Source organism: Callospermophilus lateralis, chromosome 9, assembly GCF_048772815.1.
Source record: "Callospermophilus lateralis isolate mCalLat2 chromosome 9, mCalLat2.hap1, whole genome shotgun sequence".
NCBI lineage: Eukaryota > Metazoa > Chordata > Mammalia > Rodentia > Sciuridae > Callospermophilus > Callospermophilus lateralis.
Genome location: NC_135313.1, coordinates 52,728,159 through 53,304,874, shown reverse-complemented (window position 1 = coordinate 53,304,874; position 576,716 = coordinate 52,728,159). Strand labels below are relative to the sequence as shown.

The 576,716-nt window shown below is 37.3% G+C and overlaps 6 protein-coding genes across 34 annotated transcripts; 2 read left to right on the top strand and 4 right to left on the bottom strand.

Annotated features, from left to right (window-relative positions):
• Positions 1–15,713: 15,713 nt before the first annotated feature.
• Prkra (protein activator of interferon induced protein kinase EIF2AK2) lies at positions 15,714–31,416 on the bottom strand. The gene is made up of 8 exons (XM_076866073.2): positions 31,192–31,416; positions 30,451–30,620; positions 26,973–27,054; positions 23,979–24,057; positions 22,759–22,876; positions 20,921–21,015; positions 19,678–19,852; positions 15,714–16,398 (listed from the first exon to the last, which is right to left on the bottom strand). The coding sequence occupies exons 1-8, from the start codon at positions 31,254–31,256 to the stop codon at positions 16,241–16,243; spliced, it is 942 nt and encodes a 313-aa protein (XP_076722188.1). The 5' UTR covers positions 31,257–31,416; the 3' UTR covers positions 15,714–16,240.
• Positions 31,417–33,496: 2,080 nt separating this feature from the next.
• Pjvk (pejvakin) lies at positions 33,497–39,971 on the top strand. The gene is made up of 6 exons (XM_076866473.1): positions 33,497–33,924; positions 34,662–34,857; positions 36,057–36,198; positions 37,812–37,929; positions 39,378–39,476; positions 39,679–39,971. The coding sequence occupies exons 1-6, from the start codon at positions 33,714–33,716 to the stop codon at positions 39,969–39,971; spliced, it is 1,059 nt and encodes a 352-aa protein (XP_076722588.1). The 5' UTR covers positions 33,497–33,713.
• Positions 39,972–42,600: 2,629 nt separating this feature from the next.
• Fkbp7 (FKBP prolyl isomerase 7) lies at positions 42,601–53,595 on the bottom strand. 2 transcript variants are annotated; one of them, XM_076866265.2, is made up of 4 exons: positions 53,285–53,595; positions 51,752–51,903; positions 46,184–46,317; positions 42,601–42,926 (listed from the first exon to the last, which is right to left on the bottom strand). In XM_076866265.2, exons 1-4 carry the CDS (start codon positions 53,491–53,493, stop codon positions 42,765–42,767), a joined length of 657 nt encoding a protein of 218 aa, XP_076722380.1. In that variant the 5' UTR covers positions 53,494–53,595; the 3' UTR covers positions 42,601–42,764. The 2 variants fall into 2 exon arrangements, with proteins under 2 accessions (XP_076722380.1, XP_076722381.1); XM_076866266.2 differs by having other exon boundaries at positions 46,184–46,314.
• Positions 53,596–55,624: 2,029 nt separating this feature from the next.
• Plekha3 (pleckstrin homology domain containing A3) lies at positions 55,625–80,735 on the top strand. The gene is made up of 8 exons (XM_076865884.2): positions 55,625–56,027; positions 61,075–61,191; positions 67,006–67,161; positions 69,868–70,004; positions 71,456–71,620; positions 74,837–74,880; positions 76,344–76,459; positions 78,699–80,735. The coding sequence occupies exons 1-8, from the start codon at positions 55,988–55,990 to the stop codon at positions 78,824–78,826; spliced, it is 903 nt and encodes a 300-aa protein (XP_076721999.2). The 5' UTR covers positions 55,625–55,987; the 3' UTR covers positions 78,827–80,735.
• A 15,746-nt stretch (positions 80,736–96,481) lies between these two features.
• Ttn (titin) lies at positions 96,482–361,885 on the bottom strand. Of its 28 annotated transcripts, none has more exons than XM_076866699.2 (338): positions 361,690–361,885; positions 359,339–359,442; positions 356,970–357,173; positions 355,264–355,551; positions 354,654–354,739; positions 354,310–354,560; positions 349,561–349,891; positions 349,043–349,195; positions 348,235–348,372; positions 346,785–346,919; positions 345,424–345,561; positions 344,809–344,946; positions 341,310–341,603; positions 341,079–341,201; positions 339,530–339,811; positions 339,238–339,303; positions 338,233–338,491; positions 337,950–338,013; positions 337,614–337,829; positions 336,518–336,660; positions 335,438–335,643; positions 334,474–334,707; positions 334,119–334,363; positions 332,949–333,235; positions 332,647–332,811; positions 332,381–332,549; positions 330,581–332,274; positions 330,162–330,443; positions 329,474–329,740; positions 329,107–329,379; positions 328,639–328,902; positions 328,291–328,551; positions 326,429–326,689; positions 325,661–325,924; positions 325,312–325,572; positions 324,939–325,199; positions 324,208–324,468; positions 323,591–323,732; positions 323,339–323,504; positions 321,945–322,176; positions 319,967–320,251; positions 319,627–319,752; positions 314,718–314,906; positions 309,257–309,301; positions 294,078–294,356; positions 291,909–292,472; positions 291,124–291,405; positions 290,736–291,014; positions 290,018–290,296; positions 289,642–289,920; positions 289,243–289,530; positions 288,851–289,129; positions 288,475–288,756; positions 288,104–288,382; positions 287,712–287,990; positions 287,332–287,610; positions 286,915–287,202; positions 286,511–286,789; positions 286,088–286,369; positions 285,710–285,988; positions 285,312–285,590; positions 284,922–285,200; positions 284,532–284,819; positions 284,014–284,292; positions 283,546–283,827; positions 282,253–282,531; positions 281,851–282,132; positions 280,884–281,162; positions 280,480–280,767; positions 280,058–280,336; positions 279,653–279,931; positions 279,266–279,544; positions 278,860–279,147; positions 278,451–278,738; positions 277,608–277,889; positions 277,031–277,309; positions 276,631–276,912; positions 276,225–276,503; positions 275,836–276,123; positions 275,376–275,654; positions 275,010–275,283; positions 274,617–274,900; positions 274,189–274,476; positions 273,758–274,045; positions 272,103–272,384; positions 271,602–271,880; positions 270,920–271,201; positions 270,531–270,809; positions 269,743–270,030; positions 269,354–269,632; positions 268,898–269,176; positions 268,530–268,808; positions 267,693–267,980; positions 267,260–267,547; positions 266,531–266,821; positions 264,573–264,860; positions 263,713–263,805; positions 263,305–263,590; positions 262,320–262,503; positions 262,021–262,110; positions 261,667–261,934; positions 260,873–261,133; positions 259,100–259,309; positions 258,819–258,896; positions 258,695–258,721; positions 258,299–258,358; positions 257,904–257,987; positions 256,114–256,188; positions 255,183–255,236; positions 253,345–253,746; positions 252,866–252,928; positions 252,406–252,483; positions 252,166–252,243; positions 251,500–251,586; positions 251,173–251,253; positions 250,128–250,211; positions 249,666–249,752; positions 247,404–247,487; positions 247,111–247,191; positions 246,881–246,961; positions 246,628–246,711; positions 246,284–246,385; positions 245,788–245,889; positions 243,799–243,879; positions 243,536–243,613; positions 243,216–243,293; positions 242,973–243,056; positions 242,596–242,679; positions 242,298–242,381; positions 241,531–241,611; positions 241,014–241,232; positions 240,218–240,295; positions 239,944–240,018; positions 239,658–239,750; positions 238,815–238,892; positions 238,382–238,618; positions 238,079–238,162; positions 237,817–237,894; positions 237,244–237,327; positions 236,901–236,984; positions 236,612–236,695; positions 236,161–236,403; positions 235,754–235,840; positions 234,570–234,644; positions 234,331–234,414; positions 233,729–233,803; positions 232,997–233,131; positions 232,324–232,401; positions 231,677–231,745; positions 231,412–231,531; positions 230,978–231,271; positions 230,108–230,188; positions 229,255–229,332; positions 228,630–228,713; positions 228,399–228,470; positions 227,114–227,197; positions 226,920–227,003; positions 226,722–226,805; positions 222,547–222,630; positions 222,360–222,443; positions 222,165–222,248; positions 221,973–222,056; positions 221,806–221,889; positions 221,512–221,598; positions 221,281–221,358; positions 221,090–221,173; positions 220,886–220,969; positions 220,695–220,775; positions 220,500–220,580; positions 220,304–220,387; positions 220,116–220,196; positions 219,926–220,009; positions 219,736–219,819; positions 219,541–219,624; positions 219,350–219,433; positions 219,154–219,237; positions 218,958–219,041; positions 218,766–218,849; positions 218,599–218,682; positions 218,386–218,469; positions 218,190–218,273; positions 217,973–218,053; positions 217,761–217,838; positions 217,294–217,377; positions 216,739–216,831; positions 216,369–216,446; positions 216,097–216,174; positions 215,796–215,879; positions 214,091–214,174; positions 213,776–213,856; positions 213,213–213,293; positions 212,676–212,789; positions 211,338–211,406; positions 209,057–209,137; positions 208,106–208,180; positions 207,387–207,473; positions 206,891–206,953; positions 206,223–206,312; positions 204,742–204,792; positions 203,665–204,066; positions 203,219–203,497; positions 202,578–202,853; positions 202,298–202,437; positions 201,874–202,000; positions 201,518–201,781; positions 200,873–201,139; positions 200,475–200,738; positions 200,247–200,386; positions 199,994–200,120; positions 199,610–199,876; positions 199,232–199,498; positions 198,025–198,291; positions 197,796–197,935; positions 197,224–197,350; positions 196,271–196,413; positions 193,124–193,247; positions 192,107–192,373; positions 190,419–190,516; positions 189,617–189,785; positions 189,264–189,530; positions 188,891–189,157; positions 188,530–188,808; positions 188,031–188,439; positions 187,776–187,900; positions 187,404–187,670; positions 186,271–186,540; positions 185,877–186,179; positions 185,476–185,778; positions 185,040–185,227; positions 184,742–184,856; positions 184,356–184,640; positions 184,109–184,260; positions 183,245–183,392; positions 182,942–183,119; positions 182,514–182,635; positions 182,139–182,426; positions 181,744–182,040; positions 181,448–181,634; positions 180,889–181,004; positions 180,500–180,799; positions 180,015–180,314; positions 179,816–179,921; positions 179,348–179,544; positions 178,959–179,264; positions 178,582–178,860; positions 177,695–177,994; positions 177,187–177,489; positions 176,714–177,076; positions 176,119–176,421; positions 175,652–175,951; positions 175,259–175,555; positions 174,867–175,151; positions 174,490–174,783; positions 172,928–173,227; positions 172,501–172,809; positions 172,220–172,410; positions 171,394–171,823; positions 169,913–170,221; positions 169,640–169,788; positions 169,524–169,556; positions 169,300–169,429; positions 168,907–169,206; positions 168,497–168,814; positions 167,223–167,519; positions 166,816–167,115; positions 166,414–166,728; positions 166,171–166,319; positions 165,485–165,635; positions 165,114–165,395; positions 163,800–164,102; positions 162,960–163,262; positions 162,576–162,857; positions 162,185–162,484; positions 161,794–162,096; positions 161,384–161,692; positions 160,987–161,268; positions 160,585–160,884; positions 160,205–160,498; positions 157,149–160,115; positions 156,313–156,633; positions 155,932–156,216; positions 155,538–155,837; positions 154,929–155,231; positions 154,257–154,532; positions 153,858–154,157; positions 153,459–153,761; positions 152,860–153,159; positions 152,393–152,680; positions 151,757–152,053; positions 151,365–151,667; positions 150,959–151,264; positions 149,829–150,116; positions 149,440–149,730; positions 149,071–149,358; positions 148,318–148,905; positions 148,125–148,229; positions 147,518–147,715; positions 147,131–147,427; positions 146,450–147,037; positions 146,056–146,358; positions 128,839–145,944; positions 127,737–128,033; positions 127,045–127,632; positions 126,648–126,950; positions 126,235–126,531; positions 124,614–124,901; positions 124,203–124,502; positions 123,651–123,953; positions 123,255–123,560; positions 121,376–123,142; positions 120,788–121,081; positions 119,875–120,162; positions 119,459–119,758; positions 117,296–119,362; positions 116,892–117,194; positions 116,485–116,790; positions 116,102–116,392; positions 115,711–116,007; positions 115,264–115,569; positions 114,054–114,359; positions 113,687–113,968; positions 112,920–113,513; positions 112,513–112,800; positions 112,112–112,411; positions 111,333–111,635; positions 110,741–111,043; positions 110,045–110,629; positions 109,615–109,920; positions 109,199–109,498; positions 107,962–108,537; positions 107,559–107,864; positions 106,466–107,059; positions 100,655–106,344; positions 100,375–100,531; positions 98,971–99,662; positions 98,724–98,877; positions 97,926–98,228; positions 96,482–97,794 (listed from the first exon to the last, which is right to left on the bottom strand). In XM_076866699.2, the coding sequence occupies exons 2-338, from the start codon at positions 359,427–359,429 to the stop codon at positions 97,496–97,498; spliced, it is 102,549 nt and encodes a 34,182-aa protein (XP_076722814.2). In that variant the 5' UTR covers positions 359,430–359,442; positions 361,690–361,885; the 3' UTR covers positions 96,482–97,495. The 28 variants fall into 28 exon arrangements, with proteins under 28 accessions (XP_076722814.2, XP_076722815.2, XP_076722826.2 ...); XM_076866700.2 differs by having other exon boundaries at positions 346,785–346,916; XM_076866711.2 differs by lacking the exon at positions 97,926–98,228.
• Positions 361,886–383,193: 21,308 nt separating this feature from the next.
• On the bottom strand, positions 383,194–566,566 carry Ccdc141 (coiled-coil domain containing 141). Its single transcript, XM_076866268.1, has 25 exons — positions 566,454–566,566; positions 565,554–565,790; positions 563,411–563,533; positions 520,740–520,931; positions 518,298–518,406; positions 511,872–512,125; positions 495,183–495,299; positions 461,145–461,339; positions 449,623–449,795; positions 435,777–435,918; positions 433,990–434,109; positions 431,512–431,703; positions 426,692–426,871; positions 421,425–421,604; positions 420,847–420,972; positions 418,848–419,036; positions 417,819–417,998; positions 415,861–416,010; positions 406,035–406,175; positions 404,586–404,780; positions 402,997–403,180; positions 399,751–399,863; positions 395,849–395,965; positions 387,669–388,525; positions 383,194–385,532 (listed from the first exon to the last, which is right to left on the bottom strand). The coding sequence occupies exons 2-25, from the start codon at positions 565,653–565,655 to the stop codon at positions 385,265–385,267; spliced, it is 4,599 nt and encodes a 1,532-aa protein (XP_076722383.1). The 5' UTR covers positions 565,656–565,790; positions 566,454–566,566; the 3' UTR covers positions 383,194–385,264.
• Between the last annotated feature and the right edge of the window lie 10,150 nt (positions 566,567–576,716).

Below are 576,716 nucleotides of genomic sequence, written 5' to 3'. Positions count from 1 at the left end.
TAGTATATGCATGAAATGGAATATGATTCAGACTGTAAAAGGAAGTAAATTCGGGCACGTTACAACATGGATAAACATAGAAGACATTATGCTAAGCAAAATAAGCAAGTCAGAGAAAGATAAATACTACATGGCTCCACTTACATGAGGTATCTACAGTATTTAAATTCATAATAGAAAGAACAAGGGTGGTTTCCAGAGGCTGGGGAGAAAAGAATGGAGAGAAATGAGGTGTTTAATGGGGACAGAATTGCAGTTTTGCCAGAGGAACAGAATTCTGGAGATTGGTTGTACAACATCACAAACATGCTTAGCAATACTGAACTATACATTTAACCATGGTTAAGATGGTAAATTCTATGTTATGGGTATTAAAAGTAAAATTTTTAATTTAAAAATGAATAATTTACAGTTATGAATCAACTGAAAGAGAAATCAGGAAAACTACCCCATTCACAATAACCTCAAAAAAGAATTGGGGAATCAATCTAACAAAAGAGGTGAAACACGTCTACAATGAAAACTTCAGAATACTAAAGAAATAAATTGAAAAAGACCTTAGAAGATGGAAAGATCTCCCATGTTCTTGGAAGGCAGATTAATATTGTCAAAATGGCCATACTACCAAAGTGCTATACAGATTTAATGCATTTCCTATGAAAATCCCCATGATGTTCTTCATAGAAATAGAAAAGGAAGTTATTAAATTCATTTGGAAAAATGAGAGGCCCAGAATAGCCAAAGCAATCCTTAGCAAGAAAAGTGAAGATGGAGGCATCACAATAACAGACCTTAAACAATAATGCAGATATATAGTAACAAAAACAGAGTGGTATTGGCATCAAATCAGACATTACGATCAATGGTAGAGAATAGAAGACACAGAGAAAAACTCAACATAAATACAGTTACCTCATACTAGGCAAAGGCACCGTAAAATACATTGGAGAAAAGACAGCCTCTTCAATAAATGGTGCTGGGAAAACTGGAAATCCATAAGTAGCAGAAAGAAACTAAACCCCTATTTCTCACCCTACACAAAACTCAACTCTAAATGGATTAAGGACCTAGGCATTAGACCAGACACCCTGCACTACTGAGAGAAAAAGTAGGCCCAAATCTCCATCATGTTGGTTTAGGAGCCAGATTCTTCAGCAAGATTCCTGAAGTACAAGAAGTAAACCATAAGTGAAATGGTTTTAAACTAAAAAGCTTCTTCATAGCAAAAGGAAACAATCAAGAACATAAACAGAACCAGTGAATGAAAAAAAAAAAAAAAAGAACATAAACAGCCTACAGAATGGGAGAAAATCTTTGTCACTTATACTTCAGATAGAGCATTAATCTCCAGGATATATAAAGAACTCAAAAATTTAACACCAGAAAACCCCCAAATAATCCAGTCAATAACTGGGCAAAGGATCTGAACAGACACTTCACAGATATACAATTGGTCAACAAATATATGAAAAAATGTTCAACATCTCTAGAAATTATAAAAATGCAAATTAAAACTACACTGAGATTCCATCTCACTCCAGTCAGAATGACAATTATTAAGAATACAAGTAACAATAAATGTTGGCAAGGATGTGGGGAAAACGGCACACTCATACATTGCTGGTGGGATGGCAAATTGGTGCAATCACTCTGGAAAGCAGTAGCAAGATATCTCAGAAAACTTGGAATGGAATCACCATTTGACCCAGTTATCCCACTCTTTGGTATATACCCAAAGGTCATAAAATCAGCATACTACAGTGACACAGCCACATCAATGTTTGTAGCAGCTCAATTCACAATTCCTAAGCTATGAAACCAACCTAGGTACCCTTCATCAGAGGAATGAATAAAGAAAATTTGGTACATATAGATAATAGAATATTACTTAGCCAGAAAATGTGGTACATATAGACAATAGAATATTACTCAGTCATAAAAAAGAATGAAATTATGGCATTTGCTGATAAATGGATGGAACTGGAGACTATCATGCTAAGTGAAATAAGCCAATCTCAAAAAACCAAAGGCCAAATGTTCTCACTGATATGTGGATGCTAACACACAATGGGGTGGGAAGCAGAGACTAGTTCATTGGATTTGACAAAGGGAATAAAGGGTTGGGGGGATAGGAAAGACAGAATGAATCGGACATAACTTTCCTATGTTCATATATGAATACACAACCAGGGTACCTTCACATCATGTACAATCAAAAGAATGGGAAATTATTCTCTCTGTATGTATGATATGTCAAAATACATTCTGCTGTCATGTAAACTAAAAAGGACAAGTTAAAAAAATAAGAAAAATGAAAGATCTATTGTTTCCATATTGTAGGATGGTTGATTTCCTTGTTTTGATATTGTATTACATTTATGTGCGATTAAACTATTGTTGGACACTGGATGAATGGTGCAGGGGGGCCTTTCCATCCTATCTATGTAACTCCCTGTGAATCTGTAATTACTTCAAAACAAAAAGTTTTTTTTTTAATTTTATGCTTATGTAAAATAAAAATAAGGAAGTTACAGACTGGTGATTCAATCTCTTGGACCAGGATAACAGAACTTCAAGAACATAGAGATTAAAGCTTTTAACCACAGCCTGCCCAAGAGAGTAACTTTGATCAGAAAGAATCTCACAAGCTGGGACCCAGCAGGACCAAGTAATCCACATAACGATCATTACAAGTCACGAGCCTTCAAGGGAAGCTGAATTAACAAGCTTTCTGTTTGACCTGGAGCCTTGGCGATGGTTTCATAATGAGCATAAGCCCTAATAATAATTCTCCTTTACATCAAATACTTCATCTGCCAAGACAGTAAACCATAAAACATGGCCCAGTTTCTCTCCATGTACAAGACCCAATATTACACTGTGAAGGCATAATTGATAGTATTGCCTCTGACCAATACCAAGTGCAGTGGCAGGTTTTCCCTCCCAATTCAAACAGAAGATCTACTTCTGCCCTTGGAAAAACGTTAGCCTCCTGTTAGGGTCTACAGAAGTCTGAACATTATGGATTCCAGTCTGTCTCAACTAACAACTCTCTCAACTTGGGTAGCTCCAAATTTTAAGTGAAGGGTTTGCAGATGATGTTGGGATGTTATCTAATTCTATAATCCATGATTCAAACCCCCAGTTCCCCACTGCAAGGATTGCTTCTAGAAGAAATATTCTTATTTGCCTGTCCCTGGAAAGGGTTTAACAATTATTAGTCTATTCATATTTCTGGTGCTTGCAGTGGGGGGGGCTTGTATGTTTTGAATATTTGTCAATATCATGTAGGTGTTGAAAGTTAGTGCTGATGATTGTTCATAACACTGGTTTACTAATTCTTAAAATCAGCTGTATATATTATTCTTTTCTTCTTTTTATGTAGCTCTTAGGACTTATCTAAGACTCCTATCACATAAATGGAATTTTCTTTTGTTGTTTTTAATGAAACACGTTTCTAATCTTCTGATTGTTCCTCCTGATTATTAAGACCCGTTCTTTTCCACCATCAATTTCTGAAACTTCATGGCCGCTTCCCTAACCCCCTTTTCCCTAATTCCCTACCCCATACAACTCCCTGTCCAGCCCCATGTCCCCTCAAGGCACTTCCTGTACTCTGGGACTGCCTCCAGATGTCTAAGTCTAGCTGGCCCCGGGGATCCACTATTCTGTGGGCTCCTTCCCCTGCTTGTCTGAGTCAACTCCTCTCTTCCTGAAGGAGCTCTTGGGGATCCCCACACTCCTCTGCAAGGGAGCTACTGTCCACTAGGTGGCGCACCATGCAGGGCTGAGGGGAGACCACCAGAGCCCTTGTCACTGTGAGCACTGGGTCCCTACTCCTTGAAGTCAGCCCTGTTGTGGTTCATTTTTATATGTTAGTTAAGTCGAGCAGTGACAGTGTAAGTCAGAGCAGGAGTGACTTGCAGTTTTTGTTTTTTTATAATGAGGAATTTTCCAGAAATGGTATCTCAGTATAGTAAGTATTGATACTGTCCTATTGTTGTAGGGACAGACGCGGCAAGGCACCGAAGAGAGCAGGAAACAGTTTTATTTGGCTGCAGTCAGGTTCAGAGGGCACAGCTTTTGCTGTAATCAATCAATCCCCTGAACTCCGAGTTCAGGTAGTTTCAGAATTTTATACCCAGCATATAAGCGGATGGTCTCAGAAGTTCACAGTCTGCAGAAGTTCACATGAAAGCAGCTTTTTCTTTCACTGTTCTGGGCAAGTTAACCCTTCAAGGACAACACCTGGGAAGGGGAGAGCTTCTTCTCCCCTTTCTTACCTCCCCCTGCCAGCTGTTACCATGGAGCCCAATTGGTAACTTTTCTTATCTTAGAAATGTAGACATCTCTGTGAAGCCCAGCTCAAGGCCAGAGACCTTATTTACACATTTCTACAAACAACTTTACTAGATAAATGTTTGTGAAAAACTAGTAAGGGGGTGTCTGGCACCTGGAGTGCTGATTTCTTCCAGGCTAGTGGGCAAGTAAAATAGGGCAACATGAAAATAGGAAATTTATCTATGTTGAACTCTTTTGTAGAGACTCTTTTGCTGACAGTCCTAAAATCAGCCATGGTGAAGATTTTTGAAGAAACTCAGTTATGATTTTCTGTGGAGAAAGGGGGTGCCACTACACTATAGCAATTGATATAAACTAACAATAGGACTTTTCCTTCAAATTTTCCAATACTGTACAGAAGGGCCAATACCAATCCTTTAATGAGGAGGATTCTTTGTGTATAAAGATATTAATTGCCACAAATTGGGCTGTCAAACTAATGAATATGAATGTAAGAGACAGTTTCTCACTTATATGAAATGGAAATTTCCCTTCTATCTCATGTTCCCTTCAAAAGAAAAGTCAAGATTATTTAACTTGCAAAATAAACACTGACCTCATTTCATTTCAAGTGAAATAAAATTGAGTCCTTGATCAAAAACCCCTTGGAGCAGTGTATATTAACCTAATTATCTTTTATTACCTCAGTAAATTGATTTAGAGTTATGTGATGTAAAAAGCAGTTATAATTACAGGTCCTAAAATTAAATGGGAAGGGGAAAACCCATTTAAACCCAGGTCTCATGGATAAGTCTATGGGAGTTTTATTCTTATCAAATTGTACTCTAAGTTCAACAGTGTTCCATCAGCTACATTCCAACTTGGTCAGTCTTAAATCAACTGCTCTGCAAAAGATTTTACTCTGAACTCCTGGCCACACTGGCATGAAATGGATGGTAGTCAGTGTCTTCTACCTAAGACTGAGTGTGGTCTAAGTAAGTAGGTTTTTTAGAAACTGTGGGTGGGGAAACTCCGGCCCCTGGGATGAGACCTGCTCTTATGTGTCTCCCCCTAGTGACCAATTGGCTGAAGTTCCTATGGTTAAAGCAACTGCTAGTTGTTATTAGCTCTTAAGGTAAAGCTCAATGAAAAATGTGTACCTCCTGTGTGTATGGCACCATTCTAGAAGTTTAATATGTGGAAAGATATGACACAATAAATATTCAGAAGGAGTTGGATCAATATACTGGGGAAAAATGGAAATATAAGGGTACACACATCAAGTGTCAAATCCTTACAGGGTTAGCTTAGCAAAACTCTTTGGAAAATACTGCTTTAACTGCCTCATTCTCTGAATCCCCTTATAGTCGTGCATTGCTTAACAATGGAGATATATTCTGAAAATAACGTCCGCATGTAAACACCACAGAGTGTACTTACACAATAAACCTAGGTGGTACAGGTCACTCCGCATGGCCTCTATGGTCATGGAAAACTGCCGCAGTCTGGCTGGGCACAAGTCAGGAGCCACTTGTCAAAAGAAACGAACTTTATTTTTAGAACCACACAAGCCAAACAAAACAACTCCTCAGGAAAACCTTCAGAGCCCAACTGTCACCACCGGCTTCCCACAAGCCTCTCAACTTCCCCCACTCCTCCTGCTCTTGAGGCCGATTGGCTGGGTCGCATGGGCGGAGCCAAAAACAGTCCCCCAATGAGCAGCTCCATGGTCTGAAAGGGCAGGGAAACAGCCCAATGAGCGTCACCGCAGAGGAGCCAATCAGTTGGCAGCTAGAAGTTGCTGGGGCCGCTGTGAGCCAATCACCAGCTGGCAGCTGGAAGTTTGCTGGCAGCTGGAAGTTTGCTGGCAGCTGGAAGTTTGCTAGCAGCTGGAAGTTTGCTGCGGCCCCTTCCACTTTGGCTCTCAACAGAAAACTACAAGATGAATGCGATTGCTGCTTCTGAGACACTGCACACTGTTTAATAGTAAACTTTTAAAAATAAATAAGAGTATAATGATAGAAAGTATAGTATGCTAAATATATGAGCCATTAACATTGTTTATCAAGCATTATGGACTACATACTTGTGTATGTACACACACTTTTACAATTGTCAGCACAGTGTTTATTTACACCAGCATCACTCCAAACACATAAGTAATGTGCAGTTACAATGTGTGTAGGTGATAGGAATTTTTCAGCTCCATTATAATCTTATGGGACCACCATTGTTGACCAAAATATTTCAGCACATGACTAATCTTATTATTATGCAGCACAGTTTTGCTACCTGTGTATATTACGGTTGAATTCTTTCCTATTGTGACATTTTGTGGTGGAAAGAGTAATTCAAGAGTCTGTCAGTTGTGCCTGGTGGTGCACACCTGTAATCCCAACAGCTTCAAAAGCTGAGGCAGAGGGATCTCAAGTTCAAGGCCAGTCTTGGCAATCCCGTCTCAAAATAAAAAATAAAGCTAAGCAAGGAGACTTCCAGAGGAACAATGACCTAACCCTGAGATTTCTGGCTTCCAAAACAACACCATACTTATTCACATGTGGTGTCCTTGGGAGGTCTGGCTCCTGCCTTGTTGTCCCCTGTGGTTTGGAATGGAGTCCTCACCTCCCTTGCCAAATGCTATGTTCTGGACCATTCCCTTCAGGCTCCAGGTTGAAATGGTAGATGATCAGTTAGAACACCTTAACCACAAACACAGCTTTAAAATAAAATGAAATAAAAAGTATAAAGAATTAGGGCTGTAGCTCAGTGTTAGAGTGACCCTTGATTCTACCCGCAGTACCTCCTCCTCTACCAACACACAAAAGTGTCTGTTGTCTCTGTGATAATGGAGGAAATCTTCTGCAATGAAGTGTAAGCTGAGCTCCTAAAGAACAAAGAGGAAGGCTGAAGAAGTTGTTGCAAACTCCTTAGTAAGTTCATGAAAGCTTAAGGTAAGAGTAGTGAGCAAGGGGTCCTGCATTTAGAAGCCTGGTGAGTGGGTCTGAGAGGGGACCCTGAGCTGTCCCACAGTGTAGACATTTGCCACTGGTAGCTATTGAGCACTTGAAATGTGCTTAGTTAGAATAGACATGTGTTATAAGTGTACAATGCAGGCTGGGGGTTAAACACTTAGCATGTAAAAGAAATGTAAAATATCTTATTAATGATTTTTTTAAACATTGATTACATATTGAAATAGTTTGGACATACTGGTTAAATAAAATAAGTTAATCTCACCTGTTTCTTTTCTCTGGTCACTTTTACTAGAAAATTAACAATTACATGTGTAATTTGGGCATATGTTCTACACATGAGATGTAGGACTTCCTAGACAGATTGCTTTAAACAGGTATTTTTATCTGTTTACCCAAGGCTCATTTACACAGCTGTAAAATGAAAAATATAAAAAAAAATTCATCAGAGTATCAGAGGATTGAGGTGAGTATTACTTGAGGTAATCCATGTAAAACACTGACACAATAACTAAATCCTGGGAAACACTGATGGCTGTTATGAGTAGTATGTAATTTTATTTTAGGACTGGGGCTGTAGCTCAGTTTTAGAGCATCTTCTCTAGCATTCACAAGGCCTTTAGTTCAATCCCCCAAACTGCAAATAAATAAATAAATAAATACATTTTAAAAAGAGTGTGACATTTTACTTTAGTATCATTCAAGTTAAAGTAAACATGTAGGTATAGCAGAGTTACTATTTTTTTTGTAATCTATTCTTTAGTAATCTAGCTGAGGAGTTAATCCTTCTGAATGCTTCCTAAAGCACCATTGCATAAATCCCCTTAATAGATAAATAGAGGTTTCTTTTAGAATTATATTGCAAGCATGATGAAAGGATTCAGAGAATCATAAATGAATATGCATTATTTTCTAAGTAAGGAAATGGAAAGTGTTAGGGTAAATTCCAGGATACATGGAAATAAGATAAAAAGGTGGTGGCATGTCCTTCCAAAAATATATGGAGGTAAAGGCTCTCTCAAGATTATCCAGTCTCCAGGTAAATTATGTCAACTTTCTGTTTATTATTTTTTTCCTCCTGCAGTGCTGTGGAATCAAACCCAAGGCCTTGGACATTAGGCAAGTGCTCTTCCACTGAGTTATACCCCTAGTCCTAGCTATTTATTCTTTCGGGGTGGTGGGGCACAGGGGATTGAACTCAGGGGCACTCAACCACTGAGCCACATCCCCAGTCCTATTTTGTATTTCATTTAGAGACAGGGTCTCACTGAGTTGCTTAGCACCTCGCTTTTGCTGAGGCTGACTTTGAACTCGTGATCCTCCTGCCTCAGCCTCCCAAGCTGCTGGGTGCCCATCCTAGCTATTTATTCTTGATGATGCATATTATTTGGAGACTGTTTTTCTTTTCTAATAAAGTGCAAATAATTTTTATCTAGTAAAGCTCAGAACACTAAACATAGTTTAGTTCTGTATCTCACCTAGCAATCTTATTCTCTTATAAATACCCCAGTTTCATAAATGCTCTTTGAACTCAGCACTGCATGGCATCTAACTGGTTATTATTTATTATTTAATAAATGGAATAAAATCTTTGACACATATGCATTTTATGTTTGCCTGAATTAAGACTTTACCTTTTGCACATTAGTCAACAGAGAAGTTAAGTGGCTAAAGTAGGATGGTGAAAAGAACATGGGCCTTGAGTTAGCTTCACCTTTGAGCCCAGGTATTTAGGTACTCAGTAGGCTTAATTCTGGATAAATCACTTAATTTCTCTAAATTTCATATTTCTCACTCATAAGAGAGAAATGATTTTACCTCCTTGTGAAGACCCTATAAATACTAAACACATTAGCTCATGGCTCTTAGTATTTGATAAATGGTTTCATTGTTATAATTATTGTCCTCCTTCTCCTATCATTATTATTATTAATAATTATCAATGGCAGAAACTTAGAAATCAGGTTTCTTGACTCCCAAACCAGTACTCTTTCAAGCTTCCCAAAGGTTCATACCATGATTACATAGTTTAAAAGTCTCATTGTTTAATAAGCTTCCCAAGGAGTACCTTGTGTGTTTCTCAGTTTTTACAGTTATACTGTAGATGAGACAACCTTATAAGAGAGATAGGGACAGGTTTTTACTTTAACTCAAATAACATTATATAACATATAGATTTCTAAAAATGCCTCCATGACAAAGGGTCATACCATGATTACACAGTTTAAAAGTCTCATTGTTTAATAAGTAACTATTGTTCCTACCCACAAGATGGAGTGTTAGCTATTAGTTCAGTGTAGAGTATGGTTGCATCTTATGCAAATCAGTATTATGTATATTTTAAATAGTAGAATGTAATTGATATGCAGTATTTAAAATAATGCAGATGCTCAGAAAAAAATTAAAAGTGCATGTCAATAATTCCATAATTGCAATGCAAGCAGGCTTGGTGAATTACAACCCTTGCAGCACTTCTTGGCTGATAGAGTAACAATCACCACCTTTTATCAGAGTCTTCAGGGATACAATCTGTTTTATAAAATGCAGCTCCCTCTTCAGAGAATGATTCTACCTATCCAGTTCTCAGCCTTGTATCCCATTTACAATTATAAATTCACCCCTTGGCCTATATGATTAAAAACATGGTTTCCCTATTTTGCACATTCAGAAGGCAATTTCAGTGAGCTTCAGGGTTTCTCACTTTATGGGAGCTCTAGCAGGGTGTTCAAACTTTTGTAAATTTGCAAAATAAAATTAGTGAGGAGGAGCCTGGTGTGTGTTGTGTCACACCTGAAATCCCAGTGGCTTTGGAGGCTGAGACAGGAGGATTTTAAGTTCAAGGCCAGCCTCAGCAACTTAGTGAGGCCTTAAGCAACTTAGTGAGACCCTCTCTCAAACAAAAAATAAAAAGGGCTGGGGATGTATGTAGTTCAGTGATAAGCATTACTGGGTTTACCAGTTATCCCCAGACCACCCTGCCCCTACAAAATACACACACACACACACACAAAACGAAACCAAATTAGCAACCAGTTTTTAACCTCCAGGTTAAAAACCTGTAACTTTTGAGGCCCCACCAGAGGCAATCAAAAAGACTTTACCTATCAGGTGTCATGGGGGAGAGCTGCCCTTCCCCACCAGACTCATGCAGGCCAGTGCACTGCAGTCCCTAAGACCTTGCACTACTGTCAAGGTCTCAGGCCCTCTGGCCTGCCATGCTTACAAACATCTGCTTTCCTAGTGCAGGTGCCTCCCTTGGGAGTTTTTAATGCAGAAAACTTATCTTTAAAATTTACCTTTCTTAATTAGAAATATAAGACAAAATGAATAAAATAATCTAAGCAATTAGGCATGCATGCTATCCACTTCTGAATTTCAAATCAACAAATTCTGTGTAGTTACACACCCATCTGGCCATAGAGGAGACTGCACTAGAATTAAGGCACATTGTCATATACAGGAATGCAAATATTTGTAATAGAACCCAGCATTTATTCTCATAACTATTGCTACCTCTAGAAATTTTTTAACGAAGGGCAAAAGATATATAATCTAAAAAGAAACCACTGTGTCTCAGAGTTGTCATTTTATATGACTTATAAATTGTGTGTTTATATGATTGTTCTATTGTCTTTTCTCACTAAATTATAACTCTACACCTCAGATTGTGTTCTCAGGGAACAGGCTCTGAGAAAAAGAGAGTGGGCAGCAGGCTTATTAGAGAATGTTCTGGAGATCCCCATTTGTGGAAAGAATGGGAAGAAACAGATTTGATAGAGGGGGAGTTGTGTTGTGATAGTGTCAACGAAATTCTCAACTGACCCCAAGGAATAAATACATACACACACACACACACACACACACACACACACACACAGGCACAAAATACTACAGACATGTGGCCACTATCCACTCAACTCAGGTTAGTACAGGAAGAAAAACCAGCTTCTTCAGGTCTTCTTTCCAGTACACTCTGCTCCTGCCCCAATCAGAAAAGACAACTGAAAAACATAATTCCATTTCTTCTACTTTGCCTTCTCTAATGTTCAGACTGTGGAATAGCTGTCAGATCTTCATTATATATATATATATATATATTTTTTTTTTTTTTTTAATTTAAATTTTATTTTTTGCCATACTGGGGCTTGAACCCTGGTCTCCCAAATGCTAAAAGAGCTCAACTACTGAGCTACATACCAGCCCTTTATTTTATTGTGAGATAGGGTCTTGTTAAGTTGCTGAGGCTGGTCATGAACTTGTCATCTTCCTACCTCAGCCTCCTGAGGAGTTAGAATTACAGGCATGAGCCACCACACATGGCTTAGATGGCCCTTTTGATCAGTCTTAACCTGAAGAATTACAAAGGGAAATGAAGAAATCAGAGAAAAATTAAATACAAATAATGCAATACTTGGCTTATTGGTATCATCCAAGAAGCCCAACTTCCCTTTTTTATATTAGTCTATTTGTAGAAAAAAGCCAGTACAACCTGCTGTCTATAAATCTGAATATGTTGTCAAGCTAATAAAATCTTTAGCATTGACCACATCCTCAATGATTTCCACAAATTTATAATTTTTTAGATACAGCTTTATTTTAATACATCAAAATGATTTTCAGTCCATTAAGACTGCTGCTTAGTTCTAACACTCCTGAACTTCCAGGTGTGCAGTCCATTCTTTTTTTGGAATTCATATTATAATGTGCACTCATTCATAATTTTAAACTACTTCTTTGGACCTTGAGGTACATTATTCTCGATTCATCTCTAGTTAGAGTGAACTTTGCCTTTAAATAATTTCTGCTTCATTTCCTACATATCCTTTGAATAATGTTATGAGGAATCTTTTAAAATGCAAATATGCACATAGAAATATATAAAAAGCAGCACATATACCACCTACAGATATCTGCCAAAGGAAAAGCTGGCTACAAACTCATAACTTGCCCTAGAGATTTTTTAGCAAAGGGGAAAAGATATATGTCATAATTTCATTCTTCCTTATGGTGAGTAATATTACATTATGTATATATACCACATTTTCTTATCAATTCATCTGTTGAAGGGCATGTAGGTTGGTTCCATAGCTTAGCTATTGTGAATTGAGCTGCTATAAACATTGAAGTGGCTGTGTCACTGTAATATACTGATTTTAAGTCCTTTGGGTATATATCAACAAGTGAGATAACTGAGTCAAATGGTGGTTCCATTCCAAGTTTTCTGAAGAATCTCTGTACTGCTTTCCAGAGTGATTGTACAAATTTGCAGCCTCACGGGCAATGTGAGTGTACCTGTTCCCCATCATCTTCACGAACATTTATTGTTACTTGTATTCTTGATAATGTCATTCTGACTGAAGTGAGATGGAATCTCAGTGTGGTTTTAATTTGCATTTTTCTAACTCCTAGAGATGGTGAACACTTTTCATATATTTATTGACTGATTGTATATGTTCTTCTGTGAAGTGCCTGTTCAGTTCCTTTGCCCACTTATTGATTGGGTTATTTGGGGGCTTTTTTTTTTTTTTTTTGGTGTTAAGTTTTTTGAGTTCTTTGTATATCCTGGAGATTAATGCTCTGAAGTGCAGGTGGCAAAGATTTTCTCCCATTCTATAGGCTGTTTATGTTCTTGATAGTTTCCTTTGTTGTGAAGATGCTTTTTAGTTTGATACCATCCCATTTGTTGATTCTTGATTTTGCTTCTTGCGCTCTCAGTCTTGTTGAGGAATTCTGTTCCTAAGCCAATATGATGGAGAGTTGGGCCTCCATTTTCTTCTAATAGGCATATGATCTCTGGTCTAATGCCTAGGTCCTTGATCCAGATTTTTTTTCTTAATTTTTTATTAGCATGCCTTTGTTTATTTTTATGCAGTGCTAACGATTGAACCAGTGCCTCATGTGTGCTAGGCAAGCACTCTGACACTGAGCCAAAACCCCCCGGCCCCACAGAGTTTTGTGCAGGGTGAGATATAGGGGTTAAATTTCATTCTACTACATATGGATTTCCAGTTTTTCCAGCACCATTTGTTGAAGAGGCTATCTTTTCTCCAATGTATATTTGTGGCACCTTTGTCTAATATGTGATAACTGTATATATGTGGATTTGTCTCTGTGTCTTCATTGGCCTTCATGTCTGTTTCGGGCCAAGACCATGCTGTTTTTGTTACTATAGTTCTGTAGTATAATTTAAAGTCTGGTATTTTGTTACAATAGCTCTGCAGTATAATTTCAGGCCTCTTACTTCACATAAAAATCTGCTTTCTTGAAGAACTTCTGGTTGCAAGTTTTGTTGCCTGAGAAGCCAACTTTGAGATGGATGTTAGTGCACAGATTAGTGATTGCCACCTGTGCAGAGAAAGGAAGCTCCATTGGGCAGAGGGAGAACATAGGCAAGGTTGCAATCTTAAAGGCAGTCTCAGCTGACCTTATTGGAAACTCTGAAGCCAGGATGGGCTTTTGGATTGTCCAAATATGGGGCCATGGGATTAGTCTTCAAAGGCAGGCTGCCCCAGAAATGAGAGTGCCCTCATGAGGTGGCTCTCTCCAGTTAAGGAAATTATAAAGAGATTTGGCAATTGAGGTCTGTTAGCAGCACTCCCACAAGCAAGGGAACTAAATTTTCTAGCATGGAGAATCTGAATGGCATATCGCAGTACGCCCTGTGAGCAGGGGAGTGGATGCGAGGTAGGTAAACGCTGTATCTCTAAATACTGTGATAGTGTCGGGCACATTGGTGCTTAATAAGTAATATTAGTATTAAAAACATATAGGGGGCTGGGGATGTGGCTCACCTGGCATGCGCAGGGTGCTGGGTTTGATCCTCAGCACCACATAAAATAAAAAAATAAAGATGTTGTGTCCACCGAAAACTGAAAAATAAATATTAATTCTCTCTCTTAAAAAAAAAACACAAACATATTGGGTTATTGCCGTTTATTTATTACTAATTCACTGGTTTCTCACTGACTGGAGGCCTAGCATAGGTGAGAACTAATGCTATAAGGATGACAGTAGCAGAATTACCTGCTTAGCCTCTTTAGGAAAGTCATTTAAGATTTACAACCAGCCAGGCACAGTAACACATGCCTGTAATCCTAGCAGCTTGGGAAGCTTAGGCAGGAGTAGCATGAGTTCAAACCCAGCCTCAGCAACTTTGCGAGATCCTGTCTCTAAAATAGAAACTTAAGGGTGGGGATGTGGTTTGGTTATTAAGAGCCCCTGGGTTCAATGGTTCAATCCCTGGTAGCAAAAAAAAAAAAAAAAAAAGAGGCACGACCATTTAAAAGAGACCTAAAAGAGGAGTTAACAAAATGGTATTTTAAAGAATACCTAATGGTCCTAGAAAGTCTAGTTGCCCTGACAGAGGGGACATTTGAGTAGTATCTAAAAACATGTTTTCTCTGCAGACAAAAGCAAAGAAATAAAGGCAGCAGTAAGAGCTTGGCTTCTGGGCACTCACTTTATCAATTTGAACTGTGGACAATAAAATTAAATTATTCTTTCCCACACTTGGGCCTCATCCAAGAATCTTCTTCCATTGCCTTATGAAATCTTCACCTAATTTATCCTCTTCAAAGTTAATATTTCACTACACAGAACATACTGTTATCTCTAGACAGAGATTCCAGAGCATTCACAAAAACCCAAGATTAGTCCAATCTTAAAAACCCACAAGATCCTGTTTATGCCTAAACTTTGCCACCAGTCTTTAACTCATTCCTTAATCTCACCAAAAAAGTACCTAAATTTCCATGATGTAATTGATATAGATGTACCTTGTAATGTGAAACTATGTTGAGTGCTCTTTAGAACTTCAAATAAGTTACATGTACTGGTTTTCTTTTGTAATGTAGTTTCATTATTCTTAAAGGGTTCCAATCAGGTATGATTCTTTTCCAAAATCCTGCTCTATCTTATCTATTGTTGGATTAACACTTGAGATAGTCAAAACTTCCTGTCATCATTCATAGCTTGATTTCTCTATCTACATGGCTCTCCTGAGCTCTGGACACAGGGCCAACAGACTTCCATCTCATTTACAAAACTTGCATTAGCTGGTACTGACAGATGAGACTTAATATGTCACAGGTGATATATGAAAATATGGAGGATAAAATCAAAATTTGTGAGACTTACATTCTATTCGTTTAATCATTCATTATTTTGTTTCAAATATTCTTATAATGGAATTGAATGAACTGGAAAGGTTCTGGGGTTGTCTGGTAATGCCATTAATGATTTTTTAACTACTACTTCATCTAAGAATGGTTATGTCAAAGCAAAATACAATGTTGCATATGCTTATAGAAAATAAGGAAGTGATTTATCACATATATTTGCTTAGGCTACAGGTCCTTTGACTTTTTGAGTTAAATAAATAACAAACTATCCATATTAAAATATTATTTATAAGATTGGGCCAAAGTCAAGTCAGTAGCTCTTTAATAAAATGAGCAGAACTTCATTATAACAACAGCTCTTTATTACATGGTTTCAAATACACAGGAGACCAATCATGTTCCCTGAAATTTAACAATCACATTCAGTAAAAGTCTGTAAATACCATCTCTCAACATCTAAACCTAAAGGGCTTCCTTTAAATTCCCATTATGAAGCCTTGCGCAAAAAAAAAAAAAAAAAAAGAGGTTGTTTAAGCACCAGTAAGACTGTTGCTAGCAGTAGTTTTATTTCTTTCTCTTCTTCTTCATTATCATCATCAAACATGCAGCTTCTTCTTCCCATTTGCCTGGCCCTGCTCTGCTTCGTGGTACAAAGTTTATAAAGACAATATACCAATACAAAGTTGAAGCCATTAAAAAGAGCTTAGTAATAACTACCAGGAGATAATTAAATCTGGAGTGTTGATGGAATCCGAAGAGATGTGGAAACAACACACAAACTCAAACAATACAGTAGAAGTTTTACTGGGGAAGGAGTGACGGAAACTTTTTATGTGCTACTGAAGGACTTTCTAAGCTGCCCTAAGTTTACTTTCTTTCTGCTATTATCTTTAAATACTGCAAAGCATTGTGGGCGGCATCACTCTGTGCATTGCCACAGGAGATGCCCGAGCCATGACAGACTGTGATAGGACTGGTTGACAGTTCGGCGAGACACTGATACTGCCCATTTGCACTCAGTTCTTCTGTAATGACACAAGCAAACATGATGATTAGTGCCAACTGTAGAAAGCAGATCCTTTATAAAAATAATCTTTTTTTTTTTTTTTTGGTCTTTCTCATCCGTGGTACACTATTTCATTCATTCATCATTTCTGTCATGCTTATACAATCAAAAAACATAGAATGAGTCAGATGCAATGGTACACGCCTGTAATCCCTGCAACTCAGGAGGCTGAGGCAGGAGGATCACAAGTTCAAGGCCAGGTTGGGGAACTCAAGTGAGACTGTCTCAAAATTAAATAAAAAAGGCTGGGGATGTAGCTTAGTGGGAGAGCACTTGGGTTTAATCCCCAGCTTCACAACAGAAATGGTTGTTCAGTCATAGCAGTTCTCAAACATACTGCTTCAAACCATCTGACAGAACTTCAAAGAAACACAGGTGTTTAGGACTCAATGCTAGCCCATTCTATCAGAAGCATGGGGTTGGGGCTGGAGGTGGCTGGCTCCTGCATTTCAAGGAAGCTCCCAAGGCAACTCTAATGAGACTAGTTGAACGAGGCTTGGAAAGCACTGTACTAATAAGCAACTTTCTTAAGAGGGAAAGAACCATTTGCTAGAGGACTGGAGAGGCTGTTTCCCATTGGAAGTCATTTTCAGTAGGCATTTCAACAAGAAAAGACCTGGTTCAGGGAAAGACCTCTCTTGTGCCTTCCTATTCTTAGGATTTAAGTCTGTGCAATCTCAGTTATGGTGTTTTAAAAACAACACTTAAACCCAGGAAATGCACATTCTTCTGAAGATGGTAAAATAAGGCAAGAGTTCTTAAGAGGTAAATTTATGACTTATTCAAAGTGGTCATGATTAAATGTTTCTATTTTAGCTAGTCAATTTAGTGAAAAATACCAGATAAAGTGAGATTATTTAGTGAGTGAAGAGACTTTTTTTTTTTTTTAGTTCTACCATCTTTTTAAATTTAAGTAAAATTCACATAAAACCAATCATTTTAAAATAAATTTAGGGGCATTCAGCACATTTATAGTGATGTCCAAGTAGCTCCTCTAGCCAGTTTCAAAACATCTTCATCACCCCAAGAGGACATCCTGAACTCCTTAAACTGCTACTGTCCATCCCCACTTCCCCAATCCTGGCAACCAACCATCTGTGTTTAATCTCTATGGATTACCCTTCTGTGGGCAGTTAATAAAAAAGGAATCATAGAATATGTGCAGCCTTTTGTTTCTGGCTTCTTTCACTCAGCATGTTTTTCACTATCTTCTATGTTGTAGCACATATTAGAACTTCATTCCCTTTCACAGCTGAATAATATTCTATTGAATGGATATTCCACATTTGTTCATCCATTCATTTGTTGGTGGACATTTGGACCATTGCCACTTTTGGCTCTTGCAAACAGTGCTTCTGGGAATATGTGTGTACTGGTTATTTGTTTGAATACCAGTTTTCAATTCTTGTGGGTTATATACCTAGGTGTGAAACTGCTGGCAATTAATTTAAGGAACTAAGAAAGTTTCCCATGGTGGCTAAATTATTTTACATCCCATCAACAATGTATGAGATTCCAATCTCTTCATCATCAGACACTTACTATTTCCCATTGTTTTGACTATATAGTGTGCAGTGGTACCACACTGTAGTTTTGACTTGCAATTCCCAGTTGAGTAATGATGTTGAACATTTTTTCATAGGTTTGTTGGTCATTTATCTATTTTCTTTGAAGATAGCTGCCTAAAAGTTAGCCAAAAGCTTGTGTGTGTATATATATATACTTTTTTTTTTTAATATGGTGCTGAGGATCAAACCCAGCGCCTCACATGTGCTAGGCAAGTGCTCTACAGCTGAGCCACAACCCCAACCCCTTGTTCTATATTTATAAGAATGATTTAGTTCTTAAAATTCATAAGAGTTTCAAAGAAATTAATTCATGATCCAAAATATCCATCTCAAATTTCCTTCTTTTCAGAGATTCTGTATCTTCCATAGTTAACTCTATTGGTGACATAGCTCATTTATTTCTGTATCCCAAACTCTCAACAAACTACAAACATCAATAAATATTTGCTAAATGAATGGATTCTCATCAGCCATCTCTCCTGACCATCTTTCTTCATTAATTTTCCGGGTTCTGCATCATTCCTGGCTTATCAAGACACTGCATGACTCATCATTTAATTCCAAAGTAGCAGAGAATATCAAAAGTTCTGTCATCCCCTGACCACTCTAATTTTCCAGTGCTAGTATCTCTGACAGTTGAGTTCCCACATGTCACTGAGAGTGGAGTAGGGATATCAAATTCTTCACTTGTTATGCTGATATTAAATCAAGATACCAAATGTGTGACACACACATACACACAACTAGTTTTACAAATTGAATTAAAATAAAGTCTACACGGACTTGCTTTCTCATCTGTCCATATTTGTCTATATAAAAGACCACAAATTAAAGAAAATATAATAGATGATAGCTGGGATGGAATAAAGTTACAAATTGACTTTTTTCCATTTACTGCCAAGAAATGGCACTCATTGATTAAGTGGACACATGGTTTGGCCCACACAGACTTGATACTTGTACTACAAATGGGAGTGCTTTTTAATTGCCAAATGCCCAACAGACCTAGTGTAACAGCCAGTGAATATGCTGGAACTCTTTCCCTAATTTTCTTTTCTTTTCTTATTTTTTTTTTTTAATCTTTTATTTTTTGGTATGAGGGACTGAACCCAGGAGCACTTAACCTCTGAGCCACATCCCCAAACCTTTTTATTTTTCATTATGAGACAAGAATCTCACTAAGTTGCTTATGGCTTACTTAGTTGCTGAGGCTGGCTCTGAATTTGTGATCCTTCTGCCTCAGCCTCCTGAGCCAATGGGATTATAGGTATGCACCATCATGTCCGAACCTCTTTCCCTAATCTTGTTCTGGTCTTGGGTCAGTTTCTCAACCTTTCTCTGCCTTACTTTCTTCACTCATAAGTAAGAATAATAGAATTCACTTCAGAATTAGTTTGAGGATTCATTAATTGATATGTCCTTAGTACAGGGCTGGCACACAGTTAAACTATAACTTTCAGCTATTGACGTTTATTATTGAAACTGTATGTTAGCTATTATTACTATCCACAAGAATCAGACATCTCAATTATATATAATACCGGTCTGGCAAATATATATAGTTAGATTCCTTGATCAATGAAAAAGCAAATTACAACAGAAATTTTTGTTTTCCAAACACATTTTAAAAAGAAATGCATCTTGGGATAAGCCAAAGAAAAAAATCATACCTATATCCAAATACGTTATGTTAAAACCTTGTTCCTTGGCAATTTCACTAAGCAGCTGGATGTAATCTGTATTAGGAATACTAAGGAGGCTTCTTTTCAGTAAGTTGATCTTTTCACCAGGAGAATTTCTCAAGGAATGCCAAGTGCATCCTAAAGAATTTCCTACTACATTAGTCTGAAAAATAGAGATGAAGATTTATAGTCTTAAAGACTGTCTTTTAACACCAGTATCAGTATACTTACAAGCACTCACATTTAATACTTCAGAAAGCATATTTAAATTGGTACTATGTGGTTATCTTTCTAATTTAAATTAGACAATGCTAACATGCACATCTGTTTAACAAATATCATGAAATGAAAAATAAAAAAACAACACTAAATAAATAAAATACACTGTTAAGTATTTAAAAATACTTTTGTTTGTCAATATTGGAGTTGGAAGTTGTTGAGACCTTTAATGAATTATTTTTCTGATTCTCTTTTGACTAAGATGGTGCTGCCTTTTATCTAAGAGGTGACTTTGGAGACATAGAGGGGGCCCCCAGCACATAAGGGAAACAAAAACCACACAATTTTTTTTTTTTTTTTTTTGTATGTAGAGCAAAGGTTTCTCTTCTGAAACCAGTCTAGATCAGATACCTTCTTCCATGTTCCCTGACTGCCCTCTCTAAGGACCCATCTGTAATATTCTTTCCTGTTTAGTAGGCTATAAACTCCTTAGTGGCAGAGATTGCTCATTCACTGTAGCCCAGTACTGGGCACAGACCTTGGCATACAGTAGGAGTATGCTAAATGATTGTTGAGTGGATAAGTGAATGGACCAACAAAAAATGGAAAAGTGCTGCTGCTTTGAAGGCAAAAATAGCACCACTGGACTATCACTTTATTCATTCATTCTTCAGTAATTTTTGGTATTGAGAATCAAATCCAGAGCTTCACAAATGCTATGCACGCACTCTACCACAGAGGTACAACCCCAGCTGGGGCTGTCATGTTTAGATCCCATCCTATTATTCTGAATTGACTGTGTCTCTCAAGTTCTCTTACCTGGTTACCTCATGTGACTCTGGCTCACATATAGAAAGCAGCTAAAATTGGCATGGTGTGCAAATGAAAGATGAAAAGATTTTTTTTTAAATTGCAACAATGAAGTATCAATCCAACAAGAAATTAAGGAAATCTTCCTAAAGCAAGAAAAGCTTAATCAAATTAACATCATAACTGTCTGCTTAATACTCACTAGAGAAATGTGGTTCTCTGGAGAAATATTACTAAATTTGGCAAGAAATTTTTCAGCAGCATTTCTCTTGGCTTGTTTCTTTGATGCCCCCTTTCCTATATAAAGAAAAAAAGATGGTAGATTTAGAAAGGAAATCAGTGTCCACAGAGGATGATTGAATGTGTAAGGGATTATGTTTTTCATCTTCTAGGCTATTTTCTTATTCACTTGACATTTTGTTTATTGTTTTTGTTCATTGTAAAACACACAAACACACACACACACACACACACACAAACACACATATGTAAATATATATACTTATTCCCCCTCTTTTTTTCAGTGCTGGGGATTATACTCAGGACCTCATGCATGCTAGGCAAGTGCTCTAATACTGAGCTACACCTCCAGCCCTCAAATGACTATTAATTCTTTACATTTTTGAAGGTAGTTTTTTTCTTTAATGGTCTTTCTTAAATAATTTATACTTTCTGCTTTTCTTTAATAATTATTCTTCCCTTTGCCTAACTTTAATGAACAGTATGTGGTTTAATTGTGATCAATTTATTTACCAAAATATATTTGAATATGATCCCTCTCTCAATGTCCATTATCTATTCACAATCTTCTATACTAACAAATGTAGAATTTCCTTAATATGAATAAGAAGGGAATAAAAAATGATGGAATTGAAAGAAAGATACCTTAAATAGCTACTTTCATACTCTGCTTTGTAAATTAAAAGTCTGAAGCCCAGGGAGATGAAGTAATTTGCTTCACTTCTGAAAATAAAGGACTATGTCAGGAACCCAAAGGAGAGGCTCTGCTTCTGGCCCAGGGGCTTCTGCAGTGGCCACATCACCTCTCAAGGCAGACAGTGCCTGTTACTTGAAACTAATATCTAGCTAAGGCAAAAGTCTACTTTCAGTCATTTTGAAAATGACAAAAACATGCCAGAGTAATAAAGAAGAATTCTCACTAGTACTTAATTAAGTGGCTGCTATTCCTCTAAGTTTATGTCTTTTACAACTTAGAAGTTACTATAATTCCAAAAGACAATTTCTATTTATTTTTATCTTATTGCATTTTGGGGGCCATCTATTCTCTTATTAATCACCTCTTTTTCAAATGTAATCTTCTCTAGTCCTACTTTCTAGAATATCTATTGAAACTTTAAGAGATTTACTATTGCTTTTCCTCCCAGATGAATTATTTAAATCACTAATACATAGATGAAGATTATTTAAGGAATGGAGCCAATAATACATCTTTCCATTAACAACTTATGATTTTTAAAAACATCAAATTAAGAAACATGAGTATTCTTCCTTTTTTATTGGAAGAACTGGGGATTGAACCCAGGGCTACTTTACCCAAGTTACCCCTTCAGCCCTCTGTATTTTTTGGAACAGAGCCTCACTAAGTTGCTGAGGATGGCCTTGAACCCTCATTTCTCCTGCCTTCTGAGTTGCTGGGTTTACAGATGTGCATGGCCAAATATTTATATTTAAGTTCTACCTTAGAAAGTTAGAGATAGTAGTATAGGAGTTTATCAATTTTTCTCCCCACAGACATTTTTGAGAAGATATAACAACAGAGATTTCTTTTCTTTTTTTTTTTTGTTTAAAGAGAGAGTGAGAGAGGGGGAGAGAGAGAGAATTTTAATATTTATTTTTCAGTTATCGGCGGACACAACATCTTTGTTTTGTATGTGGTGCTGAGGTTCGAACCCGGGCCGCACGCATGCCAGGCAAGCGCGCTACCGCTTGAGCCACATCCCCAGCCCCAACAACAGAGATTTCTGTGGTCATTCATCATCTGAAAATATTCCAAAGTCTTAAATGGTAAGAAACAAGTACCAGTTTCCATAAATGACTCTAGTCTGCAAATTGTGGTATATTCTCTCTTATGAGCAGGTCCTCCTTCCTGGGAAAGAGTATATTCAGGAAGTCTCCAGCCATGATGAATAGCCAATTCCTATAAAATTGAAATAACGCTTTAATAGTAATTTCAACTGTGCAATGGCTTAATCACACAAATTTTATTTCTTCTTGATTTCAATCTCATTTCTAGTCATATATTTGAAAAGAAGGAAAGACCCTATATGTCCCATAAACATTCCCATCTTTTACATCTTTATATTACAATACCAAAATGGAAGCAGTTTTGTCCTATGAATGGCATTCTTCTTTTAAGCAATAGTGAGCTGATATCAGAGAAAGACAGGCCACCAGTGACTTCTTTGGGAACATCAGAGGAGACACCTACAGGTCTCCCTGCCCTGGGTTCCTAAAGCCTCTCCCCTCCTAGCTATGGACTTCTGGACCTGCAGCTGCTAACTGCTGCATTTGATCAGGGTCTCATGAGGAGCAGAGTCAGCAAACAAACTGGGATGAGGTTACATGTGAAGAAAACATTAGAAAAACTTATAGAGCAGAAAAAAGAGACCAAAGGATTGGTTAGGTAATGGAGAGGAAAATAGTCCTAACAGAGCACATGGATAATCTGCAAAAAGAATATTCTGTTTGCAGAAATTTAAAGATAAACATATGCGTGTGCATGTGTGTGTGTGTAAATATAATTTTGTTAGAATAATCAAATAAATTAATTACATCTCTTTTCTTATACAGCCTTAGAAATACAAGTAATTTGTCTGACCCCCACCTAACCTCTCCCAATTCAGACTCCTTGATGGTAGGGTGCATCTTGAGTTAGGTTACCCAATTTTGGCTCTTTATAAAGTCTTTTGTCTCAAGAGAAGTAAAAAGAGGTTTGTCACAAAGATGGGAAGAAATGTTCTTAAAGTATAATATTCTCTACCCATGTGCAATGAGGTCCTGTTATTTCAAATGAGAATTTCATAAACCAAAGGCAGATACTGCATATGGAAGAAAATCCACAACTTAAAAAGGAAAATAATTCTAAGTTAGCTATATAAAATAAGTTGGAAAACAAAATATTTCACCATCTTATCATGAAAATATAAAATGGCTTATCTTAAGCACTGTAATACCACCAATTAATTTTATCTTTTATCAGTAGACAAAAAAGGTAAATATGGAAAAAATATACAACTTACCTGTAATGAACCAATAGGATTAAGCTGGTTTTTTGGTTGCTTGGAAGGGTCAGGCATTAAGGGGTCAGGAACTGCAAAGCTAAACATATTTTTGAATGTTATTCAATAAAATAATTTCCCCAAATTACTTATTAAAAAAGAAAAATTTTTCTACTTAACTCTCTACCCTGAAGCTCTTGCATTATATCTACATGTGATGCCCTTCTTTTCAACAATTTCTATAGAAATCTGAACTCTGTTATATCTATCTGTACATATCAAATGTCACTTCCTCTAAGAAGCCTAGCCTTTTACCCAATGGATCATACTCTCTCACTCCTTTGAACCATTATAACATTTGGTTTGACATTTTATTCTTTATTTTTTTTTAAGTACTGAGGATCAAACCTAGGGACATTCTATCAATGGGATACATCCCTTTCTCTCTTTTTTAGATGGGTCTTACTAAGTTGTTTGGGCAGGCCTTAAACTTAAGATTCTCTTGCCTCAGTGTCTCAAGTCACTGGAATTACTTACAGGTGTTACCACTATGCCAAGCTTGATTTGACTCTTAAGAAAACTGACTTAATTATACAGCCTTAGAAATACAAGTAATTTGTCTGACCCTCACCTCACCTCTCCCAATTCAGATTGTAAACTCCTTGATGGTAGGGTGCATTATTTACCTACATAAGCTTCAAAGTGCTTTATACATAATAGGTGCTTGATAAAAATATATTCAAAGTACACTATTATGACTACACAAGATATAATAAGAGTATTAGCCAGGAAATTTAGCCTGGCACTATGGATAACACAGATCATCAATATAACTATGGAAGAGAGACCTATTATTCCATCATGTGCTCAGTGCTAAGATAATCCTGTTAAGAGTTCTATGTATCCTGCATAAAATAGATGGTCTACATAAATCTGGTTTAACAATGTAGAGATTATGATTAAGGAAAAAGAACAATCTTTTCTAGGCAGTTTGAAATTACTAGTTACTCAGAAGATCAATGCCTAATGCAGAAGAAGCTGCATTCCAAGGTTACTTCCACCTAAGCAATAGAAGAATCATTTCTTCCATGACAAGTGAGGTTTAACTATTGCACTTCCTCAAGTTTCTTTACCAAATGCCAGAATTTCAAGCTTTACATAGGCTGATTAGATTTAAGTATTCACTTACAATGCTGCATGCCGAAGCTACCCAAATAATTGTGATGGAGAAGTGAAAAAGTCTCTGTATTAAATCAGGCCACTTTAGGCCTGATTACAGCTTAGTAATTCCCATTTTATCTGTCAAGAAGCACAAATATATAGTAAAGTTTGTTAGCCTTTTTTGCTGACAAAGTGAAGTTCCTATATGCAGAAAGGACACTCCGTACACTCATTTCTACCAATGTGCTCAACATGTTGGGTTGACCTTTGGGCTGCACAGAAATAGCACAGCCATCATCAGTGGAGGCAGAACTCAAAATCTGCTATGCCATTTGGCATGTCTTGAAAGCTAGTATAAATCAATTGTAAGGCATGACCCCAGAGAAGCAAGTATCATCTTGTGAGATCCAAGGCTTGTCTGGGTTAAGTGCTTGTCTAGAGGGTTGCTATGTCACTGGTTAGTTCTAAATTACCCAAAAAGTTTAGAATGACCTAGGAAAACGGAAGAGTATATCATGAGAACCTAAATACAGACTTAATCCTAAAGACTTGCTATGGCTTTAGGAAAAAAAATCCGATTTCAAGTTCCACAGATCTTTGCACTTAGTTATACACAGATTATACCAGACTAAACTCTAAGCATCTTCTTTATTTTTGGGTACTGGGGGCTGAACCCAGGGACAAATTGAAACTATACTTTCAGAATTCTTTAAATAATTATTGAATATTATCCATTTATCAAAAATTCATAAAAATCTATTTAGATTGTTGACATACAGAACTATTATCACTGGGTAGCAAATTGAGTGGACAAAGTTATCACCCAGAAGAACTATTTACTGTTGTCTAAATCATTTTTATGTACTAAACATTTGTGTATATTTTGCAATTTGGGACAATTTATGTCAAAGACCAGATGTTTCTGTTTTAAGCTGAGTTTTATAATTCAGAGGAAGAAAACACATGTAGAATCAGGGGCTACAAATCAGAGAGAAATGTAAATCAATGAAAGATTACTAGTAATTAGCATATCACAGTAACTTTATTTTTTTATATTTTGGTACCAGGGTTTAAACCTAGGGGTGCTTAACCATTGAGCCATATCCCCAGCCCTTTTTATTCTGAAACAGGATCTTACTAAGTTTCTTAGAGCCTCGCTAAGTTGCTGAGGCTAGCCTTGAACTTGCAATCCTCTTGGCTCAACCACCAAATTGCTGGGATTATAGGCATGAGCCACCACATCCAGCTCGCACTTCTAGCATATCTGAGTTCGTGTGTAAGAAGAATTTAAGGTATACTATGTTCCATGGTGTGCCTAACAGAAACCAAACGATAATATTTTATTATACATGAGATACTTTAAGATTCACCTAAAACAGAAAAAAAAAAAAAATTCAATTTGGAAAAACATGGCAAGGATATCCCAGTTCACATTCTCTTGTATTTGGTATACAGTCTATAATAAAAGGAAATCTCTACCTCCTCCTTTCCAATGAGAATTCCCTAAGGAATATTTTTATTTCCATCTCACACCTTGTTTTCTTCAGTGTAGAAATAATCAAAGTCTTAATACAGAATATTAACAGTTGCCAGAGATATTATGGTTTCCGACTGCTGCACGCCATCTAAAAAACAACAAAGTAAAGCCTAATTCATGAGAGGCTGCAGTTAATTGGTAACTGCTGGGCTTAATTGGATAGAACTATCTTCATGGGTGATAGGTTTTCACAAAGAAATAGAATTTTAGAGCTCAGACACTGTTCACTCCGATGCTTTGGGGAGCATGTTTACATTTTTAATCTTACCTCAGCCATGATCATTTTGAGCTGCAGAATACAAAGAAATTTAGCTCACCAAATACTTGCATTGGCTTTCAGAATGTGGATGGCCGCCTCTGCAGCTCGGTGTTTCGCCAGCTTCTTACTTGTACCTTCACCTGAATTAAAATGTAAAAAGATAGTCTTTGTGAAAATGTGTGCCTTACAGAGATGTTGTCATACTACAAAACAAAGTCACTACAGGTTTTTCATATATGCAGTTAGTAATGAAAACATACAATACATGCAATTATACACTGAAACAAACTATTCACTGTATGAAACTGACACATGAACAAAATCACAATCTAAAAAGTTCTATGTATTTAAATCTATGCATCCCTATGTAAAAAACTTTACTCTTTCTATATTATATATTTATTACACAAATGGTAATGATGTAGACCATGTCACACCTCAGAAGAAATGCAACTTAGCATTTCACTCTTCCCTTATTCCTGGGCAGGAAGTTCTGAAGCAAGAAATTTCCTTTACAGAAGAAACTTACAGAACTTTTGGACAGTGAAATGTGCAGTTTTATTCTGACAGCCTGGTCCTATTCTGGATCAAACCCCTATGCTAGGCTAAGCAGTAATAGGTGACAGTTTATGCCTTATGTCTTCCATACAATCTGTATCTTTTGCCTTATAGATAAGGGAGGTTAGGGATAAGACTGACGTTTGAATTCAGCAAGCAGTTGCATCTGGTAAAGAGTGAATTCAATCATTTTTTTCCTTCTGAGTTCAAACCCTCAATGTTAGGAAATAAGATTGAAGTGTGACCCTCTAATGTCAGAGGACACAAAAACCATACTCTTTTATCTAATAACACAGACATTAGGGACATAGCACAGAACTGAAGAGATTCCCTGACCTCTATGGCTGACAGCCTAGTGTGGGATTTTGTCTGCTAATAGGTATCTGAAACATGGAGAGGTATGTGTTACACCAAGCCTAAGTGTGAGCTCTAGGAAAGTACACAAAAGTAGCAGGACCGCTGTTCTTGTTAGGGATTCAGAACAGTTTTATGGAGAAAGAGAACTAAACGCACACTTGAAAGATGAGGAAAGTCTAGTAAAGAAGAGAGAACTAGGAGATTAGGAAGAGCATTCTTGGTAGAGGAAAGGCACCTGCAAAGGCTCAAAGGCAAAAGAAAGCAGTGTTCTCAAGGCCATAAGTGTTGCATATGGCTAATGTGTAAGAGCTCAAGGGGAGCAATTTTGAGATAAAAGGCTGGAGAACTTGGGCGCTGGGGAATGAGTTTTATATGTATATCCATACACATACACACACACACACACACACAGATATTATATATACTTGTGCTATTCAAACCTTAACATGTATAATAATTGACAAGGAATTTTGTTAAAACATACTCTGACCCCATACATCTGGGATGTGCCTTATATTCTGCATTTCTATCAAGTACCCAAACGATATCAATCCTGCTGTTGACATCTCTCAAGAAGGTAAGAAGTCACGTTAAAATTTTTGTATTTATCCAGAGGGTGATGGAGAAACCACTCAATGGATGTTAAGAGAAGGAGGACAAATTTTGAGTACTAGGAAAAGAAAATTCATAGAGAATGGGCATTACACAGGAAGATAAAAGAGAAGCTAGGTTTGTGGCTCAGTGATGGAATGCCTGTCTAGCACATGTGATCACTGGGTTCACTCCTCAGTAATACATAAAAGTAAATAAAAGAAAGCTAAAAAAAAGTCTATCAAAAAATTTAAAAAGAAAAAAAGAGCAGTTATAACACAGAAGCTATAATCCAAAAAAGAGATGACAGTGGTCTGGATGGTAGCAATAGGAAGAAGAGAGAAAGAGACTCAATAGCTATTTAGTAGAGAGATTTTAATAACATACTAGACAAGAGAGGAGAGGAGCAAAAGGTATCAAGAATACAAACCCTGGGGCTGGGGCTGTAGCTCAGTGGTAGAACACTTGCCTTGCAGATGTGAGGCCCTGGGTTCGATCCTCAGCACCACATATAAATAAATAAACAAATAAAGATATTGTGTCCACCTACAACTAAAAAAATACAAACCCTGAATTTCTGCCGAGTGACTGTGTAACTATGGTGCCTTTACAGAGAAAAGGAATGCAAAAAAATGGGTTTAAGGGGAAAGATGGATTCAGTTTGAAACAATGAGTCTGAGAGGCCTTTCTATCATCCAAACAAAGTTGCCCAGCAAGCACACAAGTTGATACACTGTTCTGCAAATGGGACTGGAGGAAAGATATTTCTGAATTATTAGCCTTTATCTGGTATTTGAAGCCATGGAGGCAGATTAGCTAGCACAGGAAGACAGGCTAGTGGGAGAAGAGGTCCAAAGGATAATAATAGAAACAGGTGTTTTGTTTTGTTTTAATATTTTTCAGTTGTCGATGGACACAATATCTTTATTTAATTTTTTTATGTGATGCTGAGGATTGAACCTAGTGCCTCACACAGGTCAGGCAAGCAAGTGCTCTTCCACTGAGCCACAAATCCAGCCCTAGAAACAAATAATCATTCCCTGGCCTAAAGCACATTGGGGTGGGAGGGACTACTTCTTTTTAAACTTCCACTGGATATTTAAAAATAGAACAATTTAAATAATAATGCAATGTTGACACTATGGCTCATATGAGGAACATTGCAGCCACACTTCTTATCCACCTGTCTCACACAGAAAAAAAGCTTCATATTTTTGTTAAAGTAGCTTCAATGAAAATAGAGGAGTCCAAATTTCCAGGGACACATACAAATGATGCCTTCAGATTATCAGATGATATAATTTCAGTCTTCCTACTAATACTTTTCTTGGCATTTTTCCAAATTAAATTTAGTTTTATTTTTTTGTTTGCAATTAAATAGGTATATGAGAAAAATAATGTCCACATTTACAAATGGGCATGCATCTGAATTCTGAAACTTCACTGCTGTGTGACTCAGAGCATGTTATTTATAAACTCTCTCAACCTGTTTCTTCGTGTATAAAAAGGGGATACTATCTTATACAAAATACTTGTACAGTTTCAGGAACTAGAAGCTACTAAGTAATACAGTGAATGGGAGTCTTTCTACATTCCTCATTGTTTTGCTTTTTTTTGTGTGGACATAATTAAGAGTGATACAAGAGATCCAAAGTTCCAAATAATGCCTCCCTGTATCTGCTATAATTTATAAAACTATGAAACTTGATAGTACCTACTGACCCAGCTATGAGGGCTCCAAGAACCCTTCCGGTTTCTTTTTAATTCTTGGAGGAACCTTGGGAGGATCCTATAGTATGTGAAGAGCCTTGTAGGATGCCTGGATAACTTTTTATTATCTGAGCATCCCTGTATCTGGAGAAGAGAAAATTAGAATCAGATGAAGTTGAAAAGCTCTTAACAACCTAATATATGAGGTCTCCGTTTTAAAACAGCCCCTCATAGCTGTCTCTGGCAAAAGGGGCACTTTTCCCAATTGAAAAGCAACATCAAGTCTGGCCAGGGTCAAGGGGTTAACTGTGCATACAGACCTGTGCAGGTTATGTCCCCAACGGTTACTCTGAAGGTGAAAGTTGGCACGTGTATCTGCACATCGGATCTTTCACATTCATAAACCGGGATGTTCTTGGTCTTCATGCCATATTCGTGTAATACCTGAATCGGTGTTTTCCCTGGCTTAGCTGTTATCATCTTCCCCAAACTGCAAAAACCAGAAAAAGGTGTGCTTTGCATGTCAAAGCAAACAGGGAAGCAGAAGCATACACAGGGCCAATTTTGACTGCTATCAATGGTGACCGGGGAATTACTGTAGCTTCCTGGCTGCCAGGACCAGAGCTGGCAAGGCCTGTGCGCACCTGTCTCCCAGCTCTGCTGCGGCAGTCACCCAGCAGGGGCTAGCAGGGTGAAGGAGGGACGTCTTTATAGACAGAATTCGAATGCGGACAGAAAGGAGTTCTCAGGGGGCACACGGCTGCATACTCTCAAGATCAAGTCCACCAACCCGGTCCGCGCGTGGCACCTTTTGCCACCCCGTCCCCCTGCGAGCCTCCACGAGCCACAAAAGGGGCGGGGCGCGGCCACAGACCCCGGCGGCCGGGCCACAGACCCCTGCCAGTCGCCGCCAAGAGGGCGGGGCAGAGCACCACAGTGTGTGTGTGTGGGGGGGCGACAGGAAGGGGCTTTACCCAGAATGCCGCCGGGGCCCGCTCCCCGCCCCCTCCTCTGCTGCCCACCACTCTCGGCCCTGCGGCCCCTACTGCCCGGGCTCGAACCTGAAGGTCCCGCTGTCCTCGCGCTCCAGTGGCGGGGCCTCCGCGCGACGTCTGCTTTGAGACATGGCGAGAAGGGACGGCTAGGCAGCGCGAGAAAGAGCGGTGCGGAACGGCGTCCTCGCTTCCCGCGTCGGCCGGTCCCCGAGCGGAGCTCTCCAGCACTACAGCCTCCGGGTCTCCTTGCTGCAGGCGTCCCTCTTGCGAAAGGAACTGGCGGGGCGGGGTGGGGGGAGGAAGGGCGGAGACTCTGCGTTACGGCACCGGCCACACCCCCTCGCTGCCGGACCTCAGGCCCTGCTACTAGCCAGGCCCCGCCCCTCTCCCGGCTCCATCTTTTCCCAGCGCCCGCTCTTCCCAGCTTGGCCTGCACCCCCTTCGGCTCCCGAGACTTCACGGTGCTGGCCCCTCCCCTCTCCAGGCCCCGCCCCTCTCCTCTCCAGGCCCCGCCCCTCCCTCTCCAGGACCCACCCCCTCTGTCATACCCCAGCTTTTCCCAGTTGCCGCCTGCGCTCCACTTAAGCTCCCGCGGCATCCTGGTCGGTCATTTGTTTGCCGCTGTCGCTGCGCCTGGATCCTGAGTTTTGGGGCCTTAGGAGGTGGTTTGCCACCCGGAAAGAATGCTTATTCCTGTGGGCTCAGGGTTAGCGAGGCCAGAAGTCCGGTGTATTTGAGGGGTGGGGAGGACAATCTGGGGACCGGTTCACTTTAAGAAAGATTTGAAAATGCTAATGCAGAATTGCTAGGGAAACTCTCAGAACCTGGTGATGAAACTTGAGACCCTTGATTTATCGGCTCCTGAGAGCTGAGCAGGCTTTTCCAGCCTCTGCGTCCGCTGGGGCTTCTGGAGACCCTTCTCTCCTGCTGGGCGGGCTCCTTTGTCTTGGGGGCATTCTAGGCAAGTTGGACACCGGGTCAGTAGAGCCCAGCATGGCTTGTTAGGTGTAAAGGACGGCCTTTCTGTAGGCCAGGTTCCAGTTTTGTTGGTTGTAATGGCGTTGGTGGATGCTCTACCTTTTGTGGGGATCAAACTGCGACATTAGTTGTGTCGTCTCTCTAAATGTTTGCTTTCCACGTGCAGAAATGGCTCCCTGTGCTTACAAGGTGTTCTGGAAGATGGTTTTGCACAATAATGTTTTCACAATGGAAAAAAAATTTATAGTTGTAGATGGACAACGTGTCTTTTATTTCTTTATGTGGTGCTAAGGGTTGAATCTAGTGCCTCTGGAAGATGATTTTGCACAATACTCTTTTCACAAAGGACATTATTATTTTAAATTTTTTCCCCCTAGTTTTAGATGAACAACATGCCTTTATTTCTTTATGTAATTCTAAGGAACTAACCCAGTGCCTCACACATGCTAGGCAAGAGCTTTGCCACTGAGCTACATACAGCCTAAGCCCCCAGAAAGGACTTTACTAAAAGTACATTTTGGGTTGCATGTGACCCCTGAACACTTGAAAGCAAGTGAAAAAAAAAAAAAATACCAAGAATCTAATCAAATTAATTGCCATTATTTGAGGCTTGAATTAAGCCTAGTCCCTCTTCCTCTACACCACATATGTGTGTATGTATATCAACTAATACCCAGCTGTATTAAGTTTACATGAACATCTTTAAGGACCACAGAAACATTGTTTGAATGTTCATTAAAAAGATAGTACAGATTTGCTTTGGAAATGTATTTTTAGCTAAAAAGTTTCTTAAAAACAAGTGAAAACCTTTTATAGATCTCTTTAAGATTAAGTAAGGTAATAAATAATGACGAGATAAAAACAAAATAAGTGCAGCAGGACTCCATTTCAGGTTATATAGACTGAGTGCCTAGCTTCTGAGTAAGAAAACATTGCATAATATTTTATAGTTTTCTAAATGTGTAAAATGGCTTTAATTTAGTATTTTGTAAAGATCTGCAGGCATTTGTTTTCTTTTCCTGTATTCTGTGTATTTGCATTTAATATTAGGCACTTGGTTTTGTGAACATACAGATGGGAAAATGTTCCTGCATTAACTCTATACCATAAAGTTTCAAAAACACCACTGTTCTGTGGCCAAAATTTGCCTGGTGAACTTGTGAAGGAATTCCCTTTGGACTAGGTCCATTACAGATAGTATCCAGGACTAATGTTAGTGCCTAAATTGCAGCTTTTCCCATGGGGCTATCTGCTTCCCTCAGAATTGCTTCTAGAAAATCACTATCAACTATGATTCTCATCAAGGATGTCAGTGGTATGTTGGAATTAGTTTTCTGTTTATATTTTAGTGCTATAAATTGCCATTCCAAATTAGACTTGCTTTTAGTATATCATTTTACACCATCGATCTATTATTTATTACTTGAGCACATGAAGACAGGCAATGTTGTGAGGTGTACACGGGTAAACTACTTGGTGAAAGCATGCTTTGTATTTTTAACGTGTATAATTGTATTAAGATCAAACAAGCTTAGTTTTGTGCCTGGTTTTCTTGTTTGAAAATGGATTTGTTACCTGGAGGTTGCAGTTGATGACATTTTGATATTAATATGTTTGCTGCTGCTACAAAGAGCTTTGTCAAGCAAGTTGGAGATGGAGGGAGATTAGTTCCAGTTCCAAGCCTCAGTGAAGCTGACAAATACCAACCTCTCAGTCTGGTGGTAAAAAAGAAGCGATGCTTTCTGTTTCCTAGATATAAATTTACCTCAACACCTTTTACACTGAAAGATATTCTCCTAGGAGACAGAGAAATTTCAGCTGGTAAGTTTAAATGTTTGGGAGTGACTACTCATGGAACTGTTATTAATAACCTAAACAGAGGTCCTATGTACTATTTATACTAGTAATACATATTTTCAATGAAAAAAAGCAACTTTTATTATGAAAATAATGATATTATTGAGATGAACAATGCCTAAAGTTTATATAATATCAAAACTCTTATTGAATACTTTTAAAGTCTATTAATTATTTTAAAAGTTGTTTTAATCAAAATCAACTTAGAAAACGACATAGTATTTTTTCCTCTATAAATTAGTATATTATTTGATCTTATCTCTTAGATAATCAAATGAGATAAAAATAATTTGAATTGTTTACAATTCAGTTATTACACCTGGTAAACTGAAATGTGTTTTTAAAGCTTGATTAAATGTGTTTTTAAATGTGTTTTTAAAGCTTGATTAAAAAGTCAATTGACATTTTGATAAGTTACTGCTTCTAAACACCTGTTTTTATTTCAATAACCTAATACATCTTGATATTTAAGGAATTTTGTTGACTGAACAGATAATTTGATTTCATTTGAAATATTTTGGCTATTTGTTTTTTGTTATTGTAAAATTGAACTGCTATTTTAATTTTGGCCTGAAATGTTCCTTTTTTTTAATTACCATTTTGGGAGATTGGATCTTGAATTGCAAATTAACATGTTACTTTATATAATCTATATAAGCTGAACTGGAGACATTTAAAAATACTAGTCCCTTTTCATAAAGGTATTTCATCTTACCAATTACTGAATTATGAAGATGAATCAGATGTTTCACTTTATGGAAGGCGAGGCAACCATATTGTAAATGACGTTGGGATTAATGTTACTGGATCAGATTCCATTGCAGTAAAAGCTTCATTTGGTGTAGTAACCAAACATGAAGTGGAGGTATCAACATTACTCAAAGAAATTACTACACGGTCAGTATAATAATCCAAATGCATGTCAGTGTTTTAATTAAAAGTTTTAATATATACAAACTTCATTGTAAAGAATGTTTAATTTTACTAATGTAATTTATTTGTGTGATTTTTTTTTTGAAATATTACAAATTAGTAGTATTGTTGCGGGAAACAGATGGGTTGAGGAGCAGCAAGCAGCACTCAGAGAGGAGAACTCCAAACATTATTTTATGCTGGTGGGCCCAGAGGGGAACAAACTCTAATTCTGAGCACTCATCCACAGTTTCTCACAATTTTTATAGGTTATTTAGCATCATTTTAGACTCATCCTATCATTAGGGGCTTTTTTCCTCTTTAAGAAAAAAAATTCCTAATCTATAGGGCTGAAGGCCTTGTGTAAGCATGCTTATAGAAACAGTCTGCAATCTGTATACGGGGTAAAAATGGGAGTTCATAACCCACTTGAACCAAATGAATGAAATATGATATGCTAAGAGCTATGTGATGTTTTGAACAACTAATTAAAAAAAAGGATAAAGGGCTCTTTTCACAGGCTTGTGTTAAATCTCTAGCCTTAAAAGCATAGCACAGGGATGTTTATATTTCAAGAGGGAGAAGTTAAACTCCTAGGGCAGTTATTTACAGTAATCAAAAGGTAGGGACCCATTGGTTAATTAGGCTTCCTAAAGAATGGCTGAGGGGAACTTTCCCCAAGCGCATTGGTTTCTTACCCAAACCTTTTTTTTTTTTTTTTTTTTTTTTTTTTTTAGTAATTTCATTTTTACAACCAGGTCTGGTTTTGCCATCACAGTATACCAAACTTTGGGTCAGGGTAGATACCCAAGAATCATTTGGTTTGAAGAAGATTTTCTAGTGTTCCACAAAATCACTAAGCCCCTACACTTATTTGCTAAATTATCAAACTAAAAGAAAAAAAAAAAAAAAGACTGGTGTCTGCAACAAATGTAGAGAGCCCCCTCCAACAGACTCAATAGAGAGAATAAAACACTCCACATGAGCCTGTTTTAAGAAATCAGAAGGAAGAGCCAGGGTATTCACATTCTTTTGGGTGTATTTTCTGGTTTATATTAGGTCTGCCTTTTTTACATTTCGTTAGATGGACTATGAATGAGTAACACGTGATAGGAAAAAAAATGTGCCGGATTATATATAATTTGATGTTGAAGAATCTTATGACTGTCTTCTTTTTATTTTAGGAAAATTAACTTCGATCACAGCTTGATACGTCAGTCACGGAGCAGTAGAAAGGCTGTGCTTTGCGTGGTCATGGAAAGCATTCGAACCACACGACAGTGCTCCCTGTCTGTTCATGCTGGCATTCGAGGAGAAGCCATGCGGGTAAGACAGAAGCATTAGGCTTTGCTTACTAGGTACAGAGTTGCTGTGGGAAGTTTTAAAAAAGCACTCAGTTAGAATGAAACTTAGATATTACATCAAATGTTGAGATGAAAGAGCTGCAGTGGTTTAGGATTTTGCACAGTAATGACTGTGTTTAAGAACATGAAAAAAAATCCAAGAAAACATAGATTCTAAACATGTGTAATATGATGCAGATAAAGCACTAATTCTTGTTGAATAATTTGCATGCTAGCATTTCTGTCGTTGCTATTTAAGTTCTACTTTAAGAAAACAAACTAAGTGCTGAAGTTGCATTATTTTATTTTTGAGGTACTGAGATTTAACCCAGGGCCTCACATATCCTAGGAAAGTGCTTTATTGCTTAGCTATACCACCTGCTCATTTTATTTTTTATTTTGAGATGGAGTCTTGCTATATTTCCAAGGCGGGCCCAGACTTGGGCTCCTCCTGCCTCAGCCTCCTGAGTAGCTGGGATTTATAGATGTCTGCTGTCATGCCTGGCCTGATTTTACTTTTAAGTTATATAGTTCATACTTGGAATTTTTAAACATTGAATTTATATTTTATATTAAAATAGTTTTTCTAAATGAATATTATCAATGGTCAAAGCATGCTTCATTCAATTTTAAATCCTTTAAAAAATTAGAAAATTATGTGGGTTTAAATTTTTTAAAAATGTTTTTAGTTGTCAATGTACCTTTATTTTATTTATATGTGGTGCTGAGAATTGAACCTAGTGTCTCACACTGGCTAAGCAAGCACTCTACCACTGAGCCACAACCCTGGCCCACGTGGGTTTAAATTTAATCTCAGTTATGATATTCTTTATCTTTGTCATGTAGTGACACCTAATAATGCTTTGATAGGATTAAAGCCAATTGTTGGAAAGGTAAGAGTTAAATAATCTTTTTCAAGTCTTTACAAATAAAGGTGTGTTCAGTATGACATTCAGCTGCCCACTGAATTCTGATTAACATTGGATGATTTGAGGGGCACAGACTGAAGCATTATTTGAATATAGGTAACGCTTTTGGAAAGTTGCAAAAAACTCTGGAGGATTTGAAACAGTAGACAGATTAGGCCAAAAATACCTCAACACAGTTATTTTGTAAGATTTGAAGTTTTAAGAAAAAAAAAAACTTCTATTGCAGAGAGCATTACTGTTGGGTTGGCCCTAATAATTGGCTTCAGTACCAAAGTAAGCAAAATAGTCTAGAAGTCTTCCCCGATTCAGATTACTAGTTCCTGCTGGATCACTTGGATCTCTGCTATGACAGTCTAATTCAAGCAGGTTAATTCTTTACTTGAAGAGGCTTTGTTTTTTGTTTTAGTAGTATTGTAAAAGACGATTTGCTTCTCAAAGAAATCTATCCTGATGTATTAGCATCCTTAATAATGTTATTTTATGGGGCTGGGGATGTGGCTCAAGCGGTAGCGCACTGGCTTGGCATGCGTGCGGCCCGGGTTCGATCCTCAGCACCACATACAAACAAAGATGTTGTGTCCACCGAAAACTAAAAAATAAAAATATTAAGATTCTCTCTCTCTTTAAAAAAAATAATGTTAGTTTATTTTTTATTTATTTAATATAGTTTCATTTTATGGATGAACAGAATCCCAAGGGAAGGGACAAAGCTATTGTTTTTCCAGCACATACAACCATAGCTTTCAGTGTTTTTGAACTCTTCATTTACCTGGATGGTGCCTTTGGTGAGTGGAGAATCTGCTTTAAACAGTGATTTTTTTTTTTTTTTTTTTAAAGGAGAATTTAGTAGGACAGCCTCTCTCTCACCCTTTCCCTCCCCCACCTCTTTTCTCTGATAATCATAGAAAAGTGATACTTGCTTTCAGCACTGTCAGTCATAGGGAGATAATCAGGGACCTTCTGATAAGTAGTTTTTGATAGTGGTAAATAGGAGTAGTAAAAAGAGGCCTGTAGTGTCAGGGCACCATACTTCAGTTTTACCTATATTAGATACAACTGCCCCTGTACTCCCCTAAAAGCATAACTAGAAGTATAGATACTTCTTCCAGAATTGTCCTCTTGTGTGATAGCTCTGCATAACTCACTGTCACTTCTGCATTTCACAGGTCTTTAAGCTTGGTTGGCCGCCAGCCAGCGCAAGTCCAGGTATATATAGCCCAAAGGACCAGGAAGAGAGCCCCCTAGCCATGATAATTTATAAACATTTTTAGATCTGTTTTGTTCTTTTTCTACAATTATGTGGGAGGAGAGAATAGGAAGCCTAGAAACAAAACTACGTTCTGAGTAAATTCTATTTGGAACCTGCTAAGTGTAGATTTTTACAGTTATATTGATGTATGGGAAGAAGATACAGTGGTATCCATCTAATTGGTAAATGAAAGTATGTTTGTTCATGCACTTACAGGAATTTATCCTACAGGTGTACTTACACACATGTGAAATGGTTTGGGTATAAGGATAGTCTGTTCCTAATAACAAAAGGTTGAAAACAACCTTAAGGGAACATCCATAAATCAGGATACTAGGAAGGCATTAAGGGCGAGGTCTCTATAGACCCTGACATGGAATAATCTCTAAGACATATTTTATTGAATTTTTAATTTCTTTTGGTACTGGAAATTTAACCCAGGGTGCTTTACCACTGAGCTACATCCCTAGCCCTGTTTGTATTTTATTTTGAGATGGCTTAGGGCCTTTCTAAGTTGCTGAGGCTGGCCTCAAACTTGTGATCCTCCTGTCTCAGCCTCCTGAACTGCTGGGATCGCCGGCATGTACCACTGAGCCCAATATCTAAGACATATTTTAAAGAAATGTATCTAATGTGTAACTATTTGGTCCTGTACACACACACACACACACACACACACACACATACATACATACATAGATATTCTTTTATGTAAACTATAAGGAGTATTTCTGGAAGCATACACAGACACTTAACATTGCCTCTAAGATGGAAGACTGGCTGGGTGCTGTTGGGCTAAAGACTTAATCCTGCATACTCTTTTTATGTGATTTGAATTTTTGTACCATATAAATGAATTTTTTCCAAAAATGTATGAATTTAGCTTTAAAAAATGGAATGAATTACTAGATTCATTGCCCTATAAAACACCCCATAGCATATGAGTTGTTCAAGTTATAACATCTTCTCAAAATTGTTTTGTAGACCTTTGTGTCACTTCAGTGTCAAAAGGAGGATTTGAAAGGGAAGAAACAGCAACGTTTGCACTGCTCTACAGACTGAGAAATATACTATTTGAAAGAAGTATGTCTCTTGAAGAGTATTTCAAATGAATTTTTTCCTTTCTGGATTAATATCCAATAATGCCATGTATTAAGGGAAGATTTCAATGTAAAAGCCGAATCGTTTCATGACTGATAGTTTAGAGTCATATATTTATAAATGCAGTTTGGGCTGTTTGTTTTCTGTTTTAACTTCTAATACATTTCTGTTTTTGTCCTTTTAGATAGAAGAGTGATGGATGCCATTTCTCGTTCACAGCTTTACTTGGATGATCTTTTTTCTGACTACTATGACAAACCTCTCAGCATGACTGATGTTTCACTCAAAGAAGGGACTCATATCCGAGTTAACTTACTTAATCACAACATTCCTAAAGGGCCTTGCATACTCTGTGGAATGGGGAACTTCAAAAGGGAGACAGTCTATGGTTGCTTTCAGTGTTCTGTAGACGGACAGAAGTATGTGAGACTTCACGCAGTCCCTTGTTTTGATATTTGGCACAAGAGAATGAAATAAAAAGAAAAAAACAGAATATGCCTCATTGGTGTCTTAAGTGCAATTGTGCCATAAGCCTTCTCTAGTTTGCTTTGATGATAAGTTAAACCGAGAGAAGAGCTGGAAAACTTATGTGGATGTCATTTTCCTAACCCATAAAGTGGAGATGTGGCACAACTTTTTTCTTCATAACTTGTCATGATTAATAACATTGTGTATGTAAAAAAGTTCAAACCTAAAATTCAGAAGATAGTCATTCCTTCATAACTTTGCCAGTTAATTTAGAATCATTTTTGGGATTTAGTCTATGATAATATTTTATATAATTAAGAGATTTTTCTAAATATCAATTTTATTTTCAGTCAAATTTTAATTCAGCATTTAAGGATGACAAGAATGCACCAGTGGCTTTATGGTCCTTTTGTGCTCTAGGTCTGGTAAAAGGAGAAAAATGTGTTAATAATTTAATATAATTCTAAATGTTTAATTGCAGTATCAAATTAAAAACACTGAGCTCGGCTTGGGGTTTTGTGTACTTGGTTAACAGTGTGACTGAAAGTAGTAATAGGTTGCCATTCTGTGACGTACATATGCTAATTTTGTCTTCATAAAACTTGCTTAATTTTTTTTGGCTTCATAAACTCCTTTTAATCTTTTAAAATCTTTTGTGGTTCTTGGGATTAAACCACTGAACTATACCTATTTTTTTATTTTGAGAAAGGTTTTCCCTAAATTGTCCAGGCTGGCCTTCAATTTGTGATCCTTCTCCCTTAGCCTCCTAAGTAGCTAGCATTACAGGTCTGTGGCACAATACCTGGTTTCTATTGTCATTTTAAAAGTTAAGGCAAATAGAACATGTCTGTTTCTTCTTTGAAAACGTTTCAGACATTTAATATGTTTAGTTCTGAAAGGTCTTTTTGTTGTTGTTGTTGTTGATTGCTTAGTCTGGCCTCATGGGCTCAAGATGATCCTCTTGCCTTAGCCTCCCGAGAGCTGGGATTACAGGCACATGCCACCATTCCTGGTTTACTTCCCTTTTCTGAGGGAAATAAAATGATGAAAGAGTTATAATTAAGCAAGCCAAAAAGTGTTAGAAAATTGAGTATAGAAGCAAAAACATACCAGAAAGAAAGAAGATGGTAAAGTATCTATGCATACATGATATTAATGTGGTGGTTTCTGTTATTAACCCTGGACTTTTAAATAGAATCTCTGGCATTGTATCTAATTAAGTTAAAAGGTAAGCAATGGTTTAGAAAGAGCAAATTTCAGAAAACAGAAAAAGCTTCAAACTCACTTATTTTGAGCAGAGCTATGCACTGCCTGACCATACTTCTCCATAAATGTATGTTATGTAGTATGCAAAATTTTACATGCTTTAATAAATATGTGCCCTTTCTTTGGCACAGTGATCTTTTACAGCATCTCTTACATATTACTCTTAACAAGGTAGATGTTCTAAGTCAACTTTTTCATCACAGTGACCAAAAGAACTGATGGGAAAAATTTTAGAGGAAGAAAAAGTTATTTGGTGCTTGTGATTTCAGAGGTCTTAGTCCATACACAGCCAGCTCCATTGATCTGGGCTTGAGGTGTAAGGCAGAACCTTCATGGCAGAAGAGGAAAACAGCTCAGGACGTGGCTACCAGGAAACAGAGCTCTGCTCACTAGTGACAAAAACCCAAAAGGCATACCCTCAGTGACCCACCTCTTTCATCCACATTCAATCTATTTAAAGTTACCACCCACTTAATCCTTATCAGCAGGTTACCCCACTGATTAAGTTATCGCTCTTATAATTTCGTCATTTCACATCTGCAAATTCTCAAATTGTTTCAAGCATGAGATTTTGGGAGACACCTCATATTTAAAACATATAGTAGACCACCATTCATGATTTGACCATGACACAAAATTGACCCAGCTTTGTATATCCTCATTTGGAGTAAAAATAGAAGTTTTACAGTTATCAAAATTTGACAGCATGCCAGTTCATAATCATCATTCACGTTAATGATGAGAATGTTGTAAAATGAAATGACATGAGAAAAGTTCTAGAGAAAGGATACTGGTAACTAAGAAACTCCATGGCATCCATTGAAAACTATGAAGACAAAAAGTTAGGGGTGGTAGATATAAAAGTCCACAAGAGGGAAGACAGTAGCACATTTACTAAGAAGTATTGACTTTAGGCCTTTTATAAGAGGCAAAAAGTCTTTATTATGGTCAAATATCTACCTCTTAGCATTCCCAACTGGAACAAACATGCAAGGCTAGAAGCTTGCACCAAAAAAGTTCTTTGTGGGACAGATATATACAATTAAAATCTTCCTTCATGCATGCCAAGGGCCACAATTCTTTCAATAATGTTATGAAATACATAAAAAATGATATACTAGTTCCTGAGTCCCTACTTCATATTTTAAATATATGAAACATTTTAATATCTAAAATATTGAACCTTTACATATTTATACATATTGTTCAGGTTAGGTTAGAGTTGGGAAGAGCTTGCAGATTTTGACATGTGTTCTCTTATACCTTGGATGGGAAAATATTGCCCACTCAGTTACAGGTCCATTTCATGGCATTGCAATTTGTGTTCACAGAATAAAGCAATAGGAAACACAAGCATACCTTTCCTAGGAGATAAATTTGCAAAACAGCATCACATTTATTAAACAAAATTACCACCTGCATTGAGGGGAACAAAATATCTCACAGGAGAAAAATAGAAACACAACCTGGAGAAAAATGACTGTATAATGTATTAAAGTACAGTAAGTAGCTAAAAAATGTAGAAATAAAAATATGCTATAGTTCATCATGCTGGTATACATTGTATTCTTTGGGAGAAATGAAGCCATCACCATCATGGTCATTCTTCTTAAAAATATCTTCTAAAACTGCATTCTGATATGACTTGTCACGTGGCTTCTCATCTTTTTCAAATTCTTTTTTCAAGTAATGATTTATCTAGAGACCCAAAATAAGATTTCTTTAATAAAAAGATATAACCAGTTTCTTTCTCAAACCAGTAACTTTGAGGAGTATATAACAATAATGAAACTCATATCCAAGACTACTTATATTAAAAAGTTGCATTTTTAAAAGCTATCTGAGATTTTTAATTTTGTAACATTGGAAACAATTTTTGAAGAGTATCCATTTCCCTTGAGATTACAGATGGTTAGTGGCAGATACCATGAATTTTGTTGAAACTAAATGCTTTCTAGTAATCTACATGTTCCCACTAATTATTCCTAAGGATTTTCATTAGTGAATAAATCCACATTAGCAGTTCTATAAGCTCTAAAACTAATATTGTATAAACAATAAAACTCAACCACAGATTTTAAAATAAAATTTAATTCTTAATTTTTCCATACTTCTATAGTTCACTCTTCAAGTCTATATAACTATGACAATCTAATAACAATGTCAAATAAATAACTGGCATTCTGAAGTATTATTCCCTGTTTCTCCAGGTAATATGAAATTTCTCTATGTAAACACACAATAAAACACTGTCCAAAACAGTAGCCACTAGCCACATGTGACTACTGAGCATTGGAAATGTGGCTACAACAACCAGATAAGTTACTATAAATATATAACACATTACAGATTTTGAAGATAGTACCAAACAGTATATCTTGTAAGTTTTTATATAGATTTCATGTTGAAATGGTACTATTTTAGATATGTGGAGTTAAGATAAATCACTAAAATTTCACCTATGTTTTCTTTTCATTTTATTTCATTTCTTGAGACAGAGTCTCACTGCATTGCCCAGACTGGTCTCAAACTCATGGGCTCAATTGAGCCTCCCAAGTAGCTGAGATTACAGGTGTGCACCACTGCACCTGTCTTTGTTTTTACTTTTTAAAATGTGGTTACTAAAAAATTTACAATTGAATGTGTGACTCAATAATATTTTCGTTGGAAAGTGCTAACCTATATAATCATGAAAAAAAAAACAAAGCACAAAAATCTGGAGATAATGTTCTCTAAAGCTGGAGCATTTTGAGGTAAGAGAACCTTTGAAAGCTGAAGTTGAACCCTGAAAGGATTTTAGCAATACATATCCCTAGGTCAACCCATCACAAATAGACTTTAGAATGATCAATGGACCTTTCTGTAGGATATATCAACTGTTTTCAAATGTGACTTTCGTTCTATATGAAGGGGGGTTACATTTATCCCCCAATGAATATAGCAATCCTATATAGGTACAGAGAATTTGAAATAACCTCAAATAATCTGCAGTTTCTGAATAGGTAGATTTATTTCTTTTTATATCCAGTATAGCTGATTCTCAAAATCTACTCTAATACTACAGAGTTCAAAAGGCAGTAGGGGGACTGGGGTTGTAGCTTAGTATTACAGCACCTGCCTAGCACATGTAAGGCACTGGGTTCAATCCTCAGCACCACATAAAAGTACATCAATAAAATAAAGGTAAAAAACTGAAAGAAAAAAAAAAAAAGCAGTGGGTAAGAACATGACCTTAACTTTGCTACTACTGGGTTCCATACTACTTCTACTTTGTAATTTAATAAAGTACTATTATCCTGTCCCCTATCATTTATACCAGAGAAGTTATTTACTAATCTTTCTGATGATTAAGAAAGAAGTTTCTTGCAGTTCATCTTTCAAATCCAGGTTTTGCTATATACTGGCTCATGGTCTTGGACAAATAATTTAACTTTCCTGAACCTCAGGTATGTCTTTTGTAGAAGAAAAAAAAAAATAACAATGTCTATGTTATAGGATCCATGTGAGGATTAGAGTAATGTTTACAGGAGTCAATAAAAGACAGCTATTGTCATTTAAGAGTGTGAAAATCACTCATCCATCTGGTGATAATGCACTTGATAACCAAGATAAACTTGTGAAAATTTTTTTTTTTAGCTAAGTAGGCCACTCGTTTGGATTTTCTCTGTTATTTTCCAGAATAGAACTGAAGAATCCTTAATGTCTAGGAGTACTCCTACTGCAGAACACATCTCTGTGTGTGCCTGTGGTAACAACCAGACTCCACCTGGGCTGAGCTCTTGGGTGCTGTGTGGATCCATCTGCAGCTGCTATTCACTCTAAAGAGGGTGAAGGAGTCAACAGAGAGATACATGCTGAGAACAGTTCCCCTCTAGCTGCCCTTCTTCAGCACTGGGGATATTCTCTTCTCCCTCTCCCATTTCCATTGTTGGCTACCCCAGGGTAAAGTCCTTACTAAGTTCCTAGAGGAGGAAGTGGAACGTGGCAACAGGATTGGTGGGAGAGAGGAAAAAGAAACAGAAAAAGGATTTAGTCCTGTCATCTGAAACCAGTGACCAGCAGCCCTTTCCTACTTAACAGGGTGGTAGAATTAAGCATTTTGAATAGCCTTCATACAAGTAAAGAGGGAAGACATCTGAGTTATTAATTTTAAGAGTACAGACTGTGAGCCTAGGTAAGGCACTAGACCTCAATAAAACAAGCATTAACTCTAAAATAGTCATGATGGAAATTCCCTGAAAGAGGCAGGCAGTGCCTGCCAAGCTTGCAATCCTGATTTTGCCACTTATAGTTGTGTGATTTTTTTACTGGTTACTTAACCTGTCTGGGCATCAATTTTCCCATCTTTAAGGGAGAAATGATGATAACACTGTCTACCTCATAAACCACCATGACAGTTTGATAAGACCATATACTTATGTGTTTATAATAACATCTGGTACCAAGAAAGTTTAAAATTGTTATCTATTACTATTACAAGATCTTTATTAATCTTTCAATTCATATATAATATCAAGCCAAACTCTTGACTCCTGTTTGGCAACTTCCTGGTCCACCTAATTCAAATTCTTGCTAGTTCTTTTCATAAACTTGTGAAATTCTCATGAATGATCCTCTGAGGAGGGAGTTATTTACCCTGTTACAAATTCTTATGATGCTGTCTGAGAGATCCACTCCTAGAGCCTAGGAAATGGAAGAATCTTGTACAAAAGAATAGTTTGGGATTTTAGTGACTGTCGTACGGGGAGAAAGTTAATTGAATAGAATGACTCTTCAATTTTATATTGGAAAAGCACATTTTCTTCACAGAGTATAGTTTTTTTTTCAATAACTAGCTCTACTAAAGGCTAAAAGCCCATGCTAGATAGGACTAAAAAGATAATAGTTGTAACAGATGTATTTAATTTATAATGAAAAAAAGATTAGACTATCTACTTGAAATTTGTTGTAATCACCTCGGTTTTAGAGAGTTGCCGGTCATTGTCTGTGTCTATTTGTTTAAATGTTTCAATGCTCCGTGGTCCTTTGGTCACAGCATAAAGTTCAATCTCAAAAATCAGCGTTGCATCAGGTGGAATCTTGCCATCTGCTAAGAGTACAAATTTTAACAGTGTGATTTATATGTTTCAAGTATTTATTCTTGTCATAATAGTATTATGATTACATTATTTCACATTTAGGAGAACTGATTTCTAAATACCATTGAATTTTTTTCTTAAAATGTTTTAGCCTTTTAATTTTTTCTTCTTTTTTGTGGTTCTTTCTTTCTTTTTTTCTTCTCACAGTGATGGGGATTCAACCCAAGGCTTCATACACACTAGGCAAGCACTCTGCCACTGGGTTACGTCTCTAGCCCTTTTGCTTTTTTTTTTTAATCAATTTTTTCCTTCTGTTTTTAAACCAAATCAGTTTAAAGGAATTATAGAACCACTATTTCCTAATTAAAATAAACATAAATTTTATGATTATTAGAGAAGAAATGTATGAGCTGAAAAATTTCCAAGTATAGATGAGTAATCTCTTAGAAAAAGTTTCAAGCAGCTACTTGGAAGCATAAATAAATCATAAGTAATAATATATCTGTTTTTCAAATTATAGACATTAAATTGTAATTTTTTTTTTTTTTTTTTTTTTTACTGGTTACTTAACCTTTCTGGGCATCAATTTTCCCATCTTTAAGGGAGAAATGATGATAACACTGTCTACCTCATAAACCACCATGACAGTTTGATAAGATCATATACTTATATGTGTTTATAATAGCATCCGGTACCAAGAAAATGTGAAAAATGTTATTTATTACTATTACAAGATCTTTATTAATCTTTTAATCTTTCTGATAACAGAAAAAATCCAGGAATAATTTTACAAAGAAATTTCTAATCATAATAAAATTTTTAAGTATACAGTTGAGTAATTCTTTACTAATAGTTAACCGGTTAGCTAAAGTCAGATAATTTTAGTAAGCTATGCTCTGTTTCAGATAAGCGTTTCACAAAAATGACTTGCCAAAATGATTTCCTTGGAGGCAGTGGGTAGCTTATATATTCGCAGGGTCTCAAACAGTGCCTGATCAACTATAGGTGTTCAAATTTCTGCTGAATACATGACCCATGTTTATTTTGAAAGTGACCAAATTTGTTCTTTAAAAGGAACAGCAATTCTTTTTAATGAAAAAGCAGAGAATTCTTGTTAAAATATTTAAACAATCCAAGTAGAAAAGGGTTTGCAACTTATAGGCAAAAGAGGCAGTATACCAGTAGTTTCCAAAACCAGGACAAAGAAAAATCTAGCCATGCATTACATTGACTAACATGTAAGTCCTAATTAGTGAATTAGTGCACCACATATTACCTGACTTTAAAGAGCTGGAGCATGATTCAATATCCTTTTTATAAAACCAATTCTCATTCTGTCCAGTTATAATCACCTTAAGACAGAAAAATGATTTCTTTTTTTTAAATTATTTTTTTCGAGTTGTAGATGGACAACTACAATAAAGATATTTATCTTTATTTTTATGTGGTGCTGAGGATCGAACCCAGGGCTTCACGTGTGAGAAGCAAGCGCTCTACCACTGAGCTACAACCCCAGCCCCAGAAAAAATAATTTCTGATGGTAATTAACGACAAACCCCAAACAGATTCCTTTCTTGGGTGCCTGGGATGGAACACAGGGTCTCACACATGCTATCTAGTCAAGTGCTCTACCACTGGGCTACACCTCTGGAACAAATTCAAATTTCTGAAAGAAAAAAATATCACTGATACAAATGAAGTTTGTATCATAATTCTACTGTAAACATATAAAAAGTTGCCAAATAGTTCCTTTTTTTCTCAAAAAAAAACCTTAAAATATGATAAAGAGAAAAATACGCACTTACTAAAGCATTGCTACTTAGAGAAGCAGAACAAAGAGGTGGGAGTTAATGTAAAGAATCTATACATACCACATATATCGTTAGTTAAAGCACTAAAAAGTCACATGCATTTCAAGACATGCAGGGGTGCTCTGTGACATGAGGCAAGGACATTTCGCAGAAAGACTTCTTCAAGTATCACCTAAAATAAAGTTATAGCTACTGTTAGGTCTTAATAACAACTTACTTTTAAAAAGTTTACTTAATCAAGAAGGTTGTTTTTATAAATCCATGCTAACTCTATTCAGTTGCAATCATTATAAGACAGAAAAACAAAAACTTCTCCTGATAATTAAGGACAAATTAAAAACACAAATTTCCTTTTACTTAAGATCTACACTGCAACTTTTAAAATAATATAATCCAAGCTATTGTAATTCAGGTAAGGCTAGCAGTTAACTATGTTCCAGTGAACACATTTTTTCAGGACCTCAGTTTCCTTAGAGGTACAATGAAGGTGCTGGTGGTATTATTAGTGAGCGTCACCATTTTTCTAGTAGAGACACCTCAAACTGAATATGAACTAATTTCTTGAAATTAAACTTCTACATACTATAGCAAGTGTCTTAATAGCTTAGGCAACTTGGGTAGTCATTCATATCTAAGCATAAATTAGTTTATGAAAAATAAGTGATCATTTGCCTGAGAACAATGGATTCAGGAATGGCACACCTGTTGATAAGGGATGTAGGTGTTCTAGGCAGATAGAAGAGTGGGTGCTATGGAAGGAGGCAGAATATGCAGGCATCTGATGAGACAACATAAGAAAGAAAGGGAAACTCTGAAAATGAAACAAAAGATACTAAAAAGTAAACTGCCTACCATGGTTTAATCTAGAAAATGGCCTCAACTTTATGACAACAGTTTTGGGACAGTATTAAATTTAACCTATCTTGCATTTTCTTTCTCTCCTAGATTATACAAATAAAAATTGAGATATACAAGTTTTGGCACACAATGGGAGATTTTTTTTTTTTTAATCCCTCCCTCCCCAACCCCCCTGGCTTTCTTGCAGAGCTGGGGATAGAACCCAGGACCTCGAGCATGCTAGCAATTGCTCTACAACTGAGCTACTGAATCCCCAGCCCTGGGAGGTTTTGTTGTTTTTTTTCCCTTGTACCAGGAATTGAACCTGGAGGCACTTAACCACTGAACCCCATCCCCAGTCCTTTTTATCTTTTATTTTGAGACAGGGTCTCACCAAGTTGCTAAGGCTGGCTTTGAACTTGTGATCCTCCTGCCTCAGCCTCTGGAAGCACTGGGATTACAGGCATGTGCTACACCAAGCCCAACCCCAGGAGCTATTTAGATGGGACTAAAAGACTGGTCAAAAAGCATTGAATATGAAGCTGTTGTTTCCTAGAACCACTTCCCTAGGTCTGACTGGGCTTGTGGCACTGATTTCCCTCAATCTAATTTGGGACCCCTACTCTGGCTTAAAAAGAAAAGGTTTGGGAATCACTACTTTTTTTTCTGAGAAGAATCTTCTCACCCTTGACTCTTAGTCCTCTTTCCCCAACACTTAAGGTCATCAGATAACTGTCTGTCTTTCCAGATATAGTCTGTGAAGATATATGCATAGGTGAAATTCCCATGCTATAATGTAAGCTCTTTAAGGCTAGCAAGTAGTGTCTACTTTTTGCCCGGTGCCCAGTGCCTAAGAGAGCCTGAGATAGATGATTAATAAATATTTGTTGTGGGGCTGGGGTTGTAGCTCAGTAGTAGAGTGCTTGCCTTGCAAACGTGAGACACTGAGTTTGATCCTCATCACCACATAAAATAAATTAGTAAAACAAAGGTATTGGGTCCATGTTCAACTAAAAAAAAAAAAAATTAAAATAAATAAATATTTGTTGTAAGCTGGGCCTGGTGGCCCATGCCTATAATCCCAGCAGCTTGGGAGGCTGAGGCAGGAGGATCATGAGTTCAAAGCCAGCCTCAGCAAAAGCTAGGTGCTAAGCAACTCAGTGAGACCCTGTCTCTAAATAAAATACAAAATAGGACTGGAGATGTGGCTCAGTGGTTGAGTGCCTCCGAGTTCAATCTCCAGTACTCCCCACCAAAAAAAAAAAAAAAAATTGTTGCAGGAATGTAATCTATCCCACTTCATTTTTAACATATTAACATACACATATAGCTCTACACCATTCTTTTTACTGGCTATAGATTAATTCACTGTATAGATATACCATAATTTATTTAACTAATCACTGAGCGATAGATACTCAGGCAGTTTTCCATCTTTTGCTAGAATCTGCAATGAATGTTTCTTTACATGTATCTTTGTGCACATTCCCAGTAACAGAATTAAAGGGTCAGAAGATATGCATATTTTTCCTTTTGATGAAATTGTTAGGCTGAACGGTTGGCATTCCCAGCAATAATGCAAGAGATGGCTCATTCTTCCATGCTCTTGCCAACTTTATCTTTGCTATTCTGATGGGTAAAAAAATGGTGTCTCATTTTTATTTTAATTTCCCTTTCTTTATAAATAAAATTAAGTATTCTAATAGATTAAAAGGCTATTTGTATTTTTAAAAAAGTGAACCATTTGTTTATAAATTTGGCTCATTTAGAGGTAGGTCATTCATATGTGCTGCATTTTTCCCATTTATCTGCTTTACCTAGGGTTTGTGGAACTTCTTGCTATAGAATTCATTCCCTGTAGGTTTCAAGGCCTATTTTGTATTGGGTTAACAGTGACTGAGCTTATTATATCTCAAGTATTCCTTTTGCAATGCTGTTCTTTAAAATCATGTTCTGGCTTCCTGTTTTATTAATTTAACTTTTGCTTACCAAAGATCTATGTTTTTATAAATATTCATATGTAACAATACTATAATGATACCAAAAGCAGAAATGTCCAAACTAGAGTTTATAGACTATGCAAAATCATTATGAGTGCTGCTGCTATATAAAGGAAAGAACTCTGGCCAGAGACCTATATTCCAATAATGTTTTGTTTTCTTTGTAAGTATAAAGAACTGAACTTATTTAGAGATAGCTAGAGTTTGTTGAACCCTATGATTCTGTGATTATTTTCTCCATTTTTTTTGGTTTGTTTTTAATTGTGGTAAAATATATATTAATTATTTTAAAACATACTGTTTAGTAAGGCACAATCATATTGCTATGCAAACAATTTCCAAAACTTCTTGGCAAAACTGAAATTCTGTACCTATTTAATACCTCTCCCTTTCACTCTCCCTCCAGTCCCTGGAAAACACTTTTCTACTTTGTCTCTATGAATTTGACTACTCTAGATACCTCACATAAATGGAATCACACAGTGTTTTCTTTTTGTATCTGGCTTATTTCACTTAGCATAATGCCCTCATCTACTTTGTAGCATTGGTCAGAACTCCCTTCCGTTTTAAGACTGAATAACATTCTACTGTATGAATATACCATATTTTGTTTATACACTCTTTGGTGAATACTAAGGTTGCTTCTGCCTTTAGTTATTGTGAATAATGCTACTGTGAATCATACATGGACATGCAAAATTTCTAGACTCTGTTTTCAATTATTTTAGATATACACACAAAAATCTATGATTTATTTTCAAATATAACAGAAAAGAAAAATAAATATTACAACTTACCATAGCCTTCCTTTCCATATGCAAATGAAGGAGGTATAACCACTTTTCGCTTCTCTCCAGGGCACATATCCATCATAGCAATGTCTAGGCCTTTTATGACTTGTCCAACACCAAGAACAAACCATTTGGGGTGACCTTCATTTTGTGTCCGGCTATAATAAAAAATTATCTTAGGTAAGCTTATTTCAAGAAGCCAAACTTCAAATTACAGGTGGGTGTTTAGTTATAATTTAAAATTAGAATCTCTTTTCCCATATTAGCACCCTTTTTGAACCCCCAATGGGATTGGCTCAAACTTGCCTAAAATTGGTAGAAAGAAGTATGATTTGCTCAAAGCTAATCATTAGGAGTCATCTCATTTTCTTTTTTATTGTGATCACTACAGAAACAGTTCACTTTTTAGTGGGTCTCCAGCCTCTAACTTTCTGTCTAGGTTATACATATAACTCATTTAACTTATCTGGGTTTGTTCTAAAAAAAAGATGGAGTGGGTTTAGTCTCAAAAAGTCATTTTAATGGTAATTTAAAATAGTATGTTTTTTATATATATATATATATATATATATTTTTTTTTTTTTTTTTTTTGGTACTGGAGACTGAACTCAGGGGTGCTTAACCTCTGAACCACATCCTTAGCCCTTTTTTGTATTTTATTTAGAGACAGGGGCTCCTGAGTTGCTGAGGCTGGCTTTGAATTTGAGATCTTCCTGTCTCAGCCTCCCTCACTGCTAGCCTTATAGGGTGTACCACAGCCTTAGCCTACATGTCTCTCTTTTCTTCTAAATAAGAATTTACTTTCCCCCAGTCTTATCTTTATAGGATAATAGCATTCGGACTCAGAATAATATACTGTTTATTAAATCAGACTAAGCAGTAGGTGGGATGAGAGTAGGACAGGGGGCCCAGCAGAAAACACCAGGCAAGTCATTGTTGTGGTTGTAATGAGAAACCACACTCCACACTCCAGCTTGAGGGATGGAATAAAATCTTTTTAGCTATCATCCAATGTGATTCTTAGTAAAGATGCTTCAATTCAGGGAAATTATGAATGCTATCATAGGTGATCTCTTGATTTAGTCCTAAGGATAGTGGTGGTAGTTGGAGATGTGTGGGGGTGTAGTGTACTTTTATCAGAAACTAAGCCATCATTTTCAACAACTAAAAATATTCAGTTTACTAGGGAACTACTGACATCTAATTTGATTTTTTAAAATGACGAAATGACCAAGTGTGGTGGTGCACGCCTGTAATCCCAGCGGCTGGTGAAGCTGAGGCAGGAGGATCACAAGTTCAAAGCCAGCCTCAGCTACTTAGTGAGCCCCTGTCTCAAAATAAAAGGGCTAGGGTTGTGCTCAGTGGTTAAGTGCCTCTGGGTTCACTCCCTAGTACCAAAAAAAACAAAATAACAACAACAAAAACAAATAAATGGTTCAACTTACTTTAAACAGAAACAAAACAAGCCTTTTGGTTGGTGGAGGGAGGTAAGATTTGGTGTATCAATTGGACATGGGGACAGTTTGCGGCATTTCTTACCTGCAGTAGAATTTCGAGCCATCTTTAGCCAAGTAGCCATCGTAATGGGCATTAAGCAGGTCTCCCTTCTTGCTTGTCTTAGAGCAGTTTTCGGGACGATGCAAAATTTCTATTTTCACTTCCTCTGGGCTCTCTTCTTTCTTTAGTCCCTGAGCAGTAACAAAGCCCCACAGGTAAAAGAAAATAACTAATCTGGATAAGAAATGCATGATTCCTGGAACAGGCCCCACAATACCACCGCGTTCCCCACCGCGTGTCTTTCGCTTTGGGTGGCTCTTCCCAGGTCAGAATTCCGACGCGTGGCAGGCATTGTCGTACGTCATAAAGAGCCTGGGCGGGGCTTCTCGGCGCCCCGCCCCCAGCCGCGCGCGCGCTTGAACTGTAGTTTTCGCGGGGTGTGGGATCTGGAGCGTGTCTGTGATAATGGGCTCTTGGGCTGGCTGTCCTCTGTTGCTAAGGTGGCGCAACCTCGCATGCTTCTCCTCCTCGAGAAGTCCGCGTGTTTTAGAGCCGGTTTCCTCCAGATTCAGTAGTAACACTCCCGTTTCCTAAAATAAAACTGGTAAAAGACGAGATGAACAGTCTGCAGTGGGATGTTTTAGAACCAGAGAATATAATCGTTATTTCTGGTGCAAAAGGCTTATAAGACCCATAGGGAACTAGCGGGAATGGAGGAGGGAACAGGTATTCTGGAAAAAAGACTGTAAGGCTTGCGGTTGCCGAGTGCTTCTGGAGCGTCCTTAAAGTTCTTTCTTGGTGTCGGAGTCATGCATTAAGGAGTTCCAGACCGCGTCAGTCATACAGAGCCTGACAGTTACCTGAACTGGTCAAATAGCCACGTCGCTGTACTCAGCGATTTGAAACCCGCCACTGCCTTTCGTTTCCACCTGCCACCACTCTGGGCCACTCTTGACTTGAGGGACTCTAGTATTGCAGGAAAAGCTCTTGACCTTTTTTCCCCTGCTAACTCAGATTTATCCACATCAGATGAGGAGACTTGAATACGGGGCATTTTGGTCCAATCTCGCAGCTAATATGCAGCAAAGATTAGGCCAACTCTGTTTGATGCAACCCCCTTCCCTCATTTCAATATGAAAACCTTCCAAACATAGAAAAGTAGGAATTTGCAGTGAACACCCTATACCCACCAACTAGATTCTATCATTAATGTTGAACTCTTTTCGATTTACTACATATCCATCTATCCATCCACCAATTCACCTTATTTCCAAGTGAATGTCCAGACTACCCAAACCAGAAAGCTTTCAGGAAAGGCCTGGATTAACTTTTGGGAAGAGACATATTATTCTACCTCAATGATGATATGCGCTGAGGTTACTTTATGTGATTGCTTAGAGGGTGGTGACCCTCATAGCGAATTAGAGTTTGCAAAATTCTATAATTCTGAAAATTACTGTCAATTATGCGAAGTAACAATCATTATCAACCAAGATTTAAAAAAAAAAAAACATAAAAGCTAGAAGAGGTGGGCATTGTGACACAGGCCTATTAGCTGAGGCAGGAGGATTGCAAATTCAAGGTCAGTCTTGGGAATTTATAAAGACTCAAGACAGAATAAAAAGGGATGAGGATGTTGTTCTGTGGTAGAGCAATTACCCAGCGTGCTTGAAGGCCTTAAGTTTAATTCTTAGTACCACACACAAACACACAAGTTAGGAGAAAGCCTCTATTAATACAATTTCAAAATTTGCAGAAAACCCCTATTGTTCAAATACAATTTCAAAGTTTAGAGAAAGCCCCCCCCGCATTGCAATTTCAAAGTTTAGTTCCAAGTTTTATATTCTAGATAAAATCCTGGTTCTCCAAGGTTATTTATTGGGATGATGACAATTTCCTGTCTGAGGACCCCATCATAGCTGTAATTGTACCTTCCTAGAAGAGAATTTCTCGGACACCCTGAGTGTGAGAAGAATATGAAGCCCACACAAGCCTTTTATTTTCTTAAAATTAAACAAATAAAAATCACCAAAGGACCTTAGGCTACCCTACAGGAACACTCTTAATTGGAGAGGCCTATGGCACTGTCCCCGAGACTAATGCACCGGAGCTCATGCTCAGACAGAGCAGGGTTGAGCATGGCAGGGCCCAAGTGAAGGAAGACTGCGGAGCCTTAGGGCCGGGCGGAGAAGGAGGAGGCCAGACTTGCGCCGCACCCGCGCGCGCTGCTTGCGCCGCCTCCGGCACAGCGGCGGGGCGGCAGGCCGCGCCCGCTCCTGCAGCCCCGCCGCCGGGGAGGGGTTTCCCGGGACGGGCCGGCCCCTTTCATCCAGGAAGTGAAAGCGACGTCGGGGTCAATGAAAACAAACGGGGAACCCGGGGGAAGGAAGGCGGGCGAGGAGGAGGGAGCGCCGGGGCGCGGAAGAGAGCCACCGGGCCGCGGAAGTGCGAGCGGGAGGGCGGCTGCGGTCGTCTTTTTACCGTTGCCACGGTCGCCGCCGCCGAGGCTCGCCCGGGATGTCTGAGCGCGCGACTCGCGGCCCCCGAGCACCACGCGGCACCCGCCGTCCCGGCCTCTAAGTCGCCACGTCCCGGCGGCGCACGCGGGCTGAGGGCGGCTTAGGACCGGCGGGGGCCGGGGAGGGGGCCGGGGCGCCCGGGAGGGGCTGCCCCAGGCCCGGTGCCTACCCCCATCTGCGCGGCCGGCGCCTGGCCAGGAGGATGCGTGGCGCCGGGCTCTGAAGCATGGAGGGGGTTTTGTACAAGTGGACCAACTATCTCACAGGTATCGGGGCTCCCGTGGTCCAGAGTCAGCGGGGAGAGGCGGAAGGGTTGGGCAGGCTTAGGCTGTGGAGATGGTGGGTCAGGGGCCCCCTCTCTGCCTGGAGGGTGGTGACCCTCATAGCGAATTCAAAGCTTAATTCCCCTCTGGGTCCCTCTTGGAGTCTATCTGGCCTCCGCCGAGGAGAGTTCGAGACTGCGCACCTTCCTGAGGATGGGACGTGCACCAGACCACTTCTTTGCTGTGTGTAGTAATAGTTCTGATTGCCCCCTGGTGTAGTAATAGTTCTGATTGCCCCCTGTGGCCTCCGGAACTATTCCCAGTCACCCCCATGTGTGTTGCATTCTCAGCCCTTGTTCACACTTAATAGTCAGTGGTTTGTCAGTAACTGAGTTGTCCGGGGTATTGGACAGGATTGGACTCTTAGGATCAAGATTTAATTTTAAGAGATGTTTTCAATATTCCTTTTTACTTCCTGAACAACACTATTGATTTTAGAAGTTCACTTGTTGAACTTAGCAAGCATGGTTTTGGAATCTGTCCCCAGGTATTTTTCTTTTAAGGGGTTGGTTTTCAACGAAGTATCCGAACGTTTGGGAATTCAGGTAACTGAGAAATAGTGCAAGAAAGTGCAATACACAGAAATGGAGCAGGCTTGTCAGATTCATCCATGAGATGGGTTGGAAGGAAGAACTACATACTGTTAATAGCTTCAGTGGAAAGGGCCACTTTCCATGATAATGAAGGCTATTAAAAGCTCTTAAGTCTGAATTGTAGTGCCCTCTCTACTATCAGTCAGCGCTAAATTAGGCAAATGGCTTGTTCTCTCAGGATCTCAGTCTTTTTGTTAGGCCTGGGTGATCAACAACTGGAAGTGTCTTCCTACTCCTGAGTTCTGTTATCTCACCAAATAAGAGGAAGGGGAATGTATTTAAAACATTGGAATAGTAAACAGATTTCTTGGTTAAACATAATGGCAAATATTGACTTGCTGCCCACTTACTCTGCCAAAGATATTGAACCCTTTAGTGATTATATGCTGTACTCAACTTGTGTTTACTGGACTTTGTACAAAATCTGCATATACACACTATAAGGCATAGGTACTGAGCCATAGTTGTTCTTGGTTTTTGATTAATTAGAACCTTAAAGCCAGATATACAGTAGCAGATACTTTAATAATTATGAATCACTGATGTTTTATTTTGTTCAAAATAAAAATTTATTTCCTTAACTATCATATTTTAACAGAAAACATTTTAAAAAATAAGGCACATTTAAAAACATTAAATTAAAAACTTTTTGGTGATGCTGAGAAGTGAACTCAGGGCCTTCCACATGCTAAGCAAGTGTTTTACCACTGACCCCAGGACAAATATTTTTTATTAAGTATTTTCATTTGGGTGGTTGTGAGAAGCACAGTTAGTGTTTGGTTGAGGTATCACATTAATGGTGAGTCAGTAGCTTCTATGCTTTGAGCTGCAAGTGATTGCCTCATTGCAAATATTTGTAAGCACTGTGTCCTGGGAGTTCATGCCAGATGAACCATTTCTGAGTAGCCCAGAGCAATGGCAATTACCAAGATGAGTCATAATTTAAGGTGAGGTTTCACTTGGAGTGAAACGTGGTCTTGGCAATTTCCTCATATCCTTTGGTACTGAGTACCAGCTGTGTCTTGGGTTTTTTTTTTTAGAGAGAGAGAGAGAGAGAGAATTTTTTAAAAAATATTTATTGTTTAGTTTTCGGCGGACACAACATCTTTGTTTGTATGTGGTGCTGAGGATCGAACCTGGGCTGCATGCATGCCAGGCAAGCTCGCTACCGCTTGAGCCACATCCCGAGCCCCTGTGTCTTAGGTTTTAGTCTTTGCAGAACATTTTAGGTAACTTCTAGTAAGCTATGTAGAGTTTGCTGAAATGAAATCTTTGGTTTGGAAGGATTCCATTTTTAAAATTTAAATCTGGCTCCCCCACATGCCGATTATTAATTAGTTCATCTTGGGTCTGTAGGACAAGCAGCTGTCCATGTTAAGTGGTTTTTAAGGACCTCCTGTGTAATTATAGTGTAATTTGGGAATCCTTTGTAGAATAAGAGTTTTGGTAACTTTTGGTAGTTTGATATAAAAATATGTTTTGTTTTGTTTTTTTAAAGAGGAATTTTTAAAAGGGAGTAATGTGTGGATCTTTTCCACAGTAAATGTTTATACAACAGGTTGTGATGTTAAATATTTCTTCAAAAAAGGTATATAGTGATTATTAACAGACTTGGTTAGAATAATATATTCAACCATGGTCACTATTTGTGTTCCTACAAAAAATGAATCATTTTACTAAAAAAAAAAAAAAAAAAAAAAAAAAGAATTTTTTTTTTTTTTTGGTGTGTGTATGTGTGTTACTAGGGCTCAAACCCAGGGCTTTTGGTAAACATACTGGACAAACACTGTACCACTGAGCTATATCTCCAGCCCATTTTGCTTTATTTAGAGACAAGGTCTTAATAAGTTGCCTAGGCTGGCCTTGAATTTACAGGCCTCCTTCTTTAGCCTCCTGAGTTGCTGGCATTACAGAAGTGTACCACAGTGCCTGGCTTCAATATTTGTTTTAATAAATAGATATTGAATCGCAATAATCCACATTTGCAGAATCATACTTTGTTCTATAGGTACACTGGATCTATGGTGGAGGAATGTACTTTCATACTCTGCTTATAATTTGCTCACCAAGTTGAATTACTATTTGGAAATATGTTTTTATCATTTCTATACATGTTCAATACTTATGGGTAATAATATTTAATGTCTGTTTTTTTATGGATCATAGCAAGATCTCACATTTGTTTTTTTCTGTCACTTGAGGAATATATTTTTTAAACACCTGTTATGCCAGGTACCAACCACCATTCTAATTGCTGGGAATGCAGCGATGAACATGATAAAGTCCATGTATTCAAAAGAACTTTCTAATTTGACAGGCCGCATTAGGGTATATAGCATTCTTAAAGATGGATTTTCCAAGCCAGGTGTGGTGGTGCACTCCTATAATTCTGGTAGCTCAGGAGGCTGAGACAGGAGGATTACAAGTTCAAGGCCAGCCTCAGCAATTTACTGAGGCCCTAAGCAACTTAGGGAGACTCTGTCTCAACATAAAAAAAATCAAAAGGGCTGTGGATATAGCTCAGTGGTAAACCATCCTTGGGTTAAAATCCCCAGTGCCAAAAAAAGCAACAGCAAAAAATATTTTCCAGGCATCTAAGGCTACTTGATTTATTTATTTTGGACATCTATCTTTCTGAACTGTATTATAGCATTCTCTACTTTCTTATAAAAATTATTTTGACTTCACTTTTTTTTTTTTGGTGCTGGGGATTGAACTCAGGGCTACTCAACCACTGAGCCACATCTCCAGCCCAATTTTTTTTTTTTTTTTTTTTTTTTTAAGAGTGAGAGAAAGGAGAGAGAGGAAGAGAGAATTTTAATATTTATCCTCTAGTATTCGGCGGACACAACATCTTTGTCTGTATGTGGTGCTGAGGATTGAACCCGGGCCGCACGCATGCCAGGCGAGCGCGCTACCGCTTGAGCCACATCCCCAGCCCCTCCAGCCCAATTTTGTATTGTATTTAGAGACAGGATCTTACTGAGTTGCTTAGTGCCTCGCTTTTGCTGAGGCTGGCTTTGAACTCATGATCCTCCTGTCTTAGCCTCCCAAGCCACTGGGATGACAGGCATGTGCTACCAAAAATTTAACTTTTTTAATGATGACTTGGTGCTGTCATTTCAAAAGTGTTATAGGTAAAGCCTTTTGGGGAAGAAAGTCCTGGGTTTGTAAAACAAGGTTTAAGAATATTTCACCTGTCTGCCCTTTTTTGGTACTATCTGGCCTTGGAAAAGCTGAATTGATTAAGCATATAACTGGTTATAGCTAAATCTAGCAGGATTTGAACACCAGTGGTTTAAAAGGTGGTACATTTTAGCCTAGAATACCTGTGCCAAATTGTGACTTAATAGTTACAGAAAGAACAAGGACAGTCACACTGCCTCCAGCATGGTCACCATGTTGTTAGTTAGTGAACTATTGTAAATTAATAGCATGCTTGATAAGATTCCAGGGAACATGGAGTTTGGTTTGCAAGAGGAGTGGGAGTTGGGCACCAAGGAAAACCATCTTCCTGCTTACCAGGTTTGCCTTAGAGCCAAGTCTGTAGAAGATCAGAGGAGGGAAGGGAGGTCATGGGGAATATATGTTCTTACATAGGTTATAGAGTCTGTATAAAAATTGGAATTCACTTAGCTCTTATATAGTGTTTAAGGGAGTTTGTTTAGGCAATGTATTTTCTAAGAGAAGGGAAGGCCACTGTAGAATTAGAGGGTTAGGTCGCAGCTGAGGGGTCATCTTGTGCAACCTACTTGTTTTGGAGACTGGGTACTTTAGAGATTTATTGAAATGAAAAGATTTGCCCCTGGTTATTCAAAAAGAATGATTGTAGAACTGAGTCTAAAATCTCTGTTTTCTGTTACTGTTCCAGTTTGAGCATTGATAACCTGAAATTCAAAATGCTGCAAAATCTAAAATTTTTTGAGTTCTGACATATTATAAATAGGAAATTCCACATCTCACTTCATATGATGAATCACAAAACCAGAAATATTGTAAAAAATTACCTTCAGGCTGTGTGTATAAGGTGTACATGAAACAATGAGTTTTATATTTAGATTTGGGGCCCATTCCCAAAGTATCTCATTATGTATATGCAAATATTCCAAAGTCTGAATCCCAAACACTTCTGGTCCATTTTGGATAAGGGATACTCAGTCTGTACTCATGAAAAGGAGCAATTATGTTGTACCTTGTGTAGGGATATTATTGAAGATGATTCCAGGGAACCATTTCTCTAGCAAGGACATTTTGGGCAAGTGTTGGCCATTAAAAATTTTATTGTCAGATGTTTCTTGAGAGCCAAGAAATCATGTATATGGAAGGGCTTGAAATCACAGTTTTCTACGGGATAAAAGTAAATTCTTATTAACCTTTGTTATTTATGACCTTTTTAGGTTGGCAACCTCGCTGGTTTGTTTTAGATAATGGCATTCTATCCTACTATGATTCACAGGATGATGTTTGCAAAGGGAGCAAAGGAAGTATAAAGATGGCAGTTTGTGAAATTAAAGGTGAGTAAAAATAGGGAATTAGGAATTTGAGGTTAGGTAATAAAGGTTCTATAGCATGCTCCAAATGAGGACAAAAGCATTTCCAATTCTGTAGCAATTTTCTAGTGCTATTAATTTCCTTAGCAGTCAGGAGTGGCATATAGCATTGGTTTTGATAATTCTCCCTTTATAAATGTACTGTGAATTGAAATTCAGAGTAACTGTGCTACTTTTCCAGTTTGACCATTGCAGTTTTTTGCTGGATGCCACTTTTTTGTCTATGATGCCTCCATATGCATTCTATTTAATTCTTATAGAAAGGTATTGTAAAGATTAAAAGTTGAGCTCTGAAGATGACCATGCCAGCTCTGATGGGTATTGATAAAGTCAGAGGCATAAGCTTTGATTATCTGCTGAACTGGAGATAAGTTCTAGATGATAGAGATGATTTCCTTCCCTTCCGGCGGGGGGGGGGGGGGGGGGGAGAATAAAGCACTAGATCATGCTGTAATTTTCCAGAATGTTTCATGGATCATTGATTCATTTATATTTGTGGTTGGGGTGGTTGGTGTGGGGATAGGCAGTATGAAATCAGACAAAATTATAATGAAAAGTCTTGAATTCCAGAGTGAATTGAGGAAAAACTAGAGCATTAGAAGAGTGTGTGTTAAATTCTCTCTAGGCTTTTCTCATCCCCCTTCTGTAGCCTAAATACTTGTACTTGGTGAAGAATAATTCTTTGGAAATGGTGAGCTCTTTCTCATAGCTGCCAGGTACTCCAGAGTTGTTTTACCTCTCTATATTTTCTTAGATTCAACCAGAGCAGCAGCTATTGCATTGTGTTACTTTTTCCAGGGCTAGATTGCTACTTCTGTGTGATTTTTCTAGTAATTCTTAGTTAGATTTACTCAAGGAGACTAAGGGTATTTTTCTTCTTTGGATGCACATTCTTTATCTACAACATCTGTTTCCTCACCTTCATCTCAGAGTTACTAGTAGATTCTTTCATTATCCATATTCTCAAAGAGGAGAAGGTGATGTCTTCTGGGGAGCTTTCACCAAACTGCATGTGCCCGGTGATTGTATCATGTCTGCTTTAGTTGATTGTTACTACAGTTTTAATGGAAGAGAGTCTTGGCTACATGAATAGAGATAGAAGCACTTCAGCCTGGTTTTTTTTTTTTTTTTTATTACATGCATGTTTTTAACAAATATACTGAAACATATACCCAAAAAAGTGTTGGCTTTCCATATATTCATTTTGGTGTCTGTAATTATTTTCAACTATATTATCACCACCTATAACATTTTAAAAGTGTTTTCTTGAAATTGCCTTATGAGCCAGTTTATAAATGCACAAGAAGAACACATCCAGAACATTCGTTTTTATTTAAAAAAATGTTTGTTTATCTTATTCCTGATAATCCCAGATGAGGTCTGGTCATAAATCAAAACTACAAAGTTAGAAGCTTTGCCATCTTTGAAAATATTTAAATGATAGCTGTGGAATTCTATTCCAAAACAGTTTCAAACCATGGCAACATCTTTTTTGTTGTCATTGTTGTTTTAATCGTTTTTATTAAAGAATAACAAACTCATAGAAAAGATCATAAATGTTAAAAAATGTTCAGATGTTAAAAGTGAAAGAATCTGTGTAGCCACCACAGATCAAGAATTAGGTTATCACCAGACACTCAGAAATCTGCTGTGGGGGTCCGCTTAGCCACTTATCCCCTAAAATGTCATCAGTCATCTAGCCTTTATCCCTGTTATAACTAGAGCAGTTCAGTATTTTCTTTTGTGTCTGGTTTCTTTTTTCTCAGCATTATTTTTGTGAAATCCAACCATATTCTACTGGTTCAGTCATTGTTATGTAGTATTCCTGTGTGTGAATAGTCCATAACTTTTGGGTTATTTCCACTTTGAGACTATAATAAGTAAAGCTATCATGAACATTTTTTTAATTAAAAAATTTTTTCCTGTGGTATAATAAATATAAAATAAAGTTTATCATCTTAACCATTTTTAAATGTATAGTTCAGTAATGTTAACATTTTACACATTTCTTTTATTAAACATAAGTAGGCCTTTATAATTAGTATATGTCTAGTAGAATGCAATTGCTGAGGCATTGAATATTTTATATATTTAGCTTTAAGAGGTGTTAAAGAAAAACATTCTTGACATTTGTTAAAATAGTATGGCATGCTTTATTTAGGATTGCGGTGATAGATATAGGGAGTGGGTTTTGTAGCAGAGGAAAGAAAGTGAGCTCAACTCTGAATACAACAAGGAAAAGTGGGATCTGACAACCCAAATGCAGGACAGGGGAACTGGCAGTTGAAAAGTTACTAAGAAACTTTAGGGACACTGGGGATTCTAACTAAACCCACTTAACAGGATTCTTGCTGAAGTAGGTCAGGGTGATCAGTTACTTCCAGCAGGGTGGTAAGGAATAGAGAATTTGTTCATATACAAGGGTAAAGCGATATCCAGGATGGGAGATTCTGACTTGGCAGAGTTCTTGCTGAAACTGGTCTCTATCAGCATGGAGATGGAAGCCCAGTGGAGCTGAGGACTCAAAAGATCCTGACTGAAATTTGGTTAAGGGGAGAATCTTTTTCAGAGATGATTCCTGACTGTTTTCCAAAGTCCTTCTATGAACTTATTGATATCAACTTATTGATAGAAGGACTTTGAGCATTTCACTTGATCTATGTCTCATCAAAACTTGACATTACCAATTTTTTTAAATTTTGAATATTTCTATAGGTATACTGGTATCTCTTGGTGACTTTAACTTGTATTTTTTCAGTAACTAATGATGTTGAGTGTTTTTTTTTTCTTCTTGAATATTAAACAGTCATTTGAATATCCTCTTCTTTTAAAGTCCCTTTTCAACTCTTTGTCCCATTTTCTGAACTTGACTATCTCTCACATTGATTTACAGGACTTCTTTGTATAATGTGAATGAGTTTTTGTATTACAAGTATCTTCTCTCACTCTGTTTGTATTTTCATTTTGTTATTAGTATCTTTTGATGAACAGAAGTTTTTAATTTCAGCAAAGTCCATTTTGCAAATAATTTTTACTAGAACATTTGATTCCCCTTTTAGGACATCTTCTATGTCACTTTTTTGAAGTTTTCTTGTTCTACCATTTATATTTAGTTCCAAATTAGATATGTAAGGTAAGAATCAAGATTCATTTTATTTCCATATGGATATATCTAACTGAGCACATTTTTGAAAATAGCACCCCCCCCTGCATTATAGGGGTGTCTTTGTCTCTGTGGGTCTTTCTAGGCTGATTAATTCTATGGGTTTTTTTGTTTGTTTGTTGGTTTTTCTTTTCTTTCTATCCTTGTGCCAATAGCACACTGTCTTAATTTCTTTAGCTTTATATTCGTTGTATCCTGTAGTCTTAAGTTTTTTAACTTTTTTCCTTGTCAGTATTATCTTGGCTATTGGCCCTTTGCATTCCCTTATACATTTTAGAATCTGCTTGTAAATTTCCACAAATATCTGCTGAATTTTGGCTGGAGTGACATTGAATTTATAGGTTAATTTTAGAAGAATTATATTCTTAACAATATTGATTTAGCATGATGTGGCCTTGTATTTAATTAGGTATTTAATTTTCCTCAGTAATGCTTTGTAGTTCTGTCTACAGAGGTCTGATCCATCATTTGTTTTCTTAGGGACATGATGTATTAGAAGTTTTGTTCTCAGGTTTGTTAACTTCTCAGGTGACAGCTTTGGAGAGGACCATCCTTGATTGGATGCGTAGGTTCTGGCATAATTAAAAGTGAGTCATCTTGTAGCAACATCATTAGGAATTAGACCATTGAGCTAGGCACATTGATGCACCATTGTAATCTCACTGACTGGGGAGGCTGAGGCAGGAGGATCACAAGTTTGAGACTACCCTGGGGAACTTAACAAGATTCTATCTCAAAATAAAAATTAAAAGGGGTTGGGGGCATGTAGCTTAGTGGTAGAGCATCCCTCAGTTCAGTCCCTGGTAACACACACATACACACACACAAAAAAAAAAAAAAAAGAAGAAGAAGAAGAAGAAAGAAATCAGAGAATTGTTTTAAGGTAGGCATTGGTGCTTTCACCAGCACTAGTGATTAGCAAAAAAGAGTTAATTTTAGAGTTTTGGGTTTTTTGTAGTTTTATCCTGATATAAAAATCTTTCCCACTTGTCACTGATTGTTACACGGTTGTAACTTTCAGTATCTACACCTAATTTTGGCCATATAAGTGCCTTTATGGCACTTATTTGCCATAATGCACTGAGCATCCAGTCAGTTTTTAGTAATTACTTCTCTAAGTTAGGGCTTCTGCCAGACTTTCTGGGCCCCTCATAATATAGCTCCATCAGATTGTCTATTCGTGAATATGAATATTGCATTGCAACACAATACACGGCTCTCTTGAAAGGCTTGCTTTCTCATATCCTTAGTACATTCTGTGTTTATTTTTTCATTTAGGCCTTTTCTCATGTTGTTTTTCTCCTCAGTAAATCCTGCTGGCATTAGATCTTGATATGGAAGCCTTTTCTTTTTGATGTCTCTTATAACGTTTCTCATAATTACATGTGAAATCTTGCACCACAGAATTCAACATGTAAGTGTTCTGATGGTTTTTGGTGTGTTAGTTTGTTTCCTTGGTTAAACTGTCATTCCATATGAGCAATGACTCCATTTTTCTTCCTATCTTCCCCTCGACCAGCACTGTCCAGAGCTGAGTAAGTACTCGTCATTTAATGACAGTAAAGCACAGATTTCATTTTACAACAAAGACTTGGGATGGGCTCAGATTTGTTCTTGATTAGCTCTCTTCTGTCAGAATATCAGAAGGGGTGTGTACATAGGAGGGGAAGTGGAGGGAGTAGAAGATGTGAAAGTCTTCAAAATTCATGTGTTTTCTAGATGACTGTCATGGGCCTATCACAGAACTTCTGTTCTAATGGAAGGAGTGCTAGTCAGCTTTTTGTTGCTTTGACAAAAGGAAGAAGGATTTATTTTGGCTCACTGTTTCATGGGTTTTAGTCCATAATCAGCTGACTCCTATGGTGAGACAGAGTATCATGGTAGAGACACTGTGATCATGCAGAGCTGCTTACCTCATGGTGGCCAGAAAGGAGAGAGAGAGAGAGAGAGAAAGGAAGGATCTGGGGACAAAATATAGGCCCCAGTGGCACACCCCCAAGGACTTAATCCCTTCAACTAATCTCACCTCCTGTAGTTCCCACTACATTTTAGCAGTCCATTTGGATTATGAATCTATCAATGGATTAATCCACTGATGAGGTTAGAGTCCTCATGATCTAATCTTTTCTTAAAGCCCCACCTCTGAACATTGCTGCTTTGGGGGTTTTCTAACATCCTTTGAGGGGTGTTCCAGATTCCAACTCTAATAGAAGTTGGCCATAATTATTATTTGTTGCATTCCTTCTATATGTTAGACACTATCCTAGGCTTGGGGGATACCAAACATACATTCTGCTTTCAAGGAAGTTAGTTAACATGTATTTAAGGTGGTATAGGTGGTATCAAGGGAGTGCCTCAATTCTCAGTAGTTAATCTGTCCATTTTCTCTATTATATACTGCCATCGCTTTGGCAGATTGCTCTTGGGTCCATGCAAGAAGGGTGGTTTGGAAGGTGCCCCTGGGAAGCCCCTGAGACAGTGGTTCTGTCTTCACGGTGAGTCATGGTTTGTTGGTTTAGGTGTGTGAAGCATCTAATATTATGCAAGAGTGGTGATTTGATTCTCCCCAAATTACTGACATTCTTAACTGTACTCTCCTTTGTTTATCATCATAGTTCATTCAGCAGACAACACAAGAATGGAATTAATTATTCCAGGAGAGCAGCATTTCTACATGAAGGCGGTAAATGCAGCTGAAAGACAGAGGTGGCTGGTTGCTCTGGGGAGCTCCAAAGCATGTTTGACTGATACTAGGACTAAAAAGGAAAAAGGTAACTATAGTTTTTCCCCTGTGGCAAGAGCATTTTTAAAGACATAAAATAAGTTGCCCTGTCTACTTATTAGTAATCTGCTGCAAAGAAATAACCAGTAATGTAGAAGACTTACATATATATTTAGGTGATCATAGTTAAAAATTTGTAAGCAGTGTAAAGGTATAAATTGAGGGGAATGGTTCAGTAAGTAAACTGGTGCTTCCATTAGTTGATATTTTATGTGGCCAGTAAAATGTTTACAAGAAGTTTTAATGATGTGAGAAAATGCCCAGGGTTAAACAATCATTAATGAAGGGAGGGGCTGGGCTGTAGCTCAGAGGCAGAGTGCTTGCCTAGCATGCGTAAAGCACTGAGTTCGATCCTTAGCACCACATAAAAATAAACAAATAAAATAAAGACATTCTGTGCCTCTATGACTATAGAAAATTAAAAAATAAATAAATAAAAGCAGGACTCAAAATTTAACATAGTGTCAGTATTCATTGGCTGGTTTAAGAAAGATATATAAGAGTTGGTTGTTACAAAGTTGTTACTTTGAAAAAAGGAATTTCTGGGGAGACTTACTTTTCACTGTATACCATTTAGTACCTTTTGACTTACTCATGAAGGTGGGTTGTTAATTCAAAAAGATTAAATAAATGTCAAAAGCAAAGGAAATGGTATATGGTATTAATTGAACCATATGTGGATATAATTTGAAAATAATGACAGTATTTGTGTTTTCATAGATTGATTTTTCTGTGTTTTCTAAAATTTTTCACTGAAAATATATAATTTTTATATTTAAAAAACAATATTAAATTAATAAAGACAACTAAATTATGGATATTGAAAATTGGAGGCTTAGGATGAAATTTACATTACTACTCAAATATAGGAAGGAACATGACGGATAAAGTACATCTAAGGAGCTGATAAGAAGGAATGGAGGGGCTGGGGATGTGGCTCAAGCGGTAGCGCGCTCGCCTGGCATGCGTGCGGCCCGGGTTCGATCCTCAGCACCACATACAAAACAAAGATGTTGTGTCCGCCGATAACTAAAAAATAAATATTAAAAAATTCTCTCCCTCTCTCTCCCTCTCTCACTTTCTCTTTAAAAAAAAAAAAAAGAAGCAATGGATATTTACAATAGCTAACAGATAGAAACAACACAAATGTTGATAGTTGAATGGATAAACAAAATGTGTGATACATATACAAGGGAATATTATTTGACCTTAGAAGATTCTGACATTTGCTACAATGTGGGTGAACCTTAAAGACATTATGCAAAGTGAAATAAATTCATCACAAAATATAAATATTGGATGATTCCACATATGAGATACCAAGGATAGTCAGTCTGATTTATGCAGACAGAAAGTAGAATGATAGTTCCCAGGCCTACAGGAAAGAGGGAACAGGGTTAGTGTTTAATGAGTATAAAGTTCTCATTGAGAAAAATGAAAAAACTTCTGGAGACAGATAATGATAGTGTTTGTATGACATCTGAATGTACGTAATACAAGTGAATTGTACATTTAAAAATGGCTATAGTGGCAAATTTTATGTTATGTATATTTTACCATAATTAAAAAGAAACAAAGGAATGGACTATAATTTTGGGAAAAATTGATTTAGGTTAGATCAAATGTGCAGATAGATCTGCTTTGGTACATTCTGCAGAAGTAGCTTTGTGGCTAGTACCAGAAAGCAATGGCATTGGCTTGGCTCAGAGAGTGTGGAGAAGCCCCAGAATGTTTATATATTTTTCTTCCTTTGCAACTTCTGATTTAAAATGTATTGGCCTGCCAGGTGTGGTGACGCATACCTGTAATCCCAGTGACTTGGGAGGCTGAGGCAGGAGGATTGCAAGTTGGAGATCAGCCTCAACAATTTAGTGAGGCTCTAAGTGACTTAGCAATGCCATGTCTCAAAATAAAAAAGGAGTGGGGATGTGGCTCAGTGCTTAAGCACCCCTTGAACCAGGTTTCAATCCCTGATACCAAAATTAAAAAAAGGAATGAGCCTATGAGTGGCTGAGATGGTGGCTGAATAGTTAAGTTTGTCTGGAGTTAAGGAGAAGTAAGTAAGCTGTTACTGAAAATTCTGAAAACTGTATAATGTGAAATAAAGTCAAAGAAACAGAAAAAAATAAATATATACAGTATTCTTAATTATAGGAAGGTTAAAAACTCCTGTATGCCACACTATATTACAACAAAGAACACGAAAAGAAAGCTAACATCTATAAAAGTATTTGGTCTATGGGATAATAAAAGATTATTATCTTTAATGTGTAAGAATTTTTAAAAAATTATCAATGTATATATTTTTAAGAGAAAAACATCAGAGCTGAAAAAAATGTGCCAAGGACCCCAAAAGCCAATTTACAAAAGGAGACATACAGGCATTTTTCAATTGGCAGGGGACAAGTAATGGAGTAGAAGTATCCTGTGTGAAACATCCAGGATCCTCACTTTATATCTATAATTAATCTATGTGACTTTTACAGCAGACATATGACCTTTATTTTTTTTTCCCCCTAGTTATCTAAAGAAGTATTTTTTCAGGGTTCTGTTATCCTACTTCCAAGGTCTTACATCTCTTAAACTATAGGTCAAAAAGGTATTTTTGGCCTTCCATTCAAATTGATTAAATTTTGTTGGATTGCCCAAGGAATATGAAAATGATCTAATTGATGTTTATGTATGTTTCTTTCAGAAATAAGTGAAACCAGTGAATCTCTGAAAACCAAAATGTCTGAACTTCGCCTCTACTGTGACCTCCTAATGCAGCAGGTTCATACAATCCAGGAATTTGTTCATCATGATGAGAATCATTCATCTCCCAGCATAGAGGTATAAGAGAAAGGATCCTCTCATGTCCACTTTGAACTATGCCTGGGTGTCCTCATCATCCTATAGGATGATAGGGGAGTATTTTCACAGTGAGTTAGTTCCATCTATTTTGGGATCTCTCTGCTATAGACTCTTTGGAAATATATAGTACCTTCTAGGTTATGTGTCTAGCCAGAGTCAAGCTTGACTCCTTTTCTCTGGGGAATCTGTCTTTGCAACCATTTTGATGATTGGAGGTTGGGACGAGAAGCATTCCGGACAGTGATCTCTTGGCCAAGTGCATGAATTCACTGGACAGCTGTTATTCAATCTTTCTTTTGTTAGTAAGGTCTCAGCTTCAACTACTGAGAGTTAATATCTTTATGAAATAACTTAAAAAATTCTTTTCTGAACAGTGATGAAGGACTCAAAATCCCGATTAGTAGTAGGGTTTGGCTATGAAATAGGGTCATCCATTCTGGTGAAGGGAGCTGGTAAGCCCTCTAGTCTCTGGGTGAAGGTCAACATGCCCCAGTCCCCTTTGCCTAATGTGGTAGAAGTAGAACTAGAAATCTTCCTCCTTCCTGCGGGGGAAGGGGTCTTAGTGAGGAAGGTGAGAGTGGTTTCGCGCTGGCGAATGCTGTGGTCACTGAGCTGTTTACCACAAGCTCCCTGAGGCAGGTGTTCTAACACTGCTCCAAAGCTCATTGTCCACGTCAGGGGCCTGGGCTTGTTCTGCCATTCTTGTATTGAATTTTCTCCTCATGCCTTAGGTTTCAGGTGACTACTAGGGTCACAGAGAGGCCAGGAGTAGAGAGACCTTCTCAACTTACTGTTCTTGTTTTTGATCATGGAGCAAAAATCCTAGAAATCCCCTAGCTGACTTCTCATCTTTTTTGTCTGGCTCGAAAGAAACTTGGGGGGAGTTTGAGGAATGAATATTTGGCAAAGAATAGCCAAGACGGGCTTAAATGAGTGTGCAGTCATCCCCCAAGGCTAGGCCCCCTTATCGCCCTGAACAAAATTAGGATTTTTATTCTACCAAGGAAGAAGTAGACTGGGTGAAGGAAGGATAGACTAGAATTGTGCTGCTCTAAGTAACTCCCAAGAATGTTCCACTGCTGTGACACCTTCAAAGTTCTAATAGAGAACTGAGAAATCACATTTCAGTTAAGGTTTCTCCAAGATAAATTTTTTATACACAGGTTTTCAGGATGCTATTTGGTTTAAATGCAAAATTTATTTTCTTGGAATCTGATTTCATACATTGTTTACCTAAGAAGCAGAAATTTCATATTTATGCATTGCTTTAATGTTATCAGGTAGTGTATTTTAAGTAATTCCTAAGTTATTAAGTCATACCCTAATCATGGGTCCACTGGAATGATGTTTCATCACTTGATTATAAGGATGTGTATGATCCCATGTAGCTGTGTGTGAGTCTGCTCAAGTTCTTACATGTAATCTTTCAGAACATGAACGAAGCCTCTTCTCTGCTTAGTGCCACGTGTAATACATTCATCACAACTCTTGAGGAGTGTGTGAAGATAGCGAATGCCAAGTTTAAACCCGAGATGTTTCAACTGCCCCATCCGGATCCCTTGGTTTCTCCTGTGTCGCCTTCTCCTGTTCAAATGGTTTGAATTTCTTGCTTTTCTTCTAGTGATATTGATTCTGGGTTTTCTTTTGTTTTTAATTTTAAGGGTGGGGTGCAACAGGCAATGGAGAAGAAACAGTTGAAAGACTGAATTTTTTTGTTTATCCTGTATTTTGCATTGGACCTCTCTGCTAATGAGCTAAGCATGAGTATAGATCTACTCTCTCCCTGGAAGGGGCTGCACAGGCCTGCCCCTGAGCTGCTGCCCCCAGGAAAACATTGTAATGCACTGTATGTGCTGGGACTCAGAAAGAGTTGTGAGCACACTTGCTTTATAGTGGGGCAATGTTTTCCTCCTAATGAGATGCAGTGAAGCATGTCTTTAGAAGATTGGAAGGGACTTGAAACATGTTCCAGTGGGAACAGCATTCTGTAATCAGCATTTGTTTTGACCCCCCAAGTAGGCAAGTCACTTAATCTCTCTGGTCCTCAGTTTCTTCATTTGTGCAGTAGAGTGTCTTCTCTATCAGAGGGTTGTTGTGAAGGATCTGACCTGTTAATGCTGCCTGTCCAAAGTTGGTTTCTTTCCTCTTGATTACTTGAACAACCAGAGCTCTTTTCTCTGGGGGCGGAGGATTCCTTGTCCTTTTCAGGCTATTGAACTTGCTCTGGCATGCTGTGGGGAACTTGTAGGTGAGATAAGGTTTGATAAGACTAAATTTTTTCATTAAAGTGTTTTTAGGAGGAAGAATGCTACATGGTTATTGTTTTAGCAATTACCTGAAGAGTTATTGGTTAGAAGAATAGGATCCAATTTATTCCTAGGTTCTCTTACCCACCCCAGCAAATTGAATTACATGAGATTTAGTAAAGATTATTCCTAAATTTATTTAGAGCTTTGTTTTCTAATGTCCTCTGAGATAGGTGTACCATGAAGATAAATTTTATGGTCAGTTTATTTGGGAAGTTTTGGTTGACTTAGTGAATTAGGTTTTTTTGGTCCCAATCTGATAGGGATAGTCTAGCCAGGACTTCTCAGAGCCTCTTTTTATGATGAAATTTAGTGTGAATTGTTGAGAAGAGGTAGTGTGCAGTATTTCTGAAATTTGTCAGCTAATATCCTTTTTGCTTATTTTTAGTACTCTCATAGTAAACCCTTTTAGAACAATTATAAATGAGCTTTTTAGAACAATTGTAAATATGCTATAAATTGTTAAATAACATGTATTTAGAACAGGTAAAAGAAACCAATCTTTTGAGTTGGATGTACAGTGCTCTCTCTGTTCCTGAGGTTGATGCATGAGGGGTACTTGGGTTATTATGTTTTTAAAGGTATACTACATAGAATCAAATGCAATAAAAATACTTCATTGCTACAATTTTTGCATTGAACTCTTTAGGAATTGTCTTTGGAGAAGTCAAATATGTATTTTCTGTATAATAACTGACTCTTTTAAATCAAAATCTTTAATCAGCAGAAAAGTTACAAAAAATCCAATGAGTTAGGGGCTGGGCATTTAGCTCAACTGGTAGAGTGCTTGCCTAACATTCACAAGGCTCTAGGTTCAATCTCTAGCACCAGCACCACAAAAAATAAATAGATAGATAGATAGATAGATAGATAAGATAGATGATTAGATAGATAGATAGATATAGATAGAAAGAAATCCAGTGAGTTAATCTAAGAAATATTAGTTTAGAGGCCACTTAGTTTTCCTGATTATGCCCTTTTGTTTGACACAAAAAAAGCAAGAATTGTGGGTTATGGCAGTTTTTCCAGAGACACAGCATGGAAATTAAGCTCAGATAGTCTTCATAGGCAAAAAACCAATTTTTTAATGAGTTATTTATTTATATGAAAAACTTTTGTTATTTGTTGTTGTTGTTGTACTGGGGATGATCCCTGGGACATTTTATCACTAAGCTATATCCTCAGCCTTTTTTATTTTTAATTTTGAGACACAGTCTTGCCAGGTTGGCCTCCAACTTGCACTCCTCCTGCCTCAGCCTCCTGAATATCTGGGATTATAGGTGTGCACTACTGTACTTGGTGAATAAACAATTTATTTTTTATATGAAATTTTGCTTATATTAAAAATGAAGCTGAAATTTTTGAGAGCTCCTAAACTATTTAATCTGATCTTTAAAACTGGTTCATCAAGTTTATTGAACCCATCTTAGAATAAACTTGCATTTAACTTTATTGCAAATCATCATGTTAGGTGCAGACAGTTGTCATTTTGGCAACTGATTGAGTTCTTCTTGTGGTGAGGATATCACCGGATGAAGTAATTCTTAAGGAAGTAATTTCTGTTAAAAGACATGTTAGTATCTATCTGCGTCTTAATGACTGTCATATTAGATGTATCTGGACTACAAATTGGGTTGGTCATATCTGATATTTCTACTGGTATTTCTCATCAACTAATGGCTTTGTTTCAAGTATAGAAGGCATTTGCATAACATAAATTCTAGATCTGTACTTGTGAGATTCTTAACTCCATGTATATAAAGGCAACCACCTTAAACCTTTAGTATAAACTTTGCCTTTCTGCTACCTTGTTAAATGTTGAAATCATCTGTTTTATTTGATTGCCGACCTTTATTTTTTGATGGGAATTTAAGCTTCTAAATTACGTTTAGTATTTGTTACATTAAATGCTCAGCTTAATCAGATAATTATGTTTAAAATATGTGGTAGAAACCTTTTTGAGACTTAGGGTTCATCTGAGTTCTCTAAAGACTTGAATTATTCATGCTATTCTCTATGAAAGCCACACTTTGGAACATCTGTGTGTTAGCTACCTGAATGGTAAAGAGAAGCTTTGTTACTATCTATGCCTGCCCTTTAGAGAAAAAGAAAGTGATGTTTATTAGAATACTTTTCTGGCTTGCTGCTTAGTCCTTATTACAAAAAGTGTGACTTTTGGATTAGTTTTATATACTGTTTTTTTAATATTTTTATGCATGTATACCTATCATATTCATATATGTATATATACATATTCAAACATATAGTAGTTTTTAGTATTGAGAAAAGAATACAGCATGTTTTTGGTATGTGTTGAGAAATTTTCCAATCAATGATTATTATTAAGGAGAAAGGTTGACATTGAGCTAATCATGTTTCTTGAGTCTTAAGATGGCCAATCTTTTTCTTAAATTTATGATAATTGTCATAACAATAGTAAATCAGAGCTGCATTATTCTAATTCACATGTGGATCTTGCTAACTTTTTTTTTCTTTAATTTCCAGATGAAGCGTTCTGTCAGCCACCCTGGTTCTTGCAGTTCTGAGAGGTAAAATAACCTTTTCTTTTGGCCACATTCTTTCAAACTTATGCCTAGTTAGGAAATTCTTTGGGCCTCTAACAGTGGCGTGGAATGAAAACTCTGCATGGGTAAAGTGTGGTTCTGGTTCACTCCTCACAGTATCAGTGTATATACATCTCTTAGAACTTGATGTCAGGTCCTGGTCCCAGTGGAGAATCAGGAAAGAAAAATGGAGTGAATAAGTTTATCCAAGGTAAGCACCTTGCCAGCCATTGGAGCTTTTTTAGGTATTGTAAATGTATCAAATGATTGTTAAGCATACTTGATGTAGTGAGGCTGCACAACTGAGGCTCATTTTATTTTACATCAGCTTTTTGTAGCATCCTATATACATGCTAAGGTATAGTTTTATTAAATGAGAAAGATCTTTCTGAAAAGAGAAATCCACGTGATCTTTTAGTATATATTCCTTTTAACACACTTAAAAATTATACCTTCTAGTTAGATCTTGCCAGTATACCAGGTTATTAAAGTTTTCTTTCCTTTTTTTTTTTTTGTTTTGCTTAGGTAATAGTCTTAGATTATAGCGGTTGTCGTATTTGATTCTTTTGGAAGGGGTGAAGTTATAGTTTCATTAGCATCTCTTTCTCTATGCTAAATGTTAAGTGCTGAGCACTTACTGTTTTGTCATTTTTTTTTTTCTCTTGACACTTATATTATCGTTGATTGAACCATCATATGCTCAGAGGAAGCCAGAAATGATGTGTATATCCAACCATGTCAGGGAATGAAGAGTTTTACCAACTGAATTTTCTAGAAATATGGAAGCTTAAACAATCATTAACAATTTTTTTTAAGTTTATGAAAGAAATGTTTCTAAACTGTACTTTTCCCTTTCTGCCTTATGAAGATATGAATTATATATGATATCTCTGATGCATTAAGGTTGTCAATAATTACAGTAATATTTGGCTCACATAAAATATCCTCTGAGGTACTGTTGGTGGTGGTGATTGGCTTCCATGTTTAATTTTTTTAGACTAAATATTAAAAACTTTTTTTGGCCCTCTTCATCTTCTCTTGCTGCTGTCAGTGAGTTTGCCACCAGCATTTTCCGTATACTTCTTTGTCATGTCCTTTATGATCAGATTTGTGCACTTGTAAAACCCATAATTATTTTCCAAATATTAGTGAACCATCTGATACGGGTACTGCCTTGGTGGACCTTCTTCTCTAGAAGCCATTTCTTCATTGTACTCCTTTTCTGTTTAATTCAACCCGAGGCCATTTCTCCAGGTTACCTGAGGCTGGTTTTAAGTAGGTTGACTGCTTGCAGTTTGACCCTTGAATGAGTAGAATGTTGCTGACTTTGTTAGGCATAAAAATAGTCCTCGTTCGATTTAAGAGAATTAATTTAAAATTCCAATTAAGTTATAGTGGTTTCCTTTGTCTGAGGTCTTATAATTCAATTTTTTTAATTTAATTTATAGGAGTAGCTACTCTATAAAAGAACCAGTATCTACACTTCACCGACTCTCCCAGCGACGCAGGAGAACTTACTCAGATACAGACTCTTGTAATGATATTCCCCTTGAAGACCCAGATAGTAAGTTAGATGGAGTTTGTCTCTTTCTTTGGCCTTTTTAGCATACTTGTTGTGGACTCTGTAATTTCTGGAAATAAGAATACTGACATTGGAGCATACAGTAACAGCTGCTCATATATCTAGTTACTAACAGCTTTGTTATCAACTAAGAAGTGCTGAGGGTTGCTTTTTAAATATCTATATTCATATATATGTATATGTATATATAAAATATAATCTTTTTATTCCTGCTACATTTGCATTGAAAAAAAACATTTTAGAAGAAAGCATGAATTATAGGTAGGATTTTTTTTTTTTTTTGAAAATAAAGGCAAGTTCTAAATCCAAGGAAAACAAATCAGTTGTTTTTACTTATGTGCCTTGATATGGTTAAGGACAATAATTCTGTCTGGTAGTAGTGGTGAATGATAGTAGCATTTATTCGTTGTTTTTCTCTTGTATTAAAGAAGGGTTATATTGTGATTTTTAGGAAAATTTTTGTGATTTGTATGAGAACTTTTATTTTTTGTTTCTGAAGAGAAAAAAGCTTTGAAAGTGTATTAGGTTACCTAGTTCGACAGTGGTGACCATGATTTCTAGTGAACACGAATACGTCTTCTTATTATATTGCCACCAATAGACTATTACTGTTTAGTCTTTACTATCTCCCAGGAAGCATGGGGTTTAGAAATTACATATAGTTCCCAATTAAGGAGCAGATTGTGCTCCAAAAGTTCATTTGTAAGTCATTTGTTTGGAACACCGATTTTATTTCTCTTAGGAAGTGACACAGTAAATGGTGGTCAGATTTTTTAGATAACCTAGGACAACCCAGCTAAATCATAGCAAGGCTAGGTAGGACAAAAAACATGTCATTGCATTTCTAGTCTTTGATTATGTAGGACACACTGATTAAGATAGAGCTGTTTTACTTAAAAGGAAGTCAAACAGGTTTTGTTGGAGGAGGAGGTAAAGTTCATGCAGATAATGGGATTCTGAATGGGACTGGTGGCATTTTCAGATATTTAGAAGGTAGTGGCATCTTTCTTTAAAATAGAACTAATAACCTGTTTATTGACATAGAACATATACTTACCATCGTTTTGAATTTAAGTTGGAACATTGGAGATGTGAAAAAAGAATATTCCTGAGAATATTCAGTGTGCTGCCTTCTGCTTTTTTTTCCCTAAATGATACTTCTTTTTTCTTTTTAAGGAGAATCTTTTGTGATAAGTTTTTATAAAACTAGCCATTTTTCCTTAGTTCCTTTCTCTCTTAAGACTCTGGGTCCTGATTTTTTAAAAAGATTTAGGTTTATATGCCTTAGTACATTTAGCATTCCATAATTCAGCTGTTAGGACTATAACAAAACTAATCTCTCACACATAAACACACAAATATGTATGATTATCTCATTTTTTCAGAACTTCTCTAAATAGACAAAGTCAAAAGTTTCATCTTTAGATTTTTCTGTTTATGCTAAAGCTAGTGTTTCAGTTAGTTGACAAAGCAGAGAATTACCACTCTTTCTTTTAAAGCATATACATTGCATTTGGCAGTCTTCATTGAAAGTCTTTATTCACAAATGTTCTTCTTGTGAGGTACAACTCCTTCTGTTTTTAAATATTTTTTTAAATTAGAAAAGTAATAAATGGTCTTGTACATTCAAACAATATGTATAAAATAATCCACTCTGGAGCAGGACTGTGCTAGTGTATTCAGTTGTGTCCTTTTGGAGTTTCAGTGGTATTTCTTTGAGGTTCATTCCATGTGGAAAGATGGGGACTTTGCCTAGAAAGTCTCATGAAGAGGAAGACTTTAATTTATCTTAGTTCTCTTACCAGTTGTAGATCTTAGGTAAGACATATAATCTGCTTTGGATCTTTGATTCTTTGCATAGAAGCAAGGAGGACATAACAGCATTAAAATAGACTGAAAGAGCAATAATTAATTAAGGAAGGTTAAATTCAATTCAGCAAGTATTTATTGACTGCCCATTATGTGCCAACCACAATTTTAGCAATGAACAAATCAAAAATCTCTACTTCAGATAGTTTCATAATTATCTCATGAACTCTGAGGATTCTCCTTATAATTGTCAATAGTAGAAAAGTTAGATTTTTCTTTATTAAACAGACAAAATATTAATAGGAAGCTAAAGGAATTTCATGTCTCAGAACACGGAATTGAGAATGTTCTTTCATAGAGGTCTGGAGTTAATACTGATAAGAGTTTAACCTTTGAATCAATTTCTTACTAGGACCTGTTCACTGTTCAAGAAATACACTTAATGGAGATTTGGCATCAGCAACCATTCCTGAAGAAAGCAGACTTATGGCCAAAAAAAAATCTGAATTGGAAGATCCTCTTCCATCCTTCTCTTCCTGAGGAAACTGAAGTGTCCAACTTCCTCTAAGTATTGCTATGCAAAAGCTGCTGTTATCAACTTGTTATAGGGAGTAGTTTTTCCCTTTACTTAGTATTTCTCTGCACTTTATAGAATATTGTAAAACAAACAAACAAACAAAAAACAACCCACATACTTTTGAAGTGTATTTTATCTTTATATAGTTTATTTGCAAGAGTATTTTCCTAATAACTTCACAGTATGAATGTGCATCTTTCTTCTTTTTAAAAAAAAAAAAAATGATGCTGTAACATTTTGACATCCATAAGGACAAATGTAGATATTTTTCTAAAAAACTGTGAGGGACTGACATCTTGGTCAGTGTGTATTGTAGCTTATAAACACGAAATCTTGTAAGGTTTCAGTTTGACAGAAGTGTGATATATGTAAATTGTGCCATGGACCAAAAGGTCACTTTACCCCAGCTTAAAATGAGTTATGATAGCAGCTTGATGGTGATTGTATCAAATTCCTTTAAGAAAAAAGGAAACGCTTAATATTCTAAATATCTTTAGCCCAAATAACATGACATTTTGAATATTCTTTAAAAACCAGACTGTGCTGTCCTTCATATGTGAAGTTGACACTACTGATTTGTCAATACCAAATGTTGGGTTAAAGTATTTAATTTTATTTATTTATTTTCTTGTTTCCTCAAAGATGATTGTTTTCTAACTTTTGTGACCTACCAAATTTACATGTTGTCATTTACTTTGTTCTACAAAAGAGGATGATGTTGTAGTGACTTGGCTCACTTACACCAGAGAAATAAATGACTTTCAATGGAAGAGGATTTTAGTGCTTTTTTCCTGAAGTAGACATTAAGCTGCTGTTATAAGGTATTGTTTGCAGCTCTTTAGAATATCTAGAGACATTTTTAATTTATGACTATTTATACAAAAAAGGAATCCTGTCAAGATGACTGTTCTGTATCAGTTGAGAATGGCATTATTTAAAGAGCAGTTAGCATTTGTTTGATAGTGCCTGTCCATGTCTATTGTCAGTGTTTGCCTTGTAATCTCTCTCTTTTTTTTTTTTATTCACTTTGGGATGATAGTTCTGTCCAAGATTTTGGATGAGCAGCACTTTAAAAAACAAATTGGCTTGGTGTTTTTAAGTTAATCATGTGTTTAATAAATATGTGGTTTTTGCATTGAAACTCATCATATAATATATTGTATTTTTTACATTCACTGATATTCTGTGTAGTCTTTATTAAGTGTTAATAGTATTCTTTATTGATATGATTTCATTTGTATATTCAGGCCTGCTGGTAAATACACAATGAGGCATACTTTTAGCTTTTTGTTGCCTGTGAGCTTAGAATGGTGTAGCTTATTTTCCTTTAAATTTGTCTTATAAGTTTATGTGGCAGTTTTTTGGAATGAATTAATAGTTGATATTTACGCAGATAAGATATGTAATTATAGGTATTTTAAGTTTAAGATATGACATCATTGATCTCTATACATTAACATGTATATAGATAAAATGCTACTAAACATGTTTGTGATTTTAAATAGCACGGAGGTCACAGACTACTCTGTGTCAGTGGAATCTTCCTGCTCATAAGTTATATTCATGTCTAATTGAAAAAAAAATTGATAATGTGGTAAGTTTCCATGTTGAATGGACAGTCAGGTTTTGTTTTTGTTTGTTTTGTGGTAAGAACTTGCACAGTGATGAAACCTTGAAGGTCAAGGTGCTTCTGGTAAAGTTTTTCTGGTAGTTTTGTTTTTTTTTTTTTTAGGTATTACATTTATAATGAAAACATTAATAAGATTTTGAATTCATAGGAAATAGTCAAGCCCATTTTCTATTGCTTTACAGATGGATAAGTATGTGAAGTTTTCTGTAAATATTTTAAAAATAAAAAATAGTCATTTCTAATTTGTATTATTTTTCACCCTTGAAACAGGTGCTTGAATAGGTGTGCTTTAACCCTAAAAATGACTTTTATTATGACTTGGATCCACTTTTTTTCTTTAGGAACCAAATAAATTTGTGAAATCATCTTTTTTTTTTTTTGAGTGGGTATACATATATGTGTGTGTGTGTGTGTGTGTGTGTGTGTGTGTGTGTGTGTGTATCTTAATTTTTAAGTAGGTTTTGGATTTTTTTTTTTTTTTTTTGAGACAAGGTCCTGCTGTGCTGCCCATGTGGGTCTCAAACTTGTGGGCTCAAGCAGTTCTTCTGCTTCAATCTCCAGAGTACATGAGACTACAGGTGTGGTGACACCTTGTATATATCTAGGTTTTTTATTAGTGGATTAATAGCATGAAGCAACTTCTAAAGAGTAAGGGAATCTTGCATTTTGAGAAACCCCATGTATTTTCTTTTTTTTTTTTTAATTAATTTTTATTGTAGGTTGTTCAAAACATTACATAGTTCTTGATATATCATATTTCACACTTTGAACCCCATGTATTTTCAAGTGTGCCTGACTTCTGAGTTTTAAGGTAAAAGTGAACCAAATGAAAACAATTCTGTAAGAATTTTAGCTTTTCAGGTTTTTCTGTGATATATAGTTATTTATTGACTCTTTCTTGCTTTGTCTAAGGCATGGGGTTATTGAGAACTCTGGAGACTCTTTTGACATGTCAGTGGTCTTCTAAGAAAAACCAGTGTTTGCTTTTCATCTGAAGTGCCTGGTATACTCCTCCATGATTAGAGGGTTCTTGATAAGAATTATTTTGTAAATGAACTTAATTTGAATTTTGTTACATTATATTGAATAATTGTTTTATCTTCAATCAAGATAAGTACAGAAATGGATGCTATTGCTAAATTTAAATTCCAAGGCAGGAGATAAAATATCTTAATTTTCACAGATGCCTTGGAACCTATGACCCCGAATTAGTTTTTTACTATGCATTATCACATTTAGAAATTTAAAAATCATTATAAAAATCTCAGGAAGCTTGTATTTGAGGTATATTAATATTAGAGTGCTATTAACATTATTGCATCCTTAATTTAGACTCTGCTGGTTTTTCCTTTATTTAATGAGGTAACTCTGTGTCTGTCATTTGAGTTTTGCTGTTGCAGTTTTGTCATTTGTGGCCTGGAGGGAAGCCCTATTTGGTTATAGGAGTTCCTGTAGAGAGGTCTCTCTTTTAAGAGCTCTGCTGAGTAAGTAAATGGTAGGTAGCTGATAGATAGGGCTACTGTTTCATGTCTTTTTGGTTCCTCAGTCCTCTCTTTGAATATGCTGAATTTGTAAGTTTAAATTCTTTTCTTTCCTTTTTTTTTAAAGTTAGGTTTCTTATTGAAGTAATTCATGTACATAGTTGAAAGAAATAGAATACTTGAAATGAAAAGAGCAATTTAGCATCCCTAAGAGGTATTACTTTAATGGTTTATTTTAGTATTTACTTCCTATTTAAAAATGATATAGTACTTTTTTCTTGATTTAATCAGTTTCAAAAAGGAGTTATTGAATTCTTTTTATGGTAGGCAGGATTTGCTTTTTTATATCCATATGTCTCCTGATTTTCTTTCCCTATCCCTTCCCTTACCTAGATTTTGTTAAATGAGTAGTTACAAATATTGTTCACTGACAGTCTACACGACTATCATTATTTACTTTCTATTATTTTTCCTAGAGTTATGTTGCCCAATTGTAAAATTTGCTTAGTATTGTTTATATACCTATCATGGTGATAATCCAAAGCCACAATTCCTCAAAAACATCACATAATCTATAGATTTCTTTTTATGGTTGCCCTTTATGGGCAGAATTTCTTCCACAGTCTCTCTTTTGCCATTTGGACTGTGCACTCTCCAGGCATGTTTCTGTCTATGCATTGTGATGTAGTCTCACTTTGTATCTCCTGTTTATTTGATACGATGATTTCTTCTTTCTTGATTTACTGTCTCTTTTTAAAGAATTGTTTTTGCCAGAGCTTATGCACAATAGCTTCCTGAAAAGATGCATTGGAGGTATAGATTTTGAGGCTTTCCAGGTTTGAAAATGTCTCTACTCTGGATTGATTGTGGTTAGGAGTCTGTCAAAAAGAATTTCCTCTCAGAATTTTAAAGGCACTGTCTTTCGTCACTTGATATTACTGTGAGAATTCTGACATCCTTCTTACTTTTACTCTCTGGAGGCATTTAGGAGCATCTCTTTACAAAAACCCTAATGTTTCAAAATGTCTGTCTTTATTCATTTATTTTAATGAGTACTTGACTTGATGGAGTCTCCCAGTAGATTTGCCTGCTTTGATTCTAGGAATTTTTTGTGTGTTGTTTCTTTGATTATTCTTTCTGCCCCATTTTGAGTGTTGAACTTCCCAGATTCCAGGTGATACTCTAATTTTAAAAGTATTTTCTCCAGTTGCTGCTTCAATTGTATTATTTTTTGTTGTTTTTGTTCCCTTTAGCTCTTCAGTTGAATTTTCTACATTTAAATTGCCAAGAGATCTTTTTACTTTGTTACTTTTCATAAAACCCTATTTTTATTTTATAGATTCAGTGCCTCTTTATCTCCCTGAGTACAAAATAATGGGCTTTTCCTTATATCTTTCCTCTTTCTTTCATCATTTCTATTCCCCATATTCCTGCTTTTTATTTGTGTTGTACTCTTTCTTTCTGAAGGCTTTCTTAGGAATTTGGAGAGATCATCCATTCAGGTTAGTCATGTACCACAAAGCTAATTTCATAGGCCTTTATGTTTGGGCTGTTTTATCAGTTGTCTTAAGGGCCATGGGGCAGAGGGCTAGCCTTTTCGGTTAGGATCTATTGAATTTCAGTGGAGATTTTTTCTCTGGTGTCATTCAATTTCTCTAGAAAGTTGCGTTCTGAAAATAGCTTAGGAGAAGATGGCTGAAAACCCTACAGTTTGTATGATGGCCTTTACTTAATCTCTGTATTTTCAGCTTTCTTCATATCCCGTCCCATCCCACCTAAGTCTTCTATGATTTGTAGCCCGCTGTTGCAGTTTTCCTGTGGATAGCAGAAGAAGGTGATTGGCGGCTGTGGAGAGTAGGGGAGAGAACCAGGGATCCAATTGCTTTTGTATAGAGTTCTAATCCTCATTTCAGCCCTGTGCCTCCCTCCTTTTTTCTACAATAACAATATTTCCAAATCTTGCACTTAACAGAGGTTTGGTGTATTTTTGCTTCTCCCTCTTAGGCTTCTGCTTAGGCTTTAACCTCCTCCATACTCCTTCTGGCTTCTATTCTTTGAAACTTTTGAGATTTGTTGACTTTGTATTCTGTTCTCTTTGTCTTTGTGAATTAATTCCTTTTATATTCCTTAAGCGTCTTTTTGGTGGGTTTTGGAAGTTGAGAAAATAAATTCATGTGGCCAGTCCACCATGTTTAACTGAAAGTCTATATTTAAATTCTAATAGTGTGTAAGAAAATAAAAATTCTTTAATATTTTGCAACTCATCCTTTCCACTTAGTAATTTTTAATTCCCATGCTTTTACTGTACTACCTACCTCATACAGCTGGCAGTACATAAAACACCTAGAATAGTGCCTGGTACACAGTATGTGTTAAAATAAGGATTCTTTATTATGAATATTGTTATTATCATTATTAATTTCACTACTATCATTCTGAATTCAGTAGCTCCTTTAGACTTGAATGAAGATGTTTTGCCATAGGAATAATTATTAATATCTGGGAAAATATAATGTTGATAATATTGACATTACATTACTTCACATGAGGTGTTCAGTGTTATTTTTTTTTTTTTGAGAAATGTTAAAGCCTTAAGAAATCCAATTAGTAGTCATTACTTTAAATGTTTTAAGAAGAGGTATAATAATTTTGAAGTGCTTTTAACTTTATTGGAACTGTTTAGGTCTTATCATCTAAATATGAGGTATGGAGAATAAAGTTATGAAGATGGTATTTGTTATACCTTACTTGTAGCTAGTAGATATAATAACTTTTTGACCACATAGATTACAGGAATAGAGAAATAGTAGATTGCAATCATTGCATCTGTAACCTTCTTGTGAAGGGTTGTACACCTTTCAGAAAATGTTGTGAATGTATACAAAGAAAATGCATGCATTTATTCAGTAGGTAAAAGTTTAATTTATTGTATAATTAGAATGTTTTGGAGAATGTTTAAATACTTAATATTTAAAAATATTTTACTTTAGATTGGTTTTTTATGTTAATATCTAAAAGTAAAATAATTTGTTTTAGGTACAAGGTACTCTGAGCCTATTTCAAAATTCCTTTTTTAAAGATATTTAAAGTATCCTTTTATGTTTGGATTAAGGGAGTTGCATAATAAGATTCAGTTCTTAGAAATGAAATGGAAGTAGGTGATGCATTACTTTTTTTTTTTTTTTAACGGACACTGAGCTGTATATTTTGAGGAAGGAGATTTTTATCTCTAAGGACAGTTGCATTTTTTCTCACAAAGTAGAATCCCATGTTGTGACAGATGGCTGTAAATATCAATACCTCCAGAGATTAGAATTTTTTTTATCCAAAAGCAATAGCCAGTTGCTTAGTGTAACTAAACCTCTTTGCAAATAGAGCAGATGAAAATAGATAGTAGTTGTACCCAAGGCAAAACAAACCCTGCTGTTGTCATAATACTGGCATTTTCCCCTTTCCTTGGATGTCTCTGTTATAGGCTTTATTGGGTCCTCTTACGTCTGCTTTGATCTCTGAGTTTTGATGTCTGCATCTTTAGAGTCCTTATACTGTATCTTCTCCAAATGTGGTAATTAATCTAGTATATTTTCATAAGATAAAATTTGTCCTTTTTGCCCTTTAATATATTCTCCCTCCCCATGGTCTTCCTTCTTTCTTACCTTCTTTCTTCCCTCTTTCCCTCTCTTCCTTCTTTCCTCCCTCCCTTTCTTTTTGTTAATAAACCATTACTATAAGCCAAGTGTTTGACTTCATTTTAGCCTCATAATGGAGATATTAAAGTACAAGAATACAAGACCAACCAACATGCACAGATATAGGATTAACACATGATTGATTAGAATTAATATTATTATCTGAAATTCTAAGTGTTTGTATTATCTATTGATTGAGTATTTTAGTTCCTAGACCTCTTCATTTTTTTGGACTTAATGAATGACTAATCCAGAATTTACCAACCAAGCCCAGAATTTGATGGCAGGGTAGATTAAATTTTGATCAGTTGTTATAGATAAACCAAATGAATTAATGTAAGGGGTGTTTACACATTAAGTAGTACCTTGACATCAATGAGAAGTAATCTTCATATAGTCCCAATATCAGAAATGAACAAAATATATGACTGAAATAAATTTTCTCCTCAGTTTTATTCTGTCAGGCTTGATGGAGAATGCTGTTGATATTCCCTTTTTAGAAAGTTTGGCACAAAGAATTTTTTTACCCACTTTCATTTCAATATAACATATATAACCCGATTTGATAAGATGGGATAGTTAGGAACATAGGAGAGAATGGTGCCAGGAAGGGATCCAGAGCCACCAGGAGCTATGTACCTACACTCTCCTTTCCTGGTATTAGACACAGAAGTCATCATGTGGATGAGATGAAGCAGTTTAGGAATGAAGAATGGTGAGTCTTGGGGCATGAAAGGAAGTGTTCTAGGCAAATGTTTCAGTCTTATCTGCACCATGCCCTTCTCTTCCTGTACTTGGACTTCATATTCTGGGGGAACTGGGTATTTTTGACCTCTCTTCTTAATTTTTCAAAGCAATACTTGACTATATAGCTTTTATTAGATAATAATTTAGATAATATGGATAAATCTAAATTCACCTTCATGTGCACTCCCCCAGGAGGAGGTTAACTACTCTTTTCGGGTATGGACTCTTTCAGGCCTATTTCTTGAGTGTTGACTTAGATTTTGTGGAGGTCCCTGTTTTATTTTTAGAGAGAGAGAGAATTTTTTTTTTAATATTTATTTTTTAGTTATCAGCGGACACAACATCTTTGTTTGTATGTGGTGCTGAGGATTGAACCCGGGCCGCACACACGCCAGGCGAGCACGCTACCACTTGAGCCACATCCCCAGCCCGAGGTCCCCGTTTTTACTAGTTTGGATTAGCTCATTAAAAGCAAGTTAGTTTAATAAACGGTGGCATACTTATATTATGTAGCCTGTAATAGGAGATGACTCTGTATTGCTTTACTTGAGTATATTTTTGTGTATGACAGTTGAACAATTCTGACCCCCTACATTGTTCGTCAGAGAGGTGTTCTAGCTCTTTCATTTTCTATGAATTGATTACGTTTTTCTATATAGAGCATTTTTCTTTAAAAGAGAATGCTAAAGTTTCTAGTGCTTTCTTTAATTGTGAGGGAGCATTAGTGTATGTATGCATGTGTATGGTTTCTTGGTTGTGGACAATGCAACTTGGAGTCCTTTGTTTTGAGACTCACAACTTTATGTTTAGTTTTACAGTTAATTTTAAAGTGTTAGCTATAAAGGATCAAAACAGTTTTGCTGTAGAAGTTACCAACTTTTGCTGTAGAAGTTACCACAACTTGGTCAAAATAGAGAGTTGTGTTTTTGTTTGTCAAAAGTGTGGCCTCGAAATAGTAAGGGTTAAGCATCCAGATTTTTGTCAGTGAAAGTATATATGTCCATGCAATTAAAAACGTCATTTAACAAATTTATGTAGTAAATAAGTATTCAGTGAATACCTCTTCAATCTTATCATTGAAATTAACCTCCATACTTGAATAAATAGGAAATTTCTATAGGTGGCCTTTTCTTGTGGAATTTGGGGTTGCTAGGTTATCAGGAGTTTCATCTTGCCATCAGAATTGGCATACTCAGGTGATATTTCATAGCCCTTTGTCATCATTCCCATCTTGGGTGAGGCCTTAGAATACAACTGTCATTTAGCTCTATTATTTCTTCTTTATTTTCTTGTTTGGCAATAATTGACTGGAGAAGTTTGTGATAATATATATCTGTGGTTTAGTAGTATGACAGTATATGGCAACCTTTCTTTTTTTTTCCTTTCTATGACAACTCTGATCAATTAGTTTTGACTTCCAGAAATACTGAAGTAGAAGCTAGAATCAGCGGAGAGTGATGTACCTATTTGATTAACGATGTCTTCATGGGCTTGGTAAAAGGTGCGGGGAATGGTGGCAAGGATAGCTGTCATCGAGAACATAGGGCAATGATTATGGTGTAGACTTAGCATAATTTTGCTAGATTTTATTTTTTTTAAGCAGTCACAATAAACACAATCAACAACTCATAATTGATTCCCTGTTTTCAGTTTCTGCTGTCCAAATAGGATGAACTTAAATATATGAATATTTTAAAAATAGAAAATGGAGCTGGGTGCAGTGGTGCATGCCTGAAATCCTGGCAGCTGGGGAGGCTGTCAGGAGGATCATGAGTTCAAAGACAGCCTCAGCAAAAAGCAAGGCACTGAGCAACTCAGTGAGACCCAGTCTTTGAATAAAACATAAATAAGGGCTGGGGATGTGGCTCAGAGGTCAAGTGCCCCTGGAGTTCAATCCCCAGAACCAAAAAACAAAGTAGAAAATAGAAACAAACAGCTCATCATCTCTTCATTCAGACCAAGTGTGTATACATATATATACATACACATACATACATAAGTAATGTATATCATTCACTTACTAGCAGTGCCTTTATGAATTTAAAAACCTTTGCAACCTTGACATGATGCTCAGGAAAAAATAAAGTGCTAATACTGTTTTCTAAAAGTAAGTGAAACTTAACAGCATATCAGTACTTTGCGTAAGTCACCTTTCATGTTTAGATCATCCTTGGTCATCACTGGAGAGAAGAGTTTCAGTTCATTTGTGGTTTTGCCTAAGTAGCAAACCTCCTTAGAGATAAGTTGCAACTTTCATTTCTTTTTTTTTGTGAATCAGGCCATGTTGGCCACATGATGTTCTTGAAAGTGACTTGAGTCTGGACCTATCATTTCTGGTCTTATAACATTCTTTTTTGGGGGACATTTGGCATCCTGTATGTGGTGTTTGAATGTGTCACCTTTGGGGATGTGACTCCTATGGGTATTTTTGGTGGGGGGTATGATGGGAGTAGATATAGTTTTAGATGATTTTTTTTTAATACTTCAAGTACAATACTTAAAGCTACTTCAAGTAGCTTGCTCCAGGAAAATGAAGAAATGAAGGGTTTTGTGTCTTCTAGTTTTAATTTTTTGTTTTTGCCCTTTGCTTTCCATACTATGTTTTTGCCTTCCGGTTTTCAAAATTCTGTGTATTATCTCAACCTTCTCTTCCTACCTGTTCTGAAGAATGTCTGAGAAATCATGGTTGGATGTTTAAAGTAAATTTCTAAGCTCTTTACAATATTATCCATAATTTGCTGAAAAGCAAGTCATGAATGTTTCTCATTTTTTTTACCTTTCCCTTTTTCTTTCTTCACTTTATCTTTTTTCTTCAATTTTGATTTATGATTATAGAATCCTCAAAAATGGCTCCTCAGTATGTCTTTATTTGGTGTATTACTTTGGAAAAGAATCACTTGGGTATGATGGCGAGTCCACCTAAGGGGCTGTTAACCATTTAATTTAAGATAGCTTATTCACTTATTTACCTCTTTTTAAAAAATTTCTTTAGTCCATATTCATTTGATTACTCACCGAGTACTATGTTGCTAATATTTATTTTTGCGTTCTAAATGTTTTTTACATTATTTTACTTTTTAATTCTTAAGTGCACTTAAAACTCACTGCATTATTATTTAATAACTTAAATTGACTATCCTAACTTTAATTGGCTTTCTTAAAAACTTCACTTTTTTAGCTATTTGAATACCATTTTTTATTCACATCTGCACACCAATTATTATCTTAACCTAAATATAAATCAACATTAGAAAAATGTCCTTGTTGGTTCAAAATTTTTTTGTTGTATATAAATATTATTAAAAGCATAAGCACATGAATTTCTTTTTGCCTTTTAAATGTCTTTGTTTTTGATTAGCTATAAGTAATACATATAATAAATTTGCAACAAAAGTTTGTGGGTATTTAAATGAAAAATTTGTAACTTTAAAAGAAAAAATAAATTGGAAATATTGGAATTGATAGAAGAGCTAGTCATCACGTAAACTTATTAATCTAATAGCAAATATGGATCTCACTAAAAGCACTGATTTTAAAGCACCTTCAGAATAGGATTTTTATTCCCAAGGTGGGGGGTGAATAAACTTCATTTAAAAATATATGTATACTTATTTGTGAGTATTTTCTTTTTCTCTTCCAAATTCTAAAGGTGTATATTCATATTTTTGTTATGACAATTCTGCTTGTTTAATTATTGTAGTAATTTTATAAATTCAATAAAACTGAGCCATGTGAACAATGTGGGGGAAAATGTTTAATAAATTTGCCATGTCACTAAGAAAAAAAAAAAACAAAAACATTAAAGCCAGCATGTTCTGAAAACCTAAGAAAGGGTAATCCTCCACTTTCCAAAAATAACACTGCTTTTTGAACACTTAAATGTAAAACCTGATTGGTTAGCTTCAAGTTAGTTCTGTGATTTTGAGAAAAGATGTTAGGAGACTAGTTAAACGTTAAATGAAAGTATGAAATAGTTCCCCTTATTTGTCAGAAGTTCTTCTGGTCCTTGACTAGATAAATAAGGTGATTCTTAAATCATTTAAATGGGGGTACATTTAAGCTTCCTAATGTCTAGGTTATTCCAAACCAATTACAGCAGAATCTCTGGGGGTGGAACCCCTCATCAGTATTTTTTTTAAAAAATTCTCATTAATCCCAGTGGGTAGCCAAAGTTGAGAACCACTGAGCTGGGTGGAAACATACACTCTTGACGTTGTATTGAAGAACAGGTGGATATACGAGTGTATACAGATCTCTATATATGTATTAATACATATATTTATCTCATTAATTGGGGCCATCATTAAAGATTGTGAATAACCAAACATTTTCCAGCTCTGAGAATCAGCAGCTTGTTTCACTTGGCAGCTTTTTAGAAATGTACTGTCAGGTCCCTCCCCAGATCTGCCGAGTGAGATCCTGCATTTTTATAAGACCCTCTGGGATAATTGGGTAATTATAGGTCTTATCTCCCTGTCTTTTTCTTTTCGTGTCTTTTTTTTTTAATATTTGTTTTAGTTATAAGTGGACACAATATCTTTATTTTATTTTTATATGTTGCTGAGGATCGAACCCAGGGCCTCATGCATGCTAGGTGAGTGCTCTACCTCTTGAGCCACAACCCCAGCCCCTTCTCTTTGTGTCTTAAGCAAGTCATGACACTGTTGTTCAGCACTGGAAAATGAAACTAGTGTGCTCAGTTCATCATGTTAACAACTAGAGAGAATTTTATGATCTGGAGCCACTGAAGGAAACAACCCCATCACCATCACCTGAGATAGGGAAGGAGAAAAAAATAGTCAACAGATTGACTACCAGGCTGAAGGCAGTGCTCTTAATTACTCAGCTGCCTGTGTATTAAGGAAAAATAAGTACAGCTTTGTAAGGACCTACATACCTGTATTTTGAGAATTCTTTGAAGGGGAAAAAATATCCCTTTAAGAAATTTGCTTATCCTAATCCCAAATTGAAATGAATAAAATGGAATTCTCCAAGTTCTCTGGGATAACATCTACCCAGTGCCCAGAACTCGGGAAACCTCCCTTATCGTGGCAGTAGTAGTACATGATAACATTTCAGGAATCTCAGCTGGGTTCCCTCTGTCTTAGTCCCCCAGGAATCAGGGGGATTAGTTTGTCTTCTTTCCTGAAGGAATGAAAGATTCTTTTCTTTCTTTTGGACCCATTACTGTAGTTTCTGGAAAACTGGGTGTTATAGCTTTTTTGCCACTATTATTAAAGGAACCGATCAGAACAACTGGTAAAGGAGGAAAAGTTTATTTAGGGGCTCATGGTTTCAAAGGTCTTAATCCATAGAAGACCATCTCCATTCCTCAGGGATCAAAGTGAGACAGAACTTCATGGTGGAAGAGTGTGGTAAAGGGAAGCAGCAGCTCACATGATCAGAAAGTAGAGAGTGGGGTGTCTCCACTTACCAGATATAAATATATACCCCAAAGCCACGCTCCAATTCCCACTTTCTCCAGTCACACCCTACCACTTCAATTACCACTCAGTTAATCCCTACCAGGGGATTAATTCACTATTGGGTTAAGACTCATAACCCAAACATTCCTTCTCTGAACCTTCTTGCATTGTCTCACGTGAGCTTTTGGGGGACACCTCACATCTAAACCATAACACTGGCTTCCCTTGTGCTTCCCCTTTCCATGACAATACTGGATCAGGTAATCACCTTATTCCCTTGTGTTATTGCAGATGCCAATAAAGGGTTTAGTATTTCTCGACATAGCTTTCTGGGAAGAAGGCTAATTGCCTACATTGGAAATAAGGGGCCTTTTAACAGGAATGACCAAAAGGGATTTTGTTGCTCCTGCCCAGGAACAATGACCCTCAAAATAGAGCAGAGCACTCTGCTTTATAAGTGAACATTGTCTCTAGCCCTCTCACCCTTTAGCAGGTTTGATTTTGGTATTAGGGAGTGGTGCTAAGACAACATTTATAAACAAAGCCCTGGGTTCTAGGTCTGAGGCTGACCATGTGGCTGGGTATGTTTTTCAAAGGCCCTGGATCTCAGGGCTTTCCACTTTGGCTATTAAAGGCCTCATTATTTTCTCCTTAGTAGTTTGATTTATTAGGACAGGGCATCCTAGCCTCTGGTCCAGTCTTGGCCAAAGGGGTCTGCTGGTGTCCTCCCTAGCTTCTTTGAATTGTTCTAAGCCAACAAGTGAGAGTGGAGAAGGGACAGCTGCCCTCATTATAGATGTGGGACGAATTTCTCAGCAGTTTGGAGAATGAGGAGTACCTGAATCCCTCACTTTGATAAAAGCAGATTTTGGAGCTCTCATCTGGCAGTTGCCAACAAAAAGCTGATTTCATTCATGTGTGGCAACTTCAGGGAAGAATTCTGTCCCTGTGTTCCTCCTTAAGGATGTCTGATGCAAGTCTCAGCTTCTCTGCAGAATTACCCTCTACCTCAGGGAATGTGCACCTAGCAAGAAGCTTCTATCTCTGAGGCTCTGTTGGTGTAGGAGGACCTGGTTTGGAAGAGGCCTTATACAAGGTGCATTAACACAGCCTCTCTAAAGAAAAGGAAAGGAAGGAAAGGAATTCGTAGCATCAGAGCCTTCTCGGGGGTTTCATGAGTGGCAATCACTGCTGCTCTATTCAGGAGGAACTATGTGTAGGGATTTCTCAGGTGACTTAGACATCCTGAGGAAAGAGTTTGGCAAAAATTCATCCAAGGCAAACATTCACATTTTTTAACATTTGGATAAAAATCCATGGGCCAATCTCTTTAAAGTTGTCTTATTTATCTGGCAGACACTATTTTCTCCTAAGACAAGAAAACTAAACTTTCTCTGCTCAAATCTCTCAAAATTACACTTGGGGTAGAGTAAACAAAATTAACACATTATCTTCCTGGAGTTCAACTATACGGTATTCTTATTGAATTTGTCTTTGTTGTTGATTTAATCTATTATTTTACTGATTTTCTGATTTACCTTTCTGTCTCTACATGGTTCATCTATATAATTGGCTACAGACATAATAAATCCATCTTTTGAGAAATTCCATCAAAACATTTCCTATAAGCCTGTGTTGTCCTATGCCCATCACATCTAGTTCCATACGTTGAATTGTGTCCCTTCCCACAGGATTTGTTGGACTTTCAACATCCAGTATCTCAAGAGATAGGGTCTTTGCAGATGTAATGAAGTTTTTTAGTGAGGAGTTAGGATGGGCCCTCTCCAATATGGTTGGTGTCTTTTTAAAAAGGAGAAATTTGGACACAAATATACATAGAGGGAAAATGCCATGTGAGCATGAAGACAGCCAAGGAGAGAAGGCTGGGACAGGTCTCTTGCTCACAGCCCTCAGAAGAAACTAACCCTGTGGACATCTTGACTTTAGACTTCTAGTCTTCAGAACTGCAAGTTGATTTCTGTTGTATAAAATATCCAGTTAGTGGTGCTTGACTTCAGACACCCTATCAAACTAATTCAGAAGAAACCTCAGAAGAAACCAACCCTGTGGACATCTTGACTTTAGACTTCTAGTCTTCAGAACTGCAAGTTGATTTCTGTTGTATAAAATATCCAGTTAGTGGTGCTTGATTTCAGACACCCTATCAAACTAATTCATATAGGAAACATTAGTGAGATCTGTTTGGTCCCCTCTGAAAAACTGCTTCTTTTGAAGATTCTGCATGGCAGTCCTTAATATAATGATTGCTAGTACTTAGCTGGGTGCCATGCTGTGTAACCATCTAGTCCTCACAATAATCCTGTGAGATTGCTGTTATTTCCACTTTATAGATGAGCACATCAAGTAATGAGTTCAATAATGTGTGCCACCTGCCACCCCACCCTCACCCAAGATAGTAAAAAGCAGGTCCTAGATTAGAGCTGGGTGCTCAGAGTTGTTGAATGCAGATGTATGATTCCAACATTATTCTGCTTATCGTTGGGTCTATATAACAGGAAAGAGAGGGGAAGGAAGGTTAGGACACTGATAGTTTTATTGACAGTAAGTTTTATGGTTTGAATAGGTTGGCACCTGGGAGAATATGTCTGCCAGCTTACTGCTCTCAGTCACCTCCGGGTCGACGAGGGGAAAAGAGAGGAAACCATGGGAACTTTGAAATGATGGGATAGTACTGAGGAACCACTCCTGCCTTGCTGACGTTGGGGCGATATGGAGCAGGAATACTACATTAAGGATGTATTAAGGATGTCTGGTGCAAGTCTCAGCATCTCTGGAGAATTACCCTTTAACTCAGGGAACGTGCACCTAGCAAGAAGCTTCTATCTCTGAGGCTCTGTTGGTGTAGGAGGACCTGGTTTGGAAGAGGTCCTACCTCCGCGGGGAGCAATGATTTTGGAGGAGCCGGGGAAAGTGACCGGCTAGAAATCTCAGGAAGGCCTTCTTGCTATTCTAGCTGGAGCGCCCTTGGCCTCTCAGGATCCTCCCCCTTCGTAATCCTGGCAAATCCACCTAGCCGGCCACGCCCTGGGGCAGAGGCTAGGGGCTTTCTTCCTTCTATAAAAGGAAGTCAAGCCTGGCTTTTGACACACATCCCTTTCGCGCCACAGGCTGCTGCCCTCCTCTACTCCAAGGCCCGCTTGGATCTGAGGGAATGGGGAGCTGCTTCTGCAGGATCAGGTTTGGCATTCTCATCAACACCGACGGGGTCAGCCTTGGGGAGGACACGTGAGTATATAACCCGTCCAGGCTGGGAAGATTCATCCTAGGAAGTCACCCGCTCCGATCCGCCTCTCCCTTGGAAGTGTGAGAAGGCATTTAACGTTGCAAGGTGGCGTAGCGGGTGCTGTTGGCTCTGTTGGGATTCACCAGGGCATGTTTACCCACATTGTCCCTTCCCGGTTTCTTGAGTGTTTGCTGTTTAGCTGCCTCGGTGGACAGAGAATGGCTGTGCCCAACAGGTGTGCTTCTCGCCCCATCACCTGGCCTCACCTGGGAGGTTATTTCCCGCTCCTCTCCCCTCCCCCATCGCATCCTGTAGCCATTGACTGATTGCAAGGAGGTTCAAAAGGGCTTCCCTCTTGCTCTGGCTGGAATCAGCTCTGTGGTTCCTGGGACTGAAGCTTCCTGAGAGGTTGGGTTGAGGCTGCTGCTGATTCTACAGTCTTTCTTAACTTTCCTCTTCTGCCCTATGTGCCTGCTTCCCCTTTTTCTTGAGAAGATTTTACCAAGACAAGAATCCTTGTCAGTATTACTGAATATTTGCCTCTCAGGTGGGAGATAAAGAGGAGCACCTGCTGCCCAGGGCAGTTCTTTGCTGACCAAAACAGCTAAACAGCCAAAACTCCAGATTCTGGGTTAAGACAAGAATCTGGGTTTTTGCTTTTGGGAATCTGATTTAAGACAGGAAACTTGATGAATAAATTAATGAAGATCCAAGATCTTCCTTTGGAAAATAAAAATCAATGGTACATATGCTTCATCTTTGACCACTTGCAGTTACATTAAGGAGGTCAATTTAGGCAAATAACCAACATCATGGGTTTACAATTACTATTAAGCTAACTGAAGTGGACAAATACAGGTGTTTATGGTGCTAGATTTTTTACTTTTTTAAATGGAGTATCAGTTATTTCAAAAATCATGGTAGAAATATACTATTTAAATAAGTTCTTCAGTCCTGTCTTTCATTTGTTCTGTCTCATTTTGGAGCTACAGTAGTCAATATGGACTCAGTCCCTGTGTTTGTCATTTTCTGTTCACTGTACTTCTCAAATGGACAAGATCCATGTCATCTTACTTATCTTTGCATTGTTCTCTCTGGTATCTAGCACAAAATACTGTGAAATGCAGATGTTCATCTTTGAATTTAGTTGACTCGCCTCCCATAAAACAGTTTATCTTGATAAGTTTAGAACACAAGCTTTTGAGGATAAATTTGTCCTCAAGTACTATATCTAGACTTTTAAAGCAAAATATACAAAACAGCAACTTAAATATTTGCTTAAAAGAACTTATTAACCCGGGCTATTTTCAAGTTGTGTTGCTTTATCTGTGATCACATCTGTGATGTGTGAAGCACATACTTCTCTACCCTAAAATCTTACAGAAAACAACCACCACACAGTTTGAGGTGCAGATAGCTTGCTTTATTTTGTTGTTACTATCTCAAGGAGGTCCAGTAATAGTATCACTAACAATTTAATTTATACTTGCATGAAAAGAACTACATCAAATTGACATTTGGGCAGTTTGTAATGTTATTTTTAACTTAACAACAGCTTTATTATGTTGTTGTACTTTACTTTTTGCTGTGGCTCATTGCTTAGTTGCCCGGTTTTTCAGTTGTAATTTAAATTTAGAGCTACCACACAAAGGCATTGACTGCACCTGAGACCTCCAGGAGTTGACACTGCTCTGGCATAGGAATACTTGGATAACTTGGTTAAATGAGGGGATGGCCAGGTGATGGTACTTTTCCAAGCTATCCAGGAACTCTTTATGGCAGAGACAGTGTATAATGAGCGAACAAAGTGTTGGCCGTTACACTTTGCTCTGGTAATATTTAAGTCATGATAATTTTAAGTGTGACATCATCAAGAAAATGTAAAACGTTAAAGTGGTGCTTACAGGAGGGTAAATGCAAACATCACCAATGCCTTACATTTCTGATTCAATAGGTATTGGTGCACATATCAGATGACATGTGCAGCAGCATCATCTTTGAGGTGGGCAGGACATCTTCAGTGGGGAATTTCTCAACCCACTGAGGCATACTTAGACATCAACAGTATGTTGAGGCACAAAGATTAAGTGTTGAGCAGGGTATTCGTTCCATAAGAAACTTTCTCCTGCCAACAGTTAGTTTCAAAAGTTACATTGTAAAATGTCATAAAATAAAGGTACAAAACTTTATAACCGTTAATCCGGCTATATACAGTATGTACATGTCATTAGGAAATGTCTAATATTCTTAGGTCAACAATTATGAGAGATCAAAATGTGTATTTTTGAACTTGACTCATTTAGGTGGATAAAAAACTACTGTTTAAAAAATATTTACAGATCAGAAAGATTAGTCCATGTGAATTATTTGTGAAAAGTTAAGAATGAATGTAGAGTATAAGGGCACAAGACCCTCTTAAATGGAGCGAATGTTTATGTTCACAGTGGCAGAGTCGGAGCCAAACTCATTCCCTAAACTCAGGGTGTAAAGTCCACCATCTTGTTTCTGTACGTCCATGATGATCAGGGTTGTCAGGTCATCTGTGTTTTCAATGTGGAATCTCCCTTGTTGTTCTTGGTTTTGGATTTTTCTTCCACCACAGGACCATGTTATTTCTGGGGTCGGTTCCCCCGTAAAAGCACAGGCTACTGTTAGAACTTTGCCTTCATCAATGCTGATATCAGAGGGAAGAGCTTCAATTTTGGGTGGAATTCCTTTAGGGAACAACAAAAAGGTTTTAGGATCACTGAAAAAATAACAATATGCTTGCTACTAAATTATGTGTACTAAAGACTACACCACGCTACTTGGCTAGTCTACCTCTACCAGTAATTTTATTGCTCACCTCTTCCGCCTGCTTTAAGCATTCTACTAGTTGAGCTTTCCAGTTGTGTCATACTAGATTTTCCCATAAAACTGCTGGAACTCATTTCTATAAAGGACTCTTGCATGGAGGACATGCTTTGGGCAGACATGCTTGCAAATTTCATTTCAGTCATGCTGCTAGCACTGCTGCTGCTGAAACTGCTGAAGGAGGCCTCCTGCTTAGAGGCAGACATTTGGACTGACTGAGACGAGAAGCTTCCTTGCAAGCTTGTGTCACCACTTGTCCTCAATACTACCTCTCTGGAAGGTTCTTCAACTAGAGCTGTGGAGCATAGCAGATACACAGTGAACATCAATGACATCTGGTTAATTGGTGACATCTGACAATGACTTACAGAAATGAAAACTTAACACACAGAGAAACATAACCCAAACAATTTGCTGTTGAAGCGTAAGCGAATACATACATTTGTCAAGAGCTAGCTCAATGTCTCCAAGAAACGAATCCTTATATTTCCTATCATTATATTACATGCAGATGCTAGGAGTCACTAGGAGAAAAATGATTAGTCATATAGAAAATAATTGACATTGTACATTCTGAAAGTAGTTGGTAGCTTTGCTTGGAAATTCAACTTATCCAAGTTTCTGTTTAGCTGTAAAGAAACCGACAATAAAGGTGAATTCACATAGGATGCCTATCCCTCTTCCACACGGAATTGATAGCAGCTTCTGAGAGTTGTCTGCACTCTGGCAACAACCACCTCCTTAGCCCCACGAAAACCTTAAGTAAGGGGAATGGCCAAGATATACTTACGAAGGACTGTTAAGGAAGCAGTGGCTGAACATTGGCCACGGAAATTTTTGGCTTTAATTGTGTACTTTCCACTGTCGCTTACTGATGCATTCCGGATTTCAAGAGTATATACATTTCTGGAGCGATTTACACTGATATTTGAAGAGATTGAAATCTAAAATGAAGGAGAAAAAAGGTATTTATGTTCTTCATCGATAGACATGGTATCTAAATTTTTCTTCAGTAACGCATTCATGATTTCACTTACTGGCAAGTTGTTTTTAAACCATTCTATTTCAGGAGATGGCTCCCCACTGATCTCACACGTAAAGAGGACATTTTGTCCTTCATTAACATTTTGAGATCTGGGCTGTGAGATGAAGGCTGGAGCATCTGAGAGTTCTTTGCTTAAGATCAAGTCATACTGACACTTGACGATGCCTTGACTGGTTTTGCCTATGCAGGTGAGGATTCCTTCATCTCTGTGACTGGCTTGCTTGATTGTCAGGGTCTGGTCACTGCCTGAGACCCCATATCTGTACTCCTCAGAGTTGGTGAGCTCCATGCCATTCAGGACCCATTTCACATCAGTGGCACCAGCAATGTTGGCTTTTAAAGTCACTTTTTGACCATCGGTTATACTCATCTGAGTAGAAAAGGCTTTTATCTCAGCATGAGTTCTAATTTCTTCTGATGCCTGTGATGATTTTGTGATTTCCTCATGGACAATGGATTTTTCCAGGGAGGCTGCTGCTGATTTCTTGACTTCTTCAGAAATCAGAACCTTTGATTCTTCCTCCTTGAATGCTAACTTTTCTTTAGATTTCACCTCTGACACCTTGATTTCTTCTGAAGTCAGAGATTTTTGGGAAATTTCTTCTTGGACAACTGCCTTCTTCTGAGATGTGATTTCAGAGGTCTTTTGTGTAGATACTTTCTGTGCCTCAGTGTCTTTTACAGCTAAAACAAGAAATCTCTGTAAGGCAAACTTAATTGGAAAAATACCTCCCTCCACCCTTTCTTTAGATTTTGCATGTTCATAATATAGAGTCAGAAGGAAAAAAAATTCTAACCTATATATGTAGAGGTAACCAATTCTGTCTCAGATCCAATCTAGGAAAATTGTCATGTATGACTTCTAAGTGTAATGATTCCTTAAACTAAATTGAAGATGATTTTTATGACTTAAGGGAAAAAAAAGTCTTGAAAAGAATAGTCAAAAGATTTAGGAGATGTGTGGACTGAAAATATTTCAAGTAACTGAAAAATTAAATCACCTTTTAAAAGACTGAGATGAAAGCAAACAAATTTTAATTGGGAAAACAGATATAGCCTCTCGTTAACTTTGTATCACTTTAGAAAAAAGCAAGAGTGAAAGTTTAAGGAAGCAGTACCATTTTGTATATTCACCTGACTTTATTCTTAGGTATTCCTGGGGGCTGGGTTTGCTTGTGGAATCTTATATAATTCCACATATAAATACACATGATCTATATACTGACATAAAAGTTCACATTAACTGTTTGTGCTTCTACATTTATGTACAAATGGCATTCTAGAATTAGAAAAAATATGTTTTTAAATTTTTCTTATGTATATAATAGGGGATGTTAAAAAAAAGTTTTCTTTATATTTTCTGGAAAATGTTGGTTAAGAACAAACGTTGGCCTACCTTTTATTGTCAATTTGCAGCTGGAGGACACTGATCCAACTGAATTTGTTATCATACAAGTATAAAGTCCGCTGTCAGAAGTTTCAGCCTTATGAATTTCTAAGAGGAATACTCCTTTGTCTTCAGAGAGTTTATATTTACCTCCTTGTGTAATAGCCTGTGGAATGCAAATGATTTAAATTTTTAAAAAGTCACTTAATTTTAATTTCTATTTTTGAGTGGGGATGAGGGGAGAGGTTAGTTTTTGAAAAAGAAAAAGGGACAGTTAAGAACTGATTACCTTTCCATCCTTTGTCCAGGTGACAGTTGGCTGCGGTTCTCCAGTGGCTTTAACTGTAAGTTTAGCAACACTGTCTGAAGAAACGGTTGTATCCTGTAGCCCAGTAACAATTACTGGTTTTGAGGAAATTGGTTCAGGAGCTTTTGGTTCAGTTTTCTTGGTTTCTGTTGACTCGGTAGTTTTCTGAGCTGATATCTTCGCTTCTGTTGACTCAGCAGTTTTCTGAGCTGTTTTCTTTGTTTCTGTTGACTCAGCAGTTTTCTGAGCTGATTTCTTATCTGATATGCTGGATACCTGCTCATGGATACTTTTAAAGGCCTGTCCCGTAAACTGGAAGTTAGTTTTGGAAGTTCCACCTTCCCCAGAAATCTCACAGACATATTCCCCACAGTCAGATTCAGTGAGGTTATGAATTTTGAGTTCGTAGGTACCATCGGCTGAATAATGAAACTGGAAATGCCCATTTTCCTTCAGTTTCTTGCCATCTTTGTACCAGGTGACCTCTTTTGCACTTAATACACTACTTTCAACTGCGCAGGTTAGTTTTGCAACATCTTTAGAAGCTTCTGCTTTCAGGAATCGAGTTATCTTTGGTGGAGCAGAGACTGGCAGCTGCTGAACTTTCTCTGTTGGTGTAGGCTTTGTCTCTGTAGGTGACACAGCTTTTGGATGAGAAGTCACTGGTTCTGGAGATTTCACTCGTTTGGGAGACTTCACTGCTTCTGGAGATTTTACCCGAGGTTCTGGGGATTTGACCCTGGGTGGGGATGTCACAGCCTTTTCTGTAACCCTGGCCTTCTGAACCGTCAAGGTAAACTGTGCTTCCTGCTTCCCCTCGCTGTTCTCTACCAGCACACTGTAGCTGCCTTCATCAGAAGCCTGCACTGAAGAGATCTCAAAGGTCGATTTGTACTTTGCGGTGGTCACTTGGTGGCGGGCAGAAGTGCTTATCACTTGCCCTCCCCGCAGCCAGGTCACAGTTGGTACCGGCTCACCATCTGTATCGCAAGAAAACCTGGCAGACTCGCCTTCGTACACAGTTATGGACCGTGGCTTTGTTAGAATTCTCGCTGCCAGTGTTGTCTTGATCTTTCTGGTTGTGGATTTTTCTTCCAGTGACTTTTCTTCTAATGCAGTGCTTTTCATTTCTGCAGAAGCATAGTGTTCATAGGATGAGAGACTTTCCCTTGTCTCTGTCATCTGTGATTTCACTTCTCTGACAGAAGAAGCAGCTTCCATCTCAGATGTTTTCTTAAACGATGAAACTGCATATGCCTCTGTTCTTGTCAGCTCGGGGAAAACTGATCTGGGGACCTCTTCATCTCTGCGCCGGGATGCATAGGTGGTATAATCCCCTCCTGTTACATCCAAGGTTGCATAGTCAGAAGCTTCTCCTTTGTAGTTGGTGCATACAGCGCGGTAGGTTCCGCTGTCATCACTGTGGCAGTCCAGAATCTCCAGCGTCAGGACTCCACTTGTGTTGGTGTAATGAATCTTACTGCTCTCTTGGAGCTCCACACCGTTGTGGTACCATTTAACCTCAGCAGTTGGCTTAGACTGAACGTTTAAGATGAAGCGAGTATTTTGGCCGCAGGGCACCCTATGGGAGCGCATTCTCAGTGTGATTCGAGGGGCGTGGTCCAGTGTGAAAGGCTGCTGACTCAGGACTTCATACTTCCTCTCCGATGTCTTCTGAGTCTTTAAAGCCGCTTTCATGGACTCATACCTGGAAAAGATATCGAATCTCGCAGACCTCTCAAATCTTGAGAGTGATCTCTCACTAGACACAGGACTGGGGGAACGTGGGCGGGTTCTCTCTGGAGTAGGAGATCTTCTTTCTAAGTCCTCTTCGTCTTCCTCAGCTGGTGGTGGACGTGATCGGATCAATTCCGACACCGGCCTCATCAGCTCAATATAAGTTGGTGACAGGGAGCGTCTCCGTCTCAGGAGCCTGGAGGCGGAGGAGGAGGATTCTCTCTGTGCACGTCTTGAGATTTCGTATTCTTCCTCAATTTCTGTTATTTCGGTCACCTCTCTCTGTCGTCTTGATTTCTTTTTAGACTTTTCTTCCTTGGACATGTGGTCAAGCTCGCTCTTGTATTCTGAGAGACGCTGGGTGGTAGTGACCGGACGGAGCAGCTCTTCGTCCTCCCTCTCGGCCATGATCCTCTGCAGCTGCTTGGGCTGCCTGTAGGAGGCCCGGGCGTGCCGTTCCCGCAGCTCTGCGTAACTCGTACTTGTTTCAGCCCTGGTAGGGATGTGGTAGGTCGAATATCTGAAGTCTTTTCTTGATTCCTCCACCTTGACGTGAGCTTGTGGAGAAGAGTAACGGAGGCTAGAAAGCTCAAAACGCGGGGGGCTTCGGCTGGGGGGTGAAGCGGAGAAACCCAGCTCCAGCTCCTCCTCCAGGCGCAGCCGCTCCTCCTCTGTCCTTTTCATTGCCAGGTAGTCATCAATGGGGAGGAGCAGCTCTTCATCCGAGATGTCACCCAGAGAGCGTCTCCTGCGCCTGTAATAAAAGTCATATTCTGGAGAGGGTGTACGTCGGCGGGCTGGCCGCACCATCTCCAGGTCATCCTGGGACAGCTTGGGAATGCGCCACTTAGGTCTGTATTGATCTGTAATGCGCGGGAGGGGCATCACGTAGAACTGTTCCCATCTGGAAAGGCGAATGCGCTTGGGTCTTTTCTGAACCACTCTGTCCAGTTTCCCAGGCATCTCATATTGATCACGGATCTTTTTATACCATTTCATGTCAGACATGGGCACGAACTGCTTGATGCGTTGGTCTTCCTCAATGGTGGTCTGTTTGTACTTGCGTGGCTCTGGTACTTCATAAGGCATGCGCAGTTTTCTCTCCTCCTTCTTTTCTTCGGTCTCAAGTCGGAATTCCCCTTTTACAGTCTTGGTGCTCACGGCTGGTTTATAAAGGATAGCCGCTTCTCTCAGAGCCTCTTGGGCTACCTGTGTCAGGGTCACAGTTTCAGTTCCAGAAAGAATCTCGGCCATTCTGAGTGTCTTGTCAATCTGTTTTTGGACGTGGCGTTCCCGCTCCTCCTTACTCTGGAACTCCTGTTTGACGTATCTCAAACGTTCCACTTGTAAGTGAGCCTGGCAGCTGGTGGACCCAGCTGTGTTTGTGGCTGTGACTCGATAGTAACCCGTGTCTTCAGGCAAAGTATCTCTGATGTGCAAAGCATAATAATCCAAGCCTTCATGGACAATTTCAATGTGAGGCCCAAGGGACAGTGGCTGTCCGTCTTTCTCCCATTTTAATGTTGGTGGGGGGATGCCTGACACTCGGATCTCAAAGCAGACACTTTGGCCTTCCTGGCATTCTGCATTGGCCAGTAGCCGTTTGAACATGGGTCTTAAGGTTGTGTCTGTTGGAGGTGGGTGTAGGGTTACCGTCAGCTTTGCTTTACAGCTGTCTTCACCATATTTGTTCCTTGCCACAACCGTATACTCGGCATCATCGTCTGTAGTGACACTGTTGATTGTTAGTTGGTAAAGACCTTTGTCAGACTCAAACGTGTACTTCTTGTCATCATCACCTGGTTTGATCTTCTGACCCGATTTATACCATGTTACACGAGGCTCTGGGTGGACAGTTATAGTTACTCCAAACCGGACATTTTCACCCACATAAGCCGTCTTGTTATAGAGAGGCAGGGTAAATTCTGGTGGTCTTTCCAGGAGTCTCATGGTATCTGTTCTGCGCTTAATTTTCTTCATGGTTCTACGGCAGTAATAGTCATAAACTTCTCTCACACCTTTAACAAACAGCTCTGCGTAAGAACTGTCTTCACCATAGTCGTTGACGACTTTGCATCTGTAGGTACCATCATCGAATTTGGTAATGTCTTTGATATACATGGTGGCCACTCCATCTTCATAGGTGATTTCATATTTCTCACTGTTCTCCAGCTGTCTGACACCAAAATACCAGCTTACTTGGGTAGACTGATCATAATTTTCAATTTTGCATACATATTTGACATATCCTCCTTCTTCACCAACTGCATGCATTATCTGCCCAGAAACTGGGCCTATTTCGATGGATGCAACTTTAACTTTAGCAACGCTCACTCCCTTCTGAGATCGAATTGCACCACCACAGGAGATCCTGGCTGCTGACACAACCATGTTGAGGTCTTTCTTGATCAGAGTGTGGTAGTAGCGCCGGTGTTTTAAAGTTCTAATGACTTTAGTACTGACTCTGTCGATCTTCTGCTTCAGCCATGGGTGTTGGAGTGCCTCAGTTGCTGTCATGCGAGATTTTCTCTCTTTCACTAATAGCCGGTCAACAAAATCCATGGCTTCAAGGCTAATTTCTTTGAATGCTTCTTCATCGAAAGTATATTCAGCATTCATGATATTCTCAATTATCTGTTGGTTAGTTTCAGCCAGGAATGGGTTGATACCACTCAGCAGCACATATACCAGTGTCCCAAGTGACCACATGTCTGTGGCTGTGCTGACAACATCATGGTGGTGAACTTCTGGTGCATAATATTCAGGGGCAGTGAACAGAAGCCTGAAGTTGTCCCCTGGCTTCAGCTGACGAGCTTGACCAAATTCTATGATTTTAATGGTGGAGCTCCTTCTTGTTTGGTAAATGATGTTTTCTGGTCTAATGTCAAAGTGTCCAATATTATGACTGTGTAAGAACTCCAGTGCTTCACAGACTTGGTGAACGTAACTTACAATTTCTCTTTCGTTGAGTTCAAAAGCACTTGTATTAATGCGCTCAAATATGTCAAGTCCTGATATAAACTCAAAGATCATAACTAATTCTTCCATGCTTTCAAATGATTCATGGAGGTATAAGATATTTCTGTGCCTAGCAATATTTAGAATGGAAATCTCTTTCTTTACCAAAACTTGATCAGTCCCCTTGACTTTGACAAATTTGGCCATGAATGTTTTCTTTGAGGAAGTTTCAACACAGCGGTGGACAATTCCAAACTCGCCACGTCCAAGATCTTCAGCAATCATATATCTCTCATAGAGTTCCTTGGTTTTGGAGTGAGATGCTTTAGTCATGGAAACTTCCCTGGTTTCATCTACCTCTTCATCATAATTCATAGCTCTGGTCTTATCTTCTTTGGTTACGGTTGGTTCTGAAGGCTCAGAAGGCTTGCTCAGGCCAAACTTATTTTCGGCTATTACCCGGAATTGGTAACTTGTCTTTCCAAATAAGTTGATCACCGTGTAACGTGTTTCTCGGGCCTGTCCTACCCGAAGCCACCTTTCTGCAGTAGTTGCACATTTTTCAATAATATAGTTGGTGATTTTGCTGCCACCATCAGAAGCCGGCTCTGTCCACGTTAAGTTGACAGAATCTCGTGAGACATCACTGACTTTTACTCCTCTGGGTGGGTCAGGAACATCAGCCACATCCAGTTCAACTGTCTTTTGATCAATTCCAAATCTGTTTTTAGCACAGACCACATAGAAACCAGCATCTTTTCTCTCTACTCCATTGGGGAAAACAAGTGATGTGAAGGATCTTGTGACAATAACTTGGTAGTGGCCATTATTGTCAATGAGATCCTGTCCTTTCTGCCAGGTAATCACAGGGTCTGGTTTGCCACTGAAGGGGATCTTGATGCTGACCACCTCACCTCTGAGGGCATGAACTGCTCCCATGCCTTCAAGAGTTTTAGGCAAGTGTATCTTAGCTGGAACTGTATCAGAATAAAAAAAAAAAGAATATGATGTAGTAATCTCATTAAGTGTAACGCTCCCCCCAACATTTTAATGGTAGGTTATCAGACACCAAATTGACAGTTATTGATTCGTGTTTACCTTCCACTTCCAAGGAGGCTGTGCCAGACACGGATCCACCTTGGTTGGTAGCTCTGACTTGGTAAACTGTGGCATCGTCATCAGTGACACTTGCAATTATGAGCTGGTGGTAACCACCCTTAAATTCTTGAATCCTGTACTTTAATCCATCAGCAATGATTTCTTTGCCTTGTCGGTACCATTTTACAATAGGTTTTGGATGACCAGTCACTTTGCAGACCAAAGTAGCATTGCTCTGATATCTCACATTTAGATTTCTCAGTTCCTCTTTAAAGTGTGGTGCCTGAATGGGGACATCAGATTTGGGAGTGACAGGTTCTGATATTTCACTCCATTCACTTTCACCACCTAGGTTTTCACATTTCACACGGAACTCATATTCAAGACCTTCAATAAGGTTTTGCACTGAAAAGACCGTTTCTCGAATTTCTTCTGTTGTCACAGCAATCCATTTATTCTGTTTCTTCTCACGCTTTTCAAGGTAGTAATTTCTAATCTTTGCGCCTCCATCACTGGCAGGTGGCTTCCAAGCCACAACGCAAGAATCTTTTGTGATAGCAGTAATGGTTGGTTTGCCAGGAGCACTTGGTTTTTCTATTAGAAAATAAAAGAGTTAAGTCATGAGGTGAAACAGGCATCTTTATTAAAAGCTTATTATTTTTTAAATTTTATTTTATTTACTTATTTTTTATGTGGTACTGAGGATTAAAACTAGTGCCTCACACTTGCTAGGCAAGCAATCTACCACTAAGCCTCAACCCCAGCCCTAAAAGCGTATTTTTAAAAACAGAATGATTCCAAAGTTCTATTTAATATAGCTATTTCAGACAAATGAAACTAGTTACCTATGCTAAGAAATGTGTCAAAAAATAAAACTCCCCTATAAAGATGGAGCTAGATTATATGGGTCCCCTTTTAGATATGCAAACATTCAATTAAAGTGAGAAAAGGTATCCTTCTTTACCTGAATCTTTGCTATTTCCTTTCAAAATTTATTTCTGTTTAAAAGAGGTTTTTTTGTTTTTGTTTTTGTTTTGTAAAGACAGGTGTTAGTGTATGAGATAAGAGAAAAGAGGGTCCAGGTTGTACTCACCAAATGGAGTCTTAATGATCACAACTGAGGTCACCTCCAGGGGATCACTGATGCCAAAGGTGTTCTGAGCTGAAACCCGGAAGTAATAACCAGCATTTTCTGTGAGGTTCACGATTCTACAGGTTGTCACTGAGATGGCTGAAGACACCAATTGCCATTCAGCCCCTTCCTTGGCCTCACACTTCTCTACCACATAATTGGTGATCCAAGAGCCACCATCATCAGCTGGGGGTTTCCAGCTGATGACCACAGAGTTCTTTAGTAGAGCTTCAATCACAATCGGTCCTGTAGGTTTGTCTGGTTTATCTGTTGGGAGAAAAATATAATTGTAGTGATTTTTATAGTGCATTTCCCAAGATTTTTTTTAAAAAACAGAAAATCACCATAAGCAAAACCAAAATACCTTGTATTTCTACATCAAGAATGGCATCAACTGTTCCAAAGACATTGCTGAGCTGAACTTTATATTTCCCAGCATGAGTCTTACGCTGGACATTCTTCATGACTAGATGAGTATAGTGTTCAGTGTTTTCAATAGTAATGTTTTCTGAGTTTTGCAAAAGTTTCTGTCCATGGAACCAAGTCATGGCAGGTACTGGACGACCAATGTACATGACGTGAAGTCGAAGCGTAGAACCCACAGCACCATAATACTTCTCTTTCAGTGGGTAACCAGGATGGAACTGCGGCGCTGCTTGCAGGAGAAGCTTACTACTGCTTTCTGTTTCTCCAACTTCATTGGTAGCTATACAGGTATAAACTCCTTCATCTTCTTGTTCCTCTGTCATGACTGTCAGAGTATGTGTGCGTCCATCTGAAGACATTTTATATTTCCGGCTTTGTATGAGCTCCTTACCAAATCGGTACCATTTGATGTCAGGAAGAGGCCTTCCAACAATCTGGCATGAGAGTTGAGCAGCTTCACCCAATTTGGTGGTAACATCTTTCATTTCTTGGCGTACTCCAGGGGCCTCTCCAGCTGGAGGAGATGAATCATAATATTAATGCATTATTACTACTGAATCTATAATCCTCTGTCCTTGTACATCAGCAATGAATTTATCCTACTGGTAGCACTATTATGCTAACAGTTACATATGACTTCAATTCTTACAGATTCTTTGAAGTCATTTTGCTAAAGTCATGTGGAAAATGAATGAATTGAGCCCATCATCATATTGTTATGTAGAGTGACTGTCTTAAGATTGGGAGAACATTAACATGTAATAAAAGATTTTGAGGAAATATGCATTCTCTCTATAAAGCTTAAGTATTCTTGCCCCTTCTTAGGTTCCTTGAGTTGGGTACATTTGTTAACCCTTTGAATTTTGCTAAGAGGTATTAAAAAAAAAAACCCGAAACAAAAACAAACAACCATTGCATTAGAGAGAGAACTTGCTCCAGGAATGTGCTTTAGTTCATGCATCTAACATCTCCTGCTGGCATTATGTGCCATGAATGGCTTCTTAGAGAACTTATCAGCTATTCCCTATGTATCCATATGCCAAAGCAAATGATTTGTTTCCAAACACTTGTTCTCCAGTAAATCTTGATGGAGTTCTACTTAGTATAGAAGAATAGTTAGTCTTAATATGTTGTTTAGTTTATAAATTATAGGCAGAGAACTTAAGGCTACTTACATGTTAGTTTAGTCTTTATAGACATAGCTGTTCTTCGAGGTCTGCTAAGCCCAGTCTCATTTTCAGCAAAAACCCTGAATTCATATTCAGTAGCTTCCAGCAAACCCCCTATTGTGAATTGCCTGTCCTTGATACGATCCTTATTGCTCTTCTTCCAAGCACTGTCTCCAGATTGTCTATATTCAACCCAGTATCCAAGGATTTCTTTGCCACCATCACATTCAGGTTTCTCCCACTGTAGAGTGACACTGTCTTTGGATATTGAAAGAATCTCAAGTTCTCCTGGTTGGCTTGGTTTATCTGAAATATTTTAAGAAAATTGAAAAGAGAATAAGATTTACAAGTGAAATAAGAGAAAAAGAGTCAAGATAGTTTGCTTCTTTGATTTTTAGTCCTTCTGGAGGCTTTCTCCTTACCAAATGGATCTTTACAGACAACTGGTTCAGAAGCAGGACTGGTCTCGCTTAGGCCAACATCATTCTGTGCAATGATGCGGAACTGATACTCAGCGTCAGGAACAAGCCCAGTGACAGTGTACATTGTGGTGGTTATCTGAGTCTTGTTGTGTCTGACCCACTTGTCAGTTGATGTTTCCTTGCGTTCAATGTAGTAGCCTGTGACTCGAGAGCCACCATCATCTTTAGGTCGGGACCAGGACAAGCTCACAGAACTCTTGGTCACGTCGAGTACTTCTGGAGGATTGCTTGGAGGTTCTGGAGGATCTATAAATAAAGTGGAAAACCCACACCTGTCACAGACTGTCCCAAATCGTGGAAACTGATGGCTTTCATTTTAAAAACAAGAATACTGAATTTTTTACAATTTTGTGGTTGAACAAGTACTTACTCAGTGGTGTTTTTGGTATGACTGGTTCCTCAGATTTCAAGGGTTTGCTTATGCCAAATTGGTTTTCTGCTGAAACGCGGAAATGGTATTCCACATTTTCTTTGAGGCCTTTCACTACCAGAGATGTACCCCGGACTCTGGAATCAATGGTATACCAGGCAGCTTTAGGCACTTCTCTTCTTTCAAGGATGTAGCCTAAGATGTCAGCACCACCGTCATCAGCAGGAGGTCTCCAACTGACCCTTACAGAGCGGGCTTGAATGTCGTCATATTCTAGTGGCCCTTCTGGAGTGTTGGGACTTCCTATCACCTTGACCTTGATGTAAACAGTCTTCTTGCCGCATTTGTTTTCCAGAACCAAGTCATAAGTTCCAGAATCTTCCCTGACTGCTTCCTTGATCACAAGTTCAGTGTGTGTTTCAGATGTTGCAATCATGGCGCGCCTACTAACATCCTGGCCTTCCTTGGTCCATTTACATATTGGGAATGGTTTTCCTTTGATTGGTATGGTAAGTCTGATGACTCCACCTTGTCTTACAAAGACACCTTCCTGGTATCTTTCATCAAGTTCATAGTCGGGATATTCTGGGGAAAAAGGTAAGGTTATAATTTAGATTTTTTTTTTTTAAATGTGAGAGGGTTAGGCAATAAGTCTTAAGGTAGGTGTAGCAGAAAGTAGATGATCACATGTCTTACCAAGCATCTCGGTAACTTTGACAGTTCCTGGTACCTCAGCAGGCTCCCCAGGTCCACCAGCATTACAAGCTAGGACACGGAATCTGTATTCAGCGCCCTGAGGTAGGTGTGTTAGAGTATACTCCCGAATCTTGGTTGGGGTGGTATTGCATTTGGTCCATTCATGTTGATCTACCTTTTGCATTTCAATCAAGTACCCTGTGACCTTAGATCCTCCTTCATCTTCTGGAACACTCCAGGCTAGGGAGACTGATGTCCTTGTTGTATCAGTTACTCTTGGATTTTGTGGCTTTCCTGGTGGAGCTGGGAAGAGGAATAAAACAAAAACATACTTATTAAAATTGCTGCAAAACTGAAAATTAACCATGCCATCTAACACATTCAGTTGAGTTGTTGATGTATGGACTATTAGCATTAGACTATTTGTTGTTTTCTAAATCTTTGTATTCTATTTCCTGTAGTTTAATTACAGTGGTGATTCCAAAACAGCACATTTTTCAGAAGTCATAGGAATTACATGCTTCAGAAGGATGAATTTTACTACATATAAATTCTATCTCGATAAGCTTGACTTATACCAAATGTTATTTACCGATCGGATCCATAGCAACGATGGGTTTGGAAGGACGACTTGGTTTTCCAGTCCCTCTAGCATTAATGGCGGTGACACGATGTTCATATTCTAAGCCTTCAATAAGGCCAGTGGAGCGGTACCGTGTCATTGTCACTGGTACTTTATTTACACGGACCCACCGATCTGCTCTCACTTCTTTGCGTTCCACGATATATCCAGTCACTTGGGAGCCGCCATCATCTTCAGGTGGATACCAAGTAAGTGTCATGCCATCACGGGAGACATCAAATACCTGTAATGTTTCTGGGGCTCCAGGAATGCCTACAGAAAGACAGAGGTAAACACAACATGGCATTGAGAATAAATTAAAGACTCGTTTTATTCATGTTTTGGCATTTTAAATGGTTTATTAGTAATTGTGAATATTTTCCCAATGCTTTCACTTTTGTACTTTTTTTCTGTTTTCTCATTTTCTTCAATTTATAAACTTTATGCATGCACTCTGTTTTTTCTTATTATAACAGCTTGATGGTTCTGTCTTACTCCTCTTCCTCCATTTCTTCCTTATTTCCATGCTCCTTTTCTAATTCCCCTCTTCTCTTTCATAAGAATGAAGACATTTAAAAAAAAAATCATGTTGAAAAATCTCCAAGGAAAGGAGGCTTAGAAACCTTAGATCCTGGAGTTAATTTTATGAGCCAGTTTTCATCTCATCAGGGCACACTGAAAACCAATTCTTGTTTGTTAACATTCATAATCAGAGGCAGGGAGAGTGGTAGAAGGCTGCGAGGACTTACTGATGCTGCTGCGGCACTCTATGACCTCAGACTGCAAGTAAGAGCCAATCCCGAAGCGGTTTGTTGCAGCCACACGGAACACATACTCATTTCCTTCAGTGAGTCTGGTAAATTTAAATGTTGGTCTAGTCACTGACTCGGAAACTGGCAGCCATCCTGGACGGTGAGCATCGCGTTGTTCCACCACGTAGCCGCTCAATGGAGCACCACCATCCAATTCAGGAGGTTCCCAGGAAATGGTAACTGATGTAGCATCAATTTCATCAATTTTGATGGGCCCAGTTGGTGGGCCGGGCTTGTCTAAAAAGAAAAAGAAATCCAGGAAATTAATTTTCACTTCAAATCAAAATTGGGTGACTGAACATCAACAACTTTCTTGTATCTTTGTCACACATTCTTACCCAGAATGATAACTTTAATGGTCTCTGAAGTAGTTCCAGTAACATTCTTTAATTCAAGTGTATACTCTCCAGTATCTCTTATAGTGGTTTCACGGATTGTTAATTTAGTTACTTTGGTGTGCGTTTCAACTGTGACACGCTCTGATTCTCTCAGTTTAGAACCAGCAAAGAACCAGGAAGCAGTAGGAGGTGGACGTCCAGCAATAGGAATCACCAGCTCTATGGGTCTGCCAGCAGGGACATGGATGGTCTTTTGAGGCATTGTAGAAAGATCAATTGTTGGCAACACTATGACAGAGAAATTAGGCATTTAGTTTTAGGCATTATTTCTAACAATAAAATGTTATTAACTCTGAGTGTTTTCATTTTATTTTACTATTGTTACTTTTTGGCTACTTAGTACATACCTCTGAGATCTTGTACAGTTACAGCTGTGACGATCTCTCTTGGTTCTGACACACCTTTCTCATTTTGTGCCCTCACTCTGAATAGATACTGTTCACCTTCATTTAAGGAAATAACAGTATGCTCTAGCACTGTGGGCTTTAGTGTGACGACCTTCATCCATCTCTCTGTGCCAGCTCTGCAGGCCTCAAGAACGTATCCAGTGAGTCGGCTACCACCATCATAGAGTGGTTTTTCCCAGGCGAGAGTGACAGTGGATTTGGTGACATCAACCACCTCTAGCTTTGTAGGCACCAATGGCACTTCTGAGACTAGGACTGCATCAGATGTTTCGCAAGGTTCTCCAATACCATAAATGTTTTCTGGCAGGACTCTGAAATAGTACATGGTTCCTTCTACAAGTCCAGAAATGCGGTAAAGTGTCTTGCTGCACTTGGTAGTGACTGTTTTGAATGCTCTCATGGCAGCTTCACGTTTCTCAATGATGTAGTTGTTGACCGGAGCACCACCATCAATTGTGGGAATTTCCCAAGTAATAGTCACAGAATCTCTTGAAACTTCCTTAACTTTCACTGATGGACAAGGACCAGGAGTATCTAAAAAATAGAATGAAAGATCCATATTTCCTCTTTGCCTGATTGGTTGATAAATTTGGGGTTGGGGAAAGGAAAATATAATCAACACAGGTCTTCTCTAAAGAAGTGATGAATCATAGTCAAAGAGCCTTTTTAGAGAATCTACTCACAGTGTGTTCAATTTTAAGACTTACCATATACTTTAACAAGGACTGTTGCTGATTTCTTGCCAGATTGATTTTCTGCTTCAATTGTATATTTTCCAGCATCATATCGATTAACTTTGTCCACAATAAGTAAAGAATAGCTCTCAGTGTTGTCAATAATTGCCCGGTTTGCAAGGTCAATCCCCTTTTTGCTCCATGTGATGACGGGAGGTGGTCTACCAGATACAGACACCATCAGGCGCAACGTGGCCCCAGCTCTGAGGGTCACAGTCTTCTTTAGATCATCTGCAAGCTCAAGATCTGGTATTTCTAGAAAGTAAATATCAAAATTTAATTAATTCATGAACAGGTAGAATGAGAAATTAATTCATTTAAAAGCTTTTATTATAAATACCTAGTCTTTCCACCGGCTCAATTTCAGCAATTGTTTCGCTGTATTCACTCATACCCTTCACGTTGACAGCTGCAACTCGGAAGGAATATTTCTGGCCCATTTTAAGGTCTGGCACGGTGAATTCAGTATTTCTTATCGTGGCATTGGTATGCACTCGGTACCACTGATCGGTGTCCTTCTCTTGCATTTCAAGAACATATCCAATGATGTCAGCACCACCGTCATACATGGGCTTGGTCCATGCCAAACTAATGCTGCGCTTGGTGGTATCCACAATTCTTGGAGCAGAAGGTGGTCCAGGGGTATCTGTGGAATTTAAAAAGTGGGATGTAGATATTATACAAACAAGGAAACTTTGAGAATTGTAATTTTGGTTTTCTAGATTCACAAAGGTATTATTGCCCTTTGTTCATATTCAGCGAGACCAGCTTTGTAACTGGGCTTTTCTGATATTACAGGACAGCTATATATGCCACATAATCACTAATATTATTTTAATAATCAGATTGCTTCAGGAAGTTAGATGTTTCTTCCCTACTACTTTGGCTAGCTGAATGTATTCTCTCTTAGGTTAAACAGTGGGCTTAGCTGTTTGTGGGGACTTTCTTTAATTGCTCTCTTTCACTGGGTTTATATCATTTGTCACCTCTATGTTTCTATTGAATACAGGAATCTGTTTCCTCATCCCTCCATTCAGTCCCAATGAATTATTCCTTTGAGCTCTTGGGCTCAACCTCTGTAAAAGGATTTGTCTCTTAGTTTTGAAGCTCTCATAACAATTATTTTATTAGTAACTTATTAAATATTAGAAATTTTATACTCCTATTGGGCCTCTTTTCAAAAGGGACTTGACTTTTTTCTTTTCAGTAGTTTCCACTATAATGCACTCTTACGAAGATTTACAAAACATATTTTTCATATTGATAGCAGACTAATTTCTTTTTCACAAATTGGAAAAAATGCTGCAATAATTTATCAACACTGATAATTTAGCTAATAATTTATTAGCAACACTAATGCTAACTTACTAACTTACTAACTTACAGGGTTCTCTGTCTAGCCTGTATCTAAGATATACTTAGACTAACATACACTTTTCTAGGCATGTACATTTCATAAATTTTACAAGCTCTTTGGAATGGCATGTTGGACAATTATTTGTCAATGGTTTTGATGGGCATTAGGTTAACGTATGATTCTTAGAACTCACATGATGGTTCTTTGCATGTAATGAAGTTGGAAGCTTCGCTGGGTTCACTGTTCCCAGCAGCATTCACTGCCGTGACTCGGAACTGGTAGTCACAACCTTCCATCAGGCTGGTCACCTTCAGCCTGGTGTCATATACCACATAGTCCTTGTTGACACGTGTCCAGCGCAGGCTCTTCTTCTCACGTTTGTCTACTAGGTAGTTGCTGATGTCATTGCCACCATCAGATTCAGGTTTTGTCCACTGGATAATGATGTGCTCTTTGCCAGCCCCGACTTCTTCAGGGATGCCAGGTTGTGATGGAATAGCTGTTTGTATTGTATGGGAATAAGGATAATGATCAGAATTGAACACAATCACTATTATCATGAATGCCCTTTCCCCCTCTCCCCCCTTCCTGATCCCATTATGTTTTGGTCACCAAAGTGTTTAAAAGTGTTAATACTCACTGAATGAGTTTCTGGCTACAATTGGCTCTGATTCAGCAGGCACACCAGGGCCATATTTGTTTACTGCCCTCACTCGGAACGTGTACTCATTGTTCTTGATGAGTCTGGTAACTACATAGGATAGAGTGGGGCATTCGCCTTCCACGATCACCCAGTTGAGCCTGCTAGTCTCACGGCGCTCTACAATGTAGTGAGTTATTTCTGCTCCTCCATCTTCCTGAGGAAGGCTCCAGGCTAAAGTGCATTTCTCCTCGGTTATTCTGCTGACAGTGAGGTTTCCACAGGGGCCAGGGGAATCTGAAACAGATGTGTGATAAGCCTTGATGAAGACCATTCTTTCCGCTCACCCGCGAAAATGCTGTAACAGTTCAAGAACTGGTACCATGCTTACCAAGTACTTTGACCATGACAGACACGGCCTTGGTCCCACTGGCATTCTTCACCGTTAAGGTATATTTTCCACTGTCACTCCTGTCACAGAACTTGATCACAGCAGTGGCTCGTTTGCCAGTGTACTGCATAGAGATTTTTTCACAGACATCTAATTCTTTATCTCCTTTGGTCCAGATAATTTTGGGTTCAGGTTTACCACCAACTGCGGCGTCAAGAACAAGATCTGAACCTGCTCTGATGGTAACCAGGTCACCCTGTAATCGGGCATCCAGTTCGGCTTTGGGTGGAGCTGTCAATATGCAAAAGAGATGTGAATGAATATCTGAGTTTACTCCCACATAAATTGTGATAATTTAAAGGAGAACGTTGACTATTTCTTACCATATTCATCTCGGCAAGTGATGGGGCCTGTGGATTCTGACCCTTTGCTAATTACACCTGCTGCATTCTTGGCCAACACACGGAATTCATAAGTGTCTCCTTCACTGAGAGCAGTCACGGTGAAGAAATTATCAGACACAATGGTATAGTTACACTTCAGCCAGCGGCCATCTCCAACCTCGCTGACTGGCTTACGCTCTATGATGTAGCCCACGACTTTGCTGCCTCCATCGTACACTGGGGCGGACCAAATCAGTGATACTGTGGATCGTGTGACATCTGTCACTTCTGGTCTGCCTGGTGCATCTAGAAGAGATGAAAAATAAGGTTAAAATTATAACCGAGTTCTCTGAGTTTACCAATAATAGCAAAAGACAAATGCAAACCCCTGATTTTTATCTACATACCGACTGGGTTTTGAGCCATGATAGGTCTCGAAGCTTCACTGGCCTTGCTAACACCAGCAGCATTGAGTGCGTAGGTTCTGAACTGGTATTCCAGCCCTTCGACTAAACCAGTCACTTTATAGTTGCACTCCAAACACGGCACTTTGTTTTCCTTCACCCAAAGGATGGTGTTACGTTCTTTCTTTTCAACCCAGTAGCCAATGATTTTACTGCCACCGTCATGGTAGGGTTCTTCCCAGCGAATTGACATGGCATTGGCAGACACATAGTACACTTCAGGTCTGGTAGGAGCACTTGGTGGGACTGAATATAAACAAAGGCATCAAATGTGAATATGGTTTTACAAAATTCAGTGGAAATATTTAATAAATGAGACTTTGAAATATGATTTTAATTTTTCTTACCAAATGGATGCTCAGCAACTATTGGTGCTGATTCTAGAGGCTTGCTGACACCAAATCTGTTCTCTGAACTGACACGGAAAGAATATTCCATGTATTTTGTGAGATGAGTGACTTTAATCTGAGTGCGCTTGACACTGGAATTGATGAGCTGCCAAGCTGTTGTACCTGACTCACGCTTTTCAACTATGTAATTAGTAATTTCGGTGCCTCCATCATCTTTAGGTTCAGCCCATGACAGGACACACGATTCAGCCGACACAGATGAGACTTTGATGGGGCCAGTCACTGGACCTGGTCTTCCAATGACCACAACTGTGACAGTAAATGTTTTAACACCAGCTGTATTTTCCAGGGTCAAGAAGTATCTGCCAGAGTCACCTCTCATGCTGTCCTTTACAGACAGGGTGGTCCTGTCTTTTGTTGTTGTGATACTCATTCGATCAGTCTCCTTAAGTCTCATTTCTTCCAGTTTCCATGTTACTTTGGGTGCAGGACGACCACTGATTGGCACATCGATGGTAAATGTGCTTCCTGCTTTGCAAGTTATGAGCTGATTGGTAATTCCAGTGAGATCTGCAGTAGGCTCAATTTGAGGCTCCTTGATGATGACAGATGAGAAGGCTTCCCTGGGTTCACTATAGCCAGCATCATTCTTGGCCTTCACCCGGAATTCATATTCAGTGTTCTCCAACAGGTGCTCAACTGTGAAAGTCAACTGTTTGGTGTGACCAGCTGCAACCCAGAAGTCAGAACCTTTTTGTCTCATTTCAAGAAGGTAGCCAGTGATCCGACTGCCTCCATCATGATCGGGTTTAAGCCAAGCTAAGACTGCAGAGGATTTGCTGGTGTCGACAACATCAAGTCTCCTAGGTGGAGCAGGCTGTTCTGTGGCCACAATGGGTTCTGGCATTTCATAGGGTTCACCAATACCATACTCATTTTCTGCAGAAACACGGAAATAGTATGGAACGCCTTCTGCCAGGTCACTGACCTTGAGGATCTGGCGAGTACATTTTTCACTGATAACCTGCCAGCTACGGCGACTTGCTTCTCGTTTCTCTACCACGTAGTGATGGATTCGGGCACCGCCGTCAAGGAGAGGAGCGTCCCACATGAGTGTGACAGATCCCCGGGTCACGTCCTTGAAGGTAATTGGACCAGGTGGTCCTGGAGAGTCTAGCACCTTGACAGTGAATGTGATGGACTTACTACCACTGTTGTTTTCCACAGTAAGGGTGTATTTCCCTGCATCATTTCTGTTGCAGTTTTCTATAGTGAGGGTGCTGAAGGAGTCTGTCGTGTGGATATCAGCCCGAATGCTAAGGTTAGAGTCCGGCTTGCTCCACACAGCTGTAGGAGTAGGTCTACCCTGGAAGGCAATGAAGAGGCGAATACTGGCCCCAGCTCTAACAATGTGAGTCTGCTTGAAGTTTGCATCAATGTCTAACTCCGGAGCTGTTAATCGGTCAACGGCTTTAATTGTGCCAGTCACTTCACAGCTGTCTCCTTTTCCAGCACCATTGATAGCACTAACCCGGAACTTGTATTCTTCACCTGCTTGTAGATCAGTAACTGTGTATCTTGTTTTCACACAGGCCTCGGTGTTCACCTTGTGCCAGTCTCCTAAGTCAGCTTTGCACATTTCTATGATGTACCCAATTATTTCCAGGCCACCATCAAAGACTGGTCTGGACCATTCTAAGCTCACAGTTGTCTTTGATGTGTCTGTCACTTTGACCACGGTGGGAGCACTTGGTGGGTTCACAGGCTCTCTACATTTAATGAGTCTTGAGATACCACTTGCAGGTCCTACTCCTGCAGCATTTTCAGCCATGACGTGGAATTCGTATTCGTTGCCTTCTGTCAGACCAGTGACTTTGTATCTCGTCTCAGAGATGGGTCGTTTGCTGATCACTTTCACCCATCTTGTGCTTTTCTTTTCTCTCCTTTCAAGGATGTAGTGTTGAATCTCATTGCCACCATCTGATTCTGGTCTTGCCCATGTCAATGTAATGCTGTTGCCTGTTACGTTGCTAGGTTCTGGAGTGCCAGGGGCATCGGGAACAGCTGCAAAAGAGGGGGAAAAACTCAAGACAGTTAGACATGTTTGCTTGGGAAGTTGGTATTATGACAGAGTACCATTTAGTAAAAATGGAAACTTACTGTATTGTATTTGGGCAACCACCGGGTCAGAGTCAAGTGGCCTGCCAACACCAAACTTGTTAACTGCAGAAACACGGAATTGGTATTCGTTGCCATTTATTAATTTAATGGCAGTGTAACTGTGGGCTTCACATTTATCTTCAATCAATGCCCAAGCAAGTCTGCTTGTTTCCCTTTTTTCAATGATGTAGTGGGTGACAGGAGCACAGCCGTCATTGAGTGGTGCGTCCCACCACAGGGTCATCTTCTCACCAGTAATATTGGTGAATCTTATGGGCCCAACTACTTTTCCTGGTGTATCTGTAAGAAAAAGTGTTAAGAGTTAGTTTCTTTTTCCTCTTCATTAAAATACAATTAGGTATGTCCTTAATCTTAGTCCCATAAATTGTAACATTAATAAATTATTTTAAAACTACCTTGCACTTTCACTGTAATTTCTGCTTTTGTGGAGCCAGATACATTTTTGGCTTCCACTGTATATACACCACGATGGTCCCGATTAGCGTCTCTAACAAAGAGGCTGGTGGATCCAAGGACGTCAGTTATTTCCATATTCATCCTCTTTTCTATTTCGACTCCATCTTTGAACCAAGTTACTCGAGGTACTGGACGTCCTTGAACCAAAGCTTTAATTCTAAGGCTCTCTCCAGACTTAATAATGAGACCATCGAAGTACTCGGGGCCAAACTCTACTGTTGGTGGAACTATAAAAGAAATAGAGATACTGCATGTTAGTGTTGTTTTATAAAGACATACATCAACATATTTCTCATCAACATATTTTTCATCATAAAGCCTGGCAAGGCAATGAATTCTTTGCTACCAGACTATTTTGAAAGTAGGACTGATAATGACATTTAGACTATGGGGTCAAATATCTTCCCATCATTACAGGTCATTTACTTCCAGATAGGGGTGCATGTTCAAACAGGTTCGTGCAAGAGGCCTTTGGCTGTACCTAAAGCAAGGTGATGACTGTGTGGTTGGTTATATGTTGTATTTTAATAACTCCAGTACAGATGGTCACCTCTTCTTGGGGCTCTTTTTCAATTATAAGTGGCTAAAATTACAAAGCTAGATCACTTGCATGATCTTTATATGGGAATGGAATGAAATAATAGACATTGTAAAAAGCACTTATTGCAGTTATGGTTTTTCTTCTCTTCATTTAAAAGGGAGGAAAGATCTAATTCATCTATATAACATTCTTGGGTAATCTGTATGAAATGTTGTTTCTGTTCTCCTTTTATAGACCAGGGGCCAAAACTATTTTTTTTTTTTAAAGTGTAAAATGCTCTTAGTGACACTGAAAGTGTTGTAAATGCTTACCATTTTCATCTCTTGTCATAATAATGCCAGAAGACTGTGAGGGTGGGCTAATGGTTCCAACAGCATTTCTTGCAATTATTCTGAACTCATACCGATCTCCAGGACTAAGCCCCGTAACTGTGTACTGACATTCACTGACATCGGTGAAGTTGCATCTAACCCAGCGATCTTCCCCTTGCCGTTTCTCAATGCTGTAGGCCACAATCTTACTGCCTCCGTCACGCAGTGGTGGGTTCCATTTAAGAGTGATGGTTTCCCGGGTGACATCAATGTAGTCAGGAGTGCCAGGTGGGTCTGAAAAATCATAAGGAAGTTAAAACCAGTTCCTACTCAAGAGAAGAAAAATTACATGAATAATTTCCCCAACACATTTTATTCATTAATTTCAACTTCCTGCTTCTTAGTCTAAAAAGAACTTTAAATTACTTTGACTGATTTAAAATTATTCCTCTTGCTTTACCTCACCAATTGTCTAGTCACAAGAAGATAGGAAGGAAAGCAGTGTTTGATTTACTTGTGCTAACACACACAAGTTAATTAAATATATTTGATTGCTTAATTAAATATATTTGAATAATAGTTACTTACCCACTGGGGAAACAGCTAAGGTAAATTTGCTTGGGTCACTTGGTGAGCTTAGGCCAGCAGAATTTTCAGCGTACACACGGAATTGGTAATCCAGGCCTTCTATTAGTCCAGTAGCTCTGTATTCTCTTCCAGATATTGGTGATGTGTTCACTCTTTGCCAGAGGATGCTATTTCTTTCTTTCTTTTCCACATGGAATCCAGTAACTTCGGAACCGCCATCATAAACTGGTGCATCCCAAGTTAGTGACATGCCGTCAGAAGTTACATTGTATATAACTGGCTTTCCTGGGGGCCCAGGAATCCTAAACTGGTGTTTTGCCACAATAATGTTTGAGACAAGTGGTTCGCTGATTCCGTATCTGTTTTCTGCTCTAACTCTAAACTGGTATTCAGCATCTTTGACCAGATTAGGAACTTTGAAAGTGGTCCTGGCAACACTTGAACATACCATCTTCCAGTTAGTTTGTGAAGCTTCCCGCTTCTCGATGCTGTAACAGGTGATTTCTCCTCCTCCATCATCGTCAGGTACATCCCATGACATGATGGCACTGTCAGCTTTAATTTCATCAAATCGAATGGGTCCTTTGGGTTTGGATGGTGGGCCGAGGGTGATGACTGTAATGGGGAAAGAATTTCTACACACTGCATTATCAAGAATAACAGTGTATTTCCCTCCATGTTCCTTCTTGACATTCTTAATATTCAAGGTAATTTTGTTTTCAGTTTTACTGAAGCGAACATATTCACTTTCTTTCAGTGGCAAACCATCTTTTAGCCAACTGATAGATGGTTTGGGTTTTCCTTTATAAGGTAGTTCAAGGTGTACATTATGCCCAATTCTCACTGAGATTTGTGCCCCAGGGATTTCTGACAGGTCGACCTCAGGTGTGATTACAAGTTCTTTCACTGTAATTGGCCCAATAGTGACAGCATCACTCAGCCCTTTCTCATTTTTAGCAAACACCCTGAATTCCAGGACTGACTGTTCTCTAAGTTGGCTTATCTCGATTTCGCATGTCTTGCTTATGCCGGCGTGGGACCATGCCTGTTCGCCTTTCCCTTTCCTTTCCACAACATAGTCTGTGATGACACTCCCACCATCAAAGTCAGGTTTGGTCCAGTTCAGGATAACAGATGTCTTTGTTGAGTCTTTCATTGAGAGATCGCGAATAGGTGCGGGTACTTCAGCAGCCTTCACTGGCTCTGTGGTTTCACAGGGTTCCCCGATTCCAATTTCATTTTCTGCAAGAACTCTGAAGAAGAATGGTGTTTTCTCTGACAAATCTGTTACCTTAAAGGTTGTACTGGAACATTTGTGTGACACAGCAGTCCATGTTCTCTTGGTGGCATCTCTCTTTTCAATAACGTAATTAATTATGGGAGATCCTCCATCAATGAGCGGAGGATCCCAGAGCAAAGTGACTGTGCCTAGAGAAACATGTTTAACCTGTAGTTTCTGGCAGGCGGCTGGTGTATCGAGCACTTTAACACTCACAGTTGAAGACTTAGGTTGACCCACCCCATTTTCTATTGTCAGAACATATTTTCCTGTATCATTGCGAGTAACTTGAGGAATAGTGAGCAATGAAGACGAATCAGTATTTTGAATGTTGTATCTGGCATCACTGCCAAGATTCTTCTCATCTTTTCTCCAGGTGACAGTAGGTGGAGGTCTGCCTTTAAAGGGAATCAACACTTGGACATCCTCACCAGCTTTAGCTATAACAGAGGTTCTGAGAGCCACATCTAGGTCGATCTCTGGTTCCTCTGTAGACAGAAAATGGACAGGAACAGTGAATTTTAAAAGCAAGAAAGTGAGTCTTTTCCTGGAAATACTCTAATAAAACAATAAAAACACAATGACACCAGTTGTACATACCAAGTATATCTTTAGCTTGTACAGGCTCGGTCATTTGTATAGGTTCTCCTTGTCCAGCGCAGTTTACTGCAGATACCTGGAAGTAGTAATTGACTCCAGGTTGCAGGTTAGACACTACATATTCTGTGGTTCTGACCTCTCCTCTGGTAGAAACAATGGTCCATTCCTCTTCCTCTCCTTGTCTCATCTCAACAACATATCCAGTAATAGCACTGCCCCCATCATAGACAGGTTTACTCCAGCCAAGAGTGATGGATGACTTTGTTGAATCTGCGATTCTTATCTTGGCAGGTGGGCCTGGAGGATCTGGAATGACCATTCATAAAATGGTAATTACACAATCATATACAATTTATTCACACAAAAGATGCTACTGCTGCATATAAGAACACTTACCAATAGGATCAGCAGCTTTGTAGAAGTCAGATGGTTCAGAAAATGGACCCAGTCCAGCAGCATTTACAGCACAAACTCGGTATTGATAGTCACTGTTTTCTGTGAGTCCTGTCACTTTCTGTCTGGTGTCACGGATCGTCTCCTTTTGCACTTTAAACCAAGCGAGACTCTTCTTGTCTCGTTTTTCAAGGAAATAGCCACTTATTTCACTACCACCATCTACAATTGGCCTGTTCCAGACAACAGTCATTGAATTCTTGGTAGTCTTTGTCACCTCTGGTATGCTTGGTGGCCCAGGTGTAACTATTTAGAAAGGAAAAGCAAATGAGTTTGCAGGATCAACATTACTCATAAATTCTATCTTCTGATCTTTGAATCCTGTCTAAGAATATTAATTTATTATATTTTTTTACCCTGTTAAAAGAATGACATTAAGATATGATGTGACACAAAAGGAAATCATTTTAAGAAAGCATTCGTAGTCTAGCAGAATAGTTTATCCTTAAACTTCTCATGATTTTTGGTTTTCTAATGAAATAAATCCTATCTTACCAAATGCATTCTTAGCTACCACCGGATCAGATTCCAGTGGCTCGCCAATTCCATATTTGTTTACAGCTCGAACCCGGAAGATGTATTCATTTCCTTTGATAATTTTGGTGGTTGTGATAATGCACTCTTCCAAATTTTCAGCCACCATAGACCACACGACACGGCTTGTCTCACGCTTTTCTACAATGTAGTGAGTGATTTTTGCACCACCATCGTCAGTTGGGGGCCTCCAGAGAAGTGTTATCTTTTCAGCAGTGACAGTTTTAAATTCAATTGGTCCACCTGGAGGTCCTGGTTTGTCTGCCAATGAAAGAATGAGATGATATGTTAGTGCTTCTAAAAGTCTATTAATTTTAAATTACTACATTTTAGGCAAACAAAATATGACATTGGCCTGTATTGAGTACCTACCAAGGATCTGTACTCTGATAGTGGCCGAGGCTGAGCCCATGGCATTCCTTAGTTTTAATTCGTAGCTTCCACTATTAAGGCGGTTGGCATCTTTGATGAGTATAGATGCGAGGTCAGTGGAATTTTCAACACACACCAGTGCATTGGTTTGCAATTCTTTATCATCTTTATACCATTCAATTGTAGGCTCAGGTTTGCCAGAAATGCCTGCTCTGAGCTTCACAGATGTACCTGCTCTGTATTTGACAACTTCTGTATATTCTAAAGGTAGGTCGATTACAGGTCCACCTGTAAGAATGACAAATAAGAAATATTTAATATATCCTAAGGATGAAAGAAATAGCCATAACAACCTCAAAATAGGGTCACTGGCCCTTACTAAACTATATATATATATATGGATACACACACATGCACATGCACACACACACACTTCTAATCCTACTCACCTATTTTAAACTTTTAAATTTTATAAGCTATTCTCCTAGATGGGCAAGAAAGACTATGAAAAAGCTCTGACCTCAATAACATTGTACTAATTGCACAGGGACTTCACTACCTTCCAAAATGGTTTTAAAGTCTGTTAGGTATTTCATCCCAGTGATGAGATGGGATAACATAGGGAGAACATTACTGAAGAAGCAGCCTTCAGCATTTTCTTTCACTCTAGTTTTCTTTCCATGTCTTCTGACCACTTCCTATTCTTCTTTTCCTATCTCACTTCATTGGTATCTATCCACATGTGAGTGGTTCATGTCAGACCTTTGAATGCTCTACTCATAATATTATATATTACTGGGAATATTTTATACCAGGGCGCTTAGAACCATTGAGAAACAGAAGTAAGTTTGACTTGCTTCACAATAACAGCAGTATTGATTTAGTGTCTGCAAAGCCTGGATGATACAAAGCAGCCCTGGGATTCTCAACAGGAGGATGGGAGTGGATACTTTGTCCAGGCAATATAGTGGCTCATTTTCCCTTTTGAAAATGGAGAAATTTTAGGAAAAGTGTCACAGGGTTCTTAACTCTCATGATATTTCAATTTTCAAACCATTGTTAGTTGAATGTACCAGTTACTTTCCATAATGGTCAAGTATATGAATATTTGATGAACAGTGATGTTAGGGCTCTGAAGAATCCCACTTCATCACTAATAAGCTGCTTGACCTTGGGGAATTTGCATAAGCACTTTAAATCTCAGTTTCTTTTTTGTAAAATGGCTAATTTTAAGGTTGTTAAACTAAGAGAATTTGTGTAATTAGCCAATAAATGCTAGCTACTGCTAACACTGTCATCATGAAAGTCCCTGTTTACAATCTTCCACTTATTTAAGAGCAATATTTTATGAGGATGTACACATGGAGTTAACTATTGGCTCTGATAATTTTAAAGGGAATGAAAGCACCAACTTATACAATCAATCACGAAAGTTAGAAAGGACCTTAGATACTTTATACAGCCCAACTCTCTCAATTTATAGGTAAGGACATTTCCTAAGTATCCCAGCTAGTTCATAATTTCTTCCAAAAACTTAATTACAACATGCAGCAAAAAGTTATTAAAATAAGGAAATGGTATTAGGTTAGATAGCTGGGTTCAAAGTTCCAATAATGCTTACCATAGGAATCAATGCACGTAATGGGCCCTACAACTTCAGATGGATTGCTGATGGAACCAACGGCATTCCTAGCAAAGACACGGAATTCATACTGGGAATTCTGAGTCAAGCCAGAGACAGTGAATTGAGTCTCAATAACATTGGTGAAACTGGCTTTGGTCCATCTGCCATCTGGAAGGTCACGTCTCTCAACTATGTAGCCTGTAATCTTGCTTCCTCCATCAAAAGCTGGTTGTTGCCATGACAGGTTGACAGAGTTCTTTGAAATATCAGTGATACGAACATTTCTTGGAGGTTCTGTGGCAACGAGAGAAAGAAGATTAATGGCACTTATGCCAATTTATTTTGCTTTCCAGAAACAAGATTTGCATTTTCAAGGTGTCAGAACTGTCCTTCTCGTGACAAATACATACCACAGGCATCAATGGCCAGGACAGGTTCAGAAGGATGGCTGGGTTTTCCAACACCTGCAGCATTTTCTGCATACACCCTGAATTCATAAATAAGTCCAGCACTGATTGTTGTGACTTTGAAGTGAGTTGTACGGATGATCATTTTGTTGGCTTTTTGCCATAAGATACTGTTTCTGTCTTTCATTTCCAAGTGATAGCCTATGACTGCGCTGCCTCCATTAGACACGGGTTCATGCCAGCCCACAGTGATGCTTTCTCGAGTCACATTAGTGACCCATGGTGTAGATGGTGGTCCAGGTGTTGCTACAAGAGAGAGAAAACCCATAGGTTAATACAGCTATTTCGCACATTTATGGTAAATGGAAACCTAGGATCTTTGAAAAGTTTGAAAACTCACTGTATGGCAGTTTGACGACCACACAAGCAGAATCTACGTGATCGCTGATGCCAAAGCGGTTTTCTGCCTTGATGCGGAATTGGTATTCCTCTCCTGTGGTCAGTTTCATGACTTTGATCATGGTTCTTGCAACTGTTGTAGACACTTCTGTCCATGCTGCAGTACTTGTTTCTCTCTTGAGTACAATGTAATTGGTAACTTGACTTCCACCATCATACTTAGGTGGCTCCCATTTGAGAGTCACGCTTTCTTCAGTTATGTCACTAATAACAACAGGACCAGTTGGAGGACCAGGCCTGTCCAGCACAATGATGTTAATGAACGCTTTGGTTGTTCCACTGGAGTTGGCAGCCGTGATCTCATATTTTCCAGCATCCGCTGTAACACTGTCCTTAAGATTGATGGTCAGATTCTCAGCTGTAATTTCAGTATTAAATCTCATAGTTGCCTTCAGGGGGACACCATCTCTTGATAAGGTCACCTTGGGTAGTGGTTTTCCAGAAATTGGAATGTCCACTTTCAGGTTTGAACCAGCTCTAACATACACAGTGTGACTTGGAAAATTCTTCATATCAATTTCAGGGGGTTCTGAAAAATAAGAACATGGAAAAAATGGAGGTGAAAAGGAGTTTCTAAAAATCAGAACCATGTATGTGATTTCAAAATTTGCTTCTACATAGAATTAGACATACCTAGTTGCTCCTTTACAAGAACAGGAAGCAGGAGTTCTCGTGGGTCACTCAGACCAGCTTGATTTTCAGCAAAGACTCGGAAAAAGTATTCATGATTCTCCCTCAGACCAGAAACAACGTGGTGGGTTGTCTTTACCACTGCACATTTAACCCAGTTTTTCTGTCCTTTTTCTAACGCTTCAACTATATAGTGTACAACTCTGCTTCCACCATCGTGTTCGGGCTTCAGCCAGGTGAGGGAAACACTATCTTTGGATACACTTGTTACTCCAAGTTTTTCAGGTGGGCTTGGTTTTTCTAAGAAAACAAAGTATTGAAAGAAAGGGAAGAATTATTAACAACATTCTTTCCCATGTGCTCTTCATGCATTGTCAAAATAGAACTTTTAAATCAAGGCCATACGCTTACTTTTGAATCTTTCTTACTTTTTATATGACCAGTTTGGCTATTGAGTCAACCAAAGCTCCCCCAAATCATGTTATTATATGTCAAAGTATTTGCTTTTAAATTGACCTAGATTAGATGATAAAATGTACCCCAAATTCATCATGGGTAGAAAAGGAGAAACAAAGTGACCAATCTTGCCATGTACAGTGACACATGCCTGTAATTGCAGCGGCTCCAGAGGCCCAGGCAGAAAGATCACGAGTTCAAAGCCAGCCTCAGCAAAAGTGAGGCATTAAGGAACTCAATGACACCCGGTCTCTAAATAAAATACAAAATAGGGTTGGGGATGTGGCTCAAATGGTGGAGTGTCTTGGTATCAAAAAAAAACAAAAAAACAAAAAAACTAATTTCCTAAGAAAGTTAGGAATGTCATCATCCAGTTTCTGAATACATACACACAGTCTATGTTTGTGTGTGTGTGTGTATGCAGTTAAATTTAATTTTACTTAAATTCAACACTTTGAATTTCTAGATATGTAATTTGTTAACATTTAAGTAAACAAAAGTTTTATCTATTAGAGATTTTTATTTTGTGCTTTAGAATGAATAATTTATGGTATGAACTAAAACCATTTAAGCAATGACTAAGTAGAATGAGCCACACTATTCTAGCAAAATGAATGAAGGTATATAGATTTTCCTTCTTAAGACATACCTGTTATTTTGACTCCTTCCTTTGTTTCAGCTGGTGCACCCACACCAAACTCATTTTCTCCAGCGACTCTGAAGTAGTAAACAGCTCCTTCTTGTAAGTTGGTGACCTTGTAGGAGAGGCGGTTACAGTTGTTGGTGACAGAGACCCATGCTTTCTTGCTGGCCTCACGTTTTTCTATGTGGTAGTTTTTCACTGGTGCTCCACCATCGTTTTCAGGAACATCCCAGGATAACACTGCAGTCTCTTTGGTTACATCATGTACATTAACGTTGGCTGGAGGACCTGGAGAATCTAAGACTTTGACAACAAAGGTCAGTGAAGCAGCACTTAACACATTCTGAATCGTTAATGTGTATTTTCCAGAATCATTTCTGTTGGCTTTTTCAATGGTAAGCGATGTACGAGTGTCCGTAGAATCAATATATGCTCTAGTGCGGAGGTCAGTGTCTGGCTTACTCCAGGAGACGTTGGGTACTGGTCTTCCTCTGAAAGGCACAGTCATGGTAAATGAGGAACCAGCCTTGACAATCAAGGTCTTCCTCATTTCAGTGTCCAGATCAAATACAGGTTCTTCTTCTCTTTCCTTTACGATCTGGGGGTCGGAACTTTCGCTGGGATCACTGGCACCAATCTTATTGATAGATCTTACTCTGAAAACATATTCAGCTCCGGTTGTTAGTCCACTTAGTGTGTATTCAGTGCCTCTTAAACTCTGAATGGCAGTTTTCCAGTCCGTTTCATCAGATTTTTTGTATTCTACAGTGTATCCAGTTATTGGGGCCCCACCGTCAAACAAGGGCTTAACCCAGCCAATAGTTATAGATGTCTTGCCTGAGTCCACAATTTTGGGTTTGGATGGAGGAGACGGTAAGAATGCTGGATCTTCTGCCCGAACTAAGGGAGAAGTATCACTTGGAAGGCTTAGGCCAGCAGCATTTTCTGCATAAACCCTATATTCATATTCACACCCTTCCCGAAGTCCTGTTGATTTCACTCTCAGATCATAAACTGGCTTTTTGTTCACCCGCACCCATCGTAGGCTGTTTTTCTCTCGCCTTTCGATTATGTATCCAGAGATTTCACTGCCTCCATCACTCTCGGGTCTTGACCAGCAAAGTGTCATGGAATCTTTTGTCACAGAGGTAATTTCCAAAGATGTGGGTGGACTTGGAACTGTAAATGGGTCTAGTGCCTTTACAGCTATACTCTCTAGGGACTCACCAACCCCGTATTTATTAACACCTGTTACTCTAAATATATATTCATTGCCTTTCAGTAATTTGGTCACTTTACAAGATGTTGTTCTTAACTCTCCTTCACATATTGTCCACGCAAGGTGGCTTGTTTCACGCTTTTCTACAATGTAGTAGTCGATGTCTGCACCACCATCTTCTTGTGGACGTCCCCAGGAAAGAGAGCACTTTTCAGATGTAAGGCCATTTATTTCAAGTGGCCCTGCTGGTGGACCAGGCTTATCAAGTACTTTGCAATTAATTGTCATAGACCGAGTTCCTGCAACATTCTTCAGTGTTAGTACATACTGACCAGTGTCTCGCCTTACACAGTCTTTAACTGTTAATGAGGTAGTAAAGTCTGTTGAGACAATTTCTGTTCTTGCTCTTTCTTCAATTTCTATGCCATCCTTGGCCCAAGAGACTACTGGCAGAGGTCGCCCTGCAATGTCTGCATTTATCTTAAGGACTTCTCCAGCTTTGACAACAATGACATCTCGGAACTTGACGTCCATCATAATTCTTGGAGCCTCCACATCATCTTTAACTGTGATAGGTCCAGTGGATTCAGAGGGTTCACTAATGGAGTCAGCAGCATTCCTTGCAAAAACCCGGAACTCGTAACGCTGATCTTCAGTAAGTTCAGTTACTTCAAAGTATGTTTCTTGTACGTTGGTAAAGTTGCACTTCAGCCACCGGCCATCTGGTAGTTCTCTACGTTCAACAATATATCCTGTGATCTTAGCTCCACCATCATAGTGTGGTTTAGCCCATTTAAGTGACACTGATTTTCTTGTGATATTTGTGACTTCAGGTTGTCCAGGAGGGTCACAAGGATCTCTGGCAGGGACTGGTTCACAAGATTTACTGCATTTACCAATTCCAGCAATATTCTCAGCGTATACCCGATACTCATACATCAGTCCTTCATCAAGACCCGAGACTTTCATTTGAGTGTCGGCAATGAGGGTTTTATTGGCTTTGGACCAAAGAATGCTGCTTCTTTCTTTATACTCAAGGTGATAGCCGATTACTTGACTTCCCCCATCGTTAACTGGCACTTGCCAGCTAACAATCATGGTAGATTTTGTGGCATGCACAACTTTCGGAGTACCAGGAGGACCTGGGGGGCTAAATGGATACTCTGCAACAACAGCTGAAGATTCGCTGTAGGAACTCTTTCCGTATCGGTTTTCTGCACAGACACGGAACTGATACTCACTTCCTGTTGTTAGACGAACTATTTTAATGGATGTTCTTGCAACTGCCTGTGAAACCACATGCCATGTTGTAGAAGTGGTTTCTCTCTTCTCAACAATGTAATTGCTAATCTGGCAGCCACCGTCATATTCTGGAGGATTCCAAGAAATGGTGACATTGTCACAACTAACCTCATCAATATGTATAGGTCCCGGAGGCCCTGGTCTGTCAAGGACAATTACAGTAATAGGAACTGTTATGGACCCAGCACTGTTTGAAACACAGAGTTCGTAAGTTCCAACATCTTCCCTTGAAGCCTCCTTAATAGTTAGTGTTGTTACAGTCTTTGAAGAAGAAACGTTGACTCTAGTTGTCTCTCTGAGAGTCTGACCATCTTTTTTCCAGGTTATAGTAGCTTGAGGTCTTCCTTTGAATGGCACATCAATCTTGAGTTGGTCTTTAGCCTTTACATTGAAAGTATGGAAGGGAAGCTCTACTGAAGGTTTTATTTCGATATCCCTTGCAATTACAGGCACTCCAAGTTGCCTTGGATCACTTCGTCCTTTTTCATTTACTGCAGCTACTCTGAAGACATATTCTTCTCCAGCCGTCAGGCCAGATATAGTTGCTTCTAGGGTCTTAACTTGTGTGCAAGTGCTCCACTTTTCACTGCCTTTAGTCTGCATCTCGACTACATAACCAGTAATTTTGCTGCCACCATCACTTTCTGGTTTCTCCCACTTAATTGTAGCTGTGTTCCGGGTCACATCGACAAGAGTCACTCTTCCAGGTGGGAGGGGTGGTTCAGACACTTTCACGGGCTCAGTTGTTTCAGCTGGCAAACCAATCCCGTATTCATTGCAAGCCAAGACGCGGAAGTAGTAAGAACATCCTTCTTGTAGATTTTCAATTTTAAAGGTGTTCTTAGTGCAATTGTTGGTGATAGTAGCATAGGCTTTTCGTGTAGTTTCTCGCTTTTCAACGATGTAGTTTGTGATCTTAGCTCCTCCATCAATAAGTGGTGGTTCCCAGGATAAAGTCACCGATTCTTTCTTTACCTCTCTTACAGTCAAATTCACAGGGGCACTTGGTGAGTCAAGAACTCTGACATTCACAAAAGCTGTTTTGGAGCCACTATTGTTTTCTAATGTCAGATTATACCGACCACTGTCAAATCTGGTCACATTATCAATCACCAACATTGTGTAGGAGCTGGTCACCTCGATCTGGGCCCTCTCAGTGAGAATGCCTTCTGCCTTTTCCCACTTGACTTCAGGTTCTGGTCGACCTTTGATAGTGACGAATAAGCGTAAAGTAGCACTTGCACGTAGAATGACCACCTTTCTCAGGTCAGCATCAAGTTCTATTTCTGGTGGCTCTGCCCTTTCCTTAGCAACCACCGAACCAGGGATAGTTGCAGGTTCACCAACCCCTTCAGAATTGAAGGCGCAGATCCGGAAGTTATATTCGGTATTTTCTTTAAGCTTGGTCACTGTGAACTGCTTCCCTTGTAATCCTGTTGGAGGTGTGCACGTTGTCCATTCATCAGCAGTGGCTTCTTTGACCTCAACAACATAGCCTTTTACAGGTGCCCCGCCATCATAAATTGGCTTATTCCATGCTAGGGACACAGAAGATCTGGAAGTGTCTGTCACTTTTGGATTGCTTGGTGGACCTGGTGGATACAAGGTGTCACATGCACGGTAGAACACAGATGGCTCACTAGGCTCACCCACACCAGCTGCATTTTCAGCAGCCACTCTGAATTCATAGGAGTGGCCTTCGGTAAGGCCAGTTACCCTGAACCGGAGATCAGTCAGTGTTTTCTTGTTGCACTTGGTCCATCTAATGCCTTCCTTATCTCGTTTTTCAAGAATGTAGCCCTCTATTTCAGCACCCCCATCGTCCACTGGGCGGGCCCAGGTTACTACCATAGAGTCTTTGGTGATTGCTGAGGCTTCAGGTGTTGAAGGAGGACCAGGCCGCTTGTAAGGATTACAGGCTATAACAGGTTCAGATTCCAGGGGCTCTCCAATTCCATATTTATTCACAGCCATGACACGGAAAATGTACTCATTACCAGGAAGAAGTTTAGTGACTTTGTAGTTGAGAGCCTGTACCTCTGTTGAAACCTGGGTCCAGGAGAGTCTGCTTGTCTCTCTCTTTTCAATGATGTAATGAGAAATACTAGCACCACCATCTTGTAAAGGTGGGTTCCATGCCAGGTAACATTTTTCTGCAGTAACTCCAGAAACTTTCAGAGGCCCTTCCGGAGGTCCTGGCCTGTCAAGTACCTTTACTGTGATTGGTATAGACTTAGTACCACCAACATTGCTAAGTTTCAGAACATATTGACCTCCATCCGCCCGTATACAATCTTTGACAACAAGAGTGGTTTTCTGAATAGTAGATTTAATTTCCATCCTAGCAGCTGTTTCTTCAAGTTCTTTTCCATCTTTCAACCAAACAATATCAGGTATTGGTTTGCCACGGATATCAGCTTCAAGAACAAACGTCTCTCCTGCATGAACAACAATGACATCTTTATATTTGGGATCCAGAGAGGCATTTGGTGCATCAATTTCATCTCTTGCAGTAATGGCACCACTACTTTCAGATGGTTCACTAAAGTTGCCAGCTGCATTTCTTGCAATAACTCTAAATTCGTATCTTTGGTCTTCTACAAGTCCACTCACTGTAAATTCAGTTTCTAGGACATTGGTAAAGCTGGCTTTCATCCAACGGCCATCAGGTAGATCTTTCTTTTCTACAATATAACCTGTTATTTTGCTACCACCATCATAGGCAGGTTTCTTCCATTTCAGTGTGACATTGTTTCTTGTGATAACAATGGCTTCAGGACGACCAGGCGGGTCACATGGATCACGAGCAACAAAGCATTCTGACACTTTGCTAGGCTTGCCAATGCCAACAATATTTTCAGCAGAAACTTTGAACTCATATTCAAGGCCTTCATCAAGCCCAGTTGTCTTGAATTTGGTGTCTTGAATGGGAGTTTTATTTAACTTGACCCATAAAATGCTGTTCTTTTCCTTCTGTTCAAGATGGTAGCCGATAACTTTGCTGCCTCCATCATTAACTGGCTCGTGCCATTGCACAGTCATTTGATCTTTTGAGATTGATGTCACAAAAGGAGTTCCTGGTGGTCCAGGTTCTTTAAATGGATATTGTACAATAATTGGTTTGGAATCCAGAGGGACACTTTTTCCATACCTGTTTTCAGCAAAAATTCTAAACTGGTACTCAGTGCCTGTTTTCAGTTTGGTTACTTTAATTGTTGTTCTTGCAACGGTTGCCGATACCATGTGCCAAGTGGTGGTGGTTGTATCTCTCTTCTCTACGATATAGTTGCTTATTTGGCAGCCACCAGTGTAGGCTGGAGGTTCCCAAGATATGACCACGAAGTCCGCACTAACTTCATCAAACCTCACTGGTCCAACTGGAGGTCCTGGCTTTTCCAAAACAATAATGCTGAGATTTTCTGTTGCTGTACCTGCGCTATTTGTTGCCGTTATGGTATATTTTCCAAAGTCATCTTTGCTACTTTCTTTAATGTGCAAAATAGTGGAAGTAGCCGTTTCTTCAACATTTACTCTTGTTGTCTGCTTCAGAGGCTCACCATCTTTGACCCAAGATATTTTAGGTCTTGGTCGGCCTATAACTGGAATTTCTATTTTAAGATCTTCTCCAGCTTGGACACTATATGTGTTAAACGGTAACTTAAAACTAGGTTGTATAGTCAAGTCCTTGGCTATGACAGGAACACCAAGCACTCTCGGATCACTTTTTCCTTTCTCATTGTAAGCCTTGACACGGAACTGATATTCTTGTCCGGAACTCAAACCAGTAACAACTGCATTACAGACTTTGGATTCAGCCACAGTGCTCCATTTTTCGGTTCCTTTGGGCTGCATTTCAACAACATACCCCAGGATTCTGCTACCACCATCATGATCCGGTTTCTCCCACATAAGTGATGCACTGGTCTGGGACACATCAGTGAGTGTGACCTTTCCTGGTGGGGAAGGAGGTTCAGAAGCTTTCACGGCATCCACAGTTTCCACTGGAACGCCAACTCCAAATTCATTTTCAGCCATGACTCTAAAGTAATAAATGGCTCCTTCTGTAAGATTCTCAACTTTGAAACTTGTTTTGCTGCATTTACTACTCACGTTAGCATACGCTTTTCTGGTTGACTCACGTTTGTCGATCACATAGTTCTTGACCTTTGCTCCCCCATCAATGATGGGTGGTTCCCATACCAGTAGGACAGAATCTTTTCTTACTTCTTTGACTGTCAAATTCTGTGGTGGTCCTGGGGTGTCGAGAACTTTCACAGTTACAAAAGCAGACTTAGATCCGCTGCTGTTTTCCAACTTGAGAATGTATTTGCCAGCATCATTTCTATCACAATTATCGATTGATAGTTGGGTATAGTTTACTCCCTTTTCAATTTGGACCTTATCTGTGAATTCACCTTCCTCTCGAGACCAGGTGATCTCAGGTGTTGGACGACCTTTGAATGGAATGTGAATTCTGGCAGATCCACCAGCTCTTACCACGATTCCTTTCCTTAACTCAGAGTCAATGTCAAGTTCAGGGGCTTCAAGTTTATCTTCTGGTTTCACAGTCCCAGGAACTGATGCAGCCTCACCTAGACCAACTTTGTTGAGGGCACAGACTCGTATTTTGTATTCTTGATGTTCAATGAGTTTTGAAATTTCAAATCGTGTGACTCTCAGGCCAGTCTGTGGAGTGACTATTTGCCATTCTTCTTCATCTGCTTTACAAATTTCTATGACATATCCCAGGATCTCACTGCCACCATCATAGATGGGTTTGCCCCAAGCAAGTGTGATTGAGTTTTTAGTGGTGTCTACAACGTGTGGATTGGTGGGTGGGCCTGGTTTGAACACAGGATCGCAGGCCTTATAATACACTGTAGCTGGACTAGGTTCTCCAACTCCAGCAGCATTTTCTGCAGAGACTCTGAATTCATACTCATGGTCTTCTGTTAAGCCTGTTACTCTCAGACGCAGATCTGTGATGCGGCGTTTATTACATTTTATCCACCTAATACCACTTCTGTCTCGTTTCTCTACAATGTAACCAATGATCTCACTTCCACCATCGCTATCTGGACGGTTCCAACAGACTGTCATGGAGTCCTTGGCAATGTTTGTAACTTCAAGGTTTTTGGGTGGACCAGGAAGCACAAATGGGTTTTTCATTAGTACCGGTGCAGATTCCAAAGGCTCTCCAACACCATATTTGTTGACAGCCATTATACGGAAAATATACTCATTCCCTTCTAATAGTTTGGTAACTTTCAGAGAATTAGTCACAACTTCCGAAGCAACAACGGTCCATGCTAGTCGGCTGGTTTCTCGCTTTTCAACAACATAGTGAGAAATGTCACTGCCACCATCTTGAAGTGGTGGAGACCATGTTAAAGTGCATTTTTCTGAAGTGACTCCGGTAACCTGAACTGGCCCTTCTGGAGGTCCTGGTCTGTCTAACACTTTTACATTTACTGGGAATGACTTAGAACCTGCAACATTGGAGGCTCTTAGAATATACTGTCCACCATCAATTCTAATGGCGTCCTTTATAATAAGTAAAGCCTTAAAATCTGTGTTCTTTATTTCACATCTAGCAGATTCTTCAATTTCCTTATCTCCTCTTAACCACTCAATAGTAGGTAGGGGCTTTCCATGGACATCAGCCTCGAGCCTGAATGTTTCTCCAGCATTCACCACTATTGTATCTCTGAATTTTGGATCCATTGAAATTCTTGGGAGTTCAACCTCATCCTTGGCAGTGATTGGTCCAGTACTGTCAGAGGGTTTACTTATGGCACCGGCTGCATTCTTTGCAATGACTCTGAATTCATATCTTTGATCTTCAGTAAGACCTGACACAGTAAATTGAGTTTCAATGACATTGGTGAAGCTGGCTTTCATCCAGCGGCCCTCAGGTAAATCACGCTTCTCTACAATGTAGCCTGTAATCATACTTCCGCCATCATATACAGGTTTGGTCCACTGTAAAGTGATTTCATTTCTTTTAACAATTATTGCTTCTGGTGTTCCTGGTGGGTCACAGGGATCTCGGGCTACGTAGCATTCAGAATTCTTGCTTGCTTTGCCTACGCCAACGATATTTTCAGCATAAACTCTGAATTCATATTCAATGCCTTCTTCAAGATTCAGTGCTTTAAATTGGGTGTCATGGATAATACTTTTGTTGACTTTTGTCCACAAAATACTATTCCTTTCTTTTCTCTCAAGGTGGTAACCTATGACTGGGCTTCCACCATTATTGATTGGTTCATGCCACTGTACAACCATAGAGTCTTTGGAAATGGCTGTGACGAATGGTGTGCCTGGAGGACCGGGTTCTTTGTAGGGATATTGAGCTACAATTGGATCAGACTCCAAGGCAAAGCTCTGTCCATATCTGTTTTCAGCAAATATTCTGAATTGGTATTCTGTACCAGTTTTCAGTTTGGTTACTTTGAGAGTAGTTCTAGCAACAGTAGCAGAAACAACATCCCATACTGTGGTGGTTGTATCTCTCTTATGAACAATGTAGTTAGTAATTTGGCAGCCTCCTGTGTATACTGGAGGGTTCCAGGATAAGGTAATACTCTCAGCACTGACTTCATCAAATTTAACAGGTCCTTTTGGAGGATCAGGTTTATCTAGAGTGATAATTTCGATGGATGCTGTTTTCTGCCCAACAACATTGGCAACTGTGATTCCATATTGTCCACTGTCATCCTTATGAGTCTCTTTAATACTGAGTGTGGTGAGGTCAAGTGAATCGGTAACATTGACTCTTGTGGTCTGCTTCAGGGGAAGACCATCTTTAGTCCAGGTGACGGTTGGCTTAGGACGTCCAGAAATTGGTACTTCTATTTTCAAATCTTGGCCAACCTGTATGCTGTAACTGTTGAATGCAGGTCTTACATCTGGCTCGATGACCAGATCTTTGGCAACTATTGGAACTGCAAGGGACCTAGGATCACTTCTCCCCTTTTCATTTACAGCAATGACTCTAAAAAGATATTCTTCTCCCTGAGTTAGGTTGGTAATTACTGCTTCAAGGGACTTTACTCGAGCACACTCTGACCACTTCTCACTGTGTTTAGCTTGCATTTCCACAATATACTGAATGATTTTACTGCCACCATCATGTTCAGGCTTTGTCCAACTCAGAGAGACACTATTTCTGGTGACATCATCCACAGTTATTTTTCCTGGAGGTTGTGGAACTTCTGCAACCTTAATTGGGTCAGCAGTGCGGGCAGGTAGGCCGATACCATACTCATTCTCAGCTGTGACTCTAAAGTAATAACTGCAACCTTCTTGGAGTTGATCAATTTTCCAAGAAGTCTTGTGGCAATTCGTGACAACAGCAGCATATGATTTTCTCGTGGCTTCGCGTTTCTCAACGATGTAATTTTTAATTTTGGATCCCCCATCCAACAAAGGAGGTTCCCATGTAATTGATACCGAGTCTTTGGTGATTTCCGTGACTTTCAGGTTAACAGGCGGACTTGGTGTATCCAGGACTCTCACAGTAACAAAGGCAGACTTTGTTCCACTGCTGTTTTCTAATGTGAGAGTATATTTTCCACTATCGTATCGATTGACATTGTCAAGAACAAGCGAGGTGAAACTGCTAGTGACATCAATTATAGCTGCATCTCGGATTTCACCATCCATCTTTCCCCATTTCACTTCTGGAGTGGGTCGGCCTCTTATGGGAACAAATAACCTTAAAGAGCCACCTGCCCTTATATTTATAATTTTCCTTAGTTCCATGTCAAGATCGATGTCTGGTGCTTCCAGTTTTTCTTCAACAATTACAGGTCCAGGGACATCAGCATGTTCACCAACTCCTGCTTTATTAATGGCACAAATGCGGAAGTTGTATTCATGCTTTTCCTGTAACTTCTCTACCTCTAAGTTTGTTTTATTAATTCCAGTTGGCGGGGTGCACATTGTCCATTCACCAACACTCACGTCACATTTCTCAACAATGTATCCTTGGATTTCACAGCCACCATCATATATTGGCTTGCTCCAAGAAAGGAAAACTGAAGATCTGGTAACATCCATGACTTTGGGGTTGTTGGGAGGGCCTGGTTTGTAAATAGGATCACAAGCTTTTTGGTAAGCAGAAGGAGGACTTGGTTCACTAAGTCCAGCAGCATTCTCAGCTGAGACTCTGAATTCATAGTTGTGATTTTCTATGAGTCCAGTTACTCTCAAGCGCAATTCCCCAATCAGACGCTTGTGGCATCTTGTCCACCTAATGCCCTCCTTGTCTCGTTTTTCAAGAACGTATCCGAGAATTTCACTGCCACCATCATTTGCTGGCCTTTCCCATACAACAATCATTGAGTCTTTGGTCACTGTTGTGACTTCTGGAGCTTTTGGTGCATCTGGTACTACAAATGGATTCTTGGCAATTAATGGCTCAGATTCAAGAGGGTCACCAACACCATATTTGTTTACTGCCATTATACGGAAAATGTATTCATTGCCTTCAAGAAGCTTAGTAACCTTGCAACTGAGAGTTTGCACGTTGGCATCAACCACAGTCCAAACCAGGCGGCTGGTTTCTCTCCTTTCTACGATATAATTTATGATATCACTCCCACCATCCTGAAGTGGAGGTTTCCAAGCGAGTGTGCATTTTTCTGCTGTAACCCCTGATATAACAACAGGTCCTTCAGGTGGTCCTGGTCTATCAAGAACTTTGACATTCACAGTGACTGATCTCTCTCCGGCAACATTTTTGGCCTTCAAAATGTAATTCCCACTGTCAACACGTACTGCATCCTTGACGCTGAGACTGGTGGCAAAGTCAGTACTCTTTATTTCTAGTCGGGCTGTGTTTGAAAGCTCCTGATCACCTTTTATCCATTGAGTGGTTGGTATTGGTTTGCCATGTATATCTGCATCAACCTTAAATGACTCACCGGCATGAACCACAATTGTATCCTTGTATTTGGGGTCCATACTTATCCTGGGTGGCTCCACCTCGTCTCGTGCTGTGATTGCCCCTGTGCTCTCTGAAGGCTCACTAAACACACCTGCTGCATTGCGAGCTATCACTCGGAATTCATATCTGTGATCTTCAACTAGGCCAGTTACTTCAAACTGGGTGTCAATGATGTTTGTAAAACTGGCTTTCATCCAGCGGCCGTCAGGCAATTCTTTCTTCTCCACCACGTAACCTGTGATCTTGCTGCCACCATCATAGGTGGGTTTCTTCCACTGAAGAGTTACAGAATTCCTTGTGACAATGATTGCCTCTGGCCGCCCTGGTGGATCACATGGGTCACGAGCTACGTAGCATTCTGATGGTTTACTTGGCTTGCCGATGCCCACAATGTTCTCTGCAGAGACTCTGAATTCATATTCAATGCCTTCTTCGAGGCCAGTTGTCTTAAACTTGGTTTGAGGAATAGGCGTTTTATTCAACTTGACCCAGAGGATGCTGTTTCTTTCCTTGCGTTCTAGATGGTAGCCAATGACTCTGCTTCCTCCGTCACTGACTGGCTCATTCCATTGTACCTCCATACTGTCCTTGGAGGAGAGTGTGACAAATGGCGTGCCAGGAGGACCAGGAACTTTGAATGGATACTGAGCTATGATGGGCTCTGAATTGAGGTAGGTGCTCTTTCCGTATCTGTTTTCAGCAGCAATTCTAAACTGATATTCACATCCGGTCTTTAATCTGCAAGCTTTTATTGTTGTCCTTGCAACTGTGGCTGACACAATTTGCCAGGAGGTAGTGGAAGTGTCCCGTTTCTCTACAATGTAATTATTGATGGAACTTCCACCATCATACTTTGGTGGTTCCCAGGAAAGAGTAATACTGTCAGCTGTCACTTCATCCATTTTAACTGGTCCAGTGGGAGGCCCTGGTTTATCAAGAACAATAACATTAAGGGTCTCAGTAGCTTCGCCAGCTGAGTTAGTCAGTTTAACTGTGTAATGTCCAACGTCTTCTCTGCAGGCTTCCTTTATTGTCAGTAGTGTATTATTTTCTGTGCTCTCTGCATTTACTCTAGTTGTCTGCTTCAGTGGTACATCATCTTTATGCCAGGTTACAGTTGGTGTGGGGCGTCCAATGAACGGAACATCAACTTTAAGGTCTTCACCTGCCAGTACAGTGAAAGTGTTGAATAGGAGTTTGAAGGCTGGTGGGATGACAAGGTCTTTGGCAATCACTGGCACACTCAGTTGTCTCGGATCACTGATGCCCTTCTCATTCTGAGCTGAAACACGGAAATTGTATTCTTCACCCTGAATCAGTCCAGTTATAGTGGCTTCAGTGACTTTGACGGTGGCACATGTGGCCCATTTGTCACTGCCTTTGCTCTGCATCTCTACAATGTAGCCTAGGATCCGGCTGCCTCCATCATGCTCTGGTTTCTCCCAGGAGAGTGACACGCTGTTTCTTGTGACATCCACCAAAGTTATTTTTCCTGGAGGAAGAGGTCGTTCTGATGCTTTCACAGAGTCTGCGGTTTCAGCAGGCAGCCCAATGCCATATTCATTTTCGGCGAGAACCCTGAAATAGTAACTGCAGCCTTCTTGAAGCTGGTCTACCTTCCAGGAAGTCTTATGGCAGTTGGTTGCAACAGTTGAATATGCTTTTCTTGTCGATTCTCTCTTTTCAACGATGTAGTTCTTTATTTTTGAGCCTCCATCAAGGAGAGGAGGGTCCCATGTCAATGTGACGGATGTCTTTGTGACCTCCTTTACCTTCAGATCCTGTGGAGGGCCTGGGGTATCTAGCACTCTAACATTCACAAATGCAGACTTACTGCCCGAGCTGTTTTCTACAGTTAGTATGTACTTGCCACTGTCAAATCTGTTCACATTTCCAACAATAAGCAGGGTGTATGAGCTTGTGGATTCAATGCTAGCTTTGTCCAAAGACTCTCCATGTTCCCGGGTCCACTTCACCTCAGGTGCAGGTCTTCCTTTGATTGGAACAAAAAGCCTCAGAGTGCAGCAGGCTCTTATAGTGACAACTTTGCGCAGGTCGGCGTCCAGTTCAATCTCTGGGGGCAGCATTCTGTCTTCAGCCTTTGGAGTTCCAGGAACCGAGGCTGGTTCCCCAAGTCCTTCAGAATTCATGGCATAGATTCGGATTTTATACTCCTGGTTCTCTATGAGGTTGGTGATGGTATAAGATGTTGCCTTGAGCCCAGCTGGTGGTGTGACAATCTGCCATTCATCTTCTTCTGGCAGGGCAATCTCAACCATATACCCAGTGATTTCTGATCCACCATCATAAATGGGTTTATTCCATGCAATTGAAATGGAGGATCTGCTTGTATCCAGAACACGTGGGTTACCTGGTGGGCCAGGTTTAAACACAGTGTCACAAGCTTTATAGAACGGACTGGTAGAACTTGGCGCACTAATTCCAGCAGCGTTCTCTGCCATAATCCTGAATTCATATTCATGTCCTTCTGTCAGTCCAGTCACTTTGTATCTTAAGTCAGTAAGGGTCTTTTTGTTGCATTTCACCCAGCGTTGGCCAGCTTTATCACGCCGTTCCACAATATAATTTATGATTTCACTTCCACCATCAGAGTCAGGATGTCCCCAGCAGACAACCATAGAATCTTTAGTGATAGTTGTAACTTCGGGGTTTTTGGGTGGATCAGGAGGTCCGTAAGGATCCACTGCAAGCACAGGTTCTGATTCAAGTGGCTCTCCAACTCCATATTTATTTACAGCCATGACACGGAATATGTATTCATTGCCTTTCAAAAGCTTAGTAACCTTTAGTTTTGTTACTTGGACTTCTGAGGCTACGTTTGTCCATGCCAATCTGCTGGTTTCACGTTTCTGCACGATGTAATGATCAATTTTGGCACCTCCATCATCCTGTGGAGGCAACCACGACAATACACACTTTTCAGATGTTACATCAGATACAGCTAAAGGTCCTTCAGGTGGGCCTGGTCTATCAAGAACCTTGACGTTGAAAATGTGTTTGGCAAAGCCACCAGGATTTGTTGCTGTAAGGATATAGGCACCACTATCCCTCCTTGATGAATCCTTGTTCACCAGATAAGTGGAGAAATCTGCGATTTTTATTTCTAATTTCCCTGTGCCTTCAAGCTCCTTTCCATCTTTGGTCCATTCCATTGTTGGTGGTGGGCGACCTGAAACATCAGCTTCCAGCTTGAATGCTTCACCTGCTTTTAATATAACAGTGTCCTTGAATTTAACATCCACCATTATCCTTGGTGCTTCAAGGTCATCTCTGCATGTGATGGCATCGGATGGCTCAGATGGTGGGCTAATAGCACCAGCGGCATTTTTGGCAATCACACGGAATTCATATGCAGCATCTTCTGTTAGGCCACTCACTGTAAATTCATTTTCCAAAATGTTGCTGAAGTTGGCTTTCAGCCACCTTCCATTAGGAAGGTCTCTTTTCTCAACTATATAGCTAGTAATTTTAAAGCCTCCTGTATATTCAGGCTTAGCCCATTTAAGTGTCACTGCATGTCTGGTAATATTCAGAGGTATTGGTTTCCCAGGTGGGTCAATGGGATCCAGAGCAAGCATTGGTTCAGATGGCTTGCTTGGCTTGCTTTTACCTGCCATGTTTTCTGCAATTACTCGGAACTCATAAGCAATACCATCTGTGAGTCCAGTTGATTTGAAAATGTTGCCTGGTACTAATGCTTTGCTCACAGTCTGCCAGAGAATACCATTCCGTTCTTTTCTTTCAACATGATATCCTAAAATGGGGCTTCCACCATCAGAAAGTGGCTCATGCCAGCTAATTGTCATTGAATCCTTGGTAACTGCAGTAACCTGAGGGGTACCAGGAGGCCCTGGGACTTTAAATGGATAGTTGGCAACTATAGATGCTGATGTGATGCCCGGTCCAACTCCATATCTGTTTTGAGCTTTTACACGGAATTGATACTCCACTCCAGTAGTAAGGCGAGTGGCTTTATAGGTAGTCCGTATTACCGTGGTTGCTAACTCCACCCATGTAGTACTATCTGTCTGTCGCATTTCCACTACATAGTTGCTTATTGGTACTCCTCCATCATTCTCAGGTGGGTCCCAAGAGAAGGTTACAAAATCAGATGAAACTTCGTCAAATTTGATCGGTCCTGTTGGTGGCCCCGGGATATCGTGGACTTGAATGGTGATGACATCACCAACCTCTCCTACAATGTTCTTTGCTGTGAGTGGATAGGGCCCACTGTCACTTCTGACACACTCATTGATATTTAAGATGGTTGAAGTTGCTGTATTTTCAAAATTAACTCTCTGTGTCTGTTTAAGAATCTGGTCTCCTTTTTTCCATGTAACTGTGGGTTTTGGTCGACCGAGCACTGGAATTTCCACTTTGATATTTTCACCAGCTCTGGCAATGACCAGTTTCTGATAGATGCCTCGGAGATCCAACTCTGGAAGCATCGTCTGCTCCTTCACAATGACAGGCCTGCTCTCTCGAGGGGCGCTTCTCCCAGCACTGTTCACCGCCATCACCTGGAAGGTGTATTCCTCCCCTTCAGTGAGATTTCTCACAACACATTCTAATCCTTTCACCGTTGAGATGTGGGTCCACTGGTCAGAGCCTTTCCTTTGGGCTTCAATCACGTAGCCAGTGATCTTACTGCCGCCATCATGTCTGGGTTTGGGCCATGCCAGGCTGACTGTGCTCTTGGTTATGTCCATAATGTTAAGGCTGTCTGGGGGTGATGGTGCTTCGGAGGCTCTTACGGGTTCTGTAGTTTCTCTTGGCTCTCCAATTCCATATTCATTTTCTGCCATCACTCTGAAGAAGTATTCACATCCCTCAGACAAGCCAGTAACTTTATATGTGCATTTATGACACTTAGTGGTAACTGTGGAATAAGATTTCCTTGTTGCTTCCCGTTTCTCCACAATATAATTTGTTATGCGTGAGCCCCCATCTATCAGAGGCAGGTCCCAGTGCAGCGTGACACTGTCCTTCGTGATGTCTGTAGGCCTCAGGTTAAGGACAGGACCTGGTGTATCCAAGACTCTGACGTTAACAAAGCCACTTTTCTTCCCAGCGGGGTTTTCAATGGTCATCACAAATTTACCAGTGTCATATCTGTTACATTCTGGGATGATCAGAAGAGTGAATGATTCTGTGTTTTCAATGTTGGCCCGGTTCTTTAGGTTGATGTCATCTTTGGTCCATGTCACTTCAGGAGCAGGACGACCTTTAATTGGCACAAAAATTCTAATACTGAGTCCTGCTCTGACCACAAGTGTTCTTCGAAGCTCAGCATCTAGTTCGAAATCAGGAGCCATTTCCCGTTCTACAATTTCAACATCTGGAATCACTGCTGGCTCCCCAACACCTGCATCGTTGACGGCACTGATTCTAAAATTGTATTTTTCTTTAGTCTGAAGGTCAGGGACAACAAACTGAGTGATTCTGAGGGCAGTTCCAGTTGTGTCTTTTATCCAGGCCTCGTCTCCTACTTTTTGATGCTCTACCACATAACCAGTGATTTCTAGTCCACCGTCATAATGAGGCTTGCCCCATGCTAAAGAAGCAGATTTCTTGGTAGTATCAGTGACGTGCGCATTTGAAGGAGGTCCTGGAGGATCTGAAAAAGAAACAAAGATAAAAAGTGTATGTTAACACTTTGGCTTTTGGATAATTTATATAAAATACTGGAACTCCCAAATGAGCAGGGTTGAAAAAGGTAAATACTAACATGCTACATCCTTCATTAGAACAGGATTTGAAGCATCACTAGGTGGACCAATTCCTGCTCTGTTTTCTGCACTGACACGGAACTCATAAGTGTTTCCTTCTTGCAGTCCTGTCACTTTGCATCTGAGATCGGAAACTGGCGTCTTTGTGGCTCTCACCCACCGCAAGCCTTTCTTTTCTCTCCTTTCTACATGATATCCTGTGATCTCACTGCCGCCATCATCAGTTGGTCTTTTCCAGCTGACAGTGGCAGTGTTCTTAGTGACATTTGATATCTCTGGCTTTCCAGGAGGGCCAGGAGGACCTAAAAAAGGAAGCAAATTTGTGAGAAATCCATGATTTCCTAAAATCTGCTGTAAATGTTCTTGTCAATTCTTTTTCTGTGCTCTACGTACCAAATCTGTCTACCATTTTGACAGGTTCGGACTGTACAGGTTCTCCTTTGCCATAATGGTTTACAGCTGAGACACGGAAAAGGTACTCATTTCCTTGGATAAGCTTGGTTACCACATGCCTGCAAGTCTGAATATCTTCAGAAACCACTGTCCACAAAAGCCGGCTGGTTTCTCTCTTTTCAAGAACATAGGACTTAATTGGTGATCCGCCATCTTCCAAAGGAGGTGTCCATGTAAGTGTTGCTTTTTCAGCAGAAACGTTACTGATTTCAATAGGACCTGGGGGACCAGGCACATCAAGGACTGTTACCTTCACATGTTCCTCCTTTGTGCCAAAAGGATTGGTAGCAGTGATCGTATATTCACCAGCATCTTTTCTAGTGGCATATTTGACAGAAAGTGTGGAAGATGTTGGGGTTGAAGTTATCTGAGCAATATCTGATGGTCTAATGTCTTTTCCTGCCCTGGACCAACTTGACTTTGGAAGGGGTTTGCCAAGAATGCTAATGGCACTCAAAACAATGGTATCTCCTGCTTTAATTGTAAGCCCATCTTTTATTGTGGGATCAAGGACAATGGTTGGTGCCTCTGCAAAGGAAAAAAAAAAACATTTGCAATCAGAAAAGGAAGGAGGTTTAAGTGCTATTTTTTAAATAGAGTAAAAAAGTAAAATTGACCTACCATATTCATCCTTGCAAATAATAGTTCCTGTGCTTTCCGATGGAGCACTAATGGCACCTGCTGTATTCTTTGCTCTAATTCTGAATTCATATTTTCCACCCTCAACAAGGTCAGTTACAGTAAAGACACAGTCTGGAACATTAATGTGGTTGGCTTTCATCCAAGTCTTAGAAGGTAGATCCCGCTTCTCCACTATATATCCAGTTAACTTATGACCACCATCATATTTGGGTTCAGTCCATATGAGAGTCACTGAATTCCTTGTTACATTAATAACCTCAGGTTTGCCAGGAGGATCTAAAACAAAAAATAAAGCCAGTCAAATGAATATCAACATTTGCTTCAGGTAGCAAATGCCCTTAGGTTTTTCTTTGTATAATGACTTACCAATTGGATCAAGTGCCACAACTGGCTCTGATGGCAGGCTTGGCTTGCCCACTCCTGCTAAATTGATTGCCATAACTCTGAATTCATATTCAAGACCTTCAGTTAATCCTGTCACTTTAAAGTCCTTCATCCTTATAGGAGTCTTGTTAGCTCTCTTCCACAAAAGGCTGTTTCTTTCCTTGAACTCAATATGATACCCTGCAAATAACCCATGGATGTATCAATTCAGATAGAAAGTATAAATATAAAAAATTTACATGGATTTTTATCAAAATTGTTTATATAGGATATATTAAATAGATGATCATTTTTGCCATCTATATTCTTATTACCCAGGCATAGTGCCATTTTTTTTTCTTGGAATAGCATTGTTATTGTCCTGTTCAACAGTTTTAACCCATATTACATATCACAAAGAAAGACCTTATTAACTGTTATATTAGGAGGTTTTCAATGAAATTAAACATTAGCCACATATGATGAAAGAAAAATACATTATTGTATATGTACTTTGTGCTGTGAATGAGCACACAGTCATCTAGTTTTTAGGGAAATATTTGGAAGGAACATTGGTATAAAACCTGTGGGATAAGAGCAAATGAAATACCTGTAATCGGAGATCCACCCGTTTTTCTGGGGTCAGTCCAAGTCAGAGAGACTGAATCATGTCTAACATCCACAATATTGGGAGGTGGGGGAGCATCAGGCACATCTAGAAGAAAGTACATAGTACAAGATTTATGAACAGGGAACCTCCACAAGACCATGTGTTGCTTTGTTTTTAGCCTTGAGGCACTTACCAAATGGATGTTTAGCCACTATTGGCTCTGACTTCAGGCCTTCTCCTACACCATATTTATTTTCAGCACTGACCCTGAAGGTATATTCCATACCCTCATGAAGTCTGGTTACTCTGAAGGTGGTTTTCTGGACAGCTGAGGCACACGTCACCCACTTGTTGTTTACAGAATCTCTCTTCTCCAGGATATAGTTGGTGATTTCAGAACCTCCATCATCCTTTGGAGGACCCCACTTTAAGGTCATGGCTTCTGCTGTGACTTCATCAAATTTGATTGGTCCAGTAGGGATGCCAGGCTTGCCAACAACTTTTATGGAGAGGGTTCCTTCCTTTGTGCCAGCAACATTCTTGAGTGTGATTGTGTATTTTCCAGCATCAGATTTTTGGCAGTCATACACTACAAGAGTTGTGTTAACTGCAGATGACTCAACACTGACTCTTGTGTCAGTTGCCAGAGGATCTTCCCCTTTCTTCCAGGATACTGATGGTGCTGGCTTGCCCTTTATGGGAATCTTAAGACGGAAGTTGCTGTTTTCTTTAGCCAAGTAGCACAGATCAGGTAGGTCCTTTAAGTCAAGATCAGGAGCCACTGTAAAACAGCAGAGATGAATTGTTATTTTTGAGACCAGGCAATTAACTCTTTCGGATCATTATAGATTTTAAAGGATTTGCTTGATAGGCTAGTGGTTAGGGCTCAAGGACACACTTTTGATGATAGTAAAGAGAAAATGAAGATGTAGAGGGAGAAGCTTACCGACATCGTCCTTTGCCACGACAGTGATTTCACTGGGGGTTCCTTCTCCATTTTCATTTTCAGCACTCACTCTGAAGGTATATTCCTTCCCTTCAGTCAGATCTTTTGTGGAGTACTGCAGGCTTAATGATTTCATAACACGTTGCCACTTATTTTCTTCTGTCAGGAAATCAACTACATATCCAGTAATTCGACTTCCACCATCAGTACGAGGCTTTTTCCAGCCAATGGTACAAGATGACTTGGTGACAGACAATGCTTTCAGGTCCACAACTGGTCCAGGGGTTTCTAAAGCAAAAGAGAAATGATGAGGCTAAGCCCCAAATAACCAAGGTTGGATGTCGGTGGAGCTGTGGTTCATTTGCTCACCAGAAGCTTTCACGGCGTCTCGTGTTTCACCGGGATCACCGATGCCATACTCATTTTCAGCAAACACCCTGAAGAAGTAGGACTTTCCTTCCTCCAAGTTGGGTACTCTGAAGCTTGTTTTTGAGCACTCAGTTGTCACTGTGGACCAGGACTTCCTTTCTGCATCACGTTTTTCTACCACGTAGTTTATGATGGGACTTCCACCATCGATAATGGGAGGATCCCAGGTAACATAAGCAGAGTCTTTGGATACTTCCTTAACAGTCACATTGACAGGTGGCCCAGGGGTATCTGGATAAGTAATGGGTAAGTAAGAAATGAATATATAAAAGATACAGAAGCTGTAGTTTTAAACATATGATTCTTTTTTTTTTTCCAAATAGACTTACCAAGCACTTTCACTACAATGGTATATTCCTTTTTACCACAGATGTTCTCTAGAGTTAAGATGTATTTTCCAGCATCATATTTGTTTACGTTTTCACAGCGTAAGAAAGTGTCAAAGTCAGTTGACTTTATGTCCAGTCCAATCCTTTCCCTTAGGTTGACATTGGGCTTCGACCAAGTAATCTTGGGAGGTGGACGTCCTCTTACTGGTACATAGAGTCTCATTGTAACTCCAGCACGTAATATGAGTGTCTTCCTTAATTCAGCATCAAGTTCTCCCTCAGGTGGAACTATTTAATTTGGGGGTGGAGAAAGATTTGGTGAAAAAAAATATTAATGCTCAAAAGATTTCCATGGACTGACCTTATCACTTATAAATTTCTAAAATTATTTATTACTCTTTTGAACATCTTTAATGTCATCTTCATAACTATTTCAATATTTTGTACCCATTGTTGGCCCTTCCATTTTCCAATATGTTTTAGCCTCAACAAAAAATTCCTTGGGGGATCTATATTTCCTCTTTTCGTGAACCCTCAAACTCTATGTATACTAAAGAAAGTAGGTGGGTGGTCATTGGCTCTATTCCATTTTTGGTTTTTCTTGTATTCAGTGAGGGTACTCTGCCATATACCCTGATTCCTTTTATTATTTCAGTGTATGAAGAAAAGTAAAAAGTGGATGAAATATGATACCAGGTAACTAAAAGGGAATTGTTACAGAGAATAACTAGGAAGAACAAGGGGCAGGGAATTTAAGATGGATAGTCTGCCAGTAATATTCTTAGAGAGAGGTTGGATTAGAAGTGTAAATGAAAACCATGAGAATGATAATAGTTCATTAAGTTAAAAAACATCCTCTTTATTTTCAGAATAAAATTCCTACATTCCATATTCCTTTGAAGACATGAAATTTTCATGTGTATACAAAAAAACCTTTTAGAACCACAAATCACCTTGCATTTCCTTTGGCCTGTTCTATGATACCATGAAGTACCCACCTAGCTCTCCTAAAATGTACTTCTGGAATTACCAAAGCTAAAGCTCATAAATAAATATATAACAGTTCTAGTCTCCCACCTAGAATACGGTTAATGAGAAAAGCCCTATGTATTTCTCCTGGTCATACTTACTTAAGATGTCCTTGGGGCAGTGTTTATCTGGCACATCGCTGGGGTCACTGAATCCAATCTTGTTAACAGCATACACACGGAACTGATATTCCGTGTTTTCCATCAGGCCAGTAACCTCAAAGCGTGTTTTCTGTAGTTTCTCTGGTAAATTGCACCTCACCCAGTTATCAGAGTCAGCTCGTTTGACTTCAACGAGATAACCGATGATAGGGCTACCACCGTCATAGGCTGGCTTGCCCCAGGAGAGACTCACGGAGCTCCGGGTTGTATCATATACTTTAGGGAAAGCTGGTGGGCCAGGTGGATCTGAGGAAAAAAACAAAAATGGAAAACTTTAGTAAAAATTTCCTTCCCAGTTGTTTAATGCTGATTAGAACACACATATGGAACTCTCACGTAGACTTACACAGAGGATCCTGAGCATAAACAGCTTTGGATGCATCACTGGGTTTGCCTGGTCCAGCTTTATTTATAGCTGTAACTCGGAACTCGTACTCGGTACCTTCTTGAAGACCCGTTGCTTTTATTGTTCTTTCAATGACAGGTTTTCTGTTGACCTTTGTCCAGTTAACTGCCTGAGTTTCTCGCTTTTCAACCAAGTAGCCAGTGATGGGTGAACCGCCATCATCTGCTGGTGGTTTCCAGCTGACTGTCATATGGTCTTTGGTTATGTTGCTGATGACAGGAGGATCACAGCGTCCAGGTGGGTCTGCAGGGATTGATTGAAAAGTTAATTTCTCAGGCTTAACAGGTAATTTTTAAAAAGGAAAAGGAAAAACTACAGGAAAATGTTCTTACCATATGGGTTTTTAGCAATTGCTGGCTCAGTGAAGATTGGATCACCCACTCCGTATTTATTTTCCGCGCAGATGCGGAACTGATACTCATGGCCCTCTATAAGTTTCTCCACGCTGCAGCTGGTGATGGGCACAGTGGCAGAGACTTGAGCCCAGTTGGGCCTGCTGGTTTCACGTTTGTCAACAATATAGTTGGTGATTTCTGAGCCTCCGTCTTCAAGAGGAGGTTCCCAAGAAAGCATTGCACGATCTGAATACATTTTGTTGATTTTAACGGATGCTGGAGGACCAGGCTTATCTAAAAAAAAATTAGGAATAAAAGTGAAGTTTTTCTACTTCCATACAGATTAGAAGTCTGAAGACCTGAGCTGCGGTCTTTATGTCATTAACTTCCTCTGTGACCTTAAAGTTGCTTAATTTTCTAGAATCTGTTTCCACATATGTAAAATTAGGTACCTGGAACATATGGTTTCTAATATTCTTCTCAGCTCTAAAACACTATTCTGAGATAAGATTAATTCTGTGCTTAGGAAATACATAGTAGGATATATAATTTTCTCACATATTACTTTGTAAATCTTATTGCATCTTGTTAACCAAAGCTAAGTGCAGGATTCTAATTAAATGCTTTAGTTACCTAATACTTTAAGCTTAATGGTAGCTGATTTGGAACCGCTTGAATTTTCAGCAGTGATGGTGTAGTCTCCTGAGTCCTTCCGGTTCACACTGAATAGCTCCAAGGTGCACAGGTTCCGCTTCATGGCCATCTTTATGCCTTCTGCTGGTTTTAGTGGTGTCCCATCTTTCTTCCAAGAAACTGTTGGCATTGGTTTACCAAAAACAGTAGCATCCAAGCAAACATTGGTTCCTGCTTTCACAGTAAGCAAAGATTTCATCTCCACACTCAGGTCTATCCTGGGAGGAACTGGAAAGAAATGAGATGAAAAGGAGTTCATGTATGTGAAAATATATAGTGTTGTATAAAAATATCTATTATTTTATTTTTCTTTTTTTTCCTGCATGTGTAGACTTAGCATTTTATCAGAAGAAATTAATGTCATGAATGTTGTACATCTTTGCCTATAATATGCAATGGAATCTTACCATTCTCTGCAAGGATAGTCACTGGGTCCGAGGGTTCAGAAGGCTGGCTAATGTTTACTGCAGTCCTGGCAATTGCTCTAAATTGGTACTGAGCATTCTCTTCTAAGCCAGTAGCTGTGTATTCTTCCTGGGGAATCTGGTGAGGTGTAGTATTGCACCGGACCCACTTATCACCAGGAAGTTTGCAAGCTTCTACGAAATAGCCGATGATTTTGCTGCCTCCATCATGCTTGGGGCGGGCCCAAATGAGGGATGCACTATTTTTGGTAACATCAATAACTTCAGGTTTCCCAGGAGGATCTAAAACCAAAAGAGATCATCTCAGCATATATCTTCTTTGCAGAAGTTTAAACCCATAGTTCACATTATCACCTTTGTAGCTAAGAAACAAACTCAACAGGATGACAGTCATCCCATTTTAATAATCCTCCCCACAGGAAGCTCTTGAGTCTTTGCTATATGCTTCAAAGAGAGTTATATACAGTAGACTTTCATGACAAAAGATGGGGCAGTGGGAGGGGGGCTATTCTAGAAAATTAGTAATCTTCAGAGGCCCCAAGATTTAAATGTGCCTCTACAATATTGAAAAAAATACTCACCCACTGGCATTCTCGCAGTTACGTATTCTGTTGGTTTGCTGGGTGGGCTGGAACCAGCTTTGTTTAGGGCATAGATTCTGAATGAATACTCAAGACCTTCCACAAGGCCAGCACAAGGATATTCAGTTGACCTGACAAGAGTATCATTAGCTTTCACCCACAGCAAGCTATTTCTTTCTTTGCGTTCAATCAGGTAACCAGTGATGGGGCTCCCTCCATCGCTGTCTGGCCTGTCCCATGCAACAAATATGCAGTCTTTGTTGACTTTAGTGACTCGTGCATTCTTTGGTTCACTAGGAACACCTGGAGATGAAGACAAGGAAAATGCCCGTTTCTGTTTTAAGTTACAGACTAGAAAGAAAACAATTATTTTTTTTTCTCTCTGAAAAAAATACATACCAAATGGGAACTGAGCAAGCATCTTTGGAGATGTGAGAGGCTCTGAAATACCAAATCGATTCTCAGCACGGACCCGGAAGATATACTCCTGGCCTGGGATCAGTTTTCCAACCCTGCAGGAGGTTTTTGTGACTGAAGCTAGAGCTGTGACCCAGTCCCCGCGGCTAACATCACATTTCTCCACTATGTAATTGGTGATGTTACTGCCTCCATCTTCTAGAGGGATGTGCCAGGACAGGGAGCAGGCATCCGCATCTATGTCCGAAATGTCAAATGGAGGCTGAGGGGGTCCAGGTGCATCTGTGTGAACCAAGAAGAAAGTGTAAGAATAGGATTTGGTAGGAAAGAATGTTTCTGGTCTTCACATTTCAGTGGCCATTTGGCTTATACTTAACCTACCCATGACTATAACTTTGACTTTCTGAGTGTCTGTCCCAGAGCTGTTCTCTGCTGTCAGGCTATAGTAACCACTGTCTTTCCTAGTAACATCTTTTATGATCAGAATTGAAGAGCTGTCTGCTTTGTGCACTGCTAGGTGGCTGGATGTGACAACTTCATCTTCTCCTTTCTTCCATGTACAGGTGGGATGAGGCTTTCCATACACGTGGGCTTCTATTCGGAGTTTCTTCCCAGCTTTAATAGTAATTTGCTCTGGCATAAGGACCTTTGGTGGTACTAAAAGAAAAAAATGAAAATACATTAATTTTGGAGGGATCAAGTTTTCTTTGGTGGGGAGCTCTGCCGATGTTTTTCAAATTGTGTGTTGCAACCCCTAGTGGGTTCAAATCAATGTTTGAATTAGAGCCAAAATTTTCCAAAGGAATGAAATAGAATATAATGGAAAATAACAGATGTGGCATATTTAAGGAAAGGTATTGTTTCAAGAAACTTCTTTTATATATATGGGTGCATGTATGTTCTGTGTCATGATTTAAAATTCATTTACTACATGTTACCACAGTTTTCCAAATATTTCTGGAAATAGATTCCTCAAAGAGAAAAGTCTACGTAGCCAAAGAAAATACTAGTGAACTTCTACCGGATGATATTAATGAAGCAATGACTACTTACACAATTGTTCTTTGGCTTCGTATACTCCTTCGGCTTCTCTTGGCAAGCTGACTCCAACAGCGTTTCTGGCCACTACTCTAAATTTATATTTCTTTCCTTCCTTTAAGCCATTGACAACGAGGCTGAGATCTTTTACAACAGAATACTCGGTCCAGCGATCTGCAGGCTGTTCTTCTTCTCTGTAACTAATGATGTAGCCATCAATTTTAGCGCCTCCATCACGCAGAGGAGGTAACCAGGCTAACGTAGCACTGTTCTTCGTCATTTCAGTCACTTCTAGTTTTCTTGGGGGATCTGGCTCACCTAGAAGAAAAACATGATTTAGAAAATTATCTAGGCAACCAAATCAAATCTCCTTTGTTCATGTACATAGTAGTTTTAATATGTCATTGGCCTCAAAGTATATGAAACCTGTAGTTCAGCATGTTGAAAGTAAAAAAGTACAAGATGAGGCAGGTTACAGAAGTCTTTCCTGGGTGGGTTAGATATTTACTATGCTATTAGAATTTCCATAAGTTAAATCCCTTTCAGTAGTAGGTTAAAATTATATTGGTATCTTGCTAAAATAGGGGTCTGGGGTAAGGAGGAGGAAGGAAGGAGATTACTTACTTAGAGGATCTGATGCCAGCACTGGTTTGGGGACGTCTGTTGGGACGCCAGGGCCATACTCATTGACAGCAGTTACTCTGAAGAAATACTCATTCCCAGGGACAAGATTGGTTACGTTGAAGCTTGTTTTCTTAACTTCTGGGGTAACAGTTGACCACGTCTTTCTCTCTGCCTCACGTTTCTCCACAATATAATGAGTCACTTGGCTCCCACCATCATTTTCAGGAGGGGCCCAGGACACATGGCATGATGTTTTAGTGACATCTGAAACTTTTAAATCAGATACGGGTCCAGGAGTATCTGTAAAGAACCAGAGAATCAGACATCCATGTCTCATCAGAGTCCTTACTAATTTGTTTTTGGAGAGGGAAGAAGAAGTTTCTTAGAAACCTACCCAGTACTCTGACATTCACAAACACAGCTTTTTCTCCTGCGGGGTTCACAAGTGTCAAGGAATATTTTCCAGAGTCATCACGGGTAGAATTGGGGATGACAAGGAAGGCCATGGTGTCAACCAGATCAACTTGTCCTTTTCTGACCACATTATCGATACCCACTTTTCGCCAAGTGACTTTGGGAGCTGGTCGCCCTCTTACTATTGCAAATAGCCGAATAGGGCATCCTGCTCTCACTATGACCAGTTTTCTCATGCTGGCATCCAAATCAATCTCCGGAGGTTCTGCAAATGACATTAAGATTATTAGTTGGCTTTTCTGAATGTGGGGAAATCATGAGAAATGAAGTGAGAATGAGCAGTGCCACTGGAGAGCCTTACCTAGGATTTCTTTAGGTTTGATAGCCTCCTTTAGTTCTGCAGGGCGCCCAATGCCAACCTGGTTTTGGGCACACACCCTGAACTCATACTCCTGGTTTTCATCCAAGCTGGTAACAGTAAATTCCATGCGAACAAGCTGTGCTGCAGCATTGCACCTTTTCCAGCCTTCATCAGGTGACATATCTGGTTTTTTGGGCCTCATTTCCACAACATATCCAATAATTGGTGCACCACCATCATAGACCGGTTTCCCCCATCCAAGTGTTATGGAACTTTTGGTAGTATCAACTACTTTGAGATTGGTTGGTGGACCAGGTGGTTCTGAAAATAAATTATATAAAAATGTAGACATGGTTAACTGCAAGTAGTGATCTTCTAATGTGGAGTTTTATATAGTCAATCCTCAATTAATCGAAAATAGTTCATTCACTTTCTCAATTACTGAGTCCTCCTTATTTTCCTTTTCAAAAATTAAAGCCAGGTGCTATGGCACATGCCTGTAATCCCAGGGGCTCAGGAGGCTGAGGCAGGAGGAACCCGAGTTCCAAGCCAACCTCAGCAAAAGCAAGGTGCTAAGCAACCCTGTCTCTAAATAAAATACAAAGTAGGGCTGGGGATGTGGCTCAGTGGTTGAGTGCCCCTGAGTTCAATCTTCAGTACCCGCCCCTCCAAATTAGAATCTACCATTGTTTTTTTGGTGATTTGCTAAAATGCCTATTTGGGAAAATATTGGCTAAAACAAAGTTTTGATATTATGGATTAACTCCTTTATCTAATACCTCTGTGCTTGAGATTAAGAATTGATATAATATCAGAAAAAAACAAGAACATCTTACCTATGGGGTCTTTTGCCACCACTGGTCTTGATGGTAAGCTTGGTTCTCCAATTCCAACTTCATTTTCTGCCTTGACACGGAACTGATATTCATGTCCTGGGAGGAGATTCTGTACTTTCAGACGTCTCTCAGGGATTGCACTTTTGTTAACAGGGACCCATCGCACTCCGTGTTTTTCCTTTTTCTCCAAATAGTATCCTGTGATAGACTTTCCACCATCATATTCAGGTGGGTTCCAAACCACAGTCATTTCTTCTTTGCTTACTTTAGTGACCTCTGGGGGATCAGGGCGACCAGGTCTATCAAACTTGGTTTTTGCTATGACTGGTTTACTTTCTGTTGGAGGCCCTGTGCCTATTTTATTTTCTGCACGGACTCTGAAAATATATTCATTTCCTTCTATGAGACGTGTTACTGTAGCACTGGGAATCAAGACATTAGAAGAATAGGTGGACCAAACCATTCGCTTGCTCTCACATTTTTCTAGAATATAATTTTGGATTTCACAGCCACCATCATCTTCTGGTGGATCCCATCGAACAGTACACCTATCACTGGACACATCAGTAATCTTCAGATTCCTTACAGGACCAGGCTTATCTAAAACATTGACAGTGGCATAGGCCACAAAACTGCCAGCTGTGTTAGTTGCTGTAACTACATATTTACCACCATCACTTCGCTTGGCTTTAGTAAGGGAGAATTTAGATGACTCAGCACTGGTATCAATCTTGACCCTTGGTGATCTTGTTAAATCTGTAGCATCTTTGTCCTTGGTCCATGCAACTTCTGGAAATGGTTTGCCTCTAACTGCAGCCTCAAGTCTAATGGTGTCCCCTGCTTTGACAGTTAGCACCCCACTTAATTTCAGATCAAGTACTGGTTTCTGTAAGTCTTCCTTCACAACGACTTCCTCTGTCTTTACCCAATCACTTTCCCCACCCTCATTCTTTGTCTGTACTCTAAACTCATAAATTTGGTTTTCAACACATTTGTCAACCATGTAGTGGGTTTCTTTAATGCTTCCTTTATGTACTCTTTCCCAGTCAGTAGAACCCTTCAGCCTTCTCTCAACATGATACGATAGATTTGGGCTGCCACCGTCATAATCAGGCCGCCGCCACTTTAGATAGACAAATGTCTTTCCTTTATCTGCAATATGAAGGTTTTCAGGCTCACCTGGCCTGTCAATAGGGTTAATGGCCAGAATTGGAGTTTTTGTTTCAATGGTTGGCCCAACCCCTACTTTATTCTCTGCACAAACTCGGAAGTAGTATTCATTATTGGCTAAAAGGTTAGCCTTGATTGATCTCTTGGTGACATCCGAAGCAACAATCGACCAGCCTTTCTGATTTGGTTTCCGATATTCTACTATGAAATTGGTTATTTCGGAGCCACCATTATCTAATGGATTTTCCCAAGAAATTGTGCAGTTCTCTTTCGTTACATTGCTAACCCTCAAGTTCTGGCAAGGCCCAGGTCTGTCAAGGACGTTAACAATGGCTGAGCCTTGGGCATGTCCACTGCTGTTCTTGGCTGAGATGATATACTTGCCATGATCAGCCCTGACAGCTTCTTTAATTTGTAACTCAACACGAGGTAGATCACGAATTATGTCAACCCGCTTTTCTCGGACCAACACTTTGCCTTCCTTAGACCAAGTTATGTCAGGTTCAGGTCTGCCTTTGACTCGAGCAAGAATGTGGATAGTCTGGCCCACTCTGACGGTAATAACGTCACGACAAGTAACATCAAGCTCCACTTCTGGAGGATGGAGGATGTCTTTTGCAAGCACAGATTCTGCTAGTTCTCTTGGTTCTCCCTCACCCACAATGTTAGCTGCCTTTATACGGAATCTGTATTCATTTCCTTCAATTAGTCCAGGTACCCTGAAAGCACATTGCCTAATGAGTTCATCCTTATTAATCCTGCTCCACTGTGCTGTGCCAGGTTTCTGACATTCCACCACGTATCCTAGAATGGGGCTTCCACCATCACTGAGGGGCTTTGTCCACACCAAGTCAGCCCATTCTTTGCTCTTGTCTTTCAATTTAGGATTAATAGGTGGCCCAGGGGGTTTAATGGGCCGGCAAGCTTTTATCGGGTCAGAACTTGGGGATGGATTGCTCAGTCCTGCAAGATTTTCAGCAAACACTCTAAACTCATATGTGTTTCCCTCATAGAGTCCAGTCACCCTGAACTTCAGGTCAGCTATTGGTGTTTTGTTGACCCTCACCCACTTTCCAGTTATTTCTCGACGTTCCACGTAGTAACCAGTTATCGGACTGCCACCATCAGATTTTGGCAGGGTCCAAGACACAGTTGCAGCATTTTCTGTGATGTCGGTAACCACTGGTTTACCAGGAGGAGACGGAGGATTGAACTTGTGTTTAGCAACAGTAGGTGTGGAGTCAAGGGGAGGACCAACACCCATCTTGTTCTCTGCTTTAACTCGGAAGATGTATTCACAGCCCTTCTGCAGATGTGGGACTTTCAGCTTCAGCTTACTGCTTCCTGAAGACACAACACCCCATGTGTCTTTCCTTGTATCTTGTTTCTCAACGATATAATTTATCACAGGGCTTCCTCCATCATCTTTAGGTGGCTGCCAGGAGATAGTCATGTATTCGGGGGTAACATCTAGAATATGGATAGGGCCTGTTGGTGGTCCAGGAACATCAAGAACAGTAAGATGTACAGCTACCGTTTTGGTGCCAGCTGCATTGGAAACTGTGATTTGATATTCCCCAGTGTCTTTCCTTAAGCAGTTCTTGATGGTAAGCACTGATGAGAAGTTGTCAGTTTCAACTGTGTAGTGGTCATCTGTTTTAATCTCACTCCCATCGGTTGTCCACTTTACAGAAGGAACAGGTACACCTCTTATGATAGCAGGGAATCTGACTGTAGTTCCAGCTTTTACCACAAGCCCTTCAATTAGTTTCACATCTAGCTCTATAGACGGAGGCACTGGAAAATAAACATGAGGAAATTAGATTTCAATTCTTGTACTATAAAAGATTTAAAGAATAAAATAATAATGCCAATCCAAAAATCACCTAGTTTTTCTTGGCATTCTATCGGGATAGTTGTATCAGGGAGCCCGAGACCCACAATATTTTCAGCTTTTACACGGAATCTGTAGGTCTTTCCTTGTTGTAGTCCAGTAACAACGCACTCCAAGTTTTTCACAGTCTTGAACTTAATCCAGTCCTCAGCACCTTCTTCTTGATATTCCACCAAGTATCCAGTGATTGGAGAGCCCCCATCACGATCTGGTTTATTCCACACAAGGGAGACTTCAGTCTTGTCAACATCCACATGATGTAGGTCCTTGGGTGGCCCTGGGGGATCTTTAAAAAAAAAAAAAGTCATGATGAATAAGTAGTTTTCCCAGAGACAGTTAAATGATACTTTGTATCTAGAGAAAGCAACTCACGGAGAGGATCCACAGCCTTGATGGGTTTAGGCGTCTCAACAAAAGGACCACGTCCATATTGGTTCTCAGCAGCTACTCGGAAGAGATACTGATTGCCTTCAGTAAGATGTTTAGCCAAATGACTCTTTTTCTTTGATGTAGTTGAAAGAGGTGACCACTGGGCACTGGCAACATCTTTCCTCTCAACCACATAGTTTGTCACAACAGAACCACCATCATCCAGGGGTTCCTTCCAAGTAAGGTAACAAGAATCTTTCCTAATTTCACTGACTTCCAGATCTCTAGGTGGCCCAGGTTTGTCTGAAAAGTGTTAAAATATAGTTATAAAAAGGATTTAATCCAGACAAGAGAAAAAGGTGTATCAAAATATACTTTTAATGGCATAAGGATTAAAATTCTTACCCAATACAAGTACTTTCACTGAGACAGTTTTGGAACCAGCTGGGTTCTCTACTGTTAAGGAATAAATTCCACCATCTTCATGGGCAGCATTACGAATTTCAAGCTTGCTGCCGACTGGAGTAACATCAATTTGTGCTTTAGTCGGAGCCTCTCTGTCTTCCTTTTTCCAGGTGACTTTTGGGAATGGCACTCCTTTGATGATGGCACTCAGTCTTAGTGTATCACCAACTTTAATGTGTTGTTCTCTTGCCATGTTGGCATCAAGAATCAACTCAGGGGGTTCTAGAATGAAAAGAACAGCACATTCAAATTTGATTAGTTAATGCATGTTAGAATTATGCATATTCAGTCAGGCACCTATTCTCCTTGCACATGCTGATGAAAACATTTTACTCACCAAGTCTGTCTTTTACCAGCACTGGCTCTGGAACATAAGCTGGATCTGATTCACCAGCTTCATTGACTGCCAACACTCTGAACTTATAGGTCTGACCATCCCGAAGACCAGTGACTTTATATTTAGTTTCAGGACACGACTCAGGAGTATGATTGGCTCTTCGCCACTCTTCATCACCAACTTTTTGGTACTCAACAATGTAACCCAGTATCTTGCTCCCGCCATCATGACGTGGTGGCTGCCAGGTTAGATCAACTGAGTTACATGTTGTATCTACTGCTTCAGGATTCACTGGTGGACTTGGTTTAGCTACATAAAAATTAAAGAAAGAAAAACCAGAAAGGTATTAGAACATAGATGAGAAAAATGTTGGATCATAAACAAACTGAAATGAAGCATCAGTACTATACCAATTGGATCTCTAGCAAAGACTGGTTTGGATGGTGGGCTTGGATCTCCAATACCAATTTCATTTTCTGCAGAAACCCGGAATTCATACTGACATCCTTCTAGAAGATCAGGAACCCTAAATTTAGTGTATGGGTGGATAGGCTCTTTGGTAACCCTTGCCCATCGTTTAGACATTGTTTCCCTCTTTTCTAGGATGTAGTTGGTGATGGGCTTTCCTCCATCATGTGGCTTGTTCCAGGTTACTAATGCAGAGTCTTTGGTGACTTCTGTAACAATGGGTTGATCAGGTGCATCAGGAACTCCTATAACAAATGTTAGCAAAATGTGTTAGAAGTTAATTTTTTTAAAACTACATCAAGAATTGACTCCACAGAAAGAAACAATACATACTGAAACGATCTTTGGCTTTCATTGAATCAGACACCAGAGGATCACTTATTCCATACAGGTTTTCAGCATGTATACGGAAAATGTAATCTTTTCCTTCAAGCAGTTTAGGAACTTTGCATGTTGTTTTAGCACTTGCAGAGGTCACAGGCATCCAAACATCTTTACCCAACTCCTTCTTTTCAATAATGTAGTTGGTGATTTCACTTCCTCCATCATCTAAAGGTGGCTTCCAGGAGATGACCATGTAATCTTTGGTTACCTCATCAAAAATGACAGGTCCTACTGGTGGTCCAGGACGATCTGCAGAAAAGAAATCAGAGCACAAAGTGTCGTTTCCACTTCTGCTTTTGAAGGAACAGAAGGTCTATTGTCCTTGTCAAACAGTACTTACCAACAACATTAACTTGACAGAAACCTTTCCTGGAGCCTGTACTGTTCTCCACAACGACACAGTATTTGCCAGAATCCGAACGTTTGGACTTGATCTTCTCTAGAGCAAGTGTTGTTGGAGTGGTCTTTATATGAGTACGTTCATCTTCTAGCACATCAGCTTCATCTTTGAACCAACTAACCTTAGGCTTTGGTTTGCCTGAGTATCGGCCAGTGAGGGCAAAAGCTTCACCAACCCTAACCGTGAGTTTATCTCTGAAGTCCAGGTCAAGTGTTGGGGGAGCTAAAAGTTAATACAAATGAACAAAAAAGTCACTTTTACTGATATCTTTGGCAACTCTATGAATGTACAATTTTCAAAGTATAAATTGTGGGCGACACATACCCAGTTCATCCTTGCAAGTGATTGGCTTGGTGCAAAACGATGGCTTGCCTTGTCCAACAATATTGACAGCACTGACACGGTATTCATAGGTATCACCCTCTTTTAAGCCTTTAACTGTGTATTTTCTGCTAAGCAAGTTGTCATTTGTAACTTTGTGGAACTTCTCTGTTCCGATGAGCCGGCTTTCTAGGACATAGTTAATGATTTCTGATCCACCATCATATTTAGGAGGATTCCAAGTCAAAGTTACAGTATTTTTAGTAACTTCTTTGACTTCTAGGTCTTCAGGTCGCTCTGGTACAGCTGTAAGTATGAACACAGAGAAAAATGTGTCATATTAAGAATGTATCAGAATGTAGTAAAAACTCCTTTGTAAGGACTGCATTTAAACATTAAGTGATCTGCTTCAATAAATTACAGAAGTGACTCATCATATGACTACGCAAGCTAAAAAGGGTCCAATACAATCTAATTGTCTTAATTTTTCTTATTCTAATTTTCATTAAGTGAGAAAATAAAGGTTCATTAAAACTAATTTAGGAAAGATCTCCAGAGTTGGTGGTTTTAGGGTTAGAAAAATAATTTAGTTTCTATTTAAGCTACTGAGTGGAATGTTTAAAAAAAATCAGAGTGTTATACACAGAAAGGATTTGATGAATCATAAATATTCCTATAATTTTTTTTCATATAACTAGTAAAATACTATCAAATCATATTCTGAGAAGTTGTCTAATAAGTGCTTATTAAGTAAATGAAATGTATGGCATTTATATATAAATTTTGTCACCATGGTCTTATTAAATGAGTAAGGTGATGAAACTTGTTTTAAGTTGTACTTACTTATTGGATCTCTGATGACAAGTGCAGTTGGTGTCTCAACAAATGGGCCCATGCCAATAATATTTTCAGCTGCAATTCGGAAAAAGTAGGCTTTTCCTTGAATGAGACCCTGGACAGTAGCATTTTGTCTCGTGACTGTGTATGTCACGGGGGTCCAAGCTCTGCGGTCAGCTTCCCGCTTCTCAATGACATAGTTGGTGATTGGAGAACCTCCATCATCTTCTGGAGAAAACCATGTCAATTTGCAGGAGTCATTGGTTAGATTGTCAGAGAGGAATGGTATTCCAACAGGACCTGGTACATCTGAAAATAAGAGGAAAAAATTCAAACAGTTTGTCTTTAGTGAACTCAACATGTGTTACTCTCTGCTTTTAAAAAGGAGACAAATATGGTTATGAAGAAATTAAGGTTTTGTGTCTAAGGGAGAATAAAATGCAAAAATCATGAGATGGAGGGAGCAACAGGAGAGGGGTGAAGAGTGGTATGGCCACTTTGGGTTGTTTCCTCTCCAAGAGGTAAAAAGATAATTTTTTTCTGGGTGATGAGTCAATCAATGAGCAGTACAGGAGGGGTTGGAATTTTAATGTGGAAGTACATGAATTCTCCAATTAAAGTAACGGCTGTTTAGAAGTAAAAAGGTTTAGGAGCTTGAAACTGAAAAGCTCCCAGGACTACAGCTGAATGAAATGGTTTTATGTAATTTAAATATTAATTATGTTAACACAGGACTGGCTATTTGCAGCATGGCTGTACTTAGAGTCATGTGCTCTAAGTGGGAGGGCTTCACTTTCAAAGCAAATCACTGGACTAAACCAGACAACAAGAGGCATAAAGAGTTCAACTCTATGTTCAGTGACATTTGGTCATATTCATAACCAAATTCGATGCTCCTCAATTAGAATACTGAAACCTTCAGAGGGTTTTCAATAATTAAGATAATTAGCAAATAACCATGTGAAAATAACTATTTTCAAATGTGAAAATGATCGTCACTGACAGATTTTAAACATTCATGTGTACAAAAGTTGCTTTTAGGGAAATGATATAATAATAGTAGGCATTTATGGTGGCACGTTCTGTAAAAAAAAAAAAGCAGCATAAAAAACTTATGTGTAGTAGAAATACAACTGTATAGAATATACGTAGGCTAAAAAAGCAAAAAGGAAAAATTTTAAATTCTAATCTGTGGATTATGGGTGATTTTTTTTCTTTTCCAAAATGTTTATAACATAGTTTTATTACAACATAGTTTTGCTGTAGATGTAATGAAAATGCTTGTTGAAAGCATTGCATAGACAAAGTGAACTTATTTACCTAATACATCAACAATAATTGTCTTCTTTCTTTCTCCCCCTGCATTTTTGGCAAGAAGAGAATAGACGCCTTGATGGCTCCTCTGGCAGTTCTTGATGACCATGGATGAGCTGATGGCCGTTTCCTCAATGGTGGCTTCTTGAGGTAACGCTCTTTCGTTCATGCTCCAGGTGACAGTTGGAGGCGGCTTCCCAGAGACGTAAGCAATGATTCGGATCACCCCTCCAGCATGGACGACAATTCTGTCTCTGACACTGGCATCTAGCTGGAGGTCAGGTGAAACTGGGAAAGAATTGAAAATTTTCAATGTGATTTCCACTTTCAGTCTGAAACGTAAGCATGGAAGAAATAATAGAAGTGCTGATAATTACCAATTCTGTCTTTCATTTCAATGATATCTGTGACTTCTCCAGGTTCTCCAATGCCAGCAATGTTAACTGCTCTCACTCTAAATTTGTAGAATGCCCCTTCTTTTAATCCTGTCACAACAAGTTTTGTTCCTCTCACTTCTTTATCTTTAGCCTGAGGGAAATTGATAAACATTTTACAGTTAGTTCTTTGCAGCTTGTCGCTTTAATAACTTTCTACCATATAACCAGTAGCCCACTTACTCTCTTTAGGAAAATTGTCATTTAGGTTTTAGGGCTCAGCTTTTATAGGCAACACTAAATGGAATAACTTGCCAGGAATTATGTTTTAAAATTATTATCAAATGGACCTGGGGATGTAGCTCAGCAGTAGTCTCCTTAACCCTAATCTGATTAATTTTTTGACAATAACATATTTGCATCATTAGTTATGAAGTTATTTTTCTGATTTCTTTTTTTCCTTTTTTTTTAACCTTTATTTTACTTTTTTTTTGTAAATGTGGTGCCAGGGATCAAACCCAGTGCCTCATGAATGCTAGGCAAGCACTCTACCACTGGGCCACAACCCCAGCCCTATTTTTCTGATTTCTTAAACTAAAAATATAGATAGAAGCTAATGGGATTGAGAGTAACTACTACATTTTTAGTTCATACATAGTACATTTTTTTTAAAGCCAAGTTTTAGTTACCTTTTCCCATTCTTCTTTTCCTTCTTCCTTATACTCAACAATATATCCAGTTATTTTGGAGCCACCATCTTTTAATGGGGGAGACCATTCGAGGTCCACAGATGATTTAGTCCAGTCTGTCACTTTGGGAAATGGAGGGCCAGGAGGAGCTGGAACAAACCAGTATAAATTAGTATTCTTGACTTTTCCATTGCACTTTTGGAAGATAAAATTTTAAAAAAAAAGAATGATGGCAAGCCTTACCAATTGGATCTCTAGCAGTCACTGGATCTGATGGCAAACTTGCAGGACCCACACCAGCAGCATTGATTGCATACACGCGGAACTGGTAGTCAGAACCTTCAATAAGACCAGTTACTTTGTAAGAAACCCCCAAAGTCATGGCTTTGATAGGGTCTCGGTTCACCCTCTTCCATCTCTTTGAAGTGGTGTCTTTCATTTCTAGCCAGTATCCAGTCACAGGAGAACCTCCATCGTACTCTGGCTCTTCCCAGTTGACAGTCATGGAGTTACGAGTCACACTGCTAACTGTTGGTTTATCTGGTGCCCCAGGGACAGCTGTGGGGAAAACAATACATTAGTCTACAAGAAATTACAAACAGCATAGATAAGAATGGCTTTGGTGTAAAATGTGAGCCAACTTACAGAAGAGGTTTCGTGCTGTTTCAGGTTCACTGTCAAGTGGTTCTCCAATGCCGTATTTATTCTGGGCCATGATTCGGAATACATATTCATGGCCTTCCAGCAATTTGGGAATTGTGTACATGCACTCTTTAGGTTCACTGGAAACACGTACCCATGTCTTCCTGTTAGCTTCTCTTTTCTCAATTACATAGTTTGTAATCTTGGACCCACCATCATCTTTAGGTGGAAGCCAAGATAATGTCATTTGATCTGCTGAAATTGATTCGAACTTTATGGGTCCTATTGGAGGGCCAGGACGACCTAAAATGGTTTAAAGAAGGAACATTTTATTAGAGTGATTTTTTAAAGCCTGAACCTATTTATGGCTGTAAAAACATGCAGTTTTAACCAAGTCATGCAATCTTTACCAAGGACATTGAGTCTCATCTCCTTTGATGCTGTTCCCAGGTTATTTACAGCTGTGATGGTGTATAAGCCAGTGTCACTCCTGCGAGACTGTGGAATAACTAAAGTGCAGGTGTCGTCCACCACCAGTTTGTTGACGTGGGTGTCATAGAGAACAGGTTCTTTGTTATCAGGCTTCTTTGGAGGAGCTTTAAACCAGGTGAGTGTTGGGAATGGCACTCCTTTGATTTTGGCCACTATGTTAACATCAGTTCCTTCTTCAACCTCCATGAATTCTTTGAGCTCAATTGATGGTGGGCCTAGATTATTAAAAATTAAATAAGTTATCATTAGGAGTAAAAAGCGCTGAAGGACAGAAAGTACAATTTACAAGGATGATAAAGGTGTTTGTATCTACTATAGGCAGACTTTATATCCCAGGCCCGTATAAGAGTGGGTCTGTTTTTAAAACTGTTGTACTTGTTTGAGGAACAGGTACATGTAGTTTATTGGATCTACATGTGGCTAGATTTCTCAGCTATTGCCTCTCTCTTTTCTGGCATAATTATGCATGAGCATGTACTGATAAAAGGGCAGAAGGGAGTGAAGCGGAATAGCTTAGACTTGGGAGCCCTGTCGCCATGATTTCTTTAATATTCATGCGGAGTTACAAAGGGATTCACAACGTTTACTCTGAGGTGACTTCCCCTCATAAGAAATGCAACTGCTGGTAGAGGCAAAGGAATTTTCTATTTTCCACAGATTTAGTATAAGAGTATGAAAGAGGGTAGTAACTATAGCCTTCAGCTTTGAAAAGAGAACTGAACAAACTTGCACAGCAGTAGTGATGGTAACAATAATCAGAGAGTGCAGCATTACCATATTTGTATGTATATTTTATCTTTTTAAACAGATACTTCTTTTTCTCAAGTGGAGGAAAAGAAATTTGATTGTGAAGAGAAACGCATTGTGGCAGTTGCCAAGCAAATGACTGGTTGCTCTCTGACCCTTCTGAGGAGCAGGCAGAGGAACTGCCTTAACTTCTGGCAAAGAAAACAGCTTTCCATGGAGAGAATTACAGTAAGAAAATTACAAACATCATCTCCTTTCATGTAAGGAGATTGTAACTTGGTTGAGGTCGAGGGATGGGTAATTGAGGAATTTGCCCATATCAGCACTCAGGCCACAGGAACTTCCTAATGTTCTCATATCCCATTCTTACTTATTTGGGGTAGTATTAAATACCTAGGAAGGCAGCTATAAAGAGGGAATTCTCTGTCAGTATGTGGGCACTTACATGTCTGGTCTTTGACAGTCACGGGGCCAACAGTGGCGGAAGGTTTGCTGACTCCTGCAGCATTGACAGCTTTGACCCTGAATTCATATTCCCCACCCTCTATGAGGTCTTCAACGGTAAATTCCAATTCTTCCACATCACGCTTATTGCACTGTCTCCATGCTTCCTTCTTTTTCCCAGTAGGGTCCCATGCAAGGCACTCAACGATATAGTGGGTGACAGGGGAGCCCCCATCATTCTTTGGAGGTTTCCATGAGAGATGGACTGTGTTCTTTGTTATAAGGCCAATTTTGAGTTTAATAGGAGGATCGGGAGGAACTGTGAAAATAGTTAAGGAGACATTAAGCAGTGTTTATACCAATACAGTTCAATTTTGAGAAGATATTTTAGACTTGGATTTTAAAACTCACAGATTGGATCTCTGGCAGTGGTCCTCTGAATGGTTTCCACAGGTGGGCCAATACCAAAACGGTTTTCTGCTCGCACGCGGAAGAAATATTGCTGTTCAGAAATGAGGTCAGGCACTACAAATGAGGTGCTTCCACAGTTTGGATTGACTTTAGTCCAAGCCTTTCCATCAATAGTCTTTTTCTCAATGACATAGCCTTTGATCCTGTCTCCCCCATCATCGTCTGGCATCTTCCATGAAAGTCTGCAACTGCTCCTTGTGATGTCACTGACTTTCAAATCTTTGGGTGGACCTGGTACATCTGTTGGAGGCAAATCATAATGTAGACAGCGTTCCTTGGATGTTTAAAACTAATTTGTTCCTATTCCATAGCAACTTTTAAAGTCTTTCTTACCCATGACTTTGACTCTGCAATTTGCAGTCTTCTGTCCTGCTTTGTTCTTGGCTGTGATGCTGTATTTGCCTGAATGCGAACGTTTACAATCTGGGATGATGATTACTGATGAGTTTTCAGCAGTCTCCAACTGTACAAAGGAAACAGTGTTCACATATCAAATGAAGTAACAGTAGTACAGAAGTCAACCATATTGTGAGTTATTATTATTTATTATTTTTTACCTGTGCATCTTCAGGTATATCATGAACTCCATCCTATTAGAAAAGAAGACAGTTGTAGTATAAATATTCCTTTCAGGGATTCAGTGGGACACTCAGGAAAATTTTAATTTTTTTACCTTCATGGCCTTCTTTGCCTTTCCATCAAACTCCCAAGATGATTTTGGTGTTGGGCGCCCTTTGATGACAGCAGGGATTCTAATCTGTGAGCCAGCCTGACAAACCAGGCAGTCTTGTGCTCCAATGTCAATGAAAACCTCTGGTACCTCTGTAAAGCCATAATGTAATAGGATTTAGCTGACATTATTAAAAAGTGGCTGACCTATCCTCAGGAGATTAATCAATTTCATGATGAGACTTAAGAGATGCATACACTGAATAAGGACCAGTACCTTGAATATCAGTGGCAGGTATCTCTCCAGTTGTGTCACTTGGTTCAGATTCACCAGCTTCATTGACAGCTTTCACTCTGAACCTGTACTTCCTGAGTTCTTTCAGGTTGGGTACCACACATTCACAGGTAGTAAGAAGTTTGTCTGGTTCATTGACTCTCTTCCAGTCAGTAGTACCTTCTTCTTGCATTTCTACAATATATCCTTTGATTGGACTGCCACCATCTTTGGCTGGCGGTTTCCATGCCAGTGAGATGCTTGACTTTGTTTTATCTTTAACCTCTGGGCAAGAAGGTGGCCCAGGTGGGTCTAATGAGAAATCAAAACAAACCAAAAAGCACATCAAAATTTGAAGGTAATGTAATGCTAGATTTTTATACTGTAAGAATCCTTTTTTGCTACATAAGATTAAATATTATTTTTAATCTATTAAAATAGGAATGTTAAAAGGGAATAAGAATCTACTTGAAACAATCTACTTGTCTTTAGCATTAATGCAAAGACACAGAAATCAAACAACTGGAAAAGAAAGACTACTTATGATATCTAGATACTCTACAGTCTGTTTACACATGGTTAGTGAAAAGCTAGTGTACTTTTGTGATTCCTTTGATGAGGTTCTACCTTATTCTTCAATGAAAACACATTTTGTTTACCACAGTATGAAAAATTTAAAATAATTTCATCACTAGCTGGTATATCTTTGAACATAAGCTAATCTTAATGCTCTTTAGAAGGATCAATCTCTGCAATAATCACATAACCACCCTTTACATTTCTGAAGTGTTTTACAATTACAGAAATTATTTTACTCTATTTGTCTTTTTAATTATAACTCTTCCCCCTCTAGTGAAGAGACCCTATGTGCAGTAAACACTAGTTTGCTGAATGAATAAATGACTACCTATTGTACCATATTATATATATTCTCCATATAGCAGTTAAGAGTATTTTAAAATAACAGTTGATTTTTTTCCTACCAAATATCCAATCAGATACACAGCAAACTGAATTAACTGTCAAGGACACAGAATTTTGATTTTTGAATGAATCTTATCATAGATCTTTCAGAATTTTCCTCTTTTATTTGCTCTCACAGAATGTGCCTGAAAATTTGATATCTTTGCTTGATAAATATTATTGAAAAGCTAACGACATTTTTCTTTTTGTTGAATTCCTGCAGAAGAGTGTCTTTAGTGGGAAAAATGAGAAAGAAGTTTATTTAAAGTATGAGAGCAGAAAGGAGCTTAGTCAGTCCATCCAGGTTTTTATAATTCTGATTCCTTATAAAATATGAGGTTTAATCCAAAAGTTAAAAACTGTATGATTTTATGTGTATATAGTGATCTATCTATCTATATACTTATGACTGTCTATGTAAACATGAATAATAGTTTGACATAGAAAATTAAAAAGAGAAGAATGATGTACTTAGTAACTTTTCCCTTTAGAAATGATTTCCAGCAAGGAAGCATACTTACATATGGGATCTCCAGCAAGAGCTGGATCTGATGGTTCACTGGGAGGACCAATTCCTGCAGCATTTATTGCCATGGCTCTGAACTGGTATTTAACGCCTTCAATCAAACGGGGAACATTAAATTCTATACCCTTCAATCCCACTTTTGTTATTGGTGCTCTGCTAACACGTGACCAGTAGGCGCCTCCTTCCTCTCTCTTTTCCAGCCAGTAGCCAGTAATTGGAGAGCCACCATTGTCCAAAGGAGGTGTCCAGCTCACTAACATTGACCCTTTGGTGCGCTCCAAGACCTTTGGTTTTCCTGGAGGCCCAGGAAGGCGATAAGGATCTTGAATGACCACTTTGTCGGATTTGCACTCATCACTGGTTCCATATTTATTCACTGCTCTAACTCGGAACTCATATTGTCCATTGGGGATAAGTTTCCAGACCTAGAAATGAGACAAATAGAAATGTCTTAAAAAGAATAGGCTTCCACTGATTTTCACTCTTCTCAAAATTGAACTTACTTTGGGAGGTATTACTATAATGGGAAATAAATATATAGACTTCAATCATGGAAGAAGACAGAGAAAAGGAAAACCCATGTAAAATAAGAATATATAAATTTATTTTACCTCAGCAGATCTTTCAAGTAAAAGAGTACCTGAATAGCAAATGGTATTTACTAAGTAGCCTTATGTGCAAGGTGCTAAACACTATAATAATGAAATAGCTTCTTGTGTGAGTTTTGAGTTTAACCATTAGATTTCAAGGTTATATGAAAATGGTATTAAGTCAAAGTCATGTGCTTTTAAGTATGTGAGAAAATACCCAGAAACATTTACCCCATATCTTTTCTCCACAGCAGTATTGGTGACTTCTTCCCATTCACTCTTTTTCCTACTTGCATCACGTTTGTCAATAACATAATGGGTGATTTCACTGCCACCATTATCTAGAGGGGCATCCCATGTCAAGTAGCAAGATTCAGCTTTAATATCAGTAACAGCAAGATTTCTTGGTGGGGATGGGCGATCTGGAAGGAAAAGGACAGAGGAGCTTGAGAAGGCAATTCTTCAACTGACAATGGATTTTTTTTTTATACAAAAGAAAGCAAGTCACTTACCATAAACTTCAACGTGAACATTTCGGAACACTGAGCCGAGGCGATTAGAAGCAGTAATGGTATAAGTGCCTTTGTCCTCCCGGACAGCTTTGGGAATGATAAGCTCTGTCTTTGCCTCACTGCGGGACACTTCTTCCTTGGTTATTTGAAGTGCATCGGTGGGTTTTTCAATTACTGTTTCGTTCTTGGACCACTCGATCTTAGGCATTGGAAGACCCGTCACATCTGCAGGGATGTTAACAGGCTCCCCTGCCTTAACTTTGATAGTGTCTCCTCGAACGGCCAGACGTAACTTAATATTTGGAGGCACTACAAAGAGAAGGGAGAGAAAGGGAAAAGCAGACAGCTCATAAGAATGTTTTCTCAACTTACAGGAGAAGGGCAGAATTGTAAAGTGCATTAAAATTATTAGGTTCAGAATCCACACCTTCATCATCTTGAATGACTACATTAAGAGGCAGGGATGGTTCACTTTCACCAATTGCATTGACGGCTTTGACACGGAACTCATACATTTGGTGTTCATCGAGATTTTCAACCAGGAAAGAGGTGGTTGGGCAGAGGCGTTTGTTAACTCTTTCAAAGTCAGGTTTGTCATGACGCCGTTTTTCAATGATGTATCCTTGGATGGGACTGCCACCATCGCTGCGGGGTTCTTTCCAGTCAAGGGTGATAGTGGACTTGGTCCTTTCTGTGTATGTCAGCCTTTCAGGAGATGTCGGAGGACCTTTAACCAGAAGCAAATTAAATGATGAGCATGAGAGAAATATTCATATAGGAATTAATATTTCACGTTATTCATGTGAAAAATAGGTTTCTGTTTGGCATTATCTTATATCCATTTTTAAAATCCTCCTCAAAATGTGTCAGCTACCAAAATATAGCCATTCTTGCAGAATTTGTGTTTAGCAAATTTTCCATTGAGTATTAATTAAAAATAAATCAAGGTGAACATATACTTTTTTTATATTTAGTGTTTTAGATTGTTTACCTCCTGTCACTGGGAAAGTTTCTAATCTTAATGACCTAGTAAAATAGGTCTGTGGTTTTGCTTTGGATGGCCAGCTGAGAGCAAAGTGTTTCTGAGCAGATTCTGAGATAAAGCTACTAAACATTCTGCAAATCATATTGCCTCAAGTGTAGGTTTAAATACAGTCGAGACTGTGTATAATCCTTCTATGGTTTTGTGTCCTGAAGGACAGAACCAAGAGTAAGTTCTGAAAGGTGAAACTAGACCCAATCTGTGCTTACTGAAGTTATTGTAACTAGAAGCAGTGGAATCCCAGTACTGTTCTAATGCCTCTGGCACAATTTAATGTACTTTTTGAGATGAGCTTTAACAGTGGTGTAGGATATAACTTATATTTTTCCAGGGGATGGTGGCAGAGGAATAGGTCTTTGTCAAAGGCATTGCTTTCTTAAAATGAGGGTCAGTGTGCATTATCAATATGTACAATTGTAAGATTTCATGTTGTCTCTGGAAGATTTCCTCTGATTATTTTCCTATCCTTTGGTGGTTCTTTCTGGTTTGTGGCCTCCCTAGCTATCCAATTTGGGGACTTTTTGATGAATAGGGCAAGGTTAAGGCATTTATCATAAGGCATTTTATCTTCTGGAAAAAAAAACTCTATTAAACTACTAGATTATTAGAAAAAAAACCAAACTCCAGTGTATTCCATTGGAAAGATTTAATACTTCTAAATTATTACTAGGTTATTACTAAGCCTCAGAAGATCAAAAGTTTTCAGCACACAAATCTATGGATGATAAATATACTTGGAACCAAAGTTACTTTGGAATTATACCAAATATGGTGTCTTTAAGTTGCTTGTAGTTATTTGATTTACTCTCTAGCTATTCGTTTTGATTACTCTCTATTTATAGATCTTGAGACTGTTGGGAGTTTGAAACCATAAAGCTCAATGAATAAATGATATAACTAGAAGCAAAGCAGTATGTATTTTATACACAGTGAAAAACTTGTTTTACCTAGTGGATCAACTGCAAGAATTGGTCCTATTTCAACAGGAGGGCCACAGCCAAACTTGTTCTTAGCAATAACACGGAACATATATTCTTGTCCCTCGAGGAGACCTGTGATGTCACATTTAGATCTCTCAGTCTCTATTGGTTGTCTCCAAGTATGCATTTTAGCATCCTTTCTTTCAATAATAAAGCCTGTGATTTCACTTCCTCCATCATCTGCTGGGTCAGACCAGTTAAGCAGACACATCTTTCTGTTTGTTACAACAGGTTTTAAGTCAAGAACTGGACCAGGGACATCTGAAAAATAAAGCAGCAAAATTAATGTAATAAGTCACTACCACTTGGGAGTATCCTATGAAAATCCATGCAGAATTCCTTACCAAAAACTTCCACCCGAGCTGCTGCAAATTTGGAGCCACTGTTATTAGTAGCTGTAATTATGTATCTGCCATGATCTTTTCTCAATGCGTTCTTGATAATTAGCTCAGATTTGGTTCCAACATTCTCTATTACAACACGGTCTTTGTCCAGCTCTCCTTCTTCTATGGTCCATACTTTTGTAGGCACTGGGCGGCCAGTCACCACAGCTGGAATTCTAAGAGTCTTCCCTGCCATGATTTGTATTCCACCCTTGACAGAAACATCCAATTCCACATTTGGAGGTTCTGTTGAAAGAGAACAGTCATACATTAGTCCAAGAAAGATGAAAAAAAAAAATAGCCCCATCTTTAGAAAATATCCGTCATTTTATTCAAATAAAACTTTTAAGTACCTTTTGGTTCAGCCACTGTAACAGGTCCTGTTTCTCCAGGTGGTCCTTCACCTGCAGCATTGACAGCACTCACTCGAAGTTTGTAATCAGCACCCTCTCGGATTTCTTTGACAGTGTATTGACGGACTTTGATCATCTTCTCTGTGCAGCGTGACCATTCATTTGTGCCAACCAACTGCTTATCGACGAAGTAGCCAATAATTTCCCCACCACCATTGAAAGCTGGGGGTTCCCATTCCAGTTCAATAGTTGTAGAACTTGTGTCAGCAACTCTTGGAACAGGCGGTCCAGGTGGAGCTAGAATGAATGCAGGTACACACATCAAACCCACTGATGGTTTTTAAATGTACAGTGACTTACTATCCCTAACTTTCTTCCTGGGGAATTACTTACAGATTGGATCACGTGCTGTTTTGGGATCTGAAGGTGGACTGAACTTGCCAGGTCCAGCTGCATTTTCTGCACATACTCTGAAGACATAGGTGAGTCCTTCTAATAAGCCATCTACCTTAGTTTTCAAAGAATTCAGAAGGTTTTTGTTGACACGAGACCAATGTGTACTGTTAACTTCACGTTTTTCAAGCCAGTAACCCAAGATGGGGCTTCCATTATCTTTTGGCTCATTCCATTTCACTAACATACTGTTGCTGGTAACATCTTCCACAATGGGCTTGTCAGGTGCATCAGGTGGTTCTGAGAAAACAAAAAGTAAAATTCCCAAATGTGACACAAAATTTGAACTTTATAAACTGTGATATATATATATATATATATATATATATATATATATATATATATATAGTATGTATGTATGTAACAAAGTATATGACAAAAAACTTTCAATGCTAAAGGAACCTTACCAAATGGGTCTTTTGCTGTAAGAGGCTTTGAAACACATGGTGGTCCAGGTCCAAACCTATTTTCAGCTCTTACACGGAAGAGGTACTCTTTTCCTTCAATCAGTTTTGTTACTGCATATTTGCAGTGTCTAAGTGTTGAGGTGATGACAATCCATTCTGAGTCAGGTTTTGTCTTGTCTTTCTTTTCCAAAGTGTAGTTTATGATTTCACTGCCACCGTCATCAAGGGGTGGTTCCCATTTACAGAGGACCGAGTTCTTTCTAATATCTTCAAATACAAAGTTGATTGGTGGTCCTGGTGTATCTAATATTTCAAAAGAGAACAGTAATTAAAAATTTGCATAGAAGTGGTTTGCTATAGAACATGTAAATGTTAGTATGCTTCTTTGACATAAATCTGATTTTCCCACATCTCTCTCTTTGTATCACATTAGATAATAATGAGATCAGTTGATTTTTTTTAACATGGTATGTAAAAATATGACTGAGGATTATTTGCTGAACCTATTTCCCACTTCTTCTAATTTCCCACCCCAACTAATTTTTATGTTATGTGTAACCTTTTCCCAGCTGAAAGTTTAGGTTTAACCATTTACCTAACACACTGACAGTGCACGGAGCTTTCGCAATACCATGGTCATTTTCAACTTTGATCATATACAGGCCATGATCAGGTCGGAGAGAATCTCTGACGCGGAGCTGAGATTCTCCTTGTTTGCTATTGTTGATGCTCAAACGCTCTGTCAGAGGCAGGACAAATGGTTCTTCTTCTTGAACTTCACCCTTCTTCTTCCTAACCAGAGGGGTGGGTCGCTTCTTAATTTCCTCTGGTATAATGACATTTTCATCCTTTATCCATGTAATAGTTGGGTATGGTGAGCCAGAAATGGTTGCATCAAGAGCTATTTCATCACCTCGTTTCACTTCTAGACTTGTTCTCATAATCACTTTTGGAGCATCTGTAATGATTAAAAATAATTATTTTCAATTCTGATTAAAATAACTGACAAAACATTATTCTCATTTATTTCATAACAGGAAAGTAGCAACTCCATTAGACAAAACTTACCGATAGGATCTACGGCTTTGGTGGGAGGAGTAGCCCGAGAAGGTTCGCCAATACCGGCAGCATTCTCTGCTCGTACACGGAATTGGTACTCCTTTCCCTCTTCAAGTCCTTTTGCAGTGTAAGTCAAGACTGGTACCAGGTGTTCATTGCATCTCTTCCACCTGTCTTCCCCCTTAGCAATCTTCTCTATGATGTAACCCATTATCTTGCTTCCTCCATCATACAAAGGTGGCTTCCACGTAATAGTCATTGCCTTAGCTGTAGGATTATGAACCTCAACATCTACAGGTGGATCTGGAGGTTCTGTAGAACAAGAAAAAAAAGTGTTAACTTGGGGAAAACCACCTTCTTTTTTTTTTTTGGTGCTGGGGATGGAACCCAGGGCCTTATGCATGCAAGGCAAGCACTCGACCAACTGAGCTCTGTCCCCATCCAACCCACCTTCTTAAAACAAAAAGAAAACTTGCATATGAGTTACTAGTCATTGTACATTCATGTTTAAACTTACGCTTTGGATCTTGAGCAATGACTGGATTTTTCAGTTCAATATATTCGCCTCCACCAATCTTGTTGACTGCTTTAACACGGAAGAAGTATTCACCATTTGGTATGAGATCCTTTACAGTCCAAGACAGTTTGTTCTCACCAGACATGACTGGTATATATGTCCTCCTCCCAGCTTCTCTGCGTTCCAGGACATAATGAAGAATTGGGCTTCCACCATCATATTCTGGAGGCTCCCAGGTTAACTTGCAAGAACTCTTGGTCACATCACTTGCTTTAATATCTTTGCATGGACCAGGTAGGCCTGTTACAATTGTAATTGATAATTATTATTGTAATCCTGAAAAATCAGAATTTTCATAGTGTACTTTCTCTAGGTGGAGCTATTGTGTTGGATAATCTTTCATATGCTAGAGTGTCCTTCATATTGGAGGACATTGGCATCCTTGGCCCTGTACTACTAAATGTCAGTAGCAGCTCCGAGTCTTTGTGCAGAGAAAAAATGGCCCTATAAATTTCCAAACATTATCAGGGATGGGATAAAGGACAGAAAATGTTACTACCCCTTAAAGAGAATACTATGGAAAAATGTGAATTTATACAACAAGAAATAACTATTGATTATTTAAACATTCTTTGGGTATGCTATATCTCTAAATCATTATTTCACATGCAAATAATTAAAACAGGAATAAATTAGCCTAATAAGAGCTTAGCAATTTTATCTGTTAAGAATTGCTTTACTTCTTACATGGAAATAAATAATCTGAGGGGATGTTTAGTCTACAAATTGGCCAGTTCATGAAGCCATTTATACTAATACTGCAAACTTCACTATATTTTCTTCACATGTTGGGGAAATTAGTTTTTATTTCATTAAAGAACGATTACCTATGACTTTGACATTGATTGAGGCGGTTGCTGAGCCAAGCTTATTCTCCAGTGTAATGGTGTAAACTCCAGCGTCTGCATGGACACTCTTGGGAACTTCAAGGTGTGCAGAGATGTGATCATTCTTCATTGTTAATCTATCACTAGCTTTAACTTCTTTGCCATCTTTATGCCAGCTAACAGTTGGAATTGGGACAGCTCTGAAGGGAACAGGAATGCTTAACTTTTCACCTTCAATGACCACAATGTCATGAGTCTCCAGATCAATTGTTGGTTTGCCTATAAGATATAATTCAAAAGAAGGGGTAAAATGTGTGTCAAAATGCAATGCAATGAATAAAGACTAACTTATTAACAGTAAAAGATAGTGTTCTTACAGTCTGGGTCTTTGGCAACCACATTTTCGGAGATTTCAGAAGGTTCACTGACACCAACAGCATTGACGGCTCTCACTCTGAGAACATACTCTTTGTCAGGAACAATACCCTCTTCAACCTTGAATTTCAGGTCTTTTATTGGGCGAGAGTTAACTCGCATCCATTTCTCAGTGCCTACTGGACACATTTCAACATGGTATCCTATAATAGGACTTCCGCCATTTTTCTCTGGAGGCTTCCAAGCAATGGCAATGTGCTTTCTCCCAGCATCAGTCACATGTAGGTCAAGGGGAGGTGAGGGAGGACCTGAGAAAAGAGTGAAACAATTACGTAAACAGTCTCATCATCAAGTTTTAGACAATATCCTTTGTATGATCAACACTACTTACTTGTTGGATCTTCAATTGACAGGATTTCTGTGGGTTCACTTGGGTGACCAACTCCAGCTTCATTTTCTGCCCGAACCTGAAACTGGACCTCTGTTCCTTCAATGACATCAGTTACTCTGAAGTTACAGTCAGGTCCTGAGGTCTTTCCAGCTTTCACCCAACGAGTGCCTAACTTTTCTTTCTTCTCAATGATATATCTATTGAAATAAGAAAGCATTTCATTAGCATTAATAATAAAAAAGAAAATGTTAAGAATTTGTAGTCAAGCTGGGTATGGTAGAGGCTGAGGCAGAAGACTGCAAACTTGAGAGCAGCCTGGGCAATTTAGTGAGACTATCTCAAAAAAAGGGATAGGGATGTAGCTCAGCTATAGATAGATACACTTGGGTTTAATTCCCAAGTTTCACACACACAAAAAAACTTTAAACCAAAAGTAAGTTATCTTTTATAAATTAATTCAAGTTCTACCTCTGTATTGGTCTTCCACCATCATTTTTAGGTGGCTCCCACTTTAGGTCAACATGTCGTTTTGTCACGTCAACCACTGTCAGGGCATATGGTGGTCCAGGAGTAGCTGAAAACAAAATAATAATTACTGATTAGAAAAGCCAAAGGGAAAAGTAATAATCTGCTACAAATGTTGCAAAGATTCAGTTGGAAAGCATACTAAAGGTGTCTTTGGCCAGGACAGAGTCCTCAATTTCAGTGTAGTCACTTTGTCCTATGGCATTTTCTGCAGCAACTCGGAACACGTATAAAGAACCCTCAGTCAGTGGGGTTACTGTGCACTTGGTGTCCTTGACAGTGGTGTCCACTGTTTGCCAGCCTTTTCGCCTGACATCCCTCTTTTCCACGATGTAGTTGGTGATGGGCGACCCTCCATCTTTCTCAGGAACTGTCCATTTTAGGTCTGCTGTATTTTTTGTGATGTTAATCACTTCAAGCCAACGAGGTGGTGATGGAGGATCTGGACCAGAGAGAGAAAAATTCAGTTTTTTTGTATTGTCCAGTATCTAGTCTTCACTGAATATTTTGGTAGTCGCCCAGAAATAATATGGCAAAAAGAAAATGAGTTTTTAAATATTTTCTCATATTGTAGTTTTCAGACACATGGTGGAAGAGTATACACCCCAGACATCAAGAGGGACTTACAGAGTTTCTCTCGGCAAAGCACAGGGTCACTGGGTTCACTGGGTTCACTTTCCCCAGCCTTGTTCACAGCTCTAACTCGGAACGAGTATTCCTGCCCTTCCATGAGCCCCTTGAGGAAGTGCTCAGTGGTCGGAACTCCTTCGGCCACTCTGACCCAGTCTTCCGTTCCAGTTTTCAGCATTTCAATGACGTAAGACTCAATCTTTGCCCCTCCATCGTGTTCTGGCTTTGTCCAGTTCAAGAATAATGATGTTTTGCCTACATCTTTCACAGTTGGTTTTCCAGGGGGCCATGGAGGATCTGCAAACAATGAAGACAAATATTTAGGTTTGTAAAAAAGAAGTGACTGGAAGCTTCAAAATAATCATGGAAAATTATAAAAATACTACCTATGGGATCTTTTATTAAGATTGGTTCAGTTGATCTGCTTGGCTTTCCAGGTCCAGCCAGATTTTCAGCCAATACACGGAATCTGTATTTTTTCTTATTGGTGAGACCTTTCACTCTGAATTAGGAAAAAGCATATGCAACAATATGGTAAGAAGCAGCCAACTGTGTTTTACATAGAAGGGGCAAATTTGTTTAAATTGTGAGAAACTAATTTGGAAACTTAACTAAAAATATTTTAAAATAAATTTAAATTGTTCTTTAACAGTCAAGAAATTTAGATTTGGATAAATGTATCAATCTGATTGTTATCTATACTAATGATCATTATAATATAGTGGAGGACACTTTGAAACTTCCAGAAAGCTACTATTTTATAGTTAATTGAGAAGTGTGTTCTTGAATGGAACTTATATAATTTCTGAAATTATATGAAAATAGAAAATATTTTTAATTAAAATTTAATAGTAATCTTATATCATGTATGATCACAGGAAATACTAAAAAGCAAAAATTTGGATATATTGCTATTTTAACACTTGATAGAAGTTCTGGGCATACCTGTATGTTGTATCCTTTATTGGCATCTTATTGCATCTAACCCATTTATCAGTATCAGGATCTAATCTTTCAACCCAGTATCCAGTGATAGGGCTGCCACCATCATCATCTGGCTCACACCATGTGAGGGTCACTGCATCTTTAGTGATGTCTGAGGGTTCTAGGCGAGTTGGTGGTCCAGGTGGATCTATAGACAGGATAATGATATAAAAAGTTATATGTCCTATATATCAATATGACACCCAAATACAAGTTTGACACAAGCATCCTTTTCCTTAACTGACTGAGAAACTTACCAAATGGATATTTGGCTATTATTGGGGTGGCCTGAACTGGCTCACCAACACCATACATGTTTTCTGCAGCAACTCTGAAGATATACTCTTTATTGGGTATTAATTTAGTTGCCTGAAATTTTGTGTCCTTAACAGTTGATGAGAGCTTATGCCACACTTCACTATCTGTTGCTCTTCTTTCCACAACATAGTTTGTGACCTTAGATCCACCATCATCTCGTGGTGGGTTCCATGTTAGAAGACATGACTCACTAGTTACATCTGTGATATCAAATGCAGCCGGTGGCCCAGGCTTATCTGTGGATGGAATTATACAGAAAAAAAATGTAATTACATTTTATTCGAGAAGGTAGCTGAAAGAGTTGGTCCCCTTTTAAAACAAGAACCTCCCTTACCTAAGACATTCACTTCCACCACAGCAGTGGCCCGGCCGCAGACGTTCACAGCCTCTATGATGTATGTGCCAGTGTCGCTTCTCTTACTGTCCATGATAGTCACTGTGGACTTCTTAGGAACATTTTCAATGGTGATTCTTTTGTCCTGCTTTAGGAGCATATCAGCCTTAGTCCAAGTTATTTGAGGTTCAGGTTTTCCAGTTACGGTGGCAGGAAGTTCAATTTTTGTTCCAGCTTTTACAGTAATGCCAGCAAGGAGCTTCACATCGAGGAAAATTTCTGGGGCCTCTGAATGGAAAAGATTGTTTATGCTATTAGCAAGTTCAAGTTCAAGTTAGAGCCCTGACTGATAAGATAAAAATAAAAAATAAATACCCTGTGTGTCCACAGCCTGGATTTCATCTGTGGGTTTGCTCGGCTTGCTAGCGCCTTGCCTGTTCAAAGCCTTTACACGATAGGAGTACCATTTGCCTTCCTCAAGACCTGTCACTTCCATTCTGTCAGAAAGCAAAATAGGATATTTTACTGTCCTATGGATAACCTATTCCACTGTACATTTGTCATAGACTTTCTAAAATTCATACCATTGGCACAAGTAGCTTTTAAATTAAGTCTGTATTATTTCAATATTATAACTACTAAAAATCTTAAACTGCAAGCATTTTCAGCAACACTTTTAAAAGCAGACAGGCACACCAGAATTCTCAATGAAAAACACAATATTTAAAATTCCCCAGGGAAAATGTATTTTAGTGAGTTAGGAGTAAGCATTTATTCTTGTGCCCAGTAATTAAGAAACCTACTTTGTTTCTGCAACAGGTTCTCCACAGGCAACCCATTTATCGGAACCACGTGGACACTTTTCTACTATGTATCCTTTGATGCGTGAACCACCATCATATTTAGGTGGATCCCATGTTAGGAAGATGCTCTTGGCCGTCCGATCTCTCCATTTAACATTCTCCGGTGGGTCAGGCACCGCTATAACATTTTGAAGAGTGAGTCAGTCAATTCCCTTTCCTTTCCCCCTAACTTAACTCCAGTTCTAATATAAAAATCAGGTAAAAAATGAGACTAGGTAAGAAATTATGGAAGTAGGTACTAACTTGCAGGAGCAGACATATTTACAGGTTCATCAACATATGCAGGTTCTCCAGGGCCACACTTGTTACGAGCACAGACTTTGAATAAATATTCTTTTCCTTGTACTAGATCAGGAACTGTGAATTCTAGATCAGTCACAAAGTCCATAACCTGGGACAAAGAAACACAGATAATTAGTTATTTCCCCAAAACCATTTTCCCAATTCAAAGATTTTTACCATGAGCAGGGATACAAATGGAAGTTGTTTTGAATGCTAAGGATTATTCTTATATTAATTCATATTAGGAAAAAAATTGCAAAGTTGGATACATAATAGTATTCAACCCTCAATATAAGGAGACACTGTTTCATGATTTGTATACATTCACAAGATGGCAAATAAGATGTTGAATCTACCAGTTTGGTTATTATAAAAGTGATTTGAAATAAGGATAAAGAGTAGTTACTAGTATAAATGAAGGAGGAAAAGAATGGTAGAGAGACCAACTGAGATAATCCAGTGGCGTGAGAAAAAATGTGGTCACCATGGTAATACTTACTTTCCTTCAAATGGCTTATAGCTTAATGGGGACATATTGGGTTCTTATCAGATACCAAGTGAATGTATAAGTTTTATTTTATTTTATTTTATTTTTACCAAACCTAGCTAAAGATTTGATAAGGCTCACAAAATGGGACTGTTACACCAAACCTTGATTAAACTATCTCAGAAGCAATTAACATCAATACATTTTTAAAAAAGTTTTTGGTAGTTTTTCAGTGAGATAAAAAGATGTGGCACGTATTAATTTGTTGGCATCCCACACAAATCTGGAATACTTCTATAGTCTTTTCTGGAGTTGATGCATCACTACTCGAAACTCACTTTAGTCCATGTTTTCCTACTGACTTCTCGCTTTTCAACAAGATATCCAGTTAATGGACTTCCTCCATCATCCTCTGGTGGTTCCCAAGTCAAATGTACTGAGTCCCTGGTTATGTCTCCAAATTTCAGTTCTTTGGGTGCACTTGGGCGAGCTTAAAAAAAAAAAAAAAGTCAGTATCATTGATGGTTTAAACTAATATTTGTTAATACTGCCATATTACCTTAGATAATAAGCTTAGCTACTTACTGATTACATTGACATCAATTTCCCCAGAAATTGATTTCACAGGATTTTCTAATTTCAGTGTATAAATGCCCTTGTCTGGACGTTCACTTGGAGAAATGACAAGTTCAGCATAGGCAGATAAGGTCTTCATTTTCACACGATCTCCTGCTTCTAGTACTTTATCTCCAAAACACCAGGTTGCAGTTGGCCTTGGATAGCCTGTACTTGGAACCAGGATCTTGATAGGATTCGGGACTATAATTTCCAGACCATCTTTAAATGCACTTAAATCCATTGTTGGTTCAACTACCAAAAAGAAAAATTAATGAGTTTCCAGTACCATAGATAAGTCCTTGGTACCCCCAAGTAGCTATGTGCTATTCCCAAATCTAAAATTATCTATTTACCAAATGCATCATCAGCCGTTAGAGGACCAAGAATTTCAGATGGATCTGAAACACCAGCTTCATTTTCTGCAGATACTCTATATAAATATTTGTTTCCTTTTTGCAATCCAGTAACCTAAAATTATGGATTCATATTGGTTAAAAATATGTACATTTAAACCCATGATCTAATACTACATTTTTTATATGTGGTACTAGGGATCAAACCTAGGGCCTCGTCCATGCTAGGCAAGGGCTGTACCACTGAGCTACATCCCCAGGCCTCTAAATATTTTTTTTTTAGATGCGAATTCCTTACCTTATAAGTCAGTTCAGGCACAAGTTTCATATTGCAACGAATCCAATTATCTTTTCCTTCTTCACATCTCTCAATTATATAGCCTAATATTGGACTTCCTCCATCTTTCAGAGGAGGTTCCCATGTGAGCTGCACTGATGACTGAGTCTGATCTGAGGAAGTTAGATTCACAGGAGGACTTGGTCTCTCTAGAATGGAAGAAAGAGTTGGAGCATAATTTAGTCACAATTGATGAAGATGATGCACTCATCATCTGCCTTGTTAAAATAATAGGTTTACTAAATTCACTCAATAAAGGGTAGGCACAGTCTACATTTCTATAATTTTGTTCAAATTTCTGATTTCTTTTTATTAACTTTAATTTGAAGTATTTAAATTGGTAGGCCTGATGTCTTGATTTGATGCAATATACACTTCATCTTTTTAATGGGCTTACCAATTGGATCAGCAACTTTGACAAAGGGTGTGGCTGCGCTTGGTTTTCCAACTCCAATTCGGTTTTGGGCTCTGACGCGGAAACTGTACTCCTGTCCTTCCACCACATCAGTGACAGTTGCAGACAGGTCTTCGGCTCTTACAGTCATGGCAGTGTCCCACCTTATAGAAGTCTTATCCCTTAATTCAATGACATAGTTTGTGATCTCAGCACCTCCATCATACTCTGGTGGTTCCCACGTCAGTGAGACACCGAATCTGTTCACATCAGTGATGGTTACATTCAAAGGAGGGCCTGGAACATCTGGATTTCACCAAAGAAGAAGCAAATGTTGGTTTGGATTGTGTAGGGGATAAAAGCAAAGATGAACTGGTTTGCAGTTTACTTTAAACACTTCTTACCATATTTGCTCCTCGCCTCGACAGGATTGTCCGTTTCCACTGGCTCACCAGTGCCAACTCTGTTTCTTGCACTCACACGGAAAAGATACTCAACTCCTCCTTTCTGTAGGCCTGTGACAGTAAATTCACAACTGTCTGCACGGTCTGTGGCCAGAACCCAGGTCTTTCTCTTGATGTCACGCCTTTCCACAACATAACCTATGATTTTGCTTCCACCATCAGTTAATGGTTCTTCCCAGGCGAGGCTCACTTCACCATCAAATGTTTCTGTCACTTCTAAGTTACGTACTGGCCCAGGAACATCTGAAATTCATATATAAAAGAATTTTTATGGTGTTATCATGGCTTTAGGTTGTGTTTGTGTCAATCAAATCTGAATGACTCAAGGTCTTACCAATAACTTGTAAATTGATGAATCCTTCTGCTTTTCCATGTTTGTTCTGAAGCACAATTTTATACCTTCCCATGTCTCCCTTCTTGGCTTCTAAAATTCTGAAAGAAGTTTGTTCAGCTGTAGTATCAACAGTTTTTGAAGACAAAGGTTCATTTTCCTTAAACCATTCAGCTTCTGCTTTGGGGTAGGCATCATATGGTACCACCATTGTGAGAGGCTGGCCAGCATCAACCACAAGGTCTTGATCAGCTGTCTTGATTTTAGGTGCAGCTAGTGAGAAAGATAACAAGTGAATGTTTTTGAGTTAAATGTTTTTTTTGCAGTTAAATCACAGCATAGCCTTTTTTGTGCATTTATTAACAAATATTGGCAGCATACTCTTGGAGGTACTTCATGGTAACTTTATATTAGAGAACACTGTCTTAGAGTTCTAATAGCTTTTTATTTTCCTCCAAATTATTGGGCTCTGGAGAATAGAGGGTTAAGAATGGTCTAAAAATCATAAAATACCCACTCTTCACCAAAATAATAGAGGATTAAGAATGATATGAAATATGTTTAATTTTTTTGATAAACACTATATGCTTAGTTCAAGATAAACCAGACAAGCTTTTTTTCATATGTATAAAAGATATCCTAATGGCTTTTACATAATGACAACCTATAAGGATACTTTCAGTACAGATCCAGAAGGTTTACAGGGGTTGGAAATTAAAAGAGTATAGGGCTATCTTTAGGTCTGGGAAGATTCTCAGGGTGAAAAGACAATTCTAGGAATTAATGAGTAGCCACTACATTGCCAGCAACTATCCAAGGTTCTGGAATATAAAGATGAATGCCATCCATGTCCTCTTATTCAGCGCACTTGGTAGTAAGAGACATTAAAATAGTTAACATGGGGGGATTGGGGTATAGGTCAGTGGTAGAGTGCTTGCCCTAAGCCTAGGTTTGACCCCCAGTGCAGCACAAAAAAAGAAAAGAAGTTAACATGTGGAGAAGGCTTCCTAGAAATTCAAGGTTCTCTCAAGGATTATTTTATTTAATAATTGTAATGTCTGAAATCTCTGTGTTATCTGTGAAAATATTTTAATATTATCTGTCAGAATATTTTAGAATAAAAGAAAGAGACTTACCTGCCAGTTCAAGTTTAGCTCTGGCTTCTTTGTCTTTGGCAATAAATCGGTATTCACCCTGGTCACGGGGCTTAATATCACAAATCTGTAGCCTATGTATCTTTCCTTCACTCATCATCTGGTGTTTATCACCCTGGACGACAACCATGTTGTTTCGTAGCCACTGGACTTCCACCTTATCTTTGTTGAGTTCAGCGAAAAAGACAACATCAGCACCAGGGGCTTCAAGAATATCTTGAGGAGGCCTGATGATCTCAACTGGGATTTCTGGAAAGTAAATGTAAAATAATTACAAATATGTTTGGATTTTGATTAATAGTTAAAAAAAAAATTGGTCACTAATGTTAGAATTATGTTTTACTTAATACATACCTTCCACAAAAAGTCTGGCTCGAGACTTCCTGTCTTCTACTCCACAAGCATATTCACACTCATCATCCAGCCTGCAGTCTTTTATGATGAGTCTGTGGATACTACCATCTTTTTCAAATTTGTATCTAAAGAAGAGATTCAATGATTGGTTAGCCTGCATAATAATTGCTAACTTGTCGAAAGAGTATTGACAGCTCTAGAAATAGAGAATAAGACCAAGAAATAAGAATAAAGACTAAGAAGACTTTTACGTACTTTTTGCCTTCCTTGATTTCTCTACCATTTCTGTACCATTTTACATTTGCTTTCTCTCTGGAGAGCTGGCAGGAGAAGATGGCATCATCGAACTCGGTGACTGTCTGGTCTTCCAAGTGTTCCACAAATTCTGTCGGGGCTTCTATTATAAGCAGCTCAGCAACAGATTTATCTTGTCCAGCAGTGACAATGTATTCACCCTCATCTGGGAAGCCACAGTCTTTAATGATTAGTGAGTGCTTGTACTTATCAATTCTGTATGATATACGGTTGTCAAAAGCCACTTCTTCTCCATTTTTGGTCCACTTTAGTGTTACATTGAGACGATTAACCTTGCACCAGAATGTCACAGATTTCTTCTCCATTGTTTCAATATCTTTAAGAGGCTCAATAATCCTAAGATCTTCCTCTGTTGTAAGGGATAAGAATAATGTTGATATTGTTTCTATAACAGAAATTGATAGAAAAAAAAATCTCTAAGACCATATGAATAACTTACCTTCTACTATTAGATTGGCTGCACTTTTAACATTTTCACCTCTGTGATTGGTCAGAGACACATTGTAGTTGGCTTGGTCATCTAACCGTGCATCTCTAATTCTGAGGGTGTAGACCAGGTCTTTTTGGAGAATAATGTATTTTGAACTATCAAATATGGCTTCTTCATTTCTGAACCATTTGGCTTTGGCACCTTCGGTATTGACTTCACAGTTGAAGACAACTTCTTGTTGTTCCTTCACACGGGTGTCTTTTAGAGGAACTATTATCCTGAGTTTTTCTGGAAGCAACCAATAAAGACCTTATAATATGAGAAGGACCATTCAAATGTAAACAGATACAAAATTCAACAACAAACTTACCAATTACTGTCAAGTGAGCTGCTGCTCGGGCAGCCCCAACCATGACCACGTAGGTGCCCATATCTTGTAGTGTGGCATCTTTGACAACGAGAATCCTCTTTTTGCCATCTGCAATAATGTCATATTTATCTCCAGGCTCAAGTGTCTTATCATCCCTCTTCCATTGGACTTCAAAGCTTTCCTTTGATATAGTGCAGACAAATTCAGCCTTTTCTCCTTCAAGTATTTCAAGGTTTTGAGGCTTTGAGATAAATTCAGCAGCAAGTTCTAGAAAGACAAAGGCCCAAGATATTAAAAACCCATATACATGTACCTTAAATGTAACAAGTATGAATTGTTGAAAATATGGCGTTATGCATTGTAATTTTCTTACCGTGTACTTTGACTTTGCCGTCAGTTCGAGAACTTGGGAGTCGACAGTTGTAGTTGCCAGCATCATCAAGTTGAGCATTCTGAATAATCAGGATTCTCTTTCTTCCATCAGCGAGTATTTCATATCTTCCTGTTTCAATGATCTCTTCATCCCCTTTGTACCAAATAACTTCTGCCCCGGGTTTGGAGACTTCACAAACCAGCTTTATGGTGTCTGTTTCACTAACTTCAATGTTGGCAAGATTTTTTGTAAAGACAGCTTCTTCCTCTGCAAGACAGAACAAAAAAAGATTGAGCTCCACTGGAAAGTAGTTTTTGCTAACCATAGATCAACAAAGACAGCCTCCCTCTCACCTAGGACTGTCAGCATGCCAGAAGTTCTTGCTGTCCTTACTTCACAAGAATATTCCGCCTCGTCATTCAAGAGACATTTATTGATGACAAGAATGCGCACTGCTCCCTTAGATATGATGTCATATTTTTTGCCCTTTTTAATTTCAGCACCATCTTTAAACCACTGAACCTGTATTTAAGATAGATTTTTAAAAAAAAAAAAAATCAGTTTTCATGCTGGGTGTTGTTAAGAGGAATTATAATCTTAAGTTTTTCTGAAAGCAACCAACACAACTTTATCATATAACAAAGGATTATGGTGATAGAGATAAATATAATTTAAAAAACAAGAAAAAATTTACTAATTACTATGAAGTGAGTTGCTTTGATACTGTTATCAGTTATTGAAAATAATGAGATCATACAATTTAAAGCCTTAGAGGGCCTTGGCATCACACAGACCAACTCCTTTGATGTGTAAACTGAGACTCGGAGGATCTTGCCTGTGGTAGTTAATGGCAAGAAGAAGTACTTAGTTGTGACATTAAACTGCTGATATTGGATTGTTTTTTTATCTAAGAAAACAGCAATTCTCTAAGATCCAAAATAATAATCTTTAAATCTCTTGATTGTGAGTCCAGTGTTTTTCAAGCAATAGTGAATGAATAATACTAAAAAGAACAATTAAGTATATGTTTCATGCTAAATAATCTTTAAAAGTAAAGTGATGGTCAGGGAAAATTTGACTAATTTCTTTTTCCATTTTGACGAGACCAAAAGCAAACATAATATTACACAGGATAACAGGTGTATAATCACATACCTTGGCATTTTCTCGGGAAATTTCACACTCAAACCGAGCCATTTCCTTTTCTTTAACTTGAAGATCAGTGAGTGGTCTTAAGAATTCCACATGAGGAGCTGTAAAAGAATGTCATCACGATTAATAACAAGGTTTCTGGAAATTTGTTCTGACCTTACTATGGAAGAGACTTAAAAAAAAAAAAGTCTTGGGCAAGGCCTTTGCATCTTAATAGGCTACTACAACTAACTTTGAAATCAGTTGGAGTTGCTTTTCAGACAAGATGCTTTGCTTTTGTATCTTTTTTTTTTTTTTTTTTGCTTTTGTATTTTTTTTTTTTGTATCTCTGTAGTTTACATAAGACATGTGTCATACTATATGTCCATTTTTTAAAGGACAACTGAAAAAAAAATCTTCATTGATACTATGCCAGATTTGAAAGACATACCGGTAGAAAAGAAATGTTTTCTTATTTAAGGCAACCAGCATACTTTTTGAGAAATTAGTAGAAATCAGTGGTAATACAGCTTGAAGCACTATGATCAGCTAAGAGGCATTAGTAACTGAAAATCCCATATATCCAGCATTTTTTTTTTTTAACTTGGCTTAAAAGATGTCACATGTAAGTCAGGCAAAAAATCTAGTAGTACGATGAATAGTGTGTTGTGTATGGGAGAGTTATTTGGCATTTTATATCTGTTGTTTCATTTTTCTCCAGAATTCATTTAAGTGCTATATAAGGCGGACAGCTGCCTTCTTGCCCTTCCTTCTTTCAGATCTCCTTGTGAGTCCTTTCCAAGATGACCTTTCTTGCTCAGAGAGATCCTGGGACAAATGTTGGCTGATGGGCTTGAAGATATGCCATTGCAGCTGGGTCTTCTTGGAGTGGAGACAGATGACAAGGGGAAGAAGGAAACCCAAGAAGCTACTCTGACTTAAGCTAAAGCAGAGCAACCATGAAATGGAAAGAATAGCACAGTAGAAGATGCACGAAGCACAACCAAAGGCACTAGGTTGTAGCTGTTGACCGACAAGAAGCAATTAAACTAAACAAATATTGTGTAAAAGTATGCACTAAAAAAATGTAATGCCTGGGCTAATGAATAAATGAAGCAAATGAGTGAGCTTGTGGCATTCTGAAAAAAGATGCTATTTTTCACCAAGGCAAGAAATAATGCTAGAGCTCTTCATTCAAAGAATCAAAGACATGTTCCATCTTCTCATCCATTCTTATTCTCAGAGGTTCAATCATATGAATGGGCTTTGTCACATTATAATTCCAAACATGCTTCTATTCAAAATGAAATTTCATGCTCATTCTTTTTATTTATTCCCCATGCCTGAAAATGCATTTTCCTTCCACATGGAAATTACTTTCATTTTCTTAAAATCAGGGGTCTCTAACTTTTCTTTTGCATTCAGTTTGGCCTCAGCCATATCAGAATATTCATATAACAGGCTTAAAGAGTGCATCTGCTCACTACCCTGAGAGAAAAGCAGCTTAGCAAAAAGTGATGGATGTTTCATAAGAGCAGATACAGCATACAGACTTAAAAAAAATAAATAAAGGATCAAATTAGTTCAGTATCAATATTATAAATTGCCAAGAAATGGGATCAAGCCAAGAAGGGCATGCAACAAGTGTTTTTGCTGTTGCTGTTGCTGTTACAAAGAGTTGCAAATGACAAATCCTGTGTAAGAATACTTACGCACGACATTCAGGTTACAGGAAGTCTTAAAATCCTTAGCATCACAAGTGTATGTTTTGATATCCTCTGGGGTACAGCCATGTATAATAAGTTTTCTGACCCTGCCATCAGCAACAATTTCATACTTCTTGTTTTTGAGGATTTCTGTTCCATTTTTGAACCATTTCACCTTAGCATTTTCTCTGGATACTTCACACTCCAGTACTGCTGTGGCTTCCTCTTCGACAGTCTGGTCCTCAAGAGGCTTAGTGAATTCAACTGGGGGTTCTGAAAGAATCATATTTATTAGCCAGAGAATTTTCCCTTCCTTCTTCAAGAGTTTTAGAACCTCCACAACTTTCCTCTGGCATCTCCAGGGCTTTTTCTCTTTTAAGTTTGTTCGTTTGTAAGTTTTGACCGCACTCAGATATTTTCCTCCAATAATGATGTTTTATCATTAATTGTAACAGAGGAAAATCATTTTTTTAAAAAAAGTAACATCAAGGAAATAATAGCCAACTCTTGATTAATAAAGCAATGGATACCTAGTTTGATTATAATTTTTCCTCCATCTGTTTGTTGAACTCAAATGTGAAATTAAAAAATAGGGACAGAAACAGGTAGCAAAACCTATGTAATCCATTTTTTTTCTTTTTCTTTTTCTAATGGTACTGGGGATTAAAGTCAGGGCCTCACACATGAACATTTTACCTTTGAGGCACATCCCCAGACCTTTTAATTTTTTTCAGAAAGAGGCTAGCTAAGTTGCTGAGGCTGGCCTTGAATTTGCAATTTTTCTGCTTCAGCCTCCCAAACAGCTGGGATTCCAGGTGTACACTACCACTCCAAGCCATACTAGTCAATTTTGAAATTTTTTAAAAAAGGAGTCTGTGATGTGTTTTGTTAGGCTAAAAGGTAACAAGACTTTTGCATATTTTAATGATCTATGGTACTCATTATAAGAAGACAATTGAGAGTTGGCATTATTTACAAGACTCCTGCAGTATAGATTCATTTCAAAATAAGCCTTATAATTACCTTTCACAAAGAGATTGGCTTGAGTTTTAAAATCCTTTGCAGTTAGTTGGACTTCACCAGCATCTTCTAACTTGACATCCCTCAGGGTAAGTGTATGAACTCTTCCTTCTGAACGTGGGACCACCTAGGTGGTTTTTCAGAAAAGTGCAGTATAAGAAGACACGAAATGTCAATACTTTATACAGAATCATTTTACTCATTTAGATAAATGGTTTAAAATAGTGACCCAAGTTGTTTTATAATCATCTCTGTAGCACATATGTATTTAAAAATGATTTTACCTAATAGTTTTGAAGCCTTTAAGACTTTCATAGTTATCTTTATATGATTACTATAATTACCTTAGTAATTGAGAACAGCCAAGAAACAAAATAAACAACAACAGAATCATAGGGAATGGTAACTAAGATATGGTCTAGGAATACAGCTATTTATTTAAGGATATGGTGTTGGAAAAATTATTAATGACATTTCAATATAAATTTTGAACATAAATTTTCAATGGCAACTTATGTCTACTTAAAAAAGTGTCTCGGTCTCTAACCCATGCAGATACATATTTTATTGATTTACACATTGCTGTATTATCTGAATTCTTCTGAGGCTACTCTAGAATATTCTCTGCTTCCAAGTATATAGCTCATAATGGTTTTCAATAAATAGTTCATATACAATGTAGTTTTTATCTTTACTATGTTAAAAGAAGGAAAACATATCTTTAAAAAAAACAATAAAATTAATGCCAAAGATCTTGTGGTAAATTATGTCAGGGCAATATTAGATGTTATGCTTTTAAAATATTAACTTATTAACTATACTGCTTTAATGCAGTAGGCATAATAACTGACCAAACTATTAAAGTTTAAATACAAAATTATCAAATGTCTATTAAGACTTAGTTTTTTCCAAGTAGCCAAAAGCAAATAGTCAAAACAAAACAAAATAGTCAAAAACAAAACAAAACCCCCCAAAAGACAAACAAACAAACAAAAATAGTTTATTAATATCTTATTTCTAAAATTTCCTCTTCCTATGGCCTATTTCTATAACCTGTTTTTGTTTGTTTTGTTGTTGAAGTTTTCTATACTAAAGACTTTGCAGAAAGCTAAAATTAAAGGCCTGAATTGACTAGAACAAGTTTATTCTAATAGATATAATTTAAATACACCTGAAAAATGTCACAAATCATTTATTACTTCACGGTTGATATTTCTTAACATTTAAGTAATGTTAAGAGTAAGTTCATAAAAAAGATGATATATTTTGAGAAGCTAGAGTAAGGATTAAAATTCCTATGCAAAGGAAAAATAGGAGTGAACCCTCTAGAATTATAGTAAACTGATCCTAACTTCAGAAAAAGCTTTACCGGATGTGATATCATTATTATTATTATTATCATTATTTTTTTGGTGGGGGCGGATTACTGGGGATTGAACTCAGGGGCATTCAACCTCTGAGCCACACCCCCAGCCCTATTTTCTATTTTATTTAAAGACAGGGTCTCACTGAATTGCTTAGTACAGTGCTTTTTATTGAAACTGGCTTTGAACTTGCCATCCTCCTGGCTCAGCCTCCCAAGCCACTGGAGGAGATATTATTTTTGAGTACAAGAAATATGAATAAGATTTTTAAAAATTTAAATAGTGCAGTTTTTATCAGAACTGAAACTGATTTTTTCCAAAAGATCTTTTAGTGAAAAACTATTCATTTGATCAAAAGATATTTAGTAACAGAAGAATAATTCCAATTATCTATCCTTAAGCAATTTCAAAAATTTACAGATCTCAAAAAAAATCATGAAAAATCCATCACTTCTTGACTGATAAACATGAAATTATTTAAATACACTTAACAGGAAAAATTTTACATTTTAAAATTGTACATTTTAAAAGCAAACTTGAAGGTGGAGATGCTCTATCACCCAAATCAGTATTTAAGATTTTGCTGTAAATAAAGTGTTCTGCAAATTAATTCTCATGCTACAGTTGGAATGTACTGCTGATTTTCCTAGATAGTTAAAAGAGACCAACTGGTCATCACTTCATGACAGGCAGAATTTATCCACCGGATCAGTATTATTGAACTACCCTTTAGTCACTTCTGTAGATTACTAGTTTTTTTCTGTTTGTTTGAGGCATTTGTTCAAAGGTACTATCTTCCACTATTTCAATCTGATTCTTGTTAAATTGAATCCTCTTTTAATTTTTAAGTCTGTATTGAATCCCTGGTACACACTTATTATTTCTGAAATACTGGGGGGGGGGGCGGTGTCATATAACAATGTACTATCCTGTGCTCTTTCTAAACCATGCTGGACATTTTCTGTATATTTAATTTCAAGAATTCAAAATTAATGGTGAATTATCAAAATAATTTAAACACGTGCATTGTTTTTGGAGGAGGAGTATAAAATACACAGGTCAATTTAGGCAAATTGTACTTGTGGACCTATCTAAATAATTGCCTCAGTTTTTAATTATTAAAACCTAACCATGGGAGCTGGTTATTTACCGAAACTTCTTAAAGTATACTTGTTAATATGTGTGGATAATCACAACACCCTTCTTTCTTGTCAATGCCACCAGTTGTACTTTAAATAGTTGCATTCCAGAATTTCCACAGTCAAAGCACTTGAGGGTTAAAAATAGCTTTGGAGACAGGCTCAAAGAGCAAATCTGCTCAGAAGTTATCTCAACTGCTTGATCAACTGCCTCAAATGGAATTCCAGTCTTCTCCTCTAATCCCCTTATATGCAGAATACTAGATAGCATAAAGAGAATTAGTCTTAAAACCTAATGTGTGCTACTGTTACAAAAGCCTTTTTGATGTTTCTTGTCTTCTATTTAATCAAATAAAGTAGCACTGCTAGCTAATAAGCGTTTGCCTCTTCTTCACAAAAATTAAAATATGATTCTCCCTTAAATATTTATTTCTATTTCAATAAATATCTTATCAAGTTAAATTCAATCAAAATCTGAAAAATCTGCCTTACAGCTTCAGTCGAAACCAGGCTAGAGGAGGGACAGAAGAAAAGGCAGGGAAGGAGACATTAGAAAGAGCAAAGAATAAGAAACATGTGAGTAAAGGCAGAAAAATCAGAGTGAGAAAGCAAGGATAAGGCAAGGCGACCATGTGCCTGCTTCTTACCTTATCGCTGGGCTCTAGTTTCTTCCCTTTGAGGTACCATTCCACCGGGATATCTTCATAAGAGAGCTCGCAGTCAAAGGTGGCTGTTTCTCCTGCAGTCACTGTGACATCCTTTAGAGGCCTCAGAAGACCAATTACTCGTGCTTTGCGGGAGGAAAGAAAAAGTTTTGCATTACTCATTTTGTAATTCCAAGAGGATAAATTGGAATTAGTTATTAACCTCCATGGTTGTTTTGTTCAAGAAGGAAAAAGCCACAAGACTGGCCACACTTTTGACTCCCATGTGAAATGTGGCCTTGTGGTGTGGAGAAGGGGAGAGCTGGAGACTGGAGAGCGGGTATTTGTAGGGCCCTTTCTCTGGGATGTACAAGGTCAGCAAGAAATCTGCTCTGCATCTGTTTCTCTGCCAGGCGTCAAGTTCCTCTCGCTACATAAGGTATGTGACTTCCAAAATAACTAAGACTCTGATTGGGAGAGGACAGGGGGCCCTCAGTCACATTGCCTGTTTGTTTCCATCAACCACTCTGCACCTTCCCAAAATGTAAGCCTAATGCTCCTTGCCTTCTTTCTTGAGCCTGAAATGCCCACACAGCAAAGATTTTCTTTATGGCGCTATATTTGTACAGCCATTGGAGGGATGTGTTCTGAGTTAAAGCCAATGGTTCAGAGTTAGATTCTTACTGTATGTTTATGTACTTGAATGAAAAGGATTACGAGAGTTGGAAATCTGAGTTGCTAACTTTTCTTTTGCTCCAATGACAAGATCAATGAAATTTTTGAAATTTTAGAATTGGAACCACTTTTATGTTAGTATGTTGAAGAAGTAAATACAAGAAAGGCAGTTTTTGTACTTTAGTGATATTTTTGAGATAATAATTACAATCAATTTCATATGCGTTCATTTTCCAAAAAAGTGTATATTTAATTTTCAGCCAAAAAAATTTAACACTTACGTTTAACTCGGAGGTGGGCACTAGATTTAACATTGGCAGCTTGGAAATCCACCCCACCAGTCTGGTCCAGGCGACAGTTGTGCAAAATAAGAGAGTGTATTTTGCCTTCTTCCTTAATTTCACAATCCTGTACGAAAACAGAGAAAACCATTTCATTGTAAATAATTTTGAGATTTTTCTCTAAGGGTAGAATACCATAATTAAAAGAATGCTACAAATAGATGGAGAGATTTTATATATTTATACAAATACATATTTATGTATATTTATTATATTTATTGAATATGCACTTATGTATCTACTGTTAGAGAAATAAGGGTTACAGGTCTTACCAGGAAAGCAACATTTTTTTTTTAACTGTATAATTTTGAACCAACTAGCAACATCACAGAATTCAAACAACTTATATTGTGTAAAGGTGATGGAGCCCAAAGACTCTCTGTTTGGCTTAGAGTCTGATACAGAATCCCATGCCATGTTTTAAATGTCCTCCATGCACTCTGACGTTTCCCCTGTCCTTTTTGATTTCACACAGCAACTCTGGGTGTTGACAAGTTCAGAAATAGCCTTACAGGTGTCTGGAGCAGTGCCTCTCCCTTGAGTTTCCAGTTGGCATGAATGTCATCTTCAGAGATTTCAGTCTCAAAGCGGGCCGTCTCAGTCTCCATCACCTCCACACTGTGCAGGGGTCGCACCAGTTTAATTTCCCGATCTGGAAAAGTGAAGGGTCAGCATGTGCCATTATCCTCTGCAGAAATAACCCAACGGCGTCAAGAGTGAAACTCATGGAAATTTCCTTACCCTCAATGTCAAGCTTCCCAGAGGTCTGATCTGTCCCACAGTCACAGGTATACTGCCCAATATCTGATTTCAAGGCTTTCTTTAGGATTAACATGCGCTTTTTGCCATCTGCCTTAATAACAACATTTTTAGATGGCTTTATTTCCTTTCCATCTTTAAACCATTTAACTGGTGCATCTGCTTTGCTAATTTCACACTGAAGAATTACTTCATCCTTCTCCACACCAGTGTAATCTTGAAGCTTTCCTGTAAAGTATGGATCTCCCTCTGCAAGGAAAGCATAAGAGAAAAATAAAATCTTTGTTAACCAACTAGAGAAATGATTTTCTTTTGGAGAGCTAAGAGGTAGGTCATAAAGTTCTAAGTATATTTTAAAATTGTATCAGATATTCAATCATGTTTAGGTTCAAAGTTCTCTAAATATTAGAATGAAAATTAGTGCATGGGATTTGTCAAAATCTAAACCATCTGTATTATATTTTCTAATAGGTTCTAGTAGTTCAAGAGACACTATGCAGCTTAGCTTCAATATAATTTTGTATTCCTTATTTGGCTAAATTTCTCATTTCTTAGAAACTCTATTATGTCTCATTTGCTTTTAAGCTTTCAGATTCATCTTATTTGTTTTCTTAATCTATTAATAGCTTGCCTTCATAATATCAATATTTATTAGACTTTATATTTAATCTTCTTGGTATTAAGGAACCAAGAAAAAAATAAAGCTTATCAAGGTAAATTCTGTTTCTGTGTCTTATTAGAAATTTGAAAAACATTTCTGTGAAGTAATTTGATTAAATAAGGAGATATAAAAATATTTGCTATCTTAATTTTAAACACGACATCTTAATAAGAGTTTTGTTTAATTTTTTTTTTAGTTGTAGATGGACACAATACCTTTATTTTATTTGTTTATTTATATGTGGTGCTGAGGATCAAACCCAGGGTCTCACACGTGTAAGGCAAGCACTCTACCACTGAGCTACAACCCCAGTCCCTAATCACAAATTTTAATTCTAACTCTAAATGGCTATTCTGTGGGCCTGCAATAAAATCTTCATTAAAGTCCTCTGATACCTTTTAGGTAACAGTATTTTAGACACAACCTCATAACGTGGGTGACAGTTTCTTAAGGGCCAGGACTGCTTTCATTTATCATACACACAGAAGACTATCTATTGAGTGGAATTAATTTTACAATAGTACCCACCAAGCACAGTGAGTTTAGCTTCTGAACTTATTCCCATAGCTTCTACTTTAATTTGGGAGGTGTCATCCATACACAGGTCTTTGAACGTGATGGAGTGCATCTTCCCCTCATCGTGCATTGAAACCAACTTGCTGGTATGTAAGCGCTGGTCGTTCTTGAACCAGCTAACTGGGATGTTGTCATGGGATAGCTCCACTGTGAACACAGCACTTTCCCTCTCTTTGGCTGTCACATCCTTGAGAGGGGTAAGGAATTTGAGCCGGATTCCTATCAAAGAAAAAAAAAACACCTCATTAATTCTAACACTTTAACAAGGAACTATAAATACAAAGACAAAAAAAATCACGTTGGGGTGGCCTAGCTGATAAAAACATTTACCTTCAATGATCAGTTTGCCACTTGTGCGTTTATCTTCAGCCTCAAACATGTATTTTGCTTCATCTTCAAAAGCAGCCGACTTGATCACCATCGAATGCCTTGTGCCATCTTTTATAAGCTCAAATTTGTCATCACCTGTGATTTCCTGGGTTCCTTTCAACCACCGGTAAGTTTTCGGCTCCCTGGATACTTCACACTCGAACTTAGCCTCGTCCTTCTCAAAGACTTTAACGTCACTGAGAGGTGTTATGAAGATGAGGGGCAGCTCTGGAGGAAGAAGATGGTGTGTATCAAGTCAGAATGCTCCCATTCGTGACCTTGATGAACTAGGGTCTTAAAAGGAAGTCTTGAAAAGACAGAAAGGTGCCTTCGGGGTGGGCTTACCTTTCACTTTCAGATTGGCTGCAGATTTAGCATTGGCCGCCTGGAAGGAAACCTCTCCGGTCATATCCAGCTGGCAGTTATAAAGGACGAGAACATGCTTCTTCCCATCTTCAATGATTTCACAGTCCTGTTTAGAGTGAGAGTTTGGAGAAAGAATGTTATTCACATGAGTGAATAAGTCTCTGCAAATCACCAAGTCTTCCCCTTCTAAACAACAGAGCCACCCCCTCCTGCCTCATCAGCTGGGACTTACAGGGGAAGCCGTCAAAGGCTCTCCCTTCAACTTCCACTGGCCATGGACATCTGGCTCGGAAAGCTCAATTTCAAAGCGGGCTGTTTCACCAACAAACACTTCTACTCCGTACAGCGGCTTTTCCACTTTGATCAGTCGAGCTGAAAGTACGCAAAGTTCTATTAGTGAGGCTGAACGAATCAATAGCAGCTTTGGAAATGGTGAATTTGCGGTCTCAGGGCAACTCACCCTCCACAGTAACGTTGGCCTTGGTTGTGTCTGTGCCACAGTCACACACATATTCGCCCTTATCTTTAAGTTCTGCCTTTTTGATCTTCAAGATGCGACGCAGCCCATCGGACTTGATGGAATGCTTGGGAGAGGGTGTGATCTCTTCACCGTCCTTGAACCATTTCACCGGCACATCTTTGCTCACCTCGCACTTCAGGATGATCTCATCTTTCTCAACTCCAGTTTTGTCGTGTAATTTCACAGTGAAGTAGGGATCAGCCTCTGTCAAAGTCAGTTAGCATATGGTCAGAAGCAACGTGAAAACCAAAATTCATCCAAGAACAACAGGTCTAAAGTGCTTAATTACCATCCCTCCCACCATTCAGGAACTGTCCAGGTGCAACGGGTGCACTTACCTAGGACCTTCAGATGGGCTGTGGAGCTCAGGTTCTTGACTTGAGCTTTTATCTGTGATATATCGTCCAGCGTCACCTCCCTCATTTCCAGTTTATGAGTCTTGCCTTCAGAAGACATGAGCACCGTTCTGGTGGTGTGCAGCTTGACGTCATTTTTGAACCAAACTACATGCATTTTCTCATGAGAAAGCTCACAGACAAAAGTTGCTGTTTCACCCTCTTTCACTGTCTGATCTTCGAGAGGTGATATGAATTTCAGTCTTATACCTGCAGTGCAAGCATGGATAATATGTTCAGAGACACAATTTACTACAGAAAGATTCCACTCTAACCTGCCTGGGTAAAAGGGACCCATTTCATTTCATTTCATTTCATATGACACTAATTCTTTTTAAGTGGAGCTGTTTTCCATTGAAAAATTTAAGGTTTTTTTTTGGGGGGGGTTGTGGTTTTCTTAATGTGTGTGTGTAGGGGGGTGTCACTGTGAAAGTAAAGTAGTGGTTCTGATTATTGGTTTTAGAACTTGGGTTCTATCTTTAAAGTAATATATGTGTGTAAAGTAATATATGTGTTTCTGACGTGGACACAAATAATGAGACAAATTCCGTCCATGGGATGTTATGGTCAGATCTCATCAGCTCTTACCTGTAACAAACAACTGTGCTGAGGACTTCTTGCCCTCCACCTCTGCGGTATAGACCCCTTCGTCATCAAACTGAGAATCATTGATAACAAGGATGTGCTTCTTTCCATCAGCGATGATATCAAATTTGTCAGATGCCTTGATTATATCAGGTCCTTTAGACCATATAACATTTGCTTCTCGGGTAAGTACACACTCGAATCGAGCCTGTCGCCTTTCTGGAACGGTGACATCCTTCAGGGGCACAGCAAAGTCGAGTTCAATTTCTGAAAGTCAAACATTGAGAATGAGGATTTCCATAATGCAGAGGACCAGGAAATGAAGCCGAGCCGCTCCCTGAGTTCCTAAGGCCTCATACCTTTCACTGTTAGGATGGCGGTTGTATATGCATTCAGTGCCTGGTAGAGGACTTCACCAGCCTGGTCCAGTTTGACTTTGTGCAAAGTTAAGAAGCGCTTCCCACCTTCTGCTTTGATCTCACATGTCTGGAAAACAATAATTTCAGATAGCATTTACATGAGATAAAGTCCCTAGAGGAGAAATGTTTCAGACAGATTTCTATAAAGTTTAAAAAATTACTATTAATGAATGTAAGCCAAACATCTTCTGTCATAAAAATACACAATTTTTTTTCTGACTTGGGCACAAATAATGAGTCAAATTCCATCCCTTGAGACTTTAGAAGCCCAAAGTCATCCCATTATTAAACTAAATCTGAATATTGAACCCAAATACAGAATGTAGTCATTTTATATAACAACTTAAAATGGTAAAGTACTCACAGGCGAGGGCCTCAGAAGTTCTCCCTTCAGCTTCCATTGCCCAGGAACATCTGCCTCTGAGATTTCTGCATCAAAGCTTGCACTTTCTTTCTCATAAATGGTGACATCCTCTATTGGTTTAAGCAGTTCGACCTCACGCTCTGTATTGGTCAGAGACAAAGTAACACATCACTTTAAACCATCTAACAGTGGTTTGCTTTTTTTTTTGGTTTTGGTGTGTTATTTTGCCTTATGCAAACCCAAAATTTATCTTTCAGAATGACAGGTAAAGTTTTTATACCTCCAAGTGTCAGCTTTGCAGGGTATCTTTTCCCTTCAATTTCTACTGCATATTCATCAATGTCTTCTGGCATAGCATTCTTAATTTTGAGGAATAGTTTATTTCCTTCTTTCAGAATCTCAGTCTTTTCAGTTGGTTCCATGGGGATCTCATCATACCCTTTGAACCATTTAATATTTGGAGTGTCCTTTGCTATGTCACAGGTGAAAACAGCTGTCCCCTTGGGTTTCACATGCTGATCTCGTATAGGTTTCACCAGCCAGTCTCTAATGACCTCTGTATGAGAAGGAAATCAGAAAGAAAAATGATTAAGATTTGAGCAATGTAAATGACTTCCTTAGTAAATTTCAGAGATAGAAAAAAATTTCATAAAAGTAGATATCAGTAATCTGCTACAATATGCTGATAGTCTCCCTATTACCAAAGGCATAAGACTTCTGATATTTAGATACTGGGAAACACATTCTTTCTTACATTTTCTTATCATAATAATAAGCTGAACAAAATTTCCTAGGAGTGTACTAACCTACTACTGTTTTTTGTTTTGTTTTTGGAGACCAGGGTCTTACTATGTTTGCCCAGGCTGATCTCGAACTTATATGCTTAAGTGATCCTCCCACCTCAGCCTCCCACGTACTAACCTACTACTTTTACGCAAGATGAACATTCCAGGTTGTTGGCATTTTCCACAGTGACTGTGTAAGTTCCAGCATCGGTATCGTCTGCATCATTGATGGTCAGGGCCCGCATCAAGCCGATGACACCCGGCACAATTCGGCCTGGTTTCTCCACCACAATCTTCCCATCCTTTCTCCAAACCACATCCCGCTCTTTGTTTAACTCGCAGCTCAAATACAATGGCTGTCCTTTGACCACTGTGACTTCCTCCTCCAGTGTTTTCACAAAACGCACAGGAAGTTCTGTGGAAAATTGCAGTATAAATTTGAACATATTCATCATAGTCAGTGAAATAAAACTTTTATTTGGTGAAATGAGATTTTTTTCTAAAGCAACAAGAAAAGTTGCTTATACTAAGGTTTATTGTGCAAAGTTTAATACTGATGATGTTTGGGAGATTGGAACTTACCTTCTACAACAAGCTTAGCTGTGGAGGTCTTTTCTTTATTTCCCAAACGTAGAACACAGGTGTATTCACCAGCATCAGAAAGCTGAACGTCAATGATATGCAGCTTTCTGTCTTTGCCATCTGCAATGAACCTGTGCTTTGGGCTCTCTCGGATATTGCTGCCGTCTTTCATCCAGGTTGTGATTGCAGTGGAGGGGGAGACTAAACACTCAAAGATTGCAGAAGAGCCCACGGACTCAGCTTCTTTCAAGACGATGTCTTTGATTTCTTTCACAAATTTCAATGGCACAGCCTTTAGCTGGTAGGTGAACGGGGCTTCATCAGGAGGTTTCTCCCCACCACTTCCAGGCCTTAACTTTTTCCTTTCAGCTTCTATGGGTGAAGGAGTCTTTTTGGCTACACCTAATTCAGAGTAAAACAAAAAGTTGAATTGGCATGCTGGGATGCCTGCTGGATAAACTAGCCATAAAGCAACTCGGAGTCAAGAACAGAAAACTAAAGACCAGGCAGTTGAAAGATGGATCCAATATATATTGCCTCGTTTCAGATGGGAAAATGAGATGGCGTAAGGAATTCATAAATAATAAACTCATTTCATTTTATCAAGTTTTAATCCTAAGTATAAAATATCCAGACTATTGTCTGATTACTTTAACTGTCATACATAATATCACATGTATGAAAATGTTCTTGTATAGAATGAATCAGATGTAACTTTTCTGTGTTCACATATGAACACAACTGGTGTGACTCCACATCATGTTGGGAAGTTATACTCTACATATGTGTAATATTTCAAAATACATTCCACTTTATGTATAATTAAAAAGAACAAATTAAATGAAAAAAACTTGTACGGTTTATTGTGCTAAAATATAATTGGTTATATACATGACATCCATTTGAGTAATATTAGAGGTAGCTTATTTGAAAAAGAAGACATACTGGCTTTCACAGAATCAATTAGAAATAATAAAGATTGTTGTAAATTTTGAAAATTGTTTTCTCTATTAATGTAAAGTACAGGAATTCAAAGAGTGAAATATTATAGTACAGGTCCTGGGGAATGGAGCTCACCTTTGATGGGACCTTTCGGCTTGGCGGCTTCCTCCTTAGGTGCTTTGGCTTCTGAAATAAAAAGAAGACTCAGCATTTAAACAATTTTCAGACTAATTTCATGCTCAGCAATCAACCACCTGGGATGAGTCATGTTCTATATTATAAATATTGATACATAAAATGAAGTTGTTTCATTTATATGATTTCTATGGAGAATACTTCAATATTTCCAAGAAGGTGTATTCAGAGACTGATGGAACTAAGCTAAATTGCTAACATATTTAGTATTAAAAAATTGTCTCAGGAGTGCCTTTAGTTTCTTTTCATTTATGAAAGGCTTACTGTCAACCTGTGAGGAAGAGTTTTGCTCTTGCCTAGCTATGCAAAGTATTTTACACGTATTTGTATGTATTGATTATGAGAACCAAGGAAATAAGTTTTGTCTGCAATGAATTCATTTAGGGAAAAGGGAAATGGGCCAGAAGTTACCAAAAGCCTCTCTTTTTGTGTTTAAGTTGAGCAGACAAATAAATCCATGGAAGACTAAGGAAATTAGCTCTTTGGCAGTTATTCACTTTTTTCTGAACTATTTTGCAAGTTTAAAAGTAAGAATAATGCCCAAGTGGTAAATACCACTGACAAAATCTAGCATAAATATTAAAAATTAAACTATAGTCAAAAGAACATAGAAATTTTTGTGTCATTAAATATAAAAAAACCCAAAATATTTTGAGATAATTTTAAATAAAAATTTTATAAGATCAAATAACCTGCCAAGGGCCAAATAGGATGTGTATTTATGATTAATAATTACATGTCAAATCAGTTTTGGTTTTGAAATTATTGCCTAAGTGATAAACTATTAAATAGTTCATATATAACTGATAAGTACCTTGAATTTGCATTTGAGACAGCTATACCATTAAGTTAGTACAATTAAAAATTGTACCATTATTGGTCTATATCCTTATATAGACCTAAAGACTGAGCTATGTAGTTTTTTTTTTAACTTTTTTTGTGATAAAATATTCCTAACATAAAAATTATTATGTTAGCCATTTCAAAATGTACAATTCGATTACATTTAGTATAATCACAAGGTTTTCAACCATTATTTTCCTTTATATCATTCCAATAGGCTGTCTTTTAAAAAAATGAGCAATAATTTCTGTAGGATACAAGGGAAATTTGGAGTTCCAAGGGATTCTTGTATGTGTGTTCTTAGAGAAACTGTGTCCTTAGTTCTGATCAGCCTTAAACATCTTCATTACTTAATACCAAAAGCATATGAAACAAATAACGAATTGCAGGAGTGCACAATCCAATGAACGCACCCTATGCTTTTCCATTGGGAGATAGACTGGATGGTAAAGTATATCAGATGAAGAAAACATAATATGTCATAATCCCCACAGTTGAAGTGATGTCTATGTTCTAAATAAAAGATAGCTTTCATTTTAATCCAGAAACTTTAATCAAGCAAACTACAGGATAAATACCTGCTTTCTTTCCAACCACTGGCACTGTAACTGGGGCAGCGATGGGGGCTGGTGCTGGCTCCACAGGTGGAGGTTTCATTATTTTCACTTCTGTAGAGAGAAATGCATTGTATGAAGGTATCCATTGTCACTTCCTGAAACCCTGTGTGGTAGCCTGTTTGCCTTTTTGAAAGTAACTGTGAAATCTTCAAATTACTAGTTTTCCAGAGAAGCATACAGAGATATTAGAAATCATTTGATGCATGATGACTTTCATGTATGTTTTCTTTTATATATATATATATATATATTAGTTTTTTTAAAATTAATTTGTATTGTTGGTTGTTCAAAACATTACATAGTTCTTGATATATCATATTTCACACTTTGATTCAAGTGGGATATGAACTCCCATTTTTACCCCGTATACAGATTGCAGAATCACATCAGTTGCACATTCATTGATTTACATATTGCCATACTATATATTAGTTTTCAGGTAGACACAATATCTTTATTTTATTTTTATGTGGTGCTGAGGATCAAACCCAGTTCCTCATGCATGCTAGGCAAGGCCTCTATCCCTGAACCACAACCCCAGCCCTCATGTATGTTTTCTTACTGACTATGCATGAGTTGTGTGGAACTTGAAGGAATGTGCCCATGACACTGAGGATAAACTCACTCACCCGGTTCAGGCTTTGGTTTTGGTTCAGGACCAGGCAGAGGTATTGCTGGCTTAATTTCAGGCACTAAAATAATTCATAGAAATGAGAAAGTTATTACAGTATTTTTTTAAGAGTCCCACAAAGTCAAAACTAAAATCAAGCAGACAACATAACTTAGAAGACAGAATTTATGCACACATGTTTATCAAATCAAGTATTGATGTAAGCTTATTTTTAATTTTAAATGAAATATTCAAAAATCATAGGAAGGCATTTTTATTGGTTTTAATGTTGTTCTTCAGCTTATTGCCCATTACATTTTTTTTCTAGCAATTCATTTAACAAATGGGTGATCATTAGCAAATGGTACAGGACAGTGAAATGGTAAAGAAAATTAAGATATGGGTGATACTAGATTAAGGCACATATTTAAATGTAGATGCCAGTACAATCATATTTTAAATGCTAAATATCCACATCTTTAGAGACAACTGAGAAAGCACACATAGGTTTATACCTTTTTCTGGTTCAGGAATTTTCCTTTCTCTCTTTGTAACAGTAGCTGGAGGCACTTCAACCTCTTCAACAGGTTTTAGCACTGGTACTTTAAGAAAATAAGATTATTTTCTAGTGTTAAGATTTGAACACTTAGAAATCAACTCCTCTGAAATAGTAGCTCAAAGTATTTATGTTTCTATATTTCAAAAAACTCTATTGATGACTTTTATAAGCATCTTACATTTTCTCATTTGATTTCTATTTTCTCCTCTAGAATCTATCTCAATTCATTTTTCTTTCTTTTATTCCATCCACTTGCTTCTCAACTCCAGTAATTTTCCCTTTCTAAATCATTTTTATAATAGTTCTCAATCATTAGACCCTTTGAGAACAGGCTAATAAACTCAGCCCACTTAAAAGCCCCCATAGATTATGAAACATTTGCCAACCCCCTCCCATGAAGTTCTTCTACAGCCAACTTATTATTTCAGTCATTTCCACTGGAAGAATTTAAGTGGAAAGGGAATGGTAATAATAAAGTTATGGGAAATACATGAATGGATTTGGGAATTACTACAAAAGTAAGCAAAAAGCAGACAATGGAAAACACACATTACATACAGATGAAATATGAAGCTATGTTTATGTTTCACTTCAGTTATGTTTACAAGATAAACCTTTTAATAAACGTCCACTTTGCTAAAAGATAATTTCACAAATTTTCACTGAGATTCCTACCTTCTGGTTTTTTAATTTTTTCTACTTTTTTAGGTTCTACTTTAGGCTCTTCTTCTTCAGGTCTCTTTCTTAAAACTTAAAAGACAAAAAGGTTTATATGTAAACCAAGACAAACTGATGAAGATGTTGAACAAGCTTGACAAATGCAAATAATGTACAAAGCAAGGAAAATGAAAAACATGCGCACACATGCCCTAGAAATTTTAGCATTTTCACTAAAAATGCTTTTTCTCTCTCCCCCACAAATCAACATTTGCTGTTTATTTACATAGTACTTAGTCATGTTATTTCTCTTTAGAGATTCTATTCAAAGATAATTGCATGGCAGAAATGGCTCCAACAAAAAATGAGTAATTTGAATAGCAGCAAATTCCAATAATAATTCAATGCTGTAATTTATGAGGAAGTATTTAAATAAGAAGTAGAAAGTTTACTTAAGCAGAGATACCTAAAGAAATGTAGCCTAGAAATCAGTTATTCCATATGAAGACAATGTTAGAACTTGATTCTTCTATTGAATACCTTGTTTCTAGTGTTTAAATATTTAGTAGGAAAGAGATTCAGTTTTTAAAAAATATTACTTATTAGTGGTGGTCCTGTGCCATAATTTAAAACTGAAATTATATTTAAGTAGTTTTGTGTATTTAATTGGTTTAGTGTATTTGACTATGTAATTTGGTTATGAAAAATGACATTCACGGTCATTGTTGTTAGTTTAGAATAGTATCAATTTAGTTATTTCTATTAACATGATAAATTTTGAAATGCTATGAATGCTCACAAAATTTCTGTCTCCTTTTTAAAAAGATTTGGTAATCACAGCCTTAATTTTCAATGAAACCACTAACACATTTTGATAAATAAAATACCTAATGCAAAGAAAACCACGGGACAGAAATATTTTGTAAGCTTTCAAGTCAGTTTTTTAGATACTTAAAGCTGATACTATACCGCTTTTCAGAACAACTTCCTCCTTTGGCTGAGGTTTAGGTTCAGGAAGTAATTTGCGGACTTTCTTTTCAGCTCCAGGCACTTAAAAAGGATATGAATTCAAATTTTGAAGTGAATTCATATAAAAATGGAATCTCAACATGAAAAATGTCTCTACCCAAATTGGTTAACTATAATGTATCAAGTAACAACTTCATTGCATAAAAATTCACAGAATTTAAAAGCAAATAAACATGTCAAATTATTTCCTCTGCAAATATCTATACAACTCTGTGATGAAATTCAGTTACGTTAACTAAAGGCAAATATATTCATCTTGATGAACACAGATTTTGTGCTACATTGACTTTATGAGCATTTCACCAAATTGCAAGGGTTTTCGACAGCATCTTTGCTCCAATGTGCAACTATATATAGCTCAAATCTACACTGGTATTTATCTGACCATTAAATACATTAAATTGGCAAGAGTTAGGCTATCACTCAGTCTTCTACATGAGGGAAGAGAAAGCCATAGATCTGGTTTGTGGCCTTGATGTTGGGGAAAGTCCATATTTTACCTTCTAAAGAGAAGTATCCTTTCTTAAGGTCTCCTTTTTGGAATATTACTAACTTAAAATGATAGAACCATAAAATTTTAAGGCTAATGTTAGAGGCTCATTTTTTATGAATAAGAAAATATTCTTGAATTTAAACAATTGACCCAAGGAATTCCAAATTAATTTCCTCTTGCATCTACAATGAATACCAAACATTGTAGATGATGTTATTTTTTTCTTATTGCTATAATAGCCCTGATGATGGCTTTAAATAGGAAAGCAAAACAAAATACTCTTAGTAATTACTGAGCCACTTTAACTCTCTATTGATAACGATTAAAATATAATTTAAAACATTGTTTATCTCATGTAACATATGTGCTCAGTGAGATGAAATCTGAATTTCTTAGATATTTCTGTAAAATTTCCTATTTGGTGCTTAAAGAAGACACTTGTATATAATAGATTTTTATGTGATAAAAAACTGTATACATCTTACTTCAAAAATAAAAACACATAAAAGGCAATTATGTACTTCATTTTAAATAATCATGTTCTATAATGTCAAATATTTTAAGTAAAAATTTAACAGTTAAACATTAAATTTTATTCATGATAAATTGTGCTGCCCTTCAATACTATTTGTGAGTTACCAATATTCTTAAATACATAGCTATTTTCATTGATTAAAACTATGCATCTAGTTAATTCAAGTTGAGAAAGCAAGATACACATTTTCTTTACTTATGTAATGGACATAGTGAAAATACTTTTGTGCATTTGTTTTTTCCATATTATTAATTTTAAGATCTTTTGAGACCCAGTGCAGAACACACCCACTAGTGGTTACTCTTTTTAAAGTCACTAGATGTCACTAAATGCTATCCTAATGTTTGACATTTATTAGTTAATATATATGATAAAATTATTTTGTAATGTCCATTTTATGAATCAGGAAAGGTATACAGGTGATTATTTAAGTAATCAATTCATTCAGATTCACTTCCTGGGTCTGGATGAATTAATTACTTAGACAGAACAGAATGCAGCTATTCATTAAACTTACTAGAAAAACTAAGTTTATTTTTAGTGGATGTTCTCCAGACTTTTATGAGTTATTTATTTTTCTTTAAGTTCTAATTGTAGATGGGGGAAAAGACTGTTTAAAGAAAAATCACTTTTGAAAAGTGATCTTCATTGATAATGAAATTTACCTGAAACATGAGATCTGTACACCTGAGAAAATGTCTTTGGAGTGGGAAGAAAGTGACAGGGCAGTTGTGAGGAAAACCATACAAATCATTCAGTAGGGTATGATTTGTAGTGCTTGTCACACTGGTTAAAATGTGAACTTCCAGGTAAATCCCTGAAGCTTACTATTACTCAGCATTTTAACCTAAGATGTCTCCTGATACCAATTTCAGCCAACGAGTCAAATCTGATGTTTTCAAACAATGCAGATAGACATATGGAAATAAGACAAGGATAAACAACATCTAGCATGATGTATGAAATTGATGGGAGACAGAGGAAGCAACACTTATGAGCCAGGACCATAAAAGCCACAAAATTTCAAGAAATGAACAAGATTACTACTATGATAATTAAAAAGAGAGAGACAAAAAAAAAAAAAAAAAAAAAAAAAAAAAAAAGGAGAACATTCTATGAAAACCAAAAGAGCAAAGAATCAGATGAAGGGATACTGTAGATACATGTGAACAGACTATCAGTCTGTGAAATACCTTTCAGAGGTGTAAGCTCCACTTTTTCTGGAACCTCAGGTTTTTCAGGAATTTTCTTCTTTGAAACAGCTTTAAAGAATATGATCTTACTGTTATTATTGTACATTTAATCTAAAGCAAATACTTTTTTATGCCATGAATCAAAACCAAACCTTGCTTATGTCCAGGAAGCATTGAGAGCAGCCCAAATAGCCACAAGAACATCCAAGCTCTGAAATCATGAATACAACTGCAGTTTGACTCCAAAGCTGAGTTATAAATTAAGACTGAGAGATTTTTTATTCATTAAAGAAAGAATAAATTTTCCTTTGAGCATAAATTTGTTTCAAGGAGAAAAAATTTCATTGTCCTCAAAGAAGGTGACATTTTCAGAACTGTCTGCTTTTCTGTTCCTGCATCTGACCTAAAACCCACAAGGAATTGAAAGGGGGCAAGAATCACAAGAAATGTCGTCTTATTCTAGAAAGATTTTGGCTTTGTAGATGTGGAAGCATGAGAAAAATGCTTATCTAAGATTATATCTAGAATTTTTTTAGATGAACAAATCTTATTGCAAATGAGACAGATTTTATGAAAATTAAAAGAATAATGTACTCTTTCCAGTTTATTTCAGATCTTTTATAGATGTTATATTTTAAAAATCAAGAAATACTGCATCAATTCAAAGGAAAATCAAAACACAGAACAAATGAAAGTTTAATAATGGGCAGATATACTAGATATCAAATATATTAACAACCATTCTTTCCAGATACCCTGGGAAACATCATAGAATACAATGGTTTCTATAATTAAATTTTTAAAAAGTGGGGGAGCAGAAATGACCGGTTGTACTTAGGCCTTCATTTCATGGTCCATGAGCACATATCAGCTATTGGACCCCTTAAATGTATTACCTCTATTTAAAAGAACCTAGACTTCTTTAAGAAAAAGTTTTGGCTTTAATATAAAGTTTTTACTACAATGTTAAAAATATCTAATGGAAAGATTTGTTGTATATTCCACATGCATAAGACTTCAAGACACACAGAGCACCCAGGCTTTGAAATAAAAAAGATTCTCTTCCCCACTCCACACAAGAAAGTTAGTCGGGTAGCCCCAGAATCCAAATGTCAAGGATGATGTCACAATGCAATGGCTGACTTGTGGGCAGTAGGCATGGCTTAACAAGGCAGCCCAGGGCCCCAGGGGAGCAGAAACACACGCCAATTCTCATAGCATGATCATGTCTGAAAGCACACACTTCCAAAAGTAAGACATTTCCTGCAAGCACCATTTCAAATGGCTGCACAGAAGTTTGAAGCAGGTTAATAAGACTTTGGAAGTAATATCTGATACCTTTAAGTTGGAATATTTTCTCCTTCACGTCTTCCTTAGGTGGAACAGGAGCAGGAGGCGGAGGTCTTGGCTTGAGTTTTGGTTTCTCGATAACCTTCTTTTCAGGTTCAGGTTCTTAAAAGAGTATTTCAGGAGTGTTAGTATCTATATATGTTAGCATGTATGTAAAAGGTATATTTGGTAGAAATTTAAATATATATGAATTTAAAAGTTTGCTTTCTTTGATATGTAATATCAGTTTCCAACATAAAACAGTATCCAACAAAAAACAAAGATATCAACACTGTACACCGGTGATGAGTAATATATCAAAGGCACTAATAAAAACAAAGGAAGCATCCAGATAAGCTACGATTGACACAGATAAATGGTACAAATACATGGAAACATAAGAATAAAATGTACACTTAAAACGAAGAATATCTTATACACAAATAGATGTAAAGAGACCCACTGAACACATAGAACAACACAAACCATGTATGGTTCAAGAGGAAGAAGATGATGATGAAGATTTAAGTCCTATTAATTGAATACCTTGTACTGGGACTTCTTCTGGCTGTGGTTCAGGTTCAGGTTTAGGTTCTCCAGGCTCAACATACTTTTCAATTTCACGTTCTTTAAAGAATGTTGACAAGGGATACAAGATCGTAATGTAAAGTGCCATATGGACTCATTACAGATTTCACACACATGTAAAGATTACAGTCACAAAACAAAAAATAAACACTTCACACAAAGCAATTCCTACAGAAAAAGAGTTAAGAGATTTCCATTTTCTTACACTTAAATTTTCTGCCAACAACTAGTTTATTCTATGCATGTTGATGGCAAATGAGATGATGTAAAATTTGATACTGGGTAATCATGTGAGAATCCAATGCAATGTTTCCAATTTTACTTTAGTCAATGGTGCCTTTTAGAATTATGAATCACCATCAAGAATAACCAAATGAAAGATTCTAATCCAAAGCAGTGGAGCATGTGCCGGAATGCTTTTGTATATGATGGTAAGTAGGAGGGTCAGTCTAAATTACTTTTGCATTTCTAACAGGAATTTTCAAGAGATTAAAAAAAAACATATACTTGTAAATGTATACCTTCGACAGGGGGAGTCTCTTTTCTACCAATGGTTATGGATGCTTTTTCTTCATATATTATTTCCTCAGGAGTCTCTTCAACTTAAAAAACATAGTATTTTTTATTTTAGACTGTATTCAGAGCACAATAGTATAACTGCAGAGTTGCAACCTATCTACTTACACTCCATAACATATAATTCAGGTGTCCCCAAGAAACCAATAATGCCAATACATGAGACAGACAACAGATGAATACATAAGACCCATGTACAATCAAAGCAAGATGATGAAGATGACAGTCATCTTTCCAAGATTTATAGAGCAGCCATGTACCTGAGGCAGGTGGAGCTTCTGGCTCTTCAGGCTTGGGAACAGACACTTTCTTTTCTGGGACAATTTCTTTGGGCACTTCAGGCACTTTAAAGATATTAATTATTTTTTTTTACTATTAAGAATTTAGAAGATGTGCAAGATTCTGCAAAGAGCAGGCAAGAATATGGGAAAGAACTTCATCTTACAAGACTTCACAGGGAGGATGGTTTCTGAGGCATGGTGTCTTTGTGGACATTCTAATTTTATAAATAAGCATTTTCAGCTTTCTTCATTTGCTCCTCATCTGTGTATCTTTCCATGTAGGTGTTCTCCAGTGGACTATCTTTGGCACTTTAAAAACATCACTCTACATTTTCTGAGTCATCATTTCTGCATGCTCAACTCATATTTCCACAGATGACTTCAAGGTCTTCAAGGTCTCTCTCTCTCTTTCTCTTTTTCTAGGCCTGATCTGTTTCCTAAGCTCCTAATGCAACATTCTCAAATAACATACTTGAAAAATGAAAAATAGCTAACTATCTTCTTTCTATAATCAGCTCAGAAAAGTAGTGAACTGAGCTGGCCACTTAGCTACAATTATCTTGGGCTCCTTGATTTCCTTAATTGTTTCAATAACAGTCAGCCAACTCTGTCTCTCTCAAAACCACTGCCCTTTTCCATTTCTACCACCACTGGTTTTCTCCAGCTCTTAATGACTTTAATTACAATGGATCTTTTATCACTGTCTTTCAATAGCTTGTGCTGCTGCCAGTTAAATTTCTAAAACTCAAATCTTATTACTTTGTACACTTGTTTCAAAACCTTTGAGGATTCCTTTTCCCTGTGTTCGCAGAACAAAATATAATCTTGTACTGGCATTCAAAAAGTGGCACACACCTGTAACACCAGCTATTTGAGAATCTGAGGCATAGCAAGTTTGATGCCAGCCTAGGTAATTTACTGAGACTCTCTCAAAATAAACAGGACTGGGATTTAGCTCAGTGGCAGAGTGCTTGCCTAGCATGTGCAAGGCCCTCGGTGGCATCTTGGGAAACCACACCAAAACAAAAACAGACCTCTAAACCCAAAGAACTTAAAAATATGACCCCTATCTTTATTTCTATTATTATCTTTTAAGATGTTACATAAACAATTCATACTCAAATTTACATCAACAGTCCTTGGACTTGCTAGACCCTTCCACCTGTGTGCCTTTCAATATGCTCCTTCCTTTTGCCTAGAATTCCATTTCCCTGATCACCACATGCAAAAATTTGTCAAAATTTTCAACACTACTTTTTCTACGCAACTCTCTATCATGTCTCTGCCTGAAATCCATCTTTGTGTGCTCTGTTTCTGCAGCTGTTTGTACTTAGTTTGAAAGTGCTATCAACTCCTATCTGAATTGGCATTGTGTTATCTTTCTAATAGAGTTAGATTTTACATCTTCTAAAAAGTACTTTGTTCAAGATAATGTTCAGCAAAACACACTGAGTGGGAGATGCTCTGCTCTACCCCTTGTAACCACACGATAGCTCACAGTACAGTGGGCTCAGATTTTTTTCTCTCCTGTTTGTTTCTTTTTCTCTCTGTGCCCTCATTATTTTTCCTTTCTTTCTATGAAATGTGGTTTGTTATAATCTCATACTCACTATTTTCTCCTATAAGAACTGTTCTTACATATACTTAAATAGTGGTCAGAGAAACATTGCCTCTTGGTAGATACCTTTTTCTGGTCGGACTTCTCGTTTTTTGGTAACAGACACAGGCTCTTTCTTTACTGGAACAAGTTTCTTGGGCACCTCAGGCACTTTGAAGATATTAGTTTTGTTTTAGAAAGAGTGTTTAAGAACATTTAAAAATGTTAAGAAAAAAAAATCTGCAAGTCACGGAGCAGCATTAAAATTAGCAGAAGCAAAATAAGGACATCTTTATTCCCTCACTTGCCACAGCAATAAAGACAGCTTATTCGAGTCCACGTTAAGATATCAGAGTGCTTTTTAAAAAATTATGATGACAATGAATACCTTTGGCTTCTGGTGGTTCTGGCTTCTTAACAATTGGAACCTTCTTCACTGGGACAACTTTCTTTGACAGCTCAGGTACTTTAAAGATATTAGTAGCATTTAATATAAAATGCAAGATGTAATATACCCACATAAACTGTACAAGTCTTTTGAACACCAAAACAAACAGATAACAACAAACACATATTACAGCACAACACAAGAAGGAAAGAATACAAATTTTAGACAGCACACAAAATGACAAAAACATTTCTTTCTTTTCACATAAGTACCTTTAGGAGGTGCAGGTTCTGCTTTTTTGATGACAGGAAATTTCTTCTCTGGGACAATCTTTTTGGGCTCCTCAGGCACTTGAAGAGGAAGAATTTCTTTTAGCGTTAGATGATCATAGGACAAATTAGACGATAACAAATGAACAATAATAATAATAATAGCAAAGACCACACATTTTTCTTTGGCATGTACACTGTAAAATTCTTAGTACCAAGGTTTGATGTGTGAAAATATCTTTTGTTCTTGTTAATGAAGTCAAATTTCAAGCAAGGAGACAGAACACTGATATTTCACCCTACATATAAGATTTATAATAAAAACACCAACCAGATGACCATATTTTTCCCCACAGTGGATCCTGCCTAGTACCTGGTGGAGGTGGAGGGGCTTCTGGTTCCTCCTCTTCCACAACAGGAGCTGGTTCTTCCTCTGCAGGAGCAATTTCTTCAGGCTCTTCATATACTTTAAAGATATCAGTTAATTTTATTTCAGTGTGTGGAACAAATTCTAAAATGCATAAAGCAGCAAAGCACTAAATAATTATCTTGATTCTTCTCTGGTTTCCATTAATAGATTCTCTTACTTTTGTTAAGCTGAAATCTATTTTATTTGCAGCAACTTCTGTATCTATTGATTTAATGCTTTGAAAGTTCTTGTGGTGTTTAAAGTCATTTAATCTCATCAACCCTCCCATTTTCCTCTGTGTACATTTGACAAACTTTGTTTAATACAAACATGACCTATGTAGATACTGCTGACTGATAACCCTGTGTAGCTTTGAAATGGGAGCTAATTGACAATTAGGATGTAAGACAATAAAGGACAGGAAATGACTAGGAATAATGAGTTAGCCAAGAAGAGAAAGAAAGCTTAAATGAGAAATAGTCCCAAGTGTGGCAAGCTCATTAGTGGTCTTATGTGTACCTTCTGGGGGAGGAGATTCCACTTTCTTGGGAACTGGAACAGCTGGTTTCTCTTCTATGACAGGTTTCTTGGGCACCTCTGGCACTTTAAAGATATTAGTTAGTTTTACTTTTGAGTAGTTGAGAAGTACATGAAATTTACAACAAATCTACTTCATATTTTGTTCAATTAAATCAAGAATAAATTTCACAACAAGGTCAGGGATCTGCCCTTGGATCCCGACCTCGGGGGAGGAAAATAGGCCTATCAATAATCACAAAACCATGCTAACTCTTCCAACCCTTATAATAAGTGCATCAATGTTTTTTAAAATAGTGATTTTTGAAAAGACATAAACCTTAAACATTCAGAGTAGCTGTTTTGTGGTTGTAACTATAAGATGATTGGCAAACAAAGAGTTCCATAAATAGGCGACTTTGGGGACCAAGAAGGTTACTTTTTTGTAGAACCTCATTAGTGACATGTACCTTTAGCTGGTGGGATTTCTGGCTTTGGAGGAACAGCCACTTTCTTTTCTGGAACAACTTCTTTGGGAACTTCAGGCACTTTAAAGATATTAGTATTTTAACGTTATGAATAATCACCAGTAAACATTTGTCACATTTACACAGAACAAAGCACTTTTTTAAGAGCTGGAGGCCATATCTATTTCCATCAAAGAATAGAAAGCCACTTGTACCTTTAGCAGGTGGAACTTCTGGTTTTTTAACCACAGGAGGCACTTTCTTTTCAGGAACAACTTCCTTGGGGACCTCGGGCACTTTAAAAGATATTAGTAGTTTTTAAGCTCATAGTTTCAATGGCAATATGAAAGTCAATTAGACATAGCAGTGAGTGGAATGTGACATTTACAGACTGCCATTTTTCTATAGGCAGTTAGTGGCAGTGGGAAGTACCTTTCACTGGTGGTGGTTCAGGTTTCTTGGCCACAACAGCAGGTGCTTTCTTTTCAGGAACAGGCTTCTTAGGTGGCACGGTCACTAAAGTTATTAGAATTTGTTTTAGAAGATGAATGCAAAAAGAAACAAGTTCACAGTGCCCAGAACTGTGAGGGCAAGAAGGGGTGAGGCATCCCAGCAGCTTGGCAAGTACCTTTTGGAGGTGGGGCAGGAGCTGGCTCTTCTACAACTTCAGCAGGAGGCTCTTCGGGGACAATTTCCTCAGGCTCCTCATACACTTTAAAGACATCAGCTTGTTTTAATACCAGAATAAACATATATACCATACTTTACAAAAGAATTTGCATATCACTAAGAAGAGATTTTTCTCTTTTAAAAGATAATAGTTGAATAGTTTTGTGGTTACCTTCAGGGGGAGGACTTTCCGGTTTGGGGGGAATAACTTCTGTCACCTTCTTTTCTGGGACAGCTGCCTTTGGCACCTCAGGTACTTTAAAGATATTAGTATTTTCAAGATTAGACAGAGTAGAGACAAAAGGACTATATCAAGCACAGTGACATCGGGGTGACTACCTTTAACAGGTGGGACTTCTGGCTTTTTAGGAGGCACCACAAGCACTTTCTCTTCCAGGACAAACTCTTCGGCAGTCTCAGGAACTTCAAAGAGATTAGTGAGATTAAATTGAGGATTTACGAAGACCACATGGACTATTTTTTCAAGAGTAGAAGTTATGTCTTGGGAAGCCTCAGGTGAGTGAGCAGTACCTGTGACAGGCAGGACTTCTGGCCTTTTAAGAGGCACCACAGTCACTTTCTTTTCAGGGACCACTTCCTTGGGAGCTTCAGGCACTTAAAAAGAGATTAGTGAGATTACACTTAGGATTTATGAAGACCATGAGGATGAAATATTTCCAAGAGCAGAAGATTTAAGTCTTGTGATTCCTAAGGTAGTGACAAATACCTTTAACTGGTGGGACTTCTGGCTTTTTAGGAGGCACCACGGTCACTTTCTTTTCAGGGACAACTTCCTTGGGAGCCTCGGGCACTTTAAAGAGATTAGTGAGATTATATTTAGGATTTATGTAGACCATGAGGATGAAAAATTTCCAAGAGGAGAAGATTTAAATCTTGTGATGTGTGGGGTGAGTGACAAATACCTTTAACTGGTGGGGCTCCTGGCTTTTTAGGAGGCACCACAGTCACTTTCTTTTCAGGGACAACTTCCTTAGGAGCCTCAGGCACTTAAAAGAGATTAGTGAGATTACACTTAGGATTTATGAAGACGACGCAGACTATTTTCAACGAGTAGATATTATGTCTTGTAAAGCCTCAGGTGAGTGAGCAGTACCTGTGACAGGTGGGACTTCAGGCTTTTTAGGAGGCACCACAGGCACTTTCTTTTCAGGGACAACTTCCTTGGGAGCCTCAGGCACTTAAAAGAGATTAGTGAGATTACACTTAGGATTTATGAAGCCATGACGATGAAATATTTTTAAGAGCAGAAGATGTAGATCTTGTGATGCCCAAGGTGAGTGACAAATACCTTCAACAGGTGGGACTTCTGATTTTTTAGGAGGCACCACAAGCACTTTCTCTTCCAGGACAAACTCTTCGGCAGTCTCAGGAACTTCAAAGAGATTAGTGAGATTAAATTGAGGATTTACGAAGACCACATGGACTATTTTCAAGAGTAGAAGTTATGTATTGGGAAGCCTCAGGTGAGTGAGCAGTACCTGTGACAGGCAGGACTTCTGGCCTTTTAAGAGGCACCACAGTCACTTTCTTTTCAGGGACCACTTCCTTGGGAGCCTCAGGCACTTAAAAGAGATTAGTGAGATTACACTTAGGATTTATGAAGACGACAAAGACTATTTTCAAGAGTAGATATTATGTCTTGGGAAGCCTCAGGTGAGTAAGAAGTACCTGTGACAGGTGGGACTTCAGCCTTTTTAGGAGGCACCACAGGCACTTTCTTTTCAGGGACAACTTTGGGAGCCTCAGGCACTTAAAAAGAGATTAGTGAGATTACACTTAGGATTTATGAAGACCACACAGACTATTTTCAAGAGTAGAAGTTATGTCTTGTAAAGCCTCAGGTGAGTGAGAAGTACCTGTGACAGGTGGGACTTCGGGCTTTTTATGTGGAGCCACAGACACTTTCTTTTCAGGGACAACCTCTTTGGGAGCCTCAGGCACTTAAAAGAGATTAGTAAAATTATCCCTAGGACTTCTACAGACCATGAGAATGAAACATTTTTAAAAGCAGAAGAATTATGTCTTATAAACCCTCAGGTCAGTTACAAGTACCTGTGACAGGAGGGGCTTCTGGCTTTTTAGGAGGCACCACTGTTTCCTTTCCAGGGACAACTTCTTGAGGAATTTCAGGCACTTAAAAGATATTAGTAGTTTTTCACTTTGGTTAGTGAGGTAACAGGATTAAAAAATGTTTCCAAAAGCAGAAGAGAGATTTCTTTGGAAGAATAAGGAGAGGGGCAAAAGTACCTGCGACAGGGGGGGCTTCTGGTTTGGGGGGCAGGGCCATGGGGACTTTCTTTTCTGGAACTTCTTGAGCAGCTTCAGGCACTTGAAAGATATTAGCAGTTTTTTCACTTAATGAAGAGCCATGGACCAAACTAATTTTCAAGAATGAAAGAGAGATTTCTTCTGCAGAACAAAGACCTGGTGACAAGTACCTGTGACAGGTGGGGCTTCTGGCTTTTTAGGAGGTACCACTGGCTTTTTCTTTTCAGGAATAATTTCTTGAGGAACTTCAGGCACTTGAAAAGATATTAGTAGTTTTACACTTTGGTTAATAATGAAGAGAAATGGACTAAAACTGTTTTTTCGAGAATGAACGAGATATTTCTTCTGTAGAATACGGTTTAGCTGACATATACCTGGGACCGGTGGAGCTTCTGGCTTTTTGGGCAGTGCCTTGAGAATTTTCTTTTCTGGCACAACTTCTTGAGCAGCTTCAGGCACTTGAAAGATATTAGTATTTTTAGAATTTACAAATCGTGACGGCATGTATTAGCATGATTGTGAGGAGAATAGGATGTTTTTTTTTTTTCAAAGTGGGAAAAAATACCTTTCACAGGTGGGGCTTCTGGCTTTTTGGGCACCGATATTTTCTTTTCAGGTGCAACTTCTTTAGGAGCTTCAGGAACTTTGAAGATATTAGTATCTTTTAGTTAGTCACTATAAAGGGACAATCTTGACAGCGCATTTCCCACCAAATACAATTTGTGAGACAGGTGGACATTACACACTTTCCCCCGCCCCCCTGAACAGGTGACTGATAACATGTAAGTATACTTACCTTTGACAGGTGGAACTTCTGGCTTTTTAGGAGGAGCCACTGGTACTTTCTTTTCAGGGATGGCTTCCTTTGGTGGCACTTCAGGCACTTCAAAGATAATTTAAAATATGTGTTTAGAATAGGTGAGAACAATTAATATCAGAGCATATAATCATACACCAAGATATTGTGGATAGCTACTGGCATGTTTTAAAAATTAGAATTCTAATACTTTAAGGTTTAAGATTTTTATACATAACTTTCTAGTTAAAAGAGCAGTTATTTGTCTCCCTAATTTGTACAGTTTGACATTACCTTCAGGGGGAGGACTTTCCGGTTTGGGGGGAATAACTTCTGTCACCTTCTTTTCTGGGACAGCTGCCTTTGGCACCTCAGGTACTTTAAAGATATTAGTATTTTCAAGATTAGACAGAGTAGAGACAAAAGGACTATATCAAGCACAGTGACATCGGGGTGACTACCTTTAACAGGTGGGACTTCTGGCTTTTTAGGAGGCACCACAAGCACTTTCTCTTCCAGGACAAACTCTTCGGCAGTCTCAGGAACTTCAAAGAGATTAGTGAGATTAAATTGAGGATTTACGAAGACCACATGGACTATTTTTTCAAGAGTAGAAGTTATGTCTTGGGAAGCCTCAGGTGAGTGAGCAGTACCTGTGACAGGCAGGACTTCTGGCCTTTTAAGAGGCACCACAGTCACTTTCTTTTCAGGGACCACTTCCTTGGGAGCCTCAGGCACTTAAAAGAGATTAGTGAGATTACACTTAGGATTTATGAAGACCATGAGGATGAAATATTTCCAAGAGCAGAAGATTTAAGTATTGTGATACCTAAGGTAGTGACAAATACCTTTAACTGGTGGGACTTCTGGCTTTTTAGGAGGCACCACGGTCACTTTCTTTTCAGGGACAACTTCCTTGGGAGCCTCAGGCACTTAAAAAAGATAAGTGAAATTACACTTAGGATTTATGAAGACCACATGGACTACTCAAGATCAGAAGTATGTCTTGTGAAGCCTTGGATGCGTGACAGCTACCTGTGACAGGTGGGACTTCGGGCTTTTTAGGCGGAGCCAAAGACACTTTCTTTTCAGGGACAACCTCCTTGCACACCTCAGGCACTTAAAAGAGATTAGTATTTTTTACACTTAGAAAAAACAAAGACCACAAGACACAATGAAACATTTTTAAGAACAAAAGAACCGTTTTACTCTCTTGAACTTGAGATGGCAGTAGCAAGTACCTGTAATAGATGGTGCTTTTGACTTTGGGGTAGGCACTTCTGATACTTTCTTTTTGGGGGTCACTTCTTTGGGAGCTTCAGGCACTTTGAAGATATTAGTAAATTTACATTTGAGTCAAAGTGGTGAACACAGACATGAGTTAAATTAACACATCACAGGAATTTTCAGGACTAGAAAGGTGGCCCTTTCTGTTTTCCATCCTCCCTAGTCCTTGTAAGGGAACAGTTGAGACTGTACCTTTGACAGGTAAGATTTCAGGCATTTGTGATAAATACACTTTTTTGGGGAGGCACATCTTCTCTGAGAGCCTCAAGCACTTTAAAGATATTAATATTTTTACATTGAGGAGTTAAAAGAATCAGGACAAACAGGAAACACGTTAGACAGAAGACTTTTTCCCACCCTTTTAAGCTTCCAGCAAGATATACCTTCTTGGGCAGGAACTTCTGGCTTTGGGGGTAGAACCCCAGATGTTTTCTTTTCAGGGACAGCTTCTTGAGGAACTTCGGGCACTTTAAGAAATTAGTATTTTTACATTGAGTTTTATGAAAATCACAAGGAAGAACAAATTATTTTCAAAACTTGTTGGAGTCAGTTCTTGAGCCTGAGGGTTTAGTGACTGGTACCTTTAGCTGAGGGAGCTTCTCTCTTTTTGGAAGGAGCTCTTTTTGCAGGAACAACTTCTTGAGGAGTTTCGGGCACTTGAAAGATATTAGCATGGTACATTGAAGAGTTAAAATATTCGTGAAAACAGTAGCTACAGTAAGACTGCGAATGCAACTTTCTAGAACTTTCTTTCCCTTCTTCATCAATACACTAACCTAGAGGGATTCATGGATCCTTGAAAAGAGGGACTTGCCCTGCTCTACTACCCAGCAGCGTTCTTGTAACGCCCACACCCTCACTGCACAGTATAGTCGGCCCTCCGTATCCATGGATTCTGCATCTTGCATTTAACCAGCCACAGATGAAAAAGTTGTGTCTGCACTGTGTATGGATATATTGTTTTTCTTATCATTATTCTCTAAACAACATAGCAAACAAAGATTTATATAGTATTTACATTTTATTAGTTATTATGAGTGATCTAAATGATTTCATGTATATGAGGTATTTTATTAATTACATGGAACTGGTACCTCATTGTATGTAAGGAACTTGAGCATCCATGGATTTTAGTATCTGTGGGGTCCTGGAACCAATCTTCCATGGAGACAGAGGGAGGACTGTATTTTTTGAACGAATCCTTTTGGTAGAAAGGTTTTAGTTTGTGGTAGGAACAGCCACAGATTCTTTCTTTCTAGAGGGCATTATGAAGCTTCAGTTGCCTTAAAGATATTAGTATGTTTATGTTTAGAGTCACAAAGAGTGTTAGAAAAAGACAGTTCCAGGAGCAGAAGATGGATAATTTCTCCTTCCATATCTGTTCAGAGGTGGCATGTACCTTCCATAGGTGGCATTTCTGGCTCTTCAGGAACATCCTCAATGACTTTCATCTCAGGAGCAGCTTCTTTTATGGCTTCTGGTGCATTGAAGATATTAGTATTACTCTCAGAGGTTAAAAGGATCAGTGGAGATATTAATTCCATGAACTGCACCTAAGTGATTTTTATGGCTACTAGGGTGCTTCCTTCAAGAATCTGATGAGAGGCAAAATCTTAAGAGTCATCAAATCTCACTTGTTTTTGTTAATTATTCTTTAGCTCCCTAGGGCCTTGTCCATAGTAGACACTTATTAAATAAATGAAGGAATGAGACTAACCATGATGACTTTTGGGGAGGTGTTTCGATTTCAGAGGGAACTGCCATGGGTTTTGCTTTTACAAGAGACAATGTCTTGAGGTGATTCTAGCACTCTCTAGATATTAATGTAGTGTACTTTTGAGTTATGAGGAGCAGTGAAGATTTCCAGTCATATACAGAAATGCTACAGATTGGGAATCCCCAGAATCTGATTCTTAGTACCAGTATAAACACCTGATTATCAGGGGCTGTTTTTGTTTTTTTAATTTTTGGTCAATTCAGGTGCTATAAATATTAATAATTTTTTTCTTAAAATTGTACGCGTATAGAAAATTAGATTATTGACAGAAAATTAAAAAAAGACGGCCACTAATGGTATCTTTAGCAATTTAGTTTGTGAAGATAAAACAGGTGTTCTTGTCTGTGTTGGCTTATTTTTTGTACCCTCACCTTAGTCACATTAAAGTAGTGTTTTCTGGGGATGGGTCTGTGGCTCAACGGTAGAGCACTTGCCTTGCAATGGGGGGCGCTGGGTTCGAACATCAGCACCACATAAAAATAAAGAAATAAAATAAAGATATTTGTCCATCTACAACTTAAAAAAAATTTAAAAATAGTGTTTTCTGAGTTCAGGAGAGAACAACCAAAAGATGCCAGACTGAGAAAGAAAGATCAGAGTACTTGGATGTTCTTTCGATTCCAGAATATCATGGGCATTATTAAAACATTGTTATTCTGGAAGCTTTGAAATGTCCCCAGCTTCTAATGTATCTGAAAAATGTTCAAAATGGGAAAATGTATGATGCTTGAAAAATAAAACCTAGATCAGGAGTGGAGCAAACATTCAGAACAGAGTGCTCAGGACTGAAACCACAGTGAATGGGCTTAACACATGACCATTTAAAGGAGGAGTTGGTGCCACTAAATGAAAGAGGTGCTTGATTATGCACCAGAAGGTAATTATTCATCTCTCATGAGACTGGAATTCCAGAATTTACCAGCCTGTCAAAATCACTTTCCTATTAAAATATTTACTTACTGCTAAAAGCACACATATGAATGTGAAATAGCCGATTCCAAGATTTAACATCTTAGAAATATATTTAGAAAGCGAGTTCCAGAATTAACTGGAATTCTGCCTTAGTTTGAGAAGGCTCTCAGATGTGTCTCATGGGTAAGAAGTGATATTACAAGAACAGCAACTTCACATCGAATATTTCATTTTCTTTACGTCATGATTTTCTAAACATATTTCTATGATATTTCTTATTGGAAATCAGTAATTTCATATTCATATGCTTACTTTAGCACTAAGTTTCTCTTAATAGGAAAAACAATTCTGAAAGGCTGTATTTCCTGAATTTCCAGTCCCATGGAGGATTGAATTATTGCCATCTCATGCACAATCTAACACCTCTGTTATTTGACGGCACTGAATGAACCAATTCAATCTAGTCTTGTGTCCATTATTTCTAGCTAGTCTGATTTTTATTATTTTTAAAGGAAAGATAGGTGTTTCCTATTGAAGAATACATCTGGGTCATATTTGGACATAATATGTATACATTTTTTTCTCTGTAATCCTCATAAACTGTATAACTCAACTATCTTTCATCTGTATAAGTTAAACATCTTCTCCTCTCTATTGCCTCTTGAGTGGCTCACTGGGCCATGTGTATACTTGGTCAAGCTTCTTCTCTGGGGACCCATTTCTCTGAAATGATTTCCTTGGTAACCACTAGTGCTTTGAGGATATTAGTATTTTTACATGTGTTAACCATTACTACAAACACGAGATAAGAAAGCCTACTTTATTGGGACTTGTACCTGTTGGTGGTAATGTTTTTCTTCTTTTGGTAACAAGAGTTCGTCTCTCTGGAACCACTTCCTTGAAGATTTCAAATTCTTTAAAGATATTAGTAGTGTTTAGTTAAAACAGGCAAAAACAAAGACATGACATACAAAGAATTAGGTATACTGACAGATATTGTAATTTTAAGTTGGAAATTTAAATTTTTTAAATAGTGTATCTTTGTATATTATTTGAGTGGGTCCTGACTTTAGTTGGTAATTCTTTTTTCTTGGGCATCTTTGTCAGATGCTTTAAAGATATTAGTATTTTAGCATTACAGGTCGTGAGAATGTACATAAAATTCTAAACAGATTTCTTTCAACTTTAGAAGAAAGGTTTTCTTCTTTAGATTTTCATAACTAGAGAACTATACCTTCAGTTGGAGGATGTTCTGGAATTTTAAGAACAGCCTCAGGTAACTCCACCTCTGGAAGAACTTCTCTGGTTGTATCAGGTGCTTTAAAGATATTAGTAGGTTTATACTTAGAAGTTGTAAAACAAGTCAATTATATAACATGCAGCTTTTGAATCTTAAAGATATTCATCTGAGTTGGACACAGTTGAAAAATACCTTTGGTTGCTGGTGCTTCTCTTGTTTTAGGAATAGTCACATATATTTTTTCTTCTGGAGCAACTTGCTTAGGTGGCTCAGGTGCTTTAAAGACATGAGTACAGTTATATTTATAAATGATGAAGAAAAATATTGAGCTTCTAAACTGAACCCCCAAATCAATTTTTTAAGACTGGATCATTGATGTTATATACCTTTTGCTATTCTGTATTTTGCCTTTTCAGGATGAGTCACAAGCACTTTTTCTTCTACAACCAATTCTTCAGATGCTTCATAAACTTTAAAGATATTAGTATTTAGATAATTAGGGGTATTTCAAGGTGGATGAAGAATAGTATCAACAACACAACATATAATATACACTTATCACCCAAATTAATGATAGTACACAGACATGAATGCAATGACTGAACATGAGTTTCACTCCCAGTTTTATGATATAGAACTCTTTATGGCATTTATTTATGAGAATGATAATGAAATTGAGGAATTCATCAGGCAAGGACCATAAAATTCTTCAATTTTTTTTTCTGCAGGAAGTTATTAATAAAATCATCCAATTGCTCTACTTCTTAATGGATTTGTACATAAAAATCAGGGAAGATGCTGAGCTACACTTGGGGAATTTGCTTTCTACATTTGACCTATTGCAAATTCATGTAAATATTTTCCACTTCTGGGAGGAAAAGTATATTTTAAAATCACACCTCATTTATGGATTCACAGCTTAAAATGAGTGTGAAATCCATTTAGGGATTAGAAGCAGTAGAGAAAAGGAAAAATGATTAAATATCTGGAAAATAAGGCCAATAAAAATAATAAAGGATTTCTTCAGAATTTAAAAAGGAAGACTGTTTGACAGTAAGAACTAAATTCAAATATAGAAAAGGGATTCAAAGGATGGGGTGATTGTATACTTTTATCACAATATAGTATAAATCTTTTTAGATTAAAAATGGAATATAGCATTTTTACTATTCAGAGTCTTAAATAGAATTCTTTTTTCATAATATTTTACTGTTAAAATTGTTTAATTGTAGTTTTGTATGAAGGCAAAAAAAAGTCTTGATAATACTTTTTGGGTTTTTAATGGTCTTATAAATTTATAACCACTCACTTGTTGTGAGGAATAAAAAAATAATAATGGTGGAGATCCTGGTTCTTTGAAATTAAACTAAAATATTGTGGTTCACTTAATGGTCTAAGAAAACAAATTGCTTCAAAGCAAAAGATGTTTATAAACAGAGGTTAGAAAAATTCAATAAGACAAATGCTTTTTCTAAAATTGGGTAATATTATATTTATTTTTTAAAAGTGTAAGGAGATATATCTTGTCTAAGGCTTGGGGTAATTCAAATTATTTGAGACAAATATTTACAAGATATTAGTATGTTTACTTTTAAAAGTTATAGAGATGAACACAGTGAATTTGAGAACACAGATGAAACCAAAGAGAACTTTAAATTTTTCTACACTCACTGTATATTTCTGTGTCTTCCGGAAGAACAATAGGTTTTTCTTCTTCCACAATTTTCTTAGGCATCTCAGGAACTTTAAAGATATTAGTATATTTATTGTTATTAATAAGAAATATAAGATATTAAGAATATAAAGAAACAACATACTAAGATTTAATATCACATTCATTTGCTCTGGGCAATGAAAACTATCTTGGAGACACTTCATATTGTGATCACTATAAGTGTATACCTTTAGCTGGTGGAACTTCAGGCTTCTTAGGGACTGACACACGAACTTTTTCTTCTGGAACAATTTTCCTGGGTGCTTCAGGTGCTTTAAAGATATTTATTTGTCTTATTTTAAAGAAGATCATAATTGGATATAGAAAAATCAAGACCAAAAGCAAGAGGGGCCTCTACCAAAGGAGAATGTCAAAATTCCAGAATTTTGCATGGACATGCAGCGTATTCCTCTTAGATTTTGCCTTATTGATAAGTTCTTTGTTATATCACAGACACTCTGCTCTTTGGAGATAACGATCATTTGATAATGTCATTTAGAACATTTTTTACTTATTCCCAGAGCAACTTGAAAAGAGCTTCTAAGATGGATTATATTTGGAAGAGAAAGTTAAGGGGTCAATATTATTTCATTATTACTTAAGAAAAGGACCAATAAAAACAGTAACTTTCAGGCTTATGTCTTTGTTCCCAAAGGGTCACCACATAAAAGGAAAGATCATGCTATAGAACAGAAGTTGAAATTTAGGCCATTCACAGTCATTTTGTGGCCCTGAGGGGAGAATGGTCTCTCTCCTCTGTAGAAAGTGAATAAAAAGAGATTTATATTAGTGGTAATCAGCAAAGGCAGGTACCTTTAGTTGGTGGAACTTTTGGTTCTTCAGGAACACGAACTTTTTCTTCTACCACAGCTTTCTTGGCCACCTCAGGTACTTTAAAGATAGCAGTAAAAAATTTCTTTTACTTTTAAAAAGTCGTAAAGATTTTAACACGGAGAGCATAAGAGATATAAAAAACAAAGCAGGATATATAGCCACAATATAAAACACAGACATACTTAACAATACTAAAAATGAGTTAAAATTTGATGAAATATCCAAGAGATTTCTCATATTAAAATGGTAAGAATTTAATAAGAAAAATTATAATGCCCCTTCACTTGGTATTATTTCTGCTTGACTTGGTGGAATAATCTGTACTTTCTCTTTTCAGTGATAACTTTCTTATATAAGTTATATGCTTCAGGGACTTTTAAGATATGAGTTTATATTATTTATTAGAAGCTTTACAAAATTTCTATTGTGAAATTCAAGAGGTTAGCAAACATAAAGCAGGGACATTAAACACACAGAAACTATATTTTTATATTTAATACATTAATGCCATTTATAATGAATAGGAAAGCAGGGGCTTAGGAGTAAAGATATTAGTGAACATAAAATCAAACAGCATCAAAGAAGGATACTTGAATTCACTCTTTGGTTAACAAGTACATCTATTTAGATGGTAATGACAGCAGTGATTGTCTTTTTTTTTTTTTTTAAAGAATTTTCTTTGGAACCTCAGTTACTTTAAAGATGTTAGTTTGTTTTAGAAATTCCCAAAACAAAACACCAAAGAAAAACATCAAACAGATGGCAAAGTTATAAAGCAACAAAAGTGCTACTATACATAACTTAGCTAAGTAATTTTTCACCAATAAAATACCTTTAGCTGGTGGCTCTTTTCGAGGAACAACTTTAAAGGGTGGTTTTTTTGGAGGGATGATTTTCTCAGATATCTCAGGCCCTTAAAAGATATTAGTGCTTTGTTTTAGAAAAAAAAAACTCAAAAGTCTTATGAAGCATTACTTCTAAAGTTAGAATGAAGGCTCACAAAATGCTTTTGTTATATTTTTTGAATTTATGTTATGCTTACTTCCAAAAAATATTTGATTTTGCTAGATAGTGTCTATATTGTACATTTACTGTGTAAAACACATATTTCTTCATCTTACATAATTATTAATTTATGCAAGATTCAGAGTAGTAGAGAACTTAGTTGAACTACAGTTATCCTCAGAATTTACCAGAATGCAGGTATCATTATCAATACTTGCTCTATTTCCTTATTTTTTAAACTAAGACATGATAAAACTGCAAAAGGTTTTGAAAGGCAATTATCAATTTGTGCACTGTTGACCAAAATATTAATAAAGCAATGGTTGTCCGGCCAGAGCAGGTAAATTCTCAGTGAACTGATGAGTTTCTTTTTCACTTCATGACACTGGTCAGTTATTTTGGTATCTCGAACAATCAAGTAACAATATTGGTCAGATTTTTAAAAGAATTCACAAATTTATATATTGATCTCTATAGCTATATACATATCAAATATTACTTTCTTGTCTGTGGAAATTATACTGTGTGATTAATCTGTACTTGATATCAATGTTTGATTCAGAGTTTAAATTCATGCTTGAAGTATTTCATAGGTTTTTTTTTTTAATGTTTCAAACTAAACATACAAGGTACTTTCAAAAGAAAGCCAGTTAGAGCAAAATATAACAAAGAGTAATATCTGCACAATTCCCTCTACCTTTAGGTGGAGCTTTGGGCTTTTCATATACTTCCACTTCTTCGGCCTCTAAAAACTCTATGACCCTATGGACTTCTTCAGCTTTGTGTTCTTGAAACCTGCGTTCTTCTACTTTGAGGAATTCCTCTACCTCGTGGAATTCTTCTTCTTCAAAGTATTCTTTAACTTCATGGAATTCTTCTTCTTCGAGAGCTTCTTCCACTTTTGCTTCTACTAGTTCTAATTCTAGTCTTTCTTTTACTACTTCCTCGCGTTGGTAGGCAACTGATATTTTTTCTTCAAGAACAGTTCTCCCTGAAAGAGCATCTACTTTCAGAGATTTATTATTTTAAACACAGAAGAAACAAAGAAGTAAATTGAAAATGTAAGAAAACTACTAATAAAAGGCTTGCATGCAACATAAAAAACAAAAACAAAGATCTTTCCAAAAATACCTTTAGTGGGGGGAACAGCTTCTTTTTTAGGCACAAGGACTTTCTTTTCTGGGATTTTCTTTTCTGGGACTTTCTTTTCTGGGACTTTCTTTTCTGGGACTTTCTTTGGTACTTCAGGCACTTTAAAGATACATTTTTAATGTTTAAGACAGTCAAGAATAAACTTTCACAGACAATAGACATCATCGCCAATCAAGACACAAGGACATAAAACATGAAAGTCTTAAAGGTAAAGGCAGAGATTTAGGTTTTAGAGAAGATGTACCTTTGGCTGCGGGTGCCTCTTTCTTCTGAGCAGGAACAGGTACTTTTTCCTCAGGAATTTTCTTTGGCACTTTAAAGATATTAGGTGTTTTAGTTAGCTGACAATGCTCAAGAGTGCACATGAATAAGAGCATCAGAAACATTGACATTACAATAAAACATCGACACCACTCCAAACTGTTGGATGCCTATTTTACAGGCAATAGGACACTTTTCCAGACTATTCTTTTGTGCTAGCCTTACCCTTAGAAGGTTAGTCCACAAATAACCTGAGCTTTTTTTTTTTTTTAAATAGTAGAGATTACCAACATTGGACCCATTTCTACTATTTTTCATTTGACAAACTGTCTTTAAGTAATTAGCATCCCAGAGTACTTAAACTCTAATATGAGCCATACATTCTGTTGGAAACTATGATATTTTCTGAGAAATGTATTATGATAGGAATTGTATATTCTAATCGGGAAAGATGCTATTGAAAGGATTAATTGAATAGGAAGCAATGAGAATTAAAAATTTTGTAATAACATCAACATTCCATCAACATTCAAACATTAAATTACTATAGAGAAACAGTGAAAGAAGACATTTGCTCTTTAGAAAGAAAATTAATAGGAATTTAAAGATATTAATGAGGATTTGCTATACCTTTAGCTGGTGGTGGCTCCACTTTTTTAGGAACAGGAGTAGGTGCTTCAGGTACTGCTTTCTTAACCACTTCAGGCACTTAAAAGATATTTTATGGACATTTTGAAAAATGAACAGAACAAGCATGTAATGAACAGAACAACATTCATATTCCAAAAGAATAAACACAAAACACTAATGTATTTTAAAAAGATGTTAGCAACCTAAAGGGTAATGATATGTATGGCATAGTGGCTCTAGAGGTGTGAAGGATATTACTAGAAAACCCCATAAGCAAATGTAACATCAATTATGCAAAAGATTGTGGTGGTCTTCAGGAACAAACGGTTAAGAATTATTCTAAAAAATGAACACTTTCGCCACACAAATTGCTCCTCCACATTTACATTGAAGACAAAAATAAGAATTGCAGTATAGGAGAAAGTATTAATGTGCCAATAACAGAAAAATCATCTCTCCCTGGTTGTTAGTTGTATTGAAGATGAAGTAGGAAAAGTTAGAGGAAAAAAATAAAGGGACAGATAGCTTCAGATACCAGGAATAATTATTCTTCAATATTCATTGATATGGCGATGTAAGGAGAGTAGAGTGGTAAACATTAGGTTTAGATAAATTCTGAGAAAGATTTAGAATGCCACATATTTTAGTGTCCAACCCATAAGAGCAGGTGTACCTCTAGGTGGCGTCACCTCCTGGACTACCTCCACCTCTTCCACCTCTTCCACCTCCTCCACCTCCTCCACCTCCTCTATGCTAGGTGGTTCTTCTGGGATCTCTTCTGAAATAATCTCCTCAGGCTCCTCAAACACTTTTAAAAGATTATTATTTTAAGTTATTTTTACAATCCTTTTGAATATTAGACTAAAATGATACATCTTAAGCCTGCTCAGCCTTGTAAATGCTAGAGAAAAGTCACTAGTCCTTAAATAAATAATCTACTGGAGTTTTCAAAATCTTAGTTCCTTTTCATCATTTGTAACTGGAAAAAAAGAACCTCTGAAAATTTAGGCTAAAATTATTATTTTAATGGAAATGGACCTGTTTGGTGTCAAACAACCACTAACAAGTAGATATCAGATCTGTACCAGTTACCTAGAATGTCACTTGGACAAGCTTTATTCCATCATTGATAATCAAGCCATTGGATAAAATATTTCCCACAGAAAATAGTTCCCCTTCCAGAATTTTTATTGAAATAAAACCTAGCAAATAGATAAGTAAGCTAAACATGCCAGAGGAGATTCAAATGGTATTAGTTTGCCTGCCCAATTTCTATTAGATAAAGGTAATTTAGAGTCTGCATGTTTATTTTCTGGGGTGAAAAGTGCACTGGCCTCCTTTGAATATTAGATAATAATAAGACAATGATGACTCTGAAATGCTATTTTCTTGGAAAGTCATCTACCTTCAACTGGAGGAACTTCCTCTTCTTTAGGTGGAATGATTCGTCTTTCTTCTACTTTCTTAGGCACCTCAGGAACTTAAAAGATATTGATTTTTTTAGGCACTTAAAATGCAAGAGTTGAAGAAGAATACTTAAAGATTAAGCTTCCCATTTTCAACATAAGAGAGTAGATATCACAACCACACATGCACAGATGAAACACTGACATTTCACAGAATTAGTTAATGAAGAAAGGATAAAGAGGTTTGTGGTTTAAGACCAAGGATCTATTAAAGGGATATTTTCTCTTTTATTGCTGGACCCTCTTCTTTCTTAGGAAGAACAATGGGTACCTCAGGGACTGATTTCTTAGTCACTTCTGGCTCTTTAAAAGACTTTATTTTTTATTTTTGAAAAAACCAAACAAACATAGAGAAACAACACAAAACACACCAATGCAAAGAGCAAAACTGACATAATATCCACAAGGGCACAACAGAGTCACAATTAAAGAATGTCAGAACAGACCACAGAGTACAAACATGTATGTTGAATGTCCTGGGTGGACAGCACCACAGTTCAACATGAATGCAGCAAACCCATCCCTGGAGGGGATGGTATACCTTTGGCTGGAGGAGCTACTGCTTTCTTAAGGCTGGGAGGAGGCGCCTTCTTTTCTGGTTCAGGTTTCTTAGGTACCACAGGCACTTTAAAGATATTATTTTATGATTTCAGTTTCACAAAGACAAAGATAAGAGACATAGCAATAATACACATTACGTTAATAAACTCCAAACAGGAGTTTTGACTTTTATGGTTGAAGGAGAGAAAAGACTGTGGAATGTTCTCGGAGATGCAGTACCTGGGGCAGGAGGAGCCTCCTCTTTCTTGGGAATGACCACTTTCTTCTCTGGTACTTTCTTCTTGACCTCAGGCACTTTAAAGACATCATTTCATGATAAGAATTTGTTTTGAGGGACAAGAAAGAGAGAAATCAAGAAGTCCACACACAGAAAGACCAACATGCAACTGTTACTTAGGACACAGAAGGGATGCAAGTTGGGAGTGAGCGTTTGCAGAGCAAGGGATCAGAAACCTATTTGGTTCTCTGAGGACAATGCTATCATTTCATCTATTAAATTTCACTAATGATTTATTAAATCACTATTTATAAAACATTTCTGAATCCTTAAAATCCAAGAAAGGCCAGCCTTTCCATTTCATTATACTAATATATATTGCCCGATAGAAGGGTTGTGTTTAAGTAGTGATGCCAGGACCTTTTATAGCAAATAACATTGGGTATTAAGGCATAAATATGACCATTATGTATTATACTATGACCTGATTTAATATTTCAAGTCTGGATTCTATTCATTCAGTGATGAGGTACTTTTACACTACATTGTGTCTTCACAAAAATATTTGAGACCATTAGGACTCATTTTAGAATCACTATTTTTTTAAAAATTTATTTTTTTAAATTAGTTATACATGACAGTAGAATCACTATTTTGGGGGAGAGGAAGTTGAGGCTCAGATTGGTTAAAGAACTTGCTCAGAGGAACAGAGCAGGGTGCAAAGCCCAAGCTAGCCTCAAAACCTGCTGGGCTACTATTTACACATATGTATGAGAAGACAAGCCATTCCTCTGTTGTGATAAATGCATTAAACTTTCTCTTCCCTTTCATCCTCGTGTTATAAAGGCACATCATATAATGAATGAAGAATGATTTAAGAATATTTATTCATTATATTTTTCAGGTAAATTTTTTTTTTCTATAGAGAATTAAGATTTGCAAAATATCTACATGAGAGATCAGAACTCCTGTGGCAGTTCTGGGACAACACTTCCTTTCATCATTGTTCTTAATAAACATGGTGTACCAAGCACACATGAAAAAGTAACGAATATCAGTGCCTTGAACAGTTTTCGAAGTGTAAGTGTGGCTGCTCACTTTACAAGTTTTCCTGAAATGCAGTTCCACCATAACCTATCCGGTAAAGTGATGGTGAAGAACATGTATGTGATTTGGGGCGGTGTACCTTTGGGAGGTGGTGGAGGTTCCACTTTTTTAGGAGCAGGAACAGGGACTTTCTTCTCTGGTACAGTTTTCTTTGGCACTTCATGCACTTAAAAACATTTCATTTGAAGGCATTAAAAACCACATGTACAATGTTGTATATAAAACAAAAAGACACACAACAATAAGACCACAAACAATTAATAACCTTTCATAACACAAACATTTAAAAGACATTCAGATAATTGACAATAGACACACCATGCAGACACACAATTAGAAGAGGACTTGTCTGGGATGTGTCCTAAGACTGAAGTGGTAGAAAACATACACAGTAAAGTATTATAGATAAAAGTACAGAAGAACAAAATGATGGAAAGACAAAATTCAACACAAAAGAGTTCTTGATTCCAAGAAGAGCAGCTATACCTGGTGCAGGTACTGGCACCTTAGGTTTAATTTCTGGAAGAACTTCCTCTTCTTCAGGTACAACTTCTTCTTCCTCAGGTACAAGTTCTTCCTCCTCAGGTACGAATTCTTCTTCTTCCTCAGGTAGAACTTCCTCTTCCTCAGGTAGAACTTCCTCTTCAGGAACAATTTCTTCTTCAAATGGAACTTCCTCTTCCTGAGGCAGAGCTACAGGAACTGGGACTGCTTCACGTTTCTTTGGCACTTTAAAGATATTTATTCAATTGCACGAGCATCAATTTTATGGACAATATTCATGATAATGTGACAACATGAGAAGCAAATATTCTGAGATCATAAAGCAACAGCTATCACCAGCATACATATCATCAAGCATTAATTATAATTAACGAGGGTGCATAACACCAGTTAATTTTCCTTTTGGCCCTGGTTTTGTTAGAGATTAATTTACCTTTGGGTGGTGGAGCTTCCATCTTTTTCAGAACTGGTGTTGGTTTCTTTTCTTCTGGGATGACCTTCTTTGGCACCTCTGGCACTTTAAAGATATTATTGTCTTTAAGAATGTGTTCTATTAAAAGTCTTGCAAATAGATGTAAAAAAGAATCATAAAATATTTGACTTATATATTTAACTAGACAGGTGCCTTTTAAGAACACGTTAATATTATGGGAAAATTCACATAGGAATATACATAACTGTGAGGTTTCTCCCCGAGTACTTTAAGTGATGAAATAATGTACCTTTTGCAGGTGGAGCCTCTACTTTCTTAGGAGCAGGAACTGGCACCTTCTTCTCAGGCACAGGCTTCTTGGGCACCTCTGGCACTTTAAAGAAATGATTTAGACAAAACAATTATGTAAAATAAAAATATTGAGTCAAATATAGTTTCAAAAAGATTAAGACAAGGCAATGAAAGTATGAGAAAGAAATTCCAAGAAGTATTTTATTTTAAAAATCTTTTGTTTTCCTTAAGGAAATGATAAAGAGCTGCATCACTAAAAAGCAGAGAATTAAACCAATTACTTTTTAATTTCTATGCAAATAAGAAATTAAAGATAATTATGGCTTTTCAAGGTCATGTACCTTTGGCCGGTGGAGGTTCCACCTTTTTAGGCACTGGTACTGGTACTTTCTCCTCTGGCACAGGTTTCTTGGGCACTTCAGGAACTTTAAAGACATCAGATATGGTTAATGTCATGTTTTTCACCCATAGCTAAGAATCCAGAAATTTTAAGACTTTAATTGAAACATCACAGATACCGTAACAATCTCACTGATATTAGTAATTGTCACAAAACAAAGGACTGGAAAGACACAAGAGTTAAAATAGAAAACACAAAATAAAACATGGATTAGTGATAAGGACAGTACACAATGCCTGGTAAAGAATAGCTTTGTCCATTTTGATACTGCTAAAAGAATTTATTTTACACTAAGAACTTTCCACTAAAGAAAAAGAGCTAAATGTTAAGCATAAGCATGCTTCAATGGCAAAATTCAGAGAATACATGGTATCCTGCTGACTTCTGAGTAATCTTTATCCTGGCATTAATGTTATTAATAATGTCATGGGGGAAAGGATTGCTGTGGCTCACCACGTTATACTACATAAGTAAATTATTAATCATTCCACTGATGGATTATAAATAAATGTACCTTTAGCTGGTGGAGGCTTCTCTTTTTTAGGAATAGGTATAGGAACTTTCTCCTCTGGCTTCTTAGGAATCTCAGGCACTTTAAAGACATTATTTATTGTTAAATTCTAACTATGAGTAAAAACTCATCTATAGAAAGCACATTTAATGCTTTTCACAATAGAGAATAAGGTACAAAACACTTTGTAGTCAGAAGAGAGTTAACTATTTAAAAGCAAATTAAGTCTCCCATATATATGTCATGTGAGTGGTTGGTGGTATACCTTTGGCTGGTGGGGCTTCCTTCTTTTTGGGAACAGGAACAGGTTTCTTCTCTTCTGGTACAGGTTTCTTGGGTACTTCAGGCACTTTAAAGATATTATTAAGAATTTTGGAAATGTTGCAGAAAAGATAAAAATGTGAAAAGCACCTGCAGTTATCATACTTAAGTATCTTAAAAAAAAAAGTCTGCTTCTAAAATAAGCAGAATTGATCATCAATACTAATAACCCCCAGAATTCGACCAAGCCAGACACCTAATCTCTAAAGACACTGCTGCATACTCCTTTTCAGGACATATCATCTACCTTTGACTGGTATCACGGGCACTACTTCCTCCTCAGTTATGAGCTCTTCTTCTTCATGAACGTACTCCTCTTCATGAATGTACTCCTCTTCATGAACGTACTCCTCTTCATGAACGTACTTCTCTTCATGAATGTACTCCTCCTCCTCCTCTTCTACAATATATTCCTCTTCATGGGTTTCAACCTCTTCTTCAAAGGCAACCTCTTCTGGTTCTCGTTTTTTAGGCACTTCTGGCACTTTAAAGATATTATTTTTAAGTTGGACGTTTTCCCATTACTCAACAAAACTAAGACATTTTAGGAACACAAGCCCATTTATAACAAAAGAAAGAGAAGGCTTTCTCTTTCTCACAAAAGAATTTCACACAGAACTGAACATGAATTCCACAGCAAAGAAGACAAACAGTACATTAAAATAAGTGGTATTAAGTACCTCTAACAGGAGGTGCTACTTCTTTTTTAGGGGCTGGTACTTTTGCTTCTGTGACAACCCTCTTGGGCTTCATGGGCACTTGAAAAATTAAGTATAAGGAAATTTATGGTCAAAAACAGGTTACCCAGCCAATAGTAGCTTTGTTGTACTCTTAGTAGATAATTTTGTATCAATCTCTGATGTAATAGTTGTATAATTGTTCATCTATAAAAAAAGTTTATGTTTGCCATGGAAACAATTCTGAGCTTTACAGAAATGAAAATCTACAGAAGTAGTCAAGAGTGAGGTAGCAGAGTTCAAGTGTAAAATGATGTTTAGTGTTCAAGTGTCTCTGTTCATAAGAAACATCCTTTATTAAAAAGGTACATATATTCCTGGATAAATGTACTTCTTGATTTTGCACAGCAGTTACTTCACACTTAGCATAAAACAGGAAAATAAGTGACTGGACATTGAATGATATTTTTAATCTTCAAAATAAATTTGGAATGAATAAACAGTTATCAAACTTTGGTGAATAACATTATATCATTACATTAGTTTAAGTATTGCAAGAATATGCCAAATGGAACCTAATTTCAAATCCAAACATTCTATTTTCTACATATCATAACTATGTGGCAGGACATAGCCATTGCATAAGAGGCTGTGGATCTATTTTGAAATAATTTTTCTTTTTAAACTTAACATTATGTTCTTATCCTGAATTTACAGGTTTTAACATCCAACATCCTCCTAACAATATAGGAGACACAAAAATGACAAAGATAAGCAAAACATAGTTACATTAATGTCCAAAGAGACATGATAAAAGCCCACACTCTAGGAAGGAAATCATTATACCTTTAGCAGCTGGTTCAGTCACCTGCTGTTTTTCACGTTTGGTAATTGAAATGTGTATTTTTTCTTCAACAACTTTCTTTGGCTCTTCAGGCACTTTAAAGATATTAATTATTAAAGAGCATTAAAGCCAGACCCATGAATATTATGAAATAAAGATACATGAAAAACTGAAATGTAAGAATCAGAACCAGAACAGTACACTCAGTGAAACAGAACAAGAGACAAGATTCTAAAACACAGTCACAGTCACACAGTTGTTTTGGCTAGATATTACTCTGCAATATACCTTTGGGCGGTGGAGGTTTGAGTTTCTTTGGAATGGGCACAGGTACTTTTTCTTCGGGGACAGCTTTCTTCGGCACTTGAAAATATCAATATTAAGAAATTTAAAAACCAGAACCAGATTTTTCAAGAGTTAGTAAGAACAAAAAGTTAAATACCATATACAACAGAATATTCCCAAACACATGATTTGCACACTATCACTTGAACACATATTTATAGGGGACAGACAGACAGGAAACCAAATCATACATTACTGAGATTTTTTCTCACTCTACCTTTAGCTGGTGGGGCCTTTGGTTTTGTGGGAACTGGTTCTTCTTGGACACGTTTTACTGGAACAGGCTTCTCAGGTTCTTTAAAAGCACATACAAGGTACTTAATGTTAGACTTTAGAGCATAAATCAAAAATACTTCTTAAAAGGAATCAATTAAAATAGTTGATCTTTTACCTACAGTGCATGCATAGCCTCAGAGGTCAGTTACGACGAACCCCGAGAGACCTACAACTTCTATTACTCTTTTCTCCTGGCTCTGCACTTCAGGTAATTATAACTCATTGGTATGTATTAAATGCTCATTTACTTTAAATAGAAAAAATTGTGACTGAAACTCCTCCATCTATAATATTGGTTTTTAATGCCAATGTGTAGAACTATGAAGAATGTTCTCAGAGTTTGGCCACAAAACATCAGAAAGTAAATGAGTGAAATAACACTTATTTGTTTCAAAATTCTAGTAGGAATGTGTTCTATGAGTAAAACAAATTCTTCAGAACTAAAACTATTTGCTTGCAAATTTGGTCTTCATTGGGTAAAACAGCGCTTTGTCTGTCTTTACTTTGGAAGTAGTTGTTAAGTTTGGATGGTGGGAACCCCGAGGGTGAAGCCCCAAAAGAAGCTTAAGATTCACAGAAATTTTTTTCCCCCAGACATTATCCAAAAAAGAAATATTCTGAATTTGCCAAATGAAACAAAGTTCTTTACAAATTTCTTTGGACATCCAAAGTTTTATCCTGTTCTAATGGAATTTGCATACTTTAATGTAGTTTGGGATTTGCAGTTTTGTTCATACCTGTGATATATTCTTCATGCTCTTTATACTCTTCATAATGTTCAAACTCACGTTCTTCATATTCTTCATATTGGTCGTATTCTTCTGTTGGTTCATACTCCTCATATTCTTTATAATCCTCATATTCTAAATATTCCTGGTAGTCCTCATCCCGTTGTTCTGAAACAATTTCTTCTTCTCGGGTGTAAGACCATTTTTTCTCTTCTGTTACTGTTACTTCTAGAATAATATTGACAACAGGCAGCATTTTATTTGAAGCCCACTTAGGGATGATAGAGACCATGCGTTTGGTTTCATTCCTGTGGCTATTTCCATGCACTGGTTATGGGAGCCCCTGATTATCCTCTACTGGTCAAGACATCATAAAATGTACATTTACTAATGGTGATTTCAAATGTCTGAATCCCTGACTTTAGTCAACAATGAGTCAATAAAGTAGAGGACTAAAATTGGGACTTAGTGGGCAAAGAGTCAAACAGCTTCATGCTTTATGTTATTTAATCAAAGCATAATATACCTTTCGTGGGTCGAGGTTCTCTCTTTGGAACTTCAATGGACACTTTTTCTTCTTTAACAGCTCTTTTTCTGAGTTCAGTCACTTTAAAAGAGTAATTATTATAAGTAAATGGGAAGATTCCAGAAATATATATGTTAAGAGGAATTTTATACAAGTAATCCAAGGACGAAGACAGCCATAATGGTGCTCATTTAAACTTTTCATTTAAATGGCAAGAAAAATCAATAAGCTTGGAAATAAATATAGTCAAATATACTTATGAATTGGTTTCTGTCTAAGCCACTTAGTACTTCAAAGATAATGAAAAACTTTAGGAAGCTCAAGCAGAATTTACAAGAGAGTTAACAAAAAAGACAACAGAAATAATGACTAAGCACAAGCATTAAAGAGAAACATGTTACAATTCTAGGGTATTTTTAAAAGCTCTATTGATACAGTGTAGAAAATACAAGATTTAAAATTTTATCAAAGATTGACACATAAACAAGCATTTAGGCAAATGAGTTTAGCAAATGGACAAATAGACAAATTAAAGGACAAACACACTTTAAAGAAAACTATATATTTTGGGGTGAGATTCACATCATTTTAGGAAAAAAGTACTTTCTGGTCTCAGAATGTTTCGTTATGAAGTGATATGAAATAGCATGCTTATATTTCTTACTTTCTGATATGTATTAAAATAATTTTTTCTAGTGATACTAATTCTATTAGGATGGTTTCAATAACTAGATTCTTAGTTTGATTTCTTGAAGGAGTCAGTATACCTTTGGCTGGTGGCTCCACCTCTCTTCTGGGTTTGAGTTTGGGAACTTTTTCTTCTGGGACAGTTCTCTTTGGTTCTTCTGGCACTTTAAAGATAGATTTTGCTTTAAAGAATTGTTTCCCTCATTCACACCACAAAAAAAGACAACCATACAGTAGTAATGAAAACATGAAAGACTCAACATGTTCATTATTTCAAATGTCAAATGACAATAACACCCACAAGAACCCACACCCATGACCAAAGCACTTAGGAAGGTGGGTGAAGACAACACTATTGGTATTAGAAGGCTGATGTACCTCTCGCTCTTGGAGGCTCCTCTGTTTTAGTTACAGCAACAAGAACTTTTTCTTCCTGGGTAATTTGCATGTGTCTCTCAGTCACTTAAAAGATAATTTTAGGATTAGGGAGTTATATTGTTTAAAGTGGAATTTTTAAAATATAGATTGCCAGAAAGTACTGTCATTTTAGAAGAATTTACAATGCACACAGAACACATCACAAGTCAGTAGGATTCTACTCAAAGACGAGGCAATAACACACCACGGCCACCAAAAGACAATAAACTCTACACACAAGGTGTGACCCAAAGGACAGCAACTAGAGAAAGAAAGATAAGACTTTAAAACTTCTCTCATTTTGTGTGTGTGTATGTGTGCTGGGGGATTGTGTTTACCTTTGGCTGGGAGAGGTTCTTCTATCTCAACCACTTTTTGAGGAACCCTTTTTTCTGGGACTGGTTTCTTTGGTTCTTCTGGCACTTAAAAAACATCAGGTAACATGGTTAAATGACATGAAAAGCACTTCACATTGGCACATTCATTTTCTTATTCTTGCTATACAAATTTGAAGAATGTATCAATTAAGATAAAGAAAGAGAGACAGGCGTTATTCAAGAATAAAGCAAAACACAATATACCTTTGGCTGGTGGCACCTTTTTAGGAACTGGAGCAGGAACTTTCTTTTCTGGCACAATTTTCTTAGGTGCTTCAGGAACTTTAGAAATATTAGGTTTAAGAATATTAGTTTGCATTACATTAAGAGGTGATATGGTTTGGGGTCTTAGAACTTACTTTTTGAAAAGATCACACACACACACACACACACACACACACACACACGAATGACTATGCTCAAGAAAAATGTTCAGATCTGTGCTGATGAAATATGGGTGTGCCAAATAGAGGCCTTACTGTGTGAACACAAACAGTCCTGCGCTTCTCTCGGAGACATTGTACCTTTAGCTGGTGGAGGCTCCTCAATTTTAGCAGGAACTTTGGGTTTCACTATAATTTTCTTCTCCTGCTTCTCAGGCACTTGAAAAGATTATAAAATATACTTGTAGAAAATATGCAGATTTTTTTTACAATAAAAATGTAAGAAATCTTTTTCTTAGTCATGCTATTTATCAATATTTGCAATACAGAGCATAAATTGGCTATAAGAGAACAGAAAGAACAGAACAAACCGACAGAGAAATAAAATTAAGATTTCCATATACCTTTAGCTGGTTCAGCTTCCACTTTCTTAGAGATAAAGTGTAGCTTTTCTTCTACAACATATTCCTCAGGCTCTTCCATCACTTTAAAGACATTAATTTTAAAGAAGAAAAGCTGTAGTGTTTTTGTGTTTAAGTTTAGCTGTGATTTATCATTTAAAAGAATAACTAAAATAACAAAAGTTTAACACTTGCAAAGTTCCTGATTGTTTCCATTTTAAATACCTAAAGGATATTTAATCAGAACAAACACCTTAGTAAAGAGTATGGGAACTATGTCTCATTAATTTAATGTTCAAGTATATCATAAAGATAATAACACTTATATTCATAGGAATAATAGGACACATATAAGACAATAAAAAACGCTAGTGGAAAAATAAACAAGAACACAAGATTTGAAGGGAACTTGCAAAAATAACCCAACACTCTAGGTTTGAAGGCTGCAGGACAAACATATACATAAGGATTTAAAAGTAACTTGCAAGATATTTTATGCACCCCTTCCCTGCTTTGCAGGATAAGAATGGTGACTTTTCAATTTATGTATTTAAATTAATTACAGAATAGAAAAGTCTAGTTAAAAACACATCAGCTCTTTACAGTGAAGGTAAATCTAATGGGCCACCCATCTTTTAAGCTTAATGAAGACTAAGAATATCCTAGAGTACCTCTCCTTTACCTAAAGTCTGGAGTAGTAAAGAACATTTATAATCTATACCATCAAAAACTGAAATCAGACCCAGGCAACAAGAACATTTCTTATGTGTATGTTATGTTTGGTTTTCTAGATACTTCTGGAATGTATGGGGTCCTCTTCAAATTCACTGGATTCCTGACCATGCCCACCATCATGACCTTTTCTGGGAAGTATAATAGAACTAGCAAGCTTCCTCTTGAGAAGTCATACCCCATCCTGTTCCGTCCCAAACCATTCAATTTAGACTGTGCATATTGAATTTCAGAGGAACTTTTCTTCCAAACAGAGAAAGCAGATGTGGTGTACCACCTTTAAATTAACTATAATTTAACTCTTCGTTTCACCAAGAAGAGAGTTAACTTGTTAAGAAACTTTATTGGTTCCGTTTTAAAGCAGAGCTATTCTAGAACTTTCTTAGGACATTTTTATTTTTATTTTTTGGATATATAGCTTCAGTCAGAATGTTGGATTGTACTACTCCTATCTTAATTCACTGAAAGGGTATTCCAATAAAATAAATTCACAGATTAAATGATAGAGAACTAGTATTATAGGTGCAGGAACATCTGAATAACAAGTCAATCTGATCACAGATATTACATAATTATTTTCTCCATATGTGCAATAAAGGAAAGCCCTTTGAGTCAGTTTCAGATTCACGAATATGGCCTTCATGTCTGGAAAGTAATGAGGTAATTAGTATTTTATTGTTCACTTTACAACTGTGATTCAGGACATATTAGTAACTTGTGTAATCAATTTAATGGGTGGTCATTTGCCTTTGTTAATGCATAGAATAGAATGGCATAGAAAATATAGAAGAATATCACAAGTATATCACATATTATAAGGCTAATATTGCTACAGTGTTTCAGATACATATGTGTTTGAGAGAATACATACATGTATGTATTATTATAACATAAAATACATTTCAACTGTGGACCATAGTAAAAAAATTTTGACTACCAAGGTGAAGTTTATGCTAGTCTTCCATGCGGAAGCTGAGTCCTATCTCATGAAAGGGTAAACATAGATAGGGATACCTTCTCCCTTAATTAATTTTGGGCCCTTTTCTCCTATATAGCTAAGTAAGAAGAGATGAACAAGAAATATGCTAATTTTGTGTAATGCTCCTGAATCTTGTGTTTTGAGCAAAAGATACAGTGAATGAGGCCCATGATGTTCACTGAATCTGTGTCACTTTTTGGTGTGACTTTTCATTAGTCTGATAAACTGTGTAAGACAACATCCAGACTCCAGATCATCACTAGCGTGTCTGTGTTGTTTACCTTCATATTCGGTTATCTCCACTTCCTCCTCCTCCTCTCTTTCCTCTTCTCTATAGACTGAAACAGACACTCGTTCCTCTTCTTCATAACTCCATTCCTCCTCTGCAGATATGTTAAAAGATAAGATTAAATTTAAATTCAGCATGCTGAATACCAGTAAGGGCCAGTGTTCACTAAAGATGGATGAAAGTTCTTCTACTTGCTGAGGGTCATAGGACTTCTTCATTACAAGAGGGAGAGAGCTGATTCAAGATGAGGGACAGAACAGCTCAAGACTGAGAGGGGTAGGGCCACTTTTAGCACCCATTCACTTCCTTAGAATGATTCAAGATCACTGTAGACATAAAAGAGGCAATTCCAGAAAGCTATGACAGGTAGACACATTCCAATATCAATACAAGGGAAGTAACTGACCAGGACAAGTCAATAAGCACATCTGGAAACAAGACACCAAGGAAACACAAAAAGACCTTCCTCCTTCACTTAGATTATATACCTTCATGCCGCATGACGTCCACTCTCTGAGGAACTGCAACGGATATTTTTTCTTCACCAACAAATCTTTTTTCTTCTACAACAGTTTTCTTAGAAACTTCAGCTTTAAGAAAGCATTAAAGTTGAAGTTTAAAATGCAAGAATTTTAACAATTCTCTCTCTTTAGGGTTTGGGAAGATTTGTACAGTACACTACTTTCATTAGCAAAATGGGAAAACAAATATGGTGAGAATACAAAGTCTCAGAAGCAAGACAGAGGGTCAGTACAGGAAGAGACCCAACAACAACAACAACAAGAATTCACATGCTACACAATTTCTGTCAGAGGATGGAGACAAATCCTACCTCGGGGAGGGGGAGCTTTCTTAGCGACAGGAACTGGCACTGGAACTTTCTCCTCTGGGACAGGTTTCTTAGGTGGAGCTGGCACTTAAGAAACATGACATACATTTAGAGCTTCGGTGTTATCTCACTGAAGCCCCACACAAAACACAGATAGGCAACCACCATACACCCGGATCACAAAACCGACAAAGCACAGTTAGCTATGACATACGCTGTATAAAGATGGTTCTTGGAAAGATGGAGGGACAAATACCTTTTGGTGGTGGAGCTTCTTCCTCTTTCTGAGGAACAGGTCTTCTCTCTTCAGGAACTCTCTTCTTTGGTATTTCTGGCACTTAAAGAATAGAACTTAATTTTAAAATGTTCAACAAGGCACAACAAATAGGCAACATAGAACGGGCGGGCAGGCCCATTTAAGAAGGCATGCAATTAAAGAAGCTTCAAGGAAAGACAAGGTTATTTCATGGAGATGGGATGAAGTACCTGCTGGTGGTGGAGACTCCTCTCTTTGAGTAATGATAGTTATTTTTTCTTCAGTGACAACTGTCTTCTGTACTTCAGGAACTTGAAAAGACATTTTTTGGAATTGACTTTACAAAGTAGCTAATGCACTTGTTTTATAAGAAAATAGACAGGTTGGACAGACACCCTTGTTGAAGTCTCACTCACATAAAACATTCAATTTGAATTAAACTAATTCAATTAACCGCCAAACACGAGATGTTTTGCACACAAGACACAGGAATGGGACTGCTGTGCTAAGCAAGTTACCCTACCTTTAGCTGGGGGCGCTTCCTTTTTCTTTGCCACAGGAACAGGAACCTTTTCTTCAGGGACAGGTTTCTTTGGCACCTCTGGAACTTAAAAGTTTTAAAATGGAAAATTAGTTGAAACATGAATACTTCCACCAGGGGGCACAAGCACACCCACAAATTTTTATGAAGCTTGTTAGTGTTATAGATTATGCATCAGTGAAATACTGCAGAAAATTAAGCTAACTACAACCTTATAAAAGTTATAAATAATGTCACAAATATGGCCACTGTCACAAATAATGTCTTAGGGACACTTAGATTCAGACAATTAGAAATGGATTATATAACAGAATGGTGTGTGTATATAATTCAACCTTTACTTATATATTAGATTGCTTTTGCAAAAGACAAATCAGTGATTATAGTGTGTAGATACCGTATCTAGAAAACTATTCTTTGTACCAAGAAATCAGGTCCACAATGGCCGTGGGTTTAATTTTAGACTAAGACTAAGATGTAACAGAATAATTGTATCTATATAACTTATTAACCCCCATTTCTGGTGATATTTTCAGGTATGCCTGTTGTGTATGCAAAGTTTGGTAAAAACTTATTATAGATTAGGTCTCTTGATCTTATATCAACTGTGTCAATGATCTGTGTATAAAATGTTGTGGATATGTGCATATCTGTCTTCCTCTAAGGACTCTATAGTTCTGAATGAGATCTCTTACAACAACAAAAAAATATTTAGGGGGGTTTAATTGATCTATTCTAAGCATTGATGATGGTGACTTTTTAATCAGAAGATGAATTTCAACAGCATGCACTATTGGCAATAATAGTACCCATCTTACATAACATACTGGCAGCTTTTGTGAACCCCTACATTGCTACTCTTGCATTTGTAATTATCTTGGTATAATTACATAGGGATGCATCTTTATATGTATGTCATGTTTTATATATAAGCAGCATTTATACATATGCACATGTTACTATGTGTGCTTGTTTGGATAAATGAGAGATACCTCTGTGTCCCCTTCAGGTGTGATCAAGTGATTTTGGTATTAGTAATGGTTTTGTATTTAAGGATAAGAGAGTCAAAATTATCTTTTTAGTGGTTTAACCTGTTTTTTTAAAAAAGCTTCAGAATTCTGAATATTTTAGAAAGAGACAAGCAGATTTCATTCAAGAAGAAAATGTAGAAACATTGGGAGGTCAGGCAAAAAAGGGATACTATTCAAAATGCAAGACTTCAATAGGCATGGTTCTCTGAAATTGGATGATGTTGACTTCCAAATCTCTCAATAACTGACCAGGTGTGTATAGTTGTACCTTCAATACCCCAACGGTGCCTTTATTCTTATCCTATTCCTACCTTAGGAATGACAGTAGATGAATCTGACATAATTTTCCTATGTACATATATGAAAATACTCAAGTGAATTCCACCATCATGTACATCCATAAGATCCATAAGATTGGGGTCCTAATTAGGGTAAGATATAATCTATGTATGTGTAATTTTATCAAAAAGGATTCTACTGTCATGTATAACTAAAAAGAACCAATTATCACTCTTCCCAAGCCCCCAAACACCCAAACCAACAAGAAAATTAGTAATTGGTAATATACCATAGCAGCACATTTTTAAATAAAAACATCCCTGTATAAAAATACACAAACTAGCTACTTAGATAACTGCCACATTTCTGAAAATAATGAAATTCAGTTAATATCTCAAGAAACATGGTGAAAATAAATGTCAAAAAATTTCCATGTTTGCCACTACTGAAGATTTGTTATTATTGACACTTAAGAAGGGTGGCCATCACAAGCAGCATTGTGTTAGTCTTTATCTACTTGACATTTACTTGTGCCAAACACCCTCCATCTCCTCCTATTCATTCAAATGGTTTTCTTAAGGAAAAGTCTGTACACAGGAGACAAAAGGGCTTTTTTCCCCCCTAGAAACAGGTCTATAAAAGACAAGTTTCACAAATATTTCTTCTTTCTCCAAGAGATGGAAGATATTAAAAATTTAAGATAGCTGTTTGATATAGTTACTTCTTCTAACAACATTTTTTGGTGGTGCCTTAGAAATACTCAAAATTATAAATAATGTACATCAAGGAGGTACAGCCCCAAAGCTGTCAAACATTAAAAACAAGCATCACGCAAGAGACAAAATTGGAAGACAGCACAGTGCAGTTGAAGGCGGTACAAAGCAAGGAGCTGGTGTCTGGGGCACAGGGTCTCCCCATTATCAGTTCTGTGTACCTTTTGGGGGAGCAGCAGGTTCCTTTTTCTTGGGTACAGGAACTGGCTTTTTCTCCTCAGGCACAGGTTTCTTGGGAACCTCAGGAACTTTAAAGATACCATTGTTGAAACAATGTTGAAAAGTCTAGTCTCCTTCTGAGACATTTAAGATTACATTAAAGCATAAATCCTCAGTAAGAGTGTAAGAATTTAATGGTAATTTAACCTGCTCTACTTGTGATAGAAAGAAATGCTGACCACATTAATACTATGTAAACATTACATACAGTACACGAAGAAAAGACCCGGTTAGTAAGGCCTGGTGTCTAAAATGGTTTTTGATACGCATATAACACAACAAATTAATGAAACTGACACAGAATTAAAACATTACAGATGCTACTTCATTAATACACAGATTTCATAGAAAAAGACACAAGAAGACAGAAGTTATGAATTAAATTTTCAAAAATATTATTCTACCTTTGGGTGCTGGGGGCTCCACCTTTTTAGGAATGGGAACAGGGACCACTTCTTCTGTAATAGCTTTCTTAGGTGGCTCAGGAACTTTAAAAGAAATGTGCCATATTTGAGAAATTAAGCATTTTGACAAGGCATACATTCTTGCAAAGCTTAAAGAGTAAACACGCCCTTTTACGTCAGCTGAACGCAAAAAAGTGATACATCAGAAACCAGGATTAATGGAGATGGCTGAACAACCAGATAACATGATGGTTGTCACCTGTAACTGTAGGAGCCTACAGGTTGGAGCACCCCTGACTCTGAGGTCCCAGGATCTGTTCCTCAGAGACAGCTTTTGAGCGACATCAATAACTTTGAGGATAGTTTTTTGTTGTTGTTGTTGTTTTTGGGTAGCAACTTTATAAGGCAGTTGCATGAGAACAGTTGCATTAGATTATCTAAGCATTTTTTATTTTTTATATCATAAATACTTAAAAGTTTGGCTGGAGAGAGTGGGTGGAGCATTGGCCTACAACAGTTACTCTATCTTCTAATTTTTGGTGGTATAAATTCTGACATGCTGGCTAATGTGACTTCGTTGTCTAGGTGCTCCAGGACACCATTATATAGTATTTCTACCACAAAGAAAATAAGCGCAAACGACCTCAGAAACACTGATAATCATAAAATGTAGTGAAATAGGAAGTAGTAAGTTTAAGTATCTATTAATATGCTTTGAATTTATTTAATTGTACACTTATAGAATTTAATTTTTAATAATGGTGATAGAAATCCACTGACTGAAAGCTTCCTAAAAATTTAACCACAGGCTGAGTGTGAGCTGGCTCTGCCACATCTGAAGTGCCTGGTCATTAGATTGCGAGCTTCCTAAAGCAGGGAGCAGCCTTGTGTTTTTTGTTCCTCTCCTGTGGGGTTCCCATCCCCCATTATGTCCTGTGTACAGTTATTGAATGTTATAATATTCATTATTATTATGGTTGTGTGTACACTATGGGGTTTATACCAACTTTGAAAAGATCTCAAACTTAACATGAAGTACTAATACCTTTAGGTGGTGGCTCAATCTTTTTGGAAACAGCAACATGAATTTTCTCTTCAGTGACAGTTTTCTTTTGCACCTCCGGAACTTTAAAAAAACCGTATGTTTTAATTACTGACATGCCATGTTGAGAGTGGCAATCACAGTTTACAAAGAACATGGAAATAAATTACAAAGAACATGGAAATAAATTAAAACAGACAAATGAAAACAAAAAGGGTGACAGAGTTACAAGAGGACAGAAAGGCCTACAAGATCACAAATTAAATAAGAAGAATAAACATCCATTTAAGATTCTTCCATTTGAACCCCAAGTTCAAATTTGACTTATACCTGTGACTGACACCTCCTCCTCTGTGTGAGAAGCAAAGAACATCTTTTCTTCTGAAATGACCATCTTCTTTGTATGCACGGCTGGTACTTTAAAGAGAGTATTTCACATTAGTATTTTCTTTTTCTAGGACAAGACATCAGATGAAACATATAGATATTACATTATATTTAGGTCTTTGGACATGGATTGAATGGGTTAATATGAGCAGTTGAGAACAAATTTAGCTTCATCAGGAAACAAATCATGTTTTGATCTAGAGCAACATACAAACCATGCAGCCTTTCAAATATTGTTAAGAATCAAATAGACACAACTTCTTCACATACAACACAGTATTTTTCTAAATCCATTAGGGTCTATTCATATAAATGAGAGGATGGGGAATGTTATATGCAATGGAATATATTGCATATTAAAGTTAGAAAACTACTCATTAAACACAAACCTTCCTTAAATTAAAATGTAATTTTTAAGCGAAACTAAAAGCAGAAATAGAGGATGATATTATTTAAATTATGCACATGTACAATTATATAAAAATGTGTTATATAAAAAATGTGCTATTTTGGAAATGACTTGTGAGTTATCTAGCAATATATGTATACATATCCATATGCAAAACTAAAAATGCTTAAAACTGGTAGCTGAAAGACAAAGATGTGTACCTTTCACTTCAATAATTTCTTCCTGTACTGGAGTCCGGGAAGGTTTTTGTGGAACAATCTTCTTTGAAACTTCGGGTACTTTAAAAATATGTACAAATATATTTGTATCGTGAAGGATATTGCTTTGGCAAAAATTTAAAAGTACCTTAGTTTAGATGATTATATAAAGAACTAACATGAGTACATCAGTAAACAGATTCCTGGTGTACATGATGCTAGGAATGTTTTAAATGATAATACCTTTGGTGACTTGAACTTTTGCTTCCTCCACTCTTCGAGAAGTCTTTTCAACTTTTTCAACTACTGGCTTCTTTACAACTGCAAGCATTTTAAAGAAATTGCAGTACTTTTAGAATTTCTACTAAAACTCTCTCTACACACACACACACACATATGTATATATGCATATATATGCATTATTTTTTAAAGAGAGGCAGGTTTGGTGCTCTGAACCTTAAGCACAAGTTTCTGTGCTTAAATTATGTTGGTTGTATTTATTTTAAATTTATCAAAACATTCTTTTTATCATCTGTTTCGTTGAATGAATTAGATATAAATTATTAAAAAATCACTAACCCAATAAAGCTTAGAGAAGAAGTTGTGCCTATCGGATTGAACTGGTGTTTCATACATCTTTGCCAAACAAGCCATGATAATGATGTTGATGCTCTGATCTATTTAAATAATTCCAGCTACCTACCTTTAGGAGGCGGTGCTTCTTTCTTTTCAGGCACTTTTGCTGGAATTTTTCTCTCATGTGATTCTTTAATAAAAACACAGGATAAGTAGGGAGGCTTAAGTCATTAAGTTATAATAGTATTAATTACAAATGAGATAAAAGGCATACATCATTGTGAAGATAATCAGGTTAGTAGCATATTGCTGACATGACTCAATGCTGGTTTCAAAGCAAAATCAAGAAGACATACAGCAACACAGTGCAAGTTGGAAGTCCTACACTGGAAAACAGCACTTGGAGCTTGGAAACAGGACTAATTGATTCAGCCTATAATGTCATGATGGTAATTCAAAGGATATGCCTGTTTTAAAGAGGAAGTTTTCAAAGATTTCTGATATTAAGAAATCTAAGTGATCATTTCATCATTGTACATTTACGTAGCACTGAAAATACAATGAGCTGAGCAAAAAAGAGGAAAAGGGTGCCCAATTTACACATACCTTCATAAACCTCCTTTTGAACTTGAATGACTTCTCGCTCTTGGTAAGTCTCTTCCCAATCTTCCTCCCCTTCATCATAACCTTCTTCCCTTTCATAGTACTCTTGCCCTTCTTCAAAGTCTTCTTCCCATTCCTCGTGAACTTGCCTCTTAGCTTCTACCTGGATCTCTTCGTAGTCTTCATCTGGTTCTTCATAATAGGGTTCTTCAAAGGGCTCTGTGTATGGCTCCACTTCCAATTCATCATAGGGCTCTTCCACAGACTCTATGAAAAGTCTCTTCTCCTCGTAGACTGCCTTTTTCTCATACACAGCTTGTTTTTCTTGCTGAACCTCTTTCTTCCTGGAGATGGTCATTATTTTTACTTCTTCAGCCTTAGAGGATACATCAATAATTTCTGGAGCTAAAATAAAAATAAATAAATAAAGATAATAGTAGCATATTAATTATATCCATTCAACTGCTTTATTAAATGAAAATCTACATAGTCAAACATTATCAAGTACCCCACATGTCAGCATTTATATTGATAACATATTTTTCTCTGCATTGGTAATCTATTTTTATGAACTGTGATACACAACAGAACGTATCAAGATATACTCTACTCTTGAGGGGGTTTTCCAGTATCAAAAATATGGACTCAATAAATAATATCATCTTCCATTGTTTTATGGGAACTCCAGTTTTCGGAACCCCCTAGCTACTTCCCATGGAACATTTTAATATTTGATAATTTAATGGAATTTATATTTAATGTTTCTGCAATTAATCTTTATTTAAAGTTTCAATTATTCTTGCAAATATGTTTCTTTTTGAACCTACATTATTTTACCATCAATTATGACCCATTAGTTTAATAAAGACAATATTTAGAATTATGCAAACAAGCCAAATAGTTGTTTTTGTATAACAGATTTTAAAAGAACTTTAAGACTAGAATTATTTATGTAATACTTAACATTTGTATTAACTGCAACTAAAAGCCCTTCCTTCTGTCCCTCACTGCTTTTCTCCCTTTGGCCACTGCACAAAGGAGCTGAATGTGTAACTGGGTTTCTTTTCCTGGGATAGGGAGCAGTGTGGAATAGCCATTATTTCATTTTAAGATTATTTCTATTTGTATTGGTGCATTATAAAAATACATAATAGTGGGATTCATTATGCCATATTCATATATGCACATAATTTGATCAATCCACAATCTTCCCTTTTCCTTTCTACCTCCCTTCCCCCATCCCCTTGTTCTACTGGTCTCCCTTCTATTGTTATTATTTTAAAATCACTACTTTATAATTACATATATATAAAGTGGGATTCACTTTGGTATATCCATACATAGACATAGCATGATTTGGTAGATTTCATTCCCAGAACTTTCCTATGCACTTCCCTCCTCTCTCCCTCTTGACCCTCCTCCTATTCTACTGGTATTCCTTCTATTTTTATGAGATATCTTTTTTAACTTCCCTCCCCCTCCCCCCTGCTAGCTTCCAGCATTTGGCCCTTGATTGTCTGAATCTGACTTATTTCACTTGGCATGATGTCCTCCAGTTCTATCTATTTATAAGCAAATGACATAATTTCATTCTTCTTTATGACTGAGTAAAAGTTCACCACATACACACATATACACCACATTATCTGTTTTTCTGTTACCAGACAGCTGGGTTGGTCCATAAATTGGCTGAATTTGTCATTATTTCTAATGTTAATTTTAATGGCAGATGAAATTCTACAAGTTTACAATATGCTAGAAGCATAGTATTTAAAAATAAGAATAAATAAGAGAAATGCAAATCTTAGGAATAAATGGAATAACAATTTCTCTTTATTTACCTTTTGCTGGAATTAATGTAGTAGGAGGCGGAGGCTTCTTGGGAACCTCTGGGACTTCAAAAACATAAAATTCATGATTATTTTTAGATTATGTATTATTTAACATTCCCTAATTTTGTTCATTATTATTAATCATTTGTATGGTGTATGACTACTAATACCCACACCTACCGGGAATCATTACAGACCTTTATAGTTTCCAGGTCTAGCTCATTAGGTATGCTATACCATGCTAGATTGACAAAAAAAACAAAAACAAAAACAAAAAAAACACCACAGAGACTGAAGTCTGGCTCTAATTTAGACTTAAATCTAAAATAATTTAAATTTATACCAAATACAAAAGGGGTGTTTGATATGTCCAGTGCTTCATTTGTTCATGAAACATATGAAGGCTTTTTGAACTTCTTGTGCTCCTGCATTCTCCTTCTTTGAGGAGGTGCTGTACTTTAATCTTAGTCAAATGGGTTAAAACTGTTAAAATTAAGTTATGTAAATGTCTTCTTCAGTACCTTTAGGATGTATTAAAGGGATTTACTTTTCCTTCAAAAAAGTATTTCAGTTTAAAAAATCCGGTCTTATGACTAATACAGTCTCTGTTTTATTGACATTTGTAAACCAGGGAGGTTCTTGAGTTGGGTGGGACCAGCCTTTGAGCTTCTATTGGGAGGACTTGGTCAAGTCCAGCTGAGGGATTTCAGTGCAAGGTCTCCTTTAAACCACGAGCCAGAAAGAACAAGCACTGTTTGGTGTTGCTGTTGAGTGCTGTGGGTGGGCAGGCACAGGAAGACTGGAGAGGAGGATTAAGAGAGAAGTCTCATTTTGTGACTTCAGAGTCTTATTCTTTCTCCACCTCCCCTTATTTAGGATTCAAACTTTTGAGGCAAGAGAAAAACATTATGACTGCTTTTTGATTAATTAATTATAATACCTTTAGGTGGCGGTGCTTCTTCCTTGGGCTTTGCAATAACTTTTTTGGTATCTTTCTTCACAGCCTTTTTGGTCACTAAAAAAAAAAAAAAAAAAAAAAAAATTCAAATAGATGTCAGATATAAAGTAGAATGGTCTCAGGGAATTAAGAAGTTTATCAAAATGTCTCAGTTTTTCATATGTTGACAATACCCAGAGAGTCTGAACATTAGTATAACATGTTGTTTCAGAAAAATCTTGGATTTGTAAGCAAAAAAAAAAAAAAAAATGTTTTGGAGGGAGACAGAATATGTACTGTGATCTTATATCTTCACTGGTTTTGTTCCTGATTGAAGTTTTCAAAACATGGGTAATGGATCTAAGTGATATTATAAATGGAAAAGGTACATATGTTCATCTTTGTTTCATGTAGGTATAAACACCCAATCTTTCATAAGGAAGAAAGTAAGTGGATTATTGAAAGTGAAGTCCTCTGCATGATACATGTCTGTGACTTTTTCTTTGTGTTGCACAGTTATACCTTGATCATGGTTCCTAACAGCACTGGATCATGGCCTCCAGTGTTCATGAATCGATAACTCTCCTTTAATTTTTAAAATATAAATTAACCTCTCAGGTTTCATGGTGGGTACTCAAACTTAGCCATGTTGACACTATCATTCAAGGAACAAATCATTCATTAAAATAATGATTATTTTTGACAACAGAAATATAATTGAAATATGATTTATGATTTTTTGATTCTTGTTTCTCCTTAGTACTGCTAGTAAATGAAATATATTTAACTATGCTTATATAAATTGTAAAAAAAAGTTTCTCTTAAGATATTGTATTAGCATAAGACAGTATTTTTTAAACTGAATTTCCTTTGAGTGGCTAAAAGTAGCTCAAGCATTAGATATCATTTATCATGAGTTTTATGAGACTAACATGTCAAACCCTTGAAAGTAGTATAGTATTAATGGCACGGTCATGGAAAAATAGAACTTTGACATGTAAAATTTTGTTTCTAATCATTCTGAGAAAAATCTGGCAGCAATTTTGAACTGTAACTCTAGAAAATCCCAGGGAATGTGTTGTCTTAGTTTAATAGCCTTGGCATACAAAGAGTACAATTTCTTAAGTATTTAATATATAAAATGGATGAAATGGGTGATTTCATGGTATACCTAAGAGCTCATGTCTTAGGTACCAAAAAACAAAACAAAACAAAAAGTCAAATATGTAAAGATATTCTAAATCATTGTGTATGTGTGTGTGTGTGTGTGTGTGTGTGTGTTGCTGGGGATTGAACCTAGGACCTTGCACACATCAGGTGAATGTTCTACCACTAAGCTGTTCCCCAGTCCTTAAATCAGATGTTTATAAAACAGTGGACTTTAAAGAGAAGTTAGCATTAAAACTGAGAAAAAAACAAACCATAATTTGCAATTTGACTATAAAGTAGCACTTTTTTCCCTATAAGCTGCATAAGAAAATGGTTTCCTTTTTGTTGTTTGTTACACATAATTGGAAAATATGAAACAAATTAATTTTCCATTAATGTTTAAGTAATTCCATTAAGACAAAATATTTTAATGCTAAGCATAATGTTTGGTTTGTCTAATGATTTTCAGAGTTTTAAACAAATGTCTTGTACATTTAGTCAGTTACTACTTGAAATAATTAAATTTCGAAGGCAATTTCATATCTTGACCACGAGAGGGAGAACGTGTTATAGTAAGCAACATTTTCAGTGCCAGTTATGGTGAAATTCTGTATTTTGACATTAAAGTGGTTGACATATAATACCTTCAATACGTTTTGCTGGTGGTTTCTTTTCTTCAGGTGTTGGTAGTAAAAGAGGAATAGGAGGAGTAACCACAGGAGGGATTTCTGAAGAATATAAATGTCATCATCAGTAATTTATTTTCATTTCCTGTTTCATGTGATATATAATAAAAAGTCTCATGCATTTCTTTCAGTACCTCAAAGTTATTATAGTTTCAATTTATCAATCAGCACAAATAGAACTAGCATATATTTATAACTACACTTGCTTTGATGTTTTTGTAATTGCACTGTGAATACTAGGACAGGAAGTGTGCATTGTGATTCTGCTGCAGTTTGGGCATTGGTCATTTCCTAGTGGTAGAATGTTGCTGCTCCAAACAAGCCTAGACATGGAGGTGCTTTCTGGGTCTTACCTTCTGGTGGTACTGCTCTGATAGGCATGGTTGGGATTGGAACTCTGGAGTCGGGAATATCTGTAAAGGGACATGTAATGATAAGCACAGAGGAACTGAAAATATTGGTATTTATTAGTTAACTAAGATGTATTTGATTATTAGGCATTTCCAACAGTGCAATCGAACATTAGTGTTCTTTTTGCAAATGATCCTGGATATTAGCTGAATTGTTATCTCTAATTTCCCAAATTCACAAAGTTTAACATTTTATTACTTTATTGACAATTATTTTCTGAATAATATTTTACTGAAAAGAGAGATGATATTTTATGCATTTTTGTTTGGCTTCTGTTTTTTGCAAAATTACCCTGGACTTATTGTAAGCAAGGATTGATTTTAAAAATAAAAACTTACCAGGAGGCTTCAGCTCAAGTTTGATTTCTGCAAAAGAAAAAAAAAATGGAATTTTGTATTTAGAATTTTTAGGTGGGGTATTTGTTTCGAGATTGCAACAGGGTTATTAATTTGATGCTTTCACCTTTAGTTGTTAAGTAGAGCTCTGCTGTGCTTCTTGCTTCACCTCTTGGCTCTAGTCGAGCAATTACTGAATAGACACCTATAGAGAAAAATCATGAAACTTGAGTTTTCTGGTACCTTCCAAACGACTCCTCTTTAGTTAAATATCTAGCTATCTTTACTTATAGTTGTCTTCTTAAAAAAAGTATTCTACATAAAATTATAGAGTGCAAGTGTATACAGGAGTGGAAATATATAAAACAGATGAGTTTTGAATTACATATTCACTTTCAACGAAATTACCTTCATCATCGGGGGTCACATTGTGGATGGTCATGTAATGGCAGCGACCATCATTCCTAAAGTTGTATTTCTGGCTCTCAGTCAGTTCTGTTGGTCCTTTGTACCATGTTACGATGGCATCATCAAAGGACACCTCACACTCGAAGGTGGCAGACTGATGCTCACTCACCACAATGTTTTGTATGCGCTTTGTAAACTGAATTGGCTCAGCTGTTTAAATACAAAGGGAATTCAAAGTTAGATTATGTAGAGTGGAGTCCCTTTTATACTATGCTTTTTATTCAATATTTAAAATCTCCATCTTTTTATCCAATTGCGAAATAGTAGAAGAAAGCCAAAAATGTAAAACAAGAACAAAATGCTCTTCTGTATCAATAAAAATCATCCCAATTCCTCAGTGCATTCCTATAGGATCAATGTAGGAGACTATAAGGAAATCCCTGAGCGTCCTTAAAATATTTATATGGAGGAAATGCTATAGGGAGATTATAAACCAAAAGTTCATTTCAAAAATATTAGGGAGATGGGAGACTTATAAATAGAAGATAAATTTGATTTTATTCTATAATTTATTCCTCTGTGGAATTCTTTCTTACCTTACTGAAATAATTTTTGCTATTCACAATTTCACATGTATAACTTTCCCTGTGAGATAATTTCAAGTCAATAAGAAATCTGTACTTCTAAATTTAAAAGAATTCTTTTTAGAGTTTGGAAATGTGCTTTCTAAATATATATGGGCAGATACAAAGGAATCAACCCACTGAGGTCAGAAATAGTGTTTTTTAGAAGAACATCCTGGAGTGGAGGGTCCTTCTCAAAAATTTTATCTGGAAATCTGGAATCACATGTGTAATATTATCATGAGCATCTTATTATACATAGTACTCTGGTGAGCTATTTTCATTGAAAAGTTATATTTAAATATTCAATCATTTAAAAATGACATTAGCATGTTCAATTGGACCCTTTAATTTGAAAAACATTTAAAAACTTTTAAATTTTAAAATACAACCAGGCATTGATATTCATTGTCAAGTAAGTCAGAAGAATAGAAATGTTTATGTAAATAAGATGTCATATAATTATTTTCAACAAAGAAGATCACCAACAGATGGACATAGATACTATTATTATAACATTTTTTTCTCAGTGGAGTTTGAGAGTGTTTATGTAAAATGCTTACAATTTAATAACTAGGAAATAAATATTATTGCTCTTAAATTTTGAGATTTCATTTAACTTCAGAGATTTAGAAAATTGGAATATGATCCTCAAATGAAGCAAGCATTGTTGAAAAATAACTACTTAATGGCATCATATATGTTTCTGATTTGATCTATAAAAATTTATATGGGTAAAATAATATTATGTCCTATCAACAAAATATCAATTCCTAGACAGGATTCTTTAGATTCCTAGCCATGACACTTGTCTTCTCCAATATTTCTTTCTAGGAATCAGAATCACTGATATGAGAATTATGAAATTTAAACTTTAAACAGAAATAACCTTTGAATGTCATGTTTCAGTCTAGATTAAAATTTGCTTCTCATCTAAAAGAAACATGAAAAAGAACTGGCACTTGTTGACATCTTTCCCTTTTAATTTGTATGAATTTTGAAATGGAAGTCAACACTCTGAGTATATATGGTAGGAATGAGAATATACAAGCCCTTTGAGGTATGTCCGATGGCAGGGTAGCAGGAATCCTGCACATTGGCTACTGCCCTAGACCATATACAGTAACTCCTTCCACAGTCTTTCACTCACCTTCAATTCTGAGCTCTGCTGAAGTTTCAAGGTCTCCGTGTTTGCAGGCGTATTGACCCTGGTCTTCTGCTCGGACATCTGCAATGGTCAGTTTATGGACTTTGTGTTCCACTTCTGTTTTAACTCTACCTTGAGGTTTAAGGATTCTGCCATTTTTGAACCATTCGGATTTTACATTTGGCACAGAAAATTGGCATGTCATGGTGCAAGTCTGGCCTTCTTTCAAAGTAACATCCTGAAGGTGCCGTTCCCAAGCAGGCTCTGTTTTCGATACAATATGCACTATGTTCAATATCGCATGCAGATGTGCTCAACACTAATTTAATCCCAGAATTCTTTACAGCTCTTTCTTTTAACAATGCATATTGACATTTTATTTTATTTTTTTAAGGAAATTAGAAAGTTTTACTATTTTTTTAAATAAAAGGTAAAAAGTTGCAATGAAAATTTCCCCATTCCAAAAGTGAGAAGAAGCCAGATAAACTATAAATTATAATTAGCTAGAGATATGGAATTTAAGAAGCCTTTGTTTTCTATCCTTCACTGGCCTACACTGTTCTTTCTTTTTTATTTATTCTTTTCAGATATACATGACAGTATAATGTATTTTGATATATTATACATACAAGAAGTGCAGCTTATTGTGGTTGAACATGATGTGAGTTTCACTGGTCATTTGTTCATATATGAACATAGGAAAGTTATGTCAGATTCATTCTACTGTCTTTCCTATTCACATCACCCCTCCCTTCCCTTCATTCCCCTTTGTATTTAGAGCTCTTTTTCTAACTCACCAATTACAGTTAGTTTGGCACTTGCAATATGTGGACCACAAACCAGTCTGTAATTGCCCTGATCTTTAAGTTGACAGTTCTTGACTCTTAGGATGTGTCGGTCACCATCAATGGTTATTTCAAATTTATCACTGGGTTCCAGTTTTTCAGTTCCTTTGTACCAGGACAGCTTGATTTCTGGATAATTAATCTTAATGTCAATTTCAAAGACAGCATCATTATCTTTCAAAACGGTCTGATTTTCAATATCCTTGATCAGAGTGACAGGCTAGGAGAATAAAGAATTAAATGGGTTAGTCACTTATCATTCACAACACTCTTTTGTAACTATATTATCAGCATAGTTCATTTTACCTCTGTCTGGGTCAGCCTTTGTTGAATAAATGACACAAGTTCCTCAAACTCTTTTTCTTCCTTCTCTGACTTTTCTATTTCCTCAATTTCCTGAAGAGGCAAAAAAAAAAATGAAAGTATTACTTATGAAACAAAATTTAAATTACAGGATGCATGTTCAACTTCCATTCTTGATGCTCTTTGGGCTATATTAAATAATTTGCTATAACTGTAGGGTTCTGATAATTTAAAGAGGATATGTTTGTTAGCTGTTTCTAATGTATATTTTTCAGAAGGATGCTACATACAAAGGGTCATACCAATCTATGTGTCTCTTCTTCCTGACTTTGTTTTAGCAGTTCAAATGCTTGAAGGAGACCTCGGAAGTCAGTGATTCCATACATGCGGGCATATTTTTCATATTCTTTAGGATCAACATTTTTGAGAAGTTCCATGATATCAATTTCTTCTTCCTCCCCAGATACTTTCTTTAAGGTGGGAGTCCTAAATAAGAAATAGGAAACAAATACAAATCACTTGTCTTCTATTAAGTTTAAATCGTCCACCATAATTCAAAGATTATGAATGTCTTCACTTTTCCCCTCAAAAAAGGAAAACTTGTATATTCTCGCTTCAAGAATAATTACTTTTTAGCATGTGACTGAAATAATAATAATAATAAAGAGGGTTTAGAAATGGAGTGGCTTAAGATGGGACTGTTGTTACAAAGCATAAAAATTTGAACAAAGATTTTTTTAAGAAACAAAAGAATAACAGTATTTCTATAAACTTTTTAACCAGAGCCTATTTAAAGAATTAAAATATACAGAAAAATAATAAGAGCAATGGAAAAAACTAATAAAGGGTTAATATAACACATTATGGAAAAGATGTGGGGAAATTGGGTGCTGATTAATAATTATGTTCAAACATAAATTGTATTGAAATTCTTGGTAAATCTGAAAAATGTTTTAAATTATTGATCTAGAAAAATAATTTGTAACATAAGAAATCATGAACAGAAACAAAAATTTCATACTTAGACACATAATACACTTGGACTTCTCTATAGAACATTTCCTTTTGTTTAAAAGCTTTAAAGTGTACCTCATTCTTAAGAACTTTCTCATAATTCAGGAATAGATTCTAATAAACCACTAGCTTTCATTCAAATGCTGTGTATTTGCTTCTCTGTTTCTATTCAACTGCCTTAAGAATCTCAACCTTGAAGTGGATGGTCCATGCTTCTTGAGATATTCCTGTGTGTATAAATAATTTCTGTTCACTATCCTTTATTGGACTTACTTTTTCAGGATTGCTCTAAGATCACCTTCAATCTTCTCCTGTTTCTTCCTTTCATCCACCTGTAGGTTAACATTACTTTCAATTTCACCATGTTTGTTAAATGCAACGCATCGATAGAGTCCAGAATCCGTTTTTGTGGTGTCTCTAATCTCCAGTTTTGCCTCATCGCCTTTTTGGTGGATGAAAATGCGACCTCCTTGGTTCAGTTGTCTCCACTTCCCTTTTGTCCATTTAACATTTGGGATTGGATCACCTCCAACTTTTGCAATGAATGTTGCAGTGGTTTCTAAGGAATAATGAAAACAAATTTAGAAAAGCATTTGATTATCCCAAATTGGTTCTTCTGAAATGAAATGGGTAGCAAAAAGTACAAAATTGGGGAAGATGTACTTTCCATGAAGCACTTACTTTCAACGACTCTGATACTCTGAGGTTCTGATACGAAAAAGAGTTTTCCATCTACTGCTGCCTTCTTAGCTGCTGGGGCTGCAGCTGGTTTTTCTGGAAAAAAATACATGTTTACATATTTTGCTATTACATCTCCCTTAAAACTATAATAATTATTCTCCTACATAAAATAAGCATTAGAGGTTTGGCCATGTCACAAATATCACATACTGCAAGACTTCCTTACTGTAAGATATATAAGATATATATGAGAATGGGTTATAGAAGATGAAGCTATTTTTTAATATTTATTTTTTAGTTGTAATTGGATATAATACCTTTATTTAATTTATTTATTTTAGGCGGTGCTGAGGTTTGAACCCAGGACCTTACACATACAAGGCAGAGTGCTCTACCCCTGAGTCAGAATCCCAGCCCAAGACAAAGTTATTTTACAGACATTTATTCCAGTGATAGCTACTGAAGGTTGGATTACAATCATATTAGTAGATCAAATCTTGTATTTCTAGGCATGGATTTATATTATAGATTTCCTATATGGCTATGACATCAATCTACTTTGTATCTCATCAACATAGCATCATTTTTGGAACCTCACTAATTATACTCTTTTGAATATGCTGAAAAGAGGTTCAAGAAGTAGGGTGTGTGTACTTAGGGTAATTTCAAAGAATTTGTGCTGACATTGCTTCCATTACATTACCTAATGCTTCTGGTATAATTAGAAGGCTACCAATTGCAGATGATCAATAACTGCTATTTCTAAAAGTCTAATTCCATTCTGATTTACATTAAAATCATCAAATAAATGAGAGCAGTGGTTGACTTGATTTGCATATTGTTTTCAAGGTTGTCTGTACCTTTAATGGTTACTTTTGATTTGGAAGTGTCACTTCCAGCCATGTTGGAAGCTTTGCACACATAATCTCCCGAATCTGCTTTAACTACATTCTTGAGTTCCAGCACAGCTGTCCCACTAGCAAAACTGAAGCTGCATCTGTCTGAAGGCTTCATTTCCCTGCCAGCCTTCAACCACTGGATCCGAATTGGCTCAGATCCCCGGACATGACAGCTGAGTTGCACAAATTCTCCTTCGCTTGCTGTTACTGGAGTAAGGTGCTGATCAAACACAGGTGGCTTCTTAGGTTCTGGAATTGAAAATGTATTTTCATGATGAACATGAAGAACAGAAAGGCAAAAGAGTGCTAATGTCCATTAAAAAAAAACAAAAAAAAACAATCAAAGAACCTAACAGTTTTTCCTCCAACAGCTAACAGTGGTTACTGGAATGGAATGAAAATATGTGCCTGGGTTACTCCTCTCTGAATGTAGTAGTTAAGTGAACTGTTTAAAAAAAAAAAGATAAAATTTTAAAAACAAGCAAAGAACTGATGCCATGCTGCCAGAAATCACCCAAGCATCTGTATTCTGATTAAGCACAGCGAACATGGAAAGGCAGTTACTGTCAACCTCTGAACCACATAGCACTGTTTTGATTCTCTCAAACCTTCCTACAGCTGCATTTTTGCTGAACCCTCAAAACTCAGAGTTTACTTGGGAATTCTGCTCATCTAGAGTAGCAATGATTGCTATTCTCTGGAAAAGAAAGCCAAAATTTGAGTCATCCATGAGCCCAAATCTTAAAATGTGATTTTCCTCTGTTAATTTTTAGCTATTAAATGTGGGCATTTAAAATCCAAATCTAGTCTGAAGGATTTAGAAGTTGAAGTTCAGTGTTCAATTGAAAACTAAGGATGAAATCACGAGCAACCTGAGAAGAAGTGCAACTTGGTGTTAATATTTTGAGACCTATATCCATATAAGAATAAGGCCAATGTTCACAATTATGAATATTACAACCTTTAGTCCTCTTTAAGAAAAATTCTAAGCCTCAGAATTCTATAGAAATGCATTTATATACTTGGTAGCAAAACTATCATGAACATAAACTACTGCTAATAATATGGTTTTCATTTTACTTCATGTATTGCATTTCCATTCTATCAAATGAATGATCAAATTTGAATTTTAATACAATGTAGTAATATTAGTCTATTAGTAATATTAGCCTATTTATAATATTTAACCTACTATCTGTGTGTTCTGAGATGGCCAACCAGATCATTGGAACTGGTTAATTACTTTGAAGCTATTCTAGGAAATTACTTTGTAAAGTGATCCTGATGAATCTGTGCCATAATTATCTGGATAAAGTCATTATGGTCTGAGAATCAGACAAAATTCTCATTAAATAATACAGTGTATTTCTTTGTCTCAAATGATGACTATGTATTTAAATACACTTTTTGTAATGATATATAATATGAGCAACTTTTACTCTTTTGTTTGGAATTAATATCCCTTAATAGGCCAAAAGCTTTGGGCAACAGATGTTAAACAATAATCCTTTAGAAATACACTCAGGGAATGTTTCAGAATACAACTCATAGTAAGCAAAGCTAGCACATTCAAAAAATTCAAAAATTTTTTGAAATGAATGTGCTTCCTAAAAATATGTCTCACTTGTGCTCACATTTTAAAGTAGGCTTTGACTTCTAACTTCTTGAGAGAATCTTGGAATATGATTTAGAAAGATAAGATTTTAATCTATTCATTAAATGACACCTATTTGTGGGAACCCATGTAATTAAGTTAGTTTTTTTTTTTTTAGTAAACCTTTATGGAAGGATTATAACCCAGTTAAATAATGTATATTTTTGTCTATTATAGTTAGTTAAGATGTCAGAAGAAATGCACATGGGTATCTCATGGGTACTGAAGAAAAATACAACTGGCTGGGGCTGTGATGGTCACTAACCTTTGATGACAATTGAAGACGTGCACAGAGCGGAGCCTGCATCATTCGACACTTTGCATGTATACAAACCAGCGTCGGCCATGCCTGCCTTCTTGATTTGCAGTAGTAGTGTGTTGTTCTTGAATGTTATCTCACAGTTAGAAGTTGGGTGGATCTCTACATTATTTTTGTACCAAGCCACACTGATAGGCTGGGAACCAGCCACACGCCCTTCAAGTTTGAATGAATTCCCTTCTGTTTCTTCTATTGTCTCTGAGAGTTTTTTAGTGAAACTTGGTGGGATTAGCCGCTCTATAAGAAATCAAAAAGACAAATGAAATAGAATATGGAAGCAGGTTATTACATTTAAACTTATCAAGAAAAGAGAAGTCCTGTGTTTACTTTAAAATCCAGGCTAACCATTGAAATATACAGCTCACCAGGGTATGTTTCTAAGAATTTCTGCTTCTAGATAATGAAAATAATTTATAGTCATTTATAAAATCACAAATTTATAAAAAGAGGGTGATCTTAGGGTTCAGTAGGACACACACAGTTTCAGAAAAAAAATACAGCCTTAAAAGATCATCTTTTCTCTGGATAAACTTATTTCTTCTTAAATATTTTCATGTCATTTGTTCAGAAATGTTGCCCTACCTTGCTTCTGTCATAATAAAACCTGTGATGTTCAGCTCTACGCTAAGTTAAAATGATCATCCTTTGTAGGACCACATGCAAAATTAATGATACCTTTTATATTTAGCTGAGCCATGCAGGAATCTTTTCCCACTTCATTCACAGCATAGCAGGTATATTGTCCAGAGTCTCCTTTGTCCACTTTGAGGATCGTCAGGTGAGCACTGTTTTCCAGGTAACTGATCTGGTAGTTCCCGCCACTTCGTATCTCTCTGTTGTCTTTGGCCCAGCTGACCTTTATGGGTTGTGTTCCAGTGACATGGCACTCAAAGTCAGCACTTTCGCCCACCACCGCATCCACAGGGGCCAAGGGGATGTCAAAGAAGGGTGGGTTCTTTCCCTCTGTGAGAAGAACACAAAGACAAGGTGTCAGACCCCATAACTTGGTGCATCCCAGTTGACAGAAATCATAATGTTTTCTCCCCAGTTTTGTACCAGATTGCAAAAAATCTCAACTATGGAAACAGAAATTTAAGAATCCACAAACCTGTAAGGATGAGTTTGGCACTAGAAGAAGCAGATCCTATAGGATTTGTAGCTGTGCAAGAATACTGGCCTGCAAGGCTCCTATCTGTTTTAAAAATATTGAGAGTAGCTACTTTATCTAAAAATGATGTTTGCACATTTGAACTGTCTTTCAGTGGTTTGCCATCTTTGTACCAAGACACCGAGATAGGTTCTGATCCATTTATGGCACACTCAAAAACAACTGGCAGTCCAACCGTTTCTTGCACATCTCTCAATTGTCGAGAAAACGATGGCGGTAGTTTTTGCTCTGTAGGAACAGAAATTAAAGCATTGACTACTCGTGGATGTTTCAAATTTACCAAATATTCTTCTCAAAAATATATATGGATTTCTACTAAAATATCAGAAAGTATTAACAGCTCTTGAATAAACTCAGAGAAAGAGGAAGGCATGTAGACTTTTGAAGCAAGTTTGTACAGTACAAGATGCAAAATATCTGTAAGCCAATAGAATAATTTATTGACTTAAAGTGTATCTCTGGACATGCAGCAGATCCTCCTAATTTTTAAGACTATCTTCTAGCAATTTCAGTGAGATTCATGGGGTGGAATTTTAAAATATATGGTCACTTATTTTTCTTAAATATTTAGTTATAGAGGAGAATGAATGCATGATCTTTCAAACTATCTCATTTTTATCTGTAAAGGATATAGAAAAGAATGAACTGCTAACTGTAGATCAAATTACGTAAGCAGAAAATTTAGCATTTGGATTTTGTTAAAGAGGTGGCCATCACCAGACTTTAAATCTTGTTTAAAAGAAGCACAAGTTTGTTCACTTTAATTATTGTAATCACCTTGAACAGTAAGGAAAGTTGAGCATGAAACTTCTCCCACACTGTTTTCAGCTCTGCAGATATATTCTCCACTGTCATTAATGTCGACCTGGTTGAAAACCAGTGTGGCAACATTGTTCCTAAAATGCATTTTGTAAGTAGCAGTGGGTCTCAGTTTTGTATCTCCTTTATACCAGGATACTCCAATTTCAGGGGTTCCAGCAAGTTGGCATTGTAAAGAGGCAGAATCTCCAACAGTCACCTTAACAGGTTCCAACTGCCTCACAAAATACGGTGGTTCTGCAACCAAGAGGGAGAATCCATCATCAGGGGGACATATCAGAATCATCGCTTGTAGACAAAGATATGAATGTGCAATCATGACAAACCTAGTATCAAAATTTGTGCTGAGCAGGAATCTTTTCCAGAAGCATTCTCGATGTAGCAGTTGTATTGTCCTGCGTCCTCTACCATGCTGCTTGGAATTTCCAGGATTGCTGATTTCTCAGTTGTGGTTATATTACACCTCTGAGAAGGAGTTACATTTATGCCATTTTTCTTCCATGTCACCGAAATGGGAGGAGTTCCACTGAATGTCCCTTCTAGGATTAGGGGTTTTCCTTTTTCTATGCTGTAATCATTAAGCCTCTTCACAAATTTGGCTGGGGCTAGAGTAAACATTAAAAATATGAAATCAAATACAGATACAGATTATATATATATATATATATATATTATATAATATATATATATATATATATATATATATATATATATATATATATATATATATATAAAATCACTATATGCATGTTAATTGTCTAAACGTGGGCTAGCAAACATACCTTTTACAAAGAGATGTGTTGTACAAGATGTCCTGCCAGCTTCATTACTAACTATGCAAGTATATTCTCCACTTTGGGATGTATCTACATCAAACAACTCCAGTTCAGCCACTGAATCTGCCAAAGACACATTGCATCTGGGCCCTGGTACTAGTTCGCTGCTGCCCTTGAACCAGCTTACATTGAAAGGTGGAGTTCCTTTTATGATGCTTGTGAAAGTTACATTGGTCCCAGTTAAGACATCCATGGGATCAGGTTTCTGGACAAAAGATGGTGGTTCTAAACACAAGAGCACAAATCAGAAAAAGTTTAATATCCGTGAATTGTGGTGATAAAAATCCTCAACCATTTATGAAATGTGATTCTATTTTACTGTATTTTAAACAGACCTCTCACAGTCAAAGGAGCACTACATTCATCAGAGCCAGCCACGTTTGTAGCTATACACGTGTAGTCACCAGCATCGGATTCTTCCAGCATGTTCACAGTTAAAGCACAAGTATTATCTGTCAGGGTGGTCTGGTATTTTCTTCCAATGCTGATCTCATTTCCTTCATGGAACCAGGAGACAGAGATGGGGGGCGATCCATAGACTTTGCATTCCATTACAACTGAGGAGCCTGATAGACCGTTTGTCTCTTTCAATTTTCTTGTGAACGAAGGAGGAATAGTTCGGTCTAAATGTAATTAAATGAGAAAGTCAATAAACAAGAGATATTAGATATGAAACGACTTGAAAAGAGAATTATTGATGGAATATCCCTAGATCCATTTGGCTCTTTTGCAAGAAAAACAAAGAATTCACTGTAGGGAATCACACTATCAAAATCCTGGGGAATCAATGAACAGGATGTCAGTTGACTTGCTAGGGATTTTGGTCTTTTTGTTATTGTTCTGAGTCATCTTGGGGCAAATTATCTGCGTGTAACTGATAGGAAAAAAAAGTACATTCACCTTATCTAGGGGTTAGATTTTACTCCTACACCCTTTTTGGAATTTCTCCAGAAGAAAGGGATTTAACTTTTGAACCTGGTTGTCTTCTAACTCTAGAGGTCTATTACTCTGATCAGAAGATGTCAGATCCATGTTATGCCATATAAGGTGAAGCTTCCCATGTACTTATATAAAAAAATCAGAAACTACATTATTATAATGATGAATGAAAAGCCCAACCAACCTGAAACTTGGATGGAGGCTGTGCAGCTATCTTTGCCAACAGGATTTTGCACTTCAAAGCTGTATACCCCACTGTCACTGGGTGCCACATTGATGATCTTAAGGCCAGATACTTTGTTGAAGAAACTAATTTTGTACTTGTTGTCACTTGTCAGCTCTTTTCCATCTTTAAACCATTTAGTACTCAGTTCAGGTGTGCCAGTGACTGTACACTCCAAGGTACAGGTATCTCCAGTGGTAACTTTTATGGATTCTGGCTTTTCCACAATTGCTGCAGGTTCTGGAATGAGATGGAAATTACACCATATTTTACAATAAAGTTGGTGAAATGAAAGAAAACACAGGTCCTCGTAAGTGTATGCCTTTTGATAACATCCTATTTGTACTAACCGAGGACAGAGAGCGTGGCAAAGCACTCCTGCATCCCAGCGTCATTTTTGATCTGACAGGTGTATTTCCCAGAATTGGCTGGTTCTGCTCTTGAAAACTGTAGTGTTGCAATGTTTTCTGAGTAAGAAATCCAAATGTTGTCACTCTCTCTAACAATTTCCCCCTTATCTTTGAACCACACCACTGAAATTGGCTCGGCGCCTTCAATGGTCGTCTGCAGCTGGACTTCCTCACCAATGATGGTAGAAATGTCACTGAGCTTCTTCACAAATCTTGGTGGTGCTAGTGAAAAAAGAAGCAATCCAGGGTTTTAAAACGTGTGGAACTGATAACCTTTCCCTCAAATTACGACTACTAGCAATCAAACGATTGATAAAACGTTATTTCTATTCCTTAAATAAGAGGAGTTCTTAGTGGATGGGACCAAGGACATCTTAGAGCTCGTAATAAGTAGAAAAAGAAATGGGCTTTCTTATCTAGATTTCTAAATCCAATGGAAACTAACTGGGAAAATTTGTCCAAAAAGACATTTGGTATGATTTAGAAAAAGGAAGCAGACTGCACAGAAGGATTTAGAAAGGGAAATGAAGAATAGTCTTTTAGTCATAAAATGATAAGGCAATAAATAGCTAAGGCAGGCAGGACAGTTTTAAAATTAAAAAGAGAATGATGCTAATCTAACCTTTCAGAGTGATAGACCCAACACAAGTGTCACTTCCCACGTCGTTTGTAGCTTTGCACTGATACTCTCCAATGTCTGCAGTGTCCACATTCAGGATGTGGATACTCGTGAGGAAGTTTTCAGACATGATCTTGTATTTCTTGCCACTCCTAAGTTCTCTCTTGTCTTTATGCCAAGAAACTTGGAAGGGCGGAGTGCCCTGAAGCTCACATTCAAGGTGAACATCAGCTCCTTTAAGTGTCTCAATGGGATGAGGCTTTTTGCGGAAAACAGGTGGTTCTAAAATGGGAAGAAAGGGAAAATTAGGAGGTATTCTGTAAGAATATGGTTAAAGGTAAGAATCAGTTTTCACTGTCAGAGAAAGAAAAGGCATCACTTCCCATTTTTTTTTAATTGTGCCTTTGAACGATTTTAAAATGCAGATGGAGAGTCAGAGAATAAAGAAGTCTACAGGAGAGGTAAGGCTAAGGTGAAGACTGCCAAGGGGGAGGAGAGTCTGACCTTTAACTTTTAAGGAAGTGCTGCTGCTCGCACTGCCTGCGGCATTGTGGGCCTCGCACGTGTAGTCCCCACTGTCCTCCACACTCAGGCCATGCATTTCCAACACCGCCACTGAGTCGATGAATGACATTCTGAATTTACTACTCTCTTGAATTTCAGTCTCATCTTTGTACCATAAAACTTTGATTTCCGGAGATCCGCCTATCTTGCATTCATATCTTGTGTATTCATCCTGTTTGACAATTCGTGAAGGTTCTAGCTTCTTAATAAACCTAGGTGGTTCTATGGAACCAAGGGGAAAAACACAAGGTAAGGGGTGGAAAAGACACATATAATTCAAGATGAGGTGAAAAAAGGCATCTCTGTCAGAGAATCCCTTAGTTCCAGAAAAACAAATTCATTTAGTGCCGTTCAAGGAAGAATAGTTAAATGAACCTAAGTAGAAAAATCCCTAAAATAGAACATGTATTTTTTTTTGTATATATACCAATGTCAAGTATTATGACTAAAGGAAGGATGTTGCAATCCTCTTTCAAGCAAAGAAGCACTTCTCTAGTGCCAAGACCAGAGGCAACAGCAATGGAAGCCCTCTCGGAGGCTGAGGGAGTTTGATGGTTTTCATCTGTGTGACCAGTAGAGGACCATGTACTTCCTCGGGCTGTGAAGAGATGTCAGTGATGCACTATGAAGAGCCAGAGCAAAACGGGTCAGATATGGTCATATTTTTAAAGTACCATTATCTCTTATGGGCCTTAAATAGCTATTTCTTCGACCCTCTTAATTTCCTTTTGAAGTGGGTGAGATCAATGATTTCTTTATTAACTGAAGCCAAATATTCAGGCTTAGGGAGGTAAAAATGACTTGGTATATGTCATAGAGCAAATGGGCTGCTAAATCTAATTCTATTTTAATTTCAAGGTATTTATAAACCATTACCAAAAAAGAAAATAAAAAATCCTTTAAAATGCTCTAATGGGTTAGACCAGCAGTCTACTGAGTTAAGTGTTTAATTTCTGACAATAGCTGCCATGAAAGGCATGATTGTCTTCCATAATATCAGATACTGATGTGCTACCCCTCTGCCCCTTGACTTCCACTATTAATTAAGCAGAGCTAGTAGAGGAAAAGAAGTTGACTTTATAATTAATCTGGATTCTTTTGGAAGGGCTTAAGAGTTTGGAGCTGAATTATGCCTTGGAGGGGGGAGAATCCATTCACATCCGGTAAGTACTGTGGAAAATTAATCATTTGAGATAAATTTCTTCTTTTTGTCCTCTGGTAACTTCATTCGAACTTGAGTTTTCTTGCAATTCTGTGAAAATTTTTTGTTTGCTATCTCCCTAGTCTCTATTTATAGACTTTGAAAAGAAATTTTCAGTTCATGTTTTCCCCAGTTTTATATTTAAAAATCAGTCCTTATTTGGAAGGCCCTTGAGCAATTTGATTCTTTTTTCTTAATTAAGTGGCTAGGGATTGAAACCAGTCTTATACATACTGGGCAAGTGCTCTATCACTGAGCTATACCTCTATGCCCCATTTGATCATTTCTAATCACTAGACCATGGTCCTATACATAGTTCTCAAGTATACCCACCCTTCTGTATCTTAAGACATTGAAAATATAAGAGTTCTTGGTACTCCACTCTGACAAGTACCTTGTACACCCAGCTGAGCAGAACAAGAGTCTTTTCCAGCAACATTGCTTGCATAGCAGGTATACTGTCCAGCATCGCCTTTGGCTACTTTGAGAACAGTCAGAGTGGCAGTATTTTCAACCAAAGTCATCTTATAGTTGCCTCCGGGGCGAATCTCTCTGTTATCTTTGGCCCAGGTGATTTTGATTGGTGCAGTTCCAGTGACATGACATTTAAAAGAACCACTTTCTCCAAGAGCAAGATCTACCGATACAGGTTTTAGATCAAAGAAAGGAGGCACTTCATGCTCTGAAAAGAATGAAGACCAACGTGGCGATTTTAGTTGCCATGTTCCAAGACATGGAAAAGAAATTAAATGACAACAGTCCTTTGATGGCCAGAAGCAATGAAGCTGCTTTGTAATAAAGAGGGTAATATGATGTATTACTCACCTGAGAGAATGAGCTTGGCACTGGATGACGCAGTCCCAAGAGGATTGGAAGCTGAGCAATTGTACTGACCAACATGACTCTGGTCAGTTTGCAAAATCTGAAGAGTTGCTACATTATGAATAAAAGATGTTTGCAAATTAGAATCATCTTTCAAAAGTACCCCATCCTTGTACCAAGACACCTGAAGAGGTTCCGAGCCATTGATGCGACATTCAAATGCAACAGGAAAACCAAGAGTCTCATGAACATCCTTCAGTTTTCTTGCAAAGGAAGGTGGAAGTTTGCGCTCTGTAAAGAAGTTACAGATAATCCTTATTGACAAGAGAGCATACATCTCTAACATATCTCAACCCATTAAAATGCTGATGTTTCCAAGAAAATGAATCTGTCAACACATTGCAAGACTTGTTAAAGAAAACCATCATCACCTTTGATAACAAGCACAGCTGAAGAAGCGACCGCACCCACGCTGTTCTCTGCCTTGCATGTATACTCTCCCACATCGCTGTGATCCACTTTGTTGATGACTAAGGAGGCAACATTATTTTTGAATTGCATTTTGTATGCAGGAGCCGATCGTAGTTTTGTGTGCTCTTTGTACCAAGAGATTCTAATTTCTGGGGTTCCATCCACTTTACATTGTAAAGTTGTAGGCTCTCCAAGAGCTGCTTCCACATGTTCCAGAGGCTCAATAAAATAAGGTGGTTCTAAGGTACAAAGGATGGTAATCAATCAATCATGCTAACTCAAAGAGGACATTTCAGAAGGAAGAGAATAATAAAAAAAATAATAATAAAGAGGTAACTGTCAACACACCTAAGACTGATACCAGAGCATCACAAATGTCTTGCCCAGCCTCATTTTCTATCAGGCAACTGTACTGTGCATAATCCTCTATTGTGCTTTCAAGAATTTCCAGTATGGAAGATTTTTCTGTCATGGTGATACTGCAGTTCTGAGACTGTGAAAGAGGAAACTCATTCTTCATCCAACTCACGGAGATGGGAGGTGTGCCAGTGTAGGTGGTCTCCAGAACTATGGGGTTTCCTGTTTCAACACTGAAATCAGCCAGTCTTTTCACGAAAGTGGCTGGTTCTATAAGAAGAAAACGTGAGGGCAAGTTACACTTTCAAATGAAGACTTAGGAAAATTTTTAAAAGATACAGGAATTGGAGAAAGGAGCAAACCTTTCACAAAAAGATGTGCGGTACAGGAAGCGCTGCCAGCATCATTGGTAACAAGGCAAGAATAGTCTCCACTCTGCAGTGGCTCTACCTCAAATAATTCCAGTTCTGTGACAAAGCCTTCCAGAGAGATGGTGCAAGACTCCCCTGATACCAGTTCCCTGCTGCCTTTAAACCACTTGACCTTGAAGGGAGGGGTGCCTCTAATGACACTGGTGAATGTCAGGCTCATTCCTGGTAGAACTTCCACAGAATCAGGAGTTTGTTCAAAAGATGGTGGCTCTAGATACCCCAGGGGGTGGGGGAAGTGAAAGAGAGAGGAAAAAAAAATTAAGCGAGAAGTGTGCTTACTCCTTAAAGAAAAGGGAAGACTAACAGTGAAGACAAAACAAAGGAATTCCTGGCCAGGCAGGTGTTAGGCATGGGGAAGGAGACTTGCATTGCGCCTGTCCTTCACACTGACCTTGGACAGTCAGAACTGCGGAGCATTCATCAGAACCTGCCACGTTGGCAGCCACGCAGGTGTACGTGCCGGTGTCGGAGGGCTCCAGCGAGCTCAGTTTCAAAGTACAGACATTTTCTGAAAAGCTGGATTGACATTTGGGCCCACTGACAATCTCATTTCCATCCTGAAACCAGCCTACCGAAATCGGGGCTGAGCCAGCGACTCTGCACTCCAGAACAGCTGAGGCGCCCAGGGAGGCGTGAGTGTCTTTCAATTTGCGGATGAAAGAAGGAGGCACGACCCGATCTACATGGAGAAGGGTAGTTTTCCATTTAAAAAAAAAAAAAGTTTTATTTTTCCCCTTCAAGAAACAAATGGTGCATTTATAAACATCTCACTTTACTCACCAGAAACATGGACAGATACGGTACAGTTGCTTTTGCCAACACTGTTTTTCACTTCAAAGCTATATAACCCCTTGTCACTCATTTCCGTGCAAGGGATTTTAAGAGAAGCCACGTTTTTGATAAATGTAATGTGATGTTTGCTGTCTGCAGATAATTCTCTTCCATCTTTGAACCATTTGGTTGAAAGTTCTGGTGTTCCAGCCACCACACACTCTAATGCAAAAGGATTTCCAGTAGTGACAGTCATAGGTTCTGGCTTCTCTATGATTCTGGCTGGTTCTAAAAGAAGAAGCATATTTTTTGCATTGAAAACAAAGTCACCATATTATAGCATTAAGAGTACTATTTATAGAAAATGATCGCCTGGGTCAATTAATTTTTTCATGGACTGTACTTTGCTACTAACCTAGTACAGTCAAGATTGCTGAGCACTCTCGCATGCCAGCATCATTTTTGATTTGGCACACATATTTTCCAGAATTGGATGCTTCTGGGCTTCCCAGTTGGAGGGTTGCGATGTTATCAATGAATGAAATCCGAATGTTTTCACTCTCTCTGATGACTTCACCTTTATCTTTCAACCAGACCACAGATATTGGCTGGAAGCCTTCCACCACAGCCTGTAACTCAACGGCATCCCCAATAAGAGTGGATGTATCACTTAACTTTTTCACAAAACGGGGAGGTTCTAATGGAAGAAATTTGTGTAGAGAAAAAAAAATGAGAATCATAGTCACATCAATTATTAGTCAAGCAAGAAGAGATTAAAGGGAAAGGCATGTATTTTTGTGCCCATGTATACAAACCTTTGAACTTGACTGTGCAAACACACGTGTCACTTCCCACTTCATTAGTGGCTTTGCAATGATACTCCCCTACATCGGAAGCTTCAAGATTAAGAATATGAAGACTGGTATCAAAGTTTTTGGAAGTGATTTTAAATTTCTTGCTGCTTCGAACTTGTTTTCGGTCTTTAACCCACACCACTTCAAATGGTGGGGTTCCCGAAAGTTCACACTGGAGGATCACATCAGAACCTTTAAGGGCTCCTACCGGAGGAGGCTTCTGAATGAAAACAGGAGGTGCTACCAGAGGAAAAAAGAGGATACACAATGAGAATATCTGCTTCCAAAAAAGATTTTTAAAAAATTCCTAGACTTTAGGTTTCTAGTTTCCAGTATCTAGAAATATTTCCTATAAATGTGGGATCATTAAGAGTGTCTGGTATGACCAAATGACACTACAGGTTGACCCAAGAAATTACAATTCATGAAAACTAGCTCAAGAGTTGCAAGCAACCTTTTTGTTCTGAATCTCATAACACTACTAAGAAGGAATCCAAATTAGAGGGAAGATAGGAAAAGGGAGCCAAGTGTATCTAACCTTTAACCGTCAGTGAGGTGCTGCAGCTGGCGTCACCCACGCCATTATGAGCTTCACAGATGTAGTCCCCACTGTCCTCAGCACTGGCTTCATTGATGGTGAGCAGGGCCACAGAATTAACAAATGACATGTTGTATTTCCAACTTTCATGGAGTTCACTGTCATTTCGGAACCATGAAACTTTGATCTCTGGGGAACCACTGATTTTACATTCCAGTTGGATGGATTCTCCCTGCTTTGCAACTTTGGAAGCGTCTAATTTCTTCACAAATTTTGGAGGTTCTATCAAACCAAAGGAAACAGTTGGTAAGGAATATTTACATGTTAATATAGCCTATTTTTGTAGTTGAACAGCCAATGAGTTGATATTTAAACTGTTTTTTTTTAGATCATACTCTAATAAATTTATGGCAAAATAAGTTATCTTTTTATTAAATCATATTTTAATATTTTAATGGAGGATTCAGTTGATATACTGTAGTCTGGATATGTAAGCTAAAACATACAAGCTAATATGTTACATATGGATTTGATCAAAATTTAGCAAGATGAATTAAAGGGTCATAACAGAAAAAGAATGAAAAGGGAGACTGTATAGTTGAAGGAACATTTGACAAAGACCAATGAAACAATACTCTTTGGCAAGGTTACATTTAGAATATACTAACTTAAGGAACAACACAAAGAGAAAACAGAACTTTGGTTAATATTGCCTCCAACACTAATATTCAAATTCTAACATGATCCAATTAGTTCATCTCAAACATTTAAAAACTAAGAAAATTTTTTCAAAGACAATAACTTAAACACAGGAAAGAATAAACATTGGTCTATGACAGATACCTTTCACACTGAGTTGAGCTGAACACATGTCTTTGCCAACATCATTGGTGGCTTGGCAAGTGTATTGACCAGAGTCTCCTTTGCCTACTTTGAGAATTCTCAGGTGAGGAGTGTTGCCTACACAGGTGATTGTATAGTTTCCTCCAGGACGGATCTCCTTGTTGTCTTTTGACCAAGTGATTCGCATTGGTTGGGCACCGGTAACATGACACTCAAAATCAGCACTTTCTCCAGCAATGACATCTATTGATACGGGCTTGATGTCAAAGAAGGGAGATTTCTTAGGTTCTGGAAGATGAGAATAAAGGGCAATGTATATTTCTGTGCTTTTTCCTGTGGGTCATTTCTACTTTGACAATGAAATAGGAAATCATGGTTTGCAAAGAGAAAGGTTGACATGGGAACAAACCTCTGGCTGTCAGTCTAGCACTAGAAGATGCTGTTCCAAGTGGATTGGAGGCTGAGCAAGAATACTGGCCAGAGTGACTCAAGTCAGTCTGCAAAATTTTCAGAGTTGCCACATTATCTACGAATGATGTCTGTAGATTTTCATCATCTCTTAAAAGTACCCCATCTCTGTACCAGCACACTTGGATGGGGGCAGAGCCATTTAGTCGACAAGTGAGTGTAACAGGTAACCCAACAGTTTGTTCAATGTCCTTTAATTGTCTTGCAAAGGAAGGTGGGAGTTGGCGCTCTGTAGGAAGACAAGTAAGACTTGAGGCATTAGTAGTGGAATTGAGAAGTTTCTCACCAAGAAATTGTGAGAAAATAAGGGGAGAAAAAGAAATTACATATGTGTAAAATAATATCACCTTGAATTCTGAAGACAGTTGTGGAAGAAGCAGATCCTATGCTATTTTCTGCTTTACATGTGTACTCTCCACTATCATTGATATTCACTTTATTAAAAACAAGTGTGGCCACATTGTTTGTAAAGTAGGTCCTGTATTCAGGAGTTGACCGTAACTTGGTATCTCCCTTGTACCAAGACACTGTAATCTCTGGTGTCCCCGCAACTTGGCACTGCAAAGAAACTGAATCTCCAACTGATGCCTCCAGAGGTTCCAGTTCCGATACAAAATAAGGTGGTTCTAAAGAAGAAAGTCTCACAATCAGAAAACTGAATTAAAGAAAACCAAACCAACCATGCTGTATTCTAGAGAATTGCAAACTATATGGGAGAGAATAAGGTAACACACCTAATGTAGAAACCAGAGCTTCACACATATCCCTTCCTGCTTCATTTTCAACCTCACAGGAATAGTGTCCTGCGTCTCTTTTCGTGCTATTCAGAATTTCCAGGATGCAAGTTTTCTCTGTTGTGACTACATTGCACCTTTCAGATGGAGATATGCTAACGCCATCCTTTTTCCAGGTGACTGAGATGGGAAGTGTCCCAGTGTAGGTGCTCTCCAGAATTATAGACTTCCCTGGTTCTACAGAGTGATCGCTTAATTTCTTCACAAATGTAGCTGGTTCTGGTAAGTGACAAAGCACAGCAGTTAAACACACACACAACAACAACAACAACAACAACAAAACAACCCCACAATGGTGTCAGCATATAGGAAACAGGATGAGTAAGTGAATGCACTTGAACAAACCTTTTACAAAAAGACGCGTAGTGCAGGATGCCTGGCCAGCATTGTTGGACACCACACAGGTATATTCCCCACTCTGAGATATGTCAATATTAAATAACTCCAGTTCTGCCACAGTGTCTTCAAAGTAGATGTTGCACCTATCTCCTTTCACCAGTTCTCTGGCGCCTCTGAACCAGCCGACCTTGAATGGGGGGGTTCCTCGAATAACACTTGTGAAGGTTACATTTTTGCCTGGTAGTACTTCCAAAGGTTCAGGTTCTTTCACAAAAGAGGGTGGTTCTGTACATAAATGTGAGAGACAAAAGATCCTGTGACGCTTGAATTTGGTTGTAATTTTGAATAAAATCTAAGAGCACTTTTGGATGTATGTCAATTTGGTAGGAATTTGTAAGAAATTCCTTAAGAAGTTGACAGACACTGACCTTGTACAGTCAACACTGCACGGCATTCATCTGACCCAGCGACATTAGCAGCTACACATGTGTAATTGCCCATATCTGAAGAGTCCAGAGAATTCAACTGCAATGTGCAGACATTATCTGAAAATGTGGTTTGGTACTTTGCTCCACTGACAATCTTAGTCTTCTCATGAAACCAGGCAACAGAGATAGGTGATGATCCTGCTACTTTGCATTCCAAGATGCAAGAAGCACCCAGAACCCCACCAGTGTCTTTCAGTCTTCGTGTGAAGGAAGGAGGAACCATCCGGTCTGTATGAGGAAAGGCAAGAGACTCATCGTGATTTGAAAGAATAGAAGAAATTGAAAGAAGAAAAACTTGTAAAAGGAATTTGTATAAACAACAAAAGGAAAATACCAGAACTAACCTGAAACATCAACCACAGCTGTGCAGCTACTTTTCCCAACATTGTTTTGAACCTGGAAGGTGTATGTGCCTGCATCTTGCCTCTCCACTGAGAGAATCTTTAAGGAAGAGATTTTGTTGTAGAAGCTAAACTTGTGTTTTTGGCTGCTGGTCAACAACTTCCCGTCCTTGTACCATTCGACAGAGAGTTCAGGAGTGCCAGCCACCTTACACTCCAAAGTGCACGTTTCTCCTACTGTCACTGTCATCGGTCCTGCCTTCTCGACAATGACTGCGGGCTCTGAAATACAATGTGATACCTATCTGTCAAAGTTGAGATCTTTGAGATCAATTAGATGATTATGTTAGGCTGCTCTGTTGACTTTAATATATGAATCTATAATTACATGTGGTCATAAATTTATGGCAGTTATTATTTGTGTACTACTTGACTCGAAACGGTTTTGACAGTGGACATTAGACAACATGTTCAATTTGTCCTTGACCTCTTTGGAGCAATGTCTACCTGCTATTTTGAATCACTTGATATTTCTGTTCTACTTTAAGGTATTATTCAGATAGCTCCCAAATTAATATTAAAATGAAAGTTTAAGTCTTTCCTATCAAATGTTGCTCATTGGAGTTCTTATCAACTTTAACAAAACTATTACTTTGGAAACAAATTTCCTCGCAACATATGCTGGAATCCTAATGAATTCATGCTTAAACAAGAGAGTCAAGATTATATTTGCTAATCCATCAAGAAAAGTAGTATATACACAATAAAACAAATGGCTAGCTTTTGTTTTGAACCTGGAAGGTTCATAGAAAGAGAAAAGAGTGTTTGAAAGATCAATTAGTTCTTTCCCCTAAATTTTCCAAATAGAGAGGGTCAATACAGGTCTAGAAGAAAGTCAGAAAACGAAATTCTGCCTGTAAGTCACTTCGGCACTTGGCACCAGTTTCTATCAGGGGACTTTTGTACCAACCTAAGACAGTCAGTGTGGCCATGTTCTCTCTCATTCCACCATCGTTCTTAACTTGGCAGATATATTTTCCAGCATTAGCTGGCTCTGCTTTTGCAAACTGCAGAGTTGCAACATTTTCCACAAATGTAATTCTGATGTTTTCACTTTCTCTAACCACTTCTTCTTTCTCTTTCAGCCACTGGACAGAAATTGGCTGGGCGCCTTCTATGAATGCTTGTAATTCAGCGGGCTCGCCAGCTACAACAGTGAGGCTGCTCACTTTGGAAATGAATCTTGGAGGTTCTGAACAGGAAAAGATGGATGGAGATTGTTGAAAAAATTGCTCAGATAATAGAAGAGAGAAAAGAAATGAGTATTTTGCAGATTCCTGACCTTTCTGCCATGTGCAAGAAATATGCTTACCTTTTAATTTTATGGTACAAATGCAAGTATCACTTCCCACTTCATTCTGTGCTTTGCAGTGGTATTCACCAATGTCAGAAGATTCGACATTAAGAATGTGAATACTTGCATGGAAGTTTTTAGATGCAATCTTATATTTCTTGCTGCTTCGGAGTTGCCTCTTGTCTTTGTACCATACCACCTCAAATGGTGGTGTTCCAGAAAGTTCACATTCAAGACTAACTTCAGTATTTTTAAGGGTTTCAACTACAGGAGGGAAACTGCTAAACACAGGTGGTTCTGTAAAAAACAAGAATGTCTCATGAATTGGGCTATTTAATTTCATTAAATAATTTTTTCTATTTCTTTGTTTTTAAATTGGAAGAAAGATTTAAAATACTATAATGGGTTAGTAGTGTCTAGCATTAGCACTATTGAGGAAGAAGAACTTCTGAGAGGCCATTAACGTTTACAAGGCAATCAACTCATGGGTAGAAAACCCATGTAGATCCTAGATCATGATCAAGCAGGTCAACATTCTGTCTATTCCACCTTACCAATTTATCTTGGACTACAAAGACAGACAAGAAACTTACAAGCAAACAAACATATTAATAAATATTAATACTTCATGATTTCCATGAAGTATGGAATTCTGACTTCAGGATTGGGATTTTTTTTGTTTGTATGCATTACAACTGAGATATCTGGAAATCACCACAACTAAGTCTTCCACTTCAGCAAATGGTTCTTGCAATCATTGCCTTACAAGATGATAAACTTGAGCTTTGTGACAAAAAATACTGGAAAATTGCAGCCAAAACACCAGCACTATTTGCACCAATGTGCCGTCAGTTGTATTTTTAAAGGAACCAATTCTTGAGAAGAGGGAAAAATACTATTGTCCCTTTTAAATTTAATGTTAAAACTTGTACTACTAACACATTGCATATATATCCTTGTTATGCTACAGATTATAGTAAGGATGATAATGGATTTGGAAGGTGACTGAAGGCAAAAGATTAACTTTAAAATGCCTATTTTGTGTGTACACATTTTTGAATCATCATCAAATTTGATGTTTGGCCAGTGTGTTGTGATGCTCAGAATTATGGCATTGGAACAACAAGAAAAATATCTCAAAATGCCTTGCTATACATAAGCAAAGGTTAAGAATCTATAACATCTATAAAAGGGAATAATGCCAGCTTAGGAAAATAGTCTATGATCTGAAATGGAAACTAAAATTGCAATAAAGAACAAAGAACTCTGATGTGCAGGGGAGGAGGAGAAATGTAAGGATGAGATTTCTACCTTTTACTATGACCTTGGTACTGCAGCTTGTGCTGCCTGCAGGATTCTGAGCCTCACAAATGAAATCTCCACTATCCTCGGTACTGAGATTGTTCATCTGTATGACAGCCACTGAGTCGATGAAGGTCATTCGGTATTTATCACTGGCTGGGAGTTCATGCTCATTTCTATACCACACAACTTTGATTTCTGGAGATCCAGTTATCTTGCATTCAAGTCGTGAGGAGTCACCTGCTTTCACTATTTTGGATGCTTCTAATTTCTTCACAAACTTTGGTGGTTCTAGAGAGTCAGGAAAAGGGAGATTATGAGGGAACAGAAATGAATAACAAGTTAGAAAGAAACATGGCAAACACAGTCAAATTCTGGCAAATACAGTCTACTGTGTTAGAAAGATGCATTAACAGAATACAGCAAGAACCAGAGACATGGGTCAGACAGAAACATAAAACAATCAAACTTGCACACCTGTCACAAGCAACATCGTGGTACAAGAGTCGCTACCAACATCATTGGTAACTTGGCAAGTATATTGTCCAGTCTTGGAAGCATCCACTGAGTAGAGATTTAAGAAGCTAGTTGACCCTTCCAAGCCAATGAAACATTTAGGTCCAGAGGCAAGTTCCACATCATCCTTAAACCATTTTATTTTAAATGGTGGTGTTCCTTTTAGTACTGCTTTAAATTCCACTGTAGAATCAGGTATGGCTTGTTGTCGCTCAGGTTTTACTAGGAAGCTTGGTGGTTCTATAGATTTTAAGAGAGATATATTTAATTATATTCCTTGTAGCTGAATTATTTTGATAGTTTAGGAAATATAAGAAAATATTCCTGAAAAGAGGTAATAGCTGAATATTTCTTGAACACAATGAATATGTGTCTAAAGAAACAGAATTATGATTTAAGCTCTAAAGGACATAAGGATAAGTGATATATTTTTAAAGCATTCACAAAGAAGAATCAAGAGGAGGTAAAGAAATGCTAACCTTTCACAGTTAAGATGCCACTGCATGCATCATCTCCTGCTACATTTGACACTTTGCATGTGTAATTTGCAGTGTCTTCTAATTCCAGATTATTAACTTCCAGTGACATGGTGTTTTCATGACATACAAGTCTGTATTTTGCACTTGTAGATATTTCTTTTCCATCTTTAAACCACTGAGCACTAATAGGAAGTGAACCCGAAACTTTGCATTCCATATGAATAGAAGAACCCAGAACTTTATCCATTTTGGTCAATTTTTTGGTGAAGGATGGAGGAATGTTTTCATCTATTCAATGCAAACAACACAATATATCTATTACTCTGTTGCTCTTTGCTTACAAAGAACATAATATAAATAAGGGAAGCTGACTGGGGCAAATATACACACCTAGCACTCTGAGGTAGGCATCACAGCTACTGCTTCCAAAGTCATTTTCTACTTTGAAAGTATATTGACCACTGTCTTGCTTCATTACTGATTGAATCCTAAAACTGGCCACATTATTTTCAAAACTCATTGAGAAATATCTACTGGGTACAACTGGTTTCCCATCTTTAAGCCATTTCACTTTGAGTTCTGGTGTTCCAGCTACAACACACTCCAAGGTCACGGGGTCTTTCTCAGTAACATCGACTGATTTGGCTTTCTCTATGATTTGAGCAGGTTCTGAAGTAAGAATAGAAATAGGGATGAGTTACACTGGTAATTCCACTGGAACTAAGGTGTGCCTATGAATTGTCTCCATTGACTAATGATGAGAGAGGACAGCTTACAAACCTTGCACTAAAAGGAAAGCATAACATCTCTCAGCTCCGGACTCATTCTTGGCTTGACACGTGTATCTCCCACTGTGTCCGTTATCCACGCTTCTGATTTGAAGTGAGGCCACATTGTTCACAAATGAAATATGAGTGTTGTCATCTTCATCAAGAATCTGATCATCCTTTAGCCAGATTACAGAGATGGGGGGAGAACCAGCCACGGTACCCTGAAAAGTGGCAGAACTCTTCAAGACTGTGGTGACATTTTCTATTTTCTTGGTGAACGAAGGTGGTTCTGTGGTCAAATAAAAGAGGGTGAAAAAAAGAGGTCTGTTTTAACTCCTACCCACCATTAAGAAATGAAAGAGCACTGAGGGTATTTATTTGGTAGCCTGTTTCTTGAAAAGAACTGACCTTTCAGCGCAACTCTGGTACTGCAGGAACAGCTGCCACCCTCATTAGCTACAATGCACTGATATTCACCCGTGTCTGAAGGGTCACACTTGGTTATATGGAGGTTAAACACGGACACTCTGTCCGTCAGTGTGTATTTTTTGCCACTTCGAATTTCCTTGTTATTCTTCAGCCAAGTGACTTCAAATGGAGACGTTCCTGTGACTTCGCACTCTAGCTCCACATCACTATCTTTCACTACTTCCACGGGCTTCAGCTCCCTGATAAAGGTGGGGGGCTCTAAAGATTCGAAAGAAGACAGACAGCAGCTTATTCAAGGGAAGCCCAGGGCCCATCAGGCAGCTCAGCCAAATGGAAAAGCAGATTCCCATAACCAACCTTTCACTTTTAATTCAATGCTGCAGCTTGCTGTGCCTGCATCATTTCGAGCTTCACAGACATAAGTCCCACTATTTTCTACCCTGGCGCCAGAAATCTGGAAGGTGGCTAAACCATCCATGAAGGAAATGCCATGCTTCCTAACGTCTGTTATTTCATTCCCATCCAGATACCAAGAAACTCTGATTTCTGGGGTGCCCGTTATTTGGCATTCGAACGTTGTTGATTGTCCATTCCTCAGCACTAACACTGGACTGGGCTTCTTAATGAATTGTGGAGGTTCTAAAGATGAAAGAAAGGGATGATGTTGAACATTTTTTAAAAAACAAAGTCCAACCAGCAAAATGGCTTTCTCAATAAATTTCTTCCCTCCCCCAAGAAAATCTGGATAAGTAAGAAAATAAGGTGATGGAGAGACCAGACCTTTTACAAAAAGGGTGGCTTTACTAGTTGCTGTGCCAACATCATTGCTTAGTTGGCAAATGTAGGTCCCCGAGTCAGCAGCTTTGGCTGAAAAGAGTTCTAAAATGGTGGAGGTGTCGTCCTTCCAAACAGAGCGAGCTGCTCCCGAGTGCAACTCTTTGTTGTCCTTAAACCACTTTATGGTCATGGGCGCAGTGCCACCCACAAGAGCCTTTAATTGAACCCTCGTGCTGGGATTGACATCTTGTGACTGTGGCTCTTCCACGAAGTAAGGAGGTTCTGGAGTGAAAGAAAAACAAGCAAAAGGAGAGGGGAAGATTTATTTTGGAATTGAGCAATGAAGGTAAGAATTAAGGCGTGAAAGAGCAATAAATTCCTAATAGGTGACGAGAAAGGCTGCCGACCTTTGACTGTCAGATGGCCACTGCACTGGTTGTGTCCTGCCTTATTGGTGGCAGAACAAGTGTATGTCCCACTGTCGGAACCTTCCAGTTGACTGATTTCCAAGAAGGCTGTATTGTCATGGAAAGAGAATTTGTACTTTTCGCTAGCTGATATTTCTTGGTCATCTTTGAACCATTGGATGCTTATAGGATGTGACCCAGCCACTATACATTCTAAGTCGATAAAAGACCCTTTAATACTGTCCATTTTCTTCAGCTTTTTGGTGAATGAAGGAGGTATGATAAGATCTATCCAATACAAAAAGAAAAAAAAAAGTCAGGTTAATCTGTCAAAAAAAAAAATTTTTTTTTCTGTTAAATTAAAAGAGAGGAGGGAGTACAGAAAGGCCCAGGTCTCTGGAGAAAAGGAATACCAACCTAATACATTAATGTTAGCCTTGCAACTGCTTCTCCCAACATCATTTTGGACCTCAAAAGTGTATTCTCCACTATCTTTCTTTTCTGTAGAAATAATCTTCAGTATTGACACTGTGTCAGTGACACTGATTTTATATTTGGGGCCCAGGGTCAGTTCTTGGCCATCTTTAAACCATTTGGCTATGATCTCCTTAGTCCCTGAAAATTTAACTTGCAAAGTGGCTGGGTCTCCTTGGGTGACGTCTATGGACACAGCCTCCTCAGTGATTGTTGCAGGTTCTGCAGAAAACAAAGGGATAGATGTGGGCTGTGAACTGCTCTGCTGAACGGCTCACATCTACATTTCTTCCTCAAACCTGAGGCAAGCCTTGTGAACCAACCTTTTACTGACAGTAACGCAGAGCATCTTTGTATTCCTGCATCATTTTTGGCCTGACAGACGTATTTCCCATCATGCTTCACTTCAATGCCACTGAGGTACAGACTGGCCACATTGTTCTCAAAGGTCATTCTTATGTTATCATCTTCAGTGACTTCATCGTTGTCTTTTAACCAAGTCACTGTGATTGGCAAGGAGCCCTTCAGAGTGGCCTGGAAGGCAGCCGTGCCTCCTCGGAGGGAGCTGGTGCTTTCGATCTTCTTTACAAAGGATGGAGGTTCTAACAGAAGAATGAATTCTCGATCAATACCAGCTTTATGGCAAAAACCCAGCTTTTTCTCTTAAGAACTGACTCTACAGAAGAGACAGTCCATCCTTTGAACTGACACTAACCTCTTAATGTCACCCTGGCACTGCAGGTACTGCTGCCCACCTCGTTGGTCACCCGACACTGATATTCACCAGCATCTGCAGCTACGAACTGGAGGATCTGCAGGCTCACCAACTGATCCTGAATGAAGGTTTTATATTTTCTACCACTTCTCAAGACCGTGTTGTCTTTGAACCAGGTGATCTCAAAGGGAGGTGTGCCTGCCACCTCGGCCAGCAACATGACATCATACTCTTTCAACACTTCAACTGGCTTAAATTCCTTGGTAAAGTAAGGTGACTCTACAGTGAAAAAGGAATGGTTTGGGTTAACCGGGAGGGATCTGTGCTATGGGCCACAAATTTGGAAACCCAGGGACAGAGTGAACACAAACCTTTGACTATTACAATGCTGCTACAGTGGTCACTGCCAGCCTCATTTTGAGCTTCACACATATATTCACCACTGTCTTCAGTGCCAACATCTGTAAGTCTTAGAACTGCAGTGGACTCCACAAAAGACATTTTGTGTTTGTTGCTCTCCTTGATTTCTCTATCATTCACAAACCACGTTATTTTAATTGGAGGGGTACCAGTTACTTTGCAGACTAGCTGGGTGGCATCTCCCTTCTTTAACAGCTGTGAGGGTTCTAATTTTTCAATAAATGTGGCAGGTCCTGTGGAAGGCAGGAAGTGATTAAGAAACACGAGAAAGAGGAAAGAATTGACATAACAAAAGTAGCACAAAGATGTCAAGAAAACAATGCAAACCTTTTACAAACAAGTTTGCACTGCATTCCACGCTTCCAGCGACATTGCTGACTTTGCATGTATATGTTCCTGAATCGGAGGTTTTTACTGCGTAGAGTTCCAGGGAACTCTCTAATGCTTCTCTGGTAATATAGCAGCTTCCACCAGAGACCAGCTCTTTGTCACCCTTGAACCATCTGATGGTGAGAGGAGTAGACCCTTGAAAAGTGCTCTTCAGGCACACTGCCGAACCAGGCAGAACATCCCTGGATCCTGGTTTAGTTACAAAACTGGGTGGTTCTGAAGAAGAGGTATAAGAGAATTTTAAAGAGTTAAGAAGTGGGATATAAGGGAAGAAGACTCAATTTGAACATTGTCTAGACTATGAATGGAATGCAAAGTCTCCAGCCAACCTTGCACAATCAGGGCTCCGCTGCTTTCTTTGCTTCCCACAGAATTTGTAGCTCGACAAGTGAAATTTCCTGCATCATTCATGTCTACTCTGCTGATCTCCAAAGAGGCTGTGCCTTCCACAAATGCTATTCTGTATTTGTCAGAAGAGGCTATTTCTTTACCATCCTTAAACCAGGACACCCTCATGGGGAGGGAGCCAGCGATTTTGCAGTCCAGCCTGCAGGAACCGCTAACAATGCTATCCACATTGCGCAAGGGTTTGGTAAAAAACGGAGCAATGTCTCGATCTGTTGGTAACAGAAGAAGGACATAAGGATTAATATGGAAAAATGCTCCATGGTTAACTTTGGCCATTTGTTGGGTTTTAAAGAAATGTGTAGTTTTCTAAAAATACTAACCTAATACTGTGAAGGTTGTCTCGCAAGAGCTACTGCCCACTTCATTGGAAATTTCAAATGTGTATTGGCCACTGTCATGCAGTTCAGCGGAATAAAATTTGAGTTGGGCAACATTGTTTTTAAAACTTATGCGGTACTTTTTACTGGCAGCCAAAGGTCTCCCATCTTTGTACCATTTGGGCTTGAGTTCAGGGGTGCCTGCGACAGTGTACTCCAGTGTGGCTGGGTCTCCTGCTGTCACCTGGATCAGTTCTGCTCGCTCAGTGATTTTGGCAGGTTCTAAAATGGTATTGAATATTTAGGATTCCTAAGTGTGAATGACAGTTTCACTTTAAATGGAAAGAATAATGCAAAGTTAAAATGTTCCTACACAAACCTTTAACTATTAGCTCCCCAACAGACGTTTGGCTTCCGGCTTCATTTTCAGCCAGACATGTGTATTTGCCACCAAAGCTAATTTGAACATCAGGGATGATTAAGACTGCAACACCGTTGGTAAAGCTCATTTTGATTTTTCCATCTTCTTTAATGATCTCTTGTCCTTTCATCCAGGTGACAGAAATGGGTTCTGACCCTCTTACCGCAGCTTGTAAAGTAACAGTTTGTCCTGCAAGTGCCGTAAAGTCATCTACTTTCTTGACAAAGGTTGGTGGTTCTAGTTAAAGAGAGCATACAGTGATCAATTCCCAGATCCTCTCAACACCATCCGTATTTAAGAGTTTTATCTAGATTACATTTATTTTTTTCCCCCAATACTGCTATTTCATAGTGTTGGTTAATTAGAAGAAAGAACATTCAAGAAGAATTAACAATCTCATCCAAGAGACAGAAGCATAGAAGATAAATCTTATCAATGGAACAAAATGCCTGTTATGTCATTCTCCTTTGCTATCAAATACATAAATATTGACACTGGTATCAGGATACAGATGGGGTGACAGCCTCTGACTTTGTTCCCTGGGTCCCAAGTGAAACCAACCCCCCAAAACGTTTAAAGCCTAGGCCAGTAGAAGAAGTACAAGTTTCCCTTCCATGGCTAAGAAAGCCATTTGTACAATGTCTTAGAGAGAGAGAGCGGTTTTCCACACACTGACCTTTTAACAAGTGTGTTGCGACGCAGCCGCACTTCCCGACTTCATTAGCAACCACACACTCATATTCACCAACGTCCGCGCTATTGAAAGAAAAGATTTCCAGAGACACCAGGGACTTCTGGGAAAACAGCCTGTATTTTTTACTACTTCGAATTTGCTTCTTATCTTTAAACCAGCTAATTTCAAATGGTCCCGTGCCTGAGATTTCACACTGAAGCAGGGCATTTGTTCCTCGCACTATGTCTGCAGGCTCAAGAGTTTTGATGAAAGAAGGAGGTTCTACAAAAGCACGAGAGCAGTGTATCAGTAAGATGTCACAAGCAATTGAAAAGGAAATCTTTTTACAGAAAAAAAAAAAATATGAGGGACTATAACCGGGAACACAAACCTTTGATCACTATCTCAGTGCTGCAGCTATCACTGCCAACCTCATTCACCGCTTCGCAGGAGTAACTCCCGCTGTCTTCCACTTTGACATCCGTGATGTCAAGGATAGCCTCGGAATTGACAAAGGACATTCGGACCGTGTTACTTTCACTAAGTTCTTTGTTGTTTTTAAACCAAGTCACCTGGATCACAGGTGAGCCTTTCAGCTTGCAATGTAGGCGTGCTGATTCACCTGGGAGCATTAAATAAGAGGGATCCACCTTCTTCACAAAGGATGGTGGCTCTACATGAAGTTTACAAAAGAGAAAAAAGGGAAAAGAGAACTGAAACATACGCTCCACAAAAGAAAAGCGGACGTAGACAACAAAAAGACAGAACACACAGAAAATATCTTCATGGAATTTCTGAAAAAAGAAACAGTGGGACAAACCATAGCTTTTCATCATTCGAAAACATGTCCCCAGTCTTCTGGATTAAAAAAGAAAGCCAACAAACTATATCTATACAACATATAGATTTTATAAAAGACAATAAAGAATTTCTAGACACAAAGTTCTTAGAAGAAATTTTAAGCAAGCTTCTTTGTCTGTAATGACAGACAGTTTTAACAGAAGTAAGCAGATTCTGAAGAAGATTGAAAAACATAAAAATCAAACAGTGTTAGGACTACCCCCAGACCCAAGCATTTGCCGAATGCAATTATTTTAATACAAAATATGCAGACTGCATTTTGTTTGTTAACGGTTTGTCTATGGAGACTTCGGAAGGAAGGAAGAAGATTCTTACCTCTGACGGTAACTGTTGCTGAACAGGAGCTGCTCCCAGCCTCATTGGAAGCTGTACACACATAGGTTCCAGAATCTTTTAGTTTGGCCAGCGGAATCTCAAGTGATGCTATTTTATCTTCAAAATAGATTTTATGATCTTTCCCAGGGGGAAGTTTTTGCCCATCTTTGCTCCAGGTAATTGTGACTTTCCTATCTTCATCTACCTGGCACTCAAGATGGACCTTCTTATTGATAGCGGACTGCACGGGCTCTAACTCTTTAATGAAATGTGGTTTGTCGATTATAATTAACTCTGCTTGGCAGATGTCTGCTCCAAACTTGTTAGAAGCCTTACAAGAGTAGACTCCTCGGTCTTGAATGGTAAGATTCAAGAGTTCTAGACTGTGTTTGTTTTCTGCATCTGAAATCTTGCACTTAGGTGAAGGAGAGAGAGCAGCACCATCTTTCTGCCAAATGGTTTCGATCACAGGAGTTCCTGCCACTGTGCAGAGGAACTTGGCTGCCTTACCCACAAAAGTTGTAAGGGACTTGGGTCTGGAGAGAAAGGTTGGTGGATATGCCTCTGCAAAAGAAAGTTTTCCAGCATTACACATAGTCCCCACCAAAGCTCTTGCCATAATTATGTTCCAAGACAGAGAAAAGATAAATTATATTTTTAGAAAGATACGAGACATTACTTTAAAAAAGGGTAAACATGTTACTAAGACCAAAAGATTTGTCAAAGGAAAATGATGAGAAACACATCTTTGTGGAGGAGGGAGACATCACTTAAATTATCTATCAAAGCAAAGAACAAATGCTCCTGTGTGAAGCCACACTGCTAAAACTTTGTTCATGATAGTAGCTGATTCATAGTTTGAATTATTTGAAAGGCAATTCAGCTGATACCTTTATTTTACAAATTAGAAGACTATGTAATAAAGAAAATGTTCTCAACTCTTCAAAAGAGTAGAGATATCAACTTATAAGAAGATTGAGGCAGTTTTGTGAAGTCTTTCTAACCCTCATGTTCGATGCCAGGAAACCCTTAAATGGCTTCACCTGAGTACATATTCTAGGCCATTTTAAACTTGTTAATATATCCAATAGCAGTATTTTCCTATTTCCATTCTGCATTTTGAAGCCAGCCTTTAGAAAACTTCTTTCTAATTAAAAACAAAATCCTCCTCCTTGTCCTTTCCTCTTACTTTGTGAGGCTTTGATTCTGTTCCATTACTGAATTGGTCTAATTCAGATAAAGAAATATCCAAAAGTGTCAATAAGAATAATGCCACCTACTTGGTTGCATGGAGATACTTTGACCATAGAGTGAAAACCATTGGCTATGTCATGTGAGCTGGATACCTTAGAATCTCAGAAATTTTCTCATATGTAAAAAGTTTGGGGAGAAGAGGAAGTTCAGAGAACTCTGCCTTTTTCATGGCAAAGAGATGTGCTACATTTGTCTTTCCCCTGGATGCTGCTATTGACCCAGGGACTGTCTCCCCCTCCAATAGCCAGTGCATGGCTTGATGGCACTGCTACCCCATCCTCATACTTAAATTTTCTCTTGAAAGGAAGAAAGTAAAAGAGAAAGAGAGAGGAAGAAAAAACAAGTCACTGGTTTGTTTTTTCTTTGGCTACTGAGGGAATTCAGGCATTGGATGAGTGTAAATTAACACTTTGAAAGTCATCTGGTGGGTCAGGAGATTGAGAGCACAATTTTTGTGTAAGTTGCCCTTATTTTAAAATTAGAAATAAAACCTGAGGTGAGAACCCTTGTTTTTAGTCTTGCACTAGGTGTGTATCTGAAATTAGGGTTTTAAAAATTTTAGTCTTCTGGCTCTTTTCAGCTTGTGATTCTATTCTTAATTGGTTATTTGACTTCAGACTATTAAATTCATTGAGACCATTTACTTTTGAGTAGCACTGAATTGTCCTCGAATATTTTATATTAAGGACTAAGCCATGCTCATTTGATGACTTAACATTGTTCTCAAGTAATAAGCTATTTTTCCTTTGGCTGCTGATTAGAAATATAACCATAAATAATGACTTTTGTTCCACATGGGCTCTGCCCTACCAGGTTACCATCTTTTTACTGGCGGTTCCCATTGGCAGCACTATCTGCACCTGTATAGAAAGCAACCACAGGTGACAACATCCAAGTTACTTGCTGGGTATTTACCTGTCACAGTCAGTGTGGCTGTGCAGCTGACACTGCCATACTCGTTGGAAGCCTTACAGGTGTACTCGCCGCAGTCCACGACCTGTGTCCTCAGGATTTCCAGGCTGGAGACGTAATTTGAAGATCGAATAGAACACTTGTCACTTTCATAAATTTCTCTGCCAGCTTTGAACCACTGGAACCGGACATTGGGGGCACTTTGGATCTCGCAGGTGAATTTGGCTAAGTGGCCTAAAGCTACTTCCAAGGGTTCGATTCTCCTCTTGATCACTGGGGCAGCTACAAAGGGAAGCAGAATCCATTAGCAGGCCTCCTTATCAGGCACACCACATTTTTCTTTTTCTTCTAACTTTTGTTGCTGTTAATGAAGTAAAACAGTGGAAATTGGTGAGACGGATTGCAGCAGTTTAAGACAAGTGACTGGAAAATGAGAAAGATCATTGAAGGCAAAGGAGGCAATACGCAGCTCTAACATATTCATTACTTTGCGGTGATTTGTGAAAAAAATATTAAAATGTGATTGCTATTGGCTTACATGCATAACAGCATGAGATACTCCTTAAATAAACCATGCTTACTAGGAACATTGAAAATCATGTGAAAAAACATGATCTATTAAGCAAAGTGATGAAGCAAAAACAATAGCAGAAAAGAAATAGAAACATTAAACACAAATGGACAACTAATCATGGTTATTTGAAATCGCATTTGGGAATGCGATTGGTGATTTCAGAAATGGCTAGATGTTCATGTATAGCTTTTTGTACATATTATTAAAGTATTTCCATATGAAAATCAACTAAAAAGCATATTTACTTGGCATTACGAAACATGAATGTTTTATTTTAAAATGTTTTGTTTTAAAAATAAGTAGTATCGTAGCTATGAGAGCAGGCTACCCAACGAGGCAGCAAGTAACCATAGCTAATAACCATGATTACGTAGGCCATTTCATTCTTATTCTAAATAACTTGCATCCTGGAAGTGGTTGATAAGTGAAAACTCAGTGACAAAACCTCAATCATTTCAATTCAGTGGGTATTAGAGCTTGATCCATTTAATCCTTAAAAATCCAACCTCTCTTCACTACAGTGAGTTTTGCTGATGTCGATGTTTTTCCATTGTCATTCGAGGCCTCACAGACGTATTCTCCTTGGTGGTCCTCTGTGTTTACTGTGTCAATTACCAGGGTATATGTACCCCCATCTTGTAAACACTTGAACTCTTTATCTGAAGGCACCAGTTTACCCTCCCAAAACCAATTCACCTCTTTAGCATTTGTTATGGATACCATGAAGGAAACGACCTCACCCTCCTCAGAAGTGATGTCCTTCAAGGGCGTCTGTACAACAGGGCAGTCCTCTTTAAGTAAGCCGCCCTCAGTTTCTTGTATCTTCACCATACCAGCCTCCTCGGCATGGCTTTTAGCGGCTTTCTCTTTTTCCTCTGAAGGTTTCAGAATCTCATCCTGAGTTTCATCAGAGATGGCAGCTGAAGCCACATCCTCAGTGGCAGCTGTGCCATCCACATCTTTGACCTGACTCTCCACCTTAAAACAACTGACCTCTTCCGTGGACACGAGGTATTCAGATTTGACCTCAGTGATTGCTTCAACGTTCTGCAAATCTGCAAAATAATCCACATCTTCCTCCATACCTGTTGTGGCTCCTTTCTGAATTCTAGGATCCTCAGCCGTTAAGACGTTTATCTCTTCACAAATAATGGAGCACAAAGCGTCCTTCAGTTCGATTTTCAGGTTAGCCGTTTGAGGATCAATACCTTCAATAGCGATGGTTAATTCTTCTGTGAGGGACTTAGCTGAAGTAATAAGGTAGGTACACATGATGCGTTTGGGTTCTTGGGTGAAGTGCAGAGCCTTGACCTCTACCTTTTCAATGTTTCTTAACCACTCAGAGAAAAGACTGGGTTGCTCAATGGCTACTGCAGCTTGCAAAGCCCTGCGGATTTGAGTCTTCAGGTTTAATCGCTGCTCTTCTGGAATAGCAGAAAGCAAGCTTTCCTTAGAAAGAATGTCACATCCCTGCACCTCCTGCACCACCTTGATTGCCACAGGCTCTGTTTTACACTCAGTGGTTTGGTTCAGGGGCACTGCCGTGTCATCAGAATGCACTTCTTTGAGCAGGACCTGCTTCTCCTCAAGTGTTAATGGGAACCTAACAGACTTGCCTTCCTCGGTGCTCACTGCAATATCTTGCCCTGCACTTTCTAGTTGATCTGTAATTTCCATCAAGATTTTGCTTTCTTCTGTGCATGTGTGTTCTGAAGGAACCAGGGGCTCATAGTTCACCTTAGAAATCACAACATCAGGACCCTCAAAACTTTCCATGTGTCCCTCAGCTACACTCTGACTCAGAATGAGAGCGTTTTGTGCCTCTGGCTTTGGCAGAATCAAACTTTGCTCTTCATCCACTTCAGGTACTGCCTTTTCTTTTAAGAAAAGTACTTCTTCGACCACAGAGGATGGATGTGAATGTGCTGGAGATTCTGTTGAAGACTGTGCATAACTCCCTTCAGGTTCACCTAATAAGGTTGCCAGAGGCTCAACTGTTAAAGAACTAATTTGTTCTATGGACAAGGCACTTGGGATAATTTTTTCTGGCTCTTGAAACACTAGAGTATCTTCTTTGTGGAGGGTTTTCTGGGACTGGACAATCTGTAGTTGTAAATCAGGAGGTGGTTCCCTGATAGGCTGCATACAAGTAGTCCCATCAATGGAAGGAAGTTCCCTGGTGCTTTCAGGAGTGGGCATGTCTTGCTCCAACATGACTGTGGATTGTAATTGCTGCGCTCCAAAAGTAACTTGACTGCTTAGTTCACTGGTTTTAACAATATGCCCATAAGAAAGCTGCTCCTTTTCTTCTGCAATTAAAGCAGCTTTCAAAATGGTGCCCTTTACAAAGGTTGCAATTTCCTGCTCTGTATTGAATACCTTGACTTCAGGGTCTTTTAATGACATCTCTGGAAAGTCATCAGACACCTCTGGTGTAGACTTTGCTTTGCAGGGTGCATCAGTCATGTCTGTGTCCTGTAGGAGTACAAGCAGCTCTGCAGCACAGGTGGTCTCACCCCATACATTCTCTGCTTTACACATGTAGAGGCCACTGTCTTCTCTCTGAGGGTCATTGACAATGAACTTCCCGGAGCCATCAGGATTGTGAATGATGGTATAATAAACATTGGTGCAAAGCTGCTTGTTTTCTTTGAACCACAAAACAGTCGGGGCAGGCTCTCCAAGTACCATGTAATCAAAGATGGCAGGGAGCCCCGGAGCACAGTGAATTGGCTTTAACTCCTTGAGGAAGAAAGGAGGACAAGGACCTTCAAGCTTTTCCAGAGATTTCTCCACTCCTGATTCTGTTTCTGTCTCCTTGTGTCCTTCTCCTTTGGAATTTATTTTTAGATATGCACTACATATTGCCTTTCCATTCTCATTACTGGCCACACATGTATATTCTCCCTCATCCTCAAATTTGGTGAACAGAATGATCAGGCTATGGTCATTACCATCAAAAACAAATTTGTAGTCAGCAGAAGGGGTTAACATCACCCCATTAAAGAACCACTGAATTTTAGGTTTGGGAATGCCAATAGCAGTAACGGACAATTTAGCCACATCCCCGATGCTTATTTCAACATTTGACACTTCTTTAATGAAACTTGGGACAGTGCCTTCCTTTTTGATATCAAATTTAGTTGAATGAACTGGAGGTTCAGACAAAAGTTCAAGTGTTTCTTTTAAATGAGATAACTGAAGTTCAGAACTATAGGATTGAAGTCCTTCTTCGGCAGCCAGAAAACTAGAAATCTCTGTATGGAGAAAAGTGATTATTATTTTACTATAAAATTTTGTTTAACAAAAAAAATAGTAAAGAATTAGGTGCCAGTTTATGGCCTTCTGTTTTTTTTTTCTTTCCTGTAGCCATTAGAGTATTCTAAGATTAATTTATATAAAAGCACATTTTCTAAATTTTCTTAGATTATATAAGATTATATAATTGTTACCATATAAATGCAAGTTTTGATCCACTTCTTTGCTTGAGTTTATAAATTTGAAGGATGTTTTTATGAGTCTTCCTTGTTACGTAATTCTAGTACTAAAGTTTGAACAAGTGCTTGCTAGAGTTTTGTAACAAAAGAATCTAGGATTATTTAAATCAATTTCTAAAAAGATCCAGAATTGCTCATTATATGTAGGACCTTCTTCAGTTTAAAAATGATCTTTGGGCTAGGCATGGTGGTGCTTGGGAGTCTGAGTCAGAAGGATTGTAAATTCAAAGCCAGTCTCAGCAACTTAGCTAGGTGCTAAGCAACTTATCAAGACCCTGTTGCAAAATAAAAAGAACTAGGGATGTGGCTCAGGGGTGAAGCACCCCTGAGTTCAATCCCCAGCACGACAACAACAACAACAACAACAACAACAACAACAACAAAACAACTTTGGGGCTGAGGATGTAGTTCAATGACCTCAGTGAGGTCATGAGTGCTTCCCTAGCATGCATAAAGTTATGAGCTCAACCCCCAGTATCACAATAAATCAAATCAAATAAAAAGAAAAGAAAAATGATCTTCATTGTTAAAGACTGATTATTTCCAAAGAAACCATCTACATTTTAGTTACTCTCTCTAAAATGAAGCCACTATTAAAAATAAGGGGTCATGGGAAATGTTTAATTTGGATTTGTAAAAGAAAGGCTGTTGGCAGTCACAGGTCTTCTTTCGTTTGTGTAAATTGTCATATCCCTTCAATGAAGCTTTTGTAAACAAGATATTAATTAAGAAAATAGAAGAATCATAAATAAGAGAAAATGAGTCCAATTTTAGAAATCTGATTATAGTTTATTGTGTGAAGAAAACCTACACAGCATTATTGAACAGGAAACAGTGAATAACAGACACTCTCTAAATAGTACTACGGATGACAGGATGAAGGACCAGTAATTTGAAAACAAGAAATTCAATTTTTCATTAAATCTGTGAGGTATGTAGAACAATCCTGTTACTAGAAGTTTTATTGCCTTACTTAAAAGCAGTTTTATTATTTCATTAGTTCACTTCACTTGCCTCACATGGAACACTCGTATGCCATAATTACTTTCTGTTCTAGCGTATAGCATTAGAAGACAGGACTCATGTCTGTTGGCTTTAAATACACTGGTAAAACTTGCCTATAGCATGAAGAATCATACTCAGCTATTATTGCACCCAGTAAGCCATACAGCATTGACTAATTTCATATACTAAGAGTGGCCTCTTAGGTGTACATTTGATCTATATAAGTTATGTTAGCTTTCCTATCATTTGAACTTCCAAAATGAATTATGAATGTAAGTATAATTAAAATACCCTAACATGTTGAAATATTTTCAAAGATTTTTTCTTACTTCAAAATACAATGCATTAACCATAAAAAAGATAGTCAATGGAATGCAAATGTTCTGAAACATGGAAGGTATAGTTAAAAAAACATGAAACAATAGCAGCTAATAATTGTATCTAATTCAACTACGTGTGATACAAAGAATTCTTTCTCCAGCCTCAGGGAAATTAATATTTCAGGCTTTTAAGTTATGTGTCATTGAATCAGAAAATAAAAAATCCCATTTAATTATCTACAACAATTAATAAGTAAGCCAAGTGTGTGGGCAAGGCTTATTTTTCTTTAGTCTTCGTTATTCTGCATATTCTCAAGTTCAGTGCATTTGAGACTGAAAGAATTCTAATGAACAAAATCAAATAAAGCCCTCTTTTTTATGTGAACAAAAGTATATTTTTCAGCTCTTCCTGAAAAGTCAATATGGCATTAAAATATTTCTTTCTTTTCCTTCCTTTCTTCCCTCCTCCGTATTCTTTGTCAAGAAACAGGTTCTAAACTGTTGCTAAGCTACAGATGTTTGGGTAAAATGTTGTCGTGTTTGTTACGTTCTGAATTTCAATTAATCTGAACACACATTATGTGGTTAAAAGTAGAATAGAACCCTAAATTCCTAAACTATAGAATTAGTTTTATTTCAGGAATGACAGTATACACTCAGAAGTAACTGTTCTGTATCTATCTCCTGATGAGCTATGAACACTCAGAACAAATGATTTTAGGAATCTGGACAATAGGAGTATAGGGAAAATCTGACTTCTCTGCATATTTTCTGCATATTCTTCCAATTGTTTTTAATTTGGATGACTATAAGAAAGTTCCATTGTGGGAATAAAAAAATTAATAGTTTAAAGAAACACAATAAACACAGTTGGATACATGAATTCTTTTGTAAGTTAAATTTAAATTTAGGGACTTATGTTTAAATTCAAATCAGTATGTTTAAGACAATTATGTTACTTAAATATCGTATAATGTAGGTGATAAATAAAGTCTCTAGAAAACAGTAAGCTATTTAAGAATTGGGGGGAAGTTAGATTCATAATTTTATTGCCATAATAATTTCTCTTGTCTGTTATGAAACTAAAATTTATTCTAAATTATATTAACAGCTATTATCACTAGAATGATTCTAAATCTTATTGTTGAATATCACCTCTGGCATCTTTTGGTCTAACCCATTTTTAGATAAGAAAACTAGATTTCTTTGTATTTATTAAATTTTATATGAGAAAATTTAGGCTCATAGATATTAGGAGATTGTGAATTTATTATAATTTTAATTTTGCAAAATGAAATTAAAGACTTGCTTTAGAAATATATATGTAAACATCTTAATAAAATTTGAATGCTTATTAATTTCTAGTTTTAAAGATAAAGTTCAGTAAAATGACAAGATTTTAATGTTAATTGAAGATACACTGAAGTACAAATTACCATATTGTTTCAATTATTAAAATGCCCCACCTTCTTTTTTTCTAATGTTAAAGATTCCAAAATTGAAATATAGTTTAAAACCTACATGTAAATACAAGATAGTAATTTTCTTAGTTGCACCCAGACCAATATTAAGTTAATGCTGCACTTTCCACTTGACACTGTCTTAAAAGTTGAGAAAATGTTTCCAAACATGGAAACATCATTATTTGCATATTCTGCAAATATCTAGATGAACCCTGTCCTTAGAAAGACAGGTGGTCCCTTCAAACCCAATGAGAAGTAAAACATTTAAGAGGATATTAATAATAAAAATAATTTTAAAAAAACAAAATTAATATACTAAGATTATAATGTACAACAGATAATAGAGTTAGTTACTGACTGGGTGAAGCTGGGTTTTGTTGCTCTTTTTACCCAACTCCTGGTAAATAGCCATAGTTTGGATGCAAATATTTATGATTCCAAAAATGACTTATAATGTGAGCAAAGGAATTTCTCTTACCAATTGTCTGGAGGATCATCTGGCATGGCCTGCTAAAAAAGAATGCACCTTACTAAAACATTTGTGGAGGAGGAATTAGGGTAAAGCAGAGGTCCAGACGATTAGGTAGCCAAGGAGATGTTTAATTGTGCTTGATGATACACAGCATAATTGACACAAGTGATGATTCCACAGTTTGGATAAGAGAATATTTACATGTATTACAAGGATGAGGTTTCTACAGAGACGATACTTCCCCAGGTGTCTTCGGTGTAATGCATTCAAACAGAGTGGACTAATTTGGACGTTTATTAGGTCCATATACTTTGGAAAATGTGGAAGCACTCAAATTCTAATCATTACTGAGGTGCTAAACCATCTCTCTTTAGGTTAGGGTGAGGACTGCATAAGTCTCAGCCATGCCTGAACTGTTTGTTGCTACACACCTGTACTCACCTGCATCACTTTTTACTAGACTTGTTATAAATAGGTTGTGGAACCCTATGCCACTTTCCTCAGCACTAAATCTTGTTCCTTGGACCAGTTTCCCATCTTTGTACCAATAAACCGTGGGTCTTGGAGAGCCACGGACTAGACACTGGAAATACGCTGCTGTGCCTAACAGTGCATGACAGTCAGAAATGCCTTTGATAAACCTGGGAGGCCCCTCCATCACCTGAAATTCAAAAAAGCTGTCTGCGTATTTGCTCTTTAAGACCAATTCTTCCTTTAAACTGCTTAAAGTCACTTTACTTTTTGGTGTTATCATAGCAAATATTTCAGAATCTCCCATGGTGAGGAAGCCCCGACAGATAGCCTCTCCCACACAATTCACAGCTCTGCATCTGTATGTCGCACTATCAGAGGGACAGATATTTAGAATTTTAAGGGTGTGACTTCCCTTCTCCTCACTGATCACATATTTCACATTATCTGGCTCAATACACATATATTCTTTATACCATTTAACTTCGGGTGTAGGGACGCCTATAACTGAACATTTGAATACAGCATCTGAATTTTCTGGAACTTTAAAATCACAAATAGGTGTTATGAAACGTGGAGGCATGTCAAATACTTCTAAATCAATTTTTAAATCCCTGTCTTCTTCCCCTCTTGTATCCATATTTGGAGGTACTAAATTCAACGGAAGAACATCAAGATTCACAATCATGCTTTTATGATCTTCAGTAAATTCGGGCACTGTGACTATTTTCACTTGCTTCTCAAATTCTCTGACATCTTTTTCACTTAATTCAACTTCCAGGACAATTTCTTGAGGAGAAGGTGTTCTCGATGAGGTTGTGTTTTCCAAATCAAACTCCATGACATGCTGATGTGTTACTGGAGGTGGGAGTGCCACTGCCCTTTCTTCTTGGGGTATTATGTCCACTTTTGCAAAGCTCTTTGCTTCCCCAATGATGTTCACAGCATGGCACATGTACTCTCCCTCGTCCCCCTTTTGAACGTTAGAAATTTCCAAAGAGCATACATTACCCACCCTTTCCATTTTGATTCTTTCGTCTGGCTCTAGCAACGATTTATTTCGATACCATTTCACACCAGGAACTGGAATGCCCTCCACTTCAACAATGAAGCCTAATGTTGTATTTTCATATATCTTCCTTTTGGTCAGAGGCTCAATAAAAGATGGAGGCATTTCATTGTCTTTTGGTTCAATGGCTTCATTGGGTGTGCCAAAGGAATCGGAACGCCATAGTTCATAAGCTGAGCTTCTTTCTTCTGTAGGCGTATGGAAATGTTCGTTTGGTGTACTGTCCTCCCTTTCTATTTTTGATGGGGACATTTTAAAATTTCTAGTGGGGTTTGGTCCTTTGGTAGGAATAAAATCTCTTTCTAGTGTCTCTCCTGGGGGTGTAGAATACCTCTCTAGAGCCTCTCCTGGGGGTGTAGAATATCTCTCTAGTGTCTCTCCTGGGGGTGTAGAATACCTCTCTAGAGCCTCCCCTGGGGGTGTAGAATACCTCTCTAGAGCCTCCCCTGGGGGTGTAGAATACCTCTCTAGAGCCTCTCCTGGGGGTGTTGAGTATCTTTCAGAAACTTCCTCTAAAGGTGTGGAGTATCTTTCAACAGAGTCACTTTCTGAATTTTTAGTTGGTTCTTTAATTGTACCCGAAGGATTAAAACATAAGTCAGAAGACTGTAGAGATTCAAAATGTTCCACAGACGATGGTGGGGTATAAAATTGATCTAACTCAGAGATTTCCTCACTGCTTATGCTTCCCACATCAATGGAAATATCAGATTCGGGAGAATACGGACGACCGAGTGATTCCTGTTTTTGGTTGTAGTATTCATACACAGTGTTGAAAGTCACTTCTTCGACCTCCATTGAAGTGATGGACTCCCTCTGTACAAGTTGGGCTCTGTGTTTGATGTCTTTCGTTTCAGGAACCTCAGATTTTCCAGCGGCAAGTAAATATTGTGTCAGAGAGGTCTCGGACTCCATGGCTTTTGTTGCATGTGCCTCATCCAGTTTAGGAAGATTTTCTGAAAAACAAGTTTCTACCTTTTCTCCTTCTACAGTGGAGGAAGAAGCTTCATCTTGAACTTGAACTTCTTCATCACCTTTTTCTTCTCCTGAGGCATCCGTTTTTTGACTTGTTGGTTCATTTGCATTTGGTTGTTCTCCAGTCATCAAGAATGGCAAGCACTGACTGAGAGACAGCTGTCTGTGGAGTGCAGCTGCGTCCTGAGCATCACCTTTGTAAGTTCCCTCTGTATCCCCCTGTGTCCCACCATCCTGCCTTTGGAATGAGGCCGCGTCTGGGTTGATGCCTTCTTCCATCTCATCAACCTCTAAAAGTTTTTCCTCACTTGCTGCTTTTTTCAGCTGTGAGATGAAACTTCGACTTCCATTTTCTAGAGATCCGTTGTCCTCAGAAACATCAGTTTCTTCTCTCCCAGCAGATGGGGTTGGAAATGGGGCACATGATTCACCACAGATTGCTTCAGTAAAGGACTTAAAAGAATGCTCAGTCTTTAAAATTGCTGTACTTTGACCCTGTACATGTTGGATTTCTTTTTCTAAATAAGAGGCATTTGCATCACTATGACTTTTCTCCAGAGTTCTATTTGAAAACTCCTGACCAGGATAAGTCTGTTGATTGGTAAATATGTTATTTTGTACACTTTGAGAGGTACTCTGGGTACCAGCTTGTAATGTCTCAGGGCTAGGAGTCTGTTCTTTATAGAATGTTTCCTGCTGTTGCCTAGTTTCTTGCCCTTGGAACTCCTTAGCTGGATCTCCTATATGAGAATACATCTGTTTTAGGTCAAATACAATGTGCTCAGTATCAGCTGCTGTTGAAGCAGGATGTTGGGTTTTAAAGTAAGCTTCTTCTGATTGACCACTATCTAATTCTTGGAATATTACACCTGTATTTTCTATTTGTGAATGAAACTGCTTTAGGTCAAATGTAATAGGTGCTTCATGTCCAACCCTGTCAGAAACTGCAGATTGATCTACAGAGCCTATTTCTTTCTGGTATTCCCTTTCTTGTACTTCAAATTCTTTATGAGTTTGAGAGGAAAGCAGCTTCAAATTTATTACAACGTTAGCTGAATCTGTCTCAGTGTTTGAAGACATTTTCTCTGCCTGATGCATATTTGCATTTAGATTACTTAATCTTGATTCTCTTTGCTTTAATGAAATGTCTATGTCTTCCAGCTTCCTTTGGGGAGGACTAACAAATGATTTCTTGGTAGGCCTTTTTTCTAGAACTCCTTTCTCTACATGTTGTAACTTTTCAAATGCGATTATTTTATGCTTCACCTTTTTCCCTGGGTAGTATCTCTCTCCATCAAAGGGTTCTTCATACATAATGGTAGATGAGTCTTTCATATTTTGTACTTTGTCAGAAATTCTCTCAGAGTGGATATTCGATAAATAGTCTCTTTGGGCATGTTCTTGCACATTTTCCCATTCAGATCCAAGTTTTTCAAAATCATTTCTTAATTCTTTCCTAATATTAGCATCACTGAAATCATCAACACTTGGATAAGCAATACCCTCTGCTTGATGAAGCTTTGGTTTTCCACTTACATGTTCCTCTTCCTCTTCATCTTGACATTGTATGAGCTCAGCCCTGAGAGGCTTGTTGATGTTCATGGATCTAGAAGCACCCTGCATAAATCTAGGTGGTTTTTCTCTAGGAGTTGTACAATATACCTGATCTTTCTGGTCTACCTGCTCAATTGTCTCTAGGCTTCCAAAATATCCTCTCACAGAATACTCTTTTATATTTGATGGGGGAGTAAAAGTACCAGCTGGATAATCATAAAAATGTGCCCTCACAGATTCTCCCTGAATTTGTACTTGTTGATCTTTGGAATATGGTGCATAAACTCCACCAATGTTTTTGAATTGACTGTATTCCCTGTACGTGACAGGTTCCACGGTTAGATCTAAAACACTCTCTACGGTTCCTGAATTGTTCTCAGCAACACATTTATACTCCCCAGCATCTTGAGAATTAACATCATGAATATATAATCTGTAGCTACAATCAACTTCTTCAAATTGGAACTTCTGGTTCTGCATTAAAAGGGCTCCATTTTGGAACCACATTACAATTGGCTGAGGCTCACCAGATACTAAGCATTCAAGAATCACAGAATCCCCTTCTCTACACCTGGCATGCTTTGGCATTTCTTGTAACATTTTTGGTGGCTCATTAGTAATATCGGATGAGAATATAAATTTGTGTTTTGGTGACTGACTTGCTTGATCTAGAGGTGGGGCTTCAGGCTCCAGCTGGAATATTTCTCTTGACTCTTTATCCTGTTCTGGGGTTGGAGTGGCTGCTGTTATTTGAATTTCTACAGGGAAGGAGAGCAATTCTGTGTCTGCAGAGGGAGGACCTGGTGCATGACTTTTTAACACACGGAGATCTGCTTGGCTCTCTCGACTCAAAGATGAATGGACACCTTCTGCTTGGTCAAACACCAAAGCCAGCTCTTCCTCCTCCTCTGTGTATTCCTGGAATACTGGGACTTTCTGTGGTTGGACATCATACCTTTCTCTTGCTCTCACTCTAAGCATACTGGTTGCTTTTACTGTTCCATATTGGTTAAACAGCACACAGGTAACAGTCCCTTCATTTTGAGGATGAACAGAAGAAAAAGTTAATGTTGAATGGTTTTCTGACGTCTGAGTGATAAATTCTCGATTACGTCGGACTGGTATATCATTGTTATACCATGTCACTATGGGTTGAGGATATCCTTGAAAATGACACACAAACTTACAACAGTCACCTTCATAAACTTCCTGAGATTCAATTTCTTGTAGAAATAAAGGTGGACAACGTTGTGGATGTTTTTGGAAAGGATTTTCAAAAAATCTGGTTGTTTTTTCCTCCTGTTCCCTTTTGAATTCATCAATTTTTGTGGAAGCAGAGTGTTGTAATTCTCTCAAATCACACTGTCTTATTCTTTCACTATCTATTTCTTCGCTTTCTTTAAGATGTACAAGTGTATCAAAAGATTCGCTGGCATATGGTATAGAGACTTGAGAGACATTCTCGGGAGTCTCATATATTTCCTCACTCTCATATACGTTAGTGACATATTTGGATGACTCTTCATTTGCAGTATTACTCACAATTTCTTCATACTGTCTCTGTGCTTGGATGTTTTCATTTACTAGAGACCTATCATATAAATACTCTTTCTGCAGACTTTCTTCTAGAAATGCCTCTTGCCTCAGGCTAATTTCAGTCTGGAGAATTTCTTCATCAACAGCAGTTTGTAAGCTTGTAGGAGGTTCTCTGGATTCCCTGTGTTGATCCATTTTACTGGGGAGGGTGCATGGGAGATGGATGGCACCTTCTGGTAAATTAGCCATCTCATCCCTGTTCTCAGCGAGTTCCAACACAACCCCGCTCTTTGTTTCCTCTCTAGAGAACAGAATATCTGTATCACTAACTTCACCTCTCAAAGTATTTGGGCTTATTTCTGGCGACACCTCTAGACACCTCTTTTTCTCCAAAAACATTCTCCTAGCCTCCCGTAAACGTTGTAACTTCATTTTAGTCTCCTCATCCAGGAAACTTTCACCTATATTGAGCCATCTTCTTATGTCAGATTTATTTTCCAAATATTCTTCATCATACATATAATCTGTTTTTTTGTCAGGACTTACTGTGTTAAAGTGTATAGTCCTCCTCATTCCCTTTTGTTCCACATCTTGTCTTTTGTTAAAGGGAGAGCCAGTAAACCTTAGGTCAACTTTTATCCTATCTTCCTTCTTTCCAGCTAAAGCCTCCATGTTTCCATGTGACTGTTCTGTTCTTTTCAGAAACTCTAAATATTTCTCATCTTGCCCTTTCTGGATAACCAGCAATGAGGCAGTTGATTCAGCAGACCCTTCACTATTTATGGCTAATAATCTATAGCTTCCAGAATCTCTATCTTGGACCCTTTTAACCTCTAAGCTGGAGGAGTGATGATGTAAATCACTCTCAGTTTTTATAACCCGACGGAGACCTGTTGGGATAGGTCGATTATTATGAAACCAAGTCATTTCTGGAGTTGGACAGGCAATTAATCTACATGCAAAGACAACAGGTTCACCCTCTAAAACATATTTAAATGCAAGTTTTTGGGTAAAAGAAGGCTTGAAATATTCAGGCCAGGAGCTTGTCGATGATATTCTACTTGCATATCTTTTAGCAGTCATGGAGCTATGGTCTATGTCTTCAGAATCTGAAAAAGCATCACGTGTATCTCCTTCTGAAGGTTCAGCTTCCCCCTCGGTGAATAACTCTGAAAAAAAATTAAATTATAAAGCATTTTACTCTTTTCCGTCATATTTGAAAAAGTTGAAAATAATTTGCAAAATCGAAAATGAAATAAAGTGCATGCTACAGATTCTCACAAATCCATAAAAAAATTCACTCACCATATTTGTTCGAATAAACGCAACACCATGCTCTGTTTAAAAGATTCTGACACGAAAATCGTTCGTTGTCTGGTCTTTTCTTCAAACTGTTGAAATTTCTTCTTGAACAAGCAAAAATGCATTTCAAAATAACATAGTCCTGTGCATATTTGTTTTGAGAGCAGGAAAACCTTGTTGTTTTGATGGCTTAGAGGGAAAATCTTACCTGACTTGCAGAGAGTGGAATAAACGCCCTTTCTGATCCTTTTGATTGTAGATTAAGTTATTATATTTTTGAGAATTAACTATTTAAAAATATATACAAGAACTATAACCATAAATAATTAGCTAAAAGGAGAAGGCGTTTATTCGAACTAATACAGCCATAGAGTCACAGTGTTATGCAAAGAAAAGCAGGCAATAAGGGTCACATGAGACAGCTATCTGCAAGCCAGTGTAAGACATATCAATGTTAAAATGATGTATGTGCATGAAGTGTAAACCAAGAATGGGAATGTAATGTTTTCACACATCCTAAATAAAGTAGCATTTCAATCATAATTCATTCATGACGTTGCATTCTGAGAATGATAGGTTATTGCCTATTGTTCAACTGAATTCACTGTGATTTTGAAAACAAACTTCTATTTCATGATTTCATGCATTAAGATGATAACTTTTTATAATTCACACATTTGAAAATGGCTGCAAACATGAGGTTGAATACCGCTGATACAGTTTAAATACAAGATTTAAAATTTCCATACAACAAAATTACTGTAAAATGCATGTAACCACCAGCATACTAAACCAGGCATGCGACATAGTAATATATACTCTAAGAGATATATTTTTACATCTATGTCATTTTTCTCAATGATACTAAGAGTAAGAAGACGGCTCAAGGATTCTATTAATCCTTCGGAATTTCTACTTTAATATCACATTCATTATAACAATACCTTTCATCTCCACTTCAATCCTCTCATGTAACATTGATTCAGGGACTAAAAGGGAAAAACAAAGATATTTTAGTGATTAAATGCATATCCTCTCTGCATCAATTCATTATTTATATGATTTGTATAATTTATTATAAAACCCAGAAAACTGCATCCCCCAAATTCACCAAAAAGTCCATGCCAAACAAATCAATAAGATGATAAAATACGTGACAAGGTTGACAGAGAGATTAAAAACATTTTTATTTTAGCTTCTCCATTAAATTTCCTTTAGTCCCATAATTCCCATGCCTTTGCATGCATTCAGAAAAGCAATCCACAAAAATAAAGAATATCTATTCTTAAACTGACCATCCTATTGACTGAACACTTGCTAAGAGATGAAATCACGTTTATTAGAAACATGCATTTTCTAGCTTGTCATTTTTAGTTGAGGGCTATTCTCAGTTTTTCCTGAAGAATTAAACATTTTTGCTAGCATATCCTCTCTTTGATTTGAACCACCTTTCAAACCTTAAACTTCAAACTTTAAAGTCCCACGACACACCAAGGAGTGAAACAAAGACCCCTGGACTCAAAATTCCTTTTATTATACAAGGAACCAGCAGAGCTTTTAGGCATAGTGGTCTGTGGGGCAGCTTCCTGGGAACAACTTTTGCTCCATGGTCCATGTGACATTGCGTCAGCCAGCTGGGTTCCCCTTCTTCTCAGTTCCTTGTGGTCTTCAGCATGAAGTTAAGGACAAAGCTGATGTTTTCTTCGAAGATTCTCTTTTTACTTCGTGGGTTGTTTTAATGTGTGACTCTCTGAGTGTTTTAATACTTTTAGTGTCTGAACCAAGGGTAACCTTTGTAACTGTTCTGGTTTGCGATTCTTTGGCTAGGTAAGAATAAAGTTAGGAAAAGGCATAAATTAGCTATGTTTATATGTATAAAACATCTGCTGAATGTAGAGAAGATGAAATGTTATTAGGATGAGAACGAAATGCAGCATGTTAGTCCCCAAACTAAGATATGATACATCTATGTTTATTACACACATAAAAACTCTAATCAAACAGGCTTATGGGGGATTTACATTCTTGCTTGATCTTGGTGGACAACTACATGGCGTGGATGAACTTTTTTCAGCCCAAATAGAAAAGGAACATATAAACACTGGGCTTATGTCAAACAATTACATGACTGTGCCTGATTCATCACTCTTCAAACACCTTAAAGTGTTTAAGTGTATTATCTTTTAAGTTTTGTATGTACAAGAAAGGCAGTCTAGACTTGGAAAGGAAGGAAGGAAGGAAGGAAGGAAGGAAGGAAGGAAGGAAGGAAGGAAGGAAGGAAAGCTCTTGCTTAAAGAACACTTTAATAATAGAATCATTTGGAAAAGCATGAACTAGAGATCCTGGGGCAAAAATGCCTAGCTCAGATCCACAACATGAGTGTGACAGTCCAGTACTATACTACAGCACTGGATTCCCCAGGAAGTAAGTTGAAAGACCTATATTTCTTACGCTTCAACAACACATCCAACTCCAAGTTTCACATTTCTGCAGAAACCATGACAGCTGTCACCTACATGAATTGTAGACAACACCTCCAGCTAAGCAGTCTTTCATTTTGTGATTACTGTGCCAGAAGTTGCAGTGAAATTGAGGGTCAATGCTCTGGAATTTCCAATCTATTTTATATAACTAGACCTCAGTTTTTGTAGGCTATGGAAACAGGAACAGAAGTGACTATAGAATACAATCTCTGATTTTAAAAGTTTCTTTTTTTGGTGAGTGGGTATTACAGATATTTTAAATGAATATTCTCGTTGGACAGGAAAAGATAACCATAGTTTCAAAATTCAGTGCAGAGATGGCTGTGCATAGAGATAGCACTGTGCTGCTCCCTGTTCACCTCTAACATTTCCACATTATTGCCAGGATTGTGGAGGAACTTAGGTTACGGCTTTCCACAGACCCCTGGAGATGCCCTTTCTTCCACTAGCTTCTTTCCACAGGGCTCAATGAAACTACTTTGCCCGCAGATGCACAATGTGAGCTTCTAGCATTTGAACAGTGATTTTTCTCACTCTCTCAGCATCTAAAATGAAAGGCTATTGGTAGAGGGAGAAGTTTTCTCTTGCCTAGACAGATTTACTTGTGTTATTCCAGACATAGTGAAGAATCAAGCACAATAATGATAAAAATAATGATCTTGCCATGAGAAAATTCTACAATTCCAGGGGATCTAATGCTGCAAGAGCAATATCACTTATTGGGAAGTATCTACAAATCCCTATGTTTGGTCCCAAGAGAGCCTTATTTTTTTCAGAATCCAATTATCTATTTTTATGGTCTCTTTCTAAACAACTAGAACTTCTAACTTTGAAAAGGAAGGGTAGATAATTGGGTAGTGGGAGTCTCTTACTATCAAAACAATTAAATTTAACACACTCTCAGACAAAATTATAAATACCCAATAAGTACACAGCAAACTGCAACATTGAAGCTTTCTTTGGTATACTTTCTAGGTGGCTCATGGAGTAAATATTATAAAAAGCAGCAGATAGGAAATACATCTTGACTTCCTGAACCTAGAGTAGAGAATTAAATTATCATGACAAGTTTGGCCACTGACTTGGCCTACTTTCCTGAGCCATTTATAAAGAGAAATGCCAGAGACATTCTAATTAACATGTTGTTTCAATTTGCATCGCTGCATGAAAAGCTGCTTACATAAAGCGATGAAGATGAAATGAGGTGATTCATAGCTAAAAAAAATCAAATAACCACCTTCTACGCTTAGTACGGCCGATGTGGTCTTCTCTCCATAGCCATTGTGTACAATGCAGCTGTACAGTCCTTGGTCTGCCAGCTGAACATTGTATATGGTAAGAGATTGAAGATTTCCATTTCCAGACTGTTGCGCTCTCTCAGATTCCTCTATCTTTACGCCTTCATGAGTCCAGGTTACATCAACAGAAGATTCGTCTTCTAAAACACAGAGGAACTGAGCAGTGTCACCACAGTTTACAGTGAGGTCCTGAAGGTGCAGGAGAATCTTCGGTGCTTCACCCATGGACTCTTGAGCACATTTCTCAGACCACTCAGAGCTTTCTGCAATTTGTGAAAGGGACGTGGTATGGTGCAACTCTACATCTTGAACAGAGGCAGCTGTGTGGGCAGAACTTTGAGATACACTTTCAAAAACCTGCACTTCATATTCATATGATGATCCTTGAAATGACTTAACTTCCTTTTGGGATATTTTGCTCTCCTCCTTTGTGAAAGAGGAATCTGCCACTGCCTGGTACTTGGTGGACTCTCTTACATCTTTCCCAGAACTTTGCCTATCTAGGGCTTGCACTGTGTAATCAAGTGACAAGAAAAAGAAAAGAATATTAAGATCTCAACTTTGTCACTTGGCTAGGTTAGTAACATATAATAGCATGGAAGATGAAGATGAAAGGTGTCATTGTCACTTGGAAGCAGCATGCCAGATGCAGTATGGATGTCAGGATCACACAAAAAGAAAATTCATTCCCAGCGTTCCAGTCATGAGTGGTTGATGAAGTCTTATGCGGTTGCCATACAGTTCTGATTTCTTCCTTCTGTTGTCCTTGCAGCTATGTGGAGTGACACAGTCTGTTTCCCCACCCCTCCTTTTTTTTTTTTTAACTGACTATTTGGGATACCATTTATTCTCCCTCCATCATATGAACAATATACAGCACATAGATCATTTTCTGAGGCAAATTTGTTTAGAAAAGTGAAAAAAGTCAAGCCAAGTTGGTACCTAGAGAAATCATTACTGGTTCTCCAATGCACAGAACACACGTGAGATTTAAGGTACATAGGTCGAGCCATGGTCAAGGACTTGGGGAGCCTTGTTGGGTGTTACTTTATTAGTAAATTACAGGCTGACTACAGTATGTAGTGAAACAAACAGCAGAGACTGTTGTTAGTAACAGTGGGACTAGAAGGTATGCAGCAAATCAAAGTCCTTGAAGCAAGATGGGCTTTACCTTTCGGAGTCACTGTGAGTGTAGCTGCACAAGTGGCTTCCCCAGCGCTATTGGCTGCTTTGCAAGAATACTGCCCAGCATGCTCTGAGTAAGCATCAACTATAAGCAATAAAGCCATGCCTGTGGACTCCTCAAAATGGAAAACTACATCTTTTGTTGGTGGAATTGGCTGCTGATTATGAAACCACTGGATTTCTGGCTTGGGAACACCAGAAACCCTTGCATGAAATCTGACTGTCTCCCCGCTGTGCACCCTGAGGCTTGATAGAGGCTGGATGAAGATGGGCTTTTGGCCAAAGGCCTCCTTCTTAAATGAAATTGATGAAGAGACATGCCACAGGGAGTTTGATGTAACTTCTTCATATTTGCTAAATCCTGAAAAGAAGCATGCCAGTTTTTAATGTCTTCTCCCTGCACTGAAACCAAAACACGTTTGGAGTTGTCTAAAGATCTGTATCAAATTTCAACAACGAACTAAACTCCAGTCCAATCTTAATGCTTTGCCACTGGATGTCACTACGGAATCAAAGTCACACAAGTACACTTCCACTCCCAGACAGGAAAGCTGAGACCCCAATTGGTTAAGGAACTTCATCATATTGTTTGAGAAAAGTGGAGTTCGGAAATGAGTTTAGGTATTCTTTTCTTTTCTTCCTCTAGATTGTAAAACAACATTTTCTGTTTTTATTTATTATTATTTACTATTTTATTTATTATTACTTATTATTAAGAAAGTATCTCATTATAGTTAGTGTTTAAAGTTAAGGAACAAACATACATTTTCCTAAATCACTGTGTATTTGTGTATACCTAACACTACTTAGACTATATTCATTCAGAAAAAAAAATAGTCTGATGCATTAGCATGTTACCCTGTCTTTGAACTGAAGGAAGTATGTCTGCTGACAACTTCAGATCCCCAACTAACAGAAATATGAATCCACTTTAATACCTGGCCACTCAACACTAGGCCTTCTTTGAGGGATGGTAAACACCTCCAGCTTGTGAACAGATGTGAAATTGTCTACTATCACTCCTGTAAAATCATAATTGTGTTAATACAATGGGAGGGTGATGGCACTTCATTGCTTTTTTTTTTTTTTTAAATGATTCTCATCCCAGCTAAATGAGAAAACAAATATGCCCATTCTTTCAGCATCTCTTTCCCCTTTGGGACACAGGCTGATCAGGAGACAGAAAAGCTGGTGATGACAGTGACCGGTCACAAGTCTATGAGGAAAAAGCAGGCAAAATAAAAAATAATGGTCCATGACTCATGGGGAGAAGGGGTAACTGAGGAGCCAGAGCACTGCATATGACATGGAAATAATTAGTTGAATTAAAAGAAAACGGTAGGACCAACAATGATTTACATGAAATATTTAGTAATTGTTACTGGTGCTGTGAGATTAGAGCTCTATCAAAATGTGGCCTTAAAGTGGCTTTACTCTACCTTCCAGTCTCAAGTTGGCTGTGCTTGACACTTGGCCCACAGCGTTGCTAGCAACAAAAGTATAACTTCCTTCATCTTCTGGGTAAGCTTCTGCAATTTCCAGTTGGTAAGTGTCTTCGAACTGAGTCATTCTAAAGAACCGAGATGGCTTGATTTTCTTGTCTTTGCTATACCAAGACACTTTTAGATCTGTATCAAAAAGAAAAGTCAACATCTAAGTCCCCCAAATAAGTAAGTGTTAATTTTTTACCTGCAAACATAATATCAGACTAGAGACTGCATTTCATGCTTACTTAAGGACATTATACTTTTCCTTTGGACGGACTATAAATCCACTATTAAATGACTTCCTTTCATCTTCAGGAAGGAATCATGATTCTAGAAAAATCTGGCTTGCTCTATCTCACTGGTTTGAAATATCTAACATGATAGAATTTTAGTTATACTCTTTTGAGGCATTTGGAGATCATGTGGTGAATACAGACAGGAACACAATTTTGACGTATTTAGTGACCTTGAGAAAAACATGGTCCTGAAAAGCAGTCATTATGAATGACGGATTCGGGACTGTGGCTGTATTCTGAGACAGAAATAAGGAAAATCTCCACTTGCAGTTTTCACAGTGATCAATCAAAAAGACAGCTGAGAAAATCAACATCCTATAAAGTCTAAAGTAGACATTCTTGAAGGCCAAAGACAAAAATCTGTACTTTTTGTTATCAATGAACAGGTGTCAAAAGGCTCAGTTAAGCAAAATGTATGGCACAAATAATTGTAGAGAAGAAAAAAAATTTAAATTAAGAGAGATAAAGAGACAGACACTGAGAGTTTCATGAACTTTGGGCACCTTAAAAATTAAATTTTTTTCCCAAGTAGCAGTTACAATAAAACTATTTCCATACATGTTTTGAGACATCTTAATAGAAATACAAACCCAAATAAAGGATAAAATATTATTATACTATTGTACTTTATGGTAATGTGCATTTTAAATTTAGGTGTTAAAATTAGGTTTAAATTGCCAGAATCAAAGCCACCTTGTTTTTGGAACTATCCCACTTCCTATCTCAATATCATCCATAGGAGTCTTCTAACAACCCCATCCTTAGCCTTTTGGCAACAATTTTGATCTATGAAGGTTACCTTCCTTCCTATGATGGTAGTTGTTTATAAACTACGGGTTCTCCTTTGAATGAAACATATTGGTTTGTTGTTCCAAGTTAAGTTAAAGAATGGAATCCTGACACTGCGCTGGGCCAGCTGTGTGACTTTGGCTATATCATTTAGCCTCTCTGATCAGTCTTCTCATTTGAAAAATGAGGAGTGCCACAATTCATTGCATAAAATGGCTGTGAGAATTAAATGACATAGCACACATGAAAGGCTTTATAAGCCACTGGCACAAGTCATTCATTAGAATAAGAGTACCTAACATCACAGTGTCTTCAATTCCATGCCAAAAGACAAGGACATGTGACCTAATTGGCAACACCATCACATGGAACTGCACAGGCATCCTGCAACTACTTAATATGATAGGTGTGCTTTTAATCGCCAATGGAAACGGGAGGATGCAGAGTTCATTCATCCCTGTACCAGGTCCTCTGCTATTCCCACTGACAGTTTTTCCTTTGTGAACTGAAGGAGGACATACATGAACTGCCAACAGCAAATGAGCCCAAGGGCAAAACCTCCCTTGGCAATATACTTACTTCTCCCTCCTGATTCCCCTTGGGGAAGACTGGCCAGCACTCTCCACCCTACAATAGCAGCCTCTCCCCAGTCCCTCTTCAGTCTCGCCTCCCACCTCTGTCCATTCCTCTGTTCCTTATCATAGTGTTATTTCTCAAAAACAAGCCTGATCATGTTACCCAGGAGTTTAAAAATCCTGCAGTGGCTCCTCAAAGTAAACAAGATAAACTCCTCAAAGTAAACAAGATAAGCATAAAATACCAACACTTTAGTATCTGGCCTTTGTCTTCTTTTCTAGCCTCCTCATCCTCTCAGGTCATTGCTTTCCAACCATACTCAATCACTTGTCACTTCCAGTACACCAAGTGACTTTAGGAAGGTTCTCTCTGCCTATAACACCATTGTGCCTGATGGTCTTACTTCTTCAATACAGCATCCTCTGACTATCTCCCAGACTGACGCGTGGAGCTGTTGCAGCGCTTACAACCTTGGGCTCCAGCTGCCCACATCCATCCCCTCACCTACAGCCTGTTCTGTGCACCCCTGGAACCTAGTATAACATCTCAATTGTAGGGGTACAATAAGTGTCAGTAGAGTAGAAATGGAATAGATGCTCAAATGAACAATGGACATCCCTCACTACTAGTTACTTCATTTAGCTAGCTGTCACTATCAGCCTCCAAATAAATGAAACTAACTTGCAAGAAGCTAGCTGTTAGCTGTATTGTTTAAAAATTGAACTCTAGATAGGGCAGATGGGTGGGAGGGAAAGGAAGGGGGCAGGAGGTTAGCAAGGATGATAGATATCATATCCAAGGTACATGTATGAAGACATGAATTGGTGTCAACATACTTTATATATAACCAGAGATATGAAAAAGTGTGCTGTATAAGTGTAATAAGGATTGTAATGAATTCCACTGTCATTTATTTTTTTTAAATAAATAAAATAAAATAAAGGCAAAAAAAAAATTTTTACTTTTCTAAATTTATCTTTGACCAGTAGGGGTCACCAGAGACCTGCCATAAATAACATTTTCACTGTGAGAAAAGCAGCACCAGATGGCTTGGAACCCTGTGACATGGTTCAGGAGTCCCAGAAACATAAGACCAAGGCTTTTGAAAACTCAGTTTTATCCACTTCATAGAAGGCAGGACTGTGTTTACTCTTTTAGGCAATACCTAGTCAGGGTACAATGTGGAAATATTTTCAGACCCAGGGATGAATTTGTGATTTGGTAAGCTTTTGAAAGGGCATTTTATTTAATGAATTCAATATCTGTCATATAGAAAATATATCTACAAGAGGATGCTTAACCTCTACACGTATTAGAAATATTACCACATAGAGGGAGTTAATGATCTCATGAATTTATAAGACTCATTCAAGCATTTAAAGGCATTAGTCATGCAGAAAAGACAGAATTCTTCCCTTTCTATCCCAGAATCTTATAGAAAGCTTAAAATATGTTTTTGAAACAGCTTCAAGGCAAAACTATATTTTTATAGACAAAAATTATATAAATATAGCTGAGATAACTATTACTACTTTGGATGATCTATATCTGTTTATATGAAAAGCTTTCTATAATATTCAATAAATGGGTAAATTATTTACTGCAGTTTTAGCGAATTTGATTTTAAAATAAATTTTCTTTATTGTATTAGTAGGATATTATCAGATCAGTCTTGATTTATTGATATTTAGTGTTTCTCAAACGCTATGGCTCAATGACAGAAAGTCTCTAGTCTTTGCCTGTATTGCTCATCCAATTACTAGACTTTTATGCATATACAGCCTCTGTGGGTATAATAAAATGAACGCATTGAGCACCAGTCACTTGGCACTGTGCCTATTGGTGTTTTATGTGTATTGCACTTTAATTATGCTCATACAATCCAACAGGTCCATTTGGTTTCCAGCTTACCATCTCCATCCTAGAGGAGGAAATCATTAGGTCAGAAGACTTATTGAAACACTAACTTGTTTGGGAAAATAGACCCTGGCAAGGTAGAGATTGGGTTATAAACTAATGGGAGAAGCATAATAAACAAAACAATAAAATTGATTAAGAGTACAGTGAGATACTTGAGCTCTGAAATTTCCCTTTAGTGTTGGTATACAAAAGCCAAGCAAATGAGGCAATGAGTTTCATTTAGGACAAATCAATAATTTATTCCTTTGATTTATCTCATCTCTATCTGTGCAAACATAATTGGTTTGAAATGGCTCTACATGTATTGTTTCATTTTTCCAAGGTCAGATTTCCGGGGTGAGGGGAAAGGCTGATAATGTGTAAAATGTGAGCTTCAAATAAAAATAGAAGCAGTGATTTCTTTATGATGGCACTGGGCATTATACCGATGCAAGTCAGCTAGCTTAATCCTGGTAATGGACTTCAGTGATTGCTGTTGGTCACTGTCATTCACTGTCCAAGCCACCCCTGCTATGGAGTGCTGGCTATGTACCAGAGTGCTATTCTTGAGTAAGGATCTACACTTGTTCTCATGGAGCTTACTTTCTAATAGGTTCCATGTGGCATGCACCAGGTTCCAGTGCTAGTTTGGTATCTCTCCCTCAAGAGATGAATATTCTAAGATTGAATGCAATAATATCCTCATTTGTGAGGGAAATAGAAACAGATAAACCACACATTTGCTGAAGGTCACACATTGGAGCCAAGATTCAAATCCAGCCTCTCTGACCATTAAGCTCCCACTTTTGAGTGCTATTGCCTTTCAAAGGAACAGATACTTCATACAGGATTGTTCATAGACTAAATAATGTCTTACATGTAAATGGACTCTTTTTTGAAACACTTGCAGATGTTATTATAATTAGTACAATAATAAGTATAGTTTTTGTCATTGTAATGTCTCAATCAAGGGATAAAAGTGCAGCTACATTCATAAGGGAACATGACGTTTTTAGATGATTAGTGGAAAACACTGAGCTATTTTTTTTTTTAAACTGTGGTGACAACACACACATGTGCACACACAAGATTTACCACCTTAACCATTTTTAAGGCTATAAAACAGTAGTGGAAAATATTCATCTAATTCTTCATTCAATAATTCAAGTGAGCCTGCTAGATACCCATCAAGCTTCACATTATACATAAGATGTTCGTAATAGAGGAAAAGGTGACAGAAGCTTTTCTTTCCATCATTCTTTGTAAATACTAGCAATGAGAGCTTTTGTGTATAAGCCTACCTGTCCCAGAAACTCGGCATTGAAAACGGGCTGGCCGTGCCTCAGAAGTGACGGTGTCCTGAAGTGGGGCAATAATGGCAGGAGGATAAACTGGCATTTCCTGATCAGGAGACACCACTTCTGGAACTAAACAAAAAAAAAAACCAAGGTTTTGTCATGATTAATTAATTCACCACACTGATCTCACAGAAGGGAGCATGCAGATTTATCTTCATTTATTTTGCAATGGAGCACTTTCAAAGTTGGATAGAATCTTTTACAAGTTCCAGATTGTAATTTAAATGCACTGGGAGAGCAAAGAAGCTGGCTTGCGGGCTTCATTAGCAAGCAGCACTCCTACCTTCCACTGAAAGTGAAGCAGAGGTCGTGGCAACTCCGTAGTCATTCTTGGCTTCACAAGTGTAGACAGCAGCATCCTCTGGGAAGGCTTCAATAAGCAGAAGCATGTACTCCTGCCCATCATGAAGAAATTTGCACTTGAAGCCAGTGGAAAGCAGCTGTTCCTCCTTGTACCAGGAAATTTTGGGCTGTGGTCTGCCAGATATCACAGCACAGAAACGGGCAGGCTTGCCAGACTGCACAGTGACCGGCTGGAGCTCTTGCAGAATTTGGGGTGGTTCTGGAGCTGGAAGAAATGGACAGAGACAGCCTATGAAAAAGTATGAAAACACAGAGAGCATACAGGACTCTACACTCATTTGTTGCCAGAAGCAAAACTTTGGACTTGTGATATCTTTAAATTAAATATTAAAACATTATTTATTCTAAGCAAGAATTTCACCCTCAAGTAGAAAGAACAGCTTCAGAAGATTTTTTTTTTTTAAACATGGGATGGAGGGTATTGCTGAGAATGTGGTTTCTCAGTATAACATGATTATTTTAGTTCCTTGATGGTACATAACATTGAATGCCTAAGATAATTCTAGAACAACTTCTGTGAGCTACTTATTTTTAAAAGTCATTTGGAGCCAGGTGCAATAGCGCACATCTATAATCTCAACTTCTTGGGAGGCTGAGGCAGAAGGATTACAAGTTCAAGGTCAGTCTTGGCAACTTAGGAAGACCTAAGACCAAAATAAAAAAATCAAAAGGGGCTAAAGGTATAGCTCAATGATAAAGTACCCCTAAGTTCAATCCCCAGTATCAATTAATCAATCAAATAAAAGTCATGCAATGGGGCAGCTCATTCCATTCAGGTTTATTTGTTTTGCAAGGATTTATGTACATATTGTTGTCAGTTAATTATAAACAGGTGCCAGTGAAATGTAATCAATAGGTATTGAAAGAATAAATGAATATTTTTTCAGATCTGGTTAAGCTCAATTAAGTGATTTTACAAAATTTTCTGTTATATTACTTAAAGCTTATTCTCAGTGTTGGATGAGCAAGGGGACCTTGGCAGTTCGCAGAACCCAGACAAAGGGAGAGAGGACTTTTACAAGGCCAGTTTCTAACACTACTATAGAAAAGAACTTTACTTCATGTCTCAGCTTCTCCACCACTAATACAGAAGTAAAAACTGGATATTATGACCAGTTGGTCTTTTAGGAACCCAGGAAAATGGTTGGTAAATGGTTCACATTTGTGAATCTTGAGTGTTCCTGTGTCTGTCTCATGGGTATTGTGTTCAAGATAGAGCCCAGGATAGGGATGGGAGGAAGGTTCTATTTTTCTCTGTGTATCTAGATTAGCCTTCAATCTAGACCAGTCTCAAATTCAGCAATAAGGATTCTAATGAAGAAAGCAGAGGTCTAATGGTACTCGCCCGAGGACAGACTGCTCTCAGGCTCCACCAGAGTGCTTGGTAGTATGTGGAACTTGAACCTCTGATCTTAGAGCTTGAGGCAATAAGGATCTAGATCCATAGTATCTGTGGCTCTGGACCCTCCCACAGTCTCAAAGGGAATCTTAGGATTCTCCCAGATTCTTCACACCAGAACCTGGAAATGTCTCTATCACCTGTATAATGTTGGTATTGGTACTTAAGCACTTGGGACAGAGAACTAAAACACTTTAATGCAGTATTTAGAATCATATGTGGGACATATAATAATTGACACACAGTGGACATTCAACAGCATTGATCAATCAAAAGAGGATATGGCCTTTAGGTGCTTCCTGGAAATGACCACTCAATAATACTTGTAATAGCTACCCTCCCTTTCGCAGAAGTATAGTGTGAAAATAAATGTATCTTCAGTCATATAAGTGCCATGGATTCTTTAGAAACTGCCCAGGAACTACCAGAACTTCAGTTACTTAAAAGAGAGGATTACTCCAGATGGATCCATACAATTGGTTAAATCTCTACTACGTACCATTGACATAAAGAGTCACAGAACTCCGGTTCCTTCCTGCCACAAAGGTGTATTCCCCGGCATCACTCAGTCTGGTCTCAGAGATAAACATACGGTGGATTCTTCTCTCTATCACATATTGATGTCTTTCTTGGATTTGGAAATTAATTTCAATGCCATCTTTGTACCAATGGGCATCTACATCGTCTTCATTGACCTCAAACTCAACTACAGCACGCTGTTTCTCAATGACCTGTTGATAGAGTAACATAAAAAGAAAACTGAAATCTGATCTAGTTTCCTCTTATTTCTAAAACTGTTGATATGACAAGCATACAAAATCTGTGCATTATAAGTTGGCTGATTATGTAATATTCTAATTTTTCCTGCCTAGTCTTTGACAAATGCTACCCAAACTTCTTTTGTAGAGAATCATGTTTATACCTGCACTAATGAGAGAGGCTGTCCAGGGAGACAATCATTTCATCTTTAAATGTTTGCTTCTTAATTAATAATAAAAAAGTAATGACATATTACACTGGGGACTTTCAATTATTTATAGAGCTCTTTGAAGTCACTATTCAACTTGATTTCATATTATATGAACAATAACTTGACAAGCTAGGTCAAAGTTATTATCTTTGCTTTAAAAGTAAAAAAAAAAAAAAAAGAAAAGAAAAAACAGCAACAAGGTTCAGAATTGGAAAACAAAGACTAGAAGACATTCAGGTGATCTGAATCCTCATTGAAAGCTTTTTCACGATGGCCTAAGGTCTTTGGATAAGCAATATGGTGAAGCTGAACTCAAAAGGTATTTCTCTGAACACATTCCCTCCATTGCATCACTTGGAAAGACTGGTACCTATGAGGACCAACTCTGCAAATACAGTAGAGAGCAAAGGTGTTTGCTCAGCATCCTTGAGAGGAGTCCAGTGCTGCTCAGACTGGAATTCCTCACAGAAAGAGTTCTCAGCACTAAATCCTTGCACACCTGCCTCTCCCTAGATAGAAACCCGAGAATTTTCTACCTCATTTTAAATTTCCTTAATTCTAATTGATGTCTGAACATCATAATTTAAATTTTAGTTCATTTCTGGTTGGTGTTGCTCAGCAAGTGGCCACTTGTTACAGTGAGGTCTCTACAGATGCTCTAATTAAAGTACTTAGACAGCTGCTAAGGACACACATATTCCCCAAGTGAGTAGAAACTATGACTAAATTGGTGTCAGCATAAGAATCTAAGCCAGCAGGGATGAGCTGATTGTAATCTTTAAAAGACTGTGGCTAGAAAATTTAGACATCAAACAAACAAAAAAAAAAAAAGAAAGAAAATTTGGAAATCAAAAATTAAAATATAAAACTACGGATTAGGCACTATTGATGATTTCTCATCAAATTCAGCTTGTAGACAATACCTGAACCTCCTTTTTAATACTTCGAATGCGAACATCCCTGCCCTCTACAAAGAGGTTAGCAGTGGACATGTTGCCTCCTGCTACCACCGTGTACTGGCCGGCGTCGGACATCCGCGTGGATGGGATCAAAAGGCGGTGGACATATTTCTCCTTCTGAATCTTTATTCTGTGGATGAAATGTAAATTGGAGCTTAATGTATGTGATTCAAAAGAAACAGCATTACTGGAATACAATAAGACAAAATGACTAACCTCTCTGCAATCTGCAGTTCTTGGCCATCTTTCATCCACTGTACAGTAATGTCAGGTTCAGAGACTTCACATTCAAACATGGCTCTCTTTTTCTCAAGAACCTTAATGTCCTTAATGTGTTTCCTGAACTCTATATGACGAGCTGGAAAATAGCGTGTGAAAAAGTTAACATTTTAACAGCCTTACTGATATGTAATTCACATTTTATAGAATTCACTCACGTAGATTACACAATTAAATAGCTCCCAGTGTATTCAAATTCAGAATTGTGCAACCATCACTATAATTTTATAACACTTTAATTTCATCCAAAAGAAAACAGGTACTCCCTAGCTATCACCCCCAGACTCTTCCCACTCTCAATAGATTTGGGTATTCCGGACATTTCATACAAATGGAATTCTATAATATGTAGTCCTTTGTGGCTGACTACTTCTTCCACTTAGTGTAAATTTTTCAATATTCATCTACATTGTAGCACACATTATTGATAATTAATATGCCACTGTATGGAAGTACCACCTTTATTTATCTCTTTATTAACTGATGGACTAACATTTTACACGGTGGTTTTTATGTTTTTTTTTCCTATTACTTTGATATTTATGAAGCCATACCTTCCACATAAAGTGTGGCTGTCGAGGTTGCTTTTCCAGCCACAAATGTGTAGTCAGCAGCATCTCCAAAGTGAACATTCCTGATGTTCAGTGAGTGTGTGAGCTTTTTGGTTCTCATCTGGCACCTGTCGGTTGACTTGATTTCCACACCATTCTTTAACCACTTGTAAGAGATGCCTTCATAGTTTACTGTCACCTCAAAGGTAATGGTGTCCTTTTCTTCAGCATTGATGTCCTTTAGCATGGATGTAATCATGATTGCTGCAAGGGGGAAAGGGAAAACACCCAAGGAGACTTCACGTAAATACGATGTGTGTGGTAACACATGCACCATGAAAACTTGATATGTTATTAGTATGTCTGTTGAACAGATTACAATGCAGAGACAGGAGCTTTGATATCTCCCATATCCTCCTCAGGACAATGCCAACTTCGAGAGGAGCAGAAAAATGAAGTGATAGACAATGAAGCATCTTTCTGAGCAGACTTTCAAAGCTACTATAATTGGGAAATTTTATCCTGGTGGGAGTGCTAGCACCTAACAGTGTGAACACACACTTGATGTTCCAGTCAAGTTTTTTTTAATTTTTTTGAGTAGAATAAATGTTGGATAAGGAAAAGTCTAGGATATGAAATAATAATGAGTCCACTGAATATGTGCATTTAAATATAAATATAAATACACACACACACACATATACATACATACATATATGTATTTTTGTACTTACGAGTCACTGTCAGGGTGGCACTGACTTGGTCATTGCCACAGACAAACGTGTATTCTGCTGAATCTTCTGTGCTGGTGTTCATGATGATCAGCTGGTGGAGTTTTCCCTGCACAACGATCTTGAACTTTTCACTCATCTCAATTTCCACACCATTCTTCAGCCACATGGAAGGGACATTGAAGTGGGACACCTCACATTCAAAGGAGGCAGTTTTGGTCTCAGGTACCTCAATGCTTTTCATGGTTTTTGTGATGTGTAATGCTAGGGAAAATGAAAGAGAGCACTTCAGTTAATATACTTGATTTGAAAATTAAATGAAACAAAACAAATGGTAGGTAGAATCGTAGAACAGTGGGGCTGCCTAAAAACTTACTCTCCACAAACAACTTTGCCTTGCACTCCAGTTGCCCCACCACAGCTGTATATTCCCCAGCGTCTGAGGGGGCAATGTTTTGCAGCATCAGCTTGTGGACCTTCCTCTCTGAGACCAGTCTGTGCTTGTCACTTGGCTTAATCTCCACATTCTTATGGAACCATTTTACTGGAACCGTGTCATGGGAAACACTGACTTCGAAGGCAACAGTGGTATTTTCCAAGGCAGTTACGTCCTTTGGCTTTTTAATGATCTTGACAGCTAGTGAAGATAGAGAAATTCAGTGATAGGGTTAACTTAATGGTAATCATGAATTACTTCCTTGTAAATTGTTTCCAAGTCAACTTACTCTCAACATGCAGTCTGGCACTGGCTCCCAGTCTTCCAAGCTTGAAGCCATAGACAGACTCATCCACGATGGCACAGTTTTTAATTCTCAGAGTGTAAATTGTTCCTTTGACTGAGATATCATATTTGTCATTGGATTTCAGCACAACCCCATTTTTGATCCACTGGACACCCTTGACATTAGGATGTGTAAGCTCGACGGTAAAAACAGCATCCTGTGTCTCTGTCACTGTAAGATTCTTCAGAGTCTTCTTGATTTTGACAGCTGAAGATGAATTAATGATCGGTTTAGAAAATATTAAAGAACAGCAAGGAAAATAAGTCCTGAACAAGACGATTACCCAGTCATCTTACAAAACAATGGTTACAAAAATTTTGCAGTATGCAGTTCCTCATTCTAAAAGATTATTTAGGGAAACATGGGATTCAGTTGGACATGACATTTTGCAATGTTTTTCTATGTTTGAAATATAGACTGGGATGAAATTTGCATAACCATATACTAATAGCTTAATAGACTGACTGGAGAAGGATGAAAGAGAAATGGGGAATCAGTGTCTGATTTAATTACTTCACAGAGCCTATGAAATAGCTTTATCTCATCACATAGACACATTTGATATGGCTCAGAAGGAAAGTTCAGAGAATTTATAATGTTTTTATGAAATGAAGATTCATATCATCCAAAATGTTTATACCACTTGACTTCTAAAATAACAGTTAAGAAAGCAATATGATTTGGAAAAGATAACTCTGTTATATCACTGACCTTCAACTTTGAGTTTGGCAGATGTTTGGGAAGTGGCCACCTTATAGGTATATTCTCCAATGTCATCTAACTTGGTGGCAGCAATAACAAGTCTCCTTTTGTGGCCATCAGATTCACTTCTGACGTTGTTACTGAGTGGCAAGTGTTTGCCATCCCTCAACCATTCACCTTCAGAATCAGGGTTGGCAACTTCACATTCAAATATAGCTTCCTGGGATTCAGCTACAGTCTGATCTGTGAGTGGCTTGGAGATTGCCCCACCTTGGGAACAAGAGAAGTACACGTGAGTCCTTTTAAAGTATTTATAGAATAAAGTAATGTTTGTGCAATTTAAAATCAAATTTTGAAACATGATTTTGAACACTGTGAAATGTCTAATGAGATTATTTTTACCCATATTTAGAAGCTATCACAGAAATCTCTTATTCTACATATGCATGACTAATAACCAGAGAATACACTGGAATCAGAACAGTTTTGCAAAGGAAAAGCAACTGATAAAAATACAGAATTCTGAGAATCATAATGCACAGCACACAAGTTGAATGACCTTTAACTGAGTTCCTTCTTCTAAACATTGTATTTGGTCCCTGTGAGGAATATTTCCTGGAAATATGACTGATATTTGGTTGGGAACATTTTGCTAAACAAAATGTTCAAGTCATTAATGCTTTTATAGGATTGAGGACTCCTGTATACTAAAAATCAATGTGTTGACAAATGTCACCTCTCCCAAACAGTTTCTCCCACTACCTCTTCCATCATCATCAGAAATAATTGCTTTAACAATTCAGTTGCTTATGTAGCTTAAAATTTGAATACTTCAGGAAAAAATATCATAACTCACTCATTTTCAAGTCCTGAGCTTCTAAAAGTACCTGGCCTATGGTAGGCACTTTAAAAATGTTGAGTGAAATCACCAAAGAACTGACAGTTTTTTCCTTGTTTTCACACACTTAAAAACATGTAGTTTACATTAAACATATCAAAGTGCAGAAGTTGAGATTTTGTTGTACTGTATTTTTATGGTCAAATCTCAGAGGAAATCTTATGATGTAATAAAGCATAAATGATTAAACTTTCATACCACTTTTACTGTCTAACTTGCTTATATACCAAGTGGCATGGACCACACAATTTAATCCAAATGTAGTATTTTAATTCCTCTACGATTAAATTATAACAAACCAAAAAATTGATGATGATTTCTAGTTATTGTTGAAAACTAGTTTATGCATTTGATCTTTCATTTTAAACCTAAGCATCTCTGATGAATGGGACTGGTATTATTCCTACTCATGTCATAAGAGATAAACAGATATGCAGAGTTGTGCTTAACATGCATTCATTGGGTGCATAAAAAGCATGAAGGAAACAAGAGAAATGAAGTTTAAAGAAGCAAGAGTTTATTTCCTAAAAAAAGGAAATAAACCTTTACAGTAGGAAAGTTTAAATAAAACTCAATTGGGTAAGCCTTTATTGATCGTAGGTCATGTGGAGTACACAGAGAAGAGAAAAAAGTCCAGATTTAAGGGGTTTATCTTATGAGTGGGAAGAGGAAACAGGGAATAAGACAAGTATTTAACGAGGGTCAAGTGATCCTGGAGTCGGAGGAGAAAAAGATCCTATCCCAGCAAGAAGACTGAAGGAGGTTTTACAGAGGAGATGGCATGTGAGGTAAGCCCTGGTGAACGTTTGGCATTTAGGCTGGTGGGGGCAATGTTGAGGGTACTAGAAATCTATGTGAGTGGAGACATGGAAGTGGAAAATGGATGGGAATTGGGGGAGAATTGGGCAACAATTGCTTAAATGAAAACAGACTGTCCACAGAAGAGATAAAGTCAAACAAAACATGTACCAACCTGCCACTGTAAGTTTCCCAGATGTCATATTTTCTCCAGCATAAAATGTATATTCTCCTTCATCATCTTTCATCATGTTTAGAACTGTCAATTTGTATATCTTCCCATGAGCTTCAATTTTATATTTAGAACTGGGTTTGATTTCCTTGTCCTTAAAATTCCATAAGACATCGATTCCTGAGTGGGATAGCTCAACCTCAAAGACCACGTTCTGAGTTTCTGTACAGGTAAGGTCATGAAGACCTCTGATAATTTTAATTTCTAGGGAAAAATTAAATAACAAATTGGTTATTATCATAGTTGGAAAGTAGAATGCTTAAAATAATGACTGAATGGAATAACCCTTACTTTCCACAGAGAGGTCACAGCTGGTTTCAACTCTGCCAACCATCAGCTTGTAAGGTCCTTCGTCTGAAGCATGAGTTCGGTTAATCACAAGTCGCTGCTTAGTGCCTTTGACAATGGCTTGAACACGGTCATCGGGCTTGATCTGTTCATCGTTCACATACCACTTAACAGAAGTGACATCAGGGACTGAGACCTTACATTCGAGCACAGCCTTGGTACCCTCGATCACGTTGACATCTTTTAGAGGTGTTATCACATCAACGCCTGCAAAAGCAGACAAGGATAAAAAAAAAAAATTATGATTAGAATTTTGTTTAAGATGTCTTCTCATTAAAGTTCTTTTTCTCACATGTTAATGTAACCATGAAACTAGAGCTGGGGTGTAGCTCAGTATGTGTGAGGCCCCAGGCTCAATTTCTAGCATTGCAAAAATGAAATGATATGCAAAAGTATATAAGTAACACTCACTATAGACTGAGACACGTCCACTGGTGGAGAGTCCAAGGGAAGGAATGGTGAAGGAGTAGTTTCCAGCATCTTCCTTGGTCATGTCTTCAATGAGCAGCATGTGGGACTGTTTGTCAATCACGATGTGAACTCGGTCACTGTGCTGGACTTCTTGGCCATCTTTCATCCAGATGCCTTCCACGTTTTCTAAGGAGACTTTAACTTCAAGCTGGACAATGTCACCCTCGCAGACTTTTTGATCACTAAGTCCTTGTAGAATAGCAATGGGGCGGGCTGTGAAATATTGAGCAAAAAAGAACATCATGATCATTTTGTTCCATCAACCATCATGAGCTTACAGATGGCTGATGGGAGTGGGAAGACTTACGTTTCATTTTAAGGTGACAAGTTGTCTTTTTCCCATCGATAACAAAGCTGTATTCTCCCTGATCCTCTTTGGTTACATCCTTGACTGTGAGGTTCTGACGTCCTCGGCGAGATGTGATTGTGTATTTGCCATTGGACTTAAGCTCCACACCATTATGATACCATTTCCCTTCTATATTTTCTGGGGACACGATACACTCTAACTCTCCTGAAAATGATTCTGGAACTTCTATGTCCTGAAGTTCTTTGACAAACTCCACAACAGCACCTGAAGTATAAGATAAGAGTAAACTGATTTCTCTGGAGAGTTCTATATCAAGACTTAGGATAGAGACAATGCCCTGTATAGCTTTTCTTTCTCCCATGCTATCAGGAATATTTCTAATATTTGCCTGCTAGCAGACTGAAAATTTTTCAACAAAAGGAGTTATTTTAATTTTATATTATTTTTGAAAGCAGAGTTATATTTCATAGAATTTTTAAAGTGAGATATCAAAGTAATATTGCTTTAAAAAAAACCCTACCATCAATATTCTTAATAGGGATATAAATTCATGATTCTTGCTAAGAAGCTTATGGCTGATTCTCAAAGAAATTATTTTCTTGAAAGTAAAATTGCATAACTAATTTTGTCACAAACCAAAGGTGACTTTACAACTTAAGTAAACAATGACATCATTATTTTCTACCTTCAACAATAAGTTTTGCTGTTGTTTTGACATTTTCATCTTCTACAAGAACACAGCTGTAGTCTTCAGCATCAGAGGAGTCAATGGTCAGCACAGAGAGGAAGTGGACCTTTCTGTCTGAGTGCATCCTGTATTTATCTCCTTCATGAACCTCCATGCCATCTTTATACCATTTCACTTTGACAAATGGCTCTGAAGTTTCACACTCAAAGGTTGCCATGGTGTCCTTTTCCTTAGCAACGACATCTTGTAATTCCTGTGTGAAAGTGATCAATTGCTTGGCTACAAGGGGGGAGAAAAAAGCACATTATGTTAAATTTAAAATATGAGCAATAGGAAAAGAAAATTTTAAAACTATGCTATTGGATATTCATGGACACATAGAGGCAGGTCCATTAAATGAAAGATTTTCAAATTACCTTGGACAAGTAAGAATGCATGACTTGAGGTTTCTCCAGCTATATTGACAGCTTTAACCATGATGCTGGCTGAGTCCTCGGCAGTCACATCTCTTATGACCAATTCACAAACATTGTCCTCTGGCCAGTACCAGTAGATTCGGTCAGATCGCTCGATTTTCACACCATTTTTGTACCATTCACATTCAGGGTCTGGTTTCCCCACAACTCTGACCCTGAAGTGTGCATCAGATCCTTGACCAACTGTTTGACTCTGGATTCTTTCAAAGATTTTGGGTGCCTCCATACTAGGGCTAAGTTCAATTCTATCAGGTTTAAATGTTGGAATAGTGATTTTGCCTTCTTCGGCAAGGGCTTTCTTCTCCTCTTCAGTTAACTCTTTGGTCCAGTGGAGAAGTTCATCTTTCGTCTTCTTCAGGAGTTCTTCATAGGATTCGTCCTTCTTCCGAGACTTGAGCTCCACGGCTGTGATGGCTTCATAATATCCCTCCTCAGTTCTGCGCTTGAATTTACTGCGCAGCTCTTCCGACTCCTCAGGCACTTTTTCATGGGTGATTCTTTCTGCCCTCTTCAGTCTCACGATTTCTTTGGTTTCGCTGGTATCGACAGGTCGATCTACCTTTTGTACTTCAAACTGAAGTTTTCCAGGTTCATGGACGTGAAACTCAGGCTTTGGCTCAGGAGCTCGCCTAAGGACAGACCTGAAATCTTCCCTCTGTTGGATCTCAAGTTTCACTTTATGCTCTATCACACCTTCAGGATTTTCTGCGGTGACCTTGACTTCACCGGTATCATATGACTTGCAGTCCACTATGTCCAGATAATGAATGCCATCATAGCGAACTCTGAACCGTTTGCTTTTGCGAATGAGCTGTCCGTTGAGGTACCAGTTGACCTTGGGCTGAGGGTAGCCTGTTACTCGGCAGCGGAATCTAGCTGTCTCCCCTTCAAGCACTCTTACTGGCTCTGGGAACAAGACGATGTCTGGCTTTTGCTTTTCCTTTTGATCTGTTGTTACGCCTGTAAGTGCACCTTCGTGAGCCATTCTCTCTAATTCCTCAATTCTCTGCAAGCCTTTCCTCCCCTCAGGCAACTGAGATTCTTCTACAAGACTTTTCTCATCTTTAACGATAAGGGTAGCAGATGTGTGATCTGTTCCATATTTGTTAGTGGCTCTGCAAGTAATGACGCCACTGTCTCTATTATACGCAACTCCATAATCAAGACTGCAGTACCCAAATTCATTGATCATACGGAGCCTGTTGGCTGCTTCCAGGGGCTTCCCATCATGAAGCCACTCCACTACCATTGTTGGGTCACCAATCGGTGTTAGTCTGCATTCAAAATGGGCAGGTCCGAAGCGCTTAAGTCTGAGGGAAGTGAGTTTTTTCTTGAAAAAAGGTTTCTGTTGTTTCTCTTTGTCATAGAGGTCACCTTCTTCCCACTGCTCTTGACCATATCGCAAATGGAGGGGCTCCAGTTCTGGGGCTGCAATCTCCTTTGCTCTATATGTCCCACGTGGAATGATTAATTTTCTCTCTGGTTCAGGCTCTGCAAACTCAACTTCAACATTTACTTTGCACCTTGTGGTGTCTCGGCCAGCCTTATTAATAGCAGTTGCAGTGTACCAGGCAGAGTCTTGGCTGACAGTGGAATCGATTTTAAGGGCAGCTTCTCCCTTGGTTCCTTCGATCCTATAAAAAGTGAAAAAAAAATGTCAAAAATATAGAAGCAGTATTGCTTTCTTGGTTATTGAACTTGCACAATAAGCGTAATTGTTGTATTTTCAAACAAACTTGCCTGATTCTTGGATATTTATGAGGTACAATGATGTCACTGTTTTTCAACCATACGATGTCAGGGTTGGGGTTACCAGTAGCTCTGACTTTCATTTCAAGCCGGGAGCCTTCCTTGATGTTGACATTTTTCAGTTTTTCCACAAATGCTGGTTTTACCTGATGTTCCACGGCTGAAAGAGGAAGGTCACGATTTAGAATTGAGGAGGGCTGAAATACCTGTTTACAACCTAAGAGATGAGGTGGCTTCTTTGTTTTTATTTTATTTACCTTCCACAGTTAAAATCACTGAAATTGAAGATTTCCCTGCCCTATTTTGGGCAACCACAGTCCATTCCCCAGAATCACTGGGCGTTGCAGGAACAATAATGAGTGATTGGGTACCATCTTCTTTAATGACTACCTTATGGGTATAGTCATTGACGACTTGCTGGCCTGTTTAAAAAAATACGTACAAACAAAAAACAGACTTAAAATAAATTTTTAAAGTTCTTGAACACACACACACACACACACACACACACTAGCCTTTTTGTGTGTTTAATGATTCATTAGAACAAAACTAAACTTACCATTATGAAACCAGAATGTTTCTGGCATAGGTCTACCCACAACCTTTAAGTCAAATCTGGCAGTTTGTCCTTCTAAACACTTGAAGGAAGCAGGTTTTAACACGAAGACTGGCTTATACAGTCTCTCAAGTTGTGACTCGTCTGTTTCCTCCAGCCTACGTCCCGGAGACATTCTTGCAGGGGACATCCGTGCAGGGGACATTCTTGCAGGGGACATCCGTGCAGGGGACATCCGTGCAGGGGACATGCGTATAGGAGACCTGCTCACTGAACGTGGAGAGACAGACCTGAAATATCAAGGCAAAACAGAATATTTTCACAAAACATTTAGAAAACTCAGCAAAATAATAAACAATTTTCTCTTATTCGGTAAGGTCATTTTAGAATTTACTTATTGCGTGTACCTTAAAAGTACCTTAAATTCATTGGGATCCAAAAATAGAATATACAATTATTACCCTCCAAATTATGTGGGTTTTTTTTTCACCCTATAGTCTTATTCCTGGTCAGTAATCATTCAATACATCTAGATACTCAGGCTCAAAGTCTTGAAACTATCCTTATTACTGTCTTTTCCTCACCATCTGGATTTAATTAATCAACATACCTTCTTGGTTCAACTACTAAGACATCTTAATTGATTAATTGGTTAAATAAACTAATGAATAAATTTCCGGGAAAAGAAAAATATACTATTTTATCTAAAGGAGGAAAACAGAAATTACATTAAAAAACCAAACCAAACCATATTTACATATTGTAGCCAAACCAGGCTGGATTTATAATTCTGGCACAACCATTAACAGCTAGGTGACCTAAGGCAATCTGCAAAGGTTCCCAGAGTCTCAGTGTTTCAATTTATAAGAAAGCATTAATAATGCCTACATTGTAGGGCTATTGCATAAATTAAAGATAAAATCTATGAAGATCATATGTTAAATAAATAAGAGCTATTGTGATATTAGGTATAAGCACAAAGAAAATGAATAGCATGGTACACTAATGAAATTCTTTGTTCATTCCACATAAGTGCAAGAAAGAAGAACTTTAGAAAGTTGTCAGTATTTGCCAATGGTACATTTCTGTGTGATCTCAGCCATTTGCTACTGGGCTGTTTGGTGTTTAAACACAATTTACACACTAAGCAACTCAATTCCCTACAAGTCTCACCTGATTCTGCTCATGGGTTCTGGTGTGGGTATGTAAGTTGGAGCTGAAAATGGTGCTGCAGGCTCTACATATAACTTTCCTGAGCAAATTGCATTTCCTTTAATATTGCTAGCAAATGCAGTGTAGATTCCTTCATCTTCTGGAAGAACAACAGGTATACGCAGGCTAGCTCTGCCATCTTGTAGAAAGTCCATCTGGTATCTTTCTCCATGTTTGATACGTTTGCCATCTTTGTACCATGCAATCTGCCAAGAACACCAAGCAAATGTTAATGAAATTTGGATAAAATAGTTGTAGTGTAACTTATCTGTATCATTATTGTAACATGGAGGTTTGATAAGTATTTATATTTTACCTTGGGTAATGGATATCCAGACATCTTGCAATGAAAAGTGACACCCATCCCTTCTAGAATTCTATAATTCTTGATTCTTAATTCAAATCCTGATTCAATGGCTTCAGATTCAGAAATATCAACTGCCATCTTTTCTTCTCCATCTTCTTCAAGAAGTTCTTCTAATGTAGTTTTTATTATTCTGTATTCAATTTCTTTAATGAGTCTCTCTTCAAAAGAAGAAATATGGAATTCCTGTGCAGTAGAAACATGATGTGTTAGAAAGACATATCCTCACTGATAGAAATTCTTTAAAGTTGTGTATTAGTTTCTATGTTAAGGAATGATTGAAGTTTTGTTTTGTTTTGTACCTCCATTTTAAATAAAATTTATGTTTTTATTTAAAAATTTTTATTTGTTTTAATTAGTTATACATGACAGTAGAATGCATTTATGTACTTTGATATATCATACATAATGGGGTATAATTTTTAATTTTTCTGATTATACATGTTGTAGGATCACATTGGTCATACAGTCATATATTTAACTGGTGAAAAGAACCCAGATGACTCTTGTTATTTTTGGTTTGGTTTTGAATCTACAAAAAAGTCACCTTTGCCAGTGTATGCTGCGGCATCTTGGGTAAAATAGTATATTCAGTATGGGTTACATTTGGAATGTTCATCATTCAGATATAGGTGTCTTGGCATTAATGGACTTACTTGTGCTAATATTTATATTTTTTCTTAAACCTCATAACAAAACTCATGTTTTTTTGCATATATTCAATCTCTATTTCTCAAATTCCAGGAGCAATACATCATAAAGATTAAGGAAATTTGCTAACAGTGGATTTAGACACATAAATAGTTGTCTAACCCTGATCTCATCCCTTGAAAGTGAAAATATCAAACTAAAAAGGGGTATTGCTGGAGAAAAGCATAATTTATGAGACAACTTAGAATGTTATTGTTATACTCACCTGGTCTTCTATAAATGTTCTGACCATTACAGTATCTTTGGCCATTTTCTTCCTAATTAAGGCCTGTTCTTTTTCATATTCTTTTTCATACTCAGAGTATGCAAATCCAGGTGCTATTTCTCCAACTTTGGGTTCCTGAACGAATGCAGTCATTTGTGTCTGGTAAAGCATTTCTTGCTGGGATTTCATCAGTGACTCATAATCAGCTAGGAGTTAAGAGCATAAGTTAATTTTTGATATTCTTATAAAACGAATGCCCTATTCATTCAGACAAGCCTAAACAAGGGAAAGTTTAATAATGAAAAACCAGTTTTCCAAATTTCTACTGTCAAATTGCTTAATAAATATCAAATTGAATTTAAAAACCAAACTTATAGTAACCAGTCAAACTATTGTTGAAAAAAATTTTCAGCAGTCAATCCTTTAGATCTACCCTAAAGGTTTTCCTGATTTGCTGTGTGTGGTTTTTTTGTTATTCATTTTCCTTCCTGATTCTTGTGTGTTTTAGCTGCTAAATAGGGATAATAAAATAACTTCCTCTAAGGAATGTGGAGCAGATCAGATGAGACAGAGCTGTTCACTGTAAATGTGAACAGCTAGCAGAGATAATGGTGACCTACAGACATTTTGTGTTTGGCATGAATGTTACTACTTTCTTTTCCTTCAAATGATGAACATCAAAAATCTTGATTTCTAGCTTTTAAAATATTGGCAGCTCTAGCAACATTGAACTTGGTTTGTGCTTGCTTGGCGTCAACACATGGGAGATGGGAGCTACCGCTCCTTGAGGCAAGGCACGTACTCCAGTTTGCCACTGTCTTCATTGAGCTCATATATGTTACCTGGCTGGCCCTCGAAGGGACCTGGATCTAGAATCCCTGCATTGCAAGAGTGGAGGATAGAAGCTATCCTTCAACATATGGAACTACTGACAGAACCTCAGAAATTCAGCCTTAGAATGGTCTGAAGCTGAGTCTACAGAAGGAATAAGTCTTAGAATTAGGATACTGCAACAGGGCACAGCTGCTTCATTGCATTTCACTTTTTACCAGGCACATAGAAACTACTCTTTGAACTTACCTTCTTCAAGTAAGGAAGCGGAGGCAGAAGTTTCTCCGTGCTTATTACGGATAACAATAGTGTATTCTCCTGCATCATCAGCGAAGGTCATAGAAATCACCAGTCTGCATTCACCAGTTTGTTTGTTGTAACTTACTTTGTATCTTTATGGAAATGAATAAACAAGAAAATCAGTTATAAACAACCCTTCTGAGAGTTATAAAAATGGATTTGTTTATCAATGAATCTGTGATATAAAATTCAATAATCATAAACATGTGATTAAGCTCTACCGTAGACTATAATTATAAAATTGCTGAAAACTGAGAAAAATACATGTATATGAGTAATGAGGGACAAGGAAGTTAAAAATTTAATTTTAGAGAATATTTGAATAGATCTTTATCTTAAAGAATATTTAAATATTCTTTAAAATATGAAGTATAACACTGCTTATGGAAATAAGTAGCTTCAGCATTCATGTGAGAAAATGATGAGGTTATTTAAACAACAGTTATCTTCTCTTTATTCATTATTTCACTTGAAGATCAAATGAATAGAAAAAATAAAATTTTTAAATATTTTAATACTAAGTCTCTGGAATACTATATTTAACATGACATTTTAAAGTTATCAAGTTGCCCTTTTTGACTTAAAAAACTGTAGGATATTTAGAACTAGATTTTATATTCAATTGCAGAAAATTCATTAACATAGCTTCTCATACATGACAAGCTTTTTTTCTTCATTACATTACCACTATTTTTTTAATCTTTTAACTTAATTATTACTTTTTTTAAAAATTGAAAGTTATCTTGAATCCATTCTGGGAGAGAGGGACAGACAGAGAGTGTGTATATGTATAGAATGTTCTATTTCACTAGCACTATCAATGAATTAAACTAGACTATATCTCCCATCCACCTTGGTCACAAAGTTTTATTTCTCAATAATATTCTGCATAAAATGTAAAAACACCTCAGAACAGAGATGAAAGCTCTGTAGTGAAAGATTCTATTTGCAGGAGTTGGTGGCACAGATAAATTCTACTTCTCTCTAGGCTTCATCTATGTATGGCACAACCACAGTGAACTCTGTTATACAGCTGTCAAAATACCTGTATCCAGTTGTTAGAGGAACACCAGATTTTTTCCAGTAGACATGGGGCTTTGGGTTGCCTCCAACCTGGCATTCAAACACGATGCTCCCACCTTCCACCAGTTTCTGGACCACTGGTTTTGTAATGAAGAAAGGTGCGGCAGGTTCTCCGGGCCCTGCTTGTTCCTCTGTGATGCTAGTATCAGTCATTACCACATCTCTTGACTCAACAAAGCTGGAAGAGAATTCCCTTTGCATTAGCTTCTGGTTGTAACTGGCCAAGACTAAAAGGACAAAATATCAAAAACTGTACCAAAACAGCAGCTAATTGGCAAAAGAATGTTTTTGTTCTTACCGTTTCTCTTCTGTGGTGAATTTCTCAGTCACTGCTGTTGTTTCCTTTTCAAACTCTTCTGAAACTAGAAGAAAACAAAATTTCTCACTGAAGTGAGCTATTTAGTCTGCTCCATTAGTGACTTCTGCTTGGCAATAGACAGTTAAGTGGACCCCATAATCTATCCCCCTCCCAATTCCAAACAGGGACACCATTATGAGATGTGTGTAAACCATATTGTAGAACAGCATGCCTGCTAAGAGTGGTGACACATGCGTGGGAACTGTGGAGGACATCCACTAACCCTGTACTGCTAGGTAGCAGGATGTGCTGACGGTCCCAGCCTCGTTGACAGCACTGCAAGTGAATCGCCCGCTGTCTTCTGCAAAGGCTTCACGAATCATCAAGCGAGCAATTCCACTCTGGAAGGTTATCTGGAAATCAATGGAACTTTCAATTTGGTAGTCTTCTCTGTACCATGTCACTTTGGGGGATGGGTATCCAGAGATGTGGCACTCCAAGGTGACAGATTCACCTTCTATGACAGTCACATTTTTTAAGCCCTGAAGAGAGAAGAAAAAGGAAATTATGATATAGGTGCATATTCATTAATTATCTTAACCTGTTACAACAACTGTGGCATTTGAACTCACTTGCACAATTTAATTGCCACAATATGGCTTTTAATCAGGACTCCAGAAATATTAGAGAAGTACCTCCCTTGGAATTTGGAATATTCCCAATTAGAAATTAATGCTCGAAATTTCTAACTCCCTGCAGTGGGACTGTATTACTTTCATGTCATCAGGGAAACTCTGTGCCTTCTGTTATTCTTGCATATTTAATCCTTACTAAGCTGGAAAGCACAGCAGCAAAAGCAAACTTTTCAACAAAGCTTTGCCGCATTACCCTAATTGGCACTAGTCTCTCCTTTCCATGGACTCTCCTTCTGTTAAAGGTTTTATCACTTTCCATGTTTCACTGTGCTTGTTTATGAACATGTCATTGATAGTGAGGCAGATTTTGAAGAGGACTGTATTGGTCTTCGTATCTCTAGAGCTCCTGAAATAATGTCTCACACATATTAGAAGCTCATTTAATCAGTTGAATATGTGAATGATAGTTGCCCTACAGAATTTCCCTTTTCCTCGCCAAAGAGTACGGCATGAAAATTAGCATTTACAAACTCACAAATGCCATTTACCTAGAAATTTAAGACACTGAACTCTGCAATCAATAATATATTCATGTATTAAAGTGATATGATCAAATATGAAAAGGGCCCAACACAATCAACTTTTTTACTCACCGAGACTAGAGTTGGGGGAGTAACAGGAATCTCAACAGGTGCAGGTACTCTTGCTGTTTCTGTTACCTATAATTTTTACAAAGGATGTTACAAAATGCCCAAGAAATCTCATAAACATTTAGCACATGCAAAATCATAAAACAATTTTTGAGAAAATGGTCTCCGGCCCATACAATGTTCAATAAAATTACATTAGAGCACAGTAAAGGAAGAAAGCAACACCCAGACAGGCTGCTCTGCAGTGGTGGGCTCATAGGAATAGATGGAGAAACTGTGCAATCCAGCGACCAACCTTGGCTTCACGACCCTGTAGTACTTCGAAGCGTTCTTCGCGGACAGCAGTACCAGTGATGCTCACGCCTACTTCCTTCTTCACTTCAATGCCAGCTTGACTCTTGTAAGTATCTGGCATGTCAGCAAAGGGAAACTGGGGCGAAGGAGTGGGCTCTGCCCTTACTCTAGTCTCTGCCGGCTTCACAGTGGGAGCCTTCACCGATTTGGTGATCTTCTGAGCAGAAGATGTGGCCGACAACTCTTTTTGTAACGTGGCAATAGCGCTACCGGCTATTGATGCCTAAATGAAAAGGGAGTCAGAAAACAAAGTCATTCATTAATTGTCATTCAAGTCACCCTCAGAAGTGCTTTGCCACTAATATTCCTGTTTAGGGGGACAGCTATTAACACCTGAGTGTATTATCTCTACCATCCATTTTTAATGTTCTATCCCTCTTACCAAGAAAAGCCAATGACAAAGCTTTTTGCCATTCCTGTTAGTTTATAAAACAGATGTAAAAAATATTTTTTAAAAAGAGTTATATTAAGAACTCCTTATTTTTTTTTTACATCTGTTATGAAAGAACCACAGATCTTTAAAAGCCCAGTCATGAATTTTCTTTACTTAATCATCTCAATTAGTGCTTCTTTTGAAAATACTATAGTGGCAAAGTCAAAATTAAGAAAATTAAAATTGTTTATTTTTTATTTGGTAAGTTCTAAGAACTACTTTGAAATTTCACATTTGGGTTTCAGCCACAAATCTATGTGACAGATGAAAATGGAGACATTCAGAAAAGCATTTTAAAGGCTTCCTTACTGTTTTTATTCTGCTGCTGTCTACAATTATTCAGTTTCAAGAATAACTTGAGACAATCCCAAATAAAGGCATTTCATATTCCTTATAATTCTTTGAAGGTATAGAAGGTTTCAATATGTTTTTAGAATAAGAACAATAGTAACTAATAGTGAAGATTATTACGTGCTGTCAACTTGCTAAAATTTTTGCATGTATTTTACTTGTATTTTTACCTCCTGCTGATGACAGTTTTAATAAGGAATAGGAGACTAATTCAAGGCTGTTTAATGTCACAATCCAACTCACTAACAATACCACCTTTCCAATTTGCTGTATTAAATATATGAATATGTGATTTCTTAATGTCTGTCTCTATTATTAAAACACATTCACAGTTATGCTGAAATGTCTTGTAGCTGAAGAAAAACTACCCTATGTAATGCTCTACTATTTACAAAGTCACTAGAACAACAGCTATCAAAACAATTGAGTTCAAGCTATCCCTGAAATGTGAGACAGAAAAGCCTGCATGGTTTCAACTCCTCACAGATGTAAGATAAATTAAGATAAACACCTGCTACTTCAGGCTCACCCTGCTCAGCCAATTTCAGAAACTTAACTGAGGGGCATCCAAGTCACCATGAATGAAAACAGACTTTGTCAAAAACAGGCATGCAATGACCTATAATGAAGATGCTCTACAGTTACATTAGGTATGCATATCCTTAAGGCTAACCAATTTTTAAAATCATGCTCTGTAACTTCTTACCTCATATCCATGTTCTGTCTTAGGAACAGAAATTTTTGAAACAGTAAAATGAGGACTTGCTGTGCGGGGACGTTTATCCACATGGACTAATCTTTCGGTTGTTAGATCTGTAGTTTTCTTGATCTGCATTAAGATAAAACTCATTGATACCACTGTTTGCCAGATAACCATAACAATTAAGGTTGCTTTCCCATGAACAGGGTGAAAACCCAGCATGTAGTAATGACTCACCTGTGATGATATGTGCATTCCCATTTGATCAGTAGTTTTGATATGAGTCTCAGATGGAGCCTGAATCACCACAGGCTTGACTGCTTTAGGGACAACATGGGGTTCGGAGGCTGGACGCTGGGGATGCTCAGGTACCTTTGTGGTGGAAATATGTTCCTTATATCCATATTCCAAAGTAGTCTGCTGAGCATAGGTTTCTTCCACATGCCCGGGCTCTCTTGGTTCTCTCACACGGGCCTGATCAACTGCAGCAACAACTGTTGCTACGGCTTCAGCCTTTTTCCCAGCGCCCACCTGGAGGACAAGGTTTCCAGAATTAATGCATAGTAATGTCAAAGTCCAACTGGAACATCTCCTCCCAGGCACATCTTCCTGGGCACAGTTCCTCCTAGACATTCAGAACTGACAAATGCCTAAAGGCATGTTAGGTAGATGGTGTCCATGTAATATAAGAATGTTATATATCCAGATATTAATTCTGAAATGCATCTAGGAACTTAATAATTCTTTGATGATTGTATTGTACAGACATCCATTTAGATATGCTCTTATATATCTGCTTAATTATACTAAACATTAAGTCACTTAGGCACAAGGTAGGATAACAAGTATGTATATAAAATCATAAAGTGATTTGGGTTTTTCTGCTAATTCATCTAGACAGACAGTCAATTGGCAATTGGGAAATCAGAACTTCGGAGCTGGTTATCTTCATTATTTTTATCATCTTGTCGATCATTTAGTCTGGTGTTGACACAGTGACAGTGATGATAAACGTATACTCAAATATTGTCATCATCCCATCCAGAAAAATCAATTGCTACAGAGTTATATGGTTGCATGCAAATCAGAGATAACATGAAAGCTCATGAACACAGAGTGAGCATGTGAATTTACTTATGATTCACTAGGAATAAGATTTGTTTAATCTATTAGAAAAGCATCACTCTTAAAACACATGAATGAAAATGTTGTGATTAAAATGAAAGTGTTATCATTTTGCATTCAAGAGAACAACCTTTCACACTGAAATCCAATTTACTTTCATTTTTGCAAAGAAGGGACAAAAATATTATTTTCTCATCTCCATGAATCTGGTTAACATAAATGAGAATACAATTTGCAAAGGAATTTTTTTTTAAAGAAAGCGAATCAGTTGATGTGACATGAGTACTATAATCCTATGTGATGCTTGGAAATAGAATACTGAAAAATCAAATTCCAGGTCCATCTAGTGCACTTTAAAAGGAAGGCTGTAATATTTTATTAATATTCAGTTTTCTTTGCTGCTGTGAATAGGATCTAGTGTGTACCTGAAATGTGTCTCAAGCATGCTATATGTATAACCTTAAAAATTACTCTTGAAGCCATTTGAGATATAAATGGGGCCTTTTTAAAGATGGAATTGGCTGTTTAGTGATCATGGGCTTTATCCAGTGTTTCCCTCTAGGAAGCCACAAAAATCTAATCTGCCTTGAAGGATTGCGTGGACCATCTTCATTCAGATTGCTTTTTAGAAGAAACTATAAAATATACATGAGACATGGGTGAATTAATTTTGTTCATTTGTTATTTTTAAAAAAATATAGGCAACCAGTTGACTTTAATTTTGCAGATGTTTTAAAATGTTCATCTTTGATAAATAACCCTAATATAAATATATAATCTGGCTTGCTGGGAGATTGCATCTGTGCTATCTCATTTGCACCTTTTGACTGGTAGTCAATAATACAAGGTAATCAGAGTAAGTTTTAGTTTTATTTACTTTAAAAATTATAAGAGTCAGGCTCAGTGAAATTATCATTTGACTTTAAAAAATCCACTGAAATACATAAATCTCATTTTTATTTTAATACTTATGCCAAAAAAATCTTAATGATGGTAAGATACTTTAACTTAAGGAAGCATATGTACATTTTTTTTCTTGAATTAATGTACATTAAATCCATACACAAATGCTGTTTGGTGGACAACTACAAATGAGTATTCTATGCTGGTAAGTCACTTTTATTTCTTAATAGACTAGAATATTCTTTACCTTTTTGGAACCCAGATAATCAGGAAAACTAATTGGATTAGGAGACCTCAATTTGCACCAGTTAAATGCTGAGAATTAATTTAGGAGACACAAAGAAAATGTTGTTTAATCTGGCCTTTCACAACTAGAAATGCCAACTGTTCCACCAGAGGACTTGGACTGAATCTAATCATCTCTAATGTTTTGTTGATCAGTAAAGCAATTAAATGGAACATTAGGAGCACAGTGACACATAATGGATGAAGAGTTATGAGTGCTGATGATGAAATGGGATGAAACACTGTTTTCACCTCCACCGCATCAGTTTTCATCTCCTCTTGGAAAAGATGTGTTTGTTCCTGCTTAATAGCAAATCCTTCTCTAGTCCTTGGCAGTGTGGCAGGTTCAGCAGATTTTGCAGCAGTAACCAAGAACTTAGATATAGACATTTCCTCAGCTTCCATCCTTAGCTAATATTTAACAACAAAAACAAGATAATCAAACTCATGTGATTCAGGACAGAAACAAATTCATCACTCCTGGAATATGCTTCACAGAAAATTTTCTGTCACCCATGAGACTTCTGAAAGGCTGATGTGCCATTCAATATTAGAATTGGATGAAAGTTTATCTGACATCATGCTTAGCAAAAAACAGTCAAAGATAGGAAGCAACCTTCAGGGAAATTCAAGTAGTACTTAGGTCAGGATGCTAATGGAATTGTAACCCTTTGGCTGCTGATTTCCAATACTAGATTAGCAATAAAGAATAAATTTAGGTAAATAGCTTATTTGGAGCAAAGTGTAGTCATGGGAAGTAACTTAATTTGTGGAAATTTCATAGCTACAAACAGAGGCAGCAACCTTCTCATGGTTTATGTATAATTGATCTGGTTTGATACTTCCTTCTCTAGATTACAGTACTGGATCTTGCCTGGCTTTAGTGGAGCTGCTACTGAAGGCACTATAATTTTCTCAGTTTCTTTCCTCATTTGATATTTACAGTGAGAAAAAGAATACAGTTTCACATGAAGAAAATTATAGGTTATTTACTGAAATAAATCCATACACTATAATATAATATAGTGAACTTATGACTTCTCAAAACCACATCTTCTTTACAGTAAGATTCACTACTTATGTATACAACTTTGATTTAATGTTCAGAGAGTCTCTTAAATTTAGCCTGCATGCAATTTCAATCATCAACTTCTGAAGGATTTCGAGATGTTAATAATAAAAAGTTGAAAATAATATGAAAAGATAAGTGAGGAAAGGAATACCTAGTAATATTAACAATATAAATAATTTGATTTTTTAGTTTTCAGTTGTTTAATTATATGAAAACAAATTTGGTTAATAGATCTCATACACTAAAAAAAACCAAGATTTGGTATTAATGTATTATATTGGGAATTTCACATGAGGTTTAGTATTAATATATTATAAAAGGGGATTTCACACTTGGAACAGCAATAGTCACCTTTCCATGAGTAACTTGGATTTGTTCTTGTCTAGTAGCCATTCCTTCTCTAGTTCTCAGTATTGTTTCTTGTTCTTTGGCTTTAGCAGTAGCAACTGCTATTGTAGACAAGGCAGTTTTCTCAGCTTCCTTTCTGATCTGATTATTACAGTAAAATCAAGGTTTAAGTTGTATGGGGCTTCAAACATACATGATATGACCCTTCCCCCCTCCTGGTGGGGATGTAAGAGGAAGTTATTTAGGGTTAAATATAGGAAAGAAAATAATTTTCACTTGGCAGTGAGAATCACAAAACTTAGAAATGTTAGCTTAAAAAAAAAAAAAAAACCTGTAGATGCTTCCCCAGTGCCCAGTGCTTTTTCAAAAATAAAGCTAAAAATGCTCATCTTCATGCAAACAATAATGGTGAATAAAATGAATTATAAGTGTTACAGGTGGATGAAAATCAAATGTGCAGAAAAAATTAATGGTAATCAATCACATTTTCCATTTTGTTTTTAGTTACAGATTTAAAAATGAAAATATAGATTAATAATTCATACTATACAATAGTTAATAGTTTTCTAACAATTAGTTTAAAGATGAACTCTTCATGTTTCAAATATCTGTATTCACCTTTTCCTGAGTTATTTGGACTTGATCTCTTTTGGTAGTGATGCCTTCTCTAGTTCTTGATACTAAATCTTGTTCTTTGACTTTGGGTGTAGCAACTATGACTTTAGGCACCACTGTTTTCCTAGTTTCTTTCATTATCTGGTCATGTGGTTAAAAAAAAAAAAAGATGAGAAAATAGTCATTAAATTTCCTGAGCCTCTAATAAGAGAAGCAAATGAACTGAGAAAGGAGGCAAATTTTCTTCTTACTCAAGGACATTTTAATTACACCTAAGTGTATTATTTAAGTTGCTTCAATCATCTGTATTGTTTCACTGACAATATCAAAATAATAAGATAAATTTAAAAGAAAAAACACAATTAGTAATAAAAGACAGACAAATACTGTTTTTTCCCATCATTATAATTCACGGGAAAGTCTAGTAAAGCCATAAATAGTGCACAGCTTTGCTTTATCATCCATTGACTTGTACCTGGGGCTGACATCAACAGTAATATTTTAAAGTGAATTATATCATGTTAGTAATAGTTCAAAGAAAGTCTGAAAGTTAGGAATAAGAGGTGACAGTGAAAGCCAGATGGGTGGCAAAGGCTCATGGGAGCGAGATGGTGAAAGAATTTTCTATGTGAGATATGAGAAGAGGAGGTGGTGAAGACGTGGCCATTAGGATGAAATGCAAGTGGCTCGCAAGTGAAATGGTGAGAGTTGACTTTCACAGCGGCAGGAAGTCATCACCTGTTCATGATTGAGGAGCCTTTGGTCTTGTATGGCAATTTCTTCTTGAGTTCCCAGGACTGTTTCTACTTTTGTGGATTTGGCAGTGGCAACTACCACCATGGATGCAGCAGTTTTCTCAGTTTCCTGTCTTATCTGATTTTTTAGAGTAAAATGAATATTTTGAGTTTCAAATGGCACAAAAGAAATGTCAAGATGCCCTTGCTATGTTTGGGAGAATACAGAGGTTCAGTGGTCATGTGCGTGTCCACAGGTGTGCGCACACCCCATCTTACAGCTGTGCATAGGTTATGCTTTCCAATCTAAGTGACTGAGGGCTCAGGTTGTGCATAAAAAACTGTACTTGTGTGAAAGTGGTCAGAGGTGATATCTACCTTCCACCTAGGTATGCTCTAGAAAGCTCATAGGTATGCCCCCACACTGTTCTTGTAAACAGACAATCTCCCAAAACTAATCAATTGAGAGGAAAAGAGAAGTGAGAACAGAACTTCCATCATAGCAGAATTTCAATGTGAGACAGAACCAACAAAAAGAAAACATGAGACGAAGACTCCATTTTGAAGGACATACAATTGGCTAGAATGTGATATTAACAGACTACAAGGTATTTGCAAAGTTGGACTTACTGTTTCTTGAGTTATTTGCTTTTGTTCTTGTTTCGTAGTAATTTCTCCAGTAATTCTAGTTTCTTGTTCTTTGGCTTTAGTTGTGGAAATTACTACCTTTGGTACAAAGACTTTTTCAGTTTCTTTTCTTATCTGCTATGAAGATAAAAACAAAACCTTACTGTTTCCTGATCTCTAATGCAAGTAACACAGTATTCATTAAATACAATACAGGAATTTAAAGAAGTAAAATCACTTTTTGGGAGATGTCACTAAATCAAATAAATAATCTCTCATTCATTAGTACAACCATATTATTTCTCTGCCTAAAACATAAATTAGGCTGTTTAGACCAAAAAAACACAAAGGAAAAAAAAATACTGAGTTCAGCCCTGTTCATTTTGAACAGGAGAGTTGTAGTCTGCTTTAAAAAGACTTCTAATTTTTACGAGTAGATATATGACAATACATTTCCATTTTATGTCATTTAAAGATAATCTTAGAGTACAGAATATTAGAATGGAAGACTTGAGAAGTAACTATGCCTGACCCTTTTATTTTATATATGGGAAATCAAACATGGATAATTAATAATCTGCAAATCTACAGTATTTTGTTTTGAAAAAATTCCCTAAATACCATGATGGTTTGGAGAATCAAAACTTACTATGGGAAGAAGATTTTTGCATATATCCTAGGCAAAATATTTTCTAAATCTTTAACCTCCTGCAGGATGCTGTTTCTATCTGGGAGCCCAGGGAGTGCCTGTGGGGTGGGGGAGTCTTCTTCTTTGTTTCTTTCCCGTTCTCAGATACTTTATCACTGAAACCCAGGATCTCAAGGTTAGATGGAACTTAAAAGCCTTTCTTCTCAAACTACCCAATTGACAACTGGCTCCACTGGCCAACAGCCCTACCAATCAGCCTTCTCTATTCTGTCCACAAGGGCTTCCAATCATGAGACTGTCCTTCCGTCTTTTCTGGTCATGTGCCTTACTAAGGCTAGGCCTTCTATTCTACATTCAACCCATTTACACAAGTCCTCTTAGGAGTCAGGATGCAGCTGCTGAGGTTTTAAAGTCTAGTGTGTTCAGTGTTCTCTTCTACTACTCCACGTGGCTACTTAAGCATCTATTTCTCCCTCCTAGTTTTATTTCCTTCTGTCCTCTCCCCACAATCACATACATGATAATGATCATAATGTAAATGGTCATAAAGAGTGTAGATAAGACTCTCTTTCTACACTCAGGTTGTGTCCACAGAGGTCCCTTTCGTCTATATAGGGAGAGCAATCAGTGAAGTCCCCTCAAGAGACTTTGGTATCCAGTGCACAGGTCACACATGACAAGAGGATTTGATTAGTGTGGTAACAGTTGTATGGTCCAAGAAACACCACCCTTCGTAGTAAAGATTATCACCATGTTAACACATGTTATCGCACCAGTGAATTTCAAATCAAAAATCCTTCTCACCTGCTCATGAGTTATGTGCGTCTGCTCTTGCTTTGTGGCAATTACTTCTCTGGTTCTTGATTTTAATTCTTGTTCCTTGACTTTATCAGCGGCCACTACTACCTGTGTTACGGCAGTCTTCTCCGCCTCTTTTCTCACCTGATTTTCACAGAGGAAAGGAAGAAACACCTTAATGCACTTTGAACAGGAAGTTATGATGATATTTCAGGATTAAGGCAAAAATGTCACAGAAGATAAGAAGGGAAGGCAGAGTGGTTTTTAAATTAGAACAAAAATTATTCAAATACGAGATGGGAAATAATCCTAGATTTATGAGACTTTTCATTCATGAATCAAATGTCACTTTTATTTTGAGAAAAGTAGATGAACAAAGCCAAGATCCTTCAGGGAAGCTCAGAGAAATCTAACATCTGCCCTGAAACACTGGTTCCCACACCTGGCTCCTGGAGTAGCTATGCTCTGGGTGTCTGCTCCCTTGAGTAGCTGACTCTATCCTCCCACCCTTCATCTGCTTCAACCAGGAGTCCCCTGATACTTTGAATACTATTAACTTTTGCCTCCTTGATGTAGCCCAGTGTTATTCTGGTCTGGTGTGCTCTTGTGATATTGATAGCTTAAACACCTTTGCTCTCTCAGATCATATTTTGCTCAGAAGTTCTAAAATCCTGGGTCATGCTGGGTTCAGTTCTGCCTTCAGAATGATTTGACACTGTTTGGTCCTGGCATCTGAGCACCCAAGGCTCAAAGCAGTAAATGGTGTTTGAGGGATGGGCCATTGAACCTGGCCCCACGTGCAGCCCTTGCATACCTGTTCTTGAGCAGGTTGGACCCGCACAGCAGTCGTGGTTGTCCTCTGAGCAGTCTGCTCTACAGCACTGATCACTGGTTCTCTCACTCTGGCCATATCAACAGCAGCAACAACAGTTGCAACAGCTGCACTCTTGTCAGTCTCTTGTTTCACCTGGATTGGAAATGAACACGTTCAATACATTTTCAAAGTGGCATGTCTGATAAGAAATGTAAAAGCACAATGGAAATAGCTACCTAGAGCTAAATGTACTGGTGTGTGAGCATTTATCATTGCAAAGAGATGTAGGGTCTATATCACTAACACCCATATTGTATGTAAACCTCACATCAGAGCCTTTGTCCCAACTGAAGATGGTTTTATGAATAGGACAACCAAATTTGGTCTATAGTTTCCGTAGTATGTTTGTGTTCCTATGTGTTTTCCCTCCAATCCATCCATCCTGGTTTTTATTCCAGAAATCACGTAGGAAAAAAAAGAGAAGTGAAGTAATGAAAACAGAGTAGTCCTGACTGTACCTCTTTGGCACCAGTAGCAGCAGCCCCTGCTGCAAAGGAAGCACTGGCCGATATGCTGGCAGCAGCCCCTGCAGCTCCACTGATGGTCACTTGCTCCTGGACACCATATCTCCCTTCCCATCTCTCTTCTCTCCTGATCTGAGTAGAGCTAGTCACTGTTGTCTCTCTCATCTCAGCCTCAGTTGAGGAGGCCACGTAGCCCTCTTGCTTCCACGGGGGAGGCACTTCAGGGCCTGTGGCCACGGTGGATGTCTGAGTCTTACGGACGAGTAAGGGTGACTTCACAGACCTGATGGGGGATGTGGAGATCCTCCCTGCTGGGGACACAGACCTGAAAACCAAATAGCAGAGGTCAGAACGCCAAGGTGAGGAGCTCTAGCAGGCATAATCAGATTTAGATAATGGCAGAGTTTTAAAATGTGTGTCCCTACAACTGGTTCAGAGGGTATATAATATGAAAATCAGTTGCTTTAAGTCTCAATAAAGCTTATTCTTATCTGCAGTATCTGGATCAGACTTAATCCCAAGTAAGCTACAGAATTTTGTGCCCTGTCTCATCTTCTCACATTAAAAAATATATAAGACTGAGGAAGGTATTTCCTAAATATACAGCAAAAGAAAGGGCATTGCAAACCCAGGACTCCTATGTAAGTGTCTCTGCATTCCCCATCTGGACAGGGGTGGGTGGATGTCAAGTAGATGCTAGATGAAGAAAGCTCTATGTAATCAAAACGCTTGTGTCACTCCTGGCTAAACAAGTTAAGCCTTTCTCTCTTCCTCTCTCCCTCCCTTCCCTCCTGCAGGACTTCCACACCACCTTCACCATGTCTATCTGACTTGCAAATTCCCAGGGCAGGAGGAAGGTTTCTGGTTGAGCTGTTGCAGAATCTTTTGGGGTATGGGCTGTGTAATGCAGTCTGGAAATTACTGCTCTATTTATAGGGTTTGTGGGCTCGGTTTTTGTTTTCTGCCCCTGTTTATTTGCATTCACCCTCATACCATACTGAAGACTTTCTTTAAATAACCATATAATTGCTGTGGATTTTGGCTAATTTGAAATCTAAAAAAAAAAATTTTTTTATTATTAAATGGATAAAATAGTTTCTTCCAAAACACTTTTCATTGTTTTTTTAGATGTATCCAAACTGCACACAATATCGTTTGAAGGTTATATGAGCTAAATCTTGGCCAGATAGCCTAAAAAGACAGTTTTGACCTAGAATCTTGGAATTGATTAGCCATGTTAAGATAAATTTTTTGCAAAACTCATTTTATTTTTAATCAATAAGATCTATTGCATTTCTCCCTCTAGGTGGCAGTATTGCTCCATCGTTGCATTTTATAAATTCCGAATCTAAGAAAACATTTATAAATGTATCCTGGCAGTATGTAGGATATTTAGTTTACATTGATCATAAATGAAACAATTATCCTAATTAACCTCAAGATACAGCTGCTATTTGCTCTAAGAGTAACAGTACATTACAACATCAGTCAGTTTCCTGAAGAAAGGTTTCACCGTGTTCTTAAAGAAGGGATTTTTCTGTGAAAATCAATTTGCATTTTATAAATGAAATTGTAATCAAACTAAAGAGAGATCTAAGGAACATGGCTCCATTCTGAAAATGACTGCCTGGGAAATAGAACAAAGGCCAGATTAGAATAATGTGGGTCTCTAGCGATTGAAGAAAAGCAGACAGACTTGCACTTCGAAGTCTCAACTTGTGCCTAGTTCCTGCTGTATCTGGTAATGTGGTTTTATTCAAAAGAGTTAAAGACATGATTAGCATGACATAAGTGATTAGCAGCGGGCCTCGGGTAAGCCCAAAACTGTGAAAAATCAGTGTAATTTGAGTCATTATAGGAAAGTGCTTATTTCTGCAGGTACAATAAAAAATAATCACCTGGTCACAGCTGGAGACAATGCACCCTATTCAATAAAATATGTTTGCCTTACTCTGTAACAAAAATCAAGATTTAACTATGAGACACTTTAGGAAAGCGTCTATTTTGGATAACCATTATTTTCTCCACAAATTGGCATTTGTATTTCCTAATTACTGTAAAACAAATTTAAGGGATGAATTTGGAAGGTTATTAATAAACTCTTAGAATGCTATGATGGTCAAAATACTCCATGGGAACAGAGAAACTAATTCTAAATGACCCTTAGGCTTGGATTTAAAATATAGTAAGGCTGTTATCTCCCTCAGAAATCACATTTGGCCTATGTGGTGATTTCACGGTGTGCAAACTTGGAGTTAGCCTGAGACTGAACACTTTTAGAAATGTGATTGCTAGACATGTTTTGAAGTTGAGCTTTTTGTTCAAGTTTTCATGTTAGTGTTTACCAAAATTTTTAATATTTTAAGTGGCTAAAAACAATAAAAATGAGAAAATATCTAGCTTTTTAAACTATATTTATTGGATATTTAGCAATATAAATGTCCAATAAATATAATTTTAAAAGCTGTGGTTTTTCCATTTTTTTCTATTTGTGTTGAATTTTCTTCCTATGAAAATTGATTTGTGGAAATTTTTTCCCCATTTTTTTTGTTGGTGCATTATAATTGTACACAATGGGCTTGTTACATATTTGTACAAGCACACAATATAAGAATATAGCTAAATATTGTAAAATGTAACACTTCCCCCTTCTCTCCCTTCCTCCCTTCCTCTGATCCCTTTCCTCTACTCTACTGATGTCCCTTCAATTTTCATGAGATACCCCCACCTTTTTCCTCTCTAGCTTCCAGATATGAAAGAAAACATACAACCCTTGACATTCTGAGTTTGGCTTATTACACTTAACATAATGTTCTACAGTTCCATCCATTTTCCTGCAAATGACATAATTTCATTCTTCTTTATGGATGAATAAACCCTATTGTGTATATATACCACATTTTATCATTTCATGCATTGATAGACACCTACATTGCTTTCGTAGGTTGGCCATTAGCAATCGTGTTGCTATAATCATGTGTATGCATGCATCACTATAGTATGCTGACTTGAACTCTTTAGGATAAATACTGAGGGGTGGTATAGCTGGGTCACATAGTGTTTTGATTTGGGACTTTTTAATCTATTTGATATATTAGTTCTTTGTCATAAGTGCAGTTAACATTCCCTCCAGATCTGCTTGCATTTTGCTTGCTTACAGGCATTATCTAGCATAAATATGTATGGTTGCTCAGGTTGGGGACTATCTCTGGGCTAGCATTTTTCACACTGTAGCCATTATGTGTTTGTTCTGATGCCTTTCTAGCAGTGGTAGTGAGATCTCCTGAGGAAGGAGCACTGTTAATTTTTTTTCCACAAGCATACTATTCAGTCTAGCAATGACTTGCTATTGTCATAATTTTTATTTTTTTGTCCTTGAATCTTGATGTCTATTTTTAAAAGCTCTTTCCCATAAATATTTCCCAAATTTTCTGTTTTTCTCTTTCTCTGTTTTTTTTTTTTTTTTTAATCTAACACTTTAATCAAGCTAGGGTGTATTTTGTAAAGGGTGTAAGATAGTTTTATGCTCATTGGCCAGCACTGGATGGATCAATATCAAATTGGCCAGCATTCTTCATGAAGTAAAATGCCTAGTCCCTAAACAAAAGGTCACTTTGATTATAAAACAAATTCCCTGTATTTTTGAATCTATTTTTAGACTCTGTTTGCTTTCCTAATGTATTTTTCTATTCATTACTATCTTCCATTATTGTTGTAGTGCTGGGGATTGAACCCAGGGCCTCAGGCATGCTACACAAGTCCTCTATCACTGAGCTACAGCTACAGCTCCACCACTATTGTGATTATAGTAACTTCACAGTAAATTTGAATATTTTTTAGGTCATTGACTTGTTCTGCTTTTAATTTTTTTTCTTAGTAGGGAACTGTCGACATGTCTTTTATTTAAATTGATCACGACATACTTTTTTTTTTGTTTTCTCAACTTTTGCAGTTTTTCAGTTCATCATATTAAAAGTCTCATTATGTTAAATCGCATCCCAGAGTTTGAAATCTGCTACAGATAATTTATACTTGACTGTAATTTCTGGGCCCTGATGATACGAGTCTGTCTTCTAAAGTACCTGCATCTTAAATCAGCATATTTTTTACTTATTTTCTAGGTAAAATAAGCATATGAAAAATGTTTAAAATATTTCATTTATTATGGAAGTATAAGAGCAGGTGTATAATTATTTGCTTTTTACAAGGCACCTTCAACCAATTATCTCATTGAATCTGTGAGATCATTCTTATTGTATTTCTCTTTCATTTATAGATGAGACAACTAAGAACTAGAGCAAGTGACTTTTTTGGCTCTTGCTATTTCATAATATTGGGGATAATAATTCTTAGTAGTTGTGAATATTTAGTGAGATAATGTTTATAGAGTGTCAAATCAAATATTTATCATAGTGATAGTGATCAATAGATAGTAGTGATTATTTTATTGTAATAGTTATTGTTCCAAGTCAAACTTAGCAAGTGATTTGGCTGGTTGAATTTAGGAGTTTTCTCCTTTTGCTGTGTTATTTTCTCCTCTCCTAAAGAAAATATTTATTAAATAGAAGTAAAAAAGAATTCAGAATTATAAAATTCTTCAAATTGCCTGTGGACAATGAAGATTTGGGAAAATCATATTCAGTGACATCTTGATATACCTCTTGTATCACATACTACATTTTCGATTGCACAAAACCTCATTTTACAATGCTTGATAACCTGGTCTCTTTAAAGAAACTTTACCTCACAGGAGATGGAGTGGGTGCCCGCACATGTCTGACCGGGGAAGGAGAGTGTCTTATTGGTGAGGGGGACTGCTGTCGAGCCAGTTGTGTTTTGGCAGCAATGGACACGGACGGTGGTGTTGGAGACCTTGACTTTGGCTTAGGAGGTATCCTGGGAGGTGTTTTATGTGGCAGCTGTTGCCCAGTGGCACCATCTATGACCATCTCAACTGTTGTGAGTGATCTGGCATCAAAGTGGGCTTCAATCTTCTGCAAAAGATTAAAAACAAAGTCCACGATGAGGGAGAATAGCTGGGGAAGTGGCCATCGGAAAGGCTGGGAAAGAGCAGCATAGAAAAATACCTTTTCAATTCGGGTTTGTCTTGTTTCTGAAATCTGAGCAGTCGAAACAATTGTCTTTGTCTTTTTAGCGGGTACTACTTCTTCACCTGTAGGAAGGGAAAGATGAGCATTGGAGGAGGAGAAACCATTCCTTTGGAAAGAGATTCTGTTAATTGTGACTACAAAGTCAATAAAATTTTCTGGGCATCCCTGTGGGGGAAAAACGCAGAAAGTTTTGAATCTTGTATGGATAGAAATCAGATTTAAAAATAGAAAATGCCCCTTCTTCAAAACTTCTGCCACTGCCAGAAAAGCACCATAGTAAACATATAAAGACTACAATATGAATGTGTTAGAACCATTTAAAAAATTATTCCAGTACTTTCAATAATTTGAAGTCTATGTAACTTATTTGAAAAACTTTCCAGTTTATTATATTGGGGTTAATAACTGAAGATTGCATCAGTACTGAGCTCTTGCCTGGAATCTCAGACTTTTCTTTTCATAGGGTTTAAAAGGCAGCTTGGATTTTAGCTCTCAGCATCCCCAGGGGCTCAGGGGAGGCAGAATAGCTCCACTTGGTCACAGATCAGGCCTCTCCCCTTCTCCCTTCTCAACCTGCAGTGCATACCTTGAACCAGCAATTCGGCAGTCGAAGTAGCTCTTCCAACGCTATTGGTGGCATTCACTGAATAGGTCCCGGAGTCTTCGGGGTATGCTTCCGCAATCAGTAAGCTGTAGAGGTCGCCTTCTTGTGAAATTTGGAAATCAAGGGAGCTCTGGATTTCAGCTCCATCCCGGTAGAACTTCACGACAGGTGTAGGGATTCCAGTCACTCTCACTTGGAGTCTCACTTGGCTTCCTTGTCTCACGGTCATGCTCTGCAGTCGTTGAGCGAAGTTGGGTGGCGCTGTCTCCGCTGCAGGGGACAGAGAAGGAAATCAGGCCAGGAAGCCAGAACCTTACCAACAGGGTATTTTTAAACAATCACAGCTCTGATTCCGAAACTAGGCAATGACTCGCCAATTCAGCATCCTTGACTGTCCTTGAACCCAGCTCAGCCAGCAGATGACAGCAAGAATGGGGCCCAGAGATGGCAGGTGGCTATCCAGCCACCATGTTTCTTATCTGCTTAGCAGTTCTAGGCCACCATGCTTGTTTTGTAATTTACATAAAAAGTCTAGATCTTGTTTTGACTAGAGAATCTTCTGTACTTCCCAACTTCATATCTGCACCATGTTAATGTGTTATGGCAACTTTGTATACTTCAATAGGTTACATTAAAATGAATTCCAGGGGTTGGTAGAATGGGTGTATTTGTGACTTATAGAATCTTTACATTTAAACTTAATTTAAAAACCCCTAAATCTTCTCCAAATTGGTTGATAGTCAAAGAACTGAAATACTTGCATTTAAAATGTTAACCTCAATAATGATATGTTTTCCTGTTAATTATTCTACAGAAAGGGGATTTTGGGGGAGGGTTATTTTGGAAAAAAATTTTTATGATAAATGTGAAGGGTGGATGGGATTAACTTTGGTGTGCTTTTGAATAGCAACAGCAAATTTTACTAACCCTGTGCTTTTCTATTTCTGAATTTTCTGTATGTGTTTTAAGGTTCAGACCTAATTTTACCCGATATGCTTTCTATTTAAGTCAGTTATAGCCCTATAACTGGATATCACTGAAGATATGGTTTATTGGATAAGCATTGATAACATTATGCAGTTCATGCAAGATATTATGTAATGTATAAATTAATTCATGTTTGAGTATTAATGTCTAACCAGGTAATGAATAATGGAGAACAACAGAGGCCACTAATATTGGTCATAACTTTTCTGGGTGAATGGTGTCATACATTAGAATAATAAGCATTTGTCTTTTTCTGAACATGTTATTGAGTAGTATTTTTAATATTTCTTAAATGACTAGTTTGTGGACCACTTGTATCAGAATTATCTTGGTGCTTGTTGAAGTGAAATTCCTGGTGAATCCTATAATATGTCATATTTCTTATGAAGCTTATGAACAAGTCTTTGAGCTTTTCTACTTGCTGAGAAGCATGATTTTTAAAATATTTCCTTAAAGCATTTTTGAGTGTTTAACATGTATACAGAGAAGCACTGATTCTCAGCCACTTTTGTGTTATATTTTGAAAGGAGAATTAAATTCCACATGGCAAACAGCTTTGCTATAAAATCAGCCTTTAGTGGGCCCTTTCTAGGTTGGGAGCTACAAGTCCTCATACCCATTGCTCAATATGGACCCCTTCCGCCAGGTGCAAGGGATGCCCTCAGGGGCAGCAGAGGATAGGCATGCCCCCACCAACCCACCTGTCACGAGAAGCTCAGCAGTACTAGTCGCTTGTCCAGATCCATTGGTGGCTCTCAGGGAGTATCGTCCACTGTTGGCTTTAGTCACGGCGGGGATCGTCAGTCTAGCGCGGCCATCGCTAAAGGAGATCTGCACGCCGGGCAGAGTGGAAGTGGAAATAACCTGGCCATCCCTAAACCAGCTCACCTCAGGAACTGGAAAACCTGAAGAGCAAGCACAATTGATCTTTGTGTTTGAGTGGGCACAGCAAATTCCTCTCCACCGAAACATTATCCTTGCTGCCTTGCTCTAACCTAAAAAGCTTTGTAGAGTAAAACACCATTTGGTGACAGTGACAACCTGACAGGCTCCTGGCGGAAGCATAACTTTGTAGGCCATTAGGAAGGCCCAAGAGCTTAGGTAGAGGCTAGCACCCTCATTCTACAGGGGAGGAAACTGAGGCCAATAGAGACCTGATGGTTTTTCCAAGGTCCCTCAGTGAGCAGTGGCAGGCAGAGGACTAGAATTTTCATATGCTTCCCTCCTGCCTGGGGCTCTGTCTGATGCAACTTAATAGACATCATTAAAATCATGAAAGGGATTTATAAAAGTGAGGAAACTTTGAAATAAAAAGTGACTGGTGTCCTCTTTGAACACAAATGAGGAACAAAAGCAGCAAAAGGATCTGACAGTTCTGTCTGACATAGGGAGGAGGGTGCACTCCTCTTCCTCTGCAGTGCAGGCACACCACCTTCTGGAATGCTCCTGCTTTCCTGTGTGCCTGCAGTAAAACCACCATAATGCAGAGAGGCAGTTTTCCAAGCCTTGTCTTTCAGAACAATGTGTAGAGTTGGAGTTGTGGCTAGAAAAGCCATTTTTTTTTATCCCACTATAAATTAACAGTGAATAACTATATGCTCATGGTTGGACATTTTAGGTATTTTAAAGTTCTGTATGATGAGAAGATATGAGGCAAGTTCAGGGAATGGTTTACTTTGCATTTGGTATAAACACTGGTGATTTATCTCCTCCAGCTAGGAGGCGAAGATAATGGAAAAGTCACTTTGTTATCCTTACATTAGCCAATCTCCCACTGTGGCTGCGTAGATACTGTGTTAGTATCCACTAAGAGGTATCAGGTATTTTCAGTGGTGTATTTCTAAGAACTTAGTAGTGTGAAGGAACAAGCTATGAAGAAGTCATTTTCTACTATTCACAAGGAGAGAGACTCCCACTGATGCTATGTGTGTTCTGTTCAGTTTAGAAAAATTACTGAGCATTCCAAGATAAGTAATTATTTGAAAATCAATAAGAGTTCATCATGCAGGAAGAGAATTGAATTTGTCTCCACACAATAGAAAATGAATGATTATATGATATTTGTGTAATATAAAATAAAGTATTATTCAATTATAGAAAGATTGGTGCATAAAATAGAAAAAAAATAAAAAGGAAATCTTATTTTATATCTTTATTATAAGCTATACAATTAAAAATAAAACAAAGAAGAACAATGTACCATGGAGATGCACTGAAGGAAGAAGTTAGCATAATTTTCAATTGACCCATGTAATCTTACATGGCCAGTTACAAGACTATATAGAAGGAAACAATATTAAGTGATTTTTGAAATGTTTGCAACAGTGTATTTTTTCACAAGATGATAGATAAGTCCTCGAAATCATGCATTTTCTGTAGTCATCCCTAAACTGAATTATGAAGAATAAGCAGCAGATAAAGAAACAGATAAACTTCCTTTTAAATAAAACTTTAGGGAAAATGGTTCCCTTTAATATAAAGGTCAGAGTGGCAAATAGTATTTCTTCTTGTCATTTTGAAATGATTGGAAAGTCTTTTGTTCACTGGAACCACTTAATGAAGATAGAAAATAATAGACTCAAACAATGAGGAGTTAGCTCATCATTGGTGGGTTCTGACTCTGAGGAAGGCTGGATGCATTGTTATTTTCCATATAAAACAACTGAGATTCCTGTGCATGGAGCAGCCAACCCAGATCACCTCCCAGAAGCTCCGAGGCAGCCTTTACTATACTGGAGTTCTTGGCTGCCAGTCTGGCTCTGCAGCTGAACCCAAATATAGAATGACCAAATGTGGGATGACTTTAGTTGCTGGATTCTGACAGCAATTTTAATCTAATGCTAATTATTTTTGCTTTGTGGAATTATAAATATGAATAAAACATTTTTGAGTCATTATATTGTCAGATTGTGTCAGTACTCTGAATGGTAGACCCTGAAAATGACCCTTCCAGGGCGCTGCACCAATTTTACAAAACTGAAGCAGAGTATCATCTCAGCATCATGTCCTATGACAAAGTGAATTCACTGGAAAGGAGGCAAAGGAAAGGAAAGCACCAGGGTGGGCTTACCACTAATGTGAGCCTCAAAGGTTGCGGCACTACCCTCCAGTACCACAACGCTTTGTAACGGCTGCGTAAACGTCGGTGCTTGAGTTGTCATCTTCTTAGGCACTCTGAAAAGGAACAGAAAGTAAGTGAGGATATCATCCAAGGGCCACTGGAGCTCCTGTGGGGATGAAAGAGACATATTCTCCACGGGGTTGCTCCTTGGTCATCTATGGGCCTGCAATAACGGGAAGGCCTCTTCTTTATGGCTTGGTTTTAAAATTTAACAAAAAGCAATAAATTTAAGGGGAAATGAGGGGAGAAAATTAGCCAGACAGAGCAAGGAATATGCCCGAATAGCCTTATCAATGGTGTAAAAATCAGGCCGAGAGTTGAAAATTAGAATAACATAGGGATAGTGAGTAATTAAAGAGATGATATGTGACAAATCTATAATGAATCTCTGCAATGTGTATGGAACAATTGCTTAAATATTTCCTTCCCCCAAATATCTTTCACTCACTGTAGCTATATTTATAAAGTTGACGTGGATACAGGCATTGTCTAATTACTTAAAATGGTCACCAAAATTAAAAGTTTGAACTTTGCAATTTCTTTCCTAATTTGAAAAGCTTTGGCAAGATTTATTGAATATATGAACTTCAAAAAAAAAATTTTTTAAATTGTTGCTAGATCTTTTATTTATTTATTTATATGTGATGTTGAGAATCGAACCCAGTGCCTCACACATGCCAGGTAAGTGCACCACCACTGAGCCACAGCCCCGGATATATGAACTTTTTGTAGACCTATAGGGTGCTTTATATTTCTTAACGTTTCTTCAAACTATAACTGTGCAAGTAATATTGCTACTGCTGAGTAGATATTTAGAAAAAAATTAATTTATAGGTAGGACCAAAATTTATTATAGATTTGAAACAAAAATATGGAACAATGTGGGAAGTCTGAATAATGGAAGGTTAGTGGGAAATGTGGGGGAAGTAACAAAGGACTATGCTTTTACTACATAAAATATTCAATGAAGAAATGAATATAAAATTTGCAGCTCAGTTCTTTATAAGTGGAAGAAAGTACTTTGTCTATCAGTTTCAGAGATTATGTGAAAATTTTTCTAATGCATAAATAGCTGATTATTCAACATGACTATTTCACTGTTCTGAAACAAAAAGACAATTTCTGAACCATCAATTGCTTCATTATTATTTTTCATAAAGTTCTTTGTTCACCAAAACTTTATGGAGCAATAGTCTTCTTTGTGATAATGCCTTACCTTATTCTATCTTTTTACTTAGTTAAAAAGAAAATTAAACCAGCATTTTTTCAGACAAAAATTACATTTGGAAAATTCAGATAATATCCAAAAGTTTTTCACAAAACTTTGTCAAGAAGTCTTTTGTAGCATGTTATTTTCAAAATGAACAAATTTGTGTTTAACTTTTCCTGTTTACAAGCTAATGCATCTTCTAAAAATAACTATCTTCTTAGGTATATAACAACACCATATCAGTACTAACAGGTATTTACAATGTGTAATCTAATTCTAAGAAGATGGAAAAATCAAAGCGTTATTTAGAAATCAAAAGCTTTTAAACATTATTCCTTACCCTTTTAACATTTGCATTTATCTCCTATCATATAATTGGATTGTGAGTTGAGTTAAAATGGATAATGAGATTTGGAGTATTTTATAAAACAATTATATAGCCTTATTCCAAATTTCTAACATTGCAATTAACTGGCCTAAATTGATCTTATACTCCTATTGTCTAGTGAATTTTGTTGCTTTAGTCCTTGCTTTTCACAGGCCTTTATCTAAGTAGGGCTGAAGGTATGCATCTAAAATGTCATGCTCCCAAAATAAACTCTCCAGCATTGACTGACAGCAGGCAAGTGTTCTGTCACTGTCCTGCAACTGATATCTCAGCAGTTGATTCCCTTAAAAAGTCATCAGGGTGTAGCTGATACCACATGCATGTTATCAGAGCTATTCTTGGTGCGCCTCACTTTATCACTGAGTAATATAACCTTGAACATTCTCAGCCAACACAAAGAGACTATAAAAGAACTAAACATTTTGATCACCATTGCAGACCCCAACTTCTAGAATATCCAGTGAATTTAAACAGTTTGAATTATTGACTGAGCTGATATGCTAAAGCATTCCATTTAAGAAAAACAAAGCTCACACATTTAAAAACAAAATTTAACAAGAAGATTCAAATAATGGGTCAGCACCAGCAGCAAGAAGTTACCCAAACAGGTCTATGTGGACATTTGGCACACAAAAATAAACAGGAGCTAGAAATCAATAAGAAAGTAACTCTAGTATTACAATAAGAAAAGCTGTTGCTCACCTGATTTCTCAAGAGTGCCTAAAAAGGGTGGGACTAAGCCCAGGCTGCTTCTGAAACGACGTCCTATGTAGAGTTGGTTTTTCCGACCATCTCCAACATGAATCGGTGAGCCTCTAAACCTAAAAACAAAACTACACAGTCAAGACTGTGTAGTTTTGCTTTTCTATGCAATCCCTACACCCGAGGCGAGGCGGGAATGCACGACTGCTCCAGAGCCAGGGCCTGGCCAGCCCTTATATTCACCAGATCTGCTGACAGCCCCACATCCTCAGGGCAGGGCCCTGGTGATTGGCTCTCTTAAGAAAGCATGATGGGAGAGGACCTTTTTGGTAGTTTCACATACCACCTGTTCTTCTGATTGGCAGTGCTAAATTTAGCCCCTCAAAAGAGGCTTTACCAAGGAAATAGAAGTGTGTTGGAAAAATAACCTGGTTGAGGCTCAGAGAAGAGCATTTGTTACCAACGTTAAAAATCTGTTAATGCGGGTCTGAAACAAAGATGTGGTAATAGACAGCACCTGTAGGCATTCATACAGAATAGCCCAAACCTGCGGGCTTTGCTCTGCAAAACAGGCCCCCGCTCCTGTTCCCTCCCCCCAAAGTAACCAAATGGACCCATCAATCATGACAGCAGATGAGGAAATTTATCTCATGTATAAGGCTTCATTTTCTCTAAAGAATCTGTTGTTATAAACATTTATATTGAAGGGACTCATTTGTACTTATCTGCATTCTCCAGAATCCACCTGTACTTTGGAGAAAGTTTAAACCAACGTTAATGAGTTAAGAATCCTGCAAGAATTCATGTTGAAAAGCAACATCTGAACTCAGCTTAGATTTAGTCTGCATAGGACAATATCACCACTCTTGTCAGATTTCATTTTTGTCTGGTGTTGGTATTTACAAATATGCACCCATTGCTTCTCAATAAACAGGCAAGTTTTCTGTTTAAATCATCCATAGGGCTGTTTTCCCCAGTACATGAAAGCTGCTCTACTAATCTCTGGAGTTTGCTGTTCTACTGGGAAGTGGTTAGGGGATGATATAGTTGCTATTTTAGGACTGAATTTAATTTCAAGCAAGAGATACTTCAAATACAAAAGAGCATACCGAAAGACCTTTATAATGGCTCAGCTGAGAGATTTGTAAAACTCTACTTAGAGGGAAGAAAATTGTCTTGTTGATAATGGAAAGAGGCTTTAATCAATAAAACAGATGAAAAATTTAAATTTTAAGTAAATTTCTTTATGTTTATAATAAAAATTTTTTCTTGTTATAGAAAAAATTGACCTTGTTTAGACTTATTACCTTCTTGAGTACTTCATTCCTCATGCTTGTTTATTCAGTGATTAATTCATTAACATTTAACAGAGCTTAAATTTACCAGCAATGAATTCAGTGCAGTTATATCTACAAGCTGACACCATGTACTTATTTAAACATGTCTCTTCACTTTGGTGTTATCCATATTGAGAGTATTGTTCCTCCTCTATTGACTGCATCTGTCATAATTCTGTTTTATTGCTTTCTGCTGAAACAACTAGTTTCATGTTATATACTTTGAAAATACTTCCATGAGAAACTCCTGTTACAGGCAACGTGTCCATCATTAAGTAAAGCAAGACTAGAAATGTGTGCTCTTTCCATTTGGGGAGTTCAACAGTGGACTCATCAATTAAAAGGCATTTGTTTACATGTTTGTGTGCACTGTACACATACATGTGTTTTTAGGCTCATGTGGCCCAGTATTTGGCATGTTAATGTCATGTCATGTTTGTTGGAACTGAAGTCAAACCACTTTAAATTTATAGGGAATGAGTGAATAGAATCCTGAAACTTGTGTCATGTTGGCCCAACACAGTTCAGGGCATTCAGGAGCCAGGAGAATGACCATATACTATAACCAAGTGAAGTGTCTCTCCCCTAAGCTGCTATCTATTCACTGTTCTTAGATTTCCCTAGACTTTCAGTATCGCCAAGGTCCTTGCCTTTGCATTTACATCCTTATATGGCATTCAGAGTCAAGAAGGAAGAAAGGAAGTAAAAGGAAGAAAACAAAAAAGAAAGAGATAGTTTGAAAGTACTAACACACTGCTCTGGAAAGAGGCCTTATTATTGGCTTAGTGAACACTCTTGAACAATATATGATACTGCTAAGCATTGGTTAAAAACTAAATATGTCATAGCTGGAATATAGTAAGTTAGGCCAGTGGAAATGAAATACTATTCAGATTTGGGGAGTTTGCTGATGCAGTAAGAGTGTCTTTTACTTTCCTAACAGTGGGGAGGAGCCACAGAGATAATCCAAAACAGCTGATAATTCAGATATAATGCCTCCTTCGTTTTGGAATGCAAGGTATGATTCTCTCTGAGAATTATCTCAATGCAATTCAATAAATATATATTAAACCTATACTCACTGCTGAACACTGTTATGTTGTTAGGACTATGAATTCTGGCATTGTTTGTTGACTCAACAAATTTCTACTGATCGCCTGCCATTGTGCTAGATGATGATGAGACAGAGCTGGAAAAGACAGATGTGTGGATTGTGCCCCTTGGGGATCGAAGTCTGCATCAACTCCTGATAAATTCTCACTAATCTGCAACTGAAACCTAGACTAGGTTATATACAGAACCCAGGTGGAAACTCCTCTCTATCGCTGTTGGCGTCAAATTTTATTTACACTGCATAGAACCATTTGCCAAAGTTAGAACTTACTGGGAGTTATTTGAGAAATGGGAAAAGTTTTTAAGGTTAACCTAAGAGTACTTCTGGAGAAAAAGAACAAAATTAATGTCTCATAACTAATTAAAGCCTATATGTTCCTACCATGTTCAAAACAGTTCAAATGCTGGGATTGCAGCAATGTACAAAAAAAAAAAAAAAAAAAAGAGAGAGAGAGAATAATCTCTGACCTCCCTAAATTTACATTTCAGTAAGCACAGAAATACATGTTCATACAATACCTGTACAGTCCATTTGACTCATAAAATATTTCATACCTGAAATACAGACTCAACACAGAACTAATTTTACACAAGGAAACAAGAAAAAAGCAAATTAAGGAAATGCACCAAGAAGAAGGTTTTGACAGAACAACTCCTGATGGTGGTCTGTGCTCCTTGAGTTTTGAAGGCAGGTGAAACTACATGGGGATCCAGAGGCAAGAAAATGTGACTTGAAATTTTAGGAGAAGACTTTTGGCCCTTTGTTTTCCTATATCCAGTTAAAATTGCTTTAGTAGCAAGACCAAATTAATTGATTTCCACAATTATTCACCAGTGTGCTAATGATTACTGACACACTTAAAGCCACATTAAAGACAAGACGATTATTTCCTACATGAATGACACTTTCCAAAATAAGTAAGATCAGTAAGTTGAAGTCTTGAATCTCTTGAAGACTTGGATCCCAGTAAGTGTGCATTGACTCCAAGGGCACACAGAATTTTGCTTCTCTCCTAAGTGGGCTTTAGACAACTCACTTGATTCTCAGACTTGTCAGTTGTAAATTTGGGATTATAATATCCACTTCAAAGAATTATTGGGAAGATTCAAAAACAATACGAACATGGCCAGGCCAGGGCAGAGAGAATCTGACACTTGATAGGCATTTTGTTTGTTTGATGCTATCAAGCATGACACAAAGAAAACAATGTCTGTGCTTAGTAATACTGATTTGGCCAATCATCTAACTACCTGAGTATACAGGATTGTGTTTTCTAAGAAATCTCTGGGAAGCCCACAAGTGAACTCATAGAAACTGGTCATGTCCTTCCCTGAAGGACCTCAGAAGGTGACACATTTATATGGGGATTAAAGCAAAGCCCAAGAAATACTGGAATCTTAGGGAAAAAATAAACTGGGTTTCTGGAAGCCTGGAACAGGAAACCATAAGCCAGATCAAATCCAACCACCAGTAGATGCTCACTGGAGGGAGTATTGCTGTCAAATAATAAGCTTTACACATGCAGAAGGGAGGCAGCTGAGTTCATTTTATCCAGTAATCACAGTAAGCAATAGCTCCTGGGATTAGAAGCTCTTTCAAGGCTAAAAATGTGTTTGGGGGCTGAAAAATATGTTCTGGTCTAAAATTAAAAAAAGAAATTTGTAAAAATGAAAATAATGAATGTTTATCAGAGGCAAACAAAACTGGTTAACTGCATTTCAGATCAGTGTATTTTATTATGTGTCATATGCTCAGCGGTAGATCCTCTAAATGTAGGAGAACCTGTGTGGTGAAACATTTAGGCCTATTTACCTCTGTGTTTTAGCTCTTCTGTTTCAGATTCCTAGTTGATTCCTCTTCCCCTTATCACCTTGCCTAATCATAAATATAGAATTCTTTTGAGTAGGTCCTTGCTGTGAATGAGAAATGTAGATCCTAGCACATTCTCTGGTCACCCCGGCCCCATGTCACATATTACCCAATCCTTTCCATCCATCTATGAGCTCCTTTGTTCTCTGCCTTCTGACAAGGCCCAGCCAACCCAAATGCTGGCAGTAGAGAGTAGGGGTATTTATTCCCCTTCTCCCACCTGCCCGGCTATAGTTTAGCATGATCTTCTAACACTTGTGATTTTTTAAAAATTGTTTTTCATGTACCAAAAACTATGGAGGGTACAGGAAATGTAAGGTCCTACACTTAGATGTTAGTTGGAAAAACAAGAGAGTCATATAACAATTTGAGGAGAGATAATAAAAAGAGACACAGCATTTGTCTAGTTCATCTTTAAAATTCTGCCTCCAGGCACATATATGATGCTTATTAAACATTAATTTAATGAAAATTCATAGTAAACTTCTGGAAAAATACAGCCTATTAAAAGCGATTTTTTTTAAAAAGATAGTTGAGTACAGAGGTCTTAAAACTAGGATGAAAAACTTAATTTTCACTTTCTATAGCAGTTTTTACCATGAACATATGTTATTTTCATTTTAAAAGGACTAATTATTATGGGAATGCATCCAAAACCAGTTGTGTAATTATAAAAACTTATAACATCTAGTTAATATAAAATAAAAAACTTCTATCAGAAAAGTAGCTGGCAAAAGATTTTCTCCATTCTGTAGGCTTGCTCTTCACACTCTCAATCATTTCCTTTGTTGCACAGAAGCTTTGAACTTGAAGCCATCCCACTTATTGATTCTTTTTTTTTTTATTAGTTGCTCAAAACATTACAATGATCTTGAATTATTGATTCTTGGCTTTATTTCTGAGCTTTAGGAATCTTATTAAGTTGGTGCTTGCACTAATATGTTTGAGTGTTGACGCTATGCTTCCTTTTGGCAGTTGCAATATTTTTGGTTTAATTTCTAGGTGTTTGATTCACTATGAGTTGGTTTTTGTGCACAGTAAGAGATAGGGATCTAGTTTCTTCTACATGTGAATATCCAGTTTTCTCAGCACCATTTGTTTAAAAGGATGTTTTTGGCACCTTTGTCAGGGATCAGATGATTGTAACTGTGTGGGTTTGCCTCTGTGTCTTCTATTTTATTCCATTGGTTTATGTATCTGTTTTGATGCCAGTACCATGCTGTTTTTGTTACTCTGGCTCTGCAGTATAACTTGAGATCAGGTATTGTAATGCTTCCAGTATTGCTCATATTGTTCAGCATTGCTGTGGCTATTCTGGGTCTTTTTTTCTTCCATATGAATTTTAGAACTGTTTTTTTTTTCTAGTTCTAGAAGAACATCATTGGTACATTGATGGGGATTGCCTTGAACCTGTATGTCAGTTTTGGTAATGTGGTCATTTTAACAATATTAATTCTGCATATTGAAGAACATAGAAGATCTTTTCATCTTTTAATGTCTTCAATTTCTTTCTTCAGTGTTCTATAGTTTTAAGAAGATTTATTCCCAAATATTTTTATTCCCAGGCTATTCTAAATAGAATTGTTTTTCTAATTTCTTTCTCAGCAGATTTATTATTGGAGTATAGGAAAATTATTGATTTTTATGTTGGTCTTGTTTTCCGCTACTTTGCTGAATAATTTCCAGAATATATAAAGAAATACATAAAAAATTTAACACCAACCCCCCTAAATTAATAATAAACTGGCATATGATCTGAAGAGAGATTTTTTTTCTCAAAAAAAGGAATACAAGTGGCCAATAAATGCATTAAAAAATGTTCAACATTCCTAGTGATCACAGAAATGCAAATCAAAAATACAGAGATTTTATCTCACTCCAGTTAGAATTGCAGTCATCAAGAATACAAATAACAATAATTGCTGGTGAGGATATGGTGGGGGAAGTAAAATTATACAGTTGTTGGTGGGACTGCAAATTAGTACAACAAATTTGGAAAGTAGTATGGAGATTCTCAAGAGACCAGGAATGAAACCATTACATGACACACTATACTACTCTTTGGTATTTATCAAATGATCTAAAATCATCACAACATAGTGATACATGCATACCTATGTTTATAGCAGTGCAATTCACAGTATCTAAGTCATCAAATCAGGCTAGGTGCCCTTCAGCAGTTGAATAGATAAAGTAAATGTGATATTACTCAACCATAAAGAGGAATAAAATTATGTCATTTGTGGAAAATGGGTGGAAGTGGAAAACATCATGCTAAGTGAAATAATTCAGATTCAGAAAATGAAGAGTGAATTTTATCTCATACATAGAATCTAAAGAGAGGGAGGATAGGAATTTTTAGAAGGAGGGTCTCCTGGAAAGAGTAGGGAAATCAATAAAGAAGAAGAAGGAGATCAAGAGGGAAGGAGTTGGGAAGGGCATGAAGAAGATGGAGAAATACTGGGGAATAAGAGTGAAATCTACAAAATTATAGTATGTCCATGTCTAAGTACACCACAATTAATCATATACATATATGATTAAAAAATATACATGTATATATATATGAGATATCAGTGGAGTAGAGAAAGTGGGTGGGGGAGGGAAGAAAAGAGGGAAAGGGAAAGTACTGGGGAACAAGGTTGATCAAACTGTGTTATGTACATGTACAAATATAGCGTATTGTATCTCACTATTATGTGTGATTGTAAATGTACCAGTAAAAAAAAAAAGGTAAATAAATAAATAACAGAATTTTTCTCCATGAAACATACCCACCCAGTTGCTATTCTGTGAATGCAGTTGACCAAAGTGAGGAAAATTTGACATGAGGATAATGCCAGGATTTCTGGCTTAAGCAGCTGGGATGCTAATAAATACCTTACACTGAGCTAAGAAGAGATGCCCATTTAAGGAAAGATGGCTTCTGATACAGGCAAAACTGAGGTACTAGTGAGAAATTCAGTTAGAAGTTCTGAGTAGATGACTGACTCTGAAGCTTGCAACAGAAATCTGGACTGGAGATAAGTATTTAGGAGCTCTTGGCACCTAAAACCTGGGGAGAAGTGATCTATCACTAGGAGATAAGAGAAGCCTAGAAGAGAGCTAGAGTGGAAGTACAATGATTCAAAGGAGGTAAGATACAAAAGAGACTGAGAATAAGAATAGTAGGAAATCCAGACGAAAATGGTAGCATCAGAGTCAAAGGGAATATGTATACTTCAGGAATGAGGGAGAAGTGAATGGGACTTGTCCTTTAGATTCACTGTTGCTGTTAGGGATCAGGGATGAGGGAGAACTGATCAGGGAGATCAGTTTCCATGAAATGGTGTGGGATTGATATATATATCTTCTGAGAAATTTCTTTTGTGAAGGAAAGGAGAAACATAAAATGGTAGCTGGAGGATTCTTCAGGCTCATAATAGGATTCTTGTCCCTATTCCTTCCAGAGAAGTGTGAAGAATCAGCATTTGCACCATGATGAATGGGTTTCTATTTGCTTCAGGCATTCAGCTCATACTCCACAGTGGATGGTGAGAATTTCTGGGGCACACAGCCCCACAGAACAAGATACAGGGATGTGTGTATAATAGTGATGTGCTTCTAAAGATGTGCTACTGACTCCAGAAAAAAATCATCATTTTAGTTGGGCTCTTGATAGCAAATGAAAAATGACAAAGTGCTGGTTCAACAAAGCCCCACACTAACAGTAGATGGGGTGAGGTTTGGCAATCTGCCTAACAGCCCAGAGGATCACTGAGGCAGTCCTAGAACTTGAAAATAAGGTTGCTATATGAGTTAGACCACTGTTCTTGGATGAAAGATAGAGTTTCAAATTACCTTAATGAGAGAGAATGGCTCTCAGGCTAGAGTAGAATGTAAGAAAATGAGTTTTCTAAGTGATCCTTGAAACTTAATCATACCATTTTCTGCCTAAGACCCCAAATTTGAAGAGAATACACTATTATCAGCTTAAAAATTAATTGGTAGTTTTATGTTCAGAGACATTTAAAAAATAACAGATTTTATTTTTTAGAATAGCTTTAGGTTTACGGGAAAATTTAGCAGAAATCATTAAGTTCTGTCTACCCCTCCTCCCAGCATGGTTTTCCTGTTATGAACTCAATTGTATTTAAATTGTGCAGTGCATTTGTTACCATTGATGAGCAAATACTGATGCAGAATTAACTAAAGCCCATAGTTACATTAGGATTCACTCTTTTTGTTGTTGTTTTTTTCATTTCTAAAATTACGTAGGTCAAGCCAACCCATTTAGTGCAGTTATGTTATACATTTGTAATGCTGTTGGAGTCATCTGACATAGTTTACATTTTTTAATTGTTTCTTTTTATTTATATGTGACTTTAGGATTCATTTTGACATAATTAAAAAAGCATGGAATATATTTTGCTCTAATTCTGTCACCAGTACTTCCCCTTTCCCTTACCTCCTTCCTCCTCCTGTTCCCTTTCCTCTATTTTACTGATCTTGCTGTTATTTACTTTTTTTTCTTTTTCAGTATGTACATGATGGTGAGATTCACTGTGGTATACTCATATATGTACATAGGAAAGGTAGGTCAAGTTAATTCTTCTGTTTTTCTCTTATCCCATCCCTTCTTTCTTCTATTTTGATGGATTCTCCCCTCCTCTACCTTTTTTTCTCTCTCTTTTCCTTTTCCCCCTATTTTGGACTAGCTTCCACATATCTTTACTTATTTATTTTTGTTGTACTGGGGATTGAACCTAGGTCCTTGTGCATGTAAGGCAAACACTCTACCTACTGAGCTATATCCTCAGCCCTAGGTTCCACACATCAGAGAGAACATTTGACCTTTGGCTTTCTGAGCCTGACTTATGCTCTGCTGGGGATGTGTCTAAGGATGTCCAGAGTAAAAAAATCTGCATTCCTGGAGACACAAATGTAAACAGAAATAACATAGATAATAACATAGATGACATTTACAAATATGTATATGGCCACTAATTACAACATATATAGGGGCCTCTTTGTCCAAAAAGTGATATCCTCCACACTGTTTTCCTGTCCAGCTCCAGAATAATGTAGATTCAATCTGATTAATTTTCCTGACTTTTATTTGATATATTTAATTTAAATCTTCATTATCATGTGACTGAAAGGTGCTATGACAGGAATGATTATTCTCATAACCAATTTGTTCAACAATAACTACTGTCTTAGGGTAATAATCATCCATTTATGAAGGAGAAGAAGATGAGGAAGTAGAGAGAGGGGGATAAAGAAAAGGGTTAAACAATGCAGAGAAAGTAAAATAGCTTTGTGAAGGCCACGTTGATTCTGAATTTCGCTGGACAAAATACAAGTGTTAAATGGTGTTGACTTGTATTCTTGAAACAGTGACCCTCAACTTGGGAAGATTTCTTAAGCCAGGTGACATTTGACACTGTCTGGAGATCCTGCGTAGTTACAAGTGAGAATGGGGGTGTCAAAGGAAGCTCAGATGCGCTGCTGCACATCCTGGGGTGCACAGAACAGCCTCTCACAGTGAAGAATGGTCTGCCCTGTTGTCAACACTGTCAAACTTGAGAAACCCTGCTTTAGAGGAATGTACCACAAATGCCACATTTTCCTCATCTTAGAGTAACTTTAATAAGTATATAGTTATCCTATGGAAATCTCATCTCAAAACCCAAGTTTTTATGTAAAACATTTTCTGGTTCTTATATGCACAAGTTGAATATTTTTAGAGAAGCATGTTACCACATTAAAGGATGCAGGGATATATTTATGGCATACATTTATTAAGCATCATTCATTCATCAAGTAAAGCACATCAAAGATACTTCCCTGTATTTATCTTAGCATAAATGGACATGAAGTCATCATTTACTGCAGTTTGTGTTCCACATCAGGGTGTCTCACTGGAAGGATGTAGTTACTTCTGTTTGAAAAGAAAGCTGTTGCTCTGCCCTCTGGCTCACTTTGAAACCTGGTGGTTCTGAAAATCACTGATACTATTTTTACCCTTCTTATTTGGCCCTGACCTGTGGGACTATGTTCCTGCTTCACAATTCCTTTGGTTTGGTCACACTGGTGGGGTGGGGTGGAGAGAGTTAGGGCTGGGACAGGTTGTGGTCACTTAGGGACACATTTTCAGAGTTGACTTGACTTTACAAACCACAATTTAATATTTTACAAAATCATATTTCACTTTTAGATATGTGTTTTTAATTAAATATATTATCTCTTCCTATTAAAATTTTAAAACATGGTAAGTAATACCTGAATAGGTTTAGGCACTTGATATTTTTTTTAATCTAGGCTTAAGTTTAATTTGTAAGAAAATTATCAATTATGTTCTATTTGTCATTATTTCAGTTGCAGTAGAAAGATATCATTTTTAAAAGTGACTTAAACACAGTTGTTTCTCCTTGAGAAAGAGATCTAAAGCAGATCAAAGTGAAATAAAAAAAAAATAAAGCATTAATTTATATGGACCATTCAGAAGAAAAGGTTAGAAATGTATAAAAGCTTCTTTCAAAAAGAGATCATAATAGAAAAATAATTTGACTTCATTTCAATATAATAAAGGCTAAGATTTTAAAATTGCCTGAAACTGGTACTGAGCTTTTCTTTAAGGCAGGGATTGCGTGGGTGGACACGTTGATGGCTCTGTTTACAGCACCACAGCCTTATGAAGTCACCTACCTTATGAAGTCCTTTAGAATTCCACATGCTAGACACGTCAGCGTGACTTTTATGTTCTCTGTTCTATTATACCAGTGTGCATTTTAATAATTACTCATTGCACAAAAAGAGAATGTTCAAGTAGTAGGGTTACATTTCTCTAGAGAATGATAAGATCTATATTAATTAACTGGTTTTTTTTTCTTATACAAGGATAAATTTTAATCAACTCTTAAGGTCTGTATTCTCAGTTTTATTATCATTCATTGGAGTCATTGCTGCATTTAAAGGGCTTTGAGGCTGGGACTACTGGGGGTAAATAAGAGACTGACTGTGTTTGGGTACAACCGAATTTTAGTTGACTCTATTTGGAATCCTATAGCTTTATATGATTTCTCACTTTCAAATGAAGAAAATATTTTATGACTGTCAAGGAGTATACTATTCCCAGTAAAGAAATCCCTTTGCTTATATTTCTTATGCTTTCCAGGAAAAATTTCTTCAACTTTTGTTCTAAAACTTGGTGGCCTCTTGATCATTTAGTCCTAAACACCAAGTTCTTAAAAATACCATCTGTCCATTCAAATGACAAAACCCCAGAACACATGGTATATTTAATGCTCCTTAGAGATCCCTGAGAGTTAGAAGCACTCTTAGAGATGATCTAACTACATTATCATTCACAGGCAAGGAACATGGGGTCAGAGCTTTTACTAAAAAGCTTTTTTAGCTTTTACTATGCCTAAATCTTTAGAGCTTCTCTGTAACAAACCTAGGATTAGGATTTAGGTCTTTGGCTCTTTCAAGTAGCAACATTTTAAGAGGAGTGATATAAAATAGTCCATTTCTTTAAGACAAATGCTTATTTCTATATGAATACAAGATTGAAAAAGAATTAAATGCACATTTTTTGTAATAAAATGAGTGTTCCACCATATTAATGAGCAGTAAGAGCATTCAATTAACTAGTACAAAGATAGGTGACAGCTTCAACAAAAGACCTTTGTTTACCCAGGTAAAAAAGATGCAGATGCCTCTGGGTTTATCAGAGCAACATCAATAAAGGAACTGTTTTACCTCAAATACTTTATATCTAAAAGGAAATCTACATTGGACATATAAAAGGCACATCTGTTATAAGAAAATTAAAAGTGAAACTCGGTTATAATTTATTTCCAATACTGTACATAGCCAGTGTCATATAACTGAAATGTTGACTATAAAACTGATTTCAAATTTAAGTGTGAATATCCTAAAATAGCCATTTGAATTTTTTACTGTGTATGGATTCGGGCATCAACATTTATACAAGAATAAGCATCTCCTATCTGAAAAATGTTGAATGAAATAATCAGATAAAAGTTAATATCTTTATGAGAACTTAATGTTAAGGAACTCCCAGGAAAACTAAGAAACAGGTTAACTAAATTCTGTTGTTTCCAGATATCTAATAAATATAATACACATTTCCTAATTAGCATATAAACTATTAGCAATATACAAGAGCTGAATACAAGAGACACTTGTTCCTAAAGCAATCATATATACTTCAATCATATATATTTCAATCATATATACTTCAATACTTGAGAAATGAGCTGGGAAAAATCTATATTTAAGACTCTAGATTCAGTACTTTATATGGAAAATTCAAACCCCATAGGCAAAGGATTAAAACAACAACAATAACAGCTGCTTCTCAACCAAGATTTATGGTGTTATTCATACATTATAAGTAACCTGTAAGTTCTATTTAGAAATAATCTTTTCTGGATTGCTATCTGTAAGGAATTTTAATGGATTTATATTTGGAGTTGATATATGTGAATACATATCTTAACAGTGTTTTCCCCCTTCTGACAGCTGTCTGAAAACCTTGTTTGAAATAAACTAGTTTTTAATCGGCCATTTAAAAAACTAGAGTGGTGTTGAGTATTTTATCTGTAGCATGCATATAAATAACTTGGCATGATACCACTGTAAAATTAAGAGAAGCCTATTCTTTAGGAGCTCTTGGCCATAGGTTGCTCAGGGCACGGGTGTCATTAGCATGAAGTGCTGATTATATCATACATCATCTAGGCACCATAAGGACTCATACTGAAAATAGGCACACCCACACATTATCAAAACTCTTCATCCAAAATGGTTTCTCATTCATTCTCAATGATGCTACGGTGTCTGACACACATAATTGTGATTAAGCCAACTGTTATAGTTTGGATGGGAGGTGTCCCCCAAAAGCTCACATGTGAGACAATGCAAAAGCTTGGAGGAGAAATGATTGGGTTATAGCCTTTGCCTAATCAATGAGTTAATACCTGATGGGATTAACTGAAGTGAAAGGGTGTGGCTGGAGAGGATGGGAATAGGGATGTGACTTTGGGTATATATTTGTAACTGGAGAGTAGAGTTTCTCTCTCTGCTTCCTGATGTGAGCTGCTTCCCTCTGCCACACACTCCCATCATGATGTTCAACCTCACCTAGAGCCCTAAGGAATGGAGCCAGCCTTCAATGGATTAAGACCACTGAAACTGTGAGCCCTCAAATAAACTTTTCCTCCTTATAGTTGTTCTGGTCAGATCCTTTAGTCACAGCAGTGAAAAAGCTGACTAAAACACCAGCCAATCACAAGTGCTCACATTTAAAGAAGCCATGTAGACTTTTCTAATTTTGAGGTTCTCTGGGACATGGCACCATGTAACTGTTCCATACTACTGGTACCTGTGAGAAGTTAGAGACAGAGCACAGAGGAATGAGAAACCTGTGCCAAGAAAAAGCCAGGCTCACCAGAAGAGCAGTCCCTATAGCTCAGACAGTAGTCATAACAAGTATATGTACATCCTGTGACACCTGGGTCATTCACAATGGTGTTCATGATCCCTTGGTATCAGTAAATCAGTGTTTGTGCAACTCTGCAATGCACTGACATGGTTTGAAAAACATCTAGAATAAGTACTTTTTCATTTTTGAGTCCTGGAAGGGACTTTACAGTGCTCCACTGTTTATATGTTTATATAATTGATTATGTTTATGTTCATTATGTTTATGATTACGTTTGTATGCTTATGTTTACAAAACCTCTGATACAATACAAGTCTAATACTTGGATTTTGTGCTGCCTCAGTGAGTTTTCTTTTAAGTGATAATGTACAGTGCCATTCTACTTTAGATGAATGACATGTAAGACCAAAAATTAGCTTCAGGAGCATGTTTAATGGAAATGAAGAAAGCACTTATATTTAACATTGAGATAATACAAAATAATTAGTTTCATTGAAAAGTTTCTAGTTAACTCTAAGTGCCAAAGTAGCCATTTGTAGTCTTCTAATTAACACACCAAGATAGGACTTTATGAAACATTACTTTTTAAAGTATAATAAGATGTGTGGCATATTTTAGCTTAGGTTTCTAACAAAAAAATCTCAGAAATATAATTAGCAGCCTGAGTCCATCCTTCCTGCTGGGAAATTACTTACTCATGGTAATGACATCCATTCTTACAGGACTGCAACTTACCAACTGACTTAATCATTCACCCAGGAGATGACATCAGAGGTCAAGGGACTTTCTTCTACTATTATTGTGTTAATTGTTGGAAAAAGCTGATCTCTTTAATGCTACAATTACAATTTCTTTCTAACTTTTCCCCTTCAGTCTGTTGATAATGACAATGGCCAGCAAATGATCAGAATTGATTCCTGTTCCACATCAAGCATCCTCTTGTTCTGATTAGTGTCATCTTCTTTAAACAATTTACCTCTCTCACCCCTCATCCCCAAATGTCACAGGAGGCTGCAAGGAAAAAAAAGTATGAGCTGTTGCCACATGTTTCCAAAGATCTCTTATATCTGTAACCAATGTATGCAAAGGGGACAGTTTTTGTGTCTCCCATCTTTGCTGTGGTCTCAGAGGATGACCTGGCATCTTGCTCAAGAAATCCCCAGCTTCTTGCTTCCTCCTGGATACAGTTGTCACTGTCTTCCTGCTTTTGGTGACCTTGATGTATTCCTTAGTATACTGTAGATTTCTCTCTCTTTTTTTTTTTTTTTGAATCTTCTGCATAGAAAATCATGACATCTATGGATGAAGTTAAGTTCTATTTCTTCTTTTTCAACATCTGTAACTTTCATTTCTGTTTTTTATCATAGTCCCTAGCTTGGGATTCCAGACCCATGTAGTGATGAGAAAGGACACCTTTGCTTAGCTCTCAATTCTAGGGGAGTGTCCAGTCCTTCTCCACTAAACACTAAATGAGCTGCAGGTCTTTGGTAGGTCTCCTTATCAAACAGAAGAATTCTCCTGTTATTAGTTTTATAAGAATTTTTTTTAAATTATCATGCTCATGTACTGTTTTTTTTTCAAATGTTATTTCTGCATTAATTCATATCATCATATAACTTTCCTTCTTTGGTATGTGGATATAGTAGATTCAGTGATTGACTTTTTAATTTTTGACTTTCCAGTTTTAAAATTTGGGGCATTTTGTATACCCCAAACAAATTCTACTTCTTACGTGTATACTTCTTCTTATTCATTGCTGGATTTGATTTGTTAGTATCGTATTGATGATTTGTGTGCTTATATTCATGAGATGTTGGTCTGTAGTTTTCTTTTCTTATAATACCCTTATCTGGCTTCAGTATTAGGGTGATTCTGACCTCATAGAATGAGTTAACAAGAGTTCTCTCTGTTTCTCTTTCTTGGAACAGATTGGTGAGGACTGGTATTGTTTTTTCCTTAGACATTTGGGTCATGAAACTATTTGGGTCTTGTGCTTTCTGTTTTGGAAGGTTATCAACTATTGATTGATGTAAGGTTATTCAGGTTGTCCATTTCTGCTTGTGTTGGTTTTGGTAGTTTGTGTCCTTCAAGGAATTGATCTATTTCATTTTATTTACCAAATTTGTGAGTATAATATAATCATAGTGGCCCTTATTATTATTTTTTAAAATTTGTTTATTTTTATTCTAATTTGTTATAATGACAGCAGAATGCATTACAATTCTTATTACAAATATAGAGCACAATTTTTCACATCTCTGGTTGTATACAAAGTATATTCACACCATTCGTGTCTTCATATATGTACTTAGAGTAATGATGTCCATCCCATTCCACTGTCTTTTCTAACCCCATGTCCCCTCTTTTTCCCTCCCACCCCATTGCCCTAGAGAAAATGTGGTATATACACAATGGAATATTACTTAGCAATAAAGAGAATAAAACCATGGCATTTGCAGGTAAATGGATGGAGTTGGAGAATATGATGCTAAATGAAGTTAGCCAATCCTCCCAAAACTTATTATCTTTTTAATGTCCATGGATCAGTAATGATGACTCTTCTTTAATTTCTGATACTAGTAATTTTTGTCTTCTTTATTTTCTTAGCCTGGCTAGAGATGTATCAATTTTATTGATCTTCTCAGAGAATAGGATGTGGGGGTCAATGATTTCCTGTACTTTTTTTTTTTGTCATTGGAATATACTTTCAATTTTTAAATTTTCTTTTCTTTTGTTGTTGGCTTAAATAGCTCTTCTTTCCTTAACCTCCTTAGGAGAAACTCAGGCCATTTATTTTTGATTTTTTTTTATTTCTTGATATATGTATTCAGTGCTACAAATTTCCCCCTAAACATCACACAAAATTCTGGTAAGTTGTATTTTTACTTATTTCCAAATATTTAAAAAATTCCTCCTGAGATTTTCTTTTTGATCCTTACATTATTTAGAAGTATGTTGTTTAATCTCCAAATATTTTTGGATTTTTGAGCTTTTTGTTTCTAATTTAATGCTGATGTGGCTTGATAATATGCTTTGTATGTTTATTATTCTTTTAAATTTGCTAAGATGAGATTTATGGTGTAGAATGCAGTCTATTTTGGTAAATGCTCCCATGTGAGCATAAGAAGAGTGTTTATTCTGCTGTTGTTGGATGGAATATTCTCTAAATATCAATTATTACAAGTAGATGGATAAAGTAGTTTAGGTCATGTATATCCTAATGTTTGTCTGTGAGTAATCTCGTTTCTTAAACTTCTCTCCTCTCTTTTCTTATACTGTATTGCACTGTATCTTATACTGTATATTCCTACTTGGTTATATTTCTAATTGCAACTTCCCTTTGCTTCTCACCTACTCCAGAGCCCTCCCCTTTTTTCTTACTTGGATCATACACTGTATTGTTTTATTCCTTTCTGACTCTTGAATGTGCGTCATAATCAAGCAAGTACAGATCCATGTCTTGAAGGCCTTTTGCTTCTCTCAAACTCCTAGCACCACGGTGCACATAGAGGGTGATATTCACATAGGAGATGAATAGCTGTGGATTGAAATGGACAAAGGTGACACCCACCACTCCCCCAAATCAAGAAGAGAACTGAGACATTCCAGCATACCCTGGGAGGGCTGATTTTGAAGCTATTGGTGTCTATTAATAAATATCTCTGGAAATTTTGTTATCAGAAAAAGACTCATAATGACTATTCTAAAACAGAGTTTTTTTTTCTTTTTCTTCTTGAGGCTACCATAACAAAGTACCATAAATAAACAGCAGAAGTTTATTTTTTATGGAGACTAGAAATCCAAAAGTACAAAGTGTGAATCAGCAGGACGATGTTCCTCTGAAGATTCTAGGGATAATCCTTCCAATCTCTATCAGCTTCTGGTGGTCTCATTCTTTGGTGTTTCCAGGCTTAGAATAGCCACATAACTCCAGTCTTTGCCTCTGTAGTCACATGACTTTTTTTTTTCCCCCCCTTAGTGTGGCACCTCTGTGTCTCTGTGCCTGTCATGGCTTTCTTATAAGGACATCAGTCACCCTGACACTATTCAGTCTCAATATTTTTCTAACTGGGGGAAAAATAATTGTCCTAGAGGTCCATTTTATTGTGGCCTCTGATTTCCTCTCAAAGAGTTCCTCAACACTTTTCTGGAGTCTGTAGGAAATTCACACAGAGGGAAGATGAAACCCCAAGCTGACACTGTCCTCACCCTGTTGTTTGGTCTTCTTGTCCTGCATTTCCCAACCACCATCTGAAGTAGAGTACAATGTACAAATCTTTCAGGTTCTCATATCTCCCATTTTCCCACTAGAATATACTGTGTTGCTCTATTTTGTTTTGCAGGGGAGGGAGAAGTATTCTCCTGTAATCTGATAACCAGAATGTGATAAGAAATTCTATTAGTTCTTGAAGAGTAATAGAAATGGATAAATATGCATTTTAAGAGGCCCCTTCTGGAACTGCATTAAGGGGGATCAAAGGCAGGCCTTGGGGTCCATAGCAGGGGCTGCTCAGAGGACACCTTGGAGCCCATGGGCATTTCTGCCTTTCTGATCCTGCCAGGTGAGTTCTTCCTACTCTGTCTGCATTTCCAGCTGACCCTATGTGCCAACAGCTTGTCTGTGTGAGGGTAAGCATAACACTACAAAAAAGAGGTGACTCTGGCAACCCTAGAATAATGTGTGTTAGGGAATATTTGCCATGGAGAAAGTATGTTCCTTTATATTTCAACCTTTGAATTTTATTTTCAAAGGGTTTTATTATATGATTTTTTTAAGCTAACATAAGATAAAAATAACCATTCTATAGTTGTTGGGATCAATGCAGTTCTTAGGGGAAATAAAGTTGTTGAATGACAAAGGGAAAAGGTTATTTCATTTTGTTGCCTAGTTCTGGAGCTGTTATTTTGCAGGTATTGATATTTAAGTGGGTTCTAAATGGGAAAAAAGCTACAGCACAGAGCCCTCTGAATACAAACTGAACACTTCAAATTATGCAACTACCATTATTCTAGTTTTTAAAAAATATCAGATTTAATCAATGTTTTCCAGCGTCTCCCTATGGCTAAAAATGTATTTTGATTTCACCCAATTCTTATTGTAGTAACTGGAAATACATGCATACAAAAATGCTTTTCTATAATTCTCTCTGCTGTCTTGCTCTTAAGGAGGATAGAGTGAATTTTGTGGTACAGAAAAGGAGGGTCCAAAGAATCAGATTTGCCATGAGCTCGTTTATGTAAATGAAACAGATGTTGAACAAAAAGAAGAGCCAGCTGATCCAGCACTCAAACTCTGAAGCTAAGATGTGTTCACTGGTAGGAATACCATGCATTCAACCTCACCATGGTGCTAGGGTGGTTCACCATGGTATATAAACTCACCAACCCAAGAACGGTGGTGTGGGGGAGACTCACAGAAAAAGGCCAAAAGCAGCTTTGTGCTTTCTGTTTGGAGACTGAATTCGTGTGCAGCAGATAATGTTTAAATCTCATCTCCTGTGATGAGAGCAGAGAAAATGATGTGTTATTGCTTTAAGCAGGACACTGTTTCATTTAGTGAATGTGAATCTTTTGGCTTTCTGGTGCAGCTCAAGATTCTGCTTATTATAAATGGAAAACAGTCTGTCAAGCTTTGGCATTTGCATTGAAATGCACAACATCAGAGTGTACAGGGAGGAGGTATTTTATTTTGTTTCAACTAATTTATTTCATGGCCACACTTAAAATGCTGTATGTATAACGGGAATGTTAAAAGCTTCAGATGGCAATTTTTAGTAAGAAATTGTCATGAATAAAGACAAACAGAAGGCAGGACAAGATCCAGTAGTCTTCCCTTCCGTCATTTGGAATTCAAATACTCTAAGGTCTTGGATTTTTTTTTTAATGTATATATTTACAAGCATCTACAATACACTAGTTTAAAATAAGATCTGTTCACAGCCAGATTACTGAGCCCCAGCTGCAACTAAACATTGATAATTGTAGTGTTCTAAAGAAGTACACAAATTCTGGTTTGGGTTGTTTGGGTTTGGTCACAGAGAGTGGAGATGCCATCCCGTCCCTTACTCCTGATGATGATTTATGCCTTATTACATCTGCTTTACAATATTGAAACAATGATCCTGGACCTTCCCTCTTCCCTCCTCACTATTATTTTGACTCAAGAAATCAACTATTTTTAAGTTTTTATTTCTAATCACGGTCTAGCCTAAAGGATTTGGAGGGTTTAAGTGTAAGTTTTGTACATTGAGTGGAATGTTTCAATCATGTCCCCTGGGGCTGGGGATGTGGCTCAAGCGGTAGCGCATTTGCCTGGCATGTGTGCGGCCCGGGTTCGATCCTCAGCACCACATAAAAATCAAAGATGTTGTGTCCGCCGATAACTAAAAAATAAATATTAAAATTCTCTCTCTCTCTCCCCCTCTCTCACTCTCTCTTAAAAAAAAAAAAAAAATCATGTCCCCAACTCATGTACATAAAAAGGAAGATGTACATGAGTTGGGGACATTTCCTTCTCCAATATTTCTTAAAAGATATTTGTTTTTTAAAAAAGAAAAACAGCTAGGTTTATTTTTGTCTACCTTTGACAACAATCAACTCAGAAATATTTATTGAGCATGATTTTGTCTTAGGTGCTGGGAATATAATGAACAGAGTTGTCATGGATTCTGCTGAAAAAGGTCTCATAGTCTAGCAGGAGGAGACAGATGCTCAGACATGCGATTTTGATGCTGTATATTGAGGGACGTGGTATGGGCTAGGAGCTGATAATGCACATAGCGGGAATATCCACACTGGACTTGTTAGGTCAGAGGCTTCCTGGTGTCTCAAATGAAACCAGAAGATAAGCAAGAGTTGAGTCACAGGAAGACAGGGGAGAACGTAGTAGGGGAATTCCAGGGAAAAAAAGGGTTGGGTAGAAGAACATAATACAGTACATACCTGAAGTTAAAAATCACATTCATAAGAGTATAGGCATGGAAGAGGATGGAATAGAGACTGGGAAGAGAGGGACCGGTAGTGAAAGGCCTGGTATACTACCTGAGGGAATTTAAACTTGCAATAATCTATTTGAAATCTTATAAATGATAATTATTATTATTGAGCAAAATAGCTATATCATTTTTCTGCTTGTTTTTCAAATATTTTAGATATTATAAAACATTCAGCAATCCAATTTTAAAGTAAATTCTTCCTGGAATTGAGTGTGAAAACTATTACCACATGTTTATACATCCTTTTGGCGGGGAGGATCAGAACCAGAAATGATTTTTGCCTTATAGGAAGCTGAGTAAGTGCTTTTTTTTTTTTCTTTGCACTACTTCAAGCCATTAAGTACATATGTTTTAAATCTTTTTTTACATTTTAACTTTTTATTGAAAATATTTTGATATTATTGATTGTTCATAATTTTCTCTAGAATGAGGTGATATAAATCATAATTTAAAATGAAAACACCATCTGAACTTCCTGGGTCTTCTATTTTTAAACCAGTAATTTTAGTACATACTTTCTTAAGGAGAATTCTTTGAACAAGATAAAAATCCTAACACAAAGGAAAAATCATACTTGAGTTTTGAAATTAAAATGTAATCAGAAGAATAACCTTAGGGCGTATCTTTTTTTTTTTTTTTTTTAACTGCTGTGTGAGTAACCCAAAGGGTAGGTAGATACACAAAAACTTATTCAAACTATATGTTTAATATCATCACAGTATGTTTTCCTATTATTTGAGCTCAGTTGATATGTTCATACATATATGTACATTGGGGTATTTTACATACCTTATTTAGTCATATATCGTGGATAAAAGTATATCCTAATCTGTTCCCCCAAAGGTTTACATTGACTGGAATGCAACAGGTACTGCAAAAGTGTAATTCCAATGCCTTAAAAATCCCCAAACACAAATTCAACCAAGTTGATAAAATTGGAAAGGAGCCCTTACCAGACTAATAAGAAAGAAAAATTCTGAAGAGAGAATTTGTTACCTTTCCCTGATTGCCTTCTTTGGACATGAATAGGTTTCACTCCTTAGCTTCCACAAGGACAATGATGGCTGGGTAAGACATGTAAAATATTTGAAGTTGGACAAAAATTATAGGAGAGTTAAATGACCATGAGTTCCCCAGGATGCTGTGCATATGAGATTTTAATAGGTTTCTGTCAAATGTGGAAGGAAATTAAGAGTTTTAATTTTTTAATTAAATTGAATATGGAGCACAAGAAAGAACATGCCAAGTTTTTACTTGACTAGACATTTCACATGATCAGATAACATTCAGTAACTTTTCAATACCAATCTGAATATATTACACTTAAATATTTTGATTATTTGGAGACAGTCTTCCAGAAATATAATTAATTCCTTTCCTTCATCGAAAATCTGTAATGAATTATTCGTTCAACTAAAGATTTTGCCCTAGCGTGACAGACTATGTGTAAAATATAAAAACAAAATGTCTCTTATTTTTTAAAAGAACAAAAAGATTATCTTCTTTTCTGAATAATGTATTTCAGAAAGGCATAGAACATTCTTCAATATTACAGTGATAATTATTTTTTAAAAGGCTAGAATTCATCTTATACCATCTTATTACACACTTTCCCTCTAGAACATGCTAAATCTATCCTCCTGAGTTTAATTTCAAGTCTTTGAAAGGAATGTAATCTTAAAAAATTAGAAAGAAATTTAAGCTCCAACTCATAAATTATCATTTTTCCCTACGGGAATAGTTTGAAATTACATACTAACGACACTCCTTTAATTTAATATTCTAAAAAAACAGCATCTGAAAGAAAGAGAGTAGTGAGTAGCAGGCCAGTATGATGACACAGTGCATTAAACAGTAAAATAACCTTCAGCCTTCACAGATGTGTTTTCTATTTTCTAGATCTTTACAAAGTACAAAATGAAAATCCTCAACAGCCTGAGAGGTAGAGATAAAGAACCCATTTTCCAAATGGGCAACTGAGGCAATGAGGTGCATTGCTATAGACCATAAAAGTGGTCAGCAGCAGTGTCAAGATTAGAAGCAGGAGGACTTGATTGCATTTGTTTACATGGATACCCAAAACATATTAATGGAATGACAGGTGTGTTGTGGGTCCATTCCTGCTGCCTGTGTTCCATCTTGCTCTATGACATGAAGAGCTGATGGAAGATTGAAACTCCATTTGGAGTTGATGGTGCATTTATTCTCCAGTGTCAGACCCATGAAATCAACATGAGGAATGATTATTTATAGTGACCTAGCTTCAGGAATGTAGTCTATATCAAAAGTACATAGAATGGATACCAGCAAATGAGATCAAGATATGAAAAATAAAATTGAGGGACAGCTAATGCATGATGGAAAAATCACAACTTTGGTTCACTATTTCTACTGTCATGCCCTACAAAGAGGTGTTTGTGAGTACAATTAAAAATAAATTATCGAATGATTAGATTTGAAAATTAGCTAGCATTTCTATGCTTAAGTGAGCCTTCACTGGCGTGTCCTTAAATTAGGAGGGAATAAGCAGGGTCTCATTTTGCTGCATATTATATTAAACACATTTCTTTCTAGAGTACAAAAATATATTCTTATCCACTGCACATGATTTACCAAGCTCCTCAAGTACAGTAAATAGTAAAGAAAATTCAATGATTTCACGTAGCAGAGGTATGAGTCCAACAAGCAAGATGGCAACAGTGGAGGTACATTTGTTGGGGGTGGTTTGTAGGAAGTGCCAGAAAATAAACAACCATATTGTCCTTTAAGCTCGTAAGAATGATGTCCATCAATGTCAACACCACAGTCACTGTGTGAGTAGCCAGTACATTAGGGATACACCGACATAGATGACACACAGCATTATCCAGTTTATCCTTGTGATTGGCGACCTGTGGTTACCTGTCACGTGGAGGACGACATTGGAAGAGACAGTGCCACTAGAGTTTTGGGCCCGAGCCACATAGAGGCCTGCATCTGCCTTGCATACCTTCGGAATGAACACGGAATGCTTTGTTTCCTTGTTTAAAACCTGTAAGTGCCCATCTGCAGACAATTTCTGGCCCTTCTTGTACCTAAAGCAGAGAGTCAGTTTTTAAAGTCAGGATCATGGTTTATTCACATCATTCCTAAGTTCTAACAAATCGCAAATTAGCTCAGGAGTTCTACAGTGTTCTGTAGGATTAGCAGGAGCTTTCATAGCTATGACATATTCCAGGGAGGCTGTTTATCTTTCAAGCAGAGGTTGGCAACTGGAGGTCAGAGAGTTACACTGATTGGCTTAGATCATGTTTTTGAACGATTAAGTTTGACAACATTGAACAATTGGAATATTACATGTAAAAATTCAGATATCCAGCTACTCTTAAAGAAACCAGACCCTCTGATCACACTGGGTCACCATTTGCTCATGGTGATAATTACCAAGGGTGTGAAATGATACCCTCACATTCAACCTGCTTCACTCTTTCTGCAGCTACAGAGCAGCAGCTGTGATGCTGCCTTGGATTCTCTGTTGGAGTGAGACACATTTCCCCCTCAATTTGTATCATCAGATCCACATAACAGTACAAATGTGCCACAGTAGAGGAAGCGACTTATACATCATTTCCTGGCGAAATGAGTTCATTTAATTTTTGTAAATTAATTTCATTAGGAGAAGATGGATTCTCATTATAAAAGGCATTTATGTAATTGGATTTTGACTGCTCATGACATATTTCTAAAAGTTTCCTATGAACATGAGTACTTACCTTTTTATAATGCAAATAATTTATTTTGTATATCTTACATTCTTGATTATTTATTTATATCCACTTTCTTCTCCACAGGGACTAATGACTAACCTGAATCATTTTTTGTTGTTGTTCCATTGTCTAAGTGAGGGTTTTGAAGTTTTCTGAGTATCCTAAATGTATGTCTCCCTGATAACTTGTCAGTTGTTCACTGAACAAAAGTTTTGTAAATCTGGTGGCAAAATATTTCCACCATTTGCAATGGTTCTCCAACAATATATATGTTGCAGTAGTTCTTCAGCCATATATACTAACCAAGTTGTTTATTCATGTAGACCAAAACAAGAAAGACTACAGACAACATTTTTCTTTGGGGTGAATTGATATTTAATAATGAATTAAATATCTTCTAAATTCAAAAATACAATTTTTTTTGACTTATTAAAAAAAACCATGCAAATGTAAAATTAACAAAATAAAGCCAAAAAAAAAATTTCAAAGTTTGCACTACACACAACTGTGGTTTTCCTTACAAATTTGAGAAACCCAAGTTTTCTTGTAAGTTCTTTGGGTACCTCGTTCATACTTCATGTACTATCAATGGGCACGCACATTAACTGAAACTATTAATGTCTACTAAAATATATTGATAAATAAAAGCAAGTTTACTTATCTTAGTAGAAACTTGTTATCACATACTTATGTTGTCCTCAAATTAATCTAGTTAAGGATGAAAATTTTTTGAAGGTTTAAAAGTAATCCCCATACTGAGAAATTAGAACTGCATTTGCAGTTAATGACAGTAGAGGTTCAAAACCTAAAACCTACAGTTTACTTTTTCTAAAACAAATAGGTTGAAAAATAATGATGTCCCTAGAGTGAAATGATATTGGTCACAGCTCAGCTTTTATGATACCGCTCAAAAATGAGTTTGTTAGCTGTCTCCTGGAGTAACTGTGAAAGAAATGCTCTTATTCCACCTCTCACACTGAAGAAATTTATAAGAAGAAATCTTAGTAAAACAAATATTACAAAGGAGGTGTGTGTGACTGTTGGAAAGAGAGAACAGGTGAAACGAAAGGAGAAAACCTAGATTCATGTATTTTAATTGCATCAGGGGTGTTAAGCCAAGAAAATCTCATGCTGATGTAGAAACAGACAATAGGGAAAGTATTTCAACCCACAATCTTCAGATGAGGAACATTAAACTGAAAACAAAAACAAATGCAACCAACTTGCAGTGCTTTTGGAGTCTGTTAAATTATTACTGTATCGGGTTACGTTTTTTCCTTAAGGGTATTAACCATGCTGCTACTAAAATGAGCACTGGAAGTGAGATGTGAGATCTGATCATGCAGAGTGGCAGTGTCTAGAATGTTAGCCAGCAAGCCCTAAACCTTTAGGTTAGCACACACAGAAAAACACCCTCAGGGGTTGGGTTTGTTTGTTGATGGCTTATCATTATAGGCTACCCACCATGTCAGTGTAGGCTCTGGAAATCCTGTTACTTCAACTTCCAATGTCACTGGAGAACCTTCCATGACAGTTACATTGGACAGGAGCCTGGAGAAATTTGGTGCCTGGCCAGCGAGGCTGACCACGCTGTTCTTGGCAGATGTGCTGCTCATCTCTTCTTGGGGAAACATTTTTTGTCTCTGATAGCCCCTGCTGCTGCCTGATGGAAAGTCAAGGCCCTGGAGGGCATCAGGGGAAGCATGCAGCCTGTCTTGGGTTTTAGTGACGTTATGATCAGCATGCATTTTCTCCTGTGTTTCTAGCAAACTTCCCTGAGCCTGAGGGTGCTGCTGTAAAGCTCTCTCATGCACTTCACTCGGCATGCTCTCCGGATGTTTAGCACTGATTTTGTATAAGGCAGAACTTGTTTCCAGAAATCCTCCGGAGGTGAGTGGGGGCTCAGCTTTGAATTGGGGGTAAGGCCTCTCAAAATGACTTGAAAATGTTTCTCTCTTTTCACTGCACTCATCGGCAAAAGCAACGGGTGGTGGAAGAGCAGATTCCTGGGCCTCCCCTGGACCACTGGTACCCAACTGCATCCTGCAACTGCTGATGTGAATTAGGGTGGAGGAGCTGGGAGGCTCTTCTACCTCCATGTCTGAAGGTGCAAGGGGGGACTCGGGGCTTCCCAGGAGTGGAGGCAAGGAGATGTCATCAGGCGAGACACACTCATATTCTTCTCCTGACAGCATGTCTTCAGGCTGAAGCAGGCCCTGGACACTGCCCTCTTCGGCAGAGGACAGAGGCCTCAGGTTCTGGGGAAGTCCATCTTCTCCTGCTCCAGCAATGGCCAAAATATCTACCATCTGCACCTGATCCTTGGAGAGAGGAAAACCAAAACGGTTAGTTACACACTTTTCTTTTTCCAGGTTTCAATCAAAGGGAAACTCAACTTGCAAGAGGTTCATTAAAACAAACAAACAAACAAACAAAAACAAAAAAACCTCCAGTGAGTTAAAGCCCAGAGAGCTGGCACAGGGAACTTGAAACTATTTTGTCTACCCTGGAAACAGTCCCGTCCCATGACTAAGAATCATCACACTGACCTCCAGTCCCTGTGTAAAATGTGACAGGCCCTGTGAAATAGGAGAAGGCCAGTTTTCATCTGCAATGAAGGGGTTGGACTGGATCGATATCTTTCAAGCAGTGACCTGAGGAGTCTTCCCCATCCAGCAAATTTGGCTTTGGTCTGGTTTATCTCTACCCCATGTGTACACATAGTTCCTAAAGTGTAGTTCACCTTGTTACATGATCCCTCAGACCCTCTCACAATAATCCCTCTTCTTTCTCAAAGAAAGCTATCCCTTGTTTTTAAACATAACATTATATTTATCATTTTAGCCATTTTTATGCACACATTTCAGTGTTCGTATTGTGTGACCAACAGCCCCATCCATCTCCAGAAGTAATTCATCTTTCCAAACTGAAACTCGGCACCTAGCAAATAATAGCAGATCCTTATTCCCTTCTCCCCAAACTCTGTCAGCTGTGATTCTATTTTCTGTCTAAGACTTTGGCTACTTTGGCTACTCTAGGTACCTCATACAGAGAAAGCCATTCTTAATGACTGGTTTTATTCTTACATTGAGAAATATTTGTTGAAGCCCTACTATGTACTATGGACCATGTTAGGCATTGCAGGGATAACCTGATAAGGAAAAGGAGATCCAGTCACTGCACTTGGGGACTCCATTAGTGGGCAAGAGGGAGACTAGCGGTGCAATCACATCACACATTTCACAAGATGGCATGCCAAGATATAAGGAGGGACACTTGGCACTGCCTCCCAGCACCCCTCCTGCTTGAATTGTCCTGGTCTTTCTTCCCAGAATCTACATCTATCTCTGGTTTTAAGGAGAGGCCCAAATATCCCTTCTGGAAAAAACATTGAAGCTAAAATTGATTTAATCTACGCATTCTGCTTGTTTTATACACACTTTTGGTGCTTCTCCTTAGGATTTGGGGTGTATTCTTACCTTTACTACTGTTTTTCCTGTAGCTTCTATGTGTACATAAGAAAGCCATCCCTCTTGACTTTACGCTTTTCATTTTAGCCCATAGTCCTGCCCTTGCCATTTTATAAATGATTTTTTAGAAAAGAAATGTGTTTGGGGGTTGGAGAGTAGAAGCCAAGCAGCGCTCCTTCCACCATTCCAAGAGATGAGCTTGTCTCAAAGAAAACATATACCCAGTTTACAGAAAGTGCCTTCTTTTGGTCATTTAGTAGAAGTTTAAATCCTGGGTCTAAAACCCCTGAAGTTCAGAGCCTGGTTAGCACAGTTGGTCACACATCAGACTCATAAAACCCAGAAGTTCTTGAAATTCCCTCCAATTTAAGAAAAGGAAAATATAAATTACCGCCAGGTGCAGTGTCCCACTTTTGGAAGCCCAGATACCCAGGAGGCTTAGGCAGGGATTGCAAGTTTGAGGCTACATAGGGTAACACAGATCCCTTCTCTCTCTCACACACACACACAAAAACAAAACAGAAAAAAAAAAACCCTCAAATTACTAAATAAACACACATCCAGTAAATAATATCTCTCCTTCTTTTAGTTGTCCTACCATAGCTTAGCATGAATTCTCTCTTCATCTCTTCCTAAAATTAGAATGTTTATTTTCCTTCTCATAGGGACTTTGATCCAACTGCCTAGTCAGTTTGAGAATCTCCTCACACCAGTCTGCCAGCCTTGAAAACTTTCTGAAAGGCTGCTGTCTTTAAGAATTTTGTGCTTTACTTAAGACTGTCTTCCTATATTCTGCCAAGACCTGCCTTCTTGCAATTTCTACCAGTGATTCTGATTTAGCCTACAAAGAGGGAAGCTCAGCAGCCTTTTCAACAGGTCTCTGACTATTTGGAGAATTGGTCCTGCAACCTCTAAACCTCTTTCTTTGTACTAAATATCTCTAGTTTTTCTTCTTCCCAGAACTTTCATCATTTGGTAACTAGAGAGGTCTGACTCCTATGAGCTCAAGCTCCTTCCCAGGAGAGCAGGGACATTCAGGCCTTAATTCCTTAACACCTTTTCCCGTAACCTATGCCTCTCTGCAGAGCAATGATCCTTTGAAAGTTGAAGGAAGAAACTTGACTAAAAGTCCAGGCCACTCACTTTCCTCCTCCTCAATCTTTACCCAGGAGGAATGACTTACCTCATTGGGAGCATGGAAGAAGGAACCAATCATGTTCATCTCTGGCTAAGGTTCTCTCTCTGGGATTTGCCTTCCACCAAATGGGTATGTTCCAGGTGGCTCTAAGGCATGAACACCCCTAGAAGCCTGTGGCTGTCTAGCTGTGCACCAAAGTGACTGGGTAGACAGGTCTATCTAAAACAGGTGTGAAGTTTGAAAAGTCCAAGTCACATCCTCCAATCTGGCTTTTACTAGCTACCAAATTCACAAATCCTGTCTTATTTTCATTTGGTGTCAATGCATTAAGGGAATCCAAAGATTAGTGGGTTTGTTTTGTTTTACTTCTTATAATTCCTAATAGAAAAGCTCTTTTCACAGAAAAATAACGCTACCAGATAATGTCTACTAAAACCAAGAAGACTTATTACTTTCTCAAGTATTTTTCTGGAAACATTTCAACTTATTAATGAATGTTACCCTCTCAATATTTACTTTCCAGATGGGGAATAATCAGAGAAATCATCACCTCCTCAATTTCTGTGGTAAATTTTTATTAAAGCGATTGTATCAGTTGATGTTTTTACCACAACCACATGGACCATTGATTCATAGTGAGTTTTTAATCAACTAAAATTTCCTATCTCCTCTGTCCATTAATATCATTGATAAGAATATTGGAAACTATAGAAATTTTATAACTTGCGGGTACAACTATCACCAACCGAACTCCTATTTCTCCACTTACCAAGAGTGCTATCATGAATGTTTATCTAATGACTTTCCAAAATTGCAGCAAATGATATGTACGGCACTAACCTAGAAGTACCCATTATCTCAGCCAGATGTGGTAGCACACACCTGTAATCCCAGTGGCTCGGGAGGCTGAGACAGGAGGATTGTGAATTCAAAGCCAACCTCAGCAATGGCTTGGTGCTAAGCAACTCAATGAGACTCTGTCTTTAAATAAAAAAAAAAAAAATACAAAATAGGGCTGGGAAGGTGGATCAGTGATTGAGTGCCCCTGAGTTCAATTCCCAGTACCTCCCCCCCACAAATAAATAATCATCTCAATAAGCAAAATAAGATGAGTTGAATGTGAGGGTTTTTTTAAGTCCAATTGGCTCTTGGCACTTCTTTCTTTGTTCTCAAATGCAAATGAGCATTCAATTTTTAAGTCCTTATGGAATTTTATAGTAGCTACTTTCAAAATTCACTAACATATAGTTTCCTAGATCTCTATGTTTTTCAATTATGAAAAAGATAACTAAACATTCACATGTTCCAAACATTTTCTCTAATTTTCCCACCATGGAACCATCTTTGCTTTTAGAAAAAAAAAGTGTATATTTTCAGAAAGGAGTAAATACATCTACATATCTCAGAGCAGACAGGACATATTTGCACCAATCTGACACATTCTCAAAAAATAGCTGGGAAATTATCTAATTCACCAAAAACATAATTCAGCTCTAAATTTATTTCTCTTTTATCTGTCACTGCTCTTTATTTGACTTTTTTTTTTGTCAATTTCTTTCTTTTATTCCCCAATTCTAAGTGGATGGGTGACCTATGGTCTCGTCTGAGTCCTCTACTCTTCTCTCTGTATTTTTCCCCTCAAAGACCTCACCTACCTTCATCCCTAATGATCAACTGACTTTTAATTAAACCTAAATCTACAGCCTCAGCTCTTATCTCTGTCCTGATTTCTGAACTTTAATTTCCACTGATGGGCGGACTTACTTGGGTTTACAACTATTGCCAGGTAGGCAGAAAACCTATCAGGAAGGGAGAGCATAATGATATTCTCCATCCATCCAACAGAGTGGGCAGAATCTGTCCTCAGAGCCCATTGAGTGCGGGGCCACCTATGTGGCAAATGTAAAGGCATACTACAAGATTCTTCCTATCCCCCCCCCCCCAATTTCTAGGACAGTTAGTCTTAGTTTAGGATACATAAGATTTAATGAAGGTGAGTAGGAAATAAACAAAGAAAGATACAGGGCAGAGGGGTTGGTCTATGAAAGGCCTTTATAAAAAAACCCTTAGAGGATGCTGTCACAGCCAAGAGAGAATATTCTCTTTGACACCTTTGGGCACTCTTAGAGGGGACACGTTTAACAGAGGAAGGAACAGAAAGGTGGAAAAGAAAAGCAGTTTGTTTCCTCCAATTTTTTTCCAAGGCAAATGTGTCTATAACATCTTCTCCTATCCTATTCTGATCAGGGTTGATGGAGGAGGGTCAAGGACTGTCCTCCATTGTCTAAGAGCACCCCACTGAATTGTTTGGTATAAAAGCACTTCTGTGTTGTTGCTTTATTAATCCTGATGCAAACAGATGAACAGAAAGAGGGGAAAGCTTGGCCAGGACATCTACAGTATTGTTATAAAACAGCTTATTTATATGCAGCAGTTCCTTGGAGATCCTCTTTGGTCTTATGGAAAAGGTATCTGGCTAAAATCCACAAGAACTGGGCTGCCTGCCCAGTTCTGACACTACCTTCTGTGAATTTTGGAGTGCAAGATATTTAATCTCTTTTGGCCTCAGTTTCCTCAACTGTAAAATGAGATTTGATTAGATGATTGTTAAATCCCTCCCAGCTCTAAAATTCTATAACTCTCAATGCTGGCATCAACCGCCCTCATCTTTTACCAAATAGTTTGAGGACTTTAGGCGAGACTCTTAATACTCCATGACTCCATTTAACCTTGGGAGTTTTCAGACATTACTGCGGATTTAGCTCCAGCACCCACCTTGGGGATAAACACCATCACTAATCTGTTTGCAGTGCCCTGTGCGCTGCGCTGACTGAACTGCCTAATTCCACCTGCTGTGTTTTAGAGTCAGAAAAAATGAGAAGCACTTTGCTATCTCCAGGAGAAGATTCCTGTGATGAATATATTCTTGAAATAGTTTGGTAAAACTGTTCTTTCTGACTCAAATAGTTGTCTGAGGAAAATTAACACCATTTAAGGGAATCAGAATTGAATGCCATAATTCCCGGACAAGCTTTTTACTTGGCGCGTCTTGTTATCTGCCCACATGGTATTTTGGAGAATCATTACATCTGACCTATATATACATAATAGAGACAATAAGAGGGTAAATGTGATTGAGCTGCTTAAAAGTGAAGATTACTGCTACCCTTTCATTATTCTGTCTGTACCAATTGCACCAGAATGGGTGTATGAAATGATGTCAAAGAGAATTTTTGACAGCTGTAATTGTGGACCTTCACTTTTATTCTAAATGACTGATGATCTATCATGTCTTTTAATTTATGTTAAAATAAAAGGAATTTTCAACTAAAATAAATCTCATTTTTTTATTTAAAAAGAGATCTTTTTCTTCTAGCAAGAAAATAAAAGCAAGAAAGAAAAAACATTTTTTTTTTGCTATGTATAAGTGAGTATATTTGCTTTGGTAGTAAAAACTTTTGTCTCTGAGTTTTTAGTAAATGTGCCTGGTTCATACTATAGCAAAATGTGCAGAATGAAGTAAACTAACAATATAATGTTGGTTTGGAACTCTTGAAACTTAATTAAGAAAAAGTAGTGTATTTAATATTGTTCTTTATTTCAACTAGTTGTTCTTTTTTATCCACTGGGGTGATTTTGTTCCCTCGGGGACACTTAGCCATTTCTACAGACATTTTATATTGCCACAACTGGGGGTAGCAGTGGTGCTATTGGTATCTGGTGGGAAGCAGCCAGGGATGCTATTAAACATTCCACAATGCATAGAACAGCCCCCACAGCAGAGAATTCTCTGGACAAAATGTTAATAGTGCTGAGGTTGAGAAATCCTGATTTAGACCAGAGTAACTATAGACCATTTGATGTAAGACTAACAGCCAATGAGATGACCACAGTTGGACAGCTCTCCTTTGAGTCAGACAGGGACCAAGCTCTAAGTGGTTCCAGCCTGCACTATAGTAACACCAGCTTGCTTAATGGTACCTCTGCCAGATGATAATACAATTGTACTGGGCCTTGATATAGATTTAAGTTGGGTGAAGGACCTTTAAAGAAGCTGTGAGAAGTATATTGGCTACAAATAAAGCTTTCTCCATGAAATAACTGCAACAAATAGGGGAAGGTTTTGTGGGTCCGTGTAAGCGTATGTGTGTGTGTGTGTGTGTGTGTGTGTGTGTGTGTATTTAACTCGAATATCAAAAGAATTTATTTTATTAATTTGAGTGCTGTTGAGAATCACATTGAGTCTACTGTTCCTCCAGAAGAGAAACACTGAGAAGAGGGAAGCTGGCAAAGCAAAAAGTCAAGTACTAATTATAGTCTGGCAGCCACGAGTAGAGAATGAACAACTTCTGCTGGAAAATCCATAAGGTTGCTGTGACTTAAATAATACTTCTGAAAGCAGGATACATTTGTATTTTGTGGGTATTTGTTGCTTTTGTGATGTGCTTTATTTTATCTGTAAATTCCTGGGTTATGAAATAATGTAAATATTTCTCTAAATGCTTTGGTGTTTGTATTTCAGCTGGATTCTATATTTTAGTACAAGTGCCTGGAAATATCATCTAGAAGTAGATTGTATAGGAGAAAGATAGAATCTAATTTCATGTACTAAGTGTTCTTGAAATGTACAATGGATAGTGTAAAATAGTTTTAAAATCCTCCTTTGTCAGTATGATATGAGGAGTAAAATTTGAAGTTGGATTAAATATAAAAGGACACTGGGTTAGGCAGCTAGAAATGGGAGATAAAGAAGTGGTTGGGGACAACATTATGGTGTTTGCCTGGATGTCTCCAAGCCTTTGGTGAAATGCTACATTGTTCTCCAGCAGTCAGCAGGAGGGACTCAGAGGGAAATGGCAAGGGAGAGAAGGACTAGTAAGAGGCAAAGAAAACATCAGGGATGAGGACATTCTCACTAAATTTACATTAAAAATTTTATCTCAATAGATAAAAAGTCTTCAATTTACTTTTTTTAAATATGCAATTAACAATCTCAAAAAAGTAATGAATAGCTGAGGTTAAGTAGTTCTCTTTACCTTATTTCTCTCTTCATTAAATATCATCTGTTTATTTCTCACTGGTTCCTTTAGTAGGTCAATGGTATTGTCATGGAAATCCTCCAGATTTGAATTCATCTTTACTGCATCACCCTGCTGTACAAAGCAATGGTTAGTGAGGGATTGGGCCAAGGAAAGTCAGAGGAACAATGTCATTCTTTAACAATTGCAAGAAAAACAGAAGCCACATGTATGTGGTCTTTCAGCAAACGTATTCTACCTGTGACCAATGTCCACCCATTATGTGATTTATAAAATTATCCCTCCAAGCTCACAATCCCCTGCCTGCCTCATTCCTTTCATAAAGTCCACTGCCAGGAAAAAAAAATTGTTCAAAGGCCCAGTAGGAAAAGAAGTAATTGTTACAATAGGATACTCTTGCAGGAGCTTTCTCAGAAGACCAGAATTCACTGTGTGTGGCAGTTTAAACCATTAGGAGACCCTGGGGAGCAGCAATGAGGTAAAAATGATAAAAGGTCTCTGGTGGAGAAGAAAGTAGAAAATTCAGAGACTCTACACAAGCAAACTGGAAGACTTGACTATCACTGAGTATAGAAAAGGAAAAATACAATGGAGAACACAGAATGCCTCAAAGTGATGCTATCTCCTTCCAACATTTCATGGGAATCAGCTTAGTCATGGAGGTAATGGGGATTTGCAAACTAATATGGAACCAATGTAAGGACCAAGAAGATTTTGTGAAGATAAACAGAGCCACTTGGTACCCCAAATGATAGAACATTGGTTCTGGATGATGATTATACTGCAATAGAAAAGTCTCTATTCCAGGTAGATCATGGACATTGGATGGCCCTTAAGGAAATAAGCTACTCATCAAAGTTCACCTGCTGTCCTGGCTCATGAGATTCATGGAGACCTGCAGGTAGATTCAACTTTTTGTCTCAACTCTAAAACTAAACTGGTGTGTATTACTGGGTGAGTCACTCTGCCTCAGCACACATTTGGTATCTAATTCCATAATGGCAGCTGTTGTGAGAGATCTAAGATCAAATTCCAGATCTACCATTCCCAACTGTGGGGTTCCAAGGAAAGCACCTTTCCCTTCTTTGGACCTGTCCCATTGCTTTTAAAGCAAGGAAAGCAATATCTGCCTTCTTGTCTTACTCAAGGTTTTTTGGAAATCACTGGGGATAAAATATATGAAAGTCCTTTTAAAATTTCAAACTCCTCTACAAACAGAAATAATTTTTTTTCATTATATTAGCCTAGACAAGGATTTCTGGGTCCATTTTGTAATAACCCAATTTTCATTATTGTCTGAAAAACAGAAACTGGACAATTATGCTTCCCATATAGATATCTGTAAAGAATTAGTAAACATTCTTTGAGAAGCTTTTATTGAGGCTATAACTCATAAGACTAATACTGATACCTCTCTTGCTGAAAAGACTTCTTCTCATTTCTGTATTTAGCCACCCACATTCAGCCTTTAGTATCTACTGAATGGTTCTTTCTTCTTTGTACTTGTCCTTTGGGCATTAATTATAAATGTCAATACTCTTTCTGAAGAACTTGCTTTGAAAGGCAAAGCATAGTATTAAATGTCATGTGGGACACTAAACTGACCAGAGCCAGAGGTTTTCCTTAATTATAGTCAAGAGGGATGGTAGCAGGAATAGTGCTATGTGATAATACTGATGTGATTATGGTCTGAAAGTTGATATCCCTTCAAAATTCATATTAAAGTCTTCATCCCAAGGTGATGGTATTAGAAGGTGGAGCCTTTGGAAGGTGGTAAGGTCATAAGGGTGGAGCCCTTGTGAATAGGATCAGTGCCCTTGTAAAGGGGATCTGAGAGAGATCCTTTACCCTCCCACCAAGTGATGTGAGAGTGCAGAGATGACTGACTATGAGGAAGCGGTGCCCTATTAGCCACCAAACTTACCAGTGCCTTGATTTTGGACTTCCCAACCTCCAGAACTGCAAGAAATAATTTTCTGTTGTTTATAAGCTACTTGGTCTATGGTATTTTCTATAGCAGTGGAAACAGACTGGGACAGGTAGAAAAGAATACAAGTGCTATGGAAGATCAAAGAGAGACAAGGCAGGATTTGTGGAAAAGATGTTATGGTAAGATTTTGATAAACAGAATCAGAAGGTCATGTACTTGAAGTAATGGTTTAGAAGACACCAGGGAGTGTAGAGTCATAGACTAGTGGGACAGAAACCTATAATGAATGCAGAAGCATAGCATGATCAGTCTCAGAACACTGGAAAGACTTAAGACTGAACTTTTCTTAGTAAGCAAGGTAGAATGTAGGGAAGGGTTCTGAAGCAGCAATGACAGGAGAGGAACTCTACTTAGGCAGGGTAATCTAGGTGATTATATAGTTAGGGGATTCCTGACTGGCCGAAAAGAGAATACAAGTGATGAGCTTAGAATGAGAAAGAGGACACATTCCTGACAACAAGAAGTACCAAAGGAACAGGAATGAGGAAGGGGGCCAGGCTGTGGGAACAGGTCCTTCAGGAAGAACAGTCATGAAGGCCAGAAGCTATAAAGGAATACCACTTGGAGAGAGTAAATGCCATTAAGTTGAAGAAGTACACATAATTGTGAAGGATATTGTAAATAATGGAAGCAAAGAGGCAGAGGAAACAGGGATTTTCAGCCTGTGTCGGGAAAGATAGGAGCAGGAGATCCTCAAGGGGCAGGTAGAGATGAGGAAGAAATGATAAATGTTGAAAAGGATAACTTAGGCACATGGTTCTTTCACTCACTGCTGGTGGTGTTATAATCGTAAAACATCTATGAAAAGCAATTTGGCATACATATTAGGAACACTAACAATTTCAGACTCATTATCCCAAATCTGCTTTGGAGAACAGTGTGCACAAAGATGTTCATTGTAGTGTTATTTAAAATGATGAGAAATCTAGAAAAAGATAATTTAGTTAGGTACACACTGAATTAGTCTCACGAATTATTTGAATGAATAAGGCACTCAAATTTATGACAAGGAAATTCATGCAGAAAAAAATGGTCTCTACAAAATAAAATTCTACGCTGAATTAAAAAACCTCAGTAATAATGCTAAGTACAACAATAATATTGAGTATTTTCACATTCAATCCTGTAAGCCACATAGTAGACCAGGAAACTGAGACTGGTGGAGATTAAAGAATTTACCTAATTCATGACCCAAGTTTGCAAATGAAGTAATTTGAGGGGTTGTTATTCCAAGGCAGCTTTTTTACTCTATACTCTTAATTACCTTGCTGTTCTTCATATTCTATATAGCCTATTCAGTCAATTGTAAAAACAGTGTTAATCAAACCAGTTCTTGATGTAACATAGGTAAAGTAATGCATGTATTGTTCTTTTAAATGGTTTTCTGCCTATATATAGTACATATGCATTTTCTCTGTTTTTTTTTTTACTATAAAGATTTTTATTTCATGTAAGGTGAAAATGATTAATAATTCCATGAAGCCAAACGTTCAATGAACATAATACCAGAATATTGGCTTTATTTTCTCTGGTGCCACAGTTTGGAAGGGGAAAAAAGCCTAATGTCTATTATTTATGAACACAAACAGAAGGCCACTTAATACAGTCTGTACTGTGGCTTTAGTGGTGCACATTTATCCTTTAGGATATGATCCATGAAAATGTAAACGAGACATCTTAATTGTAATTAGCCTTCATTCCCAGCAATACTTTACTCTGCAGTGATGGGAAAGAAACAGAATTAATTATCAGCAACACCTCAATAATTATGTTAGAATGCTGTGAAACAAATGTGTATGTTATGTCTCTTGAGAATTTCTATTAGAACATCTTCACACCAGAAGACACTTGATCAACACGTTTTTATTTATATCACTTGAAAGTACATATTCTGGGAAGAAGAGATTACCTTCAGCTTTTCTTTGAGCTCCATGAGAGACCCACATAATTCAGTGATAGATTCAAGAACCTCTTTGTGTTTTGCCACAACTTTCTCAGCATATTTTTGTCCTTCTTCCAAACCTGAGAAGGAGAAATGATAAAACTATTTTTAAAGGTCAAATTCTTAGCAGGAACATTTTTTAAAAGCCTAGACATTCATTCATCTCCTAAGTGTCTATTGCTAAGTATTGGTAGATAGTAAGGGTTTGTTGTTGTTGTTGGTGGTGGTGGTGATGGTGGTGGGTAGTGGTAGCGGTGTTTTCTTTTTTGTACCAGGGTTTGAAGCCAGGAGCACTTAAACACTGAGCCACTTCCTCAGCCCTTTTTATTGTCTATTTTGAGATGGGGTCTTAATAAATTGCTGAGGCTGGCTTTGAACTTGTGATCCTTCCACCTCAGTCTCCTGAGCTGGTGGTATTAGAGGTGTGCCCACTGCGCACAGTAATAGTAAGTTTTTAATAGGATACTTGCCAGGGGGATGGGAATAGGAATGACAGTGGAATGACTCTGATATAACTTTCCTGTGTACATATGTGCATTTACCACAGTAAATCTCAACATCACGTACATCCACAAGATTGGGATCCTAATTAGAATTATATATATTCTATGCATGTATAAATATAAATATGTTAAAATGGATTCTACTGTCACATGTAACTAAAAAGAACAAATACCAATAAAAAGTTGATACTTGCTCAACAAATAAACAAATGAATGAAGGCATTTTTTTTAAAAAAACAAGCATTCCAGGAAAATGATAACATTTGCTATACGATGTTACTCTTATACAACTTAACCTAAATCATGTTGCTATATTCTTAAAACTCAGTTCTAATTAGTTTCTCCTATTTATAACATTCAGTGATTCTCCATTGCCTAGTACAAATCCCTGAGGATGATATTCAAGGCCTTCCACAATCTGGTTTCAACCTGCCTTTCCCAAATGTTACTGCAATTATCTGACATATTTCATCTCTGGCCAAACTGAGCCAGAAATTCTTCCCTTAAAAATTCCACAACCAAAGCTGGGCATGGTGGTGCACACGTGTAATTCCAGCAACTCAGGAAGTTGAGGCAAAAGGATTTTGAGTTCAACTATGTCTAAGTTATCTTTTTATCAACCACATCCCCTTTTACATAGTAGATATCTCAGTGAAAGTGAGGCGCTTAGCAACTCAGTGAGACCCTGTCTCTAAATAAATTACAAAATAGGGATGGAGATGTGGCTCAGTGACCCAATGTCCCTGAGTTCAATCCCCAGTACAAAAAAAAAAAAAATTCCACAACCAAAAATTGGATAGCTATTTGTAAACGAATTAAACTAGATCTCTATTCCATATCAGTAACAAAATGAAGTCAAAAGGGATTGAAGACTTAAACATAAGTCCTGGAACTATAACAACTACTAGAAGAAAACAGGAAAAATGCTGCATCACATTGGGAATGAACAAGGATTTTGTAATAAGACCTGAAGGAAACAAAATCCAAAATAAACCAATGGGATGCATCAAACTAAGCACAAACAAACAAACACAAAAAAAAAACTTTTGCAGAACAAAGGAAAAATGTGAAAAGAGAAAAAAATTAAGAAGAAATGATTAAGTTACAATGAGTTCATTAAGGTAGGACCTTAATCCACTATGACTGGTACCGTTCTGAGAAAAGGGAGAGAATCCAGGTCTGCTTGGGTATAGAGAGATACTATGTAGAGACATTGCAGAGATAGTAGAATGAATAGTAGAATGAGTCAGACATAACTTTTCTATGTGTTCATATATGAATATATGCCAGTATAACTCCATATCTCAGGAACCACAAAAAGGGGAAGTTATACTCCATGTATGTACACTATGTAAAAATACACTCTACTGTTATGTATATCTAAAACAAAACAAAACAAAAACAAAACCAGAGGAATACAAATGAAGCAGAGTATAGGTTATTGTATGACTGGAGGGAAATTAATTTTATGGAGTCTGAACTTGAACAGGCACAAATACAATATTAAGTATACTCCCCTTACCCTAAAGGCATCTTTAGTCAGGAGAGAAGACAGACAAATAAACAGCTGTTTATGCTACCATGTGACAAGTACACCAAGAGCAGCGAACATCTACATGGGAGCAGAGTACTTCCAAACTCCTTAGTGCTCTATACAATAACTACAGTAATTAGGATATGTCCCATTCGTTTTCATTAATTTTTCAATTTATATTTTAGTATCTTTATATTTCTATCATTTTCCTTTGGAAAGTCATAAATAATTCATTCTCAATAATTTAATAATAGAAAGCACAGTACATGTTGTTTTATTCTACAACATTTTTATGGCTATGCATGGGTAGTGCTTCATGTTATAAGACTATCTATCTGGTGGCAGATGTGGGAAGCCAGAAGAAGTATTTTATACCACCTATTGCTGTCTCTCTTCTAGGCTGCATTTGCCTGGTCTCTGGGAATTACTCTTGATCTCACAAGAACATCAGAAAATGCATGGAACTTATTCCTTAAAGCCCTGGAAGATTGTCACCACCTAGGGACTTCTTTATTGGAGACGACTTTTAGGAAGAAGGACTTCTCAGGCTGGCAACAATATTACCTTTCCTAATGATGGAGGTAGATAAAAACAGAAATTTTAAGATAAAAATCAGAGTTCTTCCATTTATTGCACAAGTGAGAGGTAGATAAGGGAGGATTTTCCAGCTATTTCTCAAATCTGTGAACCAAAACCTTCATAGAAACCAGAGGGTTATAGAACTCAGTCTTAGCTTTATGAATGAATATTATTCATACTTATTATTCATAAGTATTTTGTATGTCGTTCAAGGAATTACTCTAGTAGAAAATAAATTTGTTGTTGTTGCTGTGTGTGTGTGCACACACTTGTATGTGTATATAAGTTGAGTTGTTCTGGTTTTATTTCCCTGGAGATGAATAAGAGGAATGGAGGAGAAAAGCAAATAGAGAAGGAGATCTTATATCTCTTTCTGGTAGCTAAAAATCAGGAGGCTCCATCTCTTGCTGTCAGCAATCCCTCCTTCCATTCCCTGCTGTTTGTTTTGCTGGATATGGGCTCTAATCATGAGCCTTTCCTCTGAATAATTTTGAACCGGAGGACCCTGAATCCTTGCCTTCCCTCCTTCGTGCTAGATAAGGTTCAGTACAGATTGGTTTGTTGGCAAATCACTGCATTGCTTAAGAGAGAACTTACCATATAAGCGCTGCGCAAGGTTAGTGACTTCCTGAATCCTTTCCTCTTGCTGAGGCACTGAGGGTGCAATGAACTTGTTGAACTGCTGGTGGAGAACTTCCACGGCTTCCTTTGTCTTGCACTCCATGGAATATTTCCCAACTCTTACAACGGTGGCACTTGCATCTTCATACCAAAAGTGACACTAAATTAAAATGGGTTAAAGCACAGATTAAAGAGATGTCATCCTTCGAAAGTTCTTAATATTCACTGGTGAAGCATAATATTTTAATTTCCTCAAACTTTGTGGTCACATGGGTTTGAACTTTTTAAATCATATTAAAGAAAATACCAAAACACTATAATTTTCACTTAGATACTAAAGGCAGAAATAAGAAAGCATACTATGAAAATATATGAAAATAAAATTAAAAACCAAAAAAATAGAAACACCTTTGATTCTCCTGCCTTCTTAGGTTTGTCTAAAAAAATAATTCCTAAGAGGAATGTTGCAGACTCAAGAACAAGAGTCATGAAAAACATTTGGCACTAAAAAGAATCCAAACATCAGCTATGAGGAAAGGAAATAGCCCAAACATTCAAAATCCAGCATAATAAGGTAATATCATTAGCAATCCATAGGTAAAATATTGCCTGTTTAATATTGCAATAAATATATTATCTTTTAAGAATGGTATTTAGATTATGGATGGAGGAAATATCATCCAAAGGATAGCATTTTACCTTTTAAAAATAGAAGATAGTCATATTTTCAAAGCACAGTGGAGAATTGAAACAGTTTTTCACTAAAAATGAATAATTGTTATGGGAGGATCATTTGACCCAGGCCAGAGGCACTTATGCTGGGAGAGAAATAGCAACACACAACTCTCTTATAAGCTGGTTTTAAATAAGTGCCATGGAGCTGCAGCAAACCTATACATCAGATATAGAAGAATACTCATATTGATCCTCCTTAATGTAGTGTTAAATCTAAAAACTCAACTGTATTAGTGGTAAAGAAAGATACTCTTTATCTCAGAATAATAGGCAACAAAGAATACTCAAGAGCTTCAAGTGTAGTTTCTTCAGTATGAAGTGTGAAATAATAACTTGTCAAACTTCATGCCTTTTGTGTAGACCACCATTAATCCTCTTGACAATAATAAAAATTACATGAATAACAAAATCTTGCACCTGAAAAATGCCAGTATCACTTTTTTTTCTAAATATTTTCAAAATCTGTGAGACAAATAAGCCATTATAAGTATTTTAAACTGCTATCCAGCAGTGAACATAATTTCACAATGGTTAAACATCCTGGGTCGATGAAGTTATAGAGAAATGTGTACTCTTGTGTTTCTGGCAAGGGGAAATTAGTAAAAGCTTTCTGAAGAGCAGTTGGATAATACAATCAAAAGCCTTACAACAGCCATCCCCTTTGATCTAGTGATTCTACTTCAAGAAATTATCCCAAGGAAACAATCATGAAAAGAAGTATGATTCAGGGATTTAATGACAATAATATCTAATGCAGCACTGTTTTAAAGTAGCAAAATAATTTCTTTAAACGTTTAAACAAGGATACCATCACAACACTAAGATGATACCTCTTCTATTACTTCTTGGAGATGCTCAGTCAGGTCCAGATTTACTTTGTAATCTGTGACAACTTTCTCAAAGTCCTCCACATGTTTCTGCAAATCCTTCATGGCTTCCAAAAGGACATTAACTTTATTACTTGGATAATTTAAGAAAGAATCACAAGTTTTATTATTAACTTTTTCCATTTTCTTTCTTAAAACCTGTGCAAAAATGTTAAAAAAATCAGATATGGTTTATGAAGGGTAGCAATAAAATAGCAAGACAATTAGGACAAATTTTTGTAACTTCCACAATTCTGATATGTTAAAATCACAGTTATTACAAATGTATTTTGGAAATAATAGGTTTTATTCCAAATATTTTATTGATCCAGTATTCAGCAAATATATAAAAAATTTAGAAGGGTTGATTATAGATTTTGAAAATATTAGTAGGAATTTTAGAAAAAGAGAGTGATCATAAAATGAAAATCAAATACTTGTTCTTAATAAGCTCACTGTCTCCTGAAAAGGGCATTCACCATTCATGTGGTCATCAAGGGATTAGGAGAGCCTTAAAGGAAGCTGCTGATGCAGAATGGTGCAAGGAAAGTAAGTGGAGGCTTACAGGGTACATGTGTCTTGGGGAGAAGAACAGAGGTTGACATGAGGGTAGGTTTGGTAGAAATCATTTTGAAGCTGCCTCAAAAGATAAATCTCAATGTCCATCAATGGGTACTAAGTTACAGTCAGACAGGAGAGGAAGCGCTGGTGTTTTGGTGCAGAGTTGGATGACTACAGAGAACAATCATGAATTGCATATTCCAGAAAGCTAGAAGAAGAAATTTTGAAAGTTTTCATCATGAATATAAAATGATAAGTGTTTGAGGAGACAGATATGTTTTAACTGATTTAAACATTACACAATGTGCACGTGTATTAAAACAGCACCTATCCCCACATAAATAATATAAATATGTATAATTTTTATGTTTTATGGATCAGTTTTTAAAACTTTAAATTAAAAAAAAACTAATAAAAAATTTAAAATCTGGCTCTCATAAGCAATATTTTAAAAAGTAGTAAAAGCAACACTTGACTTTAGATGATAGAACTCCCACTAAGGGTGGCATGCTGTTACCAAGGACAGGATGATACTGTAACTGCAGGTGAGTCCACTTAAAATTGGCACCATTTTGCTGAACACCAAAACCAACCAAAAAAAAAAAAATTCAGGAAGGCAGACACTGGACTATAGGGATAAAATTACTATTTTTGAAAAGAAAAGGAGAAATAAATTAATTTATTACTTATTTTACACAAGAAACCCAAATGTTATAAAAATGGAAAATGATCTTTTTGATCCAAAAAACCCCAAGAGGCACCTTGATATAAAGTACTAAATGATTTTGCAATCATTGTAGTACACACACACACACACACACACACACACACACACAAACACTTTTTCGTTACCTGCATTTTTTCAACATACATATCAACTTGTTGTATTTGATATTTAAGAGCCTTCAGATTTCGAGCTTTTTCATTTTTCTTAGTGTAGTTAAACTTCAAATTGTTGAATTTCTTTTTGATATCTTTGAAAGACTCTTTGAGCTACAGTTCAATAAAAAGAAACAGAATTCTTAAAATAAAAAAACATTCATTTATGATAAGTCAAGATATCTAAACACTTCAAAATATGTATAACCTTCAAAATGTATTCAGTTAATTTTCAATAGAAATCTAACAAATCAGGTAGGTGGATATGTAGTGTGAATTTAAATATATCCCCCAATATGAGTAGTCATCAGTTGTTCTTAATACATTTTGATTTGTAATTATTAGAATTTAAAATTATAGAATATCCCATTGGTCCCCAAGCAAGACAGTTTCTAACATATTGTGCAAAGGCTTTCACAAACTTTGATTTTCTTATTTTTATTTGTTTGGTATCATTTATCCTATTCATTCTGTTCTCTGTGCTAATATTTGTTCCCGATTCTTCCATCTCCCAATGTTCTCTTGCAGCCATCACATTTAAATGTACTAAGCTCCAAGGAGCTATTCAGGTTGAAGAGGACCATGAAGTGTTGACATTGAGACCACCTTGGAGTGAAAAAGAAGATCTGATAGGACAGTTTTATTTGCCCAGTTAAAAACTATTTTTCTTGAGTCATTTTCAAAGAGTTCACTTCTTAGACATAGGCCGTTGACTTCAGATGTGCTTCAAAAACAATAAATAAAATAAATAAATAAAATGAGAGTCATTGCCCATGGTGGCAATGCTAACCTGAGGACATGTCTCTGCTCAGAGAACAGGGTACAGATGATGACAGCTTGACTTTACCATTGCACCAGAATTCTAAGCAGTTCAGTTCTAGTAGACACATCACTTTCTGTCCCTTCTCTATATTCGAGAAGGATGAGGATATTGACAGGCAACTCTCTCTTTGTGTTATCAGCAAAGAGAAATACAGAGAAAACATTAACCTCAAGATTATACAGAGTCATTTAACAGCAAGAGTGAACAATGTCATGGTTGATAAATTTGAGCTATGATGAGAAAAGTTAGAAAAACGTTAAAATTCTTTTCAATGACAGCAAATAATTTATTTGGGAGGGAATAAAAGCTGTGCACCAGGTGAGATTTCTAGATTCATAATGCAGAAAAATGTATCTGCTCTAGAAAATGCATACTTTCTCAAAATGCTTATTTCAAATTCTGCATATTTGAAAATAAAGCCTTGACCTTATATTTAACACTACTTGGAGACAATTGTCTGCAAAGCCTTAGCAGACTTGTGTACACAGAAATTATTATATTCATGTAATTTTGCATCTGTCATACTTATGCTTAATCAGTATTATTTATTTTATATGGTAATGAAATTGTTGCGCATTAGCTTGAAATTATAACTAAACCAAGAACAGAGACCACATAGAGCATTTTAATTGATAAATCAGCAATGTTTAGAAGGAGTCAAAAGAGCCATGAATTCAAAAATTGGAAACAATTTATCAGAACTCAGAAAATGATTTACAAGAATATTATAATAAATTAGCATATTTGTGCCAGTAAATATTTACATACTATGACATTTGATGTTTCAATGTACACATGTTTGATTTTAGCTGGAAAGGATGAGGTCAGTTTTATGAGTCTGAGATGTAAAAGAGCTATATCTTTAATATTCAGATAAACCTTAGGCAGGAACTTTTTCCCCATAAGGCTATAATCTACAACTATAAGTATAATAATACCACCTCTGAGCAAGCCAGGAATTCTTGTTTTAAAAAACATATCCCAGTGGTGAGTTATTGTTTCATGACCAGAGTTTCTGTTTGGAATGGTTAAAAAAAAAAAAAAGTTCTGCAGACATGCAGACAGTGCTGATAGATTCACAATGGTGTGAATGTGAATGTACTAAATAGCACTGAACTATGCACATTAAATAGTTAAGATGATAAATTTTGTTTTCATGCATATTTTATCAAAGGTAGAATAAGGGGGAAAATATATCACTAACACTTATCCATGGAAAATAAAATTTTGTATCTTATTTTTCTTTACTGAAACATGACATATTTTTATACACTTCAGTCTAGAGGAAGGAAGAGGGGCTGTGTCATTAACATGAAAACCATTAAGCACTTTTTAAAAGTTTGTGTGTAATTAAATTTAGTTATATATAATTTTAGCACAATTAGTTAAAATTATTCAAGGGTTGTTTTTTTTTTAAAGATCAAATATTAATGTAATGCCAGATGCAGTGGCACATGCTTATAATCCCAGAGGCACAGTAGGCTGAGGCAGGAAGATGGAGAGTTCAAAGCTAGCCTCGCAATGGCAAGGCACTGAGCAACTAAGTGAGACCCTGTCTCTAAATAAAATACAAAATAGGGCTGGGGGTATGGCTCAGTGGCCAAGCGTCCTTGAGTTCAATCCCTGGTAAACACCCTTACCAAAAAAAAAAAATTAATGTACTGATATAAACCAAAGTTTAATTTTCTATGTGTTAAAATAATAAGGATTTCTTAAATACATTAATCTGATCTTATCTGTTAAGATCATACCTCCTGGTAGAATAAAAAATAAAAAATTGGTCATCTCTATTGTCATCATCATTTTCATGATTTTGCATTAATCTCATTCTAGTACTCATACGTCTTCTTGTTTCTCTCATAGACTCACCTCCCAGATGACTTTACAACCTGTTTTTTCCAAACCAGACTCTTGCCACAGACTTCTCCATTGACCAAAGCATTCCTGAGGGGGAAACCCAAACTGCTTGCCCTGTGTCGCCCCCTCTCAGCCTGAAGCAGCCAGAGCAGTCATCACTTATTTCTCCTTACAGCACTGAGGGTTCCCTTACCCAGAGGGAAAAATTCCAACACTTAAAAATAGTCAGACCTTAGTTACATTTAAAAAATTAAAAGGAGGGAGATGTGGAGAGTGGTGATTTGAACCATGATCTGATTCCCCCATGGCAGTGTTGCACTGGGAAATGCCTGTGTAGAGGTGCAGCTCAAGATGGCCCAGTTGCTGTGCTGACACCAGCCCAGGGAAGCTACATACAAAGGCACAGCGGCAGTTATCAGTCGAGGCCTTGAGTTCAGACACCGACTCCTGGAGATAGAGGATTTTGAACATAACAAGATGACCCTAATGTCTTGCCAGTCCTGCATCCTTTAGATTTCCTGCTTTGCTGAAACTTTTCCAGAAATAACCTTTTGATGAAACTTACATAATAAACATGCTGAGCTAGCTCTGGGTGAGTCAAACTCCAACGGGGTTTGGCTGCCCACCTGGCCCCAGCTTTTTCTCTATGTGTGTCCATTTGTCTTTTCTTCATCCCCCATCACCCCTCTCTCGATCCTGAATTAACAGCTGTGATGGTCATGGCAGTTGGCACCTGAACAGAGATGCTTGTTTAAATGAGAAGGTTTAACAGCTAGTAAAAAATTATATGAGGAATGGAGAAAGACAAAACCTTAACACTCTAATCCTAAACCATGAGATTTCAAATAAACTTTAGGTTAAGAAATTTAAGACTGGCTGAGTGGGGTGGCATGCACCTGTATTTCCAGCAACTTGGGAGACTGAAGTAGGGGAATTACAAATTTGTGGTCAGCCTCCACAAATTATTGAGACCTTCAGCAACTTACAAGACTCTCTCTAAAAATAAAAAATAAAAAGGACTGGGGATGTAGCTCAGTGGTAAAGCACTGCTGGGTTAAATCCTCAATACAAAAAGAAAAAGAAAAGAAATTTAAGACTGATAACGGATAAGTGTGACTTTATTTCCGTTTGCTTCAGAATGTATGCACTTCCCCTGAACATGATTCATAAGGCTGAAGAATGTTCATAACACTATGGGTATGTGAAATGGGATCAGCCTCTTTCTGACACTTGAGCTCCCTTGCCGAAGGTGCTGGCACTTTTCTCTTTTGGTTCCACTGGAAATACATTCAAAATCTAAACCATTCTGCTTTAACCAACTCAAACTCAGTACTTTTGAGGTACATGTGGCAAAGCATGGAGAGCTACCTCCAGCAACTAAAAAATTTAGCAGTATCTAGTTTTTCTTACCTGCACATTCCAATATGAAAACTTAACTTCCCATCTAATCCCCACATAACTTGGGGTCATATTTTTAAAGGAACTGAGTGCCATGGTTGCTTAGTGTGGTATCATTGTTCATGCAGCTGTTTCTAACTTTAGTTCGCTTGTCAACAATGGGGAATGGTGGAGATGGTTAAGACAACTGTTTGACTTGAGCACAAATGCAGAAAAAAAAAACACGCAAATCATGAAGCAAGAAAAAAATTACCCAACTGGAAATCTTTAACTATTGTTACAATTCATATTAATATAATTTCTGAACATCTTTTAAAAATTAGGAAAAAAAATTTCAGTGAATAATTTGATGTTCCTATTTTTGCACTCTCTCAACTCCTCTGTATTTTCCATGGAATAAGTAGATTAAGTTAACAGCTATAATTAGATAAAAAATTATTAAGATTTAAAACCACAGTCATTTTGAAACTAGAAGAATGAGCATGTTCACCAAATTTTCTATCAAGCTGTAAACTCCCTTTCAGGATTGGGATGAAAGTGTTGTTGGGAAGAAGCAGAAGAGACTTCTGACCTGAAATCTGACTTGCTATTCTTAGTCTTGACTAAGCTGGTTGAAGCAGCTTTGGCACAAGAATGTATTATCTGTAAGTCTGTTGATGGCAAGGCCAATTGATGTGAGGGACAGGGGATATTTTACAACCAAGGAAATGTATTTAAAAACCAAACTAAACAAGAAAAAAAAATCCATTAGGATTTTGACATTCTTGGTCAGAAGTAAAAATTAAAAAAAAAAAATGGTAGTCAATTTTCATTTCTCTTAATGTCCACCCGAGAAGCTTCATTTCTTACCCACCATTTTGCCCATTCCAGAAAAAAAGAAAAATGAATGAATAAATAAAACTTTTTGATGCTCAATTTCAGTAACAAAAGTCTGTAATGTCACCCTCCAGGAATGCTTGCATTTGAAAGGAAGACACCCAAACACTTAAAAGTTAACCAAAATGGTTTGCCAAATATAAATGGCAGCATATTCAGCCTCAGTGCTAGAGATGTTCCTGGACAAGAATTTCTTGTTCTCATTCCCTTCAGCAACCATACCACATCGACCTGAGCTTAAGACCCATCTTGTAGCAAGAGAAAATGGAGCAACTGGGAAAGAGAAGATGATTGCACCATCTCAAATTGGAGGTGGCAGCAGGTCTCAATAATAAATATTTTACCCACTCTGCCTGTTTCCTATATTCATAATATATTCTGGATATGATAACTATTATAGTTTTAATCTACAGTTCTCTATATTCTTCTGGAACTTTCCTACAGCTGTTTACACAAGTTAAACACTGAAATTTTAAGATAGTTTAACCCCACAGGATGTTTCCTGAACAATTGGAAACTTTCCTATTTACTTACGCATACCTTCCAAATAGACATAGAGTGCCGCCCGATTAACAAATGACCATGAAGTAAAGCCTCCTAGGTTTTAATTTTCCCTACACTAAGTTTCCTGTGGTCGTTTGTATTCCTATGGCCTGGCACACAGTAGCCACACATTAAAGATATTTGTTGAATGAAGTCTTTTTTTTTAATTTTTAAATAATAAATTCAGGTTATAAATCTGGAAAATAATTACTGTCTGTACTATTTCATGGTGCTGCCCCAATGGCTGTTTTGCTTTCTGTATAAACTTTTTCTACTTCCTTTCCTGTCAGTGGGTGGTTGTCCATGGTCATTTTGTCAGTAGCAAAGTGCCACATGATATCAGGTGGTTTTATTTTTATTGATTGTGTATGTGTCCCTAAGGACACTGTTCCTCTATTCCAATTTACTGTTTCTAATCCAGCTTGTGTCTCTAGAACTCAGATGATGGATTTATCCAAACTGACAGAAGAATTTGTGCCATTGGAACACATGCCTGACACATGGAATATATATGCTGAGTCCTTTTCTGCTTTCTTCCTGATAGGCAAGATGTTGCTACATGGAAACACTTCGGGGTACAGTAATATAATTACCTGAAAGCTTATGTGCAGAAAGCTTATTTTGAGAAAATGGATACCAACCTGATTCTGTCACTGCTGTTCTTTTCAGCAGAGGAATTGCTTGTGACCCATAATATAAGCCTCTAGATACACATTTCCATTAACATCATATAAAGGATTTTTTGGTCAAGTTACAAAAAAAAATACTCAATATTAACTTATTACTTTTCTAAATGTAGATGGGCAAAGAATGAGTAACTAATGATGTTCCTCTGTCATGTCACACAGCAGAGAATATGTCTATGTATATTAATCACTTATTCACTTAACCAGGCAAGAAAATATACAGTGGTATTTAACATTTATGCATCTAAATACACCTTTGTGTGAAATGGGTAAAAAATAAATACTGCAAAATCTGGCAGTTTGACAGCTGTGTTTTCTAGTAGGTAAATACTAAGAAAATAAGGTTTTACAATTTCTAAATGTCATTTTTTTAAAAAAGTAATGCAATATTCCTTAAAGACAAAAAAGAATAATTTTGTACCTTGATAATTTTTGAATAAGTATTTAAAAAGTTTTTAAAAACTGGCAGTTTGACAGCTGTGTTTTCTAGTAGGTAAATACTAAGAAAATAAGGTTTTATGATTTCTAAATATCATTTTTTTAAAAAAAAAATGTAATGCAATATTCCTTAAAGACAAAAAACAATGATTTTGTGCTAATAAGGCATATCATTTTTAAAAAAAATGATATTTGGAGTTCTTATACATTTTGCCTTAAAGTACCAAATCCTTTTGAAAGCACCTTTGGAGCAGATGAGACCACACAAGTTAGTTACAGCATAGTCAAGAAAGACATATTTTTTGAAATAACTAAATGAACTACGGTGTCACATCCGATCATACAAATATCTTAGAATAGATAGAAAATAGTAATAGAAGAGGAAACCATAGAGAAGAAGATACATTTAACATCAAATCATGTAGTGGGTGGTTGGGACTGAAACATTTGTGAATGGTAAATTCTGAACTTAGCAACTGACTTTTGCTCAAAAATTAGCCTCTGATTCAGAGTCAACCCCCGGAATACTATGAACAGAAACTCTTTGTCCTCTCGTGCATTATTAAGATGAAAATCATATACCTATACCTCAGTTTTCTTTTTCATTTGAAAAACGAAGATATTAAACTAGACATTCTCCAAAATGTACTGCAACCCAGAGTCTGAACTTTCAGGAGGCACTTTAAACACATTGGAAGCAAAACAATGTTCTAAGATTAACTTTAAAAACAAACAAACAAATACTGTGCATGTTCTAGTTTCCCAGCCAAGTATCTGGGTTTATTCTTAATAAAAGAAAAAAAAATTGTGTACCATACTTCATTTCATTTTATATAATGGTCTAAGTGCCTATATCTAAAGAGCAATAATGATAATAATGTCTAAATTTTTAACATCATTGATATCTAAATATTATTACCACTGTGGAAATTGACCATCTGTTTGTACTCTGATATTTGCAATATAAACTAGAACACATATATATTTATTTTACTAAGAGGCATTGAAAATGTTCTTCTGATATTTTTCCACTAGGCTTGTGGTTGGAAAGTGGTTTCAGGATGTGGTTGCTACATTCTTATATGCCTAGTATGTCTTTACCAAAAAAAAATGAGAGGAGGAAGAGGAGGAGAAGGAGGAGGAAGAGGAGGAGAGGAAGAAGGAGGAGGGGTAGAGGAAGAAGGAGGAGGGGGAGGAGGAGAAGGGAGAAGAGGAGGAGGAGGAGGAGGAGGAGGAGGAGAAAAGAAAAAGACCCAAGGTTTTCAAAGACCCTTTCAATGTGAAACTGTAACTTACATCAAAGATTAGTTGGATTGGAAGTAGAAGCAAATGGGAAGGATACCTCTCTTAATATTCAGGCGTCTGCTAAAATGACATCTGATTCCCAAGTCAAACCCACATGCGTCTGGTTGCTCATTCCTGAAACAGTACAGACAATCCTGGGGTGTCCCTACTGTGACTGGAAGGGTCATCTGTCATCCCAGCTGGCTGGCTCCAAGTGCAAGTTCATCACAAGATAGTCCCTATAAATAGAACCTGCTGGAAGGGCCTAACAGGGAGACCCAGCTCTATAAATGCCACGGCTCCTCCAAGAGATAGAAACCCAGCAGAGGGGGCTGGGAACATCTACTCCACTTGAAATGCAAAGCTGGACCATCACTGCCCACTGCCGAGAGGGACAGGGACATTTGGACAAGACAATGGTGTACAGAAAGAAGGAGGAGGAGGAGCAAGTGAGGGATGGAAGAAGACAGGAGGAGGAAGAAAGTAGATAACTTTGGGAGAGATTGTTACAAACTTGTTTCTCTGGCCACAAATCCGAATTTTATAGACTTAGGGAGAAAAACAAGCTCTGACTGTCTCCTTTAACAAGACCTAATAGGAGTGTAAGCTGTAGTACAGGAACCAGAAGAGGCCATGTTACTGTGGAGGGGGCAGACTACATTTTGGGCTCCACTCAGAATAAGTTAACAAGACTTTAGTCGAAAGTGACTCCCTAGAACAAAGTCTCTAAGCAGAGACTCTACAGCTTTGTGGCATATTGCTTAAATGAAAAAACGTTTGTAGATGTCATTTTTGGCTTCCCTTCTGTTGGATGGGGTCCAAGTGGCTACTACTGTCCTGCCCTCTTGCTTTCCTTCCAGCCACGCTCCTTCTTGCACCTGCCTGTGCTCTGAAAAAATGTAGCCTGCAGGGGGTGGTATTTTGGAGCTAGACCACTATTAAAGCTTAATTCTCAAATTTAGTCCAAACTTGAATGTTGCTTAATAATATTTGATACTTGCTGTGCCCAGACTGTGTAGAACTTCAGGCATAATCTAGAAGTTCAAGAAGGTTAACTATCCCCTTTTTACCCTCCTCTCTTTGCCTAGTGGACTCGTGTCTTTAGGAGCTCAGAAATCTGTGCTTTCCCCCCAAATTAGTAAATCCATGAATGGAAAGTTTAGCTGGGAAAGGGGTGATGGTGACTCAGTAAGTGTCTAGGGACTAGAGGTTGGTCCAGTCCCTAGACACAACTGGAGGTTGGGACTGGAGGTGGAATTATGCATGTAGGGGCACATGGACATGGATGGAGGGCCATGTTTATCTTTCTTTTTCACAGAGAGTTTTTGTCAGAAAAGCCACTCAGTTTGAGTAAATATGAAACCAACCACTTGGCTTTGGTGCTAATACCCTGTAGTAGCCTCTGAAACATAGAGACTGTTCCCCTGTCCTTAGCACCCGCTTCACCATGAGTCAACCATACTTAAATAGACTCTCAGCAGGCTGAGCTGGCTGCCATCAGACAGTGTCACCCTGTCTTCTGTGCCCTAAAAAAGTTGAACCAGCTCAAGCAAGTGACTGCTATGAGGGTTGAATAGGAAAAAAAGCAAAAAACAAACAAAAGCAAGTAAACTCACACACACAAAACACACCCGTAATCCTGCCTTCTGGGTTGTTCAATGCTTTGACTCAGTTCAACAAAACTGGGAACTTGAAGTTTACTGAAACTTTCAGAACACTGAAGGCACTGTTCTGAGAATTAAAGGACATGGATGAGAAGGAAGTGTCCTGATTCACTCTGTGTGTGTGTGTGTGTGTGTGTGTGTGTGTGTGTGTGAACGCACATGTGTGTTCACCAAGATGAACACTTCATGTTGGGAACAGCTTTTGTCTGTGTCAGTTACCACTGCCCCACCTCATTTATTTCGTCTCTTGTGGTGCAGTACTCCAAACTGCGACACAGGGCCTGGTGGCGCTCCTCAGATTTGACACGCCACTTCATACTGTCCACCTCGAGGACCTCCAGCTGCTGCTGCACATTCTTTGCAGAAACATTAAAGCAATTCTAAAAATGAAAAGCACTTGGAAGTAACAAATGAACAGTGAAATGGCCATAAGACAAATATGCAATTTACCTGCGTTATGAAACCCAGAAGCAACACTTCCCAAAAAAATAAGATATAGGATCCTAATTTATTTTACCTTAAATACATCTGAATATTACTATTTCAGAAGGAAGCCAGACACTCAACACTCCAGGAAAGACATTTCCAGTCTTGAATCTCAAGTTTGGAAGATTTGCTCATCATGCCCAATTCCTCGGAGACACCATTCATTATAAGGTATAATTTTTACTTCAAAAGGCATAAAATATGCATTAGAAACATTCCGCTCCTGCACTATAATTTTCGCGTCAACTTGAGTTTAACCTCGGGTTCATTATGCAAGTGCTCCAATCTCTACCTAGCACAGAGGAGCTGCTGGGGTGAGGGCCAGAAAAGGGCTGGAGAACAATTTACATTATGCCAAGTGAGACTTCTTACTTTCTCCTTTTTAAAGTTCATTTACTAATAAAACTCTTTCAGAAAGAAAGCTCTTTCCTGACAAAAGTAGGTGGCTGTCAGCTTAGAAAGATATACTATAGTTTCCCTGTGTTATGTATACATTGGTGGATTATTTTAAATGAACTTTAAAATTAAATTGGCCATTCTGACATTATTAATGCAATACATTTTAGTGGAATAACCATTATCTTTTCTTCCTTTGAATTAAAAATTTGGAGAAGGATTTTTTTGAAAATCAGAGCCTTCTGTATTATTTATGAAAATTTGATTTGAAAATATTTTCTTTTCTTTTAGGCTCCTCTGTTGAAATCTGGCAGTGGGAAAAAAATAGATCAACACCTAGTGCCCACAGCCCTGGCTAGAGCCAGGGGGCTTGGGCTCTTCCATTTTGAACTTATATGGATAAGCATTTCTGGACTTTAAATTCTTCCTCTAAAAATGAGGATACTCTTCTAATTAAACACTAGGATCTAAGGGCTTCCAGATCTGCAATGCCAAGGCAACACTGTCCAAATATAACAGGAGCCATAAAAATAATTTAAAATGTTTCAATAGTCATAATAAAAAGTAAAAAAAGAAATAAGTGAAATTAATTTTCATAAATAGTTTATAAATATTTCCAAGCATTGTTTTATAATAAGTAACCAATAGAAAAAATTAATAACAATTTTCATATTAAGTCTTTGAAATTTGGTATAATTTCTTACTTCAAGCATATTTCAATTATTGCCAAGTTTCTATCAGAAATATTTGCTCTACACTTAAATTTCATAAAATTTAATTTCAAAAGCAGATTCATAAACCAAGTTCTTCCCTACATACTTAAAAGTTTCCTGATAACTAAATTAATTCAGATTAAATACAATTAAAAGTTTTGCTTCTTAGTTGCATTAGGCACATTTCAAATGTGAAACCGAACTGCTGTGTGCGACCACACAGCTCTAACATACTCTCTTTGATATCAACATGAGAATAGATGTGCTCAATAAGATTTTTATTTTATATTTTTTAATTGTAGAGGACACAATACGTTTATTTTGTTTATTTGTTTTTATATGGTGCTGAGGATCAAACCCAGTGCTTCACACATACTAGGCAAGTGCTCTACCTCTGAACTACAACCCTAGCCCCACAATAAGATTTTTATATTTGAATATTCTCCTTAAAATTTTTTCTTTTGACATAGATGGTAGAAGCTCACCAAAAATAACTACCCCAATTGGTTGAATATATTTTCAAATGAAATATATGCTAAGCAACCTGCCTGGCTTCCTTCTCATTAGGTAGAATGGAGTCCTAAGATGCTTACAGGGTGCTGTGCTGATGAGATAATGTCCACTCCTAAGGAAAAGGCCAGTTGATAGAGCTGCTCCACACGTGTCTTTTGATCCTGAGAGCGACTGAGGTGTATCTGGGCCTCAGAGGCATCACCCAGCTCCTCCAGCTGCTCCAGAAACACCAGTTCTCTTGATTTGATGAGATGTCCCAGCTGGAATTTAGGCCATTAACAAATAACCTGAGTTTCATAGACAGATTTTTAAGTCTATTTTCTATAACATATTATACTAGCTTGGTAAAGTGCTGCCAAGCCCACCCGTAATTACATGTTATAGTGCTTCAAATCCAACTGGCTAACACTGAGAAGCTAACACTGTAACACTGTCAGTTCTATGAAAGAGGGAAACGCCCTTTTGGTCCTTTACTAAAACCTTAACAAGGTGTAGGCCTGTGATCTGAGTAAACTCAGAGGCTATATTAAAGGAATATCAATGCACCTGTATTTCATGTTAATGGAGGCTAATAATTTCAAAGTTCTTGTGAAGAGAGCAACCAAAAAAATAATATTTACTGAGAACTCCACAATGCCAGGTACTTGAGATAAGTAAATATTGAACTTGGTTCCTGCCCTCAACTCGCTTATCCTTGAGTTGGGAAAAATGCTGCTCTTAGTAAAATGTAATGTAATTAAGAATCAAGACACTAAGAATGACAAATGAATGGAATAAAGAGAGCACTAGAGATTTAAAATATATATATAGAGAGAGAGGGAGGTCGCTCCAAGTAAGGTGGGATTTAGATACAGGTTTATATAAAAGAGAAGAGAGACAAAGATCTGCCCCACAAGGTAGCCTGAGAGGCTTGGAGGTAGAAATATGAGTGCTATCTTTATGGACCGAAGATAAGGAACACAACGAGGATGGGGTATCATGATAGATAAATTAGGTGCCAGATTATGTTAGCTTCTAATGCAAGCAATTTAGCTTTGATTTGTAATACTAAGATTAATTTAATTTCATAGTGTAAAACCCAGAAACTTTTTGACATCTATAAATCTTACCTCCTCCCTGACTCGGTGGAAGAGGACTACCTTGTGTAGGAGATTGTCATAATCTTGGATGCGCTCTGTCTGTTTCTGATGGAGGTAAATAAGGTCACTCAGTTGTTGAGATTTCTCTTTAACAGGGGCTCCTTTGCCTCTTAATTCTTCCAATTCTCTCATGATGAACTGAACTTCATCATGCAGTTGCTAAAAAATTGAAAACAATACAAGAAATCCAGCTTTAGAGAGTTTTTTTTTTTTTTTTACTACCAGCAATCTGATGATCTAAATAAAGACTCATTCTCTCATTTGTTCACAAATACTTCTTATGTGCTTCCCCCTAATCAAGGCTTGCTGTTAGGGGTGCATTAGTTCATCCTTATCTTCTTAGAAATTTATAAGCAATGAAAAAAGAAAGAAAGAAAGGAAGAAAGAAAGAAAGAAGAAAGAAAGAAAGAAAGAAAGAAAGAGAGAGAGAGATAAAGAAGTGTGTCAAGGCTGGGTCCTGAAATGGAAAGCCATGCATTCCTGTGACCCACCACATATTTCCTCCATCTGTTGAGTAAATGTCTCTTAGATCCTTATGAAGCCCCACGATCAGCTCTGATATTTAATACAGACTAGAATTAAGTGGCATGGTAAGAACATCAAGAGAAGGCAAGTGTACAAATATATCAGGGGAATAACTTGTGCTCTCTGATAAAAGAATGATCAGAATGAGCCACCAGATGAACAGCAGAGTGAACATGCTGCTTCAAAGTGGCTGTCCCCTATCCACAAATAGCCACCACTGCACAGAGGATAAACTGCCTTCCCCTCTACCCAGCACTGTTCAGATGTCCTTCATAGGAACTGGATCTGGTGTAGAACTCATAAGAGTTAACAACTTAAAGGGCATGCTACTATAATTTGCGGGGTGGATCTTATAATAAAGGTGAAAGTAATGGAAATGATTTAGTTAAGGAAATGATTTTCTGAAGACTGACTTACACCGGATCTTTAAGTTCAAATTAGCATGTAGCCATCATATCCCTGCACATCACAGTGACAGAGCCAGATGAGCTCAGCAGCGATTCCTGATTTAGAAGAACTTAGACATAAACATGTCTAGGCAAACAAAATGCTACTGAGCATATATCATGGGGCATTTCAAGAAACCTAACACAGACTAGTCACATTTTCTGAGAGTTGTGATGAAAGAGTTTGCTGTGGTATGTGTGTACAGTGAAAGTGGTTATATTTTCTTGTATATAAGTTTTGTCTTAAAGGAACCTTCATTCATCTGATTCTGGGATTCCTTAATGCCAACACTTATAAGTTTTGCAGTAAAAACCAAAAATCCAGGCCAAAGGACAATGGTACTGGCAACCTCTCCTGGCAGTTGAGTTCCATTTAGGAGCAACAGGGCTTGGGGAGCAGGGCATGTGTTCAGCAGTCAGGAGCCAGGAACATGACTCATGGTTTTCTCTCTCCTTTGCTGAGGGCTTGCTGAAGGCTTTCTGAGGGTGAATAAAGAGCACAGCAAAATTTTGGGGGCTGTGGTAGAAGCTGGGTAGCAGCATGTAGGGACAGGGATAACTCAGGAGAGATTTCAGGGGACCAAGGTAAGCAGAGCCTCTAAGTTAGAGGTTGCCCATCCTTGTCCTGAGGCATCTCAATTTAAAACACTGTCTAAGAAAATAATTAGAGTATATATATATATATATATGTGTATATATGTATGTATATATATATGGTAAAAATATTCAACTTTTGCTTCATAATGTAAATTAAATTGATCTATAATGAAAACATATTTAGGACATTTCATGGCCTGGATGTTTGTGTGTCATCAAATAGAGAAGCATGCAGGAAAATACTAAGAAAAACATGTCTTTACAGTGGATTTTTAGGTAAGCAGTGCTTTTGTTTAAAAAAAAAAAAAGATGTTTACCAGACTGTAAAAATTAATTAGGTAAACTTCAAACAGAATAAAAATTTTTCCCAGTCGCCCAAATCCATCAATCTACTTCTTCACCTGGAACTGAGGCTTCATTTCATTCCATTTTTTCCGCAGATCTGAAATGGTCTGGAGGCTCCCTCCGAGGTCAAGTGCAGACACAGGCATGAGTACTTCCTGAAGGAGTTTTACATTGTGGGTTGTCTGAAATAAACATTGAATAACCATGGATGTGTTTTCTTGGACATCTGAGTAAACATCAGTGATCGTTCTAGTGATGATGTGTTGTGCCTTTACACTTTTTCACTCCCTGAGACATCTGTGGTTTTAAATCATGAAAAGTCCTTGGTTTCTCTTGCTATTTTTGCCTTTATGGTAGTAGTACATAATAAACATTTACCATCTTTACCACATTTAAGTGTTCAATTTAGTGGCATAATACATTCTCTGTGAGCATCACCACTATCCATTTCCAGAACTTTTTCATCAACCTACCAGAAGTTCTAGGCACCTTGAACAAGTGGAAGCACATAATACTTAGCCTCCTCACCCAGTTCCTTTCACTTACAGTATTGCTTCAGAAGCTCCATCATGTGTCAGTGTGCATCAGGATTAACTTCCTGTCTAAGGCTTAGTGACATTTCACATTTCCTTACCTTTCTGAGTTTCTCCTTGAACACCGTCCACTGCTGCTTCACGGACTTGCTTTCAGTTCCTTTAAGTTGCCATGCCATCCGCAGGTGGCTAAGTTCTTCCCATCTAGCCTTCTGGTTTTCCAGAGCGTTCTCCATAATGTGCACTTTATTTTTCATATTTAATATTTCACTCTCCTTTGTCTGTTAAAGGAATAATCCACATAATGACTTTTCTTTCCCAAGAGGCACAATTTTTTTGCATGCAACTATCTTAGGATGCAAAAATACTTCATCACAGCCAAAGCAAATCACCGTTCTGCTATTGGGGCAAGGCTGAATTCCTTGTGCAGAGTCAGTGAGGCCATCAGAACTCATATTCTATTCTTGCTCATTAGGTCCTGAATTCCTTTAAGACCCAAAAGGTGTTTGGAGTCATTAGCATATGTCAGAATCTCAGCCTCACGGTCTGGATTATTCAAGACCTCTGTTTATTCCTTTAAACTATCATATTGTATATATTACAATTATTTTCCATTTCTCTCAATTTTCCCCATTTTGTGTGAACTGAAATGTGTACCTATATGCATTCATGATTATCATGCAGCAGAAGCACATTGTCTAAACTCCAAGACTTCACTTATCAACTTTCACATGTGTGGCTGCCTGGCTTGAAACCCTCCACAGATTTTAAACAGAAGAAATCTAACTGGTGACAAAAGAATAATAGGGTAAAGCATAAGATTGTGTGCTTTGCTTCTGTGTAAACATAAAAAATGCAGAGGAATTTTTTTTTGTAAAACAATGATTTTTTTTTTTTACTTCAATGGCCAGCTTTTCTCAATAAATTCTCAAATTTCTAGTAGATTTCTGTAATCAAACTGACAGCGATTGACTATGTCATGAATATTCAAAAGTATTTAAAAAATAGGCCACTTTATCTTTAAATAATTTAAAATATATTCATAGTGGCCTTTTATATTTTTATATTATTTTAGACATCATGAAGTGACAATTAATTGCAAAACAATAACTGCAGGTCCTAAGTGAATTTCTCCCATGAATGTGGGAATCTAGTAATAAAGTGTTGCATTCTGTAATTAGGATTAAGAAAATATAAATTATGAAAGATATTGGACAACTACAGTGTTAGATAATTTAGAGTAATTCTACATTTTGTTTTTATATATGCTATAATATAGTTAGGGTTTCTTTCACATATTATTAAGAAACTATTAAAATATATACTCTTTAATTTAATATAACCTGAAAATTACAGCATGTCAATGACAACTACCATCAGAAGAATATGATGATCTGAACAACATCTAAGAAAAAGAATAGTAGGCTTTGTTGATGAGCAGTCAGCAGGATCTAAGAGAGGTGATTTTGTATTTGGCAGACTTAGTGTTTTGACCACTCAGGAAGGTTAAATAATTTGCCTGCAGTGTAGCTAGTAAACACAGTGCTCATTTTACTTCTGTGAAGGGCATGGAAAATTCTGCCATAATCCTGTCTAAATAGGCCACTAAATTATCCATTTTCCATTTATATTCATGCACAACAAAAGATCTTCTGATGTCTTGCTTTCCAGGTCCTTAGTAAGAGGAAGGCTGGTCTCAGTAGCATTCTTGGTATTCACTACTATAAATTAATAAACTGGTACTTTCATCTGCCAAAATTCTGACCTAAATCAATTTCTCTGATCTTGATAATTTTTAGATGAACTCAATTTTTTTTTTCAATTTCAAGCTTGAAACATCAGCCACGGCAATACAACCAGCAGCAGAACACTCAGTGCACAGGCCAGCTGGCCTTCCTCTCAAAAGCCAAACAGTCACCATATTTCAACAATGTTTGTTTGAAAGCCTAATGGCCCAACAGATATGAACAGAAAAAGAAAGTGTGTTAACTGCTTTACCAACAATTTCATATCTCATAACATCACTAAATCAGTAATGTTAACTACTATGTGGACTTTTATTTTTGTATATCAGTAAAGTAGAATTTATTTATCGTAAAACAATAGAAAAGACTGGGTTAAGTGACCGCATTTATGATTTCAAGATAAACTATGAAGATGTAGTAGTAAAATGCACACTGTTTCGGGGAAACCTTAAGTGGGAGTTTAAATGTCACAACAATCCAGGTTTATTTAGATATAGATACAAAATATTATTTGGATTGGGTTCCTGCTGCAGATCTTTAAACACGAAAATCTACATGTATAATCTTAACTTTTCTAAATAAATAATGAAGGACTTCTCTTTCTGGGCAGGCTATAGTAACCAATGGGAGAGGAATGCTTCTGCTTAGAGAAACAAGAAAAGCTGGATAAAATGCAGAAAGCACCTAAGTGAAGAACAAGACCATAGCAACAAGACCTAGAGAGGCTGAGACTCCAGCAGGAAGACCTCAGGTAGTGAGCTCACCTGTTCCCCACTTTCCCCCAGGGACAGTTCCCTGTTCTGTACAGGAGGTAGATCATCAAGGCTTTCCTGGAACAAAGGAACCATCAAGGAGGGTTTCAAGCACACAGATAGTCTTCTTCTTAAGGACCTTGACAAAATATTGGAGCCATACAGAACAGTGGATTTTAATACCTATGTAAGACACATCTGGAAAACTGGAGTTTTTCAGCTGTCACACCAAACCAAGAATGGAGTTTGGGACCTGCCCCAGGCAGAGACATCAGAGAAAGGACCATCTTCTCAGTTGTAAACCCTGCAAACCTAAGGTGAACAGATGAAACTGAGCCTTGCAGGATGGCATCACAGACAATTCCAGGCTTCTGATTGGCTTAGGCAATCTCTCACTCACACCTACCTGGAGAAGAGGGACCCATTCTAGAAGATAACGCCAACCAAAGCCCCTCCAGATGTCTACACATAATGCCTGGTATTTGAAAAATATTCACCAGCCCTGCCAAAAGACAAGACTACCTAACTGGAAACCAAGAGAAAAAGCAGACGACTCCGGATGCAGATGATGGTGTTAACGGAATACTTTAAAACTTGTGTGATTAATATGGTTCAATAAAGTATGGGAAAGATAAAGAGAGGGTGAGAAAGAGAATTTTATCAATGATTAAATCTCATTTTAAAATGAACCAACTGGAAAGTCTAGAACTGAAAAATAAAATTTATGAAATGCATTTAGTAAAGGATAGATACCAAAGGTGTTTGCAAATATATGCTGCCCAAGGGCAAATTGGTAACATATCAAGAGATGAAAGAGTATATACTGAACAAAGTAAAAATGCAAAGGATCAGAGATAGGTGTTCTAAATGTCCCAGATGAAAAGTGGCTTGAATTTTTTTTTAATAAAACATCGTGTAACATAAGAACACAGGCCAATAGCTTATCAAGGTTTTTTTTTTTTCCTGATGCACAAGGAGAGTATAAAATAAAATTACAACTAATAATGCATGTTATTTCTGTTTCCACAACGGGTTAACAACAATGATCTTCAAACTACAAGCATTGAAGCAAAGAAAATAAAGAGATGATTTTAGGTCAAAGTAGATTAGGGTAGTTAAAACCTAATTTGTTCAGATAAATTCAGACTCCAGATTGAGATTAATCATGTCACAAGGTATGAAGAAAATTATAAATGTCAGTAATCTTTGAAAATCTACAGAAACTAGAAGGCTTAGATAATTCGAGAAAGGAAAATGCCTCTTTTTTAAAAAAAAAAAAAGGAAAAAGAATGGATTACAAAAAAAAAGACTGATAAATTTCACATTAAAATCCAGTGTAATAAATTCATCACTTATCAAGCACTTTGTGAGCATTTTTTAAAGCTTAAAATCACTAGCATTAGCTTGATTCATGTAAAATAATTTTTATGTAGTTCACTGGGTAGGCCTTCTCTTGAGCAAATACTTTGATAAAAGTAACTCATTATAAAATAACTCATTCCCATTATAAAAAGATTATGAAGTCGTGATTGAATTAAAATACAATTGGAACACTGATGATTGTTTAAAAAACTGGTTAATCAATAGATTGTTTCATGAATGAGGATGGTGATCTGCCTTTAGGCATTATTATTAAGGCAGTAATTATAGCCATAAAAGGCTTAATTGTCAAATCTACAGACTAAAACACAGGAGAGATAGCTAATATAGGTTCAAATTAGTTTAACAAGATGGAATTATGGGTGAAGAACAAATGAAATCAAATAAGAACAGACATTTAGGCCCACATCTACATGAAAAAGACAAATGGTGGACATAAACATACATGGGAGAAACCTGGCTTAGATGCAGTTGCAAGAAAATGTTATGAGAGTTTTATTCTATTACAAGTTTAATATGAAAATAGCAAAGTAAAGTTATTGGTAAAAATGTAGTATCATCTTAGGTCTCACTAAGAAAATATGATGGTCCAGTTCACTGTGCTCTGTGCTACAATTGTACTTCACTTCTTGGTCACATTTAATCAATAATTTTAACAAATGGCAGAAAATTCTGGAAAGGAGAATTGGAGAGAAAACTAACTCATAAAAGATTTGTAAATGTTTAGCTGCAGAAAAGGCTCTTATTAGATACAGCAATTATTTTCAGTGTGGGAAGGACATTCATAAGAGAAATTGAATATGAATACTTTTTGACCTTGTTTATTTACAGAAAGCTAAGACAGATATGAACACAGATTTATTTAACTTTTTTTTTTTTAAAATCACAGTTTTCTAACAGCTGGCATTTTCTAACAATGAAATCAGCAGTTTTCTTAGGAAGATATGTGAGGTACTGAAGGAGAGGAGGATTAACCATCTTTTTTTTTAAAAAAAAGAATAGGGACCTTCATATGAGTCATAGTTGGACAAAAGGATCCTAGGATATTTCATAGATATGTTCATGACAACTAAAGAATCATGGTACATTTCTAAATGCAACGGAGCTTCATTGTGAAAAGATCTGCTAAGGTAAGAGATTCTTCAAAATGAAGATTCATCATAAAAGTTGTCTGTAGCCAATGAAATTTTGTAAGGACCTGGTTATGTGCTCTCCACAGAACTCAGAACTTTGGGGTGGACTTCTGAGTCTATGTAATAATAATGTTGCAATCTCATTATAGTCATCTTTCTTCTTAATAGTTAAAAGGGCCTTCTTGATCCAAATTAACAAGAGCTCAAAGCATATAAATGTTGGGTTTCAGAACTGGTCTAGATTGAATGAACTTCTAAAACCAGCACAGCTGATTTACAGGTGAACTTTTGAATTTATGATTGTGACTTTGATGAGTAATCCTTGCAGAAAATGTGACTCCTTTAAAGACATTCTCACCATTTGTATTAAATTAAGGAAGTCAAGTCCTAGGTCTTGGGTTAAAAAACTCTTCTTCAAAAATAGCTGCCACTGCTTCTCAGCCGAGTCAGACCAATGCTTGATTTTCACATCCTCCTTCTCCTCCCAAAGGATTTGAGTTTGATAAAATTCCTTCAGGCTCTGAAACTGCTCTTCTACCTAAAAAGGAAAAGATAAATTCTCTTTTATCATTCTGTTTAAAGAACACTTTAAAACAGAAAAAGGAACAGAAGATTCCAGTAAAAACCCAGGTAAAAGTTAAATTGAAACCACACTTTCAGAATTCTTTAAATAATTTTGAATATTATCAACTAACCAAAAAAACAGAAGAAATCTATTTAGATTGTTGACATACAGGACTACCACTGGGTAGCAAATTGAGTGGACAAGTTTTTAACCCAGAAAAACATTTATCGTAGCCAAAATCAGTTTAATGTACCATATATTAATGTATATTTCACAATTTAGGACAATTTGTGTCAAAGACTAGGTATTTCAGTTTCAAGCAGCTTGATAATTCAGAGGAAAAACACATATAGAATCAGGGGCTACAAATCAGAAATAAATGTAAATTAATAAAAGATTATTAGTAATTAGTATATCACCAGTGACGACTTTATTTTTTTATATTTTGGTACCAGGGATTGAACCCAGGGGCATTTAACAACTGAGTCACATACCCAACCCATTTTATTTTTCATTTTGAGATAGGGTCTTGCTAAGTTGCTTAGGGCCTCACTAAGTTGCTGAGGCTGTCTTTGAACTTATAATACTCCTGCCTCAGCCTCCCAAACCGCTGGGATTACAGGTGTGTACCACCACACATGGCTTCATCATTGATTTCTAATCAATGATAAACCAGAATAAAGAGGCACAAACCATTCCTAATTTTCTGAATGGGTTTTAACATTAAGTAGATTCATGAGATAATTTTATTGATATGTTACTTTGCCCCCCCCCAGAATTATATTTTCTCTTTTGCCAGTCAGTGCAAGCAATATTATTTTAAATTAGTTTCCTTGCATTGAGTTTATATAATATCAAGTGTGTAACTATAGATTAACAAGTAATTGGATGATGTAGAAATAGTAGAAGTTATTTGACATAAATTCTTATGCATCTTGAATACTTAATGGCTAAAAAACAAGACTCAAAGAGTTTTCAACTACCAAAAGTAATCCAAACAGAATAAGAACTTTCATTCAATAAGTCACCACATTTTAAAAGATTTTTTAAACTTATTCTCAATTTGAGTGAACTTAATAGGAAAGTCTGCAGATAGCTTTCAGATACAGAAGTTCTCTCCTGGTTCCATGTGCCATTTATTCACGTTTCTGTTCTACTGGTGCTTGTTCAGCTCAGGATGAGTTTTTCTCAATTTTCTTCTCCTATTTATTCTTCATGAGCTAGTTAAAATGCTACCCCTCCATGGGGCCCTTTGAGATAACCTAGTAGGAATTAAGCATGCATCTTCCTGGATACTCAAAGAAAGTTCTGGGACAAAGAGACAATATGAAGATAGGTGAATACATGATGTTACGGGAGCACTCAGGAGAGATCACCACCTGTGTACAGAGTAAGTGGGGAAGAACTTCCCAAAGGAAGTGATGCTTGATCTGGGTCTTGAGGAGCTGTCCAGAGTGAGAGGTAGTAGAAAGGGATCCCAGGTGGAAGGAAAAGGAGGCATAAAAGACCAAGCAGGAAAACAGAGACTGACTCAGAGAATGATGAATGATGTTAAACCGGGTGAAGTTCAGGTTGCCCAAGTTCAGAGGTAAGAAAAGAGGCTATGAGGTTAATTGTGCTGGAACAAAGCCGAGCAGCAAGATTCCATTTGTTTTCTACTGAAGCCACCATGACTGTGGCACATTCTCATTTGTCTGAAACAACTGATAGCTCCCCCAATAACTCAGAATCGGCACTGTAATCACCTGGCTTCTAGAGGGTCAACTGCTATGGGCTACTTGTCAAGATGATGGGTAGCCAGTTATGTGCAATTCTCAAAACAAACTTTAATCCATCCTCTTTATCAATAACTCAAAAAAGGCTTGCATGTAAATGAGAACAATGCCATTACAGGAATTCACTTATATCTGTAATAGTTTATTTTTAAGTGAATTAATAGTAAACATTATCTCATCCATTTTTGGTAGAAAAAAATTATTGGCAACTTGCTTCACTAACTACATGTGAAAAAATTATTTGAATTTCAAGATGATGAGGAATGTGGGAGAAGGGGAGCTCACAGATCTTTCAGGTTCTCTCAACAGACACAGGAGAGCACAGCCTTTGAAAAGGGGAAAACAAAAAGAGGGTGATTAAACTTCAGCTTTGATGTTTAGCAGATGTTTGATATGAATGCCTAATTTTTAGAATCTCAGTTTTTCTCACTTGTAAAATGATAATAATGGTAAGTAACTAAAACATAGCAGTTTGAGGATAAAGTAAAATCAGGAGTGAAAAGCATGGGGCCTGATACAAAATTAATGTTTGTTAGAACTGGAAAAGACACTGAAGCCAGGATTGTCCAAAGATGTACACCGAGGCTCTTCTTGGAGGAGTTGGGATATTCTAAAACTGAAGTGCTATAATACTTACACAACTCTAAATATACTAGAAATCATCTCACTATAAAATTGTGAATTTTATGCTATGTAAATTATACCTCAATAAAATCTAGTTTAAAAAAATTATTTTTTTTAAAAAAAGGACGTGAGAGTGGGTAATGAGGTTAAATAATTTCAACAGGACAAAGCCTGAAAGTACACCATTTCTTCTGTCCACCAGTAGGTAGCCTATAAGATCATTTTTTCAGTGGAGTGAAGAGATGGCAAACAGGGTTGAAAAGGGAAACTGATTTACACAGAGATGAGGACTAAGGAGGAAGGACAAGTAGGAGCAAGGAATGCCAACCTCCCATTCCAAAACTGTACATGTGAAGGAAAGTCAAATGACAGAGAGCGCCAAGGAGAGGACACGACTATGAAAATACAACTATAGACCACAGGAAGCCTTGGAAAGAGGCAATTTGAAAAATTAGAGGATGGCTGCTAGAGCTAGTTTCAAAAAAACATAAGAGTATACAGGGAGGGACTGGTTACTATTAGGGCTGGACAGGAATAGGGACATCACTTTATTGGAGCCAGTGGACAATGGGTAAATATGTCAATAAGTTTGGAAATAGAAGGAAGTCAAGACTATGAGGCTCAATGGCCTCATTTTTTCCCAGTGTATGATATGTAAGGACAATGGCTGAGATTTAGGGATGGGAACTGGGACAAGACACTTGAAGACCACTATTGAATGGAATCAACTAGGCAGCATATGGGGGACCCAGCTCCAATCAGCATGACTGTATGATTTTCTGTAGGAGCGTCCGGAAACTTGGAAAGAGAAGATGAGTAAACAGACATTGGACTGATCTAGTATTGGGAGTTGGCAGGGTTACTCTGGGTGGAAGGCAGGGAGTTGAGAGGAGGAAGAGTGGAATGGAAATGAGTAACCACAACCTGGGGAAGCAAAAAGGAAAAGCCAGAGGGGTAGGGAGGAACAGACCAGAGACCTTGCCAGGATTAGAAGGATGAAAGGCTCTGCCAGATAGGGAAAGTGACATAGTGTAAGCAGGGAAACTGAGGGACATGATGTCCTTCTGGGAAACAAAGCTGAGGCTCCAGCCCTAGAGAAGTTCCTGGTTCCCAGGGCCAGAGTGGGCTGTGAAAGTGAATGCTTAATGTGAAGCTAGGGAGGAATTTCTTTTTTTGACAATGAAGATATAACAAGAAGTGTTTCATTGTAGCTTCTCTTCCATTTTGAGTCCTGAACAAAAATGTTCATCCACAGGATATTTCTATCCGTTATAATGTCTCTTCAAACTGGGGAGTTTAGGGCCAAGAACTAAAAAGAAGTAAGAAATGACCAAGATTAAGGAAAGATGTGGAAAAGGACAGCATGGGTACCTGATATTTCTAGGGGCTGGACATGAGCTCCCCCCCCCCCACAAGTTGTCAGAATTTAGATCAGACAGAGGAGACCTGTGTGAGCAGGAAGGTAGGGAGGGGTGTTGAGAGTGAGGATGTTAGAAGTTTGGAGATGAGAAAATAGAAATTGAGCATGAACCTTACCCCTCAGCGGACCTTGCTGGTTCTGGCTCTCACGAAACCAGAACCTGTGTTCCTGAATGCAAGAGTTATCTGCATTGGCACAGGGTGCACAGTTCTCAGGGGTAAGTGAGGTGGATCCAACATTTTTCTATTATTGATGTCATCTTCAAAGAAACTGACCTTTCAGTGATGAAATCCTAGTGCACTAGAGGGAATGTTAGAGATATCTGGTATGGACTTGTCAAAAAAAAAAAAAAAAAGCCTCAGAAGAAGCTAAGAGAGGTAACTTATTAAAAGGCATCCAACAAGACAGATGACTGATTGAAGCAATGGCCAGTAATTTCCAAATCTATATATTTTAAATGACCCACACTAACTGCTCAGGATTCAGATTTCGGTGGTTTAAAAAGTGACTATTTTCAAATAATTTTGTTCTATGCTAGATTATGGTAAATACAGATAAGACATAGTAAATAATGTTGCAATACTTTATTGGTGCATACATCTACATGTACACATTTTTAAAAATGAAACAATTTGCTCTTCAAGCCTTTGTATGGTGCATTGAAGAATAAAAAGCCTGTAAGTGAGAGCATGCACTGGGCAGAAGGTAAGGAACTACCTGTCAGGGCAGAGTATTGATCCCCACAGAAAACAGGAGAAAGGCAGAGGTCACCTTGTCAACACATCCTACTGTACCTCCTCTGATGACTTTAGAAATGCTATGTAGCTTTGCAGGACTTGTGACCTGGAGGTGATGCTCTGGCCAAGTATGTTTAATTCTTCCTCTAGCCATTGAGCTTTAAAAGAAAGTGATGCGACTTCATCAGATTCAAATTCATTTTTCTCCAACGTGGCTTTTGCAGCTGCTTCCAATGCCTGTGATGTCTCCTGTGAAAGCAAAGTACAAGGGGTCAGAAGCCGATAGGGGAATCATGAACATTCACATTTCATTAGCCTTCTGCACATCCATCTATTATGATTATTAATTGAATTTGTCCTGAGAATTTACTCAACAAAAGAAAGGCACAACTTTTCAAATTCCCAAAAAGAGGGAAAAAAGGCACTTAAAATGGAAACCATCTCAAGTTTCTCCTTGGTTCTATCAGCTACACTTCTCATTTACAATATTCTATTTTCTGTGTCACAAATAGCAGGAAGGTTGTTTCATATAAAGTTTGTGAAACAAAAATGGCAGGTAAGTTTTAAGTAATTTAAGTAAAATAATTATCCATGAGAATTGCTTCATGAAATTTAACAATAGCTCTAACAAATTCATGGGCTGATTTTATTAAATGAGATGACAAGTTTACAAAACTTGTTCATTCCTTCCTTCTTAATTTACAAAAAATGGCATATCAATCACGCAGTCTTATTCAAATGCCTATATAGAAGTATTCTTAAACACAGGTAATGAAAATGTACATATCAGATCCAAACAAACCAAATAATTAATGAATTTAACTTGCTTAGGACTCTTTCTTCTTCATGAAATTTCTGGCTGGTGGACTCTTACCATTGATTAAATGAATCAGTAAGTATTGTAGGCACTACCTATAGTCATTTGACACATAACAATGTTTCACTGATGGATTGCATATATGAGGGACAGTGGTCCGTTTAGATTATAATGGACCTGAAAACTTCCTAGTACCCAGTGATGCCATAGCCATTCTAAATGGCACCACACATTTCTCATGCATCTGTGGTGATGCTGGTATGAACAACTCTACAGCACTGCCAGTTGTATAAAAGTAAGGCACATACCATTATGTACAGTACGTAATATTTGATAATAAATTACTGTTACGGATTTATGTATTTATTATACTATACTTTTTATTACTGAGAGTGAACTCTTCTATTTATGTTAAAAAAAAAAAACAAGTTTACTGTAAAACAGTGTGCCTGGTTACACTGCCAGCAGCCTCTCAAATCTTGTGTTCACCACATCTCTTGATTGCTCCAAGAAGCCATGTCAAGCAATTGACCTATTCCATTTAGGACTGTGGAGCACACTCTGTAATGTTCACACAACAAAATTGTCCAGCAGTACATTTCTCAATACCCCCCATGGTTAAGTGACTCATGACTGTACAATTGCCATAGAAAAAGCCATGTAAATTTCCATGTGAGAACAAGCGAAGATTCAAGGAGAAATGGGAGAGAAAAGCTTCGTTTTCATTTGCAGATTCAGGAAGCATTGCTTCCCTGCATGTGATTAATATGCTTCCCATGTGCTCCACTGAATGAAGGTAATTTTAATTTACAAGCCCTTTTTCATGGTAGCACTCTGGGAAGAAGAGAAGCATGGGATTTCTCCCCATGAAATCTCTTCCCTGCTTCTAAAGTTTTTGAAATAAAAACATTAATATACAAGTGTTATTTTAGGCTTTAAATGATAAATTCAAAGTACTCCGTTTAAAAACATTGGTGTGTCTGAGTTTTGGGTGGGGCCCATCTGTGAAGAGGGCTCTTCTGCTAAAAACTGGAGTCCCAGGGCTCTTGTTGAGGACCTGGGTGAGTTAGACTTGACTCGCGTGTTAGACTTGACCTGCAAGCCTTGCTGTGCAGGCAGAGACTTCACTAAAGGTTTGGGGCTGCTGATAGGAATCATTGAACCCAAGTTCCATGAGAAAGGCAAGAGGGTGCTAAAGAAGGTGCTGAGGCAGGGATGGGGCACTCTGCCTGAATGCTGAGTGCTATTGCCTCCTGGAATCTTGCAATTATGCATGCTCCTTCTGATGATTTTCTTTTGTGACATGCTCTAAGAAGAAAATCACACACACACACACACACACACACACACACACAAAACAAACAAACAAACAAACAACAACAACAACAACAACAAAAACCTGTAGAGAAATACCTCCTCTGGAACCCACAAAAGGAGTTGCTAACATATTTCAGGAAAGGAAAAAAAGCCAAATGAGTATTTAATACTAGGCTGTAATATTGAGTTTCAGTGAGCTTAAATGCTCTAATAAATGCACATATAAATATAAATAATTTAGACATACATAATAGTATGATTTTTTAAGTCATTATTTGATACATACTAATCTAGAAATGCATCCCTTAAGGGAGCTAAAATTAAGTTTTAGAGCTATGGAACATTTTAAACATAATATTTGCAAAATCAGAGCCATAATAATAATTCTTATTTTACTTTACCTTAGCTTGCATATCTAATTCCAGATATTTATTTAAAATCTTCTCAGATTCAGAAAGACTGGAACCAATATCCATTGCATTGGAAACAACTGGAATGATTTTCTGAATTGACATATCCACCTTTAGAAATAAAGAATATATTGCAGTCTTAGTAAATATATTTGCATATATGGATGCATATATATAAAGAAAACAAATACTGCTGTATATATTCTTATTGTGCTTTAAAATATATAAAATTTAATCTAAAAGAGTTTCAAATATTTTGGCCCTTCATATCTTAATAATCCTCTTCTTTTACATGAAGTAAGACTAGTAACCCACCAACAGAGGGGATATGATTAAGGATATTTCTTTTATTAAGAGCAATGAGATATCATCAATCATTCACATCCTCTCAGAACTTACTATCTACATTACCTACAAAGGATGATAATACACTTGCAAATGTATCAACAGAGTTGCATTTATCTGTTAAGTTGAATGAGACCAATTTACAGGCACATTTTGAAATAGAATCCAGAACACAACTTATGAGACAATCCAGAGACGACCCTATAGGTTGCTGCCTTTAGGAATGAAGTGTTCTGGGGAAGCACCAACCCCTGCACATGTAATAGTTAAACACAGGGACAAATGTGAACCATTCAATTGAAGAACTTGGCGAATTGTGACTTGATCTTTGATACACATGAATCAATGGATAAAGAGACCCTTGAAGGGTTCCATTCCATTCAAGTTACTTCCTTCATTCCCTTGCTCGATCTAGAGTCCATACATCCCACAAACTGCCTGTGAATTGGCGCTAAGACTAGTAGCCAACAGCTGTTTGAATTCCAACAATGTTTTCCACCTCCACCAAATTAGCTTGCGTCTCAAGCTGTAGGGAATGAGGAACCACAGCTGCTCCCGTATTTAGATTCTCCCTGGACTCAATCATCAGAACAAGGCTCATATTCCTGAATGTTTGGATAGATAATAGAAGGAAAGGTAATTTAAAATAGAGACATTGTTATTTAATGTCTTCTGTTACAAAACGTACTAATTATACTCACTTAAGTTCAAGATTGCAAGTCCACTGTATAATGAAACCATCATTGAAAATTTGAGACCCAGCCTCTGCAGCAAAGTTCATCAGCATTAGTATTACTGGGATATCACTAGTTTTTACTGTCTATGCCAAGCCACAGAGAATTTTTAATTTAGTCAATATGTGGGTTCTTATCCTTATTCCCCTTTGAAAATAGGAAATGTTTCTAAAACAAGCCAATGTATTCATTTTTTCCATCTTTTTTTATGCAAAATGACTATCTCTTGAAATGGTCTGGTTCAACGAAGCATGGTAATGTTAATTTATTCCCAGAAAAACCTAAAACCATTATTTCTAGTGTCTTTCTATCCATGTATTCATCTGTCTGTAACCCTCACATTATATGGTGCCATGCTAACATATGTGCATATTGGAACCATACGCAGAACCACATAAAGGACCTTATTCTGATGTGTATGTGGTTCAGTTACACAAAACTGTTCAAGGTGAGAGCTACCTTGTGTGTATACAATCAGGCCAGAGGTGGCATATTGTATTAGATACCTGTTTTTGCATGATATGATGATTCATGAGCAATAGTGAGTTATGAGTGTTTGGTCAGTTGTAGGACCTCATGTGGCACATGAGAGAAGCTAAAGGAGACACACCTGTAACCCTCGCCATGTCCACACATGGCAGTCACAATACCATCTACAATCAACAATTTAGAAGTTTTAGCTTCATTGCATGAAACTACCTTCCTTAGATGATTCTCCACGGAGACTGTTAATTGCTGCTTCTTAAGAGCAAATTCCTCATGCGCTGAGCACTGTTGGGTCAACTGGTCCATTCGTCTCTGAATGTGTCCCATCATCTCATGGACGCCAGTAACTTGAAAGCTGAACCGAGCAAGCCAGCTGTTAGTTTCCTCAACCCAACACAGAAGTCCCGGGAACAGGGAACATTTGAAAACAGTTCTGCTTCCTTACATTAAGTACAAGTTAGTGACAGTCATCTGCTTTAGAATAATTGTAGTTATACTGGTGGGGCAGAGAGAAAACCAAATCATGTTCCTTTGTTTTAAATCAGTCAGACCTAAAGGAAAAGATAAGTTATGGGTTTTTGCAACAGGTCCTGTCCTCTTTTGAAAGGTTTACTTTTTAATATTTCTCTAAGATATTTTAAGAACCATATGGCAAAAGGCACAGCATGTTAGCCAAGAGTTTTCCTGAGGGTATTATTTAAAAGGTTCATTTAATTAAAGATTTTTTTTTTATTATTTGTTCTTTTCAGTATACATGACAGTGGAGTATATTTTGATATATTACACATACATGGAATATAACTTATTCTAATTAGGTAAAGATGCTCTTTGAACAGAAATATATATCAGCCATTTAACAAAGCATTTACTAACCAATAGGATAAAATATTTATACAACAGTAAGGCCTTTGTTCTCAATGATTCTGAATGCTCATGGCTAGACTTGTTAGATGAGAACTAAATTATCACCAACAATTAGGTATCAAATACACTGATCCATAAAAAAGAAACCCACTCTCACATTGTCATTTTCTTCTCTGGTCTTGTGAAACAAACAAAAAAAGCCACACAAGAGCTCATAAAATGAAAATGCCTTTGAAACAATGAATGAACTTGGAGTTGGACATCTAAACAGGTTTCCAAACCAGTTCCAAGTTGGGCACACCAACAAGACAAGACAAAGGAAGAACACTGTGGATGGAATGAGCACTTTTAAATCTTTACCCCTATCCCTAAAAGAGGACCTGGCCTACTATTTAAGAAGTTAAAGTCATTAATTCCTATCAGTCATTTCCTTCAAACACTAGTAAAGATTAACATGATGACTCTTAAATTTAATTACACAGAGTTAAAAAAAAAAAAAAAGATCTTTGAACGAGGTACAGATTTCAGTAATTTTACCTCAAATAATTAATTTATGGCTCTGTAAAAATGAATTTAATTAGTAATGAAATGAGGGCAAGATCCCAAATGGCTAAGAGGTGAAAGTAATCTCACTGGAATGACAATGAGGCTGCTATAAAGGAGGGACACATTCAGATGTGTCCTGTAGGCACCACAGGGGCCCCAGACAAGTGTAATTGGGGGAAATATGGATCCATTGTGAGAAGCCTTATTCCTGGCACATAATGTTCCACAGACATCACACTTAAAACAACTAGTTTTGCATTTGAATACTCAGAGACAGTGAAGAATATAATCAAGTCATCAGGAGAACTTTAAAAGTAATTCTTAATGATACTTATATCCATGAATTTTGTGGAAGCAGTGTATTGGTAATCCTAATCATATTTGACTAGGTTTTAGACTGAGACACAATTTGCTAGAAAGGCACTTAAAAGCCCAGCTGTCCTATACTCTACTGGTTCCAAGTTTTCTGTGAACATGAAAATCTGGAATGAGAAAGATAATGACAATAAAGTGGCACTGTGAAAAGGTACAAAGGACAACACTTATAAAAGGAAACTGGCAAGTATGTAGCAAGGAAAGATAGCTTAGAAATGGTAGAAAATGCTGTTACTAAAATAAAAAGGAATTTGGAAATGATTAACAAAATTCGGAAAGAGTAGAACTTGAAAAAGAATTGCATCAACCAAGATGAAAGAAGCTACTCCTACTTCTGGGTGGCCTCCTGTGGTCTCCCCACCAGAATGCACTCTGCATCCATGGCAGACAGGGCCTATCTTACTAACCAGATTTAGAATACGGGCCTGTGGGACCCAAAGAAGGTAGCTTGGAGTTAACTACTATTTTTGAATAGGCTGCTCTCTGGGGGAAACCAGTCCTCAGTAACCAGGTCCAGCCAAGCCTCGATTCTTGTTCACGTCACTTCTTTGTACTTTGGCCATCTCTGAAGAATATAGGTGGCAGCCAAATCTGGGACTTATCCATAAGTCCCAGTCAGGGTGTTTCAGGTACCAGGGCTCAGGCCCACTCTCTGATTCTAACCCAAACTTGCTCTAATATCCCTACTCCCTCCTGAATTCCCGACTTGAGTCCCTATTTTGCATTGCAGTCATGGTGCTCTGACTCTGTTCACACTAAACCAGTCTCCTCTTTGGCCATTCAAATCTATAACGACACCCAATTGTAGAGTACACGGCAAATATGGACTGTGATTCTGACAGCTTTGCATGTAATTTTAATAACAGCCACTACTTAATATAATTCTTGCAACAAACATGTCACTTCAAAAGGTACCAATAACTCCAAATTTTTAGCCAATGTAATTGAAGCTCCAGAGGTGAGATAATTTGCCTTACAGACACACAGCTAGTAAGTAGGAAATACCTGACTTAAAGTCAGGTTTCTTAAATACCCAAATATATACACTTATTATATTTAATTTCTTGAATTAATGACTAATTTAATATCTTAATTTTAGAAATTTCAGATGATACTAGTTTTGTTTTTACCATAAGATATTATAATTTATAATTAATAAAAGTAATTATTGAAATTTTACTGTGATAATGCACCATTCTTAATGTCTCAAATATCCAATGACCCTACCTCATGTGTTTTTGAACTATAATCACTATCCTCATTTTACTTATGGGCAGACTGAGAACAGATGCTCAGTAAGTTGACCAGTTATGAATTGGCAGAGCCAGGATTTGTTCATCCATCTCAGAGTTCACACTCTACTACCTTACAGTACCTTATCTGAGTCTGTGACACATGACATAGGGTGAGGGGCATTTTCCTCTAGAATTAACTTTCCTTTATTGAGTGTTATTTTCTATCATACAAACAGCATAGGCCTGGCTGACGTGCTCTTGAAATTGGCTGGCTTCTCTAGGTAATGCAATGTCTTTCTGTAGTTTTCAAAGTGGCCGCTAGAGGGGCGTGGTACCTTGTTCAAATGACAGGTCTTGCTGGTGCCTCCCGCACAGAAAATGGAATGAAGATAACAATGTTGTGGAAATAGAAAATAAAACGTTCCTTCAGTAAAAAATACTGTCTTTTTTAAGCAATGTACTATTTTAATTTAGATAAACCATAACCAACCAAATAGAACTCTTTCTGCTTTTGTTTTTCAATGACCTAAGAGGCTCTGTTTTATTTTGTGGTGATTTGTTACTTATTATGCACTCTATTAATTACATTGTAAATTCATTAAGTGGAAAAGATGGTATCTTATTCATTCTTCTATCTCTTGTAGCCCTGAGTATATAGACTTATAAGTAGCAGAAGATTAATGCACAATTTAAAATTACATAAAGTACAGTCAGATCAATATTTAAGTGAAGAGAATATATAGATTTAAGGATGGGAAAACATATATACACAGTTACCATATTTAAAATGTCACTGATAACAGTGACCAATAGTTTTCAAATAATGATGGCTTTGCACTTTTGGCCACTTACAGACGTCAAGCTTGTCTATTTATTGTTTTTTGCTGTGCTAATCAAAACCAGGCCTTACACATGCTAAGTAAGCACTCCACCACTAAGCCACGCCCCTGGTGACTTTAGACTGTGTAAAGACTGCGTCATTTTTTCTCTGGTATGCTTTAGCATTTACAGTTGGATTTAACCAAGTTTGTCATGTATAGTTTGGTTCATCTGATACTTACTCTCATGTATTTATAGCATTAGGAGAAAAGACTGAATTCTTCTGCTATGTGGTATTACCTGTCCATTATTGCCATCCTACTTGTGGCCTATCCTCCTTCCTCGGTATGAGAAGCTCCCAATCATCCTCCTCACCTTAACTAGTTCCTTTTTCTCTCTATATCCCATCTAGCTCATCTCTGTACGATTGGTAGTAATCTCTTCCTTTTCCCCAATTTCTCAGTTGGCATATATCCATCCCACTCCTAGTCTCAGAGCTACTATGGTCATTTCTATTCTTCCTCAGTAAAACCTTAATCTGCAGGTTATAACCAGCCCCTATTCTAGGCCTGATCATTTTCAGGTAGAAAATTTATAGACTTGATTCCAGACTCTAATTTTCACCATTCTAAAACATTTTTAAAACATGCATAGCATGCATATTGGCAATTTCCTCAGTGCCTGAAGAGCAAGTGGCTTGATCAAAGGAAAGATCTGACTTCACAATTTGCCAGCAATTCTTATGTGAACTGAAAATAAAGAAATAGAATTCCATCTGTCACCAGCAATGAGTTCTGTTACTTCACAGTCACATTAAATTAATGATGGGACAAGGACCAATGGTGAGTAACAAATGTGGTAGAACAAAACATGGTACCCTGTTACTCTGTTCTGATTCTGAAGCAACACTGCTTATGTGCATCTGACTGGGAGTTGGAGGGGCAGGGGCTAGTCCATATCTGATCATCCTTGGCCTATGATCTGCATTGGACTGACCTTTGGGCTTTCCCTGTAAGAAAGGATTAGGTTGTGCCTATCAGTAGCATGAGGTGCATCAGATTATTCCTGATGTTGACTTTGACTTTCTAATACTCAGAAACAACAGACTGTGGAGGCTTCCTTCGACATTTGTTAGAAGCTCCATACTGGGAGCCAACAGAGAGAAAGGAAGGGAAAAGAAAAACGATTTTTTTTTCCCCACAAGAAGCAAAGACAGATTGACTTCTGGTTCAAGAATAGGCTGTTCTATTTACTGTAGGAAAGCAGTTGCCCTATCTTATCTGTTACAAATCAGGGCAGGGGATGGAACAAATCCCAATGTTATATGTTCTAATAATTCTTTCTGGAAAATGGCAACTTACTTTCACCCCTTTCATAAATTACTATTGGCAGCCCATCTGGATTAGGAGCTAAACCAGATGGTAAGTACTTGACAGCTTACTCTGTCTCATCAAAAGGGATCAGCTGACCATATTTTTCTTTCTGTCTGTGGACAAATTATACTTGGAAGATGGAAAAATTCTTCCTTGTCTTTAGCTTTCTGTTTCTTTTACCAGGAACCTGAACACTGTCCCTTCATGTTTACGCCTGTGTTTATTTTGGAGGAAACAGCTGCTATTGTCTAGTTTGCATCCTTCTTTGAAAAAATATCATTTGCACTGTAGACATAAAATGAATGTTTTTAATAACAATTTTTAAGTTATTTGATAACCTCTCTCCACCAAACAAATCACAACATGCACATGTGCGTACACACACACACACACACACACACACACACATTGTTGTATATATACATAACAAAGAAGAAACAGTAAGAAGTGGAGCTGAAGCCACAGGGCTCTGGGATCGGGTCCAGATCATATAGAGATTGCCCAAAGTTCCATTCCTGAGGCCACAGAGACCATCATATGTGTCCTGTGCAAAGGGTGCCATAACTAGGACTCTACCTGAAATCAGTAATAGGGATGTGATTCTCCCTTATTGTTAAAGGAGACTAAAAATTGCAGCCACCTGCTATTGGAGCCATGGCTTATACCTAGCAGTGCAGTCAGGATTTGCACCAAGCCCTCTCTTCTCCTCTCCTGGTTTCCTGATCACATCTCTGAGAACCACAGTATCTGCATGGGCTCCTGTATGGCCCTGATCACATGACAGAAGAGTGATTCTGGACAGTGGGTACTGTGAATCCAGGGGAAAACCACTGCAAAGCTTGTGAGGAGAAAAGAGCAAAGAGGAAAGAATAAAGCAAGCAAGATAGCCAAAGTGCAAGCCCCTTCCCCTCCAAATGAGCACACAATGCAACATCTCAAACATACAAGAAAAAGCAATCCTAAAACACTCGGCCATCAAGAGATAAATGTATTCCAGCTGGAATGAAAATAAGGAGAGCAATTTGAAAATAAATACCTCTGAGCTCATTGGAGATAAAGGAAAAATCAACATTCACAATTAAATAACAAGAAACTCTGAAACAAAAACAGACAGAAATAAAAACAAAATTGGATCTGGAAAAAAAATTAAAAACATAAAAATGAAAACAACATAGCTACTAAAACTAAGGGGAAAAATCAAGAAATGGAAACAAAGGGAAAATTTTAAAAGAAAATTCATCTTAGGGTCTCACTGAGCAGGCAACAGGAAGAATTCACGAATGAAAAGCATGAAAGACTGTGTGAGAGAGATCGAGGTCTTCTTATAACAGGAACAACAGAAAAACCATATTTAAAAGACATTTGTTGAGATTTTCTTATTTATGACATATTCAGACAAAAACATACAATAAGAGCTAAACAAATAAATACATTCATTTCAGATAATTTGGAAAATTAAAAAAACACACTCACATTTTGGTGTATTTCCTGCCAAAAAGTTTGCTTTGGGGTTTGGTTTGCAGTCCTCCTACTACCCATAAAGCCATATATATGATTTGGGTTTCATTAGTATCCACTCAGCACCACATTGTAAAGACACTGCCTTGAAATATTCTTTTAACTCATTTCTTTGTTAGGTTGGAGGGTGGGGATTACTTTTGTTTCTTTTCCACTTAAGACCTCTGGTATATATGTTCAGTATGACAGGGGCTTTCTTTGGTAACATGCCAGTCCCAGTTCATATCAAGTCACCTGGTGTGTAATGTTAATGATAAAAGAGGTTTACTGGTTGGTTTTGGCTTGCAAGTTAATATTATGGTCCCAATGTGATGATATTGCCACAAGTAAATAACTAAGAATGACTTAGAACAGCACCAAATGAAAAAAAGAAGCCACAAGGGGCTTGGGTTGTGGCTCAGTGGAAGAGCGCCTGCCTCACACATGTGAGGCAGTGGGTTCAATCCTTAGCACCACATTAAAAAATAAATAAATAAAAGAAAGGTATTGTGTCCATCTACAATGAAAAATACACACACACACACACACACACACACACACACACTTATATATAAAAGAAGCTACAAGGTAGATATGAGAAATGTAAAGAAATTCAAAGAAAGTATTATGTAGTGGGTGTAGATTCTGTTCATCTTGGCTTAAAGATACAGACCCTATACTCATCTCCACCTTCCAAATTTCACTACCATTCATCACCCTCTCCATCAATCCCACTCCTTCTCTTGTCCTGTTCTGATCCCAGAGCTTGGCATTGTGCCTCCTTTCTCTGCAGCAGTATCTCCAGCACTCACTGTGTCCTTAGCTCCTTGTGCCTGGTGCACACTCTTGCTGTGTGGCTCCCTTACTGAGGTTCTAGAGATTGGGGCCATAGCTTGGACTGGTCCCCTGAGGCCCAGGGGCCAAGATGCTTTTAAGTATGTTCAGTAATTTTTAAAATAAACTGAAAGAGAGAAAAACTCCAGAGAAGTTGGGACTTGAGTTGAAACTAGAAGATAGATGCAGTACATCTTTAGCACACTAGAGTAAAAATAAATCCAGATCCACCAAGCAACCAGGTTCCTTGTCACTGACTGAAGTTAAATAAAAAGAAGATAAAGACCCAGATAGAGCTAGAAACCTAACAGGGCAGTTGAGGCTGACATTCCAGTCCTCACTTTACCTTTAGCTGCTGAGGAACAGGTGCAAGATGCTGAATTTCTCCACAAAACAGGGAAATTAGTAATAGTGGTACCTACCATGAGAGTGAGGATTAAATTAATGAATGAATTAAAAACACAGGCATTTTCCATTATTGTTAATGAGCCTTTGAACACAGTCCAAGTGCTGCCCAACTCTCTGGTCTTGCATTAGGCCCTTGCCCCCTGCAGCCCTGTCCTCCAGCCACACTGTCCTTCTTTCCTTATGCTCTTCTGTTGCTCTGTGGGGTCCACTCATCCCCCAGCTATTTGCACGGCAGCCTCTTCTCCTTTTGGAGTTCTCCCTTGACTCCAGGGTCTGCCGCAGTCCTCTCCCTGCACTCACTCTCTTCCCATTTTGCTTTTCTATCTGCTGGTAGTTCTCATTGCTACATAAGAGCACCTCACTTTTTTATGTGTTAGTTGTTTCCTTCTTTCCAGTAGAATAGAAGCAGCAATATGAGGACAGACACTTCACCTGTCACATTAGATGCTCAAGAGCACCTAAACTATTTTTGGATGAATAAACAAAGACCATGTTCTGTCCTGAGTTCATTAACATCCATAATATCAACCAAGGGAAGCAGTGGCAACCAACAGAAATCAAAATAGTCGGGAGAGGAAGCAAAATCCTGATTAACTCCTCTTTTTACATGAAAATACATCAAAGAATTTACATTGATATGTATCAAAATGCATTCTACTGTCATGTATAACTAATTAGTACAAATTTTAAAAAAATTACATTTGGAAGTATCTACTGCCAAATTCAAAAGTAAAATATATAATTTATACACTAAAAAAAAGAAAAAGAAAAAAAATAAGTTAGCTTATTGTGCAATACTTAACAGAAATCAGTTTAGCAGATTGATAATCACTGTTCTTGATAAACGTGTTTAAGCCAAATAACTGTAGGGTACTCTATTATGATAAAAACATTTGAATTGATCCAGTAAATTCTAAAGTGGCATTATAAAAAAATCAATCATTTGGAGTTAAAAATTTTTTTAAAAAGAATTTACATTGAGAAATTAATAAGTTTGGGATCACAACAGGTAATATTTAAAGTTAAACCAAAGCAAAATGAGACTTAGAGGCCTAAATCCACCATGAAAAGGCATAATGAACACAGGTATCATCTTTATTTGGGGACAGAAATTGAACTGATATACTTTTACTCATAAATCCTAAATTAATTTCAGCAAAGAGGAAAGGCAAATGAATACTTCATAAGGTTGCCTGGTCCTGCTGGGTGTTTCCATGTTTTTGAGCTCTGAATTAGTAGCTGTACTTGAGGGAAAAAAAAAGGAGTCCCTCTGGAAAACTTTGCCCTCAAACAAGGTCCTAGAATCAGCACTTCCAATCACCACAGCTTCCTGTGGCTTCAAAACTACAGAATTCTTCTTGGTAGCCATCGATGTTTGGTGTATTGCTAGACTCAGTGCTGGAGGAGGATGCCAAGAAAGAGATGAGGAAGGCCAGAACCCAGGGCTTGCAAACTTGTAGAGTCTCTGTGTGCCATTCTCACATACGATAACAGGTAACTTGCATTAAGAGATAATTAGGTTATGTGACAGATACTATACTCTGTAAAGATAAAAGCAACTTAACTCAGAATTATCATCTGATTATAGGCCAGACATAGAAAAGGTAAGGAAACATAAAAATAACCACTATTTACTCTGTGATGCTGCTCCAACTTCAAATGTATTTCAGGAGAGAAAAATAGTGTGGGTCTGTTCCTAATACAATGGTGATTACAGAACAGCAATGGCAAAGGTTTCATATATACTGAGAAAGCTTTAGCTCAGAAAACTGAATTTCTGAGGTTCTTTTTTTTTTTTTTTTTTTTTTTGATACTGGGGATTTAACTCAGGGATACTCAACCACTGAGCCACATCCCCAGCCCTATTTTGTATTTTATTTAGAGACAGGGTCTCACTGAGTTGTCTAATGTTTTGCCATTGCTGAGGCTGGCTTTGAACTCACATTCCTCCTATCTCAGCCTCCTGAGACACTGGAATTACAGGCATGCACCACCGCACCAGGCTGAGGTCCTTTCATTAGTTAAAAAAAAATCAGACTATAGGACTCCTGAAATTTCTTCCTGCTCCAATACTTAATTATATTTTTGATTACCTTAAGATACATGTTTATCTTCTCTGTTTTAATCTTAACCTTCCCAGTTAATTAAAATGAACATGACAATTTGGTGCAGCTCATTCTGTTGTAATGATTTGAAACAACCTTGTGGTTCTTAGAATTTTGTGTCTGAAGCTCTTTGTATAGAAGTTTAAAAAAAAGTGAAGTAATTACTTATTGGGTGCTTCCTATGTGCAAGAAATGGTGCTATCTTATTTAGTTAAAAATTCTATGAAATTATCAATCTCTGTTTTACAGATGAGAAAACTGAGGTTCAGAGAGTTTTCAAAAATTGTATCATTGTTCCAGCTCTCAGACTCATGAAATAAAACTCCTCTGACATGAGGTCCTGCGTTTCTTCTCCATGCAAGTTTTCAAACGTCCCGTAACAGGAACCTTGGTATTTTGTGTTCTGGTCATGATGCTGACACCCAGAAGTCTAGGAAACCATTTTGTTCTGTTGAAATTTACATTGATTTCCATCACTGCCATTCTAAATTCCACATTCCCTCCTGAATTGACTACAACTTTAAATTTCCGTCTTTGGGTCTGCTTCATTTCTTTGATGGGAACCCAGGTCCATTAGCCAATAGATCATTAGATAAGGAAGGAAATCAAGGCCCAGATGGAATGCCCAGGATTGAGGTCAGTCGCCACTTAGCACTCTAGTTTGCAACTGAGATTCTAATGCATTTCAATTCAGCTTTTAATGGATTTTTATTCTGCATCTACCTTCTGAATCAAAAACGTCCTTTGTCAAGAAACAATTTCACTTTACCTTCAGTCCCTTCTGGCAAAATGGAAGTAGCAGTGATTTGTAAAATCTATGTAATTTCAGGGCAATCAAATACCTTGAAACTTCCACGAAAGCCTGAATTTTAATATATTGACAGAAAACATGCTATCAATTATTTTTAATCTAGTTACCTAAGAATTAAATAGAGCTGGGTGCAGTGGCACACACCTGTAATCCTAGAAGCTCAGGAGGCTGGGGCAGGAGGATCATGAGTTCAAAGCCAGCCTCAGCAATGGAGAGGCACTAAGCAACTCAGTGAGACCCTCTCTCTAGATGAAATACAAAATTTTGGGTTGGGGATGTGGCTTAGTAGTTGAGTGCCCCTGAGTTAAATCCCCAGTACCCCCTCAAAAAAGAATTAAATTAAGTTTCTTCAAATATTTCTAGTGATTGTTTTTACTGCCAAGATCCAGTCTGCCTCTTGAAAACAAAATGATGCGTTTCCCTTTGAAAAACAACATGCACGTAAAAATTGAGACTAGAAAGAATAAAGGAGACAGAGAATGAAATTAGCTAAGTAAATAAATATGGCAACCAAAGAAAGTGAATGGTTTTAAAAAAAAGCACCCCAAAAAAGAAAAATATATATATAAAACAAAATCACTTATTTTTAACTATTGATAATAAATTATTACTAGGCTGGGGTTGTACCTCAGTGGTAGAGTACTTGCCTAGTACATGTGAGGCACTGCATTTGATACTCAGCACCACATAAAAAAATAAATAAAATAAAGGTATTATGTTCACCTACAAATATATATATATATATATATATATATATATATATATATATCTATATATATATCTATAGATATAGATATATATATATATATATATATATATATGAAAAGAAAGCATTGTCTCATCCTGATTAGTGCAAATAGGATAAGTTTAGCAGTAAAAAATGGTGGCCACCTTATTAACTTTAGGAGTGAAGCATCAAAACTGAGCTAGAGATTTGTTTCTAGCCCAAAAGCAGGGACTGGATTTACCCTCATGTTCTAAATGACCTGAAAAAGACCAATGTATGAAATCTCGATTTTCAGATAGTGAACAACCTGTAGCAAAGGACAGTGATCTCAGGGAAAGGGAAACAAAAGAGATGAGCCTTGTGATCACATCAGTTTACTGCCTGAGAGGTAATTACCTGACTAAAGCTCAGCGGAGAGGTGGAGGGGAATCCTAGAGCCCAGAGATCAGAGGTCAGACTTCAGAGAAAGCAAGCAACTACAATTTGTGGAGTGGAATACTAGATAGGAAGCAGCAACACAAAAACAGAACTCCAGATATCTGTGCAGGTGCAAGTAACATGACAGTAGAAATAACATCCATATCTGCAGGTCCTTTCAGATCCACTGGCTAAACTGAGTTTGGATCATTCCCCAAGGATTACAGTCATGCTGACCTCTCCACTTAATGCAGACATCACATGACTCAGATCAACCTCCAACAGTTACCCTGAGTTCAGGCACAGTAAGTGCCTATTCTCCCTCATGGTCTATCCTCTGTGTATCCTAAGTCACTTACACATTCCAGGAAAGTGGACCTGCAGCAGGGGAAGGGAGAGGAAGGAGCACCTGTATGCACATTTGGGTCCAGAAAGGAGCATGTTGAACCCTGGAACTTAATGGATACCGGCCATCATGTGGTACATGGCTTGGAGCTGAAGTGAAGATACTTAGTAGCTACAGTTGTTCTTGTTAGTTTTTCAAAGGAGAAAATTATTGTCCTCCTTACCACCTCAACATTTTGGCTCCTGCTAGAAGACCTTGGATTATTTCTAGCCTTAGCTTTGAACCTCTGTCCAGTTTCTTTCTTTTTCTTTTATTTTTCTTTTTCTTTTATTTTTCTTTTCTTTCTTTCTTTCTTTTTTTTTTTTTTTTTTTTGTAGTTGTAGATGTACAGCATGCCTTTATGTATGTGCTTAGTTTTGTATGCAGTGCTGAGGATCAAACCCAGTGCCTCACACATGCTAGGCAAGCACTCTACTACTGAGCCACAGCCCAGCCCTTCTGTCCAGTTTCAGAAGGTTTTTTGGAAGGAAAGTTTCCTAAACATAGACTCTCAAACCAGCACTTTTAAACATATCTAAATAGAGTAAAATAAGGGTTTAAACAGAAAAACAATTTTTTATCACATGCTGCCTGCATCATTGTTCATCAAATTGAATGTCTTTGAGTTTCAAGGTGACTGTAGATATGAAGGAGGGAAAACCATTTGTACAAATCCATGTAGCCTCTCTCTGCCAAAATGTAAGGTTGCCTTCATTTCTTCCTAGCCAAGACCTGTTCCATGATCTGCTCTGTCGTCTCCCCTTTGTCTTCCAACACCAGTTCTTTCCCATGCTTTGCTATTGCAGTCTTTCTGTTTTTCAAGGTCCCTTTCTCTCCTCATGCCACCCAAGTCTAAGGTCACACTGATACTTTTACAAAACATGCTCACAGAAATGACCCTCCAAGCACAGACAGCAGGAAGTCTGGGGCCCATGCACTTGGATTCAAAGTCTGGCTGAGTCACAAACTGGCTATGTGACATTTTGTGAGTTACTTAAGCTCTCTGTGTCTCAGTTACCTTATTTGTAAAAGGTAAACCTTAATAGCTGGTGCTTTGTAGAGTCACCATGAGGATTAATAAGATAATGCTCTGAAAGCTCTCAGCACAGTGCCTGGCACATAGTAGGCCCTCAATAAATGTTATTTAGCTATTATTTATTAATGTTTATAAATGTGGTTTAGCTATTATTATTAATAGTCATATTTTACTTAGGGTTTTGCTTGATCAATCACTAAGATCATGAATGAAAGAGAATTCTGTACTTAATTTTCTTTCTTTTCAGAAAGGGAAAAGGGATAGATAGACCTGAGTTCATGAACTAAAGGGAGAAAGACATGCTATGAAGATGCTAGGATATGAAAAGCTTGAGAAATAAAGCCCTGTTTATTATTTCATCAATTCCTTCTCCCTCCTCAGAAACATGCAGAGAGAAAGCTTGAGCATATTTAAGTCCTCAGGCTCAGAATATAGCCTCACTTCTCGATGAGCAATGCTGCCTTCAGAATCACTGGTGACCAAAATTCAATGGATCCTTTTAAGCCATATCATAATGCAGCACAACATCAGAAGCAGGAAAAAAAAATCATGCAACTTATTTTTTTTAACAGGTTGTGGAAATTGTGGAAAAGCTTGTTACACTGAGGATGAAGGAAGCTTACTCACCTGCAGGAGTCTACTTGTCTGATTAAGGTTTGGCCCCTTTGCAAAGCATCAGCTGTGCACTCTTTAATTTCTCTGTGTAATTCCTCATGCCTTGCTGCCAAGACAGGCAGACTTAAACCCTCTGATTTAAGGAGCTTAAGGTAAGCTTCAACTCTTCCAAGTACATCAAATGCCTGCCAAAGAAAACAGACTTTTATTTTCTGCTTTTCTAGTTTAAAATCTACAACCATGTACACACAAAACACTGGCGATTAAACCGGACCATTCAATTTATTAGTTTAATCATCACCAAAAAACAACTATCGTAGCCTTGGAAAACAGCGGTATAGTTTTAAGCCTCCCTTTAGGAAAACTGATCACAGTTTAGTTCAGCATAAATAAATGTCAACACCAGAAGTTACCAAAACAGTTTACCTTGAGAATGTATCTGTACAACACAAACAGTTACAAACTGTGGAATTTGGAGAGTCTGGTTTATATTTTGCACATTTTATACTGGATACAGATAAAGGGTTGAGCTATTTAAAAAATATTAGATATCCTTTACCGACATAAATTTCTCTGTAACAGTCTTAAAAGGAAATTTCCTAATAAAGTATACTGTGAACGTGAAACACCATAGGGAAATATGGAGGAAATTACTAATTTCCTTTTTCTCTCTTGCCTGTTCAAAGACCTCAGCCCACTCCCTCCATACCATACCTCTGCCTAGTGAGGAAATTACAATTTAGTGCTAAAGCAGTGCACAGAGGAGTACCAAGGTACTATTTCTTTTCAGATGTGCAAAATAGAATTGTATATAAAAAGTAGCCTTGAATACCAAGATATTGTCTTGAGAGAAGACTTCAAATTCCTTTATTTTCACCCTGCATTAGCAGCCCAACTACCTGGTACAGGGTATTATGCTTATAGAATAAACACAGGTTAGAAAGTAGTTATCCATTCACTTTTAAGGTTGACTTGGCATTAAAATAGTGGAGCATATGACATCAAGGAAATCAGTCTGTGGTAATACAAGGTAAGAACAGGAAGCAGAGTGCAGTGGTCTTCATAGATCTCCTGATATTCCATCTCTGATGTTCATCTGGAGAGCAGATGAGTTAGGAAAGTCAAAGAAAAGCTGAAGAGCTCTGTTGCCTTTCAGAAGGACTGGGAGAAACCACCTTGCGTAATGCTCCATGCCAATCTCAAGAACTGTCCTGATAACAGAAAGCTCCCATAGCTGCACAGTCAGGCCAGGGCTGTGGAGTGTGGCCTTCCTGCACTCCTGAGCTGGAAGCCATTGAGCTTGGCAGGGGCCACGGGAATGTAGCAGGAAGACCTCACAGGAGACTCTGGGGAGGATCCCAGACTGTGAGAAATGAGAACAGATGGGTTCATGGGTCTGGTACTACTGAGACCTGAGAGATGCCAGGGGAGGCTCTTGGGAAAGGCAATTAAGCCAAATGTAAAAGCTACATACAGTTGTGGAAGAGTTTAAATGCACCCATGTCCCAACACCTGACTGCTTCTTAGGAAATAAGTCTTAGTGGCAGAATTAGAATTGAAATTTTCCAATGGACTCCCTAAAATGCTATATTAACTGGTCTGTGGGTATTCTGTTTTCCCAACCAGAGTCCTCATAGGTCTCAAGTCGGCTCTTGCTTCGAGTGTTTAAACAAGCTCATTCCCCTTTATTTAGCAGCTGAGAAGAAGTGATAATGACTCAGTTTAATGAGAATGGACTATGTGCTGCTTCCATACCATGAGGGACATGTAACGTTTTATTCATTCAGCAAATATTATCGAATGCCTATTCAGTTCCAAGTGTATCATCTCTAAGATCCCCTGGGGGGGGGCAAGAAGTTATCCCTGTTGGGTGATTGGAAAGATTAGGAAAATCAAGTCTCAGGAAGGTTAAGTAAATTGCACTAAGTCACAGTTCTAAGTAACAGATTTGAGATTTACGCCTGATTTGTTTGGCCCTGAGGGTTCTGCTCTTAAACCCTGGGCTATAGCTTCATGTGGCAAAGAATTATAATAGGAAGCTTAAGAAAGAAGGAGTATTTCAGAAAAAGGCTGTGATCTTGGGTGGAAAGGTAGGGTTTGGGTTTTTTTTAAAAAAAAAAAAAAAAAAACTTTATTGTATCCTTTAAAAAAAATGACTTTATTTATTTTTATGTGGTACTGAGGATCAAACCCAGCGCCTCACACATGCCAGGCAAGTGCGCTACCACCGAGCTACCAGCTGCAAAGGAACGGTTTTAAAACTTATTTTCTCTGACTAAATGTCTGTTTTTTCCTTGCTAAGGTGAGGGATACAGAGAAAAGTTGAAAGGTTGATGCAGAGAAAGATGGAGAGAAAGATTTCTTCTACATTATAGGACTGTAAAAGAATAAAAGTTGGGCTTTTAGAGGAGGTGAGTAGTGGGGATTGAACTCAGGGGCACTCAACCACTGAGCCACATCCACAGCCCTATTTTGTATTTTATTTAGAGACAGGGTCTTACTGAGTTGCTTAGTGCCTCGCCATTGCTGAGGCTGGTTTTTAACTCATGACTCTCCTGCCTCAGCCTCTCCAGCCACTGGGATGACAGGTGTGCGCCATCCTGCCTGGCAGAAAGAAAGTTTTTTAAAGAAACTTTGAGCCTAAAGAACTCTTTCTTATCTGATACTTCTTCCTTCTTGCAGTTGTCAACAGAGCCAAATGCAACAAGATGCCAACGTCAGAAAAGAAGATGACTTTCTGGATTCTTCCAGTGTTCATTGAAATATCACTTGACATTAACTACTGTTTCTGAAGTTTTGTTTTATATTTTAATTTTTTATTGCTTATTTTTAATAAAGCAGAGCCTCTTGTTAATTGAGGATTTATTATAAAGTCAATGCCTGAAGCAAAAATCTGGTGCAATCAAAATTATCCTCTCCCTAAAAATCACCCTTAGAGTTTAAGATATGTGAATTAGTGATTAAGGTGACACATCTTCACACTGGAATTGAGAAGCCCTGAGTTACCTTAAAGGATGACATGTCAGGGTATTCTCTCCTTTTTTCCTTTAAAATAATTCCCAAGATCCTTGTAAGAACGGGAAAAGGATGGAGAACTCCAAAGTGTTGCTTCTTGCCTAGAAGTTGAACTCTATTCTGTTTTCCTATTAAGCCAGTATAACCTTAAGACATATGTTTGTTGTTGTTTTAAGAATGAAAGAAGAAGGAAATATGAAAGTAACTAGGCATTATGGCAGATATGCAATAAATACTCCAAAAATATTTGTTCTTTTGCCAAACCTTGATTCATTCATTCAGTGCATATTAAAAAGCCACTGAGGAGGGTGAGGCTGACTGCTGTGTGTCATTCTTCCCAGGGGGCCTGGGGCACTGTTGCCACTTTCGTGTCTTCAGGCATTGCTCTCGTCTTCACAGGCCTGAGACACTGAAGCCACAAAGTCATTAAACACATGTGTGATATCACTCTATCCCTGAATGCTATGATAAAAGCATTATTTCCTAATATAATGGAAGTAAAAATGAAGGGCAGAATATTCAACAGGAGGAGATAAACCAGGCTCGGTGGTGCACACCTGTAATCCCAGAGGCTTGGGAGGCTGAAACAGGAGGATCACAAGTTCAAAGCCAGCCTCAGCAAAAGTGAGGCATGAAGCAACTAAATAAGACTCTGTCTCTAAATAAAATACAAAATAGGGCTGGGGATGTGGGTCAGTAGTTGAGTGTCCTATGAGTTCAATCCCCAGTAACTCACCCCCCGAAAAAGGAAGGAGATAATTCTATCAAGGACAAAAATAACTCATAACTTAGAAGAGAAATAGCAAAATTTCCTTTCAGAACTGTTTTTTCTAATAGATCCAAGTGTTAAGAAAGCATTGGATTATAAATTGTTCTATGTAGCACACTTAATAAAACTATAGCAGAAAAAGGAAAGGAGTGATTTCATTCCTCATTAGCCCAACAAGTACATCTGTAGAACACCTGCAGGTTAGGTGGGCAGGATGCTATAAGAGAACTTATTCCTTAAAGTGAGTCTTAATCTAACCCCAAGGGAATAATCTGTAGACAGAAGTAAAAGCTAAACTTCTTGACTTTAAGAGGAAGTCTCTTTCAAGATTATAATGTGTGTGATTGTCTAAATTATATGCAAAACTCCTTTCTCTCATTCCCATGAAGAATTAGATGAGAAATCCATGTGCTGATTCCAGAAATGATCTAAGTATCATTGCTCTCACTTAATCTACTCCAAAAATAGAACAGAGGGCTTTTTGATTTACCATATCTATAGAGAACATGATAAACTGGATCCAGCCTGGAAAGAATCTCTTGGTTGCACGTACAGTACAGAATGGGTTATTTCTAGAAATGAGAACACTGTGACCCCCACATAAACTCCTTTGGAATTAATGGTTCCCCTCTAGTTTTTCTCTTCACAACTCCCTCTTTCTTTAAACCTTATCCACGCAGGTCATATAAAGCTTTTATGACTGGATTGGGGAAAAGGATGTAAGCACAAAGATATTTTCTCCTTCTGAATCCCAGCTCTTCTTGAACATTTCAAATGACACTACTCAGCTCTTAGGCAAGGAAGAGATGGCATGCACTCCTTAGGGCCCTAATTTGGAAAAGACCAAGGAGTTGCTGGGGTTTTGTTCTTTAAGAGGCTAATAAAAACCTTTCCTTTTTCCCTTGTTAAGTACAAGATCCAAGGCAGGCTGCACCACATCAAAAACAGATGATATCAGGACATGGCACATTTTATTCTTTAAAAAAATATCTACAAGACTAATGATTTAGACAAGAATCACAAGTTTTCTAGCATGATTCTTATTTCATGTTGCTTCGAAGAGATGTTTAATAAGAAAATTTTAGCTGTTTCACTAATTTGTAAATAATCAACATTAAACCACAATAAGACAAAACTATGAACTTTGAAATTAACCAAGAACAAAAACTCAACTCAGCTTCTTTCTAATCGGAGTGCTTGATTCTATTACCTATGGAGATCCACATTTCCTCTGGGTTCACTATAGAGACCAAAATTTCATTTTACTTTCTTGAACATGACTGGAAATAACTGCTGGTGGCCCTCAACCTGCCAAGATGATTCTTAATTCAGGTCCTGGCCAGAAAATTGCAAGCTTTCAAATCCTTGAAGGCTAGGGGCTCCGGGGTGAGGGGTTTCAACTCTGAAGCTCACTGCCCACTGCTGCTGCTCCTGCCTCTTCCTTGTCCCAATGGCCCTTGCTGCTGGGCCCAGGAACCCCTTCCCCTTTCAGGATGGATTAGTGGTGTTAGTAGCAACAGGTGTTACAGCTACTACCTCCTAATGCAGGTTTTGCCCCACAATCTGAAAAATTTGAGGACTGAAAAAGAAGGATTTTTAGGTTTAAAGTAACAAATATCAAAAGCATTTTATAAACAAGGAATGGAGAGTATTTAGGTATTGACCATTTCAGTTTCTTTGGTATAAATCCTCCTTAGAAATGGAAACCAGACCCATTAAATAGAACTTTAGGCAGCTGGTATTTGTTAGTAAATTTGTGGTTTCTTTTATCCAAATTGACCTAAATAATTTGTAGTATGATCTTGGGAATATTAATGTAGAAAATTCCCATTTATAATGTATTAAGCATTTGGTTTCCTTCCTTTGTTCAAAAAAATATTCATTGCAATCTATGGATTTATATCCTCAGCAATGTGCTGGGGATATAAAAATGAACAAAAGTACTAAAGTCACACTAGTGTGGCTAGTCTGATATTAAATGCTTATACAATGACAAAATAATAGCTAACACTTAGTGACTATTGTTATTCGATGCGCTAGCTATATATTAATTTAGCATGATGATCCTGTGAAGTTCATAAATTAGTATTTCTATTTAACAGACTAACAAAAAGCCCAGGTGCAAGGGAAGTTAATTTACTACTGTAAGTCACAGGGCTAAGTGTCTGAGACCAGATTCATTCCCAGCCTGACTCCAAAATCCACCATGTTATTCTAGCAAAGGGTCAGCATTATTTATTTTATATGTTAAAAAAAAAGAATGAGCAACAATAAAACTGGATGTCCTGATTATGACTATTAAATATGGATTGAGTTGTGGACCCTCATGAGAATGTAAGGTGTTAAAGGAATTCCCTCTTTTCTATAATTTTACTATTATATATATTTTAATGCTTTTATGCTAATAGTTCAGTCATAGTTATCAAATATTTGCTGCTGTTTAGATAGAATTCTAAAACCCAAAGGTTTCTAAATCCTACTGTCACCATTCTCTTGGGAATATAAAAGGAGCGTGAATTAACACATGATCTGCTTCTCCTGGTGAGGTTTGCCCTATCATAACTTTTCAAGTCCTTAAACAACTCTGCATATTTAAGGACATTCGGCATAAAGCAGATACTCCTTGACATGGTATCCAAGACCTTCCTGTCCCCCTCGCAGCTCCTACTACTTTTGATTCTCCTCACTCTGAGCAGACACCCTACACTTCATACAAAATGACCCATCTTTGGGTCCCCAAACATGACATGACTTTGCACCATCCACCTCTCTCCCGTTTCTTTTTGCCCTATCCTGCTAGGCTTAGCTCAGGGGTCCCATCCTTAGGACATGCTGTCCTTGATCCTTTTATCGCTGGGCCAGGTTAGAAGTCTCTGCTCAGAGTTCCCTGCTGAATGGGCTAACTCCATTGCTGCTTTGGCAGGATGCTCCACCCTCCTGTTCCCTTGTCTCCTTTCTAAACTAGACTGACAGGGTCTGGAAGATGCAGATGGTACCTGTCGTTGGTTTAGCTCAAATGTCCATTTCATGCCCAGAAACAGAAATGGGAGGACTATAACATCTTAGTTAAATGTAAATAAGGAAGAAGGAGAGATGGGGAAGAAGGTTGCTCTAGTTGTTTCCAAGAGAGAAGGAAGTTCTGGGAAAGAAGAATCCGAGTGAGGCTACTAAAGAACTGTACAACCGAAAGTAATTACATCTCCCTTGGTATCTAGTAACAAGCAACTTAATTTCTTGAATTTTCTTATGTCATCTGTCATCTTAATCATTTTTTTCTGGATAATATTTTCTGGATAATATTCTTTCAATATGTACAACAACTGGACTGTTTTTTTGGTTAATTGTTTTCCATATCTGGGCTTAAAATGTATTTGTTTTAAAAATGCTAAAGTGAAGATTGTATAAATGAAATTATACCATACTCCAGATTTGATTATTTTGTTTTCATCTGAAACAAAGATATTGCTGGAGGCATTACTGTTTTGTGTCATTATAAATATCTTGAAAAAGTAACATTATCTTTATATGAGATAATAAACTTTTAACAACAATGGCAGAAGCAATGAAAGCTATAACATTATATTTTTAACTAATTTTTGTGTGTTTCTTTGGCTGCCCCAACTTCTGCCTCACCTTTGCTTTCGGACTGACTACCCCAAACTCTCAGACCACATTCATAAAATAGATTTGGCCTCAGTCTCCTCTGCTTGCTTTTCCCAGTGAAATCACATGCCCAGGAGTGGAAGGCATGGAATATGAAAATTTATGGCCCATCATGTATGCTTGACAGCTTTGGGTTCAATCACAGCTGTCCTAGAAACACCAGCTCATGGTTGTTATGTTCTTGAAACATACTATATACTTATCTGTTTGATTCAAACTGCCTTCCCTAAACAATGATCAATACATTTTAGATGATCACTCAAGATTGATCAGAGCTACTTTTTCATGAACATACCAGAAATACAATAGATAAGATCATCTATAATGATGAAGGATGCAAATTTGGGGGCATTGAGATGAGTGTCTGTAATAGGTGCTTGTGTTCCCATTTCATGCCATGTCCTTTAACTCATAGCAGCACCTGGTAATCAGAGGTACTCTTTTCCAGTCACTGTTGACCATCGACCCTTTCTTGTACTTGTTGCTAAGTTCATTTAACACAAGGGTTCACCAAATACAATGGGAAACTTTAAAATGAAAAGGAAGTATGTCAGGTTCTTGAATAACATGGCTCATTCTTCACTTGAATCCCTGGCTGGTTTTTGACTAACATCAGTAGCAATAACTCCTGACAGGCATTGTCACCTACTGCTCAGTCCAGGTTCAAACAGCCACATCTCAAGCCACATGCTGCTTGTACTTCCTTTGGGGGAGAAACAGATTCACAAACCCTGGGTAATCATCCTCAATCCCTAGCAGAATTAAAGGAGAATCAATTGCACTCCTGAAGTTATGGGGCAAAGGCGTTGGGAGAACTGTTGTCCATGTGTACAATTAGGTGATAATTACATTTTATTGAATTTCACAAGTTATAAAATATATTGGCATATAGATGCTTTGTTTTCTGCTATAGCCTAGTATTTAGAACAATGCCTGACATATGGAATTACTAAATTAAAGAATATCTAAAGAAAGGTATTAGTCTCATGAATTTTACATATTACTTATTCAATGACTTTAATAAAAGGAATTATTCAATGATGTCTAAAATCAGTAGAGAGAGGAATGAATGAGAATGAAAGGAAAAGCTGGGGGAAAAGTTTTCTAAATGATCGTAACCACAAACATGATAAAAATCTGGATAAATAAATTTAGATCTTAAAAATCTGCTAATGGTCCATTCTGCAGACAGATTTTGACATTCATTCCTTTCTCCATTAAGAAAATATTTTTTAAAAGTAAAATATATATTTTTAAAATCCTTTGTTTCTCTTTTTAGAAAAAATAATATTGACCTAGCTTCCAGAAATTTGAAATAAGAGACTGTTTGCTGAAAAAATAATTCTGCTTATCTAGAGTGGAATTGGATTTTGAGAAAAGTACCTTTTTATTAAAGCATGACTTCCTCTTTGCTCCCAAAGTGCCAACACCTAGATTTGTGGGTGTTCTTTATGGGTCCCTGGTGCTTCCATTTATCTTACTGTTATGCCAAGAGTACATGATCTTGACCTCTCTTTATTGGAGCCATTTCTGAGTATTGTATCGGAAGCTAGCAACTTTGGGATTGAGGTAATGTCTCCCCATTAAGACAAATAACAGACTTGCTTACTGCTTGCTATAAAACAGCAGATTCCATAGTTGAGGGTTCCTCTCCTGAATACCATCCTCTGTATCATCCCTGTGGAAACCGAGCCCTATAGAATGTATGTGACATGCTGTCACTCAGCTATGGCTTTTGCTGTAATGAAGTCCTTCAACTCTGACCCAGAAGTCATGTGTCTTCTGTTAGCATCCATGAAACTGTGACAAGTTAACATCAGAGTTCTTCAAGAGTTCTTGAGAGTATGACTTCATCTAAGGATGGCATGGCTCAAATTAGAAAATTCCAGCACCCTCAAGATGCAAGAAAGTGAATTTTCAAAAGGAAAATTCAGTGCTTTAGATATTAAAAACAACAACAAAAAAACCCTGATGCTATAAATGAAAAATACCCCTTCACTCATGTAAATAGAAGTTTTAATCTGAAAAAAAATTAAGAGATTTTGAAATTATATTAATTTTTAAAAATTTATCCCTCTATTTATTTATGAATGGTATTCCAAAGATTTAATAAAATGGTGATGTTAATAAAATAAAATTTGGAGTTTCCACCGAAAAAATCAAAAAAGGAAAAAAAAAACATTTGTAAGTCATGAGAGGATTTCTCTACTACAGGATCTCATCATTTACTGCTTCTTAATAATATAATGAAGAATTCATTTTAAAAGTATTAATTAGACATCCATTTTCCAAACTTCAGCTTCTATTTTTGCTGAGGTAAAAGTATCTATTGTTTTTTCATTGAATTTTTAGCTTTAAAGCTAGAAATTATTTCTTTGATGCTTTAAAAAGGAAGACAAAATTCTAAATCTTTTGGAGTGCCACTTAACTATTGAAAATGCTATAGCATGGATGAATCCTAGTTCAGTTGATCATAATTTGCATAGTTAACAAGCATGGCATTCAAATGAGCGAACTCTAGAGAGTCTAGAAATCAAAAGTCTTGGGGTTTAAGAAATATGAATTCCATTTTCCAGATCTGAATTGTATTACTGAGTGAGGGTGAGAAAGTAACTAACTATTCTTCCCCTTCTCTTCTTCCTCCTTCTTTTTTTCATTAAATTTTACTAGAGATATTCCTTCTCCTTCAGGGCCAGGAGTAATATTAGAAGAAAAATCTCACCAGCAAAGTACCAAATAATGAGACCAGAGAAAATAGGTGAGAGAGAGAGAGAGAGAGAGAGAGAGAGAGAGAGAGAGAGAGAGAGAGAATATGAATATGAATGAATGTGTGAGAGAGGAATTCTATATTTGCAAGGCTGTAAACTATAGGGTTTGTAATAGAAACACTGTTTTATAGCAACATGTTTTATAACTGTTTTCCTTAGAAACGATAATAATTGACTTGCGGATGACCCACTCAGTTTGTAGATTGAACATGAGATGTCAATTCAAGTCTCTTATTCAAATATAGGACGGCTAAGAGGAACAACACTTCACATCTACATTTAATATATCCATTAATATGTTATTTCTCTTTTAAAAATAACAAAATCCCAACAAATAATTAGACAATAAATACTTCTTTAACATTTTTATGATAATTCTAGTCCCTGTTTTAGGATTTTCCTATTCATCTTTTCAAAAGTTTCTTACTAGTAAAGCAATTTAAAGTGAGGTTCCTCTTTGAAGGACACTGAACTCAGAGTCTATGTCATGATTTTAGATCACAGTGTAACTAAGCTTCCTGAGGTTTCCCCATTTATTGCCTGCCACAATGTTTATTTTTAAATCAGGGAAATTTCACTTATTAAACAATTCCAACATGGTGGTTGGAAGGTATATACTACACTGGTAAAGGTAGAAAAAATTCAAGTAAGATCACCATCCTCATATACTGAGACCTACTCAAGTGATGTGACCAGGACATTACCACTCAACAGGAACCACCTGCTACGATCAATATTAAATGAGTCAACAAGAAGAAGCAGAGTACTTCTTGAACTCAAGATGATCCAGAGATGGTCCACAGCAAAACTTCTCTGTGCCTGACTTAAAAAGGCAAGACCAAGCTAGAGCAATCAAGAGAGGCAGTTTTTGGCCTTTCGGTTTGCAAGGTTTTCACTATCCATGTATTTCGACCTAATAAATGAAAGAGGATTAAAAAAAGAACAAAGACCTTTTGATAAATACTTTTAAGGTTTTTTTTAAACCTTGATATATTTTATGAGACTCCCCTTTCTCTGTTAGAAATACCACAATGTAGACACAAGCATTCCCCATGAACAACCTATGGTAGCTCTAAAATAAAACTTTCATAAGGTCATTTTTTAAAAGTAACTCTTTACCTGTGAAGGCACAGAATATCTTCGGTTTGAGAACCAAATAATGGAAACAATGGAATATATTTTGAAAATTCTCCTTTGCTGCTACTAATTTTGAAATTCTACATGGAGTTTTGACTTCTGTGATCTACAACTATTGCAGTAATGGTTCTGTTACTACTTTGCATGAATACCTAAAATTCTCATCGTAACCTTACACTGACCTTATTAGCACTGTTAAAAAAATCATTTGCCTTTTTTAACCAGGTTTTCCTTTCCACCATGAGTTGACCAAATTCTTCTTGAAGCTGCTTCAGTTTCTGGTTAGATAGCTGTAGATGTTCTTTCTCCACACAGTCCTTTCCCCGCAGAATCCCCAAGGCCTCGCTTTTCAGCTTCTCTGCAATGGAATTCCATTCCTGCAAGAAAGTACTCTCTTTAGTTATTATACACATCCCCTATTATGGACTGAATGTTGGTGTCCCTCCCCAAATTCTTGTGTTGAAATCTAACCTCCAGTAAGATGACATCAGAAGGTAGGGCCATTGGGAGACGATTAGATCATGAGGCTGGGGCCTTCTTGAATATAATTAGAGTCCTATAAAAGTGGCCCAAGAGAACTCTCTAGCTTCCCCCCCGCCCCACTATATGAGAATACAGTGAGAGGTTAGTCATCTACAACCCAGGAGACAGCCCTACCACAACCCAATCAAGGTGGCACCTTGATTTTGGACTTCCAGCTTCCAAAACTATGCAAAATAAATTTCTATTGTTTATAAGCTACACCATCTGTGTTACTCTGTTACAACAGCTCAAACTAAGACACTTTCCCCCTCTGTGATCTAAGATTCAGAGAACATTTACATGTGTTGAATATATCAGAAATCTGTCATATTTTCAAAACATGAAACTATAATAAATAGGATAGTAGTGAATGCTGAATTATAGGTTTGAATACCAACAGGAAGTTACGATATAAAAGGATGCAGAAAAGAGGCTGAAAAGGGAGAGAAGGTTAAAATAGAAAAGGCACAGAGGTGAGTGGCTGATGGAGCACTTGGTTGCCTGAATACAGGTCATTTTCATTTCTGTTACCTGTACCTAGAAGCAGACCCAACACACAGTCAACAGCATTTTAAAATCTCTAACTCATGTTCTGTTTGTCTCCATTTAAGTCTCAAAAGCTCTCTCTCCCAGAATTCAGTCTCCCTGTCAGCAAATGTGTACAGGAAAGGAAGAGAAATCGCATATCTCTGGCATTTGTTTGTGTGCGTGCCTATGCAAAAAACTCAAAGATGTGTTATTTATCACGAAATTCAGACCCATTAGTGTGCGGTATTCTCTCCTTCCTGACCCTAGTTTCTCCTCTCAATGCATCACTCTTAATGATGTATAAACATTTAAAAGAAAGAAAAGAGGTAGTTTTTTTCTTTTTTAATTTATATTGTGTAAGGATGAGAAAACCACAAAAAAGAAGGAAAATAACAGTGGGATTAAGCCAAACATTAACATTCCATCTAAATTCTTAAGGGAAATTCAAGTTTCTTGCTAAAGGATTGTAGCCAGATTCAGTTCAATGATTATCTCTAACATGACCATCTTGTTAGTGTATTTTCTGGTACCCATTTTAGCTGAGATTGAGCGGTAATCATAAGCTATTTGTTAAAGCATGAGAAATTTATCACCAGATTCACAAATCTCTGTCTGACTCCATCCTGGTTTGTTCCCCTAGTGCAAAATGCCCTATTATTAAGTTACATTTTTATATTATGTAGTATAAAATGATTTTAGTGCAATTTACCATTACTGTTTCATTCATTTCATCGATATATTAAGTGCTATGTACATGACACTGTGCTGGCATAGATGTCTTGGGGAATATAAAGAAAGAACAAAATGTAGTTTTTTTCTTTTAACAATATATAAACTGCTATTTTATATAACTTTCCTATAGACTTATATTATGAAATATATTACCTATATGCTGGTCCTATAAAAACACACACATACACATAAACACACACTCACCAAAAGTTGGTATTATTTTAAATAACAATTAGCAGGTGTTGAATGTAGAACTTTTACATATTACTTTGTGGTGTCTATAAACCTGTGCTAGTATTTGTACAAGAGAAAAGTATTTTAATAAATGGATATGACTATGACAGTAAGGAGGCAGATTAAGGGAATAACTATTTTTAGAGTTCCTGTTATAAAATTGTGGCTTGTAACTCTAATACTCAAAAATTCTTATATTATCTATTTTTTCTGGTATTACACAGGGTCATAGAAGTATATTCCTCAAGATTACATATCCAATAAGTGGCAATACCAGGACTAGTTCACAGTTCTGAATATCATGCTACCTTCCAGAGAATTGAAGATTGAGAGTCCAAAATCTCCACATTTCCAAGTAAATGCAAAAGCAATACTCTTGGGCATGGGTATGTGCTACATGAGTTCTCAAAACCTTTGCTTTTTAAAGTGTTTTTTGTCCCTACTTAAGAAAAACTAATACAAGCAGTGAAAGTCTTTCATAAATCAGTGTCAATATCTGTTCTGCTTAAAAAACATTATTTTAACCTATTGAAAGTGAGCAAATATTTTTAAAGCAGCTAGCATAATTTCGGGCACACATAATAGGCACTCACTTCCCATAATAGTCCCACTTCCCATCAGTTTTATCATGGTTCATTAGCATCCCAAAATTTGATCTTTATTTATGAGAATTTCTTTTTCCCAGTTCTGAGTTAATGGTAGTAGAAGGTTTACCAAAATGTTATTGGCCAGGATTATATATTCATCAGTATTACGAGATAAACAAAGTAAAACATGTTCCTTTACTGAAGCACTTGTCAGAATCCATAACATACTAATGTGGTTGAGACTTTCCTAGAGGCAAATGTGGAATGAAATGTCTTGGACAAGCATTCTAGATCAGGAAACCATTTTTTCACTAACTATCTCAGGGACCAATGGTTCAGCTGGAACAGTATGGTGGGGAAATACTGTTCATGGCTAAGCCCTGAATCACCTAGCAGTCTGTCTACTAACCAAAGTTTTTGGTTTCTTTCTCTTTTTCCCCCATACCTTCAGCTACTCAAGTTAATTCTTTTCTTCTCTCTGTACCATTCTTTCTTCTGTCAAATCTTGTTGAATTCAGGTGAAGAAATGGTGAACACTAAGATGCAAAGTAATTTTTGTTTTAATGGCACTGACCAGAAGCTTCTCTGTTTACTAGGGGAAACCTACTTAACAACTGTGGAGACCCTGGGAAAAGCTTACAAAGCACAGAAGAAACTGGGATGGAGAAATGGTTCATAGCCATTGTACACTCAGGCTGAGGATATTAATGGTCTACAACACAGTAACGACTAATTTCCCTTTCCCTGTGTCAACACTGTGCTAAATGGTTACCTGTATTATCTTGCCACACCCCCACAAGGTAGGAACTATTATTATCTACATTTTTACTAGTGATCTCACTGGGGCTCCAAGGGATTAGGAACTTGCACAAGGTCTCAGCACAAGTGAAAAAGCCAGCACTCAAATTCAGGTGGTTTAACTTCACAGCCTGTCAACCAGTACCTCAGCCTCAGTTCTTCATAGAGGAGGATATATGGTTTTTACATGGTTTTCCTCATGACAGAAGAATTTGCCATGTTAGTTTAGAGCTGTTTAGGTAAAACTTCCATAGATCCCTGATATGGCCCTGAAGATGAGAAAAGTCTTATATGACCCTAGAACTTTCCAAATTGAAATCGTGAGTCTTCCTATTTCAAAATAAACATGATGCTATTATAGATATAATTTAAAAATTTACAGCCCCAACTCAGGCTTAATTTTGCTTAGCAATTAGACCACAATAATCCTGCTCTTTTCTATAAATAAAAGGAGGAAGAGAAATATCTGTTCTCTAACAATGTTCATAGATCTGCCTTTAGTATAAATTTTGCCACAATATCAGAGAGAGACTTTTGGCATAGAGTCAAGTCTTTGAAAAGCCACTCTAACCTTGTGTGGCATATAGTGCCATAAAACGTGGGCTCTGACCTTCCAAAGAAACTGTAAAGAACTATTTTGTGCCTCTTATCTTTTTTTTTTTTAACTCTCCATCCCAGTCTGCTTAATTACATTTTCACATGAACTCTGTAGGTATTAAGTGAAGCTGGACCCATTCAATATTTCTATTCAATCTTCTCAGAAAATTGGTTCTGTTTTCTTTGGGCAATCTGGAGGTAATTTCCGATGGATTTCGACACCATTCTGATGATGTATTTCCCCAGCCATTTTTCTTAGGGGACACTTCTGCTATTTTATTTTTAAGATAATACTTTCCAGAGTCATCTGAATCCATCACAGTATTTAAAAAATATAGTTGTCACCCTTGTCAAGGCGGGAGGAACCCAATGGAGAAAATCTTAGTTCGTTTTCTCTAAGCTGCTCCTGCTGCCTGCTAAGTGTTAAACCTCTAACAGGGTTTCAGTCATTTTGCAATGAAATATTTCCAGTACTTGTCCCCAACAGCAGAAAGCCAAAGCCTGCCATTTCCTTGGCTTTCCAATTGACAGAGATGGCGTGAATATCTCCGACCCAATAAAGACATATGGCCCTGTGTGTTCCTGGGCTCAGGGTGTTTCCATAGGTCACTCCATTATTTTCATTTATCACTCACAGTAGTAACCCTTTTAAACTGTACCTTTCAGTATTCCATTTGCTGAGGAAATTGAGCTGCTTGTGCATCCCTTGATTGAAAGGGTACTGTTAAGAGGATTAGAGCTGATAGACAAGAAGGTGAAAAAAATTTTTTCTTTCCTTTTTTTGTTAAAGTCCTAGGTTAACTCTTAAAATGAAGTTATGAACTGGCAGAAAAATTATCCAGTAAGTAGGTTCAAAAAGTAAAAATGTTAGCTACTCTGATTTGAAAGATAAATAATAATAATCTGAGTATGTTTAGAAAGCTTTTATTCACACAAAAAATTCCCCTCAGATGAGGTGATTTAATGATCCAACGCCATGTGATAAATTTTCATCATCAACTTGACTTCAGAATTTTAACTTTTAAGTGGGGGAAGACAGACAAGAAGGAATGGGGATTGTGTTTGTAAATGACTAAGAAATATGGATTGTGCAGATTACTGGCCAACATCAGATCTGGCAGAAGTATGTGGTGATTTCATGTATAGCTCCCGGAGCATGGCTAATTCCTAGGCCATTTCGTTAGTAACAGCCCATTTCTTGTTCAATCCCTAAATCTACACTCCCATTTGGTTTGGCACCAGGAGAATTAACTCATCGACACAAAATCATAGAATTTTACATGATTGCATTAGCAGATGGTACAAACAAAATAAACCTGGCAATTTTAATCAGGGAATATTTGAAAGTCTGCTTTGAACAGAAATTTTTAAAAAATGTTTATGCTTTTGAAGAGTGGCACTGAGCCCTCGAAAAGCTGAAACTCTGATCATGTCAAGTTGGGTTGCAAACTGGGCTTCAGTTTCCTTTCCTCCTGCTCCCTTTCGGGGCATTTATGCGCTGACCTGTACAAATTCAAGGGTCATTCTGAGAAATGGCTCACCCCACTCTCCCAGATGTGCAAAGTTCAATGCCCACAGGCATTTGAACTATGCCCTCACTGTGATGTGATGCAGCACAGGCACGGACTGCAAACAAGAAGAACTGCATTTTTTGTCTCATCTAGAGATGAAAGAACTGGGCTATTTAGCCTTGCAATGGAGAATCACGGCCACTGAATCAGGGAAAGCTTGTGGGAAAGAGGAGAACTGGACACAGAAGTACACTTTATTCCAAACTTGTTAAGTGGCTTCAGGCAAGACATTTGCTTTTTGAGCTCTTTTCCTGCAGTGCAATGATAGTCACCACCATTGGGTGTACACTGCTGCTTCTCTTATGACTCATCTAATTCAATAACTAATTGGGGGCTTGAAATTATTGGACTTCAAGCTCTCCAAAACTTTAGGTTATTGGCCATTTTACCCATAAATTAACCCTGCATGGATTGGAACCGAATATAGCAGAAATGACGAATCGGTTCTGCTGTTCTCTTCAGTTTTGGCCACTGAGTGGAGCCCATAGTCAGCAGCAAAAGCAGGGTGCACATTGCTAACAGGGAAGCAAAGGGATGTGTGGCAAAATCAAATCTCTAATGCAAATAAAGTCACAATAAAGTGTGCTCATAAGCCAATCTTCAAAAGAGCCATTAGTGCAGAAATGTGTTTATTTTATCCTTCCTTGTTCAACATAGTTTAATTATATATAAAGTTGGGGGACATTTTCCCAAGATGTGTGTTTTCCATGAACCATTGTCTTTTTCTTCAGTGTTCTGTCTTCCTGATATTCCCTAGATTTCTTGTACCTCTTATTCACATTTTCATCTAGTTAATTAAGTAAAGACCAGTGTCGAACTGGTGTTTCTATTTTTTTTTTTGGGGGGGGAAGGTATTTGTCTTTGTTTTTATAATTTTTAAATTAGTTATACATGACAGTAGAATGCACTTTGATACATTATATATAATGGAGTATAATTTCTCATTGTTCTGGTTGTACGTGATGTGGAATCCCACCAGTTGTACAGTTATATGTGTATATAAGGTAATAATATCTGATTCATTCTACTATCCTTCCTATCTCCCTTACCCCCTCCCCTCCCTTCTTTCCCCTCTACCTAATCTGAAGTAACTATTCTTCCCTAGCTGGCCCCCATTGTGAATTAGCATCCACATGTCAGAGAAAACATCGGCTTTTGGATTTTGGAGATCGGTGTTTCCATTTTTAATGAAAATTACTAAAAGCCTGACAGGCAAGAAGATTTTCCTCTAACATAATTTGTCTATAATTGGATTGGGACACAGGCTATTCAGTCCTAGTTTATAGTAATGTCCTCGAAGGACTTCTTCATTTTCTAGAGAACCCACTGGAGATATATTCAGGATTGCAACATTCAACTGTGGAGCAAATTATTCAGTAGTGATGTTCACTTCTTGTGGAGATTTTCCTACATAAAATAGATTAAATTAATATACGGGAGGATGTGTTTACGTTTTGCCCCAAATGAGTGTCAGATAGAGACTAGAACGATGGTCTTAAATCTGACTATGAGTATTTCCTAGGAAAGTTTTGTTTTGTGTTCTTTCTTTCCTCCTTTCTTTCTTTCTTTCTTTCTTTCTTTCTTTCTTTCTTTCTTTCTTTCTTTCTTTCTTTCTTTTCTTCTTCTTCTTCTTCTTCTTCTTCTTCTTCTTCTTCTTCTTTTTTTTTTTTTGTGTGTGTGTGTGCGCGCTTGGGATTGAACACAGGGGCTTTGTGCATGCCAGGCAAGCACTCTACCATCTGAGCTATATCCCCAGCCCCTCCTGGGAAAGTTTTAAAAACACATATTTTCAGGCTCACCTCATATCAATGAACTATAATTTTTATTGGTAGGGTGAAAAAATGTGTATTTTTTAAAACCTGAAGCATTTTACTTCAAGTCAGAGACAAGCAATAATACTAATAACCAGCCAAATGTTGAAATTACTGATCCATTATATCCTAGGCCTAGAATAGTTTATGTAAAAATCATACTAATAAATGGAGGATGGGCCATGTAATCATGGTAGCTTTAGCTGTAAAACTTTCAACTCATTATTACATTATGTGAACATTATATTATGGCCTTGATGACTTCTAAATCTAAATTTTAATTTGGGATTTATAGACAAATTCATTCAGCAAATATTGAGGTAGCCTATGGAAGATGCAATGAAAATAAATAAAATCCTTGCCCACACACTCATTGAATAGTTAACACAACAGTCCACAATAGCCCTGATACAATGTTGGATACCATTCATCTTAACTCATAAGGGAGAAACCAAAGCAGACCTTTCTATTTTATGCTTTTTTTTACATCACCATCTCAGTCAAGGGTCATTGATTTAAAAGGACAATCAAGAATGGATAGATAGATAGAGATACAGAAAGAGATGTACTGGGTAAAGGTATAAACCTGTTCAGGTTTTACTTTCTTTCCCAATTTTTTTCTCTATACTGATAGTTACATTTTAACTTTCCTTCTGAAATTTTTATAACCCTATGTATAATATCAACAAACTCTATTATTGGAGAAAAGGCTTCCTTCTACTTGTACAGAAGAAATGATTTGTCCTCTAACAAAATTCAGGCAAGACTAGAATTTCTTCAACTCATCTCCCTTTTGGGGGGCTCTGGTTTTTGATTTATCACTAAGTATGTACCTAGGACTTAATCTGGTACTCAAAAATCTGTGAATCAGATTGACCCTGGCCCCACATTCAGAGGTGGCAGAGGATACTGACCCCAGCCCAACATGGAGGAGGAGACTGACTGTGCTGTGGGTCCTCCATCTACCAACGCTTGCCTCTCCCAGTCTGCTTCCATCTAGAGACAATAACCAGGACCTGGAAGACCATGACCAAGGTCCTGGCAGGCCTGGTTATAACAGAGGTATTCCTACTAGTCTATTTTTCTTTATTCCTCTCTCACTTTTCCTATGGTCTAATACCTCTATATTCCCACCTCCTACCTCATAAACCCCACCCCCACACCCTGCCTTTGTCCACCATTAGAGACTGTAGATTCATACATAAACCTACTGTTGATATTGTAAATATTAATTGAACACATCATTTCTGTTTATTGTGACAAAACTGTAATTGGCTAAATAGGAGCTATTTGGTTTAAGGCTAAACATTCTTTGCATTGGATGCTGTAAATATTGACCTTTCCCCTAAAGGCAAGGTATTGGTATCCTGCAGAGACATGACAAGATTATAAGGTAGAAACTGTAATACATCATATCCTCACTTCTAGAGAGGAAGACACATGAACAACATGAGAAAAACAAGGGAATAAAATTCCTCCAAACAAACCAAGATGTTACCATAACAGAATCCATTGACAGCACAGTAGATGAAATGTCAGAGAAGGAGTTCAGAACATATGTAATTAAAATGATCTGAAAAGCAGAGAATGACATAAGAGAGCAAATAAAGGCATCAACTGATCACTCCAACAAACAGATAAGAAAGCAAATGCAGTTAATAAAAGATTACTTCAAGAAAGAGAGAGAAATTTTGAGAGGAAAAAAAAACTCAGAAATACTTCAAATAAAGGAAAAAAATAAACAAATAAAAAATTCAACAGAAAGATTCACCAACAGACTAGATCACTTGGAAGATAGAACCTCAGGCAATGAAGACAAAATATATAATCTTGAAAATAAAGTTGACCACACAATGAAGATGGTAAGAAACAATGAACAGAAACTCCAAGAATTATGGGATAACACTAAAAGACCAAATCTAAGAATTATCAAGATAGAGGAAGGCACAGATACAAACCAAAAGAATGCACAGTCTCTTCAATGAAATAATGTCAGAAAATTTTCCAAACATGAAGAATTAATTGGAAAATCAAATACAAGAGGATTATAGGACATCAAATATACAAAACTACAACAGATTCACACCAAAGCACATTATAATGAAAATGCCTAGCATGCAGAATAGGAGAGAATTTTAAAGTTTCAAGAGAAAAGTTCAGATTACATGCAGGGAGAAACTAATTCCGATCTCAGCAGATTTTTCAACCCAAACCCTCAAAGCTAGCAGATCCTGGAACAACATACACCAAGCTCTGGAAGAAAATGAATGCCAACAAAGAATATTATGTTCAACAAAATAAAGCTTTAGATTTGATGATGAAATAAAAATCTTCCATGATAAACAAGAGTTAAAAGAATTTACAATGAGAAAGCCTGAACTACAGAACATTCTGGGCAAAATATTCCATGAGGAGGAAATGAAAAACAACAATGAAAATCAGCAAAGGGAGGAACTACAATAAAGGAAAAGCCAATTAGAGGAGAAACCAAGTCAAGTTAAAAAACAAAAATAAACCAAGATAACTGGGAATACAAACCATATTTCAATAATAACCCTGAATGTTAATTGTCTAAACTCATCAATCAAAAGACACAGACTGGCAGATTAGATTTCTTTAGAAAGACCCAACAATATGCTGCCTTCAAGAGACTCATCTCATAGGAAAAGAGCCACAGTCTGAAAGTAAAAAGATGGGAAAAAACATATCATTCACATGGACCACATAAATAAGCAGAGGTTTCCATCCTTGTATCAGATAAAATGGACTTCAAACCAAAGTTAGTCAGAAGGGATGAAGAAGGTCACTTCATACTGCTTAAGGGAACCATACATCAACAATACATAACTATCATAAATATCTTTGCCCCAAACAATGAAGCATCCACATGTATCAAGCAAACTCTTCTCAATTTCAAGAATCAAATAAAGCACAACACAATAATACTGGCTGACTTTAACACACCTCTCTCATTGCTGGATAGATCTTCCAAACAAAAAACGAAACAAAGAAACTATGTGATACAATCAATAACTTAGACTTAACAGACATATATAAAATATTTCATTCTTCAACAAGTGAATATACTTTTTTCTTAGCAGCACATGGATCCATCTCCAAAATAGACAATATGTTATGCCACAAAGAAAGTCTTACCAAATTAAAAAAAATAGAGATACTACCCTGCATTCTATCTGATCATAATGGAATAAAATTAGAAATCAACGATAAAATAAAAACATAGAATACTCCAACACCTGGAGTCTAAACAATATGCTATTTAATGATACTTGGATAACAGAAGATAAAAAAATTCTTAGAGGTAAACAAGATCTCCGATATAACATATCAAAATCTCTGGAACACTATGAAGGCTGTGCTAAGAGGAAAGTTCATTGCATTGAGCTGATTCATTAAAAGAATAGAACTCAACAAATAAAAAACCTGACAATACATCTCAAAGCCCTAGAAAAAGAAAATCAACACCAAAAGATTAGAAGACAGGAAATAATTAAAATCAGGACTAAAATCAACGAAATTGAAACAAAAGAAGCAATAGGGAAAAATGGACAAAACAAAAAGCTGGTTCTTTAAAAAATAAATAAAATTGATAAAACCTTAGCCACCCTAGTGATAAGAAGGAGAGATAAAACTCAAATTACTAAAAATGTGATGAAAAAGGAAATATCACAAGAGATACTATTGAAATACAGAAGATAAATAAAAACTAAAAAAAAAATTATACTCGAGTAAAATAGAAAATCTCAAACACACTGACAAATTTCTAGAGGCATATGATCCACCCAAACTGAATCAGGAGGACAAACACAATTTAAACAGATCAATTTCAAGCAATGAAATAGAAGACTCCATCAAAATTCTACCAAACAAGAGAAGCCTGGGAACAGACAGATTCTCAGCCACGTTCTGCAAAGGCATCAGAGAAGAATTAATACCAATATATCTCAAATTATTCCATGAAATAGGAAAGGAGGGAAACTTTCTAAACTCATTCTATGAAGCTAGTATCACCATAATACCAAAACCAGACAAAGATATATTAAGGAAAGAAAACTTCAGACCAATACCCGTGAAGAAAATAGATGCAAAATTTATCAACAAAGTTCTGGAAAAATGCATTCAAAAACATATTAAAAAGATAGTGCAGCGCAATCAAGTGGGGTTAATCTGAGAGATGCAGGTTGTTTCAACATATGAAAATCAATAACCATTATTCATCATATCAATAGACTTAAATACAAGAATCATATGATCATCTCAATAGATTCAATGAAAGCATTTGACACAATACAGCACCTCTTCATGTTCAAAACACTAGAAAAACTAGGGTTAGTAGGTACATACCTCAACAATGTAAGAGCTATCTATGCTGAGCTCAAAGCCAATATTATTCTAAATGAAGAAACATTTCAAGCACTCCCTCTAAAAACTGGAACAAGACATAGATGTCCTCTTTCATCAATTCTACTCAACATTGTTCTTGAAATTCTAGCTAGACTAATCCGATAGATGAAAGAAATTAAAGGATATGAACAGGAAAAGAAGAACTCAAATTATCACTATTTTCCAACAACATGATTCTGTATTTAGAAGATCCAAAGAATTCCACCAGAAAACTTTTAGAAGTAATAAATGAATTTAGCAAAGTAGCAAGATACAGTGGTAGAGCACTTGCCTAGCATGTGTGAGGCACTGGGTTTGAATCTCAGCACCACATAGAAATTAATAAATAAAGGCCCATTGACAAGTAAAAAATTTTTTTAAAGAATCAATACCCATAAATCAAATGCATTTCTGTACATAAGTGATGAATCCACTGCAAGAGAAATTAGGAAAACCACCCCATTCACAATAGCTTCAAAAATAAAATAAAATACTTAGGAATCAATCTAAAAAAGAGGTGAAAGACCTCTATAATGAAAACTACAGAACACTAAAGAAAGATGTTGAAGAATACCTCAGAAGATGGAAAGATCTCCCATGCTCTTGGATAGGCAGAATTAATATAGTCAAATTGGCCATACTACCAAAACTGCTATACAGATTTAATGCAATTCCTATTAAAATCCCAATGACATTCTTCATAGAACTAGAAAAAGCAATCATGAAATTTGTTTTGAAAAATAAGAAACTCAGACTAGCCAAAGCAATCCTCAGAAGAAGAATAAAATAGGAGGCATCACAGTATCAGGCTTTAAATCACATTACAGAGCAATAGTAACAAAAATGGCATGCTATTGCTACCAAAATAGACTTGTAGACCAATGGTACAAAATAGAAGACACAAAGACAAATGTACATAAATATGGTTCTGTCATACTAGACAATGGTACCAAAAACACACATTGAAGAAAAGATAGTCTACTCAACAAATGGTGCTGGGAAACCTAGAAATCCATGTGTAGCAAAATGAAATTAAACCTCTCTCACCCTGCACAAAAATAAACTCAAAGTGAATCAAAGACTTAGTCATTAGAACAGAGACACTTCGACTAATAGAAGAAAAAGTAGGCCCCAATCTTCATCATATCATCTTAGGACCTGACTTCCTTAGCAAGACTCCTAAAGGACAAGAAGTAAAATCAAGAATCAATAAATGGGATCGATTCAAACTAAAAAGCTTCTTCTCAGCAAAAGAAAAATCACTAACATGATGAGAGAGCCTACAGAATGGAAAAAAATCTTTACCACACACACCTCAGACCCAGCACTAATCTCCATGAAATATAAAGTACTAAAAAAACAACACCAAAAAACCACAAATAATCTAATCAGTAAATGGGCTAAGGAACTGAACAGATAATTCACAAAAGAAGAAATACAATCAATCAATAAACATATGAAAAAATGTTCACCATCTCTCACAATTAGAGAAATGCAAATCAAAACTACTCTAAGATTTCATCTCACCCCAATCAGAAAGGTAATTACCAAGAATACAAACAATAATAAGTGTTGGCAAGGATGTGGGGAAATAGGTACTATACATTGCTAGTGGGACTACAAGTTGGTTCAAACACTATGGAAATCAGTATGGAGATACCTCAGAAAACTTGGAATGGATCCACAAGTTGATCCAGTTATCCCATTCCTTGGTTTATAACCAAAGGACTTAACAATAGCATACTACAGGGACACAGCCACATCAATGTTTATAGCAGCTCAATTCACAATAGCTAAACTAAGAACCAACCCAGATGCCCTTCAACAGATGAATGGATTAAAAAAACATGGTACATGTACACAATGGAATATTACTTAGCCTTAAAGAAGAATGAAATTATGGCATTTGCAGGTAAATGGATGGAACTAGAGAATATCATGCTAAGTGAAATAAGCCAATCCCCAAAAACCTAAAGCTGAATGTTTTCTCTGATAGGTGAATGCTGATCCATAGTGGGGCAGGAGGATAGGGAAGAATGAAGGAACTTTGGTTGTGTAGACCGGGAGAGGTGGAGTTGTGGGAATGGGAAGGACTGTAGAATGAGTCAGAGTTTATTACCATATAACACGTATGATTACACTACTGGAGTGACTCTGCACCATGTACAGCCAGAGGAATGAGAAGTGGTACTCCATTTGTGTACCATATGTCAAAATGCATTTATCTGTAAAATAAATTAAGTAAGTAATTTTTAAAAATCTGTGAAGCAGTATCAAACAATACTGGGATGGACATTTATAACTCTTCTACAATGAATGTGGAATGATCTAAAAGGTAGGTGTGGTGGTGTGGGCCTGAAATCCCAGCTACTCAGAAGGCTGAGGCCAGCCTCAAAATTTAGTGAGACCCCATCTCAAAATAGAAATAAAAAAGGCTGGAGATATAGCTCAGTGGTAAAGTGTTCCTGGGTTTAATCCCCAGCACAAACAATTAATTAATCATTCAGCCCTTCTTAAGGACACCTAATACAAAGAGATCACTGTGAACTCAAATGGGAAACTAAGTATTTGGTGGAAAGTGAAATTGCTTCCAATTTGGAGAATCTGAGAAGCTTTCTTCCAGGATTTTAAACATAGGTGGGAGTTTCAACTGGTGAGCTGAGAGGTGGGGCTGGGGAGAGGCAGAGGTGATGCCCAGGCCAGAGAACTGGGGTGGAGGATGATCCTGGATCATAAGAGAAATGGAGCTGATCTGGTGTCAGGAATGAATATGAATCCCCTGTGGGAAGACTCCGTCTAAGGTGAGACCTACAACAAACAGGTGGGAGTTAGGGAGACAGAAGGGGATTGGCAGTGCATGGAGCAGAAAGACTGAGAGAAATGAGGGATTAAGAATGAAGAAAGATATGAAATAAAGAAGATGGGAAAGGTGGGATCTAGAATAATAGATGAAGGCTTAAACTTGAAACAAGGGAAAAGGGAAGGGGAAGGGGGAGGAAAAAGAGGAGAAAAGACAAAAATTTTGTGCAGAGAAATGAGTAAGTGATTTCACTTTGTATAATTAAGCAACTTTGAGATTAGCTAAGGCTCCACTCTAGGTAGGTGAGAATTTTAAAAGAGCATGAAGGTTTTGGACAAGTTGTTATGGGGGATGGACTAGGGAATTAACAGATGACAAATAAAAAAATTTGTAAGGGTGACCAATAATAGATAAATTGTATTTTAAGGGGAGCCAATCAGAACAATTATGCTAATGGCTTCATGATCTTTCTAAATGAGGAAGAAAACAGAAACTCAGTGAAAGGGTTTATTCACAACGGTTCTTGTGGCCCAGGCTGAGGAGCACAAGGAAGGAAGCCAGGGAGAGGAAAAGAAAGGAGGCCATGAGGAGAGCATTTCGGGGTCAGGCCATAAACAAGATGCAATGGCCAAAGGAGTGGGAAGCTGAAGAGAGTGGAAAATGAAGGGCTTTGCAGTAAGAAGGTCAAGGCCAAGTATCGAGTAAGTTACCACACAGATGCTAAAACAGCTTGCAGGGAGGTGATAGAGATTTAGGGCATGACATGTCAAGTCATAAGATACAGCTTCTCAGGTGTCCCCTGAAGGTCGACTCAATTTCACTGTTGTTATTATGACAGCAATATTACCATGCGTGTAATTAAGAAAATAAAAACTTTTTTTTTTCTAGGCATTTAAACATAAATGAGCTGGTGGAGATTCCACAAGCAAAGTGACAGCAGGTATTTTTAAACCTAGTGATTGGACAGTACAATCTTCTCTATTGGCTTTCTTAACTCAACCTTTTCCCAAATGGGCATAAATATTTCTGAGGGCCTTTCTAAATTTACCTTGGAAATCAAACCATATGGTTCACTAAGCTTCAAATTAACCCATAAGTTGAGGTAAGAAGAGGATTGCCAACTGAAAAATTCCATCGGTTTGTAGATTTGTGCAATGCTCACTGGTAAATTCAATACTATTTATACATATTTTGCCTGTTAGTAATGAAATTGTTTCTAATTTATGTTCTGTGAAAAATGACATCTGCTTTTAATTGGGAAGTTCATTTAAAAATCAGACAAGTGAAACAAATTACTCACTAAAATGAAGACAGAGAAATTGAAATGCACTAGTGCAGGTGTCTTTCTGTTTGGAGAACTCAGTTGATTTCTGCCTTGAGACATTTCAGATACAGACCCCAGTTTATTTTTCTTAATTAGATGAAACATTTTAAAACAAATGGACTCTCTTTCATTTTATAGATTTTCTTTGGAGTCATCAGATCCATGGTGAGCTGATTTACTAAAGTAATATATTTTATGGTAAGTTTACGATTTTTTCACATACCTTCAGCAAAGGAACTTGGGATGTAATAAAAGTTCAAATAGCAGAATAGTGAGTTTCCTTGTACAGGTTAAAATGTGCAGCAATGAAAAGACAGCCATTTGACCATGCCTGTGAAGTACTTAGAAAATATTTGTACAACCTGAAAACTATGTTGTAGGAATTTTGAATATTGCTCCACACTTCCCAAGAGACCTATAAGTAGTTCCCTCTGTACTAAATAATTCATTTAAGTGCTACTTCTGAGGGAATATTCCTATTTTTAAAGAGGAACAATCAGAAAACCTACTTATCTTCTGATCTTCAGTTACTGAGTAATGGGTATAGGAACAAACATAAACAACAAAAGGTTAAATTCAAGACTTGGACAATCATGTCAACACTTTAAGAGACTCATAGGTCTATTTTGACCTACATCTTCCGAGTTCTAACAATGACCCTGGGTTTCTGAACTACTCGTACTCTTTCACTGTGCACTTCTTCCCTTCATACCTTTGTCACCCCAAGGATGGTTCAGAGACCAGCAGCATCAACACTCCATACAAGTTTGTTAGAAATATAGACACTCAGACCCCCACTAAAAACTTGGTGATCAGAATATACATTTTTAAGTGTCCAGGTAATTTTCAAGTACACTATAGCTTAAGAAGCTCTGGTCTACACAGAAAGTGATTTTTTTTTTTTTACAATGAGACAGATGGGTAAGGAAATAATACCCATTACTTACAAGGGGAAATTTGCAGATGGCATCATCTTATCTTTGGTATATTCAATGAAATACTCAAAAGAGTTATTAGATCCAATGAATTATATCAGTAGATTTGCAAATTATCAGATCAACACTTTAAAAAAAAAAAAAAATCACTGTGCTGGGCACAGTGGTGCACATCCGTAATCCCAGAGTCAGAATGCTGAGGCAGGAGGATCATAAGCTCAGAGCCAGGCTCAGAAACTTAGTGAGGACCTAAGCAACTCAGACAGACCCTGTCTCTAAATAAGATACAACAAAGGACTGAAGATATGGCTCAATGTTAAAGCACCCCTAGGTTGAATCCCGATACTCCCCCCGAAAAAACAAAAAAAACTTTGTTTCTGTAGACCTACAATGAACACAATATGAAAGAAAATTTACAATAGCATCAAAAAATACTTCAGAATAAATTTAATCAAGAAGGTGCAAGACTAGTACACTGAAAGTTATAAATCATTGTTGAAAAAATTAAAAGCCTAAATTAACAGAAAGATATCTTATGATCATGATTTGGGTAACTTAATATTCCTAAGATGCCAGTAATCCCCCAGAGTTATCTATAGATACCGTGCAATCCCCATCAGAATCTCCAGGGCCCATTTTGAAGAAATGGAAAACTAAATTTTTATACATGAAATTGCAAGGGATCCTGAAAAGCCAAAACATTCTTAAAAGTTAATTAAAAATTATATAATTCACATTTTCAGATATTGAAACTTACTACAAAGCTACAGGAATTATAACAGTGTGGCATGCAAGCAGAAAGATAGACATTTATATCAATGAGACAGAAATAAAAGCCTGAAATAAACCCATACATCTGTGGTCAATTAATTTCTAAGAAATGTGCCATGTCATTCAGTGGGGGAAAATAATTTTCTCCCAGTAAAGTGTGCAGGGACAACTAGATAAACACATATAAAAGAATAAAGTTAGACCCTTACTTCATGCCATACACAAAAATTCATCCCAAATGGAGCAAAGACCTAAATATAAGAGGTAAAGCCAGTACATTCTTAGAAGGAAACAGATAGGTAAATCTTTATGACCTTGGATTGGAAAGCATATTTTTCTTAAATATGATTTCAAAAGTATAAGAAAACAAAATTTAAAATAGATAATTTGGGCTTAATCAAAATTAAAAACTTTTGTTCATCAAAGAACACTCTGGGTAAAGAATTAAAGAAACACTTCTCCAAAGAAGGTTCATGAATGGCCAACCAGCACACAAAAAGATCTGCAAGATATTACATATTAGGGAAATGCAAATAAAAAACACAATGAGATAGTACACACACACACAGTAACATGACTATTAAACAGATAAACAAACAAAATGGAAAATAGCAAGTGCTGATGAGGATGTGGAGAAATTATAACCTTGTACATTGGTGGTGGGAACATAACATGGTACAGTTACTGTGGAAAACAGCATAGTGAGTCATCAATAAGTTAAATGTAGAAATACCACATGATCCAGAAATTAAGTACTTCTAGGTATATAACCAGAAGAAATGGAAACATTTATTCAAACAAAATCATATTTATGAATGTTCATAGCAGCACTATTCATTACAGACAAATAGTGAAAATGACCCAAACGCCTGTCAGCTGATGAATAAACAACATTTGGTATTTATATATAACAGAATATTATTCAACTAAAAGAAGGAAGAATGAATGATCTATTTGAACTACAACATGAATAGATCTGGAAATAAGTGAAAGAAGCCAGACACAAAACATCATTTGTCATGCAATCATATAATATATCCAGAATTGGTAAATCTGTAGAGGTATAGAGCAGATCAGTCTGAGGCAGGAGGAGAAAGGAATATAGCCTGATTGCTTGATGTGTATCGTATCCACTCCCTCTCTTTTAATTTTTTAATTTTGTTTTAATTATTTATACATGACAGTAGAATGCATTTATGCACTTCAATACATCATACATAGATGGGATATAATTTCTCATTTTTCTGATTATACATGTTGCAGAAGCATATTTGTCATGCAGTCATTTTTTATGCATAAATTAATAATGTCTGTTTCATTCTACTATTCTTCCTGTCCCCATATTCCCCCCTCCCCTCCCTTCACTCCCCTCTATCTAATCTAAGGTAACTCTAGTCTTCCCTAGTGCCCTCCCCTTTATTGTGAATTAGCATCCACATATTTGGGAAAACCTTTGGCCTTTGTTTTTTGGGGATTGACTTATTTCACTTAGCATGATATTTTCCAACTCCATCCATTTACTGGCAAATGCCATAATTTCATTCTTCTTCAAAGCTGAGTAATACTCTATAGAATATATATATATATATATATATATATATATATATATATATATATATATACATATATACACACACACACACACACACACATACATAACATTTTCTTTATCCATTCATCTACTGAAGGATACCTAAGTTGATTACATAGTTTAGCTATTGTGAATTGAGCTTCTATAAACATTGATGTGGCTGCACCACTATAGTATACTGATTTTAAGTCCTTTGAGTATAAACTTATATTCTCTTTTTAGGTCCTAAAAATATTCTGGAACTAGATAGTCAAGGTAGTGACACAACATCATGAATTTACCAAACATCACTAATTGTAAATTTTATATTTCTTTTGTTACTAACCTCCATCATAAAAAAGTATAGTTTTCAAAAGAAGAAATAAAAATGGCAACAAATACATGAAAAAATGTTCAACATCATTAGCAAAGGAAAATCCAAATCATAATTACTCTGAGATTTCATCTCACACCAGTCTAATGGCAGTCATGGAGAATACAAATAATAGAGAGTGACCCTGGCCAGACCACACAGAGGAGGAGGAGGAGAGGGACCAGTCTATGACCCCTGCCCATCTACCAACGTGTGGCTCTCCTGGAGTGCTTCCATCTAGAGATGACAGCTAGGACCTCGAAAAATATCACCCAGGTCCCTGCAAGAAAGGTTACAACAGAGGTATCCCTACTAGCCTACTTCTCTTGGTTCTTCTTTCACTCTTCCTATGAATGAATACACCTCCATATCCTCATCTAATCCCTTATAAACCCAATATCCTACACCCCACCCCACCCCTGCTCTCCCTTTGCCTACCATTGGAAACTGTAGACCCTTATGCAAATCTACTATTTATATTGTAGATATTAACCAAAACATCATTTCTGTTGATTGTGAAAAATATATATAATTGGCTAAATAGGAACTATTTGGTTTAAAGCTGCATATTGTTTGCATTGGGTGCTGGAAATATTGATCTTCCCCTTAAAGGCAAGGCATTGGTGTCCTGCAGGGTAGACAACAAGATTACAGAGTAGAAATTGTAATACCTCAGCTCCTCACTGATAGAAAGTCACATGGACAACATGAAAAAACAAGGGAAGAAAGTGCACCAGACAAACCAAGATGCTACCATAACAGAATCCATTGAGAGCACAGTAGATTAAATGTCAGAGAAGGAGTTCAGAACATACATAATTAAAATGATCTGCAAAACACAGAATGACATAAGAGAGCAAATACAGGCAATAAATGATCACTTCAATAAAGAGATAAGAGAGCAAATACAAGCAACACTTGATCATACCAACAAACAGATAAGAGGGTAAATAGAGGTAACAAAAGAGTACTTTGAGAAAGAGAGAGAGATTTTGAAAAAAAAAAACAGAAATCCTTCAAAATGAATAAAAAATTCAATAGAGGGGCTGGGGTTTTGGTTCAATGGTAAAGCGCTTGCCTAGCACATGTGAGGCCCTAGGTTCAATCCTCAAAACCACATATAAAAAAATAAAGGTATTGTGTCCAACTACAACTAAAAAAATACATTTAAAAAATTCAATAGAAAGCATCACCAACAGACTAGATCACTTGGGAGACAGAACCTCAGGCAATGAAGACAAAATACATAACGTGAAAATAAAGTTGACCACACAATGAAGATGGTAAGAAACCATGAACAGAAACCCCAAGAATTATGGGATAACATGAAAAGACCAAATCTAAGAATTATCAGGATAGAGGAAGGCACAGATATACAAACCAAAGGAATGCGCAATCTCTTCAATGAAATAATATCAGAAAATTTCCCAAACATGAAGAATGAATTGGAAAATCAAATATAAGAGGATTACAGGACACAAAATGTAAAAAACTACAACAGATCCATACCAAGGCACATTATAATGAAAATGCCTAGCATACAGAATAAGGAGAGAATTTTAAAAGTTACAAGAGAAAAGTTTCAAATTATATACAGGGAGAAACCAATTCAGATTTCAGCAAATTTCTGAACCCAGACCCTCAAGGCTAAGAAATCCTGGAACAACATGTACCAAGCTCTGAAAGAAAATGGATGTCAACAAAGAATCTTATGTCCAGAAAAATTAAGCTTCATATTTGATGATGAAATAAAAACCTTCCACGAGAAACAAAAGTTAAAAGAATTTACAATGAGCAAGCCTGAACTACAGAACATTCTGGGCAAAATATTGCCTGAGGAGGAAATGAAAAACAACAATGAAAATCAGCAAAGGGAGGAATACACTAGAAGATGAGCTAATCAAAGGAGAAACCAAGTCAAATTAAAAACCAAAATTAAACCAAAATGACCAGGAATACATACCATATTTCAATAATAACCCTGAATATTAATTGTCAAAACTCTTCAATTAAAAGACATAGACTGGCAGATTGGATTTTTAAAAAGACCCAACTATATACTACTTTCAAGAGACTCATCTCATTGGAAAAGGTGTCCATAGACTGAAGATGAAAGAATGGGAGAAAACATATCACTCACATGGGCCACATAAATAAGCAGAGGTTTCCATCCTCATATCACATAAAGTGGACTTCAAACCAAAGTTAGTCAAAAGGGATGAAGAAAGTTACTTCATACTGCTTAAGGGAACCATACATCAACAAGACATAATAATCATAAATATCTTTGCCTAAACAATGAAGCATCCATGTGTATCAATCAAACCCTTATCAATTTCAAAAATCAAACCATAACACAATAATACTGGCTGACTTTAACACACCTCTCTCACTGCTGGACAGATCTTCCAAACAAAGAAACTATGTGATACAATCAATAACTTAGACTTAATAGACACATATGGAATATTTCATTCTTCAACAAGTGAATACACTTTTTTCTTAGTAGCACATGGATCCATCTCAAAATAGACCATATTTTAAGACCGTATTTTAAAAATAGAGGTACTACCCTTCATTATATCAGATCATAATGGAATGAAATTAGAAATAAATGATAAAATAAAAAATAAAAGCTACTCCTACACCTGGAGACTAAATAACACACGATTGAATGATGCATGAATAAGAGAAGATATCAAGGAGGTAATAAAAAAATTCTTAGAGGTAAATGAGAACATATAATACAACATATGAAAATCTCCCGGACACCATGAAGGTAGTTCTAAGAGGAAAGTTCATTGCATTGAGCTCATTCATTTAAGAAAGAAAGAAAGAAAGAAAGAAAGAAAGAAAGAAAGAAAGAAAGAAAGAAAAACTCAACAAATGAAAAACCTGGTATTACATCTCAAAGCCCTATAAAAAGAAGAACAAATAAACACCAAAAGTAGAAGACAGGAAATAATTAAAATTGGGGCTAAAATTCAATAAAATTGAAACAAAAGAAACAATTGAAAAAGTTGGTAAAACAAAAATCTGTTTTTTTGAGAAAACACATAAAATTGATAAAGCCTTAGCCATCTTAACAAAAAGAAAGCAAGAGAAAACTCATATTATTAAGTTTGTGATGAGAAAGTAAATATCACCAGACACTATTGGAATACCGAAGATAATTAGAAACTATTTTGAAAATTTATACTGCAGTAAAATAGAAAATCTCAAAGACACCAACAAATTTCTATAGACATAGGATCTACCCAAACTGAATCAAGAGGACATATACATTTTAAACAGATTTATTTCAAACAAGGCAACAGAAGACACCATCAAAACCCTACCAACCAAGTAAAGCCCTGGACCAGATGGACTCTCAGCCAAGTTCTACAAGAGCTTCAGAGAAGAATTAATACCAATACACCTTAAATTATTCCATGAAATAGGAAAGGAGGGAACACTTCCAAACTTACTCTATGAAGCTAGTATCACCTTGATACCAAAATGAGACAAAGACACATCAATGAAAGAAAATTTCAGACCAATATCCCTGATGAACAGAGACATAAAAATTCTCAATAAAATTCTGGAAAAGTGCATACAAAAACATATTATAACAGACATTATTATTACTGTGTGTATATATGTGAATGCATGACCAATGTGATTCTGCAGCCTGCATACTCAGAAAAATGAGATATTATATCCCATCTGATTCAAATATATGATATGTCAAGGTCATTGTACTGTCATGTGTAACTAATTAAAACAAATATAAAATAGCACAGCACAATCAAGTGGGGTTCATCCCAGCGATGCAAGGTTGTTTCAACATATGAAAATAAATAACCATAATTCATCATATCAATAGATTTAAATATAAGAATCATATTATCATCTTAATAGATGCAATGAAAGCATTTGACAAAATATAGCACCTCTTCATGTTCAAAACACTAGAAAAATTAGGGTTAGTAGGAATATACTTCAACATTTTAAAAGCTACCTATGCAGAACCCAAAGCCAACATTATTCTAAATGAAGAAAAATTGTAAGTATTCCCTCTAAAATCTGGAACAAGACAGAGATGTCCTCTTTCATCACTTCTATTCAACATAGTTCTTGAAACTCTGGCTAGAGCAATATGACAGATGAAAAAAATTAAAAGATAAAAATATGAAAAGAAGTACTCAAGCTATCACTATTTTCCAACAACATGATTCTATATTTAGAAGATCCAAAGAATTCCACCAGAAAACTTCTAGAATTAATAAATGAATTCAGTAAAATAGCAGAATATAAAATCAATACCCATAAATCAAATGCATTTTTATATATAAGTGATTAACCAACTGCAATAGAAATTAGGAAAACCACCCCATTCAAAATAGCCTCAAAAATAAAATTTAAAAAAATAAAATACTTAGGAATAAATCTAATAAAAGAGGTGAAAGACCTCTACAATGAAAACTACAGAATACTAAAGAAAGATGTTGTTGAAGACCTCAGAAGATGGATAGATCTCCCATGCTCTTGGATAGGCAGAATTAATATAGTCAAATTGGCCATACTACCAAAACTGCTATACAGATTTAATGCAATTCCTATTAAAATCCCAATGACATTCTTCATAGAACTAGAAAAAGCAATCATGAAATTCATTTTGAAAGATAAGAGACTCAGAATAGTCAAAGCAATCCTCAGCAAGAAGAATGAAACAGGAGGCATCATAATACCAGGCTTTAAACCACACTACAGAGCAATAGTAACAAAAATGGCATGGTATTGGTATCAAAATAGACATGTAAACCAATGGTGCAAAATATAAGACACAAAGACAAACACACATAAATATGGTTATCTCATACTAGACAATGGTGCCAAAAACATATTGGCGAAAAGATAGCATATTCAACAAATGGTGCTGGGAAACCTGGAAATCCATGTGTAGCAAAATGAAATTAAACCTCTCTCACCCTGAACAAAAATCAACTCATAGTGGATTAAAGACTTAGACATTAGAACAGTCATGCTTCACCTAATAGAAGAAAAAGTAGGCCCAAGTCTTCATTATGTTGTCTTAAGACTTGATTTCCTTAATAAGACTCCTAAAGCACAAGAAGTAAAATCAATAACCAATAAATGGTGTGAATTCAAACTAAAAAGTTTCTTTTCAGCAAAAGAAACAATCAATAATGTAAAGAGAGAGCCTAGAGAATGAGAAAAAATATTTACCACATGCACCTAAGATACAGCAATAAAGAACTCAAAAAACTTAACACCAAAAAAAAAAAAAAAAAACCCAATCATCAAAAAGCTAGGAACTGAACAGATACTTCACAGAAGAAGAAATACAATCGATCAATAAACATATGAAAAAATGTTCATCATCTCTAGCAATTAGAGAAATACAAATCAAAACTACTCTAAGATTTCATCTCACTCCAGTCAGAATGGCAATTATCAAGAATACAAGCAATAAAAAGGGTTCACGAGGATGTGGGGGAAAAGATACACTCTTACATCACTAGTGGGACTGCAAATTGGCGCAACCATTATGGAAATCAGTATGGAGATACCTCAGAAAATTTGGAATGGAACCACCATTTTTCCTAGCTATCCCACTCCTCCATTTATACCTAAAGGACTTAAAAATAGCATACTACAGGGACACAGCCACATCAATGTTTATAGCAACTCAATTCACAATAGCTAAGCGACGGAACCAACCTAGATGCCCTTCAACAGATGAATGGATTAAGAAAATGTGGTACATATACTCAATGAAATATTACCCAGCCTTAATGAAGAATGAAATTATGGCATTTGCAGGTAAATGGATGGAGTAGAGAATATCATGCTAAGTGAAATAAGCCAACCCCAGAAAAAAAAAAAAATCCAAATGTTTTCTCTGATAAGTAGATGCTGATCCACATTGTTTTGGGGGTGGAGGTATAGAAGACTGAAGGAATTTTGGTTTGTGTAGAAAGGAGTGAGAGGGGATGTGGCTGTGGGGATGAGAAGGACGGTGAAACAAGACAGTTATTATTACCATATATACATGTATGATTATACCACTAGAGTGACTCTGCACCATGGACAGCCAGAGGAATGAGAAATTGTGTTCCATTTGTGTACAGTGTGTCAAAATGCATTCTACTGTAAAAATAAAATAGGAAAAAAGAATACAACTAATAATAAATACTGGAGAGGATGTGGAGAAAATGGATGCAACTAGAGACCATTATGTTAAGCAAAATAAGTCAAAACTCAAAAAGCCATGTGTCGTATGTTTCTCTCATATGAGGAAAATAGAGAGGAAAAAGGAAAAGAAAGGTGGAGAGGGAATGGATCTCATGAAAATTACAGAGAAATCAGTAGAGGGGCAGGACCAGAGGTTGGGAGAAGGGAAAAAGTATTGGGGAGTGATATTGGCCAAATAATATTGTTATATAGAATCCATGTACAAATATGCAACAAGAAATCTCATCATTACGTAAAACTATAATGTAGAAAATGTGGAAAGGAAAAAAGCCAGTATGGAGTTGTAGCAGGCACTGTGCTAAGTACTACTACATTTGAACACATTTAATCCTTACAACCGTGTAAGTTAGGTACAATTATTACCCCTTTTTACAAAAAGGGAATGGAATCCAGATCCATTTGCTCAAGATTATACAAGAAATTTGCTCAAGATTATACAAAAAGAAAGCAGAGATCCTGAAATTTAACTGCAGGTCCCTTGTGCCAGGGCTGCCAAGCTGGACACTGCCTAGGAGTGAACCATTCACTTCATGACATTTTCTTAAGACACTACATCTTTCTGGCTGCCTCAGATAATGTATGAATGTCTATAGGGCTTGGGGGCATGCAATCATTAAAAAGCATTTAACTATGAATTAAATTGGGAAATACTATGTCATAATGTTAATCGAAAGAAATCACATTGCAAAACAACACACACACAGTTGTGTATAAACACACCTACAGTGTGTGGTGCTGCACCCCTGTTTTCCAGCAACTTGGGAGGCTGATGCAGGAGAATCATAAGTTCAAAGCCAGCCTCAGCAACTTAGCAAGATCTTGTCCCAAAATAAAAATTAAAAAGGACTGGAATGTGATGTGGCTCAGGATAGAAAGCCCCTGGGTTCAGTTCCCAATACTGCAAAAATATATAAATAAATAAACACACACACACACACACACACACACACACACACACACACACACACACACGCCGCAGTCTGGCTGGGCACAAAATCACGAGCCACTCACAGCTTTGTAGATTCAAACAGCAATTCTTTATTCCCGAACTCACACGGGCACTCTACAATCACGTTCTGGGGCAATCCACGTTCTCTCCCAAGTTCCACGTTCTGGATCCCAAAAACTCTCTGAATCCTGGGAGAACTCAACGGGAACTACTGGAGCGGGCACCTGAGGCAGCAGGATATGCCCTATTCCCAGCAGGGTACACCTTAAACCTAGAACCGCCCTAAACCCAAAGAGAGCCCTAAACCCTGATCCGCCCTAAACCTGGATCCACCCTGGCCCTTGAGCAAGGTCACCTTACATACAATGTCACTGCAGATGACCTGGGCAAGTCCATTTCCACAAGTCCTTCCTCTAAGCAACATAGGGTACGCTGGCAAGGAAATTGTCATACCTACTTGGCTAATGGCTCTCAGCACACACACACACACACACACACACACACTATATAAATATCAACATAGTTTTAGAGAGTCACTTGTACTAGCTCTACTGATGATAATTATGCATTTAAACCAGTCAAACTTGCAGGAGATTCTGCTTTACTTCTTTTTCTCATATTTCTAAATATTTTATAACTTTAAACTTGACTCTCTGAATAAAGTTTTCATGGGACCTAAGCACTGGTATTTTTAAAAAGATCTTTAAATAATATTATTTGATGGAACTTGGGGCCAAGATCACAGATCCAATTTATAAAATCACTCAGCAACAACTGGAAAATATTTTCAATGACTTGGAAAATCGGATTAAGTGATGAATCATGGAAGATGGTTTTAATCTTAAAGCTGAATAATGTGAATGCTGCTGTACTAAACCATTGAAGATGATGTTTCTTTACATCATTTTTTAGTTTGACTCTCAGAATTTTGAAGATTTTAGTTAATGAAAGACTTTATAACAGTATATGTTAATGTACAAAAACAAAGAAGGATAAGGACATACATGGACTCTATGGTGGAAAAAAGACCCTCAACACCTCTTAAATTTTATCCTGAATACTAATCTTGGATAAATTATTAAAACACAGATTTTGACTCTACAGGTTTGACTGGGGAGGCTCAGAATCTACATTTCTAACACTCAGATGCTGCTGTGACTGAGAGGCACACCTTGAATAACAAGGCTAAAGTCTCCTTTAAATCTTAAAGATGGAGATTAATAACTTCCATCTTAAAAGAGACTTTAAAGTCACTCCCATTCAAATGGAAATAGTTTCCAAAGTGATTTTCCCTGTCTTCAATCTCACTCTTTCCTATTGCTATCATTCACATTGTTTTCAAGGTAACTAAAATGCACATCAGCTACTACCTTGCTTGATGGCATCTCATTGCCCTTCGGGTCACAAACTCAAATTCTCACAAGGGCCAGGAACATAATGCAAATAAGTGGGAGAAGAGAGAGGTAATGATGGAATGTGGGCCCTCTGGCCAACAAGAGCACACAAGCCTTCTCTAAAGGAGACGAGTATCCCTGGACTGTAGCCAAGAGTTGTTATGTCTACACGGAAAGGCAGACCTGATAATGCCAGATGGTCCAGTTTTTCAGAAGGAGCGAGAAACTCACATGCCTTTTTTGATAGAAACTCCAACACTTTAAGATTTCACTAAATTTTGTTTAAAACAAAACTACATAGACTCGGAGAATGATATCTAGATGTCTGTAACTTTCATTGCTCCCCAGGTAACCCTAATGTGTAGCCACAGTTGAGGAGCACCAATCCAGACTCAACCAAGACACCCACTACAAAGGGCCTGAATTGAACCATGCACTGAAGCTCTGGAAGTCCAGGCTGGTTCCTGAAGGCAGTTCTAGGAAATGAGTTATGCCTCCTCAAAGGAGACCCTGTAATGAGGAAGTATTATTTACAGGTTCTCTTTATACTTCCTACAACTAAGTCTGGGCTCCAAAGGTGAATTTAAGTCATGGGGTATTAATTTGACTTAGGATACAGTCTAAGAGTATTTAAAGTTCTAAACCAAAGCACAATTTATAATCAACCATGTCTGCTTATTTCTTTATCTGTTACATATGTAAAAGGAAAACTAGTTTTATATTCAGTAAAGAAAGTACAGTTTAAAATTATTAAACACAAAGTATGTATTAAAAATATCCCTTAGGGGCTGGGGTTACAGCTCAGCAGGAGAGCACTCACCTCGCATATGCAAGGCCCTGGGTTTGATCCTCAGCACCACATATAAAGAAAGAAAGAAAGAAAGCTTTTGTGTACAACTACAAAAAAAATATTTAAAATAAATATCCCTCAGTTCAAGGATTTCAACACATGCTGAATAAGGTATCACATATAAGAGTTTTAAAGTTGTTGGGTATAGTGGTACATGCCTATAATCAAGGCAACTTGGGAGGCTAACGCAAGAGGTCAGCTTGTGCAACTTGGTGAGACCCTGATTGAAAATAAAAAATAAAAAAAAAGGGGCTGAGGATGTAGCTCAGTGGCTGAGTAAATTCCCCTGGGTTCAATCCCAGAGAAAGAAAGGGGGTGGGGGTTGGGGCAGGGAGGAGAGAGGGAAGGGGGAGAAAAGAAGGAGGGAGAGAGGAAGGGAGAAGAAAAGAAAAAAGAAAAGGAAGGAAGGAAGGAAGAGAGAGGGAGGGAAGAAAGAAATAAGAGAGAGAGGGAAGGAGGGAGGGAAAAAAGTGGTTATCTTTCTTGTTTTGAATGTATTTCAGCAAGAAATGATAGTGACATTTTTGGAAGTTTATTTGGAAAGAACTTACTGAATACACTAACAAGCTGTGTAGACCACTCCCTGCTGTTCCATCTCATGGTAGGCAGTAGAAACACCTGCTTTCTCTGTGTATCAGATTACTTATATGAGTTTTACTAATGAATCCCCAGCTTGATGCCCTATTTCTGCTAAATCTTTGAAAGGAACATTCCCCTCCCTCTCCTCATATCCATACCCAAACAGAAATCCAAAATGTAATATACTGTTTCCTATATATCAACGTAGAAAATGGGCTTCCTTCTTCAATAAGGAATACCAGTATTGAAAAAGCACAGATGAAAACTATTTGAAATTTCACCCTATAGATTAGAAGAGATACAACACTTGGGGGGTCACCACTAAAAGGAGAGGGCTTTCACAAATATTTTCCACTTGAATTTTCAAGTTTCCTCCTTTTGGATAAGGAAAGTGAGGCTCAGAGAGGTCAAGTTATAAGTGACACAGCAGGAATTTTTACCAGTTTTTATTTTTTTAATTTAGATGCAACTCATTATAGCATTACAGTCAACTTCTAGGTGTTGCTTTACTCCCTGAACATATTCTGCTTTGGAGTATGGGGAGGACAAAGAATTATAGCTCTCCTTTCTCGTGTGTGTGTGTGTGTGTGTGTGTGTGTGTGTGTGTGTGTGTGTTAAGAAAACATGAGGTTTATAAAAGTGGCTAAGGAAAATGTCTAAGCAACAAAGGTTTGTAGGTCCCTCCAGCACTCCTAAGGTTGTAAATAGAAGTGGCTTTATCAACTTACCTGTGCAATCACACAGGGGCCTGCGTTTAGAAGGACCCCAGGCTTGGCTTAGTTCTCTGCTGCTGCTATCCTGAAATTCTCAATAATTTTTTTTTTTAAAGCCTGTAAATCTTCATTTTGCACTGAGCTTTCAAACTAGATGCTGTCTTTCTTGTAAAGGACAACAAAGTGAGAGGTTTAGAGGTCATTTGGTGGGGAGCCAAAGAATGGTTGAACCTCAGTGTCTGGGGCATGTGGCTGAGTTAAATAGAATCATGGTGGATGCCACAGACTGGAGATATACTGGGGTACATTTTAGGTAATGTTTTCTCTTCCCAACTGCCTGCTGGGAATCCCAAGGGATAAGATGCTGTCTTTTTTTTTTCAATTCGCGTTGCCATTTTCCTAGCCCAGCCCTACTCCTTTAGATCAGCTCTGGAAAAGTGTTTTTACACTGATGTTGCTTTAAATATAGCAAGCATAACTGATGTTGCAGTATAATCTGATCTCCTTGATGGGGTTTGAAAGATAAAGGGAGTTTTGAGGTCTTCTAGTCCCACTTCTCACTGCCTCAGGAATCTTGCTAGCCCCCAACCTGTAGAAATTTACTAGGAATGACCATGGATTCTTACTATTACTTCCAATTGAATGACTGTGGATACATCTATTGCCTCTGAGATGACCTCTTTATTCTCTCTCATCTGTGTTCATTACTAGGACCTTTCATTGTTTTCATGGACAAACTATTCTGATGCTGTTTGCCTAATTCTGCCTTATTCTGGAAAGATCTCTCCTATCAACCATTCATATTCCATCCACCTGTTCAAACCCTAGAATGGAGTGCCACTCCATTTTTTGCACTTCCATTGATGGGGCTCTTTCAATGCATGTGATTCAGAGACCCCTGCTGCCTTGGACAACCAGTTGTGTTGCCATTGAACAATCTAGTGTCCCAAATTGATGGCAAATTCTTAAAAGTTTTTATATCAAAAAATTATGTTTGTTTCTTTTTCCCTCTCCCTCTCCCTCTCCCTCTCCATGGTACTAGAGATAGAACCCAGGAGCCCTCTACCACTGAGCCACATCTCCAGCCCTTTTAACTTTTTGAGAGAGGATGTCACTAATAGTTCAGGCTGGCCTTGAATTTGTGATCCTTCTGCCTCAGTCTCCTAAGTAGTTGAGATTACAGGCATGTTCCACTATACCTGTCTTGAGTATTTATCTCTATTTGTTTGATCCACTCTGCATAGCTGTTCAATGAGTCAGGAGACTGAGGCAGGAGGATTACAAGTTCAAGCCCAGCCTCAGCAAGTGTGAGGCTAACCTGGGCAACTTAGAGAGACTCTGCCTCAAAATAAAAAATAAAAGGGGCTGTGGATGTAACTCAGTGCTTCTCTGAGTTCAATCGCCTGTACCACAAAATGAATGAATGAAAGAATGTATGCATGAATGAATGAATAACTGTTTGATATTTTTGCAGTCTCTAAAGACAGCATTGAGACTGGGGGTTCCATAGGCCAACCTGTAATTTGGAAAGAATTTCACATCAAAAAGAATGCTTAATAGGAAGAAAGAAAACAAGAACTCCTAGTCAAAAACACTAGTATTTATTTTGAGAAAATATATTTAGGCTCAGTGATGTAATGGAGAGATTTCTCTGCCTCAATTTTCAGACATAGTTTGCCTTGAAAACCTCTTGAGTGCCTGGGGCAATAGTCAGCTTCTGCATGAGATCCTGAATAGCTCAAACCCTAAAGGAAGCAGATAGACTAGTCGGGAACATCATGGAAGTTATCAGGAATTAGTGTCCTTTTTATAATATTTTCTTGGATATTCTTATAGCTTAACTTTTTTGTATAATAAAATGAGTAATCCTCCTATTTGAATTTCATCAATATGATGGAGTAAAAGACCATGACTCTAATGTATCTCTAGGGTTATATATGGAAAGACTGAAAGGAAATGTGCAAAAATATTAATAATGATTATCTTTCAGTTGAAGGATTAACTTTTATTTTCCTTCGAGTTTTGAATTTTTCCACTGTTCACTTGGCATAATAAAATGTGTATTACTAAAAATTTATTTCTACTCAACATTAAGAAAACAAAACACCTCATTAAAATAAGGAGCCAAAGATGTTATCAGACATATCAACAAAGAAGATATAGAGGCAAATAGATGTAAAAGATACTCTGCTTCCTATGTCATCAGGGGAAATACAAATTAAAACAACATTGAGCTACCACTGCACATCTATTTGAACAGCCAAAATCCAGAATACCTACAGTACCAAATGTTAGCAAGGATAGAGAACAATAGCAAGTCTTATTCACTTTTGGCAGAAATGCAAAATGGCACAGCCATGTTTGTAATTTAAGGATAATGATGGAAAAGTTATCTGTATGCTTTTCTATTTAAGCATATCAGAGGTTCAAATATGAACTGCAAACTGTGATAGAAATTGTGCCCTACTAAAACCAAAGTCAAACATTAACAAATATTCTACTTCACCTCATGGCTGTAAAAAACCATACTAACTCCATGTTTATAGTGACCAAAACTCATGGTAAGTCTAAATTATGTGGTTATACTGGTTTTGCTCACTTGTTTTAAAGGAAGTAGCTATCATGCGCAATTCAAGCCATCCCTTGTGCTTAGCATTTGAAGATTTTGACAGAATTTTCTCTGATAAAATTTGAGTTTGATACACACAGAATAAATTATTGTATAACCTCAATAAAAATTAACTTTATAAGTAGATTTTTTAAATGCTAAAAAAATGTAAAGAACTTAAAAAATGAGCATCACTGTTGGATCAACAGACCCCTGTAACAGTGCCTTTTATGGATCAGTTAGATATTCAAATCAAACCGTTTGAACACCCACAATTTACTATAGTATTCAAATAAAAGAAAGAAACTAACACAAAACAAGACAAAAATATGTCATGATCCTTATGAGAAGATTTAAATCTAAATAAATGCAATCTACTGCCTGTCCCCTCCCCATAAATTCCCATCCTAGACATGTGAATAGTTGGTTTGTTTTCACTACTTTCAACCACTGTTAGGTAGCATTGGTGCCTTATTTCCCAGAACTTCTTGACGGCTTTACCTACAGCTGCTAACCACCCACTATATTAATAATTCAGAGTTCTTTAAATCTTGATGCTGTATACAGTATTCACAGTTCTCACTCAGTGTATTATGTCGAAATTTGTTTTCTTACAGATCAATATGGAGCACCTATAAAGAATCGTGGAAAGTATTTACAGACCCGACTTGTACAAATGAGTTGATTTCTAAATAACAAAATTCAATGGAAAGAGGAACAACTATAGTCCAGCTTCCCTGTTCATCATGCTTCCAGCCCTCCATGGGTCTATTTTTGCACATTCCAGATATCAAGAAATTACCTGGCCAGCAGCCCATACTTCTTATAAAATTGAGAAATTTTGAGTCAAGGAACTAGGGAAATGTAAATGGGAACAGTTATCAAACTATACCTTGAAAGTGACAGTGAGTTGAGATCTCAGGATAGACAAAATTATTTAGAAAACTACCAAAGTGTAAAGACCTTGAGCCATGGACTAGACAAAATCTAGAATTAAATTCCAACACTGTCATTGAAAAGACACTGTAATGGTCAAGTTATTTTGCATCTCCAAGCCTCTGTTTTGTTTCTTTGGTTTGATCCATAATACGAGAAAAATAATACATACTTTTTAGGGTTTTTGTGATAATTTAAATAAAGCATCTAATATACTCTCTTTGCACAGCATCTGGTATGTAGTTCACTATTAAGAATATAGAGATTATAAAAGATGTTGGTTTTCTTGCTGTTCTAGAAGCCCTCCTCTAAATCACTCATACAAACATATTCAAGAGAACCCCATGCATTTTCAATTATTTTTAATGTCTCTTACCTTTGCTTTTATTGTTAGTTCCTCGTGCTTACAAGTTAGCTCCTCATTGTCTGAAAGTGATGAACCTAGACTTTGTTCCTGCAAATCTCTTATGGTTTTTTGAAACCAGCAAGTAACCTAGGAAAGAAGCAACAAAGAAAGAACAAAATTCAAATGATGCAAATAAGTCAGTATAAACTCAGGAATAATTCCTCAACCTTTTAAAGCTTAAGCCACTTTAATTTCTCCTTCTATAAAGTAATCCCATGTATTAAATGAATATAAGGTTTTATTTCTCTTCATTTCAACTTCTACATTCCTAAGAGAAAAAAAAATCATTTCAGAAAAGCACAAAAATTACTTATCAGCTCAGTAAATTACATGGCATAAAGAAAATCTCAAAAAGAATGAAAATGAGTTCTTTTGTATCCTATAAATCATACATTCTTTTCAAATGCTTTCTTTCATTGATATAAATATGAATCTGAATGTAGTTACATAGACCTAGATGGGGATATTAAACATATAAAATTATATTTTCTACTATAAAAAAGACAATGCAAAACTACTTAGATTGCTATCGTTGCTAGAAATCTGTATGCAGAAATTAAACAGAAAAGTTATTAAAATTCCATTGACATTTTAAGTGGCTAAGGGCATGATTCATTCATATAGATTCGATTTACACTACATGCCATACAACATGTTAAAACAACAAATATCAAAGAACTTGAAAGAAGCCATAAATTCACTGTCCCTTTCTCTCTCTCTCAATGCTGGGAATTGAACTCATCAAATATGCTAATAAATTACTCTACCACTAAGCTTCATCCTTAATCCTGATACCATACATTTTTCAAACAATGCTATAGTTTGACCTGGGACTTTTGACTTGGGACCCCTGAATGCAGGTTCCTTATCCTAATTAAATAAAAGAGTTGAATTTATACTCTCAAATCCTTATATCCTTATGATCACATCATGGCATATATATAAATTATAGTTGGACACATAGCTTTATTTTATTTATTTATTTATTTTTAATTTTTTAATATTTATTTTTCAGTTTTCGGTGGACACAACATCTTTATTTTATGTGATGCTGAGGATCGAACCCAGCGCCCCGCACATGCCAGGCAAATGCGTTACCAATTGAGCCACATCCCCAGCCCATATTTATTTATTTTATGTGGTGCTGAGGATTGAACCCAAGGCTTCACATGTGCTAGGCAAGCGCTCTGCCACTGAGCCACAACCCCAGCCCTGCTTGATAGAAAACTACAAGCAAAACAGTTGGCTAGTTGATTTGGGGATAATAATCTCTATTTTTCTCAACAAGTTTATAATAAGTATGATATAATAATTGTAAAGACAAGATTATCCAGGGCCACATAGTTAGTGTCAGAGCAGTATTTGCCTCCAAGTCTATAGGATTTCAAAACACATGTTCTTTCTGCTATTCCCAGATACATGCCTGGATAACTTGAGGTCTTACAAAACCTTATCATCAAGGAGAACAACTTCAAACCCAAGAAATAGATACTGGCTGCCCATTCAAAATGGTGGACATATCCCAAAACTGATACTAATTTTCTAGGTTATCTTGCCATAGGATTTCTTCCAAATTCTGAAACAAAAAGATGTGTGTGAAGCAAGAGTCTAGGATAAAGTTAGATTAAGTCTAAAATTCCACATAATAAGTGTACCACACACCTACATGCACACACCAGAATTCAGACTTAAAGACTCATATACAATGGGAATACCCCAGGATCATTATTAGGATTGATATTGCAGAGCTGATTATGAGAGCAAAAGTACCAACTTAGTATTTTCCAGCATGGAGCAGGCTGTATGGAGCAAGAGGATTTTTTCAGCTTTCTGATATTGGAAATCTCTGTTAACCTAAACTCTAGTCCAATCTCAATGCAAAGAAAAGCAGTTTTCATGTAAAATATGCTTCATTTTTTTTCAGATTATTTGGTAATATATATATATATATATATATATATATTATCTCATAGTTTCTACTTTTAAAATATTGTGTTTATATATTTACAATTACTTGAAGTCAGTCTGTTTCTCTCATGTCCCAGTTATAACTGGATATGTACATGTACATATTAGAACCCACAGAGAATTTCAACAAGAGTAATAAAATCTATTCATTGACTTGTTTAATTTTTATAAAACAAAGTAATTTCTCGTGAGCTTAGTCCATATATAGACAATACAAGGAATGATTGAAGAGCATCCTTAAAGTGAAATGAATCATGAAGTTAGCTGAATTTCAGAGATAATTTATTTTATTAAGCACTGGGAGTGACTTTTATTTTATTCTTTTTATTTGTTTGTCTTTTTGTACCAAGGATTGAAACCAGAGGTTCTCAACCACTGAGCTACATCCCCAACTTTTTTTTTTTTTTTTTTTTGAGATAGAATCTCACTAAGTTACTTAGGGTCCCGCTAAGTTGCTGAGGCTGGCTTTGAACTTATAATCTTCCTGCCTCAGCCTCCCAAACTGTTTGGATCATAGACGTGCACCACCATTGTGCCTAGCTAAGTTTCATTTGCTCTTAGCTAAAGTGTTGAGGGGAGGGGAGGTGCCTACAAATCTCAAGAATGCTTTATTAGAGACGGTTAATATAGAAGCTGAGTAAATGAAACATGGGTACCAACAGGTGTCCACTAATCTCCCCAAACAGGTGAGAAAACTGAACCTTCAGTTGGTCCTATTACATTTTATGAGTTAAAAACTTGTTATTTAACACAGGCTAGTAGTGATGAAAGTCAGTGAGGAGTGAGTTATTTTCATTTATAAATGGTATTAAGTGACCTCATCCTCTAGATTGGGCCAATACTATTTTTAACCCCCAAAGGATACTATTCTTATGAGGCAATATTATTCCCTAAAAGAGAATGTAAGTAAAAAACCTGGTGATATGCAGTATTTCCTGTGAAAATACCTGCCTGTTAAAGCAGGCTGATTCTCTAGAGCTACACATTTTTTTTTATTTTTTATTTTTTAGTTATACACAATACCTTTATTTTGTTTATTTATTTTTATGTGGTATTGAGGATCGAACCCAGGGCCTTGCATGAGCTAGACAAGTGCTCTACCGCTGAGCCACAACCCCAGCCCAAGAACTACACATTTTTATTGCCATAACACCCTAGAAAGAAACAAAACAAAAACAGGTTGGCATAAAAACTCCAAAGTAAGTAGATTGTGAGGGTGTTACATCTCATCCTGAGGTGCTCACACACACAGAGGCAGCTTCATAGTTCAGATTTATCATATATGCCATGGGATGTATGCAAAACAGGCTCTCAGAGTCCTTCTCAGGCTAAAATAAGACACCCTAAATAGCCAAGAGCATGTCAACCACAATACTCTGATACCCAGTAAATCAATCATGCCATCCTGTAAGTAGCTACTATAGACAGCTGCACAGATATTCCAAGTGCACTTTAGATCAGCTGCTGTCCCAAAGCCTGAGTGATAAGTACAGCAAATGATGCATATGGACATGTTTGTAGAACAAGATTCCTGCAAAAGGATGAAAATATGACCCATGGGTTGACAGAATGTGAAAATGAAGGAAAAACAAAAAACATTCAAAGTGTACACTGAAATGAGTTCTAGGCATTGCTAGACTAAAAGAGGAAGTGAAAACACTTTTCTTCTCTTTTCTCAGTTCCTATCTCTCAGCCTGACTTAAGCAATGTGCTTATGATCATCTTATCAGTTTGACGGAGCTTCTAGGTACTTGAAGGAGATAGAACTAAGTCTGGGAAGAAGTGCGACAGATATTTTGTTGGGGGGAGAGGGTATGTGGCATCTATCAGAGGGTGATAAAAGAGAGATAAAGGGAAGTCAGCAAAAATACAAAGGAGAATCAGGGATGTTCAATAAGACCAAGAGGCTAACTTGAAAGCTGAAGAAGCCAGAAAAATTCTGCCAAAGAGCGCGGACTTACACTGCCCAAGTTATTAGCTTCTAACTCACACCTGGCCATCAAGTGCTTTGGAATGTGACTAGTCCAATCAGAAATTTGCTGTAAGTATAAAATACACATCAAATCTCATAGACTTCACATAAAAAAATAATGAAAGTATCTCATCAAGAATATTAGAATTTTCATAAGCCAAACTCTGAAGGCCAAGGGTCCTATGTTTTTTTCTTACATGCAGAAGTTAAATAGGAAAAAGGAAAAGAAAGGTGGGGGGAGATCTCATGAAAGTCAAAGGGAGATCAGTAGAGGAAGGGGACCAGGGATGGGAGGTGGGAAGGGAAGAGAGAAGTGCTGGGGGAATGATATGGGCCAAATTATATTGCTGTCTTATATGCATGTATAAATATATAACAACACAGCCCATCATTATGTACAACTATAACACATCAATAAAAAATGTCGGGGGGAAAAAAGAATGCTCGTATTGCCGGGCAGGGTGGTACATGCTGTGGTCCCAGCAGTTTGCTAAGGCAGGAGGATTGAAGTTTGTTGCCAGCCTGGGCAACTTAACTAGATCCTATATCAAAATAAAAAAATAAAAAGGGCTTTGGATATTGCTCAGTGATAGAGAACCCTGGGGTTGAATCCCCACTACAACATACACACACACACACACACACACACACACACACACAAATATATTAGTATTAATTACCTGTTGAAATAATATTTTGAACATTTTGGGTTTAAATATATATGATTACTTTTCACTTTTTGAATATTTCTTTTTACTTTTTTTAAATGGCTACTACAATATTTAAGATCACAGATTTTTATTGGATGGTTCTGTAATTCAAGGATGTTCCAAAAAATCATTTATTTCTTAAATGTAAATGTAAGGACTGAGTTTTAATTAACAGCAAATTAAAATGCAGAGCCAGGAGAATAGTGGAATGAGATATCAGTTGGGTGCATTTATGGATCACTGGTGGGAGCTGGTGAGAAAGAACAACTAATGACCCATTCAAAGAAGCTGATTGGCTGAGTTCACTGGCTGAATACAGGAGGACAGCTGAAGACAGCTTTGGGGAAAGCACAGGGAACAAATGGGTTCCTCCTCACATTTTTTTCTATATTTGATTAGATGAGGCATGCATTTATGGCAGGGAGAGAGAACTGAAGATTCATGAGAGTTAATACAGGAGTGTATCAGATTGAGTAGGAAGGATGGAAGGGAATGGTATTGAAGAAGTTATCTGTGGGCAAAAAGGACAAGTCTTTGTTGAACTTTCTACCCCACACCTGGAACCCCTGCTGGAAGATAAGAATAAAGAAAGTAAGAGAAGAGTAGACCTTCACAGAGAGGTATAGGGTACTACCTGGGTAGCTTACACCAATATCTCATCTAATCTTTATACCCTTTCTATATGGAGATAATGGCTTTTTCAATAAATGAGTTAATTCAAACCCAGACAGATTAAGCAACTTGCCTAAGTCCTACAGTTGGGGACAGGAATGCCATGGCTGAAGTTCATGCCGCCTGATCCAGTAATTATTTTTCCTTTTCATCATATCTATCTATACAAATAAAGAATTCTGAAAAAGAGAAGTGGTTCTTATTAGTCTGTAATGATGACCAGTCTTAAAATCAAAACCACAATGCAAGGCTGTATTTATCAAACCTAATTCTAACATGGAAAATGGCCCTGTGTGCAGTTGTGGGAGCTCAGTGGAAATAGTGCATTGGAGAGATTAAGGGAAGTATGTACCAGACCCATCAGAAATGCCTGAGAGGAAGAGGCCAGCCATGGGCAGAGGTGACAGCAAGCACAGACCAAGAGAACCAGTTCCCAAATGATACATGCCAAAGATAGGACTGAAACATCAGAACACATGCAATACAAAATGCTCTCAGGTGTTCAAGGATAAACAACTCAGGTGGCAAGCATGTGAACTAGTGCCATAGCCTGAAGTCACGCATCAGACTGCCACAAACCACTAGTTTCTTTTTCTGCAATGTGTTCTACAATCTGAGATTGGATCTTATTTTTTTTAATCTTTATTTAAGACTATATTGAAGGAGGCGAACCAGCAATAAGCAATTCAAACCACCTTAATAAAAATGCTTAAGGGAAGATGATAATCTCTTCAAATTATTTTCATTTTCTTTTCCAAGAGAACAGTTCTTGCCAAATAACCAGCTATTATTAGAGACCAAAAAAAAAAAAAATGATAAAGAGATGGGCAGGGAGGAATCAGTTATTTATCTTCTTTAACCTAAGACATTTTGACAGTCTAGCTCTCTCTCCCAGCTACCAAAAATACACTCATATATAACAAAATATTTTCAGTTATAGTTGATGGCCACAGGTGACAGTTCCAATGACTACTTTGATTTTGAAGGCATGTTAGTATTATAGCAGCAATTTTAGTTCCCAAAAGGTTTTGGGTTTTCTTCTTTTCCTTTTTTTTTTCCCCCAATGGTGAGGAAACTAGAAACCTGTTGTCTGTATTTTGTGTTAGGCAATTCAGTCAAATGTGCTCTGTACTTAACTAGGCAATAACCAGAATCAAATATCCATTGGTTTCATTTAGGTGACTATGACATTAGAAGAGGTAGTAGAGACATGTTCTGATGTTGTACCTGAGGACTTGGGAGTAGGGGAAAAAAAAGAACAATTATTCCTGTTAAAGTGAACTGTTTGGCCTAGAACTGCCTCCATATTCTTTAAGTGTGGCCTAAAGCTTTCTTCGTACGAGAAGGATTGCAACCTAACTTGATACTGACTATGACCTACTCTGGTAACAAGAGGCAGAGTCTCAGTCAGTCATAAGAGTACAACTGTTTAAACTATGTTCAAATAAGACAGGTGTGAGCTGTAACCAGTACTCTCTCTCTGTGCCTAACTTCCAATCTCTGGATGTCATTTCCTTTTTTCTGGCTATGACTATAACCCACCCCATGTGATGTAGTAGAGCATTCCAAATCATTTTTGGTCCACACTACTGCCTGATTCTGGAATCACAAATAAACATGAAAACATGGATTTGTTATAACTTTGTCTCTTAACATTACTAAACATGTAGATTGGGTTGCTTTTACTAAATGCATTTTGGGATTCATCTAACTATAGGCTGTTGTTATTTGGGCTTAGTCTCAGAGTTTCAAAGAGGACAATGTTCACAATTTTCTGCTGTAGAATTTGGGAGTTCTCCTTAAGTCATTGAAGTCAGCTGGAAGGCATTAGTGTCTTCCCAAATGATTAAATCCCAGGATAAATGCTGGTTGTGAGTGGCACATGTCTGTAGTCCCAGCTACTGGGAAATTGAGGCAGGAGTATCAAAAGTTGGAGTTCATCCTGGGAAGTTTAATGAGACACTGTCTTGAAAAAATAATTAAAAGGTCTGGGGATATAGCTCAGTGACAGAGTACTTGCCTAGCCTGCACAAGACTCTGGGTTCACTCCCCTGCAACACAAACATACACACACATGCATGTGTACACACACACTCACACACACACAATAATGACTCTGTTGATTGATAAGGAGAACTAAAATATATTATCATGAGGCAAATTTTGTTATTTTATAAGTAGCTTCACAGATCACCTTTGAACCTGTATAGAATTATAATATTATATATAATATAATATTGTATATATTTTATATTATATAATATAAAATATATACTCTCTGTATATATATATATATATATCATATATACAATCTGACTTGTATTGACAAATAATTTCTCTGTGTCTTTATTTCCCAAGAAAGATAAAGACTTCCCTTCCCAACCTTGCCCTCACATCCTATTTTTGTTTAGCTGGGCTCTTCAATTTCAGCTCCTCAGTGGTAGAAAGCTATTTAGTCCAATCAATAAAATTAGTACAGCAAAAGTCTCTGGACTCATATTTTATTTTTAAAATTACCTCCAACTCATTGAGAGGAATTCCCCCAGCTGTAGAAGTCTTCTTTCTAGAAAGGAAACAGAGCCCTGCCCAGTTTCTTGGCCATGTGTGTTCCTGCCAAAAATAACTAAGGCCTGGTTCTCCCAATATAACTTTCCATCCTAATTGATCTGGAGAACGAGAACCAACTACATTCACTATGTAAGATAGAAAAAAGAGACAGACAGACATTAGGAGTAGGACCGAGGTTTGACATTTTCCAAGGTCATGCAACTTCATGTATTTCAGTTTGAAGCTTTGACCTAAACCCTTGGTTGTTAAAAGAAATGTGAGATAATATCATGTGTCTTCAGAAGACAAATCACTGCTAAATTTTAAATCGATGTTGTAATCATTTTAAAGTACAATGGTTATTTTGTTTAATTATAAGTCTCCCTTTAGAATGTATTAAAATTAATTGAGCCTTTAGGTTTGTCTTTGGGGACCCTGAAAGTGAGGGAAAGGAGAGAATGAGTCCCCCTCCCAGATTGGGATGGTGGCAGTGCTGACACAAAAAGGAAAGCCAACTCCAACACCAGGACAAGGAAGAAAAAGAGTTCAGGGAGGAGAAAGGAGATGGATACACAGGCAGCATGGGGCTCAGCAGACAGCTCAGGCAGCACTAGCAAATTTTGTCCCACAACAGGTATGAGGGGTAGGGGCAAAGCCCAGCCTTCCAAAGAGAACATAGGCATCACTTTGGAGAATGAATTCAGTCATAGTAAATATTCCACATTCATCCTACCAACTGATTTGGGGAATTAAATAATCAAAATGTTAAAGCATCGGTTTAAATGAACATCCACAATGGATTTTTCCAAGACCCAAGTGGATTTTTGAAACCAAGGGCAATACTAAATTCTATGCATGCTATTTTTTTATATATTTATATATATATATATATATATATATATATATATATATATATATATATATATTTATATACATAAATGATAGAGTTTAATTTATAAATCAGACATACTAAAGTATTAACTATGATTGATAACTAATAATAAAATAAAACTGAGACTGAGATATAGCTCAGTGGTGCCTAGCCCTGGGTTAGATCTCCAGAATGTCAAGGAAATAAAAATAGAACTATTACAATAACCTGCTGTCATAAAAGTTATTTAAAATTTATGAATTTTTCATTTCTGGAATTATCCATTTAATATTTTTGAGCCATGGTTGACTGTGGGTAACAGTAGAAAATGAAACCTCAAATAAGGGAGGACAACTGTATATAGAAGTAACAAACTAAATTTAATGAAACTGTAGTTAAGTATAATAAATATAAATGAGCTAAAGAAATACCTAAAGGGTGGAGGAAGTTGGTGGATAGCTGAAAAGTTGATTTTTAACTATCTGGGAGAAAAAGCAAAACTTTTGAATAAACTAGGCTGGATATCAAGTCATAAAATGGCATTTATTCCCCTGCACATCAGAACATTTTAGAATTCTAGGATCACATAGTGGTTTAGAGAATGGGTGTGGGATCCAGCTGATATGCAGAATTTTGTGCCAGTGATATCTAAGCTCAGAAAGTGCCATATACCGCTATGGTGAACACCTGAATGTTTACTGAGCAGTTAACATATGCCAGATTGTGCTCTAACATTTGTACATATATGACTCTATTTATTTTGTACAAAATCTATAGGCAGATGCTACTATTGTCCTTATTTTACCAAAAAGAAAACCAAGGCACAGAGGCCGATAAATGGTCCAAATCCATCTAAGCTAGTAAAGGTGAAAGCAGGTTTGGTCCCCGTACTATTTGTATCTGAGTCCCTCTGTTGCTACCTTTGACCTGCAATGTCATTGAAAACAGTAATGATTAGCAAGTACTCCAGCAAAGGTGTCTGCTACTTTCAAAATTATATGTTCCTTAGGGCTGGGTTGCGGCCCAGTGGTAGAGCGCTTGCCTAGCATGTGTGAGGAACAGGGTTCAATTCTCAGCACCACATATAAACAAATGAAATAAAATAAAAGTTCATCAACATCTAGCAATTTTTTTTAAATTATATGTTTCTCCTACAACATTAAGGTACTTTATATTTCCTGCTGGCATGCTTTAGAGAGAATTCTAGAAGAAGCCTATGTACCAAAATGAAATTCTGGGATAAATCTTAATCTACAAATGGCTAGTTAGATATTGTTGTCTTTTACTGAACTAAACTATTGATTCTAGTATCACCAAGATAATTCAACCCTTATTTTGGTTTTATGCCAGACACTGTTTGAAAACTACATTTAGGGGCTGGGTTGTAGCTCAGTGGTAGAGCACTTGCCTAGCAAGTATGAGGCACAAGGTCCAATCCTCAGCACCGTATAAAAATAAATAAAAGGTATTGTACTCACTTTCAACTAAAAAAAAATTTTTAAAAAGCTACATTCAAAGAAAAATTTTTAAAAAGACACTAACATTTCACACATTATGTCAATTTAAGCTGACCAACCATTCAAGCCCTAAATGCTAGTTAGAAAGTGGCAGCATGCACCAGAGAGCACATACATGCACACATGTGTTCATACACACACAGTTTTACAGATGCCCACCAGGTACAAGACTGGTGCCCTGAGACTGTGCTTTATGTAGACCATCTTGATATCATTTTTAATTGTCTACTGACAGGAAATATACTATGTGATTATAATGTATACTGTACTCAAATTATAACCCACAAAACCTTCCAAGTGAATGCAACCTCTCTGACCCTCCCCCCAAAATATGTATCTTACACACATATATGTGATCCAGATAGTAAAAAAAGATTGTCTCCCTTGTGTCTTAATTCTCCTAGATGTCCTTGACACTGTCTTATACAAACAGGCCATGAATAACTTAGTTTTAATATATTTGTTTGGCTCACTTATGCCTGATTGGAGCAATTGAGAAAAATTACATTCATAAATCTTCTTGCCAAGATAATTAATTATGCACAAAATACTCCAAGCTGCTTCTGATTTTCATTAATGAAGCAGATTATCTGAAAAATAAGATGCTGCAGGAACTGAAAAGAAAGGGCAGCTGCTCATCTTTCAATGTAAAACGAGTACACATTTTTACATCTGAAACATAATGATAAAGAAATAACATGCTATGATTATGTTTACCAGGCTCTCACGTCCCAATTAAGACAGAAAATCTGTTGTTTTCGTTCTCCTTTTTCTGGAATTGATGTAAATCTTAAGTTGCTATCATGCTGGTCACTTAAATTCTACTCCAAAGGTGAATTAGCTGACTTTTTCAAAAGCATTAGGCCAGAAGCACTTAGAGAGAAAGAAGCACTAAATGCATCCTTCAAATGGCCCTAAAGGAGAAGAGATGCCTCAGATACTCAGGCATTCGCATTATTATTTATCAGTCATCTTTGTTCTAATTCTTCACTTAATTTCCCCTTGAGTGGTTAAAATGATTGACAAAGCTGATATTTTATTCATGTAAAGTCTGACAGCTTCTATGATTCTTTAAAATAGATAGGGAATTGACAAAATAAACTTTGCATTCCAAAGAGGAGTGGTTCCACACACGATGTTCTAGAATTATCAGGAAAATCATCCAGGAACATGATAATCATAGAACTTAAATTACTTGCAGACCTCACTCACTTTGGTGTCCCTGCTGCTCATCTGTACCAGTACACCATTAGCAAAACTATAGAATAGAGAAACTTTAAAATTCAGGTAAGAGAATTATGCTAATACCTACCTAGCTTTTTTGAATGTTTTTCTTGTTACATAATTATCAACAGGGTCAGCATTGACTATTACTTATAACATTGAAAAACTGAAGGGTTTACTTACTCATCAGTAAGGTGTTGCTTAAATTGTGTTACATTTAATTAGCAAAATACAATGTATCTGTTAAAATTATTCTACTTTTGACATAAGAATATGTCTATGATTTGTTCAACTGAATAAAAATCAGATTATAATAGAATAGATACAGGCAAATTTAGTTGACTTTTGTATATTTGTTTGTTCCTTCAACAAATGTGTATGTGCTTGTGTGTTCAGGCCCCTGTTAGGATAAAAGCCTAAAAGGTGGCTGTAAACCAAAATCCTAATAAAGCATCTACATGGATAATAAGCTCCTCACATTTCTAACAAAAGTTAGAGTGCCCATTAAACAAATATGGCTGAGTGCCCATTAAACAAATATGGCTGCTAAGATTATAAAAGTGACCTTTATTTGATCATACCCTAAGAACTCAAAATAAACAATGAAATTGACCTTCAACTCAAGCCCTGTCTTTACTGGAGCATGACAGTGGAGGGAGCAGGAAAAGGAGAGCAATGACATATTGGCCCTTCACTATCCTTTTCAGACATGATGATTAAAAAGTCCTAATACTAATACCCCAGTTTCTGTGTTCCAGGTACTGTCCTAAGTACTTGGCATATAATAACTCTTGGTTCATCCTAATAACCCTTTTTTTATTGGTTGTTCAACACATTACAAAGCTCTTGACATATTATATTTCATACATTAGATTCAAGTGGGTTATGAACTCCCATTTTTACCCCAAATACAGATTGCAGAATCACATCGGTTACACGTCCACATTTTTACATGATGCCATATTAGTGACTGTTGTATTCTGCTACCTTTCCTATCCTCTACTATCACTCCTCCCTCCCCTCCCATCTTCTCTCTCTACCCCATCTACTGTAATTCATTTCTCTCCTTGTTTTTTTTTCCTATTCCCCTCACAACCTCTCATATATAATTTTGTATAACAATGAGGGTCTCCTTCCAGTTCCATGCAATTTCCCTTTCCCTCCCAACTCATGTCTCTGTTTAATGTTAATCTTTTCCTTCTGCTCTTCCTCCCTGCTCTGTTCTTAGTTGCTCTCATTATATCAAAGAAGACATTTGGCATTTGTTTTTTACATCCTAATAACCCTTAAAGGTAGGTCCTATTATTATCAACATTTTTAGAGAAAACTGAGCCTAATTGCCTAAGTAGTGAAGAGGTGATTTAAACCCAGCCAATAGGCTGCCCCAGGATTGTTGCTGTTAACAAGCACAAAGAAACAACAGTTGTTATTAATTATTCCAGTTGCTGTCATTGCCATTATTGAGAGGATGTGTTAATAGGGATCATTTTAAGATTAAGAGCCTAAATTTTATATTTAAGGAAATGACTGCATTATTTATTAAGGATCATATGAAGCATAGTATTTATTCTTATTACTATAATTAAATTAGTTCTGGTTCAAGGACTATTAGGAATGGAGTCTAAAAGTAAACCCCATTCTTGCTGGGCACAGTGGCACACACCTGTAATCCCAGCTACTTGGGAGCTGAGGCAAGAGGATCTCAAGTTCAGCCTAACAACTTTACTTTGTCTCAAAATTTTAGAAGGATAGGGGAAGTAGCTCAGTGACAGAATGTTTGCTTAGTATGAGTGAGGCCCTAGACTCAATCCCAGCATCACAAAAATAATAACAGCAAAAAGAGAGAGAGAAAGGAAGATAGGTAGGTAGATCAGTCTCGTTCTCATAACCACAAATATTCATTTTTAAGCCTTTACTATATCCATAAAAGCATCCAACAATTAAGGACATTAAGAAAACTCAATATGTATAACATCATTAATGCTAAACCCAGGAGAAAGAACTTGGGCTAGATGAGAGAATCTATTAGTTGTAAGGTTTAACCAAGGAGAGTGAGGGCAAGGAAACTGGCATTTCTTAAATTTCTCTTAAAATGGTAAGCAGTATATTTTACACATGTTATTTCATTTAATCTTTAGAGCAACCTTGTGAGTGGAGTACTATTTCCAATTTTAAAATGAGGCCCATTAAAAATGACTACAAAATACTACTGACCACCTATCAGAATAGCCAAGATCTGAAACAGTGATAACATCAAGTCCCAATAAAGATGTCAAACAACAGAAATCTCATTCATTGCTGGTGAGAAGGAAGAGAGTCTAGCTATTTTGGAAGACAGTAAAAACACATTCTTAGCATACTATCCATCAGTACCACTCTTTGGTATTTGCTCAAATTAATGGAAAACTTATATGTACACCAAAACCTGCTCATGGATACTTACAGAGCTTCATACATACTTGCCCAAACTTGGATAAAACCTCAGTAAGTGAAAAGAGGAATAAACTACAGTACATCCAGATAAGGGAATATTATTCAGCCCTATACAGATGTAAGGTGTCAAGCCATGAGAAGACATAGAAAACTTGATTGCATTTTACTTAGTACAAAAGTAAATCTAAGGAAGGCTACATACTGTGTGATTCCAACTATATGATATTAGGCAAACTACTGTAGCATTACAAAGATCAGGGGTTGCCAGCAATTGTGTAGAGAAGGATAAATAGAGGATTTTTGAGGGCAATTAAGTGATTCTGCATGATACTGCAGTGGTGGATACATGTCACTATGCATTTGTCCAAACCTAGAGATGTACACCATTAAGAGTGATCCTAATATCAATGATGGACTCTGGGGAATAAAAAAATGTGTTAATGGGAATATATGAATTGTAACAAATGTGACCCCTGGTAGGAGAAGCTGATAATGTGGGAGGCTGTGGGGCGGGGTGCATGGGAAACTTCTACCTTCTGCTCAATTTTGCTGTGAAATAAAATGTATTTTAACACTACACCCTAAAAATCACCCCCCCTTTAAATAAAAAAAATGAAAAGGAAAGCTGAAGACTGATAAGTTAGAGAATTCACCAAATCAGAAAGCTTCTACAATACCTCACTTCAGTTAATATGAGACATCTTTAAGTTTTCTAAGGTTGGCAGAGATCCAGATTTCCCTTCAACATCACATTGGGTTAGAATGTTCATTTGGAATTTGAATTTGAAAATTCATCCTGAATTTTCATGTGATTCCCTTGCTTTTCTTTCTTTTCCTTTAACTGCAGAGGATCCAAGTGAGTGATAATTGCCACAGTCATGAAGCAGGAAGGCAAAAATCGCTATCTTATGAATAAATAAAACTTACTGTAGATGCTTCTGCATTGGGAAACCTCTTGGATGAGACTTTCCTTTGGAGAGAGAAAGTCTCTGTTAATTTGAATCAGTGAGATTGAGGATTAAAAAGCTCTGGGAACATGGTGGTGGGTAGGAGTTAGGAGAGGCTGAGAGAGAGCCCACTTAAGAGAGGGAGGACAAGGAAATTTAGAAATGGTTGTCTGACAATTTTATATTGATTCTTGTCCCAGGCATTGATTTTCTTCGTTATGCCGAAATCATCCGTAAAAGACTATTGCACTGGACAACAGTACTCTGAGTAACAAAAGGTGAAGGGCCACAAGAACCGAATTGTGGGGTAGGTGGGGTGGACAGGTAATGCACAGCAAAATCAGGACACGAGCTGGTTGGCCAAGGCAGAAGTAGCTTAGGAAGAAATGCAATGTGGCAGAGTCTATGACTGGAGGGTGGACATTTGCCTCTGCTGTATGTCACCTCCTGGGAGAGGGTTATCTAATAGCAGAGCAATGCATGTCCAAATTCATTGTCTTATTTGTTTTTTTTAAAGCACTTTTTACCCCACTTATATATTTCATGATTTTCTCTTCACATTTGAATGACAGTTCTTAACTGAGGGTAGTTTTGCCCCCTGGGAGACATCTGGCAATGTGGTGACATTTGTGGTTGTCATAACTGAGGATGTTTCACGAGTTGCTAGTTATCAGAGGTCAGGGTTAATGTCCTAGAGTGCACAGCACAGACCCCCACAACAAGGGATTACCTAGCACCAACTGTCAATAATGCTAAAGTAGAGAAATACATTAGAAGGAAAACTTATAGAGGAAAATGCCTTGTGTCTAGTGTGTCTCCAGCATTTATAATAGGTCCTGGCATACAGTAGGCACTCAATACTTATTAGTTGAAATGTTAGTCATCATCTAAGGTCTCATTTTTCCAGCTTGAAATAAGAACAAGTATTTGCTTCCAGTTATAAGTCTGTCTTTCCAATTTGTGTTAAAGAAAAAGAAAACATGTAAAAAGACCCCTTTCCTGTGCATCCAACCAGGAGATCTCTCTCTGTATCCTTTCTCTTAATCCTTTCCCCTTAATATTCATAGATTTGAGCACAGAATTGAGACAATCAGAAATGTTGCAATAAATATACCATCTATATCAGTTGGGGGTTTGCAAAGAGAATTCTGTCCACACTTACCCTCAAATTACTGAGATGAAAGGAATACCTCATAAACGTATCAATGGCTGATCAGAGTTTTGCCTGCAGCCTGGGTAGTGAGTTCTAAAGAGCCTACACACCTCCCAGGCCCTCTAACCACCGAGCATTCAGCCACTGGCCAAGGTCAGATTTCTTTACTGACATCAGACCATTCTTCTATTTTGAGGTTACAGACTTTTTAAAATAATAATCACAGCAATCTAGCACAATTCAGCAGCACCCTCATGTTTCTCCAACTTTTTAGAAAAGTACTATTAACATTTCAGGACTGCAAAAAAAAAAAAAAAAAAAAAAAAAAAAAAAAATTGTGCCTGGCAGTAGTGACCTGGAAAGAGGTGAGAAAGAGAACCCAACAGTAAAACACAGTCATTTTCAAAACTGCCTGTAAGTGTTCTCCCATTCACAAAATCAATATTATAATGACAGTAAATAAAAATTGTTTCTTTTTTCATTCATACTTACTTAGGAAAACAACATGGTAGTTTGGAAGAAAGCCTTTTGGATCAAAAATAAAAGGATTTGACTATAACAACAGAGACCCTGCCCCAGGGTATGGCTAATCCACATATGACCAGTTAGCAGAGGCAGGATATCAGCCAGTGCCCATTGGGTTACCTGGTTTTCTTGTTGGTCCCACAGACATATCTGCAGAATCTGACCCAACTCTTGCCGCTGCTGCTGCAGGTACTTGTCTAGCTGCCTTCTCCTGTCTTGCAGAAGTTCAAGAAGGCTGTCAATCTTCAGACAGCTGCTCTGAGCTCCCTGGATCAACTCGGAACTCACAGTAGGTCCATCACACTTGAATTTCTCTATGAAGTCAGTGAGTTGCTGGCTTTTGTTTAAAAGGGCTAGAGATCGCGATAAGAGTTCTAGAAGAAAATTAAAAAGAAAACAAGATAATGATATAAGCAAGCTTTTATGTAGTAATATTTGGATTCTTCACATAATTTTAAACGCATATAGCTTTAATAGTAATAACAAGCCACACTGCAAGAAATTTAAATGTGTAAACATAAACTGTTTACAAACTTGAAATAGTCAAACACCCTGGCCTAACCATTGCTACAGCCCTAACTGCCAGATGTTAGATGCTAAAGTTGAGCATTAGCATGATTCAGTGTAGGCCATGGAAGGATGGTGGAATTTTGGTATGGTTCACTGTTTTTAGTGCTGTGATGCTGGTTATTGTGCCAACCCTCCCTGGAGTATTCTGTATTCCGAGTTTGTTGAACTAAATATGAGGTTAAAAAGGTAATACCTGTCATGGCCAAACACCCTGTGAAGGTTATGGCCAGCTGTTTCAATGTCTAGGACTATGACAAGGTGGAAAAACTCGCTCAGTCTAATGGGGTCAGTTTTCACTCAGTTCCAGCCAATTGTTGACATGAGAGAATATGGTTGCAGTGCTGATACGGCTTCCAATTTTTAAAAGAGTTATAACTATAGATTTGTATGGAAAAGCTTCTGATTTTTAATGTTTTATACTTTGTATATTTTTAATTAAAACTCCCCACAAGATAAAGCATATTTACCTGTCAAATTGGCTATAAGTTTGTGATCTTTGAAGTAAATTACATTGTAGGTTTAAGTAACATCTATCTATTAAAATATTAGATAATAGTACTAGAACATACTAATATAATAGTATCTCCAAGCAAGAAGGGTGTGATTATGTTCCCTGGGTAATTTGCGAGTCACAAATACAAATAAACAAATGAAACACTAACGATTTGAACTAGAACAGAAGTATAGGAGAATTTAAATTTAAAAAGTCAGGGAGAACATTGAAATTCATTTTCTTGAACAAAGAAATGGAAGCTGTTAGATTTGAAATGTTCTCTGAAAAGCTCATGCTTTAGCAGCATGGTCCCCAGTATAGCAAGTTATAGAAAGAAGGCTACTAGGCAATTATTAGATCATGGGAACTGTACCTCATCAGTTGATTAATCTATTTGATTGATTAATCATTTGAATGAACTACTGGGTGGTAATTATACATAGGTATTTGTATAATTATATACATATACATGTATTATTATATGTATAATTTTCTCATGGCTAGAGAAAGTAGGTCACTAGGCTGGGTGAATGCCCTTGGGGACTATATCTTGTCCCTGGCTCTCCCTTCCCCCACCCCTCGTCCCTGGCTTCCCTGTGCGAGCAGCTTTCCTCTGCCACACCTCTTCCTCCATGAAGTCCTGCCTCATCTCAGGACCATGGAATGAGACTTCTGAAACTGTGAGCCCAAATCAAGTTTTTTTCCTCTAAGTTGTTCTTTTCAGGTATTTTGGTCACAATGATGAAAAGGTAACACAGAAGAAAACATTACTAAGATAGCAGCAGGGGAAGGGATATGTAAAAAACAAAACAAAATAAAACAACACCAAAAGACCTATTGTCTAAAACAAGTTTGTTATGAGGAAGTAAAAGAAACAGCAGGAGAAACAAGGTGAAACAGGTTATAGAGGGTCATAAATTTATATAGACATAATTTTGCAAACAATGTAGTAATCAGGATGAGTGAGTTTACTTTTGTATATGGAAAAAGAAAGAATTTTTTTCCTTTGCATTGAAGAGCTTGTTATGATATTTTGAACAGCTACACACACACACACACACACACACACACACACGGAAAATCTGATTAGGCAACAAAGTACCCATATGTCTAATCTCACACATTCGACTTTTCAAATAAGGGAGAGAAGCACAACTTTAGGGATTCAGGGTATTGCAAACTGACAGTAGATCAAATCATACTGAACTGGCCCTTTGAAATACATATAATTAGCCAAAATTTCAATTTACATTCTTTTATTTTTTTATTTTTATTTTTTTTAGTTTTCTGTCGGGGTTTCTGTCAAAATAATATAACCACAACCACATTGCTCTACACATACATTCGCCAGAGCCAAAGGTAATTTGAGGCTGCATCAGCCTATTACCAGCTACCTGCTGGTCACCTAAATGGACCAATTCCTCCCTCAGTTCACTCTGCCAGTTCCCTTGGCCTTCCTCTGTCAGTTCCTTATACTCACATCTTTTTATAGTCTACATTTCCCTAGTTATTTATTCCATCAGTTAGTTAGTCATACCAAATGACATATTTTTCTTCACGGTAAACCATCTAGCTATATGGTGACCTTCAAGAATACAAAAGCTCTACAGTTTGTTTATTGGAAAGATTACACATTTTGGCATATATAAAACCCTACTAGCTGGTCTCAGTGGCACATGCCTGTAATCCCAAAAACAAGGGGTTACAGAGACCGAGGCAGGAGGATTGCAAGTTCAAAGCCAGCCCCAGCAATTTAGTACGGCTCTAAGCAACTTAGAGAGACCATATCTCAAAATAAAAAATTAAAAGTGGTAGTTAAGCACCACTGGGTTCAATCCCCAGCACACAAAATAAAATTAAATTTAAAAAAAAACCCTACTTACCTTATGGTGTGAAGTTGATAAACATTCAGTAAAATTTTCAATGCTTAATTGGTTAGATTAATTTTGTCATATTAAAAAAGTGATACTTATCTCACTGGCTTGGGAGGCAAAGGCAGGAGGATCACAGGCTTAAGGCCAGCCTCAGCAACAGCAAGGTGCTAAGCAATTCACTGAGACCCTATCTCTAAATAAAATACACAGGGCTGGGGATGCAGCTCAGTAGTCAAGTGCCTCTGAGTTCAATCTTCAGTACCCCCTCCAAAAAAGTGATACTAAAGTACATTTTATACTAATATCTATATGGTTTGCCATAATTATTAGGTATAAATAATCAATTTAAATTAGTGAAGGAGGTAAACAAGTTAGGTGGGCTTAATAGTTATTAAAAACTTGCCCAAATTAGTGCTTTCAAAAAAGTATCAAGACCATAGTCATCAAGGTCACTGAGACCACAGATGATATTTCTTCCCAATAAATTTTAAAATATTCTGAAATATTTCTCAAGAAGATGTTTTTTTTTCTTAAACTTACTTAATGAGCATTTTGAAATGTATTCAAAAGTAAAGATAACAGTGTGACGGACCCCCATGAGACTATATCTATTTAAAATCTGTGACAATGGAGTAATAAGATTCTCCCTGCGTTACAGGTAGAGGGTACAGCTGTGATCAAAATTAAAGTAACTATTCTCCTCCTGAACATCCCTGTAGTACCTTGTTTATTGCTTACTTTTTCATCATTCTGCCATGCCTTCCATTGGAATTAAATACAAGAAACATTCAATGAGAAATACACTTTGGGGCTGGGGATGTGGCTCAAGTGGTAGCGCGCTCTCCTGGCATGCGTGTAACCCGGGTTCGATCCTCAGCACCACATACAAACAAAGATGTTGTGTCTTGCCAAAAAAAAACTAAAAAATTAATATTAAAAAATTCTCTCTCTAAAACAACAACAACAACAACAACAACAAAAAGAAATACACTTTGGGTTGGAAGCTATCTAAAGTTCAGGAGGCGCAGAGATGCTCTAATCCCTGCCACCCAGGGTCTCCCAATCTGGTGATAAAGATAAGTAAGGAAATAAGTTATTTCTACACAGTGAGCAGGGTGGTATACAAGAGACACTCAGAGGAAGCATAGAAGAGTGTGACAAGCAGGTACCTGCCCTGCTTGAACCACTGGCTTCCTGAGGCCAAAGTGTGTGCACTCCCCAAACACATGGCTCTAGGTTTCTCACCAGCTCCAGGCTTGGAAAACACTGTTTAATTATGTGTGGCTGAATTGAGGATGACCAGGTTGGTAGCCAGGTTTACTATGGAAACCATGCTTGCTGGAAAAGACTTTAACTAGCTAGGCTTGTGTAGCCCAAAGGAGAGAAGACAAGAGAAGAATGTTAGTTCTCAACTATTTTAAGGACTGTCTTGTGGAGGAACAGGCTTATTCTGTAACATTCCAGAGGGCAGAAACTTCAACTTGTTCCTGCTGTTCTGACCTCTGCAATGTTACAGGATAAGCTTCTCACAAACAATGCAGCCTGAGCATTGATCAATTACAAAAAGGCACAGGAGAAGCTAACTGAAGTGAGCAGACTACGAGGAGTAAGTTAGATCATGGTTCCCAGTTACAGTATTAGCTTTTGCCATCCCAACATTCTCTGTACTACTCAACTGATCGACATATCAGAGATGTATTACGACTGCCAACTATACTTATACTTCATTTCCTTAAATTTAAAGATAACAAATATGAAGCCCTTAACTACAAACTGGAGTTTCATCCATTAATATGTACTTCAAATCAGCTCATCTTAATCATATCCCACTGAATCAGTTGATGATTATGTTTAATCAACTCCCATTCTATGAAAACAAAGTACTTGAACTATCATGAGGCATATGAATTAGAACCAGGTATCTTGACCAGCCCCTGTGTAATCCTTGGGCTTCTAGTATCACAAAAAAGGGGGCACAAAAGGGTTCTGGTAAGCTTCTCATCAGGATGGAAGAATATTTTGTTGTCACAAAAATAAAGCAAGTTTCCTGTCTTCAGCTAGCATTTTTATCCTTCTTTTCAGACTAAGAGAAGGCCAGGTGGACACTGAAACACAATACCCCTGAAAAGCAATCCCCTGTCAGCTGGATGCCAGCAGTGTAGCCTATGGCCTCCAATCAAGCAGTGCACACCCATGTAAACTAGCTTGCTGTGCTGCACATCTGCCAACCTTGTAGGAGCCAACCGGAGCAAGAATACAATGTTTAGACTACTTCACCCCCTTCCAGCTCCATCTCTCAATGTTTCTGGGAAATTTTCTACTTCCATAAGCCCCCATCCCTCTGGAAAGCTTCATTTTATTGCTTCAGTAATGAACCTTTTCATCAAAAGTATCAGTCACTCTCAGATTTCCAGGAGTAAAATTGCTGTATGAAGATCATGCTGATTGGATAAAGACTGAATTGAGACCAAGAACCCACCTCAGTTAACTAGACTCAATTCACTTTCCAGTCTCTGGGAAAGAATGTCATGTGATTCTGCTCACCCCCTGTAGGGTGGGCAGCTAAATTGTGGCTGTCATGTAAATAATGGATAGCGGCTGCTTTAGTGCTGAATCTTTTGATGTTTATGATTCTTGTTAGTGATCGGTTGTACAGAATAATAATCAGTTAGAATTGTATGTATGTATTTCATAGATTCTCATAAGAATTTACACAGGAAATATTGAATTCTTTAGTCTTTCGGTTTGGGAAAAGTTATGGTACATAATTGATCATAATGATCTAGGTCCTGTGGAGAATGAATATAAACACAATACATGTTTGTGGATTTGAAAACGTTCTTTATTCTTCTCTAACATCATCAAATTTGTGGAGCTAAAAGTCATTTCATTCATACTTAGTTTTAATTAGAAGACACATTAGGCAGAAGTGACTTTCCCTATGTATTTATCTACCCTACTTCCCCAAAGATGATAGCAAATAACTACTCTTCCACAAATACCTTCCTTGTCCTAGTACTGGCCATTCCCAAATTTGGCAGAGGGTTAGAGGAGAGGCCTGGCATACAAATTGATGTAACAATTAGACTATCTTCAGAGCTGTGCCGAGGAAATTGGAAATCTTTTTGTGTAATGCTTTATTACTTGTATCTGGAAGAAGCTCACTACTTTTTTTCTGCAATAATGAGAGAGGAATTTTCTTTATTCAAAGTGGCTATTTAAAAGACTGGTTTTCATTTATTAGCACTTAAAAGGAATATTCACTGAATTTAACCAACAAGTATTTAGGACCCACCATCCACATTGTTAGATGCAAGGATAAAATGATGAACAAGGTGAAAACGGCCTCTTTCCTCAAGAATTAAAACTAAAAGACCAGGTAAGGAATCTTCCAGAGGCTCTTCCTCTGCATTCTCTTAGAATCATTTACAATTAGTGCTTGCTTTCAGAAGGTAACCACAAATAAAGCTTTACTTATCCTTTTTGGGAACAAGTTGGGGGTCTACATAACAAGATGAGTTAAAGCATGCTGTTGTACATAAGCATCTATATTATTAACATCTTTGGAAAATTTTAAGAGTTTATGTGAAGAATAAACATATCTCTTGCCTTTGGCGTGATGTTCATGAAGCTGAAGAAGTGATTGTAAAGACTCAGCACTTTCAAACTCATGAGGACTCTGGAGGAAATCTTCAGTTTGGTCTATTTTAATAGCAAACTACAACATAAACATAAAGGAAGATATAAGAAATCAATCAAAATCAAAATGAATCTTATTGTTATCTGTGAGTGATTTGATGAATTAAAGGCCTAGCTGGCCATGTGTGTTTCTGCAGTGGTATGTGTGAGTGTGTGCTGGTTTGGGCTGTTTTTGTGAGTGGGTGTTTGCATGTTTACAAAGTGTCACAGTCCCTCTCCTTCCTTTAGATTTCTCTTATATCAAGAAATATTCCCTATATGTTGAAATAGACGAACTTATTTACTGTTCAGAAGTCTATTCAATTTTTCAACCAAAATCATTGCATCCTATGTAATAAATTCAATCACTTTCAACATTCTAAGGAAGTGTCTGAAAGAATCAGCAGAAAGTTTGCAAAGGAAAACCAACAAAAGCTTGGCTAGCCAGTACTTATGAGTAAATTTAACTTAAAAAAAAACTCAGAGAAGGCTTAAATATAGTCCCCCCCACACAATGATTAAACTTAGAAATGAAAAATACAAGTTTTAGTCTAATCCCCTTGTTAGTACACAACAAAATATATATATTTATACAGGAAGTAGCCTGAACAGGTATACAACAAAGGGGCACCTTCGTGAGAAATAGTGAAAATAATCTTCAAAGAGAAAAAATGAATGACCATCACAGGTGATTTGTTTTTTTTTTTCCCTCATAGAACATTATGATAAGTTTTAAAGTCACTGTATAACTTATCTCTGTACTTTTAATGCTTATTCAAATTTTTAAAAATAAACCAATAAGCAAATAATACTTGAAAAATTAGCCTTAATGTTCTACTAACTTACAGATATTTTCTTTTCTCCACCTAAAAGTTATATTTTTCCTCTTTCTACAGCTTGTTCAGGGCAGAAGTTGCAAACAGGTGACACTTTTCAAAGAGCTTGATATTAATTTCACGCTCTTCTTTTGTATTACTAATAAAAACTGCTTGGTATACAAATGGAGCCTCAACAGTATACAGGAGCTGGTCCGAAAATTGGAATTAGGGTAATACAGAAACATTCAGTCATTTCACTAGATCCAACAAATGCTCACTCAAGTAAAAGAATAAGAAATGCTGGGTTGAAATGGTTTGACTTAATATTTCCTTTGACTCCATGTGGAATCTGGAAGTAATTTCCACATCATGGAGAAAATTAGCTAGCATTAACACTAAAACACAGTGAGAAGCAAATATTGAGCCTAATGTTAGAGAAATCATTTCCTGTACTCAGAGGAGCTGAGTTTGGAGGCAGTTGACACCTGTACTCCCCTTACTAGGACAGAATGAATCAGCTACATCTGTAATTTGGCTTCTGTAGATGTATTTCAGCTAGTTTATTTCTTTTCAAGAAAGATGATTGTGTGGAACTTTTCCCCAAGAAGATCTGTAAAGTAACTTGGAGTTGGACTTCAGTGTTCAAATTGTGGAGAGCAAAACTTGGAAGTTGCAACAAGGTTTTTGCTCCTCCTTATGGCTTTTAAACGACTTCATGATGCATGAGATTGTCTACCTCAATTCTTATGTTCTGCTACTAATCTTCTTTGCTTCATTATTTTGGATTTAAGCTCTGAATTTTCCATTTAAAAATGTCATATTTTTCAAAGCTAGTGCTTTATCATAATGAAGCAGTACTATCCCATCAGAACGAATGTGCTGCCACTTGACAGAGAAGTTAAAAGTGAAATTTCCTGTAACTGGCTTATACCAAATACAACACTTCTTTTGAAAATGTTCTTTGAGGCTCACATTTTGAAATCTGGAGCCTCAAAAAAAAATTACAGAATTCAAGAAAAATTATAGGGGAAATGACCTTCTTAGATCCAGTACTTTTTCCTTCCCTTGTATTTTAATGAGCTTAAACTACAGAAAACTAACAATATATGCATTAGAAAAATACTCTATAAAGTGCTAACTTTATAAGCTAAGTGTTCTATGAGACATTCTGTGATTATTTTTTTTTAATCAGCAGAAGAATTTTATCCTTCCACTTTTAGTAAACAAGAATGCTTTAAACCAGCATTTCCTAATGACCCTATTAGTTGTAATTAATGGTAATTGTTTGATTGTTTGATTGGTAACTGCATTAGTATCTTCTAAAGAGGAAATAAAATCAAAATGACTTAAGACTAAGGGTACCCACTTTACTTAATATTTTATTTATTTTTTTAATTTAAAAACTTAAATGTATTCTCTTAAATGTATATATCTTTGTTATTCTGCCATTTTAAAAAATCCAATGGCAATGTCTATTTGTGGAAATAAAACATTTTCAAGAGTGCTATTTATTGGCTTTGGTGTGGAAAAGGGAGAATTATTTTCAAATACAAACCTCCAAGGCATTTTCAAAAAATTCACAGGTCAACCTAAGGAGTTCCCTTCTTCTTTCAAGCATGGAGACCAGGGCTGCCCACGCTTCACCCAAGGTCTGGGCCATGGCGTCATAGACCTGACTCTGATTCTTGTTCTCTTCAGCTGTCTTGTCTGCCTCCTGCAAGAGTTCCCACACCCGATCTTCCAAAGCCTAAGTCCAGGAGAAAAACAAGGCATAGGCAGAGTGTCACCCAATGCAAGAACACAGTAGCATGGCTTAAACACTTGGATAGTTGAAACTGTAAGTAGCTTGAGAAGATTGAGGAGAGAATTTGCACAATCTGTTGTGTAGGCAAGGAGGAGCAGTGGAGATTGTGGACAGCCAGAGAGCATAATACTAAATACTAAATACATAATACTAAATACTAAATACATAATACTAAATACTGTAGAGGTTCATCAAAGTTGCATGCCTACACTCCTGGAGTTATAGATTATTGAGCTAGATCTCACATTTCTAAATAAATAAATAAAAATAAGAAAACTAATTGGAAGACATCCAGAAGAGTAATCAAGAATAAAGTTATGAGAAATGAGCCCAACAAAACTTACTGTTTATTTTGAGTTACTGTCAGTTAGTTGTTAGTATGTTTATAAAACTTCATGTAAATATTAAGAATAAATTCTTCATATTGTAAAAATTAGAGAATCTGTAACCAACGTTATGAATTGTTTGAACAAACTATGGAGGAGGAAGGGAACATGCGCTTACAAAAGTGTCTCACTGAGAGATAAGAGGACCATTCCATAGATTCTGTTTCACTCTTGAAGTTAGCAACAAAACAAAGATTCAAATTAGTAGGAAGGCATTACAAATATGATCAGGCAAAATGTAACAAAGAAAACAAAAGTAGTAAGAGCACATTTATCAGGACACTTACACAAAACCAAATGCAATGATGGGAATATATTAAATATCAGTAAAAACATGAAGTTTTCAACTAAAAAATAAATATCATTAAAGTGAGTGAAACAACAAAGCATCAAAATTCAACTAATTTATATTTTTTCTTGAGCTATCCTTAAACTAAAAAGAAATAATATTTGAAAATAGAGATGAGATAGAACAGGCAGAAACAAGCAAAACAAAAAACAGGACTAGCAATATTAATATCAGATAAATTAGAAACAAACCAAAAATCATTCAGGATTAAAGAATGCCTTTTTATATTGATAAATAGTATAATCTACAGCACAGATAAGGCACTTGCTCTTTAGTCTCCATGGTAGAAAAGGGAGATGGAAAGGCTGTATAAAATGCACATGCCGGCTGGCTGCCCAGGCTCTAGGGCCTGCCACCTTCAGGAGATGACCTCTAGCAAGTTGTGACTGCCCTGCCAAGTTCAAGAGCAAGTTTAGTCAAAGCGCAGGATTGCTCTAAGGAGGCACCTAAAAATTGCGTGTTGCAGATTCCAGCACGGATTCCATGAAGGAACAAATCTAAACTCAAAAGGGCAGCTGTTGTAGCATCTGTTACTCTTGAGAGATTCAACAATTAGTCATACAGTTAATGTTCTGGTTTTAAAAAATATGAAGAAAAAAAGATAAGGCACTCATGAACTTTCCAGTTATAGCATGGAAATATTTCAAGAAGGTGCAAACAGTCAGACCACATTGTAATAAATATAAATGATATAAAGCCTGGATAATAAAACAAATAATTTTGGAAATTTAAAAAAACTTTGAAGAATTATTCTTAAAGCAAATATATAATAATCATTATAATTTTAAACAGTTTAGAGAAAATAATAATGAAGTTACTATATTCAAAGTCTTAAGGTATACAACTAAATTAATGCTTAGAAAAAATATAGCTTTTGACAAACTTGCTTTTAAAGAAAAAATAAAGTAATTAAATATTCAAGTCTAAATTATTGAAAAATGAAACAAAATAAATCAAAAATTGAGGGGGAAAGATAAACAAATACAAATCCAGATTAAGAAGAATGGAATATTTAATCCCTCAATGCCCAGTCCATGTCATACACCAAGTATAAAATGCTTTCAAGAAACCATGACCTCACCTAATTCATGCCATACACTGACCACATAGTAACTAATATGGGCAAACTCCCAGATGGAGAAGTTAAAACATTTATTTAAATAAACTCAAAAAGTTTCAAGTAAACACAGAGAAATGATTCAATACTTTAACAGAGAAACTTAACAGAGATATGGAAGCAATTTTTAAAATTTAAACAGAAATCTTTGAGCTGAAAATTACACTAAGTAGAATCATAAAAATGGTAGAAGGCATCAATAGTAAGATAGATCAAACAGAAGAATTAGTGAGTCTGAAGACAGGCTACTTCAAAATACAGAGATTAAGGAGAAAAAAAAGAAACAAGAGGAATAAAGAAAATCTATGATAACTTTAGAACAGAATTAAAAGAGCATTAGTCAGATTATTGGGTTTCAAAGGGGACTAGAGAATGCCAAAGGGGTAGAAAGCTTATTCAAAGAGATATTTAAAAAAAAATTTCTCAGACTTAGAGAAGGGTACAAAAATTAGGTACAGAAAGGGCAAAGGTCCCTATCAGGTTCAACTCAACCAAGTCTACATCCAGACATATTATAATCGAGACTTTATACTAAAACACAAAGAGAAGGTTCTCAAAGCATTAAGAGAAAACAACAACAACAAAAATAACCCATAAGGGTATTACAGCAGACATCTCATTAGAAACTTTACTAGTCAGGAGGAAGTGGCATGAGATTTTCATAGAACTAAAGGGAAAAAATTGCCATCTGAAAGTATAGTATCCAGAAAATCTACAAACACTCACAAACAAGAACTGAGAGAATATATCTCTATCCTATAAGAAATGATAAAGGGAGTTCTTCAAAGTGAAAGAAAAAGACATAAATGAGGAAGAGGAAAACCAGGGAAAGCATAAAAATTACTGGCCATACTAAACACACAGATAAATTCAGAATACTCTCTAATATTGTAAACATGGTGTATAAACTATATCTTTAGCACAAAAACTGAAAAATAGAACAATTAAAATAATAACTACATTCATATGTTAACAAAAAATAGTAAATAGAGAAAAGTAAAATGGGACTTTAAAAGTTCAAAATAAAGGTTGGGTGGGTAGCTCAATTGTAGAGCATTCATTCAGTAATAACGAGGTTCTGGGGTATTCAACCCACAGCATTTAAGGAAAAAAAATCAGAATGTGGGGAAGAATGGAGTATAAACACAAATTTTTTTACTAATATTTTTTAGATATAAGATGACCCCCAAAAGCTCATGTGTGAGACAATGTGCAAGAAAGTTTAGAGGTGAAATGAAAGCTTAGAGGTAAAATGAAAGCTTAGAGGTGAAATATTCTCTCTGCTTTTTTTGTTTCTTTATGGTCATGTTAGGTTACTATCATTTCAAAATAGCTTGTTAGAATCAAAAGATGTTTTCTGTAAGCCTCATGGTAACAACAAAGCAAAACTTTATAACAAACAAAAAATAATTATCAAGGAATTAAAATATACTACTTTGTAAATTACAAAGAAAGACTGTAAGAGTAATAAAAGATGAAAGTAATTACAATAAAACAAAGAAATAAGTTATAAAATGCTATAGTAAGATCTGATTTGTTCATAATTACTTTAAGTGTAAATGCATTAAATTCTCCAATTAAAAGACCTAATGGGGTTTTTAAAAAAAGATTCAACCATATGTTGCTTATAAGAAATTTATTTCACCTCTAGGGATACACACACTCACTAAAAGTGAAGGAATGAAACAAAATATTGCATAACAATGAAATCCAAAATAAAACAGAAGCAGCCATATGTTTTAGTCAGCTTTTTTGCTACTATTATCAAAAAACCTGACAAGAACAATTAGAAGAAGAAAAGTTTATTGGTTCACAGCTTCAGAGGTTTCAGTCCATAGATGGCCTTCTCCATCGTTCTGGCCCAAGGTAAGGCAGAACATCATGGCAGAAGATGTTCAAAGCAGCTCAGGACAAGGTACCAGGAAGCAGAGACAGCGAGCTCTGCTCACCAAGAACAAAATATATACCCCAAAGGCATATCCCCAGAAACCCACCACCTCTATCCACAGTCTGTCTGCATAGAGTTATCACCCAGTTAATCTCTATTGGGGAATTAATGCACTGACTAGGTTAAGGCTCTCATAAGCCAATCATGTCACCTCTAAACTTTTCTGCGCATTGTCTCACACATGAGCTTTTGGGGGTCATCTTATATCTAAACCATAACACCATGCTTAAATCAGACAACACAGACTTTATATCAAAAGCAATAAAAAGAGACAAAGAAGGTCATTACATAATAATAAATTGGTAAGCTCAGCAAGAGAAAATAAGAATTCTAAATATGTCAAAGAAATTGGTAACTTATAATAAATGAACAAATTTCTTGATACATATGCCTTACCAAGATTGAATTGTGAAAAGAAAACCTAAATAGAGTTCAATGTAGGGGGTGATATTTATTAATATCAATCAATCAATCAAATACCTAGGAATAAATTTAACCAAAAAGGTAAAAGATCTCAACAATGCAAATTGTAAACCATGAATGAAATAAATTTAAAAAGGCATTTAAAAAATGGAAAGGCATTTGTGTCATGAATTGGAGGAATCAATACAGTTAAAATATCCATATTATCTAATGGATCTATGGATTCAATGCAATCCTTACCAAAATTTCAATGTCATTCTTCACAGAATTAGGGGGAAAAATCCTAACTGGAATTTTAAAAAGATATCAAAGAACCAAAATGATCTTAAGCAAAAAGAACAAAGCAAGAGGTATTGCACTACTTGACTTCAAAGTATACTATAAAGCTGTTAAATCAGAACAGAATGATATTGGCAAGAAACTAATAGTGGTTTTGCTGAATTATGCTAGTACTGTTTTTTAAATTTTTTAAATTGTTCTTTTTAATTTTTAGACAATATGTATTTTGACTTATCATTCATACATGGAGCATAACTACCCATCTTATGGTTATACATGATGTGGAATTATACATACCATGTATTCATATATGAATATAAGAAAGTTATGTCCAATTAATTCTACTGTTTCATACTCCACTTCATTTCCCTTTGTCTAATCAAAAGTATTTCTAATATTCTCTCCTTCCCCTTATTGTGTGTTAGCATCCACATATCAGAGAGAACAGTTGGCCTTTGTTTTTTGGGATTGGCTTATTTCACTTAGTGTGATATTCTCCAGTTCCATCCATTTATCAGTAAATGCATTAATTTCATTCTTCTTTGTGGCAGAGTAATATTTCTGTGTGTGTGTGTGTGTGTGTAATTTTTCTTATCCATTCATATGTTGAAGGGCCTCTACACTGGTTCCATAGCTTAGCTATTGTGAATTGAGCTGCTATAAATATTTATGTGGCTGCATCACTGTGTATACTGATTTCAAGTCCTTTGGGTGTATACCAAGGAGTGGTATAACTGGGTCAAATGATAGTTCCATTCAGAATGTCAATGCTGCTTTCCAGAGTGGTTGCACCAATTTGCAGTCCCACCAGTTATCTATGAGTGAACATTTTCCCCCACATCCTCGGCAACATTTATTGTTACTTATATTCTTTTTATATATTGTTTTAGTTGTAAATGGATACAATATCTTTATTTTATTTGTTTATGTGGTGCTGTGGATAGAACCCAGTGCCTCACCTATGTTAGGCAAGTGCTTTACCATTGGGCCATAGCCCCAGTCCTATTGTTAATTTATATTCTTGATAATTGCTATTCAAAACCTTAGAGTACTTTTAATTTGTATTCCTCTGATTGCTAGAGCTGTTGAACATTTTTTCATATATTTGTTGACCAATCATATCACCCATAAACCAATTGTGTTTCTATACATCAGTGATGAATCAACTGAAAAATAAATTAGGAAAACTACCCATTCACAAGTTCCTCAAAAAAAAAAAAATTGGGGAATCATTCTAACAGAAGAGGTAAGAGACCTCTACAATGAATACTACAGAAATTTAAAGAAAGAAACTGAAGAACACATTAGAAGATGGAAATATCTCCCATACTCTTGGATAGGCAAAATTAATATTGTCAAAATGGCCATGCTACCAAAAGTGTTATACAGATTTAATGCAACTCCTACTAAGGTTCCGATGATGTTCTTCATAGAAATAGAAAAAGCAGTCTTAAAACTCATTTGGAAAAATAAGAGACCCAGAATAGCCAAAGCAATCCTCAGCAAGAAAAGTGAATCAGGAGGCATCACAATACTAGGGCTTAAATTATACTACAGACCTATAGTAACAAAAATAGGATGGTATTGGCACAAAACAGACACATAGAGCAATGGTACAGAATAAAAGATACAGAAACAAATCCACATAAATATAAAGGTACCAAAAACACACATTGGAGAAAAGATAGCCTCTTCAACAAATGGTGCTTGGAAAACTGGATATTCATATGTAACAAAATGAAATTAAACCCCTATCTCTCACAATGCACAAAATTCAACTCAAAGTGGATCAAGGATCTAGGTATTAAACGAGAGACACTGTGTCTACTAGAAAACAGTAGTCCCAACTCTCCATCATGTCAGTTTAGGAACCAACTTCCTCAACAAAACCCCTAGAGTGTAAAAAGTAAAATCAAGACTCAATAAATGGGACAGTATCAAACAAAAAAGCTTCTTCACAGCAAAGGAAATAATCAAGAATGTGAAGAGAGAACCTACAGAATGGGAAAAAAATCTTTGCCACCTACCCCTTCAATAAAGCATTAATCTCCAAGGATATATAAAGTACTCAAAAAACTTAACACCAATCAATAAATGGGCAAAGGAACTGAACAGACATGTTACAGAAGAAGAAATGTGAACAGTCAACAAATAAATGAAAGGCAATACTGTTTTTAATTATATGAGGAAACTTTAAACTGTTTTTTAAATATTTTTACTAATTTACATTCCTGCCAACAGCAAGCAAGATTAGGATACATAGACCAATTGAACATAATAGAGAATCTGAAAATAAACCACACATCTATGACCAACTAAATTTTAATAAAAGTGTAAAGAATATGCATTGAAACTTAGAATGGAATCACCATTTGACTGAGCTATCCTACTTCTCAGTTTATATCCCCAAAACTTAAAATCAGCATACTATAGTGATGCAATGTTTATTGCAGCTCAATTCACAATAGCTAAACTATGGAACCAGCCTAGGTGCCCTTAAACAGATGAATGGATAAAGAAAATGTATATAAACTCAATGGAATATTACTCAGCCTTAAGGAAGAATGAAATTATGGCATTTGCAGGTAAATGGATGGAGCTGGAGAATATCATGCTAAGTGAAATAAGCCAAACCCCAAAAACCAAAGGCCAAATGTTTCCTCTAACAAGCAGATGCTGGTCCCTAATCCAGGGGGTGGGGGTTGGGTAGGGAAGAATGAAGGAATTTTGGATTGGACAGTGGGGAATAAGGTGAGGAGATGGGGTGTTGAGTGGGAAAGATGGTGGAATGAGATGAACATTATTACCCTGTATACACGTATGATTACATGACTGGTATGACTCTGAACCCTGCATGGCCAGAGGAATGAAAAGTTGTGCTCCATTTGTATACTATATGTCAAAATGCATTCTATTGTCATGTATAACTAATTAGAACAATTTTTTAATTTAAAAATAAAATAAAAACAAAAAAAGTTGCTTTGGAGAAATGTCAGTCTTTTCAATAAATGATGATGGAAAAATTGAGTATCACATGCAAAAGAATAAATTAGACTCCTACAATCCATAACTACAAAAAATCAACTTAAGTGTACGAAGACAAATATAAAACTTTAAACAATGAAAATATTAGAAGGAAAAATGGGGAAATTCTTTAAGGCATTGGATTAGGCAAGGATTTGGGGGAACGTGAACTAAAAAGCACAGGAAACAAAAGCAAAATAGATGAATAGATTTAATCCAACTAAAAATCTTCTGAACAGCAAAGGAAACAATTATCAGTCAGAAAACAAATCCTACAGAATAAGAAAAAATATTTACAAACTATACAAGTGATAGGGGATTAATATATAGGACATCTAAGGAACTAAAAACGTCATAGCAATAAATAAATAAATAGGAAGGAAAGAAAGATATGATTAAACAATGTGCAATAGAATCCATCCATGCATTTTTTGTATGTCCTTTTGACTGTGAAGATATTCTACTGAATGAGTAAGACACAATTTGTTGTTCTAGTTATTGTTGATAAGTATTTCCAATTTGTGGCTATTGTTTATAAACTTGCTATGAATATTTATTTATATGTTTTTTGGGGTAGACATTTTTTCCATTTCTCTAGGTATTTACCTGAGGTATTTTCCAACTTAATTTACTTTCTTATCATACCTTTCCATATGTTTTCAATTTCTTAATGAAAATGTCTTTTTTTTTTAAATCATTGGGGGCAAGTGTTGTTTTTATTTTTGTAACTATGTAAAATAGCTCTATTCTAAAAAGAAGAAAATCATGCCCTTCTTATGCTGGAACAATGGACTATTATTTCCAATTACTCTTGGAACACTCATTTCCTTCTTTATAACTTTCAAATCATATCACAAGATACATTATACACTTTAATTATATTATTGTGCCATTTATTTGCTGGTCTGCCTTTAAGAGGGTCACACTTTCATGTGCCCTAACATCTGACTTGTCCATGTGACTCATTGAGAGGAGTTAAACATGAACAGGAATTTTATGTGCCTCTTCTGAGCAGGTTATTAAGCATTAATGTGTGATTTCACCACTACTTTCTTCCTTAGTAAGAGTTCAGGATTATTTATCCTGGACCCTAAAATAAAAGAGAAATGCAGAATAAACTGTAGTTACCAACATGTAATATGAGTAAGAAATAAAATCTTTTTTTTTTTTTTGTGGGCCACTACTCTTTGGGGGTTGTTTGCTACCATAGCATTTATTACCTAATAAAAATTGACAGACACATTCACAAAAAGTAAAATATTTTATTGGTGTATCCATACAACCAAGTTTCTCTCATGCTTAATAAAGAAGAAAAATCAAGTAAGTAAAAACTCCAGAGTAGAGCCTGCTAACTCAGAAAAGGACTCGTAGAGATTATGTTGAAATGGCACTAACCATCTGTGCACTGATGTTAAAAAATACAATTCTGCACCGTTTAGTATTCAGGCTAAACTACTTGTTTATTGTCTACATCACCAGGGCAGTTGGTTCAAAAGCACATATTTTCTTACCTAGATATTTGTGAGCATAATAACTAGATATTTAGATAACTTTAAGTGCTAGTTAAGTTTGCATTGTGCATGGTTTTCTTTTTATACTTTTTATCACTAAAATAGATTAACCTAGCCTTAACTTCTACTTGCAATAGGCTTTATTTCTGGGATATATACGAAGAAGAAAAATATTATGTTAGGAGCTTTAACATCTTAAGAAAACTCATTAATAAGACTAGAAGTACAATAAGAACTGAGATTAGGGGAGTTTGATAATAACATGGCAGAGATGCAGGGAAGAATAATAGGCACTTAATTAATTCTGGAGAGAGACAGATAAACACTTAACCTTACAGTAATATTTCTCATATTTTAAACAAAGGTGATAAGATAAGTCTGAAAATTGGCTATTTTTATATTTAAAAGGGTTGTCTTTGAAAGCATTTTTACATAGAATTCTCTCCGCTTTGTTAAACATACATGAAATAATTTTTCTTATTACTGTCCTTTCCCACTGAAGTGACACTTTATAAAGTAATGTAGAAGAGAGGGGAACAAACAACTTGAAGAACTACAATTCCAGCTTCCAGTATTTCCTTGGGACTCTCCCATGACCTCTGGTGTGAACCACAAAATGTTATATTCATGGCAGACCCAAGGCCAGAACATTCTTGCAGAACCCTCTGGGTTTGATCTGGTACAAGTTGTGCTTGGGATTTTGTCCAAGAAATCCAGTAGACATTCTGCTTGTGTGATATGCAGAAAATTTTCTGTTCAAAATTCTCTCAAAATTTAGATCACTGTTGGGGTACCAAAATCAGAGGTCAAGAATGGTTCAGTACATTACAGGATCTACTAAAATACTAAAATGCCATCTAAAATACTTGAGAAGACAGGGACTCAAACAGAGTGAACAAGCAGGATTCATAGGATAGGGTTATTTCTCAGCCAATCCAAAATCTCAGTGCTTCTTGTGAGATTTTAGAAATAGAGGAAGAACTCAAACCAGAACCTACCATCCAGGTGTTTGATGTTTAGCACTGGGGGCCCCCTACAGTGCTATTTCTTCAGCTGTGGTAATGGTGTTAGTAAGGCCACAAGGTTCTTTTATTTGTTCCCACCTTTCGATGTTTACCCAAGTACCATGTCATCTCATTGGCCACACCTACCCTTCTGAATCAGATGATTGTTCATATGCTACCAACACTTTGGAAATGCTATTTTAATGTTCATTACTGAGCCTCCAGGGAGACTACCTCCTTTCTTTTCTCTTCTGCTCAAGGAGCAGGGTGTATCAGCTGAGCAGCCTGAAACACAAATGCAAGCAATATACTAGTGGAAAGAGAGGAGATCTTTACCCATGCATGCTAATGACAATGATTTCAAGTCCATGAAGGAGACACAAGAGACTTAAACTCTGTCTTAGTAATATTTCCAGATTAAGCAACTGTCACTGATGCTCATACCTGTAGGGCATTTTTAGTCACCACAATGGGGAAAGGTTGGTAAAGGATTGTCCCACCAAATGGTAGCACTATTGAAAAACACTGAATGCCCTGCACATCATAAAGGCTCAGTAAGTGTTCATGGTAGATTGTGTTGGAAAAATCTAAAAGGTTTCTTTCACATTTTCCTGAAAATCATCTCACTTTATTTCACAGGTTAGAGGAGACTTTTGACACCAGTTGTTCCAATCCAAACTCAACAACGTTAGGAAACCCACACGGCTGCCACGTGTCTCCCCCAACCTTAGAGCAGACCCTTCTATGGATGTTAGAAAAAGTTGTCTTCTATTGGACCAAAATCTGTCTCTTTGTTCCCCAGACTGCCACACCTCCAAGATTTCTAATTGTAGGAAACCCCTTGACAGCACCCTCAAAGTCTTCCATTTCTCTTTCTTCTTATTTAGACTGAAAGAGTTCTTTTAGAAATTGAATTTAGCACTATGGAGACTTACACAAGGAGAACTTGACATATTTTAAGCATCTGAAGTGAGCCTAGCACTCCACCTTCACCCCCTCTCCTCAAATGTCTGTCCATCACTGTCAGCTATAGACTGACTTCTTGCCAAGTGGTGAGAACAGCTCTTCCTAATGGAAGACCATCAAAATCCAGGCAGTAAGAAGGGACAAATTAGTAACTGAAAACACTCTTTAAAACGGAAAAGTCTCATTTTTTCATGTCTTATTTATCAATTCAGTAATGACATGATAATGTCAATAAGAATATTTGTATAGTGCTTTCCAGTTAAAAATATAGATATTATCTTTATGATATTTATGATACCCTCCATCAATATAGTTGTGTAGGAAGTATTTCACTTCAATGGAAAGGGTGCTCTTTTTCCTCCATTAAAGCTAAAATTGAATTGTCACTTGTTCAAACATAACACAATAATACTCTCTATGATGCTTGTGTTTCAGAAAAGAGAATACTTAGTGGAACCTAAAGTTATTCATGAATGCATTCACTTATCCATTTGCAAGAATTTTCAAGCACCTCTTAAGCAATACAGATCATGGTGATAGATATTGAAGATGGTGGTCTAGTTATTGTGGGATTGCTTTCCTTTCTTCCATATTTCAGCTTTTTCTAATACTCATCCCCTTTTCAACTCATTCTTGAGTGATTTCTGTCTCCACTGTCCTACTCTTGCAGAGATCCATCTGACTTCACATTTGTCAATGCCATATTCCTCATTTAATCACCTCTTCATAATTGAAAATGTTCCGTGCTCCAGTAAAAATGTTTCCCTTCTGCTGGACACCACTACACACTCATCCTTTTTCTGTTTCTTTTCCCTTTTACAAATTCATTTCTCTGTCCATTTTTAAGTGTCTAGGTATTCCAGGATACATGGCCTTTTCTCTTCACACAAGAAGTAGGTGTTAGGAGTGGGGTGGGGTGGGGACGAATCTCAAAATCATTTGGTTGACTTTTTAAAAACTTCCCTCAACTTCTTTCAGGAATGTTGATATGGTCCTGAGGGCAGGACCAGTGACTTCTTGCAAATGAAATATTCCAATAAGTGAATGAAATATTCCAATAAGTCACTAGTATTAATTATTATATTGTGTCTCTGTACGATCCAATAGAAGGTGGAGGAGAAAGTGTAAAAATTATTATTCAGTACCCTCTTTCCAAGTGAATACCTCGCTCTTGTAACTAAACCACTATAGACATAGTTTATTTCTCCCGATTTTTAAATCCTACTGAAAGTTGTCACCAAAAAATCCAACAACCATCTTCACTAAGTTTGCAACTCACCTGGCTGCCAGGAACAGAAATACAAAGGACAACCTTCTCTCGCCCACCCCTGCCAAATTCTTCAATTTCAAAATCTTGTCACTCACAGAGACCTACTGAGTTGATCTTTTCCTTATCATTTGAACCCTGGCCTTTCTCGATTTTCACCCCCTTGCCCTAATTTAATCTCCCATCATCTCTCTCCTGATTTCCTCCAACAGCTTGTCAACTCATACCCATGCCTCTAGGCTTATTATCACCCAATCCATTCTCTACCCTGCTGCCATGTAGAAGTATGATCCTGCTAATCAGCAACTTGTAAATCTTGCCATGCTTCCAATAGGTTTGAAGATAAAATTTAAAGTCTAAGCATAGCAAACGAGAATCCCAGTATTTGATTCTTTCTATTCTTCCCTCTCTCAACTCACTCTATCACTCTTCTCTAACTTCCCTGAAGTTCTTGTGGTTCCTGACTCTATGGGTTATTATCCATGTCTCAGCCCAAAATTCTCCCCCATGCAGCTTCCTGCTCGTCTTTCTCCTTCCTGTGAATCACCTCTGTCTAAAGAACTCTTCATCATTCTTTAAGATATTTAGGGGCTGGCCTCCATCTGCCTCTCATGCATGGGTCTTTGGAATTTGCCTTTCTAAAGTGCTTTTCAGGCCACTGTGCTACCTGCCACCACTGCCCCATCTATGAAGGAGGCCAATCCATTGTGGGACAACAGCCAGGGCCTGGAAGCCCAATATAAACATAAGGTACTGTAAACTTTCAGGGACACAATAAGTCTACAGGGTAGAAACTATAATACCTCAGATCCACACTGAAGGTTGGGAAGACACACAAAACACATGAAAATATAAGGGAATAAAGTGTCCCAAACAAACCATGATACTCTAATAGTAGAATCAACAACACAGTAGAAGAAATGTAGGAGGAGGAGTCCAGAATGTACATAATTAAACTGATCCATGAAATAAAGGATGATGTAAGGAATGAAATTAGAGAAAATTTTCAGGAGGTGAAAGATCACTTCAATAAAGAGATGAAGATTATAAAAAGAAGTCAAGCAGAAATACTCAAAATGAAAGAATTAATAAAACAAATTAAAAATTCAATGGAAAATATCGCCAACAGACTAGATCACTTGGAAGACAGAACCTCAGGCAATGAAGACAAAATATATAATCTTGAAAATAGAGTTGACCACACAGAGAAAATGGTTAATGAAAAACCATGAACAGAACTTCCAAGAATTATGGAATAACATGAAAAGACCAAATTTAAGATTTATCAGGATAGACAAAAGCAAAGAGACACAAACCAAAAGAATGAACAATCTTTTCAATGAAATAATATCAGAAAATTTCCCACACCTGAAGAATGAAATGGAAAATCAAATACAAGAGTCTTAGAAGACACCAAATGTACAAAATTACAACAGAACCACACCAAGACACATTATAATAAAAATGCCTAGCATTCAGTATAAGGACAGAATTTTAAAAATTGCAAGAGAAGAGTATCAGATTACATGGAGGGGGACACCAATTTGGATCTCAGCTGATTTCCCAACCCAGAGATCCTTGAACAACATATACCAACATCTGAAAGAAAATGGATGCCCAACAAGAATACTATATCCAACAAAATTAAGCTTCAGATTTGAAGATGAAATAAAAAACTTCCATGATAAGAAAAGTTAAAAGAATTCGCAACTAGAAAGCCTAATATTCTCAGCAAAATATTCCATGAGGAGGAAATGAAAACAAAAAAAGTGAACACCAGCAAAGAGAGAGACTACACTAAAGGATGACAGTCAAAGGAGAAACTAAGTTAAAAACCAGAAATAAACCAAAATGAATGGTAATACAAATCATATCTCAGTAATAACCCTGAATGTTAATAGCCTAAACTCATCAATTGAAAGACATAGACTAGAAGTTTGGATTAAATAACAAGATGCAACAATATGCTGTCTCCAAGAGACTCACATCATAGGCAAAACCCCACGAAATCACTCACATGGAGCCCGTAAATAAGCAGGGGTTTCCATCCTCATATCAGATAAAGTAGACTTTAAGCCAAAGTTAATAGGAAGAAACAACAAAGGCTATTTCATACTGCTTAAGGGAATTTTATACCAACAAAGCATAATAATCATATGCCCTGAACAATGGAGCATCTACATACATCAAACAAACTCTTCTCCATTTTAAGAATCAAATAGGCCACAGCACAATAATACTGGCTGACTTTAACACACCTCTCTCACTACTGCATAGATCTTCCAAACAAAAACTAAACAAAGAAACTATAGAACTCAATAATACAAGCAACAATTTGGATTTAATGGACATATATAGAATATTTCATCCATTAACAAGCAAATACACTTTCTTCTCTGCAGTACATGGATCCTTCTCTAAAATAGACCGTATCTTATGCCACAAAATAACTCTTAGCGAATACAAAAAATATAGAGACATTACCCTGCATTCTATTACATCATAAAGTAATAAAATTATAAATGAATTATAGAATAAAAAATAGAAGCTACTCCAATACCTAGAGACTAAATAATATGCTATTTAATGACGAATAGATAGCAGAAGAAATCAGGGATGATATTTAAAAAAATTCTTAGAGGTAAATAAGAAGATGATACAACATATCAAAATCTCTGGGACACTCTGAAGGCAGTGCTAAGAGTAAAGTTCATTACATTGAACTCATTCATTAGAAGAATAGAAAGTCAATGAATAAATGACCTAACATTACATCTCAAAGTCCTACATAAAGAACAAATCAACACCAAAAAGATTAGAAGACAGGAAATAATTAAAATCAGAGCTGAAATCAATGAAATTGAACAAAAAAAGTTTTTTAATTAACAAAAAAGTTGGTTCTTTGAAATTGTAAATACTATTGATAAACCCTGAGCCATACTAACAAAGAGAAAGAAAGGGAAAACTCAAATTACTAAACTTCTTGATGAAAAAGAAAATATCACAATGGACACTACTGAGACACAGAAGACAATTAGAAAATATTTTGAAAATTTGTACTCCACTGGAGAATATTATGCTAAGGGGAGTGATAATAGTTGTATTTTGGGACTAAACAGAGGGGAGTGAGGCTCATAGTATGTATACGTTCTATGTATGAGAAATGAATACCCTAGCTCGAGTGGTCATTCATCCAGGCCCCTTTCTATACCCTAGAGCAGTGTAGTGTGTCTCAATGTTGAGAACTCAGGAACTCAGAGAACACGCTGTGGACTCCCCAGTTAAGGAACCACCAAAGAAAGTCCATGTCCATATGCCATTCCATTGGCACCAATGAAATGAAACACAAACACAAGTGAAGGCACTAAAATTTGTCAGCTTATATTAAATATTTCAAGATAATCACCAAAAACATGGAAATTATTTGAGGTACTAATGGACCTCTCCGAGACTACATTTGTAAACTCTCATGGATCTAGGAAGCACAACTGAGAACAACGCAATAGAAGAAGCCAACAAATGAGTCAGGCTGGGTGGGAGTGATGGCTGACCGTGCCGATATGCAGCTACCAAAGCTGTGCAGTGCCAAAGACGCTCTGTGCTCAGGAGCTGTGGGATTAACATAGTCCACCAAGAACAAACCATTTACACATTTCCAGGCTTGTGGTCATACTGTTTGTGGGAGGTAAAAAGAGGATAATGGATTCAAGGGGAAAAAGTCATAGAATTGAATACAAATGACCTTGGGAAGAGGAATGAAGAGATGGGGGATGTGTACACAGCAAAGCACCAGGAAATCAGAAAACGTCTCAGAGGTAGTGGGAATAAGAGAGCCAGGAAGACACGGGCATTCCAGAGTCTGATGTAAGAGTTGAGACCAGGACACTGTCAATGATGAAGTGAAGCTCCTAAGAAGCATCTCAGACACGTCAGAATGATACAGCTCACAAACACACAGAGTAATTGATATACTTCTTGTGGAATCACAGCACATATGAAGTATATGCTGCTAGAAACATAAGTGAATAGCAGTTGCTTAGAGCCTACTTGAGTGGTCATTTGTCCAGACCCATTTCTACACTATAGAGCAGACAATTTGAAGCAACTTCTTAGACAATTTGAAGGATGCATCCATCCAATCTGGAAAACAGAATAAAGATCTTTTATGCTCAACACTTGTTTATGGATGAAATTGTTCTGATATTTTCTGGTTTGCTCTAATTTTAAAAACATAATTTTTAACATTTCTTAATGAAATTTGAATTTTTCTCTTATTCTGGCAAGGAGACAAAGTTTGCTCATGAGGCAGCTATTGAGGTAATATCCTTCCTTTTTTTTTCACGTATAAAAATGGTGTTTTTCTAACAGTCAAAACATCATACACGTTGAGTTGTTTCTCCAGAGATGGAGATGAATCTGCCTTGAGGGGCCACATTCCAAAGTAGTAATGGGTCTCCTTTTGATGTCATACAGTGTAATGACATCATTAAGAGCCAGGCTGAAGTGGTAGAACATTACTCAGCACACACAAGCTTCTGGTTTTATCCCCAGCACTGTGAACAGACTCTGGAGTCCACATTCTGGCTCCACCACTGCTCTGCACACTTTACAAGTTAATTTTCTAACCAAATCTCAGCATATCATAAAATGGGAACAATAACAATAACTACTTCATGAGATTTTTGTGAAGATTAAATGAGTAATCCCTGAAAGCCCTTGGCATAGTGCATGGTATATAGTAAGTGTTCAATATATGTTAACCACCATTTTAATTATGTTTTTATTTATGTGTGCTTCTTACTAGTAAGATTTTTATTTATTTATAAAACCACTGGATAGAGAACATCATATTGAGATCCTAGTAGGAATAAACTAAATGATACCTGTTGTGATTTGGATCTTGGAATGTCCCCTGAAAAGCTCGGGTGTTACATAATGCAACATATTCAGATCAGGTGTTACATAATGCAACATATTCAGAGGTGAAAAGATTGGATTATGAGAGATGTAACCTCATCAGTGGATTAATCCATTTGATGGAGTAATAGTTTGAATGGATTACTGGGTGGTGATGGTAGGCAGGTGGGATGCAGCTAAAGGAAGTTAGGTCATTGGGGCATGACCATGAACTACATCTGTCCCTGGCCTTCACCTCCTTCTCTCCCCAGCGCCTGCCATAACTCTCTCCTTCTTGCTTCCTGGCTACCAAGAGCTGGCACTGTGCCCTGTCATGGTGTTTCTGCAATGGAGTCAGCTGACAGTGGACTGAACATCTGAAACAATGAGCTAAAATAAATCCTTCCTCTTCCAAATTGCTCTCATCAGGTATTTTAGTCACAGTAACAAAAAACTGACTAATAATAACATACTCATAATAGGAAATAAAAAGTTACTTCTGATTTGCAGTATCTATATGAAATGCTAATCACTATAACCACTAATAACAATTTCAGAAATGATGACAGTTCAAAACATAAGATATTTTGATCTGAGACAAATAACAATGATCTATTTCCAAGGAACATGAATATTAGATTATATTTAAAGAACTGGGTTTTTAGAAAATCTCTCTTATTTTGTCCTAATTTTCTATAATGAAATTATTATTTTTATGTATGAAATAAATAATAATTGTATCAGATATGTTGATGAGATGGATAGCACAAATATTCAGTAATTAAATATAGAAATTCAGCATATGGCAAAAATTTATGTTTTATAAGGCTCAAGTCTTAGTATTTTGATTTTGCAGTAAATCCAACTATATAATCATGTGTAGCCTGTTTTGAAAATCCAAATGGAAGTAAAAATGGAATGTTATGTTCTAGGATTTGTATTCCTTTGGGCTAAATATTGTATTAATGACGAGGAAGATTGACATAATTGTTTTTATGCATCCTTAGGCATCACTCACTAAAACAAAGTAAATATATCTGAAAGCAAACATATGCTGTAATTATTGAAACCACATTGCCTATGCTCATACAAAAATGTATTCTCAATCAATTTTTTAAAAAAATGTTTTTGGTTGTCAATGGACCTATTTTATTTTATTTATATGTGGTGCTGAGAATTGAAACCAGTGCCTTGCACATGCTAGGCAAGCACTCTACCACTGAACTATAACCCCAGCCCCCTCCATCAATTTTTATAGTCATCTTTTGCAATTTCTTCTATTGCTGATAATTATCTTCATAAGTTTGTTTAAAAGCCAATGAGGCAATAAATACAAATGACCATTTATTAAGAAAACTAGATATTTGTTGATAGGTGAATTATATGTGTTCATCTATAAGATACAACAGATCTTGGATCAATAGACATTTTAGCTTACTATCAATATGATTGAATTCTAACGCCAAATATTTTTGTTATTAATCTTTAAATTTTGGGATCAGAATGAGAATGCCATCTGAATTTTCTATTCAACCAGTGATATTGGGACATCAATTTTCTGAATTTTCTTAAAACCACACCTTATACTCTCTATCAGGTAATTCAGAATACTTCCTAAGTAACATTTTTTTAAAAAGGCAAACTTAACTCCTAAAATCTATATTTTTTGGCTTCTTGAGGAGTTGTCCTCCAAGTCACAGATGAGTTGATTGGTTCAAGAGTGAAAACATGATTTTCTCAGGGAAGGAAAATGATCAAGCCTGAAAAATCAGATTCCACAGAACCTTACCTGCTGAGATGATCTGCAAAGATCTATTCACCAGTTACCAAATTGGTCAGATGTGAGCCTGGTGCGGGTGGTTGGCCACTCTACCAGCCATGTGCACAGCTTACCCAAGAGACAGAGAGACAGAGCCCAACAACATTACTAGCATTCCTGGATCCAGCCTACTTATTAACTGATTCTCCTACTTAGACAAATAAATACATTCAGAGACATAATCCACATTTTTGTGGCTTCTCCAAACTTAATAAATATGTAAGACAAATTAAAATCTTAAAATCGTATCTGTTTATGACTTGAGGGGTAGAAAAAGAACTGCATCAGATAAACATCATTATTTAGCTACTTTAAAATGCATGCTGTTCTGGGATATGGTTTTTAAACAAATGAATTTTCAATTGCTGAAGATCAACCCTGTCTCCCCAATATCAACTTTTAGCATCTCTCCAGACCCCAAATGTCAAGATAAGACTTTTATTTTAGATAGTTAAGTATCATAAATAAAAGTCTTAAATTTTTTTAACTGTCTACCTAGAGTCTCGGGTTTGACATCTATAATGAAATGTCAACTAATGATTATGCAGTCATACTATCTCTTCTGCCAGGCAAGAAGATTAAATGTTTCAAACCATTTATTTCCAAATACTTTTGAAATAAATAACATGAAGTGATTACCAAGTTCAGTCTCAAATGATTTTTTTTCCTATCTCCATTATTTAATATATGTCTGGATTAACTGCCATTATTACCTTCACATGTCATCACTTAGATTATCTCTCACAATCACACAGCGATCATAACTGATTCAGAAGGAATACCAGGGAATGCATTTTCTTACTTTAGCATACAAAGTCTCAGTGTGACAGTGTTCACAAGGTGACTAATGTCATCCTCTAAATTCTGTTATCTTCTTTAGAGCACATATTCTACCAAAATGGTTGAACCCTGACTTAAGAATTCAGAACTACTGAAAAGTCTGAAAAAATAGCTAGGACCTAGGATACCTGTATTTTTTAAAAATATGTTAGTATTTTTGGTGTTTTGGCCAAACAAAAATATATATCCACACTGCTAACCATCTCCTCTGCTAGCATCAGGGTTAAGCAATGTTCGTTCATTTGCCAAATATTTGTGGAATCCTACCATGTGCCTGACTTTTTAATGTTTTCCAAGGATGCAAACAGACATATGACACTGCAGCTTGTACAATGCAGGCTAATACTATAAATGTGTTCCCATAATATTTGGTAGAGATTTCCTGGGCATTGACCATTTCTGAGTTCTTTGCAAAGACCTCTGAGCTGAATCATTCCTATCCTCCTTCTAAGGCTTCATACTCCCAAACCTCAGGCAGTGAACTGGCCTCACCTGCCACAGGAGGGAGAGATTCCAGAGAATGCAGATTCCCAGGTTCCGTTATAGCAAATTTTGACTCAATGTGTTTGGAGTAAAAAATGGGGAATCACTCTTTCTCCAGAAACTCCTCAAATTGATTCTGATATTCAGGCAAGCACCATCTACTTATTGTTTTCTAAAGGGCACCACAGTTGGATAGTAGGAATAACTTCAAATGTACTAAAACACAATAGATTATTGACAACAACTAACTGAATATTTCAAAATAGGTAGTAGAGAGGATTTTGTATGTTCCTAACACAAAGAAATGATAAATGTCTGAGGTGATGGCTATGCCAGTTACCCTGATCTGACCATTATACATTGTATACATGTATTGAAATGCCACAGTGCGCCCCATAAATATGTATGATCACTGTGTGATTTCTAAAAGTATATTTTTGTAACTTCAGCAACATTGACCTAGACTTCTAAAGGAAAAGGATTGTGTCTTAAATCTCTTTTTATATGTTATGCCTGGCATGTCAACTGACACAAGTTAAACTTCAATGAACATTATTGAACAAAAATGCAAAAATCTGCTCTGGGGTTGTGGCTCAGTGGTGGAGCACTTGCTTGGCATGTGTGAAGCACTGGGTTCGATCCTCAGTAGCACATAAAAATAAATAAACAAAATAAAGGTATTGTGTCCATCTACAACTAAGAATTTAAAAATGCAAAAAAAAAATCCCTAATATGAAAAAGAAAGGGAGGGAGGGAAGGAGGGAAAGAAGGAAGGAATATGGTACCAATTCATGGGTAAGATATTATGGCATTTGAAAGCCTGTAAGTTCCCACGATATCTTTACTTACACGCCTAACAGAAGGCCTGAAAATTTCCCCCTTTATAGTTATTTCAAGTTGAGGCATTCTCTCTATAAAGTTCTGGTGAAAGAATACCAGTTAGTACACTCCCTTGCCAAAATATTTATCAATGGTTTTTTTTGTACCCCACAAGAGAAGACAAAAAGGAACCTCCCTTCTGCAGCAAACCTGGCATTCCACACTCTGGCTACTGCCCACCTGCCCATCTTCTCTTTTCCCCAGCCCCTCTTCCTGACTCTTGGTGCAACCTTGCAAAGCCACCTTCTGCTCTCCTAATGCTCCATACTGGCTAGGTCCTGGCACCATGATTTGTGCTTTTCCTTTTGCTCAAGCTATGCAAATAACCTTTTGCAAAGACTTTCCTGATTCTTTCCTATACCTATCTTTTCCCTATATTTTTATGAGCTTCTACACATTTATTGGATTCACTTATTGAAAAGCCCATCTCCTGAAGTCTGAAATTTACTTTTAAATGGTTAGTTCTTTCCACTCCCAATTTTAATAAAAGGATGCATAAACATATTTACATATTTTGAAAGAGAATGAGAAAGAAAAATATAAAACAATTTTAACAATTAGTAAATCTAGATGAAGGATTTCTGACTTTCCCCAGATCTTACTTTCTTGATTTATATTTAAATACTGTTGACTTTTGCTAAAATAAATAAATAACTCTACGTCTATCATTGGCTAGCATTACCTCTGCTAAGAAGCCACATGGTCCCACTGGAGAAACCCATCTTAGAAGGAAGTTTCCACTTCCCACTTATATCTTAACTTGTGAGTCACTGTCTCTGTCCCTTGGGAGTTAAGCATTCTGTCCCCATCTCAAGTCTCAATACCCTTCCTGGGACCCTCATTCCCATATCAATTTTACAGTATATAAATCCCTCTCTTCACTGTGCCATCTTCAAACCAAAGAAAGTGGCAGTTGGGTTATACAAAGTACCAAAAAGAAAAATTAGACACTGCCTTGGGTGCCACAAAAATACTTCATTCTATTTTCAAAGTCTAAGGGGAAAAAATCAATTTTTGTCCTTAGTTTTTTTTAAAAAAGAAGACAACATTCTCAGATATGAAAAAAATCCATTCTTGGGTTGAAGAGGCCTTGGGACGCCACCAAATAAAACACTTAGATTAATCGACAGTAGCAGTAATAACATTTTTTTAAGCTAGTTGTTTAACAGAACAAATGCAATATCCAGCTTACAGTGTAAGCAGACTTTGTGTTGACAGTGAGATATGGAGCTTTTGCAATGAGCAACCCATGAAAAATGACTTGCCTCGGGATTCAGTCAAGGCTAGCTTAATTTAAGTTTTCCTCTCCCACTTGGTTAGTCATTAAACTCAGGAAAGTATTTTGGAATGGGATCTAAGAAAAAGACATTCCGGTCAATATAATAAAGCTGGTTATTTAAAGAGATGCTGAAGGACTGCTTTCCCTTTTGGTTCCAAAAGGATAGGAAACCAAGAATGTTCTATGATCCTGGGAGAATGCACTCTGTCTTTTTAAGTGTGCCTTCGAAATTGCTGATTTTAAGTAGAGCATATTTTATGGTCATTACACCATCTCAACTGCCATGCAGAGCACAAAAAGTATTACAGACTTTCTCTTCAGTGGAGCATTAAATGATCCCCTGAATAGCAATTTACTAAAAGAGAAAATATATGTGGTATGACCTGCATATGTTTCCCTGACAGGAGAGTCTACCTGTAACACAAACAGGTAGAGTCTCCAGCTTGCAGAAGTGATCTCAGTTTTATTGCTAAACTGGAAATGATTCATTTAGGCTAACAGAGAACAAAAATTTTGAGAATAGCATATAGTTAAGTTCAATTATTTCTGTCAGTCTTTTGCACATAACATCAAGGATTTGTTTTAGCGTTTGCTGTTCATTTTAACTAGAGAACTCCACACTTCACGGCTGCCTTTCCGGACCTGGTAGCCTTCAAGTCCCAATTCCAGTTCAGCCTCCTCTGATATGAAACTTTCCCTGCCCATCCCAGCCAAAAGCAATTTGTCTTTCTCGTGAACCCTTTCTTCTCTTTCTAACTTTCTCATTTGGATGTTGTGCTGCCTTTGATAGTACAATTAAGTGAGCAAATTTTAATTCCTGCAGATTATAAACTAGATGAGAGCAAGGGCTATCTTGATCATTTTGTGCTTCCAAGAGGGAAGTTACTGTAAAAAATTAGGCAGCAAAAAATAAAAGAAAAATTCATGTTCTAAAATTCATATTTTGAGAAGATAAGTCATTATTTTTTTCAGATAATGAATCCATAAAAGCAAATTTTATTAAACAACAAAAAAAAAAGTCCAATTTCTACTCAATTATAAGTACCCAAAGACCATGTCCTTCTTTTTTTGGTCCAAGTTCAGAGCATTATGTTTTGTCAGTGTTAATCATCATCTGGTAATTCAAAAATATAATTGTGTCTGCCAAGCCATTGTTATATTATAAGATAAAAGTGCCTTTTAATACCAACACTTAATACAAATCCAAATACTTAATATGTATCCCAAATATTTCTATTGAAGGATCTCCCTCTAGACTCTAGGAATAGGAATCAGTAAAATATATTCATAGTCGGCACTACAGATAAGAAAAGCACCTTCGTATTTTAAAAGAACACTCAGTTCCATAACCTTATTTCATATATGCAGAGCATTTATGATGAGGGGGAAACATTCTTTCTAAAGACCCATCAAATCCAAGCCCTCACTGTTGCACACTTAGATTGCTCACTACTGTGTCAGTAATTCCAGTTTAACTACACAATATTTATTTGATATTGAAAAGCTTTTAGCAATGTTCAAGTAGCTACTTAGAAACTATTATATATTTTCTTTTCCTTCTATCTTCTTGACTTTATACCATACCTCATATCAAAAGTAAAATGGGTACTCTATAGTAGGAGATTCTAATAATTAATATTGACTTTAAAAGTTGAAGTAATCTAGTTCAAATACATCATATAGTGCTTAATCTATTTCAGATTGATGGGAAGAGCATTTAAATGGGTAAGATATGAGAATATTATTTCATGTTTGGCAGCAATAAAGACTTTCTTGTTATTACTATCACTTAGAATCTGAAGAGTTCTTTAGGAAGCATTTCCTTGTGTCAAATACAAGTATTTTGTTCTCCCACTCAATATATGGTCTCGGGAGTATTACAGCAAAAATCTGAAAGTATAATTTTCTTCTATTTGATCTTTGCCGTTTATATCAGATGTGGTACTCCCATACATCTCAGAGTGCCACATGACCTGTCTGGGCCCATCCAAACCACCACTGCCCAGGGGACCTAAGGCCCTGGACATCAGCATCCACCATGCTGGGCCAGACTTCACATGAGAAAATAAGGAGACCTCACAATTGACAGTGATATTGCAGCACTTTCCATGGAATTAATACGCTTCTAGAAAGATGAGGCTTCAGTGCCCGGCTTGGACCAGGAAGCTACTGGATGCAGCATGGTGGAGAGATCATAACAAACTAGATTTGAGTCCAAGTTGATCCTGTAACTACATAGAAACAAGTCCCTTAATCTCCTCAAGATTCAATTCTCTCACCATAAAAAAAAAAGGTATCCATACCACACTGATCCTTATTATGTATGCAAAATGAGAATGTATATGAAAGCAGTCTCTAAAGTAAATGTGAGTTGAACACTACACGTGTGTGTAATGTCAATTATTCTAACCTAGTTGATGTTCGGGTCGTTTATTTTAAAAATTCAGGGCTATGGCCCAGTTATGAGTGCAAAGCTTGTACATTGTCCTAGCTTCAGTGTTTCCTAATGGCCACTAGAGTGAGCCATAAATGTTGATAAGTAAGCCATGAACATGTGGTGTGACCGCAGGAATGGGAGGAAAACCCTGAGAGTCACCATAAATCCTTTTCACATGCTGGTCAATACTAACAACTCTATTAGCTGATTTTTTTTTTAATTTAAGGATTTTATTTCTTTGAAAATATTCATGCAAAACAAGGACCAGAAAGACTTTAGGGTCAAGGGAGGGAGAACATGAGGAGAGCAGGTTCTGTCAGCAAAAGACTGCAGGATGGGAAAGGGCTTGCTTCCCTACTCGTATTTAGAATAATTTTGTGAACAATTTCTTGACAATTTGAAATAATGGCTTTCTAATGGTGGAATCTGTGGCATCAGAAACTGCCTAGATAAGAAGGATATGGATAGGTGAGCATAAGAAAATTCCTTGTCACCCCAAGTTGTACCAGCAGATGGTTTGACACTAACTATGGGATCTCACACAACCAAAAAAATGAGTCTCAGTTTTCTCATGTAGAAATGGGCATGAGTGATCTTCCCAGCATACTGTGGTGAGTCTGAAATGGCATGATATATATAAGATGAATATCATGGTGCCCGGTGGCAATTTAGTGTTCTATAAAAGCTAGTAACAATCAGCATCATCATGATTACTAATTGCAACCAAAATGTAAGATGATTATAAAATAACAGGGCAAATACTTTAGAAGTTATACACTTCCTTTTATAGGCATTTTATGCCTTTAATTCATCCTCCATGTATCAAACCTACCTCTGTAAACCACACATAATTTGGATTTCCACATGCTGTATTCAGGCACGATGACTTTTGACTTCAAAACATTTTTCTGATGAAAGAGAAATGAGCACACCACCAGTTAATTCTGGCTGTAAAAACCTAACTGCACAGTCTGTTTGGAGGAATCATTACCCCACCCTATTCATATGGGCTGCCCCTAATCCAAATTGGCACACAACACAAAGGGCAGACTAGATTTCTGGTTGGCTTCCAGTTTGAAATAAAGCTGCAGTGAACAGGCTGCAGAAAGCCCAAAGGCCAAGTCCTGAGTCGAAATGGCCTCTACCCAAAAACACCCTCAGCCCTCATGTTGTTAAGAATTCTCCTGTCATGCTTAAACTTTCAGGAGTTCCTGTGCTAAAACCAAGTTAGCAAATATCAAAGGATTTTGCTGTCCGTAGAAAACATCAGCAATATAACCAGTAACAGAGACAAAATTTATCTAACAAACTGACTCATAAAATTCTGAAATTGTGTGGAATCGGTAGGTTTAGATTAAAAAGAAATAAGGATTTGGGTTGTTTGTTTGTTTGTTTGTTTGGTCTTTTTTCAGGCCAGAAACCTTTAAAGAACCAAAAAAAAAAAAAAAAATCCATTCATAATGGAAATGCCAGAACAACTTTCACCTTTTAAGGCTACAGCTTAGTTCCCTTAGAATTAAATGTAAATACACTCAGATATTTTCTTCTCAATTACTGCAAAATAACTGTTATTCAAAATATTTATTTTGTGCAATAAAAGATGGTATTTTAAAATAGACTTCCCCAAACCTCTACAACATTATTTTTCATAAATGCATTTTAATTTTTTTTCTTTTGCATTTGCATATAAATGACTCTTCCAGGTCTCTCTGTGAAATGAAGGAAATAATGTAATTAGAAATAATCTACAGGTGCATGGTTAGATTCTAAATAATGTTTTCTGTTGTTGGAGAGAGCTGTCTGTACCTGTACCCTTGGATTTGTTTAGATTTTCATTACCTTTTCCTCAGAGTTCTGGGCTCTTTTGTGTGACGGAAAAAACAGAGTCCTAGGGGCTTATCAAAAATTCTATTGTGTGTTTTACTGGGGAACGAACTCTACCACGTTTGATAAAAAACAAAAACAACAATAACAAAGAGAATAACCCATTCTTTCAGACTTGATGAAAGCTAGAACATTAGGAAGTTTTTGTATCAAATAGGAGAGTAAATAAATAAGAGTATTAAACTAACATCTGTTCCCAGGATCAAGCCAGGGTAGAAGAAGCAGTCTACCCCTTCTGACTTCTCTTCCCTCCCAGAAACTAACTTTCATACCACTTACTCCCACATTCCTGCATTTCAAGGTTGACTTAAAATTCCACTTTCTCCATGAAACCTTCCCAGCAAAATAATATCTCTTTTCCCCTGAATTTGCCTGTGGTATTTTCACTATCAGCAGCTTTCATCAGGGGACTTAATTAATCCATCTACTGCCTTGATGTTGTGATTTCACTGTTATTTAATTGCTTCATGGGCCTACCAGGGTCATTTTGTCCTCTATACATTATACATTATAAATTTCTAGAGGCCAAAAGTGCCTCTTACATTTCTTTCATATTCCTCCCAGTGGCAAGCACAGAGCAGGCAAGAGACTGGGGAATGTAACACCTGCTGGAACAGAGCCATCCTGTTGCTACAGTGACATGCATCCTACAAATCCTATGAGATCCAAGGCCACCATATTGAGAAATTATTGAGTGGTCCTTCTCAGTCAGCTGAGAAGTGACTCACACCATCCTTACAACTCTCCTCGCTGAGAGGGACCTTATAGTCCAGCTGAAGATCAAAGGGAATGTAGTAGTACAAAGACCACACAGGCCCCTGAATCTGGAGATCCAGCTCCCAGTTGTATGAACAGGCAAATAACTTGTGCATCAAGGAGCCACCTCATTTGTAAAGTGGGGATTAAAAATACTCATACTCATCATTCAACACTCACAACATGTTCTTAAATGCCCTTAACTGTTTCAACTCATTGAATCCTCACACCTACCCTTAAGGTAGGCACAATTATTAGCCCCGTTTTACAGGTGTGGAAACTGAGGCAGAGCCAGAGTAAGTAACTTTCCCGAATGTTAAACAACTAAGTGACAACACTGGAACTCACATCCAGGCAGGCAGAGCAGATGTGCTTGACTAAGGAGGTGAGTTGTCACTCACAGAATTTACCTCATGTGGTTATTCTAGGGACAAACTAATAATTTAAAATGCTTAAATAAACTTAATATTTGAAATTAGATATTAAATTTTAAAACTTGGCTGATGTATAGCAAGCACTCAATAAGTGGCCATGTATTATGTTTATACATGGCATGATGTAGGCTCTAAAACTCTTATAACTAATTAAGGCAAAAATTACCCAGATAATAAGTTAATGTATGCCAACACAACCTCAGCCCAGAAGAAAGCTTATGGTCTTATGAGAAATATATACATATGTTTTTTAAAATTAAGCAATTAACCAATATGATGAAGAAGAGCCTTAGAGCTACAGGTGCCAAGGGCAGATTCCCTTGCTCTGCCCATAGAACCTTATCTTGTAGGGGTCTAAAGAGTGGCCCTTTAGTAGGTATCTAGGTGCCCACAGTGATCTGGATGTAAATATTTTATATGACACTTGAAGCACATTATACAGGTCACACTTGAAGAAGTACCACATTTGTGTGACACTGTACAGAATGTAAGGAGTTTGTGTTGAGAAGCCCAGAGGAAGCACAGTGGAGAAAGAGAGGCCTACGGTGAGCCCAGAGCTCAGGGAAGGCTTCACACAGACTGACTTAGCGTTCTGAAATGAGGGCATCAATAATTTACTTGGAAATTTATCCTCCAGCTCACTTAAAAGAAGAATAATGACACAAATCAGAAAAGCTAATAATATTAATAATTTATCAGTCCCACCATGTTCTCTTAGGAGCCCAAATGTTCTATACATTAATAATTAAGTCTTCTTAAAACCCTCAGAACCATTGTGTACAAGAAGAGCAAGGATGTGAACACCATTTAGATCATCACTATTGCATTTCTTTACTCACATTCTTTTTTTTTTTTTGCCTGTTTCTTTTGTACACACACACACACACAAAAAAAAAAAAAATTAACTTATTTTTTGTTAGTACACAGAGATTTTTTTTTTACTCCAGAGAGATTGTGTAACAGATACATGTATTCATTCATTCATTCCACAAATATTTACTGAACATATTCAAGCATAGGATTAGGCCCCAGGAATGGAAATGTGTTCAGTCTAATGAAGATGATGAAAATGAAATATATGTGGATCTTTCAAGAAACAGATACTATAGTAGAGGTAGACGGCCTGCAATTTACAGAAGGTACTCAGAGGAGAACATGGCCAATAGCATAAGTGGAGAATATTCCAGAAAGTCTTCGGAGAGAAATAATTTTCTCACTGTCGAATCTAATGGCAGATTCATCATAAACACTGCTGTGTTATGTTCTTGTGTCTTGAAATTTTATGCTATTTAGTACTCTGTCTTGAAATTTTCTTTTCCCCAAACTTTTGTGATATGTTCCTGAATATTTTTAAATCTAATTTCCATGGTTCCTTTCTCATTCTATCAAAGACACCTAACTTCAAGACCTTTAATTTGGTTGCTTTGTGGAGGATGTTTCTTCTGGTTTAGGTCAGAACTTCTTATTCATTGTTCATTGGAATTACTACAAAAAAACTTTTAAAACATACAGGTATTCCAGCCTTCCATTGGAATACCTGAAATATGTGAGAACTGGGTTGCTTTTTAGCATCTAGGTTGAGGCCCACTTAAGTAAACCTTTCCTTCTCTAACTGCTCCTTGTGGAAATGCTTAATTTTCATGCCATTCCCTCTCATTGATTTCCTGAAACAGTCATCAGAATGAGAACACCGGAATAGGAAGTCACCATCCCAGAGTTGCCAACCCAGGATACCAGGGGATAGATGCTACTGTGATGATTTGCAATCTTGAGGCTGATAAACTCTGTTTCCTTACATTCCTACTGTGCCTGGGTACTTGAGTGAGTCTCTCTGGTCATCATCTGTCTGCTTTATATCTTACTTTTACTGTTTCCTCTTCTTCCAAACTTCACAATTGTATCTTATAGAAATCCAGGTTCCTAGTAAACAAACTCTTCTCCAGCTTGGACTCTACCTCTTCATTGGAGGCTGATCATCTAGGCAGCCTCTCATTGCTTCCATCCCAACACAAGCTCCTAAGTGGGCATCACCCTATAGTTCCAGTCATATGTTTTAGAACAGTTTACTTTTGCTAGAGCCAGTTCTTCTCTTCATAGTTGTTCACTAAACAACTACCACTTTGGTGTCCAGCACCATGACTCACTGTAAACTACTCCAGCAAATGGAATCAGGGACCTGTGATATGCTAACACACACAATGTCCTGATTCAAAATGGCAGCCCTTGGGTCATTGTATAATATATCATTGGAATGTCTTCTTATACATTTAAAGGTTTGGAGTAACTTTTGACTATTCCCTTATTCTCCATATAAAATAGATTCTGAAATATCTTCTTTATATTAACTCAGCAAAAGTTTTGTTCTATTTATAAAAACATACTGTGCTAACTGCTATGACAAAAAACTGTTAAATTTGAACATTTTTACTCTCTCAGAGTCCTGCTCTAAGTCCCAGTGTCTATTAATAGCTTCTATTGCATCTCTTAACTCCAGAAATTTCCCATGCAAATCTACCCTGCAAAATGTTATAAAGGTAACCTTCATGAAACTATTTTATCAAAGAGGTAAAATGGGTTCTGCTTTAAGAACCCATTCTAAGCCACAAATCTAACTGTGCAGATTAGTGAGTCCTGCTTTCTAGCCCTAGCCCTCATCATTAATACCATGTTAACCTTATCTTCTGATATTTCTGACAGAACTCTTCATGTATCTGTGTGTGTCTTGCTTATATCTATCTCAGATTTGCTAACCATGTCCTCTAATCTAGAATGTCATTCTGATTCCCAATCCTTACAGCTCACTTCCTTTGAGATCCAAATAACTATACTTCTTTCTTGAGATAATGACTCTTGTATGAACCATCTGTTAGCACTTTGTGTGCAGTCTTGCACATGTTATCTCTTAATACTTAGATTTTGAATATTAACTTCTTAAATCAGTTAGAGTGGCAATGACTCAGAGTGGCATAAACTATTGTGGGACTTATGCATAAGCCACCTCTAAACCCATTTAATTGTCTGTGAATATGTTTGCCTCACAAAGTTGGTCTAAGGATAAAATACCTAAGGCATCTAATATGACTAGCACATAGTAGATGATCAATAAATAGAAACTATCACTGCTTTTGTAAGTTTTTCAACTTCAATTTGCACAAAGAACTTAAGTTTTGGATCCTGAATGAGAGAGTAAAAAGGTTCAATTTTAAAAGACTTTGTTATAGCCATTGGCACAGTATGTTTGTATAATGAAAATACACTTTTGCTGAGTTAATGAATTATAAAGAAAATAATTAAGAATCAGTTTGCACACTAACTGTGAGCTATGTACACAGAAGATGTCTCATAGCTATATATTCAATCCATAAGATGAAAATTCTAGTAACTATGGCAAAATATTATTTGTAATTTTAGCTAGTTTTTATTTTTGGTAGAAAGATAAATCTGACTTATAAAAGGAATCTCTCATGATGACTAATGAATGGCAATTTGAGGGTTGAAAATGCTATTTGGTATCCCTATATTTAATTAACCTTTTATGCAGGCTAGTTGTATAAGTCTCAGTTAATAATTTATAATTTCTAATCTTGATTAATTATCCAATACTTTTCCAGATGGGTGGCTTTGTCCTGGAAAGCAGGATTAACCAAAGATTTAAATATATACCCCAATGATACATGTAGTATACAGACTGGTTCAAAACATTAAATAATAATAAAAATTGGACACTCAAGTTATTAAAGAATGTATTTTTTCAATAACATTATGTTCCCTTTCCGTTTATTATTCAGAACATAGGCCATCATCTACAACATAAATGAAAACACAATCAGATGTGAAATATTTATAAATGAATTAAGCAATATCATAAAATTTCAGTTTCTCTAAATACACTAACAGAAAGAACATCCTTGCTTATTCCTCACTCAAATAACAAAGTACACGATCTTTAATGATCTGTTAACCAACACATATTAACAGAATCCTTCCAGTTATTTTTAGAATCTGAATTGTATTTGCTCCCATGTTATCATTATTAAGCAAAATAACCATAAAAACTCCACTGAGCAATACTTAATAGATGAACAATGAACAACAAATTAATTATATATAAAATTATTAATGAAATGTACAGTAATGTTTCCAGAATTTGGAACTAGACAGTTCACCATTTAATTACAGTGTTCTACTGTCAGCCTTTCAAACTGGATTACTGCAAGGATTTTTTTTTTCCATTGTTCAAAATGCTTTCATAATTTATTTGTTCTAAAGAAATTATTATTTAAGTAAATTTAATTGCAATAATTACCAAACACATATTTTTATTCACATGCATATTTTAAAAAAAAATTTTAATTACACTAGGAAAAATATTTTTACTCCCCCTATGACCCATGTCTAATAATATTGCTTTATAAATGCCTTCAAAAAAATTGCTATTGGAAATAATTTGGTCTGGTTGTTTTGATTTCTTATTCCTGAAAAAAATCTTATTTCACAAGTTTTCTTTTCAGGCCCTGCATATATTATCCTATTGGTAAGTCTCTCCCAAATTTAAATATATATATATTTATATTTACATGTACATGTGTACATATATATTTGTATATATTTTTCCCCTATAAGATTTAGTCTCTAAAGCTACCATATTGGCCAGATGGAAACCACCAACCTCTTAAAATGTGTCTACTTCAAATCATGATGCACTACTGGTTTTGATGACTTAGTACAAAATATGATTAAAATACCTCATAAATAATTTTTATGATTACATTCTAAATGATAATTTTATATATACTGAAGTAAATTAAGCATATTATTAATTTTTTTTTACTTATTTCTTCTTACATTTCTTTTTGAGTGGTTTTGGAAATTTATGGCTTTCAAGGAATTGGTTCATTTCTTCTTAGTTGTTCAATCTGTGCCTACAGAGCTGTTCATGGCATTTTTTAAATTGTGATTTTAATGACTGTGGTGTTTATGGAGACACCTGTCTTTCATATCTATATCTGCAAATTTCATTTTCTCCTTTTTTCTTTCTCAGTTTAGCTCGGGATTTATCATTTTTATTAACCTTTTCAAAGAATCAGCTCTTGGTTTTATTGATTTTTTTTCTCTATTCTTTTTCTGCTTTCAATTCCACTGATTTCTACTTTCATCATTATTATTTCTTTCATTCTGCTTGCTTTGTTTTTAAGTTGCTCTTACTTTTCTAGTCTTTTCAGCTGAGATCATTAATTTGAGATATTTATTCTTTTCTAACATAAGCATTTAATGCTCTAAAATTTATACATGACAATTAAAACATTTTAAGTTACAAATATGGTCGGCCCATGTAGTTTGCATTATATATTTCTATTTAGTGCTGCTCTAGAAAGTGTAATACTCAGCAAGGTGTTTTCTTTCTGAGACATTAATAAAAATTTAATCCCCTACAGGACCACTGAACCAAAGAACCTCAGGCACTCCAAGAGCAGTCGGCAGCCTTGGGTGGTATGGGTTTTTCTAGTTCCAATTACAGAAAAACTTGGATGCATTCTGATTTGGCTGTTCAAGTGAAAACTGTGTTCTTTGAACTTGAACTTGAGAGTCTGTGCCTCTTCAGAGATCCATGTCTGGCTGACAGTCATTAGGCTTTCTTTAAGACAACTGGATAGCCATCTATATAATATGAGTTATGGAGCTGAGCAGTGGGACTGCTGGCTCCCCTTCTCTGACCTCTTACTGCCCTGGTTGACTCAGCACATGACACTTGTTCCAGGGAAGACCCCCTTACTAGTCACCTGACCTGAAAGCTGTGCCTTTGGTTTCCTCAGCTGCCAGGCACTTCCACCACTGTGTCTCCCTGAGCAGCAGAAAGTGGGTGGGGGACAGTGAATACACTCTCAGCGCTGGGGCCACAGCTCCTCTAGACAGAGGTTTAGGCACAGGCCTGGCTGCCTCTACTTTCACCACTGCCATAGGGGGATGGCCTGGGCTGGGGAAAATACGCTGGACATACTGAAAACAAAAAACAGAAGCAGGGGATTTTCCCCTTCCTCTTTTAAGCTTGGAGGTCCTTTTTCCTGCTGCTTGGACCCGAAGGTGTGTTTTCTGGGGCTCTTTCTGTCCACATCCGACATATCACCAAGATATAAATCTGCTTTTATAGTCAATCTAGGAAATATTGGAGGATGGGGGAAGGTGGGGAAATGGGGGCTTAATGGTATATGGAATTCTGCTCTCTTGCCCTAATCTGCCTGGGGGCCAGTACTCATCAGCATCCAGGCCATATGCACACCACACCAGGGGTCTTATTCCCAGCAGTGGAGATAGCCCGGAGAGTGTTCATTCCATCTTGCCTAGAACTGGAATCAGTAAAGAAGACAAAAAGTCTAATTTCACTCAAGTATCTGAATTTCTAGGATGTGAGAGGAAAAAGATAGTAGATACAGATAAGTTGGAGGACAGACTAACCATAGAATCACAAGTTTGCCTTATTCTCCTAAAGAATAATAATAAGATGAACTTGTCATGAGAATGATATAGCCATGTCATTTGAAAATCCCTTGAGTTTTATGCATTTATACCTTATTAAATATCAAAGGCAAAGTCTATAGTTTAGAAAAGATACATTCTAACTAAGGCCAAGGAGGCAAGAGACATAGTGAACCCAGCAGTACTAAACCATATCTCCAACCCTTTTATATAATTTATTGAGAGGCAGGATCTCACTGAGTTGCTTAGGGCCTAGCTAAATTGCTGAGGCTGACTTTGAACTTGCGATCCTCCTACCTCGGCTTCCTGAGCCACTATGATAAAAGGAATACACCACTGCACCCAGCCCATGAGTTCTACTTTCCATGAAAAATTTTTGGTTGTAGATTTAACCTTAAAGAACAACTTATCTTCTAAATAAACAACAGCTTGGAGGCTATAACCCTTTGATCTCAAAATGCTAGCTGTGATCCTGGCCTTGGAGCCAGGTTTCAGATAGTAATGTATTTAGTGACAAATAACAGAAAGCCCAAGCAGCACTGGATTAAGCACCTAAGAGTTTAAGGCATGGGGCTCACCATAATATTCTACAGTATAGAAGAAGCATATATGAACAGTTTATAAGTTTATTCCTTTTTATTGGATATTGTTTATTTCCAGTTAGGTCATTTTATTAAAAACATATGAAGCCATGCACAGTGGTACGTGCCTAAAATCCCAGTGACTTGGGAGGCTGAGGTGGGAGGTCCAACTCAGCAAGACCTTAAGCAACTCAGTAAATCCATATCTCAAAATAAAAAAATAAAGGTCTGGGGATGTGGCTCAATTGTTGAGTATCCCTGTGTTTGATTCCTAGTACCAAAGGGGAAAAAGAAGTGTAAAGATGCTCAATGTGGCAGCAAAAGCATTACTCTCACTATATCCTGAGCAGTGCTTTCATTTCTAGGAACAAATTCCAGGAGTGAGGTCTCCGTAAGCATTTTGCATTTTAATGTTTTCTAGTTTCCAAATGGCTATGTCAATCTGAAGTCTCCCCGATGGTACAGGAGAATGCCCTTTTCTTTACATTCTTACTGCCATTAGATGCAATCAATATTTTAAATTTTAAATTAAACAAGAGGCAAATAATATAGGGAAATAATCTTTTTCAATTACTTGGGCTACTATTGATATTGAGCACCTTTTTACATGTTTATTGATGATTTGCCTCTCTCTGTGAATTGTCTATTTTTGGGTTTTTTTGTGTGTCTTTTTTTTTTAAATCAATTTGAAGGATTTTTAACCTTTGGTTGTCATGTATATTGCAAATATTTATATCTCTTTCCATTTTTTTTCTTTAAATTGGTCTCTGGAATACACATATTCATCTTCAGGACAGTTCGGATACCACTTTCTCCATGAAGCTTTCCCTGATTTTCCCTAACAGAATCAGTTATTCCTTCCATGACATACCTTTAAGATATTATGCATACCCCTATAAATAAAATCATAGAATCATAACTACAATGCTTTTCCTTCCGATCAATAAACTATATCAGAATGCATATAGTTTACTCATTCTTCAAAAAGTAAATCATTCACGAATTTTAGAATTTTCACTTACTTATTTTAGTTCTAACACAATAGCTCTTATTTTAGAGGAACTCAGTGTCATTTCTCAACTGTCTCCCCGTGAGAATTCTTGTTTTCTTATGCCTGTGCCTTTTTTTCCCCCTAGTACTGGGGATTGAACAAAAGGCCTTGCACCTGCTAGGCAAGTGCTCTACCACTGAGCACATCCTCAGTTTCTTCTGTGTCTTTTCTTTCATAAATGCTACCTTCAAAATCCCTAGAGGATGGCACCATTGCTGTTACCTCTCATCTTGTTTTCTCGTGGGATAATAAACCTAGTTGCCTAAGCAGCAGTCACTTATTTGTTCAGTTTGGACAGGGCTCGGTGGAGAAGGCTTGTCTCTATTCCACATAGGTAAGCTGAGAAGCTCAATTGGAGCTGGAGTATCTGCTTCCAAGATGGTTTACTACATGGTTGGCAGGAATATAGACTTCCATTCTCAGTGGGAATAGGGCCAAATAATTTAAAGTTATCTTTGCTATAATCTTCCTATGAATTGGATCTCTCTAAAATTGCCCAATGGTTTGTGAGTATCTGCTACACCTCAGCCGTGCTCTGTTTCTAGCAGAAATGTAGAGGATGACTCTTTCCCTTACTGACTCTGTGTCACCTGGTGTCGCTCAGCTACAGAGAAATATGGTGTGCCTCCAGTTCCCCATAGGCCCTTCTGTGTCCCTTCTCTTAAAATTACGTAAAAGCCTTCCCTGTCTTGGCAAATAAAATACAGCACAAATGATGCTGTGCCTAGAAGGCCTATAATTTTGTTACCATAATTTGTTCCTGATAGGCAGGAACTCAGATACATCCATTGTCCATGAAGTGTTGATATGAGTTGATTTATTAGAGGAGCAGAAATTCTAAAAAAAGAAAATATCATAGATACAGAAAAGAGTAATCTGTTGTGGCTGGGCAGTCAAGATTGGGCTCCTGGACATCAGGGTCAAGTATGGATCAAAATATTTGCTCTTCTTACTGGTGAGGATGGTCTAAAGGATGGGGTTGTGTTGGCTTTCTACTTTCCCCCCTAAAATCTAGCCCTTGGGACCTGCCTGTGAGAGAACTGGATCTAAGGCATAGCTGTCCTCAACGGGATTGTGGCCTATGGCTACCAGGTAGGGACATCTGGCCAGGTCAGCAGAAGAAGAGAGGAGAATCTAGAGCCCATAGGTGGACAGAGGCTTCACAGAGCCCTTGAGGCTGGCTGCTCCATGGTGGCCACTTCATCCCCAAGTCTCACCAGCCCGGAGACACTTTCTCCTCACTTCTGCAAGGAAAAAAAAAATGAAGAGAAAAGATAGGTGCAAGCTTGCCTAACACTTCTGAGAGAGTATAACTCCTGATCTTATGGGCCTATCAGACAGCAGGGAAAGAGAAGAAATGGATCTCCTCTATGAAATCAATACTTAGGGTAAAACACTGCTATGACACAGTCCTCTTATGACATCACAACATATATGCTATAAAACTGTCTCTAATATTCAAATACTTATAACTCAAGTTATATAACTTTAAAATATATTCTTGATAGAGATTATCCAAAAGTGAAAAGCAACCTACAAAATGCCAGAAATATTTGCAAATCACATATCTGATAAGGGATTAATATCCAGAATATATAAAAAACTCTTACAACTCAACAATAAAAAAAATCAAACCAACAATTTAATCTCAAAATAGGCAAAGAACATGAATAGATATTTCACCAAAGAAGATATAAAATTGACAAGTAAGCATATGAAAAGTTGTTGACATCCTTCTTCATTATAGAAATACAAATCAAAAATCAAAACCACAATGAGATACTACTTTATAGGCAATAGAATGGCTACAATTTAAAAATAGAAACAAATAGAAAATAACGAACTTTGGTGGGATGTGGAAAATTGGAATGTTTGTATATTGCTGGTGGAAATGTAAAATGATATAGCTGCTGTGGACAGATAAATAGACGTTTTGTAAATGTACTACATGTTGAGCATCCAAAATCAGAAGTGCAGCAATGATATGAACCCATAGTGGAAAATTCCACATCTGCCTCATGTGATAGGTCAAAGTCAAAATGCAGACACAACAAAAATCCTGTCTAAAATTGCCTGTAGGCTCTGTGTAATAAGGTACAACTAATACACATGAATTTCACAGTTAGAATCAGATTCTATGGTCAAGATATCTCATTAAGCATACACAAATATTCCAAAAAAAAAAAACCCTTGAAATCAAAACATTTCAAGGGGCACTCAATCATTGCAATACATTATCATTCATTATCTACTTATTCATTGTTATTATTCATTATTCAAAAAGAAATGAAGTTCTGATATATGCTACAATATGGGCAAATCTCGAAAATGTTATAAGCTAAGTAAAATAGCTAAGCCACACACAAGAAGACAAAAGTTATACAATTCCATTTATATGAGGTGCCCAGAAAAGACAAATTCATAGAAAAAGTCCATCACAGGTTATAAGCAGAGGTCACAATGGGGAGTTGCTGCTTAAGAGATACAGATTTCTGTTAAAGGTGAAGAAAAATTTTGGAAAAGGATAGTAGCGATGGATACACACACAGTGAATATAATTAAGGTTACTGACCTATATGCCACCAAAATGTTAAAGTGGTAAATCTTATGTTACATATGTTTTAGCACAATAAAAAATATTTTTGAAATGCATTCTGAGTAAATACTTCAGCTTAATAGCAGGAAAGTTCTCTTAGTCAAAGCAAGTTTCAATAAAATGTTTAGCTTTACTACTAATACGTTCTATTTATAGTACATTTGCTTCTAGCTCAGGAAACAGAAAGAGGACAAAAATAAGTGTTCATTGGGTCAGAGATTTAGTGAGAACCAGGAAACTAATGCGTTTATGAGAGTCAAATCAGAGGTGAATTTTTTTAGTGTTTATACTCTGAAGGCTCATTCTTCAATGAAAGCTGATGTCACATGTCTACAAAGGCAGGAGCCAGTGCCCAGGAGCTTTCTTTGGCTCATATTGTGCTAATTCCTTTGGACACTAACAATGTAGCTGGAAGACAGACACTGGGCGGAACATTCTCAGTGACATTCTCTTGGTGCTTTTTTTTCTTCCTCCCACCATTTTGTGCCCACCTGAAGGTGCAGTGTTCCCCAGGCAGCTCTTCGCCTGACTGACATCTACTCCTGTTCTCTTTCCTGATTGCCTTCTTTCTCATTAGAAATTATTTCTGTATGATTTGGGAATCGAGATGCCTTTTGGAAGTCAAAAGTTTTTTCCACATGACTGTTTTCACCACTGAAAATAAGGAAGACCTTTTCCTCTGGATACTCCACTGGGATTGTTAAGCACATTACTGAAAGCGAAATAAGATCTCTGGGGTATAGACATTACCAACATTAGAAACACTCATAAAAATTCTGTTTCCTGAATTTTTCCCTTCCGTCTGAATTAGTAGGGTTTGAGATCACTTTCAATGGAGGGCAGAAAATAGCTTTTCTATTAAATTAAACATCCAAATTACTTTGATATATTCATTATTGACATAATAATTATGCCACTTTTCGTTTCGAAAGTAGCACATGCTTCTATATATCAGTGCATTTCTCTTTCCACATTTTCTTTTTAGATGTGTGAAGGTAATTGTTATTATCCTAACTTTTCAAATATGGACCCTAACACCAGAGAGGATCAGTGCTGTGCTCAAATCAGAGAAGCTTCAGCACAGACTCTCACACCCCCTACACCAAATACCCCTTACAAAGCATTCTTTATAATTAGAACAAATCACAGGGCCCTTTGCATAGGGATAGGGCTGGAATGAACATTAAATATTAAATATTATTGGCTTCTTAAACTAATATCAGTCCTATTCTTTGAAATCTTCATACTAAAAACCAACTTGGATCCAAGAAATTTCTGCTAGGTTAAGTTTGTACCGACCCCAACAGCAAAATAATTGATACATTGATTGAAATTGTGTTCTATTCATTTGCTAGCTGAAATTCATAATTTTTTATTTTAATAAAGTTGGCATATCTGAAATAGACTTCAGATTCCTTGATAACTTCCTTTCTTTTCTTACTTTCTTTTTCTTAAATACCAGTAATTTTAGAACCAATTCTGTTTGGAAGATAATTCTACTATTTACAATTTCCTGGGGTTGTGGCAGATGAGTGGGGAAGAGATGAACATTAAGAGGTTACGGCTACAGGCCTACATGAAGCCAAAAGATCATTCTGAGGTCTTGTTTTTTTTTTTTTTTTAGACACATATGCAGGGAGGGAGAATGGCTCCCAAGGCACATTATGAGATGATCCACAATAAATATGAAATTCTGCTATGTCTTCCCTCTTTATTTTATACATAATAATCCTGAAGTCCAGAGAACTTAAGTAGTTGGTATTCAGTCCAAGGACAGCCATAAAAAGACAATAAGACATTTAGAATCTAGATCCACAAGCTCCTTCTAAGGAGGGTGGATCCTGTTAAATAAAAAATGCTTTCTGAGCTGAGCAAATAGTCATAGGAGCTGAAGACAACTGTACTGCTTCACCTGAGAAAGCATCCCCCGCTGAAGTTGCCTTGATAGGAACAGAGATGAGGGGAGAAGAGAGGCATCCTGAGAGACCCAAACTGCTTGAGCTCCCCACCACTCACAATTCATCAGTGAAACAGAAAATGCTGCTTAGTGTGAATTATTAATGGAAACTGGGGAAGGAATGTAGTTTCAAGTCCTGATTAACTTCAGTCACCATTGGCAGGTGAATACAAAGGTTCACTTTCTCTGAGGACTATGAGAAAGCAAACTTTGTGGAATGGGCAGGAATAACAAGGAAGTATTGGGCTTCCGTAGTTAGTAGAATTAGGTAGTCAAGACAAGTTTATGCAGTTTTTTTCTATAACAGGAATACCTTGCATTGTTAATAAAATTACACTAGCTTGTAGCATAATTAGAGCTAAATATAGGCATTTGATTCCCAGTTCAATGCTCCTTCAGATTGTAATTTCATTTTTCAATAGACACAAGCCTTCCCGATAACTCCAGCTCCTAGATAAGGATTGCTACCTTGAAAGACAATTCAGAACCCAGAGACCTGAGCAAGGAGCTGTCAAATGGGAGAATAAATTCTGGATCTAATGTCTCCTTCTTCAATAATAATTCTTTCTTTAACTTTCAGTCTGATTTACCTGGTTACTTTTACTACTGTCTGTATATCTGATGTAGATTATATCTGCCTCTGAATCTAGAAAGCAAGTATGAATTTCAATCTGGATGTTCAAAGAAGCCAGTAACGTTAAATACCAAAACTTTAGACCATCTTAGTGTTTGTACGACTGTGAATCTCCATCACCCTTTTTGATCTTAGCAAAGAAATTTATCAGAGGGCTCTGTTTTCAGAAAGGGACACCATGGGTTCATGCTCTGCATGTTCCTATCTTGAAATTTTTAAGGATTTTTTTTTTTCTGTGAATTTGTGTTTCATAAGTGAAGTCCCATAGGACAGCAGAGCATGTGCTAAGAATTGGAGCCTCATGCACATGTAGTTCCACCTCCAGGGGATGGGAACTCTCTGTTGTCCTGTCTAACCCCTCATCCCTTCTCAGTGGGGTCAGGTCCACACAGATATATTAACTGAGCTATGGGTAAGATTGAGCATCCCTGGGTCTGCACTCACATAACCCTGCACCTGAAGAAATCAGATAGTAAGCAGCAAATACAAAGAACTATGACAGATCAAGAAAGATATTTGATGCTTTTTTGAACAAAGGACCCCACATTTTAATTTTACACTTAACCCCACAAATTATGGTATGGCCTTGACCTTTCCTGTCCCTTACTTGGAAATCTCTAATCAATGTTAATTTTAGATCCTTTACTAAATAACTACAACCTATATGGAACAAGTCTGATTTTACTAAAATACTATTTGGCTTCAAGAATTCTAAATACTAAGCACAAAATCAGGTATTTTTGATAGTTCAACAGGGGCATAAGGCCTCCAAATTAGTCTTACTAGAAACTATAATTAACAGTAGGAAGTTTGGATCTGTCATTTTGACTTGAAAAGTATGAAGCAAGGAATGCAAGATATGGAATTTTTTTTTCACTGAGGTAGAGTGTGAAAAATGATATTTCTTCACATTGAGAATATTATCACTCCATGTCTACTATCACATCAGGGAATGTTTTTTTTAAAAATCTTGTGACTTCTCTCCTGTGTTTACCCACAGTGACAGTAGTAGATTTACCCATTATTTATCTAGTACTATAGTAAAATGACCATAACCAGTGACAGCAAAGGATTCAAAGATGAAGAGTAAGAAAGAGCTTTTTCTTTCTTTTTTTAATTTGCATCTGTTTCACATCTTAGGATCTTACCTTGAGTTTGGCCAAAAGAAGTTCATGATCATGAAGAAGTTTTTTGGTTTCATCTTGACTGCTCCCAATCTCTATTAGATTGGGCTGTGATTCAGCCAATTGAAGTCGTATCCATTTGCCACACTAAAAATAAAAATGGAATAAAATGCACTTTTAGTTCCCCTTGCTTCTTCCTCTTCACCCTTCTCCTTTTCTATTTTTATTTTTTTAATTTCCAGTTATAATATGAAATCTCTTTCCATAGAGATAGGCCTTGCTTAAGTTGAAATGTAGCAGGTCTAATATAAATGCATGCTTTGTCATGTTTTATTCTTGTAATAAATTCATCTCTCAGTGTATTGGATTTATTTTTTTAAATTCTCTAATGAAGAATACAATGAATTATGTATTACTGAATATTCCAAAGTTACAGGATAATTGACACAACTGTATTCTCACAAAACTGACCTTCCAAAAAAATAGTGAAACTCCTTGTGGGCAACGTAGGATGCAAACTTCACCACAATCGGACATGGACAGTGCTATTGAGTCCACTGAGATGGACTTTTCACCCTGAATACCATCAGGTGTATTTTATATGGAGATGGTAGTAAGGGAAAGGAGTTGGGGAGGGAACAGTGAAGGAACGTTCGTAGAAACATAATTCAGTTAAAAATAATAGTATCCAGTGTAAAGTTTTTTGTTGTTTTTGTTTTTCCTATGTACATCATCCCTCTGATTCTCCTATAGATTAATTTCCTAAACATTATTCTTTATCCTGTTCTAAGAATGTTTCATTTGAAGAAAAGAAAAGTTAAATTTTGTTAAATAGGAAAATTGCCTCTTTTCCTTCATTGCTGAAATTTACAGTTGCTGGAAGCCTCATTAAATCACATACAAATGATCAGTTCTCACTACTTCTGCATCAGAATTCTCTTCATCTCCACCTACTGCCTTCAGAAAGACCAGAGGGCAAGGGAGTCAGCAGAGGTCCTGTATACATGGGGGGCAGGTCTCCCCAGCACAGGCAAATAGGCCTCTGTAGGAACACTTTGCATTCTGTGCTTCCATAATGAATCATTTTGCTCAATGTCAAGTTCTGTTTTTCTGTTACGAGTTTTCATATGACCATAAAATCTGCAGCAGTTAAACAGGACTTGTTGTTCTTGCTCTAACAAAAGGCTAGAAAAGCATTCAATTAAGTCTGCTGGTGTCCTGAAAGTAACTGGCTGGTGAACACCAGCTCCTTTGCCAGGTTTCCTTTCATTACACACTGAATTCTTCTCCTTCTCTCTCTCTCTCTCACTCTCTCTCTCGTTGTTGTTGTTGTTGTCGTTGCTTTTGTGGTATTGTGGTACTTTTGTGAACCCAGGGCCTTACACACTCTAAGCAAGTGCTCTACCACTGAGTTACATGCCTAGCAAACACTGAATTCTTTAGATGGTAACTTGTCTACCACCCAAGTACAGTGCCTCAGAGGTTTCACAGGCCATTTTCATAGGGAGTAAAATCATGGGTGTCTTCTTAATCCTAAGATGTCTGGTTATCTTTGCAAATGAGCAAATTGCTAGACGTAAAACATGTATTTAAGCACCAAGAGGCCTCAGCTTCTGACTGTTAAAAGCAAATTTCATACCTGCTTTTTACACCTTCTGTAGCACTCCCCCAGCAATGTGACAAGGATTTAGTAGCACTGTTAACACATTAAAACCAGTGCTGTATGGGGTGCAAGTCAAGCCCCTTCTAGGTGTCCCCTGTGCTCCATCATCCTCAAAACAGTGCCGCCCTCTAATCTGCCTCCTCCCACCTCCCTCACATCTACTCTCAAACCCACAAGCCATGCACAGCCCTGCCAGCCTCCTCAGTTGGTAAGCATGACCCTCTAATCCACATGCCTTGCCTTTAAAGACCAAACTGAAAATATATGGTAGGGGTCTTTTAGTTCAGCTGCTCTAGATGCTTTCTATTTAACTGAAAGGAAAGAAGCTCTGGAAACTGGCTGAAACTTAGTAAAAGTTTCTCTCTTATTGCTGATTTCAGAAAGCAAGAGTATATATCTTTTCTATGTGCTGAGTCCTGCTGATTGCGTGCAGTGCTCTTTAGGGTTATCAGCATGCTGCAAGAAGCCCAAGTCACACAGAAAAAAAGAAAGTTGTTCACTTACCTTTATGACAGCTATCACGATTCTGCAGTCTCCAGCCTGCACAGCTACTGAACTGACAGTTGTTGTTGAAAACTCCACTCCAGGACTTCCTTGGCTAGACATGGTACTTTACAACCAGAGTTTATTCCTTGGGCAGCCTCTGCTCAGATGTACGTCTGCTGGTCATTTCAGAAAGGAACCACCAGGGTTACTTGGATTCATTCAGGGAAAAGAGCTCTGCTTGCACTGATTACTTTGCTGAAAGTAAAGTACAGGAGGTTAAAAATAGACAGCCCCATTGAGTTTATCATAAGAGAGGAGAGAGAGGGGAGCAATCGCAGAGAAGAGCCACACCCCTAGTATGGTAACACTAAGTGCCTGTTATTTTTTTTGTCATTATCTGAAAAGTGAAGGACAGCTTCGAGCTCTTTGCCTATCAGCTGATGTTTGATAGCAAATGGAAAAAAAAAAAAAATACATCCTGACAACCCAAATTAGTTTTGCCGTTGAAACTAAACAGTTGTAACTACGGACTTTGAAGCCAGCAAGTCATTGACCTGGATATCAATCTTTTCAAAAATTTTCAAGTCTCTCATGAAAAAATAAAAATACCAAAAATGTACTTAAAAGTTCTGGTATTTGTTTTGAGGTTAAGTCACAAAATTGCTTGAAATATATTTTTAGATTAATCTGCTTTTCTAAAACTTACTGCCCTTTGCCAAATGAAGTTTATGTGGAATAGTTACATTTTCTCAGAGCCTCAGATTTCTTAGGAGCATTTTAAAAATAGTCCAGCCAGCATTTATCAATAGATACCTATCATTTCAAGATTTCTTTGTTACGGTTCTGCTCCATCAAAGAGCATTTTTTTCAAATTATTCCTCACAATTACTTACAGAAAGCAAAACGCTTTGCTGTTACCTTTTAATTGCAGCAAGAAAAGAGTTTCTGATCTTATTTTTAAATTAAAGGCTAACACTAAGTATACTTAAAAGAAAAAAAGAAAAAGGATAGCACTGTACTGGCTTGGCTTCTATTCTTTACCCCACCCCCTGAGAAGAAAAAATTATAACCGGCTTCAAATCAGAGCCCAAGATCCACAGATCAATCCTATTGCTAGAAACTCCTCATGTGTCACAGTTGTCTGTGGTATTAAGCAGCAGCTGTTGGAGTCCTTGTCAAAGAACAGCTGAAAATAACACTGAAGTTTAGGTCAAAGGTCAGATGACAACACATCAGAGACTCCAAAGCGGCTGGAACCTTTGGAAATCTCTGGGACAAAGCCAGAATGGAGGATGTGGCAATAAACAAGTTAAATGCATCCACTCACAGTATAAAACCCTAGCCCAGTTTAAAGGCATGTTCAGGTTCAGGTCTGATGTTCACAAGTCTGAGCAGAATTGCCTTGTTTTGCTAATGTTCCCAGTAATATTCTTGAATCAAAGGGTGGGGGAATACTTTTACATAAAACTAGATGTTCAGTAATTGTTTTTGTTTCCAAGAACATGTCATGGCTGCTCTACCATTGTGTACGTGTGACCCTCGGCTTTTGCTCTCAGCATCTGCCTGCTGCTCCAGTAAAATGAAACCACACCTGGATCCCAGATCCAGTGAACAAACTTCACCTGGCCCCGAGAGCAGCAGCTGGAGCATGCTACAATGTAGAAAATACTATGAATGGTTTCATTTTATAGCAGGACTGGAGAGCCTGAAGAGAGTGAATTGCCTTGGCATACTGAAGGCTTCCACTTAAGCTATTGCATAGTCGGTCCACACAAAACCAAAACAGATTGTAACTCATTTTTAGCTAATTATCCTGAAGAAAAAGCAAGACTTGACACCTGTGTCACAGAATATCCACACCCTAAGCTAAACCGCCAAAGGGGTATTGCTGAAGCCACTATGTACTTGGCCAACCAGAACAGCAAACAGTGACCTGCACTCAAAACCCGCCATGCACTTTGACTCAGAGTTAATCTCACTGCTAGAAACTTGTGTCACAAGTTGCATAAAGGGCCTGAGGACGGAAAGGGACATTTCAGCAGCACACTGCAAGGACCACAGGCTAAGTAGCTCTGTCCACCAAGCCCCTCTCAAGAGAGACTGTGTAGGGCCCCCCCACAGAACACAGCAGGGAGTGTCTGAAACTGCAGGGCTAGTCAGAGGAAATGGAGCTTCAGAGCAAGAGCCTGAGAGTCTAGTTAATTCCAAGGTTTAAGGGCAAAGGGATTTAGAAATATTTAAGACTTTGTTAGAAGATTAATCCAGCTATTCAGCAACAAAGTAGTGCCCTTTTGTGCATGTAGATGACCTTTCTTTCTGTTAATTAGATGGAGCAGGTCCAGGATGTTGCATAAAGAAAATGTTTTCTACTTTGGTGGACACAAGCAATAAAGCAAACGGTGTGGTTTCTGACTAATGTTTTTATTTTAATTCGAATTCTTGGCTTTAATTCTTTCAGAGACTCAAATCATTTTGGCTTTTCCTCTTTCCTTATTCTCTCTTCCTACTTTTTTTCTTGCTTAACTTTTTAAATCTTTCCTTCACAGAAGCCCTGTTGCTCAGACCTCTCCATCCACATCTTGTTTCCTTAGAACTCTGACCTGTTTTTATTCATCTAGAACAATAATTACAGATTGCAATAGTGACTCCAGTAAGCAATTTGGAGAACAGTTAGTACGAAATATATTGTACTAAAGGAACCGGTACACCATGCTTAGATGGAAACACTGCAACTTGTTTTAATGTTGAAGTAGTAAACATTTCTTGAGTTACAGCTTATTTATACTCTGCCTTCCCTATCATCACCAAATAAGAAAAAGAAAAGAAAGAAACCAAAATAAGACAAAATGAAAACCTTACAGGCATTCTCAGACCCTTGAAGTTTATAGTGGATCTTGCAGAGGTTATTATGCCTGCTCTGTTTATCCCTCTGGGAAATGCCTGTTTTTATATAAACTAAAATATTCTCCATGGGGAATCACAAAGCTATGATGGGATTCTGTAGAGTTGTGAATAGCACATTTTTAATGAAATAATAAGAGCTAGTAGTCTGAAGATCTGTTCATGTGATTACTTTTCAGTTCTATCAACTGATTTGCCATTATTTTTTTTAACATTTTTTTTTAATTTTTAGATGTTGATGGACCTTCATTTATTTATATGTGGTACTGAGAATCGAACCCAGTGCCTCACACTTGCTAGGCAAGTGCAGCAGTGCATATAGGACCTGTTCATTTTTTCATACAGGATCCCATCTGTTTGTTTTAACCAATATGAGTGTGTGTGTGTGTGTGTGTGTGTGTGTGTGTGTGTGTGTATTTGTTCCTGGGGATTGAACCCAGGGACCCCAGCATGCTGGGCAATCACTCTACCACCAAACCACATCTCCAGTCTCTAATCAGTACTATTATTGGTTAAGCTATATTCAACTTTATAAAGACAAAGTGGATAGACCTGATATAAATAACTCAAAGTCTGTTTACCCAGATTAAAAATTAAATGCAAAATTTTCTCTGCTATAATCATTAGTAGTTGTAATAATAGCTACCATGTACAGACTGATCATTATGCACCAGACTGATCATTATGTTCTTTCTACTTTTATCCCATGTAAGCCACATAATAAGGCTGGAACAATCGATTTTCCTGACTTTATAAATGATGTACTTATACCCACATATCCCCACCCACACAAGGATTCATTGATTTGGCCACCCTCTGGTCCAGTTTTGCCTGAATTTCAAGCTGATTCTTGATCTGCTCCTCCCTACCTGCCTATCACATACATCACTATTCCTAGAACACAAAGATCAGCCATGTACTGTACCTTAGTTCAGTGTTCCATCCAAGAATATCATTCCTTTCTTCCCTCCATCTAAATTCCTCCCATCTCTTAAGACCAAGATATCAACTCTTTGTAGAAGATGAATATAGAAAGAGAACTACATTCCCCTTTCTTCAAAATTTAATTACATCTCAATATTCAATAATTATTTGCTTCTATTATAAACTTGTATTATTTTCTAGTTATTTCACTTCTATTAATACTATTTCTCCATTATATTTGAAGATCTTTATGGAGAGGAGTCATGTCCTAACATTTCTGAATCTTTGCCAATCAATTCTTCGGGTTATTGTAGAGATTAAGAACTGTTTCACAGAGAGTACTTAAGAGGAGGAGTTGGTATTTAGTAAATGCCATGAACCACAGAACCAGACCCCAAACTGGTACTTATAAATACTGGGTGACTTTACTGAGTCACATGAATCATATACAAAAAAAAAAAAGAGATACTTTTAATACTATTCATTATTATTCATGCAATCAACCGTTAGTTATTGAGCAGAGATACACATCAGGTACTTCTGCATCAGGGATAGAGCAGTGAGAAAAATAAAGAGGCCTCTGCCCTCCAGAAGCTTTTCTCACATTTCAGTGAGAAAAGGCAGGCAATGAAATAAATAAACAAGGTTAAAACACTAAGAGAAAAACAACTGGCAATGGCTTAAGTAGATTGAGTCACAAAAGTTATGTTTAGAATTTGCCAGAGAAATCAGAGAGTACTGTCAAGGTGTTTGTATTGGAATACAGAGGTTAATAGGAATCATGAATGAATAGTGATTTAACAACAAAAACAGTCAAATCACACCCTATGGCCAAGACAGTGTCTCAACCTCTCTGGACCTCAATTTTCTAGATGTCAACTGAGATAATGGGAACATTCACACCATAAATGTTTCTTGGGAGGATTAAATAAGATGATATTTGTAAACAAAAGAATGTTGACAGTTAAATATTACTATCTCTAAGATGTCAACATCTGTTAAGGGATTTCCTAAATCTAGCAGCTGCCACAAAATTTAAAAATGAATTTTAAAAATTAAGTTGAATTAATGCACATGGCAGACAACCTGAATGGAATAATCATACTAGAAAGACATAAAATATATTTTCCTATAATCAGATATAAAATTATTCCAGGGAGACATTACTTCTTGATTGCCATCCTAACTGTTCCACTCACTCTTTACAAATATTGTATAACACTTTTCCTGATACCTCTCAGCTATTTCTTGGATGACAAGCATCTGACTTAATTGCCATCCATAAGTAAATGGAAGTTGCTCTTTCCCCATAAGCCAACCTCCAGTTCTTGCCAGTTTCCTATTCATCTAGGCAAGTGCTCATCCTCACCCATCCAGTAGGGCTACATGCCTACTATGTGTCAAATGTGTAGATGCCAGGCACTTACAATAAATATGACAAATTCCATCTAGCCATGGAACTTGCCCTCCGCTGGTGGAGACATTACAGAAAACATACAAATAAAATGTACGTATATATAACATGGCAGGATGAAATTAATATAATGGAGAAAAATAAGGCATGATAATGAGAGTGAAGAGGGAAAATACTATTTTAGGAGGGGGTCAGGAAAGCTCTAATAGATGAGATTTGAGTAAAATCCTGGATTAGGTGGAAAGAGCCAGGCATGCAGATATCTCAGGGAAGAACATTCCAGGCGGCTGAGACATGCTTGTTATATTTGAAAAGCATCCAGTAGGTCGCTGAGGGTGAAGCTAAGTAGGGGCTGAGAGTACCCAACAGAGCAAGAACCTGAGACCCCAGAGAGAAGGCTGGCTAGTTCACATGGGGTCTTCTGGTAGGTGCCACTAGGTGTCTGTTGGGAAAACCTTGGTTTATACCTCTTGCCCTAGTATAATTGCTCTTAAGGCCCCTTTTATAATCAAAAGAGTCTGCAAGATAATTATGTGATAACCCTACTATTAAATCAACATGAAGCCTTTAAATTCATTCAAAATGAGATAGGAAAGTACTACAGGATTCATCTAAAGAATATCATTTGACTTAACATTGCTAAAGAAACTGAGGAGAAGAGACTGTTAGAGTTCAGAGTGAATGAGGGAGGTGGGAAGAATTTTGTAGCATGCAGTACATAAATGACCACACAGGTGGCTTTGGGGTGCTTCTTTATGCACACCTGAGTTTTACTTAAGAATAATGACATGTCCAAAAGATCATGACCCTCATTGACAGTCTCATTCCCTCTGGGCATTGACTTTCTTATAATGAAACATATTGATTTACCCATAAACCCTTAGCTTCCCCATGAGATCTTGGAGAATAGTTATAAACAAGCAAATTTGCTTTTATACCCAGCAAATTTCCCTTCTATAGGTGGTAAGAAAAGTAAAACAAAACATGAGCAAATTTAAAAAAGATTTAAGTGGGTCAACAGATCCATGCTGGCTCTGTTATCTATTATACATTTAAGCAATGGTTTCCCCAAAATGATGTGTGAGGTGATATCAATTCTCCTCCAATTATGATGGACAGTTTTTATTGAAAAGCTTCTAATTAAAGCTAGGCATGTTTATAGTCAAATCTGTGTAAAATTAAAATGATTAGTGAACACATGGGCTATCATGGATTTGGGCAAACTTCCTTCTGAGTGTGAAAGATGTACAGACTTCTTCATGCAAGAAAACATTTTTTTAAAAATTGCTGAAAAACTTTCAAGTGCAAAATTTAGTTTGAAAACTCTGGTCAGCCATAGGCTCCAATGTAGCAGGGCTCCCTCTGTAATGGAATTCCTCTAGATATAAACAAGGGTCCTGAGAATTTGTCTCCAGAAGGCAGGCAATTTTGTGAAAAAAATAGAAGCCTTAGTCAACTTGGTTTTAAAAAATTTCATTTCTTATGTTTTCTCTAACTGTTGCTAAACTCCTATCAAGGCTGAGAATTTTCCATCCCGGAATTATCCCTCGGGAGGCCTCAAGAGTAGCAATCGTTCCCGCTGCTTGGGAAGCAAGCAGTGACACCACGGGTGAACTATCACTTCCTCCAGACAGCTATGCTTTTTGCCAAGGAAAGAATAATAATCTGAAACCTAAGGATATAAAAATCTACTTCCCAAATGGCATGACTATTATCCATGGATGCATAGTAGGAAGTATGTACAGAGTTAAAAATATAAGGTTTATGAAGAAACATTTAAGATATAACTCAAGGGCTGGGGTTGTGGTTCAGTGGTAGAGCACTTGCCTAGCATGTGTGAGGCACTGGGTTTAATCCTCAACACCACATAATTGTAAGTAAGTAAAATTAAGACAGTGTGTCCATCTACAACTAAAAAAAAATTTTAAAAAAGACATAACTCAAGAGATTAATGTGTATGTGCGCATGCAGATTGTTATATATGGTGAGGCTGTTTTTAGTAAGGTTATACTGAGATTTCTGTTGTACATGGTTGATATTTTGTGATTCACTGAGTTTATTGGCATGTGTTGAATGACAAGTATGCATTTTAACAAATTCCACCGTAGATTTTTTTAAAGTTTATCTGAGTTTTTAAAAATTAGCTTTGCTTTTAGCGATTCACATCCTCATTCCAAATAGGAATGTCTCACCCCAACGTTCACACACAAGTCCCTCGCTGTGGGAATCTGTTTGTGTTAATACATCACTCACCCAGGTCATAGAACCCACATGAAAGCAATGATTGCTGAGACTGTCCGGAAGGATAAAAAAGTTACTAACACCTGCAGGAAAAAAGATATTCATATACACGGGCTTTCAGAAAAACAGGAAGCAAGATGAGAGAACCTCACAGAAACCTGGAAATCAAACATGGAAACAAAAGTAGCAGCCATCAACACCCCACCCCACCCCACTCCACCACCCTAACCTAAGCAAACCGGTTTCCTATCACAAATTCCACCCTCATAAAGAAAGGACTTCAAAAGGAAAGCCAAGCTGTGTCATGTAGAGTGCAGATTCTGCTGTTGGCACAACTCTGCTTTGAGCTGCCACTAGCAGCCTCGCCTCTGGGCACAAGGACCCGGTCCCCTTCATCAGCCCATCCTCCTCAAATCCCTTTAGATTTGTAAAACATGAAGTCAATCTAATTCGGTCTCTAAACAACCTTGTACTCTAGGCTATTACTATCTTATGAGTTAGAAAGCCAAGGAAAGAGAAATTACATGGCTTATCCAAAACAATGGAGCCAGTGAGTCAAGATCCCAGACACTTTCCTCTTAGTTTCTTGCTCCAATCCCATAAGGAATGAATTCCATAAGCCTAATGTTAGATTAAAAAAAAATTTACAGACCTCTAAACATACCCATCACTCAGTTAAGCCACACAGTTAGACACTTCCTGGGCACAGCCTTGTGAGGCAAAACCATTATCAGCACTTCAAAGTCAATCAAAGAAAACAACACTGTGTTCTGAGTGACCCCCACTGGCAATGACAAAGCCACAGATGAAGCACTTTGATGTCTTAGAAATGAGAAGAACCCTCCTAAGGGATTTCTCAAATCAATGTAAGAAATCATAACATAGGAACAGTTTTATCCATGGATGTATATTAACAATTATAATAAAACTATTTCAGGTTTGTGTCATAGTTCTTCTTCATACCTTTAAAATCATTTTTGCCACCTTGGTTGGTAAATACGTGGGTAGCATGTGAGGGTGTTTTGGCCGTTTCATTGGTTATTCACAGATCCAAGAAGATTTCAGCAGAACAGAACAAACAGGGCAGGTGAAGCAAGTGATAGAAAATGTGGACCAATTGTGAAATTAAACATGAAATCTAAGTGTACTGCACCTAGAGGTTCCCCCTTGCCATGGCATCCACAGACTAGTTAGGCTGGAGTGCAACTGGGTTATCAATGGGTTATCAAAAGATCTGGAAATTTTCCTCAATTTTCCTTCCTAGTCATTAGAAGGGCTGCATAAGTGATGTGGCTGAGGCAGTGTTATTTTCAGTCAAACCCCAGGATGGATCCAAACTCACTTTAAATAAAACATTGAGATCAAGGAACTGAAAGGAAGCTCTCGGGTTTAGAATGTAAGCTCTTGGATAATGGACATGTGTTTTCTTGAAAACCTCCCCCAGAATCCCATCTCATAAGTATATTTGGATTTGCAAATTTTGCAGAATAAAGTAGAACCAGTTCATGGAGAGTTGCACAGTTAGGGAGGACTGTTTTTGTGTCCCCCTACTGTGCCCTCTGGGTCTCCTCTGCCAGAGCACTTTCCACCTGCCATGCTCTGCCCTCCTTACCTGGTTGATAACCAGACCCCTCTGAGGGGCAAGCTCTTGAAATAATGCAGGAGTTGATGAGGACAATGCCTGGCTCCTTCTAGGTGAGTCTGATTTAAAGAGGAATCTGAACATGAAGAAAGGGAGTTTCTGCATCAACCCCTAACATGAGCTAAATGAGCAAAAACCTAACACAACGAAAACTTAATGGCATTTTAGAATCCACAGAAATACTCATTTTCTTTTTCAACATATATTTACTGAACATCTCTAATGAACCAACCATTGATTTAAGCACCAGTGAAACATCAGGAAGAAGACACAGAAGTCCCTGCCCTGACACAGTGGTGTCCAGAAGCTTTCAGGGAAAAAAAAAGTCAAATGGGCACAGATCCTGTGCCAGCTACCCTGCTAAAAACTGTATAAACTACCTCATTATCAGAGAAACAATTTCTATGATCAACCTCATTTTATTGAGGAAAGTGACCTAGATACATTAAATAACTTACCTAAAATCACAATCCTAATATGGCTTAACTTGTGCCAACATGATATCCAAAATAGGATTGCTGACCCACTGGCTCCAAATCACACAACCAAAGCGTATGTCTCAGTTTGTGTGTCACGCTTAAGCAAATCTGATTTTGAATAACTATAGAAAAATATGTACAAATTCATCAAACTGAAAAAGTAAACATACAGCACCCATTTCAGGAAAAGTCCAGGCAAACTCTACACTTATAAATTCTTTGATCATCAATTCAACCACAACAGACAATTGGTTGGGATTTGCTAGTTTGGGGTCTGAGGTTTCTATTTCTTCTTTCACCAATATTGACTTGGTTTTTCATGTCTGTTATTCCCGTGGGTTAGGCCTTGTTTTGTGTTTTTGCATTTTATATGCAAATATGCTACTGTAAATATATGCACTTGAAAAGATGCTCTATAAATAATTGAATAATCATTTCCTTCTCACAGATCTTCAGTTGTTTCTCCATTTTCTCCTTCCCTTTGTTTTTGGGCTATTTTCTAACACTGTCTGTTCTTCTTTTCTCATGCATTTTTTCCTCTCTGCATTCTGTAGTTTTGTTGTGTACTGTGCAGGTAACACACTCCACAAATACTGCTTCTTCCCTTCCCTTATCTCAAACATCCCTAAGTATATAACCCTTTTTATTCACTCCCTAAAGCTGACATCTATATTCTTCATGGAGTTTTCTTTATTTACTTATGAGACAGACAGACACACACACACACACACACACACACACACACACAGCATTCAGAGGAAAGAGCTATTTCTATGTAATGTTACAAAAAAAGAAAAATTTAGAAATTTTTATTGTTTATTTTTAAAGCAGTAATGTAAGCAGTGGGATTCTAGCAAAACAATAATCAGACTGATCAACAGAATAGTTGGCCCAAAAGCAGGCCCATAAGACTGAAGAGCTCATATAGTTTCAAAGAGCACCAGAAATCCATGATTATTCTGTAATCCATATTAAGAACTCTTGAGGGGCTGGGTTTGTGGCTCAGCAGTAGAGTGCTTACCTAGCACATATGAGGCCCTGGGTTCCATCCTCAGCACCACGTAAACATAAATAAATAAAATAAAGGTATTGTGTCCAATGAAACTGAAAAATATTTTTTTAAAAAAGAATATTTGATATTTGGAAAAATCTATATTATATCATTACCTTATTCAACCCACCAAAAATTGCCTCTGGATATGAGTTAAATGTAAACACAGTTAAAAAAAAACTGTGTAAGAGAAATAAGAGTAATAAAATACAAGCTGAAAAAGAAGGATTTTCTAAGCATTAAGAGCAATGTAAGGGGAAAAAAAGATGACTGGTTAATAGGATTCATCATCAAAAGGAGTGTGCAAAGATCATTAAATGTAATAAAGATAGAATAAATAATCAACTAGGAAAAATACTTGCTACAAGTATAGATTATTATTACTATTATATAAAAACCTTCTTCAAACAAGGAAAATGCTAGGACTCCAAAAGAAAAGGTAAAAATAATAACTGAATAACAACTGATAAGTCACCAAAGGAGAAGTACAATGCTACATCATTTTCAGCCTCAATGGCAGTTAAAGAAA

Coding starts and splice junctions, on each gene's coding strand:
- Fkbp7 (XM_076866265.2), bottom strand. CDS start 53,493: ATGCATTTCTTATCCAGATTAGTTATTTTCTTTTACCTGTGGGGCTTT. Junction 51,904..53,284: donor GGCTCGAAATTCTACTGCAG/GTAAGAAATGCC, acceptor TTTTTATTATAG/CCGGACACAAAATGAAGGTC. Junction 46,318..51,751: donor ATATGGAAAGGAAGGCTATG/GTAAGTTGTAAT, acceptor TTGTACTCTTAG/CAGATGGCAAGATTCCACCT.
- Prkra (XM_076866073.2), bottom strand. CDS start 31,256: ATGTCTCAAAGCAGACGTCGCGCGGAGGCCCCGCCACTGGAGCGCGAG. Junction 30,621..31,191: donor GAGGACAGCGGGACCTTCAG/GTTCGAGCCCGG, acceptor TGGTTTTTGCAG/TTTGGGGAAGATGATAACAG. Junction 16,399..19,677: donor CATAACGTATTTGGATATAG/GTATGATTTTTT, acceptor GTGTCATTACAG/AAGAACTGAGTGCAAATGGG.
- Ttn (XM_076866699.2), bottom strand. CDS start 359,429: ATGACAACTCAAGCACCGACGTTTACGCAGCCGTTACAAAGCGTTGTG. Junction 186,541..187,403: donor AGCTAAACTTGAACTGGCAG/GTAAGTCTCTTT, acceptor CTTTCTCACTAG/CTGCACCTAAAATCAAGACA. Junction 113,514..113,686: donor AGTCCTTGTTAAAGTATATG/GTAAGTCTTAAA, acceptor TCTATTTTTTAG/ATACTCCTGGTCCTTGTCCA.
- Ccdc141 (XM_076866268.1), bottom strand. CDS start 565,655: ATGTCTAGCCAAGGAAGTCCTGGAGTGGAGTTTTCAACAACAACTGTC. Junction 421,605..426,691: donor TCCTTAATTTAATACAAATG/GTGAGAATGTCT, acceptor TTCCTTTAACAG/ACAAAGGAGAGTGAAATATT. Junction 395,966..399,750: donor AGCTCAAAGAAAAGCTGAAG/GTAATCTCTTCT, acceptor TGCTTTGTACAG/CAGGGTGATGCAGTAAAGAT.
- Plekha3 (XM_076865884.2), top strand. CDS start 55,988: ATGGAGGGGGTTTTGTACAAGTGGACCAACTATCTCACAG. Junction 56,028..61,074: donor GTGGACCAACTATCTCACAG/GTATCGGGGCTC, acceptor TGACCTTTTTAG/GTTGGCAACCTCGCTGGTTT. Junction 70,005..71,455: donor ATTCATCTCCCAGCATAGAG/GTATAAGAGAAA, acceptor GTAATCTTTCAG/AACATGAACGAAGCCTCTTC.
- Pjvk (XM_076866473.1), top strand. CDS start 33,714: ATGTTTGCTGCTGCTACAAAGAGCTTTGTCAAGCAAGTTGGAGATGGA. Junction 34,858..36,056: donor CTCAAAGAAATTACTACACG/GTCAGTATAATA, acceptor TTTTTATTTTAG/GAAAATTAACTTCGATCACA. Junction 37,930..39,377: donor TTACCTGGATGGTGCCTTTG/GTGAGTGGAGAA, acceptor ATTGTTTTGTAG/ACCTTTGTGTCACTTCAGTG.